Raw genomic sequence first — 571,417 nt, 5'->3', positions numbered from 1 at the left:
AGACAACAGAGACTTTGAAAAAGATTGGGAACCATTCGTACTATATTTGCAGAAACAAAGAAAGGCAATAGACTTGACGGCAGGATTTAAATAAACACCCACATTATTAGCATCAGAAAATGTTTGGAAGATAGTGAAATAAGATGATGTATTTAATTTTGTTTTTATGTTTTTAAGGTTTGATGTTATGTTATTAATAACTTTTTTTCTGTTGCGAGATAGCAAAGTGGGTGAAAATATAAACAAACCAGAAATGCAAGTTGGGGGAAGTCTTCGAGGGGAGGGCAATGCAGTAGAGCTCAAAACTTATGGTAGGGTTGCCATATTTCAAAAAGTAAAAACCAGGACACTCTGAGCTCTTTTTTTTTTTTTTTTTTTAAGACAAACCCCAAAGTTGTTGAAAACCCCCCACGGTTTTTCAATTGCCTAAGATTCAGGACAAAGCACTGCCTTTCAGAAATGAAAGGGACGGAGGTGGGGACGCAGGTGGCGCTGTGGGTTAAAGCCTCAGCGCCTAGGGCTTGCCGATCGAAAGGTCGGCGGTTCGAATCCCTGCGGCGGGGTGCGCTCCCGCTGCTCGGTCCCAGCGCCTGCCAACCTAGCAGTTCGAAAGCACCTCCGGGTGCAAGTAGATAAATAGGGACCGCTTACCAGCGGGAAGGTAAACGGCGTTTCCGTGTGCGGCTCTGGCTCTGGCTCTGGCTCTGGCTCTGGCCAGAGCAGCGATGTCATGCTGGCCACGTGACCCGGAAGTGTCTCCGGACAGCGCTGGCCCCTGGCCTCTTAAGTGAGATGGGCGCACAACCCCAGAGTCTGTCAAGACTGGCCCGTACGGGCAGGGGTACCTTTACTTTACCTTTAAGATTCAGGACAAAGCACTGCCTTTCAGAAATGCACTCCCCCATCAATTCTGTCTTTGAAATCCAGGTAATGTCCATATGGAAGCCCTACATATGGGAGCTGTTCAATAAGTTGAGAAAGGATTTCTCCGCTCTCACTTTGAGGCTTGATAGGCACCTGTCCTTTGAAAGGCAATCAGTGGCAAATTACAATGCACCATCGCTCAGGTAACTGTCTATAGCAACCCAAATGGGTGGCCTGGGCCTCTAATTTCCCCCATCGCATTTCAGAGTTGTCAGTTACATGGCAGTCCACCTGCAGGCTTCAGCACTGCCCTTGGAATGCAACCCCCGTGCCCTCTCCCTTCCTCTTGTAAAGGATCAGGCTTCATTCCGCACTGTATAGCCCGTGGCAGGAATCTTAAGAGGTGAAAGGGGTGGCAGGGGGACTGATTTAAAACCAAGGAAAGCAAGAAGCCTCTTCTCTGCAGCTGAGTGAGCCCACCAGGAATGAGGCCTATTAACAGCTGTGGACAGACACCTGGTCAGTCCATCCCCTCATACCTTCAAATAATGCCTCTCCCATTGCAAAGCCCAACAAAACATCCTCTGTCCTTTTCACTGTACAAATGGAGTGGGGGTTTTTTTAAAAAAAAAAACAAAAAACCAACCATATTATTACAGGGGGCTCAGACCCAGCAAGTTCTTCTGGGATATTTTAACTTACGGGACTCATACAGCACAAGCCTACATATGTTTCTTCGGCAGGTTGCAAGTCCTACTGTGTTCAGCAAGGCATAAAGGTAAAGGTAAAGGGACCCCTGACCATTAGGTCCAGTCGTGGCCGACTCTGGGGTTGCGGCGCTCATCTCGCTTTATTGGCCGAGGGAGCCGGCGTACAGCTTCCGGGTCATGTGGCCAGCAGGACTAAGCCGCTTCTGGCGAACCAGAGCAGTGCATGGAAACGCCGTTTACCTTCCCGCCAGAGTGGTACCTATTTATCTACTTGCACTTTGATGTGCTTTCAAACTGCTAGGTTGGCAGGAGCAGGGACCAAGCAACGGGAGCTCACCCCGTCGCGGGGATTCGAACCGCCAACCTTCTGATCGGCAAGTCCTAGGCTCTGTGGTTTAACCCACAGCGCCACCTGCGTCCCTTCAGCAGGGCTTATCCCAAGGTAACTGTGTGCACAGAACTGCAGCCTTCAATGCTTAAGTCATACCCTCCAATGTTTCTCTGATGAAAATAAGGATGTCAGTACTAATACTAATACTTTAATTATTTATACACCCATCTGACTGGGTTGTCACAGCCACTCTGGGTGGCTTCCAAAATATATTAAAACATAATAAAGCATTTAACATTTTAAAAAAAACTTCTTTGTACAGGGGCTGCCTTCAGATGTATTCTAAAAGTTAAATGGTTGTTTATTTGTTTGACATCTGGTGGAAATGCGTTTCACAGGCAGGGCACCACTATATATTTTTTAAAAGCCCTCTGCCTGGTGATGTAACGCAGAGAGAATTTGGTTCGGGGCCCCAAAGGAGTCCTCTACAGTCGGAGAAGATGGGTGACATCCAACCAAGGAGAGATAGAAGCAAGCAGCTTTTTAAAAGCAAAGATCCTTTATTCGGGTGCAACCGGGTTCCCTTTGCAAAGGTGACAAAAGGTATGAGGAACCGCACCCAAAGGTCAGCCCAGAAATTTATACAGTCACAACTGTGGGTGGTCTTATTCATCACAGGTTTGGCAGTTTACAAGGTAAGGGGGAGGTACATGGGTGCAGGATGCTAAAGGGAGGTTTGGGTGCAAGATACAAGGTGGGGTGTGAATTCCTATCTACATGAGTAAGGTAATACGGTGGTACCTTGGTTTACGAACTTAATCCATTCCAGAAGTTCATTCTTAAACCAAAGTGTTCTTAAACCAAGGTGTGTTTTCCCATAGCAGCGGGGGACTCAATTTACAAATAGAACGCACTCAACAGGAAGCGAAAGATGTTCTTATTCCAAAGCAAAGTTCACAAACCAAAACAGCAGCTTCTTAATCCAAGTTGTTCATAAACTAAGCTGTTCTTAAACCAAGATACCACTGTACCTAGAAATCTAGGGTGAGATGGCAAATGATATAATAATCTGGGTTTTCTAGAATAACAATAGGGATGAGAGTTTTATCTAACAGCTGAATTCCTCTCCCCCGCAGGGTCAAAGGAAATGGATCTGGTCGTCTGGCACTTTACGGAAGAAGGAAGGGGAGCTGAGTGGAAGTGATTGGGTTGAGGCTAAAAATAACATTTATGCTTTCATGGTTACAATAAAGTGATGCAATTTGAACATATGGGTTCCAATTCTTATTTTCCTGAAAGCAGATACAATCATTGAGAATTTGAACAAACACTGATAAGGCACAAGGATACAAAGGGGTCAATTCCATTGCAAAGACTCCAAATGTAACAATTGCATAAGGGTCACCTTAGGGATTCACATTTACAAGTAGTAAAGACACAATTACAAGAGAAATAGCTAGATACAATTTGAAATTACCTGGAGACAATTACAAGAAAATACTTGGATACAATTATAAAAATAGATAGGTAAATTCAGGAAATAGGGTAATGGGCAGCGCATGGAAGAAAGAAAAATGCTTTATTTGACAGAAAGGAAAGAAGGGATTTGAAGGAGAATAATAATGGGCGCAACGAATTAAAAACAGAGCAGAGCAGACTAACAGGCAAAACTGAGGAAAAGGTTCATATTTCTCTTAGGATATCTTCATTTGGTTTATTTGGTCTTGGTTTTCAGCTTCTTTAGCTATTTTCTACATCACTGGTTCCCTGTAACCTCGATTATCATACTGAGGGAACCGCCAGAAGCCTCTCAGATCTAGATCTCAATGTCTCCTGGGGTGAACTGGCTCCTTCAGGGATACAGGGCCGAAGCCGTTTAGGGCTTTAAAGGTCAGCACCAACACTTTGAATTGCACTTGGAAGTGTACTGGGAGCCAATGTAGTTCTTTTAGAACAGGTGTTATATGGTCCTGGCAGCCACTCCTGGCCACCAGTCTAGCTGTCACATTCTGGATTAGTTGTAGTTTCTGGGTCACCTTCAAATGTAGCCCCACATAGAGCACATTTCAGTGGTCCAAGCGGGAGATAACCAATGCATGTACCACTCTGTTTAGACACTCTGCAAGCAGGTAGGGTCTCAGCCTGCATACCACAAGGAGCTGGTAGACAGCCACCCTAGATGCAGAATTCACCTGCGCCTCCATGGACTGCTGTGAGTCCAAAATGACCCACAGGCTGAGCACCTGGTCCTTCAGGGGCACAGTTACCCCATTCAGGACCGGGGAGTCCCCCACACCTGCAAAAGGGAATGGAGGACAGACTGGGCCTTCTTTCTCTGGCTAACGTAAAAGAACAACAACCAGAAGTAACAATTTCTATAGCTACTAATGCTACCAAATTTGCAGGTGCATTTACCGCAAGGTGATTTGCAGTTTACAACAAGGACCTAGAATATTAGAGAAGGAGAAAAGAAATCAGGGGATCCAGCTGCATTGCCTGAGAGTGGGTTTGGGGAGGGGGTGTTAACACAGTGACTCGCTGCAGCTGCCTGGTGCTTGTCTAAGTTCCAGGTTCCAATAATTTTTTATAGAGGAACTGGCAATGGCACAAGCAGGGGTCAGCGGTAGTGGGACCCTGGCACTTTCATCAGTATAACATGTGCCAATGCCTGGCCTGATTGGCATGCAGTTTTTCTTCCCAGAACCAGTTAAATTACAAGAGGTAGATAGGGAATTATAGAATTGTAGAGTTGGTTGGGACGCAGGTGGCGCTGTGGGTTAAAGCCTCAGCGCCTAGGGCTTGCCGATCGAAAGGTCGGCGGTTCGAATCCCTGCGGCGGGGTGCGCTCCCGCTGCTCGGTCCCAGCGCCTGCCAACCTAGCAGTTCGAAAGCACCTCCGGGTGCAAGTAGATAAATAGGGACCGCTTACCAGCGGGAAGGTAAACGGCGTTTCCGTGTGCGGCTCTGGCTCTGGCCAGAGCAGCGATGTCACGCTGGCCACGTGACCCGGAAGTGTCTCCGGACAGCGCTGGCCCCTGGCCTCTTAAGTGAGATGGGCGCACAACCCCAGAGTCTGTCAAGACTGGCCCGTACGGGCAGGGGTACCTTTACCTTTACCTTTTAGAGTTGGATGGGGTCACAAGAGTCATCTAGTCCAATCCCCTGCAATGCAAGACTCCTTTGCTCAACATATATCTGAAGGAGCGTCTCCACCCCCATTGCTCAGCCTAGACACTGAGGTCCAGTGCCGAGGGCCTTCTGTTGGTTCCCTCCCTGTGAGAAGTGAGGTTACAAGGAACCAGGCAGAGGGCCTTCTCGGTGGTGGCACCCGTCCTGTGGAACGCCCTCCCACCAGATGTCAAAGAGAACAACAACTACCAGACTTTTAGAAGACATCTGAAGGCAGCCCTGTTTAGGGAAGCTTTTAATGTTTGCTGCATTACTGTATTTTAATATTTTGTTGGAAGCCACCCAGAGTGGCTGGGGAGGCCTGGCCAGATGGGCGGGGTATAAATAATAAATTATTGGGTATAAATAATAAATTATTATTACTACTACTACTACTACGCAAGACCCTGAGATTAAGAATCTCATGCTCTTACAAACCAAACCACTCTACCCACAAGGAACCTTGTTCATTGTAACATGGACCAAATACGCCTTCCTTTCAAGAGCAGTGTCTTCTTTGCATGAGTATAGTTGTTTTCCTTTCAGATAATTTGCCCTCTGTGCTGCGCAAACACCATCCATTTGAAGCCCATTTAAGGTGGTGTTTTTCCCACCTCAAGTCTTCTGAAAACTGTACCTTTATGAGGGGTAAACTACAGTTCCCAGGATTCTCCCCCCCCTTTTTTTTTGAAGGGGGGGGCACCCTTTGAATGTACAGTGTGTACACAGCCACAGAGTCATTTTTAACAGAACTGGGAGAAAACCTTCTGGAAAATTCTGTAACCGTAGACAAGAAAAAGACCAGATTCCAAGAGCTGTTCTGACTTGGCGTCTGTTCAGCGGGGGCCCTGGTGCTTACACTGGGACAGAGGAAATTCAGCCAGGCCAGTTTCTAGCCAGAGGGAAGGCTACCTCACTCCCCCTTCTTAAATACACGAGTCTCATGTTTTGGGTCTCTTCTCCCCCCACCCAACCACCATTTGCCTCATTAGTCCTGGTCATGGGGTATGTTATGCACATGACATAATTGCCAGATGGAGCAGACTTTTTTGCGAAAAGAAACATGGGACAGACTGGGCCTTTTCTCTCTGGCTAACTTAGAGGGTTGCATTTAAAAACAAAACTGTGTAGATATGTGGATTTGGGCACTCAGCTGCTGCTCAGAAGGGACAGTTCCTTGTTTCAACCTTTGGGATATATATATGTGTGTGTGTGTGTGGTGTTTCCTTTCTTTTTCCTCCCTCCAGAAACCACATTTGTGGGTTACAGACATTAAAAAAGCAAAATCTGTAGGCTGTGCATGAACCAAGTAACTTGTTTTGGGCTAAAGGTGTTAAACAGGTTTAACAGATCCAGAAACCACAGCGTGTTTTCCATTCCCACCCCCACATTGTGTCTGACGGATGCACCCAAGTTAAAGATCTGCACAGGGGCACCAACTTGCCACCCACATGGAGGGGCACATCATGTAACACATCATGTGATATGTCCCGCCCCTGCCTAGCACATCAGTACTTAAGTGCCTGGCCAGGACACACATGTGTCCCGCCACTGCAATGCTGGTGTTATGCACCGGGTGGGGAATGGGGAGCACAGAGTTTGGCCTCCTTCTTCCCACAGAGCATTGGGTAAGGAGAAGGAGGCAGAGCAGGGTCACAACCCCCTCCTTGAATTTTTTTGGGGGGCTGAAGACCCCCTCAGCCCCCACTGCCTGACACGCCAGGTTCTGCACATACAGATTTGGCACTTTCTTTTTATCTGGACAGTAGAAGAAGAAAATAACAGGCAGCCATGTTAGTCCATACAGGAAATCCCTTCAAAACGTGAAGTTGGGCAATATCGTCATTAGGACAAAATGTGCACAAGCTTTAGCATCCTTCAGAACACTTCATCAGGATGCAGGTGGCAGAGGGGTAACTGGGGAAAATAGAAAAAATTAGTCTGGATGTTGGCATCTTGAGGTCTGGAGTGAAGTTCTCTGCCTTTAACTGGTGCGCAGAAAGGCCAAAAGTCAGCTCATGCAATTTTCCTCATCATGAAGATGAAACTTTGGAAAAAGCTGCTCCTGTTGAATTCCTGCCTCCTGTGCAGTTGGTAAAGTGCAGAGCCCCATGATATTCAGACCCACCCACCCCTTGAGAAATGCCACTGGCCCTACTGGAAGTCTTTTTGCTTTCCTTGAGGTTTCTTCCAGAGGTTTCTCCTAAGCAGACGGTGCTGGGGCGACATTCCTGTCTTTCACTGCCTGCCCACACCGCCAGCTTTTGCAGCTTCTTCTTCAGGCTTCAAAAGTTGGGTGGGGACTTTCAGTGGTTTGGGGTGGGGTTACTGAAGTTATTTCTTCTTCCCTTGGAATTCCTTAGACGTCAGTCCAGGTTAACCCCAGATCTCCCTTTTGGAAAAGTCCAATGGTAGCCCTAGGTTTCCTCTCAGGAATAAATGACGACGCAGAACCCACTCATGTTGTTTAATACCTTCACCAGGGATAGGAAATCTGCAGTCCCCCAGATAGGGCAACAGGTTTTCCACCACAGCTTTAAGGTGAGCTTTGTCTGACCTGACTAGATGGATTTGCTTCAGTTTTTCCTCCACCTGCATCCTAGCCGTTTCCCCATCTATTCCATTGCTTCCTAGAAACTTGGTAGGACACCCCCCCCAAAAAAAAAAAGTTTGAACAAGCTTTCTCTAGAGGGAGACGGTGCTTAGGAGTGTTTGTGTCTCCAGCCTCAATCATCTCAAAAAGTGGCCAGGTTATCAGTACGAGAGGGATTTGGTTGCATTGCATGGTAAAGGTAAAGGACCCCTGACAGTTAGGTTCAGTTGCAGACGACTCTGGGGTTGCGGCGCTCATCTCACTTTACTGGCCGAGGGAGCTGGCATTTGTCCACAGACAGCTATCAGGTCATGTGGCCAGCATGACTAAGCCACTTCTGGCGAGCAGCGCACGGAAACACCATTTGCCTTCCCGCCGAAGCAGTACCTATTTATCTACTTGCACTTTGATGTGCTTTCGAACTGCTAGGCTGGCAGAAGCAGGGACTGAGCAATGGGAGCTTACCCGATCACGGGGATTCGAACCGCCGACCATCTGATCGTCAAGCCCTAGGCTCTGTGGTTTAACCCACAGTGCCACCCGCGTCCCTGCACTGCATGGTAGACTAATGAAAATGCGAGCCATTTGATGAGGATGGAATAAATGATCATGTAACTCAGAACTTGTAGGCAGAGCAGAATAAAATGGCTTCAGTCTATTTTCTTAACTGTAAAACATGGCAACACAAAGAATTTTTATGGTTTTCACTTTTAGCATAACTTTAGGAATGTTATGAATCCAAATATTAGAATACCTGATCTGGCTTTTTTTGCCTTGCTTCCAGGAGGCAGGAACTACGAGGTCAAGGAAGGGAGCAAAAACCTAGACTTTTTCAGACCCTGGCAGGTGTGCATTCCCTCGATGCCTCGATGCTAGAGGGAGCCAAAGCTTTTAACTCATAATTAGCAGGCCAAGCATAACTTTAAACAGCCGGGGCCAGGTGTGGCTAATGGCATCAGAATGTGAAACCAGGGGGGTTATCTACACTTGCACAGAACCAGTTCATGCCCCCATTGCTAATGTAATAGGTTGTTGAACTTGAGCTAATGGTGGACCCAAGAGCTTTCTGGAATGATGAGTCAGGATGCAGAATCAGTGATGACACAGAGAGGGATCTACAGTACATGTTGTTTTTTCCACCCAGCATGAACAAAATGCACAGGCAAGATGCACATGTAGATGTGAGAATCCTGACAGAAACAGAAATGAGAGCAGAAATTGCTGGTGTTCTCTTACTCATCCCATGTCTGCAATGGAATCAATCTAGTGAGTACAAATGGGGTTTGCTACAGTTGTTGTTCTCAGTCTGCAAATGATACTTACTTGATGTCTGTTCCTGCTTATGTGCTATGTTTCCTTTGTTTACCATTGAACAGCATAAAAAGGTGAAGGTAAAGAACCCCTGACAGTTAAGTCCAGTCACAAATTACTCTGGGGTTGCGGTGCTCATCTGGCTTTACAGGCCGAGGGAGTCAGTGTTTGTCCACAGACAGTTTTTCCGGGTCATGTGGCCAGCATGACTAAGCCGCTTCTGGCTCAATGGAGCACTGAAATCAGTGCAGCACAGGGAAACACAGTTTACCTTCCCGCCGGAGCAGTACCTATTTATCTACTTGCACTTTTGGCGTGCTTTTGAACTGCTAGGTTGGCAGGAGCAGAGACCGAGCAATGGGCACTCACCCCGTCGCTGGGATTTGAACCGCCGGCCTTCTGATCGGCAAGCCCAAGAGGCTCAGTGGTTTAGAATAATGCAATTAATTACATAATTTAATTATGTGAAATTCCACACACCGTGTATCCAGAAGTGCCCTATGCAGACATACTGCGAAGGGCACACAAACAGCAACTGGATGAAAAGCAGTTAGATGGACGAAGATCTTTTGACTTCTATCTCTACCTCATACAAGCATGTTTGTGTGCACACCAGTTCCTTTTGCCCTGCCCTCTCCATCAGAGGAGAATCATTGCCACGCTGTCCATCTCTCCCTCGCCATTCTACTACGATGAGCCTAGGCTCAGCCTGCTAAAAGCTGGTTGGAATTGCAGCTCTGTAAAGGGAATAGAAACTACAGCTCCCATAATACTTTGGGGAAAACAACATGCTTTCACATTTCTCTACATCACACCTAGTTTTGCTCTCAGGTCTTTTTTTTTTTTAAAAAAAAAAAAAAAAAACACCCTCTCTGCTTTGGTTGATGGGAGTTCCTCTGGTCTGATTGCTTCTTCTCCCCTTGGGGGCTTTTGTTCCACTTTTCTATTTCTATTTTTATTTTGGCAAGGAAAATGGACACAGAAGTTGTTATGTACTGAGTTGAATAGGATCCAAATGCAGCAGTCTGACTGGTCCTAGAACAATGCAGCAGTATGTTTGGTCCGCAGGAGCCACCCAATCCAGCTCCAGGTGGAAGTGAATCCGCAACTTGATTGGCCTACAGGAGAATCCAGGAATTAGCCAATCAAGTGCGGCCCATTGTGTAAATAATGTATATAAAGCAGATATTTTGGGGAAACATTCATTCCTCGCTACTATGAGCTGAATAAAGAGCATGAAATCCACACTCGACTCTGAATATATTTCAGAAGTTTAACCTTAATGAAATCACTTGAGCAACCCACTTTTATCCCCAAAGTGAATTTAGCCCTTTGACAACAATGTTGGTCTGAGAATGGATTATACAGCTGAGGTGTGTGGTGAGGATGCAGTTATGGAAGCCTTTGAACAAATGTGAGAAAAACTGAACCCACCTCCTCGGTCTCGCTTCGCAACTTCGTTGAAGGCCTCGTCATCCCACATCTGGGCCTTGGCAAGCAGAGAACAAATGATTTAATTTTTAAAAAGGTTGTTTTAAATGAGTGCATGAATCAATTTCCCTATCTGGGGGTCAGCTTGTATTTCCGAGAACCTGTTGGGCTTCCCTTTAGAGACACAAAATGATGTTTTCCATTTACTGCTCTCAATGGTTCCTGCTATCAGTGAAAAAAAGAGAAAGAAGAAAAGCAACAACAGCCAGGTCTCAAATGCTTTCCAAATTAAATACTTTCCAAATCAATCGGAGATGAGGAATAGCCCACAACAATGAGGTTAACAGCCTATGCTTGAAATCCACCCAAATGGATACAGGCTGTGCTGTTGTTTCTCTCCTCCTGGAAAGCATGGAGTCTTTTCCTGGTGACATAGCATGGAATCCTCCAATTTAACTCCTACATCCTTTTTTCGAAACAAAATAAAAAAATTCCTTCCAGTAGCACCTTAAAGACCAACTAAGTTAGTTCTTGGTATGAGCTGTCGTGTGCATGCACACACACGAAAGCTCATACCAAGAACTAACTTAGTTGGTCTTTAAGGTGCTACTGGAAGGAATTTTTTTATTTTGTTTTGACTATGGCAGACCAACACGGCTACCTATCTGTAACTGGAACTATGGTAGGCATCCTTTTTTCGGTTGCTTTTATGAGTGTTTGCTTCTCTCAGAGACTGTGGTGTGCTGGAGAGAGTGAGAACACAGGGCAGGGCAGCTCCAGGACCTTTCAGAGCAGAAGCAATGACTTAATCTGCTGGAACCTCAGGGCAATTGAAAGGCCTTGTTTGCTCTGGTAATCGGGTGAGGTGAGAATGAGGCTTTCAAGTTTGTTTGCGGCAGATAAGCATACAGAAAGTCAGAGAAGGGGGAATGGAATCAAACAGAGACAGGATACTTGTTTTCATTTTCTTTGATGGCATTCCTACTTCATGCTCGCAGCTTAGATTTGTTTGCAAGATAGTTTGCATTTCTAATTTGAAGCTAAAGGTTGAGTTTCAGCTGGCTGAAGGTCTTTTGTTAAACTTCAGTGTGTATTAAATCTATGCAGTCAGAATTGGGTATTTGATTGATTGATATTGAAATTGATATTATAATGTGTTATTGATACAATGACATGTACATTGGATTATTGTTATTGAAAACAAATATATATATATATATATATATATATATATATATATATATATATAAAAAGACGCCTGCTTCTTGGGAGAAGGGCAATGACAGGCCTAGACAGCATCTTGAGAAGTAGAGACATCACCTTGCCAACAAAGGTCCGTATAGTTAAAGCTATGGTTTTCCCAGTAGTGATGTATGGAAGTGAGAGCTGGACCATAAAGAAGGCTGATCGCCGAAGAATTGATGCTTTTGAATTATGGTGCTGGAGGAGACTCTTGAGAGTCCCATGGACTGCAAGAAGATCAAACCTCTCCATTCTGAAGGAAATCAGCCCTGAGTGCTCACTGGAAGGACAGATTGTGAAGCTGAGGCTCCAGTACTTTGGCCACCTCATGAGAAGAGAAGACTCCCTGGAGAAGACCCTGATGTTGGGAAAGATGGAGGGCACAAGGAGAAGGGGGCGACAGAGGACGAGATGGTTGGATAGTGTTTTCGAGGTTACCAGCATGAGTCTGACCAAGCTGCGGGGGGCAGTGGAGGACAGGAGTGCCTGGCGTTCTCTGGTCCATGGGGTCACGAAGAGTCGGACACGACTAAACGACTAAACAACAAACAACATATATATATATATATATATATATAAAGCATACACTACAAGTTCAGTCACACTTTCTCCCGAGAAACTATGCATAGGATTGTCATGATGTTGAATAATGTACGCATATGTGAGTTTTGTACAATAAACTACATTGTTTGTTTCAATTAATTTGCACAAGGGTGTATACTTTGCATGGCTATTGGGGATCCTACACTTCAAAATTCACCAGTACACCACAGCTCAGTGATCCTATTAATGTCAGGTTCCACCCCTTTGGGTGAAAGGCATGAACCTTTCAGAAAGAAATATATATATATATATATATATATATATATATATATATATATATATATATGTTGGTTTCAGCCTTTCTGAAGGGGCTTTTATGGTTTGGCTACGTGAGCATTCTTTTGTACCGGTCTGTGTCTGAACTCTGACGAAATGTGGTTTTGATTCCACCCCGTTCCAATTTGGAATGAGTTATATGCAGCAATACCCAATTTTTCTCCTGTCAAACAAGTCTGTTCTCCAGGCTATGAATCATATTTTCTGGCACTGATCCCTCAAGGTTCTTTCACTGTCCTCTTGTTATAGCCCCCAATTTCCTTCCCCATGCCCCTTCTCCTATTATTCCATTAACTCCAGAAAGAATGCACGACACTCACTTTGTATAAATTTTATATGATAAAGGATCCCTTGATGCCTAAAGCCAGAACTGATTGACAACAGAAGGGAAGCATGAGCCTGTGAATGATCCTGGGACCCTGCACTTAGATGCATAGTGTGTTGAGATCAACAAAAGGAGTATGTCATACTGTCCAACATGCCGCAGAGGACAAGCGTATTTCATGTCTGTGGACCCGTGTTAGTCATGCAACTCGTGCAACAACAGGGCCCCCCAAAATGCATGTCATTAGGGGGTGCTCTCATAGGAACCAGGTGACTCACACAAGAGCATGGCCCCCCAAAACGGGCATCTTTTGGGGCCACACTCTTGTGGGAGCAAAAATGGGGTATACCAGGATCCAATCAGAAGCCGAGATAGCTTCTGTAATTCTAGGATGTCTTGCTCAAAGTGGGATGGTTGACAGATATGGTTTGTTCTGACAAAATGAGCATAGCATTGGGGTGCTAGCCAGAGATCCAAGTCCCTTTCCATGCCCCCCAACACACACACACACACACACACACACACACACAGAGAGAGAGAGAGAGAGAGTGGTTTTCTGGATTTTGCCAGAACCGTTAAGCACTTCTTGCAAAACACCACATAACAGAATACTGCTTAATGTTTATAACAATAAGCTCTACAACCACCCTATATTGTAAACTGTTATTATTATCCTCGAACACAGATGGCGGTGGCTCGATGTTGAGGGTTCCTTGCTGAAGGCCATCCATTGAGCTAATGGCTTAACAGGAAATGAAGACCTCATTGCTTCCCCCCAAACTGACCTAACTCCAAGCAGTACACATTAGACAATTTTAGACTCTGGACTTGATAGACTTACCAGGGAGTTGGGCTGCTTTTTAAACGATAGTATGTATTATTGCACTCACCTAAAAATGTGGTAACGGGACGCAGGTGGCGCTGTGGGTTAAAGCCTCAGCACCTAGGACTTGCCGATCAAAAGGTCGGCGGTTCGAATCCCTGCGGCGGGGTGCGCTCCCGCTGCTCGGTCCCAGCGCCTGCCAACCTAGCAGTTCGAAAGCACCTCCGGGTGCAAGTAGATAAATAGGGACCGCTTACCAGCGGGAAGGTAAACGGCGTTTCCGTGTGCGGCTCTGGCTCGCCAGAGCAGCGATGTCACGCTGGCCACGTGACCCGGAAGTGTCTCCAGACAGCGCTGGCCCCTGGCCTCTTAAGTGAGATGGGCGCACAACCCCAGAGTCTGTCAAGACTGGCCCGTACGGGCAGGGGTACCTTTACCTTTACCTTTAAAAATGTGGTAAGCCAGCTCTGCTGCTGCATTTGGGGGTCTTTCTGTTCATTCTGCTGAGTTGGATGTCTGCCCCAAAGTTCTGTTCTGGTAGCACTATAGGTCTTCCCACTGTGATATCCTAGGGTGACATGGATCAATTTCCCCTTTACCAAGGTAGAAAAGTTCATTGGTAACAGTGTTTGACTGTAAAACCACTCTGGAAATTATGGTTCTGTGGAGGAATAGGGGCCTCCAAACACTCCCAGAACATTTAACAACAGTTCTCAGGATTCATTGGAGAAAACCATGAATGTTTAAAATGGTATGACACCACTTGAAATGATTAGCAATTTCAACATAGCAATATATCAAAATGTATCATATTCATTATTTTTCCTTCCCCCCTCCCCCTGAGACTTCCCTCAGCTCCTCTCTGATTTCTCAGCACATGTTATTCTCTGCATATTATGAAATTATATTGATCCTTATATTACCTATCTACCATGTTATCAATCAATAAATTTGTGTATGTTTATTCAAAACCTGCCAACGAATCCAATTCATTTTGTTGTCTTTTTAAGTACCTCGTAAAAAGTTTCCATTCTTCTTTAAAGTCACAGTTGTCCTTATCTCACAGTTTGTATGTCAGTTTAGCCAATTCTGCATAGTTCATCAATTTCTTTTGCCACTGTTCCTTTATTGGGGTTTCCTCATTCTTCCATCCTTGTGCGGGGTCATGGTTTTGTTTAACCCCCTTTGGCCACTGCAAAAGCTCACAGAACAGACCCTCCAAGTGCTCCTATTTTCCATGGACACTCCTGGATTTACAGAAGCTGTCCTGGTTTCTCATTTGATCCCAGAATGTCCTGCTTTTCCTTAGGATGCCCCTATTTTCAATGGAGAAATGCCGGAGGGCATGGAGTTATGCCAGCCCTGAGCCAAGGAGATAAGCAACTATACAACCTTGAGAAGACCTCTGAAGGCAGCCCTGTATAGGGATTTTAAAAAATGTTTAATGGGTGGATGTGAGGGATCGTGCTGAGAAGGGCTGCACTGAGGAAGAACGGTGGGAGCCACTCCCTCCTCTTGATCCTGAATCTTCCCGGGGCAGGAGGACAGTATAGATTTGCACAGTGGTTTACAGAGGGGCATCATAGAAGGCAGAAGCTGGGAAATACTGGATGGGGAACAGCTAGCAGAAGAAACACCAGAAGAGAGAGAGTTAACAGATTCACAGTCTCTGGATGATATCCACCCCCCCTCCCCGAAGTCATGGAGAATTCAGAAAGTGTAGGAACAGAAAGCACAGAGGGTACAAGCTCAGATTACAAGACCTGGAAGTGACGTAGATTAATAGGGATGGAGGGGGGAGTGACCTTAATTAGGAGCATTCTGGTTAGATGCTTTCTTTTGTCCTTCACTGTGTTTATCAAGGAAATAAACTGGTAAGAATTCCCTTTCATTTGATCTACTCATTTACGGCCATGGGGAAGGAAGCTGATTCCCCAAAGCCTGACAGTGGTGTATAAATAATAAAGTTGTTGTTGTTGTTGTTGTTGTTAAATAGGACGTCCCTATTTTCATCAGATAAATGTTGGAGGGCATGATAGATCCGAGATGAGGAACCTAAGGCCCTCCTGATATAGCTGTGCCACAACTTCCATCAGCACTGACCAAGAGCTATGCTGGCTGGGGCTGATGGGAGATGGAGTCCACCAACATCTAAAGCGCCAAAGGTTCTCCATCCCAGTCCTAGAAGAAAGGCCTGCTTTGCTTGAAACAAGAGGGGAAAGAAGAAAAGATAATTATGTCAGAGAACACACACACACACACTTTGGTTTCAAAGAGACAGAACTAAGGCTGCTTGACATTCTGATTATCCTCCAGCTCCCCTCACCCTCGGTTACTCTCCTGACCTCTGTAATTTAGATCAAAGTGATTTAGATCCAAGCCATCTTTGGGACAGTCACTCAGGGCTCCCAGGGGCCTTGTTGATGGATAAATGAAGCTAAATAAAGGTAAATAGCCCCAAACCGATGAGACATGACACAGGCATTGGGTCTGGAGAAGGAATTTCCCCTGAAGTCCAGGGAGAGGCTGGGATGAAATAACAGAGGGCCTGGATTTGATTTCTCCTTTTCCTAGATGCTCAAAAGGAAAGAGTCTCGCTGTTGACTAAGGATCGCTGCAGTTGTCAAAGCCTTTCCTCATGGGCTTGCCTGCCACAGGAGAGCCATCTCACTGCAGATGGCTCTGGGGGTGGTTGTAAACTCACTTCCAGGAACTGGCTAGGCCTCACCTTTGTCTCAGGAGAACAATCTATGGAGACCAGAACTCACTGAGCACTCGAATCTCCACCATGCATGGAAAGATCAGTCAGAATCTAGAGGGGGAAATCTGACACCCAGAAATCTGGAGGATTCCTGTTCCCCCACTATCCCATGACAATATGTATTTATATGCATGCTGTAACCCTTGTATGTGCATTTTTCTTACACATTGTTTAACTGGAGAATTGCATTGCAAAATTCAGAGAAGTGCAGTGTGGCGTTTGCCTCCTATGTGGGTCATAAGGAAAGGGTTAAAATGAGTGTGATGTGATTGGCCAGTGGAAACTGATAGGAGGAGTTAGAGTGAGAGTGGGTGTTGTGTGGAAGTCAGTCGAGAGTTGGGAGTTGGAGAAGGAAGAGGGAAGAATAGTCTGTGGGTTGGTCGAGTTGTGTTGTGAGAGAGTGAGAGGAATTGTTAGGTGGTGTCAGATAGTTAGTTGGGATAATCAGTTTGAAGTTGTTAGGAACGAATAGTTCAGTAAAGTAACTAAGATTAAGAAACTGCCAAAAATAATTAACTGAAACCATAAGCTTGTTCATACCTATAAAATAAACTTGATTATTTGTTAATGTTAACAACTGACTGGACTCCATGTGTACCCGTGAGAAACAGGTTGGTGGCAGCGAAGAAAGCAATTACAGTGGTGGCACAGGGTGAATAGACCGTCAAACGTCCGGGGACCCTGTGTGATCGCCACGTGCAGTTATTGAAGGATTATAGAATTGTAGAGTTGAAATGGGCCACAAGGACCACCTAGTTCAACCCCCTGCAATGCAGAAATCTTTTGCTCAATGTCAGGCTAAAACTCATGATCCTGAGGTTAAGAGTCTTATGCTCTGCCGCCGGAGCATACCTAAGGTGGGATGGCTGTATTTTGGTTCGCACATTGTTCCAGAAACTGCTATTAGATAAGTTTGCCTTTAAATGTGAACTGCACCTGATTTTACCCCAAGCCCTAGCAGCCACGACGACTAAATCCACATTACATTTGGTTCACTACAGAGGAGTTAACAAGAAAGGGCTGGAACCTTCATCTTTTCAGGACCCAAGCCAATCTTTTACTCCTGAGCTGAATGTTTCTTTGACAAGAAACAAGCTTACAAATTTGGTTGCTATGGGAGCAGAGGGCTGCCAGGTGTGCTTTCTCTCTGTCAAGAAGCTGGGCTCCATGCTTGCCCTCCAAAACCGGGCAGGGTCTCCCAGTACACACACACACACACACACACACACACACACACACACACACTTCAAAATTCTCTTTCCAGTTCCTCCTTGCAATGGGCTCCATTGCGGGTGTAACCATTTTGGAAGGGCATGTAACAGGCCTCCATGGGAAAAGATGGAGAAAGAGGGAGGTGTTGAGAATGTTCCCCTTTTTCCCCCAAACAACCTCAGATTTTGCCAAATGTAACTTCATCCATTGCAAAAGAAACATCTCAAGTCCTGTTTGGGAGTTGCTGCAGACTGGAAGTTCTGAGTGTGAGGAGCGGCATGGTATGAGGGTTGTGGGGTTGTTGTTTTTTTAAAGCTATGCCTCCATTGCTAGTGCAATCCATGAATTCAGTAGTGACTGTTTGCAGCATAGAACCCTCATGTAGCTGTGGACGCTTCAGCTTGATGTAGAACCCTGGAAAAATCAGGGTTCTCCATCCTGCCAAGGAGCCTACAGAGAAAGAAGCAGGCTCCCCACTGGAGACACTCACCCTTGAACTTGCAGAGGGTGGAAGGAATGTTCCTGCCCTCTCCTTGACACACGCATGTGAATTTTTCCAGTTTGCAGTAATGGCTGAATAAGACTTCATTTGAAGACAAAAAGCAGGTTATAAATGAGCCAACCAAGATAAGAAGGAGCAAGGAGCACACACCTGCATACCATTTATCACAATAAATGCCACAAACCAAGCTTTGAGTTACCTACTTGCTAGCTTGCCCCCTCCTTCATTAAGGGATCTCCTCTTCCCGCTACATTTCTCTGGTATTGAAATAGAGATACCTTCATGCAGAAAGGGATATTGCTAGCCAGTGGAGAAACACAGAGTTGTATCCAACTAACTTGTACACAAATGAGACCCATTGGAATTAGTGGATCTAAGTTGGCCATGCTTTTTAATTTCTGTTTCTGTTTGCTAAACTATTTTGAGGATGGGAATCTAAGATTTTGAGATTGCTTGTAAGTATCTCAAAAATCCAGCTGTCTTCTCCTCTGAATATTTTAATTTTGCACTGCTAATCTGTGAGGCAGCTTTCCCCTGAGAAGAGACACAAAACTGTTATGGTTTTGCTTTTCTTCAGTTTATAAATGGGTGTGTGTGAAGGGGAGTATGATCTAAGCACATAAAATCGTGACTGATTTCGGAAAGAGGATGTGGAAATTATTGATGCGCGTAGTAAAATAATACGAAGACAACTCCTGATGATATTGACACAGGGGTAGCCAAAGGTTTTGCCTCCAGATTTTGCTGAACAACAACTCCCATCTTTCTTTGCTGTTGCCTATATTGACGTGGGGCCAATGAGCATTGTAAACCACAACATCTGGAGGGTACCACAACGGCTCACCCTGCCTTAAGATAGGCCAAGTTAAAAAATGATCGAAAGGATATTTTCCCCAAGTTAAACTCTCATTCAAGTTCTTAATGTTGGAGAGGATGTCGACAGCTAAGTTCATATTTCCATATGTGGCGGGCATGCAAATCAGTACTATCCTTTTGGAAAATGGTAGTCAGAAAAGGTTTTTCAATGATGGGACAGGTGATACAACCTGATCCAATGGCTACATGAATTTACTGTTTAAGGACCTGCTAATCTTTTTCATGTTTGCAGCTAGAAATATTGGAATATTGGAACACAGCTACAAACTTAACTCTAGGCGTATGGTGGGAGGGGCTATGGAACACAGCATCTTAGAGCACTAAGGAACACAAAGATCAAAGATAATTTTGAAACTGTTCGGTACATGTTTATCCTTGGCAGATGTTGATAAGTGCATCAGCTATAGGGTGGCACTATTTGCAGTATTGGCAATAAAGATAAGGGCAACATTTCTGAATAGTGCAAGTGCCAAACTGTAGGGATGATGACTAGAAAGAACGTTCCTAAATTTTGGACATTGTAGATTAGTCTTGGTCCGGTGCATGCAATGTCTTTGGTTTTGTAGCTGTGTGATTTGTGCTCATACTGTATTGTGATGGCCATTGGCTATAAACAATAAAAATTATTGATGATATATGTTTATTCAGTACACTGGAAAGGACACTGTTGTCTCCTCACCACCCAGCTACCCACGGCTCACTCTGGGTTATCATCAGAAGTATTTTCAGAAACTTCCAAAGGTGCCCAGGGAGCCACCATAATCCCCAGCAACCCTTAACAAGCTACAGTGCCAAGAATTCTTTGAGGGAGAGAGCATGCTTTGAATGTGCTTTAAAGGGATAGCGATTATGCAGCCTAAGTTTCTGAATTCTGTCTTTCAGGATTATGCAAGTTGCAGTAAGAAATCTAAAAAAGCAGAGGCTCTAACTAATGATCTTTTCTCCCCCCACCCCCCAAAAAAAATCAACTTCAATGTCGCAATTACATGAGATGAGAAAGCAATAATAAAGCATCAATTCGAAACTCCCTAACAGTTTAGATATGGGAACATGCTACGAGGGTCGGCCTTTCCATGGGTAGGGAGGGCAGATAGCCTTTTTGGTATCAGAGTTGGCTCACCAGCAATCACATTCTTTTAAAAAAAGAACTCCCATCTATCCTGGGTGGGCCACAGAAACCCAAGGCATTTGTCTTTGTAGTTTCACAACATCCTGAGCTGCCAAAAAGCTGTCCTTGAATTCAACTGCTCAGAGGTCAGAATGCCCCATTCCACCTGGAGATAATGGCATGCTCTCTTTGAAGAACTTGGAGATCTTTTGAGCAAAATGTTTTGGTTTAGGCAGGGTTAGAATCTCACCAAGTTTTCATGGCCACACCTATAGTTTTATGAGCTGGCAATTCAAAGTGACCAAAAGACCTGCTTTTCAGGCTATGGCTCTTATTGCATACGATTCCTTTGCATATGCAACTGTACACATAATGAGGTACAACACTCATCTTGAAAATGCATGGGCTCTTGTGTGTTTATTATAGTGGGAGTGAATCCACAAGAACGCTGCTTGTAGGATTTATTTATTTTTTGAACCAGAGTTACATATGCCAAAGCCAAAGTCTGCCACCTGCTGACCAGCAAGCCACAGTGTCAAACTGTTTTGATTCCTTATACAGTATGCAGACTCCTACATCTTTCCTCTAGTCAAGCCTGAAGTTGGATAATGACTAGAAAACCGCACGAAAGCGATACAAATAATATTTACCGTTGTGGTCTGATACCATAAATGTTGAATTTTTACAAGCTTCTCCTTTTGCACAGGAGGTAATAAAAATCTCATGGGTTTTAAGTCAGAAAAACACGTGATAGGAATTTTGAGCACTATATAATGTTCATGTTCAAAGCTGCAGAGAGATGATACTCAGTTTATTGCAAACAATAAAGGGATGGTAAGATTCTGGGCAGGGTAAAGATGCTGCTCTCCATCACTGTTTTGCCCCTAGAAGTTAGTAATCACACCCTAGAAGTTACTTGGGCGCCATTGCCACCCCATTGATCAAAATCATGCATGCAGGTTTTCAAAACGTTACTGTGGTTTGTTAAATTGTTATGTGTTAGTTGTGTGCAGCATGAGTCTGGTTCATCCACAAGATCACACTCAAGAGGCTTCTCAGATCCAGATGGCATTGGAAGATACTGAGCATATGGAACAAGCTTCAGGCGAAGGTTTGAGGTAGAAATATCCTTGGTCACCTGAGTGGATGATTTGTGAAAGCATAACTCCATTAGTTCCCCCTGGAACTGGTGGCTTTCTGTACCACTGACCACAGTATCCTTCTGGGGCATCTGTCTGGGTCAGGTTTAAGGGGTAGGATAGTGTGATGTGCCCCCCTATTCCTGGAGGAATGATTCCAGAAAGTGTTGCAATTATTCATTTATTTGTGTTATTCAAAAGATATTAGCCAGCTAGAAAGCTAGCTAGGTTATCACATTGAGGTGATTTTCATTAGCATTGTTTCATTGGTTATAGAAGAAGAAGAAGAAGAAGAAGAAGAAGAAGAAGAAGAAGAAGAAGAAGAAGAAGAAGAAGAAGAAGAGTTTGGATTTGATATCCCGCCTTTCACTCCCTTTAAGGAGTCTCAAAGCGGCTAACATTCTCCTTTCCCTTCCTCCCCCACAACCAACACTCTGTGAGGTGAGTGGGGCTGAGAGACTTCAAGAAGTGTGACTGGCCCAAGGTCACCCAGCAGCTGCATGTGGAGGAGCGGAGACGCGAACCCGGTTCCCCAGATTAGGAGACTACCACTCTTAACCACTACACCACACTGGCTCTCTTATAGGAATTATGAGGTCTCAAACATAGAATTGATGTTGATAATTGCACAGGGTAAACACACATACTTAGGTATATAAACCAGATGTTTAAAATAGTACAGGAGAGCAATCCAAAAGTCATATTGGCTCTCCTAAAGACTCTAAATATTTACTCTGCCTCCTTAATCCCCCTTTGCCTGAGAACAAGTAGGCAGATAGCAATCAGGGGGAGTTCCTGAAGGGATTCCTCCCCTATATCTATTAACCTCCTTTGTATTAATTGTCATTGTTTGCCCAAATGCTCTGCATTGAGGGATGTCTGACAAGCATCCTGATTGTCTTATCAAATGCTAATGTTGTGTGTAAACTGTGTCTGCAACAATGTAAAACTTGCTAAATCCTGAGGAATATCACACCTTGGCCTGCCTGAGCCACAGTAACCCCACCTTATGTGTGATATAATTTCTGACTGTTTGTAGAGGGGGTGTCCTCCTTCCCCATGCTGAAATGCAAACCCTTAAAAGAGATGTTTCTTCTTGGTTCTGGGTCTCTCTTGCTTCATAGCTAGGAGGGAGGGAACTCTGTTGCTTTCATGGCATCCTGCCTCCATCCAATCATCTCTGACTGATCGTGGACTTAGGGGACTCAGTCCCTTGGGGAGTTGGGCAGCAAAAGCCAACCACCCCTATTTTTCTATATCACACTGAAGTTGTAATGATTTTTAGAACCATTGATAGCTTCCTTGAGAGGACTTTAAAAAAAACCTCTCTCCCTCCACTTCCCCATCTTCACATCTCATCCCTTTTTGCTCCTCTCACTGACTCTCCAGCTGGGTACCCAAAGCTTCAAGTTCCATCCTCCCCAACATTCCAGTCTCCTTAGTAACGCTTTGCTCTACACACCGTCTTGACCTCTCCCTTCCTTCACTCCATTCGGATGCATCTCCCAGGTAGGCACAGTTTTATTTTGTTTGGTTGTTAAAGCACTGAAACATTGAAATGCTATTAATGGATTTTAACTTCCAGCTAGCGAAGCTATCACTTGGCTTTAACATGTTAAAAGGGAATTCTGGTGAGTATCCTACACTGGGGGATCAGTGGTATCTAAATTTTGATAGAGGAAATAACTAAGAAGCTTGCATTGGCTGCCCATATGCTACCAGGCCAGGTTCGAAGTTCTTACATTAATTTACAAGGCCTCTTTCTCCTCTATAGCTTCATAACTCATTTCTTCTTCTTCAGCTACCAACACACCAACAAACTCTCCCGAATCTTCTCATCTCCATTGTAACAACTGTCTCAAACTCTGCACATTCCCTCCCTTGAGCCCCTTCCTAAAACATGGAGAGGCACGTTTTAAAGCATTGAACAGAATGCATTGCAATACCTTGCATGGATTTTAACTTCCAGCTGGTGGAGCTATTGCTTTACCAAACTCTGCCATAAGGAATGTTAAGGAGCGAAACTTCAGGTGCAAGTATCCAGCAACAATACAGTGGTACCTCCGGTTGCAGACAGGATCTGTTCTGAAAGTCCGGTCGGATCCTGAGGTTTCCATAACCTGAGGACCGCTTCTGCACATTGCGTGTATGGCGAAACCCAGTCTGATACCTCCGGGTTTGCCACTTTCATAATGTGAAGTTTATGTAACCAGAGGGTTATGTAACTGGAGGTACTACTGTAGTTGAGAAACAGCAGGGGGAATATCCAGGTACATAGCATCAAGCTCCTTAGAGGAAGGGGCGAATGCAAATGGGGAGGTTATTGGAGCCCTGTGAGGTCAGCCATATCCTCAGGCATTTTGGCACCTGAGGCAGATCAGAAATTAGGGCTGGATCTAGACATGTAAAAAAAGTGTTTCAGTTAAATGCACTGTAAACTTTGTATGAGAAACCGAGGTTGGCAAAAACGGGACGCCACAGCGCCATCTGGTGTCACAGTCTTAGAATGCATAAACAACGCATATAAAGCGCTTTTTCTTTGCCAGTGTAGCTGAGTCCTAGGACCTCTCTGGGAATTGTAGTTTGTTAAGGGGGCTTAAGAAAACAAGCAGTCACCCCACTACCCCATTTCATTTAGCGAACCTCGAAAAAAGTGCTATTGGGATAAAAGAGTTGGAGATAACATCCCTCTCTACAACCTATAAATGTACAAGGCAAACACATACATAAGTATATAAACCATGTGTCTGAAATAGTACAGGAGAACAATCCTGAAGCCATTTTGACTCTCCCAAATTGACCTCAAATATTTCTCTGCAAAGAGAAGGAAATAGGAAAAGCTTTCCAACTGTCTTTGGACTTTAGGGGCTCACACCTCCCTGTAAATACAGTCTGGCAAGTATCTGTTAAGCTGAGCACAGTATCAATATGCGTAAGAGATTCAGGAACTAAGTATTTACCATCTCAAAGGAATGGCCAGGCCACCCAGAAAAGGCAATCAGATAAGGCATTATCATGTATCCTGGCAGACAGGAGAGAAGCAACACACTCAAAGTTCTGCTGGGGACCACCTTTTTCTGTGATGTATGTATGGTGTTTTTTTGGGGGTGGTCTTGTGCTACAGGGGAGGCAATTCCAAAAGTCTATATAAGAGCTTGCACACCAAAGTTCTGGGTTTCTCTCCTCCTTCCCTGCGTGGGGTGAGTGGGGGAGTAGGCTTGCTAGCTGCTTTGCTTCTCAATATTCTCTAGTTGGCCTCTGTTATTTTCTCCTACCGATAGAGAACCTACATAAGGACTCTGTATAGAGGCTGTATAGAGGCTCTTGGATACCCCATAAGGGAAAAAGGAGCAGGTTTTTCTTATAACAAATCATATATGTATATATACACATACGTTTCCCCATTTGTCTTTCCTTTGCATATTCCTCCCTCTGCATTCTCCCCTCCCCCTTTTTTTCTTTCTTTCTGTAGGGTCCTCTATCTTGGCTATTTTATTATTATCAGTTTCGTTTCATTGCAACTTTTTCTATTGGTTTCCTCTCTCTCTCTCTCTCTCTGTGTGTGTGTGTGTGTGTGTTGGATTGAATTATGCTAGTGTCATTTCTAATGGATGGGGTAGGGTGGTTGAGTGTGTGGTCACAGCTGAGGAAATGTGTCATTCTTTTTGTTTGCTTTCAGCCTTTCATTGTTTGGGCAGGCACCCCCCTCTTGAAAAAGAGCAACAATGAGACAGCCTTAAGATGTCTGAAATAGATGACAATACAAAGGGTTTATTTTATAATTTAAAATAAATTTGGGGCAGTAGAAGAGCAAGAAACAAACAAATGCCCCACTGCATAAAAAGTCCCAACTCCACTCCAGGAGGAGAAAAGGACAGTGGGTTGAAAGGAGAGAGGAAGGGCTGCAACATTTGGGTCTTTTTAGTTTGGGGGGTAATGTGAGCAGAGGGGCACATGATAGTGATGTATACAAGTGTGAAAAGTGAATAGAGAGAAGTTTGCATCCCTCTCTCATAATACAGTGGTACCTGGGGTTACATACTGTCAGGGACTCAGCGGGAGCGCAGGGAGGAGAGGAGATGGAAAGCGAGGGGGAGCAATCCGAGGGCAGCGTAGGAGAATATGACAGCAGCCCGATAGATTCCATGAGCCTCTCCAGCGAATCGGAAGATTCACAGAAGGGGGCGCCGATGGGCAGGGCAAGGGGCGACCCAAGGGGGACACCCCAGAAGCAAGGGGCCAGCGGGGACTCCCAGAGCAGCAGTTGGAAATCAGGACCAGCTTCCCCACCAGAGCGTAGTGGGGGGGAGGAGTCCCAGGTGTCAGAGCCCACATATGCACCACCAGCGAGAGAAGATGAGTCAGGGTTGACCACGCCTCCATCGGAGAGCGAGTTAACGGTTAAGAGGAAAGTTGCAGGCTGGGCGCGCGCGCCAAGTTCAAAGGTACAGGCGAGCGGCACAGAAGGTAGCCCGGATAGGGAACCAGGTCCTAAAGCCCGCCGGAAGGAGGGGCAAGAATCGTCAGGGTCAGCGTCAGAGGAGTCCAGGAAGGATGAGACCCTAGCGGGCAGGAGGGCCCAGAGGAGAAAGGAACTTAGGAAGAGGTGGAGCAAAGCGAGAGTCTTAAACTGGTGTGGAGGGGGAGGAGACTCAGACGGGACTTCGCCGGTCTAAGGTCGGGACGTAGAGCTGCACGCTGCGGCTTTAAAATGGAGACTGAATCTCAATAAAGACTTTTGTACATAACTACAGCCTAGCGTTGGTCCTCTGTGAGCTGGGACCTGGAGGCAGCTCTGACACATACGCTTCAGGTTACAGACTCTGCTAACCCAGAAATATTACCTCGGGTTAAGAACTTGGCTTCAGGATGAGAACAGAAATCGTGCAGCAGCGGTGCGGCGGCAGTGGGTGGCCCCATTAGCTAAAGTGGTGCTTCAGGTTAAGAACAGTTTCAGGTTAAGAACGGACCTCCAAAACAAATTAAGTTCTTAACCCGAGGTACCACTGTACTCAAACTTGGGGCCATCCAATGAAGTCAAATATTGGAAGTTCCAAGAGAGAACCCCAAAATAAAATAAAAATCACCTTCACACAACGCTTATGGAATCCACTCCCAAAAGTTGTGTTGATGGGCGCCAACCTGGATGACTTTCAGCTTAGGGTTTTACACATTTATAGAGGGTGGCAACAAGCTATGATGGCTGTGTTCCATTTCTACCACCAGAGGCAGCAGGAGAGAGCTTTTATGTTCAGCTCCTCCTTTTGGGCTTCCCATAGGCATCTGGTCAGTCACTGTGAAAACAGGATGCTGGACTATGGTGGTTTTTTGGGCTCAGCCAGCAGGGCTCTTCTAGTTAACACACACACACACACACACCCCGGGTGGCTTTGGGATTCTCTGTTCCTCTGATATTTGTCTCTGCAGCTTCCTCGTGTGCCCTGAAGGAAAGGCAAAGAAGATGTACAAAACTCTGGCACTGAGCTACATAGTCGCAGTCTACCTAGCAAGCAGTCGTAAGCTATTATTATTACCATACTTTTCCATGTATAACATGCCCCTGTGTATAAGGTGCCCCCTATTTGGGGGAACTCCAATTTAAGAAAATGACCCAGAGTTGTGGAGCTTTTGGGGGACTGGCAGCAAACCACTAACCCGACGGTTGAAATTGCTGACAAACGCTCATGTCTGCAACAAGCACAAACGGCAGCAGGAAATAGCAAGCACAATTGCCACAGCGGCAGCCAATCCACAGCAGCCCTTGAAGAAGCAAGCAATCACACACCCACTTAATGCACCATCAGCCAATGCAAAGCAACTCTTGCCGCTGCCACCAATCACACACAAAATCGCCAATGACAACCTGCAGCTCGCAGCAGCAACCAATCACCCGTCACCCCTACCCACTACCCGTGTATAAGGCACCCCCGGGTTTTAAACCTTATTTTATAGTACAAAACCCTTGTCTGATACACTGAAAAATACGGTAGTCCTGATGGGGCATAGTTGTGACCAGGGCTGCAATCCTATGTGGACTTATTTCAGAGTGAATCCCAAAGAGTTCAGGGAGACTTTGTAAACACCCAGGCAACAGAGCTGGGATTGTTTCTTGAATATCATTACGTTAGGGTTACCTCCTTTCCCAGACACGTCCTCTTTTTCAGGATTAACATTTCCACCTGGGCGGATTTTTTAAATTTGGCAAAATGTCCCAGGGTTTTTGGTTGGGTTTTTTTTGTTTTGTTTTGTTTTGTTTACGGTAACCCAAGAAAATTTTTCTAGTGCATTAGACCCAGTTTATCCAACTCAATACATTGCAGCCATTCAGCAAATGATTTTTCCCCCTCCACAGAAGTACCTCGTGGTTATAGGCCTCTCATATGTCTTACCTGTGCCGACGTACAGCCAGATGGTAAATGTGCAAATAAATCAGGCAGTTGTATCACCAAAAAGAACGAGCTCTGCTACAACCGGATGGTCAGCTGGAGTAAGTATTAAAAGGGAAGGGATGGTGGGAAACTATGTACCGTATTTTCTTGGGAGAAAGGGGTAACCCAAGGGGCAGTGTTTGGGGTTGCTCTGAGGTTTTTGTGGGCACCAGAGGGCAAGCTCAAGGGTGCCCTTGAGCCTACAGGCACTACACTGATGACCTCTGATCTAAATCCAACATCATTCATACTCAGGATACTTAGGGCTATATCCAACTAACTTCTACTCCAGAGTAAACTCGCTGAAATTTAAAAGCTCCTTCCTTTCAATAGATTTACTCTGAGTATGGCTAGCATTGGATGCAATCCTATGGCTGCAATCCTAAGACTGGAAGGTGGACAGATGGACTGGAGGTGGTTGAACTTCCAGTCTAATGTCCTGGAGGGCTTAGTCCTTGGAATGGTTTGTTTGTTTGTTTAAAAATGGTCACAAGCAAATGTAGATTTCTTTTTAGAAAAAAATAAAAATTACATTGTGTTTGTTATTTCCTTTGATGTTCATAGACCCTCCAAGTGTCCCTATTTTCCAGGGACAGTCCTGGATTTACAAAAGCCATCCCTGTTTCTGATTTGATCCCGGAATGTCCCACTTTTCCTTAGGACATCCCTATTTTCATTGACAAAATCTTGGAGGGTGTAGAGTTATGCAATCCCTGAATCAAGGAGATAAGTAACTAACCGTTTAGAAGACATCTGAAGGCAGCCCTGAATAGTTTTATCATGCTATTGGAAGCCACCCAGAATGGCTGGGGCAACCTAGTCAGATGCACAGGGTATAAATTTTTTTAAAAATGATGTTGTTGTTGTTGAACAGGACATCCCTATTTTCATTAGAGAAATGTTGGAGGCTATGTGCTCAGGTCAGGGAGTGTTTGAGATATTTCCCTCAGAACTTTATTGGCCCTTGAAGCTCATTCTTTCTCAACTCATCATCACAGATTATGAAGTTCTGTTCGTGGACAGGGGCTGCACTTCCAAATGTAGACGACTACAAGAAAACTCAAACTATAGGAACTTTACCCTCTGCTGTGGCATGACCCCTAAGTGCAACAATGTCAACATCTGGGATGATTCCAAGTACAGCTAATAGAAGCTGGAGGGGTAACCTACCCATCCCTAATTCAGCACTTCTGTATATATGGAGAACGTGAACTCTTTGTCCAATAAACTCATCTTTGAGCAGACTCAAAAATGTTTGATCTTCCTAACCATGTTTTTTTTTTAATGTTTGATGTATTATAGTATTTTAATATTTTTTTTGAAGCCGCCCAAAGTGGCTGGGGAAGCCCAGCCAGATGGGTGTGGTATAAATAATAAATTATTATTATTATTATTATTATTATTATTATTATTATTATTATTATTTGCAAATAGTCTGGCAATTTTGGTCCCTCCTCATTTCCCAGCCATGACTGTATTTCCAAATCTTGACCATATTTCAGTACAACTTTATAGTTTTCTTTAAAAGTCCTCGCAAAAAGAAGTTATAGCATTTCTCCTAATATTTGCCACTTTTTAATATAATTTTGCCTAATACACTCACCAAGGACTTTCCCCTTATACAGTGTATTTTCACTTATGTTTGTCCTTTTGTGCACATTTTCCTTTAATATACAAATTTTTATATGCATTTTTAATTGGGTAACTGTATTACAAAATCCTGAGAAGCATGGATTCTGAAGGATAGTTTCCTTTCAATTCATGCATTTTTTTCAGGACATGTGAAATAGATGAGTTCCTATGAAAGGGCAGATTTAACCACATTTCTCACCCATCTTCATGCAAGTTTCACTGGGTTCATTCTGCATTAATAAGAAGGAATCATAGAAGCCAACTCATGGGGCTGAGGTCCCTTCACACACACCCTATAAAATATTTGAGGGGGTCCACCCCCCAGGTTGATGGGCATTGTCATTCAGGTAGTGTGCATGTGATTATGTAGGTTGGGGCTTACCTGCCCCTCGCCCCATATTTTATTCAAGTTAACACTGCTGGAAGGAATAGTTCCTTTAGTGTAGCCTGGAATTTTCTGCCTGTTGACATTAGGGAGGAATCTTCAGTAGATATCTGTTGAAAATACCGTATTTTTTGCCCTATAGGACGCACCGGCCCATAAGGCGCACCTAGTTTTTTTTTGGGGGGGGGGAAATAAAGGGGGGGAAATATTTTTTCCCCAGGCATGGGGCTGGGGCGAGGGAAGCCCAAGCTTCCCCCGACCCCAGCCCCCAGAACAGGCAGCTCTCCGCAAGCCGTGGGAGCCCAGCGCCGGGCTCCCACCGCTTGAGGAGAACTGCGGGAAGCCTGGAGAGCGAGAGGGGTCGGTGCGCACCGACCCCTCTCGCTCTCCAGGCTTCAGCGAAAGCCTGCATTCGCCCCATAGGACGCACACACATTTCCCCTTCATTTTTGGAGGGGGGAAAAGTGCATCCTATAGGGCGAAAAATACGGTATGTTCCATCAAAGGAGGAGAGGCAAGTTAAACTGCTTGAATATATGGAACTAGTGAATGTGATGGAAAAGATCAGGGATCGACCGACCCAAAAGTTTAAAAAGGAATGGGAGATTTATAGGCAATATTTAAAAGAACATTGTCCCCATATTAAAACTTTAGAATGCTTTGAATAACTCTCGGAATTGCATAAGGTATAAAGAACACAAATAAGATATAATACAGGCTAAGTTTACTGAAAAAAAGAGGCAAGTAACAAGGAAACCAAGAACCCACACCAAGGAGGTCAAACGTCGATGGCTGAAGTATTTTTGTGTTTTCTCATTGTACTGTTTCCTTTTCTTTTCTTCTTTTGTGAGTTATGTGCTGTTTTTTTCTTCTTTGTGTGTCTGTGTTGTTTATAAACCAAGAAAGATTTAATTAAAAAGGAAAAGAAAACTGATCTGTTGCAGCAGGCATATCCAAATACATGATTTAGTTACTTGTAATGTTAAGTTGCTTTGAGACTTTCTTTTGGTATAAAGCAACTAAGAATTTTTGTTTTTAATCTTTTATAGTTTTTTGATTGCTTTAAAATGCTTTTAATTGTTTTTAGTGTTTTTAAAAACACATTTAACTATTTTTTCACTGATGTGCTTGCCTCCAAGATGTACATGCAAATAATAATAATAATAATAATAATAATAATAATAATAATAATAATATTGTCACTGATGAAAAATGAAGGTAAAGTCAAATTATTTTGTTGAAAGTTAGCTCATATTTGATATTGTATTAATGATGGCATATCTCAATTGCAGCCTTGCACCAGTTTATTTGTAATTCCTCAAGGAATCCTGGTGTGCAGAAATCTTTAAAGAGTCTCATTTATTCAATAAATTGTAATTCACAGGATTATTGGGGGGGGGGGGGAGCCAGGATTGTTAACCTGATTTTCCAAAAAAAGGAGAAAAGGTACATAGTATAGATCTGCTCTGAGTCTGACGGAAATTAAAGTGCCCAGATTTTGTAAAAAAGTATATGTGCTGGTTTGCAATAGGAACTAACAAAATGCAGCGGCTTGAGGTAATGATCTATTTAAAAAATCAGCTTCTGTGTAATAATACCTGGAGATGGGAAATAAATAATAAAGCCTCATATCCAAACTATTGACCAGGTCAGAGATGGGGACCAGACTAGGAGGCTAAACCTCTGCACAGGGTGGGCTGAGGGGCAAACCTTCACTGATATTAGAGTTGGCTTATTAGCACCAGAGTAATCACATTAAAGGGGGGGGGGAGATTTCTCATCCTGGGTGGACCACAGAAACCCAAGGCATTTGTCTTTGTAGTTTCACAACACCCTGAGCTGCCAAAAAACTGTCCTTGAATTCAATTGCACAGAGGTCAGAATGCCCCATTCTACCCAAGGACAATAGCATGCTCTGTAGCAAGGACTTGGAGATATTTTAAGAGAAATGTCTGGATGTAGGCAGTAACCCTATCCCAGCTAGCATTAGAATCTCATCAGGTTTTCTTGGCTGCAGAGGTAATTTTCTGACTTGGTGAGACAGTGCAACTGCTTTGCTAATTCTCTAGGTTCTTAGTCTTCTTAAATCGTATTTGGAGTCTGTGAAATCTGTGAAAATGCAAAGTTGGAATTTCAGATTCAACCTAATAGAGGACTAGGAGTGGTGGATGAGGCCAGAGTCCAGCCTAGACCAGCATCTTGTTCTTGCAGTGACCAACCAGATGACCATGAGGCATGCCAAAGGAGGACCAGAATGCAAGGGTGCTTTCCCCATTTGTGACTTCCCACAACTTCCCATACTGCCTCTGACAGTGGAGGTGGAATGTAGCCATCATGACTAGCAGCTGGCTAGTATTAGGCTAGCTTCACTCAAGATGAAGATGAAGGCCATTCATCAATAGGGGTCATGTTATCCTAGGTTAAGGTTACCAGATTTTTTTCAAAGAATTCGGGGACACTTTTTTTTTTTTTTTTGAAAAGAGAAAAAAAGTTATTAATTTTTAAAAATAAAATAAAATAAAATAAGTAATATCTTCTCTTCTGTGGTCTGCTCTGTTGTGCGGCCTTCCTCTGGGCCCTGGCCTGCCCTCTTGGGGCGCTAGCCACCGTGGAGTAGGCTCGGGTTGGGCCTGGGCTTGGCCACATGTCCTTGCCCTCCCAGTGCTCTCCTACCTCTCCTCCTCAGCGGCAGCGGTGGCGCAGAAGGTCAGGGCTCCCCTCTTTTTTCTCCATCCTCTTTCTCTCTCCTCCTTCTCCTTCTCCTTCTCCTTCTCCTCCTTCTCTCTGCATCAGCTCCAGGGGTTTTACTGGCCCTGGAGCACCGCTGGGCCATCAGCCGGGTGGCCAGGTGCTCTCACTCCCGGCTCGATTTGGGTCACAGGGGTTGGTGGTCAGCGGTTTCCCCAGTTGACATGCCAGGCGTCCCCAGTTCCCTCTCAGCAGTGGCAGCAGCAGTGGCAGTCTCAGCAGCCCAGAGCCAGCCTGGTAGCGCAGTTGGCTCTGGCTGGCTTCAGGAGCTGCTCACTGTCATGGCACCTGCCATTTTGCCTCACCGGAAGTCCCCATATGATGTGTCTTGTGCCGTTGAACCAATCACACAACATTCATTCACTACTAATAAATCTACAACACTTAAAATATAAATCCAGGGACATTAAATGAAATCCGGGGACATTCCGGGGATGGGTTTTGTCTGGGGACAGATTTGTAAATCCGGGGACTGTCCCCAGGAAACGGGGACGTCTGGTAACCATATCCTAGGTCCCATGTGGATATTGACTTTTTAAAATCATGGCAATGCTGTGGCCTTTTGTATATGCTGTTTGGAATTGGGTTGTGTGAGTACAACAAACAACTCTTGGTTGGTGACGCTGCCATTAATGACAAATGTTACAACCCCTCCCTGTGTCATGTTGTGATGTGAGATGTTGCTGAAGTTCTCCAGCTATGGGATTTGCAAAACCTGCTTCAAGTGACAGGGGAGCTCTGCAAGCCATTAAATTCTTCTCCAGCTCAAATTAAGATCTGAACTGGGGAAGAAAGGACCACAAGAGTCATCCAGTTCAACCCCTTGCAATGCAGGAATATTTTGCCCAAATGGAGCTCAAACTCACAACCCTGAGATTAAGAGTCCTCACATTGTGCTGACTGGTCTCCCAGAGACAACTGGTTGCTCACTGTGGGAAATGGGACATTGGTCTAGAGGTCTTTGATTTTATCCAGTGGGGCTTTTCTTGTGTTCTTTCATATTCAGAAAGTCCATGGAATATTCTTGTCTGGGGTCTCAGGCCAGATGTTATGGGTATTGCAGAAGCTTTTCTTGCAGCACAAGAACTCTATTTTACGGAAGCGGAGGTTGTTAACAACTGTATAGCAGGTGGAACCGCAGCCTCGCTGAATCTTCACGACCACCGGTCCTAAGGAAAGAGGCAGAGAGAGAAGCAGTTGTGAGGCATGCAAAGTCACTAAGCCCTCAAGTGGAAGAAGCTGGCAGTGCACATTTCCAAGAGATGCACTGCTGTGAAGGCACCTGGTGTTTCACGCTGGGGATGGAGCTGCAACATTTGGTTAATGGTCACTGTTACTTCCCCCAAATTATGAGGCTTGGGACATGTGTGCTTCCTCACCAGCCACCTTCAGTAAGAAAGAGTTTTATGTCACCCTGAGCAGAAGTCTCAATGGGATGACAGTGTATTTATTTTTGGTGGATTCCAAAATAAACTTGAAATGATCCTTCGGGGAGATCTGTACTGGAGCCAATTCTGCTTAGCAATGAGAATTCTCCCCAGATTTCTTTATCTGGGCACGTCTGGGGGAGGAAAGATTCAGTGTCCGCCAGTGTCTGTTGGAGTCTGTGAGCTTATCTCTCTGGCCAGATGGCTGCAGGGAGCAGAAAGGAATGAAATCTCTGTATATAATTCTGTTTTATTTTATGCCTCCCTCAAGACAAATGGTACATCCCACCTCCATGGAAGCATTAATCACTCACTGGACCCACCCAGTCAACCTGCTTTGGCTACCTCCAAGAAGCTCAAATGGGCAAGAGTCAAGGTGATCAGCCACACTTGTTCCAACAGCTCGTCCACAACAATATAAACTGACCCAGCATAGATGGAACAGACTTTGCTCTAGACACCTACTTGCTCTAACTATGGCATCTAACACTGTCCAAATCTGAGTGATTTTGTCCCCAAAGAGCCTGGCAAAGTGGTTACATCAGGCCTCCTAGAGTGTCAGAGGAACCTTCTCTTGGCCAGCTGAGAAAAGCCCATTCACCACTCAGAAAAGCTCTGTTGAAAGACTCTCCTCCCTGGAAGAGAGGGGAGTGGTTGTGGGCGGGAGCCCGAGCACCGCCCCTAGCAGGGGGCGTTAGCCCCCTGCCTCCACCTCACCTGGCTGGTCCCACGCCCCTCGGTAGGCATCCAACCAGGTGCCACAGAGGGGGCGTGTTCAGCAGCCTTTTGCTGCAGCGCCAGCCTCTCCCCGGCCTCATTCTTCGCCGTCGTCTCGTTGCGAGTCACCCACCCTCCACTCCCTTTGAGTTAGGGCTTAGGTCATTGGCCTTGCTATGGACCTTAGGTTGGTCACCCTGGTTGCCCAGGGGGCCTGGTAGGAGTTTTTCCATTTGGCATTAAGCTTTTTGGTTTTTTCGCCTACCTCGTAGCAATCATCACAACTTTTGTGGTATTGGTGGGTAGGTTAGGCATTGGAATAATGTGTTGTGGTGTGTCGAAGTGCTAGGTGTGGCCATCGCCTATACCTTCAATTTTTGGGTATTCCGTTAAAGGAATCTGGCGGTCGTGTATTCTGTCCGATGCCTGCTTGGCGGGAGGCCATGGCACGACCCTCGGTGACATCAGGGGAGAGCCTATAGTTGGATTAGCATCAACAGGCTCCACCTACTGGTGAATAGACCCACTTGTTTTAGAGATCCAATGCCTAAGCCAATACCTTTTTCACTGCTGTAATCAATAAAGTTGTGGCCTTTCCTTGCCCATTAACTTTATATCACGTGTCCTTGTGTATTCATTTCACATTGCGGGGGTCAGGTCCTCGAACCACAACATCTACTTGCAGATGCAATGGTAGCAGAGAAGTAAGCTTTCTTCTCCTTTGCCACCTCCACCACCATGTGGTAGGCACAGTGGTGCCACCTCGGTTAGGTTTGGACCTAGTCTTGCACCATCTACCCTCTAACCTCCAATCCCCTTGCTTCGTTGCATGCAGGTCACTAGAATACCAAGGTGATCTACATGTTCCACAGCAACAGCAAAGCTGCTCAGGGGTGATCGAGTCAGGGGCTCTTGGCATCTCACCATCCCACAGTGAGGCAAGAGCCAGCCATTCCAGCCAGGAAATCCCTCAGAGGAATCCATTCAAGAATCCATCAGATTCCATCAGTCTCTGAGGGTGGACCAACTCAGTGGGTCCCCCATTCTTGCCAACTGCTGTAGCTACATTCACTCCATCCATCTCTGATAATGGACTCACAACGAGCCTCCCAATCAAAAGAGTATTACCAGTCTGCTTTGTGTCAAAGACCAGGTTGAGGGTATGCCCCACCACATGTGCTGGATAATTGAGGTACTGAGACAGCCCTATGGTTGTCATGGGGGCTACGAAGTCCTGAGCCAGTTCATCTGAGGCAGCCTCAGCTTGGATTTTGAGGTCCTCCAACAACACGTGTGAGGGTTCTCCAACACCATATTTGAGACCACCTCTGCCAACTTGGTCAGGTAGGTTACAGAGGAGCAGGGCAGGTCGTGCACTAACAGAATCCTTATTCTGTCTCTCTAGCCCAGCACCACAAACAATCTCCTGAAGCCAGACATGAGTAGATTGATCTCTTGATCAGAAAGATGGAATTTTTATGAGGAACTGCAACTCCCTCTCCCCACCCTTCTAACCTGGAAGGGCGCTGCATATCTGTGCAAACATGCATCTGCTAGTGCAAAGTGTGCATATATTGGTGAAAATAAAATACATTCTATTAGGGGAAATTGCTTTGCAAAAAGAGTGTATATTCACCAGAACTGTATGCAAAAATGTGTATATTGTGGGATTTTTTTTTTTTGATGGGGATTTAAAAGAATTCAGAAATTGATGGGGAAATGTTAAGAAGTCAAATACAGAAAAATATTCCACTAACCTACTCAGAGTAGACCCGTTGAAATGAATGGGCCCAAGGTGGCCAGGTCTCTTAACTTCAGAGGGTCTGCTCTGAGCAGGACTAGCATGGCATGCAACCCTAAAACTGGGAAAATGAGAAACTGCAATTGAGAGATTCACCCCTCCTTAGTATCAGGATAAAACTCTGTTCTGACCAGCATTAGAGCAACCAACGGCATGGCGGGTCTTTCATGGACCTCCAACCTGACCTCTTAAGACTCACCTAGAGAAACTCTCCGAGTGAAGCAGCTTTCTGTAATGCCCCCAGAACAGATGTATGATTTATGGAAACAGGTGTTGTCTTTCTTCACATTGTCACAGACATGGCATTTGATAGCTTCATCTGTGTAAAGCAGCAGAGGGAAGGGGAATCATTAAAGATGGTCACTTAGAATGGAGAAGCAACAAGGATTCTGCAGAAAATAGAAAGCATCTCCTTAAGGACTCATCTATGTCATGTCAGGGGATCTGTACGGCAGGTGCATCAGAAGCAGTTTCCAGGACTGAGCTGAAACCTCATATTGACTGAAGTCCTGTGCGCACTTATTGTGTCTGCAGACTGCCACTATTTTGTGGGAGGGATTCGAGGGTCCTTACTTTGTCTTCTGGAACTAACCGTTCCACAGCTACCATTTCTTCAAGATGCTTTCTATCCTCAGCCTGCCATTGTATCAACAGAAAAGTTTCTTGAGCAGCAGCAGCAGGAGGAGGAGGACTTTGGGTTTTCTGCTGGCAATTTACCTAGTTCAAAGCAAAGCAGAAAGAAGAGGCCCAGAGTCATAGACCTGTATGCCTTTGTGCTCATCCTGAAAAGTTGGGTTGGAGAAGGAAAGCACTCTGATGACTACAGGCAGCAAGCACCTCCTACGCTAGAGGATGGGAAAGGCAGGCAGGCAGGATTTATTCCCAGGCCACAGTTGGGAGTTTGATTGAAATCTTATTGAAGATAGAAGAGATAGGCACCTTCATGCATTTGGCAGATCTAACAAACACTTGCAGGAGAAATGAAATGTGTGGGTCCCTCTGCGAATGTTCAACCTTTTGAAGGGGGAACAAAGTGATCCATTTATTCATCATCTAAGAATTACATTTTCTGTTTCTTCCTCTGCCAGTTTGGATTAAAAGTGATGTTATCATCTTTCCATATGAACCTGCCCAGACTTTGTGATCATCTTCTGAGGCCCTCCTTCATGTGTCTCTTCCTTGAGAGGTCCAGAGGGTGGCAACACGAGAACGGGGCCTTCTCTGCAGTGGCTCCCCATTTGTGGAATTTTCTCCCCAGGGAGGTTCACCTGGCACCTTCATTATACACCTTTAGGCGCCAGGCAAAAACATTCCTTTTTAACCAGGTCTTTGGTTGATTTGATTGACATCCTATGCTCTTTTAAAATGTGGGTGTGTTTTTTCAGGGGGATGTTATTAGGTTGTTGTTTTTATTCTGATTATATATATTGTGGTTTTATATTTTGATTTTGTTCTGTGAACCGCCCTGAGACCTCTGGCTATAGGGCGGTAAAGAAATAATAATAATAATAATATATAAAGTACCCAAAGCAAAAAGATCCCGTGCAATGAAGGGAGAAAGACCACCAGTTATGCAACATTTTTGGACTGAAAACAACAACAACAGTTAACTGGCATTCACTGGATTGATTTCTGTTCCGGACTTGAGAGACAGAAAATGAACACTGGCAATTTGCACTTCTGTTTGTTGTTGTTTTCGCTGGAATTCTCGGGCATCCATACAACAGTTGGTTGCAGTACAATGCAGCACCTTGAGATGAGCTCTGTGGGATTTAATTCTGAATGAACATTGACAGAATCAAGCTGTGAGTCATATATGCTTAAAACTTTATAACACAAACAGACGCCTCTCCAAATCCCTACAGTGCCATTGTCAAGGGGAGAAGAACTGAGCCATCACATAAATTTTGAGACTCAGGCAGGATAAGGCTAAGATTTAGCATCCCCACCACCACCTCTTTCTCCCTTGCTGAAATGGCTGTTTTCTGCAACTTGCCTTTTGTATTTCTTGGCAATGTTCTTTGCGTGGACAGGCGGAGTCCCCAGATCCCACGCGGTCCCGTCCCCCCCCCCCCATCATGTGGAATAACGACTCAAGACAACGTGCTATGGGATTAAATTGGCCACAACTTTATTAAATTTCAAATGTGGGTAGACCTTGGCTCAGGCATTGGGCTGGGGACCTAGGGAGCATCAGGGTTATCCAATGTGTGTGGGGGGTATGGGCCGGCTCTGGAGAACATATGTTCAAGCAGAGATAGCCGCCCCCGTTACACCTCCGCCGCAGGGAGAGCAATGACGACCTTTCGGCGTACGGTCAAAGCCTCCCTTCAGAAACCCCTTTAACGGGGAACCCTGGTATCGCCACCGCAAAGAGGAAGATGCACTAAAGGATTCCGCCCAAGGCCTGATACCGCCAAAGTTGTGAGGTTTTGCTATGGGAAAGGTGAAACCTGCCAATGCAGGGAAATTCCTTTCCGGCCCTTTAACAGCGACCTTAACGTAGCAGCGCCCGCATACCTGTGAAGAAAAGCTAACCTACAAAACCTGTGAAGAAAAATTAACCTGCAAAATAAGACATTAACTGAGGGTGGGTAGGGCGGGAGAAGCTCTGGAGCCAAGTGAGGATTCCCAGGTAAGATCCGTATTACAGCTGTTTTAGAATTTATCTGGATTACAGCTGTTTTTATTCCTGCATTGTAGGGGGTTGTAGAAGACCCTTGGGGTCCCTTCCGACTCTACAATTCTATGATTCTAAGGGGGGATAGGTTCTAATGATCTGGAATTCTTCTGGTTTTAGAAATCACAGCATGCTACTTGTAAGTGAATATTTTACCACCATTTTGAGTTACAGATTATTCCTACCAAGGGCATGAGATATGAGGGGCCATGTGTTTCAGGAATGAATTTGCACATTGATATTTTTAATAGATTACTGCTTAAGATCCAATATATAAACCCGCCTCCATTCATCCTACAATCCAGTTTATAACCTTGACCATAAATAGCACTTCATTCTTTGGCTGACTTTTGGATTCTCTGTTATTGCTGCAACTTCGTCCCACATTTTGAATCAGTGGAATGAAGATGTTGTGCAAGGTGCCAGCTGTCAGTTTCTTAGTTGCTCTCTGCTTGGAGACCATTGGTAAGTCTTTGTCTGCTCAGTCCAAATGAGGTGTCATTGCCACTAAAACCGCAAGGCTGTGCAAACCTTTTTGAGAAAAAGTCTCAGTGAGTTCAGTAGGACTTAGTTCTGAGTAAACACCCTTAGGATTAAGCTGTGAATCTTTCACAAAGATCTTTCAGTGAAAGTTGAAGTCATAAGCTATGGGAACATTTTTCAGAGTGATCATAGCTGTGGTGTGAACCCAGCTTTGCAACTTGCCATATACACATATGCAGGCAAGCATATAGGCAGGAATGCAAAGTCCAATTCACCATACACTCAAAAAACAAGGGGGGAAATGATTGGAAAACAAAAGGTCACTTGCAACACACATACGAGAGAGAGAGAGAGAGAGAGAGAGAGAGAGAGAGAGAGAGAGAGAGATTGATTCACTATAAACAGATTATTGTTCCTTTTTGAAAATATTTTTTATTAATTTTCAATTACAAAAATCTAATATATGCCACATTGTATCCATAACAAACAGATTCTTGTTCCCAAAGGTATTCTGTTGAGCCAGTTCTAAAGGTCATAGCCCCTTGTTTTAGAATTCCAATGTAAAGGCATCTTTTCCACCCTTGATAGGAAAAGCTACGTTTGTGATGGCTGTTTTGTAACAGCAAGGAGCACAAACTATGCTTTCTCTTGCACCTGGCATTGAAATGCAGGCAGTTCTGCACAGCTTCTCCTGCCTTCTTGCAATTCCCAACAAGCCAGGTTTAGAGCAGCCACTTTCAAAGCCAATTCCTAGGCAGGTCTGTTGGCCACTAGGCATTCTTCCACAGGTTCCTGCCAGAAGCCCCAGAAAGGAGATCCCACACTGGGACTGAAATAGAACAGCTGGTACAATCGCTTCACTGCCCCACTAACAGAAGAGGAAGTGAATGGGGTTATATAGTCACCCCCTTTTAGGAGACCCAACAAGAGGAACAAGCTTATATTCTCTTAGTAGGGGTGGGGATGTCTGCCCCCCGGCCTAACTGGACATGCCATGAGTCCCAATTTCTACCCTGGGACCATTTACCCCAAACTGCTGTGGTCTAAACTACTGAGCCTCTTGGGCTTGGTGATCAGAAGGTCAGCGGTTTGAATCCCCACAACAGGGTGAGCTCCCATTGCTTGGTCCCAGCTCCTGCCAACCTAGCAGTTCGAAAGCATGCCAAAAAGTGCAAGTAGATAAATAGGTACTGCTCCGTCAGGAAGGTAAACAGTGTTTCCGTGCACTCTGGTTTCCGTCACGGTGTTCCGTTGCACCAGAAGCAGTTTAGTCATGTTGGCCACATGACCCGGAAAAACTGTCTGCGGACAAACACTGGCTCCCTTGGCTTGTAAAGCGAGATGAGCACCACAACCCCAGAGTCATCTGCGACTGGACTTAACTGTCAGGGTTCCTTTACCTTTACCTTTTTTACACCCCCCCCTGCCCCACACTTGATGGGATATGTGACATCAGGTGCTGGTCAGGTAGCAATGTGGCTGCCAATGTGCAATGCAGGGGGGGGGGCTTGAAGCATGCTCCTGATTGTGCACTGGCAATCAGCTGATTGGCACTGGCTTTCAGCATAAAAGGATCAGCTGCAATACTGATCCCAGCAGAAAAGCAGAGCTGAACATTAGCAGTCACTTCAAGCCCTGTTTGGCTAGGCAATTTCTGTTCACCTCTTGATATGGGCCCCCAAGGGTAGGGAAACTCAGGATCTGTCTTGCCAGCCGGGTCCTGTTCCCCACCCCTGTCTTAGTACTAAATGAGCAAGAGGCTAGGCCTAATTGGGCTAGGTTTGCCCCCTCACTGTGGTGTTCAGTGAACATGTCCCACAGCAGTGGATGAAGGGACTCTTTGTTAAGAGCTTCAGTGTGTGAAGGAATACTCGGGTCTATTCAGGTTCCCCTCTCTTGTAGGAGAACTCTAGTTGTGTGGACATGTATTGGTCACATCCAGGGATTATTTTTTTCCAGTCAGAACTTTCACGTGGGTGCCATTGCCATTCTAAGAGAATGAGGGAGGTGTTTCCTGGTGAGTTCCAGCACCTCTTTTTCTAGAAAAATGGCACTGATGACATCACATCGTATGCTGCCTGAACAGGTGGTTGGTGGGACTGCATAGTTAATCAGTGTATTGAATTCCCCCCCCCAGAGGTAAAAGCGAATAGCAGAAATATCTGGTGTCATGGCTGTGAGGATGTACAACCGGACAATCAATGCGCAAAACGCAAATTCACCTGTATTGTTGAAAGACCTGGGTATTGTTACAACAGAATGGTGAGCTATGGTGAGTCTTAAAGGGAAAATGGGATGGGGAGTTGGATTTTATATATATATATATTAAATTTTATATTAAATTTTCCAACATACATTTATAGTATCCAATCTAAATTTATCACATATTTTCTCTTTTAGACTTCCTTCAACCTCTCTGACAATCATCCATTATTCAAATTTTTAAATACGCATTTCCTAATTTTATATTGCATTTTATAAATCTTCACACACTTAGTTTTCATCAGTACAATAGTCTTCTATCATTTACAGAACTTCTTGAAATCCCACTAGCGTTATTTGCTCATCACATACCGTACACATTTCAGATAGTCTGAAAATTTTCCCCAGTCTTCAATGAACTTTTGATCTCGTATATATCTGATCTTTCCTGTTAGTTCGTCCAGTTCAGCATACTCCATCAGTTTCATTCTCCATTCTTCGAGTGTCGGCAGTTGTTCCTGTTTCCATTTTTGGGCCAATAATATTCTTGCTGCTGTTACTGCATATTGGAAAAGTTTACAGTCCATTCTATTTATTTCATTTCCTACTATTCCTAGAAGAAAAGCCTCTGGTTTCTTAACAAACGTATATTTCAACATCTTTTTCATCTCATTATATATCATTTCCCAGAAGCCCTTCACCTTCTTACAATCCCACCACATATGATAAAATTTTTGTAAAAATCAGTCTTATTTCCATTTGGTGCATAGATCCCGACAATTATTATTTTTTCGCCTTGCCACTTGACCTGGACTGCAATTATTCTTCCTTCTTCATCTTTAAAGATTTGCTGAGTTTCAATTTTATTTCTTATGTACAATACAACCCCTCTCTTTTTGTTTTTATCTGACGATATAAATTCATTTCCTAATCTTTTATTGATCAAAACTCTTTTATTTCTTCTTGCCACATGTGTTTCTTGTAAACATATAATGTCCAAATTTTCATTTTTTTAAATATTGTCCAATTTTATTTCATTTTTTCCTATCATTCATCCCATTAATGTTCCAATTCCATAATTTCAGCGCCAAAGGGAAAATGGGATGGGGAGTTGGATTTGACTGGCAAGCCAGATTATTATCTCCCTCAGCCATTGCAGACCAGGTTTTGACAGGTGAACAGAGTTATCCTACTTTCAGTCACCTGATGCCCAGTGAAGGCTGGCCTATTAGGGCCAAGGAGACACTCCCCCACCAAACTCAGCCTGCCCTCAGCCAGCCCTCACTTGCCCTGCTGAAATCTACTCGGAGTTGAGTGTGGATTTCATGCTCTTTATTCAGCTCATAGTGGTGAGGAGGAATGAAAGTTTCCCCAAAATATCTGCTTTATATACATTATTTACACAATGGGTCTCATGTGATTGGCTAATTCTGGGGATTCTCCTGTAGGCCAATCAGGTAGCGGATTCACTTCCACCTGGAGCTGGATTGGGTGGCTCCTGCAGACCAATCATACTGCTGCATTGTTCTAGGACCAATCAGACTGCTGCATTCTGAATCCTATTGTTCTAGGACCAATCAGACTGCTGCTTTTTTGGATCAACTCAGTACATAACACCTGCCTTCTTAATTACAACCAGTCCAGAGGGTGAAACTGGGGGGTCAGCTTCCTCCTCCTGAATCTCAATGAGGAGGAGAATTGAGGGGGGGGAGGACACTTGAATTGGCTCTCTTCCATGAACTCTGGTTTCACTTACTGTCAGAGCTCCCTGCTTGCTGCCCCACCACCCCCAAAGAGCACTGACCACCACAGACCAGAAGAAAAGGGAAAGGCACAGATAGCTAGATAAACTAGAGCAGAAGTAGACAACCTAAGGCCCGGGGGCTGGATGCAGCCCAATCGCCTTCTAAGGCCTGGGAATCAGTGTGTTTTTACATGAGTAAAATGTGCCCTTTTATTTAAAATGCATTTCTGGGTTATTTATGGGGCCTGCCTGGTGTTTTTACACGAGTACAGTAGAATGTGTGCTTTTATTTAAAATGCATCTATGGGTTATTTGTGGGGCATAGGAATTCGTTTATCCCCCCCCCAAAAAAAAATATAGTCTTGTCCACCACATGGTCTGAGGGACAGTGGACCAGTCCACAGCTGAAAAAGGTTGCTGACCCCTGAACTAGAGCCATGTCTTTATTTGATGTCAACAAACTGGGATCTGTAGTCATCCCCCATTGCAGAAACTAAAGCTTGGTCTGCCTATCATTGGCTCTGTGTTCACCTACTGTTGGCCTGTCTGCTTTCGATGGGCACTAGCCACAAATGTTGATGTCACAATGACACCAGTTGACCTTTTTTGCCCACATGGGTCTTACAAAGACCCAGCAATCAGCTGGCAGCCAAATCTCACCAAGCCTCTTTGAAAGCATTGTTGGAACTTCAGAAGCCCCTTTCAAAGTGCTGACTTGTGGAGCACTTTGCTGTGGTTTCACCCTTGCTGAACGCCATATGTGCCGCGTTAATCCTGTGTGGAATGCCCGCACTGCAACTTTGAGGCCAAATTAGATGTGTGACAGCAGCAAACCTAGGTGTCCTAATCAGGCAACTCCTGAATTCCTGTAAAGGGGGATGCAAAGTGAATTAATGCAATTGGAGAAGTGTTTCTTTTTGAACCTCCTCAAATATTAGCGGTAGCAGTTGTACTTAGGAAGGCATAACTACATTTTTGCATGCCTGTCCAAATAGAGTTTTCTCACATTCGGGAATGTTTGAAATATTTCCACCACAAATTTGTTGCCACCCAAGGCTGACTCTTCTCTATTTTTGTCTCTTTTCATGGGCACAGATGATGCAACGCTGTTCGTGGACCGAGGCTGCGTTGGTACTTGTATTTATCTACGACGAGATGCACACTATAGGAATTTTACTTTGTGCTGTCGAACTAATTTCTGCAATACAGAAAATATCTGGCCCCATGATGTCCCATCAGAGCTAATAATAACATAACATAGCATAACAATGGTTTGAGACGGGGATTCTGGGAGCTTGTGTAGCAATGTGCCCATTCTCTCCCCTACTCCCAATCACAACCCATCTTGCTTGCATTGCTTTGTCAACGGAATTACATGTTACATTTATGCCATTTTTAATCCGTGTTACTTTGTAAATGCTATATAATGTTTCCCTTTATCCCTTTATGTTTCCCTACATCATTCTTCAAAGTTCATAATATTTTCTCTTTCATCCATTTTCTGGATGAAGCAGTGTGTATCAATAAGCCAATGAATTCATTTCTACTGCAGCCTGATTAATGCATATAATTTCACAAGATTTATATACCACTTGATTGTAATAAAATATCAAAGCAGTTGGTCTTGATCAATAGTTATGCTATACCCCCTGACTCACTGGGTTTCTAAAGTGCAATTTGAAAGACAGATTAGATCACCAACATCATTGTTAGATAAACCCACCAGAGTAGGAGAGGCATAGCTGTCAATGTTTCCCTTTTTTAAAGGGAAATTCCATTATTCCGAATAGGATTCCTCACAAGAAAAGGGAAAAGTTGACACCTATGAGGAGAGGCCCACAAGGACACTTTGCCAAGGGCCTCCTAAAACCTGGAGATGCCCCTCATTGGCAATGACAGTCACAAAAATATATTGAACTAGGAACTCAGCTAGATCAGTAAAGAAAAATTGTTTTATATGTGATATATATGTGATATAACACTGTGACACCAGATGGCACTGTGGACTCCCGTCTTTCCCTACCGGATTTTCCTGTATGAGGTTTGTAAAGGTAAAGGGACCCCTGACCATTAGGTCCAGTCGTGACCGACTCTGGGGTTGCGGCGCTCATCTCGCTTTATTGGCCGAGGGAGCCGGCGTACAGCTTCCGGGTCATGTGGCCAGCATGACTAAGCCGCTTCTGGCGAACCAGAGAAGTGCACAGAAACGCCGTTTACCTTCCTGCTGGAGCGGTACATATTTATCTACTTGCACTTTGATGTGCTTTCGAACTGCTAGGTTGGCAGGAGCTGGGACCGAGCAACAGGAGCTCACCACGTCGCGGGGATTCGAACCTCCAACCTTCTGATCGGCAAGTCCTAGGCTCTGTGGTTTAACCCACACCGCGTATGAGGTTTACAATGCATTTAACTGAAACACTTCTTTGGTGTGCCTAGATACTGTTTTAAAGAGAGTACTCACTTCATCTTTTTTGTATCATAGATAGAATCCCACACCAAAATCAAATGTTTGGCCAACTTCCTGTTACAGACCTTGAGTGATGGAAGAGAATCATGGGGCAACCTGACATAGCGTTTCACCAGCCTGTTTCTTAGGATGTTCCTCCCAGCATGGGACCTAAACCTTATTGTTTTCTTTGTGTTTGGTCAGAGCTCACTGCTCTTGCTTACTGTCTATACAGCAGCCAGGTGGAAGTAACTCATCATGTACCTGACACATGGTAGCTACTTTGAAAGACTGGAACAATCCACTCATTTATCACTTCAGAAATTCCCTTGTTTGTAGGTACAAAAGCTATGTTTATAGGTCACGCCTGTTTGTGTTTTCAGATCATCAGTCTCTTTACCATACATCTCAGGGCAAAATAAGATGTCATGGGAGAGGGGAAATGGGGTTTCCAACCATACATTCCTCTTGTCACCTTAACATGGAGACTGGGAAATTTTCTCCACTGAAAATGCTGCAAGATACAGAGGGAAGATAATTTTGTTTGGTTCGCATTTTAAAGCAAACTAACCTACATTATACCTTCCATGGCGGGTGGCACTGCGGTCTAAACCACAAAGACTCTTGGGATTGCTGATCAGAAGGTCAGTGGTTCGAATCCATGCGATGGGGTGAGCTCCCGTTGCTCTTTCCCAGCTCCTGCAAACCTAGCAGTTCAAAAGCATACCAGTGCGAGTAGATAAATAGGTACGCTGTGGTAAACAGTGTTTCCGTGTGCTCTGGCTTCCGTCACAGTGTCCCATTGCACCGGAAGGAGTTTAGTCATGCTGGCCACATGGCCTGGAAAGGTGTCTGCGGACAAACACAAACTCCCTCAGCCTGAAGCAAGATGAGCACCGCACCCCATAGATGCCTTGGACTGGACTTAACTGTCCAGGGGTCCTTTACCTTTACTTTTTTACCTTATACCTTCCACACTAATGCACAGATGAAGACATAGTTATCCTTTAGATTTCATACTTCTCTGAGTTGGTTACTTCCAGGTGCTACAGATTTTTCAACCTGTTTTTAAATGTACATGAAAAACATACCAGTCATGGCACCACAGCTTCCCTGGGTGCGGGAATCTGAGGGGAAGAGAGATCTAGCTAAAACAGGGTGTTCTCTCTCTGCTTGCCCACCCTTCCCATTAGTCTCTTTCTGCCACCAGGTGAAAAAGTTTATTTCCTAGAGGATGCCTTTTACCAATCACCCATAAAACCAGAGCTCCCCCCCCCCCAGATGGGTGCCATTGCCATTATGAGAGAACAAGGGAGGTGTTCATGGTGAGTTCCGGCACCTCTTGTTCTAGAAAAATAGTAAAGGTAAAGGGACCCTTGACCATTAGGTCCAGTCGTGGCCGACTCTGGGGTTGCGGCGCTCATCTCGCTTTATTGGTTGAGGGAGCTGGAGTACAGCTTCCGGGTCATGTGGCCAGCATGACTAAGCCATTTCTGGCAAACCAGAGCAGTGCACGAAAATGCCGTTTACCTTCCCGCCGGAGCAGTACCTATTTATCTACTTGCACTTTGACATGCTTTCGAACTGCTAGGTTGGCAGAAGCAGGGACCAAGCAACGGGAGCTCACTCTGTCGCAGGGATTCGAACCGCCAGGCTTCTGATTGGCAAGTCCTAGGCTCTGTGGTTTAACCCACAGCACCACCCACATCCCTGTAGAAAAATAGCACTGCTTAAAACCTCCTTTCTTCCCCTCCTTATTTCTCCTCCAGAACCCTGAAGATGGCCTAGACGTTGACTCTTGAGCATGGAGTGAAATATTAATGGAGATCACAAGTCATTGCTCCAAATTTGCTGGTTTGGGCTTTGAACACATAGTCCTAACCTCAACCACATGAAGACAGTAAGATTGTTTCAGGCATGACACCCACACCATTTTTCTTCAAGCACACGGCAAGCCTGCCAAATCTATACGAGTCTCTAACTGTTCTTCGCCCTCATAAAGCTCTTTTAAAAAAAGAAAAGAAAACTCACCATGGTCAAGGTTGTAAAATGAAGTCCTCCAGAATTTGCTTCCCATCACCGAGGGCAAAGAGGCTGCAATGTCTCACCAGTTGCTTTTATTTGACTTTGAGGTCCTCGGCTTGTGTTCCTTCCTTGGAAGAAAGAAACGAAAAGATGAGCAACGTTCTGGGAATAGGCTTCTTAGCCCTCCTCTACCTTCATGCTGGTAAGTCACAGAGTCAAGAAGAACAAAGCACTGTAAAAGGGACCTTCTTGGACAAAAGCCATTGGGGAGAGCTGAGTTAACTCAGACCACCCAGTCTTGAGAACCCCAGTGTTTGTTGAAGCTGTTATAGCTTACTGCTGTAGTGGAGAATAATAGTAACAAATGCATCTCAAATAATAGTGGAGAATCTTCTTTAGCAGTGGAGACTCCCCGCACAATTTCTTACCCTTTGCCATATGCTCAGCCTTTCTAAGTGTGAAGGCGCTCTTGCAAGTTGGGGGCTTGCATGGGGGAAAGGGGGGCATGCTTCTTTTAAGATAAACACCCACTCTCTATTACACAGGGGTCTGAAAATATTAACGCCCTGGCTACATTTGAACACACTTTCATAAGTGTCATCTTCATTTGGATACCTAACTGGACATTTGGGTGGCCTATATTCCAAAATCTGTTTCGGGACCCTAATCCAGCCCACCAGCCAGTTTAATCTGGCCCCTGTGACAGTTTATTTCCTGAAGTAAAATCCTAAAAATACCTCAACAACTTTGGGGTAAAATCATAAAAAAGTTCAACAACTTCAATCCTAAAAAAAAGTCCAACAACTACTTTGGCTGGCCCCTTGGTCGGCCCCCATGGCCCTTCACTTCATCAAATCTGGCCCTCTTTGAAAGAAGTTTGGACACCACTGGCCTATAATATATCAAGCTATATGTAAAAGCTAAGATTAATTATAGCAGGAGTGAGGAACAATTTTTATCCCAAGGCCCAAGTTTGCTTGAGCAAATGCTCAGTAGTGAAGTTTATTTTTATTTTTATCAGACCATGTTAAAATGTGTCGTGCGAAACTTAAATGTTTGCCTCCCCCTTCACCACAAAAAACCCAGGTAGAGCATTTTAAACCAGCAGTTCTACACTTAAATGTAAATAAAATTACTGTATTTTTCGCTCTATAAGACGCACCAGACCACAAGACTCACCTAGTTTTTGGAGGAGGAAAACAAGAAAAAAAATATTCTGAATCTCAGAAGCCAGAACAGCAAAAGGGATCGCTGCACAGTGAAAGCAGCAATCCCTCTTGCTGTTCTGGCTTCTGGGATAGCTGCGCAGCCTGCATTCGCTCCATAAGACACACACACATTTCCCCGTACTTTTTAGGAGGGAAAAACTGAGTCTTATAGAGCAAAAAATACGGTATATGGGACAGCTTGTAATTTCAACTGAAGCTTCCAGAATTCTCTCTTTCCTTCATCCCTCATTGGGGAAAAATAGATTCCCTCTGAAATCAAGTACCCAGGTCTGGCCCAAGACATGTTGGCACCAGAGATGAACCACAAAATGGTTCCCCCTCTCCATCAGGGAAGACGGGGTGGTTGAAGATCTACATCAGGAACAGGGGGCAGGGCAGAGAAAGATCTACACTGGGTTCTGCTGCTCGTGTGGCTCCTGCTGCCTGAGCTTAGGCTATGTGCCTTGAGGCATGGTTTCTAAAAGTGAGAAAAGCAGGGACAAATGGGCACGGACATTTTCTCCCTAGCTTTTTCTAGTCAAAAGAGTTGCTTAGTTTTGCTTTTTTAAAAAAAACTGTTTCCTCTCCAAAGGTGGGATCCATTGCTAGAGATTTTAGACTGGCTAAGCAGAGAAGGTGGACAGAAGGCTCTCAGTAATTGGAAATATATTGATGCTATTGATTCCCTCCTGTGACAGGAGAAAGACTGAACCATGGCTTTGAAGGGTTTTTGTGGGGGAGGGGGGTCAGAATCTTGGATAGCTCCACCCCACTTTGAGCATAAGAGAACTTCCCCTGATCTCTTGCTGAGTGCGTTGGCAGGTTTTGCCTTTCCCGTAGCAAAACGTCACAACTTTGGTGGTATCAGGCCTTGGGCGGAATCCTTTAGTCTATCTTCCTGAATGGGGGGGCGTGCAGCGGTGACCCATGCCCACTTCCTCTTTGAAGCGGCGATACCAGAGTTCCCCGTTAAAGGGGTTTCTGAGGGGAGGCTTTGACCGTGCGCCGAGAGGTCATCATTGCTCTCTCCTGCGATGGCTGAACCATGGCTTTGAAGGTTTTTTTGTGGGGGGGGGTTTGTCAGAATCTTGGATAGCTCCACCCCACTTTGTGCATAAAAGAACTTCTCCTGATCCCTGAAAAGCATTTCAGGGAGCTGGGCATGTTTAGCCTGGAGAAGAGGAGGTTAAGGGGTGATATGATAGCCATGTTCAAATATATAAAAGGATGTCATATAGAGGAGGGAGAAAGGTTGTTTTCTGCTGCTCCAGAGAAGCGGACACGGAGCAATGGTTCCAAACTACAAGAAAGAAGATTCCACCTAAACATTAGGAAGAACTTCCCGACAGTAAGAGCTGTTTGACAGTGGAATTTGCTGCCAAGGAATGTGGTGGAGTCTCCTTCTTTGGAGGTCTTTAAGCAGAGGCTTGACAACCATATGTCAGGAGTGCTCTGATGGTGTTTCCTGCTTGGCAGGGGGTTGGACTCGATGGCCCTTGTGGTCTATTCCAACTCTATGATTCTATGATTCATGCAGCTATGGCTGTTGCCTGTTCTAGCTTGGGGAGCCATTTTCTTTCTTTCTTTCTTTCTTTCTTTCTTTCTTTCTTTCTTTCTTTCTTTCTTTCTTGTTTTCATTCATTTTCATGGTACAGACAATATTTTTTTAGAAAACAATTGCTACAACAGTAAACCACAAGTAACTTGTCCTGATAAAATTGCAGACTTTTTATCACGCCATGTGTTAACGTTTCATTTGATTCCTCTAAGAGATGACAACACATTTTCCCATTCTTAGTAGCCACTCACTTAATGTTTTCCCTTTCTCTTCATCTGGCTCAGCTGGAGCTCCAAAGTGCCTGGAATGTAAAAAAGTTGCACAAGATAACACCTGTACGCATGAAGAAAAAACATGCTCAGCGAGATTGTGGAGATTCTGCTATTCCCGGCTGAAAGTTGAAGGTGAGTCCAGGAGGCAATGATTACTTTTGGGATCCTGCGCACACAATGGAAAGAGAATTCTGCTGGAATAGTTATAATCCAGCTTGTTCTTAAAATACATTTTGCAAGATCTTGCTGCAGACAGGATTTGTTCCGGAGCCCCTTCGCATCCAGAAGCGAACGCAACCCACTTCCGCGCATGCATGTGACCTCATTTTGACCGTCTGTGCATGCGCGAGCTGTGAAACCTGGAAGTAACGTGCTCTGTTACTTCCAGGTCGCCACAGCGAGCAACCCAAAAATACTTCTCCCGAAGCTACTTCAACCCAAGGTATGGCTGTAATTGGTAAGAGTTCATCCTCTGTAAATGGCTGAAGTTTGTTACAGGAGAGGGAGACACAAGTCTAGAAATGTCATATGACATGTCTATTGAATGTACCCAAAGGAAGCTCAGGAGGACCTTTCAGAGCTAACCTCCCCACTGTACTAACTGAGGCATTTCTGCTAATCCTGTTATAGTTATCATTAATGCAATTTATTTAGCTTGTTGTTGCTTACTATTAAAAAAAAAATGAAACTCCATGTGACTGGGGTTTTTTTTGTTTTTTGCTTTAATCTTGCAAGTCTGTTGGGCCATTGTCTACCAGGAGACATCTCGGTCTATATATCTGAAGGAGTGTCTCCACCTCCGTCGTTCTACTTGGACACTGAGGTCCAGCTCTGAGGGCCTTCTGGCAGTTCCCTCACTGCGAGAAGCCAAGTTACGGGGAACCAGGCAGAGGGCCTTCTCGGTAGTGGCACCCGCCCTGTGGAACACCCTCCCATCAGATGTCAAGGAAATAAACAACTATATGACATATAGAAGGCAGCTGAAGGCAGCCCTGTTAAGGGAAGCTTTTAATGTTTGATGCATTACTGTATTTTAATATTTTGTTGGAAGCCCAGCCAGATGGGTGGGGTATAAATAATATATTATTATTATTATTATTATTATTATTATTATTATTATTATTATCTGGAATGCATGCAGTTCTCAGTTAGGGAAGAGGCAATGGCAACTCAGCTCCAATATCAACCCAAAGCACCCATGGGCAGGGACCCAGCACCCTGGAATATCCCAAGGGTGTCGCTCACAATGGCAATGAATGTGTTAGACCCTTCCTAATCCTACTTGTGATTACATGGTAATGGAGGGAAGTTTTTTGGGGGGGAAATACGCTTATCAAGTTGGGGTGTCCCATGGTACATTTTTGTCTTTCTTTCTCTTTTATCCAGGAGCCACCTCAAGTGTGGATCGGGGATGCTCTGTGGTTTGTCGCAGCGTAAAGAATATGAAAAGTCAACGCGATGAGAAAATGATGTGTTGCGTGAGAAACCTTTGCAACACACACAACATGTGGCACAATAAATAAATAGTTCTGAGCAGAGAGATGCAGAATAAATCTTTATTGGGAATGAATTTATGTTTTTGACTGAATTTCCACAGTAGCAGACTTATGGGTGCAAAGGTTGGGAACCTTTCTCAGCCTCAAGACCACTTTCCCTTCCAGGCATTATTCCAGGAGCCACAGACTCGTGGTGGGCAGGTCCTGAGAGAACAATTACTGTAAATTTTACCTTTGTGCAGTAGACTAAACTCCACACACACACACACACACACACACACACACACCATCCTCCTTTCAGACAAGTAAGAGGCCATTATCAGAGTTTCAAGGAACACTCCAGTCAGGCAAAAACACTCATGGAAACTGATGAGGTGCGTGGCTTGGAGAAAGTTTTGAGGGTCAAGCACAGCGGTTCCCCAGGTCTGAAGTTCCCCCAGTGCTATGTTCACACATGGCTCTTAACAGCACATGCACAATGAGAACCGATGAAATTTGATGCACGATGATTCACTGAGGTAGAAGGTAATAGAATAGAATAGAATAGAATAGAATAGAATAGAATAGAATAGAATAGAATAGGCAACTTGCTTGCTCAGAAAAAGCTGTTACAGTTTCTTCTCCCTTCCCCTCAGGGCAAGATGATCATAGAATCAAAGAACTTCGTGGTTGGAAGGGACCACACTTTCAGGGTGGTCATTTGTGAGACTCCAGGACTGTTGGGCCCATTTGACTTCATCTCTGAGGTCCATCCTTGGCCTCAACTCTGACTCAGTCTTATGAAGAGTGAAGGCCTCAGACACCGTGAGGAACACCCACCCATACCATTCTTCCTCAGGAACATGACAGACCTTCAGATAGTACATGTGTATCTTGCTGTCCTTCATGCTCAGTGCCCACAATAATAAGGCTCTAATAATGAGGATGGCCAATGAAATTCACCCACTTTGTTCTTCCCATCATCCAGTATAGAAAGATTGCCACTTCGCACTGTCCCCTTATATTTGAGGTCCTTGGCTTTTCTTCCACTGTTGCTTGGAGGAAGGAACTCAGGATGAACAAGGCCTTGGAAATGGGTGTCTTAGCCTGGCTGTGCTTTAACACAGGTATGTCCCAAACGCAATACAAACAAAACATTAGAGAGTAGCCTTTGCCAACCCAGTGCATTCTAGATACAGCTGCCACCACCTGTGCTGGTCACTTGATAAGCAAAGGCTGTCCTAGAGCACAGGTCTTCCACCATGGGTCATGGCCTGACCCAATTTGGGTTGCAACAGGAGCAGTGCCACTTTGCAAATATATTCTATGAAGTTAAGAATCTTGTTTGGGTTAAAAGTGGGTACTGGGTTTGAAAAGGTTGCCTCTCAATTTTAAATTGAGATTTAAATCCTGCTTGCATTGAAATTCTTACCTTTTGCTGTTGTTGTTGTTTATGCTGTGTTATCATTTATTGCTACTACTTTATGAAGCATCCAGAAAACGTCTCTCCATACCTTATTACATTCCTGAAGTAAGCATCAGCTCCAGTTGGGTTTTTCCTGGAGTTGTCTTGTTTTCCATTCCACCCCTTTCTTTCTCTTTGAAGCCCACAACACCCTGTCAATGTTTCTTTTTTATTTCTGCACACTCGGAGGAGGAGGTGTCCCCTCTAACCTGACACTGATTATTACTAGGGAAGCTTCCTGCAAACATTGACAGAGGTATGAACCAGTCACTATTCCTTCCTCACATGGAACAAAGTAGATTTTTAAAAGGGTGGGATACTTCTCCACTGCTGTGCTCTAACATAAACGAATGTAGCAGTGTTCTTCAGGTGACATTTTGGGTATCTTGGCTTTTTGCAAAGCCCACGAACATAGAGAAAAATAGAAATATATGACAATACAGAGGTATAAGTGATACAGAACTGCAGAAACAACAGGGCACAGGGTGACCAAAGGTTTGTGGGGGCTCTGATATGACGTTTGGGAGGTGGTCCTACTGACAATGCATCCTGACTGGCGGGGGGGAGAGATCCATAAATTACCCCAATTCATCTCTTAGAGTTGACGCATAGCTTGGTAAACACAGTTCTCAAGCAAGAAGCATAGTTTGTTTGCTCTTAAATGATGCATCTGTGCAGTGCTTTAAAAAAGGGTGAAATGGCTCTGGAACTCACCATGAAGTTGTTACAGTAAGTGCTACACTTTCAACCTTTTTTTTTGGGGGGGGGGGAGGTGCCAGCACTGAATACCCTTGAGTACCCCCAGGAAAAAACCCACTGCATCTATGTATCCTAGTAGGCTTCATGTTGGTTTCAACATTCTTCTGTGAGAAAAGGGAATGAGCCTATTTTATGATGGTGTATTGACCATCTGATGTTTTTAGAAGCAGCCCTACTAATTTTTTTTAAAACCCCATAAAACTCTCCTGCTCATTTCTTCAAGGGAACTTTTTATTGTTGTTAATTCAGTGCTTTTAAGTCTACTGGATTAATCACTGCAGCCCTAATGCACATTGATCCCTAGCTTGATGTGTTGCTTTTGAGATAGGCATGTCCATTTCCTATGTATCTTTAAATTTTCTGAATTTGTACATGACTCAGCACTCTTGGGGTGGCCTATATAATGCCTCGGATTCAGCCCCTAGTATCAGTTTTCTACACTCCTTAGTGAGTGCTGATCTTATGCTACTTGATGTACCTGTTAGGACCATTCATATGGTATGTATTTATTATTCATGATTGGTTATGTTTACAGGATTGTCATTCTTATATTTACCGGTATATTGTATGCAAATATAGTGGATTTTATTTTACATCATCGCTAGCTGATGAAGAATTATTACCATCGAAACAGTTTGTCATCTGGGAAAACTGTCTACGTTTTTTGGATCATCCATTATCGCACGGTTACATGATTGTGACTGTTGAAAGGCTTGTTTGCCTCTTTCAGTACCAATGGACTATATTGTCTAATTTTGTTCATGCAACAGTGCTGTGTTTCTATTACATATTCTCTGTTTAAGAAATACTACGCTTGGAGCTTCTATTATCGCATAGGATCGGGACTATTGAAAGGTTTCTTTGCCTCTGTGATATTGATTGACTACCTTCTCTAATTTTGTTCATACAATGTTGATTTTGTTAGTATATTATTAGCCACGTGTTGCCTGTTATTGCTTAAGTTTGTCTGTTTTTGCAACTCAGGGGATTTCCTTTGTTACATTTCCAATGTTGGCCATAGGGCAAATTCTCTGAGCAGCCAATTGCTTACTGTTTCCCCTTTGTCTTCTTCTTGCCCAGCTGGAGCTATCACATGCATTGAATGTAAACGTGTTGCTGAAGATAACTCTTGCATGGTGCCTGAAACTCAGTGCAGTTCCCCATCGCAGAACATCTGCTTCACTTGTCTCACTACCCAAGGTGAATCCAGAAAACTGTTATTCTTAGAGAGCATAAAGTGCTCATTCTCTTTTTCTTCTCTGCCAATGAATTTTATTGATTTTCATTTTTAAAAAACAAATTAACATTAAATTTAATACATACTTTAAAAGTTGTCCCCACCCTTTTCCTATGGTGTTGTTAATCCCACCCTTCTATGCTGTATTACATTAGCTATTCCACTGTAATTTCATTACTGTTATATTTTAGCTTCCATCTGCTGCTCAAAATTTAATCCATTAATGCCATTTAACACATGATATTTCAAGATGCCCAAATAGGGAGTTCTTCCAAGTCCATGTCATCCCTTGAGCTCTTCTTTCCTGTCATCTTTGCCATGTCCACATAGATTTTAAAAATACTTCTTATGTTGCCATTGCTTCTTCTTTCATCCTACGTGTACGTGATGCCTGTATTCATTCTCTATGACATTCTGCTATGCAGACAGGCAGCCCTTTCCTATATGTTTGTCAGTTGACGGGGCTCCTATGCTTTACACAGCTCCACAAGAAGCTAAAATTCCCCAGATAATCAGCACCTGCTGTCAAATTTACAGGAAAGCTGTCAGGTCAAGCTTGCCAACCAGGGACAGCCCACCCTGTCTGAGGCATAATGGGAAGGTGCTGTCCCTCGCTACCCCCACTGCCACCCCATAGTCACCCTGCCAAAGCCTCACTTACCAGGGTTACACAGTGGCGGCAGGGTTCCACCCCCCACCCACCCCCCAAGGTGGGCTGCTTCACATCAACTTATGGGCCCTGCTGCCAACCCTGTAATACTTTCCAATATTTCCTAGAGGATAACAGATACTGTTGTACTTACCTCAATTCTCTGAACCAAAAGAGGTTTGGGGTTTTTCTCAAGGACTTCCTGCAGGCAACTGGCTTTGTGCAGTACAATATCATACAATCACACATTCAACCTGTGCGATTTCAACCTTACCCCTGTTGAAGGCTGTCTGGCTGAAATTGTGCAAGTTAAATGCAAGTGAGTGGGAGAGCTTCAAAGCTCCTTTTGTGCTGAGTCCACTTGCGGTTTTCCAGCATCAAACAAGATTTTGAGCTATCCACTTTGCTTGGACAAGGTCTGCTAAACACACAGGCTCGGGGGTGCCTTTGCGAGATCTCATGGGGCCATCGAGGTTCCTGAGAGATCTCTCACAAGCATCCTAAGCGTTCCGGACCCAGTGTGCTGAGCAGACCTTCCTTCCAAGCAAGGCAAAGATGTTAAAACTCTCTTTGTCCTGGCTCCACTTGAATTGCTGAATGCAGAAAGAGTTTTTAAGCTCTCCACCTTACTTGGGGCACAAGGACTGCTTGGTGCACAGGCTCTGGGAATGTTGGGAATGCTTTCTCTGTCCCCTCCACCTGCTAGTCATTGTGCAGTTCCAAGGGTCTGAGTAAACATGGTTTTTGTGACTACTCAGAACCCTTGGAACCGAGTCCCATTACGATGTGATCATACTGCATTATACAAGTTGGGCACAGATGGAGGTTCACAGCTGTAAGCACCCATGCCCCAGATCTGCCAGAGTTCCTCTTAGCTCCCTAATTTCCAGGTTGCAACTAACCAAGCTGTTTTCTTCCAAAACTCACTCTGAATGAGCACATTCCAGGGTGGTTGGGTGGGCCAAGCCGACTCCTAGAAACTCCATGGCCATTTCCTTAGTCACGTAGAGGCCAGTCACTCTAGGACAGTGTTTCTCAACCTGTGGGTCCCCAGATGTTGGTGGACTACAACTCCCATCATTCCTAGCCAGCATGACCAGTGGTCAGGGATGATGGGAGTTGTAGTCCAACAACATCTGGGGACCCACAGGTTGAGAACCGCTGCTCTTGGGGGATCAGTGCAAATCACCCCACAAAAGGAAAAACTGGACTCTTTGACAGGCCATCAAAGCAATCACAAGCAGTCCTAGTGTTTTGGCCAGTGTAGCATACTTAATTCCTACAGTCAAGAGACTGGAAAGGACTTGGTGGTCATCCAGCTCAACCCTTAATTTCATTACAATGGTTTGGTTTGCATGCTCATTAAACAACAGCTCTATAATGACTTGGAGTATACCAAATGAGTAACACACTGAAATGGTTGTTTGGCCCCAACTCCTGCACCCTTTGCACCTCCGATGGGATGCATTCGTATGAATCCCAGAACTGTGTTCTTTCAAACGTAGTGATGAAATGACACCCATCTTGGTGTCAAGATAGGTAAGAGTAAACAGGAGCCAGTTTAAAACATGCTTCTACCCCAAGGTCAGCTAACTGCATCTTCAGCCTCTACTGACACACAAAGAGAGTCAATGGGTTTTAAAATAATTTCGGTGTTATAGTGTACTAAACACGACACCAGAATTTGTACAACTCTTGCTACCTCCTTCAAAAAACTAAAACTAAAAATAACTGGTAAAGTGGTGTTCTGCAAATGGGTAAAGTTTCTTAGATGCTAAACAAGCTATCCCTTTCCAGATGGTGTCTCACCAATTGTGGACCGAGGTTGCACTTATCTGTGCCATAGTATAAAGAGACCGAGAGAGAACTATCAAGAAACTATGCGGTGCTGTATGAGAGATCTTTGCAACACTCACAGCTTCTGGACCAACCATTAATACATTATAAAAAGGAAAAAGAATACTGACCAGGGACAGATTTGTTAAATCAGGTGGATTCTCAGAACTTCTGGCTTTTGAACTGGTCTGTTAATAAAATGCAGCAATTGAGAAACACAATATTCTTACAGGGTTTTTCCCCCCTCAGCCAGCTGCGTCATGAAAACCATAGAAACGTTTTTCAGTGCCTTGCGACAGTGCAAATGATGGGAGGCTCCCCCACAGATTAAATTATTTGCTACGTGCTGACAAGGATAGGGGAGAAATTTGATTCACATTGCATTTAACAATGTAACTCACACTTTCTGGAACAACACATGAACTGTACCACAGCCTTCCTCCATAAAAAATCACACTTCTCTGAATTTGGCAAAGCAGTTATCCAGCTAAGTAATTTGTACAAACATACATATAATAAAGTAAAATGTGCATTAAAATGCATGTGACAGTGAAAAAGCACACAAAATACATTTGATTAGGGAGCAATACTTTGCAAAAAATGTATATACAGTGGTTCCTTGGAAGTTGAACAGAATCCGTTCTGGAAGTCCATTCGACTTCTAAAACATTCGGAAACCAAGGCGCAGCTTCCGATTGGCTGCATGAAGCTCCTGTAGCCAATCAGAAGCTGTGCCAGACGTTTGGGTTTCAAAGAACGTTCACAAACCAGAACACTCAATTCTGGGTTTGTGGTGTTCAGGATCCAAAATGTTCGACTCACAAGGCGTTCAGGATCCAAGGTATGACTGTATTGGGCAAAATTGCATACAGACATATGTATATTAGGAGAAATTTCCACAAAGACTTAAAAACAACAACCCCTCTCCCCCACAAACTATTGTGGATAACTTTACTTCAGCCTGAAAAACAAGAGAAACCAAAACTGACAGATTCACCCATACCTATTTTCAGACATTCTTCCATGCAGTTCCTTCATTTATGGAAGTTGGGAAAATCCAAAGCTGAGGCTGAGGGCTCACCCAACACTTTCATTTGCCCCATGCCTAGAGAGCATGGGTCCGAGTGTTTTTCTGCTTGTTCCACACTTTCTAGGTATGGGTCTGAGTGGTTTTGCCCTTGCCCCGTTACTTTCCCTGGGAAATAAGAATGATGATGTCAGGAAGGTGACCCCCCCGGACTGTTTTTCAAAGCTAACACCCCACAGCCTTCCCTTCTCACTCCTAGCTCAGATAAAGAGGGACGGTTGGAAGATGACCAAGGAGAAGCCAGGCTGCCAACAGATGAGAGAGGCTCAATCCAGTGACAGTGAAGAAGAACCGATGAAAACTCTCAGTTCTCGGACTCGGCTTTTACAATGCCTTAAGGAGGAGCGAACGGGATGCGGGTGGCATTGTGGTCTAAACCACAGAGCCTAGGGCTTACTGATCAGTAGGTCTGCAGTTCAGATCCCCGTGATGGGGTAAACTCCCATTGCTCGGTCCCTGCTCCTGCCAACCTAGCAGTTTGAAAGCACGTCAAAGTGCAAGTAGATAAATAGGTACCGCTCCAGCGGGAAGGTAAACATTGTTTCCATGCGCTGCTCTGGTTCGCCAGAAGCGGCTTAGTCATGCTGGCCACATGACCCGGAAGCTGTATGTTGGCTCCCTCGGCCAATAAAGCAAGATGAGCGCTGCAACCCCAGAGTCAGCCACGACTGGGCCTAACAGTCAGGGCTCCCTTTACCTTTACCTTTAAGGAGGAGCGAAAGGGGAGGGGCAGACACACAAGGTTCTGGCGTAGATCCTGCTGGAAGCAGGACTCGGATTAAGATTAGGGCATCTATTGTTGCTGAGTGGAGTGTGAAGCTCCACTTGGGATGTTTGTTTCTGTAATAAAAACTATCTTGAAATGATGGGAGTCTGCTTACTGCTGGGAAGCTGGCTAGTCACCAGGGATCTTGATAGATGATGTTGATGATGATGATGATTTATTTATTTATATGCCACCCACATGGTTTCCCCATCCACTCTGGGTGGCTTCCAACAATTTAAAAACATAAAGCACAGTAAAAGATCAAACATTAAAAACTTCCCTGCTCTTTAGCAATAAATCAGAGCACAGCTTCATCTGGAGAAAACCTGATTGACATTTGCTCCGATTCAGTACTACAGATCAGGTTTCCTCAGCAGAATCCATCTGATTCACACATTCTGAACCAAAGTGAGAATGGAAAAAGAACTATTCTTCAAAATTCGCAATTATCTGAATATTGTGATGCAGTCTTCCAACCCTAATGCTGAGAATTCCACTTCCTGAAAGTGAGGGATCAGCACAGACTTCAAAGAGAAACAACCACATACTGGTGAATGTATGATAGCTGTGTTGGCGTCCATAGTTCTGCCTGAGTTTATGCTCATTTTCTGTGTACTCCAATGAAATTCCTGTTTTCTGATTAGCTAGTAGGAGGAAAGAGGGGGGTATTACACATGACTGTAGGGTCCTGCTGCCCTACCCAAGCCTTTCCAATATGGGGGTATACTGTAGATTGTTGGCGCCCGGGACAGGGCAAATGTTGTTCCCCTTTAGTGGACTGGTCAGTCTGGCGGCACTGGACTGGCGCCAAGGAAATTGCCTCTGCAGCTTCCTCATGTGCTGGGGCCCGGTGGAGGAAAGACGTGGTGATGCTGGTGCCACTGGTGCCTTCAGATGGTGGTGGCACCCTCCTCCTCACTCCCCCTCTTGGCTGACCCAGTGGATGGGGCACATTCAGGTGTCCCTTCACTGGCCATGCGAAGAAGGAGATGGTGGCACCACCCACCTCTAAGGGCCTGGCCTGGGTGCGGCTTGCGTCCTGCAGATCTGGCCTCTCTGCAGAAGCCTGCCATGGGGCGCCTTGTTGCGTCCCCTCAAAATTGTGTGCCAGGGGCCAAGTTGGAAAAGAGGCCTGAGCTTTGACCTAATCCAAACCTAACCGGCTCAGAGAAACTCCTCTGATAAGAGGAGTGAGGAAGAAGGGAGAGTTTGAAGAAGGGGCACCTTTTACAGGAAACCCCTCCTCTGAGCCTATTGGCTAATAAAGACCATGTGACAGGAGTCCGTCCCTCCCTCCTGGGAGGAATTCTTGAAAAGCTGCCTCCTGCATTGGGATGGAAGAAGAACATCTTCTACAGTAAAGGTTGGGTCAAGATGAGAAATAGCCAAGCAATAGGATTCTTAGTCCTGTTCTGCTGTGTTACAGGTAAGCCACAGAGGATTCATAGAACTGTACAGTTGGAAGGGACACCGATGATCATCTAGCCCAAGGCAAGAACAAAACCCCTTTCTAGGGGAGCTGTCAGGACAAAAGTCTCTGAGAGAAAAACTTGATTTATTAGACCATTCATTCTTGAGAAATAAGTGAAACTGTCAGAATTAAAGGTGCAAAAAGAATAGCTGTATTAAAGAGTGATCTGTTGTTATTGTTTTGAAAAGTCATCACCACTGCTGGCTGTACATTTAGATAGCTTTTAAGCAAGAAGCATAGTTGCTTTGTTCTCAGGTGGTGTATGCACTGTAGTCTTGCCTTAGAATAGACATCCTTCCTGTGTGAGAGAAAAGAGAGTGTACCTCTTTTAGGATGTTACTTGCCATTTGAAGTTTTTAGAAGCAGTCACACTCATTTTAAAAACACACAGAACTCTTCTGCACATCTCATTGAGGGAGCTCACCCTGCCATTGATCTAGTTGGATGGTTTGCTTTTCAAACTTTATATGGCCATGGCCTATTCTGACTGTTCTCTTCTCCTCTCTATCTGGTCCAGCTCGAAATTTTAGATGCCTTGAATGTCCAAATGTTTCAAGTGACAACGGATGTACGGTTCCTGAAAAGCAATGCACCACTGGACCTTGGGAATTTTGCTTTGCTCGCCAACTTAATGGACGTAAGTTCAGGGGGCAAGTTTTACTCTTCCAGAGCGCAACATAACCTTTATGACTGCTGTCAAGGCAGGAAGTCCATATCTCTAGGATTGTTAGACATCTGGTGACAGGGCTCCTGGGTGTTTGACAGCTGTATCAGATTTTTAAAAATTGCCAGGTAATGTGTGCACATTACTGCATCTATGTGCCATGAAAAAACACAACTGATATGAGATTGTGAAATGCATTCTTATATTTTATAGGGAATCTGCAAAGGCAATTCCGGCAAACCTAAATACTTCCCAACATTTGTCAGATAGATTTCCTTTCCTTGACTTTCATTAACCATAGGCTTTGCATAATCATGCAGAATATGCGGAATTATAGTTTGGGCTGCAATCACACACCCTGTGCATGCCATAGATCAAGGCTTTTGCGTGGACAGGCGGAGTCCCCAGATCCCGAGTGGTCCCCCCCATCATGTGGAATAACGACTCTAGACAACGTGCTATGGGATTAAATTGGCCACAACTTTATTAAATTTCAAATGTGGGTAGACCTTGGCTCAGGCATTGGGCGTTCTCCCTCCCTAGTCCCCAGCCGGGGACCTAGGGAGCATCAGGGTTATCCAGTGTGTGTGGGGGGGGGGATGGGCCGGCTCTGGAGAACATATGTTCAAGCAGAGATAGCCGCCCCCGTTACGCCGCCGCAGGGGAGAGCAATGACGACCTTTCGGCGTACGGCCAAAGCCTCCCTTCAAAAACCCCTTTAACGGGGAACCCTGGTATCGCCGCCGCAAAGAGGAAGATGGACTAAAGGATTCCGCCCAAGGCCTGATACCGCCAAAGTTGTGACGTTTTGCTACGGGAAAGGCGAAACCTGCCAATGCAGGGAAATTCCTTTCCGGCCCTTTAACAGCGACCTTATCGTAGCAGCGCCCGCATACCTGTGGAGACAGGTTAACCTGCAAAACCTATGAAGAAAAGTTAACCTGCAAAAGAAGAAATTAACTGAGGGTGGGTGGGTGGGAGAAGCTCTGGAGCCAAGTGAGGATTAACAATTAAGATCCACCCTCTATTGTGTGGGCAGGTAATCCCTCCCCTTACCTGGCCTGGTTTCCCTGGCAACGCTTCCCCCAGGTGGGATTGGACAACTCACTGGGGTAGGCGGGGACCTCCAGGTATCCCACCTGAGGGAAGGCAAAGCCTATGCTGATGGGGCCACTCCAGATCCAGGGCTGCACGCGTCCACGCAAAAGGCGCCCCCCGTTTTAAGTGGGGAGCGGTCATTGTGAGTTGGTGGTAAAATGACAGCTACCAGGTGGAAGACAGAAAGTTGTAAACCGAAGTCATTGAAAAGCATGCTGGCTGAATCTGCCATGCCAACTCACTCAGCTAAACCTCTGCTGATGAACAGAAATGGTCAACGAATTTGAAAAAGATTTTTAAGGCTACATTCCAATAAGCCTGAAATAACCTTTGTTTCCCTTTCTGCTCCCACCCCCTAAGAAGTGGGAAGGAATGTATCCTCTGCAAATGGCTGAATTTTCCTAAATGTAAAAATTGTGGTTTTCCCCCCTTTACAGCAGGTTTTGTACATGTGGACCGGGGTTGCACTAACAAGTGCATCAGCTTTGTACATAAGGGGAAAAAGATGTCGCAAACTTCGCTGTGTTGTGTGAACGATCTTTGCAACAATCACAACTTCTGGACTAATCAATAATGAATGACTATTTCTTGAGAATCAGTTGGTGGAAGCAGGTGGACTTTCACCCCCTCTGGCTTTTGAACAGTTCTGTTAATAAATTGTGCCACACAACAGATAGTCTTCTTGCTATTCTTTGGCATGTGTTGATGGGAGTTGTTGTCAAAAACATTTGGTGGGCATCAGGTTGAGGACGGCTCTTATGACTAATTGGGCCATATAATGGCAACCACTGAAACTTTGTTGACTGTCTCACTACGGAACCAATATTTATTATTTCTTTATATCTTGCCCTTTGTCAAAGGAGCTCTGGGAGGCGAACATGGTTCTCATTTTGTTCTGTGAGGAAGGTTAGACTGAGAGGTCGTAAATGACCTAGAGAGTATCATTGCATACCCTCCAACATTTCTTCACTGAAAATAGGGATGTTCTGTTCCATAACGATAATTTTACGATTTATACACCACACATCTTACTGGGTTGCCCCAGCCACTCTGGGCAGCTTCCAACATATATAAAAACATGGAACATTTTTGAAAAAACCTTCCCTATACAGGTTTACCTTCAGACAGCTCTGGGGTCAGATAACCTCATACCCTCCAACATTTCTCCATTAAAAAAGGGACATCCTAAGGAAAAGTGGGTCATTTCGGGATCAAATCCGAAACTGTGAAGGCTTCTCTAAATCGGGGACATCCCTGGAAAATAGAGACACTTGGAGAGTCTGTCATTGCTGAATGGGTATTAAGAACCTAATATTTGGTGGCTTGGTCCAACATTATAAGCACTGTGCTACTCAAGCTGATGTGAGTGCTAGGAGCAGTTAAGAGACCAATATTATTATTAATAAGACTTTTATTATTTCTTCCCCAGCCCTTCTGACTGGGTTTTCCCAGCCACTCTGGGTGGCTTCCAGCATATAAAGAAACATAATAAAAAGGATAAAAGGTAAAGGTAAAGGACCCCTGGATGGTTAAGGCCAGTCAAAGGCAACTATAGGGTTGCTGCGCTCATCTCACTTGTAGGCTGAGGTAGCCAGCGTTTGTCCACAGACAGCTTTCCGGGTCATGTGGCCAGCATGACTAAACCGCTTCTGGCGCAATGGGACACCGTGACGGAAACCAGAGCGCACAGAAATGCTGTTTACCTTCCCGCCGCAGTGGTACCTATTTATCTACTTGCACTGGCATGTTTTCGAACTGCTAGGTTGGCAGAAGCTGGGACAGAGCAACGGGAGCTCATTCCGTTAAGGGGATTTGAACCACCGACCTTCCTATCAGCAAGCCCAGGAGGCTCAGTGGTTTGGACCACAGCGCCACCTGCATCCCTATAATAAAACATCAAACATACATATTCCCCACGCTCAGCTAAAATTCCCAGAGTTTCCTTGGAGAGGGGTGGATTGTTAAACCACTCTGGGAAGTGAAGCCCTGTGAGGGCAATACTAACTCTTAAGTGCCTTTAAGAAACGACAGTCCCAATTGTTCTTCTAGGAAAGTCTTGACTGGTAAAAGGGTGCACATGAGTCCTTAGCCTGATTCAGTGACAGCAAATGTTTGATTGCCGCAGTGTGTACCTATAGCTAATCTAATACCTCTGCAGGTATAAGGGCATGGGTTTCCAAATCTGTGCTTGCCATGTGGACGAACACTTTTTTTAATACCTATTTTTATCACTTCGCATAGCAGTGGGGGGTGTCAAAAGAGGCTATTGATAGCTGAAATTCCCACTCTTTTACATTATGGGTTGAAGGCCAATGCAGGGCAAATGGCCTCGCCTACATCATTCTTCCCCAACCACACAACACACCTGCCAAAAGCACATGAGTGCCTACCTGTTCTTCGTTCCCTTCATCGACTGTGCATGCAAAATGAAATCTGTCCAGACTGGGGGTTTTTTGGGTTGTTGTTGTTTTACAGAATTCTTTATAGGAAGCTCTTTATTTCCCCTTACTTGCTTATATTTGACTTTGAGGCCCTCTGCTTCTCTCCTCGTGGTATCTTGGAAGAAGTAATGGAAGATGAGCAGAGTTCTGGCAATAGGTTTCATAGCTGTGCTGTACTTTGATACAGGTACAAATCCCTGGGGCAAGAGGGAGGAAGTTCTGTGGTAGAGCATCTGCTTGGCATGCAGAAGGTCTCAGGGTCAATTCCTGGAATTTCCAGGTACGGCTGAGAGACCCCCCACCCTGAATTTCTCGAAAACTGCTGTCAATCAGTATTGGCAGTACTGAGCTAGTTAGACTTGTTACAATGCAGGTGTGTATGTGTTTTCATATACAATACAGTGGTACCTCGGGTTAAGAACTTAATTCGTTCTGGAGGTCTGTTCTTAACCTGAAACTGTTCTTAACCTGAGGTACCACTTTAGCTAATGGGGCCTCCTGCTGCCGCCGCACCGCCGGAGCACGATTTCTGTTCTCATCCTGAAGCAAAGTTCTTAACCTGAGGTACTATTTCTGGGTTAGCGGAGTCTGAAGCGTCTGTAACCTGAAGCATCTGTAACCTGAGGTACCACTGTAATAGCAAAACATTTTAGAAGGGATTATTAGGTTGGAATTCACTTAGTTAACTTTGATCACTCCATCATCCAGACTGGAAAAGAGCAGAAGAGAAACCTGTGAATAGGAACAAGTGTGATGAGATGCATTGTTAAATTAAAGGTGAAAAGTTAATAGCTTTATTAGATATGGAGTGATTTCTTTTGAGAAATGGTCACTATTGCTTGCCCTCACACATGTGGATTTTTTAACACAGCCCTCCAACCAAATAATCTGTACAAAAATGCATACATTAGTGGAAAGTGTGGCTATAAACACATATGTTGTTGTTGTTCATTCCATTTATATACTTCCCTCTATCAGAAGATTCCAGGTCAATGTACAACATTAAAAACACATTACAGAACATCAATGATAAAAAACATAATACAAAACATACTGACAGACAGTCCAGTAATAAAATAGTTATCATAATAACAGTTCCCTCCCCGACACTTTCACAGGCCATAGATTATTTGATAGCCATAGGCCTGGGTAGAGACTTAATGTCAAAAATGCATTATGTTGGAGAAAATTGAGGGCAAGTGTGTATATTAAAAGGAATTCACACTAAAACACTTCTGCCTTGTAATGACTAAAAAATAAATAAATCTCAATCTGTTGGGGAAATGTAGGGTTGCCATGTTTCAAAAATCCGGACACAAAAGTTGTTGGCTCTGTCAGGGACATTTCAGATGTATGGCAACCCCTTCCTGCCTAGCTGTCAGATTTTGAAAGGAGCTACATTCTGTTGATTCGCCCCCCCCCCCCATCTGTATGCTGAAATCCTACAGAAATTACGCTGTCCCCACTTTTTCTGTGTTGGGTGGGTGGGTTGGAACCATTTCTTTAGAAGGGAATGCCTTCTACCTTGAGAATTAGGGAAGCTTTTAATATTTGATAAATCATTGTATTTTAATATTCTGCTGGAAACCAAATATTATATTATTATAATTATATTGGGCACAATATTTCACCAGCTGCACCCCATTGTAGTGTTTCAGTGGGGAGGTTCAGGTGTCCCACTTTACAGAAGGGGGTTCTTTATCTGAAAAGCAGTCTCTACATCCAGAGCTGTCCAGACTATATCCAGTTTAAGGATTGTGGAGCATAAGAAGGGAGAAACTGGGACTTGAAGCTGACCATCAACAGTTAGCACCTAGAAAGAAAACCAAGCCGACACAAAGACCACCTGGTCAGTTTTCACCACTGTGGTGAGATTGATTGGACTGATGCTTTTAAACATTTATAGAGCAGCTTTCGTACAAAATAACAAGATGACTTACAAGATAAGACCAACGCAGTAAAATACTAAAGGGAAAAAAAGATAACCAAATGCCACAGATACCCAGAAGTTCCAGTAGAGCTGGAGATCTTTTTTACTTTATCTCCATATGGGATAGCTGTACATTCCTGCATCGCAGGGAGTTGGATTAGATTATTATCAGGGTCCCTTCCATGAAATTGCAGTAACTATCACTAAAACCGCATTGTGATACAGAGAGAGGGAGGAGAGAGAGTTTGCGTTTTGCTTTTGCACTATCGTTCCAATTTTAGTATATGTGCTGCCGAAGCGAGATTCACAAAAGTTGTTGAGCTTTTTTTGTGGGAGGGAGAATGAAACTCAAAACTCAAAGATGCTACATTACCCCAGCTACCACAAGCAATGAGTAGATTTGATGGGAGTTGTAGGCCAACGCATCTGGAGGGTACCTGGTTTAGAGGATCTATGATTTGCTGCCCTTCTAAGTTCCCTAACACAAATGGCATCTCTGACTGCTTCCCCTACACACACAGCTTAACAAGTGCATATAAATAACATTAACAAAGCATTGCAAAAGCAATATTGACATGATTGCACTTGTGATTCCTTTTGAGCATGTCCTGTACTGATGCACTCATTTAATCGGGTACATCTCTTGCAATTAAGATAAACGGCAGAAAGGGGGAAAGTGGAGAGCAGCCACCATCCATAAAATTCAAGCACAAAGCTCATGTTGAGATTTTTATATTTGCAAGTTCTTCTCCTGAGGATTATTATGGGGAGTAAGGTGCATTTTCTTAGCATGGCTCCAGGTAAGTAGGGCCCTGAGGACAAAGGAAATGCTCCTGCACCCCAGAAGAAGCATGCACAGCCAACCCCCTCCTACTCTGACCCTGATACCCTGTTACTCCTTATGAATTTGAGCAATTTTATCAGCAAAAAACTTCACAAATGTCCGTGAGCCTCTAGATGTTCTACACCCTCACTGCCAACTTGCTTCTAATAAACTCACCAGGACCCAGGTGCAATGTTAGAATCACCCACTCTGTTCTTACCATCACCCAGTGTAGGAAGCTTGTAATTTTTCTCCTTGTCTCCTTTTATTTAACTTGGCTTCTCTTCCTCCTTTGGCTTGAAAGAAGGAAACTAAGGATGAACAAAGTTCTGATAATAGGCGTCCTAGCCCTTCTCCACCTTGATTTAGGTAAGTCTAGGGCTCTTTTTTTTCAACTGGAACTCACCAGAACTCACTTCCAGCACCTCTCAGGTGGGCGCCATTGCCATTCTAAGAGAATGAGGGAGGTGTTCATGGTGAGTTCAGGCACCTCTATTTCTAGAAAAATGGCACTGGGTAAGTCCCAGAGTCAAGAAGAACAAAACATTATAGAGCGGGACTACAAAGCAGATTCTCTACCACTTGGCTACAGAGGGCCTTCTTGGTAGTGGTATCTTTGGGATACCATCTTTGTGGCTCCCCGGGCTTTTAAAATACCATGCTTTACAGTCTGGGTCTCACAGTTTTAATTAAGCTTTTTTTACACTGTGTTTTAATTTTAAAAATAAGTTTCTTAAAGTTCCCTATTGTTATATACTGAATTGTAAAGAGTTTGTTCTAGCACTTGTTCAGCACTTGCTTGCTCTCTCGGCTTTGTGAACTGCCAAAGGAAGTCTTATAATGGGGCAACCATATGAGCAGTAAATAAAAAAACACACGAGACCTTAGGTAACAATATGAATGGAGCAAGAGGTTCTAATAGTAGTAGTAGTAATTTATTTATACCCCACCCATCTGGCTGGGCTTCCCCAGCCACTCTGGGTGTCTTCCAGCAAAATATTAAAATATTAAAATACAGTAATGCACCAGACATCAAAAGCTTCCCTAAACAGGGCTGCCTTCAGATGGGCACCACTCCACTTCTCAAATGTGTCCTTCAGCCCTGTCCCAACCACTGAGGTTACCTTTTCATGGTTTCATCCACCATTGCATGTCTTGCTATTCAAAGAGGGTTTAGTTATATAGCATTCACTTCCTGGAAGCCACTCTCTAATCAGTCATTTGCTTAACATTTTCTTCTCCTCTTTTCATTCTCCCTGCCAAGCTGAAGCCCTCTGGTGCCTCTACTGTCCGAATGTTGGATATGATAATAGGTGTTCAACCACCCAAGAAATTTGCAATGCAGGGAATGACAGATACTGCTTCACACGAATGACTATTCAACGTGAGTCCAGTAGGAACAGTTTAATGTTTGAGAGTGGCAGAGGGATGATTTATTCCTTTGCTTGTTTAGAATAAATCCCACTGTCCAGTACCAAGAGGCTATCGAAGAGGCTAAGAGCCCCTCCTGACATCCTTTTCACAGTGCTTTCTTGGTGATTTATGCTTATGAAGTTCTTATAACTTTCTGCTCTTAATGTTTTATGCTGCAAATGTTCTGCGGGCTTTTATGTCTCACTTTTGCTGCAATGTAGCCCCTCCAAACTGCAGTAAGGTGGTAGCCCTGGGGAAGTCACACAGAACAATTAATGAAACAGTATGATGTGTAAATTGTCCAGTATATAAGGTTGTCACCCATCCCTTAAAATATGGAATCGTCCCTTTTTTCAAAGCAAATTGCTGTGTCCCATATTGATTTAATACGAGATGCAATTTGTTCCCTTCATTGGAAGTTATCATCCCCTCTCTTCCATCTCCCTCTTCCTTCACTGGTCCTTTAAGGTACTTCATTCCCCACCACCACCACACGACCTTTTTGTCCCAGCTGTGGAGCCGTGGGCAGGCAGAACTTGCGTGGGCAAATGGTGGGTCTTGGGGGGCAGGAGGAGAGCAAGAGTTTGTGCTGGCAGAAGTGGGAGGGTGAGAGCAAGAGCAGCTGGCATGCCAGGTGCAGCAGCAAGGAAGGGCGGCTGGCCAAAGAGCAGGATCTGAAAAACAAGAAATCACAGACACAGCATCCAGAGCTTAGTGGAGCAGCTAAAAGGTGAGGGGCCCTTGCCCCACAAACTCCTTTCTTGTGCAGTAAATGGTGGTGCTGACTCAAATTCTTTCTCCCTGATTGCTTCGTATGTAGAAGGCCCCCAACCTCCAATTATGATTACAGTGGTACCTCAAAAATAGAGCAGAATCCATTCTGGAAGTCTGTTCGACTTCCAAAATGTTCGGGAGCCAAAAAGGGGTGGAGGAAGGGGGTGTTGGGGGCAGTCTGCCCCGGGTGTCATCACCGAGGGGGGTGACATTTGGCGTGCTGCCCGCTCGCGACTCCCAAGCCTACCCCGAGCCACTGGGGGAAGGGGCGGAGCTGTGCCGCCTTGCCAGAGGCCTTCCCCCCTTCCCTCTTTCTTCTGACAGCTTGGAGGAGGCTTGGGAGTCGTGGGCAGGCGGCGCCCCGTTGCCCCCTGCTCCCAGGCTGCTTCTGGGGAGTGGAGAGCCTCCCCAGAGCTGTCAAAAGGAAGAGGGAAGGGAGGAAGGCTGCTGGCAAAGCGGTGTGTCTCCTCCCGCCCCCCAGGAAGCAGCCTCCCATGGGCATGCTCGCCCTGCCCCCATGGCCCCGTCCTCGAGTGCACAGCATGTGCGCTGCTCCAGGTGCCGGAGCGGTTAGCTCCACCTCTGGAACCAATGTGGAGCTTTTGAGTGGCTGCAGGCGCTTCCTGCAGCCAATCGGAAGCCATGGAAGCGGCATTGGACATTCAGGTTCCAAAGAACGTTCGCAAACCGGAACACTCACTTTCAGGTTTGCGGTGTTCAGGAGCCAAAACGTTCGACTCGCAAGATGTTCATCAACCAAGGTACAGCTGTACTTCCCTTCTTGCCTTGCCTGGCCACTGCTCGCCATTTAAGTGTAACTCAGAGGAGTGCATCTCCCTCCTTTTTTCTTTCCTGCAATCTGCACTTAACATGGCTCATACACCATGCAGCCTTCTTCTGACTTCCCCACTGGTGAGGGGAAGGTGATCAGGCATTCCTGCACCCAGCTCACTGCCACCTCCCTCTCCCTTCTAACTTCCAGTAAGCAACAGTGCCAGAACCATCAAAGGTCAAGTGTGTGATGGTGCCTTGCCATACTGTCTTCTCCTGTTCATCCATCTCTCTTGGTGGAAGCTACAGTAGGTGCTGTCACACACTTGACACGCAGGTGTAATAAATACTAGGCAAGCGACCATATTCCAGCCACCACCAGAGCCATTTTAAATTATTATTTTTGAAACTGGGCCACCTATTAGAGCAGACTTGGGGAATCTTTCTCAGCCTATTTGGGAACACTTCTGGGGGCCATGCGCCAGTGGTGGGTGGAGCAACGCACATACATTTCCCTTTGCACATCAGACTTCTTTCTACATCTATGATCAAACGTTTTTTTCTCTCTATTCTCCATTCAGGCAAGAAGGAATTATTATCAGGCTTCAATGATACATTTGCAGCGAGGTGAAAACATTCACTCAAGGAGAATGCAAAGCAAGGGCAGAGGGAGGTGTGGCCTGAAGAAAGAGGGTGTGGCTACAAAGGGATTGTGGCCTGTGCAGGGTCCCAAGGGCCAGAGAGAGAGGGAGTTTAGGAGGGCTACATTTGGCCCCTGAGCCTGAGATTACCCACCTCTGTATTGGAGACTACAAGGCCACTGAAATATCTGATGGGTGACAAACAGATGCTTTTTGGGAGGCAGGAGAACTTATTGAAGTAGGAAAATCAGCTGTGTGGGAACTACAGGATGAAATGGTGGTGTTCAACCCACTTAATGTGAGCTGGGTGTGTGGATAACATGCTTGGCAATATCTGGTGCGTTTTCTCAATATTACTTCAGGGATGGAGCAGACATACATGGCACATCAGCTTCTAAATTGCTAGTAGGGATGGGGAGAGGGGGGCCGGATCTACACTCACCTTTTAAACGTTATTAGAACAATATTAGAAATATCATTCTAAAATGTCAAAACAGGAAATGTTCTCTTGTTCTTCCTCCCTGATGTCTCTGGTTCCTGGTTCCTAGTTGCTCTGCAGACACCGTTAAAGAGCAGAATGTCATATGGCTATATGGTTGTCAGAACCATTCCTTAACTCATTCTTAGCGTTAAAAACCATGAGTGTAGATCTGCCCAGGGTCCATGATGCATTTTTCTCTGTCACATCACTCCACAGATGGCAAAGTTACAAGTGTGGACCGAGGCTGCAACAGTGACTGTCATACCTTCAAGTTCATGAAAAACAGCTATGAAGAACATATGTTGTGCTGTGGATACGAATTGTGCAACGATCTGGATCTCTGGAACGTATGATGAAGAAGAGCTGTTGTGATGTGTGGAAGACTTTTGCAACTTTCATAACCTCTGGACAAATAAATAAATAAATGTGCGCATTCCTAGCTATTGAGGGTGAGTCTGTGAAATCGAGAGGTTTCTAAAGTTTCTGGCTTTTGACTACTTGCATGAAATACAAGTAGTGTGAGTAGTGAACCAACAATGTTCTTGTCTCTTCTAGTTTTTTTTTTTTTTATTAATTTTTTAGAAAAATTTTCTTTTACAGATTTAAATAACACATTCACATCAACCATAATGCCAAATTCTTTTGGACTTCCCCCCGCTTCCTCCACAATCCTCATAATTTTATATTTATTTCACATTTCCTTTATAATTGTATTGCCAGTTAATTAATCTTTACAACTCTTATCCCTCCCACAATACCCTTTCTCATCACAAAGCCTCTTTAAATCCAACTAGCGTTGTCTGTTCATCACAAATATTTTCCAGATAAATCGTAAACTTTCTCCAGTCCTGTGTGAACTTGTGATCTTTTTGGTATCTAATTTTTCCTGTCAGTTTGTCTAGTTCAGCAAAGTCCATCAATTTCCGTCTCCATTCTTCCAATGTTGGTAATTCTTCTTGTTTCCATTTTTGAGCCATTAAAATTCTTGCCGCAGTCACTGCATATTGAAAAAGTTTATAATCACTTCTATTAATTTCTCTTCCTGTAATTCCTAACAAGAAAGCTTCTGGTTTCTTCACAAACGTGTATTTAAACATCCTTTTCAACTCATTATATATCATTTCCCAGAAGCCTTTTACTTTCTTACACTCCCACCACATATGGTAAAATGTCCCTTCCCTCTCTTTACACTTCCAACATTTGTTACATGTCTTATACATTTTTGCTAATTTTACGGGAGTGATATACCATCTATATACCATTTTCATAATATTTTCCTTTATCGTCATGCATGCAGTGAATTTCATATTTTCCTTCCACACCTTCTCCCAGTCTGCTAACTGTATATTATAACCAAAATCCCTGGCCCAGTGTATCATAACTGACTTAACTTCTTCGTCCTTTGTTTGCCATTCCAGTAACATTTTGTACATTTTTGACAATACCTTATAGTCATTATTAATTATTTCCTTCTGAAATCTAGACTCTCCTTCAATATATTTCCTCTCTTTACAATCCTTCTTAAACATATCATTTGTTTGGAAGTAGTGCAACCAATCATATACATATTTTTTAACTTGTTCATATGGCTTCAGTTTCCATTTCCCCCCTTCTTTAATTACAATATCTCCATAAGTCATCCAATCCTCTCTCATGTTTATCTTTTTAACACTCATGACCTCTAGTGGGGATAACCAATGTGGTACATTTGGTTCCAAAATATTTTGGTACCTGTCCCATATTTCTATAAGGGCACCTCTGAAAATGTGGTTGGCAAAACTTTTATGAGCTTTCTTCTTTCCTGCCCATAAATAGGCATGCCAGCCAAACCTATTATCAAACCCTTCCAAGTCCAGTAGCTTATTGTCTTTTAGTGTTATCCAATCCTTTATCCACCAGAGACAAGATGCTTCATAATAAAGTTTCAGGTCCGGCAGGGCGAAGCCACCTCTTTCTTTCGCATCAGTTAGTAGTTTAAATTGTATTCGTGGCTTTTTGCCCTGCCAGATATATTTTGAGATCGTTCTTTGCCAATCTCTGAAGATCTTTGTCCCCTTGATTATTGGGATCATTTGAAATAGAAACAACATCCTTGGAAGCACACTCATCTTGATTGAAGAAATTCTGCCCCAAAAGGATAACTTCATCCTACTCCACACTTCGAGGTCTCTCTTAATATTGTTCCAAATTGTCACGTAATTGTTTTGGAATAAGTCAATATTTTTTTGGGTTAACCATATTCCTAAATATTTTACCTTCTTCGCCACTTCCATCTCTGTTTCTCTTTGCACTTCTTCAATCGCGCTTTGATCCAGATTCTTCACCATAAGTTTAGTTTTCCTTTTATTTAATACAAATCCGGCCACTCTTCCAAATTGATCAATTTCTTTTATGACTTCTTTTAAACTATTTGTCGGATCTTCCATCATAATTACCAGATCATCGGCAAAGGCTTTAACTTTATATTGGTTTTGACCTACTGTTACCCCCTTTATTAATTCATTTTGTCTGATAGAACTCAGTAGGACCTCCAGAACCATGATGAATAACAGTGGTGAGAGAGGGCATCCCTGTCTTGTACCCTTCCTTATTTTCACTTCCTCTGTAATTACATTATTTACTATCAATTTAGCTCTTTGTTCTGTATATATCGCCTTTATACCATTATAAAAATCTTCTCCCACTTCCATCATTTCCAAATTTTTCAGCATAAATTCCCATGAAACATTATCAAACGCTTTCTCTGCATCCACAAACATTAAAACAGCTTGTCTCTCATTGCTGGCAGTCAAATATTCCAAAATGTTTATTATATTTCTTACATTATCCTTCATATGTCTGCCAGGTAAGAAACCTGCTTGATCTTTATGGATATGCTGTTGCAATATCTTCTTAAATCTTGATGCTAAAATACCCGAAAAAATCTTATAATCTGTGTTTAGCAGAGATATCGGTCTATAATTCTTCACTTGTGTGAGATCAGAGTCTTGTTTAGGTTCTTGTCTCTTCTAGTAAAGCCATAAAGTCATGGGACGAGTGGATGTGCATATGAGCCCATCATCTCAGGACCCATCTCAACTCATGTGGAAAGATAAAAGACAAATATAGGGAGACTTTCCTGGAAGAATATTTACATACTGCACTGGAATGCCCCCCATCTCTCTACATGCCCTCCTACATTGACATCATGTAGTCATCTAGAGATTTTTTCTTGGACTCTGTCACAGCCCCTTAGAATCAGATGGGCTAATAAAAGGCCTACCATGAGTGGATATTTCTGACCTGCCCACCACCACCAACCACACAGCACAAGCCATTCCATTGGCTTTAACAGAATGCTTTCATCAAGCCTAACTTCAGGTCTAGCAAATGCCAGAGAAGGATTCGGCAGGTCTCTGTGCGTACCACAGTGGGCACTTCACTGACAACTCCTACCCTAGTAAATGTTATTGGGTATGATATGCATTTTCAAGCACCTTTTACTGAATTGTTAGATGAACATAAATCGATAGACCTGTCTCTTTGCTTTCAAATCCTTTTGAACATACCAGGGACTACCTGCCCCACCCCAGGTCTGGTCGTGGATCAATTTGGGGGATGGGGCAAATATTCAATTTGGGTTTGTGTTTTTTTAAAAACACCCTAATTAAACTTATGGATGGGAGGGACAGAGGAAGGAGACATGAAAACAGGGGGTGAAATTCTGCTAGGTGATCCCTTGCAAGCCACATCCCTGTGCACTAAACCCTACAACACACATTGTCTTGAAAATATGAAAGCTGGAGACTTGGAGAAGGCAGCAGCAGGCTTGGATGGCAGCAGGCAGGCCCCTAGATATTTGGCACTAGGTCCCAGATCTCCTGTTGCATCCCACACTTTCATAACCGGCAAGTGTCCCATTTTAAGCGAGACATCCCGGATCACAGAAGCCAATCCCCACTTCTGTTTGGATCCTGGAATGTCCTATTTTGTTGTCTGGCAATCTGGTGTGAGTCATCGTGCCAGAGAGCCAGACCGAAAGACACTCACTTTGAAGCAAATCAGGAGGATTGTGCCAAAACACCTTCTGGTCTAGTGCTCTGGCGATTGTCAGCATTATCGTGCCAGAATGCCTACCTTCCAGCCACTGGAGCCAACTCCAGGGGGCCGTGGGTGCTTAGGCACCCACAATAATATATTTATGGGGATGGGCCCCCACAAAGTCAATGAGCAGTTGAAGCCCTTCGTTGTGGGCAGCCGCAATATTCAGTGCAAAATGGCACCTATTTTTCCAGAGCTCTGGGGTGATCCTGTCGATGATAGCCAAAGCATCATGCCCTTCCTGACACTCCAATTTTAGGTTGGAAGACATACCCTTTTTAATGGCATGCTTTAAATTGTCCTTGGATTGTCCTGGGTCAGATCAGGGACTCCAAAAACACTGGATCAGGCCCTCAAATCAGATCATGGACTCCATGCACAGCCTTAATATCTATCAGTATAAATTTGTGATAAAATAGAGGAGGTTTTCCATGAGGATTTTTTTTTAATAATAATAAGAGTCCACAAATTTCTGAAGAAATGTGTACAACTGAATTAATAATTGGAAGAATGAGAAACGCAGAGAATCCAAAATCCATATATATGCCCATCCCTACTTGCAATGCACCTTGGACAAAGGCAGGGTTTTATGAACTGCCCCAGGAATGACACCTCACATAGTATTCTTCTGCATGTACATTGAAGATCTAAGGCACACAAATGAATCCCAAGCTGTTCTATGTCCTCACTGCCAATAAGGTTCAAAGAATAAACTCATTGGCCCTCAGGCAGTAAATTAAATCCACCCAAAGTGTTCTTCTTCTGATCATGCAAGGTAGGAAGGTTGCGACTTCATAACACCTGTGCTTCTATTTGACTTTGAGTCACCCTTTGCATCTCACCCCCCATTTCTTGGAAAAACGGACTAAAGATGAACAAGGTTCTTGCAGTAGGTTTTTTAGCCCTGGTCTACATTGACATGGGTAAGTCCTAGAACATATGGTGGGCATTGTTAGCATGAAAGGCATTGGAAATGCTTAGTTAATTTTTTGACCAACCAGTCCAAAGGGCAGTCTCAGAAAAGAAAGGTGTCAGTAGGAATGAATGAAATTAGCAGTGTTGTTAAATTAATGAGGAAGGATTGTTACTGAGATGGGATTTACATTTGGTGTCATTCACTATCAAGTATATGAAATAGATATGATTGAGCTTGCTCCTGACACCAACTATACAGCAAAAGGATTGCTTGAATTGTGAAGTTTGAGTGAATGGATGAAATTAGCTGAATAAAACAATATTTCTAAAAGGCTGCTAATGTCAAACTTCCCCACAGAAGCTGGTCAAAATGCACAGTGACTCTGTAAATGGGGAGATATCGACACTGGCTTCCCTTCCTAATCCTGGTTTTGGATGAGTCCACCAATCTTTCATGAAGTTGCCAAGAAAGTTGGAAGGGACAACTTGTTCCCAAATGCTTCCCACTTCTTAGCAAGACTTAGCAAGACTCCATTTTACAGCGGTGTTCTTCATCCTAAAAACAGGCCTACACTCATTCCTCCATTCATACCACAAATCTCTAATTAATATGATTGTTATACTCATTACATAGGTCATTCACACATCCATCCTTTGTTTCCATCTCCCCCCCCCCCAAAAAAAAAAAATGGTGGTGCCTGCTTGTCTTGGGACCAATCTCAATTCATCCATTGCTTAATATTCTTCCTTTCTCTTCTTAGCTGTTGGAAGTTTTGTGTGTCATTACTGTCGAAAGGTTAAAACCGACAACACATGTGTCCATGCTGCAAAAACTTGCAGGGCTGGGCAATATAAATTCTGCTATACTCAGCTGATTGCTAAAGGTGAGTACCCTAGTAGGAATGATTAGAGATGCTGTCTTTGCCTTTGTAGAGATGGAGGAATCTGTACCTTTTGATTCTCTCAGGTTTTCAGTTTTTCCAATCTTAACATAATGAAACATTAAGCATTTAAAAAAACTTCCCTATACAGGGCTTCCTTCAGATGTCTTCTAAAGGTTATATAGTTACTTATCTCCTTAGTTCAGAGGTCACATAACTCCATACCCTCCAACATTTATCCAATGAAAATAGAGACATCCTAAATAAAAGTGGAACACGGGTGGTGCTGTGGGTTAAACCACAGAGCCTAGGATTTGCCGATCGGAAGGTCAGTGGTTCAAATCCCCGCAACGGGGTGAGCTCCTGTTGCTCAGTCCCTGCTCCTGCCAACCTAGCAGTTCGAAAGCACGTCAAAGTTCAAGTAGATAAATAGGTACCGCTCCGGCGGGAAGGTAAACGGCGTTTCTGTGCACTGCTCTGGTTCGCCAGAAGCAGCTTAGTCATGCTGGCCACATGACCAGCTGTACGCCGGCTCCCTCGGCCAATAAAGCGAGATGAGCGCCGTAACCCCAGAGTCGGCCACAACTGGACCTAATGGTCAGGGGTCCCTTTACCTTCAAAGAAAAGTGGGACATTCCCAGAAAAAAATCAGAAACTGGGATGGCTTCTGTAAATTCAAGACTGCCCTTGGAAAATAAGGGACTTGTAGATATAACCCAACATAAATAAAAACATTGCTTTAAATCAGGCATAGGCAAACTCAGCCCTCCAGATGTTTTGGGACTACAACTCCCATGATCCCTAGCTAATAGGACCAGTGGTCAGAGATGATGGGAATTGTAGTCCCAAAACATCCGGAGGGCCGAGTTTGCCTATGCCTGGCTTAAATCAAATATGCACAATAGGATTAGATGTCTGGGTTTGTTTTGCCTTTAAAAAATGGTCCGTAACAGGCACTGAAGACAATACAGTAAATGTTTCGCTCTTGTTAGTGACCATGCTGCAGCCATAGTAGGTAACCATGATGCCTTTTTCTCTTTCTTTCCCAGGGCTTTCTGTTGTCAATGTGGATCGGGGCTGTACTATGAAGTGTGAAACCATCAAGTATAGGAAAACCGGACTGGAAAAATATATGCTGTGCTGTAACACAGACCATTGCAATGATCACAACATCTGGGTCAAGGAATAATAAAGGAATAAAGGAATAATAAAACTTTGTTGAAGATGGATTAGCCAGGTCAACTGGATGTCTACTGCTGTCATGCAGGGAACCTCATACCCACGCTGTGGACTCAATCTATGGCCCCCAGATTAGGGCAAGTTGCCCTGTGTTGCCCCAGAGTCCATCCTCCTTGGCCTCCAAAACAAGCAGAACTACGGGCTTTAAAAACTTGGCAAGTGCACAGCATTTGCAGAATCAGATCCTGGAGGACCTGGTCCTACGTGCTTCTGGCCAGTGCTTCTTCATGAACAGTTTCCATGCATGCAAGACAAACTAATTGCAAAGGAGCCACGGGCAGGAATATCCTTCTTCCCTTATGTGCAGGCTTTGCATTCTTCCTGCTTCTGCTTCATACCTGATGTCCTCCACCTGCCACATCTCATTTGTGGCCAGTCCATTCTGTTTCATCTGTAGGCCCAAAGCCCTCAGAATATGCCTGATTTGGCTTGTGCCTCTGCCAAATTTAGTGCAGAGCCCTAATGTCCACAGACTCTGGCTTTTCTTTTTTAAAAAAAAAACCCTCTCTGTTGCCAACTTGCTGCAAGCAACAAACCTATTTTTGCTACAGTTCCGTATTCTCCAACATTCATCAGAGGAAAATAGGGACATTTCTCACCCCCCCAAAACTGACCCTCCTTGGCCCCCCCATTTTTTGCCCTCCGCCCCTGCTGACGATTTATTATCAGAAGAAGGGCACAAAGCACACATGCCCTCCACTGTCCTGTGAAGATCCCTTAATCTCAATTTTATTTTATTCTTTGATAGATTTCCAAAAAAGGAAAAACACAAACACCAATAAATAAATTTTAGAATGGGGCAAGATTAGATGCGGAAGCACAAAGCATTAAAAAAAAGAAAATAAATACTCCTTGCACTCCACTCTGCGCCCTCGTTCATCTCACCCAGGGTGGCCCTGCCTTCTGCCAGCCCCTCAGAGCCAGTGTATCACATAGGGCTGGACCTCAGTGGCCACAGCCTCTCCTCATCCACGCCCGCTCTCCAGCAGCTACTATGGGCTGCCGAAGGGAGGAGGTTGGCAGCAACAGCCATGCAGAGGCAATGGTATGCTCCCTCGCAGCCAAAGTTGCCACTACGGCCATTGCTCAGGACAATCACTGGCTCATTCTCCTCCTCGAGCTCAGCAGCAGCAGCACTGGTGGGGGAAATAGGGACATTCCATGATCAAATCAGAAGCAGGGGTGGCTTTTGTAATTCTGGGACTGTCTCTGGAAAATCGGAACACTTGGAGGGTATGCAGTGCTAGTAATTATGTCGATATGTCACTGTGTCATAAATTACAATGGTGAAGAAGTGTGCACAGGTTAGGCTCTCAAGAAGTCCATCTCAAAGAACAAGCAAGCTATTCAAGCCCATTTTTCTCTGGCTTGGTCAAAAATCTAAACTGAAGGAACATCCCTTCTGGTTAGGGCTGCAGGTCTGAGATTCCAGCACCCAAACCTGGAAATTACAAAAGAATGAAATATGGCCATTAGGAGGGTTGGCAATGGAGTGGTTTACTGCCTATTGTTACGAACTGTTATGTTTATTTTTTAGTTCTGATACTTTTTGTGTGCCTTCATAAATTGCATTATAGTAAAAAAAAAAATCTGCAAGAGAAAAGGTAACTTTTATACAGAATATTACTATGCAGAGTATTACTATTTTTGTAAGTCACACTGCCTCATTTTTGGGGTGGAAATACTAGTAAAATTACTAATACTAATGCAAATAATAATAATAATCTGGGTACTCAGATAAATAGGAACAACAACAACATTTTTAATTAGCTCTTATTAAAGCTTTTCTGTTTTGAAACAAACAGATAAACAGGGGGAAACTTCTATTAGAGAAGTTAACCAGCAAACTCAAACTACCACGGAGACAAACAAAGGAGGGCAACTTCACGCTAGGGTGGTTCCTCTTTCTCACATACACAGCACAACAAAACAATGACAGCTGAAACAGCTGAAGCAAAATGGAATGATACAGAAGATTTCTGAAGATCCCTAGTTGTGACCCTAATTTATCCCAATGATGTGTTCCCATTCTGGGTGTTTGCAGAGTCAGAGGTTGATTCATAAGAATGCAAGAACATAAGATGAGCCCACTGGATCAGGCCAATGTTCTGCTCTCACAGTGGCTGACCAAATGCCTGTGGGAAGATGGCAAGTAGGACCCAAACACATTAGTACCCTCCTTGCCTGTGGTATCCAGCAACTGATATTCAGAGGTGTCATGTCTCTGACCCTCGAGGGATCACAATCATGTGGCAGGAAATGATTCTTACCCACAAAGACTACACATGGCTAGCATACCGGTCAAATGTCCCAATTAAATCAGGACATCCCGGTTTGGAGGAGCCGTGCTCTCGCACAGGTCATGTGGCTTCTGGGGGAGTGCAGCCCTGGAAGAAGTGCATCTTGCTTTTGCACGGCCCCATGTTGGGGGTTATGGTCTAAGTGCCACTACTACTCTTAGATGCCTTGGTACATCTGTGTCGGGACTGATGAGACGCCGATAAGTGTGCATCAGGGGAACGGTGTCTGGTGTCTGACACAGGTAAGGTCTGTCCTCTGTGGAGACCTGTACCAGCCAGGAGGCAAGAATCAGAGGCAGGGGGAACTTCAGAGATGGGGGAAGAGGAGGAATAGACAGACCACCCTCTACTATATCACTTTCTCCCAGAACCAGGAAAGGATTGAAGCAGGAAGCCAGCCCTGTATCAGGAAATTTTCAATGTCTAATGTTTTACAATTATTTATGTGCTGTAAGCCACCCAGAGTGGCTGAGGAAACCCAGCCAGATGGCCAGGGTATAAATATTATTATTATTATTATTATTATTATTATTATTATTATTATAGCAGAAGCAGCTTCCATGCCCACACCCTGTTGGGGGAAGGTACTTAAACATGAGGAGGGGGAGAGGTCCCCATTTTTGCTGCAACTGCTCCATAGAGTGCAGACATGGGAATAGCTGCCTAGATACCAGATTGGTGTGAAGCAACTGTAGAAGCAACTGTCATGTGTTTTCTTTGAAAATAAGGAGATAATTTCTCTGCCATGTTTGTTTCTTGGCTGGGGAGCACCCTTGACAATCTGCCGTCACGAGTTACACATTTCAGAACATGCATTTACCGTGTTTTAAGATGAGCGTTGAGGGACGTGGATACAAAATGTACCGTCTGTGGGGGCTTACTTTTACTTGCTGTCATTTTGGATAAAAGTGGTGGGTGTGAAAGGAGGATGAGGGCGATGTGTACCTGTGTTTCTTGGTTGCATAATCAGTGGAGGTTCAAAGGAGGAGGAGATATTTACCGATTCTCCTCCAGCACATGAGAGACTTAGCAAATGTCCATAAGCTACTAGATGTTCTATCCCCTCACTGCCAACTTGCCTCCCATAATCAACTCTTCAGGACCCAGGTGCAATGTTAGAGTCACCCACTCTGTTCTACCATCACCCAGTGTAGGAAGCTTGCAATTTTTCTCCTTGTTTCCTTTCATTTAACTTAGATCTCTTCCTTCTTTGGCCTAAAAGAAGTAAACTAAGGATGAACAAAGTTCTGGTCATGGGTTTCCTAGCCCTTCTCTACCTTGATTCAGGTAAATCCCAGCAAGAAGAACAAAATGTTGTAGAGCGGAACCAATGAGCAGAAGCCACTGGGGAGAGCTGAGGCTTTCCTCCATAGATCAAAATGCATTGCACGGAAGTTGTTTGATAGGTAAATCTTGGACTGTTTCTATAATCCTAAAGCACACTTACAGGGAAGGAAGCCTCATTGAACACATGGGACCAACTTCATAGTAAACATACTATGAAACAAGTTAGATATGAAACAAGGGCCTGCCCACCACAAAAGGTTTACAAAGTTCAGTTGCTGCAAAAGTTTTTCAGTGTTAATTTTATGCATTTTTTAAAATCACCATGGTATTTAACAATAATGTCTTATGTCCTTTAGAGGAGAAATTGTGAATTGCAGAATTTTAAATACTCGTCATCATCCTTGGCTTCACTCAATACAGTGGTACCTCGGGTTAAATACTTAATTTGTCCCGGAGGTCCGTACTTAACCTGAAACTGTTCTTAACCTGAAGCACCACTTTAGCTAATGGGGCCTCCTGCTGCTGCCGCGCAGCCAGAGCACGATTTCTGTTCTCATCCTGAAGCAAAGTTCTTAACCTGAGGTACTGTTTCTGGGTTAGTGGAGTCTGTAACCTGAAGCGTATGTAACCCGGGGTGCTACTGTATTTGTTTATAACACTCTTCCATTTTCTTCTAGTTGTGAGGGTGGGGGGTGGGGAGGGGCCTCAAAAGTGGAGTAGCCTAGGGTCTCTCTTCATCTAAATCTAGCCCTGCCTTGACCTCAGCCACCACGTTTCCCCTTACTTGTGTGCAAGCAGGAGGGGGTGGGGATCCCTCAGCTGCAGTCCAGAAGATCTCAGTTTCGCCCTTTGCATTAGTGCAGGCATGTTCACGTCATCAAATCATGCCTCAGTTCTCATGCTATCTGTTGCTGTTGCTGCATGTTGTATTCCCCATCATCTGGGGCAACAGGTTGACAAAGGCTGCTGTAGAGTCTCAGGAGTTGAAGCAGCTCAGGAAAGGAGATGCCAATAATGACCGCTCCCCGCTTAAATCGGGGAGCACCCTTTGCGTGGACGCGTGCAGCTCTGGATCTGGAGTGGCCCCATCAGCATAGGCTTTGCCTTCCCTCAGGTGGGATACCTGGAGGTCCCCGCCTACCCCAGTGAGTTGTCCAATCCCACCTGGGGGAAGCGTTGCCAGGGAAACCAGGCCAGGTAGGGGGAGGGATTACCTGCCCACACAATAGTGGGTGGATCTTACCTGGTAATCCTCACTTGGCTCCAGAGCTTAATGGAGAGCTTGTTTCTTTGAAACTTGGCCACAGTCACAGTTCTCTTCTGTCTCCTCAACACCAAAGTGTAAATGTACACTTAGTAACAACCCCTGAAGCTTTGATGGATGACTCATTACACTGCTAGCAACTCTCCTAAGAAGAGGCTTCATCACATATTCATACGCTTCATCACATATTCATACACTGTCCTGCCCTTTTCCAGAGAATTGGCAAACACAAGCTGGGGTTCAATCATGGTTATAAAGCAGTTGTGTCTGTCATAATGTGTACACAAGTATGCACGCTACAGTCAAGGCAGCACCTGTGGCCCCTGTACAGCATGGAAAGAACCTGGCCATGGCATTCACCTACGCCATTCTTCCACAAGTTCATGGAGGACTTACAAATGTCCATCATGAGTCACTAGATGTTCTGCATCTTCACTAATGATACGTTTCTAGTGGCCCACCCACTAGCCCTCAAGGATGCTAATTAAATCTAGCCACTTTGTTCTTCCCATAGTCCAGTGTGGGAAGTTTGCCCCCCTCAAACTCTTCTCCTCCCCCCTCATCTGCCTTTATTTAAGTTTGATTGCCTTTTCTTGTTTTTGCCCTCAGTCTCGGTAAAAAATGGAAGTAAAGCTAAACATCCTTCTGACAATACATTTCTTCATCCTTCTGTACCTTGAGGCAGGTAAGTCCAAGGCAAAATAACAAAACACTCTAGAGGGGAATTACTAGGAGAGAGCTATTGGGAATTGCTTCATTTATGTAGCTCATCCAATCCTGGAAATTCTGAGATGTCAGTTGCAAAAGGGAAAAGTCTCAGTACAAGTATCTGAAATGAACAGTGCTCTCCAGAGATGGAAAGAAGATAAAGTCCTGACCAGAGAAGAATGGCAGATTAAGTTGATAGATTATGCCGAAATGGTAAAAATGACCGGAAGAATAAGAAATCAGGAAAACCAAAACTTTAATAAAGAAAGGGGGAAATTTATAATTTATCTTAATAACCATTGTAAACAGTTAAAATTGTTCATAGGATTGGAATAACACTTGCAGTTTAATGGTGAATTTTGGATATAATGGAGGTGTAAAAGATTTGGGTTATTATAAAAGATGCAGGAGGAAACGATTAACAATAGGACCCACAAAGGGGAGGAGGGAAATCCAGGCGATTCTATGGAATCTTGTCTTTATGTTGTATGTTGGATATATGATTGTAAAATTGTAATTTGAAAAAACCAATTTTTTTTAAAAAAATGAAATGAACGGTGCTATGTAGTAGTTCTGGGTGTAAAACAGATAGCTGTATTATATAAGAAGTGGCTGCTTTTGTGAAGCAGCTAACACTGTGTGCAGTGATTTGTATGAAACTGATGTCTGTGCATGAGTTTGTTTCTGGGGATCAGATTGCACGTCAAGGTGCATTGCAAATATACCATAATCATAAGATATGCCTTGAGCATTTGTTCCTGTAATGTCTGGTTTCTGTTCATGAAGTGTATGTACTGAAAAGGATTCAGCATACTTTATGACTGACTCAGCAGGCTTTACAGACCCAGCCAGTTTAAGTATTGTCCAAGCAACGTCACCCAGTTACTTTGTATGTCTCGTTCTGCATGTTCTTCCAGGCAGGACTACTTTGCCCGGTGGGGCAGGGGCTCAGGTGGGGCATCATCTCCCTGCAGAGCTCCCGCAAGATCTCACAGGACTGAGATTATTGCATGGGATCTCGCAGAGTGAGGAAGGGCCATGAGCCTTTAAAAGGCCTTTGCCCTGAGAGGTCAGGACCAGTTTGCCCTGTAAGCTGCCCACCCACCCTTGGTGTTGGAACCTCACTGAGATACTTTGGGTGGCTTCTTGTCAGATCCAGAAGGAAGTTGCACCCTCTCAGCTCTCACCTGGGCTCATCCCCCTCTTCTCACACCCTCTTGCCCTGTGAGAACTTCCCTTACTCACATCTCACACCGAGTCTTCAAATTGCCCTTCCCCTTCATCTGTGTACAGTTCTTACCAAAATACAATGAGAGAGAATCATAATATAATAATGAAAATAAATTACCAAGGGAGAGGGGATGCAGGTGGCGCTGAGGATTAAACCACAGAGCCTAGGACTTGCTGATCAGAAGGTCGGCGATTTGAATCCCCGCGACGGGGTGAGCTCCCATTGCTCGGTCCCTGCTCCTGCCAACCTAGCAGTTTGAAAGCACGTCAAAGTGCAAGTAGATAAATAGGTACTGCTCCAGCGGGAAGGTAAACAGCATTTCCATGTGCTGCTCTGGTTCGCCAGAAGCGGCTTAGTTATGCTGGCCACATGACCCAGAAGCTGTACGCCGGCTCCCTTGGCCAATAAAGCGAGATGAGCGCCACAACCCCAGAGTTGGCCATGATTGGACCTAATGGTCAGGAGTCCCTTTACCTTTACCTTTACCAAGGGAGAGAAAAGGGGAGGGGGCAGAGAGAAAATAGAATAGTAGATTCATCATTTAAAATGTTCTCCCAAAATCTAAAGTTATGTCTACAGAAGATGCTTTGACGAAAGCTCTTGGAAAAATAAATGAATCTCTGGAACTTTTAACAAAGCAAGGGACTGATACAAGCAAACAAGTAGCTGAGATCTCAAAAAAAATAGATTTGAATACTTCCAGTCTAAAAGAATTGGGAACTCAAGTTACTGCTAATGCTCAGAATATTGGGAGACTCCTAGAGGAATCAGCCACTACACGAATCTGAATTCTTTAAAAAGCTACATGAGATTTTGCTGGATTAGGTAAAGGTAAAGGCACCCCTGCCCGTACGGGCCAGTCCTGACAGACTCTGGGGTTGTGCGCCCATCTCACTTAAGAGGCCAGGGGCCAGCGCTGTCTGGAGACACTTCCGGGTCACGTGGCCAGCGTGACATCGCTGCTCTGGCCAGAGCCAGAGCCAGAGCCAGAGCCGCACACGGAAACGCCGTTTACCTTCCCGCTGGTAAGCGGTCCCTATTTATCTACTTGCACCCGGAGGTGCTTTCGAACTGCTAGGTTGGCAGGCGCTGGGACCGAGCAGCGGGAGCGCACCCCGCCGCAGGGATTCGAACCGCCGACCTTTCGATCGGCAAGCCCTAGGCGCTGAGGCTTTAACCCACAGCGCCACCTGCGTCCCAGGTGGATTACATGGACTTAAATATAATTTTGATGGGAGATATGAATGGAGTTGTTTCTACAAATATGGATAAAGCACAAAGACAAGTAATTTCTAAAGACGGAAGGCTACCAAAAACATTTTTTGAAATGACTGACAATATGGATTTAGTTGACATTTGGAGATTAAAAAATCCTCTTGAAAGAGAAGGAACCTTTTTTTCTGAAGCCAAAATGACCTGGACTAGAATTGACCAAATATGGGTTACTAGAGGACTGGCATCGAAGATAAAAAAAGTGGAAATCTGCCCAAAGACTTGCTCCGACCATAACGCCGTGAAGATGGAGATGAATCAAACAACAGCTGGCACATTCAGATGGAGGATGAATGACTCATTATTTAGAGATAAAGAATTTTGTAAAAAGGCCCAAAAAACACTAAGAGACTATTTTGAAATCAACATGAGGACAAATGTGGATAAAAGAGTAATCTGGGATGCAAGCAAAGCGGTCATGAGAGGTTTCTTGATACAACAAAATGCAATAAAGAAGAAAAGCCAAAACGAGAAAAAAGATAAGATCCTAGAAAAAATTAAAGAAGGAGAAAAGAAATTGAGATCAAAACCAAAGTCTCAGGAGATCTTGAGAGAAATTAAATTATATCAAATTCAATATATGGAACTGATGAACCAAGAAATAGAATGGAAAATTAAACAAATGAGACAGAAAACGTTTGAATCTGCTGATAAATGCGGGAAATTTTTGGCTTGGCAATTGAAGAAGAGACAGAAACTAAATACAGTGACAAATTTAGAAGTGGATGGAAAGAACATTAACAATCCAACTGAAATCAGAAGCTGCTTCCAGAGATACTTTAAACAATTATATGCACAAGGGCCAGAAAAAGAGATTGATATAGAACAATTCTTGAAGAAAAATGGGATGAAGGAAATCTCATGTCAAGACAAAGTGCTTCTGAATCAGAAAATAACTGAACAAGAAATAGAAGATGCCATTCAAAACATGAAACTAGGCAAATCTCCGGGACCTGATGGATTGACTTCCAAATACTACAAGGCTTTAAAAGAATGGCTAATACAACCACTGAAGGAAGTATGTAATGAAATCCTTGAGGGGGGAAAAAAGCACCTGATACGTGGAAAGAGGCTTATATCACGCTTATACCGAAGACAGAGACTGAAAAGACTCAATTGAAGAACTACCGCCCAATATCTTTATTAAATGTGGATTACAAAATTTTTGCTGACATTTTAGCTAAGAGACTGAAAAAAGTTCTGATGGGGGAGATTCATGGGGATCAAGCGGGCTTCCTCGCGAGAAGACACTTATCAGATAATGTAAGGAATATAATAGACATTTTGGAAATGTTAGAAGTAAATATAAATACAAAAGCTGTTTTGATATTTGTGGACGCGGAGAAAGCCTTTGACAATATTTCTTGGACCTTTATGAAGAAGAATCTCCATGGGATGGGGGTAGGCCAAGGTTTTGAAAACGGTATAGGCGCAATTTATTCTGAACAAAAAGCAAAGCTAATTGTAAATAATGTTATTACAGAAGAACTTAGGATAGAAAAAGGGACACGTCAGGGGTGCCCAATTTCCCCACTACTCTTTATTTCGGTCCTGGAGGTGTTGCTGAACATGATAAGAAAAGACCAGCTGGTTAAAGGGGTTCAGGTCGGAGCGAGACAATATAAATTGAGAGCATTTGCAGATGATTTGGTACTTACATTGCAAGAGCCGGAATCCAGTACAAAAAGGGTTTTGGAATTAATTCAAGAGTTTGGCCAAGTGGCAGGATTTAAATTAAATAAATTAAAGACTAAGGTATTAGAGAAAAATCTAACAGTAAGAGAGAAGGAGAGGTTTCAGGATGAAACAGGTTTAACTGTGGTTAAGAGTGTAAAATATTTGGGGATTAATATGACAGCTAAAAATTTGAACTTATTTAAAGACAATTATGAGAAATGTTGGAACCAAGTGAAAAAAGACTTAGAAATTTGGTCAAACTTGAAGCTTTCTTTGTCTGGTCGAATAGCAGCTATTAAGATGAATGTATTGCCTAGAATGTTATTTTTGTTTCAAACACTACAAATTGTTGACAAGATGGAGTGTTTTAGGGGATGGCAGCGAGATATTTCTAAATTTATCTGGCAGGGCAAAAAACCCAGAATAAAATTTAAGATTTTAACTGATGCAAAGGAAAGGGGGGGATTTGCCCTGCCAGACTTGAAACTTTACTATGAATCAGCAGCTTTCTGCTGGTTGAAGGATTGGCTGCTCCTTAAGAACACAGACATTCTAGATTTAGAAGGTTTTAATAACTTCTTTGGGTGGCATGCATATTTGTGGTATGACAAAGTTAAGGTTCATAAAGGCTTTAAAAATCATATTGTCAGGAAAGCACTGTACAATGTTTGGATCAGATATAAAGACCTACTGGAGAACAAAACTCCAAGGTGGCTTTCACCAATGGAGGCAAAAGCGTTGAAAAAACTTAACATGGAGTCTAAATGGCCGAAATATTGGGAACTCTTAGAACAGGAGGGTAGTAATTTTAAATTGCAGAGCTTTGAGAAATTAAAGGATAAAGTGAGAGATTGGCTTCACTATTACCAAATAATGGAGGTCTATAAGATGGATAAGAAAATTGGCTTCCAGGTGGAGAAATCTAAATTGGAAACAGAATTGTTAGAACCCAATACTAAGAATTTATCAAAAATGTATAACTTGCTGTTGAAATGGAATACGCAGGATGAAACAGTTAAATCAGCTATGATCAAGTGGGCGCAAGATATCGGTCATAACATTATGTTTGCTGACTGGGAAAGGTTGTGGACCACCGGAATGAAATTTACGGCTTGTAACGCCTTGAGAGAAAATATTATGAAAATGATCTATAGGTGGTACATGACCCCAGTCAAGCTTGCAAAAATTTACCACTTGCCAGATAACAAATGTTGGAAGTGTAAAGAAAATGAAGGCTCATTCTTTCACCTCTGGTGGACGTGCCCAAGGATAAAGGCTTTCTGGGAAATGATATATAATGAAATGAAAAAGATGTTTAAATACACTTTCTTGAAGAAACCAGAGGCCTTTCTCCTGGGTATGGTCAGCCATGTGGTGTTAAAGAAGGACAGAACTTTGTTTTTATATGCAACAACAGCAGCAAGGATCCTTATTGCAAAGTATTGGAAGACATCAGACCTACCCACTCTGGAAGAATGGCAGATGAAGATGGTAGACTACATGGGACTTGCAGAGATGACGGGCAGAATCCGAGACCAGGAGAAAGAGACAGTGGAAGAAGATTGGAAGAAATTCAAGGACTATCTTAACAAATACTATAAGATTAAAGAATGTTAGATTGACATGGACTTAAAAACATTGTGGTTTTCAGAGACATTAGAGTAAAAAAAAGGAATGGAATTTGTAAAAAATTTTTGGGGAAATAAGGGAATGGAGTTGCTGATGGGATAATGAAACTAGAATACAAGACGGTGAGGTATGAGGAAGTCGGGGAAATTAGGTTGTGAAAATAAGTTTTTAAAATTATACTTGTTGTTTCTTGTTTGTGTTTGTTTTTATTGTAGTTGTTTTGTATTTGTATGTTTTTATTGGAAAGTTTAATAAATATCATTTTTTTAAAAAAATGAAAAGCCATTGGAAAAAAATATATAATAAAAATAAAATGTTCTCCCAAACCAATATTTTGAAGTGATGTCTTTAAAGAAGTGCACAGGTTTCGTGTCAGGGATAGGAGTGGGTATGTTGATCCATGTGCATGTCAACATATCCATGTAGAACTCTGCTACATGAGCAGGGATTCCGAGCCAATCAGGATCATTGTCGCACCCCCACCCCAGCATAGAGGACCTCTGAACACATACCGTATTTTTCGTTCCATAGGACGCTCCGGCCCATAGGATGCACCTAGTTTTGGGGGGGGGGAAATAAAGGAATTTTTTTTCCCCTTTATTTCCCCCCCCCAAAAAAAAAAACAACCAGGTAGGGGAATCCAAACCAGGTTGGAGAACAGTGAGATGGCAGGCTCCCCAGGCTTGCAGATAGCTTGCTGAAGCCTGGAGAGCAAGAGGGGTTGGTGCGCACCAACCCCTCTCGCTCTCCAACCTTCAGCGAAAGCCTGCATTCGCCCCATAGGACGCACACAGATTTTCCCTTCATTTTTGGAGGGGAAAAAGTGCATCCTATAGGGCGAAAAATACGGTACCTAACTTGCAGTTGGTGGTGGCATTTGGTGTGTTCCATATTAATGCATTTCTTTTCAAGCAGGTGTATTGCCAGCAATCTTCCTCTAACCAGACATCGCCCCCGAGTGGTTGGGGCAACCCAGTCAAATGGGCAGGGTACAAAGAATGAAATTATTATGTATTATTATTATTATTATTATTTGTTTATTTGTTTTCTATTCCCCCTTTTTTTGCTCGTCTTGTCCAGCTGGAGTTATCAGGTGCCTTCACTGTGGAGAAGTTCAGCATGATAACACCTGTGAGCATAGAGAAAAAACTTGCAAGGCAGGACCTCAGAGATTCTGCTACAGCCGGATGACTGTTACAGGTGAGTCTAGCTGTAAGCATGAGTACTCTTACACTTGCTGCTAAAGTGCTCCAATGCTTCAGCCTTTGGACACTCTTTCCTGCCCTGTACCAGTGAGTCCGAAAGCATGTCAAAGTGCAAGTAGATAAATAGGTACCGCTCCAGCGGGAAGGTAAATGGCGTTTCCGTGCTCTGCTCTGGTTCACCAGAAGCAGATTAGTCATTCTGGCCACATGACCCGGAAGCTGTATGCCGGCTCCCTCGGCCAATAAAGCGAGATGAGCTCTGCAACCCCAGAGTCGGCCACGACTAGACCAGGGTTCCCTTTACCTTTAAACCATGATCTATGTTTTAGGTGATATCACCATTGTTTTAAACCATGATCTATGTTTTAGGTGATATCACCATTGATATCCCTGATTAATTTATGAGCAGAGGGCGATGTATAGGTTACAAATTTATTGTAATGTATGATGGTGGTCTTTGTTTTTATTTTGCTTTGGTTCCTGTTTGTTTTTTGTAAGTTTTGGCGATTTTAAATTTGGAGATTTAAGTATATTATGCTGGTATGGGAAACTGTCGTATAACGGGCCAATGGCCGTAATAAAGATCAATCCAATCCTTTACCTTTACTTTTTACCAGTGAGTCTACCTCTTATTCTGCTGGACATAGACTATACACTTGGGGCTGGGTAGAGTATGGATCAGATGCTCTAAGCAGATGTGCTAGACGCCAGTGGCTGAGCTGTAGTGCATCCTCAGTAAGAAGAGTGCAGAGACAAGAGGCAACATGGCGGCAGCAGCAGAGACGGTTGTACCCCAACTATACTCCAGCTTTTCAGGAATTGGTTAGCTGATTGGACTAGATTATCCTTTACGGTCCATTCCAACTCTACGATTCTCTAGAATTCTATGATTCTAGGTTCACTGCTCTAGATATACACAGAATGAAAGAGTAAGAGTTTGGGTGGCAATGTACTTCTGTTATAGAAATGTTAAAATGAACCTTGCTAAAAAACATTTTCACCATAAGAAAATGTCAAATTTGTAAGTACCAAGCTCATCTTTTCCAAAATCCATGGCATATAAAGAATGGTGTCTTGCTTTGTTCCCCAGTAAGAGAAGCAACAGCATGCTAGCCTTATATATACAGCTGGAGGCTAAATTCTGCTGTTAGTGGAGGCTAATTTATGTTATTATAGTACAGGCAAGTAGTAAAACCATCTATATAGAGCACAACATTCTACAGCTTATGGCACCACTGAGCCTCTTGGGCTTGCTGATCAGAAAATCGGCGGTTCGAATCCCCGTGACAGGATGAGCTTCCGTTGGTCTGTCCCAGCTCCGGCCAACCTAGCAGTTTGAAAGCACACCAGTGCAAGTAGATAAATAGGTCCTGCTGTGGCGGGTAGGTAAACAGCATTTCTGTGTGCTCTGGCTTCCATCACAGTGTTCCATTGCAGAAAAAGTGGTTTAGTCATGCTGGCCACATGACCTAGAAAGCTGTCTGCAGATAAACGCTGGCTCTCTTGGCCTGAAAGCTCGATGAGTGCCACAACCCCATAGTCACCTTTGACTGGACTTAACTGTCCAGGGCTCCTTTTACCTTACAGCTTATAAAAGTGAAATCCATCAGGCTAATAGCATGAAACTTGCCATACAAGTTTCCTTTATAATAATAAAATGGTGGTGGTGGTGGAAACCATATGCTTATCATGGAGCTTGGATATATTTTTCTCTTTCTTACTATCCCTTTCCAGATGGTGCTGTGATGCGAATGGACCGGGGCTGCACCAATGTATGCCGTAGGGTGAAGTTTCAGGACAAGTTATCCAGGGAAGATATGTGGTGTTGCAAGAAAGACCTTTGCAACCATCACAATTTGTGGACCTTTAGATATTAAGGATGAATTTGTGAGATCAGAGGAATGTTTGCCTTACCTGATCCTGTTAATAAGGGTATTTTCATATGAGCACTCCTCAAGTGTTGGAAAGAACCTCTCTGTTGATGTAATTCTCTTGCTCATGCAGGGGTGGGGAAACTCGGGTCCAGGAAGCAAATACAGCCCTTCAAGACTCTTTATCCAGCCCTTGGGATTCTTCCAGACAATGGACCCCTTCCCAGACCACACCCCTTCTTCTGAGGTCCCACCCTCCTCTGTTCCTCTTCCATACTCTCAATTGGAGCTTTTGCTAGGCTGGAATGTGTCCTCACCGTCTAATAATGCCTCTTGCTTGCCTGGATGAAGAGAAGTGCGTGCGACCTCCCAGTTTTTGTCAACTCCACTTTATTTATTGTGTTTCTGTCTCAAGTTGCTTCCAAGTACCCCCTTCCATTGATTAATATTAATTTGGTATTTGCAACATTTTATTCCACCTTTCCCAAACTCACAGCCTCTTACATGAAATAATCGGCCACTTGCAGAGAGCAAAATAACTGCTGGAATTATATGGAGAAGCATCAGGCAAGATGGAGACAAGCAATAGTTTTAAAGTGATGTAGCCACCTATAATATGCACCCAAACATGTCCCACTGTCAGCTCTGATCTTTGGGGGGGGGGGATACTGAGAATTTGAGGCTCTTCAAATATATCCTGATGTGTTCATGGAATCACTTAGCTAAAAGAAACTGCAAGTGCATTTTCTAAATGTATTTATCATAAATGCATGTTGTTCACCCAAAGGAAAACAAATACAACATATGGATCTCCCTCCCTAGAGAAGGTCGACTGGCTGTCCCCTTGCTGTCCTCCTGCCGGCAGGGGAAGAATTTCTTGCTGTAACTGTTGGAAAACTAGCCCCCTCAGGAGAGGCTGGCCCCTGTCCCAGGCTCCAGGGGCCTGTTTGCCAGTGATCTACCCTGGCTGGCATCCCGGCAGTCCAGGCAGATATTGATAGGCGACACTTCCCTGGGTGAAAGGTGCACACCCCCCTCTTCCTTGCATACCAGCAGGAGAAAGAAGATAGTCAGAAAGTCTATTTCATCTCTAGTTTATTTCTGACTGTACAACTGTACAAAAACATGTCTGCTCGCTCAGTCTCCTCCGAGCAGCTCACTGAGACTTCCTTCACACAAGCAACAGGAAGGTCTCATGTTACACAAAGAACAAATCCCTGTGAATTCCCTGGAACTTCCTGTCCCACGGTCAGCTCCATCATGTGATGTAAACATCCAGCTGCTTGTTCACAGCTGCGTAGTACTCATATCCCAACAGTAACAGGCTTTTGAGAATTGACAGCTTTTAATAAAGGGCTGGTGCAGAGCAGATTTTATTGTAATTATTGGTATGTTTTAAACAGATTTCATATCTGTATATAGTTAATTCTATCAATGTTTAATTGTATTTTAATGATTGGTTTTTCTGCCTTTTTAGCAGTTTGTGTTTTTATCAGTAAGCCGCCATGAGTCCCATCAAGGGAAAGGCAGGGTACAAAAATATTATTACTATTACTAATAATAATAATAATAATAATAATAATAATGCTGAAAATAATTATTATACTGAAATAATAATAATAATAATAATAATAATAATAATAATAATAATAATATAATAATAATTTATACCCTGCCCATCTGGCCGGGCCTCCCCAGCCACTCTGGGCGGCTTCCAACAAAGTATTAAAATACAGTAATACATCAAACATTAAAAGCTTCCCTAAACAGGGCTGCCTTCAGATGTCTTCTGAAAGTCTGGTAGTTGTTGTTCTCTTTGACATCTGGTGGGAGGGCATTCCACAGGGTGGGTGCCACTACCGAGAAGGCCCTCTAATGTTTTCAGTGCCCCTAAATGCTTACGTTTGGTCACACAGTGACTATAAAGTTTCCATTTCATGCTGATTGGACAGCTCTAGGACACTGGAGAAGGGACCCATCAGGGACTCTGTTGAAAAAAAAGTAATTGGCCTTTGAGCCGCTATGACTCTGGCAACTACATCCCTGGCTTCCATGAGCAGTCCAGGCTCAGGCTCCCTCCCAGGTTCCACCAAATGAGGTGGCCCTGCCTTCCTGCCACAGCTAATATCTGTTAGAATTCCTGCTCCATGATTGCAGTCATGGAATTTTTGTCTATCACATGACGGTGTATGTTTTAACTCCACAGAGTGGGAAGTGATGGAGACAGGATGTTTGTGTTACTGTGTTCCATGAAGTGGAACTATTGTCCTTTGTTTTGTTTCTCTTTGCTGTCTGATGCTAGAGAGAGAAGGACCCATGTTGCAGTGCTCCATGTGTGTTTATATGTAAATAAAGTAGATTAGCCAAAATGCTGAGTTGCTGAGGTCTGTTATGCAAGCTGCGCAAACTCTGTGGATCCCTAAGTATACCGATGTCTGTTGCCATCGGTCACTGTGATGTTCGGGCAGAAGAAAGCTTTTGAAGCTCCCGTACGATCGACCAGGAGGGAGAGAACATGCCAGTTGGGCATGTGTCTCTGCCAGGGTCCTACTCAAGTGTAGGACGAGCTCCTGAATCCTTAAATAATCTCCTGGCAGTTGGACCACCAGGCATGCTCTCACCACCATGAGCAGAAGGACACACAGGCCTGATTGGCGTAGAAAAAGCAGTCTGGCAACTGGTGTTGTGGCTGCTGGCAGCAACTCTGCCACATCTGCTTATGGTGGCACTATAGTCAAATATCTGTAACAGATTATGCATAATGCTATGGTGTTCTAAGATCAAAGAATGTCACAGGCTCAGATTGTGCTTTCCCGATAAGATTGTAATGGGTCATAATTTCAGTTCTGGCATGAAAAATGAGTCTCTTCAGGAAGAGGCCACAAGTCCACTTTAAATGCATATCTGCCCACATTTCCAAGCCATTATATGAGGAACATAGCACAGGACACTTGATTCCTTCTCCTGAGCCATCAGCTCAAGGGAGAAAACAAAACATATACAGAATGCAGCTTTTTATTCATTAGCTGCTGCTTTGGCTTGGGTGAATATGAGAAAGTCTCAGCTATGACGATAACTCAACTTATTCAGGGCCCCTGTTTGAAAACTGCTGTGATATCTCAAACAAATCTTATCCCAATTTTCAGTGGATTTTGTCTAAAAGCTTCTCTAAGCTAAAGGTGTCCAATGCCATGTTTAGGGGTGCTTCCAAAATTGTCCACATTCAAAATTCCCTTCCGAGTTCCAAATAGCCTAATCTTGTTTCTGAAATTAAAATGATGTTTTAGGAATGATCTGTTGTGCTTTTTCTGTATATATATCTGGATTTTGTGCAGAGTGCTCTGCATACCAATCTCTTTCAGCCTTCTGTTCCTTGTGTTTATGTTTGTCATTCTCTTGCTTCCATTTAAGAATGCCTTTTAGTTTGCTGTTGTTCTTTGTAACTGGATTTTTTTTTTTAAAAAAAGGAACTGGAATGTATTGCTTATTCATTGTTATTGCTGTTTGTTGTTGTTGTTGTTTAGTCATTTAGTCATGTCCGACTCTTCGTGACCCCATGGACCAGAGCACGCCAGGCACTCCTGTCTTCCACTGCCTCCCGCAGTTTGGTCAGACTCATGCTGGTATCTTCGAGAACACTGTCCAACCATCTCGTCCTCTATCGTCCCCTTCTCCCTGTGCCCTCCATCTTTCCCAACATCAGGGTCTTTACCAGGGAGTCTTCTCTTCTCATGAGGTGGCCAAAGTATTGGAGTCTCAGCTTCAGGATCTGTCCTTCCAGTGAGCACTCAGGGCTGATTTCCTTAAGAATGGATAGGTTTGATCTTCTTGCAGTCCATGGGACTCTCAAGAGTCTCCTCCAGCACCATAATTCAAAAGCATCAATTCTTCGGCAATCAGCCTTGAAGCTTGGTCAGCATGAGTTTGACCAAACTGCGGGAGGCAGTGGAAGACAGGAGGGCCTGGCGTGCTCTGGTCCATGTTTAGTTGGACATGACTAAACAACTAAACAACAACGACAACATGGCCTTTTGAACTGTGGGAGGTGGGTAATGATTTTGTTTGTTACTGTGGTATCTATTTTGTGTTTTTATATTGTAAACCGACCTGTGATTGGATGAAGGGAGGTAAAGAAATGTAATAAACCATCCTTTTCTTCTCCTCCTCTCCTGAGAGGAGAAGGGTTTCAATCCTGCTGGCTGCTGCTTGGCAAGCACTTATGAAGGAGCACCCTGAAGTTCATAGGACTGAATCCTCTACTCACTAGCTGATGAATAGAGGGTTCAATCCTGCAGACTGCAGCTGTACAAGTGCTTTCATAGTTTAGATATGTGCTTGGTCACAGAATATAAACAGGCAGATGCAAAACTTCATGCTTTGAAGTTGTTGGGTTGTTGTTGTTTTTACTATCAAACAGTATACAAGATGGCTGAAATAAAATAAACAAGCAAAGAAACATACTTACTAGTAATTTTTCTGATATATATGCACTGCCCTCCAGGGGGAGCCACGCAGGTGCTCCATCCAATGGCACAGCCTTGGGCACTTCTAAAATTGTTGCAGACTTGACAGCGGAGAGCTTCAGCTGCAGGCAAAGGATCAGAAACAATCCCCTATATGAATGTGACAACCTTCATATTACTACACACACACACACACACACACACACACACACAGGCGTATGTCCTTGCCCAAGGGATGAGAAAAGGGGCGTACAAGAAGATCAACACTGCGCACCATGATTTAGAATTACAGTATGCAATTCTGCAGTAGACCTTGTTTCCACTCCAGAACAGATAATGCAAAGCAGCCTGGGAAACCGCCAGCATCTCTAGCGACAATGTTTGAGATGGTTTGCCGACAACCATCCATGGTTCACTGCTGAACACCACTGCACTGGGCAGGGAGGCCAAGAGGGTCTTACGTTTTAAAATGTTTTGAACGGTTTTAACTTTGTTTTTTTAAAAAAAAAATAATAATTTTTATTCATTTTTCAAACACATAATAAAAACAAAACAAGACATACAGAAGAAAAACAAGAAAATCAAAACACACAAAACAATTAAACCAATATAACTTCAAAATCATCATTTAATACCCTTCTTTCTATTGACTTCCCCATACCTCCCCATCTCTGCATCCTTGTTTAGTGATTCTTTAGCAACCCTTTAGTCAATTGTCTTAATTCCCTTTCATAAAATTTCCTTTAGTTTTTTAGTTACTGCTGCAATTCTCTACCTCTTAGCCCCTGACATCTTAACATTCCTCAATTTTGCAATAGTTTTTAAGATATATTTTAAATTTCTTCCAGTCCTCTTCCACTGTCTCCTTCCTGCAGAAGCTTCCTGCAGCCAATCAGAAGCTGCGCTTTGGTTTCTGAATGTCTTGGAAGTCGAACTGACTTCTGGAACGGATTACATTCGACTTCCAAGTGACTGGGGAAACCCAGCAAGATGGGTGAGATATTTTTTCAAAAAAATGTTGTTGTTGTTGGCAGGGCTTTTTTTCCAGTTGGAATTCAGTTCTGGCACCTCTCAGGTAGGCACGATTGTTATTATAAGAGAACAAGGGAGGCATTCATGTTGAGTTTCGGCACCTCTTTTTCTAGAAAAATAGCACAGCTTATGGGAGAGCCACAAGTTCACATGGGAATTTTCAACTAAGCTCTGTGCTTATATGACTTCAGCACTGATTAGCAGCTTGCAGCATTGAGCCCTGATGTCACTGCCTGATGGCAATGCCAAGTGCACTGATGTAATGATTCACTTGATAAACCATGTAAGAAGTCCAGATGAGCACACACTATTGCACACACTCCAACACAAATAAGGAACTTCTCATTTTGTATAGTTATCTTCATTCTTGCATGTCGTCTTATATGTCCCCTGACTTTTGGTGTATTTCCCCATTCTTCCACCTTGGTTCAATCTAATCTCTGTGTTTTCATGGGGCCATCCATGTGAAGGTCCATTAATCTGACCATCAAGCATTCAGCTGAAGCCTCCAAATGAGCATAGCACAACCTGCTCCTTGGCTGTCAATTGCTGATACAGTTGGATTTAGCATATGGTCTCCAGCATATGTGTTGCTGTTTAGTCGTTTAGTCGTGTCTGACTCTTTGTGGCCCCATGGACCAGAGCACGCCAGGCACTTCTGTCTTCCACTGTCTCCCGTAGTTTGGTCAGACTCATGTTTGTAGCTTTGAGAACACTGTCCAGCCACCTCGTCCTCTGTCGTCCCCTTCTCCTTGTGCCCTCCATCTTTCCCAACATCAGGGTCTTTACCAGGGAGTCTTCACCATAATTCAAAAGCATCAATTCTTCGGCAATCAGCCTTCTTTGTGGTCCAGCTTTCACTTCCTTACATCACTACTGAGAAAACCATAGCTTTAACTATACAGACCTTTGTTGGCAAGGTGATGTCTCTTAAAAGGCCATAGATGGTTTAATTAGCCGAAGGCCTGGGAAACGTATTGGGAGCTAATGTACATCTTTCAGGACTGGTGTTACATGGTCTTGGCAGCCACTCCCAGCCACCAGTCTAGCTGCCACATTCTGGATTAATTGTAGTTTCCAAGTCACCTTCAAAGGTAGCCCCACGTAGAGCGCATTGCAGATGTCCAAGTGGGAGATAACCAGAGCATGCACCACTCTGGCAAGACAGTCCACAGGTAGGTAGGGTCTCAGCCTGTGTACCAGATGGAGCTGGTAGACAGCTGCCCTGGACACAGTATTGACCTGCACCTCCATGGACAGCTGTGAGTCCAAAATGACTCCCAGGCGGCACACCTGGTCCTTCAGGAGCACAGTTACTCCATTCAGGACCAGGGAATCCCCTATACCTGCCCACCCCATGTCTCCCCAAAACAGTACTTCCATCTTGTTAGGATTCAACCTCAATCGGTTAGCCACCATCCATCTTCCAACTGCCTCTGGACACTCACACAGGACATTCATTGCCTTCACTGGTTCTGATTTAAAAGAGAGGTAGAGCTGGGTATCATCCGCATATTGATGAACACCCAGCCCAAACCCCCTGATGATCTCTCCCAGTGGCTTCATGTAGATGTTAAAAAGCATGGGGAAGAGAATGGAACCCTGAGGCACCCCACAAGTGAGGGCCCAGGGGTCTGAACACTCATCCCCCAACACCACTTTCTGGACATGGCCCAGGAGGAAGGAGCGGATCCACTATATAACAGTACCCCCAGCTCCCAACTCCTCTAGACAGTCCAGAAGTATGTCATGATAAATGGTGTCAAAAGCCACTGAGACCAAGAAACGGCTTTCACCTTTGTCCCTAACCTGCTGGAGATCATCAACCAGTGAAACAAAGGCAGTTTCAGTCCCATGATGCAGCCTGAATCCCGATTGGAAGGGATCCAAATGGCCTGCATCTTCCAGCTGTTCCTGGTGTTGATCAGCTTCTGGCATTTAATTTGAAGGTATTGCATATCTGTAGCATCTTTTAGTGGGCCAGGATCTATAAGAGCTATCTTTTATTTGTATAGATGTGTTTTTCATATTTTTACTGGCTGTCTTTTTTGCAATTGGTGTTTGTGCCTATATTGTCTTTGAAAGTCACTTTGAGTCACTGTTATGAGGTAAATGACTAGAAGAAGATGACAAGAACATCCATCAAGTTGTGTATCTAATCCAGACTTTTCCTTTAATTCAGTGTTAATGAAAATCTGAGCAGGATCTTATGATTTCCATATACCAATGTGCTTGTTTTTATCCTCTCTAGGGAATGCGTTTTCTTCCACAAGAAGATGCACTAGGCCAGGTGATAAGTGCGATATCCGAGAAGTCACACCAAATATAGGAATTCTAGAAACTGTTTGCTGTAAGCAATCTGACCTTTGTTTACGTGATAAACAAAAGCGAAATGAGTAACATAGAGCTACTGCAGAGCACTTGCCATCACCTAATCCTCATATCCTCATTGTGCCACGCTGCTGAAATAGCTTCTTCAAGTGTTGCTTGATGTTTTCTTTTATTGACAATAAAATGTCCCATGCTGGCTTCTGAAGCAGACTGTTAATAAACTGACTAATTCTAGCAGATTTTGTGTTAAAGTGAGACATTTTATAGGCTGTTCACTCTCATGTAGTCTCTGGTTCTAATTGTCATAGTTGTGGCTCAAAGTTCTTAGATTATTCAGCAACAGTTATTTGGGCAAGGAGAAGGCATGATGGCACCAACTCTGTATGTATGGTGTGGATCAGCCCAAAGTTGTTCAGAGAGAAATAGGACAGCTCTTGTGTGCTCTGCACCATCCCTAGCCAGCCAAGCAAAGTCACTTTCGCCAAGCCACACCCAGATCTTGTGAGTAGTCTGCAAGATCTTGCCTAGTAAATTACATACAAATCTTTCGATTATTCAGCAGCAGTTACAGTTATCCTTAAGTATGGTGCGGATCAGTCCAAAGATGTTCAAAGTGAAATAGCCCCGGTTCTATCACAGAGCAATGAACCTTCCCTCTGGCTGGAGTTGGATGGAGGAATGAGCAGATCCACAGGTAAGCCAGCCAGGGGGGGTTCATTGCAGGCCAGTGACTGAAAGTCACTCCAAAGAGAAGCCAGAATGAGGCTGCAAGAATCCAATAAGCAGAAGAATCGACAAAGGGATGGGAAAGTCTGCAAACTAGGAGCACAGCTTGTGGGAGGCAGGGGAAAGAGACACAAGGTGGCTTAACAGGCAGGGAATCCCAGATAAAGAGTAGGAGTCACAAACTCAAAAAGAGTGTTGGCTTGCTGGCCTAGAAGTATTTGCAGCAGACCAGATCAAGAGAAACCAGTAGGTTGCCTGGGTTGGTGATGCCGTGCTGGGACCCTGGGCAGCAATTCCACCCCTTCTCTTTTCACTGTGCTACCACAAGGGAAACCACTGAACAAATCAGGAAGCTCTTAGTTGAAATCTTGGCAGGTCTGTCTCTCTGGTTCATTCGCTAAAATGGGCTCCCAGCTCCAAAGTTCCACTGCAGTTATAGGTAGAGAATGTTCTGCACCCAACTGCAATGATCCACAAAATCTTATCAGCGGGAACAGAATGGAAAGGACAATACAGAACCATTTTCCAAGACTGATCTCGTGTTTTGGTAGGGACAAGGAATCTCAACTCGGGGGCTGAATGCCTTTCCCCTCCAGTGGGAAACTCCTATGACCCTGGTCCTGGAGGCCACATCCAGTCTGACATCTACACTGACCCAACTTTCCTTCCCCCTGACGGCACTGATTGTTTTTGGGGTTTTTTATGGATTCAGGGGACCATGCAATGAGTGCAACAATAAAAGAATTGCTTGATGTTGTTCCGGGGAGGGGGGGGGAGGTTTTCAATCCCTTCTTCTACAACCCAGGATTTAATTACTCATATCCAGAGAGCACAGAGAGAAAGGAAGTGGGAAGAGAAAAGAGACCAGGCAAAGGAGCCTTAGACTGCTGGGAGAGGAGCCTTAGAGCAGGGGTCCCCAAACTAAGGCCCGCGGGCATGGATAAGGACCGAGGGACTCATTTAACCGGCCAGCGCCAAACCCCACCGCCTGCTGCCACCGCCCGCTCTTACCAGTGCTGCGCTGCGCGGTTGCCAACTTCCAGGTCGGAGGAACACCAGAAATAGCTTGTGCACATGCGCAAGCATTATTTCCGGTGCACATCCGGGTTGGAAGAGGCCCATGCACATGCGGACAAGCTATTTCCGGTGCTCCTCCAACCCGGAAGTGCGCCAGAAATAGTGTGTGTGCACGCGTATGGGCACGTGCTCCCCCGCCCTCTGGCCCGCCGCAAGATCAGCACTGGAGACACCGGCCCGAGGCACAGTAAGTTTGCTTAACCCTGCCTTAGAGAGTGGTGGGAAGGCAGGGACCTTCAGTCCTCACAACTGCCTCATTGGGCCTCTCATTCAGCTCAACTGAAAAGGTTGGAAAAAAGAATGTTCAGAATTAGGCACTTATCTCTGTATGTGGTGGCGATGGAAGAAAACTTAAGAGTTCGCGGATAAAATAATCTTGGAATGTGGTGAAACACTTTGCTCTTCCATTGACAAAAGATTTTCATTGGCATTACTATCCAGTTTTGATTGTAAGAACGAGACAATGCCATTTCAAGAAATGCTATTGTTTTATTTTATTGCTGTAAGACAGGTAATTGTAAAATAGTGGGGAATAAAATTGGAGGTTCAATACAAGAACAGAGTTGTTGCATTTGGCAAAACACTTTTGCAGAGAAGCTGACTAAATACATGTGAGTTTCAGAGTTTACTGAAATGATTTTGCAGCTCAAGGGCATGCATTGAAGTCCATGGGTCCTATCAATCACTAGCCATATTCAAAGTAGACACATTAATGCTAATGGGATTGATTTGTTTGGGGCAATTAATTTCAATGTGTGTACTTTGAGCAGAACTTGTTGGGAGACAACCTAGTGGTCTGATGTACTTAGATGCATCATTCCCATTACTTTCATGAAATCAAGCTAAAATAATTATCAATCTATATGTCTACTATGAAAATTATTTTTAAATTGTAAAAGTAATTTAATGCAACGGCATTAAACTTTCAGTGGTATTTAGGACTACTGGAGAAAACAGAGTGCTAGCTTGAATGTCAGAATATAGGGTTACCATATTTCAAAAAGTAAAAGCCAGGACACCCTGAAAGTTGTTGAGCTTTCTTAAGGAAAACCCCAAAATTAATTGTTGAGCTTTTTTGGGAAGTGTATGGCAATCCTGATCTGACATGCATCTGTAATTCTTTTCAGCAGCTGATAGTATTTGCTACCTGCCATCAGTGCTGTTTTTTTCTAGGAAAGGAGGTGCCAGAACTCAACTTGAATTCCTCCCTTGTTCTCTTATAATGGCAATGGTGCCAGTGTTTCAGCTGCAAAAAAGTCCTGCCAGCCATGCAATGCAATTTGGGGTCTGCTGCTGTTAACACTTGGCTAAATTAATAGCTGACCCAGGACCAATTTATCTGAAGCGGGGAGTGTGGATACTTGGGAGGAGAAAGGAAAGAGGCAAAGAGTCTTGGAATATGGTAGAGGAAAAAGACCCAATGGTTTCACAGACTTATTACTATGGTACATTGCAGAAGTCATGGGAATCACAGCATGTTGATGTTTTTTTACTCGCGTCCACAAGGCCACATGGAAATCTCTTCGAGGAGCACTGTTGCTTATAATATGGTTTCTTACTTGCTATGGAAAAGGAGAAAAGGGAACTCATTTAGTATATTCACAGCTCTTCCTATGATCTGCCCTGAGCATAGATCAATAAATGGACCACGCTTTGGACCTCTGACATGCTTTACATTGAGATGCTAGATTTAATGTAGAGAGGCAGTAGCCCTGTTTAGGTTGTCAAATAACCTGTGGTTCTCTCCCCAAGTATGTGGGGAGCAGACCACTCAGCATGGGGATATCAGAGATGAAGTGGGCAGGGCCACTGAAACTGGGGACGGGGCTGAGGAATGTACCTTCATGTGTTCCTCTAACCAGGGCCAGCCTGCCCAGAAAGTTGACTGAAGCCGCCACCTCGGATTGTGGAATCCCAAAAGGTGGCACCCCGTGGGCTCCTCGCTTGCACCTGTCACTGTGCAGGTTCTCACAATATATTGCCGCTGCTGCTGCTTCTCCTCACTTCTCCCATGGTAAAAAATGCCCTGCCCACCTGCCCACCACCACCATCAGAGAAGCAAGCAGAAGCAGTTGTGGCGTCCAGGTTCTGGCAAGGTCTTATGGGCTACTCACCCATAACCCAGAAGACATAGCAGCATGATCAGCTGCAGGGGGCACCTTCCAACTTTACCTGATGAGGTGAAACAGGCTGGGCCACCCTTGCTTCTCACACTGGAATGGGCCTAATGGGACTTGCAAAAACATACTATAGTCTGAAGAGCTCTTGTTCAAGATTCCAACTAGTCAGTCATGCCCCACTCCAGAATACTCCATTTGATTTCTGTTTGGAAAGTTCTCCCACATTGTGTGTTTATATATACAGTGGTACCTTGGGTTACATATGCTTCAGGTTACATACGCTTCAGGTTACAGACTCCGCTAACCCAGAAATAGTACCTCGGGTTAAGAACTTTGCTTCAGGGTGAGAACAGAAATTGTGTTCCAGCGGTGCGGCAGCAGCAGGAGGCCCCATTAGCTAAAGTGGTGCTTCAGGTTAAGAACAGTTTTAGGTTAAGAACGGACCTCTGGAATTAATTAAGTACTTAACCCGAGGTATCACTATATGTATATATATATATCCATTTCTGATATGCGATGGGTTTCATTATTCTTGTGTGCATTATATTTTTCAAGCAGTATGATACCAGTTTAGCAGTCATGGCTTCCCCCAAAGAATCCTGGGAACTGTAGTTTGTTCAGAGTGCTGAGAGTTGTTAGGAGACCCCTATTCCCCACACAGAGATGCAATTCCACTCTTTTCCTGACTATAAGGGCTGCTTATTAAACGGTGGCTTTCTGGGGGCTCATCCACACTTAGCTTTTGCCACGCCCTTTCTAGGCACCAGTCTATGCTTCCAAGCACCATGTCTGGAGCCTTCACCTCAAAAATCTGATCTGTAATGTTGAATTGGAACAAATGGCAATTCAGGTTTTCCAAGGATTGCCGTTTGTTTCTGATTCAGCAGTAAATCAAAGGTTTTCAGAGGGAAAACACTGGGGGGGGGGGCTCAGGCATGATGCTTCAAAGCATGGGAGCTTCAAACCATTCTAGATTTGTGTCTAGAAACATGGCACAAAAGGAAGTCTGAATGAGCCCCAAGTATTATAATATTCCAGAATATTACAGGTAGTAATGTGGTGTGAAGATCCAGGAGCTAGAAGATAAAGAACAGCATGCTATATAACATTAACTTAAGCATTTTTTCATATGGAATCAAACATACTGTCGCTGTAGATCAGTAGGCACTTTTCTCCCGGGAAAGTTTCACAAGTGATGTTTTTCTCGACACATCCACCAATCAATTCGTATTTTTCGCAGACATAGCAGTTGAGAGCATCAACTGTTGGAACTGTTGGAAAGAGGAGTCAAACCTCTTTTAAAAATTAATAAATAAATGAAAGCATTGATTCTTACCTTTCACAAACTCTGTGTGACTTGCATGAAGCACATTGAAACAATAGTTGATGTCGAGCAAGTTTGAAAGTTATTGAATGGAGGCAACCCACATGTCTCCCAAGGTAGTATTCACGGTTCCTCAAAATACACATTTTTATCCTTGGAATTGCCCTTGAAACCACATTGGCTTTCATTGTGTAAATATGCATCTCTATTGTCCATGGACACCTCTGTTTAACAGTTTTGTACATTTTCGGGATAGAATGCAAACCTGTTAATAGCATAGATTGGCAACCTAAGGCCCATAGGCCACAAGCTGCCCATGGGGGTCATTTAACTGGCCCACGAGCTGCCCCCCACTCGGCAAGTCCCCGTACTCTGCACTAAGTTGGCACAGAGCGGTGTGGGGACTTGCTTCTGCGGTGCCAGAAATTCTTTCTGCGCATGCAGAGATGCTGGAAATTACATCTGCACAGATGCAGGCACCGGAAATCATGTCTGCGCAGACGCCGGAAATCGCAGGCATGCACACAATCCGGCCCAAGGAGGAATCTCCGCTGGAGTGAACCAGCCCAGGCAAGGTAAACCTTGCCAACCCCTGGCATAGATAAAGCAGGGGCATGATCTGGACTGATCTGGACTTCAGCCAGATTGGCTTGAGACAGTGATGGGTAACCCTGAGTCAAGTCAGCCCAGCTGGACTGATCTGCAGCTGTGAAAAGGTCTGATAGTTGAGGGGTGGGATGGGAGAGAAGGAGAGGCTGGCAGGAAGGCATTCTTACTAGAAAGTGAGAAAGGGTGTGATTTTCGCAGTGACTCGTAGCACATTGTTTACCTGGTTTCCCATCATTGTATGCCTCTGCTGGTTAGTGAAAAGAAGAGATAGCTTAAATTGGCAAGAATGACAGATTTGCTGCAGCTGCACAATGCCAAGCTATATTATTTGCTACTCACCCAGAGCACAGCAGAGGAGGATGGAGAGGCCAAGAAACAGAATCTTATGCATAGTTTCTTTTCTCCTGGTGAGTGACAGTTCAATAGAGGATCAAGGTCTTGTCAGCAGAACTCAGTCCACAGGAGAGCACAGGAGTGACAGCTGGACTCTATGCTGCAATTATTATACAGTTGCGAGTTCAGCCAATCAGAGATGGCTTTCACCACCATGTAAGTTGGTAGATCTTGTTGGAGATCTATATTGCTGAAGTCCATATGCTAAATCCGATTGTATCAGGAATTAACAACCAAGGAGCAGGTTGTACTATGCCCATTTGGAGGCTTCAGATGAATGCTTGATGGTCAGATTAATGGACCTTCACATGACTGACTCAGTGAAAACACATAGACATGACTGAGCTTCAGTGGAAGAATGGGGAACACCACCAAAAACCAGGATTCTGAGGGAATTTACAAGGTGACCATCAGTTCATGGCAATTGGCATGCAAGAATGGAAAGAACTATACAAATTGAGAAGTTCCTTGTTCATACTGAAGAGTTTGCAAAGAGTTTGTGTGCTTATCTGGACTTCTTACGTGGTTTATCAAGTGGATCATGGCATCAATGCTCTTGACATTACTTTAATATAAATATACCCCTCAAAGACTCTGGTACCAACTCTTATCTTAAACATGACGTGGAAGTTACAAGTAAATATCCTGCCTTCCTAATACTTAATGTAAAAATCAGCACACTAATCTTGTGCTACCAGCAAACTGCAATTATCATTCTTGTAAGGAGGAAGAAGACTCAGCACAGATAATGAAAGGTACTTTCAATAGTAAATACATGATTCAGGGAATATACAGATAATTACTTAGTCATTTCCAGCTAGGGTCATGTCCCTTCAGCTTCACGTTGTCCCAATAAACAATTGGTAAACTGACAGGAATTTGCAGGAATGCTGCTAAGGATTTCGGTGTTATATTGTTTGCTCTCTTGGGAAGCCCTCTTCCCTCTCCATAGGGAATATTTGGCCCTCCTTTGTACCCTCCTTTGTACCCCAGTCTTTCAATGATTTTGTAGCTCACAGCTGGAATGAGTCTCTCCTTAATTATCTCTATGATCATCTCTATGCCTTTCTGCACACAGACCACAGGAACCTGTGAGAGTTCTGCTGCCTGGATGGTATAAGATAAAAAGCAAATAGCTTAACTCTTTCAGATGCACAGAGCTCTGATCCTTGACTCTGTGTTCTGGAAGGATTCCTTCCTTTTCCTCTTCCTCTTTCCTTTCCTTTCAAACTGTGAGTTTGCAGCAGGAGTGCCGGCTTGGCCCCACGACTGTGGGTGCCTGGAGCTGTGGGTGCCACACAGCATACGTGGCCCTGGCACCAAAATTTTGGGTTGCCTGGCCCCTTCATGGGGAATTTTGTGGGTGCTCAGGAACCCAGGGCCCCATGTAGCCAGCACCTAGGGTCTGTGAAACATTGTTGCATTCACTCTTCTGACTTGGACTTATTAGGGATCATCTCCTTTTTAGATCTAAGGTGTATATATACAATATGTTTTGCTGCCTGTGTATCTGTAACTTGGCTGTCTGAAACCATAGCCATATATGCCATCTCTCTTTCATTTCAAGGAATAAACCAATCTTTCAATACTCCTCTGGTGGGTGCAACCTATGGGGAATAATCGAGAAAGTAAACACATATTCCTAATGGGTGCATGTACTGTCTCCAATAAAAGATTCCAATCCTTTTTAAGTTGTTGCACTGAATATCTATCAGTGCTGGACATGCATGTGAGTTGAGTCACACACCTCATAGGATGCGGGTGGCGCTGTGGTCTAAACCACTGAGGCTCTTGGGCTTGCCGATCGGAATCCCCGCAATGGGGTGATCTCCCTTTGCCCTGTCTCAGCTCCTGCCAACCTAGCAGTTAGAAAGCACATCAAAGTGCAAGTACAGTGGTGCCCCACAAGACGAACGCCTCGCAAGACAGAAAACCCGCTAGACGAAAGGGTTTTCCCTTTTGGAGGCGCTTCGCAAAACGAATTTCCTATGGGCTTGCTTTGCAAGACAAAAATGTCTTGCGAGTTCCTGCGGGGGTTTTTTCCTCCCCCCCCCTTTTCTAAGCCGCTAAGCTTAGAAGGATGGCCTTGCAGCTTAGAAGGATGAGGATGGCCTTGCAGCTCAGGGGCATACATTAAAGTCCATGGGTTGTATCAAATGCTAGTCGTACTCAAAGTAGACCAATTAAAATTAATGAGTTCGAGTAACTTGGGTTCATTAATTTCACTGGGTATACTCCGATTAGAACTTACTAGCAGACAACGCTTCCAACAAAGATAAATAGGTACCACTGCAGTAGGAAGGTAAACGGTGTTTCCATGCATTCTGGTTTCCGTCACTGTGTCCTGTTGTGCCAGATGCAGTTCAGTCATGCTGGCCACATGACCCGGAAATCTGTCTGTGGACAAATGCCGGCTCCCTCGGCCTGAATGTGAGATGAGCGCCGCAACCCCATAGTCGCCTTTGACTGGACTTAACCATTCATTTTTAGTAAGTTGTGTTCTATGTTTAGTTACATTCTGCTGAGCCCAGAGCTTTGCCAGGGTTAACTCAGAAAAAGTTACACTGTCTTTCTTCAAGGGCGGGGGGATCGCTCAGTAAGTCTGTATCAGCAAAAACTATGCCGGAAGTCTAACTATATTTATGATGCATTCAATTGGAAATGCTGGCAGAAAGAATTTTTTTAGAATTAGGCACATATCTGCATGGGGGGGGGGAGTTGTTGGGATAAAAGCTGAGAGTTTGGGGGCAAAATAATATTGGAGTGTGGTGGAACAGTTTGCTCTTCTATTGACAAAAGATTTTCATTGGCATTACTACCCAGTTTTGATTGAAAGAATGAGACAATGCCATTTCAAGAAATGGTATTTTTTATTTTATTGCTACAAGACAGGTGATTGCAAACCACTGGGAAATGAAAATGGAGATTCAGTACAGGAACAGAGTCATTACATGATTTGGCAAAACATTTTGACAGAGAAGCTGACTAAATAAGTGTGCATTTCAGGGATGATAGATGAGGATGGCCTTGCAGCTCAGGGGCATACATTAAAGTCCATGGGTTGTATCAAATGCTAGTCGTACTCAAAGTAGACCAATTAAAATTAATGAGTTCGAGTAACTTGGGTTCATTAATTTCAATGGGTATACTCCGATTAGAACTTACTAGCAGACAACGCTTCCAACAAAGATTAAAAATACATCAAAATGTCACACATTAAAAACTTTCCTGAACATCAATGCCATTACTTTCCTATTCACAAGCCAAGGTTATTCTCCACCTATATTTCTAGAGCGAAAATAAAGCGGTGTTGTTCTCTTTAAAACATAAGAAGGATTTGATGCACTAGCATTAGACTTTCAGTGGTATTAAGCAATACTGGAGAAATTGGAGAGTTTTTGTGACTGCCAGAATTTGTTAGATGACGTGCACTTGAAACTGAATCTGTAATTCTTTTTGGTAACTGACGGTATTTGTTGCCTGGCATGCAGTACATTTTGGTATCTGATGGCATTAACACTTGGCCAAATTGATAGCTGATCCAGGATCTACTTGTCTTGATCAGATGCTAGATGCTTGGGATGACAGCAGAACGAGGCCATAAATCTTTGAATATAGCAGAGAAGAAAGATCCAATGGTTTTGCAGATATGTTACTTTGGTGCATTGCAGAGGTCATGGGATTTACAACATGTTGCCTTTTTTTACCATTTGCGCTCAATTCCACAACGTCACATGGAGTATGGTTTGTAGAGCACAGTTGCTCATAAAATGGTGTCTCCCCCTCTGTGGAAAAGGAGGAAAGGGAACTCATTTACTATATACACAGCACTCCTTATTACCTGCCCTGAGCAGAGATCATTAAACTGATAATGCTTTGGACCCCTGATGTGTTTTACATAGAAATGCAAAAATAGATGTAGAGAAGCAATAGCCGTGCTCAGAGCTTCAAAGAGCATGTAAGGGTGTGTCAGACGTGTGAGAAGCAGACCTCTCAGCATGGGAATGTCAGAGGTCATGTGGGCAGGGCCATGAAAATTGGGGCTGGGGCTGCAGTATGTACCTTCGAACCCCCTATTATACTCTCACGTGGTTTTCTAACACCTAAACAGCAATACTGGGACCTGCAAAAACATACTAGAGTGTAAAGAGCTCATGATACATTTCAAGCAGTATGATACTTTAAGAGTCATGGTTTCTCACAAACTGTAGTTTGTAAAAGGTGCTGAGTATTGTTAGGGTGAAGGTAAAGGGACCCCCGACAATTAAGTCCAGTCATGAATGACTCTGGGGTTGTGGCACTCATCTTGCTTTAAAGGCCGAGGGAGCTGGCGTTTGTCCACTTCCGCATACAGTTTTTTCGGGTCATGTGGTCAGTATGACTAAGCCGTTTCTGGCAAAACCAGAGCAGTGCACGGAAACACCATTTACCTTCCTGCTGGAGCGGTACCTATTTATCTACTTGCACTGTGTGCTTTCGAACTGCTAGTTTGGCAGAAGCTGGGACCGAACAATGGGAGCTTACCCTGTCGCAAGGATTTGAACCGCCAACCTTTCGATTGGCAAGCCCAAGTGGTACAGTGGTTTAACCCACAGCGCCACCTGTGTCCCTGCTGAGTATTGTTAGGAGCCCACTATTCCACTCATGGAGCTACAATTCCCAAAGTTTCCTAGGGAAAGGGATTGATTCTGGATGTTGTAGCTCTCTCTGTGCCCTGAAGCTGTTGATAGTCTTCTCCTCTGTGAATTTGTTTAATCTGTTTTTTTTTTTAAGCCACCCAAATTGGTGGCCATCACTACATCTATATCTGCATCTTCTGGGAGGTGTGTGTCAGGAAGAACAAGAGCTCCAGGGTGCCTGGGTGATAGGCATCACCTTATAATAAACATGAAGTGTGACTATACCAGTAGAAGAGGTGGAGGCATTCATTCAGTCATGGCAAATAAAAAGCAGCCGTTATTACATGATGCCAGACTATTTGTACTATAGTGTGAATATCCAGGAGCTAGAAAATAAGGACCAGAGACACTATATAGAATTAATGTAAGCTCAATTGCAAATGGAGCCAAACATACCTTCAACATAGATCAGCACACAGTATTGTCTTTTCTGAGCTGTACAAATTGATTCTCCAGTGACACAGCCAGCAGTGGGATCATATTTTTTGCATTCATGGCAAGTGAGAGCATCGACTGTTGGAAAGAAGACCTGCTTTATAAAACAAATTAACAAATAAAAGCATTGATTCTTACCTTTTCCAAACTTTATGTGGCTTGCATAAAGCACAATTGTGGATGTCAAACAAGTTTTAAAGTCATTGAAGGGTAGCATCTCATGTACACCCTGTGTTTCTTCCCATGTTCCTTAAAAATGCACATTTTTAGCTTGAATTAGCAGGAGTAGCAGATTTGCTCCAGCTGCACAATGCCAAGCTATATTTTTTGCTACTCACCCAGAGCACAGCAGAGGAGGATGGAGAGGCCAAGAAACAGAATCTTATGCATAGTTTCTTTTCTCCTGGTGAGTGACAATTCAATAGAGGATCAAGGTCTTGTCAGCAGAACTCAATCCACAGGAGAGAACAGATGGATTCTGTGTTGCAATTATTATACAGTTGCACTATCAGCCAATCAGAGATGGATTTCACCACCCTGTAATTTGGTGGATTAAATATGCTGGAGACCATATGCTAAATCCAGCTGTATCAGCAATTGACAGCCAAGGAGCAGGTTGTGCTATGCTCATTTGGAGGCTTCAGCTGAATGCTTGATGGTCATATTAATGGACCTTCACATGGATGGCCCCATGAAAACACAGAGATTAGATTGAACCAAGGTGGAAGAATGGGTAAATACACCAAAAGTCAGGGGACATACAAGACGACATGCAAGAATGAAGATAACTATACAAAATGAGAAGTTCCTTATTTGTGTTGGAGTGTGTGCAATAGTGTGTGCTCATCTGGACTTCTTACATGGTTTATCAAGTGAATCATTACATCAGTGCACTTGGCATTGCTTTAATATAAGTATTATATTACTTATAATACTCAAAGAACTATCCTTGACTCTGGTACCAACTCTTATCTTAAACATGACGTGGAAGTTACAACCAAATATCTTGGCCTCCTAATGTTTACTGTAAAGATCAGCACACTAATCTTGTGCTACCAGCAAACTGCAATTATCATTCTTGTAAGGAGGAACAAGACTCAGCACAGATAATGAAACTTTAGCCCATAGGTACCCTTAAAGTTAAATAAAACCTTATCAGAAAGTGGCAATCTAGGAGCAGATTGAGCCAAGGTGGGAAAATGGGTAAAGACACCAAAATTTGGGATTCTGAGGGGTATGCATTTCAATCTTGCCCCCACCCAAGAGACCACTTGGTGCATGCATATGTTCTTAATTATTTTTGTGTGTGTCCCCAGGTAGCTCATGATATGAAATAGGTTATGATGAGAGATGTAGTGTTTTCTAAAAAATAGGCTATATCAGATACGGGATTTACCTATGCCATCATTTAACTATATTCATATCCATGAAGTTCAGTCTCTCCTTGGAATTCTAGAACGTCTGTTGTTCTTTGCTGAAGTGATGGGTTTTGACCATTTCTATTAACCTGTGAAGATCTGAAATGGAAGCTCTCTGAAATCAAAGAAATAAGAAGTAAATGGAGCTGACAATTTCAAAGCTCACTGATCAGGTTTGATAATAGTTTCATAACATGGGATGATTTGTTCAGGTAAGGAGGATCATTGAGCTACTTATCTCAAAATATCATCGAGGTACGAAACAAACAATCCATTTCAAATGTGCTTTATGGTATCACAGCTTTCACATTTTCCATGCATGGTTTCTTGTATGGCAGATTTCCCTACACAATCAAAGCAAGCAATATTGACTCAAAACATGTGTTGGGTCATCTCAGACACTGGACCTCCCCCCGACCCAAATCAGACACAGGTTTCATTTCTACATAAAGAATGCATGCAGAGGTGGGTGAACAAGATGACAAAGGGTCTGGAAACCAAACCTTATTAGGAACAGTTGTGGGTGTTGGGTATGTTTAGCCTACAGAATAGAAGACTGTGAGGTGAGGTGATAAAGGTAAAGGTAAAGGGACCCCTGACCATTAGGTCCAGTCGTGGCCGACTCTAGAGTTGCGGTGCTCATATCGCTTTATTGGCCGAGGGAGCCGGCATACAGCTTCCGGGTCATGTGGCCAGCATGACTAAGACGCTTCTGGTGAACCAGAGCAGTGCATGGAAATGCCGTTTACCTTCCCGCCGGAGCGGTACCTATTTATCTAATTGCATTTTGATGTGCTTTCAAACTGCTAGGTTGGCAGGAGCAGGGACAGAACAATGGGAGCTCACTCCGTCGAGGGGATTTGAACCGCCGACCTTCTGATCAGCAAACCCTAGGCTCTGTGGTTAACCCACAGTGCCACCCGCATCCCGAGGTGAGGTGATAGCCATTGCCAAATATCTAAAGGGCTGCCACATGGAAGATGGAACAATGGAATATGTTTTCTGCTGCTCCGGAAGGTAGGACCTGAACCAATAATTCAAATTTCAAGAAATAAAATTTGACCAAACATTAAAAAGAGCTTTCAGAGGTGAAGAACTGTTTCACTGTGGAACAGACTACCTCAGAAGGTCATGGAGTCTTCTTCACTGGAAGTTTTTAAACAGAGGTTGGAGGGTCATCTGTCAGGGATCCTTCTTTGTGATTCCAGCATTGCAGGCGGTTGGACAAGATGACCCTTTGAATTCTACAATTCTATGAATAGCTTGCATACTTTATTGTGACCTTGGAGAAAGATGCAGAAACCAGCGCTTGGAAAGTTCATTGTAAGAAGGAATTACTTCCAGTTCCTGCTTACCAATCTTGAAGTATATTGTTGCCTATGTCTGTTTGCTACTCTTTGTCCACTGAGCTTCAGAAAATGACTGCCAGAGATACTACAAGTAAAGTAGCAGATTTATTACCCCTCCTTGCTATTTTGTTTCAGCCAATGTGGTTTAATGGTTAGAGTGTTGGGCTAAGAGCTGGGAGACCATGCTGCCAATCCTCACTCAGTCATGAAGCTCATTGGGATGACTCTGGGCCAGTAACCAACTCTTAGCCTAACCTACCTCTCAGGGTTGTTGTGAGGGTGAAATGGGGAGGAGGAGGACCATGTACACCACCTTGAATTCCTTGGAAGAAAAAAGTAGTACAGTGGTACCTCGGGTTAAGTACTTAATTCATTCCGGAGGTCCGTTCTTAAACTGAAACTGTTTTTAACCTGAAGCACCACTTTAGCTAATGGGGCCTCCTGCTGCCACCACGCCTCCGGAGCACGATTCCTGTTCTCATCCTGAAGCAAAGTTCTTAACCTGAGGTACTATTTCTGGGTTAGCGGAGTCTGTAACCTGAAGTGTATGTAACCTGAAGCGTATGTAACCTGAGGTACCACTGTATATTAATGTAAATTTTTAAAGGAAATATTGTTTTTCAGTGCTTATTGAAGACCTAGATCTTCCCATACATCTTTAAGTGGAGATGTTCGTTGGATTTCTGCATTTATTTATACCCCACCCTTCAGTCAAAAAGTCTCTCAGAGAAGCTTATAAAAATCAGTTTTAAGATGGTCTCTGAAAAGGCACAGTACACAAAGGAAGGAAGGAAAATCAAGCTCCAGCCCAAGTTCTTAAGTTCCAAGGGAACTGTAATCTAAAAAAGTCTAGCTCTAGATTAGCAAAGCTGAGCACAAAGATTTTATTTTATTTTATTTTGTCTTTGTGGTTTATCACAATGGTAAAGTGGTAATCTGTCCATGACCAGCAGTTGAACCATCATGCATTTTGATTCATTTAAAAAACAAAAAACAAAAAAACCATATAATTTTATTAATCTAGAATTTGAAAATAGAGATTTTCAAGAAAGAGAACCATAAAACAAATATAAAACAGATCAAAAGCGTTAAAAAACAAAAACAGTTGTTGTAGCAACAGTAAAAATAAAAAAGCAGTAAATATAAAATCAGTAAAATCCTGGGCAATCTTTTTTTCTTTTCTTTTCTTTTTTTGGAAAATGTCTAAAATGTGGCTCTCTGGGCAATTGGAAGAGGCAGGATTTTGTTTTGTTTTGGCGTGATAGTACTCAATTATATGGAATACCGTGACCTCTTTTTTTGCCCCCCGCCATGGTAGCCCTTTTGTGCTGGCACTCTGAGCACTTTTATCAAGATTTGAATACTGACACCTCACCCCGCCATAAAGGAAGGAAAAGGAAAAGAAACACTAAGGAGAAGGATCCATGGGTGACAAACCACATTATCCCTCTTTCAGGAAAGGGGTGATATTTCGGAAGACAATTTTACATGGCAAAGCCTTTTAAAGCACAGCTGAAATGGTCTCAGAAGTATGGCTGCCATAAAGAAGCTCAGCCTAGAAGGTCATGCTCCTCTAGGGAATGCTCAGGCATTGCAATAATCTTTTCCTTTACAGCAGACTGTCATGCGGCTGTGGGTAAGATTTCCAGTTGTATAATGACACCTGTCAGGTGGTATTGTGGTACATCCTTTTTCCACGTAAAGCATCCGTTCAACTGCAGAGGAATAAAAACAAATGCATAAGTCAGTGTTTCTCATCCTTGGGTCCCCAGATGTCGTTGGACTACAATTCCCATCATCCCTGAGCTCTGGCCTTGCTAGCTAGGGATGATGGGAGTTGTAGTTCAACAACATCTGGGGACCCAAGCTTGAGAAAGGCTGGCATAATTGGTGAAACCACATTCAAAGAGTAGTCACGGCAGCTACCCTCCCCCACAAACATAAACATGCAGAGGGAATCCAATTTCCTTCTAGCCAGTAGTGCCAACTTGAACAAAACATTGGGCCCCACATTCACCCCACCCCCCTCACCATGCACCGCTCCTTCCAAGCCAGGGAAGGGCCAGAGGTCAGTGGCAACATGGGCATCAGCATACCTGAAGGAGCATCTCCACCCCCATCATTCTGCCCGGACGCTGAGGTCCAGCGCCGAGGGCCTTCTGGCAGTTCCCTCATTGCGAGAAGTAAAGCTACAGGGAACCAGGCAGAGGGCCTTCTCGGTAGTGGCGCCCGCCCTGTGGAATGCCCTTCCAGCAGATGTCAAAGCGATAAACAACTACCTGACATTCAGAAGACATCTTAAGGCAGCCCTGTTCAGGGAAGTTTTTAACGTGTGATATTTTATTGTATTTTTGCTTTCTATGGAAGCCGCCCAGAGTGGCTGGGGAGGCCCAGGCAGATGGGCGGGGTATAAATAATAAATTATTATTATTATTATTATTATTATTATTATTATTATTATTATGACAGGGGCTCCTGCTCTGCTCCCTCCCTTGGTCTTTGTACAGCACTGCAAAATTCAGGGTTTTCACTCCAAAACGCTGCAAAACGTTTTGCCAAAGTTTGGCGCCAGTTTGAAGTGAATTGGACAACGTTGGGATTTTGGTGACCCCATGACCCCCGGGTTTGAATGTCTACTGCTCCATTTTGGAGGCGCTGCAAAACACAGGGTTTTTACTGACCAATGCTGCAAAACCTTTTGCCAGAGTTTGGCATCTGTTTGGAGTGAATTGGACAACGTTGGGTTTGGGGCATTAATTATGAGCCCCGTTTTGATGTATCAATTACTCCATTTGTGGGGTACTGCAAACGTGGGGCCTTCACTGCAAAACGATTGCAAAACTTTGGCACCAGTTCTAAGGGGATTCCAGATTTGGGAGTTCATTAATGAAGCTATCCATGGAAAACCTGATCACTGTTTGCTCTGATTCAGTGGTAAAACGTGGGTTTTCCTGGGGAAAGCACCAGACCAAAACAAAAAACCTACTCAGATGCGGAGCTTTAAAGCTTGAACTTGTGCCTAGAAATGGCCCACCAAAGGAAGTCTGGATGAGCCCTAAAGGTAAAGGGACCCCTGACAGTTAAGGCCAGTCACGAACAACTCTGGGGTTGCTCATCTCACTTTACAGGCCGAGGGAGCAAGCGTTTGTCCGCTCTGCAGACAGTTTTTCCAGGTCATGTGGCCACCATGACTGAGCCACTTCTGGCACAACAGAACACCGACACCAGAGCAGTGCACAGAAACACTGTTTACCTTCCCTCCGGAGCGGTACCTATTCATCTACTTGCACTTTTTGGCATGCTTTCGAACTGCTAAGTTGGCAGGAGCTGGGACCGAGCAATGGGAGCTCACTCCATCGCGGGGATTCGAACCACCAACCTTTTGATCGGCAAGCCCAAAGCTCAGTGGTTTAGACCACAGCGCCACCTGCGTCCCTGGATGAGCCCTAGTCTAGCACATAGCACTAAAAGACAAAAAATAAGCCGGTGGGATAAGACATGTACAGAAGTAGCTCGAGGGAACTGCTACATTTGCTTCCCAGCAGTTGGATCGCTGTTGTTTACCAGAAGGGAGAAGGGCAAGGAGGCAAGGAGATTGGCTTGGTGCAAAGGCACCACCAGGAGCTCTGGAATGGCTCTCCCAGTGCTTTTGCAGCACAACCACCTCTTCACCCCTCTCCTTTCCAGTAAGCAACAGGCTCAATGACCCACATGCCATGAAACTAATATGGCCACTCCATCCCACTTAAATTAACACATAAGAGTTAATTTCAAGGCAAACATACCTTCTTTGATATAGGTTGTTTTGCAACTTAAGGCTGAACATACATCACTTCCTTTGAAACAGATAAAACCAGGATATTGGAATTTGCACACCTTGCATTTGATAGCTGCAGCTGCTTGAAAGGGGGAAGTTATTTAGCATGAAATTGCATCACAACCCACCCTAATTCTAAATAGCTTCACGTGCATCAAAACTAATACGAGATAAAGTTACAGAATGATCTGAGGTCCAGTAAGCATTTACTGCTAATATATACGAGGCCATTTTGTTGTTGCAGCTGTTGGTCATCATTACTGATCTACAATGTGCAATCACAGGAATAGTTTAAGAAAACATTTATATAGAAAATAAACTAGAATTCATTTTGAACAAGAATTATGCAGAGAACATGACATAAGAACATAGGAAGAGCTCTGCGGGCCTATCTAGTCCAGCATCCTGTTTTCATAGGATAGTGCTGGTGTAACCTTTCATCTTGTTAAAGGTGTCCCAGTAGTGTATGCTAAAAGTTGTCCCAAACACCCCTTATCAATAATGTGCATAAACTGACTTCATTAAAATCACTTGAAGCCTTGTTTACAGAGGCTCATGCCATTTCAAAAAATGTTAACATTTATGGTCCCGCTTTGCTAATAACAACAACAAACACTTACAAGACATAAAGCACATATGTATGGGAAATGCACAAAATTCATACCAAGATAGAATGGAAGAGACTTAATGGTTGCAAATGGTGCAACATGAAGCAAGGGAATTATCTCCACACCCGAGGCTGACAACACCCCATCTGTTTTACTCACAAAAGAGCAGAGCTAAAATGCCGAGAAGCACAACCAAGTTAATCATCTTGGGCTTTCTTGCCATTCTTGACAACCCAGCAGAACAACAAGGTCTCCTCAGTGGAGCTGGTAAAGGAACAACAAACATCACTCAGGGTAATGGATTTAAACTCTCATGGACAGGAACCTCGTGTTACATCACCTGCTATGGTGGTTGATTACAGTCTTAGCAGCGAAGTACAGCCTAGGAACTGGATGTCCTTTGCCCATTTGAGTGTTCTGTTGCCAAATGCTGGACCATTAGGTGCCGTTTCCATCAATTAGTCTAAATATAGGAGAAGCTGTGGTCTCAGGGTAGCCAGTGGGAGGCATAGATTGATTCCCAAATGACCCAGGCAGGTGATGGGTCAAGATGTGAAGATTATGTGGAGGTTTTGTTAAACATGATTAGAAAGGACCAGTTGGTTAAAGGAGTTCAGGTCGGAGTTAGACACTACAAACTAAGAGCATTTGCAGATGACCTAGTTTTGACTCTGCAACAGCCAGACACTAGCACTAAAAGAGTATTAGAATTAATTGAAATATTTGGTCGAGTAGCAGGTTTTAAATTGAACAAACAAAAAACGAAAGTGTTGCAGAAAAACTTAACAATGGAAGAAAGAGAGAGATTTCAGAATGAAACAGGCTTGGAAATAACGAAAAAGGTGAAATACCTGGGGATAAACTTAACGTCTAAGAATGTGAACTTATTTAAAGATAATTATGAAAAATGTTGGTTAGAAGTAAAGAAGGATCTGGAAATATGGTCAAGGTTGAAACTTTCCTTGTTAGGCCGAATTGCTACTATTAAGATGAATGTATTGCCTAGAATGTTATTTCTATTCCAGACGTTGCAGATTTTGGACAAGATGGACTGTTTCAAGAAGTGGCAGAAAGACATATCAAAATTTGTCTGGCAGGGCAAAAAGCCCAGAATTAAATTTAAGATTTTAACTGATGCAAAGGATAGGGGGGGGGTTTGCCCTGCCGGACTTAAGACTCTATTATGAATCGGCAGCTTTTTGCTGGTTGAAACACTGGCTACTTCTTGAGAACACAGACATTTTGGATTTGGAAGGGTATGACAATAGCTTTGGTTGGCATGCATATTTATGGTATGACAAGGCAAAGGTGTACAAAGGCTTTAAAAACCATATTGTAAGGAAAGCATTGTATAATGTTTGGATTAGATATAAAGATTTGCTGGAAAGTAAAACCCCCAGGTGGGTGTCACCAATGGAAGCTAGGGAAGTAAAAAAACTTAATATGGACTCTAAATGGCCAAAATATTATGAAATTCTAGAATATGATGGTGAAAGGGTTAAACTTCAGAGTTATGAGAAATTAAAGCCCAAGGTTCGAGATTGGTTGCACTATCACCAGATAAATGAGACATTTAAACAGGACAGGAAAATAGGTTTCCAGAAAGAGAGGTCAAAACTAGAAACAGAATTGTTAGAACCCAATAATAAGAATTTATCAAGAATGTATAACTTGCTGTTGAAATGGAATACACAGGATGAAACAGTGAAATCAGCTATGATTAAATGGGCACAAGATATCGGTCATGATATTATGTTTGCTGACTGGGAACAGTTATGGACTACTGGTATTAAATTTACTGCATGTAATGCTCTAAAAGAAAACATTATGAAGATGATCTACCGGTGGTACATGACTCCAGTCAAGCTTGCAAAAATTTATCATTGGCCTAACAATAAGTGTTGGAAATGCAATGAGACTGAAGGCACTTTTTATCACCTTTGGTGGACCTGCCCAAAGATTAAAGCTTTCTGGGAAATGATCTATAATGAAATTAAGAAGGTCCTTAAGTGGACTTTTCCTAAGAAACCAGAGGCTTTCCTCTTGGGCATGGTTGGCCAATTGGTGTTAAAGAGGGATAGGATCTTCTTTATGTATGCCACCACAGCAGCAAGAATTCTACTGGCGAAGTATTGGAAGATGCAAGAACTACCTACTCTGGAGGAATGGCAAACAAAGGTAATGGACTTTATGGGACTGGCTGAGATGACGGGCAGAATTCGCGACCAGGGGAAGGAGACAGTGGAAGAGGACTGGAAGAAATTTAAAATATACCTTAAAAACTATTGTAATATTGAGGAATGCTAAGATGTCAGGGGGTAAGAAGCAGAGAATTGCAGTTGTAACTATTAAGCTAAAGGAAATTTAATGAAAGGGAATTAGGATAAATGACTAAAGGGTTGCTAAAGAATCACTAAACAAGGATGCAGGGATGGGGAGGTATGGGGAAGTCATAAGAAAGAAGGGAATGAAAATATAATCTTGAAGTTATACTGGTTTAAATGTTTTGCATGTTTTTGTTTGTGTTTTGAATTTTTTGTTTTTCTGTTTTGTATTGTTTCTATTATATGTTTGGAAAACGAATAAAAATTATTTAAAAAAAAAAAAAACAAGATGTGAAGATTATGAATTCAGTGTGAGAGTACCTTCAGTGCTTATATCAGAGGTGGGAAACCCTGGGCTACACACCCACTCAACCCTCCTCCCTGGACCCAGGTGTTTTCGTCAGTTTGCATTTCTTGGTGCAGATAGTATTGATGTGATCTTTCCTATTCTAATTAATTCAAGAGGGTTCTGGAAGCTTCTAGCAGAAGGTTCATGATGTTTGGGTTATTCCTTCAGAGAAGCTGAGTACAGCTTGCTTAAACTGGTTCAGTTATCTCTTTCTGTCAAGGTCACGCTGACTATAATAGTAAGGCCAGAAGGAGCCTGGGTTTCACTCTCTTTCTATCTCTCTTTCCTTCTGGTGTGGTATTCTGTATATAGTATGCTTAGTGTTAAGGTTTAGTCTTCTTACAAGTTATTGTAAGTTTAAGTCTGCTGCAACTGGATTTCTTATGGACAGTGCCAGTCCTGAATGTATTGGATTTGTGACCATTATGCTCCTTTGCCTTCAGTTCCTGGATGAAATACAATTGTATTTCATTGTCTATTTTGGGGGAATCTTGCAACATGTTTAAGTTTTTACTCTGCTAACTATACATTGGAGTACTTCTCTGGATCAATTTGAGTAGAGCTCCATGACAGTTTCTGTCTGGGTGGAATGTGTCCTTCAACTCTGATAATGCCTCTTGCGTGTTCTGGATGAGGAAAGTGAAGGGTGTGTGATTGTTTGCAGAAACTTACCTACCATGCAAAAGTAACATTGACATTTGTTGCTTCATCAACTTTTGTCTCTGGCCTTGCCCACCACTAACATGCGGTCTTTGGAAGGTTACCCAGCCCTGACATATGCACACCCTTGTGGTCTTAAGGTTCTTTCATAGTCTGTTTTTAGAGCTGGAATTAGAGCTGAAGACCATAATTATCCCAAGAAATAAATCTGTGTGCTGTGTAAATGGCCAGGCAGGAACCAGACACAATGGATGTCCAAATTAACTTCAGGTTCTTCCCAGTTTGTGTTATGAGCCATCTAGGCAGGACCAGCACAAGGGGTAAACATAAACTTGACTTGCAGGTATGATAAGCTACCATCTACACTGTAGGGCTGTGTGCTTCTCACATAAACTGCTGCTCATATTTGCAAAAGGGAGGATGGCAGGCAACACAAACCACTGGGTTTGATTCAGACCAAATGATGTGACTTCAGTAACAAACCATTTTTTCTCACAGACCATTCAGAGACTACCCAATATGACTCATGGAGCCTAATCTGCTTCTTTCCCCATCCCGATTCACTATTAGGACATTTCAAAATGGCTATACAGAAGTGGGTGCAATTTGAAGACATAGTAACCCCTCCAGAGAGAATAAATCCTGTTGAATTATAGGCATATACCCTAAAATGTCACACACACACACACACACACACACACACAAAATGAACAGCTTCTGACTTTTCTTTTGGCCAGAAGTGGATGTATCTCCCATTTTAAGAGCATGAATCCCGACATATTTCACAGCCCTGTAGTAGCTTTCCTGAAAGAACAGCTGCTACAGGATCGGGATATGTGTTTCTTCTAATTCAAGATATGGCATAAGCTTTCATGGGCTACAGTCCGCAATTAGGTTGGAACAAGAAACTGCTGGGTTACACTACATCAGAGGGCGCCAACCCTTTTACCCTCATGGACTGATTTGCAAACCTCGGCAGCACTTTGTTTTGTCTCAAATGGCAAAACGGGATGTTCTCCCTCTGCTGTTATCATCAAGTGTTTGGAGAATTATCTCTGTTAATTCACCCTGTCTTCTTCCAGATTTACTTGTGTGGTGTTGAAATGTCTTCCCTAACTATTCATTCATCCCAGATTTTTCAATGTGCTTCCCTGTCACTTTCACAACTGCAGAAATTCTGGGTTTTTTATTTTTTTAAAAAGCCTTGTTGCACTAGGGAGACAGAGCCTTTGACTCCAATTTAACTGTGCACACTGAAAGTTCTGGAATACATCCCTGGAGCTGATGCAAATTTCAGACGGTTCGAACATTTTACATGGAATGAGAGCCGGTGCAGTGTAGCGGTTAGAAGGTTGAGCTAGAACTTTGGAGACCAGGCTTCAAATCCTCACTTGACCATGAAGCTCCCTAGATGACCTTGGACCACTCACTACCTCTCCATCTAACAAACCTCACAGTGTTGTGGGGAATAATTGAGGAGGGGAGGAATGGTGTACATTACATTGAGCTCCTTAGGGGGCAGGGTGGGATACAAATGGCCCACTTTGGACAAAAAGATTCCTGCAACACAGGGTGTTTGGCTAGATGATCCTTGTGGTCCCTCCCAACTCTATGATTCTAAATACAACAAACAAACAAACAGCACCACCTTGTACTTTGTACCAGACAGCAAGATTTCTTGGGCTAGCTGTGCAGCCTACCTAAAAAAAAAGAAGTAATAAAAGAATCACAGAATCATAGAGTTGGAAAGTACTGTGAAAGTCTTCTGGTCCAACCCCTGCAATGCAGGAATCTTTTTGCCCAACGCAGGACTCAAACCCTTGACTGTGAGATTAAGAGTCTCATGCTCTACCAACTGAAGAAGATACACAGTTCTAATTTCACAGTAGCTGCAGATTTGATATTTATTTGTCTGTTTGTTTTTAAAGCCTTCCACTTTTCCATTGAAATACATAACCAGCCTGCATGAAAACCTTAAAACCCATTGAAGGACTCAGCCAGACACCCATTGTTGTGACTGAACAGTTTATTAGTGGTCGATGCAAAGGACCAAATTAAAGGACTGGCTCTGTCCTGTGAAATATGCAGCCATTTATAAATACCACGATTCATCTCATTAAAGCCACTGTGAGGGGAAGCTGCCTCATACAGAGTCAGACCATTGGTCCATCTAGGGTTGTTCTGTTTACATTGTTGCCTGACCCCACACTCCATTTTAAGACTTTTAGCAGAAGCAGACAAAGGTGGCTTGAATAATCCTAGCCTGCAATTCCCCCTCAGCCCCCACTCTTGCATTTTTACTTTCTAACCTGGTGGGGAGTTTGGGCAAATTCACAACTTGCACACTATTTTGTAACATTTTGTTTGGTTTAATAAAAGTGTTTTTTATATATATAAAGTTTTGGGGTTGTAATGTGGGAAGAAAAGCTCCATTGACAGAGCACAAATTCTGTTCCTTAATAGTTGAATACAATCCATTAAAACTAATTAACTTTTTTACAAAGAAAAGAATTCCAAATTATTCAGGTATTCTTTTTCAGACAATTGAGTAAGGTTTCAATAGATCCATCAGTTAAACTCCAATGTTTTTCAACCCTAAATGAAAATGTTGCTATTGGCTTTGAATGGAGAGAATTTTGTCCAGGAATTTCCACCATCACTGCCCTAGTTCGTTTAAATTTTACAGCAAAAATTTCTTCACTTCTGGTAATTAAATGTTGATTCCCCCCCCCCAACGTATTTCAAATTAGAGAGGTTTCCAGGAAAAACAGATGGCAATAGCATGAAATCAATAAGGAATCTTTTGTTTCAAATCAGGCAGAAGATGCATGGAGCCCATTCATACACATCCCAAGCCTAGGGAGAGTTGCACATTTCTGTAGTGCAGCATTTGTTGACGTGATGAATGTGTCTTCCTCCATTTACATCCCTGCAGTCATAGGCACAGCCTGCTGTAGTGTAAAGGAGAACAGATTCTGGAAAGGAAGAGAAAAATCAGTGAGCCCCCTGTAAGAAGGCAGACTTCCTATCTAGTTCCTATTAGTTGCCTGCTTATATGTCCAACTGAACATCTGGGACAGGACCAGACTAATACATTTTGCCACCTAAGGTAAATGACAAAATTCAGCACCCTCAAAAATCAGAGGTGGACTGCCACTGAACCTGGGCGAGTCAATTTCTTTCCCTTTGGCTCTCCAGGCTCAGAGAGCAAAGCTGGCTGGGAGAGGTGGGATGGCTGCATGTGCACCCACAGGAGCACAGCACTGCCTAGCCGGACATGCGAGCGATGACCGCTCCCCACATTAAATGGGGGGTGCCCTTTGTGTGGTTGCGCGCAGCCGCCTGGACCCTATATGGCACCATTAGAACAGGCTTGGCTTCGCCTTCCCCAGGTGGGATACCTGGAGGTCTCTGCCTACCTCAGCCAGTTGCCCAATCCCACCTGGGGAGGCGTTGCCAAGGTGATCAGGCCAGGTAGGGGGGAGGGACCACCTGCCCACACAATAGGAGGAGGATCTTACCTAAGAATCGTCAGTTGGCTCCAGAGCTTCTCCCTTCCTACCCACCCTTAGTTAACGTATTCTCTACAGGTATGCGGGGGCTGCTACGTCAAGGTCACTGGTGATGGGCCGGAAAGGAATTCTCCTGCATTGGCAGGTTTGCCTTTCCCCTAGCAAAACGTCACAACTTTGGCAGTATCAGGCCTTGGGTGCAATCCTTTAGTCTATCTTCCCTAAATGGCGGTGGGGGTGTAGCGGTGACCCACGCGCCTCCCTTCTCTTTGTGGCAGCGATACCAGGGTCCCCTGTTAAAGGGGTTGTTTGAGGGAAGACTTTGGCCGTACGCCTAGAGGTTGTCATTGCTCTCCCCTGCGACGGGGGCGTAACGGGGGTGGGCTCTCTCTGCTTGAACATATGTTCTCCAGAGCCAGCCCATCCCCTCTCCGCACACACTGGATAACCTTAATGTTCCCCAGATCCCCAGCGAGGAACTGTGAGGAATAAACGCCCAATGCCTGAGCCAAGGTCTACCCACATCTGAAACATAATAAAGTTGTGGCCAATTTTAATCCCATAGCACATTGTCTTGAGTCATTATTCCACATGGGAGCTGCCCTGGGTTTGGGGGACTCTGCCTGTCCATGCAAATGGCTTGGCTGCCTGGCTGACGGAGGCCTCCAGGTGCCAGATTGGCACTTACTCGCTCACCTGCCCACCCACCGGCCTCCATCCCTCCGTTGGTCAGTTCGCCTCAAAGAGCTTTGTGCCCTTGCCCAGGCCCCAGGCCTCACCTACCATCCCACCTGACTCACCATGGCAGCCTCTCATCTCCCTCTCTCATTACATTAGAATTCATGGACATCTAATGAAGCTGGAAGATACAGCATAGATAAAAGAATGCACTTCTCAACACAGTGCATAGGTGAACTGTGGAACAATGTCCCACAGGAGGCAGTGATGGTCACCGACTTGGATGGCTTTAACAGAGAACTGGACAAATTCATGGAAGGGAAGGCTATCGGTGGCTACTATCCGTGATGGCTTTGCCAAGGTTGGAGACAACCATGCTTCTGAATGTCGATTCTTGGGAACCATGAAGGGCAGAGTGCTCTTCTGCTGAGGTCCTGCTTGTGGGTTTCCTACAGGCATCTGGTTGGCCAGCATGCTGAGTGAGATGAGCTACTGGCCTGATCCAGCAGGGTCTTCTTACGTTCTCATGGCAACCGTGGGCAGCAGTGGATGTTGAAAGAAGAAGACCTGTTGTTGTGGGCATGACTAAAAAATGCTAGCCCACCAGTCTCTGCAGCAGGAATGGGAACCTGTGGCTGCCCAGATGCTTCTGGACTACATGTCCCATCATACCTGAGCACTGGCCATGCTGTCTGGGGGTGATGGGAGTTGGAGTCCAACAATGTCTGGAGGACAACAGATTCCCCATCCTTGGTATTGAGGGTGTGCATGCCAAGGGGCACATTTATTCACTATCCTTTTAAGAATTCCTTTCTGGACAGTAGAAATAAATAGATACACAGAGTCCCAAAGCAAGCCCCATTAGGACCAAGAATCACACACCTTACCTGTAAAGAGCATCTGCCGGAAGCAGGACTCCCTAGATTGCGCTATGCAGGGAGGCTTTGGTGCAGGACAGGTGCCATTCTTAAGTTCAAACAAACAGGTGTAGCATTTGAGGCTGTTGACTGGAGAGGAGGGTAGATAAATACAGAGTTGGGAAACAACATGGCATAAGTTTGCCTGACGGCCCATCAGTTGGCAAATGAAACTTTAATCAACAGCGGTCATGGTGTGTGGGCATCATTTGAAAATGTGCAGACATGTTTTGAACAGTTTCTGATTTCTTCATTGCCTGCAGCTCTTAAAGCAAAGGGAGGGGAGGCTTTTTGGCTCGGTGGGTCAGTTCTTTATCTCCAACACCATGGGCCAACTTTTACAGGTGGGTGGGATCACCCATGTTGAATGATCTGAGGTCATCATGACAACCTCAAAGTTAGACAGCAGTGGCACCGTGGAACTTACTACACCTAAATCTCCTACTTTCAGTCCTGCTTTCTGCAAGAATTGACTACCCCCATCAAACCTCACCCAATGGAATGACACCACCTGACAGACAGATGGGTGTGGTTTTCACAAAAATGGTCTCGCATGGCAAATTGGAATACTTGGTGGGCCAGTGGGCCAAAGGCTCTGCAGCCTGAGGGACAGCTTGGACAATTAACTCTCCTGAAGCAGGTCTACTGTCCCAGTCACTTTGATTTTAGTCTTTGATATAAAAGAAAGTTAGGATCAGTGCCTTGTCCAACAGAAGCTTTTTACCCCAGAAATTGAGACCCTGCAGGCCTTAAGATGCTGCTGATCTCAAACTCCCATCATGCATGATCACTGGCCCTGCTGGCTGAGGCTGATGGGAGTCCAACACCATCTGGTTGCCCAACTCTGGGGTCTCCTAATCCAGCAAAGCCCAACAATTCCTCATTTAGTTTGATAGGAGTCCAGTAAGCTGCCTTATAGGAAATAGGTCCATTGGCTGTCCGAGCAAAGTATCACCTTTCTAAGCAGTTTTTGACCTTTTCTTGCCCAGGACAAGATTATTATTTTTCCAGTCAGAGCTCAGCTCCAGCACTTCTCAGAAAACAAGGGAGAAGTTAATGGTGAGCTCCAGCACCTCTTTTTCTAGAAAAATAGCACCTCCCAGGACCAACCTTGAATGCAAAAATGCATTTGGGGACCAATATTCTATCCCGTATATATTTTATGGTGGAAGTGCTCCTGCAACCCACCTTTGATTAAACTGAGACTTTAATACAATTATACTGAACAGCAATTTTAAAATTTCCCTCTGACCTTATTGCTAACATTCTTTTCCTCCCATGCAGCTAATAATTTTCTATCCATCCGATTGAGTGGACACAGTTCTGCAGAACCTGATGCCAAAATAAGTCAATATGTCATTAAGGTGCCACAATCCTGTTTTTGTTGCAACAGGCTAACATAGTACGCCCTCTGGAAACTGCTATGCTCTTGGTGTGCTTTTGCAAAGTAGACAGTTCCTTTCTATGGGGTGATCAGCAAAAACTAAAGCTGGCTTGTGGGTCCAGGATGAGCTCAGTTCCTTGCATACAGTGGTGCCCCGCAAGACGAATGCCTCGCTAGACGAAAAACGCGCAAGACGAAAGGGTTTTTCGTTTCTAGAGTTGCTTCGCAAGACGAATTTCCCTATGGGCTTGCTTCGCAAGACGAAAACGTCTTGCGGGTTTGCTTCCTTTTTCTTAAAGCCGTTAATACCCGGGGAATCCGCGCTCCGCAAGACGAAAAAATTGCAAGACGAAGCAACTCGCGGAACGAATTAATTTCGTCTCGCGAGGCACCACTGTATATTAGAACTACTCACCTCTGCTTTCCAGTCTCCAGCAAGTTGTATGTTGAGCGGCTCAAACCAAAACAACCCCATCAGTTAAAAACAGGAATCATACCTTCCAAGGTACAAGCATAAAGAAAATGGTCAGCTAAGGACTTGGAAGTTGCTGGTGGTGCCTGTTTAGAAACCTACCCATTGAAAAGGCAAGCAGAATCCATAATCCGAGTGACAAAAGCTTGTTCATGCTGTGGATTGCAACTCTCGCACCAGGTTTGTTCCGGATATTTAGCCAGGATGCTTATGAAGGGCTGACCTGGAGCAGTGTACAAAGATCCATTAAACATTAACACAGGTACAACAATCCCTTTCTAAAGATCAAAGGAGGGGCAACAGCAATGGTTAGTCTCTGAAACAAATGGCTCTTGTTTTTGGGAAGCGCTGCCAACTTTTCAACTGACCGCTGCAACTGTGCAGTTAACAGCACAGTGTAATGAGCTGGGATTGGTGCATTTAAGTAGATGTAGGTGAGAAGGGTTGGCTTTTAGGGGAGTGCATGGGGTTCCATGCAAGTGAATGAGTGGGCTGCTCCAGGAGGGACACAACTCTTCAGCCCTCTAGACCCCAGAAACCTAGTGGTTGATTGATTCAGGCTAGTAACTTTTATGGGCTTACTTACAACTTGGCACCCAAGGGACAGGCCACCCATCACTAGCTTTCGAAACTAGCAGCTAAAAACAGTAGCCACCACAGTGCCCTTCAAATGTTCAAGCTCTCATCATCCCCAACTGCTGACTATACTGACTGGAGCTGATGGGGACTGAACTCCAGCAACATCTGGAGGGCATCACTTCAGGTACCAAGGTTGAAACATCCTAATTAGAGAATGCCTGGTGTGCAGACATTCCTCTCTCTTTCCAGAACAACCATGATGGAGACGAGCTTCCATAAATTTTCCGGCCATTGACTTTGCTTTTAACATTATTAAAATATTACGGGATGTGTCCAATGCTTGTCCTATTCAGAGCCACTGGAAGTAAGAAACATGACAAACTTAGGTCTGTTCATTTCAATGGGTCTACTCTGAGTAGAAGTGAGTTGTATACAATATATAGAATTCTGATTTCCTTGAAGAACATTGTTTGAAACACTGAGGTGCATTGGACATTACACATACACACACACCCATGGGCTCTTGCAAACTTTCTCACTCCTTTGTGCAGTTGTTGTGTGATGTGGTTTCACACAGAGGCATTTTCTCTTTCTAAAACAAATCATCATTGTGGAAAGGAGCCGAAGCGACAACTATATTCAGGATGTAGAATGAAAGGAATGGTTTGTGCAACTAATTTTTTTGGCACAAAACCTGCCAGTGTTTTGGAACTAGCTGGCAATAAATTGTGCTTGGTGGAGGCAGTGGTCTGTTTTTCATGGATCTGTCAATTTTAGTTTCTCATTTTCCCTTCTTATGTTCAGTTCATCACATCTCTCCATCTATGCCATTTCTGCATAGTCCATTGCTTTCAGAAGCCACTCCTCCTTCATTGGAACCTTCTCTTCTTTCCATTTCTGTGCATATGATATCCTAGCTGCTGTTGTCATATACATAAATAGTAAGGGGATGTGAGTTTCATCCGTGGTCACCACCGAGGATGAGGTTGAAAGAGTGTGAGTTTTTGTATAATCTTCATTGCTTTTGTTCTGTGGGAGTCACCAAAAGGACAGGCCTGGGAGGATCTGAGCTTGTGTTCAAGAACACACAAACACAGACAGTGGCTTATTGATTCTGATCAGAGTCCCATCTAAGACCAAAACACTCTGTTTACCTACACACCAGGTGAGAGCCCACAGCTTTATGTTTTGCAGGCTAACTTTTATCTTGACCAAAACGAAAGGAGGATAAGGAAAAGGAGGATGTCAAAAATGTTGAACTGGAAGGACAGTATGGTGTCGCTTGAATGTGTGCAAGAGAGAGAAATGGAGGGTGTGGGTGTGTGGGTGTGTGGGTGTGTGGGTGTGAGAGAGAGAGAGAGAGAGAGAGAGAGAGAGAGAGAGAGAGAGAGAAGTACCGTATGTATTTTTGGTCTGTGTGTTTACTTGGCTGTCCTGATTGTTGAGGTGTAGTGGAGGAGATTGTGATGGGGGAACAGAACCAGGTTGCAATGCTGCCCAAATAAGGGGCAAGCAGAATTCACTCCATATAATATCAATGCTTGCACATGAAAGAGAAGGAAAGATGGAAGAGTGTGCATACTGTCTGTGTGCACGAGAAAAAGAAAGTGGCAGGGAGAGGCATAAGAGTGTGTGTGTGTGTGTGTGTGTGTGTCTTCACCTGACCTGATCATCAAGGGGGAAGGAGAAAGTGGGATAGGAGAGCTGAAAATAATGACTATTATGGAGAACAGCAACAACTGACAAAAGATAGACAGGAAGAAACATCATGGACAGAATAATTGCCACACACAAGAAGAACAAAGAGAGTTTGAATGCTTCACCTGTAGGACAATAAATAATTTAATGTGTTAACATAAATGGAAGTCATTAAAATTGCAGTTGGATATAAGGGCTTGTTATTCTGACTGAAATGAAATGGAAATTTATAAGAATGCAGAAATAAAGTAAATATCAAACCATCCATTCTAGCACATGGAGGGGCCACCTAAATTGTATAATTTGGCTTTTGAATGATTGGCATTATTAATGGTATTATAATTCGGCATTGTTATAATGAGGTTTTTACTGGATTATTGTAATTGAAAACTAATAAAAAAATATTTGGGAAAAGGAAAAGGAAATAATGCCAGTATTGTTGGATCAATCCATCAACCTCTGATGGATGATTTAGAAGGATTGGGTCCAGCATTACTTTAGCTGCCCATGTGTGGCAGTATCTATACTCAGCGGAGTTACATCTCAGCACAGCTCCTTGCTTGGAAGTGTCTTCAGGGTTGAAGGTACACACAGTAGACAATAAACACTCATGGGCACCATAAAGATTTAGTCAAGTGTAGAGGCTACTTGACAGGTATAAAAGCATATTGGTAGCAACTATATACAGACATTCACCACTGCCATGGTCAAGGCATGCTTAGAGTCCAGCAAGAGTCCAAGACTCTCTCTCTCTGCTTCACTCACCACAAGAGACTCACAACAAGTTACACGGAACCATTGTTATCATTACTTCCTGTCACACTTCACATGTCCAAAGAACAGTTCCCACAGAAAATGTCCTTGCATAGACAAAACAATCTCAGCCTTCTGCTGCCTCTTGAAACTTCTTTTCTGTTCTTCTCTGTTTCTGGGACAAATGATTCTCTCACACACAGAAAGAGTATCCAACAAATATATCTAAGTGCTCTGTGCACAGTAGAAATTGCATGGGCAACAAGACTCGTACAGCATACAAAGAATTCTGTGGTGTTTTGTCTAAGATCACGTGCAATACCACTTGTAGGCGGCACACAATCTCTGTACAGACAATCAGTTGAATGTGCAGAGGCTGGGACTGGGCAGAACAGGAGCAACCTCAATTCCTTCCCCCTTCATGCATGCGCCAAATGACTCGAAGGGATTAGATGTTCTGCATTAGCTGATCCCAATGATATGCTCATAGCTTTTCATCCAAGCAAAACTAAAAGGTATGTCCTCTGTGGACCAATCACAGGCTCACCTCACACCTGATCCTCAGAGGTGGAGATAAATTCAAGTTGTACTCTCCTCACACGCAGTGCTGACATGAAGGCAGAAGGGGCAGCATGAATAGGCTTCTGAATATCGTGTTCTGGGTGTTGCTATCCATTGAGTTGGGTAAGTCTGTGATGGGCCAACATGTCAATTTTGGTTTCTCTCCATTTCTTCACCACCCACCACCCGCCCCAGTATTAAATTGAGTTCTCTGCATTTCTCCATCAGCGTATACCTGATTCCAATGTTGTTACAGGAGCTCAAATAAGCTTTGCACCAGTTGCAGCTGAGGGAGCATGTTCAAAATGGCATATCAAGAAAATGGGTCATCTTCTGCTCATGTAATCCTTTTGTTGCTAATAGAGCTCTACATAGTTCTGTGTTACTGCTGAATTACCTTCAAATGGTTATAGCATTAAAGATGACTAATGTGTATTAAATTTCTGTGCCACAACTGTGAAGCTTCTCTTGTGGATGTGTGATCAAGTGAGAGTGGGGTTTGTTTCTGGTTCCAATTATTTAATTTCAATTATTTTATTTGACCTTTTCATGGAGGCAAAAATAGAGGCAAAACCAGTTGATTTTATTGGATGCAAATTTGGAAGTGAATAGGGAGAGGTGCGGACTGGATTTTCACCAATGAAAAGTGAAATTTCAGGTATGTTAGGGGCTCTGCACCTTCTTTGATTCATTCACCGACCCTCCTCAACTCCACACTCTGCCCTACCCCCTTGTCAACCCCCTGCCCTTTGCACCACACCCAACCTCTTGGCTTGGCCACCCCTCTTCCCACTCCCACTTCTGCAACCTCACCACTCACCAACCCCCCACCCTTCCCATGATCCTTGCCAAATTCCCCTTACGTCTTGGCCAAACTGCATCCCTTCCCCCTAGAACTCCCCCCAACCCCTGCTCATGCTGCCTGCCACACACCACTGCCATTTTGGGGGCTTTAAATGCAAACTGAACTGCATCTCTACCCCATCCCTTCAAGCAGGTTCTTTTTGTATGTTAAGCCTGTTTTACAACCCACACGTAACAGAGTAACACCCACCACAGGCAAGCTGGTAGAGAAGGAACAGTGCCCTCTTGTCCTCTGGGATGAGATCAGTTTAGCAGCCGATTCTCTTTCAAAGTTTATAGTTCACTTCCTGGTTCCTCTTCCCCTAGTTGCTGGCATCAAGTGCTCCCAGTGTGCATATCAGCTCCCAGGTAAAGGGTGCGAGAAATGGAGACGTCCGTGCAGACTGCACTCAGGGGAGTCATGCTACAAGCAGATGGTTTATTTTGGTAAGTGATTATGGTTACTCATGACTCAGATCCTGTAATATATCCCAGGACCAGGTAAGCCCTTGCAGCTTGATTACTCAGATCATCGGAAGAAGAAGAAGAGAAGAGTTTGGATTTGATATCCCGCTTTATCTTTTTTTTTTAAATATTTATTAGATTTTAGTTTAACAATAAAATACATAGATAATAACACAGTCTTTTTCAATGTCCACATTTCATATTCATCTTTGGACTTCCTCACACCCCTTGTTCCTGCTTTCTAAACTCATAAATTTTACCAGCAAATTATTAACTTAGTTTACCTCATATAATATAATTTTCCAATATTTAATATCTTAAATTTTGGGATTTAACATACTCTTATTGAAGCTTGATCATAAAATATTACTTATCCACAATTTATCTTTTCATCTTCCAATTAAATTCAAATTTATATTCTTTATAACTAGTTTGTTGGAGCCATGTTTTTGCTAATCTTACATCTTTCTTAACATTCATACAATTTGCAATATTTTTGTAGATAGTCCTTAAATTTCTTCCAGTCTTCCTCCACCAGTTCTTCTCCCAGGTCTCGGATTCTGCCAGTCATCTCGGCCAATTCCATATAGTCTATCAGTTGCATCTGCCATTCTTCCAGTGTGGGTAATTCTTGAGTTTTCCAGCTTTTAGCGATGAGTATCCTTGCTGCTGTTGTAGCGTACATAAAAAAGGTTCGATCCTTCTTTTGCACACTCTGACCAACAATGCCCAAGAGAAAGGCCTCTGGTTTCTTAGGCAAGGTATACTTAAATACCTTTTTCAGTTCATTATAAATCATTTCCCAGAAAACCTTCACTCTAGGGCAAGTCCACCAGAAGTGAAAGAATGTTCCTTCAGCTTCTTTACACTTCCAACATTTATTATCAGACACATGGTATATCTTTGCAAGCTTGACTGGAGTCATGTACCACCTGTATATCATTTTCATAATGTTTTCTTTCAAGGCATTACATGCCGTAAATCTCAGACCTGTGGTCCATAACTTTTCCCAGTCAGCAAACATGATATTGTACCCTATGTCCTGTGCCCATTTTATCATGGCTGATTTGACCGTTTCATCCTGTGTATTCCATTTTAACAGCAAGTTATACATTCTTGAAAGTATCTTAGAGCTGGGTTCTAACAGTTCTGTCTCTAACTTTGATTTTTCCACCTGGAATCCTATCTTTTTATCTAACTTAAAAACTTCTTTAATCTGAGCATAATGTAGCCAATCTCGCACTTTATCTTTTATTTTCTCCATACTCTGCAACCTCCAGTTATCTCCATCTTTTTCTATTATTTCCCAATATTTCGGCCATTTGGCCTCCATATTGAGTTTTTTCAGGGCCTTAGCCTCCATCGGTGATAACCACCTTGGGGTCTTGTTTTCCAATAAGTCTTTATATTTCAACCAGACATTAAATATTGCTTTCCTGACAACATGGTTCTTGAAATTCTTATGTATTTTAGCCTTGTCATACCACAGATATGCATGCCACCCAAATGCATTGTTGAATCCTTCCAAATCTAAAACATCAGTGTTCTCAAGAAGTAGCCAGTCTTTCAACCAGCAGAAAGCTGCTGATTCATAATACAACTTTAGGTCTGGCAGGGCAAATCCCCCTCTTTCTTTAGCGTCAGTTAATATCTTAAACTTGATTCTGGGCTTTTTGCCCTGCCAGACAAATCTTGAAATATCTCTCTGCCACCTCCCAAAACACTCCATTTCGTCCACAATCTGCAAAGTTTGAAACAAAAATAACATTTTTGGCAATACATTCATCTTAATAGCAGCAATACGTCCTGTCAAGGAAAGTTTCAATCTTGACCAAGCATCTAAATCTCTTTTAATTTCAGACCAACATTTTTCATAATTGTCTTTAAATAAGTTCCTGTTCTTCGCTGTTATGTTTACCCCTAGGTACCTCACTTTTTTAACCACATTTAATTCTGTCTCTTTCTGAAACCTTTCTGATTCTGAAGAAGTCAATTTTTTTTCTAAAACCTTGGTTTTTTGCTTATTAAGTTTAAATCCCGCCACTCGATCAAACTCATAAATCAGTTGTAATACCCTTTTAGTACTAGGCTCTGGCTCCTGTAGGGTCAAAACTAGGTCATCTGCAAATGCTTTCAGTTTATATTGTTTCGCTCCGACCGATATCCCGCTTTATCACTACCCTAAGGAGTCTCAAAGCGGCTAACATTCTCCTGTCCCTTCCTCCCCCACAACAAACACTCTGTGAGGTGAGTGGGGCTGAGAGACTTCAGAGAAGTGTAACTAGCCCAAGGTCACCCAGCAGCTGCATGTGGAGGAGCGGAGACGCGAACCCGGTTCCCCAGATTACGAATCTACCGCTCTTAACCACTACACCACACTGGCAAGTTGGAGCACTGCAAGTTGTCCCCATGTTACAGAGGCCCAGCTGGCCTCCACTAGAAGTCAGGCTTTTAGTGTCACTGGTCCCATGCTCTTCTAACACAGATGTGGCAGGTGCCCTCGCTCTTGATTTTCCAGTGTCTCTTGAAGACCTTTTTATACAGACAGGCCAATGCAACTGTTTAACTTTTTTTCCCCAACCCGTCTTTTTAACAATAATTTTCTATGGTTTTTATGATGTTTTATTTTATTGCATGTACGCCACCACGCACTATTGTGTTAATTGGTGGTATACCCAATGCTATTGTAAATAAATAACCAAGAAAGAAGCCTTTTTCGGATCGTATAAATGGGTTTTCTCCACATCATCACAAGGCAACCACAGCCAACTTCTACAGCAATTAATGGACAAAGCTCTCAGAATTATCACTTTTGGACACAGGTAGGTGGAAATGGATTTTATGGAGTACTATTGAGTAATCCAGTACATTCTACAAAGCAATCCTACAGGGTGTGGGAGGGAGGTGGAGAGTCATGGTGGAGCTATCACTATTTCTTAAGTCAGGTGAGAAGAAATGTGTGTTGGGTTGCAGGGTGATTGTTTTTCATTTTTATCTTTGGTTCTCTTCCATGACTTCTAATAGAATTAACTCAAGCTCTCAGGCTAGCAGAGTTTCTGGCTCTGTTCTGGGGCATGTTGAGGGAATGAGGGAGACTCAGAGCTGAGATTCTCTTGGAACTCCAACCTGCAATAGAAATCCATATTCAAGAATCCATGCAGAGCCAAGCACCTGGGGGTGGCGCCTAGACTGCTGAGTGGAGCAATAAGTAAAGGAGTGGGACCTTAGGGAGTGGTGAAAATGATCAACTTCACAGTGTACACTGTTCTTCTTCACTCTCTCATTAAATGCAACCTGTTGTCCATGTTTTCCAAGACAAGTGACTAGAGGGTGGGGAGTTTATAGGACAAAGAAGAGTGGTAACAAGGTGGGCTGCTGTGATGCAGTTCCTGATAACAGTAGGCCAATCCTACCAATCAGGGTTGCCAACCATTCATTAAAAAAACGAGTCTTATCTGCTCATGTTGTCTTAGCAGCACTCTGCTCTGCAGAAATTTATAGACGAAATGTTTCACTGCGCAGATATGAGAATGATGATTGGTTAATTAATTACCCAATCACTTTCCACACATATCTCAAGGTGATATATAAAATTAAATAAAAATAGGTATATGATCAGCTGAATGCCTGCAGACCATGAGATTCTTAAAGGCAGAGAAACAGAGGATATTCAACACTGGCAACCCTACTACCAGGTTTTTGCCTCTGAAACAATGGTACAATGATGGCAATATCTATGGTATAATCCTATGTTATCTAGAAGAATTCACTTGTAGATGTGTGATTGACATCAAAGCATTTGATCAGAAGGAAGGGGAAGGAGTTTGCCAGTACCTGGATACACCCTTATATTTCTTCCTTTACAGGACGGACTCCTCTCCATACCATCAAGGGCTGTTCTTCAGCTTGCATAAATGTATTGACACCAAAGAAGCCTAAGACAGTGAGTGAAGTCTATACTTGCTGCTCTGATCGAAATTTTTGTAACCACTAAGGCACAGTAGTGGTGTTTCAGTGTCAGTGGAGAGCATCATAGATTCTGCTTTCTGGGTGAAATTTCAAGGGCTGGAAGCTACTGCAGGTCTCCTTTCTACGGATACCTCTTTCTCTTAAGGCCAGGTTAGATGAGATCGAATGTTTGTTTTTTTCATGCCCTCAGTATCCAAAAATACAAAATTGTAACTATTTCCAACCACAGTTCATGTTTTAAAAATAAATGCTCAGGCTATCAAAAGTGCCTATTTCCACCCACTTTAAGGAAATATTTAAATTACATGATTCTGGGGAAACAATTTTCCCCTATCTCATAATTCTAAAACCGGGGCAATCCAATGATGCTGAATTTTGGAAGATTTGGGGCAGGGAAAAGGTCCTTCTTCACACAGTGCATAATTCAATGTATGAAAGTCTCTCTCACATAATGCAAAAATGGTCACCAACTTAGATGGCCACAAACAGGGAGCAGCTGCGGAAAAGGCCTTCTCTCATGTTGCTACCCTCTGGACCTCTCATGGAGGCAGCACATGAGAAAGGGCCTCAGATGATGATTGTAGGGTCTGGGTGGTCCTTTAATTTCTCTCCTATGTCTAGCTTCCAAAGCAATTTTTTGTCAGTTTATTTCAATTGCAGATTAATATGTAAATGGTGCTGAAATGATTTATAAGTAGCATGGACCAGAAACAGTCTGATTACTCATCCCTGCATCTAGATTTGTATTGCATACATCAACCGGCAATAACTTTCTATGGTCACCATCAAGGCTGACCCTACCATTGGGCACTCTGAGGAGGCTGCCTTAGCTGGCAGATGCTGAGGGGGCAGAATAAATCCAAACTAAAATGCTGGTGAATTTTCAGTGTTTGGAAGAAGGGAATGTGGCCTCTGGGTTGACAAGGGTTCCCCATCCTTGGAAGGGGGTATCACCTTGTTCTTTTCCTCAGGTAGCAAAATGTCTTGGGTCATCTCTGGGCTCCATACTATCTCTGAACCTGGAGGTCTTCTTTAGCTGCCATGACTAACAACCATGGATAGGCCACTCCTCCATAAATTTCTCTGATCCCCCTTTGAAGCTGTATAAAGCCATCTACGTTAATGAGTTACTGAGTCATTCAACCCTGAGAGATGTCAATCTGACATTTTAATGAATGCCTACAGCTAAGGTGGTTTGATACTTATGCGTAAGCATTGGGTAGGCACTGCAACACATTTCCCCCATTGATTCCCCCACCAAGCAAACAAGCACATCTTCATACTGCAGCAGAAAGGAATGTAGGGATACCTGTTAGATCATCGCAGGGTGAAAAAAAACCATTCTGAGTTTCCAGCTGTACCAACAGATGGTACATCAAAAAAGAACATCAATGCTTGGAACAAATCCACCTCAATCCGCCTACTGTGTCCAAGTTTGTTAACAAACCAAGGGATTTGCAATAGATATGGATTGCCTTTTAAGAGGAGCTCCAGAACCTGATCCATTTCAGTGTGAATAGATTAAAAGCCATTGATAATCCCTAAACCATTAATTAATGGTGCTGGAGGAGACCCTTGAGAGTCCCATGGACTGCAAGAAGATCAAACCTATCCATTCTGAAGGAAATCAGCCCTGAGTGCTCACTGGAAGGATGGACCGTGAAGCTGAGGCTCCAATACTTTGGCCACCTCATGAGAAGAGAAGACTCCCTGGAAAAGACCCTGATGTTGGGAAAGATTGAGGGCACAAGGAGAAGGGGACGACAGAGAATGAGATGGTTGGACAGTGTTCTCGAAGCTACCAACAGTAGTTTGACCAAACTGCAGGAGGCAGTGGAAGACAGGAGTGCCTGGCATGCTCTGGTCCATGGGGTCACAAAAAGTTGGACACGCTAAACAACTAAACAACAACAACAACAAACCATTAATAGCAAATGATAGATCTAAGCACCATGAATTTGTCTAGTCTCCAGTCAAAGCCATGTAAACCGGTGAGTTATCAGCCACAATGGGTTATGATTTCAGTTGCTTTGCACTGTAGTAGCATCCAAATATTTGTCCTTGAGGGTTTCCAGGGGCAACCAACAAATGAGAGAAAGAATGAAACATTTGTGGTCCTGGTAGCTATCAAATGCAATAGGAAAATAAGGTGTTAGGAGCTTTAATTTTCATTAAGTTGGGAGTTTCTACAGGTCCAGTTTTTCCAGACAGACATGGGGCCCTTCCAGACAGGTGTTTTATTGAGGATGTATTCTGTAACATGTTATTGACACAATAATAGTACAACAGTGGTAGATTTATTCTGCTTTGTCCTGTGATGCTTCCCTGATCTTGCCACATTACTGCTGCTCAGAGGGGTTATAGTACAATAAAAGTGTGTGGTTCTGTGGGGGGGAAATAAACCAGAACTTTTGTGGTATAAAAAGTTATGGAATTTCAGCACGAGCTTATAAGATAGGAACTGATTGGAAATGAAACAGTGGGGCCACCCCAAAACTATAGCCACAGAGAGTATTGAAAGTGAGATGTATAACCAACCTGATACCATCGTTAAAGCACAATAAAAAACACATCCAAATGGATTCATAAACATTCAGCATTGTGATACCACAACATATACCTGAGTTCTCTGCACAATCAAAATCTGGGTGGTGGATGGAAGCAGTAAAAAAATGGGGGGGGGGGAGCAATGAATTGATGAAACATTTTTTTTAAATCCAGGATATGGACAAGAAAGGTTTGCTCCAAAATCCTCGCCTAAGCCTAGATAGGATAGAATGAAAATCACAATCCATGTCCCTTCTCCTGTTGCTCACCTACTCATCTGATGGTCTGTGCTCAGTATAAATTGCATGGGCACCATGACTCATACATCATACAAAGACTTCTAGGGAACCGACACTCTTGTATTGCTTCTTGGTGTTTTAGCTAAGATGACGTGTAATACCACTTGTAGGTGCCACATAATCTCTGTACAGGCAGGCAGTCAAATATGCAGACCTCTTCCCCCTTCATGCATGCACCTAATGACTCAAAAGGATAAAACGTTCTGATCACAAGGATGCGTCGGGGGTTTTTCATTCAAGCAAAACTAAAAGGTGTGTCCTCCAGAAACGAATCACAGGCTCACCTCACATCTGATCGTCAGAGGTGGAGATAAATTCAGATTCCAGCTGCACCCTCCTTGCACATAGTGTTGACGAAGATAGAAAACAGAACATGAATAGCCTTCTGTATCTCGGGTTCTGGCTGCTGCTGTCTGTTGAAATAGGTAAGTCTCTGGTGGGTAAGTTTCTGATTTTTTTTTCTAGTCTTAAATTCAGTTCTCTATATTTCTGCATCAGTCTGTGATGGTTGCTGCTGTTGTCAAAAAGCCATTGTGAAAGTTTACAGAATGTTAGCCTGCATGTATCTCAATGTACGCATACAAACTTTTGCATGATATTGTCGCTAATGTACATACATTCCCCAAAGTCTAGGACCAATTGAATCTGAGTGTGTGTGCAAAGATCAATATAGATGACTGGTTAAGTAGGTAGGTAGGTAGGTAGGTAGGTAGGTATATAGTCTCATTTTAACCAGCAAGGCTGTTGTGTGTTCACCTGCTAAATGTACAGCTGTCCTGTAGAGTAGAATGAAATGATGAAGTAAGCTGCTTAAACAGACACCCACTCAGGACCAACTTTTAGGCTTCTACGATCTGGAGAAAATTATCAAAGGGCCCTGCAGGTTTGGGATCAAGACAGGAAGTTTCCCCTCTCCTGCACCCTGTGTCTATAAGGAGTGTAGTCAATTCCCCCCATTTAGAGCAGGAGGAAGTGGAAGACACAGCTGCAGAGAAAGGGTCCTGGACAGAGATTCTGTGCTCCTCTGCCCGTTCTCTCCTCAAGGCACTTTGATATGCGTTTGGAGGTTAGTGAGTTGGAGGTTTGCTCATTAACTCTGCCGTCTTTCTTTCTTTGTGGCTTACCAAGAATGGGCTGACACTGCAAGCAAACATTTTGAAAAGCAAGGAGTGAAATGGTTCTGATGGATTGTTAACAGGTTGGGTGATTTTTGCACCTTTCACCTGTTGATCTTGGTATCTTTGCTTTTCTCTAGTTGTCAGCATCAGATGTGCTCACTGTCATTTTCAGCATCCGAAAGGTATCTGCCTTGAGTGGAAACGTCCTTGCAGATTGCACGTGGGGAAGTCTTGCTACAAACAGACCGTCTACTTTGGTATGTAATGACAGGACCACAGAATGATAGACTCATCGCATTGTAGAGGTGGGACCCTAAAAGTCATCTAGCCCAACCCCTGCAATGCAGGCAACACAGCTAAAGAATCCCAGACAGATGGCCACCCCAACGTCAGTTTAAAAACCTCCAGTGATTGAGGGTCCACCACCATCCAAGGGAGTTCATTCCACTGTCAGACAGTTCTTGGCATCAGAAAGTTCTTCCTATTGTTAAGTCAGAACCTTCTTTCTTGACATTTGAATCCATTTGGTTTGGGTCCTACCCTCTGGAGCAGCCATTTAGATCTGTAACTTAAATGCAGGGATTAAGTGGTGATGTGGTGCAGTCCTCTGAAGACAGGATGTCCTCTCTCCTAATCAGGGCTGCTGTCTGCTCAGAAGTAAAAATAGCAGCCTCCTCTATTCACGTTGGTTAATCACCCACTCTGTCTTGCACATGAAGATGAGAATGGTCACCTGCTAATGCTTGCATCCCATGTTGTTCAGGAGCACAGACTGATAAAAGTGGCAACCTTACCAACTCTCCAAGCCTGAAACAATGGTATAAAATGAGAGAGGCACTAGCTTGGTTTACTATTATCCATAGTTGTCGTGGTCCCACTAATCAATCTTCTTCTACAGGAAATACTCTTCTCTTTTCCAAGAAGGGCTGCAGCACCCAATGTGTTAATGTTCAAGAAAAGCCAGCAGAGAATACCATCACCCAAACTTTCAAATGCTGCTCTAATAGAAGTTTCTGCAATCTCTAAGTGGTGTTGAGTAGCACCAAAGCATCTGCTTTCTGAATGAAGTTTTGAGGGTTGGAAGCTTCTACAGGCCTCTTTTCCATGAATACCTCCCAATCGCAAGACCAAACTAGAGGCCATGATCCCTGATAAGGTCTCTCATCTTTTAAAAATTTGGCAAATAGTAGCTATACCAAGGAAGAAGAGGAGATGGAGATTCAGGTCTGTTGTAAGGAACGGCAAAGGGATTTAACACTTCTCCTGAACCCTATTTTCCAAAGGGCAATCAAGATCCGGCTTCCGCCTTCAGCTGCCTCATTACCAAAAACTTTGACATACACAATCATTTGATTTATTGAGCAGAATTTGTTCACTGCTCATCTGTAAAGAAAGCCTATAAGCAGTTTATGGAGAATATATAATTTAAGTTTGCCAGTGCATCAAATAAACAGCAAACGTCAAAGATATCCACCCTGCTCGTTTTCCACTTCTGGTATGAAAAATGCTAAACCATAACAATTCCAAACCACAGTACATTTTTGTTTTTAAAGCTGACAATTTCCACCCACTTTACGAAAAATTTTAGTCAGTTGTGGGGAACATTTTGTCCTTCAAAGCTTGCTAGATCACAACTCCCATCATCCCTGCCCACAGGCCATGCTTGCTGGGGTTGATGAGAATTTTAGTCCAGGAGCATCTGGAGGGCCAAAGGTTCACCTTACCTGGTTTAGATTATAAGTTGCCAGGAAAGCAATCATTTGAGAAAATAGGTTCCACAAGAAATTATTTTAAATCTACTATTCTACCTATAAGGACAAATGTTTTTGGGTTCTGCCATAGTTGATTTTTAGGGTGCTTTGCTATTTTTCTGACAGACTTTTTATATTTAACATAACCACTATTGGGAGGTAAAGCTGTAACAGGGTGTGCTGTCTTCAATAGGCAGGCTCTCAACAAAAACCAAAAAAAGTATGCCTGTCAGAAAGTCATGCCTGAAAATGACAGCGGTATCAAAATGTGGGTGTGGTGTTTTGTTTTTCAAGCAGTGAAAAGGCCTATTCCAGCACAATAGTTAGAATATTTCCTCCCATATCACCTTGCTCATGTGTGAAGATCTGCCATAGAGCCCCCCAACCTGTGGTTCCATCAATAGGTAGGGATCGGGGAGTGGGGCTCCCCATGTAAGGCCTTCGCCACAGTTTCTCATCTCTAGAATAACTTCTCTTCAGAGGTGCATCTACCCCCAACATGGCACTTTTCATCTGTTTGTGAAGATGCACCTCTTGGCTCAGACCTTGGCAAGAGAGGGTGAAAACTGGAGAAAACCACACAGTTTGAACCTGTTTTTATCATAAGCCAATTTCATGTGTTTTGGGATGCGGGTGGCACTGTGGGTTAAACCACAGAGCCTAGGACTTGCTGATCAGAAACTTGCTGGTCAGCGGTTCGAATCCCCATGACAGGGTGAGCTCCCATTGCTGGGTCCCAGCTCCTGCCAACCTAGCAGTTCGAAAGCACGTCAAAGTGCAAGTAGATAAATAGGTACCGCTCCAGTGGGAAGGTAAACGGTGTTTCCGTGCACTGCTCTGGTTCACCAGAAGCGGCTTAGTCATGCTGGCCACATGACCCAGAAGCTGTACACCGGGTCCCTCAGCCAATAAAGTGAGATGAGTGCCACAACCCCAGAGTTGGCCACGACTGCAGGGGTCCCTTTATCTTTACCTAATTTCATGCATTTTAAGGAGGTCTGGTGACTGGGAGTGGCAGCCGGGTTCATATAGCACCAGTGCTAAATAAATCTACACTGGCTCCCAGTAAGTTCCAAAGCACAATTCAAAATGTTGATGCTGACCTTTAAAGCCCTAAACGGCCTTTATACCTAAGCGGCCCATTATACCTGAAGGAGCATCTCAACCCCCATCGTTCAGCCCCGACTCTGAGGTCCAGCTCTGAGGGCCTTCTGGCAGTTCCCTCACTGCAAGAAGTGAAGTTACAGGAAACTAGAGGATCTTCTGGGCAGTGGCGCCCGCCCTGTGGAACGTCCTCCCATCAGATGTCAATGAGATAAACAACTATATAACTTTTAGAAGACATCTGAAGGCAGCCCTCTAGCAGGAAGTTTTTAATGTTTGACTTTTTTTTTTTTTTACATTGGAAGCTGCTCAGAATGGCTGTAGAAACACAGCCAGAAGGATGGGGTATAAATAAATTATTTTAAAAATGTATTTATGGTTTTTAGTTTATCCACTTGTTTTATTGTTGTACTCCCATTCTGAAACCAGTTGGTGAACTCAGATCACATCCAGCCTCTTCCTCATTACTCACAGCAAGAGCTCCAGACCTGCAGAGTCTCAAGTCTCCCTGCTCCCCACCTGACAGCAAGGTTTCGAAAGGGCTTTTCCTAAAAAATATGCCCTTGTCAAATATCTCCCTACCCCCCCCCCCTGCTGGCGGGGCTCTGCAAGGGCTTATTCCTGAAGCAGAAGCCCTTGTACATCCCCAGGCTCCCCCACATTGCAGCTGTAGGGCATTTTGCCTCAGGCACCAAAACGTCACAGGCCACCCCTGGAATTCTTGCAAGTGTTTCCATATTTCTCTAAAAAGGCAAGTCACAAAGCTTATTCATGTTTTGGCTGTTCTGTTACTTAAAAGGGGACTGAACCATCAGTCCTCCTTTTCCAAACTTCAACCACTGTTAGGAAAAAATAAATAATGCTTGCTAAAAGCCAGCATCCTAGTAGGACCTGTTCTTTTCAGTTGCCACAGGAACTGCCATTGTTGAGGGTCAGTCTTGCCTAAATTCCAGTCAGATTAAGAAAAAAAGGATGGATTCAGACTCAGGAATAATACATTGTGCACATTTTATTTCTTCTGAGCTGCGCTAAATAGACCCAACTCTTCTTTCGGTTCCTGGAAAAAGGAAAAAGGAAGTGTTAGGATTTTCTAGAACATGGTCACATGTATTTATGGATAGAGGATACTCTACAGAACCTTGTGATCTACATTGGGCTAAACACTGGTCCTTGTGCCTGGGAGGGAGTCCCTAAAGCATCCATCAAGGTTCCAAACACCAGAGGGTCTCCCAGAATCAGCTCCTCCTTCAAGGGAAAAGTGCCTATATTTGTGACTGCTGCTGCTGTCTGATCTTTGACCACAATTCAGATTCATTCATTGATTGATTGTAACTGCTGCATAATTGCCTGAGAAGATACCAAAAAAGCCCCACCATTTCTCTTCTTCTGAGCCTTTGGTCAATTCAGCAAACTATGGTGGTATTTTTGTTGTTGTTGTTGTTGTTGTTGTTGTTGTTGTTGTTGTTGTTGTTGTTGTTGTTACTGTGATACACATTTTTATGTTTTTATATTGCAAACCACTCTACAATCCTTGGATGAAGAGCAGTATAGACATTTAATAATTAAACAATAACAATAACCATTCCTTGAAACTCTTTTGGTTTCACTCACGTGCAACAGAGCAAAAAGAATCTGGAGTCCTATAGCTGAACCTAAGAACAGCCTGATGAGACAGACTAATGGCTCATCTAATTCAGAATCTAGTTCTCACAGTGGCCAACACCAGGTGCCTACAGGAAACCTGCAAGCGGAAGCTGAGCTCTAAAGCAGCCCCCCTCCTGTGGTTTCCAGCAAGTGGTACTCAGGAGCCTTTCTGCCCCCAACCATAGAGACAGAGCACAGCTATCATGGCAAGTAGCGATTGATAGCTCTGCCCTCCATTATGGTTCTGCTCCATGCCTAGAATCAGTAATGCTCCAGAATACCAATTGCTGGAAATCCACAAGGCGAGAGAGTGCTCTTCTATTTAGGTCCTGCTTGCAGGTTGGTCACAAATGGTTGCTGGACTCTAGATCAGGTTGCTGCACTAGATGGGCAACTGGCCTGATCCAAAAGGATTTTCTTATGTATACAGCCATCGAAGACCAGATAGGGGCAGGAACATATTTCCACAAGGCCAGGAGAAATGGGACACTTGTGTATTAACAAATGTTGCTATCCACCTTAGGGAAGTCCTGTAGCCACATTCTAGTTTGTCTTGTGTAGGAAAGGAAGCCCTGGGTTTGTGCATTATATCTTGAATTTATTTCTTCTCTCAACCATCATCAAGAAGGTCAACAACATTGAGGGAGGGCTGTAGCTCATTGGTGGAGCTTTTGCTGAACCATGCATAAGGTCCCAACTTCCATCTCCAGTATTTCCAGGTTGGGCTAAGAAAGATTCCTGTTCAGCACCATGGAGAGTTCCTGCCAGTCAGTGCTAGGCTAGATAGCCCAATGCTCTGACCTCGGTATATGTTCTTATGTCATTTCTACCTTACCTTCCATCAGAACTTATAATCGCAGTTGTCCCTTGTTTGCAGCCTTCCCTCCTCTGCTTCCTCTTCTCCCCTGTAGAAGAAAGTTTAAACGGCACTTTCATGAAGATCAAGATGCAAAGAAGGAGGGCAATATTTTTAGGAGCACCAATAAAGCGAGAGGGTCACTTCGAACACTGAAGGAAGTCTTAGAGTGATACTTTTGTATCCTGAAGTACCTTTGGGGCAACAGTCTTGGATCTGCTCTAGCCACTGCCAAACCCACCCAAAACATTTTACAGTGGTATCTCGGGTTACAAATGTTTCAGGTTACATACGCTTCAGGTTACAGACTCCGCTAACCCAGAAATAGTACCTTGGTTTAAGAACTTTGCTTCAGAGTGAGAACAGAAATCGTACTCCTGCAGCGCAGTGGCAGCAAGAGGCCCCATTAGCTAAAGTGGTCTTCAGGTTAAGAACAGTTTCAGGTTAAGAACGGACTTCTGGAACAAATTAAGTTCTTAACCCGAGGTACCACTGTATAGGTTTTCTGTTCATCTAGCCTGATCATCTAGCCTGGTTTAGACCAAACGTGTTGCAAGTCTGAAATGCAACAAGGGAGCATCATTACTCTGTATGAAAAAACAAATTCTAAAATACTTCAGTATAGTCATAGAGGCTAGCTTTCTATGACCAATTTTTAGGAAGGGGGAGATCTCTAAACCTAAGTGGGGAAATAACTTCTCTATACCAGTCGTGTTTTATTTTTCCAGTGCCCACTGAAGGAATTTTAAAAACAAATTCCAGCAGACATTTTAACTGAAGTTTGATTTAACGGATTTTTTCCTTTAGATTTCTTGTACACTGCTTACAGATGACTGGGGTTAAGGGATAAACAAATTATCTACATAAATAGATAAAAAGGTAAAAAATAAAGGACCCCAGGGTGGTTAAGTCTATTGTTTGTCCATAGACAGCTTTCCAGGTCATGTGGCCACCATGACTAAATTGCTTCTGGCACAATGGAACACCATGACGAAAGCCAGAGCATACGGAAAATAACATCAGGTGAAGATTCTCTAAATACATGAGTGTATGCTTACCAGAGAGTCCTCCTGAACAGGTTGTGGTGCCTCTTCCTTGGATGTGCCTGCCTGCTTGCTAGATTGGGCTTTGACAGGTTTTACAGGAGAAGCCTCCATCTCATCTGTCTTCGTTGACAGATTTTCCTTGGAAGAAGCCTCCATCTCCTCTTCTTCATTAGAGGACTCTTCCTGATCTTCATCCTCATCCAAAGGGGGACCAACTGCAAGAGGAGAGCTGGCTCATGATCACGTAGGAGGTGGTATATGAAAAGTTACCATTATTAATCAAGCCACAGGTAAACAGCCATGTTTCCTACTGACTCCCAGTACGTTTCCAAGCACAGTTCAAAGTGTTGGTGCTGACCTTTAAAGCCCTAAATGGCCTCGGTCCAGTATACCTGAAGGAGCGTCTCCACCCCCATCTATCCACCCGGACACTGAGGTCCAGCACTGAGGGCCTTCTGGCAGTTACCTCGCTGCGAGAAGCCAAGTTACAGGGAACCAGGCAGAGGGCCTTCTTGGTAGTGGCACCCACCCTGTGGAACGCCCTCCCACCAGATGTCAAAGAGAAAAACAACTACCAGACTTTTAGAAGAAATCTGAAGGCAGCCCTGTTTAGGAAAGATTTTAATGTTTAACAGACTATTGTATTTTAATATTTTGTTGGAAGCCACCCAGAGTGGCTGGGCAAAACTAGTTGCCGTGTTAAATTTTGTAGATGTAATTTATGTCTGTTTTCCTTATCTAAAATGATGGCCACAGGAAATCCTGGACGATGACTGGCACAAATGGAGCACTTGATACCCTGAAGCTATGATCCCCAGGATTATATGGGAGAAAGGGTTACTCGTGATGATTATTCTGGTAATGCAAGCGGAAGCTTTTTCGAAAGCACCAGGTTTCAGGCAGCACTTAAGCAATAGCAGTATTTTGATATGCCCAAACACATGCATGCATGAATGAGGCAGCAATAAAGATGTACGGGGGGGGGGGGCGTGATTGCAAGGGGAGAAACACTAGCCTGTCAACAGGATTTAGCCCACCTGGGCTCATGGATGACATACATAAACTCAAATTCAGATGCCTATGGGGAAACAGGATACAGGATAAGCAACTATCAAGGCATGTTTCCACCCCAAGTTACATGAAAAATAGATTTCAGGAGAGCCTTTGTCAGACAGCGTACTTGGTGCATCTCAAAATCAACCATCACATGCTTTAGACCACAGGAGGGGGGTCTAAAGGGTGCCTGGCTGGAATTGCATCCCTGAAGCAAGATAATGCCTCTTGCTTGCCTAGATAAAACGAGAAGGGTGTGTATACATGAGTAGAAACCTCTAATTTTTTGCATAGCTGGAATGCAGTCTCTATGACAAGAGGTTGGGAATAAAGCAACAATGCTTGCAATGAGTTATCTGAACCAGTCGGGAGGGACAAACAGAGGACCAGCCTGTTCTTCCTCCTCACCAATTTCTTCTCTCTTAGTAAATACCCGTTCCTTCCTTTCTGGCTTTATTCCCTTCTGGATTCTTCTCCCAATTAGTCAGTATGAGTTAGCACAGGCTACCATTAGTTTTTGGCTCTATCTTGGCCACGTGTAAAACCTATACTCAGAATGGCTTTCTTTGCCATGACTAATAAACATAAGTTTATTTATTCTTTCAACCAGCTCTCTTACCAGACTACGTATTTCCGCACTCCCCTGCGATACATTTACCAAACTCCAGCCCATGAGTCACATTTACTTTTCTCTCTGGCCTCACCCACCCTTGACATGGGGGCCCTGGAAAGGAATTCAGTCCTTGAGCTGAGAAGGATTTCCCGCCCCAGTAGACGTTACCTGATAAATATTGCCCGGCAAGGTAGACTGGCCCAGAGCCTGATTTTAGCCTGAATGTGACAGGAAGAGCCAGGTCAAGTCCCATTAAGGAAGCCTGGAGGGTACACAAGTTCATATTTTGAGACACTCACCACTACACATATCATAACATTGACATCATCAGCTATTCCATTTTGATAGATTGGCAACAAAAAACCTATTGTGATCTATGCTAGATCAGTCCTCCTCTAGTTGATGGCCTCCCCAGTCAGATCTTTGGGAGGTTCAGGCAATACATTTGAGCTGTCTGGAAATTATTTTGGCAGAGGTAATCAACACTTCTAAAAAAAAATGCATAAATAAATGGCAAAGGAAGTACTCACCATTGGCAGCACAGAAAGTTTCAAGGTTGCTATATGCACTGCAGTAGATGGCTTGCTATCTTTGGGGGGCAAGATCTCCACCATATTGAGTTCATCCCTTGCATTTTCCCCTAGGCAGACCTTTTGGCAGAAATCAAAGCCATCAAGACCTCAAAGAAATTAAGACCACTATTTCTGAAAGTAGTCTTGTATCTTTGGCATAACACCATGATAGTTCCCCCATGAGCCAACCCCAAGTACAGTGTTTTTATTTTAGCTATAATGTAGACTGCAATCAGATTCTTGCCATCAAATGGACTGCAAATAAGAAACAAGCAAAGTGAGATAATGAACTGGATGATGCTTGGCAGGGGGTTGGACTCGATGGCCCAACTCTATGATTCTATCTCTTTCCCACTGCACTTCAAGGCCTAGGCCAAATATAGGGAACCTGTGGCCCTCCAGACACTGAACTCAACCATGCCCTGGCACACGAGATATGAGGCACATGTGAACAGAGGTCGTGTAACATTACAGTTCATTTTGGTTTGACCTGGCTGCAGAAACTGTACTTTGCTGAATAAACTGGGTGGAGGGACCAGCGTCTATTGGCTTGGTCATGGGTGAGGAACCTGTGTTCCTCTAGTTATGAGCCATAAGTGGTCAGGGATGATAGGGGTTGTGGTCCAATAACTCCTGGAGGAAACCAAATTGGTACTCTGTACCAAGAACAGGCAACCTCAGGGGCCAAAGGTGTCTTTGGCCCTCAAGGCTCTCTGCAGGCCACACATTTACTGGCCCTACTCTGTGCCTTCCTCATGCAGAATGTATCCTTGAACAATGATAATGCTTCTTGCTTGCTTAGATGGAGACATGGTTGTGTGGGTAGACACCTCTGACTTTTCTGGAATGTAGCACCCTATTAAAAAGGATCCAGGGGAGATGCTTCTGTCTGGATACCCAGGTAGGGGCAAGGGGCCACAGCACTCCCCAGGTACAATCCAGTGGGGGAGTTACCCCCTTGATGTAAGTCAGGGACTCCCTCATTTCTGGTGGGCCAGAAGGCATGGGGATCTACCTAATGCTTATGCCAAACCTCTTACATCTGTTGTCATTGAAGCTGTGGCCTGATTTCACCCAAATATTGGTTGTCATGTCTCTTATTCTTGATATTGGGGAGGACCGAAGAGTAGGGGGAACGCAATGCCTCTTGCTTGCCTAGATGAAGACAGGTGTGTGGGTAGAAACCTCTGACTTTTCTGAAATGTAGCGTGTTGAACAAATGGAAGAGTCGGGTCCATAGCTCCACCCACGTTTGCCTCTAGCCTGTGACCCATGAAAGGCTGCGCACAAAGGGATGTGACCTTCAGGCTGAAGAGGCTCCCCCCCCCCCTTACCTGCTCTAAAGGTAAAGGGACCCCTGACTATTACCGGTAGGTCCAGTCGTGACCGACTCTGGGGTTGTGGCGCTCATCTCGCTTTATTGGCTGAGGGAGCCGGCGTACAGCTTCCGGGTCATGTGGCCAGCATGACTAAGCCGCTTCTGGCAAACCAGAGCAGCGCACAGAAACGCCGTTTACCTTCTCGCCAGAGCGGTACCTATTTATCTACTTGCACTTTGATGTGCTTTCGAACTGCTAGGTTGGCAGGAGCAGGGACTGAGCAACAGGAGCTCACACCATTGCAGGGATTCGAACTGTCAACCTTCTGATCGGCAAGTCCTAGGCTCTGTGGTTTAACCCACAGTGCCACCCGCTTACCTGCTCTATATACACCCAAAGTCAAACCTTCTCACACACCAGATGTGAACCAAATGCTACATACCATGGCCAGCCAACTGTTAAATATCCTTCACCGACAAGGCTAGCAAGTTACTTACTGTCCTCAGGGACAGCTGCTGCTCATATGCCTCCTCTTCTGGAATATCAAATGTGTAGCTCGGGTTCTTACCATCTAGCCGACATCCTGTGCAAAATAAAGGAGATGTCAGAAAGCCCTCACCAGCCATTGAGCAAAGGCTTCTTAGTGCACACGGAGAAGCAAAACTTCTTACCCCAAATGACACAAGTAGGCTGCTCTGACCTAGAGCTTTGAGTGGTGGCCGTGCTGTCTTCCAGTACCATTATTTACAGAGGGATAAGTCTGAGGGGGGAAAAAGGAATGTGGTAAAACCTGTACTCTTCTAACAAGGAGAGAACCTGGAACGGAACATATAGAAAAGGCAGCGTGCTTCATTTCAGCTCTGCAAATGCTCTTTTGCTTTGAGAGGTACAGTGGTTCCTCGCAAGACGAAATTAATCCGTTCCGCGAGTCTCTTCGTCTTGCGGTTTTTTCGTCTTGCGAAGCATGGCTATTAGCGGCTTAGCGGCTATTAACGGCTTAGCGGCTGTTAACGGCTTAGCGGCTTAGCGGCTTTAAGAAAAAGGAAACAATCTCGCAAGAACTCGCAAGACGTTTCATCTTGCGAAGCAAGCCCATAGGGAAATTCGTCTTGCGACGCACCTCAAAAAATGGAAAACTCTTTCGTCTAGCGAGTTTTTAGCCTTGCGAGACATTCGTCTTGCGGGGCACCACTGTAAATTGGAGGAAAGGTTACAAAACGAATACTTTTATTATCATTTTCGAAAAAGGAAATTGCATCAGCTGCAAGCGACTATTAAGAGCACTGCAGCAGGTATGGTAGGGGAGTTTCCTCTGAACCACAGGAATGGAGGAAAATCTAGCTTCTGAAAGCTGTATTGCCAGCCAATGGCTGTTTATATACCAGTGAGGAAGAGCTACATTTAATAGCTGAATATGCACTCCCCACCTTCCCAAGCACCGAGTGTGGTTTACAGTTTCTGCACCTCACAGGTAGGGAGGGGGTGGAAATTTGATTTAATTCACATTTAAAGGCAAATCTGATTTACGTTCCCCATGCGCAGTACAGTATGAGAGTCAACACAGCCTTTGAAACTTGCATGTCTCTGAATTTTGCAATGAAGTTCTCCAGCCAAGCAACGTGCACAAAAATGCATATATTAGCTAACAGTTTTACACACAAGATTAATCCCCAAGTTTAGAATTAGGCTGACATTCCAGTCTAGAGCCAAGATAGAAAGGTTCTTCATGGATAAATATTTTGGCCTTTGTTATTCACAGGTGTATATATGTGTAAGCACATACGTCAGAAAGACAGCAGACACACTGATTTAGAGACATGTTACTGATGGTATGCTCTAAACTAGAATCTGTGAGGAGGGAGTTATTTGCTAAAGGCTCCTGGTGGAAAACAGATAGAGTTAAATAATACTACCAATTTTTATTTTTATTTTTTAAAAAGAATATCGAGAATGTATAGGCTTCTTCTAGAATGGGAGGTGAAAGCTAAAGAGGTGAAAGAAGTAATAATTAAGTAGGAGAAAGATTTTGGTAAAAATATCCAACTATTGGCATGGGAAAGATTATGGAATAAAGAATAGAAATTTATGGCGTGTTATACACTAAAGGAAAATCTTTTGAAGATGTTTTACAGGTGGTATATAACTCCCAGCAAACTATCCAAAATTTATAAAACAAGATCTAATACGTGCTGGAGGTGTGGTGGGGTTGCAAAAAAAAATTTGGGATTTGAAGAATTGAAAAAAAAATGTTTAAGAAAACTTTCATAAAGAAACCAGAAGCCTTCCTCTTAGGCATTTTAGATTCAAATATTCCAAATGAAAAAAAATGAATATTTTTATATACTACAACGGCAGCAAGAATATTAATTGCCAGAAATTAGAAAGGAGAATTAGTACCAACAAAAGAGGAATTATTTGAATATCTCAAACTGGCAAAAATGACAGACAATTAGGAGACAGCCAAACCAAAAGTTCAAAAAGGAGTGGGAAATTCATAAAGATTTTTAAAAAACAAAAACAAAACAGTGCCCTCAAGTTAAAACCTGGGCATGCTTTCTTCACAAACTACAATATGGGTTATTAGTATTCAGATAACAGAAGAAATGGCAAAATGGTTAAGGAAGCAGTTAATTAAACAGGTAAGACAGACCCGCTTTGAGAAAGACGGAAGTCTATTGGGGAAGATAAGGAACTGGGAATTAAGAACATGGTGGCATAAGTTCTTTTGTAAGAACATATGGATTTATTGATGTTTTTTGGGGGGGGTTGTTATTTTATCATTTTTGTAAAAAAAAAATTGTGTTTGTTAAGCAAGAAAACTAACAAACATATAAAAAAAACAAGTCAAGTCAAGGTAAAACACAAGAGCAACTCTTTGAGAAGGAGACTAGCTAGGGAATCTTACACAAGAGGGGAAGATTAAGTAGGCAGAAGTATTTTTACTGGGATTTCTTCCTTGCTTTAAGCTTTCGTTGGCAGCAGTAAGAACAGCATTTCTTAAATTTTGCCAATAGCGAGGAAATAGGGGGAACAGGAACTCATTGCAATCAAGTAATATCAAGTTTTGCATTCATAGATAGAGAATTGCAAGTTGTTATTTCCCTTCCATGGTGGAGTTGGGACATACAACCTGCTGTATTACAATGAGAAGGCTAAAGAGTTTAGCTTTGTTTGTGTCTACATGCACCGGCAATTAGTGGTGCCAATGTTGGTTTAGAAGTCACCTACCAGAAACAAGCCTTTGTAACAGCAAAATGGCTGATCTCAGAGCACAGACAACAAATCTATTACCCTCTGCTCCAAGTCAGCTAATTCTAGCTATCTCCAGCCTTCCAAGTTAATTCTTAAAAACTGATTCTAAGCTGTTCTTCCTATCTGTTTCAATGTTAGATTCCAAAGGTTTCAAAAAGGTCACAGCTTTCAAATCACTTTACCATACTTTTGTTTGAACATCTTAATTACATTGAATAGGCACCCAACAATGTTTTCTCAAGCAGAACACAGTTCAACAAATCTTCAAATGTATGGCTAGCTTTACAGATTCAAGGTTTTATAGACAATGCATTCTACATTCGGTTATGACTTGTTTCTTTTACTAATCTTTCCAACTGTGACTAAGTTCTAGATATTGCCAAAGCTTGTCAATTGGAGAAATGTTAAACAGAACTCCAATTCTCCACATTCCCCAATTACAGGCCCAGCTCCTCACTTACTGTACTTTTTCTTGGCAAGCTGTGGTTGGGTACAATCCTGCAACTCACTCCTGTTTACTACAACATCATAATTGCAAGAGTGCCCTGTTTAAAAAATATTAAGCGCATCAGAAGACTTTGAAACAAGCCTCTTTCATCTTCACTACTACTATTCAGATGAAGCAACAGGGTTTTTTTTTTATCCTTCTTACAGCCCTGTGAAATAAGGATTAAAGAGCACCTTTCCAAGGCACAGGCAATGCCCCTAAGCCTTTAATAAGAAATACTACAAAAATGAAGTTTCCAAAGCAAATAATAATATAGCTGAAATGCCCTCTAAGTTACCACAGAATAAGCATACTAGCCCAACATATAAAATAACCATTCAAGTTACAGCTTTTCCTACCACTTTTAGGTCCCTGAAGGAGTCAGTGCCGCTTACAAAAACTGTAACTCAGCAGCCTCCTAAGCCTCCAGAGACCATTTATATAGAGAGATAAGGTGCTTAGCTTCAGCTTGGGCCAATGAACTTAGCCCTGAAACAAGATGCAAACATTTTATCTTAAAGAGACCCAACCCTTGGGTGCCCCAGTGTGCGAGACTGCATCTATCTCCAAAATTGAGCAGTGCACAAAAGGATGAAACAGGCATGATCACTTCCAGTTCTTTAATTAAGGAGCAAGCCTTTAAAATCCATGTAATGCAATCATCTGGTTAGTAAGTACATTACTAGCATGGTCTTAGTGAAACTGAAGGCAGGGTTTCTGCCCCTGTAATAGTTGTGATGGTGTAACTTGCCTCCGACTACCCTACATGCGACTGAAGGCTACTGCTTTTTTCGCATTCACTCTTGCATTAGATCACAGTAACTGCCCTATCGTTTAAGCCTGTGGCTGTACATTAAAATATAACGTTGCTGCCAGGTAGCCTGTTTATTGAGCACTCATCCTTATTCATTTGCATAAAGATCTTGGGAGGTTAGAGAACATCACTCTGTTGAAGTCAGCTGTTTCTGATTTGTTTACCATGAGTTTTTATGCAGTCGTAGCAAACACTTTTTATCCTGCACTTTCAAGTGCATTTTCCAATAACTTTTCTTACTGTAAAAAGTTCAGGTTTCTCTCTTCTTCTTCTTTTGAAGGGGTGATGGGTTTGCTGTGAATCCCACCCCAAAATAGTGGTGTGTACCTTTAAGAGGGGATTTCAGCAAGGAATAGCTTGTCCTATCCAAGGGCTGTAGGGGAAGAGATGCAAAGGGCTTCTGATTTTTCAAATAATTATATAGGAGAGGTCCTAAAGAGAGCCCTGTTGGATCCATCTAGTCCAATATCCTATTTTCACAGAAGGACCCAAGTACAAAAGCACTCTCTCTACCTCTGATTCTCAGTGACTCACAGTCAGAGGCATACTCGATCCAAAAATAGAGACAGAAAATAGCCAAGGTTATTTATGTATGCTACTGCTGCGGCCCGTGTTTTGTTAGCCCAAAAATGGAAAGCGAGCGAGGTCCCAACCAAAGAAGATTGGCAACTTAAGTTGACAGAATATGCACAACTTGCAGACTTAACATAAGAATAAGAGAAGAAGAAACAACTTTTAAAGAAGACTGGAAAACGTTTATTGAATATATGGGAAATAATTGTGTACAGCTGAAAACGCTGGCAGCATTAATATACATTCAGCAATGTAAATAAGTTTTGATGGATGCAATAATGGAATACTGACTGATACAGTTTTTGTAAAATATGCAGAGATTTATTATATGTAAAATGAAGCATGGAAAGAGAAGAAGAGAAGTCATTGATATCTTAAGGGTGTAAAATGAGTATTTTAAATTGTAAAACACAATGAATATATATATATTCTCTTTCAATGGTACACACACACACACACACACACACACACACACACACACGAGAGAAAATAGCCAACATGACTTGTGACCATGGATAATCTTATTCTCCACGAAATTGTCTCATCTTCTTTTAAAGCCATCCAAGTTGGTGTCCATCACTACATTTCCATATGATGTGGACTGAATCTCTAGCCCTCCAGATGTTGTTAGACATTAGTCATGTGGCTGAGGCTGGTGGAGCTGGAGTCCAGAAACATCTGGAGGGCTACAGGTTCCCCATCCCTGGAGTAGGTCCAGATTTTCCAAGGAACTAGATAAGGAATAAACAAATATCCCTTGTAAAGGCCTTATTGCTTCAAATATTCTTGCCAAGAGGAGGAAACTTTGCCCTCCCTCAACCAATCCTTTTTGAGGGTACAAGCATTTCCTTCCTTTTCCAATCCACCGCTGCTCTGAGGGTGAGAGGAACCGAACCTGACAGGATTCTCTCTTTTGTGTAGTTCTTAAAATACTGGAGAAACAAACTCATGTTGTGAATTTGGTGAACTTAGGGGACGCAGGTGGCGCTGTGGGTTAAAGCCTCAGCGCCTAGGACTTGCCGATCGAAAGGTCGGCGGTTCGAATCCCTGCGGCGGGGTGCGCTCCCGCTGCTCGGTCCCAGCACCTGCCAACCTAGCAGTTCGAAAGCACCTCCGGGTGCAAGTAGATAAATAGGGACCGCTTACCAGCGGGAAGGTAAACGGCGTTTCCGTGTGCGGCTCTGGCTTGCCAGAGCAGCGATGTCACGCTGGCCACGTGACCCGGAAGTGTCTCCGGACAGCGCTGGCCCCTGGCCTCTTAAGTGAGATGGGCGCACAACCCCAGAGTCTGTCAAGACTGGCCCGTACGGGCAGGGGTACCTTTACCTTTACCTTTTAAGGGAAGCGAGGGTCACTTCCAGATGATCTGTTTGGTGTGCTTCCTCCTGCTTCATTCACACCAAAGTTTGCAGAGTTTTATACAATGGGACTGTTTATCAAGCATTCATTCTGTGAACAAATGAAATAGGATGCGGCATTATTGCACACTTTCCCCTGCAATTTCCACCCATTGTCCTTACTACAAAGGTTTCATTTTTAGGGGGAAGCAGGCTAGTCACCCAACAGGACCAAATTCACTTCTCTTATGTAATCTGAATTTGCTGGTATGGTGGCGCTCTGGTCTAAACCACTGAGCCTAGGGCTTGCCGATCGGAAGGTTGGCGGTTCGAATCCCCGCGACGGGGTGAGCTCCCGCTGCTCAGTCCCTGCTCCTGCCAACCTAGCAGTTCGAAAGCACGTCAAAGTGCAAGTAGATAAAGAGGTACCACTCCAGCAGGAAGGTAAATGGCATTTCCGTGCGCTGCTCTGGTTTCGCCAGAAGCGGCTTAGTCATGCTGGCTACATGACCCAGAAAAACTTTCTGCAGACAAATGTCAGCTCCCTCAGCCAATAAAGCGAGATGAGTGCCGTAACCACAGAGTCGTTCACAACTGGACATAACTGTCAGGAGTCCTTTACCTTTAATAATAATAATAATAATAATAATAATAATAATAATAATAAATAAATAAATAAATACCAGCATACAAGTGACTGAGGTATAATGCACCCATGTCTGCAGATGCTAGATTCTACAAAACAGCTGTAAAATGTTCGGATGGGGAGGGTAATTTCCCAATAAGAAGTGGTACAATGTCTCTCCCCCAGCTTCAAATCTCTCATCCCTGTTGTCATTCCACATCTCCATCTCCACCTCTAGAGCTATTTGGTTTTCCCACTGAATGCCTGCTCATCTGGCAGCTGTTAAAGAGCCCTACAAAGGAAAAAAAATAAAAGGCAGCCACCCTACAACTAAGATAGCAAGATGCTGTATAAGAAAGAGATCAGGTTCCTGCACCTTTAATTGTAGTGCAGAAAATGGGATTTCAGCAGGTGTAGCATGTCATGCAAGCTACACCTGCTGAAATTTTCTCTTAAAGGTGCAGGAACCCTCTCCTGTGTTTGGTTTTGCAGCTGCCCCTTGCTTGTGGGCTTCCCATAAGAATCTGGCTGACCATTCTAAGAGCAGAACTCTGAACTATAGGAGCCTTGTGGCCTGATCCAGCAGCACTTTTCTTATGTTTGAAGAGAAAGGAGTCAACACATGCCTATCTCTCCGCCTAGTCTTATTCACTGGTTTGTTATAAGGATAAAGTAACAGGGCAGGCACCATGTAAACTCTCTTCGGTTCCATGGTGGGGAAATATATGTGCTCAGGATTGCAGTCTTAGTCTCAGTTAAGTGTGTGGTTTACCACCTTATGAAAGGCCTCCAGGCAGATTTCTGAAAGTTTATTGATAAAAGGAACTACATTGGGAAATTATTCACGATGGGGTGCCAATGGGATACGTATCTGTTTGGACACTTTGTCAGTTTGCATTTTTTGGTGCAGAAGGTATTGATCTGCTGTACAGATATATTTTCTATTCTAATAGATTCAAGAGGGTTCTGAAAGCTTCTCTGTGTGATACAAACTGGTAGTTTCTAGTTAACAAGCAAGCTTCTATTCTGCTTGAAAACAAGCAGAAGGTTCCTGATGTTTTGACTATTCCTTCAGAGAAGCTGAGTACAGCTGGTTTAAAACTGATTCTGTTATCTCTTTCACTCAAGGTCATGCTAACTATAATAATAGGCCAGAAGGAGCCTGGGTTTCACTTTCTGTCTCTTTTTCCTTCTGGTGTGGTGTTCTGTACATAGTACGTTTAAGTGTTAAGGTTTTAGTCTTATAGTACGTTTAAGTTAAGTCTGCTGCAACTGGATTTCTTGTGGACTGTGCCAATCCTGAAGATGTATGGATTTGTGACCATTAAGTACATTTGCCTTCGGTAGTGAAAAGCTCTGCTGGATGAAGCTAATTGACTCTGGTCTATTTTTGGGGAATCCTGCAATGTGTTTATGTTTTTACTCTGCTAAGTATACGTCTGAGTCAGCTCTGGATCATTATGAGCAGAAATCATGACACATCTTCTCCATCATCTCTCACAAACACACCTGGCCTCCAATATGCTGCTGCTTCTGATAGCAAAGAACGCGGGAGAAGGGAGAAAGGCATGCACTGTGATAGATGATGGCAGCTGCAGATTGGGCATGTAGGGTGACAAAAGAAGCAGGAAAAGAATGTTGCTGTGCCAGAATCTTTATTTCAATTTGTCAAAAAGGTTCTCTTGACCTCCAAGGAGTGAGGTGGGAAGGCTCCAATTTTTCTCCTTCATTTTTGCTGCACTTCAGAATTTCTTTAGAATTTTGGTGAAAGCAGGGCTTGTGTGATAGCCAAAGATGTGGTTCATGTTTCTTATGTTTCTTCTTTACAGTATGCATTTCTCTGCAGACTCCCTGGCTGCCTGTGATTTCTGGAAAGAGGAATCTTGTGATGTCTTCCCCAGGGCTTTGACTAAAGCATGGCAACCCAAGAAAGCTGCAGAGTGCAAGCCACAAGTGAGATGATTTGCACAATGAAGGAAAGGACACCCACAAAACACCCCTTGGCCACCTCAAATCTAAAGCAAGTGCTGTTAATTTGGCAATCCAGCCAAGACCAGTACACACCATGCAAAAATCCTAATACTCAGTGGATCCCTCAATAAAGGCTTCCATTTTGGGGATCGCAAATTCATTAAGTTGTAGGAAGCAATGAGTAGGAATAAATGGACAGTTCTCAGAATGAAGACATGTATAAAGTGAAGCCCCACAAGGATCAGTATTGGGTCCTGTGCTCTTTAACTTGCTCATAAATGAACTAGAGTTAGGAGCGAGCAGTGATGTGGCCAAGTTTGCTGATGATACTAAATTGTCAGGGGTCATAAAAACAAAAAGAGCTCCAAAAGAACCTCTTCAAACTGAGAATTTATATGTGGCTGCTCTGCTGTCTGCATTACTGTAAATGTTCCGTAACTGATGAGTATGCCTAGATTAACAAAAACCCTGCATCCCCCTCATGGGACTATTACCAGGATATTTTCTCTCTCCTTGCTCATTTTCAAGGCGTTTTCTTTTCTTGTTAACTGATGAAGTGGTGGTGGAGAATGCAGGAGAAATTTATTGGCACATCATGAGCAAGAGCATGTTGCTCCTGACCTCTTGGTGCTGAAGGCTTTTGTTCTCCTAAGATCACCTCCACTCTCCATCCAAAACTACATGTTGCAATAATCTGTGGAACAGCAAATGATTTCGTGCCATGTGTAGGGACCATATAATCTGTAACCTTCACATTGCTGGAGGCAACCAACCACAGTAGCGATCAAGGTTTTTGCTGAAAAGGGAAAAAGAAACTGATCATTGCATTGGCTGGAAAGAGAGTTGCAAAATAGTCATTTCTCTCTGATCTTTCTGAATAATATGAGGTCTCACTGAAAAGGAATGTGCCTTTCACTCTTGAATCCTGTCTCTCTCTCAATGATTTAAATCAGGTATGGGGAACCTTTGGGCCTCCAGATGTTGTTGAACTATAGTTCCCTTCAGCCCTAACAGCTCTCTTCCTCTTCCCAATTCTGCCAAGACTCACAGGCTTGAAGGTCAGTAGGTCTGAAAGGAAGGGATGTGACAGTAAATTTGCTGGCCTCTCTCATCTCTATGCTCCTTAGCCGCTGATATCAAGAGCCACCAGTGATTAATAAGGGCCCACTCTACCTCTTGAACTATTTTTCTACTGCCATGGTGTTATTGAAACTTCCCACAATCTCCCAATGTAGCCATGCTAGACGTTTTATGGAAAATGGAAATGGCAGCCGCCAGACTTTCCCTTTGAGCAGCTTAGTACTTATAGGGTTGCTGCTGCCTCTACCCAGTAAACCTGCTATGGGGCCTTACTGATGCAGGAGAGGACAGAATGGTGGGTTGTTTAAGACAGTCTGCTTAATGAGGATTCATCCTTATTGATTTGCACCAAGTTTGCAGGGGGGTGGGGCTGTTTATTGAGTATTACAGTGGTGCCCCGCAAGACGAACGCCTCACAAGACGGAAAACCCGCTAGACGAAAGGGTTTTCCGTTTTGGAGGCGCTTCGCAAAACGAATTTTCCTATGGGCTTGCTTCGCAAGACGAAAATGTCTTGCGAGTTCCTGCGGGTTTTTTCCCCTTTTCCCCCCCTTTTCCTATGCCGCTAAGCCGCTTATCAGCTGATCCGCTGATAAGCCGCTTAACAGCTGATCGCTAAAAGCCGCTAAACCGCTAATAGCGCTAATCCGCTAAGCTGTCAATGGGCTTGCTTCGCAAGACAAAAAAACTGCTATACGAAGAGCCTCACGGAACGGATTAATTTCGTCTTGTGAGGCACCACTGTATTATTATTTATTACTATTAGAATTAGAATTTCTATACTGCCCTATACCTGGAGGTCTCAGGGTGGTTCACATAAAAAGATCACAGTATATAAATTAAAATTAAAAGCAATAACCCAATAATAAACCCCCCCCCCCAAAAAAGAGCCACATTTTGAAAGGGTATGGGATGTTGATCAGGTCAACCAAAGACCTGGATAAAAAGGAATGTTTTTGCCTGGCGCCTAAAGGTGTATAATGAAGGCGCCAGGCGAACTTCCCTGGGGAGAGCATTCCACAGATGGGGAGCCACTGCAGAGAAGGCCCCGTTCTCATGTTGCCACCCTCCGGACCTCTCGAGGAGGCGGCATACGAAGGAGGGCCCCAGAAGGTGATCTCAGGGTTTGGATAGGTTCATATGGAAAGAGGCAGTCCTTGATGTATTGCAGTCCTGAGCCGTTTAAGGCTTTATAGGTCAAAACCAGCTCTTTGAATTGGGCCCGTAGCTAGTGCAATCGGACCAGGATCAGTGTAATATGCTCAAACCGTCTGAATTCTGCACTAGCTGAAGTTTCCGAACCATCTTCAGAGGCAGCCCTACGTCTAATGCATTGCAGTAATCTAACCATGAGGTTACCAGAGCATAGATAACAGTAGTTGTCATTCTGATTAGTTTGTGGGGAGGTTATCTGACATCAAGCAGTTGTTCTCCCACACCTTCCAATGCATTTTCTTGCTACTTTCCTTGCTGCAAAGGAAAATCTCTTTCATTATTATTTTTGGGAAGTAAGTTTATTGCACAAGACCAGTAGCGGGGAATCTCTGGCCTTCTCCCCAGGGCACAAACCTTTCTGAGCCCCATTGCCTCACCAACCCTGCTTTGAACCTTCTTTGATGGGTTTTTTCTGGCTGGAATATATCCTTGAACTCTGAGAATGCTTGTTGCTTATCTAGATGGAGCCTAGAGAGGGATGTCTACTGGACTAAGGTCAAATTTGCATTTGTTGCACTGCCTACTTTTGCCACTGGGTGTGGCCTAGATGGGACCGTGGCCTTCCAGTTGAAAAACATTCCCCATCTCTACACAAGAGTATCAAATCCACTTTAACTGTGTTACCTAAATTCACTGGTAGGCAATTGCATCCGACCTGCAAAATATTTGCAGCCTGGAAGCAACCACAATGTTTTTAGAACTGTGAGGTCAATCTGGAAGACCCTCCACTGCATTGAACCCAAATATATGATTCTTCGTCCACTTACAAATATATAGGTTTAATGTATAGCAGGCTGCTTCACCACCAGCCCAGCACAATTCCTTTTTTGCTGGACAATGCCCAGTTTTTCGTGGCTTTCTACATTGGAAACACCAGGTGGCATTTGCTGTAGAAGAGGAGAAGAAAGAAGGGGGGAGAGTTTGTAATAGGAACATACATTGGCCTAAATGCAAATTTGCTTTACAAATGCTTCTAGTTCTGAGATATATAGATAGATAGATAGATAGATAGATAGATAGATAGATAGATAGATATGATTTTAAAAATTAGATACATGGCAGCAATTTAGGTCTCGTGTAGGAGAATATTTTAAACTGGCAGACTCATTCAGGATCAAATTATATTTTACTTTTAATGCAAATACTCCTGGGGAGCAAGAAATGTTAATTCAATATGTGAGGTATGTGGGGGGTTTTCAGCAAGTCTGTTGTCCATGAGAAAGGGAAGTTTAGTTGGCCAAAATCTCCCCATAATACAATTCCCAGATTGTGGAATGACACCCCCCCCCCCCGCCAAGTGTGTATCATGCCATTATTGTATATTTTTGACAATTCACCAAGAGTCAAAACTAGGTGTCTGTGGACCTGTCCTGTCCAGTCCACCCCAGTTCTGCCTGGAGAAGGGACTAAGTCTATCCTGTCCCAGTTTCTGTGTGGGTTTTAAAGAGGAAATCCTTAAAAGTGCATGCAGAAATATAAATTTTAAAAATAAAAGTGAGCATGACTTGGTTTGAGGGCTACACTGCTACCGCTGCTGGTAATATTTTCCCAATTTCCTTTTTAAATTTCCATAACAGCCATCCCCAGGCTGGTGTGGTCTGTGTGTGAAACTGCTTGCTACTTCATTCTTTGATTACAGTAGAGCAAGTCCCACTAGGAGAAACAGACATTCCATCATGCTCAGAAAGAATTATATGAAAAAAATCATCTGGCAGATTCCAGCTTTTACATCAGCTAGCCATATCTTTCCCATACAGTTACCTCTGAGAGCAGCAGAATAAATAAGCCCATAAAATCCTAGAATCTTAGAGTTGGAAGGGACCCCGAGGGTCATCTAGTCCAACCCCCTGCACTGCAGGAATCTCAGCTAAAACATCCATGATAAATGGCAATCCAACCTCTGCTTAAAAACCTCCAAGGAAGAAGAGTCCACAACATCCCAAGGGAGTCCCTTCCACTGCTGAACAGCTCTTACTGTCAGAAAGTTTTTCTGAATGTTTAGTTGGAATCTCTTGGAATGTTTAGTTGGAATCTCTTGGAAGCTATTGCTTCGAGTCCAACCCTCAAGAGCAAGAGAAAACAAGCAGGCTCCCTCTTGCATGTGACATGGACTAAGATATTTTAAGATGGCTGATTGTAAAACAAAAAACAAAAAACCAGTCCACAGAGAAGTACCAATTTTAAAGGGTAGATTTTTTTTTTGGTCTATCTTCACACTTGACACTAAACAGGCTTTAGGATTGCTGCATGCTATTTGTGCTTGCATGTGCATTAACAGAAGTCAGAAATCAAAAACATTTTTTAATTTAAAGAAATATTTTTAATTAAAAAAATATTTTAAAGTGTTTTATTAAAGGTAAAGGTAAAGGTACCCCTGCCCGTACGGGCCAGTCTTGACAGACTCTAGGGTTGTGTGCTCATCTCACTCTATAGGCCGGGAGCCAGCGCTGTCCGCAGACACTTCCGGGTCACGTGGCCAGCGTGACAAGCTGCATCTGGAGAGCCAGCGCAGCACACGGAACGCCGTTTACCTTCCCACTAGTAAGCGGTCCCTATTTATCTACTTGCACCCGGGGGTGCTTTCGAACTGCTAGGTTGGCAGGCGCTGGGACCGAGCGACGGGAGCGCACCCTGCCGCGGGGATTCGAACCGCCAACCTTTCGATCGGCAAGTCCTAGGCGCTGAAGCTTTTACCCACAGCGCCACCCGCGTCCCTAAAGTGTTTTATTAGCAATATGCAAAAACTCTTGCATGTGAAAAATGCAGTAGCTCTTACTGATTTACAAAATGTGAAAAGCTTGACTTGAGATTTGAAGCTCTTTCAGCTCAGTTTTCCTTTAGGGACTTACCAGTGCCAAAGCAGAGAAGAATCCATATCCCAAAAGCTGGAAGCCATTTCATCTTCAGCTGTTTTCAGTGTTGAGGAAGTCCTACTAGCTGGGTCATGTGAATGGCCCCTGTTAATGTGGGACAGGGTGGGGACACACAAATAGGATAGCAGAGGAAGCTTAGTGAAACAAACAAACAAACAAACAAACAAACCCTCCACTAAGCAGTTTGTGGGGCAATCAGTCCTCAACTGGGCTGAGGATGATATTCAGGCAGTGCAATGTGCATCCTCCAAGCTGTGAGGCTGATGAACTGCAGAGTTCTCCTGTGTCCACTATGCCTTCTTTTTCAGCACCCTCTTACTGAATCTCTGGAAAAGCTCTAAACCGAGAGTGCGGAAATGTACCACTGATTTGAAATAAGCTGGAATAAGAATTAGGTGTGCTAACAGACTCCCTGTTCTCAACCTCCTCCTCCCCTACCAAGCACAGTGTAATGGGCACACAGCATAATGTCACCCCAAAGATCACACTGAGCCTAGTACACAAGAATGTAGAAAACGATAACATCAATGCGCAGGAGCAGAAGAACATCATGGACCGGAGTTCACCCACCAAGGCCACTTTTCTGAAAACACAGGCAGTCGAATGATGTCTCTTGTGAGCACAAGAACCCAACTTCAGCAGGAGAGAGGCAACTTGTGCACTCAACCCCCAAAATAGATCCCTTTGCTGGAACCATAAGCTCATGTGCATTTGCAATGTGAGTGTATACAGCGCATTTGCAATGTGACTGCAATGCCTTTGGACAGGTCAATCCCCTTGCTGCCAACTTATTTATTGCCATTAGCTAGGTATTGTCATTCAATAGGGCATTTTTTTTTGTCAAGAGCAATTCACCGCGAAGTTGTTACAGTAAGTCGCCGGACGACTTGGCGCAGCCCTGAACAGATGCTGGTTTGACAACAGCCATGTTCACCTCCCCGAGAGATGCTAAACATTGCAGCAAGCTGTCTCCCTAGCTGGTTTGGGGGTTGCCCCTGGTTCTGGGGCAGGTGAAATAAATGCTTGACGTTGCTGTAGTTCAGTGAACTGTATGTCAGTAGTAGAGCACATGCTTTACATTCAGATTCTTCGTCCACTTAACATGTCCAGGTGGAACTGGGAGTGCCTGCCATCTGACACTCTGGAGAGCCACTGTCAATCAGGGCAGACAGTTCTGAGTGAGGTTGACCAATGTTCAGCAGAAAGCTGCTTCCTGTGTGCCCAATGAGGGATCCTTGAAAGGGCATCTAGACTAAACTCCCCCAAACTTACACCAATACATAATTGCATATTAGGGTAAATGGAGAGCCATTCAGCGTTCCTCCCTCTCCTTTCATGACAGGTGGTTTCCATGAAGCAGGAGAATATCAGGTGGGGGTGCATTCAATTTTATGAGATGGCAAATGTGGCTCTCTCCCCTTTCCTTTATTCTCTAAATTTTTAAACAAGCTAAGCCGCCCCTCCAAGAGGTAGATAGGTATCTGCTGAGCAAATGGGGCTTTTCATCAAAGGTGGTGGCAGAAAAGTTTACACAACATTTGATGCAATGATCCATCAGTTAAGATAATACGGTGTTGAAAGCAAACCAAAACCCCAGGTAAAAACAGAAAATCAATAAATAGGCATAGTACAACTGACTTAAAATGACCGCCAAAATAGAAAGGTCTTCATCAAGCGCCTGAAGTTCAGCATGGAGAGAGTCTGTCTGATCTCAGCCACAAGGGAGTTCCACAGTTCTGAACACACAGAACCATAGAATTGTAGAGTTGGAAGGGACCCCGAGGGTCATCTAGTCCAACCCGCAGCAGTGCAGGAATCTCAACTAAAGTATCCATGATAGATGACTAACTGACCTCTGCTTAAAAAATTCCAGTGAAGGAAGACTCCTGGTGGATGCAAGCTGTGCATCCAAGTCATGGGGGAACCACTAGGAGAGCCTATCACAAAGACCGCAGTGATTGGTCAGGGATATAAAGTAAGTACCTTCCAAAATTCCAGAGATGTTCACCTTGCTCGAACTTTCATCTCCCCACTAACTGTATGGAGCACCAACACTCATCCACTGTTGACAAAACAAACAAACTCTAGGCTGAAATAGTTGATCCAGCCGTATAATATAGGCTGCAGAGAACTGGGAAGTTATCCCCTTTTGTGGTCCAAACCTTACTGGGGGAATAATATTGTAGATGAGCTAACTGATAGGAACTTTATGAAATTATTCACACAGAAAGATACCCGTACAAAGTTTTGGTGCTTCAGAAAAGTTTGATTGGTTTTAATCAAAGCAATTTATTTCCAGAGAAGTAAGCAAGTTAATGGAAACTTCGCATGACACACAGTCAGGTGTATCTTTCCCCACAATGTTTTCTGTATTTATTTATTTTAATGTATGTACAAAGTCCCCTCTGAAGCAATTAATTCAGTCAAATGAATTCAATTTCAAAGAGGGGCAGTAGAGGGGTAGCACAATCCCTCCCCACCACACAAAGCTGTCCTTTCTTCTCAGCTTCCTGTCCTCAAGGCCTTGGTCACAAAAGGAGGGTAAGATGTTGGCCCTGAAGGCATCTCAAGAACTGGACCTTAAAACTAGTCCCTAGAACAGGATCCAAGACCAATAAGGTGTGTGTGTGTGTGTGACTTGACCCCCAATATCTGTTTGGTTCTTGACAGCAAAGCATATGGAAGGAGACATGCATGATGGCTGATGATGGCAGCTGCAGACTGTGCTTGCAGAGAGACAAGAGAGGACGGGAAAGAACATCGCTGTGCTGAAATGTGTCCTCCAATTTATCAAAAGAGTGACAAGCATCTTGATGTTGAGGCACTTTCTGTCCTAGGCTCCGCTCCACTGCCTATGCAAGCTTAGGAATTGCAGTACTCAGTGGGACAGCATATGACCTCCTCCAGTATTAAACCATGTGTCACTGAATGTGAATTCCTACAGTCCTGGGTACAACCCACCACAGAACCAATCTTTGTATTCCCTAGAAGCCAAAAGAGAGAGAATGTAAGAGACCTTGTACAAAGCATGAAACACTCATTACCCTCTGCTCTGTTATCACTGATCTCTCTTGAGGCTTAAACGGCCTCGGTCCTGTATACCTGAAGGAGCGTCTCCACCCCCATCGTTCAGCCCGGACCCTGAGATCCAGCGCCGAGGGCCTTCTGGTGGTTCCTTCATTGCAAGAAGTAAGGTTACAGGGAACCAGGCAGAGGGCCTTCTCGGTAGTGGCACCCGCCCTGTGGAACGCCCTCCCAGCAGATGTCAAGGCAATAAATAACTATTTTACTTTTAAAAGACAACTGAAGGCAGCCCTCTTTAGGGAAGTTTTTAATGTCTAATGCTGTGTTGTTTTTAATATTCAGTTGGAAGCCGCCCAGAGTGGCTGGGGAAACCCAGCCAGATGGGTGGGGTATAAATAATATATTATTATTATTATTATTATTATTATTATTATTATTATTATTATTATTATTGATACCCTGAGATCTCAAATGTCAATGAGCAAACTATATTTTGTATCTATGATCAGTCACAGGGGCCTTATAGGCTTCCTCAACAAAATGAATACTGTTTCTTTGCTCAATGAAACAAGCTCACAAATAATGACATTTTTTTTACAAAAATGGGAAAGGGGAAATTTCTGAGAAGTCCCCATTATCAAGGAAGTACAGTAGATGTGTCCCCACCCCATGAGTCTTACAGAATGAAGAATGGGGAGAGGACACAAAATAGATAGATGAATATAGTCCCAATTTCGGGGGTTCCCAAAATTCCATCCACTCTGAGCATCAGGTCACACTTTTGGGTGACCAAATCGCCATTCAGTAGATGCCAGCACACACAAACAAGTTCAGTTAATGTGCATGAAGATAGGGGAGAAAGGTGACACTTGCTAAGCATGCCTTCTCTGTTTTGACTACTGGCCATGCCTCCCTGGTGGCCACAATCCATCATTAATCTGAAGGAGGACCTACTCTGAAAGGGTTCCCCCTTGCATAGAAGAACCTACTGCATGGCCACTAGGGGGCCATGGCCTGTGGGTGCACTGATGCTGATGCGCCATGGCTAAAGGGTACATTCCCATTGCCTCCACATGCATTCATTGACCATGTGAGTTGGATCTTCTGAGCAGGTATAGTACCTAGGGTGAGGTCAAGCAGGTAGAAACGGGTTGGGTGGCTTCGCCAAGAGCAAGGAGCAGATGTAGGGCCCAATTCAAATGGGCTTTCCTTCCTCCTCTATAAGTGAAGAGGCACCATTCATCCATACGTGAAAAACAATCATTTTAGGGCAGTGTAACATTGAAAGGGAAAGCTGCTTGAAGGCCATCAGTACTGGCACAGTCTCCTGGGGAAGAGACACAGCTCGGCATCTTCAAGAGCCAGCAGAATGCCAATACGGGTGGATGCCCTTGCATTTCATCAGGGAGAACATTGTACAGCCAGTGAAAACAAACCCTCTGAAGGTGGAGATAACGTCTGAGGCATGACCTGCTACTATACATCCTTCAGAATCGGTGGAGCTGCTCAGAGTAAGGGCATTTTCACCAAGGCCAACCTGGAATCATCTCTGCTATAGTGCATTGGTGGGGAATGACCTCTCTCTGGCCCCAGGCTGCATCCCTGCTCCTCAGACCACACGCTCCACTGCTCCACAGCCTTCTCAAGTTCTCCCGGATGGCCAGAATGTGTCCTTGGAATGTGAGAATGTTTCCTGTTTGTGCAGACAGAGAGAGCTGTGGAGGTGTAGAAACCTTTGGCTTTTGTGTGGCTAAATGATCAGATTCTCATTTGATGTCCTACCTACTTTTTGCCTCTGGGCTTACAGCTGGCACACAGCTCCACTCCCAAGCATTACTCCTGAGGGAATGGATCCCTCAGCCTGCTGAGTCAGTCCAACTCACTCGCATACTTACTGACATAAGTGTTCGTTGTGGAACATGATGCTCCCATCCCGGCCCAACAAAATTCTGCTTCTGGAGGACAAGCGGTCGCTGGAAGCTTTTTTTCGCAATAGAAACACCAAAGGGAATTTGCTGCAGAAGAGTGAGTGGAGCAGAAATGGGGAGGGGCAGAAGGAGGGAGAGAGAAGAATCAATGCAGAGGGCTTATCATTCAGGAGGGTTTTGTGGTGTTTTGTTCAAATCTGTTTGTAACAGGAAAGCAAAACACACATACCACCATACCAGCAAGTGCTATTGGGTAGAGTGAAGTAGGGGAGCTGGGTTCGAAACTGTGATGGATGAAGATGAAAAATTCCAGGGCCCCAACATCATGTGCAGTGCCCCTCCCACTGCCCCCCACTTCCTTAAAGTAAAGAGGAGGAACAACTAGCTGGCAATTGAATAAGATGCAGGGAGGGAATGAAAGCTAGGAGTTATTTAACCCAGAAGGTGAGAATAAGAGGGAAGGAAGCAAGAGGAACAAAGTCAATCTCGGTGAGCCCCCAGCCGTAAACCCTCCCGCCGCCACCATATACCTACAGCCCCAATTTCAACAACTAAGCAGAGAACAGGGAAGCACACGATCCTGCTGATCATATAAACTGGTCCACAGACATAAACCAGAAGCGCTTTTGAATCTTTGTGTATCTCATTAATGGAGGCCAGAAGTCAAATACCATGTTGAAAAACAAACAAACAAATAAATCTCTGCTTACCATTTGCATCAGCAATTTGGGGTATGCAAAATCGTTTCAACTTTTGCATGTGAAAAATGTCATTGCTGGTTTACAAAATGTCAAGGGTGTAGCTTGAGATTTGAAAATATTTTTGCTCTTCTGGTTGTCCTTTAGAGACTTACCAGTACAAAAGCAAAGAAGCATCCATATCCCCAAAGCCGGAAGCTTTTTCATCTTCAGTGTTGAGGAAATCCTACCAGTTGGTTCAGATGGTGGCCTCTGTGAACTGGGGAACAAACAGAAATGTGATAATGGAAGAAGCTTAGCAAACATCTCCTTTAAACAGTCTGTGGGGCAATCAATCCTCAACTGGGCTGAGGATGATATTCAGGCTGGCAGTGCAGTGTACATTCTCCAAGCTGTGAGGCTGAGCAACTGCAGATTTCTCCTGTGTCCACTATGCCTTCTTTTTCAGCACCCTCTTACTGAATCTCTGGAAAAGCTCTAAAGCAGCAAACCCAAAGTGTGGAAATGTACCACTGATTTGAAATATGCTAGAATGAGAATTAGCTGTTCTCAACTTCCTCCTCCCACTCCAAGCACAGTGTGATGGGCACATAGCATAATGTCACCCCACAGATCATGCTGAGCCTAGTACACAAGAATGCAGAAAATGATAACATCAATGCCCAGGAACAGAAGAACATCGTGGACTGAAGTTTGCCCACCAAAGCCACTTTTCTGAAAACGCAGGTGGTCGAATGATGTCTCTTATGGGTGCAAGAACCCAACTCCAGCAAGAGGGAGGCAACTTGTGCACCATTACTTCCAAAATGGTACTCCCAACTCCCCAAATAGTTTTTGGAGCAGAGGGGTGAAAATTCCTGGAGTTCAGTGAACTGTATATTCGTGATAGAGCATCTGTTTTGCATGTAGAACAACCCAGGCAGAATTCGCTAGAACTTCCATGTAGAACTGGGAATATCCCCCATCTGAAACTTTGAAGAGCCACCAACATTCAGTGCAGATGGAGCTATATGGACCAGTGTTCTGACTTGGGATAAGCCACCTTCCTGTTTTCCTTATCACAGGTCCATGAGGTGACATCTGGAGTGAGCCTCCATAGTGTGAAGCTAAAGTCTAGAATAAGTCACTGTTCCTCCCTCACCTTTGCATTCAGTTTTGCTGGGCTTGTTGTGAAGATGAAGTGAGAGGAGAGACCATTAAAACTGCCCTGAAGCCCTTGTGGGGAGGATGGAATCATATATTGTTATGAGTTTGTGGGGAGCAATCCAGATGTTGCCCTGGGTCCCTTCAAAACCTGTGAGTCTGTGTGTGGGGAGCTAAAAGCTATAGGAAGAAGATGGCTGAACCAATCAGGCAAGTTCCTTTCTCAAGAGAATGACCTTAGACCAGTGGTTTTGAACCAGTGTGCCATGGCACCCTGGGGTACCTTGAATGATGGTCAGGGGTGCCACAGGCAACTCTGGCCTCTGTCCCTCATTCCTTCCCTTCCTCCTCTGATGCTCTCTCATGTCTGCCTCCCAAAGACTTTCATGGTTGTTTCTTGCAGCAGCCCTAGCTACAAGCTCCCCAGGTGAATGGTTCTTCTGGGGCTAGCCAGGGGGTGCTGGTTGCCAGGACCTGAGGTACCCTCGTGGTAAGCAAGCAAGTGGGTGAGGGAGCCCAGCCAGTCAGTCCAGCACCCCTTGCTGTTGGGAATGTCTAGACAAGTGGGGGACCAGGCAGGCAGGCAGACGCCATGCTTGTGTTTCTTGGGCTTGCTGTGTGCAATGCCTACCTGGGAGCAGAGTGCCTTGCACCAAAGGGAAGCCTTTCCATCAAGCAGGCCCAGCAGTGCCCATTGCTGCCTCCCAAGGTAGCCCGGTCTCCTTTGGGCTGCTAAGGTTGGGGGCATCCTCTTCCCAGGCCCCCATTGGGCAGTTTGAGGAGGCATCTCACTTTGGGGCAGGGGGTGGCAGCTCAGAGACCAGGGAAGGTGGCAGCAGCTGCCCAGAGGACTCCCAAGGAGAGGGGAGAGGAGAGGAGCCTGAGGGAACACTCCACAAGGGAGGGGTGAGGGACTGCCAGCTCTGCAGACAAGGGGTGATATAACTGGGCTCCTGAGCCCCACAGGGGAACCACAGGAGGAATGTAGTTGGTCAAGGGAGCTGTGGACTCAAAAAGATTGAAAACCTCTGCCTTAGACACCCACACTTCTGCTTGTCCCATTCCTAGAAAGCACTGGTCCAAGGGGTTTACAGTTCATCCAACACTTTCTAGGCACAGGACTGAGCGTCTTTTCCATTTGTCCTACCACTTTCCCTAATAAAATCAACCGTTGATCACAGAATCAGGGGAAAACACACACCCTGGTTTACATTCTTTTCACATTCAGCAGCAAACAGTGGGCTTTCCCAGAGGAAAGTAGCAGGACAAGCACAAGTGTGGGTGAGTTAAATGCCCACCATTTGCATCTTAAGAGAGTGAGCTCTGTTGCCATAGAGACAAATGGGTGGGCCTTTTCCTGCCACACCTGGCTGGATGCCATGTCATCTTAGGATGGAGAACAATAGGCCAACAAGGGCTATGTGAGAGTTGTGTGTTGAGATGCTGGAAGCTGGGCACAGGAATGTATCTCACTCTGGGCTGGATGTGGGGCTTCCATGGAAACCTTTTTTTAAAAAATAATTTTTATTAAATTTCATATTTCCAAATTAAACACATCAAATCAATTAGTCCAAATTATAACAATACATATCATATAATCCAATTGTTTTCCAAATTATAAATTTTTGTGGGGGGAACCCAGGCTTCTTGATTGGCAGGAGTCCAATCCTCGAATATTTGTTCTGCTTCCATATTAAGAATGATGTTTCCAGTCTCCTCTTCTCAGTACTTGTCATTACTCATTTTCCTTTCCATTTTCCTCCGATATGCTCTGCAAGTGGGTTGAAAAAGGCAGTCTTATTTGTATTTCTGTGTGGGCTTTGTGCTGCTCTCTCGTAAATCACTCTCCTCCAACAGTCCTTTCCGCTCGAGCGAGTAATCGCCATTGTTGTCGTTCCGATGAAATACAGTCTAGAAATTCGCTCTTTAGCTTTTCCGACCTGTTGCATCGTAAATTAGTCTTTTTGCAGGAGGGCTGCCCCTTCCAGTTCGCAATCGCCTCGAAAATAATATATCTTCGGCTCGCCCTCCCCAAGACCTACTCCAGCAACAGAGGTCTCTTATCAAGTTTCCATTCTTACTGCGTCACAAGAGAGAGCCCTTCTTCTTTCCAAATCCTTCACAGAGTAAAACCTTTGAGTTCATAATTATTCCCACACAATTCATTTTTAGTCCCATTTGCAATTTATTTCTGTGAGAGATCTTCAGAGGGAGGGTTATTAATAATCACATAGAGCAAAAGAAAGGCTAGGGGGCGCCTTGGAAGATGGCGGATATTAACATCTATCCAGCTCACACGAGGTAATTAGAGGCTGATTATGGGGAGTATATCAGTCTCCCTTCATCTCTCCAGGGGGGAGAGATGCCGTTTTCACCCGCTGTTGCCATAAATCACCCCCGAGTTCGGAAGAAGGAGGGGGTGAGGCACTGGGTGCACAACCCTCGGCGGGCCTCGGAACTCCTCCGAAGCTGCTTCCAGGAGCGAAACTAGTTGTGTTACTTAAAAGGGAAAAAAAATAAAAATGGGGGGGGGCCACTAGGTGGCGCATCGGAAGATGGCTGACAATAACATCTCTCCGACCCACACGAGGTAATTTGGAGGCTATGATGGAGGCTATGATGAGTCAACCCAGCCGTGCTTTTCCTTGCAGTCTTACCAATGTAAACGTTGCTCGTGAAACATGCCGCTCCCTGCCCAGCCCAGCACATTTCTTCTCCCTCGGGACAAGGCAGCGTTGGGACCGGCTTGTCACAAGAGTAGCACCACATGGCATTTGCTAATAATAATAATAATAATAATAATAATAATAATAATAATTTATCATTTATACCCCGCCCATCTGGCTGGGTTTCCCCAGCCACTCTGGGCGGCTTCCAGCAAAATATTAAAATACAATAATCCATGAATATTAAAAGCTTCCCTAAACTGGATTGTCTTCAGATGTCTTCTAAAAGTCAGGTAGTTGTTTATTTCTTTGACATCTGGTGGGAGGGCGTTCCACAGCGTGGGGGCCACTACTGAGAAGGCCCTCTGCCTAGTTCTCTGTAACTTTGCTTCTCACAGTGAGGGAACTGCCAGAAGGCCCTCGGAGCTGGACCTCAGTGTCCGGGCTGAACAATGGGGGTGGAGACACTCCTTCAGGCAAAAGAGTGAGAGGAACAGAAATAGGAGAGACAAGAGAAAAATGGAGAGACAAGAAATCAACACAGAGGGCTTATCGTACACTTTTTGTTGTTGAAATCTGTTTGTAACAGGGAGATTATTTTTTTAAGCGCCATTTGGTAGAGTGAAGTATGAGACCCAAGTTCAAACCTGAGATAGGTAATGGGGAAGAATGCCAAGGCCCTTCAAAAAATGTACAGTTCTTCCCAACCCAACAGACTCCAATTGGGATTGTCTGGAAAGTGTAGCTCTGAGAAGAATTTGAGCCTCCTAACAACTCTCAGACACTACAGTTCCCAAGATTCTTTGGGGGGAAGCCATGGCTATTTAAAGTGGGATGGGACTGCTTGAGTGTGGATGGTTCCTGTAACTGACAGATTCTTCCATCCCATTACATATGCATGTCATTGGTGGAATGCATGTGGATGTTGTCAGTGGCGGGCAGGGAGCAAAGAGCCCCTATTAAAAAAAGAAAAGTCAATCTTACACTTATATAGCAGAAGCGGGAAACACAAAATTTTAGTTAAGCCTAACACGGGATTTACAAGATGTTATGATCTTGCTCCAAGACCAGAAACACTTTCCAGTTTTCAACTTACCAGTGGAAAAGCTGAGAAACATCCATAGCTCCCCAACCAGAAACTTGTTCATCTTCACCTGTTGGGTTGAAACACCATTTCAGATAAAACCACAGCGGACTTTGCTACCAAACTCTGCCAATTTGTCCTTACCCACAACAACTTCAAATTCGGTGATGACCTGTTCCTTCAGATCAGTGGCACAGCAATGGGCACCCGCATGGCCCCACAGTATGCCAACATCTTCATGGCGGATTTAGAACAACGTTTCCTAAACTCCTACCCACTCAAACCTCTCTTGTACCTGCGATACATTGACGATATTTTTATCATCTGGACACATGGTCAACAGACCCTGGACACCTTCCACCAGAAATTCAATGATTTTCACCCCACAATCAACCTAACAATGAATCAATCTATGCAAGAAATACATTTTTTGGACACTACTATAAAAATACAGGATGGGCGCATAGACACCACCTTATACCGTAAACCAACTGACCGACAAACATATCTACATGCCTCTAGCTACCATCCCAAACATACCAAACCGTCCATTGTATATAGCCAGGCACTACGTTACAGCCGCATGTGCTCCAATTCTACAGACAGAGACTCTCACCTAAGAGATCTACAGCAAACCTTTTTAGAACTAAAATACCCAGCAGATGAAGTTAGACAACAGATCAACAGAGCCAGACTGATACCCAGAGAGAACTTGCTGCAAGACAGACCCAAAAAAGAAAATAACAGAACACCTCTAGTCATCACATACAGCTCCCAAGTTAAAACAGTACAACGCATCATCAGAGATCTACAACCTCTCCTCGACAATGACAATTCTCTTTCTCAAGCTCTGGGAGGAAGACCTTTCATTGCCTACAGACAGCCACCCAATCTTAAACTCCTAACCCACAATAATACTACAACCAGACTTAACACGGACACTGGCACCAGAGCCTGCAATAAACCCAGATGCCAACTTTGCTGCCACATACACCCGGACAACACCATTACTGGCCCCAACAACATCACACATACCATCTCGGGACTATTTAATTGCTCATCGTCTAACATTGTGTATGCCATCAAATGCCAACAGTGTCCTTCAGCTCTCTATATTGGACAAACAGGCCAAACCTTACGCCAAAGAATAAACGGACATAAATCCGACATCAGGAACCACAAGACAGAGAAACCAGTAGGAGAACACTTCAATCTCCCAGGACATTCTATACAAGATCTCAAAGTAGCTGTTCTATTACAAAGGAATTTCAGAAATAGACTGGAAAGAGAAGCTGCTGAATTGCAACTTATTACCAAACTTAAAACCATGGAGAGACCTGGTCTGAACAAAGACATTGGATTCTTATCTCATTATACATGACAAAGCCATTTTTCACCTTCTCACCCCTTGCTTTTTCCTGTAAGACCTATTGCAGTCGTTAAAAGTTGTCAACAGGCTCATCACAGCTATCTGCCAATCACCCAATCCCACCACCCTTCTGAGTAATACCCCTCCCCACCTTCTCACTATATAGAAGGGTCTGGTGACTTCTGTTTCAGTGTATCTGAAGAAGTGTGCATGCACACGAAAGCTCATACCTAGAACTAACTTAGTTGGTCTTTAAGGTGCTACTGGAAGGAATTTTTTTATTTTGTTGGGTTGCTGACATTGCTTGCCGTTGTTTTAAATGATGAGTAAGGTCTTCCTAGTTGGATTATGAGAACAGAAGGAAAGCCTTTGTTGGATCATATCGAAGGTCTGTCTAGTCCGGGCTCCTGCTTCGCACAGTGGCCAGAATGATGTCTCCAGGAAGCCCACAAGCAAGAGAGGTGATTGCCCTCAAGGACATGCTGCCTGCATCTTATAGCCATCACAACTAGCATCCATTTAAAGCCTTGGCCACTAGCCTAGATTGAGGTTATCACTGCTTCACGTAGAAGCAAAAACACACCCTGTGAATAAGTGCTTCCACCTGGCTACCCTGAATCTCCCTCCCTTCAGATGATGATCTCCATCAATTGAAAAATAAGACAGAGAGTAAAACAAAATAAACACAGGATTGTGGGTCACGTTTAGCAAATCCAGCTGACTAATTACCTCCTGGGACGGTCAATCCTTAACTAGCCTGGGGATGATCTCGGAGCTGGAACATGCAAGGGATAGCACAGTGCTGTTCAAAGTGTGTGCTTGATGCACTCGGGATTTCGCCTGCCTGCCTCCCTCCCTTCCTTTCTCTTAATGGGATTTCCAGGAGAGCTCTGAAGCAGCAAACCAAGAAAGAGCACAGGAATGTCCCATCACAAACTGATTTAAAATAGGATCAGAATCAGCTGTGCCAACAGGCTACAGGTCTCTAGCTTCTTCTCCCACTCCCAGCACACGGCGATGGGAGCACAGCAGTTGATGTTCCCCCTTAGATCATGCTGAGCCTACATAGGCAGGTAGGCACTGATAATATCAATGCTCATAGGCAGCTGAACACCATGGGTTGCAGGTTCGGTTCACCCACTGAAGTTGTTCTGACTTAGCACAATTTTGCCTTTACATTCAACCCTGTATATACTTTAAAAACACTATAATCCACTTTGGGTATGATTTGATGGGAAAGGGCCCAAGGGGCCTGTAACACAGATTATTTTAGAGTTTATTTTTGTAATCCCTTCTGAGAGCCTTTTTGCCTAAATGGCAGGGTAAAAATGCTGTAAGTAAGCACATAAAATAGGGACGCGGGTGGCGCTGTGGGTAAAACCTCAGCGCCTAGGACTTGCTGATCACATGGTTGGCAGTTTGAATCCCTGCGGCGGGGTGCTCTCCCGTCGTTCGGTCCCAGCGCCTGCCAACCTAGCAGTTCGAAAGCACCTCCGGGTGCAAGTAGATAAATAGGGACCGCTTACCAGCGGGAAGGTAAATGGCATTCCGTGTGCTGCGCTGGCTCACCAGATGCAGCTTGTCACGCTGGTCACATGACCCGGAAGTGTCTGCGGACAGCGCTGGCTCCCCGCCTATAGAGTGAGATGAGCGCACAACCCTAGAGTCTGGCAAGACTGGCCCGTACGGGCAGGGGTACCTTTACCTTTACCTTAAGCACATAAAATAGAATGGATAGCTCAGCTGGTTAGAGTGTGGTGCTGATAACACCAAGGTTGCAGGTTCAATGCCTGTTTGGGATGGCTGCATATTCCTGCATAGCAAGGGGTTGGACTACTAGATGATCCTCAGGGTCCCTTCCAAATCTACAATTCTATGATTCTATGAAATAAATGAGAATCCACTCAACACACTCATTTGCTTTCTTCCCCTCTTGGAAACTTTATTTTGCAAGTGTTCTCTCTTTATACAGAAAAAATGTTCACAGTGTTGTACATTTAAGTATGGTCAGACGAAAGCACAGTCAGAGATATGATTGCTGTCTGTTCAACAAAGGCTTCAGCTCCTAGTCATGCCATGTCATCCACTGTCAATCAAAGTGATCCAAAATGTAGGATTTGGACACAATCTAAGAGAACTGGAGGGGAGGGGAGCACTATGGAGTTAACACCGAAACCTGCAAATAATAATTGCATAAATAGCTCTTGTAAAATCATTATTAAAAGGTTTGATCAGGGAACAAAACAGCAGGAATAACCTTTTTATCCAAATCCCATAAAATTGTTTCCACATTGTTTTTAATAAAAGCTACTGTTTGAATATTTAAAAAAACAAAACCAAAGGACTGAAGGATGCAGACATTAAGTTGCCAGAAAACGGAGGAACAGAGAAGCTCCAGAACATCAGGCTAAGCTTAGTAAAGCTGCCAGATGTTATTTTTATTACAGTAATCTGTTTGGCAGCAGTAAGTATACTTTATGTAGTCGGTGCTCAAGTTGGTGACTGTTACACAAACTGAAGTGCAACCGCGGTGCACTCGCCTGATATTTCCCCCTGCAAATGAAAAGTGGGAAAGAGGAGATTACAGAGGATCTGAATAGAGAATCCCTGAGTGTCGGTACATGCTCATCATTTCTATGCATGACTTGTGTTTCATAAGCTTCCTCCATACTGTGTTGAAATATGAGGATAGGTGGGGTTTGTCTGTGCTTGATTTTGCTTGTGCATGCATGTTCATGAAGCAGATGGGGAGTATTAAAAATAATTGAAAAATTCTATTAGTCCTGTCTTCAAATGCTAGGACAGGGGTTTCTGCAACAACAACAACAACAACAAAGAATTCTGAGCAACAGGGGTGCCAACTTGAATAACATATGGGGGGCAAGTAAGCCCCATCCCACATAATCGATCACAAGATGTGGCACACTCACACCATTTGATTTGCAATGCCCATCAACTTGGGGAGGCAGCTCCCTCAAATATTTTATTGGGGGGGGACTAAGGGGACCTCAGCCCATAGGAGTAGGCTCCTATGCTGGACAATGTAGTTTGTTAAGGGTTTCCAGGAGTTGTAACTCTCTCAGGGTGACTACAGTGCCCAGAATTATCTGATGGGGGAAATGTGTTTAGTATAGTGTGCTTGCAGTACATTAATTCACATTAAATTGAATTTTGGAATGGTTACATTTCAAACTACTAGTTCTCGCAAGCCTGCTTCTTTTAATACTTCACACAACTCTAAGAATAAATTGCCCAAACAATTATTTCCCACAGGATCACCTTTGGAGATTCTTTGAATGAAGCAGAATCTACTGGGAGAGACATCACAGATTTTCTGTTTTGAACAAGTGTTATCTTTTCTAACTCTGGTACATTTATGGCATTTAAGTCCTCCAACTGTATGAGCAAACAGAAAGGGGGAGAATGTGAGGTCAAAAATATAGATATAAACATACCAAATACAATCCATCTTGAGAAAATGGTCAGACAGGCCAATGGCTACGGATGAGTTCAGAAGGATCTCATAGAACTCTTGCCACAGCAAGCAGTGGTGAGTTAAGGCTGGGGGGGCAGGCAACTTTTCCCTCAGGGGAATATGCAGATGGGTCAAAAGCCCAAGGAGGTGGTAACACCAGACCCCCCCCCCAAGTGTCCCTATTTTCCAGGGACAGTCACATATTTACAGAAGCCATCTTGGTTTCTGATTTGGTCCCAGAACGTCCTGCTTTTCCTTACAAATCCCTATTTTCATCAGTGAAATGTTGGAGGGTATGGATTTATCCAAACCCCCGAGCCATCTGAAGACAGCCCTGTATAGTTTTAATGTTTAATGTTTTATTATGACCTTAAATATGTTGGAAGTCAGTCAGATGAGTGGGGTATAAATAGGAAAAATATTATTATGGAATAGCACGTCCCTATTTTCAGCAGAGAAATGTTGGAGGGTATGTGACACCCCCCCTCTCTCTTTCTCTCTCTCTCTCTCACACAGACACACACTCTCCCCAAAATGTCTGCACCCCTGTGTGGGTATCAGCTTCCACTTGCACCCTGCCTCCCTCCCACCTCTTGGGACCCCCCTTCCTTACTAGCTTGCCTCAAGCCGGCCTGTCCAGATGTACTAGACGGCCACACAGAGAAAGGCTGGCACTTTCAGAAGACACCATATGAGGAGAGGAAATGCCCATGTAGAAGAGTAGAAGAAGAAGAGTTTCTCCCCCACAACAAACACTCTGTGAGGTGAGTGAGGCTGAGAGACTTCAGAGAAGTGTGACTAGCCCAAGGTCACCCAGCAGCTGCATGTGGAGGAGCGGAGACGCGAACCCGGTTCCCCAGATTACAAGTCTACCACTCTTAACCACTACACCACACTGACTCACATGTGACTCTGGGCAACTGGAAACAACGAAGCATGCCTTTTTTCACTGCCAATACTATACAGATATATAAGCTAGGTTCATCTTGCCTACACTACATAAATTCCAAGGTCACACAGAACAACTTTATACCTCTCTGCTGCTTGAAGATGAAAACCCAGATGTTACATATTCAGTTGCTAGATTCTGCGCTGCCATGATGGATATTTGTCGAAGGATGGTTTGTTCCACAAACTAGGCTCAAAATGCAAGACCTTTGCTCCTTCACGCTCCCTCCCTAATAGTTGCTTTTAACAGTTTGTCCTTTCTATCTTTTTAAGTATGTATGATATAATCAACTTTTAATTACTAGGATGCGTGTTTTTTTAATCCCTTATGTGTTTTAAATCTTATGTGTTCAGTTTATCCATATGTTTTATCTTATGCTGGTCTGTGACCCAAATAAAGTTTAATACCAATACTGAGAAAGGCTGAGCGCCACATGTGACCTGCAAGGCATGGACTGCACACCTGTAAGTTAAGGAAATGGTTCTGCCCTATAGAAAAACATTGGGACACTTGTCAAAAACTCGTTTTGCAGAGAGGCAGTGTGGTGTAGTAGCTACAGTGTTAGATCAGTGATGGTGTTTGCTGTTTTTCAGCTCAAGCCAAATAAAAAAGAATATTACCACAACAGATCCTAGCTGAAGTAAAGGTCACAGGAAGTTACAGAGGCTAAAGTTTAGCTTGGAAGTATCTCAAGGAATTCTTAATCACAGTAGGCAGCAATGATTTAAGGCAGCGATTCTCAACCTGTTGGTCCCCAGATGTTGTTGGACTACAACTCCCATGATCCCTGAGCTCTGGCCTTGCTAGCTAGGGGTGATGGGAGTTGTAGTTCAACAACATCTGGGGGCCCACAGGTTGAGAAAGGCTGATTTAAGGGGTTGTATATGTATGTGTGCACATGTGGGTTTATGTGCAGATACACAAATACATTCTCTTTCACACGCACAGGTATAGATCCCTCCAAAAATGTTTCCCAGAGGACCTTACAAACTATGTCAACACATATACAGCAGCGGAGCAAGCTGATTGGGCGTCTGGGGCGGCACGCATGCAGGACCGTTCACCTCTGAGGAGTCCATAGCTGTCAACTTACAGATTTGAAAATAAGGGACCAGCAGCCTCAAAAATAATGGATCAGCAGCCAAAATAAGGGATTTTCCGGGCACAAGTATGTTCAACTTCTGTGCCCTTCTGAGCCAAAGGCAGAAAGCCCAGCCAGCAGCCAAACGAAGCCTCATCAATAAGGGCCAGCAGCGGGACATGGCGCTAGAATAATAATAATAATAATAATAATAATAATAATAATAATAATAATAATAATAATTTTTTATTTATACCCCGCCCTCCCCAGCCAAGGCCGGGCTCAGAGCGGCTTACAAACAATAATAAAAACAAGAAGAATGATTTCAACTTAAAAACAAAAATAAAATACAACATTAAAATAATGGAACATTAAAATATTAAAATGTAGCCTCGTCACAGGAGGAGAAGGAAAAGAAAAGAAAAAAGAAGAGAGAGAGAGAGAGAGAGAGAGAGAGAGAGAGAGAGGGAATCAAATTGGCTTCAAGCCAAAGGCCAGGCGGAACAACTCTGTCTTACAGGCCCTGCGGAAAGAAATCAGATCCTGCAGGGCCCTGGTCTCATGAGGCAGAGTGTTCCACCAGGCCGGAGCCAGAGTTGAAAAGGCCCTGGCTCTGGTTGAAGCCAATCTAACTTCCTTAAGGCCTGGGACCACTAGGGTGTTGCTATTTATGGACCTTGAGGCTCTCCGTGGGGCAGACCGGGAGAGGCGGTCCCGTAGGTATGAGGGTCCTAGGCCGTGAAGGGCTTTAAAGGTCAAAAGCAGCACCTTAAATCTGACCCTGTACTCCACCGGGAGCCAGTGCAGCTTGAAAAAGCACTGGGTGAATATGCTCCCACGGCAGAGACCCCGTGAGGAGCCTCGCTGCAGCATTCTGTACCCACTGGAGTTTCTGGGACAGCTTCAAGGGCAGCCCTGCATAGAGTGAATTACAGTAGTCAAGCCTGGAGATGACCGTCGCATGGATCACTGTGGCCAAGTCAGGGCAGGAAAGGTAGGGGACCAACTGCTTGATGTGGCGAAGGTGGAAAAATGTCGCCTTGGCTGTTGCTGTAACCTGCACCTCCATGGAAAGGGAGGCGTCAAGGATTACACCCAAACTCTTAACGGAAGGCAATGGCACTAATTGGGCCCCCGCAAGAGAAGGGAGTTGGTCCCTCATCCCCATGCCATTCCAACCTAGCCATAGGACCTCTGTCTTCGAAGGATTTAGTTTCAATCGGCTCCCACGAAACCATCCAGCCACAGCTTCCAAGCATCTGGTCAGTGTGTTCAGGGTCGAGTCGGTGTGGCCATCCATCAGCAGATAGAGCTGAGTGTCATCAGCATATTGGTGACAGCCCAGCCCAAAGCTCCGGATAATCTGGGCAAGGGGGCGCATAAAGATGTTAAAAAGCATCGGGGAGAGAATTGCGCCCTGCGGCACTCCACATACCAAGGAGTGGCGCGACGACATTTCCCTCCCTAGTGCCACCCTCTGTCCCCGACCAGAGATAAAAGAGCACAACCAGTTACGGGCTAAGCCCTGTATCCCCACGTCTGCGAGGCGGTGGTCCAGAAGATCATGATCGACCATGTCAAAGGCTGCTGACAAATCTAAAAGGATCAGCAGTCCTGACCCGCCTCGATCCAGTTGTCTACGGAGATCATCTGTTAGGGCAACCAGAGCCGTCGCCGTCCCAAAACCAGGACGGAAACCGGACTGAAATGGATCTAATGCCGATGTTTCCTCCAGAAACCTACCAAGCTGTTCAGCAACCGATCTCTCAATTACCTTACCCAGGTATGGAAGATTTGAAACTGGGCGGTAATTGGATAGGTCTAAGGGATCTAATGAAGTTTTTTTTAAGAGTGGACACACCACTGCTTCCTTCAGTTCCCCTGGGAATGTCCCCGTGTCAAGGGACAAATTGATAATTTCAACCAGGGGGGTCCGCACAACATCTGGACACTCCCTAATCAGCCAAGACGGGCACGGATCGAGGAGACAGGTGGTGGGCCTACCAACTTGGAGGAATCTATCCACATCAGTAGGGAGTATCCGATCGAAATGGTCCAACACTGGACCTGAAGTCAGTCGAGGGGCCTCCAGTTCAGTCACTGTATCTAAATTGGCAGGGAGGTCACGGCGGAGCAACAGGACTTTCTCCGCAAAAAAACTCGCGAATGCCTCACAGCTGTGGGTCGAATTTGTGCTTAAATTTGGTTGTCCTCCTAAGGACGTTATTGACCTAATTATTCTAAAAAGTTGTGCCGGGCGAGAGCTAGCGGATGCAATGGAAGCTGCAAAGTAAGATTTCTTAGCAGCTTTCATAGCCGACTCATAGGCTTTCATAAGCGTCCTATAAGATGTTCTTGAGGCTCCGTCACGAGTCCGTCGCCATACTCGCTCTAGCCGTCTGAGATCCCGCTTCATTTTCCGGAGTTCCTCAGTAAACCAAGGGGCCCGGTTTCGACGGGGTCGCAGAGGGCGCTTAGGCGCGATCTCATCAATGGCTGCCAAGAGCCAGTTATTCCAGTCCTCAACAAGGTCATCTAATGAGTCGCCAGGAGGAGCAGGGTTCCGCAAGGCTTGTCGGAATCTATCAGGATCCATCAGTTTTCGCGGACGAGCCCAAATAGGTTCGCCACCCGAGCCGGGGAGGAGCGGGAAGTCAATCTTGGCTTTCAGGGCGTAGTGATCAGACCATGGCACTTCCACAGCAGGGAGCATGATCACATCTATGCCAGCCCCAAAGATCAGATCCAGCGTGTGGCCTGCTTGATGAGTGGGGCCCAAAACAACCTGGGAGAGCCCTAGTGTTGCCTTGGAAGTCACTAGGTCCAGAGCCTGTGAGGAGGGAGCGGCATCGGCGTGGACGTTGAAGTCTCCTAGAACCAGTAGGTTTGGGAACTCCAAGGCCCAGCCCGCCACCACCTCCAGCAGGTCTGACAGGGTTGCTGCAGGTGTGCTGGGTGGTCGGTACACCAGCCAGACAGCCAAGCTCTCCTTGGTGCCCCACACGAGACCAACACATTTAATGCCGGAGATCGTCGGTGATGGCAGAGCTCTGAAAGAGCAATCCTCCCGGAATAACAACGCTACTCCTCCCCCCCCCCCGACCCACAGTCCGCGATTGATGGAGGACAGAGAAACCTGGGGGTGTTATCTCATGTAGGGAGACTACTTCGCCTTCCCGTACCCAGGTCTCCGTCACGCAAGCCAGGTCAATCCCCTGCGAGACAAAAAAGTGTTGCCTATGGACCTGGCATTGCACAGCACCAATGACGGAGGTGTGTAATCCTTGCTCTCCCTACCCTCATCCCTTGGGATGGGGCGTAGATTGGAAGGGGTTCGAGGATCACTGCATCTCGAAACCCTTCGCCGATAGAGATATCTAGCCCCACCACCATTCCTCCCTAGCCCTTCAATTATGGAAATCCCAGATCCCATACTAGCCTCCCCAATAGATGGGTAACATCCCCTCAATAACAAGTCATCCTTGGGCCAGGACGCATGGGTCAAAATGGTATGGGAAAGAGGTGGAGGTTTGATAGGGTAAGTATCCCTAGAAGATAAAACCCAACCAACCACACCCCAAGCGGGGGGGACAGTCCCATGGTGTTTCATTAACTGTCAATCCCCCTCTCCCTCCTGGGTTAATTGGAGGATTGTTGGTTCTATCTGTGGCTGTGGAAGTATTAATGAGGTATGTGTTATAAAATGCGGATTACTGGCCAACAAAGAGCCAGATTCGAATTCGGAAGATCTGTCCATTCTGTCTCGCCAGGAGTACAGTAGAGAAGGCTGGTCATTCTGGTAAGTTTTTGGAACATTAGGCAAAGGTCCAGATGTAGATTTGGTGCTGGATATCTCCAGATTGTCAGCAACATAGAGTTCTTTATGTGTTGGGACTGTCCCGCCAAATAAGGGACGCTTGACAGCTATGGAGGAGTCTGCTTGCCTCCTGCCACTCTGCCACCCTACAGCTGAGGGAGAGGCAACGGGTGGACTGTTTGGAGCAGTGCGGAGCCTGCGGGAGCTCAAGTCACCACGTCACTCCCAGGAGAAACGTGTGGCTCAGGCAGGCTGCAGGCCCTGCAGTGAGTGCCGCCCACCATTTTGTCACTGCCCTCAGTGAGGACACCCAGGGCAAACCGCACCCACCCCTCTTGCTACGCCCCTGCACAGATATAATACTAAAAAACAACAACATTAAAACTCTTTTGAACATTTTAAATTTCCATTCCTTAAACCAGTATGAAAAGCCAACATAAGTCATATGAAACTATATGAAACATTTGAGGAGGGTGCTTTAAAGAGAGGCCATTTAGCACCGTAAGTTGGAAAGGGACCTGGAAGACATAGTGGATAGTGTCCAACCAAATTGCCCCTGGAGCAGGCCCAGTGAAAACAATACACTGAAGTTAGGCATCATGACTTACTTCTCTGTTGGTTTCAATGTGTCCACCCTATGACTTAGTTGGGTGCCATGTATCAGCTTATAGAAAGAGACATTGAAATCCTCTCAAGGGGCAGTACTGGGGGAGAAGAGATATCCCTGCATTTAGGACTTACCTGCTGCTAAAGAGAGTATTATCAAGAAGCCAAGAGCCACAATCTTATTCATCGGAGCCTTCATTCTAAAAGGATCAGATAGAAAAATAAACCCATGAATCCGATCCAGAAAGCATGCAAGGTATTCAGTATCTTAGATACGACTTGTACAGGCTAATAGAAAAGTTATTTTTTACCCTTTCAATTGTTTAGAAATCTTTAAAAAAAATTAATTGAGAACATACTATTTAATAACACTTTCCCACTTCAGTTTGTGGATTTTTTCGGGGAGGGGGGAGTCATGAAAAAGAACCAACATTTTAGTGCAAATTTCTCCTATTACGCACATTTAATGCAATTTCCCCCATTTTTTGGCAAAGTGATTTCCCCTCACAAATACATTTTGCATGTTATTTTCACTAATATATGCATTTATATGCACAACTGACCCCAGTTTCTGATTTTTGTACACATTACTTGGCATTGCAAAATTCAGAAACTTGTGCAAATTTTGAAGGATTGCTTTCTTTGGTTTGCACATAGCTTTAGAAGGGGCAAATTTGGTGAGCTTGCCTTTTAATGGAATTTTTTTCCCCATCTCTAGTAAACAACAGCTCTGGGTCTTCCATCTGCATATGTGGCTAATGCTGGGGCCCCAAAGGGACTGCAGAGATGTCATCTACTCCTTTGGAATTCCATGGAATTCTAGTCAATACTGATCCAGAGCAGAACTCCATGGCAGGTTGTGAGATCCATCTCCACAGGAGCGGGGCTCATCCTATCGCAGAGGATCTCTTGCATACCCTGCTTCCTCATTAACCCCTGCTTATATCCAAAGTAGTGGGACGCGGGTGGTGCTGTAGGTTAAACCACAGAGCCTAGGACTTGCTGATCAGAGGGTCAGGGGTTTGAGCTCCCGTTGCTCAGTCCCAGCTCCTGCCAACCTAGCAGTTCAAAAGCACGACAAAGTGCACGACAAAGTGCAAGTAGATAAATAGGTACCACTCTGGTGGGAAGGTAAACAGCATTTCCGTGCGCTGCTCTGGTTCGCCAGAAGTGGCTTAGTCATGCTGGCCACATGACCTGGAAGCTGTACGCCGGCTCCCTCGGCCAATAAAGCAAGATAAGCGCCGCAACCCCAGAGTCAGCCACGACTGGACCTAATGGTCAGGGGTCCCTTTACCTTTATATCCAAAGTAATCAGACATCAGGCAACATCACTTCTGTTAAAACTTGGAGCCAGAACTCAAAGAGCAGAATGGATAAGGATGCAACCATATCTCACCTGGTGGCAGTAAAAGCCACTTGCTAAGCACCTCTCAGTCCTTGCCAGAAAATAGCAGGCAACGTTCTCCTCAAAGTTTCACTAAAATCCAGACAGGGGTCTTAGATCCTTCTGCTGCTGGGAAGGAAATGCATCGAAATGTTCCACAGACGACGGGCATTTGGTCTTTGATCAAATTGAGTTTCTCACTGGGAAAAGGTCAGTGCATGGGCAGCCCAAGCTGGTGGAATTTTCATGAGGCCACAAAGTGCACCATGACCTGTTGGGTGGAAGACCTCTAGTAAAGATCAAATAATGAGGCCGTGGGCTGGTTGGGCCATTGGTACATTGGCTAATATTTACAACAAAAGGCTATTTTAAAAGCCCAGCATTCCAGGCTGTGTAGGCACTATCCAGGGGTCAGCAAACTTTTTCAGCAGTCCACTGTTCCTCCGACCTTGTGGGGGGGGCAGACTATATTTTGGGGAGGAAATATGAATGAATTCCTATGCCCACAAATAACCCAGAGATGTATTCTAAATAAAAGGACACATTCTACTCATGTAAAAACACGCTGATTCCCAGGCCGTTAGCGGGCCAGATTTAGAAGGTGATTGGGCCGGATCTGGCCCCCGGGCCTTAGTTTGCCTACCCATGCACTATCCATTTAAAGCAGAACAAAGGCACAATCTGCCCCTCCCAAAGAATCCTGGAAACTGATGTTTGTTAATGGTGCTGAAAACCGTGACTCTGAGAGGGGTAAACTACAGTTTGCAGGCTTCTTGGAGGGGGGCACTTTAAAGGTATGAAGCCCTAGACTATCCGTATGTCAAGGGGATTCAGGAAGGACTTGGTCTGTTTTAGCTCTTTCTCTGACAACTGAGGTATGGTTAGTCGTGAGCACGTTGAACCTTTTCATCAGGTCAGGAAATTTCAGCAACAGAGAAACCATGCCAGGGAAAGTGGACCACTTTCATGTTGGCTGGCTACTGTCGGACACTCGCCAGGGAAGCCTGGGTAGCTCGTTTGGTTAAGAGCATGGTGAGGATGACGCCAAACTACAGGTTTGAACCCTGTATGAGACAGCTGAATATTCCTGCATTGCACGGGATTGGACTAGATGATCCTTAGGATTCCTTCCAACTCTAAGATTCTATGATCCCTGAAGAAGTGCACCCAGTGGCAAAGTGGTAATGATCCTGAGCAGCTATACAAGCAACAAGCAATGCAGCATCGGACATAGAAGCTGGATTTGACCAGCACATGTTGCAGGTACATATTCCTCAATTAATAAACTATTGTGGATCTTTAAGAAACAGCCACCAATTTTGTGTTTCCATTGTCATATTCCTGTTCAGCACCTTGATATAAAATAGAAATTACTACTTTTATCTTTATGCTTCTTTCTTGTCTGAATGGAGAACCGGGGGGGAGGGGCTGTGAATGTGCACAGAAACTAGTCTACTGCTCAAAAGAGTTGCTCCCTTCCCATTTGACTCTGGCCCTGCCCGCCCCCGCAGGGGCTTGAAAGGGGCATGCGGGCCTTGAAAGATTGCCCAGAAGGGAACTGATTTATAACGAATTGAAAAAGATATTTAAATAAACTTTCCCGAAAAAGCTGGAAGCTTTTTTGCTAGGCTTGATGGGAGAGGAAATAGAAAAAGCAGACCAAAGGTTATTTATGTATGCTACGACTGCTGCTAGAACTTTGTTCTCCATGGAAAGTACCAGAATTACCAACAATAGAGGAGTGGTGAAAAAAGATGGTTGATTATGCGGAACTAGCAAAACTGACCTGTAGGATCCGAAATCAGGAGGAAACAAAATTCCAAAGAGATTGGAGTAAATTATAGATTATATAAGTAATAACTGCAGAAATTTGAAGACTCCGGCAGGAATGAAATACGTTGTACCTCAGGTTACATACGCTTCAGGCTACAGACTCCGCTAACCCAGAAATATTACCTCGGGTTAAGAACTTTGCTTCAGGATGAGAACAGAAATTGTGCAGCGGCGGCAGCAGCAGGCCCCATTAGCTAAAGTGGTGCATCAGGATAAGAACAATTTCAGGTTAAGAACAGACCTCCAGAACTAATTAAGTTCTTAACCCAAGGTACCACTGTAAATCTTACGACGTAGATAGGATTGGCTACAATATGAAACTGTGGAAAAGCAGCTGAAGTAAGAAAGCCTGTTGAAGGGAGGGAAAGAAGTCAGTGCTTGGCAGAGTGTGGGGAAAGAATGTGGGTGAATGACTATTAAATTTCACTGTATTTTGTTCGTTTGTATTAAAGGAAAAACCAATAAAAAGCATATATATAAAAAAAGAAAGATTGCCCAGAAGGGATGTAGTCCTCAGGCTAGAAAACATTCCCTACACCTGCGTTATAGCCTTCTCCAACCAGTTGCCTGGTCCTCCCCCCAAACTGGGGAAATTAGCCTTGATCTAATTTGTTGGTACATAATTGAATAACCCACACCATGCCTTGCACTGTGGGCCACAATTCACCCTCTGGAGTTAGGGACCGTTCTTTGAGGTAAGGTCCTTCCTTGATGGCAGAGCATTCACTTTGCATGCAGACGGTCCCAGGTTCAAAACCAGCGTCTCCAGCTTGAGCTGGGAATTTCCCGCTGTCTGAAACCTTGGCATGCTGCTGCCAGTCAGTGTATGCAGTAAAGCGCTAGATGGACCAATGGGCTGACTTGCTAAGAGGCAGCTTCCTATGCTGTATCCTAGGTTAGCCCCTCTGCTAACTCAAAGGAGACTATTTTCTTCCAATCTGCCCTCCCTCCAACATCCTCCCTCATCACCTCTCCCATTGTTCCAAAGATAGGATTCATCACCCACTCATCCTCCAGCGACACCCTGTTCCTGCTGCTCTGAGGGAAGCAGCCCAGATCCCTGAAGCCCCTTTCCATTATCCATGGCACAATCAGGCTAGGCATGACTAGCAAAGGCTGAGGAGAGGAAGGTTAGTGGCGCAGCATGGGGAATCTGAGGGGGGCCATGGCCCCAGGGCGCATTTTTGGGCTGCAGAATGACCAGGTGCCCCCCCCATAACAGGCCCCCTCATTGGAGCCTGGCTCTGCCACATGAGAAGAGTTTGGATTTGATATCCCACTTTATCACTACCTGAAGGAGTCGCAAAGTGGCTCACAATCTCATTTCCCTTCCTCCCCACAACAAACACTCTGTGAGGTGAGTGGGGCTGAGAGACTTCAGAGAAGTGTGATTAGCCCAAGGTCACCCAGCAGCTGCATGTGGAGGAGCGGGGACGCGAACCCAGTTCACCAGATTACGAGTCCACCGCTCTTAACCACTACACCACACTGGCTCTGCGAGGCAGCTTCCTCATGCACCACCACATTAGTTCCAGTTCAAGCCTGACCCAGAGATGTAAGTGTCAGAAAGGCGGTGTTGTCCATCTCTGATTCTAGGCCTTGCAGCTCCATGCTCCCTCCTGGTCATGCCTGACCCAGGGGTGGGAGCAGTGCACTCCAGTGGGTGAGTGTGCCTCCTGGTGGCAAGCCCCACCCCCAGCTCGTCCCCACCCACACCGCTGAGTTGGGGGCATGGCAGCAAGATGGTGATGGCCCAGCTTGTTGCTGCTGCTTGGATCATAGCTGTCAACCTTCCCATTTTTTGCGGGAAATTCCCTTATTCCAGCGCCGTTTCCCGCTGCTTCCTGCTGCTATCCCAGATTGTTAGATATCCCGCAGACAGGTGATATAGCTTTTTTTAGACTTTACCGATTGGTTGGGTGAGCGTTGCTCCCAGAGAGGGAGGAAGGAGTCAAAAGACGCCGAGGTTGGTTCAAAGAAAGAGTTCTTTATTTCTGCTCTCCGGAGCAGCAGAAAGGCACTTGCGTGGTCAGTTCACAGCAAGCCCAAAGAAAGAGAGATTTCACACAGTATATATCCCTTCCAGGCACCCTCTCCCCCCTTCCCCAGGAATCCAGCCTCGTAAGTTCATACACGTAAGTTGACATCCACGACCATAAACAGATGTTCCTGTTATCTTATCTTGGGGTTAAGAGGGTCACTCAGCTATAGGAGTTTCCCTTGATGCCATCTCTATCTCCAGGCGTGGGGGCTGACAGACCCTGTCTTGCAGAGTCTGTGCTTCAGTGTGTCAGGATATTTACAACCTACAAGATAAGGTAAGCCCCAGCTCTGCCATCCCGTATCCACTTCGGAACTGACAAGGCCATCCATTAAGCGTCACGGACTGATAAAGGAGAGGGCTTTGTTTATACAGCTGGGTTCCTGTTATACATTGGCTCAAGTGCTCAAGTTAATGCTTTTTAGCTAATGGACCCTTGAAGAAGGAAAAATTGGGATTTTGGGCCCGTTTCAAACTGACTGCACAGTCAGGCTTTAGATTTGGGAAGCCCATTCCTTCAGTGAGGCTGCTGATCCCTTATTTTCAAATCTGAAAGTTGACAGCTATGGCCTGGATGTGGGAGGGGGGTCGGGGTGGGAGAGGAGAACAAAGAGCCTGCTATCTTGCAAGCCGCCTTGATGTGTTTTATGAAAGCAGGAGTTATAAATATTCAAATCAATCAATAATCGAATCTAGCCGCTTGGTGTTCACAGCGCAGGAGAAGAGCACTGCAGTGCAGGTTTTTGCCTTCTATGGCAAAATTCGTAGATCCGGCACTGCCCAAAGGATTCCTCAACCCTCTGGAGCAGATTTGGGGGGGGGGGTGATAGGGGATACAGGTGATGATATTGCCTTCTTTCCCTATTTCAGTGATGCAAGCCATGTGACACCACTCTTTATCTTGTATGAACAGTTCATTTCATTTAGTAACACGGTACATACTTGTCGCCTCTTATATTTTAAAAGTGACTTAATAATAAAAATTAGTAATTGTCACATGCACAAATGCCGGTGAGATTATGCATAGTATTATTCAGTATTATGAATCAGTTGAAACGGAAGACCTTAGGCCCTCTATATTTCAGTATTTTCCACTATGACATAACTTTTACTATATGTATGTATGTGTCTGTGCATGCATGTAAACACTGATTTTTAGTCAAATTTACATATATGAATGTGAAGTCTCAATCTGACAATTAGATAGTGAGACAGTGTCAGGGACATGGCTGAATCAAATGCCTGGGAAGAGTCAGACTCAGGAGGTGAAGGATAGCCAGTACTAAGAGAGACAGAGTCCGACTCTGGAGATGAAAGATTGCAGACAGAGAAGTAGAGGGTGGACTCGGCCCCCCTTCACCAAGAGCTCTCTGAATCAGCTAGAGCAGCAGACACAGACAGCTCACAAGAGGGAGGAGGGGAGAGATAGGTGGCAGTGAGAGGGTTGCTATGCAACCAGCAGAGAAACAGCATGCTGAGAGAATTTCTTTTGAGAATTGGGAATTACACCCTCCTTCTCCCCAAACCCGGAGAGCTGAAAGGGTTAAAGTACAACAGAAGTGCAAAGGAGGAAGGGCTGGACTTTGGCGCCCTTCTTGCTGTGACAGGGGCGGAGACTCAGAGTGACCAACTCGTTTCAAAGAGCAGCAGTCTGGGAGCCACGCTCTGGATGTAATTTAAAAATAAACGTACCATAAAACTGCCAGAGAGTCGTTAATTCTTATCAAGGCTTGCTTGCCTGTCTGAGATCATTGCAGATAGTCACATTCTTTCTTGGTAAGCATCACACATAGGTGTGCCTGCATGTACCCAAGAAAAAGCTGTCCCCACCTCCCACTCTACACATCCTTGGGGATACATTGCAAGGAATAATGCAACCAATACAGGGGATGTTGCACAATATTCATTGTTATGTGGACACAGAGCAGGCAATATTCCCATTTCTTAAAACGAAAAATCAGCACAGCAATGCCTTGGAAATGTGCTCCAGTATATGGATGAGTCTTTTGCTGTGGAAAGCTGGTCGGAGCGGAGCAGCTCCACCCCAACTCAGAATGTGCTTAGCCATTTTTAAACCCAAACATTATGAACATTACAGAAATCCTCTTCACAGCAAAAGTTACTGACTCTCGTGCTCTTTTTGATATTTACGAGCTGCCTGCAGATTTTGCTGCAACCTCGGTAAACTCTCTTAATGGCTCCTCCTGCAAATAAAATAAGAGAGATTGATCATTATAGAGGACCAGTGTGAAGGAAGTTCCTTCTGTTCTGGGTTGTTCCATTTCCCAGACCTCTGCCCATAACAAATGATGACAGGTGGCGCTCACCCATCTTTGTTTATTTCTGTACTGCAGCACCTGAAGGCAAAACTGATGTGTCCCAACAAACCAATTTGTCTGGCCTTCACATCCAAAGACAGAGTTGGGAAAAGGAAGTTAAGGGCAAGTTGATATTTTAAATGATTTTGCACTGACTGGAATGGGGTGGAAGGAGCTATGTCTCTCCAGAACTGAAGTCCAACACCGAGGGCCTTCTGGCAGTTCCCTCGCTGTGAGAAGCCAAGTTACAGGGAATCAGGCAGAGGGCCTTCTCGGTAGTGGCACCCGCCCTGTGGAACGCCCTCCTACCAGATGTCAAAGAGAAAAATAACTACCAAACTTTCAGAAGACATCTGAAGGCAGCCCTGTTTAGGGAAGCTTTTAATGTTTAATAGGTTATTGTATTTTAGTGTTTTGTTGGAAGCCGCCCAGAGTGGCTGGGGAAACACGGCCAGATGGGCGGGGTATAAATAATTTATTATTATTATTATTATTATTATTATTATTATTATTATTATTATAGAAAGCTGCCTTGTATAGAGTCAGGCATTTAGCTCAGTGTTTGCTACATTCCTGTCTTACATTTAAAGCACTATGATGCCATTTACATAATCATGGCTCACCCCAAAGAATTCTGGGAATGCTTGTTTGTTAAGGGTGCAACTAGACTTTATTCCCCACACAGAACTACAATTCCCAGAGTTCCCTGGGAAGAAGGATTGATTGTTAAACTACTCTGTTCTCAAACACTGTCTGATCTACACATGTAGATCTGAAGAAGTGTATCTGAAGAAGTGTGCATGCACACGAAAGCTCATACCAAGAACTAACTTAGTTGGTCTTTAAGGTGCTACTGGAAGGAATTTTTTTATTTTGTTTTGATCTACACATGTGTAAGATCCACCTATTAACATTCCCTCCAGCTCTTTCAACTTCTAAAAAACGAGATAATACAATTGCCAAACTTCACAAAAACACATTAGAAAATATTGTGGGAAAATACACACATTAACAGGATAACATACCCTCCCCCCACCAAAAATGTTCTGGTAAGCCATCATGTAAAAAAGAAAAGAAAAAAGCTTATATTCATGGTGATGTATATCTGCCCAACTTATTGCAAATGTTTAGGGGGAGTTTTAAAGCATTGCTGTTCCTGTTGCCAGCTGAAAGAGTTAGGTACTTATTTCTGGCAACCTTGAAACTATTAGTTGTGAAAACATTTGGTTGTTGCCAATTTGTTTTTGTTTTTGTTTGTATTGTTTTGTTGCTCGCCACCTGTGGGTGCTTTGTGAGGAAGGGCAGGATAAATCATATATTGTGATAAATTTATTTTGTTGCCCCCATTTTCTGTGGATTGTCTTTATATACACTGTTCAGAAATGTGAATGATCAAGCAGCACATAAATGCCATAAGTACAAAATAAAAATCTAAGCAAAAAGAACAACCACCAATAACTGTTCATTGCATGAACCTTCCAGAGAATGTTTAGTATTCCAGAGATATAAAAAATAAGGTTTAGAAATAAGTAAAAACTAATGGTGAGGATTTGCTGAACTAACAATTTGAATTGGAATATAAGAAAGGGAGGTATGAGGAGGTCTGGAAAATAAGTTAAAAGAAAATAAGTAAATGGAAATTTTATGTGTTTTTAGTTGTTTTTACTTTTTGTATTTTTGTATTTTTGTTGTTTTTTCTTTTTGTTTTATATTGTATCATTTTTGAAAACTTTAATAAATATTCTATTAAAAAAAAGAGAATGTTTAGTATTCCAACAACAAAACCACCATTTCCTCCCCCAATTTTTTTAGTGAAAGATCAAAGCGCCACTGACTGCTTGCAAGCATTTAACTAAGCTAAATAGCTGGATACTAACACCACATATCAAGATTTCCGGCACTATTCACCTAGGCCTGCCATACGTCAGGAAAATGCCTGACATGTCCTGCTTTTCAGGTGTAAAAATGGCTTTGGGGTGAATTTTGCCGAATCTGCAAAACGTCTGGGAAAATCCAGGTGTATGGCAATGCAATGGAAAAAGCAGTGGAGGCCTCAACAACTTTGTGGGTATCAGACAACCCTAATTCACCTCAAGTTGAATTTATCATTTTCCAGAATTTTGTTAGCAGCATTGAGGATCCAGCAAAAGATTTGTTATGTACGGAGCTGAATCCTAGAACAATAGGATCCAGAATGCAGCAGTCTGATTGGTCCGCAGGAGCCACCCAATCCAGCTCCAGGTGGAAGTGAATCAGCGACCTGATTGGCCTGCAGAAGCAGCCAATCAGACTTCTGTAGGAAGTGAATCCGCAACCTGATTGGCCTATAGGAGCAGCCCGGAATTAGCCAATCATGCAGGGATCATTGTGTAAATAACACTGGGCAATAATTTTTTACTTTTTGAATGTTGTCTAGATTTCTACAACTGATTTAGGGTATTTTTGCACTCCTGAATCAGGAAATGGCATCCGTTTCTCTCCATCAGGTCAGGTTTACTGCAAACTGAATGGTGGGCATTGATAAAGGTAAGTACACGTAAATTGCATGTTGCTTCACCATTTTTCAAACTTCAGGGCTTGAACTTCCATTTCTTGGAACTCCTGGAATGCTCAGCGGCAGGGAGGTCTCTCTTCAGAGTCCAACAGTAGTCAGCCATCATGACTGTGTCCCAGCGACCCTGATACCTGGTCTCCATCTCTTTCATGTCCTGATAGAATCTCTCCCCCTGCTCATTGAACCCAGGTTCTCAGGGAACCAGTCCATATGTGAAAATAGGTAGTGCATCTTGACGCTCATGTTGCAGCCCAGGTTTCTGAAAGCAGTCAGCATGTTGCTGACAAGTTCTGCGTAGTTTCTGGCCTTATTGTTGCCAAGAAAGTTCTTCACTACCAGAACAGATGCATTCCACGCTTCCAGTTCCACTTTGTTCATTGACTTTCCGAACTCTGGATCTCTGATGAGCTGACGGATCTGAGGACTGTCAAAGATGCCAGCTTTCAACTTCTCCATGGTCAATCCTGGAAAAGCCTGGCACAAGTAAGTGAAGCAGTCACCATCCTTGTCCAGGGCCTTGGTGAACTGCTTGATTAAGCCGAGCTTGGTGTGCAGCGGTGGGAAGAGTATTCTGTCTCTATCCACCAGAGGGTCATTGATGACGTTCCTTTCTTTGCAAGGCACCAATTCCTCCTACACAGGCCAGTCCTTCTTCGTGTAATGCTGAGCATGGTCCCTACTATCCCACATGCACAGAAAACATGGGTACTTGGTGAAGCCAGACTGTTGTCCCAACAAAAAGTTCACCATCTTCAGGTCAACACAAATAAACCACTTATGCTGATGATAACCAATTTTCTCCAGCACATACTTCACCGCTTCATAGTTCTCCTTCAGTGTACTCGAGTGAGCCAGGGGTATAGAGGCAAACTGGTTGACGTTGTGTAGCAGAACACAATTCAGTGATTGCTTGCTGCTGTCAATGAACAGTTTCCAATCTTTGGGTTCGTACTGTGGCACTCCAAGCTTCAGCAGAAGCTGCACAATATCTGCACAGTACACCAAGTCCTTCTCTTCTGAGAAAAAATGGAGGTACTCTTGATGCCTGTTGCGGAAGAAGCTGATGCGAGCATTGTCAGAGAGGAGGTTTTTTTCCTTCAATCTGGATGCCAACAGTTCGGCAGAATCCTTTGACAAGCTGAGGTTGCGAACTAGATCATTCAACTCCTTTTGGGAAAATGGATGTGGAGCATCATCTTCAAGAACCACTTCTTCTTCTTCATGTCCTTCAACGCTGGAGTCATCTTTGTCACTAATGTCAGGAAGTTCTCCGAAGATAGGCATTGGAATTTCATCACAATAAGCTACAGGACGACGTGCTGATTGAAGATCAGGATACTTCATAGGGCAGCTTAGTTTTGATCCCCCAACTTTATGCTTTGCCGCACTAATTTATGGAAGATTTCGAGGTTTTATGACTTCAAACTAATCCCTTTTCGACATAATCACCCATAATGACCTGAATACTTATTGTCATTAAAATAATCATTCCCAATCAAAACAATTATTCGACATGGCATTTTACCCCCACCAACTTCTTCTAAAATGCTCCACACAAGCGTACATGTGAACAAAAACATAAAAAAACGACATGTGGCCATAGCTCAAAAACTGAACCTGATTGAGCAAAACCAATGTGATTTTTTGATTCAGCGCATCAGATTCGTCCTAAATCAACTGAAAAAACACAGACAACAAATTTGTTGTTGACCAGTGTAATGTATATATAGCCGATGTTTGGGGGGGAAGTTTCATTCAATGCTACCATGAGCTGAATAAAGAGCATGAAATTCACACTCAACTCCGAGTATATTTAGATTGCTTGTGGATTTATCTAGGGTAGATAACAGATGGAGCTGAGGTTTCACTGGGAAATTGTGCATGGGTTATTCACCTCGCATTGTTCGACACTTTACTCCAGCGTTTTAAAACTGGATCGCAATACCATCAGGTAAGCCTGAAGCCTCTTGCCAGTGCACTGCACTGCCACTGTTATCATTAAGGGCACTTTTATCAGTTTACCTGGCTTATAAAGTACTATATTGTGAAATGGCCATGATCTCCACCAATATAGCTATAGCTACCTTCCCCTTACCCATGCCACGTAAATATGCAATTTTTAGATGGCTCTCCTCCTGTTACATCTGCAGAAGACCCAACAAGAGACAGTAGCTCAGTTGGTTAGAGTGTGGTGCTGATAATGCCAAGGTTGCGAGTTTTATTCCCGTATGAGGCAGCTATGTATTCCTGCATTGCAGAGAGTTGGGCTAAATGACCTTCGGGTCCCTTCCAGCTGTATGATTCTGTAAGATTAGAGGCATTACCTCTGAACAATCTTCGAGTGTAACAGAATCCGTCTGTTTGGCATTGTCTCTGCGGAACGGCACAAGTGTTATCTCCATTAACCCTTCGACAGAAATGGCATCTGAGTCCTGCAACTGAGCGACACCAGCAAGGTAAAAGTAAAGGTAAAGGTACCCCTGCCCGTACGGGCCAGTCTTGACAGACTCTGGGGTTGTGCGCCCATCTCACTTAAGAGGCCAGGGGCCAGCGCTGTCCGGAGACACTTCCGGGTCACGTGGCCAGCGTGACATCACTGCTCTGGCCAGAGCCAGAGCCGCACACGGAAACGCCGTTTACCTTCCCGCTGGTAAGCGGTCCCTATTTATCTACTTGCACCCGGAGGTGCTTTCGAACTGCTAGGTTGGCAGGCGCTGGGACCGAGCAGCGGGAGCGCACCCCGCCGCAGGGATTCGAACCGCCGACCTTTCGATCGGCAAGTCCTAGGCGCTGAGGCTTTAACCCACAGCGCCACCTGCGTCCCATGACACCAGCAAGGACATGAGGCTAAACAAAAGAAAATGCCAGCCTAGCTTGAGAAGTAGCCCAAGAGGTCTGAGGGGCCAGAGGCAGATTTGGAAGAATCTCATGGAATTCTAGCCACAGTACGCAACTTTTTTTCCCCCCGCCCCACCTTTCATCCAAGGAGCTCAAGGTGGTATTTATGGCTTCCACCCTCTTCCCATTTTATCGTCACCACCACACTGTGAGGTGTGACTGGCCCAAGGTTATCCATGAAGTTCCATTGGTGAGTGGGGATTAGGTCCTTTTGCAACACTCAAAACCAGGGGTCAGCAACTTTTTTCAGCAGGCGGCCAGTCCACCATCCCTCAGACCATGTGGTGGGCCGGACTATATTTTGGAAAAAAAATATGAATGAATTTCTCTGCCCCGCAAATAACCCAGAGGTGCATTTTAAATAAAAGGACACATTCTACTCATGTAAAAACGTGATGATTCCCAGACCGTCCGTGGGCCGGATTGAGAAGGTGATTGGGCCGCATCCGGCCCCCGGGCCTTAGGTTGCCTACCCCAGCTGAAAACAGTACTCCATCTTGGCTCTGAGACCAATGTTCCCCTGCCCCTCTTGAGATCACACACACACAGTGCTTTTTCTGGGGGATATGCAGAGGTATGCATACCCCTAAACATTTTGTAAATTTTTGTACTTTTGTCCATTTACTGTATTTATTTTCCCCAATTTGAACTATAAAATGATGATTTTCCTGAGTCAAAATGAGAGTAAAGGTAAAGGGACCCCTGACCATTAGGTCCAGTCACGGATGACTCTAGGGTTGCGGGCACTCATCTCGCTTTACTGGCCGAGGGAGCCGGCATACAGCTTCCGGGTCGTGTGGCCAGCATGACTAAGCTACTTCTGGCAAAGCAGAGCAGCACACGGAAACACCGTTTACCTTCCCACCGGAGCGGTACCTATTTATCTACTTGCACTTTGATGTGCTTTTGAACTGCTAGGTTGGCAGGAGCAGGGACCGAGCAATGGGAGCTCATCCCGTCGCAGGGATTCAAACCGCCAACCTTCTGATCGGCAAGCCCTAGGCTCTGTAGTTTAACCCACAGCGCCACTGGCATCTCATGAGAGTACTGTACCCCTAAACATTTTTTTAGAGAAAAAACACTGTGTGTATGTGTGTGTATATTGGTCTCGGCATTTTCACAAGGGTGGCTGTGAATGCTGCGAAGCAAAAGGCTGGCAGCTGCCATTTTCATTTCCACAGAATTCTCAGAGCATGTATTCAGGTTGCAAATGTGAGATTTGGGGTGCGGGGATCCTGGGAGTGCATTTCCATTTGGGTAATCCTGGGAGAGCATTTGTACGTGGAGAGGCTTAGAGAAAATGGAGGGGTGTATCTATGCACATAGTACATGACTTCGGTGCAAGCAAGTATGTGAACGGATAGTTTTTGGTGCTTCTGTGTGAGATTTTGTGTGTGTGTGATCCTGAAAAAAGAGAGTGCTTTAGGTTGGGTAACCCTGGGAGAACATTTGGGGCAGAAGAGATTTCCTGAGTTTTAGTGGGGTGGTTTGGCAGGAATGTTTAAGCTGTGCCACCAATTAGGGTGAACCTGAATATATGTAATTAAACCCAAGATATGACGAGACACTCATAAGTCTGCAAGGATGTGCTTCCCAATTAAATCTGGGTAAGAGTTGCACCCCTCACATCCTGTCTGGGTAAGCAGGAGAGGTGTAACAATACTCATGCTGTTTTTGTTTTTGTGCAACCTGAAAGCCCCCAGCTCAGGTGTGGTGAACCTTTGGCCCCCAAAATGTTGCAGTACAACTCCCGTCCACTGGCCATGCTTGATGGGGCTGATAAGTTGTAGTTTGGCAACATCCAGAAAGCCAAATGTTCCCCACAAGTGATTTAGTTGGCAACCGATTATTGGGTCCTTTGGTCTGATTGAGTAATGCTCTTTCATCCAATGTTGGGATCCCAAACCAGGAATACAGAGGTACCTCGGGTTAAGTAATTAATTCATTCCGGAGGTCCGTTCTTAACCTGAAACTGTCCTTAACCTGAAGCACCACTTTAGCTAATGGGGCCTCCTGCTGCTGCCGCACCACCAGAGCACGATTTCTGTTCTCATCCTGAAGCAAAGTTCTTAACCTGAGGTACTATTTCTGGGTTAGCGGAGTCTGTGACCTGAGGTACCATTGCAGTAAACACCGTTAGTTCATCCAAATTGCATTAAGTGCTGCAAGCACTCAGTTTTAGCATTAGTCACTTTTTGATTGGTTAACCCAGTTTTGCTTGGAGCCTATAGAAAATGTAATATATTGGTACTTGATTGGCTTATAAAACCATTCATTCATTCCCACCGACAATACTAACCTCTTAATCCCACCAATTCCTAATTCCAGCTCTATTTACAGAGCATTCCTGGCCCCAAGATGATGCTAGCATTGTCCCAAATAATTCTTGAAGATTCTTTGAATTTAAATCCTCTGAACTGGCTGTGCCCCAATATGCAACGCTTTACCCCAGCGTATGGACTTACCTGCTGCGAAAGTGAGCATCACTGAAAAGCCAAACACCAGAACCTTATTTGCTTTAGTTTTCATTCTATAAAGGGCAGAGAGACAAAAAGAACCCGCTCAAGTCTGGTCTAAACAGCATGTGAGGTTTTCCAAGTCTCCTCCTCCATATTACGTGGTGGTGTTGAAACAGTCCGGATTACCTATTTATATTCTCAGTCTTGGTCAGGTTATCAGTCAACAGGAGACAGAACAGCCAGTAATGATTATGATGCAGACATGCACACCTGCAAACATCAACTCGTTGGTTTGGTGCTTCGGGCAACAAACAGCCCACAAAATGTTCCAAGAACAGGTGCTTTTCCCCTTTACAGTCTCCTACAATTCCTTATCTGTCACACGGGATGGCACAAACTAGCAGTTTTATTTTCTAAAAATCCAGATCTGTACGTGCTAAAATGACGTAGCTTCCCCGATTCAGAGCAGCCTTCCTGTCACATGTCAGAAACACAGGCAAGACCACCACCCTTCCTATCCAGAGTAAAGAGGGAAGAAATGTTCCAGTTTCGGTCTTTCTTTTCCCAGGAAAATCTTTAAAAATCTCTTGATGGGCAAGCCATGAAGAAACATGTTGGGAGCCACTTAATGTAGGCCGCAGATAATAAATATACCAGTAAAACGTATCATCTGAGTGCAGTACAAGTATACATGTGTGGGGTTGCTGTTAATATGGACTGAAAACATGTGCTTGTCACAGCAAAAAAAAAAAAAACCCCACAAAACTTCACTGTGCCACATAGAAGCTACATACTGGTAAATACATAGAGTGGAACCTCAGGTTTTGAACATCTCCATTGACAAACATTTCGGAACCCAAACACCAAAAACCCACAGTAAATGCTTCCATTTTCGAACGCACCTCGGAAATCAAACTTCCAAGGCGACTTCCATTTTGAGTTTCCCTATTGTATTGAGCCATAAAGAAGGCTGATCACCGAAGAATTGATGCTTTTGAATTCTGGTGCTGGAGGAGACTCTTGAGAGTCCCATGGACTGCAAAAAGATCAAACCTTTCCATTCTTAAGGAAATCAGCCCCGAGTGCTCACTGGAAGGACAGATCATGAAGCTGAGGTTCCAATACTTTGGCCACCTCATGAGAAGAGAGGACTCCCTGGAAAAGACCCTGATGTTGGGAAAGATGGAGGGCACAAGGAGAAGGGGACGACAGAGGACGAGATGGTTGGACAGTGTTCTCGAAGCTACCAATATGAGTTTGACCAAACTGCGGGAGGCAGTGGAAGACAGGAGGGCCTGGCGTGCTCTGGTCCATGGGGTCATGAAGAGTCTGACACGACTAAACAACAACGTTGTATTGAGGCTTCTGTATTGAGTTTTCAGTTTTCAAACGTTTCGGACGGTTTTATGGAACAAATTTTGTTCGGAAACTGAGGTTCTACTGTACAAGTATCAATGGAAACACACTGTATACCACACCACATGTTCCTACAAGATCTTCAGTTACTGAAACCCCTAGAATTCTCTCAATTTAACACAAAAGTCAAGTTCCCCAGAGATATTTCCCTCCATTTTGGTCGCCCAAGCATATATCCCTTTGTGATATAGTTTATTCCAAACCACCTTGCTAGAAGAGGGAATTATCAGGATCTTCCATTTAGGGTAAATAAAGAAGAAAACTTGCATGCTATACACTGACAGCGTTCTTTTAATCCGAGATCATTCTTTATTTTGCAAATTGTTTTATTTTCTTTACAGACACGTTAAAAATTCAGTTTTGTAGATTTAAGTATGGGTCAGGAAGTATGGTCAGAAACAAGGTTTGTGTGTCACCCCCTTACTCTCTTAGTGCAGGGGTAGCCAACCTGGTGCCCTCCGGATTTTGCTGGACTACAACTCCCATCAGCCCCATCCAGCATGGTCAAAGGTCAGGAATGATGACAGCTGCAGTCTAGTATCTGGCCACCTCCACTCTAGTGTGTTTGCATGGTACATTCAAGTTTAACCAGTTAGAAACAAGTTTGCTTCCCGAAAGACAGAACAGCAAAAAAGGAAATAAAAAGAGTGAGGAGTCTGTTAATCCATTACATCTTTTTCCATTTAGACCGGTGTTTCCCAAACCTGGGCCTCCAGCTGTTTTGGACTATAGTTCCCATCATCCCTGACCACTGGTCTTGCTAGCTAGAGATGATGGGAGTTGTAGTCCAAAAACAGCTGGAGACCCAAGTTTGGGAAACCCTGATTTAGACTAAAGATGGGGCACCTATGGCCCCACAATATGTTCTTAGACTACAAAACCCATTATCTTTGCCCACCCTGGTTTGCCCACTTATACTTTAGAGGCTCAGCCAGTCTAATCAGACCTATTAAGGATTAGAGGGGAGAAAATTATACCCTAAAAATAGAAAAAAATATTTTAAAATTGGAACTGATGCTAAAAACAACCACTGGGCTTTATGTTTTCTCAAGGGTGACAGTAGAAACCGAAAGCAATGAACTGCAACTGTATAGCTTCATTCAGAAGCCCTGACTTTAGGAGCAAATAATCATAAACTGAGTCAAGTGATTTGAGAAGGACCTTATTCTGGACCTAACATTCCTACAACTCTTATCATGTTTATATAACATAAACTTATGGGATTTTTTTGTTTTTTAAAAACCAAAGTCATCGAAGGAGCATGATAACACTCATGTTATGCTTTACAAAGGAGCAACTTTCAAGCTCAGTCTGAATTTTTTTTTTACTTTGGGAAAAAAGAAGGAAAACACATGTATATGGATGAGGAGCTTGAGCAACCTTCAAAACAAAGACACTTCTAAGTCAAGAATGTGAACTAAGCTAAGCCACTTGTGACTTTCATGATCGTAATCGAGGGTGAGATACCCCAGCCAACCATTGCAAATGTGCAACTTCACAACAGTTATCGCCTGTTACCATATGTGGATAGCTTGAACGCCTATCCCCATAAAACCTAAACAAAACAAAAGATTTCCATTGAAAGACTGGAGTTTGGGGTGCGGCAGACATGACTTCCCTTAGCAGAAGCCGCTGAATCAAAACAGAACCGCTCTCAAACACCATGTCATCATGTGACAGGAAGCCACAACTTCTGTGTGCTGACGACATCACTCAGCTTCCCTTTGATCTTCAGGAAATGCCTCTTGAACTCCAAGCCGTCACCCTGCATAGGGAAGGGAGGTGGGAAAGAACCCAAGTGAGTATATGTCACTGGAAGGGCATGTATTAGCTAGAGAAACGATACAAGCAGGAAGTAAACAATTATGAGTACAGCCATACCTCGGAAGTCGAACGGAATCCGTTCCGGAACTCCATTCGACTTCCAAAACATTCAGAAACCAAAGCGCGGCTTCTGATTGGCTGCAGCAAGCTCCCACAGCCAATCGAAAGCCCCGTCGGACATTCGGGTTCCAAAGAACGTTTGCCTGTCTAGCTGCCACATTCTGGATTAGTTGTAGTTTCCGGGTCACCTTCAAAGGTAGCCCCACATAGAGCGCATAGCATCCGCATAGCTGAGTTTTCCACTAAGCACCCTGCAGCTCTTGAACCAAGAAGAAGGCTAACCGCAAGCCCCAGCCCATACAGTATGCTAGAACAGATTAGAAAATAAAATGACTACAATGGCAAATATAATATTCTGAATCAGAACATGTTGGCAGCTGGCAGTGTAAAAACATTCTGCAGTACTGAGGAGCTACCACTGGATGGAGCCCAAGTACTATTCCCGCACATAAAACATTCTCCCCACAATTTGCAAATCTCTCAAGAGATTAAAAAACCCAGGTCAAATCAAATCTTTGTTTTCTATGCTGCTAGGTAAAAATGTAGCTTTATTCCTATTTAAGTAAGTTTGACTGGTTAGGTTAATATCTACTACAAGTGCCAAGGCATCCATCTTATCCTTAGAATGAAATGTGTTGGTTAACTTCATATATACCTTAGACAGGCGGAAGTCAACGAGTATTTTGTCATCCATTTCCAAGAGGTTTGCCTTGAAAATCAGTTTGTTGTTTCTTCTATCTGTGGTTGATATGGTAACCTTAGAAGGAAAACGAGTATTTTTATCAGGGGAAAGAGGTTTACAAAGCATATTTACAATCAATAACGCTCACCCTTTTTATGCTGTGAACCGCCCTGAGGTCTGCCGATATAAGGTGGTATACAAATCAAATCAAATTAAAAAAAAAATCTCTGGAGTTGCAAAGTTAGGCTCTCTAAGTTTACGGCAGCCTTCACACTATTTTTCTCACTAGCAAACAAATGAGGATCTGTCTAAAGAGCTCCCCAACAGGCCTTGAATTAAAAGTAACAATTTCTTCCAGGACATTGTGTATCTCCTAATTACAACAAATCATATATATTTATTATTTATTTTGTATGCAAATACATACAAGCAGTGCTTTTTTTCTAAAAATATATTTAGGGGTACGCATACCCCTGCGTCCCCCCAGGGAAAAAAGCACTGCATAAAAGTATGTAAATGCAAATTAATTTTATTTTTTAAAATTACCTGCCCTACTCGGTGCTGCTTACAACTTAAAAATCACAGCGTGAAAATATAAGAAAATTACGCTGAATAAAATAAAGCAACAAACAAAAATGCAAAAGAGAAGAATTAAAAATACAACAAAAGCAAGCATCACAGACAAATCACGACTTTTAGAGCAGGTTTTTCCTGCCAACTGACAGAATAAAAATGTATGTACCACGCAACAACAACAACTACAACTACCAGAGAAGGAATGGCCCATGTCTCACAGGGCCAGGTGTTCCATAATATTGATGCACCCACTGAGAAGACCCTCTCTCTTGCTGCCATCTATCGTGCCTACACCACAATGCCTGTCTGTCCATCTTGTGTATGATGGACACACACAATTAATTCACACCTGGTTTGTGCAGCCCTTCTTCCAGACGTAGCCCATTTTTTCGCAAACCTCCTTCAATACGTGGTAAGACTGGTCAGCGTCCAGCTTCAAAAAGAAACGGGTCATTCTCTTCACTAAGCGCTGCCATGAATTCTAAGAGAGAAAGGAACGGAAGACACCAGAAGTCAGCTGAAGGCTAAAATGAATGTCAAGTTTTCATCAAGGCTTTGCATTGTTTTATGGTGCTAAAGAATTGCATAGCAATCATTTAAAAATATATGTGTCCTGTGCATGAACCAAATATATACACCCTTGTGCAAATTAACTGAAACAAAGCATGTTTTCTATCTTACTCGTAATCCTGTACTCAAAACAAACACAAAAAGTCAGTTGATCATTATGGTGTCGGAAGCCTGCAGCCAACAGAAGGAATGATGCGCTCGCCACAATATATTGAGGTTCTATGAAAGAGTTATTCCAGAGCTGGGAAAGAGGTATCTTGACGGTACTGGGATATTGCAGCAGGACCTATGCCCCTGTCACAGATCGAAAGCAGTGAAGAAATTCATGACAGAGCAGCAACTACAGGTACTTGATTGGCCAGGGAATTCCCCAGACGTAAATCCCATTGAGAATTTGTGGGCTATATGCAAAAGTTTCCGTGCTGTAGACTGGAAGACTGTGGAGAAGCTCATACAGGCGCTGATTCAAGTGTGGTACAGTGAATGTTCAAAACTAGTAGACTCCATGCCAAACCGTGTTCAAATGCTGCTTAAAAATAGCAGAGGTCATATCCATTACTAATATAGGTATCTGTGAGGTTTGTACATGTATACAGTGGTACCTCAGGTTAAGTACTTAATTTGTTCCGGAGGTCCGTTCTTAACCTGAAACTGTTCTTAACCTGAAGCACCACTTTAGTTAATGGGGCCTCCTGCTGCTGCTGCGCCGCCGGAGCCCGATTTCTGTTCTTATCCTGAAGCAAAGTTCTTTACCCGAGGTACTATTTCTGGGTTAGCGGAGTCTGTAACCTGAAGCGTATGTAACCTTAAGCGTATGTAACCCGAGGTACCACTGTATGTGAGTTTTGTACAATAAACTACATTGTTTGTTTCAATTAATTTGCACAAGGGTGTATATATTTTTTTCGAGTGCTGAAGCATTAAATTGGGGGGGGGGGTTGCTGTTACGGCGCAAAACAAAAGCACAAGGGCCTCTACAAGTTCCAAAAACAACGAAAGTCAATAGCCAAGCCACCAGACCAAGTTACCTGGGAAGAACTGGGAGTGCCAAGCAGTTGGCTATTGAGCAGCATGTGTTCAGGGCAAGCTGGCTGGGAGAAGCTGATGCCTTGCACTAGCTTATCGATGCCAGCTGGACCGCTATCCCACAAAGAAAGTCCAGTGCCAGGTTCCGGCTGAGAATTGGAGCAGGTCTTTTTCTCCTCACTGCAGCAAGGAAAACAAAGCAGTGTTATGTTCCTAAATGGCGCAACAACACATTGTCTAGAACTTTTTTTTTATTTCTGGGAGTTAACCGCTACATGCGTTGGTCCTCATAACTGGGCATTAAGTTGGACGTTTTCTTAGCAATTTTCCTCATTACTTAAATCATTCTATCATGATTGAGCTGCCTTAATGCAGGCACGTCCAACAGGTAGATCGTGATCTACCAGTAGATCACTAGAGCTCTTTGGTAGGCTTGAATGGTTACAAGTCTATCTCTATTCTAGCTATTATTCTAGTACCGTATTTTTCGCCCTATAGGACGCACTTTCCCCCCTCCAAAAATGAAGGGGAAATGTGTGTGCGTCCTATGGGGCGAATGCAGGCTTTTGCTGAAGCCTGAAGAGCGAGAGGGGTCAGTGCGCACCGACCCCTCTCGCTCTCCAGGCTTCAGGAGAGCCCCAGCGCCAGCCCCACAAAGTCGGGAGACAGCGGGGAAGCGAAACGCCGCCATCCCGCTGTCTCCCGATGTCGTTTGGAGACTGACAGCGGGGAGACACGTGCTCCTCCCCGCCGCCAGCCCCGCAAGCTCCGGGGACAGCGGGGAGGCGCAGCGCGTCTTCCCGCTGTCCCAGGACCTGGTCTGAAGGCGGGCGGCGGGAACAAGAGCGCTTCTCCCCACTGCCGGCCCCACAAGCGCCCGGGGGGGAAATAAACATTTTTTTTTATTCCCCCCCCCCCAAAAAAAAACTTGGTGCGTCCTATGGACTGGTGCGTCCTATGGGGCGAAAAATACGGTAAATTTAGTTTTAGACTTATAAGCCAGTTTGTGGTGGTGTTGTTTTGATGCAAAGAAGCTCAACAACAACTTAGGCTTCCCGTAAAAAAAAAGCTCAACATTTTTGCCCTGCACCCCCCAAAAACGGGGCTTTCCTCCTCCCTAAAGAAAGCTCCTTAGGGACGCGGGTGGCACTGTGGGTTAAACCACAGAGCCTAGGACTTGCTGATCAGAACGTCGGCGGTTCGAATCCCTGCGACGGGATGAGCTCCCGTTGCTCGGTCCCTGCTCCTGCCCACCTTGCAGTTTGCAAGCACGTCAAAGTGCAAGTAGATAAATAGGTACCGCTCTGGCGGGAAGGTTAACGGTGTTGCTGTGCGCTGCTCTGGTTCACCAGAAGCGGCTTAGTCATCCTGGCCACATGACCCGGAAGCTGTACGCCGGCTCCCTCGGCCAATAAAGCGAGATGAGCGCCGCAACCCCAGAATCGGTCACAACTAGACCTAATGGTCAGGGGATTTAAAGAAAGCTCAACAATTTTGATCTGAACCCCTAAAAGGGGGTAGATCACTGCCAGTTTTTTAACTCTTTGAGTAGTTCACAGTCTCTTGGGAGTTGACCACCCCTGCTTAATATAAAAAGTCACCTGTTTTCTGCATTGCATGTTTGCAGAATCATAAAACACACACAGCCTCGACAGTAGCATTTACCACACAACTTGAACATATTACTTTGTTATGCTCTGCAAGACTTAAAGCATACCCCCACCTTCGCCCATTTTCTCCTGCACTTAAATAAGACCCAGAGGCTAGAACCATCAGATTAATCCTCATATTAAGGCACACATTAAAGTCCCAAAAGTTCCCCAACTTTGGTATTTAAACAGGATAGAATTAGTGCTTTCAGATACAAAACCATCTCCACTGCGGCCCTCGCCCTCTGTGTACGAGTTGTTTTGCTCCTATTTTGTCAAATCGAGGGAGCAAGCTATAATGCAGCGAAGGAGAGGCAAGAAGGAAGAGCAGATTTGGCTCTGCTAAACTGGCTACTGCAGGCTAGTGGCACAGTGCAGGCATGCCATAGATCACCTCTGGTTTTGTTACTCGCGGAACACGTCTTAAGATATGGCAGCACAGAATAAGTCACTGCAGAGCTTCAGAATAAAAAATAAAAAATTCCCCATCAAGTTAAAGATATTACCTGGACACCACATATTATTGCCTGTGTGTTATTGTTATTGCCTGTGTGTTAGACACGATGAACAAATATATTTTTCACCTGCGTGCACTTTTCACTGGAGAGAAGTCCGTATCGGATCGGATGTGCTTAGAAAAACACCCTGGGGAATCGGATAGTCCCCCTGATGAGACTCGAGGCCGCTTGATGCCTAGAAAGAAAAACTAGTACTCAGTTTTCAAAGGGGGCGGGCATTATTTTTGTCATTCACTGTTAAGTACATAGTAAATCCTAAGTAAAATGACTGGATTGTTGCTGTTGTTTTTTAATGGCTCCAACCTTTCCAAAGGTGCTGTGTGCCAGCTTGTCATTCTTCCTAAGACCAAAAGAAGCTAAACAGACATCACTTGTATTTATGAACACTAATGTAAACTCAAAAGCACCTACAGAGGTACCTTGGTAGTTGAACGGCTTCGTTGTCGAACAAATCGGCTCCCGAACATTGCAAACCCAGAAGTGATTGTTCCGGTTTGCGAATGTTCTTTGGAAGCCGAACGTCCGATGTGGCTTCCACAGCGGAAGCCACGCCTTGGTTTTTGAACCATTCTGGGAGCCGAACGGACTGCCGGAACGGATTAAATTCAAGAACCAAGGTACCACTGTATTCGAACTTCATGAATGGTGAGATCAAATAATTGCAAAGAACTGCCAAATGATCTGCAGAATTCTCAGACCAACAACCTCCTCCCATTGTTAGAGCTAGTTAAAATGTTGATTCAAAGTGACTAAGGAGGCTTTCCACATCACATTTTTCATTTAGATGGGTGCTCCCACATGTCACAAGGGAGGGGTGTGTGTGCAGAATCATAATATTGGAATGATTTACACTGGTTTTCATCCTAGACTCAAACGTGAATGTATCGATTTCAGGCATAGGCAAATTCGGCCCTCCAGATGTTTTAGGACTACAACTCTCATGATCCCTAGCTAACAGGACCAGTGGTCAGGGATGATGGGAATTGTAGTCCCAAAACATCTGGAGGGCCGAGTTTGAGGAAGCCTGGATTAACCCAAGATGAGCCCTTATTACTAGCAGACCTTGATAAATGGGACTGATCAGCAAACGGGATGAAAAAGCAAGCAAGATCTATCCTCAAGTAAGATTAAAACAGGGTGAGCCACCTAAATTGTAAATATCAATATCTTTAAATATATAACTCACTCCTTTCAGTGGCATATATGAGAGATGTCAACTGTACCGTTTTCAGATGTCAAAAGATTTCAAATCTGCAGCTACATACAAAATTCACATGCATTTATTTTTTTTAAATTACCTTTCTTTAAAGCTTTTGTGTACCACCTGTCCTTTTTTAGGTCTTCAATAGTAAGCCTTGATGCGGGGTCCTCAGTTAATAGTTTGAGGAGTAAAGCTGCAGAGAAATAAAGAATTTGTTTATATGCATGGCCTACAAGTTCCTGAAATTGTCCACCTTCTGTGGCAATGGCGTGCAATTCAACTGAAATGCCCTCAAACATTGTGGCTTTCCAAATAAATCATTGCAATTTTTACATGAACCAGAGTCACCCAACCTTTAAAGATGTTCTTTGGAGGATATGATCTGTACTCAGAAAAATAACATGCTCATTTCTTAGCAAACCTATCAAGACTGCCCCGCCAAGTAAATATAAAAACAGTCAGTAAAGGTCTGTACCTAGTGGCAACGAGTCTATCTTCTTCCATGGTGACAAATATGTTTTCTTTTCTTTCCAATCACAGTATTCTTGACAGGTGTCAACAGGCTGGTCCCATGGCAGTTCTGCAAGAAAGAAAGCCACATTTCTTGACAAAACTTGTCAGTGATCTGGGAACAAACTAAGAAGGTATTTGGGCTTCAACCAAATGGATGTTAGCATTTTAAGAGGAAGAGACACACCCAATGGTTATAATAAGGTCACTAATAACCACATTAGTTACACAGCAAATTCAAAACGTGGAATTAATAACTACTTAGACTACTAGAATAGTCTCCATTAAAGCTGTGAGCAAGGAAAATCTCCAGCAATTTCTTTTTTTCTGTTCCAGCTTGGCTACAAATGTCACACTATCAGAAAATATGGTTACTATGCAATATGCTCCAGATTTATGCAGTAAGCGAAATCCCTCGAAAAATTCTTGCAGATACACTTGTTTTAAAATTAATTTTATTATATATATTACAACATTTATATCCTACCCTTCTGGTGCAAAAGCACTGCTCAGGGCTGCTTGCAATATTTAAAACTATACGAAACTATCTACCACTGAGAGAGTCAGTAGTTGTATGCTGTTAAAACTGTGAAGAATTCATTATTATTATTATTATTATTATTATTATTATTATTATTTTAAATGCTGTTTTGGCAACACATTTATAAATGAACATTCTATGCTGAATGTATAGAATGCTTTAACTTAAATGGCTCTTCCTTCCAAAGCATTTTTTTTAAAAAATGCAGTATCTTGCAGGTTTATCAAAACACTGGAAATTTGTTGTGGCGTATTATTGCTACTTTTGGTGTTGAATCGGTCAAAATGCTTGTGCTTTTATTCTATCTGCTTAAATTTGATCTAAAAATATATAAATATTTTAAAAGGATGTATTGATGGAGAGGGGAAAGTTCACATAGCTTTCTTGTGGAGAGGAGAGCTTTCTTGTGGTAGACAGTTGGAGAGATGTCCTCAGCTACTCTTGGGAGTAACCATACAGACAATGGTGGTTAGAGGGTAATTAATTAGCTTCAACAATCTGCCCTTAGCTACACTGGAAGGAAGATTTAGCGACACTCCATATATGAATTGTGTAACTGTGTGCTAATAAATGTGCTACTATGGTATCATTTTTAAAGAGAAAAATGAACCACTTGTATTTGTCCTCTGACGGCTCCCTTTGCAACTCAAGCTTTAGAGTGGTGTACGACCTTCCAAGCCATGGGTACCTCATCTCATGTAACCGAATCAGTCACTAAGTTTGTACTTCAAGTTAATAAGATCAGCTAGCAACTTTTGCAGAACTGCTGTCGGTGTTGGTTGTTCTACTCTTGCTTAAATTTTTCAAGAATGAAAAATGTACATGGGCCTTTCTCTGTTTTTTTAATGTCCCCTCCCCACCAGCATATTTGTTCTGCTGAATCGTGAAGGCCTGTAGATTATTACAGTGGTACCTTGGTTCTCAAACGTCTTGGTACTCAAACAACTTGGAATCCAAACACTGCAAACCCAGAAGTAAGTGTTCTGGTTTGCGAACCTTTTTTGGGAGCCGAACGTACTCCGATTTGAGTGTTACGCTTCTGATCTGAGTGCCACACTTCCGTTTTGAGTGTTACGTTGAGGTCTGTCTGTTTTTGCTATTCATTTTACATTTTTGTTTTTGCGGCTCTTTTTGTTTTGTTTTTGTGACTGTGTGGAACCCACTTCAGCTACAGATGGATTGATTGTGTGACTGCAGTACATTGTTTATTGCTTTCATTTTATGAATCAATGGTCTCGTTAGAGAGTAAAATTCATGTTAAATTGGTGTTTTAGGCATTGTTTTTAAAAGTCTGGAACAGATTAATCCATTTTACATTACTTTCTATGGGAAAGCACGCCTTGGTTTTGGAACGCTTTGGTTTTGGAATGGACCTGGAACGGATTAAGTTTGAGAACCAAGGTACCACTGTAATGAACTAGATCAAGAATCACACCTTAATAAATATCCTGAATTCCCAAGAGATAATACACCAAGGCGCACTGCTGATCTGCATCCCTGTTGTGTAAATGTAGAGCATTAGTTTTAAGAGTCAAATCCTTATCAACAAGCTAATGTTAATAAAACGAATTAAAACTTGGGTAGCTCTTACCTCCGGCCAACATGGCAGTGAGTACGATTCCACATGACCAAACATCAACTGGCTCGGCATGGAATTCTTTTCTTTTAAGGACTTCTGGAGCGATGTACGGGAGCGTGCCACACATCTTGTTCAACAATCGCTCACGGCCATTGTACTTAAACACAGTTGCTAGTCCAAAGTCAGAGATTTTGAGATTATCTAAACAAATACAAGCATAAAGAAGGTATCTTGCGCATTATTCTAATTTATCATCTTTGTTTGAAGCACACTAAAGCATGGGTAGGCAAACTAAAGCCTGGGAGCTGGATCCGGCCCAATCGCCTTCTTAATCCGGCCTGCGGACATGAGTAGAATGTGTCCTTTTATTTAAAATGCATCTCTGGGTTATTTGTGGGGCCTGCCTGGTGTTTTGACATGAGTAGAATGTGACCTTTTATTTAAAATGCATCTCTGGGTTATTTGTGAGGCACAGGGATTTGTTCATATTTTTTTTCCTTCAAATTATAGTCCGGCCTCGCAACAGGGTCTGAAGGACAGTGGACCGGCCCCCTGCTGAAAAAGTTTGCTGACCCCTGCACTAAAGTAACATTAATCTAAAGACACAAACATTTAACCTTTTAAAAAATGGTCCTTTCAAGTATGCCAGCTCAGAAATTTGTCACTGATACTACCGTATTTTTCGTTCTATAGGACGCACTTTTTCCCCTCCAAAAACTAAGGGGAAATGTGTGTGCGTCTTATAGAGCGAATGCAGGCTGCGCCGCTAGGCCCAAAGCCAGAACAGGGAGACGGAGCACTGCGGAGGGCTCCGTCTCGCTCTTCTAGCTTGGGGATGGCTGCGCGCACAGCCTCTTCAGGGCAGCGGGCGCTGCGCTCTAAAGGCTTCAGGGATCATTGAGGCTGGCGGTGGGGGAAAGCAGCGCTTCCCCTCAGCGGTGTAGCGTGGGTTGTCAGCACCCGGGGCAAGGCAAGTAATTTGCGCCCCCTAACCCGGGGCAAGGGACGCAGGTGGCGCTGTGGGTTAAAGCCTCAGCGCCTAGGGCTTGCCGATCGAAAGGTCGGCGGTTCGAATCCCTGCGGCGGGGTGCGCTCCCGCTGCTCGGTCCCAGCGCCTGCCAACCTAGCAGTTCGAAAGCACCTCCGGGTGCAAGTAGATAAATAGGGACCGCTTACCAGCGGGAAGGTAAACGGCGTTTCCGTGTGTGGCTCTGGCTCGCCAGAGCAGCGATGTCACGCTGGCCACGTGACCCGGAAGTGTCTCCGGACAGCGCTGGCCCCTGGCCTCTTAAGTGAGATGGGCGCACAACCCCAGAGTCTGTCAAGACTGGCCCGTACGGGCAGGGGTACCTTTACCTTTACCTTTACCTTTAACCCGGGGCAAGGCAAGTAATTTGCGCCCCCTAACCTGGGGCAAGGCAAGTAATTTGCACCCCTAACCTGCCGCCGCTGCCAGCTTCTTCTTGCTGCTGCCTGGGCTGGGGTATTTACGGTAAGGTAGCCACGGCGGCGGCGGCGGGTCCGTGTCAGGTGATCTGAGGCAAGTTGCCGCTGGCGCTGCCGCCCAAACGACGCCACTTGCCCGGAGGAGGGCAGAGAGGCGAGGAAAATGCAACATGGCCCAGCAGTTGCAGCTGCAGCAGCAGCAGCGGGGCTGTGAGGAGGGGCTGCCTGGCGCGCCCTCCGCGGCCCTGACGCACGGGGACCGCGTCGTGCGCTGAGAGCCGCTGCCTGCCGGACGCCTTCAGCCCAGACGTGCACACAGCTCGTCGGTTCCGCGAGACATGGGGCTCTGCTACAGCCTGCGCCCGAGGCTCTTCGGCAACTCCGGAGGCGGCAAGCGTGCCTCCCCAGATGTTGCGCCCGGTGCGGCCGGCCCCCCTGCACCCCCCACACTACGCCACTGCTTTCCCCCACTGCCAGCCCCACAACGCACCTTGTTTTAGAGGGGGAGAACAAGAAAAAAAAAATTCCCTATTCTCCCCCTCCTATGGTCCGGTGCGTCCAATGGAGCGAAAAATACGGTAATCTACCCTGCTCCTTAGTATGCCTGCTTAAAAATATCCCATTGGTACTAGTGGGCCATGTCTCCATAAGCAGGCATTAAGTGTTCTATTGCTGCTCCGAATCAAGGACAGCCAAGTGAAATGCTAAAAAAACCCAAACCCAAGTCCTCTGACTGCTTGATGTTTGGTGTTAGCAACAGAGAGGACTTGTTGCTTTCCCATCCAAAGTGCGGGCCTGCTTTTTCACTTGTGGGAAATTGATACTGAACTAAAGAAATTAGTGATGTATGGAAGTGAGAGCTGGACCATAAAGAAGGCTGATCGCCGAAGAATTGATGCTTTTGAATTATGGTGCTGGAGGAGACTCTTGAGAGTGGACCGCAAGAAGATCAAACCTCTCCATTCTGAAGGAAATCAGCCCTGAGTGCTCACTGGAAGGACAGATCCTGAAGCTGAGGCTCCAATATTTTGGCCACCTCATGAGAAGAGAAGACTCCCTGGAAAAGACCCTGATGTTGGGAAAGATGGAGGGCACAAGGAGAAGATGACAGAGGACGAGATGCTTGAACAGTGTTCTCAAAGCTACCAGCATGAGTTTGACCAAACTGCAGGAGGCAGTGGAAGACAGGAGTGTCTGGCGTGCTCTGGTCCATGGGGTCACAAAGAGTCAGACACAACTAAACGACTAAACAACAAGGACAAGAACAAAGCGGTCTCTGTCTCTTACCCATTCCATTTAGCAGCAGATTCTCAGGCTTAATATCCCGATGTGTTACTCCTATACTGTGAAGGTAGACCTTTCAAAATGATACAAGGCATTAATAGAAAGCATTCATTCAACCTGCTTTCACACACAAAAAAGAGCTTGAAAAAGCAACATAAATAAACTTACGACTCCAGCTATAAGCTGGTGGAAAAACTTCTGTGCTTCTGCTTCAGGCATTCCTACATCTGGCTCTGCAAGGAAGGCACCATAGCTTCATGAAGAAACATACTAATGAAATTTACACAGTGATAGCAGTGTTTCTAATGAATATAACCTTTCTGGTTGTTTGCTCTGAAATAGTTATGGCCGAAGGCATTATTGGTAACAAACTGAACACCATGTTTCACAGTAGCATTGATAGCAGCAAACACCATTTTTGTTTCGATTTAAGTTCATAAAATGATTGCAGGCTACCATAGAGGAGGCTTGCTTTGAATGTGTTTAAATATCCCTGAAATGCAAGTTGCAGTGGTACCTCGGAAGTCGAAGGGAATCTGTTCCAGAAGTCTGTTCGACTTCCAAAACATTTGGAAACCCAAGGCGCGGCTTCCAATTGGCCGCAGGAAGCTCCTGCAGCCAATCGGAAGCCACAGAAGCCCTGTTGGACGTTCGGGTTTTGAAGAATGTTCACAAACTGGAAGTCACTTCCAAGTTTGTGGCGTTCAGGAGACAAAACATTCACGTCGCAAGGTGTTCAGGATCCAAGGAACGACTGTATATAGATGACTTAAATAAATAAACCATTTGACCCTTGGAGAGCATCCTCATTCAATGACCATTCTGTGGCCTGCCTTCCTATCCCATAAAACCCCTTGTACCTATTCGGTCAAAGAGTTCTCCCCCGCTGCAGTACTCTAGGAACAGATACTGAATAGTGCCTTCTCGCCGATGTCCGTAAAACTTGACAATGTTCTCGTGATTTAACATTTTGTTAATGCAGATCTCCTTCTTAATCTGATCTGGGCACTCTATAGCGCATTTCATGTCAACAATCTTCACCGCCACTGCTTCTTCCGTGCGTCTGTTCACAGCCAACTGAACTCTATAAAGAGAAAGTGGAAAGCAGGGTTTTTATAGATAGGCTTTCCTCACCAAACACCATTACTAAAAATTACGCATTAAGCCTCAGCTTTGCTTGCCAGCCACAGCACACATTTCCTCCTCCTGGAAAAAAATGAGCAAATTCAACAACCCAAATTAAAGCTCTTGTGATTTTTGACAACCCTCGACACAAGAATACAGCAGCAATTTCAATTTACAGTTTACTCTTGTTCTGGAACCATTCATTTGCCTCCATATATTATAATAATGTTAAGGGACGTGGGTGGCACTTTGGGTTAAACCAGAGCCTAGGACTTGCCGATCAGAAGGTCGGCAGTTCGAATCCCCGCGACGGGGTGAGCTCCTGTTGCTCGGTCCCTGCTCCTGCCAACCTAGCAGTTTGAAAGCACACCAGTGCAAGTAGATAAATAGGTACCGTTCCAGTGGGAAGGTAAACGGCGTTTCCGTGCACTGCTCTGGTTTGCCAGAAGCGGCTTAGTCATGCTGGCCACATGACCCAGAAGCTGTATGCCAGCTCCCTCGGCCAATAAAGCGAGATGAGCACCGCAACCCCAGAGTCGGCCATGACTGGACCTAATGGTCAGTGGTCCCTTTACCTTTATTATAATATGTTGCATGGTATTGCCTAAGCTATACTCACTCTCCATAAGCGCCTTCCCCGAGGGTCTGCACTAAGTCCCAGTCTTCCACGAAAGGCACGGCCATCTTGACAAACAGGACACACTCTGCAGATCAAAGAAATAAGGAATCGGAAGTCAAGGGTCATAAGTATTTGGCTGCCAAGGCAGAAGGGGGGGGGGGAGTGGCAGAGAATTTGTTTTGCATGAAGTAGATCTCACATTCAATCCCCAGCATCTTCAGGTAAGGCTAAGAGAGAACCCTATTTGAAATCTTGGGAGAGCTGCAGTCAGCCATTGTAGATAACATTGAGCTAGATGGACTGATCAGTATAAGGCAGCTTATTTCTGAAAAAAACGCTAAAGGGGATAATATAGGAGTCTTACCTCAGAATGCTAGGGGTTGTGCGCAGTGCTAGTCCTACTCAAGAGTAGGCGCACTGAGATGATGGATTTTTCGGAGCTAGCCGACCTAACCGGAAGAGTCCGTGACCAGAAGGAGGAGGAGTATCAGGAAGAGTGGATTAAATTTAATGATTATTTAGTTAACTATGTTAGGTTAAACTAAATGAAAACAGCTTGCAGATACTTAATTGGCTGAGGATTTTATTTATGTTAAGTGATGAATTAATATGTTTAATTTCATAAAGTGAAGATTTAAGGATGTTAATGTTTAAGTTAAATTTTATAAGAATTGTGACTTGGGAAACCATTAAAAGGAAATGCAATGAAATTCAACCAAGGGGAACTTAACAAAGTTAATAAGTGTAATTTTCAATAAGGCTATGATTTATGTTTGTTTGTCTTATGTGTTTGTTTGTTTATAATATTGTGAAAACCAATAAAAAAATTGGGGGGAGGGGAAGAGTAGGCACACTGAAGTTTATGTCTATATATATAATTTTTATTAAATTTTGTTTTACAATTTAGAATACTCATTTAAGCATCCTTAAAATATCCATGACTTCCCTTCTTCTTTTTGCATATCTTATATCCCTGAATATTTTACATAAACGAAACCATTCAGTATTCCATTACAGGTGCACAGTGGTTTTCAAACATCTTAGTTCTCAAATGTTTTGGCTCCTGAACGCCACAAACCCGGAAGTGACTGTTCCAGTTTGCGAACGTTCTTTGGAACCCGAACGTCTGACGGGGCTTCTGCACCTTCCGATTGGCTGCAGGAGTTTCCTCCACCCAATCAGAAGCCATGCTTTGGTTTCCGAATGTTTTGGAAGTCAAACGGACTTCCAGAACAGATTCTGTTCGCCTTCCAAGGTATGACTATATTACATCCATCAAAACTTTTTTACACTGTTGAATTAATCTTAATGCTGCCAACATTTTCAAGTGTACACAATTCCCCCCATATATCCAATAAACATTATCCAGTTTTCTCAAAACGTTTGTTCTTCTTGTTCTCTTAGTCTATATGTTAAATCTGCAAGCTGCACATATTCCATGGCTGGCGGAAGTAGAGAGACTATGGGATGGATGTGGATTATTTTGTTTTTTTAAATACTGTACAGTGGTACCTCGGGTTAAGTACTTAATTCGTTCCGGAGGTCCATTCTTAACCTGAAACTGTTCTTAACCTGAAGCACCACTTTAGCTAATGGGGCCTCCTGCTGCCGCTGCGCCACTGGAGCACGATTTCTGTTCTCATCCTGAAGGGAAGTTATTAACCCGAGGTACTATTTCTGGGTTAGTGGAGTCTGTAACCTGAAGTGTATGTAACCCGAGGTACCACTGTACTGTACAAATAAGGCTTCTAATCTCCTATACCTTTTTATGCAGGCCTGTAGAACCTCACTTGTTGAATTGCTCCTGTCAACAAGTTGTTAAAAAGTGTTGTGGAATGAAATACCCACTGTAGAGAATGCCTGGTTCCACAAAACAAGGCAAGTAGGACAAAACAAATTCAAATCTTTTACAACCACTAATTTCTTTAATTCGGACAAGCTTTCAATTACACAGAATTTTGTGCAACACAGCTTGTTTTTCAAGTTTTGTTTTTTTAATGAGAAATGAAAGGGACTCCATGAATGACTCAACATTTGTTGCCTTCTCTGCAATACACATTGTTGCATCCCTCATTTACACTTTAAATAACTGCTAGACAGGAAGTAATTCAACAGGTGAGGCTTTCTCCAGTTCTGCAGACACAGTGATGAAGTGCTACACCTACTGATTGCAGCAAAGTCACTCTTGAGTTGTGTCAGGATGTTGGGGGGGGGGAGAGGATTTTAAAAAACAATAACAATGCCCACACATTCTATACTATTAGCAAACTCAATTCTCCTAGATTATCTTTATCCAAGAGAAAAGTTTGTAGAAATAAATAAACAAAAATTGAGGACCGTAAGAGGCCAAAAAAAGTCACAAAAACGGCAAAATGAGGAGTGCGGATTAACCACAGAATGTGAATTAAATGGAGCTTCCTAGAGGACATAGCTGGATGGCACCTTGAACAGGAGGACACTGCACTGTTTTTGTCGCATGCAGGTCCCAACACAGGACATAACTTTACTGCCTACAGCCATGGACTTCTGCAAACCTGCCAGGCCATTTATTGCATAAACCAACTTTCAACCATTGTAGCATTTTAACAGCATTCATAAAACAGATCGTGAATATAAATCAGAGTTTAAAACTAAAAATCCCTTATCTGCCCCAATTCCTGCTCTCAATCAAAAGTTTATCCCAACCCAGAACTCTTACACACACACACACACACACACACACGCGTCTCCCTCAAATATCCCCCATGCTCACTTTTCAGAAAGGTACCAAAACCTGCAAAGACACAACATGTATGAATTGCCGCCCACCCTTTTGAAAACATCCGTGCATTAGGACGCAGAAGGAAGGGCACGCGCATGCACAACCAATGAAATGGGCTGGTTTTTTTAAATGAAGTTTTAAGTCTCCTTGTTTCGCAATATGGACACCCGAATTAAAACAGCGGCGAAAAGCATAAATATTCAGCCATGGCGACGCTCCTTTGACCCTGCGAGCCTACCTCACAGGGTTGTTTGGGAGGGCAAATTGGGGGAAACCTATGCATGCTGTTCCTTGGAGTGGAAAGCGGGATGCGCGAAGGAAACAAGGAAGAAGAGGATCCCACGGTGGGTGGGTGCGTGGGGGGCTGGCAAGCCAAAGCATCTCTCCCACGCCCCGCTCCCTAAGAATAGAGACCCTCCTCCGCCCCACGTGGGGAGGAAAGAAGAGCGAGAGGAAAGGGGAGCAGCCCAACCTCTCTCTCCACATTTGGGGCATTTTTTTTGGTCCTCACCCGCCCAGCGGCGAGGGCCGCTTCCCCGGCTGATCAGCAAGCGGCGTTTCCCGCCGAAGAGCGTCGAGAGCAAGAGCCGGGCCGAGACTGGGAGAGAGCCGGGAGGAAGAGGCGGCGGCGAGGGGCCGAGGGGAGGAATCCGGCGCCGGCTCCGCCTCCTGCCCCGGCCGCCCGGGTGAGGCAGCATAATGGCGCCGCTTTGCTAACTAATGCGAACTCGCGGCATCTTTAAGCCGTCGGTCCCGATCCGGCTGGCGCGGGAGTAGGAAGCGCCTCTCTGCATCCCGCCGCGGGGCTTCTTGCTTCCGAGTAGACGCGGTGCGGTATTTGGCTAGAAACTGCTCCTGCACGCTTGTAGGGAGATTTTTTGAGAGTTGCGCCCGGGGTCAGAAGAAAGTGGTTTCAAATAACTGTTGCTGAGACCCTTTCCATCCCGAATCTGCTAGACAAGAGTCAGGCAGAGGGTGATGACACTCGGGCTTCCTGCCTCCACTAACATATTTTTTAAAAACAAAATAAAAAAATTCCTTCCAGTAGCACCTTAAAGACCAACTAAGTTAGTTCTTGGTATGAGCTTTCGTGTGCATGCACACTTCTTCAGATACTTCTTCTTCAGATACTTCTTCTGAAGAAGTGTGCATGCACACGAAAGCTCATACCAAGAACTAACTTAGTTGGTCTTTAAGGTGCTACTGGAAGGAATTTTTTTATTTTGTTTTGACTATGGCAGACCAACACGGCTACCTATCTGTAACTGGAACTATATTTTTTAAAAAATTGATTTTACATGTTAATTCGCAGAAATGATGTTCTTGCAAATGTTAAAATTTTACACAAGGTGGTTTCGAATCCTAGGACTTCCCTCCTCCCCTCCGTGGGTTCTTTAGGTAACTTTTTCAACTGCATATTATTAGTCCATCTAGTTTACAGTCCTCCATTGCGTATATCTAAAGTCTGTGTATCGTTGCAAGTTATTTAAAGCCTGCCCAAGAGTTCATGTGTTTGCAGTGGTATTTTAAATACTATCTACATTTGCCCCCTTCTCTGTTGCAGTTTTGATCCTCCCAGTTTCTGATTTTCCCGGTTAATCTTGCCATCTCCGCATAGTCCAATAATTTCATCTGCCAGTCTGTCCTCGCAGGTATTTTATCATCTTTCCAGCTCTGGGCAAGCAGACTAACATTTCTATTATGTAGCCCTCCCTTCCCCACAGGTTGCTGGACCATGTCATTCCAATTGGTCCCTGTGTTGTAACAAGCGCACGCATCTCGGAAGAGGATCCTGCCCTTCCCCATGCTCATGTTCATTCTAGAGATGCATTCGCGCGTTGGCTTGTACTCCTGTCGTGTACAAGTGTTTGTATGAGTGCACACTTGCCAATTTACACCGCTCAGCTATTGTGTGCTGACTGAAAATGTGCAGCTCAACTATGTGTGCAAATGGTCCAGTTGTTGAATGTAAGAGTGTGAATGCCCTTTAGGTGCTAAAGTTTTGCACTTAGGTGTTCTTGAACTCCAGCTCCCTGCACCTAGACTGTGGCATTGGCTGTGCTGCCTGCGGCTGATGGGAAGTGGACCCAACATCTGCACAGCCACCTTTCCCATGCCTGCTTTAAAGTACTGCAAGGCTTGTTTCTTTGGGTTTCTGTGAACAGTGCTACCCCTTTTTATATCTTCTGGGAGATGCCTGGCTAAACTTTGGGTAAATTAGTAGCACCGTCATTTTTCAAAATTCAGCCTCAGCCCCACCCCCAAATCCAATAATGAAGCTGTCTTATACCAAATTAGACAACTGGCCCATCTAGCTCAGTACTGTCTGCAAGTCTCTCCCAGGTTTTAGGCAGAGGTCTTTCCCAACCACTTTTGGAGATGCTGGGATTTGAACCTGGGTCCTTCTGCATGCAAATTCTCTACCACAGAGCTACTGCCCTTCTCCAGGACCCCTAGGACTGAGGTTCCCACTCTAGTGTACGGGGAAGACTGATTGGTGATCTATGTCCCCAGTGTACTACTGTCCAGATGTAGCAGTTAATGGGCAATTTTGAGAGCCCTGGTTTCTCTTAAGGTTCTCTTTAAACTGGACTTAGACCAAAAAGAACTTCAAACAGAGGACTGTCCCCTGGAAAATAGGACAGACCACTCTAGCAGAAATCCTAGGTCTAAGTTTCACTGAAGAGCATTGCAAATTTAGGAACCTATTATACTTAGTTGAAAGCAAACCTCACTGAACAGTGAGCTCAGTAAATAAAGGTAAATTATGACTGCCAAAGTGCTAGTTACTTAAGCATAACTTGTACTTGAGAAGCTTTAAAACACTGGGAATCTGGCTCAAAATCCAGGCGTTTAAAGGCCATGAGAACAAGGAGACAATTCTCAGTCAGGCTTGTTCATTTATCCAATATGGTTGCCACTTTTTGGTTTTGCTCACCCCTGACCTTTAGAATACACGTGATATGTCTGGAGACTCACTTTGGTGTTAATGCAAATGTTAAGTGCCTGGTTTTTAAAGATGCCTACTGCATATGAAAATATACTTCCATTTACACACAAATTACTTGGATTCCTTCAATGGCGACAGCTGGAGGGAGGCTTGCTTTTTGTATGGCAAGTGTGTGAAAATTAAGAAGCTAGCCTTATTTACATAGGTGGAAGACCTATTCCAGCTGCTTCATTCTCTTACAAGAGGGAATGAGGAAAAGTAATTCAAGCGTTGACAGATCCTCTTTCTCCGAGTTACTTATGTCTGATCATGTATAATACAGTCGAAAACCAAGTGAAGGGACAGAGATAAATGAATACAAATACACACTGTTTCCATACCCCTTTTAATGATCCCATCATAAAGCTACTGTTTCTGATTTGGTAGCCAGTTCATATTTATAAAAATCATTCCATCTAATACAGACTCATTACATGAGGACGGGATTTCTTGGGCAATTAAATCCCAATTCCTTACTGACAAACAGTATAAAAAAAATCCAACTGCTTCACAGGCAATGGCTCGGTCAGTGCTCATTATCGTGTATCTGAAGGCAAATTACGTTCTCGACAATCCACGATTATCCAAGTCCTTTACCTGTTAAGGCAAAATTAATATTAAAAAAAATGTTTTTTGCAGTTTAGCTTTATTAGGGAAAAGGTCTCTAACCAGTAAAAACAGAGGACTCTTCAATGAAATCTCTGATAATTAACCTAGCAATTAACAAAGGATTTTATATCTTCAATAGAAAAAGAAATGGCTCTTTATGCTTTTGCTATTCAGTGCTGCTGAGAAATCTAGTAATTTAATGTGCTCAAATTGTTCCCCAACACCATCCAGTCTGGGTAAAAAGCAGAGCAACCATTCCACTTCACTTGTATTGTGATGTAGTGGTTCATGATAGATCTATATGTTGTAGCAAGACAGTGTTAATTACTTTCTAGGGTTTAGGACCTTGAACAGCCAAGACACATACCATTCCAGAAGCAAATGGGGCCCATGCGACATTTCTCCCATGACTTTCAAATACAGGAAAGAAAACTCAGTGTCTGGAAGCAGACAGACACCACACACAGCACAGCTACTTACTTTGTATATTCGGACTAGCCAGTGTTCTGTGGTATATGCCTCTTCCAATACATCAAGCTCAAAGTCCTTGTTGCCAATCTCAGCATTTCTCACTCTGTCATAACCTGGAGGACGCTCTGGAAAAGAGGTGGGAGAGAGAATTAACAAAAGTAGCTTCAGTCAGTTCCCTGGTGCCCTTCTCCCTATTAAGTCTAGTTTTACCACTGTAAGAAAAAATCTGTTTGTGTTAGCAAAAATGTAGATGCTTCAACATCAAACCCCCCCCCCCGCTAGCTTTCCATCAATTCACAGCCAATGAATTGTTAAATAAAAGGGGAGTGAGAAGAAGCAAATTAAACAGGATAATGTGTGACTGAAAGAAAAAACCTCCCCTGCCACAATCTATTATGCTATAAACACTAATTACGTGTCAGAGAGAAGACCAGAGATCATCCAAAAACACAATTCCTAGGCAAAATTTCTGGCTCTCATTTGCAGTGCCCTGATAAAAGTGACTTACTGGCTTCTGTATAGACTTGGCCAAAGCGATAGTAGCACATCTTGTACATGAGGCAGTTAAGCAGCACCGGAGAGCCCTCCCTGTCCACACGGAACTCTCCTGTTGGTGTGTAGTAATCATGCTCCTTTATGTGCTTTCCAGTGTCTGTGCTGCCTCCTATTCGCACCATCCACAGAAATTTATTGATATCTAAGGAAGAAACGGCAACTTTGTCAATGTAACAGAGCAGAAAACCCATTAATAAAGAACAATTAAAGGTCCATTCATGAGAAATTTGCACAATACACGTATGAGATTACCATCTGAGGAATATCCAGTGAGGCCTCCAAATATTACCAGCACATAACTGACATCCAGCTCCCTCATAATCTCGTAAGCTCGCTCTTCGGTGGATGCCATAGCCTGAAAATTAAACAAAAAGCAGCTTATAAATTCACGTATCTTGGTTACCATGCCTTCTATTATCTATGCATAAATAGTCTTAACTCCTTCATTCAATTTTGTAGTTCATAATAAATAGCAGGGACAAGAAAACTGCAAAATGCCTTCATAGTTTCTCTGGAATGCGATGGGAAAAAACCCCCTGGAATTCACAGAGCTACTGCACCTACCTGACCAACTCGAGAAATGTGGGTGTTATTCCAAGTGTTGTTATCCACAAGAATTGTTCGGTTTGCCATGGCTGTTATCTGATATCCATAATCCCACCAGGACATTACTTTCGCATCCTGAGCTCGAAACAGAAGAAAGCTATCAATGTAGTGAATTAAAAGGCAGTAAATGAGTTTGAGCTGATTTGTGATGCAGTGAAAGGACAAAATGACTACAAAAATTTCCCTTTGTGGGTCAGTATCCTAGGATTATCAGTTGAATGGAAATGACAGTATTCTCAAAAATTCATATGTGACCATATGAAGCAGGTTTTTGCACAACAGAAGAATGATGAATTTGCCACTGTGAACAAATTTAATACGTATGCTGACAAAGTATTTTTAACAATAGAAGTGTTTTAATTAGAAACCATTCTGCTTGGGTTTGGAGACTCTTCACATGCCATTTTACATTAGTAATTTTCAAAAAAGCTTTTTTAAAAAGTATTTAAAAGAATTGTACAGTGCCAATTTATTATATGTATTTTAAACTATTGGGAGATGAGGAAGAATTTAGTTTTTTAGTGCTATGTATCTGCATGTGTCGTTCCCCTCCCCCAAATTAATTATAAAACATTCTGAAGTTTCAACAGATTCTGAAGTTTCAACATTCAACAGATTCAGTAGCCAACAGCATTTTCCCTCCCCACCTTGAAGTTCATTCAAGACAATTAGAGACAGCACACATTCAGACAGGTACCAGTGCCAAGAATGTATGCTAACGAGACAGACTAGGCAACAGTCCTTTCGTATAATGACATTACAAATACATAATCAGGCAGTAACTGAACATTCATGCCACCACAAATATTTCAGATTGAAGGAGAAAATATATGCAGATTCCCTAAAATGTAAACTAACCACCTGCTTCCAAATAAACTTGATGGATCATCAAAATCATCTTCAGAGGCCCTACTCAGGATCCCTACCCTTGTCCTCAACTCCCACTCACTTGCCAAGGTACCTCCTTGAGCAATGCTTTATTCCTGAGTAGGACCTGATCCATGATGCTCCTACTGAATCTGTAGATTATTTTATCAGTTCAAATACTGCTGTCTAATGATTTTCTTTTCGTGTATTGTTAGTTGCCTCAGGAATCTTTGTAAATGAAATATTTAAAGTATTTATAATAGCTGACACATGTGCTTTAGACTAAACGTCAGCCAACATAAAGATTAGGAAGCATACCTGCTCCTTTAGGGCAGGCCCTCCAACCTCTCCACCGCACCTAAAACAAACTCAATGTGTGTGCAGAGACCAGCCCTGTAGAGATTTATACCTCTGGTGTATTGTGACGAAGCCAGTAATAAGCTTCCCTGAAGTCATCAAAGATTATTCTGCTGCCATCACCACCACGTGCTGACAGCACTATGGAGGGAGAAGAGTAGGCTTCACTGGTTACCCAAGTTGAATGGAAAGTGTAGGTGATCAAGAAGAAAGCCATGACCAGGATCATGCCACTGGCAACCTAGGAAAGCAAGAGTAGCCATCAAAATGTGAAACAGCCACTCAGTAGTTATACAGAAACTACCTTACGTACAACACAAAAACTGTTACCCATATATAGCAGGTGATCTGTAGACTATTCAAGTGCAATTCCCACAGTATTTCTTTCTCTTAGTGGAGTACCCGGCCTTCTCCTTTTGAGTCATATTTTTAGTATCTTCCAGAAAAATATGATAAGAATCTAACAAGCAAGTAACCTCACATAGCCACTTACTTCGTTTTTGATGGGGTAAGTAGCATCCTGTTGCTTTTTTGTCTTCTTGTCAGGTCGGCTGATATCTAAATTTTTCATGTAAGTTGACAACACTTGGGAGACTCCAATGCCAGACAGAATGCACATAACTGGGGCCAATACCAGCATGAGACGAACCTGTTAAGACAGCAGCATACAGAGTGCTTGGCTACTATGCAAATGAAATAAAAGCTGTGGAAGCATAGGGACAGCAGAAACAACGAGATTCCATGAAAAAATTGCCAGTCCTATGATAAGACAACTCTCAGTACTCACCATCACAGCCGAGAAGTACATACTGGTCACACCATACATGATGATAAAAATGCGGGCATCAGACAGATTACTGAAGCAGTAATACAGGCCAACTGTAACAGAAAGAGATATGAGTCAGCTGCCGGAAGAGTTACATCTATGCGTGCAGAGAATACAAATAGAGCATTCTTATTAAAACAGTGTTTAACACTGGCATTAGGGCAGGTTTTCCCAGCCTGAAGCCCTCAAAATGTTTGGAGCTACAACTCCTAGCAGTTCCAGCCAGTGTGGCTAATGGTCAAGAATAATGGAGGTTGCCTAAAATATCTGAAGGGCACCAGATGGTGGAAGGGTGTCATAGAGACTAGCAGTTCCCCACTCAAGAGTCAGATATCTGCAAAAGGTGGTTGGTATGAAAGCATAGTAAAAAGCTATGCTAAACTCACCTGGGAACATGAAAACAAGGAGTTGCAGATCAAAATAGTAGGATGACCATGTGGTAGGCTGATGCTCAGAGACTGAAGCAATGATGGGAATATTGTTCTTCGCATAGGAAGGATCCAGCAGTGAATAGAAGCGGCCAGTCCATGGGGAGATCTTTCCTGTGTGAGATTAAGAGATCCAAATGTACATGTTCAAGTTTACAGAGTAATTAATATCTCTCAACAAGTTTACACAATATCTCATTTCCAATATGCATATTCTATACCTAAATTTCCCCAAAGCTCAAATTTAAAAGTTCAGTTTCCTAAAAGGTAAAACAAAACCTGATGGACCCCTAGTGATATTTGTTTTTCATTGTTTTCAGGTAAATATCAAAACAGGTTTCTTCCCCTTTCCTTAAGCAAATTCAACATATAATAAGGATATTAATAATTCAGTTATTGCTACTCAGAATGTATCTAAATAAAAACTGTTACTCCCAGCATGGCAAAACCAAATGCTTACACAGTTCAGCAACTGGGTGTATGCAAACAGCTGAGAAAAACAAGTACTAAAATATTTAATGGAAAAAATGGTTCCAGACAAAAACATGCAAATTCTCTATTGATTAGGAAAAATATTGTTCCTACTTTAAGAGCATAGGAATAGCATGCATTTTAGTAGCACCAACTGCACCTGTAAGCATCAGGACGGCTCCTATTGACAGAAGGACAAACCCAACCAGGGAAATTACACTCCTGAAGAGAATCTCGAACTGCTGAGGGTTCAGTTTGCTGCGCAAATAATCTACAAAGGCATGAATCTGGCACAGGCCAAATACACCCAAGGCAGCCATATGTTCAGAAGACAGGACAGGCTGCAGGAAAGAACAAACATGCACCGTTAAGCTGCATTATGTGACAACTAAATAATTTGTCTCTGGCCAACAGTATCACATACGTAAGCCACTTCTTTGCCACGAAGAATTATCGCTGTACACATGGACAATTAGTCCAACATAGAATACAGTTACCTATTAGCCCCATTTCTATTATTGTTACTTTATATGGATCTGACGAGTGTCTCCCCCTCCAATTTTCTATTTCAGTTCAATAACATTTATCTTAATGTAGCTGAGGCAGAGCTAAACGATCTGGGTAAAGCCCAGAAAGACCATGCTTTTCTGTGGCGAGTATAATAAAGAGAGAATATGGTTGTTTTATGTCAAGAGTGGCATTTTATCAAGAGGCAACAATGCAATAATATTCCTCTTATTAAATGAGAAATGCTATTTGAGGGCTGATCCTGGTGGATGATCTTATCTTTTCCCTATCATACAGAAAGGAAGGTTCTGCTAGACATGGATTTGCACAAAATCACAACCAAATTTCTTCAGTATGCCAGATTTCTCACCTGGAAACCAACGAAAGATATCTGCATTGATAGGATGGTTCCTAGGCAATATACTGTGCAGTAAGCCACATATATCCGATGGGAGAATCGTCCAGTTAGCATCAGCACCAGCACATGAAGGGGAATGAGGTTAATCAAAAACACATAACCACCCCATGAAGAAACCTGAAAAAAGATTAAAGGGGGCACAGCATTTTACATCTATAAATACTATTGTTTGTTTACTCCACAAAGCAAAATATTTTTAACTTCTAAGTAGAAGTCAATACTACAGAGGCATACTCTTACAAAAGAGCCTTGTTCAATTGCTAAATAAAAAGGCCACTCAATACCCCTGTTGAGCTAGTGTGAGGAAACAGCTGGGCCTGGGCCTGATAAGTCTCACAGATGGAGGGGTGTGGTGAAGATGATTGCTTAAGGTTTCCTTGTGTATTCATGACTGAAGTAAAATTTACACAAGAGAATCTGAAGGCTCACAGACAACTTGACTGTTATGGCACCAATCACCAATTCAACCACCACCACCCCTCCCACAAATACAGCAATAACAATATTTCTGTGGCGGTGCTGAGTACTCCTTATTACCAATACCTAGTCCCTTCACAAACTTGCAGTGATGTTGGGTCCAACATTGCAAAACATATTCAGCTTGGTAGGCTGAATTCCACTCACTCTGGCCAGCTCTGATGATGGAAGATTAATCTGATGGGTGAAACAACTGCTGCTCAATAAATTCAAAGCATTATTGAAAAATCACTTACCATGTAGAAATAGGCAAGTGCACACATGGCTGCCCAATAAATGGAGCCTGTTTTCACTGCTTTGATCCACATGTAGTAAGTCAGAAGCATACAGAATATAGCAATACCTGGAAATAAACAAGACATAGGAGTCAACCGCATGAAGAAACCCCCCATCATGCAATCTCCACATGCCAGTAAGCAGTGTGCTTTAAATACTAATCTTACCTTCATTGTCATAGGATCCAGCGACAGAACGAGATATGTAACCAGGTACCACAGCTATCATTGCTGCAGCCAAGAGACCTGCCCCTGCATCCTAGACAGAATAAAAAAAAAAAAGAACTTTGATTGCCTAGACTGTCTTTCACGATATGTAATAAAAGACTTCCCGGTTCCTTCTTACTCATCAATCCCAATAGTGACTTTAAGATCTGTACAGGCTTCAAGTTAGCAAGTATGCATTACAATTCAGGTTTGCAAATGAGGTCTACTTGTAGAATGTGGATTTTCTTGTTTTAAAAAATGAAGATTTTCATATGCAAACATACAATTGCATCATCTATATGAATTAAAGGGAACATGCACAATGTTAACTGCCTCATAAATTGTGTGTAAGCAACGATTAGAAACTAATAATACCAGCCTCAGATCTTTTACAGTGATGAATGAAATTAGCACTAGGAAGCATTGCAACCATGACCCATCCTTGTTTTTACCTTGAGTTCTTTGGTGAGGTGATACGTTACTATGGTGGTGAAGGAGGAGAAAAGGGGGGCCAGGAAAACACACACATTTCGTATGTCAATTGTAATGTGGAAGAAGTGCAGAACATGGTAAATCGCTGCTGATGTGATCATTAAACCTGAGACAGAGGGAAGGAAAGATGTTCTATTGGCAAGAAATCACAGATTTTCCAAATGCAAAAGAACAGAATGAGCAGGTGCAGGACTTGGAAATATGAGCCAAATCTCATCCAGCAAGGGGTGATGTCTGACCTCCAAACAGCCAAGTAAAGCCTCTTCAATACTAGCAGGGTATTTATTTGCTCTAAATAAGTTTGACAAAACACTACAACCCTTCTGGAAGATTCATGGCAAGTGTTTCCCATTCTCTCTAGCACTTTTCATCCACAGTTTAAAAAAAGGACAAAGTTCCGAACATCATTTTACCTGGATAGATAGTCCCACCAATGATTCGACCCAGCGGATACCATGCTCTGTCGTCAAACCAGTTGTGGAATTTATAGAAACCCTCTTCTGCCAGGAAGCGAGTTGTGCGGTAGTTAAAATACCTGTGATAACAACAGAAATCTGAGTGCCTCTTCAGCTGCATATACAACACACTATTTGCTGCTCTTCATATTACAGTCTGAGCCTTCATCTAAAGTTCTTATGGAAAAGCACTGCCACATCGAATACATAAACCAGTGTCAGCCTGATTGATGAGAAATGTTTCCAGTTTCGGTTGGTAGGGATCTAATTTCCAAACACAAACACTCCAAACAGTTTTCACCACAATTAACTAAAAGCATCCAAATTACTTTTATATATCATTTGGCATACTGCAACACAAAGTGCATTGCTTTATACAAGCTTCTCTAAATCATACTGGAAATCTGAAGCAAAGAAACTCCATCTCCCATAAACATGTTCATGCAACCACTGATTTAAGTGTTTCATTGAAAAACAGAATTGTCATTGGTCTCACAGCTTTGCTGTGAGAGAGCAATTGTTCTGCTATGCACAGGTGTTGATTGTGGTGTTACCCAGAAGGATATTGATAGATTGTCCTTCTCTAATGACAGGGCTTCAAAAATATCTGAACGCTAAGAGTTTTTCTGCAGAAAATTTTAATAGGGTTAGCCTTGGTGAATTCAACAGTAGAAGTAGTATCAATTTTAGTTAGACCCATCTGGATTGAATAGGGAATTGATTTAAAAATGTAAAGATGAAAGTATAGTAGAATGAATGTTTTCGAAAGTAACTTCTGAAGCTTGTACTCGCACAGCAACACAGGGTTCCCTGCACAAAGTCATCTAACAAAAAATAATAATAATTAGTTCTATAAAATTAAGTAGACCACCAGGGTATCAAAGAGATACTGAAAGCATTTATTCTTCTCTCACAGCAAAGTAGACTACTAAGAGGCAACAGGAATACTTACGGATCAAATTCATGAATGACACTCTCAAATCTTAATACAGAGAAGAGTCTAGTAGAGAAAGCTGCAACACAAAAGGAAGGAATATTAATGCAGTTGTACAGGTAAAATGTTTTAATGCTGGTCCTTTGTTATGTGGACGCTTATTAGTTTGAAACTGTTATAGCCATCAAAGAAGCATCTAGCATTGTATTAGGTATAAGCATCAAGGCATAAGATACAAAATGAACCAGCAGATGCAGATGATGCTTATAGTCATATAGTTATCCCTGACTAATTTTTTTAAACTCAAACTTACATAACACAGCTGCCATTGACAGAATCAGGAGCTTGAGGAGAGTGTCCTGTTTCTCATAAGAGAGGCGGAGGAAGCCTAACTTGGTCATTTTGGCAAAGGCAACAGCAAGCAATCCTTAAATACCTGGAAGGAAAACAGAAAGTAGAGATCACCAAGGTTGTTGGGGTTTTTTTAAACTGAACTAGTGCAACCAAGTCTTCAGGCTCTCTAAATCAGTGTTTCCCAACCTTGGGTCTCCAGCTGTTTTTGGACTACAACTCCCATCATCCCTTGCTAGCAAGACCAATGGTCAGGGATGATGGGAATTGTAGTCCAACAGCAGCTGGAGACCCAAGGTTGGGAAACACTGCTCTAAATTATAACATTACAAGCAAACATATTTCCTAGGACAGGTCATCTCCTGGGTCATTTACAAGGTATCCCTCCTATGAGAACCGATCTAAAATCTCAGTGACACAATTCCACACAAAAGCATTCCTTTTTCAGAGGACCTGATCCAATACCAACTTCTGCCCATATAAAGTCTCTAAGGTTGCATCCCATACACACTTATCTGAGAGTAAGTTCCATTGGACTCAAAAGGATTTGCTTCTGAGTACATACTCATAGAGCTGTGTTAGCCAACATCAATTGTTCCAACACATTAACATAGCAGCTTTCAGGTATATTCAGGCTTATTTTATAAGCCTATGCCAGCTAATTGTTTATAACTTGTTTTTAAATGTTATATGTTAATTTGGATTTTGTATTTATATTTGTGGGCTGGATATTGTTTAGAGGCTTTTGTTGGGGAATGTATTTTTATTAGTTTGTATACATTAGTATTGTTAACTGTTTTAATCATTTTTATTATGTATTTTGTGCTTTTTATATTGTAACTTTATGTTGTGAACAGCTCTGAGACCTATGGGTACAGGGCGGTATAAAATTTTAATAAATAAATAAAATGTGTAATGACAGCCTGAATGGGAATTTTCTCTTATATAGGCACAACATTTCAAATATATTAAAAGAAAATGCATTCATTATTGTACCAAAATTGGGTCCTTTCTATGCATTTGTGAGGCCAATGATTTATAAAAGCAAATAAAGCACAGTATACAAAATATATTCACTTATACATTTCAACGTTACTTTTATTTTCCCACCCAGTATCTTACAAACCACAAACATCATATTAAAAAACACACACACATATTGAGTGTGCATTTTCTATCAGAAATTCAGTAGTACAAAATTTTGGAAGGGTAATAAAGACAAAACAAATAGAAGCCATTTTAAGTAACTTGGTGCAACTGTGTAAGCGCAGCAGACTCTGATTGGCTTGTCACTGTCTACAACACTGATAGCACTAGGTAAATATTGAGCAATAGCGATCGGTAGACAAATGTGTAAATCTACCAGCAAGAAACATATGGATATGAAATATGAAATTGAGAGAAATTAACTGTCCCAAAAAAGCATAGTTCATTTTGCATAGTTCATCTCTTGATGCTAAGGCAGCCTCTCACCCTTGAGTCTGTATATGTTGTTGGACTACAACTCCTATCATTCCTTGCCAGCTTGACCAGTGGTTAAGGATGATGGGAGCTGTAGTTTCAGAACTGGGGACCCAAGGCTGTGCTAGGGGTGGGGTGCAGGGATAGTCTAAAAGATGTGTCTGTACGGTATTTGCCATCTGAAATCCAACATCTATCAAGCCAAGACTCCTCTGGTATTTTAATACCAATGTCAGGCATAACACACAGAGAGACATGTTACACAAATTAGTACAGTCAAACATTGGCTGTTGAATGTAATCTGTTCCGGAAGCCCATTCGGCTGCTGAAATATTCGACAACCAAGGCACAGCTTCTGATTGGCTGCAGGAGTTTCCTGCACTCAAGCAGAAGCCGCGTTAGACATTTGGCTTCCGAAAAACGTTTGAAACACTTACTTCCGGGTTTTCGGCATTTGAGAGCCGAAACGTTCTAAAACGGAGGTGTTTGGGAACCAAGGTTTGACTGTAAACCTACAACTAATATAGCTAGCTGCATTACACTGGATGTTCTCAACTTCCAAGACTACAGCTTACTCACCAGTATGACCATCCTCATCACAAGCAGAACCTTTAAGAAACAAATCTTTTGTACCATGAGGACATTTTTTTAAAAAGCAATATGCCTTATACTCTGATGAGAGAATTCATCCCAGCAGATTCTAGAGAGCTGAAGATGAAATGTTATCTATTTCTGGGGATATTTATTACATGACTAAAGGTTCCAACCTCTAGGAACACAAGGCACAGTTACTGCCTTATGACTCTGTGGACCTCAATTAACGCCCTATCCCAAAGAGTGCAAAAATGAGTAATTATTACACAGTATTTTATATCTGCCAAGGGTCCAAATAAGACTAAAAAAGAGATAGGAAGAATAAATGCTTTCAGTATCTCTTTGATACCCTGGTGGTCTACTTAATTTTATAGAACTAATTATTATTATTTTTTGTTAGATGACTTTGTGCAGGGAACCCTGTGTTGCTGTGCGAGTACAAGGGCTTGTTTGCATGTGCAGGGATTAACCAAAGTTTGATTAGCCATACTGCTGATCTACACATACGCATGTGCCACCAGTACATTTCTTAATGCAAGGAAGGAATTGTATAGTTCATGAGAAACTTGCCACAATATTATGAAATGGGGTGGGGAGCATATCTTTACAGAAACAGAATAGGGGAGGTCTGCTTTGCAAACATTTGTCTTCTTGTTTAAATAAAGCTAATTTACAATGAATAACACCATCAGTCCATCTAGTCCACAGCTGTCTGCATTAAGAACCATTAGCTCTTCAAGGCCTTTTAACGGGAGACACCCTGAGCTCTTCTGCACACGAAGCATGTGTCCTGCCTTTATAGCCCCTGGTAGGGAAGGAGGCTGCCAACTAGCAGGGAAGGTATATCTTGCCTCACAGCTTTGATAGGGCTTTTAAGATTTGCTGAAAAAAGTTAAGCATGCATTGCCTAGATCAGGGTTTCCCAAACTTGGGTCTCCATCTGTTTGGGGACCACAACTCCCATCACCCCTAGCTAAGCAGGACCCGTGTCAGGGATGATGGGAACTGCAGCCCAAAAACAGATGGAGACCCAAGTTTGGGCCTAGATCTAGGCAAAGCTAAAGGTGGTGACGGGCATGTGCCACTCTAGATTTCAAGATGGGCCGCTGGAGAAGCGGGAAAACTGTTTTACCACTTTCAAAGCTGCCCAGTCTCTACGATTCTATGAGGGGGGGAACCGGCATGACAAAGGGGACCTGCCACTGTTCTCCCCGTATGCAGTTTTGCTTCTTGCAACACAGACCCTGTCCTGCTGTATTGCTGCTGCTGCTGCTTTTAGAAAAGGAAAACCGCTTCCCTCAGAGTTCATCTTCTGCAGACCATCTTCTGCAGCCTGTGGCCCTGCCCTCCGCGTAATAGCCGGGGCACGGCTGGGGTGCTAAAGAGCGGCAACATGGGCCTTTGCGACCGGCGTGGGAGAAATAAGCACCGTATTTCAGAGCTGAAGGGGAGGCACTTTTCAAAGGCGGCGGCGGCGTCGCCGCTCCTGCCAGGCAGAAGAAAGCGGAACCGCCTCAGCCGGCGGCCAGCTCACTCCGAGGTCGCGGGTCCTCCCACCAGGCCAGCTTCGCAAGGAAGCCCACGGCCGCCCTCAGCCTCCCCGGCTCTCCCTCAGGCCCCGGCCAAGTCTCTTCCCGCCCCCCTCAGGAAGCCTCAGCCCAGCAGCGGCGCCCGCTCGCTTCCCCTCACCTGTGTGACTCGGGCGCCTCTCCTCAGCCCGCTCCCTCAGCCATCCGCTCCACGCGCATCCACTCCCTGCGGCAGAGACGGCCCGCCTCCCGCCAGCCCAACTGCCGGCCAGCGGTTGGCGGAGACGGCTGCCGATCACGCCGAAAGGGGGCGGCCTCTCCGAAGAGCGCCGTTAGGACGAGGCTAGCGTCTCTCGCCAAAGGGGAGGTTTCAGAGGCAAGCTCCGCCGCCTCCGTCGCTGATTGGCGGAGGGGAGGGAGACGGCGGGGAAGGCTGTCTTTTGAGGGACCAGGGAAGTTTGGTTGAGGGCGCGAGCAGTGACGTGTCGCTGCCTGTTGGTAGAATTCGGAGACGTGCAGGAGGGGTGTGGCCACAGTTCTCCACGTGACAGGATGCAGAGGGGGCGTGGCCGGGGAAGGAGATCAGGGTTCTGTGCTCTGCGGGTGCAGTCAGATGCATTTGGTGAGCTCCGTTTAGTGCAATGGGATTTATAGAATTGTAGAGCTGGGAGGGAGGCGCAACGGGGGTAGCGTTGCATAATTTTTCAAGAGCACGTTGGAAGATGAAAGATGAGTAGTTTCGGAATTGCAGAACTATACACCCATATTTAGGTGTATGCATACTGTACGCTAGGGGCGCGGGTGGTGCTGTGGGTTAAACCACAGAGCCTAGGACTTGCTGATAAGAAGGTCGGCGGTTCGAATCCCTGCGACGGGGTGAGCTCCCATTGCTCGGTCCCTGCTCCTGCCAACCTAGCAGTTCAAAAGCACATCAAAGTGCAAGTAGATAAATAGGTACCACTCCGGTGGGAAGGTAAATGGTGTTTCCGTGCACTGCTCTGGTTCTCCAGAAGCGGCTTAGTCATGCTGGCCACATGACCCGGAAGCTGTATGCCAGCTCCCTCGGCCAATAAAGCGAGATGAGCGGCGCAACCCCAGAGCGGGCCACGACTGGACCTAATGGTCAGGGGTCCCTTTACCTTTATACTGTATGCTTGTGACACACTGACCACTGATAAATGTCATCTCCAACTCCTTGAAAGATTCCATCAAGGTTGTCTCCAAAAAATGTTGCACATCATTTGGGAAACAGGCGAACTAATGCCAGTGTACTGGAAGAAGCAAAGATCACCAGTGTCAAAACAATGATTCTTCAGCATCAACTTCGGTGGATTGGTCATGTTCTTCGGATGCCCGATATTGTCTTCTAAAGCAACTACTGTATTCCAAACACCACTTTCTGGACACGGCCCAGGAGAAAGGAGCGGAACCACCGTATAACAGTGCCCCCAGCTCCCAGCCCCTCTAGACGGTCCAGAAGGATATTATGGTTGATGGTGTCAAAGGCCGCTGAGAGATCCAGCAGAACTAGGAAACAGCTCTCGCCTTTGTCCCTAGCCCGCCTGAGATCATAAACCAGTGCGACCAAGGCAGTTTCAGTCCCATGGTGAGGCCTGAATCCTGACTGGAAGGGATTCCAAATGGTCTGCATCCTCCAGGCGTGCTTGGAGTTGTTCAGCAACCACCCGCTCAGTCACCTTGCCGAAGAATGGTAGATTTGAGACTGGGCGATAGTTGGCCAAATTGGTCGGGTCTAAAGATGTTTTTTTAAGAAGCGGTTTAATGACCGCCTCTTTCAGCGGGTCTGGGAAGGCTCCCTCACAGAGGGAAGCATTCACCACCCCGCAGAGCCCATCGCCCAGCCCTTCCCGGCTCGCTTTTATCAGCCAGGATGGGCAAGGATCCAGGAGACAGGTGGTCGGTTTCACTTGTCCAAGCAGCCTGTCCACATCCTCGGAGGTAACAGATTGGAATTGATCCCAAGTAACAGGACTAGACAGAACTTTAGCACACTCCCGCCCAGGCCCTGCTCCCATGGTGGAGTCTACCTCCTTACTTAGGACTGTGTAGTCTCAGACAACCAGAGCCATTAGATCTTTAAGTACAGAAACAATTTAAGAAAACCTATTTAAAAAGAAGTATTAGTTCACTATCAGCCTTGGGAGTTCTGAGAAACCCAAAAATAAGTGCAGTTTTGAAAGGTTCAGTCCACCATCTTAGTTCAAATGGCATCCTATTACAGTCGTACCTTGGAAGTCAAACGGCCTAGTTCTCGAACGTTTTGGCTCCCAAACAGTTGAAACCCGGAAGTGACTGTTTCAGCTTCCAATTGTTCTTTTGGAAGCCGAACATCTGACGGGGCTTCCATTTGGCTGCAGGAGCTTCCGCTTTGCTTTTTGAATGTTTTGGAAATCGAATGGACTTCCGGAACGGATTCCATTATACTTTCAAGGTACGATTGTATATCCAAGAATAAATGAAAACCTGTTCCTTCCTTGATCTCGGGAACTATAATTCAAAATGTGGTTCCACTGGGTTGTTTCCGGTGCTAGTCCTACTCAGCATAGACTAGTTGAAGTTAATGGGCATGCCAAACTTAGATTCATTAATTTCAGTGGGTCTACTATGAGTAGTACTTAACTGGATACAAACCAATATGTTGAAAGGTATCCAAATGCAACTTTCCAAAATATACAGAAATTGGCAGTGAGTGCAACTCCAAGTTCTCCCCTGTATCAGCACTACAATGAAATTAGCTTCAAAATTCAATCACAAAATCAATTCAAGGTCGTGTAAGGTTGTGGAGTTTTTTGCATTTTAATTTAATATTTCAGTGTGAAAATACTAGAGAAAAGGTTTATCTGTAGACTGACCTCAGTTCTGCAAAAACCAAAGGGCTTTTTTGAATTTCATAGTTTTCGGCCCTACAGAAGTCTTGACATGCATGAGAAACACTGTCTAAAATCAGGATCATTTGCACTTCCTTTGTGTATACACAGTTACATATGTACACACAGACAGACGGATACATACAAATATCACATATCCTGAGCTGACTAGCAGTTAGTTTCAGCTGCAACTACAACCACACAGGAGCTCTTCGGCATACATCATTCTGACTTGGCTGGGACAACAATTGCAGATCAGACAGGTTGCATATGAGCTGGAGGCTTCTTAACCGTGACTTGAAATCTTTTTGCTGCAAATGCACACCCACCATACCTAGATTTAACAAGATAGTGACACCTCTTGAAACCCTGTACAGAAGTGCTGTAGGAAAAAGAGTTCTCTTGTTTTTCGTGGATATCCTTTGGAACTGCCATTGTGGTTTTTGCCATCAAACACCACCAGGATCTATAAAGACACTAATTTTTACACACATCTACCTCTTTCCATTAACAAAATATTACACTGCAATTTTTACAACCCCAGCCACAGATTTAACATGTTTCCATTTCAGTGCCTGAACTTACCCGTACACTTTTCATATTTTCCCTTTGAAAGTTCAGAAGGAGTTTTGGGGGGGTGGGGGAGCTCCAAGGATGTAGGTTTTTTTAAAAAAAAAAAATCCATACATTCTGCTGTTAAGGTTAGGAATTTGTTTCATCCATCAAAGCAGATCCCTTCCAGCATAAAACAGTTTGAGTGGCACTCATCAAGGTCCTTTAAAGTGACACTACCAAAGTGTGTCAGTTGGCAGAAAGAACTGTACAGATGTCACCAAATACCAAAAAAGAAAAAAAAAAAGAGGGCGGAATCCTCCTACTCTGTGTCTTGATCTTGAACCTAGAACTACATGATCCACTTTTCATTTCAGCACAACAGGGATTACAAAATCCTGACCTGAGTTATATGCTATACAAAGAACTACGATCATTGAGAAAACCCAAACACTCCTGGTGCGGTTCACCGCAAAGACCCCATCAGCGTTATCACAAAGCTACGACAAAATATGCATTACAAAAAAATCATTCATCAGGAGGGGGAAATGGCACAGGATCAGGTGGAGAAGTATCGAAAACAAAACAAACAAACAAAAAACACCAACCAGTATAGACACAGGTTCATTGCATGCCGTGAAAACAAGCAAAGAACCTTGCTTTCGGAAAACTCACAAAAGGTGTTTAAAAAACCCAGGCTCTACTGCTCCCTTCCCTCCCCACCCCAATATTTTACTCCACACGCTCAGTGTGACACAGAGCTGGTGTTCAACTGGGGCTCACAACAGTGATAGGAGGGAGGGGAGGATGCACAAGCCCCTTGGCAGAACACTGACTGCCCTCTCCTGCACCTAAGGACCATGTATACAGCAGCCCAGAACAGTACTCTTCCCGCCCCCCTCTGCTTTGGTTATGGTTCAGTGCGCCAAAGCAGCCTTTTGTCTGGCAGGTGATGAGTGTGGAGAGGGCTGAAGTCGATCGGCTGAAGCAGAGTTGCTCAGGTTAGACTGAAGGTAAACCGTCTTGTGAAAGAGTCTGTTGCTGAGGAAGACCACCAAGGAAAAGAGGCGCAGCTGGAAGTGGCTGGAACACAAGAGGGGGGAAATGGCTATTAGCTCCCAGCCAAAGGCTTTCTGGTCCAAAAAAAGAACGGAGCACTTTGACCTTTCACTGCCCGAGTTCTGCCTTGCATCAGTTAATGAAAAAACAGCAAAATTCATGTGCTTCTCTTCAGGCCACTCCCTCCCCAAGCCACACCCCTCACTCGCCCTGGCCCACACTCTAGTGGGCATGCTCTAGTTTGCATGCCTGGCATGTGTCCTTGGACTGAAGATTTCTCTTGCTTGCCTGGAGAGGGAGTGCATGTTTGCATGTACATATACATGCATAGAATCCTCTCTTATTTTGCATAGCTGGAATGAAGCTCCACTGCACAAAAGAAAGAATCACATACTTTGTTCCACCCACTTTTGTCTCTGGCATGTGGCCTCTGGAAAACTGGCCCTAACGGAATGCAGCCCTCCGCTGGGGAAAAAAAAGGTTTCTCAGCCCTGTTCTAAGGGGACCTAGCACCGAAATTCTGTCTTTTGAGTGCAATTGTTTAGGCTCAGAAATCTTATACGCAGGTGCACATGCTCCTTTTGCGAGTATCTTTCTACAGCCCTACTTCCAAGCAGTCTAAAAGTAACACTTTCAAAACTATCTACGGTAATTAATTAATTTGCATACTGTCCTTCATCTGAAGATCACAAGGCAGTTCACAACACAAAACATACAAAATATGCCTATGTGTGTGCACTCTAAGGGCCATAACACAACCTAAGGGCATTTCATGCAGCCGTAACTGAAGTACTTTATAAGCAGACTGTAGGACATTCAGGGTTTAAATATCTTTGTAGCTGAGCACAGTTGGGAGCAACTGTATACACTACAGTATGCATCAGATAGGATAGTGTCTTCAGCAACATGTAATTTCCTGCTTGGCAGGGGGTTGGACTCGATGGCCCTTGTGGTCTCTTCCAGCTCTATGATTCTATGATTCTAATTTGCTTTATTGAGATTCAAGTCTCAGCATTCCACAAAAGTCGTCTCTGCAAGTGGCACCTGTAGTCATTTTGGGAATCTTAACTCTGTCCCGGTTACTCTACACAGAAGATAAATGCCTCTTTTGACTCTCTCTCCACTCAACACTCCAGTTTCTGCTGGTCAAATAGCAAGCACACCCCACACTGCCCATCAGGAATACAGAGAATGTTAAACTTGCCGTCAGGGCTCCCAAAGTTATCTAGTTCACCAACAGAGGGTTAAACTAAATCACAAAGATGGCAAGAAGCAGTTAGCAGTGTGAAGAATTGAACAGATTTCATAGCCAACTGGTAGACTTCTTTTCCATCATTTCATACAGGAAGAGAGAATACATACTATGCTTTCCCTGGTGTCTTTGCTTCATTGGCGCTGATGATAAACAGAGGAAAAAGAATGGAGAACAGACAGCCACTGGAAAAGAAATAAGAAATTAATCAGAGCATTCTTATTATGAGATGGTTTCTGTTCACACACGTGCGCCTATTGGCACAAGATACAGCAGCAATGTTTACAGAACTACTGCTAAGGGTATCTCTGTAGATCTGTGAAAGTCGACCTACGAGCAAATAACATTGTGCAAGTTGAACACAAGTATATATCCACATTGCAGAATTGGGTAGCAGAGGCAAGAGAAATGCGAACGCAAATTCAGGGCAAATTCTTATCGCACAAGCAAGTCTAATCATTTTCCTTGCAACGTTTTGCTGCAGCCCTTTTTAATGTTAAGAAATCCAACAATAAAACTGGTCAGCGATCAAGATCTTTTCCCACACTCAATATTCACCAACACTAATTTGAGATAACAATTAAGAGGCACTAATCCTACTCGAGGGACACAGGTGGTCAGGGATGATGGGAATTGCAGTCCCAAAACAGCTGGAGGGCCGAGTTTGGGGATGCCTGCCCTAGACTCAAAAATTGTCTTTACAACTTATCTCCCTGCCCCACACCAGTACCATCTAGCCTGTTTTCTTATCATTCACTCAATATTAGTTGCACTCATCACAGTTTTCCCCAAACTGATGCCCCCTAGATAATTATTGAACTACCACTCCCATCAGACCCTGCCGGCATAGTCAATAGTAATGTATGATGCAAGTTGGATTCAAAAGTATCTTGAGGGCACCAGGTCGGGGGTGGCTGTTTTAACCCCACACCCTCCCTTCCTGTTCCACTGCTTTATCTTGTGTACATTTGATTCTACATTTGCCTGCTGTAATATCCAAAGAAAATATATCCGAACAAATCACCTGATAATGTAAGAAGACTGCATTGCAGTGAGGAAGGCCAGTGGTAAGCCAAATCCAAAGTAATAAGGCCAGTTTCTTTCAATGTTGGATAATCGTTGATGCATTTCAATTCCTGACATGACAAAAGCCAATCACAAAGTGGTTAAAAGAAGGCAAAGACACATAGATACTGGATTTCACATTCCAAGATCTCTCTGCAACAACATCAAAAGGGCGGAAGTCCCTCAAATGCCATTTGCAAACTTGTGCAGTTGAACTCACAGTGTTTCGCAACAAATGGGAGTTTCACAAAGATGCCAAAAACTTGGGTCGTACATTGTGGTATGGTCTTTTGCCAGCACACAGCTGGGGCACGCTTACTAAGGAATGCGTCTCACTGAATTTGCCGGAATTAGTTCTGGATAAGTGTACACACACACACACACACACACACACACACACACTGCATTCCTCCATAAAGTTCAGAGTGACATTTTAAGCAACTCACAATAACCCAGTGAAGTAGATTAGACTGAAATACTGCAACATTCTCAAGGTATTTCCCTATCTGCTCTGCAGAGCAGCAGAGAAATGAACCTGACCTTGACCTGACCCCAACATCCTAGACACACCACGAGAGGGACAGTTCATAGATGATCAAGATCTCATCTGTGGTGGTAACATTTATATCCATTAAGCACATGGGATGGGTGGATTGCGCTAAAAGCTCCCATGACAGTGTCATAAATCTCGATGGCTGGTGCTGAGACCCTTCCATTTACCGTAGATTCCGGTGTATAAGACGACTTTTTAACCAGGGAAAATCCTCTAAAAAGTCAGGGGTCATCTTATACGCCGGGTATGGGTTCGCTGGGCAGCGGCAGTGGGCGGCGGGCTCTGCGTCGGGAGGAAGCCGCCCAGCAAAGCCGGCTTAGCATCGCTGGGCAGTTTCCTCCCGGCACGGAGCCCGCCGCCCACTACCACTGCCCAGCGAAGCTGCCGCGTATAAGACTAGGCGTATAAGTCGACCCCCCAAATTGGCATCTGCGCCCTGTCGCCTAATACGCCAGAATCTACGGCAAGTCACCCTCAATTGCCACGGAAACCCCAGGCACAAAAGAAAGGTAAATATGTATGGACCGGCCCAAAGCTTTAAAGAAAACTCAGCTATTTGAATAAGGAAGCAAAGAGAAGCACTTACCTTTGTTAAACCAACGATACTCAAAGCAGTACAGTGAGTAGAGCAGCGACATATGAAGCAGGCTAATTAACTGGCCAATGATATCAATGGGAAACAGGCTTACAATCATTCCCTGCAGAAGGCAAGAAGGAATCAACTTAAAAAGAGGCATTATTATCTGCAAAGCAGGTGCCTTCCAATCACAACAGAAGCGCCATCATTTAGCCCCCAAAAAGCAAAAAAATGAAGGGACTAGAAGCTTTTGCTTCTCTCATCCATTAATTGCCACCCATTTGGGCACCACTAAAGTTTAACCATCATTCCTGCCATCATTCCTGCGAGGCAACAGCTGCTTAAGTAATCATTCTTAAGACGTTACAGCAGCGTGGAGAGGTACTCAGTTCACACCCTTGAGTCTTCTGGAAATATTTTACCTGCATGCAGCTTCCTGAGCAGCTTTCTACTTTAGGTACCTCATGGTCTGAATGCACAGTTTGGTCTCTTAAAAGCCTGACTGATGCCACGTTTTGCCTCATAGCTCACATCCACACTATTCATTTAAAGCATATGGCTTCCCTCCCCCCCACCCCCCCGCTCCGAATCCTGGGAACTGTCAGATTTGTGAGGGATGAACTACAGTTCCCATGATGCTTGGGAGAAGTCAGATCTGTGAAAAGTGGTATAAATATACTTTACATGTACAGTGTGGATGTACAAGGCCTAGGTGATATTCAGGTCCCATTCTTTACTATTCTGTTAAGTGTCTGTGCAGCCAGAGTCCAGGCCTTCCTTGCTATTTTTTAATTTTATTTTATTAACAACAACAACGATGCAAATCTAGCAAAAAGAAAAGAAACAAAGAATCAAAAATGTAGACCATAAAGCTTCACAGCCTGGAAGGACAAAAATACAAACATACAGTGCAGCTCTAAAGGGACTATAAAGCATTAACTCATACAAATATTCCCTTTACAAATAAAAGATTCATAAAAACGAAAGTATTCTCCACTTGTGAGTTCCAATATTTCTGAAACTAAAAGTTCTATTTAGTCTTAAATTTGCCAGACATTTGCATATACTGATGGTACTAAGTAACTGGGTTGTTGTTAAGAGATGCCAGGCCTTCCTTGCTCTTACCTGGATGAGGAAAAGAGCTTGCAGTAAGAGATTAAACAGCATGTCAGCAATGATTTTACTGACGCTGGGGAAAGGCTGGGGCTTTCTTCCCGACACCTCAAAAGCCAGATCAGCAATGTCCTGAAACACAGGGAAATGTTTTTGCAAAACTGATTTCTTAAGACAAGATTTAATCCTCTCACTACTTGGGACCACTGTCATCACAATACAGCTTGTACAAGGAACAAAAACAGGCATAGTAAATATAAACCATCGGGTAAAACATCTGTAGCAATTTGTTTTAAAAGAAAACACAGAATATCTCATCAGAAAACCAAGGATTTCATTCATGTTCTTCCTAAGGTAAGAGTCAGTAACATTTGTTACTGTCCTGCATTTTAACACAGCTGCTTTAACTTCCAAGGTGCTGTTTCCCTTCCTTAAAAAATGAAATGAAATGAAATATGAAAGCTTTCAATACACCACTCAAAACAGGTGGCAGTAAGGGCAGTAATAGAATTCTCCTAATACCATCACTTTACTTTGTTCCGCTTTGGAAACTGATGAGATCCAACCCTCCTCCAGGCCACTCACAACCAATCATGAGGTGCACATCATTGGTACATAATCAGACATGTATCCATTTTCACTTTACATACTGCTTAATTTGCAATATGTACACCAAAAGGGGACCAAGCTGGAACAGCAGACTTAGGGGGAGCGGCCTTAAAATTACTGGATGTATGTGTGCATATCCAAGTGTGTCTGATTGCATGCATTGTGTGTGTGTGTGTGTGTGTAGTTTGTGTGTGTGGATAAAAGTAAGGAGACCCCTGACCATTAGGTCCAGTCGTGGCCGACTCTGGGGTTGCGACGCTCATCTTGCTTTATTGGCCGAGGGAGCCGGCATACAGCTTCCAGGTCATGTGGCCAGCATGACTAAGCCGCTTCTGGTGAACTAGAGCAGCGCACAGAAACGCCGTTTACCTTCCCGCCGGAGCGGTACCTATTTATCTACTTGCACTTTGACGTGCTTTCGAACTGCTAGGTTGGCAGGAGCAGGGACCGAGCAATGGGAGCTCACCCCATTGCAGGGATTCAAACCGCCAACCTTCTTATCAGCAAGTCCTAGGCTCTGTGGTTTAACCCACAGCACCACCCGTGTCCCTGTGTGTGTGGATATAAATAGATATGGACCAGCCAAATGAGATACACCCTTAAGCTACAATCCTAAATGTACTTACAAGAGAATAAGCACCAATGAATATAGTGTTCTTATTTCTGAATAAATTAGTACAGTGGTAACTCTGGATGCGAACAGGATCCGTTCAGGAGCCCCATTCACACCCTGAAGCAAACGCAACCCGCATCTGCACGTACACATGTCGCTATTCGCTGCATCTGCACATGCATGTGACGTCATTTTGAGCATCTGCGCATGCGCGAGTGGCGAAACCCGAAAGTAACGTGTTCCATTACTTCTGGGTCGCCACAGAGCGTAACCTGAAAACGCTCAACCTGAAGCATATTTAACCCGAGGTGTGACTGTACAAGACTTTGGTGTTAGTGAGACAAGTACTGAAATCCTCAATTGACAAGCATTGCACAAAAGGGAGTAACATCTTCCTGGCAAGGTCACCTACCTGAAACCAGATGGCATTGACAACTTTACTCAGCACAAAGAGGGGAAGAACCCAAAGGGCACTGAAGATGGAGGTGAGGATAAATTCCAGCCAGGACCAGACATCACCGTGTAAGGAGGGGTCACCTTCCAGAGACAAAGATAAAAAATCAGCCACACAAATGTCTGGGACCAAAGTATTGTGAATTCTACAAGGCTTGTGACAGGAGCCGAAAAGCTACTTTAGGTGCACTGAAGGAGATGGCGAAAGCTAGCAGTTCTCACCCAGCCCGCTTTTGAATGGCAGACCCCTGTATACTAGGTTCCAAATTATTTTTGAAGATTCCCATCAGTTTCCAAAGAGGTTTGGCATGCAGGGCTAGTAGCTGAAACAAGTCCAAGGTCCCTCGGGCACACAGTTCATGTTACCATGAGTTGACGACTGGCTAACCAAGATGCAAGCAATTGTCTCCTGGCAGTTTTTTATTTATTTATTTAACAAAATTTATTTATATACACCACTTGATTGTAGCGAAACCTCCAATGGGTTTACAAGAAATGTTAAAATTATCAATAAAACAGTTTAAAACATTTAAAGGCAACTAAAATTAACCGTTAAAAAAAAAGATCAAAAACATATCAACATTTACTTGCCAGGCTAGGCTTGCCTAAACAAGAATGTTTTAAGCAGGCACCAATGAACTGTACAGGAAAGCCTGATACCAATAGGCAACCATAGCAGATCTCTGAGCAGAGGATATATGCTGATAGGGTCTCACTCCCATCAGCAAGCATGCTGCAGCCTTCTGTACCAGCTGAAGTTTCTAGGTCAAGCACCAGGGAAGCCCCACACTGAGGGCATTGCAGTGATTCAATATTGAAGTCACCAGTGCCTGAACTACTGTGGTCAACAGTTAAAGTTGTCATACCAGGTGCAGATAATAAAAGGCACTTCTAATACTTACCGATTATTTGTGCTGTGGCTGACTGAAGTACAGGTATAAATACCTGATAGAACAAGAGGAGACTAAGCTAAGAAGAAGCAAAGAAGGAAATCAGTACAGTTTAACATGTTTGTACAGACATGCTCCGTACTACAATTTAGCCATAATTCTGAAATCTCCAGTACCATATTGGCCCGAATATAAGCCGCACCTGCAAATAAGCCGCACCTTTAAAATTCGGGGGGGGGGGGGGGAGAGAGAAAAAAAGACAATACCCGAATATAAGCCGCTCCCTTAAAATTGGGTTACAGGCTGAAAATCGCTGCAGTTGGTAGAATTGTAAATCGGTGTCAACTTAAGCCTTTCATCTTGCAAGCCTGCAAAAGTTATCGTACAATCACTAAAATCACAAATTGCTATTCAATTGCTACAATTCCGCAGGCACTCACACCCGTAAATGGCAAATGAACAGTCTCAAGCTCGTAAATAGGCAAGAAAACTTTTTTTGTTCCGTTTTACCATATGTCTGTTTCTGCAGCGATATCATTTTTGTAAGGCCGCGAATTTTTGTAAGGTCGCGAATTTAAGCCGCGCTTTAACTTTGCGCGGTCAGAATTTGGAAAAAAAGTGAAGCTTATATTCAGGCCAATACGGTATATTTGCAAATTAGTTTACCCTTTCAAATTCTACAGTTTCCTCCAGGTCCTCTTCCCCGCATACAGACAGGTGTACAAGAAAACACACACAAGGTATTGCCCATGCACCTTAGCAAACACTATCAGAAAGTAACCCCTTGCACTTGCATCTCTATGTATGTGGAGAACAGTATAAAGCGACAGACGTTGGGAATTCTACAGGCATATGCTAATCCACTCTGAATTATGAACGACACAGATGGAGTTGCATAAAGCTAGACCATCAACACTACAGCGTAATCATCAAGGAAGAACCAGACATGGAACCTACAGTAGACATTTCATCTGGTACAATGCAGATTTAGACTACAACTCTGCTATCATCTCTGGTCAATGGCCATGCAGACTGGGCCTGATGCACCTTATAGTGCTAAACATCTGGAAGGAATCATATTGGCTAATTTTGGGATCTGAAGCACCTTGAGCAACTCGTTTGTTGTTGTTAAGGAAGTTGCAAGGAACTTTTAGCCTTCCAGAAGTTACTGAACTACAACTCCTATCTGCCCCAACAAGTGTGGCCAATGGCCAGGGATGATGGGAGTTGTAATTCAGCAACTTCTGGAAAGAGCCAAAAGGTTCCCCACCCCTGTTTAAGGAGAAGCAGTTACAGATGGCCACCATGGGGGGGGTTGTTGCCACGGTCCCCAAATTCTGCCCCCGATCACTTAAGCTTGCATTGCCTATGCACTTTAATATGTCTGCATGCACACAGCAGAGAAAGAGCTAGAAGCTCTATTAAAACAAAGAGCAGCAGGAGTAGCGTTCTGACTTTTCCTCTAAATACAGCCAAAATCCTTATTAGATGGGTTCCTTTTTAGTGCTTCCATACTAAAACTTCACTAGCCAAGACACACTCTAATTGGAAATTTAAAACCCACAATAAATACTGGTAATCAAGGCTGTGAACATCCATTATACTAATCACAAGGTCAGAAGACTGAGCTGGTTCTAACACACAATTCAGTTCAGTGGTGTTCTTCCCAAGACCACTTCTAGATCTGAATGTGCAAAAGTTTTTGAGGTTTGAGAAATAGGCTCACAAATGAAAGGACTGGTTTATGAAGGCAACAATTCCCCAAAAATGTAAGTCTAGACATTCCGGTGGCTCATAGACATTTTGTGGGCAGGCCAGAAGGCAGCTGGCAATGATTACTGGCAACAAAGCAGCAGAAGAATTAAGTAGGCCGCATATCCAAATCCCTTTTTCAGGAACCCTCTGAAAAAATAAAATCTGATTTGAGATAGTAAAACACTGGCAAACCAATCTAACACGGAAGATTTAAGTCACTTATTGGTTTGCTCCACGATTTGAAAGATTCATGCATGCAAGCCAGCAAACATGTACACAATCATTTCAGTGATGTTCAGATGTTTAAAACAACAAAAATATACTAACCCAGAATACACCGCCATTCCATGCACAACACTGAACTATTCGGCTTACTATCCGGGGCTCACTAGAGAGAAACAAGGGGAATGTGTGAGAGCTTCCGAAAAGTGACGATGTGAATGTACATTCTGAAAAAACCAGAATAAATACCTTAAATTACTCTTGTCAAATTCCCACTTATCCACAACCTAGTGGTTGGTTTGATAACTTTAGATGCTGAAACTGAGCAGATGTGGACCAGATCAGTTCCGTGGATGGGAGACCACCAGGACACCCATTTCCGAGTAGAATAATAAATCTACTTTTTAATTCTCTTTTTCCAAAAGCCCACCATATTTAGAAATACACACAGGTCCTCCTATCCACACACTCACTTCCCAAAAATTCACTTATCCATACATTATGCCCAAGTCCATATACACTCCATAGATTCACTTATCTGAACAGTCAGTTTTCTTCCTTCTGTGTTTTTTTTCCTTGTCGGTAGAAATGTTCAGGCAGAAACCATGGAGGTGGGGATAGGGATTGGGTGAATCGGAGAGCAGGAGAGATAGGGTAAATTGGTTTTTTTCCTTTGGTTGCAGCCGCTTCAGGAAGAAACCACTGAAAAAGCGGCGAGGGGGGCTGAGAAATATTTCCATAGGAAATAATGGAAATCACAGACTCGTTGTGCAAACACTCGCCTAACAAATGATCTCCATGGAAAACATTGTGTTTGGTAAGTAGGATCTGCGTGTATAAAATACACAGTTCCAACTTCTATATATCCCACAGTGCCGTTATCATAGTAGGCATAGTAGGCATATCAAAGTAGGCACTCCTACTTTTGTTTGTAAAATATTTCTTATCTTTGTATATTGAAAGTGGGAGCGCGATCAAACCCTCGCAAACTCACTTCTCCTGCTTCCTCTCTTCACTCTGTGCTCTTCGCTGGGCAAGCACACTGCTTGCTCTTCTTTTTCGCTGCTCTTCCCTTTTCTGCTGGATTCGAGCATCCAACTTGGAGATTGTCCAGATCCCCCATATGGAGTCTTTAATTCCCTAAACAAAGAGGGAGAGAGAGACAAAATGCAGCCGTATCTTGGAAGTCAAACGCCTTGCGACTTGAACGTTTTGGCTCCCGAATGCCACAAACCCAGAAATGATTGTTCCGGTTTGTGAACGTTCTTTGGAACCCAAACGTCCGGTGCGAGTTCCACGGCTTCTGATTGGCTGTAGGAGTTTACTGCAGCCAATCAGAAGCTGCGCCTTGGTTTCCAAACATTCTGGAAGTCGAACGGATTTCCGGAACGGATTCCATTCAACTTCCAAGGTACAACTGTAATCAGGCCCAAATTCAGTAAGTTTTGGGGAAACTGTGGAGGGAAAACTGAATAGGTGAGTTTTACAGATTAATCAATAACTTTGTGACAACTCTGATTTATGAACTACAGGATGAATTTAGGAAAAAGAAAGGAAAAGACTCACTTGCTCTGCCAGCTCAAAGATGAGCCATACCCTCTTCCCATCTTATTGACCAAATTCCAGTAGAGGAAAGAAAGAGTCTGAAATGAAGGTTTACTCAGGGAAACCTACTTGGAGTGGGACAACTAAACCATGAGAATTTACACATAAATAGGCAACTCCAGCTACTGGAAAGCCTATTGCAACGCCTGCTGGATTTCTGAAACTTCAGTCAAACATTATCTACACATTTTTGAACTTATTTTCCAAGCTAGAGGTCTAGAAACATGACAACATAAGACAGATTTTGTTTTCAGGATGCTGTATGACAAGCCTAATGCCAAATCTTACAGCTGCATACTGCAATAATGGAATCAACGTACACACATAGTCCATTGTACTATATGGCAAACCACAGCTCAAGTGTTTGGGACAACTCAGATACTTGCATTACATTTTCTTTTTCCTTCTAATATTTTCTCAAAAGACAAGCCTGGGTGTCTGCCAATGGCTTTCTAGCCAAGCAGGAGCTCCAGCACTCTCAATTTTAGCCAAAGATCAATCCATGAGCAACACCTAATATTAGCTACCCAGTGACCTAGAATAAAATGATTAAATGTTCCAGGGACTCAGAGAAAATGACATCAGAGGGTAGTTTGTTTTCTCTTTTGGCAAACTATTACTCCTTCAAAGATTTGTGTAGTCCAGGGGTCAGCAAACTTTCTAAGGAGGGGGCCAGTTCACCGTCCCTCAGGCCTTGTGGCGGGCCAGACTGCACAGTGTTATAACACATATAAAACGCTTTTTCTTTACTAATGTAGCCGAGTCCTAAGTCTAAGTAGGCCTTCCTTTTGAGAAAAGATGCAATGATTGGGTTGCAAGACCGTGATGTGAAAGGGTAGGGAAAGCAACAAAGGAGGGGGGGAGTAAAAAATCTAGAATGCTTAGGACTGTGAGAGAGAAGAATCTGCTATTAAGAACAGATCTGAACATAGAAACTGAAACAGTATTGTGGGCATTGTCTGAGAAGGAGTTCCAAGAGTAAGAGGCAGAGCTGGTTTTAAGAATAAGGGATTGTAGAATGAATAAAGAACAGAGGATGAAAGAAAGGGCTTGATGGAAAATGAGGGGTAAAAGATAAGCTGTGACAGAACCATGAAGAGCTATTTATGAGCATTTCTAAATCTCCCTGCCAATGGGAATGATAGTGCCAAACTAGGAAGCCGCTCAAGAGGTACATCCTATGCAAAGGGGTTTAGAGTTAGTTCTTGTTTTCCTGCAAAGGTAGTTGTATTAGTTTAGCAGAATCAACCTAGGCAATACAGTGGTACCTCAGGTTACATACACTTCAGGTTACAGACTCTGCTAACCCAGAAATAGTACTTCGGGTTAAGAACTTTGCTTTAGGATGAGAACAGAAATCGTGCTCCGGTGGCGCAGCAGCAGCAGGAGGCCCCATTAGCTAAAGTGTTGCTTCAGGTTAAGAACAGTTTCAGGTTAAGAACAGACCTCCGGAACAAATTAAGTACTTAACCTGAGATACCACTATACCTGAACCATCAACAGCTGGCTTTGGGATCAACACCCCCAAACTTGTGTAAAGTGTTACAGTTCAGAACTCTTATGGCATACAAACCCTGCCTCTAGAAGTTCCCAAATAAGAGCAGAAAACAGACTGGATGCAAAAAACGAAACAAAAAACCAACGGAGGAGTGGTTAAATGAGATCAAAATAGCTGGCAAGGGGATTAATACTGGTAGCAGAATGCTGCACAGAGATAACTATATCAAGATGAAATTTGGGAAGGTCAGTGTGAAGCACATTTGGTTGTTGCAAAGTGTGAAATAAGAGTACAGACAAAAAAAAAAACCTAGAAAGAATAGAAAACAGTCGGAGTATGGCAGTGGTACAGTATAGAGGAAGATGGGAAAGCTGATTGAATCAAGTAGAAAGGAACCAAAGATGCTTGAGCAACAAGGTAAATGGAATCATAATTGGAGACAAGATTGGAAAAAGCAAAATGAAGCCTCAAATTCATGCCCGCCCATCTTCCACAAGGTTAGAGATGGGAGTTGGAGACCAGCAATATCTGGAGGGGTATATTACACTGTGTATTACATTGGGTATTACACTGCGGTTTGCTCTTGATTTTCAAGCCAGGTTTCCACAATCAAATTCTGAGGGCAAGTGTAAACCAGTTTTCCAGTTCAGACGTATGGTTTGCCACAAGGTAAAAGGTAAAGGTACCCCTGCCCGTACGGGCCAGTCTTGACAGACTCTGGGGTTGTGCGCCCATCTCACTTAAGAGGCCGGCGGCCAGCGCTGTCCGGAGACACTTCCGGGTCACGTGGCCAGCGTGACATCGCTGCTCTGGCCAGAGCCAGAGCCAGAGCCGCACACGGAAACGCCGTTTACCTTCCCGCTGGTAAGCGGTCCCTATTTATCTACTTGCACCCGGAGGTGCTTTCGAACTGCTAGGTTGGCAGGCGCTGGGACCGAGCAGCGGGAGCGCACCCCACCACAGGGATTCGAACCGCCGACCTTTCGATCGGCAAGCCCTAGGCGCTGAGGCTTTAACCCACAGCGCCACCTGCGTCCCTGGTTTGCCACAAACCAGGAGCTAAATAAGTAGAGCGTGTAAGAAGGGTAAAGGGTACACCAGATAGCCTAATCTTATAGCACCATACCATGGCTGTATGAACAATCCTATTATCAGCTCGTATAGGCCTTCATAATCAGACCCCAAGGAAATTTGCTTTAAGAACGATTTTACTCTACCATCACATTTCTTGCCCACCAAAAATGCAACTCCAGATGGAAATAGCCATGGAGGGTCTGAGCCCTCTCCTTGCTTGTGCTGCCTGAGAGAAAGAGGCTTGCTTGGCACCTTAGAAAACTAGAACCCACAAATCTTAATATCCAACTGGAAATACTTGGAATCAAATTTTAGCCTATAAACACACTTTAAAAATAGATGGCCATAATGAAAAGAAAACACTTACCCTGATGAGATCATTAAGGAAGATCTTGACACTGTCTGCCATCTCTACTCCAGCATTGCCTCCACATCTAGAACTATCAACTACAGGGTGAAGGGAAGAAGTGAAGCCAGAACTGTCTCATTGTGAAGAAGTGGAAAACTGGTCGAGCCTTATAGGAGAGAGAAAAGCAGAGATTGCCATTACTGAAGAAACAAAACGCATTTGTGATGGATTATAAATAAAACAGTTGCATTCATTTGAATCATTCTCAGCTGCAGTGAATAACAGTTTTTTAAAAGTGTTCCAACGCCCAAGACTATATCAGTAATAATGAGATCTCTGGTTTGTATGAAGTTCTGAGATAATTTCTAACTTTGCTGCTTGCAACCTACACTCAAGTAATAATGTCAAAGATTCTGCAAAACATTCCAGCTGCCGTAACCACCACAAGTAATTGGGCATTCACACACTGCCCAAGCATTCAGCTGTTGTGTTTTGGGTGTGGGGTGAGGTGAGGTGAAGCATGTTGACAGAATTACAGGAGGTGGTTTCCATCATAGGTGGGGAATTAATGCCTGCATGTAGTTCCCTCCTCCACATGCTAAACCAGTCCAAACCATCTGCGTCCTTTAACCCAACTCTCCAAATCTCCCTTTATCTCTACATCACTCTTTACCTTCATCCAAAAATTAATACATATGTTCCAAGGAAGCAGGGAAGTAAAGAGTCATAAAACAGACACACCCTAAAAAGTGTATTTCACATACTTATTCTGAATCTCCGCTTTCTCAGCTATGAAATTACACACATAATATAAAACAGAGCAATGCTTCATAGATGTCCTTGCACTTTTAAGACTAAAATAGTGACCAAACCAAACAACGAAGAATATTTATTGTGAGTGCAGAAGGTGGCAAAGTGTATGGTGATCCCATTACACAGCGGAAAAGGCTCTTTGAGGAAAATAAACCTGAAGCCAACAAATGATAAACGGATGTCTGTAATTAGGTAAAGGTAAAGGTACCCCTGCCCGTACGGGCCAGTCTTGACAGACTCTGGGGTTGTGCGCCCATCTCACTTAAGAGGCCAGGGGCCAGCGCTGTCCGGAGACACTTCCGGGTCACGTGGCCAGCGTGACATCGCTGCTCTGGCCAGAGCCAGAGCCAGAGCCGCACACGGAAACGCCGTTTACCTTCCCGCTGGTAAGCGGTCCCTATTTATCTACTTGCACCCGGAGGTGCTTTCGAACTGCTAGGTTGGCAGGCGCTGGGACCGAGCAGCAGGAGCGCACCCCGCCGCAGGGATTCGAACCGCCGACCTTTCGATCGGCAAGCCCTAGGCGCTGAGGCTTTAACCCACAGCGCCACCTGCGTCTCCTTGTCTGTAATTAGCGAACACTTAAAAGGAAATAAAAGTCTTCCATATTCAAAAGGCTAAGCAATTGATTCTAGTGCGCATGAAATTTGAATAAAATGTAAGGTTCTAATTTGTCAGTGTTGTACGCTCCTTGTGCTGCTTCTTCACACAGCATGCTCACTGTACATCTCACTTGACAAAATGGTGTCAAAAAAAGAAAGCTCTCTGCCCCAAGTAATCTACAATCTACATTTAGACAGCAGACAGTGAATCAAGGGGGAGGGGAGCGGACAGAGGAGCGCCGCTGGAAATGTAATCTGGGCTAACTGTGAATAAATGCATTTTTTAATATTTAGACTAAGGCTGAATCCAGGCATCCAAACACGGCTAACAATGCTTTGTCAAATGTATTTTAGTGTGGTGTCTGAATTGACAAACCATCTTTTGGGGTTGGCTGGAAAGCTAGCATCAGAAAACATTGTTTTCAAACTATAGTTTGTGTGGTTTGGCATAATGGAAAACTACCAAGCTTCTGAAATCACTTGAAATACTGTCAATTCAGGAATTACCTAAAGAGTCAGATCAGCTCTGTGTGAAATGTTATTTCCATTGTAGTTCAAGTACATAAGAGCCACCATTCTAGCAAGTTATACCTTTTTTTAAATGACAACTAACGTGATCTCCATCAGTGAAATCATTCTACTTAGCAATTTTTGTAGATAAAGAAAATAGAAAAGCAAACAACTGGCATTTATAAAGAAACTATTTGTGACTCATCTTGAACAAAATCATATTGTTCCTAGTCTTGCATTGGATTCTCAAGTTCCGTATTAATATATGCCTTCATATACACATTTTGCCTCCAGCGTTCAGCAAAAGGTAATTAGAAGGAGTGTCAGGAAAGCACACGTTCCTGTTCAGAGCAGAATGTGTGTGTGTGCTTTCTTTTGTGTTTCATTTGCTCAGCACAGGTTTAGACTAGTTAGACCACACCAATGGCGCAGTCACTCCAAAGTGAACAATTAGATATAGAACCTCTATGTCATTAGAAAGTTTCTCTTTAGGGTATGTCTGCACTACTACAGACTGAAATCAGTTTTACACACAGTTAGCTGAAGGCTCCCATCCAGAGCCGATGGGAAGCATAGTTCTATGAAGGTACAAAGAATCTGTTAGCAAATAAGTTTTTCATTCTCATAAAACTACTGTTCCCACAACCCCACTGGAGAATCTGGGTTCATTACACCCATTTCAAACTGGTTTAAAATGAGCGGTATAAATTTGGCCTTAGCATCCCATACATATACAGCAATTCCATGAAGTTTAGTGAGCATAGCTCTGAATACGCACATATTGAATGGCAACTAAAATCCCTTCCAAATTAAGCCCCAGCTTGTTCATATTTTAAACAAGGATGGCACTACTTCCTTACCACTGCAAGGAGCTTTGATAGTTAGATGCAAAGCATAAGTATGTATTATAGGGTCTCACAGGTCCTCACTAATGGGCATTAACTCTTCCTAACAAAAGCTATTCAGTCTGAAACAAGTGTTTGTCCATCTCTGGTATATGAAATACTGCCTAACACAACCCTAGGGACTACAATATGCAAGCACAGCTCACTGAATCATCCTACTTGAGAACAAAATTACTGTGTTGATCTCACTATCCATTCATCCTCTTGCCAAAAAAGAATTTGTGCTGTTCCTAGCAAGTTGCCGAGTGCTCCAGTTAAAATAATGTACACAACACAACCTACAATATTAAATCTACACTTCAGTTTAATGATAATAGTGACCATTCATATACTTTAAAAAAACCTGAAGAAAATTTCTTAGTAATCCTTACATTAGCCCTGTCTTGTACATCAGTATTATTTTTCCCGTATTAGCCATGATGGGCTGAGAGAACCAAGCCCATGTTACAAATTTGTGGCTGTGGCAATACTTGAACTAGGGACTTCCTGGTTCAGGCTAAAATCCTAGCCACACTTACCTGGGATTAAGTCCCACTGATTTCAACAGGACTTACTTCTGAGTATATATGGTTAGGATCGCACTCAGTCTCATTGCTGCTGTCAGAAGTTCAGATTTCACACAGGGCAAATAGGCCACTCCGGAACCATGTGGTGGAGGGTGGGACTTATAAATTAGACAATATATACAAATAGGTGCTAGTTTCAGAAAATCATAAAACAATCAGCAGTGATATGCACCCCATCTTCCACCTTTAGCACCTGCCTGGCAACGAACAGCGCTCCACCTCAAAATGGCAATTTAGGTCATTTCATGAGAAAAGGCTGCACACTTCAACAGTGAATTGATCTCAGAAACACTCAGAAAAAGATGGGAATGGAGTATGGGGATGATGCAAAAAGAGAGTAAGAATCCAGCGATGAAGCTAAATTAGTTAGAGAGAAAAGGGGCAGCTCAAGCACAGCAGACAAGGAGACCTGGGTGCAGCGGTGCTGAACTGCAGGGACAGATGCAAGATTTAAAGGGTTTGGGTGTACATGGGAATAGAAACAAAAGGTTTGAAGGGTGTGTGTTTTGTGGTCCTCGCAGGTGGCGCTGTGGGTTAAAGCCTCAGCGCCTAGGGCTTGCCGATCGAAAGGTCGGCGGTTCGAATCCCTGCGGCGGGGTGCGCTCCCGCTGCTCGGTCCCAGCGCCTGCCAACCTAGCAGTTCGAAAGCACCTCCGGGTGCAAGTAGATAAATAGGGACCGCTTACCAGCGGGAAGGTAAACGGCGTTTCCGTGTGCGGCTCTGGCTCGCCAGAGCAGCGATGTCACGCTGGCCACGTGACCCGGAAGTGTCTCCGGACAGCGCTGGCCCCTGGCCTCTTAAGTGAGATGGGCGCACAACCCCAGAGTCTGTCAAGACTGGCCCGTACGGGCAGGGGTACCTTTACCTTTACCTTTACCTTTTTAAAGCAGAAAAAGACAGAAGGATGCCTGTCAGAGTAAACAGAGAGAAGGTGCCAGAGCAACAAAGCAGCGACTGGAGGAGGAGTGTAAGGTTTATATATGGGGAAAGATCTGAGGTTATGTATTGCAGACCAGGGAGAAGAGATGGGATGGCGAGCACAAATAAAAAGGGTGTATTATGTTATTAAAGCAAACGAAAAGAAGGGATGGGGGGGGAGGTATTGCAGGTCACAATTGCATGCAATTATTAGAGAAGAGTGTTTCTGAGAACGAGGTAATTTATTATACCCCAGAGGAGCGGGGTATAAATAATAAAATTATTATGATTAAAATTATGAAGAGGGAAAAGGTGAAAAAGGGAAATGGTAGGAGGATATTGCATGGAGAACCAGATCGAGGGTCCCCAATCTAGGCTTGCAACTAGGAAAAGAGGGACCGGGGAGGGGGGAGCCCCAGAAGAGGGAATTAGGAGGGGAGGCGGAGGAGGGTAAAGGTGTGTCGCAAGCCACACACACACACACATATAAGGGGTCTTCGATACTTGCCGGCCTAGGGTGCTCGGAGTCCGTGGCGGCGGCGGCGGCTGACCCGACCCAGGCAATTGACAAGCAGCTGCCCCGGCCGCCAGAAAAGGCTGACTGAGCTGAATAACAAGCTCCTTGGGCAGCGCCGACCGGGAAGCCACTGCGCAGGCGCGGCGCACCGGGCACCCCCTCCCGCCCCCCGCCTCTCTCTCCGGATTACAAGGAGCGAGACGGCCGGCTTGGGTATGACGGAAACGCGCATGCGCCCTTCCGCGGATTCTCACCCCTCCACTCCTTTCCCCGAGGTAAAGAGCAAGCGCAGTAATGGAGGAGGAGACGGAAGCGGGAAGCTCCTCAGAGGGGGGGGGGGAAATGCAGCGTTGCTATGGAGACGCCCCTGCTCAGTCTCTCACAGACCTGTTTTGACAAATGAAAATAAAAATTAAGAGCATCTCAATGTGTGACTCGTTTGCTTTTTGCTGTGCTCTTTTTTACAGGTTGTCTTAAAACACACATCCATAAGGTTCGCCCTGTTGAAATATTTATTCCTCTACCCAGTGCCAACAAGCCAGAACTACATTGCCCTTTTATTTTGAAAGCTGTGGTAAATATTTGTAAAAAGGTGACAGGGAAATTAATAATCAGATGGCTTGCAATCCTACGATGATTCCAGTCTAGAGAAAATACACACACATATATATCCTCTGTATTATTCGGTTGCATCACCTTTGTAGAAAATAAATAAAAGCCAATATTAACTCAAGTACTAAGCGGTTGAAGTCAACAGCACTTTCTGTCAAGGCTGCATAGCGCTGCTGCCTCAGCGAATAAGACCCATTTGAACTCAGCTGGACTTCTGAGTAAACATGTACTTGCACCGATGCTGTCCTGAAAACATTTCAATCCATGGACAGAGAAAATACACAGGCCAATATTTAGTTGCACGTTAAACAGGAATACCAACCCATCTGTCATCTCAGAGTCATCACAAAAAAGTGGATTAAAATCCCAATTCTGCACACAAGCATATATGCATTCAACTCTTAGCATTCCAACAGTTCAGCCTTTGGTGAGACACTATTGAATTGGACCCCTCCTGGAATATACCAGTGGTTTTCAGCCTTTCTTAACATTTAGGAAATCTCTACAGCATTAACTTGTCTGCTATGGAGCCCCAGGTCCCCAAAAATATTGTAGAGGAGACTGAAATACATTCTGGGATGCAAATTAGAGCTCACGGTATTTACAGGGCCTATTGGGTTTCACCATAAACTTGTGTGAGCAAAATAGTCACACACACACACCCCAACACTTAAGATTTTCTTATGGCGGCAGGTTGGTGGAGCCTTTCAGGGAAGCTTGTCTCTTATTACTGATCTTCCTTATTGAAAAAAATCCTTAAAAGTTTTTGAGAAATCCTATGGTTTCCTACAGCACAGTCTGAAAATCACCAGTGAATCTGTGTCACAGAAGAATGAAATTTTAGAAGTTGTGGTGCCTAGATCTGCAAGGTTTATCACTTGTTTAAGTAGCTTCTCTTGCATAGTATTCAGGTATAACAAAGATACTAAGGAAGAATGGAAACCCAATATTGTCGACACCAACTGGCAACAGCTCTCAGTTCTTTCAGGCAAGGGTCTCTTCCAGCCCCAGCTGGGAGATTCTGGAAACTGAACCTGCAACCATTTGCACTTTACTTGTTAAATCTTTATTAAGTTTCTTTATCTGATACATCCATTTCACAAAAGGAGCATATCGTATTTTCTTAGCAGTACTAAATGAATAACATTTTTCATTGTCCACATGTGCAACAAGATATACCATTAGTTTTTTGCAGCACTGTTTTAACTTCATCCAATATTTTAAAAAGGGGGGGCACAATCAATCTTGAGTTGAATTATAGCTACTAACAATGTACTTCTGTGTTTACTGAGAAGTAAAGCTCACTGTGTTCAGGGGTGCTTATCCCCAGGTAAATTGGTTTATATATAATCACATACCCTTTAACATTTCTCTGAAGAAAATAGGGACATCCCATTCCAAAATGATAATTTTACTATTTATACCCCACACATCTTACTGGGTTTCCCCAGCCACTCTGGGCAGCTTTGAACCTATATAAAAACATAATAAAACACTAAACATTAAATATATATATACAGAATTGCCTTCAGGCGGCTTGGAGGTTGGATAACTTCTTAGCCTCCAACATTTCTCCAATGAAAAGAGGGACATCCTAAGGAAAAGTGGGATATTCCCAGATCAAATCAGAAATTGGGACAGCTTCTATAAATCAGCAACGTCCCTGGAAAATAGGGGAACTTAGAGGGTCTGTAATCACCAGTACGAAAACAGAGTTTATATTCCAGCATGCATATGCACAAGATTCTCTAGCACAGCTCTGTAATGCGTAAAACCCGCGCCCGCGCCCTGCCTGAGCCACAACCTAATTTCGCTTTCATCCAAAACTGAAAACGAAAAGACCCGTCAGTTTTCCGCCCTTAGAACCTGATACTATGCAAACCGAGCCCCCGTTATTTGCAGCCCCTCTTTCTCCAGGTCCAAACTTACCTCCGGAGGCTCTCCAAACAGACCTCATCCAGGTGTCCGCACACCTGTCAGTCTCTGTCGTTCTGTTCTGTGCAAACAGCTCCCCTGTCCAAGGCCAGGGACATCTTTGTACACAGCCGGTGCCCTCTGGGAAACGTAGTTCTGAGCCTTCCCTTGCTTTGCATAACAGGAGGGTTGTGTCACTTTTACACTGCCTTGAGTGGCCGCGGAGAGCAATCTGGGAGCTGTAGTTCAATCTAATGGGTCCTTCTCCGCTTTCTCGGCGTCCAATGAGAAATCTTCCGTGCGTTGCCCCCCCCCCCCCCCGCATCCGGGATCCCATCGCAGCGCCGGGATCTCTGCATAGATCTAGAGCGAGCACCGTCTGCTGCGGATGCTTCCACAATTGATATCAGTGCCCAAACCTTCCATTTTAGCATGCCTGAAAAGACCGGTTGGGGTGGGGGGAAATCCGCCGATTAGGCTGTAATCCTACACTCACCGGGATGGGGGAGGTAGTTCCCCGTTAATGGGACTTACCTTACTTCTGAGTAGGCATGCACAAGCTTGTGCTCTTAACCTACCTCTGAGTAGGGCTAGGTGATTCCCAGGTTCCGCATGTGCGGATGACATAACGATGTGCTTAAATATAGGAAGGAAGAAGGGAGGAGGAACAAGCTCAGAAATCCTTTGCACTTTTACGGGACTGGGTTAAAGGCGGATCTACACGGATCCTCATGGATCCTCCACTGTTTAAAAAAATAACTCCAACAAATCCAGTGTCAAATCACATCTGGAAGGCACGCCTACAGACTGGAGTATAAAAAAGGTGGATCCAACACTTTGCCACACTGCAGCACCACAAAAACATGGATCCGAGGCATGGATCCTCATGAATTCATACGATTTTTATATTGAAACAAAATAAAACCACCATGATACTCTAGACCACATCTTAGTCTATAGGCAGAACCAAAAAAAAATCATGCATGCACGGTTTCGTGGTGCCGCAGTGGTGCAAAAACATGGTTAAAAAACACGGATCCTCAAGGATCTTCATGATTTTTGCACTAGATCAGCCCGAAGTCACCATCAGATCAAATATCATGTCCAGGGGCATAGCTGCACCTCAAAAACTTCGGATCCATGGATTCCTGGCAACTCTATGGCCCAAAAACGTGGTTTCAAAGCATGGATCCTCACGCTTTTTGCATTGGGCCGCCCCTAAATCACCGGCAAATCACACATAGCCAGGGGCACAGCCTGCACCACAAAAATCACAGATCCACGGCTTGCTGTCCATACCATGGCCCAAAAAAGTGGTTTTGAAGCACAGATCCTCATGGATCCTCACACTTTTTGCATTGAGCCACCCCTAACTCACCGTCAAATCACACATCATAGCCAGGGGCACAGCCTGCACCACAAAAAACTCAGACCCACGGCTTCCTGGCAACATTGTGGCCCAAAAACTTGGTTTTGAAGCACAGATCCTCATGGATCCTCACGCTTTTTGCATTGGGCCACCCCTAACTCACTGTCAAATCACACAGCGTGTCCATGGGCACAGCCAGTACCACCAAAAAAAAAAAAAATGGATCCATGGCTTCCTGACGACACCGTGGGCCAAAAATGTGGTTCCAAACCATGGATCCTCATGGATCCTCAGGGTTTTTGCATTGGGTCACCCCAAACTCAAGAGCTGGACCATGGTGCTGGAGGAGACTCTTGAGAGTCCCATGGACTGCAAGAAGATCAAACTGATCCATTCTGAAGAAAATCAGCCCTGAGTACTCACGGGAAGGACAGATCCTGAAGCTGAGGCTCCAGTACTTTGGCCACCTCATGAGAAGAGAAGACTCCCTGGAAAAGACCCTGATGTTGGGAAAGATGGAGGGCACAAGGAGAAGGGGACGACAGAGGACGAGATGGCTGGATAGTGTTCTCGAAGCTACGAACATGAGTCTGACCAAACTGCGGGAGGCAGTGGAAGACAGGAGTGCCTGGCGTGCTCTGGTCCATGTGGTCACGAAGAGTCGGACACGACTAAATGACTAAACAACCCCAAACTCACCGTCAAATCACACGTCATGGCCAGGGGCACAGCCTGCACCACAAAAATCATCACTTGCGCCACAAAATTCACAAAAAGGCACTCACCAGCACTGTTAATGTCACCACTGGAATGTTACTATTAGAGCCAAGAGAAGAATGTACGACTATATATTTTACCAAGATATGGTTCATCTTCAAGAAGAGATCAAAAATATGCCAAAGTATTAAAGAGGAGAAAAAATATGAAACTGCTTACATACTGTCAACTAATATCCAGATTCAACAAAGACTGTATGGCAAACAGTTAAATCAGAGAAAAGACAGAACTTGAGTCCATCATAACAGAGGTCTACCTTTTGGGTAAAATTTATAAACTACTGGTATAATGAATTGAAAAATAAATGTTTAAAATAACTTTTGTAAAAACAAACAAACCCAGAAGCCTTTTATTAGGAATTGTAGGTACCAACATTCCAAAGGAACAGAAAAGACTTTTCATGTATGTGACAACAGCAATGAGGATGCTACTAGCCCAGAGATGGAAAGAAGACAAAGTCCCTACCAGAGAGGAATGGCAAACCAAGCTGTTGGACTATGCCAAAATGACAAAACTGACCGGAAGGCTCAGGAACCAAGAAGACCAAAACTTCAACAAAGAATGGGAAAAATTTATAATTTATCTAGGAGACCACTGTAAGCAGATGAAAACCTTAGCAGGATTTTAATAACACTTGTAATGTAGTGAATATTATGGATAATATGGAAAGATATAAAATATGGACTATGAAATAATATGCAGTGGAGAAAGTGGACACTAGGAGCCATGGAGACAACCTTTGAGATCAGGATTATAGGCAGTATTTGGCGGAATAAGTTCATGAGCAGAGCAACTTCCACTTCTGCAATGGGACTTGAAAACACTACTTGGGCAGAAGGTGGAATCTTTTAATATCATGGGCCACCAACAACCAGTAGCATTTGGTGGGGAGAGGCACTTAGCATATATCCCAACGCTGACATCACTGTGGCTTATAAGAAGGTAGAGGAGAAAGGAGGTGAGATTGATGTTGTGTGAACACACTGGCATGAGCACCAGTTTGGCTGCACCAGTGTGTTTGTACTGTGCCAACCTTACTCAACCCTGCCAGCACCAGCAATGTCAGTAATGGGAGGTCATGTAGCCTGGAGAAGAGGAGGTTAAGGGGTGATATGATAGCCATGTTCAAATATATAAAAGGATGTCACATAGAGGAGGGAGAAAGGTTGTTTTCTGCTGCTCCAGAGAAGCGGACACGGAGCAATGGTTCCAAACTACAAGAAAGAAGATTCCACCTAAACATTAGGAAGAACTTCCTGACAGTAAGAGCTATTCGACAGTGGAATTTGCTGCCAAGGAGTGTGGTGGAGTCTCCTTCTTTGGAGGTCTTTAAGCAGAGGCTTGACAACCATATGTCAGGAGTGCTCTGATGGTGTTTCCTGCTTGGCAGGAGGTTGGACTCAATGGCCCTTGTGGTCTCTTCCAACTCTATGATTCTGTGATTCTATGTAAGGGCCAGGACCTTACCCTGCTGACAGTGCTAGCTGCAACCCAACATGGAAACCCTGTGCATAATCCTACTAAATCTAGTTGGTTTAATAGCAGTATTAGGCTAGCAAGACCTTGTGAGATCTTCCTGAAATCTCTCAAGATCTCATGAGCTCTGTAAGATCTTGCAAGAGCTCAGGGAGATCTCACAAGATCTCACCAGAATCTGCCACGATTCTGTGAAAATTACATCTAGGCACCTTATAAAAAAAACCAATGACATGTAATGAGTTCTTCAGAAAGTGTTGGGTGGATGGCCACTGTCTGGTCAAAATCTGCTTTTGTTGCTCCCATTTTGACAGCCACAGCAAAGCCTTGAAGCATTTCATCACATCCTAACCCTTGCATATGAAGGCCTACCACCTTCTCCTGTTTAGTTGCAAACACCAGTTTCATTACACACTTCGTCTTCCTTTTAGTTACAGCATGATACATTGGGATAAAATAAGTTGTATAGGTTTTCACATTCTCGCTTCCATATGTAGTTCTAGCTTCTGCTTCTGTTAGTCCCACCATTCCAGTAGGTGGGTGACTGAAGACCACGATATGAATGTTGGTGTAGTCAAGTTGAGAATCTTCCTGTGTGCCAGTTTCCTTCCAGCAGCTATTGCAACTGGGGTAAGAAGAGCTTTCCCACATACATCTCCAACAGCGTAGATCCCCTTTCTGCTGGTATTTTGTTTGTTTTTTTAAATAATTTTTATTAACTGGCCAATCACATCAAATTAAATCACATCACATAAATTCCAAATTACAAAGCCAAATTTTAAAATTTTGTTGGGGGAACCCATACTTCAAGATCCAATGGGGGATTCAAATCATCTTCTTATTACTGCGTTAATGTCCAAATCAGTCCCAATCAGTCCACATCATATCTTGTTCATATAATTTCTCTTTTTCTTTTACGATCTCTTCTGTTAGTCTCCTTAAGCCGATAAGCAAATATAATAATCCTGTGTGAATTTCCCATTCTTCCAATCTAGGTCCAGATGGTTTCCATATATCTCCTTCGTAGATAACATCACTCTTTCCATCATAAATTAGGCTTTTGTCACTCTTAAGTCCCACTGAGGAGTTAATCCATGATATGTAAACAGCTCTATTTCTCTCTTTCTCCTCCCAGACTCAAGAGCTCCAACAATGCCTCCCAAAATGGTGACGGCATTTTTAACTGCGTCATTCCAAAACACTTAACTTTCTAGCTTCGTCTTGAAACATTGCTTTGGTTCGAAAGTTTATCTCCACACAGCCTTAAATCCACAGCTTAAGTCCTTAAAGAGACATTTCTGACTCGTTAGGGGAGGGGATTCTTATTTAATCACATAAAAAGGAAAGGAAGGTTTTTTTCCCCCTCCCCCCTCAGTCATTTGCCGTACCGTATCTTGACGTATCTTCTCATATTTTATTCTTGTCTTGTTATCAGAGATCTCTTCTGTCAGCAGTCTTTACTCCCCCTTTTTCCTTGAAGTATGTGCAATTTATCTCGTCCAAATTGTTTCTTTTGAAGATTCTTGCAACTAGAGGCGCGGATCAGAGACAGCATCGAGGAGTGCCAGAATCCCACAGGAGGGCTTTGTGCCTAGTGCCCCCACCCCCACAAATTCGGGTGTGGTATAGGGCACAGCAGGCAAGGGCCGCCCCCCCCCACAATCCTGGGGGGGGGGTTAAGGAGGCTAATTACCCCCATCATAGCCTCCAAATTACCTCGTGTGGGTCGGAGAGATGTTATTGTCAGCCATCTTCCGATGCGCCACCTAGTGGCCCCCCCCCTTTCTGCTGGTATTTTGGAACTCATCAACAATAATATGACCCATAGAATCTACCTTAATATTCTGCTGGTCAAGATTTAACCCCTCTGTGTTTGGCTTTCTACCAATGGCCCATAACAGACAATCAACATCCTCAAGCCCACTGACAAAAACCCTCAGAGTGAAATTCAGTTGAGATCCAAAAGCTTATCTGGTTGAAATTTGTGTTCCTGTATTTTCAACAGCACTGATATACCTGCACTACTGTTGATTCTCCTTTAAAACATCTGTGCATAACTTTTTTGATCTATGAAAAAATAAATTGGAACAAACTGAAGGAGAAAGGGCTTTTTAGAATTCTGTCTAAAGTTGCTGCCTCTTCACTGCACATGAGCAGGCATAACTTGACTTCTGATATAGGGAGAAATTGGTCAGGCCTCCTTCCGAGGCTATGACATTACCTGCTGTCCAGGGTTTCAGACAGGAGTCTTTCCTAACCCTGCCTACAGATTCGAGGGCTTGAACTTGAGATCATGTGCATATACCTTTTTGGAAGGTGAAAAGGGGATAGATTAACTGGCTAATTCAATTGTCAAAAAGTAGAATCCATTTGGTACATAGAAATCTTCCTTATACTTTCAGATCATTTTTTAATATTGTGGTCCAAGTGCCATCTACCCACTGCTGTTGAATGGCAATATCTTAAATTACAGCACCTTTGGGTGTCTATTTATGGACTGGCACCTTTGAGTATTTCAACACAGAGGAAATAATTGGAAATTTACAGAAAGTTAAACCATACTATAAGGTAAAGGTACCCCTACCCGTACGGGCCAGTCGTGTCCGACTCTAGGGTTGTGCGCCCATCTCACTTAAGAGGCCAGGGGCCAGCGCTGTCCGGAGACACTTCCGGGTCACGTGGCCAGCGTGACGAAGCTGCTCTGGCGAGCCAGCACCAGCGCAGCACATGGAAACGCCATTTACCTTCCCACTATAAAGCTGTGCCTATTTATCTACTTGCACTTAAGGGTGCTTTCAAACTGCTAGGTGGGCAGGAGCTGGGACCGAAAGACGGGAGCTCACCCCGCTGTGGGGATTTGAACCGCCGACCATGTGATCGGCAAGCCCTAGGCGCTGAGGTTTTACCCACAGCGCCACCCGCGTCCCTGCTAAACCATACTACTTGTTTATAAATGTTTGTTGGAAAGTTGTAAATGGGACGCTCAAGTTCTTAGATGCTCAAGTTCCCTATGCAATAGGGTGTTACAATGTTCAAACCAGTCTTCAAACCAATTGAAAGTTGCTTTAGCATCTATATGTATTGTTGCTTTAGGTTTAAAATTGAGAATGAGTCAATAAAAATGGATGTTTCTGGTAAGGAACAAATTAGTTCAGAAAGATGCTCATGACAATGCCTCTCTGAGGCATATTGTGTGGGTTTTGATCAGAAATTGTTGTCTGCATATTCATTGTTTTGGAAAAATCATGGACATATGCCAGTGCTCTCACACTCATATTTCTGTGATGATGTGGATGATTGTGAAAAGACTTTTATATTTCAGTGTTGGAAGGATATACACCCATCATTCGTTTTTCTGTTGCCTTTCTATATTTGAAACGTTATCTTACCATCAGTGCTACTTGGGTATTTGTTTGGACAAATGAACTGCTTATATTAATACATATGTTTCAGTTAGGATAGATGGGTTGTTCTTATTGCTAATGTAAGCTGATTTCGCTCCTTTCTTTGCTTTCCTCCTGCTATATTTGCAACAAGGAAAAGTACTCTAAATATATGGAACATGAAGAGCAATTTGCCTGAGAAAATGGTTCTTCCCAGAGGTCTAATATTGGAAACTTTTGTTTAGGAAAATAGCTTGGAGACTGACTAAAAGTATAAAGGCATTGTGGCATTAACTCAGATTCCATAAGGTCCCCTCTATAGTAGCTGTTTCCCTGTAACTCTCAGACTTCCTTTTTATTACACATTACTTCCTTTTTATTACACATTCATGATGATTTGTGCTCACGGTGCTAGTGGGGTGGTCATACGCAATCCCACTTTTAATGCTGTTTCCGCATGCAAAAGTTCTGGGGTGGTCACACCGCTTCATTTTGAAGCCGTGCATACAGGTATCCTGTAACTGAAATCACAAATGTCGTTTTTTATTTTTGTCCTGCTTTTGTTGCACTATAGCTCCTCTGGACACCAGTAATGTGGTAGCATCAGGGAAGCCTCTCAGAACAAACAACTAATGAAACAAAATGGGCATTTGATAAAAGGATACTGTGGACAATGACACTCAAGGAGCAGACTACAATTTGCTGAAGAAAAGTTAAGTTCATTGGCAAGAAATTCCCGCAAAGTTTGGTACAGCTGTAAGAGAGTCAGCATTCTTTCACTCGGTGCCTTTGCTCCATGAGAGGACACAATGAAAAATTAATCAGGGGAATCGTTGTTTGGGGTCATAGTCTTCACGTGGACCTGAGGGGGGAAAGGAGAGCTGGTCATGAAGGGCTGTACCCAACACTAGTCCTATTCAGATAATAGAAGCATTGAAATTCATGCACATGACCAACTGAGGTTCAGTGAGTCAACAGAGAGTAGAAATTAATTGGATACAACCTAAAGAAATCTGATGGAAGGTTGCACACTATTCTTAAATATGAAGGTGGAACATAGGCTATTCCTGCTCCTGAGCTCCAGTAGCCATTAGGGGGTGGTCTTTTTATGGAGTTGGAATCAGGTCCCATCAGTCTTCATCAGTTAGCCCTTGCCCACAACACCATACCATACAATGAAAAACAACGACCACTAATCACTGGGAATGTTCTATATCTCCGCATCCTAATTGACAACACAATGGCAACAAATTTAACACGAGGTTTTTTGCTCAAGTACCTTGATGTTACTAAGTAAAAAGATAAAAAATGTCATTAGTTTTGTGTGTTGTTGTTTACTAGCCTGCCATTTTTCAACATTCTTTTGAGGCACTTCTCCATACTTTAGCCCTCGTCAGACAGTAAAATAATAATAATAATATTTTTTATTATTTATACCCCACCCATCTGGCTGGGTTTCCCCAGCCACTCTGGGCGGCTCCCAGCAGAATAATGAAAACACAATAAAATGTCAAATATTAAAAACTTTCCTGAAGTATCAGAACAAAACCCTGTTGGAGTTGAGGGTCGTGCTCCCAACCCTGATCTTGCTGCATTGTTCATTTGAAGACACTTAAAAGTCTCCCTAGAGGGACGCGGGTGGCGCTGTGGATTAAACCACAGAGCCTAGGACTTGCCGATCAGAAGGTCGGAGGTTCGAATCCCCGCAACAGGGTGAGCTCCCATTGCTCGGTCCCTGCTCCTGCCAACCTAGCAGTTCGAAAGCATGTCAAAGTGCAAGTAGATAAATAGGTACCGCTCTGACAGGAAGGTAAACGGCGTTTCCGTGTGCTGCTCTGGTTCGCCAGAAGCGGCTTAGTCATGCTGGCCACATGACCCGGAAGCTGTACGCCGGTTCCCTCAGCCAATAAAGCGAGATGAGTGCTGCAACCCCAGAGTCGGTCACGACTGGACCTAATGGTTGGGATCCCTTTACTTTTACAAGTCTCGCTGCACTCTAGGGCTGTGTGCACACTATACTTTACATTCAAAACACAATATTTCCCTCAAATAGTTCTCAGCATTGTTGTTTACCCCTCAGAGTTACTATTCCCGACAACCCTTACTACCATGCCCGGAATTATCTGGGGGAAAGAATGTACCGCAGGTGCTGTCGATTGTGGGGTGGTTTTTTTTGTTTTGTTTTTTTGTGTGTGTGTCTTACCGTAACTTTGGCACTGGCGGATGCAATCTATCCGTTCTGTAAAGTTGTTCTCATTGCCCATACAGCCACCATAGATAAACAGCTCACACCTATTGGTCTTAGTATTATAGAAGTAGCGACGAATGTACGCTCTACAGGGTCCGCTGATTACAGGGAGCTTACATCTCTTGGGCATATATACTGGATGGGGGGGGGGGGAACAAAGGCAAAAGGCTCATATATATAATCGCACCATTTGAAAAAGAGAACAAAAGCAAATTATTATTATTATAAAATGTGTTAGCCATAACCTTAAGGAACATTGCAAAAGGTTGTAATTGAAGGAAGTGGAAGCTTGCTGTTCAATATTTAAATATTTAAATATACAAAGTATTTCAGTCATTTCCAACTAAATAAGGGTCATTTCCAACTAACCTCTATTCTAGAATAGACCAATTACATTGAAAGTAATAGCACTATAAGCCACGTCTATTACTTTCAGTGAGTGTTCTCTGAGTAGAACCCTAAGTTTATATCTGGACACCTGCTGTAGCTATATTACTGAATAAAGATTAGAACTTGCCTCACTGAAAGGATCTCTCGGTTTCAATGCAATGTGGTCGGTGAACAGTGCTATTCTGCTTTATCTTTCTCCAGTTCCCTGTGCCCAGTGGTCACTGGTGCCCATTGGGACTTGCAGGGGGGGGAGAGAGAGACATGGACCCCAACAGTATCACATAATTGTAGAGTTGGAAGTGACCACGGGCGTCTCATCCAGTTCAACTCCCTGCAATGAAGGAATCTTTTGCCGAACATGGGGCTCAAACACACGACCCTGAGATTAAGGGTCTCACGCTCTGTCTACTGAGCTACCTCAGCCGTCAGCAGGTGGAGCCAGAGGCAAGGACAGCCAGTCCCATCTTCTGGAATGGTTGTAAGTATCACAATAGGCAACAAAGGTCCGTATAGTTAAAGCTATGGTTTTCCCAGTAGTGATGTATGGAAATGAGAGCTGGACCATAAAGAAGGCTGATCACCAAAGAATTGATGCTTTTGAATGATGGTGCTGGAGGAGACTCTTGAGAGTCCCATGGACTGCAAGAAGATCAAACCTATCCATTCTTAAGGAAATCAGCCCTGAGTGCTCACTGGAAGGACAGATCCTGAAGCTGAGGCTCCAGTACTTTGGCCACCTCATGAGAAGAGAAGACTCTCTGGAAAAGACCCTGATGTTGGGAAAGATGGAGGGCACAAGGAGAAGGGGGCGACAGAGGACGAGATGGTTGGATAGTGTTCTCGAAGCTACCAGGATGAGTTTGACCAAACTGCAGGAGGCAGTTGAAGACAGAAATGCCTGGCGTGCTCTGGTCCATGGGGTCACAAAGAGTCAGACACAACTAAACAACAACAACAAATCACAATAGGCAGCTGTTGGCTGGCTGATGGCAGACTGCTGTCGGCAGAGAAGCCCCATGGACCAGTGTGTCCCCTGCCTTTGCGGCTGCAGTGGACATTTTAGTACAAGGATGAGGAAGCTGTGATGCTCCAGATGCCAGATGACAACAGTATGATGGGAGTTGTAGTCCAACAGCATCTGGAAAGCCGCAGCTTCTCCAGACTTGATGAAACAATTGCTAGAATCTCAGTACTGAAGATAAATAGAGTTCAAGGGCTTTCCTTCTTTTTCCTTGAAACCTGTGTGTTTCTTCCTCTCCAGAACAATAAGATTAATCCCCTCTGAGGGTTTTTTAAAAAGCGAACACACAGTCAACTAGCTATTGCCACCCCCATTCTCATGGCAGATGTCCTTTCCTATAGCAAGGCAACTCAGTTGGGGCCACATGCACACCATGCCTTTCTTTTTTACTTTCTTTTTTATTATTATTTAAATAATAAATTTTATTAGTATTTTCCACACAACAACACGAAAAATATCAAAAAAATAACAATACACAAAACACAAAAACCAGCATACAAAAAAATCCATATCTTACAAGTTAATAACATAAACGCTAAAAAGAAAAAACAAACATTGACTTCCACCAACCCCACAGCACCTCCTTTACCTCTCATTGTATCACCCTGTTTTCCTTATCATCTCTATCCTAGCATCTAGATATAAATCCCTCTTTCTTATCCTTTCACTTCACAAGGTTATTCCAGATTTCTGTCCTCGAACCTTGGCTCTTAAGGTATTCATTTAGGCACTCCCATTCCTTTTTCACTTCACTTTTTGGTTTTTGTCGTCTTATATCTTTCATTTTTTTTTTATAAATATTTTATTAAATTTTCAAAATACATAATACAAGATCCCTACACCAAAAAACCAAAACAAATACACCAAGAAACCATATAGAAAGAAAGAAATAAAAAATAAGAAAAAATAAAGAAGAAAAAAGAGAAAAATATAACCAACCATTCAATATAACTTTTCTTATATAACTAACTGGACTTCCTCGCATCTCCTTACCCTGCATTATTTATAATCAGAATGTCAGCAAATTATTACCTTATTTCATACCTTATTTTGTACTTTCCACATATTATACTTCTAAATTTAAAATATTTTTTTTCAATTGCTCATACCTTAAAATTAAGCAAAATATTGCCTTAAATTTTGACCTTTTCTTACTTATAACTTAATTTTCTATTTTACAAAGCCTATTCGCTGGAGCTGGTATTTTCTAAATCGTGCAAATACTTAACATTCATACAACTTATAATATTTTTGTAGATAATCCTTAAACTTCTTCCAGTCCTCTTCCATTGTTTCTTCTCCCAAGTCTCGGATTCTGCCAGTCATTTCAGCCAGTTCCATATAGTCTATCAATTGCGTCTGCCACTCTTCCAGTGTGGGCAAGTCTTGTGTCTTCCAGTACTTTGCAATGAGTATTCTTGCTGCTGTTGTCGCATACATAAAGAAGCTTCTGTCCTTCTTTAACACTTTCTGGCCGACAATGCCCAAGAGGAAGGCCTCCGGTTTCTTAACAAAGGTATATTTAAATACCTTTTTTAGTTCATTATAGATCATTTCCCAGAAGGCTTTCACTTTAGGGCATGTCCACCAGAGGTGAAAGAATGTCCCCTCAGCCTCTCTACATTTCCAACATTTATTATCAGACAGGTGATATATTTTTGCAAGCTTGACTGGGGTCATGTACCACCTATATATTATTTTCATAATATTCTCCTTCAAAGCATTACATGCCGTGAATTTTATTCCGGTGGTCCATAACCTTTCCCAGTCCTCAAACATAATGTTATACCCTATATCCTGAGCCCATTTTATCATGGCTGATTTAACAGTCTCATCCTGTGTATTCCATTTAAGCAGCAAGTTATACATTCTCGACAATACCTTAGTCTTTGGTTCCAACAGTTCTGTCTCTAATTTCGACTTCTCCACCTGGAATCCTATCTTTTTGTCCAATTTAAAAACCTCTTGAATTTGGGCGTAATGTAACCAATCTTGCACCTTATTCTTTAATTTCTCCAAGCTCTGCAACCTCCATTTGTCTCCAATTTTTTCTATTAATTCCCAATATTTCGGCCAGCCGGCCTCCATATTGAGTCTCTTCCGGGCCTTAGCCTCCATTGGTGATAACCATCTCGGGGTCTTACTTTCTAGTAAGTCTTTATATTTTGTCCAAACAATAAATATTGCTTTTCTGACAATATGGTTTTTGAACATTTTATGAATCTTTACCTTGTCGTACCACAAGTATGCATGCCAACCAAAAGCATTGTTAAACCCTTCCAGATCTAGGACATCAGTGTTTTCAAGAAGTAACCAATCTTTCATCCAGCAGAAAGCTGCAGCTTCATAATATAACTTTAAATCTGGCAGGGCAAACCCCCCTCTTTCCTTTGCATCAGTCAATATTTTAAATTTTATTCGGGGCTTTTTGCCCTGCCAGATAAACTTAGAGATATCTTTCTGCCATTTTCCAAAACATTCCACTCTGTCCACAATCTGTAGAGTCTGAAACAAAAACAACATCTTTGGCAATACATTCATCTTTATAACTGCAATTCGACCCAGCAAGGAAAGCTTCAATCTTGACCAAATTTCTAAATCCTTTTTAATTTCTGACCAACATTTTTCATAATTATCTTTAAATAAATTCAAATTTTTAGCAGTCAAATTAACCCCTAGGTACTTCACTTTTTTAACCACATTTAACTCTGTCTCATTCTGAAACCTTTCTGCTTCCGAAGATGTCAATTTTTTTACCAAAACCTTAGTTTTTTGCTTATTCAATTTGAATCCCGCCACCCGACCAAACTCATATATCAGTTCCAAAACTCTTTTCGTACTAGATTCTGGCTCCTGTAATGTTATTACCAAGTCATCTGCAAAGGCTTTCAATTTATACTGTTTCACTCCAACCTGTATTCCTTGCACCAACCGGTCCTCCCTAATCATGTTCAAAAGCACCTCTAGGACTGAAATAAATTACAGAGGGGATAAGGGGCAACCTTGTCGTGTTCCTTTTTCAATTTTAAACTCTTCTGTCACCACATTGTTAACTATCAATTTAGCTTTTTGCTCTGAGTAAATTGCCTCTATTCCATTTTCAAACCCCCGTCCCACTCCCATCCCTTCCAAGTTTTTCTTCATAAACCTCCAAGAGATGTTGTCAAAGGCCTTCTCCGCATCAATAAAAATTAACACTGCTTTTGTGTTAATATTAGTTTGCAAAAGTTCCAAAATGTCTATAATGTTCCTGGTATTATCAAACAAATGTCTACATGGAAGAAAGCCTGCCTGATCTTTATGAATTACTTCATTTAGCACTTTTTAAAATCTACTTGCCAAAATATCCGCAAAGATTTTATAATCCACATTTAGGAGTGAGATGGGACGGTAGTTCTTAAGTTGAGTCTTTTCAGATTCCACTTTAGGTATCAATGTGATGAAAGCTTCTTTCCACGATTCTGGCGCCTTCTTCCCCTCCATGATCTGATTACAGACCTCCATCAGTGGTTGTGTCAAAAAATCTTTCAATGTCTTGTAATACTTGGAGGTAAGACCATCAGGTCCTGGAGATTTGCCTAGTTGCATATTCTGAATGGCACCCTCAATTTCATGTTGCGTTATTTTATCATTTAGGATTGTTCTCTTTTCCTGGGATAATTTTGGTAGTCCATAAATTTTTAGGAAATGGTCTATCTCAGTCTCTTCCTGCGGCCCTTGCATATAAAGTTGTTTGAAGTATCTCTGGAAGCACTTTCTAATTTCCTCTGGTTTCTGGATATTCCTCCCTTCAATCTCTAAATTGGTAACCGTGTTCAATTTTTGTCTCTTTTTCAACTGCCATGCCAGCAGTTTCCCACACTTATTCGCTGATTCAAATGATCTTTGTTTCATCTGTTTAATTTTCCACTCAACTTCTTGATTTATCAATTTAGCGTATTGTGCTTGGTAAAATTTAATTTCTCTCAGAACCTCCTGTGATTTAGGTTTTGATCTCAATTTTTTCTCACCATCTCTTATCTTGTCTATAATGTTATCCTTTTTTTCATTCCAAAGTCTTTTCTTTATTGTGTTCTGTTGTATCAAAAACCCTCTCATAACTGCTTTACTTGCGTCCCAGATTATTCTTTTTTCCACCGTAGTATTCAAATTTATTTCAAAATAGTCTTTTAAAGTTTTTTGGGCCTTCTTGACAATCTCCTGATCTCTTAATAGGGTGTCATTCATTTTCCATCTGAAGGAACCGGTTGGAATAAGTCTCATTTCCACTTTCATAGCATTATGGTCGGAGCAGGTTTTTGGGCAGATTTCCACTTTTCTAGTCTTAGGTGCCAGTCCTCTAGTTATCCATATTTGGTCGATTCTTGTCCATGACAGGTGGGCTTCAGAAAAGAAAGTTCCTTCTCTGCCTAAGGGGTTCTTTGTCCTCCATATATCAATCAAATCCATATTGTCAGTTAGTTCAAAGAAAGTTTTAGGTAGTCTGCCGTCATTTGTTAAATTTTGATTTTGTGACTTATCCATATTTGTAGAGACCACTCCATTCATATCTCCCATCATAATGATGTTGGTATAGTCCAGATAGTCCAGAATTGTCTCATGCAATTTCCTGTAAAATTCTGATTTCCCCTCATTCGGCGCATAAATTCCTAATATTAAAAACTTTTCTCCTTGGACCTGTATTTCAATTGCCAAAATTCTTCCTTGCTCGTCTTTAAATAAGAGTTTTGGTGACAGGCTCTCCTTTGCATAAATCACCACTCCTCTTTTCTTAACTTTGTCCGATGAAATAAATTCTTGACCTAGTCTTTTATTAATTAACACTTTTCTATGAAGCCTAGTCACATGTGTTTCCTGCAAGCAAATAATGTCCAATTGTTCTTTTTTCAATATATGAAAAATTCTTCTTCTTTCTTCTGGGGAATTTCCGCCATTTATATTCCAACTAAGAAGCTGCAGAGACATCCTGGATCAGTCTGTTAGTCCTGTGGTGGCGTCTCTTTCTTTTGGTCCTCTGGTCCCGAGGGTGTAGGTGCAGGTGTAGGTATAGGTGGAGGTGGTGGCCAAGATCCTGTTGTTCCTTTCTGTAGGTCCTCTTCGTGGTCGTTCAAAAACTTTTGTTGATCCTCTGCTGTTTTGATTTTAACTTTCTTTCCTTTGAAGTTGAAGGATAGTCCTTGAGGGAACTCCCACCTAAAGGGAATTGAGTTGCTTCTCAGTAGTCTTGTTAATTCTATATAAGTATCTCTAAGGTCCAAAAGTTGTTTCGGGATATCTTTGTAGATTTCTGCCTTGCTGCCTTGAATAACAAGTGATTTCCCAAAATGAAGGCCTAGTATTTTATCACTCTCTTGCTTAGATCTCAAGATGATCAGACAGTCTCTGGATCTGTCCTTCCTCACCACTCTTCCCAATCTAAAAGCAGTTACAATTTTAAAGTCCTTATCTTCTTCTAAACCCCAGAACTTTGTAATTTCTGATGTCAGATAGTCAATCAGGTCTTCCTGTTCAAGTTCTGGGATAGCTCTCAACCTAAGATTATTTTCCCTATTCTTCAGTTCCGTCATAGCCAGGTAGACCTGCTGTTCCTTGATCTGTTTGTGCAAGGGGTTTACCTCCACTTTTAATGCATCAACTTTCTGGTTGGCTGCCTCTGCTTTCTGATTGGCTTCCTCAGCCAATTTACGGTTTTCCACAGTTGCTTCCTGAATATTCCCAATTGCTTGTGTATGTTGAGCAACTTGATCAGTCAGTTTGCTAATAGTGGCTGTTGCTTGGTCAATTTTGGACGAATGCTCATCTGCCTTTTTATTCAAAATTGCCAGTTGTTCCAAAATTTGATTTAAAACTGTTTCAGATTCTCCAGATGCCATATCCTTTGGTGCAGTTTGCGCAACTACCTCTTCTTGTACTAGAACAGCTGGGACAGAAGATCTGCGTGGCTGAGAAGTCAAAGTTGTTTGTACTAGTTGTTTAGCTTTCGTTTTAGCCACTCTTGCTTTCCCTGTGCCACTCATTCCAATCCTGACTACGTGCCAAGGTTAAGTTATATACAGTCCCGTGGGAAAGACATTTCCAAAAAGTAAACAACAAGGCAGCAGAAAGTCAAAACAAAATACAGTTCCCAAAGAATTGTGAATCCAAAATCCTCTAGAGGGAGTACAATTGTACTTCAGTAGAAAGAAAGAGCTATTCCGCCATTAACATCCCAGCAGTTAAAAACAAATTTAAAGAGAGCCTTCAGATTCCCTTTGGGTTGTAGAGCTTCCTCAATGTTGAAACAAAGTCTTAAAAGATGTGCAAGATACAGTTCCCCAATTTGAAGCTAAACTGTAACGCTCAAATGTAGCACTTTCAGAATTCAATGCGTTTTCAGCAATTTGACAGCTCTTTGTTGCCCAGGCAGTCCGGGACTTTGGGCTTCTCAGTTATTTGTAAATCCACAAAGGAAAGGAGAGGTCCAATCAAAAGCCAACAAAATTAAAACAAGATTGTCTCTTTTCAAATTGTTATTATTAAAAACAAAGTTCAATTGTTGCACGAAATTCCACACTTTTTACAGCCTTTTTTGAATGCTTCCAGCTTGTCAAAGTCTTTACTTTAATCCTTTAAGCACGGTAAGGAGACGGACTTCCTGGTTATGTCTCCCGCTTTTAGCCAAATTTCAATCACTTTAGTCCCAATTTTTTTAAAAAATCCCCTACTCACGGGTTTGTAGTTTAGAGTCTGATGTTCCAGGAAAAAAGGTCGGCGCTCATCGGCAGCCGCCGCGCGGCTTCACTTCCGCAGAAAGAGCGATGAACTCACAGCACCGCTCCCCCTTCCACGCTCCGGAGCCCCTTACAGGGTTCCTTCTTCGTTTCTGGGGGGGCTTCTGGTGCCCGCCGAGTCCCACAGCCACAGGCTCACTCTGCCTGTGGTTTTTCTTAATGGGTCTCCGCTTTGCCATAGCGGACGACCCTTTCCTGCGGAGCCCCTCTTCACAGCGCGAAGAGGACCGCCATTGCCGTTTCGCGCCGCCTCCGGAAGTCGTCTTATATCTTTCAGAATATTTAGAATTAGTCAAATTAGTCAAATTAGCCAACAGTGTGACGCGGCAGCTAAAAAAGCCAATGCAATTCTGGGCTGCATCAATAGGAGTATAGCATCTAGATCAAGGGAAGTAATAGTGCCACTGTATTCTGTTCTGGTCAGACCTCACCTGGAGTATTGTGTCCAGTTCTGGGCACCACAGTTCAAGAAGGACACTGACAAACTGGAACGTGTCCAGAGGAGGGCAACCAAAATGGTCAAAGGCCTGGAAACGATGCCTTATGAGGAACGGCTAAGGGAGCTGCGCATGTTTAGCCTGGAGAAGAGGAGGTTAAGGGGTGATATGATAGCCATGTTCAAATATATAAAAGGATGTCACCTAGAGGAGGGAGAAAGGTTGTTTTCTGCTGCTCCAGAGAAGCGGACACGGAGCAATGGTTCTAAACTACAAGAAAGAAGATTCCACCTAAACATTAGGAAGAACTTCCTGACAGTAAGAGCTGTTTGACAGTGGAATTTGCTGCCAAGGAGTGTGGTGGAGTCTCCTTCTTTGGAGGTCTTTAAGCAGAGGCTTGACAACCATATGTCAGGAGTGCTCTGATGGTGTTTCCTGCTTGGCAGGGGGTTGGACTCGATGGCCCTTGTGGTCTCTTCCAACTCTATGATTCTATGATTCTGTGAAATTGACACACCATGCCTTTCAAGTGTTATGATAGAGTCATGACTCCCCCCCCCCCAAGAATCCTAGAAACTAGTTTGTTCAGGGTGCAGAGAGTTGTCAGGACACCCTACCCGCCTCAGAAAGCTACAGTTTCCAAGGTTCCCTGTGAAGAAAGATTGGTTGTTAAATCTCTGCGAAGGGAGGAGGGTTCTCTTAACAACACTCAGCACCCTTAACAAATCACAGTTCCCAGAATTCTTTGGGGGAAGCCACAACACTTTAAAGTAGTATCATAGTGCTTTTTAAAATGCATGGCGTGGGTGTGGCCTAGGAAAGAACAGACAATTGCATCGCTGGAGTTCAAATGGCACTTGTCCATGACTAATGGTTAGAATAAAGTGTAGGACATTTGGAGCTGCCTGGGAAAGCCCACAAATTTATTTGCGCTTACCAACAGCTGCACACTCTCGAATACATTGTCGAATATTCAAAAAGTTGTTTTTATTGCCTCCAAAGGCATTATAAAAGAACATTGTACACTTCTTCTTTTTGAAATCATAGAAATATCTCACTGTGGGTTTTCTGCCCCTTACTCCCTTGTTTAGCGGGAGTTTGCATTTTTCAGGCAGCAATTCTGAAAAAAGAAGAGAGAAGAAGGCAAGGCTCATATCTGAAATTTCACCTTTTGAAACACAGAAGATAACAGTATTGGAAGATGTCTGGTTTGTGATTCCAAACCCTGAGATAATCTCTTCCAAGTGAGAAATGAGGGACTTCTGGAAAGGGATCAAGTGCTGACCGTAAGAGATGGGCAAAATCTTTCTAAACTGGTGTCGGAGTTTGCTTTCCCTCTTCCCTCTCCATCCCCTTTTGCCTTTTGTGCCATGTTTTTTAGATTGTCATCATGTGAGCAGGGAATATCTTGGTTTTTTTATTGATCTGAATGAAAGCCAATCTAGGTTAAAATGCTTTTAATAAATAAAATCACACAGACCAAAAAAAGGTTCCAGTTCTGAGCAGGCTGCCCTCATGGTTCTGCTACAACCATCTTTCTTTTTATTTATTGCTTAAATGTCTGGTCCTACCTTTCCACATTATCTCCAATACCACTGTAGCATATGGCGATTAGATATATGGGGGAAAGTAGAGTTGCAAAAGAAGAATCCTGATTTTTTTTTTCCCCTTGCTCCTTCTTCAGTAAGTGCCCCTATTTTTCCATATTGTACAGAACAGAGAAAATAATGGAAGAAATGAGTAATTTAATAGCCCTTTCCTCCAGGAATGAAAGCGGATTAAATGATGAGCAATTCATCACAGATCTTCCAGGGGGACTGAACACTGTGCCGCTCAAATAGTCTGAAACTGCAAAAAGAAAGGCACCTCCGGGGTGCTATTCTACCCAAGGGCATCATACTGGTGACCCCTGCAGTAGACTGCTCAGCATGTTAAGAATAAAGTGCAGGCTCTTGGTTGTCCAGATGAGACCCAAAAGGTAGCATTTTCCCTTACCAAACCTTTCACATTCCCAAATGCAATCCGTCGGATTCCTGAAGTTATTAGCATTGCCTCCACAGCCGCCGTAAACGAATTCTTCACACTTCCTGGTGTGGAGATCAAAGTAAAATCTTAGAAAGCTTCCTTTGCATTTTCCTGTTTCTGTAGGGAGTTTGCATTTTGAAGGATATCTTCCTAGAGGGAGGGAGAGAGAGAGAGAGAGAGAGAGAGAGAGAGAAACTTCCTTATCACACCCCCAGGAAGCTTCCACATGGCAGTTTATTGTGGACGTTCTTGCTAATACATGCAAGTCTTACGCAGTTTCTATACAATTTTGTCCTCATTAAAATGCCATCACACATTCTTTTTCCGTTTAATCCAGATTTACCTTTTCTGTGGAAAATCCAAAAAAGTGGGTTTTTTTCCCTCCCAAAAGAGAAACACTACGGAAATGATAACCCTGGATTAAATTTAGGTGAGGGATGAAGACATTGGATTTCAACACCCAGGCACTTTTGCATCTGGTCACATCCACCACTAGGACGGAGGCACTCATTCAGCCCTTTGGCAGAAAGCCAATTCCCAACCTCTGCAGCGCAATGCCCTTGGGTTGTATCCAACGCTAGCCCTACTCAGAGTAGACCCACTGAAGATAATGGCATGACTTAGGTTTGTTAATTTCATTGGGTCTGCCCTTACTTTTACGTGATAAAACATATCCTTTTCTACAACATACTGGTACTTGTTCCCAAGGAAATTTGTTTAGCATCAAGGCAGCAGAAACAAACCACCATTCATTTCTGTAGTCATGATAGTGGTACCATTTGAGTACATTTGACATTAGACACACTCAGAAACTTTCTTGTTTTCTTTTATCATACTTGGCAAACTTTTGTTTGTTGCTCATCCTGTCAGGAATGCAGAAGCGTTTGCAAAGCATGAAAATGAGAAGAGAAATGTAAAGTATGTGTGTTGCACCTGAACATGGCTGTCCAACAACTGAGGGCTTATCCACACTGCCTCTTTTTCTGCTGCTTCCCCTGGGGTCACATGCCCACCCATGGCATTTGCTTGGGTGACCTGTGCAATCACTCACTCACTCACCCGGGCTACCTGCCTGCCCACCTGCCAGCCAGCCAGCCAGTCTCCCTCCTCTTGCCCTCCCAAGCTGTTGCAATGACTTAGTCACTTTTCAGAATTCTGTCTTCAGGCTGTAGTTCGCATCTCCATCTATTGCCATCCACATGAACTACAGTGGTACATCGGGTTACATATGTTTCAGGTTACATACACTTCAAGTTACAGACTCCGCTAACCCAGAAATATTACCTTGGGTTAAGAACTTTGCTTCAGGATGAGAACAGAAATTGTGCAGCGGCAGTGCAGCAGCAGCAGGAGGCCCCATTAGCTAAAGTGGTGCTTCAGGTTAAGAACAGTTTCAGGTTAAGAACGGACCTCTGGAACAAATTAAGTACTTAACCCGAGGTACCACTGTACTGCGTAACAGCACTTAACATTTTTAACATATGCAAGATATAGTGCATTTTGTATACCATTGTCACTGATATACCTTTTTATATATACCCTTATATATTATATATATATACCTTTATATATTTTATATATATACCTTTATATACAGTATTTTATATATACCTATATACCTTTTTATGCACACATTACTTTAGTATATACAGTTTGGTACACATTACTTGGCTGGAGAACTGCGCTGTGTTTCAGTTCGCATATTATTTCGGGAAGTACAAATTCAGTAGATTTGCCTTTAAACGCAAATGAAATTGAGTTTCTACCCTGTTCCTACTGATGATGAGGCATCTATCCTGTTTTTCTGACTGATATTATTCTCAAGGGTTTTGACCAGCCACAAAGCTCAGCTCTGACCCTCTTGAGTCAACTGGGATCAGTGGTGCAGGTCAGCAGCATTAAACTTTGGATTTAATGGTAATGCATATTATTTCACTTACTTCAAAATGTCTTAAGCCAGATCTACTGGTTTGAGGGCCCTCCCTGCTCAATCCGGAGCAGGGCCCTTGACATCTGCTCCAAAGACCTGTGCTGATGGCACAGCTGGTTGGGATGGCTGGCTGAGTAGGGAAGCGCTGCTTAACTGCTCAACCTCATCCTTATTCAAGCATATAAGAATTGCTTAATTTCCTCAGACTTTTGTGATTTCTGCTAAGCTCTAGGAGCTGCCTCTGAGCACAGTGAGTCCAACAGATGGTGGAAGCTGTGTCCTTTTAACACATCCCATTGTGTCTTGGGAGAAGGCAAGCCCAGTGCTCTGGGATCCAGGTGGAAACTATCAAGTTGCAAAGAAACAATGAAAGGGGGCTTAAGAAGCAGGTAGCAATATTGAAGAAATGCAAAAGGAATGAGTAAGAAGACAACCACTGAATTCTTGTATTTTTCAAGGGTTTCTCACAGGTTTTCCCTGTTATAATGAGAGAGAAAACTGTTAATATTTGATGCGAGTCCCCCATGCTATCCAATACCACCTTACATCGTGTTCCACAGAGAAACGGAAAGCTTTGTTTGAGCAGTCAAAGCTCTTAGTTCCTTCCTAGACAAATGTTGTGGAGTCCAGTGTACTTGAAACAGTCATTTTTGCTGGATCAATCTCAGTTTCAGGTCCAAGGACACATTCTGTACGGTTTCTAATGCAATTTTATATTGTTCAGGCTGTGTGATACCATTTTCTTTTGTTTGGGCTGTGGAATTCCACCCTGGGATCTTTTGCTAAAGGGTGTATTTTTCGCCCCATAGGGCGCACCGGCCCATAGAGCGCACCTAGTTTTTTTTTGGGGGGGGGAATAAAGCCCCCAGAACAGGCTGCTATCCGCAAGCCTAGGGAGCCCAGTGGGAAGTCCTGCGGGCTCCCAAGGCTTGCAAATAGCTTCTTGAAACCTGGAGAGTGAGAGGGGTGCGCACCGACCCCTCTCGCTCTCCAGACTTTAGCGAAAGCCTGCATTCACCCCATAGGATGCACACATATTTCCCCTTCATTTTTGGAGGGGGAAAAGTGCATCCTATAGGGCGAAAAATACGGTAAATTGAAATAATCATCATCATGATCATCATCCACACCTCTCTGAGAGGGAACTCTTACCTGATTTTTGCTGAGCGGCAGCATATGAGCATACGAGAAGTTCCAGGATCAGGACAGCAATGTGACTGCCCTGCATGACTGCTGTCTGATGTGAGTGCTTGCCGCTTAGTGAAGGCACTTTATACATTTTTGTATAAGGAAGTGGTAGTGGGCATTCAAGCAGCCAAGACAGTCCATCAATAAGTAGGAACATCCTGGTGTTTCTTTGAGTAGTTCAAGGTAATTTCCTGTTCTTTTATAAATACTATTCCACTTCAGGTAGGGGTACTCTGAAGCCAACTTCCTGTTCTTGTGTAAGTGCCTTCCACTTCAGCTAGGGATTTATTGGAGCCATAAAGCCTATCAGTATCATCTTGACATAGCTTGGGGGCCAAATGAGACTGTCCTTTATGCACACCACCGTACTTGTCCTCCAAAAAGAGCCGCTTCTCCTCTGATAAATGCACACCATTCCAAAGACAATACCTGTAATTATGTAGGGTTTTGCACACTGACTGGACTTTTGTATTTTGAATGTCAGCGTACCTGGTAGCCTTCCAGGAGAATTAACAGTCTGGTCACAAGTCAGAATAAGCGTCACTGATTGTCAGGAGCCAGAGTCAAGCATGGGTCAGCAATATATATACAGTGGTACCTCTGGATGCGAACAGGATCTGTTCCGGAGCCCCATTCACATCCTGAGCAGAACGCAACCTGCGTCTGTGTGTGCGCTGGTCGCAATTCGCCGCTTCTGTGCATGCGCGTGACGTCATTTTGAGCATCTGCGCATGTGCAAGTGGCGAAACCCGGAAGTAACCCGTTCCATTACTTCCGGGTCACCACAGGACGCAACCTGAAAACCCTCAACCTGAAGCGTCTTTAACCCAAGGTATGACTCTGTGTGTATGTGTGTGTGTGTGTGTGTGTGTGTGTGTGTGTGTGTGTATCTGCAGTGAACTGAACTCTTTATTCAAGAAACCAAAACAGCGCAGGCCTAGTAATCACAGCAACTCTTCCAGTAGGTTTTGCCCTAATGTGGCATTTGTGAGAAGTGAAGGTCTCTGTCTGTCCACAGCTGACTAAGACCTCTCTTCTCCAGAGTTTTTTCCTCCAGTCGGTTGCAGAGTGCACAACCAATCTCTGCTCTGTGCTCTTCATTTCCCTGTGTCTTCTAAGAGACCAGGTGGGAGGGGAGCTGGTTGCAGCAGGAGGGAAAGAGTCCCCAAATTCTTCAGCAGCCTGCCTCATTGCTGCCTTTTGGACCCCCTCCTCTCTAGTCTCCTCTCCTGCCTCTGAGCTGGGACTGCTCTCTGCCTCAGCCTCCTCCTGCTCACTAAACCCTGTTGGTTTCTGCTCTCTTCACTGTGCAGCGAAAGGCTTGTCACAAGACAATGTTTACATTCCACAGTCTGTGCTGTTGGGTTTTCCCACGGGAAAGGGAGACTGGATGTGATGTACACTGGTTTCCTGTTTTTCACTGTTCTCTCAGTGTGATTCTCTCCGTGCTTCAGAGGAGAGAGGATGCATTTTCTGCTCCGGCAGAGGCAAGATGTTTTTCTGTAATCTACCAGCTTTGAAATGTAAATAAAGCAATATAGAGCATGTTGGCACGTATTCCTCATCATTCCGCTGTGCACAGGACACTGCAAATATCTGAGCTGGGACTGCTCTCTGCCTCAGCCTCCTCCTGCTCACTAAACCCTAGTGCGTGCTAAGACCCCGAGGCCTCCCCCTTATGTTGAATAATAACACTTGGACACCATACATTAGGTTAATGGGCAAAATTCAGACCACAGCTTTATTGGTTACAGAACGTGAGCGGTATTGGCTTAGGCACTGGGATTGAACTGACTATATCCGACTCCTGCCAGCCATGCAGGAAGTCTCACAAGTAACCACCAGTAGGGGCAGTCACTGGAAGGTTGTGCCATGGCCCTAGCCTCCACCCGGGCTTCAGACAGGAACCATGACCCCCAGATTCCTTTAACAGAATACCCTTTAGCAGTCAGCCTTATTCCCTGGCCTTATTCAACTTATATATAAATGACATGGTCAAATACCTAACATCCCCGGAGTTACATGCCCCCAAACTGGCCGAAAAATCAATTTCAGCGCTCCTCTATGCGGACGACGTGGTTCTCTTATCACGAACTAAAGTAGGCCTCAAAAGGCTACTAAGAGAATTCTCAGCCTACTGCAGGAGAGATCAACTGGTGGTAAAATGTGGACTTGACTATGCTACCACTCAGTGGATTTGTAACTGGCTGTCTGACCGAACCCAAAGGGTGCTCATCAATGGTTCCTCTTCATCCTGGAGAAGAGTGACTAGTGGGGTGCCACAGGGTTCTGTCTTGGGCCCGGTCTTATTCAACATCTTTATCAACGACTTGGATGATGGACTCAAGGGCATCCTGATCAAATTTGCAGATGACACCAAACTGGGAGGGGTGGCTAACATCCCAGAGGACAGGATCACACTTCAAAACGACCTTGACAGATTAGAGAACTGGGCCAAAACAAACAAGATGAATTTTAACAGGGAGAAATGTAAAGTATTGCACTTGGGCAAAAAAAATGAGAGGCACAAATACAAGATGGGTGACACCTGGCTTGAGAGCAGTACATGTGAAAAGGATCTAGGAGTCTTGGTTGACCACAGACTTGACATGAGCCAACAGTGTGACGCGGCAGCTAAAAAAGCCAATGCAATTCTGGGCTGCATCAATAGGAGTATAGCATCTAGATCAAGGGAAGTAATAGTGCCACTGTATTCTGCTCTGGTCAGACCTCACCTGGAGTACTGTGTCCAGTTCTGGGCACCACAGTTCAAGAAGGACACTGACAAACTGGAACACGTCCAGAGGAGGGCAACCAAAATGGTCAAAGGCCTGGAAACGATGCCTTATGAGGAACGGCTAAGGGAGCTGAGCATGTTTAGCCTGGAGAAGAGGCGGTTAAGGGGTGATATGATAGCCATGTTCAAACATATAAAAGGATGTCACATAGAGGAGGGAGAAAGGTTGTTTTCTGCTGCTCCAGAGAAGCAGACACGGAGCAATGGTTCCAAACTACAAGAAAGAAGATTCCACCTAAACATTAGGAAGAACTTCCTGACAGTAAGAGCTGTTCGACAGTGGAATTTGCTGCCCAGGAGTGTGGTGGAGTCTCCTTCTTTGGAGGTCTTTAAGCAGAGGCTTGACAACCATATGTCAGGAGTGCTCTGATGGTGTTTCCTGCTTGGCAGGGGGTTGGACTCGATGGCCCTTGTGGTCTCTTCCAATTCTATGATTCTATGATTCTATGATAATCACCAAAAAAACCAAAGTCATGGTCTTCGCTAGGTGACACAGACATCATAGATGGGAGATGGACAATCAGCCAATAGAACAGGTCAAAATTTTCAAATACCTCGGAGTCGTTTTCCAGTCAACAGGGGCCTGGGAGGCCCGTCATAAATATGCTAGGGGAAAAGCATCTCAAAGCGCCAAAATACTGTCTCGCTTTTACTTTACGAAGGGGGGCAGACATATCCCAGCAGCTCTGGAGGTCTTTCAAGCAAAATCCTTTGTGCAATTACTCTACGGGGCCCAAATCTGGACGGGAAATCATTGCCGCACACTTGAAACGGTCCAGTCTAAATTTTTAAGACAGATTCTAGCCGTTCCACCATGCGCACCAAATGCGGCCCTACGGCTGGAGACTGGCCTCCTCTCCGTCGATACCCGGACCTGGTTAAGAACATTCAATTATTGGCTTCGCTTAAATTTAAACCCATCCGGACTACTACCTCTAGTAGCACGAGATGCTCATAGAAGTCGGTGGTCCAAAGTAGTGCATCAAAAACTACTTACATGTGGCCTCCAAGCACAGCATCTCCTGAAAATGGGTCTCCCCAAGGCAAAAACCCTTATTGACCAGCGCATGAAGGATATTGAGCAGCAGAATAATCTGGCCTATATTAAGAAATTTAGTGCTTGGTACACTTATCTGCCTCCCTCCCACTTTGATTTTCGGGCACCTTATTTGTCTACCTTAACCATTCCAAAACTCAGACGGGCCTTTACACTGACCAGACTAAATATGTTACCCTCAGCTGTTCTTGAAGGTAGATATAAAAAAATTTCATTCGAGAACCGGCTCTGCCCCTGTGGAGCTGGCTACGTAGAGACTGTGTCACACATTCTCTTCTCTTGCTCCCTGTATAAAGATCTCAGGGACGAGACCATCACGCCGCTCCTATCTGCCATCCCGGGCCGCCCTTGTGAAGTCAAATTGTTCTCACTCCTAGCCGACCAGAACAGCTCGAAAACAGAGAAGGTTGCCAAATTTATTGAGAGAGCAATGAGACTGAGAGCTGCTATCTGAATGACATCAGTGTCGTCACCCGGATTCCTCGCCTAGGATCTTATTATTATTATAATTACGTTTTATTATTATTATTTTATTACCTCTGCCAAGTTTTAAGTACTGAGATTATTAATTTATCTGCATCTGGCTATTATTATCTTTCTCCCTGTCCTGACCATCCCTCCGAGGTTATATTTATATTTATAATCTTTCAATTTGGCTGGCCTATTCACTTAACCAACCTGGAACAATCTATCAGAGAAAAGGCTGCCGCCCATGGGACAGAGGGTCATGGATGAATGATAATCCAGCTTCTACCTAGGGTTTTAATAGGTCATAAGATTTTATGGTAACTATATTCGTAATGTATTTTTGTCGGTGTTTGTCCTTTGATGCTATGGCCTGTCGGCTACGCAAATAAAGTCTATTCTATTCTATTCTACCCTTTAACATGGAGGGACAGGTGATGGCCACACCTCACTTCCCCCAAACCAGGTTTTACCAATGCCTAACTGCCACTCGAGCCGAAGGCTCGCTGCCAATACCCTCACACCTGCAACCAACCTCTAATGCCCTCAGTGACCTCAGCCAAGCAAAACCTATTGCCCCTTCGGCTTCCAACACCCTCTTCTCCCAGTTTTCTCCCTCTGACCACTCATCATCGTCCCACCATCAATCCCCTGGTAGCCAGTGTCATGGACTGGCTGGATACAGAGGAGTGGTGGGAGGATCCAGCTGGGGAACCCCCAACCATCCTAGTTCTAAGGGCTGGTTCGATTGTGAGGGCAAACAAAGAAAAGGGGGGAAAACACTCACTGCCAAGTTCAAAATTCTCTTTCCAACCCATTGTGTGATTTAATTCTTCTCAAAAATATGATACAAAACCCAACGGGAAGGAAAAGAACATGGAGCCAAGTCCAAGGTTATAACCTCCTTCATGTTATAACCTCTAGCAGTCATTCTTCAGGTTTGGACTGCCATGTCTCCCCTCAGTCCCGGGAAGCCCATTTTCTCATGGTTTATGCCGAAGAGGAAACATCTACACTGTGGCCACAATATTTTTCTGGACCCATACCTGAATGTCCCCCTGTTCGTATCTCTTTAGCTGAAGACAGAGGCAAAGTATGTGTTGAGCAGTTCCACTTTGTCACCCAAAAGCATTTCTCCATCTTCTCCACACTGAGGACCTACTACTTATTTGTTCTTCCTCTTTCTTAGAACATAGCCGAAGAAACATTTATTATTATTTTTTTAAACTTCTCTTATAAGCTCATTCTGAGCTTTGGTCCACCTTACCTTTTCCCTGCATCTTTTGGCTTCTCTTGTATCCTCTTACTTAATGATTTCCCCTTTCTTCCATTTCTTATACTATATATGCCCTTTAAAAATCTGTAAGCTCCTTATGTAACCACATTGGTTTCTTTAGATACCTCCCACTTTTCTTTCTTGTTGAAATTGTCTGCATTTGTGCCTTCAACATTTCACTTTAAGAAATTCCTTCAACTCAATTGATATATGAGTTAAGGATCTCAGGAGATGGCTTATTAGATGATTGTCCAAAAAGAAATTACAAGACAGACAGACATATCCTAACATGACTTATTCAAGTTCAATGCATGGCAAAGCCTGGAGGCTGCTGAAATGCCAGTGTATGTATACCCAACACAACTAGGGAAATAAAAGCATTCAGTATGGCCATCACAAAGGCTTTATGATTTATTACCATATGCAGATTGTTAAGGTAATCAGGCAGACAAATGTGGTTGTCTTATATAATGACAGAAGAGAGCAGGGAGCATGTGTTATTGGCACAAGCCAACCAATACTGATGGGCAATATCTCAGAGTCCACAAGAGCTTTTTGTAGACACAATGTCTTGGTTCAGACATCACTTTATACCACGGTCAATCTTAACCATGGTTTAAATGTAAACCCACAGAATGCTGGTACATGGTTGCTGCTTCAGTGCTCCTGCTGCTGCCATTCTGCTAAGAGAAGAACCATCAATCCAAAGGGGCCACATGTATGCACCAATGCACATATGCAGTCCCCTCCAAACTAAGAGGAATCTCAATTGTAGATCCCCGTCTTGCTTGGAGAAGCCATGTGCACATACATCCATAAAAGAATCAGTCCCTTCACACTGGTGCCAAATGCTCCAGAACATGAGGAAAGCTGTCGTACCTCTAAAGGAGTGAACAAAGAAAATATTGAGAAGGGTCCAGGCTGTTAACTTCTGTGGCCAGTCAGGGGGTGAGGCAAGGAGGGCAACCGGATTCAATAAGGACCACTACACTGCAGAAAATAAAAGGAAGCGATCCTGCGATAAAAGGGGTGCCCTTTCTCAGTGTAAGTGGCCCACTGTGATCTCTGAAGTTAAGAGGCACCCTGGAGCTGTGAGGATCCTAAGGACCTTGAATGATCGGGATCTTTCCACCTGCACTCCCTTGAATCAACACTCTGTTCCTTGGACTTGGACATGATGATAAGGAAAGAATGGAAACCTATTCCTCTTCAAATTCTTTCCTCCCACCTCATCAAAGGCCTAAAGCCATCCAAGAAGCTTTGCCAACCATTCCACAATCCCTCTTTCTTTTCTCTCCCCATCTTTTTAGGAAGTCTCATAATTCAGTCTTTGTCTCATTTTTTAAAAAAACTGATTATCTGAGAAAGCTTCCTTCTCTTTTACGTTGCCCTTCCAGGCTTCTGGGCTTTCCTGAGTGATCTCCCAAGCTGCGTTCTTGCCCTATATCAGCCTTCTCCAACATGATGGTCCCCAGCTGCTCTTCCAGGAGTTAAGGCTCTCTCCCCTCAACTGGCTGGAAGCAAAATAGCCAAGAGCTAGTCTTTGTTTCTACTCAGGTCTTGGGGTGGAAGCTCGAGAGACACAGAGAACCTGAAGTTGCTCTCTGTGCTGACACAAGAACTATGACTTTGTGGGGACTGGAAACCTAATAGGGAATGAAGATATCTGTTGGAATGTTAATGCTGTGAGCCCTTCCTTGTTGTGCTTGGGTTGCATATATATGCAAATAAAACCAAATGCCCTAAAGACACCACAGTCTCCAGTCAGTGGTGGAAGAACAGGGGCGCAGGGGGAGCAGTCCAACCCATGTGTCATCACTGAGGGGGAGGTGACAAAATGAGGTTTTTTTAAATGGGCTCACTAAACTTTTTAGGAATGATGTAGTGGCTTAGGCACCTGCAAGTTCCGCGCTGCCTGAAACTGCAGCGTGGGACTTGCGTCTGCCTACTGCCTCTCCCTCAGCCACCCTACAGCTGAGGGGGAGGCGGTGGAGAGACACCAAGTGTTGGAGAGGCTCGCCCCGCTTCCATGGGCACAAATCGCCCCCCCCCCCCGGCTGCAGGACATGCCCCAGGACCAGTCATCCAAGCAACTAGCTACAACGCTGTCTCCAGTGACCTTCATTCCAAAGAAATGGAACCCTGGCTAAGTGCTGGCACCCCTGAAGTCTCTTACCACTCAGAGATTGGGGTGTGTGCAATATCTGTGGGATCTGCAGCATATAGCATGACTTGCCTTGGAAAGCGATCCTCATCACTAAGTAGGACCAGTCTGGATAGTTGCCCTTGGTGAAGATTTGACGTTATTGTTATGTACTGAAGTTCTCGCCCTGGGCCAGCAGGGGGATATTGTAGATAGTTATGCAAATAAGGGATCGAAAGTGACGTTCAGTGATTGGATAGTTTTAGAAAGTTGTTACAATTATGTGTACTGGAGCTTTATATAAGCAGGCTGACTGAACCCTTCAGCTCAGTTCTGTTCAGGCCTCTGAATAAAGCCACTCCCGAATTTAGGAGGGGTGTGTGTTGCGGGCTCACGACCCCGCCCACACTCTCGCGGGGCTGGCTCCAGCCCCGCAGGATCAGGGGATTCCCATTACTATTCATCTCCTGCAGCGTCAGCCAATCGGCTGGCAGCAGGGGCGGGCCGAGCTAGGGGCACTTAAGGTCGGGGCAGCCCCTGGCTCGCCCCTTTCCCTCCTCTACAGCAGCTGCGATTTCCCACCCACCCGCCCTTTAGGTTTGGCATTCGGACTTTGCTATGGGCTTCGGCTGGTCGCTGCAAGGGGCCTGGTAGGAGTTTTTCCATTTGGCTAATTGGCTGGAATTTTGAAGCCACTTGGTTTTTTCGCCTACCTCGTAGCAACGTCACAACTCCTTGGTCTTGGCGGTTAGGCATTGCCCGGGGTATTGTCATGCAAATGAGATCGGGGGGGAGGAACGCCATCACCTCCCCCAAATCTTGAAGGGTAGTTCGTTAAAGGACTCCGAGGGGCGTCGCCTCGTCCGAAACCTACGGAGGCTAGGGCCTAAAGCGCGCTCCCGAGCGGTAACCCTTCGGGGAACGCCTAGGGATGTGCATCTCGGGGGCTCCCCCTGCTGGTGTTTAACCCTTCCCGGTTAGACCGGATAGTCTGTTAGGGCCAATGCCTAAGCCAATGCCGCTCTTACCTGTAATCAATAAAGTTGTGGCCATTTTTCGCCCATTAACCTAAATTTCTGGTGTCCGGTGTCTTTATTTACTCCATCTGGGAGGGGGCGGGAATAGCCACGCAAACAAGAGCTGCTTGAAGAATCGCTGTGTCGTCTGATATGTTCACCCACAACTTAACAATTATCATCCCCAAAAAGTTTTTGATTTGAGTTTCTACTGAAATGAGGCTGCATTTTAATGTTGTATTTTAATCTTGTTTTTAAGTTATATTTTAATCATTTGTTTTTATACTTGGTGTTAGCCACCCTGAGCCCAGTCTTGGCTGGGGAGGGCGGGGTATAAATAATTTTTTTAAAATTTATTTTTATTATTTGGACAGGTGCTATTTTTCTAGAAAAAGAGGTGCTGGAACTCACCATGAATGCCTCCCTTGTTCTTTTATAATGGCAATGGTGCCCACCTGAGAGGTGCCAGAACTGAGTTCTGGTGAGTTCTGGCTGAATAAAAGCCCTGAGTAGAACTAGTTGTTTAAGCAAAACTCACAGTCCAGAGACTGATTGACAGTATATTTAGAACACAACACTTACTGTGCTGTCTGATATATATTTTGGAAAGTTGCTCTTCTGTCATTTTGGGGCATTTTTAAAGATACGATGACCAAATTGTGCATGCTAGTTCCTAAGATCATGGAGCAGATTTGAAATATACTCAGAGTCAAGAGTGGATTTCATGCTCTTTATTCAGCTCATAGTGGTGAGGAGGAATGGAAGTTCCCCCAGAATGTCTGCTTTATATACATTATTTACACAATGGTCCCCACATGATTGGCTAATTCCAGGATTCTCCTGTAGGCCAATCAGGTTGTGGATTCACTTCCATCTGGAGCTGGATTGGGTGGCCCCTGCAGACCAATCATACTGCTGCATTGTTCTAGGGCCAATCAGACTGCTGCATTCTGAATCCTATTGTTCTAGGACCAATCAGACTCTGCATTTTGGATCCTATTCAACTCAGTACATAACAAGATTTTTGACTGTTTGGATGCAAGGGGGTGCTATTTTGAACCAAGATGGTGAACTGAACCTTTCATAACTGCGTAACTGCATTTGAGTGGGGAGTAGCCTTAGGATTCCCAAGCAACACTAGCTTACAGGGTTGCAGTTCTACCACATACAGTGGTACCTTGGGTGACAAACGCTTCGGGTTACAAACACTTCAGGTTACAAACTCCACCACCCCACAAGTAGTACCTCTGCTTGAGAACTTTGCCCCAGGATGAGAACGGAACTCGCGCATTGGCAGCGCGGCACCAGCGGGAGGCCCCATTAGCGAAAGCGTGCCTCATATTTGCTCCTATCATCAATGTTGTATGTTGCATAATGTGCTTCCAAAAATCATAGGCATGTTGACATTTCCACCACATATATGTTAGGTGAGCATTTGCTCCTGAGCATTTTGAACATGTAAAATGTTCTTTCTCTGTGCATTCTTTTTGTCCTAGCAAGCACCATTGCAACAATACTGCATGAATAATGTCAAGCAAAAGGTGAAGGCTTTTTTTTGGTTGTCTGGGAAAAAACCACAAAAGTGCTTTGTTCTTACCATATTCATCACAGGTCGCATAGCATTCAATGTAAGATGGCAAATTGTTCTCGTTGTCCTCCCATCCACTAAACATGAATGGTGTGCATTTCTTGTCCCTTACATCGTAATAATGGCATGGGATGTTACCTTTACATGTTCCTACTTTTGGGGGCTGTTTGCATTTCGGAGGAGTGTCTGGGAGAGGAAAGGGGTGTGTGGAAAGCATATAAAATCTCTTGCTCTATAACAGATGTAAATGGCATTTGAAAGAGCCGTTCAGTCTCTGAAGATCATCACTTCATATCCCTCCAGTGCTTCAGCTTGTGTCATTAGGAAGACTTCTGTGAACCTAGAGAAGTAAAGACAGCATTCCCCAACTCGGTGCCCTGCAGATGTTTTTGAACTACAGTTCCCATTGTCCTGACCAATGCTTTTTTCCTACTCATATTGAAATGCTGCCCCTCAATGAGGCCAAACTTAGATTCACAAAATGTTTAGGGGTATGTGTACCCCTGCATCCCCCCCCCCCGAAAAAACACTAGTCCTGACCATGGGCCAGGGCTGGGCTGGAGGGCACCAGGTATGAGTAAGTGAATATTGCATCCATGCCCAGCATTAAGAGGTAATATGCTCATCACTGGGTTATCTACACCAATGACTTTATTAAAATCAGAAAAACTAGATGACCTGATATTATTATTCAAATAGTTTTTGAGCCATATTAACTTTATTTTCTTCTACTTTCTCAATGATAAACAGCTCTCCAAGAGACTAGGAAGTCTGATTCTTGCTGCCTGCTTTCTCCCATGTTGAGAGGCCTGAGAAGCGAGTATACAGGCAAGCATAGTGCTTCCGTTCTGGAAGTCTGTTCTTAAACCGAAACCGTTCTTAAACCAAGGTGCATTTTCCCTAATGAGGCCTCCTGCCACCGGTGCCCTTCCACTGTTCGGATTCTGTTCTTAGACCAAGGTAAAGCTTGCAAACCGGGACACTACTTCCAGTTTTGCGGAGTTCGCAAACCGAATAGTTCGTAAACAGAGGTACTACTGTAGAACAAAATGTGGAAAAACAGATTGGTCTGAATTTTCCAGCATCTGAGGTCCCAGAGACTTGTCACCATGATGGCACTAGCCCAGTTGGAAAATGTCGATCACTTCTCCTACCTAGGCAGTTATCTTTCCACAAGGGCCAAAATTGATGCCGAAATGCAGCATCACCTGAGCTCTGCAAGTGCGGCTTTCTCCCGATTGAAGTGCAGAGTGTTTGAGGACCAAGACCTTACTATATACTTGTGAAACATGGACCACTTATAAACGCCATCTCCAGCTCCTTGAAAGATTCCACCAGTGGTGTCTCCGAAAATTTTTACACATCACTTGGGAAGACAGGCGAACCAATATCAGTGTACTAGAAGAAGCAAAGATCACCAGTGTTGAAGCAATGATTCTTCAACATCAACTTCTTTGGACTGGTCATGTTGTACAGATGCCTGATGATCATCTTCCAAAGCAACTGCTCTATTCTGAACTTAAAAATGGAAAGTGTAATGCTGGTGGTCAACAGTCGCAAGGCAAATCTAAAAAATGTAGTATAAACACTGACTACTGGGAAACACTGGCCTGCGAGCGCTTCAGTTGGAGAACAGCCTTTACCAAAGGTGTCATGGGCTTTGAAGACACTCAAACTCAGGACGCAGGGAGAAACGTGCTAAGAGGAAGGCACGCTTGGCAAATCCACACTGTGATCAACTCCCACCCAGAAACCAGGGTCCCCACTGTGGAAGGATGTGTGGATCCAGAATTGGCCTCCACAGTCACTTGAGCTCCAGCCCAAAGGAAAGAGAAGCATTGCCAGCTGTTAAAGGGCTGCTCTGCCTCATCTTCTTAGAACAGCCCTGCCCTTCCCGGAGAGGGAAGAGACCCCTGGGAGGGTCCTCCAAGCATCAAGGTGTCCCAGAAGAGGAGAAGAACATGAGGAAGGTGGTGGAGTCTTCCTTGGAGCCAGAGAGACCCCCAGGAAGAGGGAGAAGGCCGATGTCATAGGGCAGCTGGAGAGATGCAAAATGGAGTCAGGCAGAAGTATAGTGGTTGGAGGGCTGGACTAGGAGGACCTGGGAGGACAAGGTTCAAATCCCTATTCAGCCATGAAACTCCCTGGTGGACCTTGGGACAGCCTAGCCTACTTTGCAGAGCTGCTGTGAAGATAACAATTACTGGCAGGGAGAACCATGAAGGCCACCTTGAGCTGCTGGGTGGAAAGTGGGCTAGGAATGTCCTAGTAAATGTGAATGATGAGAGGGGAGAGAAAAGGGGAAGGCAGGGAAAGAGTGTGGAGGAGCTGAGCTCTCTGGAGAAGACTGGCCGGGTCGATTTCTAGAGAGCCAAGGGACCACAGAACTCACACCCCGCCTCTCCAGGAGACCAAGAGAAAGCAAAGGAATGCTACTTACAGTCTGCACATTTTGTTCACAGAAAATTCCCACCGTCTTCTCTAAACTAGCTAACTAGCTAAAATGCCCACCCAAGCCTAACTCTGACCCCAACCCCAGCCTCACCCCCAGCCCTAACCCTACACTTACCCCTAACTACTCCTCTATGCACAAAATAAATATATACAAGATGTGCACAAAATAATAATGTAAAATAAAAAATATGGAAATAAAGAACAAAAAATAAAATAAAAAAGTAAAATAAAAGTGTTAAAATAAAAAAGTAAAATAAGAAATAAAATCAAAATAAATAAAATCAAATGAATCAAATAAAAGTAATAAATCAAATGAACAATCAAATGAACACCTCTCCTTATCTTCTCCAACCACCACCAACTCCTCTCTCCTCCACTTGCCCACAATGGCCGCCTGCAAGTAAATGGCTTTTAAGGGAGAAGCAAGAGATGTCACAAAGGAGGGCAGGTCCTTGTCACTGTGGCAACCCCCCCACCTGGACCTGGCCCCTCCTGAGAGGTGATGCTCCACTGTCAGAACTTAGAGGTACCTGCTGTTCCGCCTGCAGCTGGGCTGCATCTTCTCTCTGCAGATTCATGTCAGCATTTCACATCCTTCCTGCAGCCCCATTTCCAAAGGGAGACCATCCCCACATCCTTCAAGGCAGGCCAGGGGTCTCCATAGTGCAGGATTGGACCATCTGCTTTGCATGCAGGTCTTCTGTCCTGGGTGGCATTTCTGGGGAGACTGGGAATGTCGCCTCCCCCCATCTGAAACCCTGGAGAGCTGCTGCCAGTCAGTGCAGGCCAGCTGAAGAAGGATATTGAGCAGCTGGAAGGTGAGCAGAGGAGGGCAACCAGGATGATGAAAGGTCTGGAAACCAATCCTCATGAGGAACGGTTGAGGCAGCTGAGTATGTTTAGCCTGGAGAAGAGGCAACTAAGAGGAGAGAGGAGAGCCATCTTCCAGTATCTGAGGGCTGTAAGAGGGAGCAAGCTTGTTTTCTGCTGCTCCCGAGGGGAGGGGAGGAGAGGAGAGTCAGACTAAATATTAGGAAGAACTTTCTGATGGTAAACAACAAAATGAATAAATAACTGTAAATATGAAAAGAGACAAAGTATTCTCTAATTTTTTCCCGTGGTTATATGTATTTTTTTTTTCTTTGTATTTTCTCTTGTTGTAAATATGTATGTTTTCTAATTTGTACTTAATAAAAATTATTTTTTAAAAAAAAGAAAGATGAAAAAATCTTTTTTAATAATTCCAGTGGCGCCTTAAAGATCAACTAAATATAAGCTTTCAAGTTATGAGCTTTCGTGTGTAATAAACACTTCGTCAGACATTCTGAAGCAGAGGTAGCTTCAGCCTTATAACTGTTGATGACTGTTATGGCAGTTGGTTCCACAGGGAAGGGCAAGGGATTTTTAAAGGGATAGATGACCAAAATTAGCATTAGTATGTACAGTGGTGCCTCGCAAGACGAAAAGAATCCGTTCTGCGAGTCTCTTCGTCTAGCGGTTTTTTCGTCTTGCGAAGCAAGCCCATTGACGGATTAGCGGATTAGCGCTATTAGCGGTTTAGCGGCTTTTAGCAGCTTTTAGCGGCTTAGCGGCTTAGCGGATAAGTGGATAAGTGGCTTGGGGGGGGAGGGAAAAAAACCCGCAGGAACTCGCAAGACATTTTCGTCTTGCGAAGCAAGCCCATAGGAAATTCGTTTTGCGAAGCACCTCCAAAACGGAAAACTCTTTCGTCTAGCGAGTTTTCTGTCTTGCGAGGCATTTGTCTTGCGGGGCACCACTGTATAATGGGACATGAATCCAACATCTCTATTCAGACCAGGTCTCTCCAAAGCTTTTAGTTTGGTAATGAGTTATAATTCAGCAACTTCTCTTTCAAGTGTATTTCTAAAATTCTTTTGCAGTAAGACAGCCACTCTAAGATCCTGCACAGAATTTCCTAGGACACTGAAGGGCTCTCCTATTGGTTTTTCTGTTTTATGATTCCTGATGTCAGGTTTATGCCCATTTATCCTTTGGTGTAAAGTTTGTCCTGTTTGTCCAATAGATAGAGCTGAAGGGCACTGTTGGCATTTGATAGCATATATAATATTGGAAGATGAACGATTAAATAGGCCTGAGGTGGTATGTTTGATGTTATTGGGGCCAATAATGATGCTGTCCAGGTGTATGTGGCAGCAAAGTTGGCATCTTGATTTATTGCAGGCTCTTGTGCCAGTGTCCATGTTAAGTCTGGTTGCTGTATTATTGTGTGTGAGGAGCTGTTTAAGATTGGGTGGCTTTCTGTAGGCAATGAAAGGTTTTCTTCCCAGAGCTTGGGAAACATAGCTCTCATTATCTAAGATATGTTGCAAATCTCTGATGATGCATTGAACTGTTTTAACTTGAGAGCTGTATGTGATTACTAGTGATAAAAAATAATATTGTGCATTTCAAAAGTTTGCACAAAGCACTAGCAAAGGTGCAAGATCCTGCTGGTGGGTAAATATGTACTGGAAGGTATAGGCTTGAGGGTTTACTATAGGCATCTAGCTGGCCACTGTGAGAACAGGATTCTGTTCCAGATGGGATTCAGCAGGGCAATAAGCCATGGTGTAGCTAGCTGCTCAGGTGCCAGGGGCGGCGTGTGTGTCCTGCAGCTGGGCGCAGGGCCAGCCACCCATGGGGCTTGGGGTGCTGTGTGGAGCCTCTCCACTGCCTCCCCCTCAGCTGTAGGGTGGCTTAGTGTTATGTACTGAAGTTCTCACCCTAGGCCAGCAGGGGGATACTGTAGATAGTTTTCACTCTGGTCCACACATGCATATAAGGGATTGAAAGTGACGTTCAGTGATTGGCTAGTTACAGAAAATGGTTACTGTTGCGTTCTAGTGGAGCTCTATACTGTATAAGCAGGCTGGCTGAACCCTTCAGTTCAGTTGAATGAATGAATGAGTTTATTACGGTCATAGACCAGAGAATTTCAGTTCAGTTCTGTTCTGGCCTGTGAATAAACAAGAGCTGTTTGAAGAATCGCTGTGTTGTCTGATATGTTCACCCACAACCTAACACTTAGGGTGATGTGGAGGGCAGATGCAAGTCCCACGCTGCTGTTTTAGGCAGCGCAGAGCCTGCAGGCGCCCAACTCACCATGTCACTCCCAGGAGAGACGCATGGTTTGGGCATGCTGCAGGCCACATGGTAAGTGCCGGCCCCCATGGGGTGGCGCCCAGTGCCAGCCACGTTTCATTATGTTTTTTGACTGAACTAAAAAGTTTTGTGAGCCCATTTTTTAAAACAACAACAACAACTCATTTGTTTGTCATTTTGTCAACACCCCCCCCCAATAATGACACCCCTCGCACCCCCTTCCTCCGCCACTGGCTCTTCTTGTATTCTAGGTAAGCTCTTTAAGAGCGGGGGCATATTCACACTGGTGATTGATTTTTGCAGTTGTGCTCACACAGCACCTCAGCTTCCTGCAGTGCACATCAACATAAGGCTGCAAAATAGTGAAATTAAGTAAAGTATTTCATTTATAAGAAATTCCCATCATGAAAAAAAAGGTTTTAAGTGCTTATGCTCACAATGTTAAGTAAATAAACCAGAAAATAACACTCTTATTTTCCCTTCTTTTAATAATTTCAATGGGGGGGGGGGAGGTGACAAGAAATTTTCTGCACCGGGTACCACCTGACCTTGCTATGCCACTGGTAGGAAGAGACTGGGAAGAGAGTGAGGATGAATGATGGGAAGGTTTCGGCAGCACCCCTCGCAAGGAGCGGGAGCAGGAAGAGGTGGAGGAGGACGACACTAGAGGAGGAGCTCTTGCCTATTCTCTTTGAGAAATCTTGCAGACTGGAGGTGGGCAAATGTTGTCCCCACCTTCAAAAAGGGGGGAAACGAAGGCCCAGTTAACTATGCACCCGTGAGCTTGGCATCGATACCAGGTAGGGTCTGAGAACAGATAATTCAACTGTCGTTCTGTGAGCACCTAGAAAGGAATGTTGTGATTACTAAGATCTAGCATGGGTTTCTCAAATATAAGTCATGCCAAATTAATCTAATTTCTTTTTTTGATGGCAGTACACAATTTTTTATTTAGCAAGTCTTTTTCTATGCTAGGGAAAGAGGGAAACTTTGGAACTCACATTAAAGGGCACATTTTAAGGTTTTCATGGCCTGCATTCCCATGCTTTGCTTTGCAATTTTAAATCTCCGCAGTGGTTCTCTCAACCAAGAGTACTCACCCCAAACTTAGATACTGGCATCCAGGAATTTTTGATAGCCCTCAAAACAACAGAGGTAGCAAGACCCTTCTCATCAGGGAATGAAAAGTCAGTGGTTCTCCTAATATTCAGTAATCCTAATATCCTAATATTCACATGTCAGTCAAATAGGGTAGTTTTCTGCCCAGAGACATATGGGAATGGCATCCCTGTTGTAGCTAGCGATGCGAAGGTTTGGGGAAAGACCACAACCAACTGGTCAATTTTAATAGGTCTGTTTGCCCTCCTTGGGCGGGCGGCTTTGCGGGCAAGCACCAGGTCTCCCCTGTGAACCGGCTTCTAGCAGGCCAGACTGTCCTCCTGCCATTGAAGTGGCCAATGGCAACAGGAATTTAGGAGGCATTCCCCTGGGCATGGTGCCAACTGACCAGTAGTGGGGCTTGGCGCCATGCCCAGGGGAAGGTTAAATGTGCAAAGGCCTGGGAAAAGACCGCAACCCACTGGTCACCTCTTTTCATAATAAAACTCCCAACCAGATGTTCCCTGAAGCCCATAGACATCAGACGACTACTTGAAATTTCAAGCTAGCATGACCACATGTGCTGTACATTTAAAGTGTAGTGTGCTTTCCCAAAGGTTCCTGTAGTTTATTCCTCAAAGAGTTACAAATCCTAGCATGCTTAACAAGCTACGCTTCTCAGGAATTTTGTGGGGGGACAAAGATGTGCTTTAAATGTATGGTGTGTATACAGCCTGTAAACAGTGTGTGGAATGTGCTTATATGAGTGCCATTGCCCCCAACGAAATCACACACTATAAATGAATGTGCTTTTCTTTTCTTTTCTCTTCTCCCTCTCCTTTCCTCTCTCTGCTATTCTATTGATCTTTCAAGAGCATTGTTCTTGTTATGTACTGACGTTCTCACCCTGGGCCAGCAGGGGGATACTGTAGATAGTTTCACTCAGGTCCACAAATGCAAATAAGGGATTGAAAGTGACATTCAGTGATTGAATAGTTACACAAAATGGTTACTGTTGCGTTCTAGTGGAGCTCTATATAAGCAGGCTGGCTGAACCCTTCAGTTCAGTTCTGTTCTGGCCTGTGAATAAACAAGAGCTGTTTGAAGAATCGCTGTGTCGTCTGATATGTTCACCCACAACTTAGCAATTCTAATTTGTTCTAATTCATGATCATTATCGATGGGCTGAGGGTTTCTTTCATACCAGCCAGGGGGAACCATGATAATCTAATCTGTTGGTGAGAAGGTAGTTTGCACGAAAAAACATACCATCAAACAGAGTGCATCTCATTACCTCCCTCCTGAACTCAGGGGCTATCCCCCGGAACAAAACTTATCCTTCTCCTGTGAAGTCAGGATATCGTATTCATGCGTTTGGAACAGAACCATTGTATAAATAGCATTAAAAGGAAAAGGAAGGTTCTCTGGGTTCCCTGGAAAAGTTCTAAAGAAATCTGTGATCTTACCAGCGCCTACATGCACTCCTGCATGCATTCCTCTTCAGTTTCAAAGTTATTTTGGTTGCCATTACAGCCACCGTATATGAAAGGATTACACGTCTTGTTTTGGGAATCATAGTAAAAATGAGGATAGGCTGCTTTGCAAGGTCCTGGGTTTTTTGGTTGTTTGCATGTCTCAAGCAGAGATTCTGGCATTAGAGGAGAAAAAGAAGCACAAAGACAAGTTTCATTCATATATATATAGGTATACACTGGTACCTCAGGTTACATACGCTTCAGGTTACAGACTCCGCTAACCCAGAAATAGTGCTTCAGGTTAAGAACTTTGCTTCAGGATGAGAACAGAAATTGGGCTCCGGAGGCATGGCAGCAGCAAGCGGCCCCATTAGCTAAAGTGGTGCTTCGGATTAAGAACAGTTTCAGGTTAAGTACGGACCTCCAGAACGAATTAAGTACTTAACCTGAGGTACCACTGTATATGTGTATGTGTATTGTCATAGTTTGAAGAGCAAAGAAGAGGACACATTTGTCTACACTGACTGGCAGCAGCTCTTCAGGGTTTCAGGCAGTGAAACTTTTTCCCAGCTTCACCTGGAGATGCCTGGGATTGAATCTGGGGTCTTCTGCATTCAGAGCACATGCTCTGCCACTGAGCTATGGCCCTAAAACAAACAGAAGGTTGCATGAGCAGAGAGAGAGAGAGGTTTAAAGAGATGGGCATGGAGATCAGCAGAAGAACATGGCCATAGGTGCAGAGGGCTGCATATGCTTCCACTTCAGAATGTTTCAGTAGGTAGGCCCTTGAACCCAAGAGAAAGGAAGGAAGTAGGGGAAGTGTTCCGAGATTTGTGGACAGAGAGGCCAATACGCAGGATGTGGGAGAAAAACATAAGTAGGGAAGACCTTGGCTGAGAGTCTTGGGTTCAAAAGTGAATGACCCAGAGGATGGCTGTCCTCCTGGGGCATAAATTCCATAAATACTGATGGCAGTAGACTCTTCTGAATGATGATGACCACAGTGGTTGAGTACAGAAGACCAATTAACCAGAATGTGACTTCCTGGGAGAGCCCTGCTCCAGGGCTCCAAGTCAGTTGGGATGGCTGGATGGCTGAGTAGAGGAGCACAGCTTGGTCTGAAATACCACTGTCTCCCTCACTCATCCACCTGAGCATCACTTGAACTCCATGAAGCTTCACGATCTCAGCTAGATCTCTGCTGTAGGCCCTGCTCAGTGTAGCTCAGTCCAGGGGATGAGGGTTAGGCTGTGTGTTTATGGCCAGATCCCACTGTGTCTTGGGAGGAAACAAGCCCTGGGACCCGGGTGGAAATGACAAAGTAGTACAGAAAGAGTGGGGAAAGACCTTAAGAAGTGAGCTGCCAATCTGAAGAAAGCCAGTAGGAGTGGAAGGCAGAATGCATACGAGGGTCAGAAGGGAAATGCCACGGGGCTGTTACCTTTGCTCACCTTGAGTCAGCGCAGGATTAAACTTGTGTCCTATTAAATGGACAAGGAGAACAATATTACTGTATAGCAGGTGTGAGGGACCTTTTCTGCATGAAGCTTGCAAGTCTTAAGGTGACATCATTAGTGGGAGTGAGCATGGCTGGAAGGAAAAGTGAGTGTCAGGAGTGTGTGAAGGATCCAGGCCCTGCGACTGGTAGGGCCTCGCAGGACTGTGGCCTTCCTGAGTTTGGCCAGGAAGAGCAAGGCATGGCCGCACAGTGAGGTTTGACAGAAGACTCATAGCACCTGGTGAGAAGGGCTGGGAGGGGTATATAAGACCGGCATTTCCTTCTGGCTCTTTGCCACAGCAACATGTTACCCACCTAGCTGTGCTTTGGCTTCCTGACTCCTGGTTTCCTGATTTGTGGACTCTTGGCTTCCTGACCCCTGGACTGCTGACCCTGGACTGCTGATTCCCGCTTCCCAACCTCTACCCCGGTCCTGACGTTCCAAGCCGGGACTCCGACTGCCTGCAACCTGGACTGTGACAATGAGTGATGCTAGTACTGGTGGGAATTTCAGCAGCCAAAACCATTTTCTAGATGCTTCAGTGCTACTCTTAACCCCAAGTTACTATCCCGTTCTTGAATAAGCATTATGCCATTTCCAGACCCTCCAAGTGTCCCTATTTTTCAAGGACAGTCCCAGATTTACAGAAGCCGTCACGGTTTCTGATTTGATCCTGGAATGTCCCGCTTTTCCTTAGTACATCTCTATTTTCGGAGAAATGTTGGAGGCTATGGTAGGACGTCCCTCTTATCATTGGAGAAATGTTAGAGGGTATGGACTTATGCGAGCCCCAAGCCAAGGAGATAAGTAACAATACAACCTTTAGAAAAAGTCTAAAGGCAGCCCACTATAGGGAAGTTTTTAAATGTTAAATCTTTTATTATATGTTTATATATGTTGGAAGCCACCCAGAATAGCTGGGGCAGCCAGATGGGCGGGGCGGCACCACCAGCAGCAGCAATGGGACATCCCTATTTTCATCAGAGAAATGTTGGAGGTTATATATTTCAGCTAAGGGCTTATTGGAGCTCAACTTAAGAGTTTGGATTTGATATCCCGCTTTATCACTACCCAAAGGAGTCTCAAAGCGGCTAACATTCTCCTTTTCCTTCCTCCCCCACAACAAACACTCTGTGAGGTGAGTGGGGCTGAGAGACTTCAGAGAAGTGTGACTGGCCCAAGGTCACCCAGCAGCTGCATGTGGAGGAGCGGAGACGCGAACCCGGTTCCCCAGATTAGGAGTCTACCGCTCTTAACCACTACACCACACTGGCTCCCCAGTAAAAAGTACTGCCCAGTAAAGCTCCCCAGTAAAAAGTACTGCTTTGCTTTTCACATGATTCTACCCAGACATGCACACCTTCCCTTTTCCATGTGCCATCTGTCTGATACATTATTCACCCATGATTTTTTTGCTTCTGTTTTCAAATTATAACTTACAACCTTCCCCATTTCCTTACACTGCATACACACTGTACATTTACAATACATTTAAAAGCACACCCATTTGCCCCAAGTGCCCTACGAACTGTACTTTACCACTTGCAGACTTTGAAAACTATGTACTTTCCCTATTCTAGCATCAAAAGCTGCTTTGCTACTGACATTTTAGAAAGCAAGAATGGGAGGACCTATTCCTCAGGATGCCGACAGCTCCAGTCCCACCACCCCCACTCCCTTGATTAAAGATAAGATTGCCCAGTTTGGGAGTTATAATGCATGCGTAATGCTTAGCAAAAACTGCAGGTTCTTTTTGTTGTCTATTAAAACCATTAAAAGTGGCTCATTCTTACCAGGGTTTTCACACGCCACATAGCATTCCAAGTAAGATTTGAAATTGTTCTCGTTGCCACCGCAGCCACCATATATGAAGTGCGTACATTTCTTGTCCCAAACATCATAATAATATCGTGGGAACATAGCCTTGCATGGTCCTGTTTGTTCTGGCTGTTCGCATTTCAGAGGGAGGCCTGGGGGAGAAAGGGGTGCATAGAAATCTTACACACACTCACTCACACACTCACACTTCCACTCACACACTCACACTTCTCTTCCAAGTGGGCTGTGACAGGAGCTCTGCAGTAGTCAGGAGGTTAAAATCATGAAACAGAGAGCCCAGATGGAGTTAAACTGCTACTGCGCAGTGGCGTAGCGTGGGGGGGTGCAGGGGGGCCCGGCCGCACCGGGCGCAACATCTGGGGGTTAGGGTTAGGGGTAGGGTTAGGGGGCGCAAATCCACGGGTTAGGGGGCGCAAATTACTTGCCTTGCCCCGGGTGCTGACAACCCACGCTACGCCACTGCTACTGTGGGGAAAATTTGTGGAACAATAATGGGATATCAGCTCCACCCAAGGCATGACGAATAACAGCAACAAGCGGGGGAAAGAAAGAACATCTTACAAGTACAGGAAGAAGAGCCATGGACAGAGTAATTGCCACACATAGGAAGAACAAGGATATACTTTGAGTTCCTCACTTGTAGTTTTATAAATCATTTAATGTGTCAACACAAACAGAAATTATTAATACTGCAGTTGTTGTATAAGGGATTGTTATTAAGACTGGAATGTAATGGAAATTAATAAGATTTTGGAATGCAGAAATAAAGAAAATCATCAAATCCAGCACACAGGGAGCCACTTTATCTAAATCATATAATTTGGTATTTGAACAATTGGTATTAATGATTGTATTATAAATTGGTATTGTTATAACGAGGCTATTATTGGACTGTAATTGAAAACTAATAAAAATCATTATTAAAAAATCATTATTAAAAAAATAAAATAAACTGCCACTGCAGTTCAGAAGCAGTTAGGATTTCACCACAACAGCAATGACTGACCGGGGCTGACTGAGGATGACGAGATTTATGGGAAAATGTGGGGTCATGATATAACAAAAACCCTGAAATTGTGGTTGCCCCTTGAAATATTATGTGGCAGCTGCCACATCTTTGCCTCATTCTACATCACCAGTGGCTAATTTACATGCATGCATATATATATATATATATATGCATATTGTGTGTGTGTGAGAGAGCTGCTATTCTTTAACAGATATAGATGGCATTTGAAAGTGCTGTTCTGTTATTCAAAATCCCAATATTATCTCTTCCAGGCAAGGGGGCAGAGAAACTCTAGAGTTGCACCCAGTTACCAAATCACAGAACAGAGGCCAGGAGGGACTAGGCTGCTATTGCCATTTAGAAGAATCTGGCACATCACCACAGCAGCTTTCATGAACACCTGTTAGAGCTCACTAGGCATAATGAGGTACATGGAGCAGTGTAGGATCATGAGATAATAGCCCTGAAGCTGTGCTTGGCCTTTGAAATTTTCTGTGGCAGTCAGAGAGTAGGAAGCTGCCTCAACTTCTGCCTCATTTGTCTGCACCAGTGGTGGCTAGACTGTGGCCCTCCTGAAGAAGATGGATCACAGCTCCCATCAGCCACCACCACCATGGCCAATGGTCAGGGATGATGGGAATTGTAGTCCAGCAATATCTGGAGAGCCACAGCTCATCCACTCCGTTCTACGTGTTTTGTCAACCATCTTTCTTTCTCGCCTTCCATCATGTAAAACTAAACTAATGCCTCTCCGTGAGGTATGGGCAAAGCACGAAGCTGAGAAACAAGTAAATGAGAAGGAATGTAAAGAGGCGAGATGCTCATGATTGGCTTATCTATGGCCACAAAGCCACTTCTGAGCTAGGGAGGAGGTGGGGTTGCGGGCTTCATGCCCCTCCCCATACATGCAGGGGCTGGCTTTCAACCCCCACGATACCAGGGGAATCCTCGGACGTGTCACCCCCCCGGCCAGCCAATCGGCTGGCCCAGGAGGCGTGGCCTGCTATATTTAGGGCTGGCGCGGCCAAGGATCTCCCTCTTTCCCGCGCCTCAGCTGATCAGGTTTTCCCTCCCCTCCCACCCGTTAGGCTAGGCTACCTGACGTTGCTATGGACTTTGGTTGGTCTTCGTCAAGGGGCCTGGTAGGAATTTTTCCAATTGGCAGGTTGGCACCAGCCACTTGGTTTTGGCCTACCTCATGGCAAACCGTTGCAACTTCCGGGATGGGCGGTTAGGCATTGGTAGAGGTATTATTATGCAGATGAAGGGGGGAAAGGGTAGTCCGGTAAAGGATTCTGGGGGGCATGGTCTTGTCCTAAGCCTATGGAGGTGTGGGCCCACGGCACACCCCCAAGCGGTAACTCTGGGGGGAGCTCCTAGTTGACGTGCCTCAGCAGAACTCCCACTACTGGTGGTTAACCCTTACAGGTTAGTTGATAGGACCAATGCCTAAGCCAATACTGCTCAATTCCTGTAATCAATAAAGTTGTGGCCTAATTTGACCCATTTACTCGAATTCTTGTGTCTCGTGTCTTTATTTCTAAGGGGGAGGAGGAAACTCACCACACAACTTTATTAAACTCAATAAAAACTAGAGAATCTGCAAGTATTATTTGAGTGGTTTGGGGCACTTTCTAAAGTGGGAGCCACCACGTGACCTCCCTGCTGAAGTGGCTGAGGAGCTGACTTGACCATAAATTGGAAACAGTATACTGCCTGGTTCCATACTATTGAGCCACACAACTTTAATTGTTGAAGGAGCCCAACTTGCAGCTCGCAACCCCTTGGACCCCAAAATTCTGGATGTGTGAGCCATGAAAGACCCCAACAGGCGTCTCTTCCTTGCCCACAAGTCCCAAAGAACTGAGTGGCAAATTGAAGGGGTCCCTGCTCAGCATCTTGGTGCTTAAGCGCTCAGCACACACCTGCCCATTGTAGCCAGCTTACCTCCCATGTATGCAGGCATTCTCACTGCACTAATCATGAATCCCACTGAGATATGCAATGCAGAAAAGAACAGGACATCTCACCTTTACTGTGGGTAGTGTGAGCTGACCGACCATCCGGCTTGCCTATGAAAAGTAAAACCATAGCTATGTTATGTGGTTGATGTGGGTGCTGAGTTAAACCAGTTTAATACGGGGTTGTATAGGAAGACAAAACAGGGGTATGTGGGCAGCTGAAACAATTAGTTAAACACTCATTCAAGAATTGCTCTTACCCCAAGTTACCATTCTGTTATTTTTACTGAATTTATTCATTGTTTAAAATATGGATATACCACTAATTCATTTTTTTATTTTTTAAAAAATCAAAGTGGTTCACAACAGCTATACATCAAACCAGCCAATAAAAGCTATATAAATCAGAAAGCATATGAACCTTTGTGAAAATATATATTCTTAATTATTCTTAAATATTTAATTCTTAATAAGAATTCTTAAATATTCTTATTATGCCTGCATAATAAAAGTTTTCAGCAGGCTTTAAAAAGGTGTTATGGAAGAATGCAGCTGTGTGTCATCAGGATACTGGTGCTCCAAATCTCCTAATGACTGTTCCCAATAGTTTTATATAGATGTTTAAAAGCACTGGGGGAGGAATAGTGTCCTGTAGAACTCCATAGCACAAGTACCAGGGGACCAAGATGCACCCATTAGTGCTATTCTCTGAACACAGCCTGGAAGATACTAATGGAACCACCCTATAAAAAGGTAAAGGTAAAAGACCCCTTGATGGCTAAGTTCAGTCAAGGGCAACTCTGGGGTTGTGGCGCTCATCTTGCTTTCAGGCCGAGGGAGCAGGCGTTTGTCCACAGACAGCTTTCCGGGTCATGTGGCCAGCATGACTACAGTGGTGCCCCGCAAGACGAATGCCTCGCCAGGCGGAAAACTCGCTAGACGAAAGAGTTTTCCGTTTTGGAGGTGCTTCGCAAAACGAATTTCCTATGGGCTTGCTTCGCAAGACGAAAATGTCTTGCGAGTTCCTGCGGAGTTTTTTTTCCTCCCCCCCCCCTTTTTCTAAGCCGCTAAGCCGCTTATCCGCTTATCCGCTAAGCCGCTAAAAGCCACTAAAAGCCGCTAAGCCGCTAATCCGTCAATGAGCTTGCTTTGCAAGACGAAAAAACCGCTAGACGAAGAGACTCGCGGAACGGATTCTTTTCGTCTTGCGAGGCACCACTGTAAACTGCTTCTGGCACAACGGGACACCGTGACGAGTGCCAAAGCGCATGAAATATAGATAATCAGTCTCACCCAGGAAAACTTGCAATGGTTCCACAAGCGGCCTGTCCACTAGTTTTGTCAAGCAAGGGGAGTTGGTGACCAGTCTATATTTGTTGCACTTCACTAGGTCTAGAGCCACTGGTCCCATCACCTCCTGGCAAATAGAAGGGGAAGAAATGAAGGGAGTGAGAGATTTTACTTCCTTGGGCTCCATGACTGCAGATGGTGACAGCAGCCACGAAATTGTGACTGCAGATGGTGACAGCAGCCACGAAATTAAGAGACGCCTGCTCCTTGGGAGAAAGGCGATGGCAAACCTAGACAGCATCTTAAAAAGCAGAGACATCACCTTGCCAACAAAGGTCCGTATAGTTAAAGCTATGGTTTTCCCAGTAGTGATGTATGGAAGTGAGAGCTGGACCATAAAGAAGGCTGATCGCCCAAGAATTGATGCTTTTGAATTCTGGTGTTGGAGGAGACTCTTGAGAGTCCCATGGACTGCAAGAAGATCAAACCTCTCCATTCTGAAGGAAATCAGCCCTGAGTGCTCACTGGAAGGACAGATCCTGAAGCTGAGGCTCCAATACTTTGGCCACCTCATGAGAAGAGAAGACTCCCTGGAAAAGACCCTGATGTTGGGAAAGATGGAGGGCACAAGGAGAAGGGGACGACAGAGGACGAGATGGTTGGATAGTGTTCTCGAAGCTACCAGCATGAGTTTGACCAAACTGCGGGAGGCAGTTGAAGACAAGAGTGCCTGGCGTGTTCTAGTCCATGGGGTCACGAAGTGTCGGACATGACTAAACGACTAAACAACAACAGGTCTCCACTGGGCCTCCTGCACCCTCCCTACAGAAAACATAGTGACCAGCTGTGGGGCAGCGATGGGGAACCTGTGACCCTCCAGATTTTGCTGGGCTATGATTCCTATTAACAATTTTAAAAAGAACCTCACTAGCAGCAAAAAGAGAAATTTTGAACAGGTTTTCACTTTAAATATTTGTTAATTTTTAAAGATCAGGAACAGAAAGAAAAAAGAATTGTCCTTACCAAACCTTACACACTCGGCTTCGCAATCAAGGAGATGTAGAAAGTTGTTTGCATTGCCTCCACAGCCACTGTAACTGAAGGTCGTGCACCTGCTGCTCACAGTATCAAAGTAAAAATTCCGGTAAACTGAATGGCACCTTCCATATCTTGGACGTAATTTGCACTTGGCAGGCCGTTCCTCTTGAGGAAAGGTGAGAAGAAGAGCAATGACAAGTTCCTTATATGCCATCTCATCTTTCGAAACTCAAAAGAAGATGCCGTTTGAAGATGCGACATTTGTGAATCCAACACCTGATGTCACCTCTACCAAGCAGCCAAAGTTGGACCTTCCCAAATGAGATCCAAGAATCATATAGACCAAAGAACCCAACTGGGAGCCTAGTTGCAGAGTCTGGTTGTGGTTTCTCCCACAGCCCTTAAGAAGACTATAGCAAACAGAGGACTCAGCTACATTAGTCAATAAATGCATTATAACACTGTGACACCAAATGGTGCTATAGAGTTGTTTTTTGCAGAGTGTTTTCAGAACGTTGTTTTTTTTAATATATTTGTGTCGATCTTGCCTGAGTAAAGGTATGTGGGATCACCCTGACAATGAGGCTGCTGTACCTCCTTCCCTCTCCCTCCGCTGGTCCTTTCAAAGCTCTTTCATTCCCATGTGCTCTAGTTTATGAAAACCATTCCACATGCTATATCATCAGGAGAGCTAGAAAGCAAGCAAAGGTGTGAATGGAGGAACGAGGCAGCAGATGCAGCAGACCCTGACTTCAAATGTGTTATCCGCTGTTGAATATAGTATGTCCCTAATCTGCAAATCAAATCTATGTACAACTTGCCTGGACTTTGATCTCATTAAGTTTGCTGCTGTAATCCAAACAGAGTGTGTGAAATAATATACATTTTCCACCGGTGTGGTGGGCAGTCCAAGGGCTTTTTGGCCATATTCACTTTTATTTCCTTTAACATTCTTGAAGATAAACATCTCTCCTAGAGGCTACTCCTGCTGCATACTTTAAAAAAGGTCACTAGAAATGAGATCACATAATTTTGGGCTGCGTACACCATACCTGCCAACATTTATCCAATGAAAATAGAGATGATGATGATGATAGCCCTGTTGGTTTCTGCTCTCTTCACTGTGCAGCGAAAGTGCTTGTCACGAGACAGTCGATTGCTGTTGGGTTTTCTCAAGGGAAAGGGAGACTGGATGTGACGTACACTGGTTTCCTGTTTTTCACTGTTCACTCGGTGTTTCTCTCCGTGCTTCAGAGGAGAGAGGATGCATTCTCCGCTCCGGCAGAGGCAAGATGTTTTTCTGTAATCTACCAGCTTTGAAATGTAAATAAAGCAATTTAGAGTATGTGCACGTATTCCTCATCATTCCGCTGTGCACGGGACACTGCAAATTCAACATTTTTGGTTATGGGCCCAGAAAGACGCAGTCATCTGAATGCCGGCAAAAGGATCGGAATGCAGAGGGACGGATCGGACGCTAGCTCTGCGCGTCAAGATGATTGATGAGGTATGTGCTACTGCTCCGGGCAGCCTGCCAGCGTCTAATTAATGGCTTTATGGCTGGACTTTGACATTTTATGTCCGTTTGCCGGGCACAGGCAAAGGATCAAAGGAACAGCTCCTATGCTGGGGAAATCGAAAGTAACTTTTAAAAGTGCTTTTGGAATAAAGCAGCTGCAGAAAACAGTGACGCAGCTTGATTTAAGACAGCAGAGAGAAAGCACTTTTGAACTTGCCTTTGGAATGAGGTTTGAGGCAGCTGTAGTTAAGCAGAGTGGCACAGGCTCACATGCAGAGGCTGTTTTGAACTTGCCTTTGGAATGAGGCTTGAAGCAGCAGAGACGCAGCTTGCATAAAGCAGCTTGATTTAAAGCAGCAGAGATGACGCAGAAGGCTAATGCCAGAGTCATGATGGCCCTTCAGGATGCTTGTGGGATTCCCAAACTCAATAAGAAGAACTATGCGGACTGGGTTCTCTATGCAGAGGCTATTCTGCGGAAAGAGGGTCTGTTTGAAGTTATTACAGACACCCCCCCAGCTCCAATTACAGATGCATGGGAAGCTAAGGATTCCAAAGCAAGGGGAACTCTTACATTGATAGTATCCCCAGAAGAGCTCTGTCTATTGCGTGATAAGACCTCAGCCAGAGAAATTTGGGACGCTTTGAGAGAGGCTCACTTGAGGACAGAAGCTGGATCTACTATGTTTTACTTTAACAAGCTGCATAATATGGCTCTTGCTGAAGGTGGAGATGTGCGTACACATCTGATGGAGATGCAGAATCTGAGACATGAGCTGCAACAGAGAGGATTCAACTTTTCAGAGGCTGTGTATTCCTTCATGATACTACAATCTTTGGGTTCAGGTTGGGAGTCTGTTGCGACTCAGATTGCTGTACGGCCTACCGCTCAGCTGACAGTGGATTATATTACTGCCGTGATTCAGAATGAAGCAGATCGCCGGGGTGCTGGCTGCATGGGAAAGGGGGAGTCTTCACAGACGTCATCCCAGAGTGCAGTGGAACCACCAGATGGCACCAAAGCTTTGAAGGCAGTGAAATGCTACTCCTGTGAACGTCTAGGCCATATGAAGAGGGAATGCAAATATCCCAGGGCCAAGACAGAGCAGCGCAGCGAAAGTTCATCGCGTGGAAAAGGCCGAGGCAGAGGCAAAGGTCCAGTGTCCAGGACAACGCAGCACAAAGCAATGGTCTCACGCTTCACTCCAAAAGTTGCAGAGGTCCAGAAGACGTCTAGATCTTTCTTCGTTGTTGATTCGGCTGCAACGCACCACATGTGCAACGATAAGTGACTGTTCATGTCTTTTACACCGCAGGAAGGTGCGATTCACCAAGCGGATGACCACACAATCCCCAGTAAAGGCTACGGAACTGTTGTTCTTCACAGTTTGGACTTATCGATACAGAATGTACTTTATATGCCAGATGCCAAACATAATCTGCTCAGCGTTGGACAGCTGAATGAGCGGAAAATTGACGTTTCCTTTAAGAACAAAAAGTGCATCATCACAAAGAAAAATGATAATGTATTGTATGCTGAATATGTTGATCGTTTATATGTTTTGTATTATGATGTTGTGCAGGATGACACTTGTTGCATTGCAGGTTCTAACAAAAGTTTGCATGCAGATTGTATTCACGATTTTCATCGAAAATTTGGTCATTTGCATTTTGAGGCAGTATCTAAAATGCCTGCCTTGGTTGAAGGTATGACTATTAAACCCTGCAGGTACCACATGAAGTGCAAGGCATGCGCAGCAAACAAGGTGAAAATGGCTGCGAAAGGTAAGGTGTCTAGTAGGCAAGCTACAGAACCATACCAAATTGTTCATGCTGATTTGGTTGGACCACTAGCGCCCTCTTTGGGTGGAAATAGGTACTTCATGGTTCTCAATGATGCATTTTCCAGGTATATTTATGTGTATAATCTCAAGCAGAAATCAGAGGCTTTTCCTAGGTTCAAGGAATTCTGTGCTTGGTTGGAAAATGTGCAAGGTAAGAAGGTAAAGACTCTTTTCAGTGATCGCGGAGGGGAATTCACTTCTCAACAGTTTGAAGCTTTTCTGTCTGAGAAAGGAATTCAACACGATTTGTCTAGTCCTCGCTCGCCATGGCAGAATGGACTTGCGGAACGAGCAAATCAGACATTGCTTCAAGGGTTAAAAACCTTGCTACATGATGCAAATCTTCCAGAGAGTTGTTGGGCCGAAGCTCTCTCATGTTTCACTTACAGTTATAATCGCAGGTTATCTTCAGCGATTGGTTGTACCCCCTATGAGAAGATGTTTGGCAAGAAACCATACATCAAACACATGAAAATTTTTGGTTCTGACATGTGGGTTCACTCACCACAAAACTCCAAGTTAGACAAGCATGGTTTGCATGGTATCTTTCTAGGTTATGAGAAAGGTTCTTACAGAATAAGGATGACTGACTCTAAGACTATTAAGCTCACAAGAAGTGTTGAGTACAATGCCAAGTGGGGGGAGAATGTGGGAATTTTCCAATGTTATCCTGATGACAGTGATGAGTCTGAGGATAGTCAAAAGCAACCACAGCAACCCACACCCACTGATGAAAGTACTGATTCTGAGTCTGAAACTGAATCAGGTGATTCAGAGGATTTCAAGAGTGCGAAAGCCTCTATGCGACCCTCTGAAAGTTCTGATCAAGAATTGGAAGAACCATTGTTCACAATAGGTCACTTTTCTCCTAAAAAGGAAGAGGAGAGTGTTGAAGACCTACGGCTAATTCGCAGGTCACAAAGAGCCACAAAAGGCAGACCTCCAAAGAGATTTGCTGATGAGTTTGCTAAGATAGCAGTAACAGCTGTTAAAAGCTCCAAGAAGGTATTTGAACCTTCAAGTTTCCAAGAGATCCAGGATTTGGATTCAAAGGAAGCTGAGCCATGGTTAAATGCCATGAAGGCTGAGCTTGATTCCTTGGAAAGGAACAAAACATGGGAACTTGTTCCAGTAGTTCCAGGAATGAAACTGCTTGGAAGCAAATGGGTCTTCAAAGCGAAGACTGATCAAAATGGCAAGATAGTCAAACACAAAGCCAGATTGGTAGCCAGAGGTTTTGCACAGGTACCAGGTGAAGACTATCACGAGACCTACTCACCCACAGTGAGGTATGAGAGCATTAGGCTTATGCTCAAGCTAGCTGCAGAGGAGAATTTACACATTAGTCACCACGATGTGAATACAGCTTTTCTGTACGGATCTCTAGATGAATCACTTTATATGCTTCCACCTGATGGCGTACAGGTAAAACAGGGATATGTTTGTGCTCTGAAAAAGTCCCTTTATGGTCTCAAACAAAGTGCACGGTGTTGGCACACAAAACTCACTGAGGTATTGTTTTCTCTAGGTTTTAAGCAAGGGAAAGCAGATCCATGTGTATTTGTCAAAGAGGAGGGGCAAAAGAAACTGTATTGTTTGTTTTATGTTGATGATTTATTATTCTTTTGGAAAGATGTCACAATGTACAATAACGCCCTAGCTCAACTGAAAGAACACTTTGACATGAAAGATCTTGGTGAGGTAAACAACTACCTATCTCTGGAAATAGAAAGAGATCAAGATGGTAACATTCTAGTACACCAGTCACGGAAAATTGCTGATGTGTTAAGCAAACTAAACCTGATGGATGCTAACCCTGTAGACACACCGATGACAACAGGTTATCAGGTAGATGACACTGAAGAAGCATTTTCTGACACTACACTGTACAGAAGTGTGCTAGGCAAGCTAAACTTCATTGCCAGATGTTCAAGACCAGACATTGCTGTTAGCTGTAATTTGCTAAGCAGACAAGTCAACAATCCTACTGTTAAGGATTGGAAAGCTCTGAAACGCATAGCGCGGTATTTGAAAGGCACTATGCATTACAGACTGAGATTTAACAATCAGAAGTCTGGTGGTCTTGAGATATTTGCAGATGCAAGTTTTGGAAGTGACACTACAGACAGGAAAAGTACTTCTGGAGTTTGCTATATGTACAATCAGGGTCTATTTGATTGGTCGTGCAAGAAGCAAACAACAGTTAGCTTAAGTACTTGTGAAGCTGAACTGAATGCACTGTCTTATTCACTTAAGGATTGTGAATGGTTGTTACAATTGTGCAAAGACATGAAAATTCCTGTCAAATGTCCAATCCAGGTTTACCAGGACAACAAAGCATGTTTGGCTTTGCTGAATTCTGAAGGTTGTAAGCAAAGCACGAAGCACTTGCAATTGAAGTTGCAACATGCTAGGGAACGTATTCGGAAGGGACTCGTAACGGTGTCCTATATGCCAGGTAATGAAATTCCTGCTGATGTATTGTCCAAGATTGTATCAAGGGATCAACACTGTACCTATGTGCAGAAGTTGGGTTTGTACTGATATTGTACGAACACGCTGCCCAGTGATGTTCACAGAAAGGGGGAGGATGTTGGTTTCTGTTCTCTTCACTGTGCAGCGAAAGTGCTTGTCACGAGACAGGTGTTTACATTCCACAGTCGATTGCTGTTGGGTTTTCTCACGGGAAAGGGAGACTGGATGTGACGTACACTGGTTTCCTGTTTTTCACTGTTCACTCGGTGTTTCTCTCCGTGCTTCAGAGGAGAGAGGATGCATTCTCTGCTACGGCAGAGGCAAGATGTTTTTCTGTAATCTACCAGCTTTGAAATGTAAATAAAGCAATTTAGAGTATGTGCACGTATTCCTCATCATTCCGCTGTGCACGGGACACTGCAAATTCAACAAGCCCATCCATCATAATAATTGTTAAATTGTGGGTGAACATATCAGATGACACAGCGATTCTTCCAACAGCTCTTGTTTATTCACAGTCCAGGACAGAACTGAACTGAAGGGTTCAGTCAGCCTGCTTATATAGAGCTCCAGTACAACGTTACTGTAACAACTTTCTAAAACTATCCAATCACTGAATGTCACTTTCGATCCCTTATTTGCAAAACTATCTACAGTATCCCCCTGCTGGCCCAGGGTGAGAACTTCAGTACATAACAATAATAGTAATAATAATAATAATAAATAATGGCCCACCCTTCTGACTGGGTTGCCTCAGCCACTCTGGACAGCTTCCAACATGTAAAATAACAATCATTAAGCATTAAATATATATTTTTTTAAAAAAACCTCTCTTTACAGGACTGCTTCCGGATGTCTTCTAAAGGTTGTATCTCCTTGATCAGGGATTGCATAACTCCATCCCCTAAGAGGGACATTTCAGGGCCAAATCAGAAACTGTGCCAGCTTTTGTAAATCCGGGACTGTCCCTGGAAAACAGGGACAACTGGAAGGTCTGATACACACCACACATTTAAAGATCATGACTTCCCACAAAGAATCCTGGGAACTGTCCTTTGTTAAAGCTGCTGGGTGCTGTAGCTCTGTGGCCTACAATACAGTTCTCAGGATTCTTTGGGGGGAAGCATCGTGCGTTAAACATCTGGTGTGTGGTCAGCAATTGTTTCCAAGGGCTGGATGGGGGAAAGTATGGGAGCTCCCGTGTTGTGATCTGAGGAAACTTTTTTTTTTTTTTTAATTGCATGCTGTTCTTGGAAATAACTTCATGTGATCACAAAGCCCTCTTTCAAGAAATAATTCTGGCTGTGTTTTGAAAATGCACTAAATATATTGCACTTCCTAGTGTAATAAAAAAATTTAAGGTCTTGTATATATAATAAGTGTTCATAAATGTACCAAGCAAACACGTACATAAATATATAAACCACCTGTCTGAAGCAGCACAGGAAGATAGTCCTGAAACCATTTTGACTGCCAAACTCATCAAATGTTTCTCTGCAAGGAGAGAGGGGGTGAGAGAACTTTCCCATTGTCTCCGGAATTAAGTAATTACCATCTCAAAGGAATGGCCAGACTACCAGAAAAGGCAATCAGATAAGGCATTATCAGATAACCCGGCAGACAGGAAAAACAACAACATTCAAATTTCTGTTGTAGACCGCCTTTTCTGTGATGTAGGTATGATGTTTGTGGGGGGTGGTCTGGGGCTACACCCCTTCTGTGATGTATGTATGACGTATGGAGGGGTGGTCTTCAGCTGCAGGGCAGGGAATTTCAAAATGTACGGTATATATAAGGGTGGGCACACCTTTGTTCTGGGTCCTCCTCCGCTCTCCTGTTACAGGGTGGAGTGACTGAACCCTGTATGGAAACATCCACACTAAACTTTGAAAGCAATATTATACCGCTTTAAACTGCCGTGGCTTCTCCCAAACTATTTTAAAAGCTGAAACTTGTTTTTTTAAAAATAAATAAATAAATAAGGGTGCTTAAAAACCTGTGATAAGAAAAACTGCCACCTTCCCCAGTGCTTCTAATATTAGATAGTTCAGCACACTCAGGAATCAAACGTTTTCTGTCTCTTTTGTAGGGAATGTATATATATTTTTGTACATTCTGCAATGTCAATTTTTAGGAAGCCTCTATTTCCCCCGCCCTCAGAGATCAGACCCTCCAAGTGTCCCTATTTTCCAGGGACAGTCCTGAATTTACAGAAGTTGTCCTGGTTTCTGATTTGATCCTGGAATGTTCTGCTTTTCCTTAAAGTAAAAGTAAAGGACCCCCTGACAGTTAAGTCCAGTCGCAAATGACTCTGGGGTTGCAGCACTCATCTTGCTCTACTGGCCAAGGGAGCCAGCGTTTGTCGGCACACAGCGTTTTCAGGTTATGTGGCCAGCATGACTGAGCTGCTTCTGGTGAACCAGAACTGGAGCAGTACCTATTTATCTACTTGCACTTTGAGGTGCTTTCGAACTGCTAGGTTGGCAGGAGCAGGGACCGAGCAACGGGAGCTCACCCCATCGTGGGGATTCAAACCACCAACCTTCTGATCGGCAAGCCCTGGGCTCTGTGGTTTAACCCACAGTGCCACCCGAATCTCTCTTTTCCTTAGTATGCCCCTATTTTCATCAGATAAATGTTGGAGGGTATCATAGGTGCCAACTCCCTGGGGCCCAGGGCGCCAGAGCACCCACAAATTTCGATGCCAGGGCCATGCACACTACATGGCACCCACAATTGCGGCACCAAGTTGGCACTCCTGGAGCATACAGAATAGGACATTCCTGTGGCTTTTTTTTAGCCGGAACACACCGAAACTCAGTTCTGGCACCTCTCAGATTGGCACCATTGTCATTCTAAGAGAACAAGGGAGGCATTCACGGTGAGTTCTAGCACCTCTTTTTCTAGAAAAATAACACTTCAGCAGTAGTATTAGAACTACAATTGGGATTCACTGTTAAACTGCTCTGGAAATAGAGGGGAATGGGCATTTTCTAAAAACTCTCAACAGCCTTAACAATTCACATTTCCCAGGATACGTTGGTAAAAGCTATGGCTGTTTAAAGTGGTATAACACTGCTTTAACGGTATAGTGCTGATGGGACCTTATGTATCCATTAGGATGAAAGTCCCAAGCTGAGAGGGAAGTATGCAGGCATGGCCAACAGAATGCGAAAAGGCAGAGCATTTGTTGCCCAGTGTTGGAGGTGAGTGGCACACGCCACAGAACTGTTCTCATGATATTAGCGCAAAGCCTGTGCCTCCAGATCCCATTCCGTTCTGCATTGGATGCCTAACTTGCAGGGAGGCCCAGCAGACTTGAGGCATATGAGGGCTAGAAAAATGGAAGTCTTACCTTCCCAAATGGCATCCAGAGAGGAAAACAAACCGTGCACCTTAGACCAAGGTGCCAATAATCCCATGATGAAGGCCAGGAATACAATGATATTGCACTGCATGGTGGCTGCTTGATGTGAATGCTCAGTGCTGAGAGGAACAACTTTATATAGTGATGTAGAGCAAGATAGTCATCTGGACATCAAGCACAAGTTTTTAATAGGCAGGGACACTCTGAAGCACCTCTGCTTAGAGCAAGATAACCTCCTGTCCTTAAATGAGGACTGTTCCAAACCAGGAACATAGAGGAGCCATCAAGTTCTTCAGCATAACCTTGGCATAGCCAGAAAGAGATCTGTTCCCATAAGATGGTGATACAAACCCAACAGGTGTGACATGGAAGATTCAGAACGGATACAATTCTTCTTGCAGAACATAGTTGGCCACCAACTCAGGGTTCATTCTGACTTCCTTTTGTACTGCATTTCTAGCTTTAAAGCTCAGTGTTCAAGTTCCCCTCCCCCCTCCGCCCCCAGCACTTTCCCCTTGAAAGTTTGCTGTTTATCATTGAATCAGAGCAAACCGCAGAAAAGCCAAGTTGCCATTGGTTTTGATTTAGCATTAAAAAGTGGGCTTTCCTTGTGTTATGTACTGAGTTGAATAGGATCCAAAATGCAGCAGTCTGATTGGTCCTAGAACAATAGGATCCAAAATGCAGCAGTCTGATTGGTCCTAGAACAATAGGATTCAGAATGCAGCAGTCTGAGTGGTCCTAGAACAATGCAGCAGTATGATTGGTCTGCAGGAGCCACCCAATCCAGCTCCAGATGGAAGTGAATCCACAACCTGATTGCCCTACAGGAGAATTCTGGAATTAGCCAATCACGTGCAGCCCATTGTGTAAATAATGTATATAAAGCAGATACTTTGGGGAAACATTCATTCCTCATCACCACTATGAGCTGCATAAAGAGCATGAAATCCACTCTCGACTCTGAGTATATTTCACCTTGGTTAAAAAAAGAGAGAGAACATGCTCCCTTGGAACCAGCCTTGCCTAGCTCCTATTTTTGTCTGAGGGAGGGAGCCATCCACTAGCTACCCAGAAATTCTCCTCACAACCTACCTTTCCTCCCACCAACAACTGTGGGCATGAATATTGTGGGAATGTTCAGGGTAGCAGCAGTGGCGTAGCGTGGGTTGTCAGCACCCGGGGCAAGGCAAGTAATTTGCGCCCCCCTAACCCGTGGATTTGCGCCCCCTAACCCTACCCCTACCCCTAACCCCCAGATGTTGCGCCCGGTGCGGCCGGGCCCCCCTGCACCCCCCACGCTACGCCACTGGGTAGCAGGAGAGGATATGTATTGTTTATTAATATCCTTCCTAACTTGCACTGGCAAGTTCCTTTCCGTAGCAGAGCGCCTTCCCCTTTACCCAGCAGAAAACTAGTTGCAAACTCGAGTGAGTTTCTTAAGACAATACGTAATTCAATCTGGCTTGTTCAGATTGGAATGTGTTCTAATATTTTCCTGGTAAGACCCCTTGAATCCCTCCTAAAAGAATAAAGACGCCACAGTATTATTCATAAGCAACAAAAGAAAGTTTACTCCTCATGATCAGACAGAGCACTGTGTGATCCCTGAAGGCAGACTTTAGGTTTAAAGTTACAAATGTATAAAAATAGGTTTATGCCATAAGGGGGATGACCTGAGGGACTGCTTGGCTGGCAGCCAGCAGCTCATTCCAGGAAGTTTGCAGGGCGAAAGGAAGATGGAAAAGAGATTGGGAGGGGCAGCATTCCTTGGCCTTTGACCAGGTCTGGAAAGGTCATGCCCACCCACTAGTCACCAGGAAGAGGGCCTTCTCGGTAGTGGCGCCCACCCTGTGGAACACCTTCCCATTAGATGTCAAAGAAATAAACAACTATCTGACTTTTAGAAGACATCTGAAGGCAGCCCTGTTTAGGGAAGCTGTTAATATTTGATGAATTATGGTATTTTAATATTTTGCTGGAAGCTGCCCAGAGTGGCTGGGGAAACCCAGACAAATGGGTGGGGTATAAACAATTTATTATTATTATTATTATTATTATTATTATTATTATTATTACATTCCATCAACTGTTTAAAAGAGAGTTGAGGGAACTTTGGCCCTGAAGACACCATTGGGCCCCAGTTCCCATCAACCTCTGATAGCACAGCCAGGAAGGCTGTGGGGGGGCGGGGTTTGAGTACAGCTTAGTCATCCCTAGTTGAATGTGTGTTGCTTTCATTTCTAATTATTTTGTTGTTATTGTTTAGTCGTTTAGTCATGTCCGACTCTTCGTGACCCCATGGACCAGAGCACACCAGGCACTCCTGTCTTCCACTGCCTCCCGCAGTTTGGTCAAACTCATGTTAGTAGCTTCGAGAACACTGTCCAACCATCTCATCCTCTGACGTCTAATTATTTTACAAACATGTTTTTTTTAAAAAAAAGTGCAACATAAATACTGCAACAGCAGAAGATGAATTCAGTCGAACACCCTAGCAAAACAAGAAGGGCTTCTAAATGGATTTTCACTTCAAACATTGGATATTTTTAAAGGTTTATTAGTCCTCACCAAACTTTTTACACTCTTCAAGGAAGAAGAAGAAGAAGAAGAAGAGTTTGGATTTGATATCCCGCCTTTCACTCCCTTTAAGGAGTCTCAAAGCGGCTAACAATCTCCTTTCCCTTCCTCCCCCACAACAAACACTCTGTGAGGTGAGTGGGGCTGAGAGACTTCAGAGAAGTGTGACTGGCCCAAGGTCACCCAGCAGCTGCATGTGGAGGAGCGGAGACGCGAACCTGGTTCCCCAGATTACGAGACTACCGCTTTTAACCACTACACACACCAAGGCACTGGGTGAGAAAATTAAAGTTGTTTCCCATTGCCTCCGCAGCCACTGTAAATGAAGATCCTGCACATCTTGCTCTTAACATCACAGTAATAATTTCAATGGAAATAATTGCATTTTCCATATTCTGGACGAAGGGTGCATTTGCTAGGCATAGTTTCTGGGGGAAGGGTGGGAAGAGGATGAATGAGAAGATCCATAAAAGTTATCCATTCTTGTGAAACAGAAAGGAAAATGCCATTCCCCCAAATAATCATGGGAACTATACTTTCTAGGGGTATGAGGAATCATACCTGTATGGACCACTACAGAACACTTTTGTGTGAGGGAAGCCATGTGCTCTTGATGTGCTTTCAATGTTTGGTGTGTACAAAGCCATTCTTTCCAAAGGCTTTATGGAGGGGGTGGATAGAGGTGCTCCCATGTCATGATTTGGGAGCACAATAACTTCAATTTGTATTCTGAATGTTCTTATGTGATGCCAATAAAGGTTACTTGACTTGAATCACTTCAGTTGACTCTTTAGCACTCTTTCCAGAGACTTTCCTGCCTCTGTTTTGAAAGCACACTACAGAAACTCCACTTCCTGGCCTCTAGGAGGTGCTGCTTTTACCTTTAGGAAAGTTATAGAGAATTAAGGAAGAGTTACATTCCCTCTAACACCTCATATTGCTGCAAGTTGAAATGTCAAGATATGAATTTATGAAACTGAATTTGTAAATCAGAAACCAAATGGTGAATTCTGACAGGGTCAGTTGCTTTTTAAACGGAGGGGACTAGGGGTCTCTGACAACACTCAGCACCAGAGCAATCTACAGGTCCCATGCCAGAAAACTGTCATCATGATGGCGCTAGTCCAAACCTCCCAACCCAGTCCAATCTGCAGGGGATGTCTGGCAGCTTACAGACTTGAAGCCTATGAGGGCCAGAAGTTTTACTTGCTGAACAGGCAAAGAAATCCTGCTTCTTGGACAAAGGTGCCAATAATCCCACGATGAGGACAAGGAGTGCCGTGTTAATGCACTGCGTGGTGGCTGCTTGATGTGAATGCTCAGTGCTAAGAAGAGCCATGTTATATAGTATTCAACAGTGATATGGAGGGAGATAGTCATTTGGACATCAAACATTTGTTAATAGGCAGGGACATACTGAAATAGCTCTGCTTAGATCAAGGCAACCTCCTGCTCGTGAACAAGGACTATTCTGAACCAGGGACATGGAGGAGTTTGCTTGCATGGCCATCACTCTGTACACCAGCAGAGGGGAACCTCCAGTTGCCGGGCCAGATTAAGCTGAACAAGGTTTCCTAATGTAAAGCCTGCAAAACCATTTCCCTCCAACCAAATGCACTTGCCCCACACCTAATGTCCCATGTGACATCACATCAGGTGTGTGGCAGGTGAAGTCACAACTGCAAGGAAACCATTGGGAGCCTCAGTGTACATTCAGCAGGGCCATAGCTGTCAACTGTCCCTTATTTGGCGGGAAAGTCCCTTATCCCAGTGCCGTTTCCCGCTGCTGTCCCTTATTGATGATATCCCTTAAATTTCCTGGGTTTCAAAGGAAGCAGCTCCTCTCCCTCCCTCTCTGCTGGCCAGGGAGGAGGGAGGCTCCAACTGTGTTGCTTGGCTGCGTTGCTCACCCAATAAGGAGTCTAAGAACGACTGGGGGGTGGAGCTTGCATGCCTTGTGCCGATCAAATTGGCCGCGTTGCCTGGGGACTCGCTTTTGGTCAGTGCTTCCCAGCAGAGAGGTGACGGTGGTTTTCCTTGCTGCATCCCCTTTGCCGGGTTGCTGTGCTGTGGGAACCACTGCTTGAGGCTTCATTTGGCTGCTGGCAGGGCTTTCTGCCTTTGGCTTGGAGGGGCTCAGAAGTTGAACATACCTGTGCCCGGAAAATCCCTTATTTTGGCTGCTGATCCCTTATTCTTGAGGCTGCTGGTCCCTTATTTTCAAATCTGTAAGTTGACAGCTATGAGCAGGGCCCACTGGGATTGGCTGTACGAGCAAACTTTCAATCAGCAACTCTGTAGCTGATTTGCTCTCATGGCAAGGACCATGTGGAAATGCTTCCTTTTCCTGTGCTGTTTGAAATTCAGCCTCTCAAGGAGGAAAGAGCATTTCACCTGATGCCATGGTGATGTCAGATGATTGACAGGTGGGTCAAAGTGGCTCTTGTGGGCTTGAGGAAAGCAGAATCCTGCCCACTGGCCTGGGCCACTTCCCCACTCCTGGTGTATAGGTATATACAGCCAGAGCCAGCCCTATCATTAGGCAGAGTGAAGGGGCTGCCTGAGGCATATGTGACGTTAGGTGTGATGCAGGTAAAGATGGGGGTCCAGAGGAATGTTTGGGAGCCTGAAAATGGCTACTACTTGTCCCTTGTCTAGTGAGGTTTACTGCCAGCGCTGGTCAGCTGATCTGTGATGACAGCAAGGATCGCAAAGGAAAACCATTTTCAGGGACAAGGAAATAATTTGCTTGGCATCATGGTGATGTTGTATGATTGGCAGGTGGGTGCCCACACCTACCTGTCAAAGTGGTCCCCGGGGATTGGGGAAACATCTGGATCTGGCCTCCTGGCTAAATCCAATCCCTGATCTCTGTTGCCTGAGATGGAACAGGCAATGGTACCTACACCAAGGTCACATTATACTCAGGTTGTAAAGTAACTTGGCCAGGCTCAATATAATGAGGGAAAGTCATAGCCTAGAAGGTGAACGAAAGCATGTTTGGAGCCCCACACATGGTGTTCCATCAACACATGGTTTCCATAGATCCCCTCATAGCAGCTCTTCCCACTGAACTAATCTGGACTCACCTCTCTCTTTGGAGGCAGACAGATAATGTATGAATTGGAACACTCCATATTAGAGTAAAACCTCTTTATGATTGGGAGTTGCTACCCTTCTTCAAATAACCATCACTTCTTATTCTCCCCACATTCACAAAAGGGATATGCAGACCTGAAGACAACAACAACAGCACTCAAGAAACACAGCCCACAGGGTGCAGAAGAACCTGTGAGTTTATTGGCAAGAGCGTGAGAATTTTTGGCAAAGACTGGTACAGCAGGATGAGCCATCTGCCTATACATAAAGGCATAGCTGAGAAAAAGAATGCCTCCTGGTTTCCTCTGCTGCCTTTGTTCCACTGGATTCAATGAGATGTTAGTGGGTGTGAAAATAGAACAGGCTGAGCTCTGCACAAGGACTCAAGGTCAACCTGAAGAAAGAAGTGAGAGCACTATGAACAATTAAATGTGAAGGTGCAGCCGAGAACCAATTCCACCACAAGGAATGTTTTGGGGGTATTTTTAGTTTGTGGAGACATTGAGTTACAGGAAGCATGAGACAAGTTTATAACATCATGCATGGCAGAATCGGTTGACTGGTGCAGGTAGCAGATTGACCAGAGAACAGGAGATTGACAGAAATCCCCCACTGCTGCCTCTATATGCTCTAAAAAGAATAAAATGCATTGGTGGGGTAAAGAAAGAGTGTGTGGTTTGAGATTTGGGGTTATATGACTTCCAATCCATTGAATGTTCTCCCACAGTTTTACTGCATTTTCCTATCATCTTCCCTACTTCAAAAGGTATGGTGTTGTTGTTTTTTAAAGTTGGGGGAGATTTGTCAATTCTGCAAAACAATGACAGTCTAGAGCTGGCCCTTGATGGTGCCTCATGGATAACCTTGAGTGCATTTTTGGAAGGGATGCAACAGGGATGGTTCAGAGGTTCAGCCCCAAAAATGTAGAGGGCTGGTATGGCAACTGAACCACCAAATTGCCTTTGTATTAGTTAAAGCTGCATAAACAACATATATTTAAAGCACCTGGCCATCCCCGAACGAATCCTGGGAACTGTAATTTATTAAGGGCCCTTGTAATCAGAGCTCAGTGCAGGTTTGACTTCAGAACACAGGATAATTGTGGGAGAAGTCATGAGCTTTAAATGTGCAGCCTAAGTCAAAAAAGAAAAATTGCCACCCACTGGTCACCTCATTTCATAGTAAACAGCAAAAAACAAACCCATCTGAATGTTCAGAAACCCTGTGGTGGCCCATGCCAACTCTTGATTTGCTGATTAAGTGAGTGGGTGGGACCAATAACCAGGCAGCAAGCTCAGCCCAGAGGCTTCCTTTGCTGTCAGAGAACCAGTCCCTGGGTATTCCCACATTGAATTCCCATGCGTGGAGGAATACCAGCCCACAATGGTGCCCACCAGAGAGGGTGAGGGGACTTCTCCCTCTCCTATGAAATGAGGATATTGAATTAATGCAGTTGGAACACAATCATTGCATAAATGACATTCAGAGAATAATGGAAGTTCCTCTCTGGGAAACTTCTAAACATTTTCTGTGTCCTTACCATTGCCTGCACATGCCCAAAAGCATTCATATTGCTCATCGAAGTTATTTCTGTTCCCTGCACAGCCAGTGTAGTTGAACGGCTTGCAGGTTCTGCTCCTCTCATCGTAGTAAAAGCGACGAAAGGCACTGTGGCAGTGTCCCATGTCTAGGGGTTGTTCGCAGTAATCAAGCAGAAACTCTGATATTGCAGGGGCAGAGAAGGACAGAAACAAGGTTCATATTTATTACTTGGTTCTTTGAAGGAAGTAGAATTTTAAGGTGTCATACTTGTGGTCGCAACCAAGGGCACCAACTTGCCCCCATGTTGTGGGGCAGACCACTGGGCAGGGCTGTGTAGGTATCCCACCGCCACAATGCCGGCCCTCGTATACTGGGTGTTGGGGAGTGTGGAGTTGGGCCACCTCCTCCCTACGTTGATGGGGAGACGGAGGAGGAGTGGAGCCACAGGAGTTTGAGGGAGTTCAGCCCCCTCCTTGAAAAAAATGGCAGGGGTCTGAAGACCCCTCAGCCCCCACCACTTGGAACGCCTGGTTGCAACACCTGAGATTATCTCAGTGACAATTATGAAAACTCTGCCCTGGGATTCAACAGTCACATTGACAAAATGTGGACAACAGATGAAAGAGACCAGTTGGGACTCGTTACATTTACTTTCGTTAAAAAAAGAAGTTATAAATGCATTATAGCACTGTGAAAATTTATTGAAATTGGAACTCTATGAAATTTTCCATTGTCAGCTTTAAAATGGTCTCTTTTCATAGCATTTTCAGAGTGTTTTTTTTATAGCTGTGTAGATGCAGTCAAGGACTTAGATAGGATGAGATTATGGTTTCTGAGATTCCTTAAGGCATATTTAGCATACTATCACAGAAAATTTGGTGCAGCCTTTCATAGAAAGTAACAGCTTCGTAGTATAGATATGGCAAAGGAGACCTGAAAAAACAGACTGCAGAACTGAAGAAATGCAGTAGGAGTGGAAGGCAGATTTCATACAAAGGTCAGAAAGAGAATGCCATGGAGCCCTCCTTTACTCAGTTCTTACCTTTAAGTATGTCAGGATTTATCAGGTATTCAGGTATTTCTGTTATAAGGAGAAGGAGAACCATGTTAACCAAATGGCAGAGACTGGAGACCATTTTTATGCTGTAAGTTACAATCGCTACAGAGCAATCTAGAGCAACTCTAGTTAGGTTTCTGTTCTTGAAAAACACTATGCTAAGGACTTACTGCAGTTCAGTTTAGGATCCATTAATGATCGGTAGGCTGTCTTGTCCTTTCCCATGAATATACTCATAAATTAACATCCTCCCTTATCCATGTGCCAGTGGAGTTTAGGTGAAATGGAATCAGATTAGATACAGTAATTAGATGCACTGGTGTGGCAGGAGAGGATGGCAAGTGTGGTAGGAAAATTCAAGGACAATAAAAGATACTTGTTTATAATTACTGCATTTTTCCATGTATAATACTATATTTACCCCCAAATTTTTTAAGTTTAAAATTGGGGATCACCTTAAACACAGAACGTTGCAATTATTTACAGATATTTCTTATCAATAACAATTTTTGGTATGGCGCAAGCAAACCTTTATTTTGGAAGTGTGGCACAGAGCAATAAGTTTGAGAACCACTGTCCCAAGGGATACTCCCCCCTAAGGCTGCATCTACACAGTTATAAAAAAACACTGGGGGGGCGAGTTTCAAAGCTCACACTGGGAAATATCATCGAGTTCAGATTTCAGCTCTACAGCGACATCTGGTGTCTCAGTGTTTTAACGCAATCATAATGTGGTGTTTTTTTTACAAATGTAGCTGAGTCCCTAGTCTGATATGCCAGCACAGTTGAACTTCCATTCCTGATTATTGTACGTTTTGGCTACTGAACACTGAAAAGTAAATGCTTCTGTTTTCAAACATTTTTCAGAACCTGAACGTGCAATGTGGCTTCCACTGAGTGCAAGAAGCTCTTGCAAACAATGGGAAGCTGCGCCTCAGTTTTCGAACGTTTCGGAAGCCAAATGGGCTTCCAGAACAGATTACATTCGAGAACCAAGCTGCCACTGTACAGAACCCTTTGTTCAGCCATGCATTCAGGTGACTTTTGTCACTGTTCTCAAATGATAACATTAAAAAAACAAAATTCTGCACCCTTTCCCTTTTTTTCCTTAGTGCTATACAAGATTTTCTTTCACACTTTCACACAAGCCTGCACACTTTCCCTGCTCTAGCACCAAGTTTTCGCACTCTAGCGTCAAATGTTGCATTTCTTCTGACTTTTTTCAAATCAGCAATGCTTACTCCCTTAATACCAACGCTACCCCACTCCCCCCATGTTTATAGGGCAATATGCTGCTGTAGCGGAGCTGCAATGCCACTAGAGCATGCATAAAGTTAAGCAAAAAGTGCAAGTTCTTCGGGTTGATTGAAAAAAAGACAAAAAGTGGCTCATTCTTACCATACTTTTCACACTCCTCGTAGCATTCCCTGAAAGAATGGAAATTGTTCTCGTTGCTTCCACATCCACTAAATATGAACATGAAACATCTCTTCAACTTGACATTGTAATAATAGCGTAGCACACTAGATTGGCAATTTCCGAATGTAAATGGCCGCTTGCATTTTAGAGGTAGCTCTGGAGGAGGAGGAAACGGGGATGTGGAAAGCTCACACATATATAGTAGATGTAAACCCTGTTTCAAAGTCCTGCAGTTCAAACTGCTGAGATTATCTGTTCCAAGTGGGCAATGACAGGAACCCTGGAGTGGCATGCAGGAATGTCAGGTGTTGAAAAAGACCCCACCCATTTCCCAGCCCCTTTGTATCGGGGTGCCAACTTGAATAAAACATTGGGGGAAGCCAAGGTAAGTCCTGCCCTCTACTGGATTCCTACCAATCCAAATGGAAAGCTACACTGCATGAAAAGCTAAGAGGCTTGGGGTTTTCCCCACATGCCCTCGTAGCTGTAGGTTATGAGAAAGCTAGAGCAATAATACGCCAACGAATCTGGGATGTGGAACTGCAGTGCCACGTGAGTGAGATGAATAAACACCCGGCAACAAAAGGTAATGGGAGAGGATTTACCCCAGCAAATTATTTGTCAAAATTACAAATACCCAAATACAGACGGTCATTTACCCTCACTAGATTCAACGTGCTGCCATCTGCCTTATTGCAGGGCATATTCGAGGGTAAACCATATGTGAAATAAGTCTGCCCCTGCAGCTTGATAGAGGTAGAAAATGTCTCTCATGTCTTGTTACGCTGCCATTTCTACGGAGATATACACTCGGTATTTATTACTCCTGTTATACAAAAATCTCCAAATGTGGGTCCGAACTTCAATGTCTAAACCAAGAGGACAAGGTAGAGGACAAGGATCTAGAGATTACGCTAAGGGTGGCCAAATTCTGTGCAACTGCCATAAAACTTAGGGAACAAGATGTACTACCAAAATGATTAAGGTTTTAAATGACAATTTTAGGTTATATTTTAGTCATCAAGATTTAATATATATTTTTAACTGCCGCTATATCTGAATTGCCTCTGTTATACCCAAATGCAATTCAGTGTATTCCTGTTGTGTTTTATGATTTTCCTGATATTGTAAGTGAGCCGGAACTGGTCTGTGACCGTAATAATAAAGTCCTGCCCCACATAATCAAAAGACTTGGCACACAGAGACCATTTGAATGGAAATGCCCATCAATTTTGGGGGGCCTGGATCTCATGGTTTGCATATCCTATGTTCAGGATGTGTAAACCATGAAATGCCCTCGTAGGGTTGCCTTCTCTGCTCCCAAGTCCCACAAAGTGGCAGACTGAGGCAGTCCCTTCTCACCATCTTGCTGCTTATATCCTGTCTCTTTTGACTCTCATATTTAGAGGCATCTCCCCCACTCCATTTCTGAATCGCGCTGCAAGCAGCCAAAGGAACTCTTACCTTGTTTCCACCCAATTAGCCTGTGTACTTGAAGTGCTGTGAAAAGAACAAGGTGAAGAATCTTACCGTACAGCACATTTGATGTGAGTGTGAAACAGCTTAGATTTTTACGGGGAAATGTAAAACGGACCATTGGACAGCTGATACAATTAGCTAGAGATTAATTCAGGAACTGCTCTTTCCCATCCGGTTCTTAATTAAACATTGTACTATCTCAGGCACAGGCAAACTCGCCCCTCCAGATATTTTGGGACTACAACTCCCACCACCCCTATGCCTGTACTATCTCCATTAAACGTTACTGTACACTCTTTCCATCACCTTCCCAAAGTTGGGCAAGCATTAGGTAGGCTTTGGGAAGGATCTGGGAGGACTCTAGGACCCTGTCAGCAGAGCCCTCATGCCTCCTTTGCAAAGCAAGTTAGGCTTTGGGAAGGAGGTGGGGAGACGGCCTCACAGCTCAGTTCACCATGTGCCGGGAAACTGGTCACACTGCTCTAAAAACACCTCTGCTGATGGCACAGCCAATACTCCAAGAGGTAGGTGGGCTTCAGCTTCCCCATCCGTAATCTAAAGTGTGCTGCTTTCACTTCTAATTGTTTTATTTATTTAGAGATTACTGTAAGAACTAAGGGCAGGAATGCTTACATTCCCCCCCTTATTACAGGGTTAACACCTCCCTAGGCAGCTTACAAGAGTTTTGGGGTCCCCACTGAAGTTGAATTTGTGGGCCATGGGAGTCTGTAGGGGAAGGGCGTGGAAGAGTCACTACCGTATTTTTCGCTCTATAAGACGCACCAGACCATAAGACGCACCTAGTTTTTGGAGGAGGAAAACAAGAAAAATAATATTCTGAATCTCAGAAGCCAGAACAGCAAGAGGGATCACCTCTCGCTGTTCTGACTTCTGTGATAGCTGCACAGCCTGCATTCACTCCATAAGACGCACACACATTTCCCCTTACTTTTTAGGAGGGAAAAAGTGAGTCTTATAGAGCAAAAAATATGGTATATGTTGCTGGACAACAACTCCTATTAACATCTCTTTTTTTAAAAAAAGTGATGCAGCATAAGACCTCCAGCAGCAACACTCCCTAGAAACACAAGGGCAACTTATAAAAAGATTTTCACTTTGTTTTTAAGGTTTAGGGGAAAGGAGGGGGTATTAAAATTGTCCTTACCAGACGGGTGACACTCAAAAACACATTGGTATAAATCTAGGAAGTTGTTTCCATTGCCTCCGCAACCACTGTAAATGAATTCCCTGCACATTTTGCTCTTAACATCGTAGTAAAAATGCGTAAGGAAGGTCTTGCATTTTCCATAATCCGGAGTGAGTGTGCATTTTTTAGGTATAGTTCCTGGAGGAAGAGGAACAGCCACAGGTACCATATATGTTAGCTCATCTTATGAAGCACAGAAGATAATACCATTTGAAGACATTTGTTAACCCAACATCTGATATCTTCTCTACCAAGTAGCCAAAGATGGAGCCTACACATTGGGACCCAAGAGGCATACACATTAAAGAGCCCACTCTGGAGTCCAGTTGTAGAGTTCAGTGGTGGTTTTTCCCCATAGCCTTTAAGAAGACTGCAGCATTTAAGAATAATCAATTCAGTGAATGTCTGTGGGGCCACACTGACAACGAAGCTGCTGCACCCCCCCCCAGGCACTAAAGGCAGCAGATTCCCACATGGAATGTGTTAGTTGCTGTCAAATGCAGTACATCCATCATTCTCAAGTCAAATGTAGAATCAGCTGCGACTTTGAGCAAAGTTTGCTATTGTAATCCAAACTGAGATCATGAAATAATTTATATTTCCTGCCCCATGGGATGCTAGCCCAAGGGCTTTTTAGCCCTATTGATTTCATTTTCTTTTAGCGTTAAGAATGACTCTCCAAAAGCCAAAGAATGTGATACCTGCCACATGCTTTCAAACTGGAGCTGGAAATTTTCCTAGAAAGGGCACTATCAGCTCATGTGATGTTGCCTGTGTAGACACTATCTGTGTAAAGCAAATTGTGTTCTTCAAAGAATCCTGGGAATAGTTTGTTTTGGGTGCTGTGAATTGTAGCTCTCTGTGGGCACTGTAGGCCTTGGAGTCGGGGGGATCCACGTGCTTTAAATGTATGGTGTAGAGGCAGCCATTGCCTCCGGGGGGGGGCGGAATATGAGTTCTCCAATGTCATGAATTGGGGGCATTTTTAAAATTATTTTTGTAAAGCATTGTTTCCTGAGACATTTCTGGATTTGTTCAACAGGAACTGTGCTTCCTAATCTCTAGGAGATGTTGCTTTTACCTTTAAGAAGTTATAGACTATAAAGAAGGAAATGGTTTAAAATCCCAGTGAACACTTCCTATTACTGTAGATTTATGTGTCAAGAGACTTCCAAACTTGAATTTATAAAACTGGATATGTAACAAAGAATGGTACGCCTCCCATTATCACCAGTTACAGGGCAGACTCAAACTATTAGGTAAAGGTAAAGGTACCCCTGCCCGTACGGGCCAGTCTTGACAGACTCTGGGGTTGTGCGCCCATCTCACTTAAGAGGCCAGGGGCCAGCGCTGTCCGGAGACACTTCCGGGTCACGTGGCCAGCGTGACATCGCTGCTCTGGCCAGAACCAGAGCCAGAGCCAGAGCCGCACACGGAAACGCCGTTTACCTTCCCGCTGGTAAGCGGTCCCTATTTATCTACTTGTACCCGGAGGTGCTTTTGAACTGCTAGGTTGGCAGGCGCTGGGACCGAGCAGCGGGAGCGCACCCCGCCGCAGGGATTCGAACCGCTGACCTTTCGATCGGCAAGCCCTAGGCGCTGAGGCTTTAACCCACAGCGCCACCTGCATCCCTACTCAAACTATTATACCACTTTAAACATCCATGGCTTCCCCAAAGTACATTGGAAACTGTAAGTTTATTAGGGGTGATAAGACTTGTCAGGAGACCCCAAGTCCCCTCGCACAGCAACAATTCCCAAATTTGCCTGGGAAGAAGGCTTGTACATTGAGGAGAAGGGGGTCTCCGAACAACTCTCAGCCCATTGACCCAGTTACACTTCCAGGAATCTTTCGTACAAACCATGGCAGTTTAAAGGGGAATAATACTGCTTTAAAGGTAAAGCACAGATGGGACCCTATGTATTCATTAGGGTGAAAGTGTAGAGGCAAGGATACAGGCAGGCTGAACAAAAGGTGAAAAAGCAGAGCATTTCTCTGAGTCTCCCAGAGTCAATGGTGACTTACACATCCCAGAGAACTGTCGCCATGATGACGCCCAATGCCCAACCTGCCCAATCCCGTCCAATCTGCAGGGGATTCCTAACTTGCAGAGAGGCCTGGCATATTGCACACTTGATGCATAGAAGGGCCAGAAGGCTTACCTGCGGAATGGAAAAAACCCTGCACCTTAGAGCAAGGTGCCAATATCCGCATGATAATGACCAGGAGTGTAGTGCTATTGCACTGCATGTTGATGTGAATATTCAGTGCTGAGAGGAACCTCCTTATATAGTATTCAATAGTGATGTGGAGGGAGATAACCACCTGGACATTGAACACAATTTTTTAATAGGTAGGGACACTCTGAGGCACCTCTGCTCAGATCAAGGTAACCTCCTGCTTGCAAATGAGGACTGCTCTGAACTAGGGACATAGAGGAACTATCTATCAGGTCAATCAGCATAAACTTGGCATTGCCAGAAAGAGTTCTGTTTCCATTAGATGGTGATACAAACCCACTCTGCTGCCTCCTCCTTCTCTAGGCACCTGTACTTCCTGGCACCTGATGACAAACAACAAGGGATTGTTGGGGCAGGTAAAGTCATGCCTTCCGACATTGTTGGGTAGAATTCCTAAGGCGTTTTGGGTGCAGGCACTCTTTTGTCACCTTGCCCTGCAATGCTTCATGTGGATGCCCTGTGCGCTGGGCATGCGTGCCTGGTTGAATGCAGAAACAGTGGGGTTTTGTGTACTTGCCTCATTCATAGTCCACGTCACTAGTGGCAAGGATGAAGAACCCCAGTCCTTTTTGTGGGGACACAGGTGAGGCCTGACATTTTGCCCAAGAGCAGGAAGGGAGATGATACCTCCCTGAATTACTGCTTGGACTAATTTGATCTGCTTGACTGGTTCAGTTACTGTGGTGCCCCGCAAGACGAATGCCTCGCAAGACGCTAGATGAAAGGGTTTTCCGTTTTTTGAGGCGCTTCGCAAGACGAATTTCCCTATGGGATTGCGAGTCTTGCGAGTTTTTCCCCTTTCCCCCCTTTTTCTAAGCCGCTAAGCCGCTAATAGCCGCTTAGCCGCTAAGCCGCTAATAGCCGCTAAGCCGCTAATAGGGGTGCTTCGCAAGACGAAAAAACCGCAAGATGAAGAGACTCGCGGAACGAATTAATTTCATCTTGCAAGGCACCACTGTATTTGATTATGCAGATCCCCTGAGTTCTTATTGCTATATTTAAACAAATACAACCTTTTCCCATTACAGGGTGTGCTTTGAGTTTGCTTTGAGGGTGTGATGGCAAATGGTGTATTGGCATTTCAATGTGCAGAGAGGACAGATTAACTGCTTGTGTGATCTGCTTCTTCAGGGAGTGAAACCCAGTTGGGACGATGGTCCTGGGACCTTTGTCAAGGGGCAATGCTGAAGTCCCCTTCTTTACTTGAGTCTTTCCTTAGGCAGACTAAGGCCTTATCCACACTTCTTTCCCAGCTGCTTTCCTCTGGAGGAAACCACTCTTTAGCACTCAATAGGAGCAAACAGCGGGTGGTGCTGTGGGTTAAACCACAGAGCTAGGGCTTGCCGATCAGAAGGTCAGTGGTTTGAATCCCCGCGATGGGGTGAGCTCCCATTGTTCAGTCCCAGCTCCTGCCAACCTAGCAGTTCGAAAGCATGTCAAAGTGCAAGTAGATAAATAGGTACGCTGTGGCAGGAAGGTAAACGGCGTTTCCGTGTACTGCTCTGGTTCGCCAGAAGCAGCTTAGTCATGCTGGCCACATGACCCGGAAGCTGTACGCCGGCTCCCTTGGCCAATAAAACGAGATGAGTGCCGCAACCCCAGAGTTGTCTACGACTGGACCTAATGGTCAGGGGTCCCTTTATCTTTACCTAGGAGCAAACAGCAATTCAGGGTTTCTCCGGATTGACTTTTGCTCCAATTTAGCAGTAAAGAGAGGGTTTTCTCAGGGATAGGAGCAGAGCAAAGGGAAAACGGCTCAGACCCATTCTTTCTAGGCACAAGAGAAGCAGAAGTGTGGATGAGCCTTTAGCAAAACACTAATATATATGGAAACAGTTCTCAGTTTTACTACAGCGAAGTGATTTCTCTTTCCCTGAGAATATTTCTTGGCAAAGTTGACTTATGGTGGAGAAATCTTGGGACAGCTAGTCAATGGTAAGCTAGTCAATGGTAAGTCAATGGTAAGCTATTCAAAACAAAATTCTCAAAATACTACTTGTTTTATCCACCTCTGTTCTGGAGCTTTCCCTGTGAAAACCTGCTCTTTAAAGCTCAGTCAGAGCAAATGTCAATTCACGGAAAGCCCAAATTAATGTTTGCTCCAATGCAGCACTAAAGAACAGGTTTTCAGGGGGAAAGCTCAGAGCAATTTACACATACCAAAAACCCCTGCTTAGGTACATAGCTTTTAAACACTGACCTTTGCCTGGAAAGAGCAAGGCAAAAATTAAGTGTGGATGATCCCTGGGACTATGCCAGTCCAGTTTTATAATTTTATGGCTTTGCTTATGTACTATTTTGAACTACTTAATATGGAGAATTTTGGAATTCTTGGGGGCGGTTTTATGGAGCAGCTACAATCATATAGGGAGACTACTTGGTTAGCAAATTGTTAGTTTTTGAAATAATTCCCCAGGTTCTTACAAAGTGGACCCTAGATCAGATTCGAAGATATATAAGGAATTAGCTGGGAGATTTCTATCCCCAACAAAGCCCACACATACTGTGCTATCAACTCATAGTTTCCATCAATCCCCTCCTAGCAGCTCTTTTCATTTAACTAATCTGGACACACCTCTCACATTGGAGGCAGATAGATGGTGTATTCCTCTGAACTCCATATTAAGGTAAAACCTCTTTTTGACTGGCAGTTGCTACCCTGCTTCAAATAATCTTGCCCTGGTTTAAACGTTCATCGCTTCTTATTCTCCCCACATTCACACTAAGAATGTGTGGATTTTAAGACATTTGGGATGGTGATGATGATAATGATAATGATAATGATAATATTCAAGAAACAGAGCCTGCAGGATGAAGAAGAAGAACAGGTGAGTTTATTGACAAGCATGCAAGAATGAAGCCTTTAGATGAAGGCATAGTTTTTTGGGAATGCGCATCCTGGCTTCCTCTGGTGCCGTTGTTCCATAGGACCCAATCAGATGGTAATGAATCTGAAAATAGAAGAGGCAAAGCCCTGCACAAAGACTCAATGTGAACTTGAAGAAAGAAGAGGTAAAGGTAAAGGTAAAGGGACGCCTGACCATTAGGTCCAGTCGTGGCTGACTCTGGGGTTGTGGCATTCATCTCGCTTTACTGGCCGAGGGAGCCGGCGTACAGCTTCCAGGTCATGTGGCCAGCATGACTAAGCAGCACACAGAAACACTGTTTACCTGTGCTTTCGAACTGCTAGGTTGGCAGGGACCGAGCAACGGGAGCTCACCCCGTCGCAGGGATTCGAACCGCTGACCTTCCGATCGGCAAGTCCTAGGCTCTGTGGTTTAACCCACAGCGCCACCCGCGTCCCAAAGAAGAGGTAGGTAGGAACAATTAAATCAATCAATCAATTCCTTTATTTAACCGATAGAGATAAAACACAATACAGAATTATAAACTAAAACATCATAGGGGTACATAAATTAGGTAGGACCACAGTACTAAACCTCTCACAGATAACCCACATCAAAGCATTCAGTTACATGTTTCCGACACTTGAGTGCCAGGAAAAGGAATTTAGCCACTGACAAAGTTGTTTTCCCAGAAGACTTATTTAGCAGATATGCTGTCTGCTTTCCTCTTTGTCGGGGACTGAGCTGGGGTAAGTATGGAGTTATAAGATACTGTCTTAAATTGTTGTAGAAGGGACAGCTCAGTAAAATATGCTCTGTGGATTCTACCTCACCCAACGCACAATGGCATAATCTCTGGTCATATGGGACTCCTCCATATCTTCCCTTCAGAACCGCCAAGTCAAGAACATTCAGCCTAGCCGCAGTAAATAGTCTGCGGTATTCCACGTAGTGGATATCCGTCAGGTAGCGAGCTGGAGCAGCCCGATACATCTGCTCCCCCAGAAACAACCCAGGTTTCACACGGGCTATGTCCTCCTGTCTGGCAATATCCCTTAATCTTTGGGCGATCACCGCCTTTGCGTGGCTATACGTCATGGACTCTATATAAAGGGAGGACAACCCGCACTTCTGCACTTCCTCCACTATCTCCCCTTCCCATGGAGATTTAAAGTTATCCCTCAGAATCAAGGGGGCCAAACCCACCGGTCTGAAACAGAGCTTGAGCCATAGCCATAACTTCGCTTTCAGGGCCACATACCTAAAGGCTTGACAACCGGTTTCCAATCTCATGATCGCACCTGCCACGGAGGGGGGGATCCTGAGTATGGCCCTGAGGAATTGGGTTTGGATAGATTCCAATTTTTCAGAGTCCCTACGTGAGCCCAAGGCAATGCCCACCAGCAGAAGAGGGAGGACTTTCATTTTAAAGAGTCGCAAGGCAACTTTCACAGTTTGTGCCTGTTTCTTGGAGTACAGGGTTCTAATCACCAAGGCTGCTTTCGATGCATTTGAGGCTATGTATTCTCTGTGCGCCAAGAAGGACCTATTTGATCTTACAACCTGACCCAGGTATTTGAAGCAACTGACCTGCTCTAAAGGAATACCATTAATTGACCATAAATTAGGTTTCAGTCGAGCAGCAAAGACCATTATTTTGGTCTTGGCATAATTTAGTTAAATGTGGCGGTGCAGCTGAGACCTATTTCCACCAAGATGAAACTATACTTTGGGAGGCCGTTTAGCTTGCGGGGATGCTGAGTCAGGGGGTGCACGATACAAGTTTATAAAATTAGGCATGGTGGAAAGAAAAGGGGGCGGATGTCACATACACAAGCCACCCACTATTTCTCCTCCTACTTCTCTAATTCAAGGCAGGGGGTGGGGGAGCAAAACGAGATTATAGAAAAGGACTCACTGTTGCTTGCTTGCTGACTCTCCCTCTAGCAAGGTCAGATATCAGATGCTAAACGAAAGAAAGGAAAAGTTCCTTAAGGTCAGGAAATACTCTCTGTTGCTCCCCTGCTTGTCTTTGAGGAGATTTGTCATTCAGCAACACAGCTCTGAGCACGCTCACAACCAATGAGGTACAGCCACAAACACACAGAGGGATGCTGTGGCAACTGAACCACCAAATCACCTTTGGATTAATTAAAGCTACGTCATATATTTAAAGCATAAGGCTTCCTCTAATGAATCCTGGGGACTGTAGTTTATTAAGGGCCCTTGGAAATTAGAGCTCTCTGAGGGTTCACCCTTCACTACCCAGGAATTTTGGGTGGAGGTGGGGAGTCATGATGTATAGCATGTGCACAGCATAAGTCAAAAAATAAAGACTGCCACCCTATGGTCATCTCACTTCAAAGAAGAAGAAGAAGAAGAAATCTGAATGTTCACGCAACCTCAATTAAGTGTATTTGCTCCTCAATTAAGGCCATAGATTTACAGGTACATGTATGCAGCTACTTGAAATTTCTAGCTAGCATAACCACTCAAGACTGTAATAATAATATAATAATAATAATTTATTATTTATACCCCGCCCATCTGGCTGAGTTTCCCCAGCCACTATGGGCAGCTTCCAATCAAGTGTTAAAAACAATACAGCATTAAATATTAAAAACTTCCCTAAACAGGGCTGCCTTCAGATGTCTTTTAAAGATAAGATAGCTACTTATTTCCTTCACATCTGAAGGGAGGGCGTTCCACAGGGCGGGCGCCACTACCGAGAAGGCCCTCTGTCTGGTTCCCTGTAACCTCACTTCTCACGAGGAAACCGCCAGAAGGCCATCGGAGCTGGATCTCAGTGTCCGGGCTGAACGATGAGGGTAGAGACACTCCTTCAGGTATACAGGACCTTGTGTGGAATGCACTGATATGAGTGCCACGGATCACTATGGAATTGTACATTACCAACGTGTGACATGCCTTGGCACATCACCAGGTCATTCTACTAATCTTTGTGGGGAGATGGGTGGCGCTATGGTCTAAACCACTGAGCCTCTTGGGCTTGCTGATTGGAGAGCTGGTGGTTCGAGCCCACATGATGGGGTGCACTCCCATTGCTCTGTCTCAGCTTATGCCAACCTAGCAGTTTGAAAGCATGCCAGCGCAAGGAGATAAATAGATACTACTGCAGCAGGAACGTAAATGGCATTTCCATGTGCTCTGGCACTCATCACAGTCTTCCATGCACCAGAAGCGGTTTAGTCATGCTGGCCATGTTACCCAGAAAGCTGTCGGTGGGCAAAGGCCAGCTCCCTCAGCCTGAAAAGTGAGATGAGCACCGTACCCCATAGTCACCTATGACTGGAGTTAACCGTTCAGGGGTCCTTTACCTTTTTACTAATTTTCAGAAACTTTTCAAAAATTGATTATTCATTACAATTCTGGGCAGACAGATTCTTTTGTCATATTGGCCAAGAGGAACAGTGCTCATCTAGCTTTCTGATGAAATAGTAAAGGTAAAGGGACTCCTGACCGTTAGGTCCAGTCGCGGACGACTCTGGGGTTGTGGCACTCATCTCGCTTTATTGGCCGAGGGAGCCAGTGTACAGCTTCCGGGTCATGTGGCCAGCATAACTAAGCCACTTCTGGCAAACCAGAGCAGTGCACGGAAACGTTGTTTACCTTCCCACCGGAGTGGTACCTATTTATCTACTTGCACTTTGATGTGCTTTCGAACTGCTAGGTTGGCAGGAACAGGGACCAAGCAACGGGAGCTCAGCCTGTTATGGAGACTTGAACCACCGATCTGATCAGCAAGCCCTAGGCTCTGTGGTTTAACCCACAGTGCCACCCACGTCCCTAGTAGCTGAAACAGTAGGTGAAAGAGTAGCTTGCAGCAAAAAGATACCATCTTTCTTGCAACTGCCAACCATTTTGTGGGTTGTTGTTGTTGCTTTTCCTTCCTCCACCACCAGATCCTTTGACATTTTTTCAATAAAATGCATCAAACAGAATGCACCTTTCGCTACCTTAATCCACAACTCAAAGGCTATTCCAAGAAACAGAGCTTCTCCCTCTCCTATGAAATGAGGGTGTTGAATTGATGCAGTTGGAACACAATCCTTGCATAAATAACATTCAGAGAATAATGAAAGTTCTAAGTTCTAAACATTTCTGTGCCCTTACCATCGGCTGCACATGCCCAAAGGCATTCATTTTCTGTCTCAAAGTTATTCCTGTTCCCTGCACAGCCACCGTAGTTGAACGGCTTACAGGTCCTGCTACTGTAATCGTAGTAAAAGCGAGGTAAGTCCTTGTTGCAGCCTCCCACGTCTAGGGGTTGGTCACAATAATCACGCAGAAAGTCTGATATTGCAGGGGGGAGAGAAGGACAAAAACAAGGTTCACATCTGTTACTTCATTTCTTGAAGAAAACAGAATTTGAAGGTTTCGTGCTTGTGGTTGCAACACCTGAGATGATCTCGGTGACAATTAGGAGAACTCTGCCCTGGGATCCAACAGCCACGTTGACAAGAGTGGGAAAAGCACAGATGAAAGAGACCAGTTGGACTTAAGTAAGATGGGGTTATGCCTTCTGAGATGCCTCTAGGTAGATTTAGCATACTATCACAGAAAACGTACCAACAGCCTTTGATTTGGTGCAGCCAAGCTTCATAGAAAGAGACAGATCAGGATGTGAAATGAGTGTCTTGGGTTTCCTGCCTGTCCTTAATGCATTCTGAGGCAGTGTGGAGAGTGCGCCGGTGCCTCACATCCCACCCTCTTTCCTTCAGGGACCCCCTTTCCCCTTCCATGCCCACCTTCTATGGTATAAGTAAGGGGAGTCTTGCTTGCTATGGCAGATGAGGAAGTATGGTGGGCAAGGAGATCAGTAAAAGGACATAGCAATAGCAATAGGGGCAGTAGGCTGCATACTCATACACGGCTTCAGATACTCTTCCACTGTCAATAAATAGGCCCTTGAACCTAATAGGAGAGAGGGAAGTAGGGAGTGTCCTAAGCTTCTTGGGCTGAGAGACCAATATGTAGTTTGGAGAAGAAAAAAGTGAAAACTTTTGGCTGAGAACTTTGAATTCAGAACTGAATGACACATGCAGAAGACAACTGTCCTCTTGGGACATTATCTTGTCCCTCCCCAATCCATAAGTTGTGTGGCGAGTTCCTACCCTCCCCCAGTGGAAATAAAGACACATGACACAATTAAGTAAGGTTAATGGGAGCAATTGGAGGCGGCAAAAGAGGGAGATCCCTGTGTTAAATTGGGCAGGCCACACACCCCGAGCCAGCTGATTGGCTGTCCAGGGGATGACGCGGCCGGGGATTCCCTCAATCACGCAGAGCCTGAGAGCTGAGAATTGTAGTCCCAAAACAGCTGGAGGGCCGAGTTTGGCCATCACTGGCTTAGGGGCTGCAACGGATGCTTCTGGCCAGATCCCATGATGTATTGGGAGGAAACAAGCCCTTGGATCCTGGTGAAAACTGCTAAGAAGTAAAGACACAGTAAAGGAGGCCTTAAGCAACAGGCTGCATCAGAACTAAAGAAAGCCAGCAGGAGTGGAAGGCAAAATGCATATGAGAGTCAGAAGGAAAATGCTATGGAATTTTTACCTTTACTTGGCCCTTACCTTCAAGCTTGTCAGGATTTATCAGATGTTCGGGTGTTTCTGTTATAAGGAGAAGGAGAACCATGAGAGACCTTTTTCAGGCTGCAATTGCTCCTGAGCAATCTAGACTAACTCTTCACCCCAATTGTTTCTCCATTTGATCCTTTTGCATGGCTCTGTATGTTTTGTCGTATTTTATGCAATGCAACTTGCCATTGTTTTTATTGATTGTAACTTAGTCGTTCTTTGCCATCTAGTTTGTTGTTTCTTTAGCTTGTAAATTGCCTTGTGTTTAGTGATGCAGAAACATAATATACAAATTAGAAGTGAAATGAAATGAATGTTAGTATCCTGGAGCTCAGCTTGGGACCCATAAGGTTGCCTTGCCCTTTCCCATTAATATCCATGTGCCAGTGGTGGAGCAGAATCAGATTAGATACAGTACCTGGCACATAGTCTGATATGTTTCAGATGCCAGTACAAAACCCTTTGTTCAGCCAGGTGTTCAGGTGTCTTTTGTCAGTTTTCAAATTAGAACATTAAAAAACAACAACAACTTTTCTTTTCTTAATGCTAGACTCAATTTTTTCCCCTCTGAAGCCAGCACTTTTTTTCTGCTCTAGCATCAAGCTTCCCCACTCTTGCATCAAACGCTGCATCTCTGCTGATTTTCTAAATCAGAGAACTAATTTCCCCAACGTGCTAACCTCTTAATACCAAAGCTCTCCCCCCCCCCCCCCCCGGCATGTCTATAGGGCAATATGATGCTGTAGTGGAGCTGCAATGCCACTAGAGCAGGCTTCCTCAAACTCGGCCCTCCAGATGTTTTGAGACTACAACTCCCATCATGCCAAGCTAACAGAACCAGTGGTCAGGGATGATGGGGATTGTAGTCCCAAAACATCTGGAGGGCCGAGTTTGGCCACCACTGCTTTAGATATTTGTGGGCTAAGGCTTTATGCACTAATGCAGGTTTCCTCAACCTCAGCCCTCCAGATGTTTTGAGACTACAATTTCCATCACCCTTGACCACTGGTCCTGCTAGCTAGGGATCATGGGAGTTGTAAGCCAAAAACATCTGTAGGGCCGAGATTGAGGAAGCTTGCACTAGAGCATGCATAAAGTTGAGCAAAAAGTGCAAGTTCTTCGGGTTGATTGGGAAAAAAGATTAAAAGTGCTCATTCTTACCATACTTTTCACACTCCTCGTAGCATTCCCTGAAAGAATCAAAATTGTTCCCGTTGCTTCCACATCCACTATATATGAACACGAAACATCTCTTTCTCCCAGCATCGTAATAATAGTGTCGCTTACTTGCTTTGCAGTCTCCTAATATTAATGGCTGTTTGCATTTCGGAGGTGGGCCTGGAGGAGAAAAGCAGTATGTGGAAAGCTCACACATACTGCATTAGCCTGAATATAAGCCTCACTTTTTTCCCGACCGTGAAAAGTTAAAGTGCGGCTTAAATTCATGACCTTACAAAAACTGGCTTTTACTATATCGCTGTGGAAAGAAGATATACGGTAAAACAGAACGGGTGTGAGTGCCTATATATAGGCAGCGGCTTATATTCGGGTTTTGTCTTTTTTACTCCCCCGCCCCTGACTTTTAAAGGTGCTGCTTATATATTCGGACCAATACAGTATATAAGCTCATCTATGACTTGCCGATCAGAAGGTCGGCGGTTCGAATCCCCGTGACAGGGTGAGCTCCTGTTGTTTGGTCCGTGCTCCCACCAACCTAGCAGTTCAAAAGCACGTCAAAGTGCAAATAGATAAATAGGTAAAGGTAAACGGCGTTTCCGTGCACTGCTCTGGTTCACCAGAAGCGGCTTAGTCATGCTGGTCACATGACCCGGAAGCTGTACGCCGGCTCCCTCGGCCAATAAAGCGAGATGAGCGCCGCAACCCCAGAGTCAGCCACGACTGGACCTAATGGTCAGGGGTCCCCTTACCTTTTACCATAGTAGATGTAAATCCTATTTCAAAGCCCTGCATCTATGATTCAAACTGCTGAGATTATCTCTTCCAAGTGGGCAATGACAGGAACCCTGGAGTGGTATGCAGTAGTGTCAGGTGTTGAAGAAGACCCCTCCAACAGAAGTAATTTCAATTAAAAGGATAAATATGGAAGGGAAATGGCCGACGTATAGAGATCTGCTCCCTAGTCCCACAGAATAAAGTAGCAGGCTGAAGCAGTCACTGCTCATCATCTTGCAGCTAATGACCTGTCTTTGACTGGCTTGCCTATCATATTGACAGGCTCCCCCACCCACCCACCTCCAACTCAATTTTTGAATCACACGGCAGACAACCATAACAACTCTTACCTTGTATATCTGTTGTTGACCTGAACGTTAGAAGTGCTATGAAAAGGGCAAGAAGACAAATCTTACACGTTTGATGTGAGTGTGAAACCACATTAATACAGAAGGCAACTTTTCAACAGATTTTTGCTTCAAACATTTGGTTGTTTTAAAGGTGTAAGGAAAGGGGGGGGGAATTAATTGTCCTTACCAAACTGTTGACACTTCAAAACACATTGGTAATAATATTCGAAGTTGTTTCCATTGCCTCCGCAACCACTGTAAATGAATTTCCTACACATGCTGCTCTTGACATCATAGTAAAAATGTGGAAGGGATAAACTGCATTTTCCATACTTTGGAGTGAGTGCGCATTTTCTAGGCATAATTTCTGGAGGAAGGACGAGAAGAGGAAATGTCACAAGTACAATATATGTCATCTCATCCTTTGAAACACAGGACATAATACCATTTGAAGACATTTGTGAACCTTACACCTGATATCATCTCTACCAAAGATGCAAGCTCCACAATGAGACCCTACAAAGAGTCCCATGGTGGTTTCATAAGAAAACTGGATCCATGTGCTTTTTATATCTGGTGTGGAGGGAGTCATTGTTTGCAATAGCACAGTAAAAATACATAAATGGGTCCTTACAGAGAGGCCTGGCATACTGCACACTTAATGCATTTAAGGACCAGAATTCTTACCTTCTGAACGGGGAAAGAAATACTGTGCCTTAGCGCAAGGTGCCAATAATCCCATGATGAGGACTAGGAATGCTGTGTTATTGCACTTCATGGTGGCTGCTGGATGTGAATGCTCAGTGCTGAGAGGAGCCACTTTATATAGTATTCAATAGTGATGTGGAGGGGGATAATCATTTGAGCACTAAATACAATTTTCTAATAGGTAGGGACACACTGAAGCACCTCTGCTTCGATCAAGGAAACGTCCTGTTCTTGAATGAGGACTGTTCTGAAATAGGCACATGGAGGAACTATCAGGTCAAGCAGAAATAACCTTGGCAAAGCCAGAAAGAGTTCTATAGATGGTGATACAAACCCACTCTGCTGCCTCCTCCTTCTCTAGGCATCTGTACAGACTGATACCTGATGACAGACAACAGTGAAAGTCATACTCTCCAGCATTCTTGGGACCCAAATCAGGGCGCTTCTTTTTTTGGCTGAGCTTTCTCACACACATGAGATTGCAAAACTTGTGGCTTTCATTCCGGTGCCCTACTGCCACCCAGCTGACTCGTGCCAGGCTGAGCATCTTTTGGTCCAGCATTCTGTCTTGAGGACTCGTTCCAGAGTGCTGGACCAAAACTCAAGGCATTCCATGATCCAATCAGAAGCCAGGATTGGCTTCTGTGATTCCAAGATTAAAACAGGACAGTTGAGGCATATGGGTGAGGTCATCCCTGCAAATAAACCATTGGGATCCTCAGTATGCACTCCTGGTTGTTCCCAGGGCCACTGCGAAAAAAGGCCACAGTGAAAAAAGATTTTTCAGGGTCCCCAGTAAGGGCAGACTGGCGAGAAACAGGATTTGTATTTATGTTCAAAAAATAAAATAATATGCCCTGCCTGGTATACAAATGAAACATGGACTAGGAAATCCACAAATAATTAACGACATTACCGAGAAAGACAAAAACATATGTAACATAGTCAGCCCCTGGGCTGTGTGATCAGCTGCTTCAAAAACCTCACAAATGTCCTGTACTCAACACAAGAAAACTAGCCAGGTGAGCTATTCTGGAACCATCTTGTACTTAAGGAAGGGATGTGGGTGGGAAAAGGAACAGAGTACAATTGGTTTATCCACAGCAAAGCACAATCCAACCCCACTGGCTATTATTGGGGTACTGGGAGATCTCTCAGGCTGTATTTCAAGAGGAGTGGCTGGCAAAACAGGACCGGTTTCTACAGGTTTGAACTTCTCTTGTTAACTCTCTGCGTACTCTATGGCAGGATCTTGGATTCTGCTTGCTTCTAAGAGCGTGTGGGTAAGCAAGAGCCATATTCATTCCACACCTTCCACCAGCACTTGCTACGGTTTTGGAATTGTTCCACAGATTAGGGCAATTACACTGTGTGAAATAGTCCCAGTTAAAAATAAGAAGCTTTTTCCAGTGACAAGCTGTATTTCCCAGAATAGCTTGCAATTCATGACACAATAATGATTTCGATTATGATGAATTTCCCCATCACAAGTCTGTATCTGGGTGAACGTTGAATTAATACAGCCTACCCCAGCCTAGCAGGGACGCAGGTGGCGCTGTGGGTTAAAGCCTCAGCACCTAGGACTTGCCGATCGAAAGGTCGGCGGTTCGAATCCCTCCGGCGGGGTGCGCTCCCGCTGCTCGGTCCCAGCGCCTGCCAACCTAGCAGTTCGAAAGCACCTCCGGGTGCAAGTAGATAAATAGGGACCGCTTACCAGCGGGAAGGTAAACGGCGTTCCGTGTGCGGCTCTGGCTCGCCAGAGCAGCGATGTCACGCTGGCCACGTGACCCGGAAGTGTCTCCGGACAGCGCTGGCCCCTGGCCTCTTAAGTGAGATGGGCGCACAACCCCAGAGTCTGTCAAGACTGGCCTGTACGGGCAGGGGTACCTTTACCTTACCTTTTACCCCAGCCTAGCAGACATTTTGAAGTGCAGCTTTCATCTCCCCTGACCAGTGGGAGTTGTAGTCCAACAACATTTGGAGGTCAGCAGCTTATAGAAATGGCACTTAACTTTTGCCTGGCACCTTTCCTGTCTGTGTTTGAGGGATGTTTTGTTTCGGGGGGTTTTCCTGGTTTTTTGTTTTGTTTTCTTTGCCTTGCTGCCCTAATATATATTTTTGTTCAAGTGTTTTTGTTTCCGTTTATAGACCATGCAAGACGCAACATGATAGAGTTGTATAAAATTATGCTTGACACAGAGAAGATGGACTGAGAAAAGTTTTCTCCCTTTCTCATAACACTGTAACAGCAGAAGTTGTGGGCATCCAACAAAGCCTCTTTACTGCAGTGGCTAGAAATTCAGCTTTAATTTATTGCTTAGAAAAACTGTCACGGTCTGGGTCACCAGCATTTTGAATGTATTATAAACATGTAACACCAGATGGCACTGGAGAACAAAAAATAAAATTCTTTGTGATTTTCCATAGCGGTTTTTTTGTTTTGTTTTGTTTTGTTATAACCATTTAATTTCTGACTTATTTATAGCAGGTTTTCCCCTGTGTGTAGATCTACCCTGTGATTTTGGGTTAGGCATAGAATATCTACCTACCTACCTACCTATATATCTATCTATCTATCTATTAGCATATGACTGACATTAAAGTTTAGAAGAAGAAACTCGTATATTCCATGTATATGGCACAGGAGGCACCTTCGTCAAAGATGCAATCCATCCTATGAAAGAGTGAAAGGAGGCCTGTCTCTTCTAAGCTGATGCCTACTGCAAGCTAGCATTTCATGCTGTCAAAGTCTCCTTTTTTAATTAATGTTAATTAATCATTCATTTTTATTCAGTTTAAAAAGTCTAATCATTGAAAGGATGAAACCCTACAACTTTTTAGAAGGCTAATTTGTTGGCGTGGTTTCTGCCAATGCCCTTAAACTAGTACCAGGGTAGATTCTGAAAGCTCTGAAGACTAGATATTCAGAACTGGAAAAAAGGCCCTTTCTGCTTGGGAGTTGCTGTCCTATTTTAAAAGACTCTCCCTCATTCTCCCCACTTTTGCCCCAGGGGTGCATGGACTTTCTAAAATGAAGACATCAATAATAATAGTAGTAACAGTAGTGGTAGTAGTAATAATGCCCAACAAATAGAGCCCACAGGATCTGGAATAACAGGTGAATTTATTGGCAAGCAAGAAAGACATTCCAGCAGACTGATACAGCAGGATAAAAGGCATACATCTTTAGAAGAAGCTGTGGGGTGAAAGGCTTCCTGGCTTGCTCTGGTGCCTTTATTCCGCAGGAGCAAATGATATGTTAATGAGTCTGAATACAGTTCTGCACAAGGATTCAATGTTAACCTGAAGGAAGAAGCAAAATGTAGGGACAATCAAATTTAAAGGTGAGAGATGCCACTATGAGGAAATGTTTCTTTGAGGGCTTTAGGCAGGAAGCTCATGATCCAAGTTTATAAAATAATGTAAAGTGTGGTGAAACTAGGCAGAGAGAAATTTTTCTTGCTTTCACAAAACTAGAAAAACCAATGAGGCTGAATGGTGGGAGATTCAGGAACAGACAAGAGGAATGACTGCTCCCCACTTAAAACGGGGGGCGGCCTTTGCATGGACGCGTGCAGCCCCTAGATCTGGAGCGGCTCCAACAGCATAGGCTTGGCTTTGCCTTCCCTCAGGTGGGATACCTGAAGGTCTCCGCCTACCTCAGTCAGTTGTCCAATCCCACCTGGGGGAAGCGTTGCCAAGGAGACCAGGCCAGGTAGGGGAGGGATTACCTGCCCACACAATAGAGGGAGGATCTTATCTGGGAATCCTCACTTGGCTCAGTTAAACTATGGAATTCATTACCCCAGGGGCTGATGATGGCCACCAGCTTATAGAACAATCCAAACTATAGAGATCTGCCTTGTTTATTAGCTTTTTTGTTGTTGTTTAGTCGTGTTTGACTCTTCATGCCTCTGGCGTGCTCTGGTTTATCGGCTACATTGGCCTAAAAACTATTGCACTAAAACTTAGGCAGCTATGGCTGGCAGAAAGCCCCCATACCTGTTGGAGGACAGAAGCACACATCCACTGTATCTACAACAACATCGCTGATATAACCCAAACCACACACACTGTTCATGTACTATGCAGGAAGCTTCTGCCGGGTTTGGAAAGGAAGGCACAGTGCTCTGACAGGTCCAAGGACCCTTGCTCCACCGTCCCAAAGCCTGCCCAGCTTCGGGAAGGAGGCAGAAGGGCTCCAGCTTCCTGTCAGCGGCCTGACACCTTCTTCCCAAAGCCCAGGAAGCTTCTGCTCAGCTTCCGGAGGTATGATGTTCACACATGCGATGTTGCAACATCACGCACGGAATGTCACCCTCCCCATAGCCTTTGCAATCTGGAGCCTCTGGCCCTAACTGTTACCTTATGAAAAATTTCACCTCACGCCACTGTTTTCCACGTTTTAATTCTGCAGAAGCTGTGGGTTCCATACAAGCCAAAGGATAACAGTGTTTATCTAGACTTCAGGTGAAAAGGTAGTTTGCAGCAAAGATACCACCTCTCCAGTAACCATCTGCCATTTTGGGAGGTGCAAGGTATTGTTTGTTTGTTTGTTTGTTTGTTTTAAAAAGGCTCTCCACATTCCATTCTCCACTTCTGTCTTCTCCAGCATCAGAGTGCATCTGCTTCTACCTCAACCCATAACTCAAAGACTATCACCAGCAACAAGGCTTCCCCCTCTCCCATGAAGTAAGTATGTTTATTGTACTACTGCAGTTGGAACAAGATCACTGCATAAACCATGTCAAGAGGTTCCTTAGGTTCTCTGGAAAAGTTGTAAAATTTCTGTATCCTTACCAGGGCCTCCACACTCCCGATGGCATTCTGCTTCATTCATAAAGTTATTTCTATTGCCATTGCAGCCACCAAATTGGAAAGGTATACACTTCTTGGTTTTGGCATCATAGTAAAAGCGAGGAAAGTTTTCATTGCATGGCCCTTTGTCTAATGGCTGTTGGCATGTGGGAAGCAAAGAGTCTGGAATTTCAGAAGGGAGAGAAGGACAAAGACACCTATTATTTCATTGTTTGAACGACAAAGGAAAACAAAGTCTGAAGGGGTCATGTTTGTGATCGCCACTCTTAAGATGATCTCAGTGACAATAATGACACTTCTGCCTTGAGATCCAGCAGTCATACTGATGGAGAGGTAAAATCATATACCAAAGGAGACTGGCTGAAACTAGCTAGGTACGACTATGATTTATGTAGTTCCATAAGGCAGATTTAGCATGGTACTACGTCTACTGCCATTGGATAGACAGTTGAGTAGAGGAGCACAGCTGAGGCTGGAATGCTACTCTCCTCCTCTGTCATCCCTACAAGAATTGCTTGAACTCCTGATTTCTGCTAGGCTGCGGTAGCTCCTGCTTAGCCCAGTGGGTCTAATGGTGGTAGACTTGGTGCTTATGGGCAGATGCTACTGTGTCTTGTGAGGACTCAAGCCTTACTATCCTGGGAACAAGGTGGAAAGTCCCAAGTGATTTAGAAACATTAGAAAAGGACTTTAAAAAGGAGACTGCAATACTGAAGAAAGCCAGCACAAGGTACAGTGAATATGAGGGTCAGACGTGAAATGCCATGAGGCTCTTACTTAGACTCAATCCTTACCTGGATTCATTTCAGGGTTTCTCGAATCTTGAGGTCTTCCTGTTATAATAAATAAGGACAAGGAGTGCAATGTTACTATATGGCAGGGGTGAGAAACCTTTTTCTATCTGAAAGTTGCAACCCCTCATGGCAACCTTACATGGCCTGCATGCTAGTGGTGGCAGGTTAGGACCAGGAGCTGCTTTTTTTTTTTTAATTGATTTTTTAGCATATCAGTTCCAACAATCATTTAATATAACTTCTTATCTTATACAATATTTTAGACTTCCGCCAACAACCTCTGAAGATCTTCCGTTCTTTATCACTTGTTCTGCATTTCTTAATTTCTCTATTACTTTTAATTGTCCTTAACTAATAATTCTTTTCAAAGTCTTTCTTGCAATATTTCACAAAACCATCCTTGCAGAACTTCTTGCAGTCCTACTAGAGTAATCTGTTTATTACAATTGCTTTTCAAATAGTCCAAATATTTACTCCAGTCCTCTAAGAATCTCTGATCCTGCAGGTTTCGAATCCTTCCTGTTAATTTATCTAATTCTGCATAGTCCATTAATTTCATTTGCCATTCTTCTTTTGTCGGAGCTGCTCTTAGCTGCCCAATGCTTATTCAAGAACAGAATAGCCACTTGCAGCTAAGGACTTACAGGAGCTCAGCTTAAGACCCAAGGCCGCCTTGTCTTTTCGCATGAATCAGCCTATAAATTAACATCCTTCCTTCTCCATATGCCATCAGAGATTAAGTGAAAGGCAATCAGATTGGATACAGTAATGCTCTCACTCAACTATGCTGTCCCAAGGAATGCTCACCTGGCACCATGCCTGATGATCTCCCCTTTCAAAGTGTTACTTATTCAGAGGCTGTGTTAACTCATGTAATCCCAATAGGAAAGAGTTGTAAACACCAGAAACCTACCAACCATGCAGCACATTTTCTGGACTCTTTCCACCACCCCTTTGACAGTTGTGTACGTTTCCGACTCTAGCATCAAAGGCTGAATTTCTTTTGACTTTTTAAAAAGCAGCAGCAGCAGAACCCCTTCCCGAAAAGGATTCCTACACTCTCATTACCCCTCTCATGTTTAAAGGGCAATGTTATGTACTAAGCTTGGATCCTAGAACAACAGGCAAGTAGGATCCTAGAATGCAACAACTGATTGGCCTGCAGGAAAAGACCAATCAGGCTCCAGGAGCGAAGCAGACTCAGCCAATCAGATGAGACTCATTGTGTAAATAATGTATATAAAAGCCTGAGGGTTTTTTTTTTGGGGGGGGGGGCAATTCAATCACTGTTTTACAAGCTGCAATAAAGAGCATGAAATCACTACAAGACTCTGAGTATATTTCAGGCAAGATTTCAGGTACTGGAGCTAAAATACCCTTAATGAGTGGATAATGTTAAAAGAAAGGTGCAAGTTGTTTTGGTTGCCTGAAATTACCATAAAAACTTATTTCTACTTACCCAATGGTTCGCACATCTGAGAACACTTCCAGTAAGACTGAAAATTGTTCTCATTGCCTCCGCAGCCACGATAAACAAATGGCAAACATCTCTTGATCCTGACATCATAATAATAACGCGTAATTTTCTCTCTGCACCATCCTACACGTTTCCTCTTTTTGCATTTCTGAGGTGGGTCTGGAGGGGGAAAGGAGGAGTGGAAAGCTCATATAATCTCTTATTCTGCAACATATTGTTTAAAATGTTGGGTGCCACCCCCGCTTTCTGCAAGACTCCGGGGGCTTACAGGGTCTGTGTTCCTTTGTAGAATTGAGACACGACAGAGAATGTTGTAGCTTTAAGAAATATGGTTTATTCAACTCTTTACACCTACGGTCTGCATGGAGGGAGTTACAGCATGGTCATTTCAAGAGGGGCTTGTCCCCCACAGCAGTGCAGCCAGCCTTTAGCCAGCCTGTCCAAGATGGATCCCAGTCTCTCTTCTCCCTTCTTCTCAGAATACCCTGCTAAAAACTCTCTCTTCCTGTCATCTCACACTGAAGCACCACTCCCATGTAAAGACACGTTAATTATTTCTTTTAATTGGGGGGGGGGCATGTTGTGGGCCAAGCCACTGCAAGCACCTTGTCCAGATCCTAAGGCCTCGTCAACTAATACAAATCCCATATTATCAGGTAAGTTGTGTCAGACACCTTACCTGCTCCATAATAATGGTAGCATAGCAAATGAGACTGAAATTATTATTATTATTATTATTATTATTATTATTATTATTATTCCCTACTGCCCTTTATCTGAGAATCACAGGGCAGTTTACAATATAAAAACACAAAAATATGTACCATAGTAACAGACAAAAACAATACCACCACATAGTTTAAAAGGCTATAGATTTTTTTAATAAGGCAAAGGCCTGGAAGAAGAGGGATGTTTCTATCCAAAAAGCACCTGGCAAACTTGTCATTGAAAGCCTTTGATGGTTCCAACATTCTGTTCCCATCATCAAATGTCAACAGTTTCCTCACTACATGAAAAAGCTCCACTGGCCAGCTGCTTGAGGATGGAATGAGGGAGCAAAGTAAACATGATTTGTTTCCTTCATCACAATGCAGCAGGCACAACTATGCACTCTTGTTTCCTGCAACTTCACTTCTTGCAATGAGGGAACCACCAGAAGGTCCTCGGCACTGGACCTCAGTGTCTGGGCTGAACAATGGGGGGTGGAGACGCTCCTTCAGGTACACAGGGTCCAAGGCGGTTTAGGGCTTTAAAGGTCAGCACCAACACTTTGAATTGTGCTCGGAAACATAGCGAGAGCCAATGTAGGTCTTTCAGGACTGGTGTTATATAGACTTGGAGGCCGCTCCCAGTCACCAGTCTAGTTGCCTCATTCTGGATTACTTGTAGTTTCCAAGTCACTTTCAAAGGTTGCCCCACAAAGAGTGCATTGCAGTAGTCTAAGTGGGAGATAACCAGAGCATGTACCACTCCAGTGACACAGTGCACAGGCAGGTAGGGTCTCAGCCAGCATACCAGATGGAGCTGGCAGACAGTCGCCTTGGATGCAGAATTCACCTGTGCCTCCATGGACAGCTGTGAGTCTAAAATGACTCCCAGGCTGCACACCTGGTCCTTCAGGGGCACAGTTACCCCATTCAGGACCAAGGAGTTCGCTACACACGCACACCCTCTACCCCGCTCCAAACAGTACAGATTTGGAGAATAGGATATTATTTAAACTTAACAAAAAAGGGTTATCTGCAATCATTATTCTAACTGTGTTGGGCACTTTTTAAAATGGGGGTCAGTGTGCAACCTCCCCAATGCAGTGAAGGCCAACTTAACTTGACTATGAACTAGAAGCAGTATTCAGCTTCGTTCCCTTTTGTTGAGCCACACAACTTCCAGTGTTGAACACCAAGATCCTTACTGTGTGAACCAAGGCCTACTCACCAAGCCTCACAGAACTGGTTGGCAAGCTGAGGGGGTCCCTGCCCATTATCTTGGTGCTTAAGTTATAGCACAGGCCTGCCTGTTGCGACTGTCTTACCTCTCATATTTGCAGGCATTCTCCCTGTACTAATCATGCACCTCACTGAGGAAGACAGAACAGACTAGAATAGGAACTCTTACCTTGTCTCCACCTCATATCAATTCCCATACTTGACCAGGACACAAGGAGTTCTACAAAAAGGACAAGGGGAAGATTGTTACAGTATGGTATGTTTGATGTGAATGAGTGTCCAGTACTGTCAAAACCACTTTTATATTAGAGTTCTATAGGAAAACAAAAGGGGGTATTTCAGCAACTTAGCAATTAGCTAGACACTCAGGAGCTGTTCTTAATCTAAGTTACCATTCTTTTCTTGAATAAACTTCAGGCTATTTTAACTGAGCCTTATTGGAGCCTTAGAAGAAATCAGCCTCATCTTGACATAGCCAAAAAAAAAAAGTAAGGCTTTCCAATAGGTTACCGATCAAAGGATTGGTGTAATATGCTCAAACTGTTTTGTCCTGGTTAGCAACCTTGTAACGACACACACGACATAACAGGCTGTACGTAACAGTATAACTTCTATTTCAAAAAACAATTCAACGTATCATGTCACAATATGCAATTCCATAGGCCAATTTACCCTATGAGCGGAACACATACTGAGAGATTAAAGTCCAGTTTATTTAAATTATTAAATTAAATAAAATCTACCATTTCTATCAAAAAATGAACTGGGGGAGAAGTTTGGTTGTGATCAATCAATAGTTCCTGAATCTGTGACTTAACAACATCTAAAGAAACATTGGTATATAGGGAAGAGACAGCCCACGTAGCCACAATACTATGTTGGGTAACAGTCATGTTCTCAATAAGGGTTATAATGTGTTTAGTATCCTGAATATAGGACGGAGTTTCTTTAGTAAAGGGATGTAAAAAAGAATCAATAAAATGTGAACAATTTTCCAAAAGGAAACCTGAAGCTGAGACGATAGGTCTCCCAGGTGGTGGTAACCTATTTTTATGTATTTTTGGAAGGGTGTGAAATATTGGTACTCTGGCATGTTCAGGACATAAAAATTCTGCCAGTGGTATGTCTACGTAGCCCAAAGATACAGCTTCATTTAAAATTGTCTGAAGTTTGTTCTTCACCGATATGGTGGGATCACCAGATAAGGGCGAGTAGAAATTAGAATTATTCAGTTGTTTCTCTGCTTCTTTAATGTGATCAATCTTGTTCATTAAGACAATAGCTCCACCCTTATCTGCTGGTGTTATAATTATATTCTTGTCTGCAGCGAGTTTGCTCAGGATCACTGAGTCCTCCTTGCTTAGATTATATTGCATGTGTCCCTTCTTCTTTTCTTTACTATTTAAATCACGATGTACCAAATGTTGAAATGTTGTAATTAGGTGATTGTGGGAGACTGGGCTGAAGGTAGATTTGCACTGAACTTGAAACGTTCAGGTATCCATGGCCTGTTACCAAAAAAACCCCCTTAATTTAATCTGCCGAATCAATTTAAATCAATCAATCCTTGTTTGGAAAGCAGAGTACTTGGGTGTAGATACAGAACCTAAACCTATATTCAACACGCGGAGTTCATCTGGAGTAAGTTTTCTTTGGGATAAATTAACTACTAAAGAAGTACTATTGCTGTCTGTGCTTACTTCCTCTTGTTTGGGTGCCTAATGCACTGTTTGGAAAAAGAATGCTAAGTGAGACCGGATCTGAGTCTAAGCTCCCTATCTTCATCTGTACCACTGCTACTGGATAAACTATCATAATCTGTAGGCATGGTAAAACGATGCTGCTTGTCGGACCTATTGGATAGTCTGTTGACTTGTCCAGATGGGCTAAGCCATAAATAAACCCTACCTGTAGCGTAATCTTTGAGATCTCTACTGATTTTCTTTTTCTTAAAATTAGATAATTCATTGGAGAAACTCTAGAATTCTCAAAAGAATAGACTGTATCTCCTGATCAATCCGCTGGACTTTAATCTCTCAGTATACAGTATGTTCCGCTTATATGATAAGTAGGTCTATGGAATTACTGTATTTTTTGCTCTATAAGACTCACTTTTTCCCTCCTAAAAAGTAAGGGGAAATGTGTGTGCGTCTTATGGAGCGAATGCAGGCTGCACAGCTATCCCAGAAGCCAGAACAGCAAGAGGGATTGCTGCTTTCATTGTGCAGCGATCCCTCTTGCTGTTCTGGCTTCTGAGATTCAGAATATATATTTTTCTTGTTTTCCTCCTCCAAAAACTAAGTGTGTCTTGTGGTCTGGTGCGTCTTATAGAGCAAAAAATACGGTACATATTGTGATATGATATGCTGAATTGCTTTTTTGAAATAGAAGTTATACTGTTACATGCAGCCTGTTACATCATGTGTGTCATTACTAGTATTGTATTTACGTAACAAAAGGTTCAGCGGTGCTTTGTATCTGGTTAGCAACCTGGCTGCTGAATTCTGCACCAGCTGGAGTTTCTGAAGTGTCTTCAGAGGCAGTCTTGCGTAAAACACATTGTAGTACTCTAACCTAGAGGCTACCAGAGCACTGATGACAGAAGTTAGGCTGTCCCTGTCCAAACAGGGGCACAGCTGGCCCACCAGCCAAACCTGATTGAAGGCATTTTGCACCACCAAGGTCACCTGAGCCTCAAGCGACAGAGAGAGTGTACGGTAATCAAGAGCAAGCAGCCTCCCATCCATCTAGTCTAGGGAACTACTTAAGAATAGTGCCTCAGCCTTATCTGGATTTCATCTCAGTTTGTTGGCTCTCTTTGAGTTCATTACCAAGGCAAGACAATGATCCAGCAGATGTAAAGGAGAAGTAGAGCTGTGTGTCATCAGCATATTGCGTGGCTATTCCCGCCCCCTCCTACAGCTGGAGTAAATAAAGACACCGGACACCAGAATTTAGGTTAATGTGCGAAAAATGGCCACAACTTTATTGATTACAGGTAAGAGTGGTATTGGCTTAGGCATTGGCCCTAACAGACTATCTGGTCTAACCGGGAAGGGTTAAACACCAGCAGGGGGAGCCCCTGAGATACTCATCCCTAGGCGCTCCCCGAGGGGTTACCACTCAGGAGCGCGCTTTAGGCCCTAGCCTCCGTAGGTTTTGGACGAGGCGACGCCCCTCGGAGTCCTTTAATGAACTACCCTTCAAGAATTGGGGGAGGTGATGGCGTTCCTCCCCCCGATCTCATTTGCATAACAATACCCCTGCCAATGCCTAACCGCCAATACCAAGGAGTTGTGACGTTTGCTACGAGGTAGGTGGAAAACCAAGTGGCTTCAAAATTCCAGCCAATTAGCCAAATGGAAAAACTCCTACCAGGCCCCTTGCGGCGACCAGCCGAAGCCCATAGCAACGTCCAAATGCGAAACCTAAAGGGCGGGTGGGTGGGAAACCGCAGCTGCTGTAAAGGAGGAAAAGGGGCGAGCCAGGGCTGCCCCGACCTTAAGTGCCCCAAGGACGGCCCGCCCCTGCCGCCAGCCGATTGGCTGACACTGCAGGAGATAAATAATAATGGGAATCCCTGGGTCCCGCAGGGCTGGCGCCAGCCCCGCGAGAGTGTAGGCGGGGTCGTGAGCCCTTCAACACCCCCCCTCCTAAATTCGGGAGTGGCTTTACTGACAACATACTTCAAAACTCTGGATGACCCCACTCAGGGGTTTAATGTAGATGTTCAACAGTATGGGGGATGACATTGAACCCATGGGGCTGAAGAGCATTCTCTGAGCATCACCCTCTGGAAGCAACCATTCAGGTAGAACCGGAACAACTGTAAAGCAGCGCCACTCTAACTCAGACAGCTGCTCCAGAAGCATAAAAACTCTAGCAGCAGAGAGCATAATCAGTATAAGAGATTCTCAAACAATAAGATATTTGAAACAGATTTTCACTTCAAACATTTGGGAATTTAAAAGGCTTAGGAAAATAGAGGGGGGTGGGAAATATTTGCCCTTACCAAACCTTTCACACTCGTAAATGCAATCAAAGAGATTTGCAAAGTTATTTCTGTTGCCTCCGCAGCCACCGTAAATGAACGTCTTGCACATGCTGTTCTTAAAATCGTAGTAATAATTTTCAAGATCTAATTTGCACCGTCCAGGTCTTGGAGGGAGTCTACATTTTCTAGGCATAGTTTCTGGGTGGGGGAGAGATGGGAAGATATCATATATTGCATCTCATTTCATTTCATCTTTTGAAACATAGAAGAAAACAAAGTTGTTACATTTGTAAATCAAACGTCTAATACTATCTGATACTATCTCTGCCTAGTAGCTACAGATGGAACCTCCACAATGGGACCCAATGATCTTTTTTTTTATAATAATATTTATTAAATTTTATATAACCAATAAAAAACATACATAATAACATAATATTTTCCATTATCCACATTTCATTCTCAACTTTGGACTTCCTCACATCTCTTGTTCCTGCTTTCTAAACATAAATTTTACCAGCAAATTATTAACTTGATGTAATTCATATAATATAATTTTTCCAATATTTAATGTCTCAAATTTTGGGGTTTAACATACTCTTATTGAAGCTTAATCATAAAATATTACTTATCCCAGATTTATCTTTTCATCTTCCAATTGAATTTAAATTTATATTCTTTATAACTAGTTTGTTGAAGCCATGTTTTTGCTAATCTTACATCTTTCTTAACAGTCATACAATTTACAATGTTTTTGTAAATAGTCCTTGAATTTCTTCCAGTCTTCCTCCACCAGTTCTTCTCCCAGGTCTCGGATTCTGCCCGTCATCTCCGCCAGTTCCATATAGTCTATCAGTTGCATCTGCCATTCTTCCAGTGTGGGTAATTCTTGAGTTTTCCAGCTTTTAGCAATGAGTATCCTTGCTGCTGTTGTAGCGTACATAAAAAAGGTTCTATCCTTCTTTTGCACACTCTGACCAACAATGCCCAAGAGAAAGGCCTCTGGTTTCTTAAGGAAGGTATACTTAAATACCTTTTTCAGTTCATTATAAATCATTTCCCAGAAAACCTTCACTCTAGGGCAAGTCCACCAGAGGTGAAAGAATGTTCCTTCAGCTTCTTTACACTTCCAACATTTATTATCAGACACATGGTATATCTTTGCAAGCTTGACTGGGGTCATGTACCACCTGTATATCATTTTCATAATATTTTCTTTCAAGGCATTACATGCCGTAAATCTCAAACCTGTGGTCCATAACTTTTCCCAGTCAGCAAACATGATGTTGTACCCTATGTCCTGTGCCCATTTTATCATGGCTGATTTGACTGTTTCATCCTGTGTATTCCATTTTAACAGCAAATTATACATTCTTGAAAGTATCTTAGAGCTGGGTTCTAACAGTTCAGTTTCTAACTTTGATTTTTCCACCTGGAATCCTACCTTTTTATCCAACTTAAAAACTTCTTTAATCTGAGCATAATGTAGCCAATCTCGCACTTTATCTTTTACTTTGTCCATACTCTGCAACCTCCAGTTATCTCCATCTTTTTCTATTATTTCCCAATATTTCGGCCATTTGGCCTCCATATTGAGTTTTTTCACAGCCTTAGCCTCCATTGGTGATAACCACCTTGGGGTCTTGTTTTCCAATAAGTCTTTATATTTCAGCCAGACATTAAATACTGCTTTTCTGACAACATGGTTCTTGAAATTCTTATGTATTTTAGCCTTGTCATACCACAGATATGCATGCCACCCAAACACATTGTTGAATCCTTCCAAATCTAAAACATCAGTGTTCTCAAGAAGTAGCCAGTCTTTCAACCAGCAGAAAGCTGCTGATTCATAATACAACTTTAGGTCTGGCAGGGCAAATCCCCCTCTTTCTTTAACATCAGTTAATATCTTAAACTTAATTCTGGGCTTTTTGCCCTGCCAGACAAATCTTGAAATATCTCTCTGCCACCTCCCAAAACACTCCATTTTGTCCACAATCTGCAAAGTTGAAACAAAAATAACATTTTTGGCAATACATTCATCTTAATTGCAGCAATACGTCCTGTCAAAGAAAGTTTCAGTCTTGACCAAGCATCTAAATCCCTTTTAATTTCAGACCAACATTTTTCATAATTGTCTTTAAATAAGTTCCTGTTCTTCGCTGTTATATTTACCCCTAGGTATCTCACTTTTTTAACCACATTTAATTCTGTCTCTTTCTGAAACCTTTCTGATTCTGAAGAAGTCAATTTTTTTTCCAAAACCTTAGTTTTTTGCTTATTAAGTTTAAATCCCGCCACTCGACCAAACTAATAAATCAGTTGTAATACCCTTTTAGTACTGGGCTCTGGCTCCTGTAGGGTCAAAACTAGGTCATCTGCAAATGCTTTCAATTTGTATTGTTTCGCTCCGACCTGGGTACCTTCCACCCGCCGGTCTCTTCTGATCATATTCAAGAGCACTTCTAGGACCGATATAAATAACAAAGGGGATATAGGGCAACCTTGTCGTATTCCTTTTTCAATTCTAAACTCTTCTGTCACCACATTGTTGACTATCAGTTTTGCCTTTTGCTCTGAATAAATTGCCTCTATCCCATTATAAAACCCCCGCCCCACTCCCATTCCTTCCAAATTTTTCTTCATAAACTTCCAGGAGATATTATCAAAGGCCTTCTCCGCGTCTATAAATATCAAAACTGCTTTTGTATTAATGTTTGTTTGCAGGAGTTCCAAAATATCAATAATGTTCCTTGTGTTTGCAAACAAATGTCTACCTGGGAGAAAGCCTGCCTGGTCCTTGTGAATTACTTCATTTAAGACTTTTTTAAATCTACTTGCTAAAATGTCTGCAAATATTTTGTAATCCACATTTAGGAGGGAGATGGGGCGGTAATTCTTAAGTTGTGTTTTTTCAGTTTCTAGTTTAGGTATCAATGTGATGAAAGCTTCTTTCCACGACTCCGGTGCCTTCTTCCCCTCCATAATTTCATTGCAAACCTCCATTAATGGATGTATCAAATAGTCTTTCAATGTCTTATAATATTTGGAGGTAAGCCCATCTGGCCCTGGAGACTTGCCCAATTGCATGTTCTGAATGGCCTCCTCAATCTCTAATTGTGTTATTTTATAATTCAGGATTGTTCTTTTCCGGAGAGTCAACTTTGGTAAACCATTCTTCTTTAGAAACTGTTCTATCTCTGATTCATTTTGCGGCCCTTGAGTATATAGTTGTTTAAAATATCTCTGGAAGGACTTTCTGATTTCCACTGGGTTCTGAATATTTCTTCCCTCAATTTCTAAATTTGTTACTGTGTTCAGCTTTTGTCTCTTTTTCAGCTGCCATGCTAGCAGCTTTCCACATTTATTTGCCGATTCAAAGGATCTTTGTTTCATTAACTTAACTTTCCATTCCACTTCCTGGTTTATCAGTTTTGAATATTGTGCTTGATAATGTTTGATTTCTCTTAATATCTCCTTTGATTTCGGTCTCGATCTTAACTTCTTCTCGCCTTCTTTAATTTTCTCCAAGATCTTATCTTTCTTATCATTCTGTACTTTTTTCTTGATAGTATTCTGTTGTATCAGAAACCCCCTCATGACCGCCTTACTTGCGTCCCATACAGTTCTTTTTTCCACCGTAGTATTCAGGTTTATCTCGAAATAGTCCTTCAAGGCTTTTTGGGCCTTTTTAATAATGTCCTGATCTCTAAACAAGTTGTCATTCATCCTCCATCTAAAGGAGCCGGTTGGAGTTAATCTCATATCCATCTTCACCGCATTATGGTCGGAGCAAGTCTTTGGGCAGATTTCCACTTTTTTTATCTTGGGTGCCAGGCCTCTGGTTATCCAAATTTGGTCAATTCTTGTCCATGTCAGTTGGGCTTCAGAAAAGAATGTTCCTTCTCTTCCTAGAGGGTTCTTTGTTCTCCAAATGTCAATCAAGTCCATGTTGTCAGTCATGTCAAAGAATGTTTTCGGTAGTCTGCCGTCTTTTGTCACGTTTTGGCTATGTGACTTATCCATGTTGGTTGATACCACTCCATTCAAATCTCCCATCATGATGATGTTATCATAGTCCAGATAGTCCAGCATGATCTCGTGCAGCTTCTTGTAGAATTCCGATTTTCCCTCATTTGGCGCATAAATTCCTAATAGCAAAAACTTTTCTCCTTGGGTCTGAATCTCTATTGCCAAAATTCGTCCTTGTTCATCTTTAAATAAAAATTTTGGTGACAGGCTCTCTTTTGCATATATCACCACACCTCTTTTCTTTACTCGGTCCAATGAAATAAATTCTTGGCCTAATCTTTTATTTATTAACACTTTTCTATGTAGCCTAGTCACATGTGTTTCTTGCAAGCAAATAACGTCCAATTGTTCTTTTTTCAAAATATGAAATATCCTTCTCCTTTTCTCCGGATTGTTGGCGCCATTTATGTTCCAACTCAGAAATTGCAGAGACATCCTGGTCAAATCTGTTATTGTTCTAGTGGTGGTATCTTTTTATCCTGGTCTACAGACCCCAGAGGTGTAGATGTGGGTTCAGGCTGTGGTCCAGCCCCTGAGGGTCTTTCAATCCCTTTCTGAAGGTCCTCTCCGTACGAATTCAAAAATTTATCTCTGTCTTCAGCTGTTTTAATTTTAATCTTCTTCCCCCTGAACGTAAAAGATAGTCCTTGTGGAAATTCCCACCTAAAGATAATCAGGTTGCTCCTCAACAGCTTGACTAATTCAAGGTAGGTAGATCTAAGAACCAAAAGTTGTTTAGGAATATCCTTGTAAATCTCTGCTCTTTTGTCCAAAATTTCGAGTGACTTTCCGTAATGTAGTCCTAGTATTTTATCCCTTTCCTCCTTGGATCTCAGGGTAATCAAACAGTCTCTGGGCTTGTCCTCCCTTGTAAGTTTTCCAAGTCTGAAAGCAGTCACAATTTTAAAGTCCTTTTCCTCCTCCAAAGGCCACCACTTGGAAAATTCTTTTGTTAAAAACTCAGTTAAATTCCCTTGTTCGTGTTCAAGTTCTGGTATAAACCTCAATTTTAGGTTGTTTTCCCTGGCCCGAAGTTCAATCATAGACAGATAGGCCTGTTGTTCCCCAACCTGCTTATGGAGTGGTCTCACCTCCTGCTCCAATACTGCAGTTCTCTGAATGGCTTCCTCTGCCAATCTCCGATTTTCTACAGTGGATTCAGATAAATTGCTGATTGCTTGAGCATTCGAAATAACTTGTTCAGTTAACTTGTTAACAGAGTCTCTGGTCTGGTCAATCTTTGCCGTTTGTTCATCCACCTTTTTATCTAGGCCTTCCAATTTTTCAAGTATTTTGTCTAATACTGAAGCAGTTCCGCCTGCTGCCATATCTTCACCCGGCGGCTGCTCACTTTCTTCTAGTTCCAAAACAGCAGGGACCGATGATCTGCGCGGCTGGGAAAGTAAATTCAAAGTTGTTTGCTTTTTTGCTTTACCCGCTCTTGCTTGTCTCCCAGTGCCGCTCATTCCACTTCTGTCTACGAGTCAAGGTCAAACTGAGTATGTTCTCATGGGAATCCACAAGCCCATGAGATAAACAACCACGTAGGAGGAAAGGAAACCAAAAGGAAAGTCACATATAATTGTAAATCCAAAGATCCTCTAGGGGGAGTCCACTTGTATTGTAGGGAAGAAGTCAAATTAATTAAAAGAATGTCCAAACAGCCTTTAATTTCTTGAAAAACCTTCAGCAGTTGTATTTAGCAGAGTTGGTCTCAATATATAACAATGTCTCAATAAGTGCAAGATGTAACAATTCAAAGCAACAGTTCCATTTAGGCTCAGCTAATACTGGCTCCAGTAACAAAATATCAAAGTCTTGCAATCTGACAGTTCTAATGTCTAGGCAGTCCAACTGCCTGGGATTCTTTACCAATTTGTAAATCCAACAGTGGAGGTATCAGACAGTTCATAGATTAAAATAAAACTTTCAAAAGTTAAGTCCTGAAGTAGCTTAAGTAGATGTAAGAATTGATTGTCCTTTAACAGCTCTTCAAAGGCTCCAAGCATCAAAGCCTTTGCTTTAAATCTTAAGCAGTGGCAAGAGACGGACTTCCTGGTTGCGTCTCTCGTTTTTAGCCAAATTAGCGAAAATTTTGGTCCCAAACCTTATCTTTTCTTGTCTTACTCACGAGTTGTTGGTTCCGAGCCGAATGATCCCAGGAAAAGAGGACAGCGCTCGCCGACAGCAGCTACGCGGCTTCACTCCGCAGAAAGAGCGATTGACTCACAGCACCGCACCCCCTTCTACGGTCCGGAGCCTCTTACGAGGTCCCTTCAACGTTTCGGGGAGCGCTCCTGGTGCCCGCCGAGTCCCACGGCCACAGGCTTACGCTGCCTGTGGTTTTCCGATGTGGGTCTCCACTGCGCCGTAGCGGACGACCCGTTCCTGCGGAGCTCCCTCTTCGCAGTTAGAAGAGGGCAGTCATTGCCGGACGCGCCGCCTCCGGAAGTCATCGGCGTTCCACAATGGGACCCAATGATCATATCTACCAAAGAGCCAACTGGAAGCCTAATTTTCCCCCATTGTAAATAGTCCAGTTGTGATCTCTCCTATAGGCCTTAAGATGACTATAACATACCAATGTGGTAAATCTGATGAAGTCTGTGTATTCATGATGACTGTGAAGCTGCTATACAACCTTCCCTATCCCCCCACTGGTCTCTCCATCAGTCTTTCACTTGCACCTGCTCTAATTAAAAAATTAGTTTTGCTTGGTGCATCATCAAGAACAAAAAATGTGGAGGTATTAGTGATGAGGTAGGGGCTCCTACTCCCTCGCTCCTTTGGAATGGATGATGGGTTGTGATGCTTCCAAAACTTGCAGTTAGTCCGTTCATAAGTTGAATGCCATATACTGATGATGTCCACATGTATAATGAGCCAACTTCATTTTGATCCAACCAAGTTTACTAGTACTGCAATTCAATCTGAGATTGATTTTGAGTTCATTTATATTCTACACCCCTGAGATGTCTGCAAGATGGAAGGCAGGAGTTCTTAGGTAATGGCTCTAGCGAGAGGCTTTCCAAAGGTGATTTAATCAAATTCTCTTTATTTATGTAACTTCCTGAAATCTAAAAGTGTCTTTGAGAAGTTAGGAAGCGTGACGCCTGATGCATGCTTTCAAAATACAGCTAGAGACATCGCTGGAATTAGTGGCATATGTGGTACATAACATGGTTTCAGGAGCTGTATGGGGGAGAAATATAGCTGCTCCCATGGCATGATTTGTGTGGTTGTTGTTGTTGTTGTTGTTAGCATACAAACCCTGGAAATAACTTAATGTGAGCACTTCACAGAGATGCTTCTGGCTCTGTTGTGAAAGATGTGCAAAACGAACTGTGCCTCTAGGCCTCTAGATCTCTTACCTTGAAGAAAATTACAGAGAATAAAGAAGCAGCAGTTTTAAATCCCTTGGGCCACCTCATATTAACAAAATCTTTTAATAACAGGCAGGTAACTTGAATTTGAAGCACTTGAGTTTGCAGCACAGCAAGCAAATTGTGAGTGGTGATGGGATCACTAGTTAGGGTGCAAGTACTTCTGCAAGGCCCAAAGGAATGTACCCAGTATAGGGAACACCCCAAGTGGAGGGGCCAGAGAGAGATGTATACAGGCAGGCTATACACATGCCAGAGAATTGTTGTCCCTATGACACCAGCACACTACTCTGTCCATGCCTCCATATCCCATCCATTCTGCAATGGATGCCTCTCCTGCAGAGAGGCTGGGGGCCTGCAAACTAGTTGCCTACATGAGCCAGAACAATGGAAAGCTTACCTTTTGTATAGGCAAAGAAACCCTGCATCTTAGACCAAGGTGCAAATAATCCCAGGATGAGGAAAAGGAGTGCAGTGTCGCTGCACTGCATGGCGGCTGTTTGATGTGGACGCTCAGTGCTGAGAGGAACCTCTTTAATAGCGAGAGGTGTTCATTTAGATGGCAATCAAAAACAATTTTTTGGCAGGTAGGGACACTCTGAAGCGACTCTGCTAAGATCAAGGTAACTTCCTGTTCTTGAATAAGAACTGTTCTGAACTAGGAACATAGTGGAATAATCAAGTAAATCAGCATAACCTTGGCATGGCCAGAAATATTTCTGTCCCCATAAGATGGTGATTCAAGCCTACTTTGCTGCCTCCTCCTTCTCCAAGTATTTGTACAGCCTGGCACCTGATGACAAACAATAGGGGTTTATTGGTTAATAGGCTCTTGTGACTTGTGGCTGTTAGAAGCTTCAGGAAGGCCCTGGCAAGAAAGAGCAGATCAGATGAAACTATTAGAGGAATAACGGTAGGAAATAAATCATATAAACTAAAAGCATTTGCAGATGACCTTGTGATTACGGTAGAGGACCCAAAAAAGTCTCTACCAAAGGTGTTAGAAAAGATCCAGGATTTTGGACAGCTATCAGGTTTTAAATTAAACAAGAACAAGACTAAGGTCTTGGTGGAAAATGTGACAGAGCAATATAAAAAGGAGTTACAACAGATTACAGACTAAACTATTTACAAAAAAGTCAAATATTTGAGGGTATGGCTGACAGCTAAGAATATTAATATATTCAAAGATAACTATGAAATTACATGGAGAGAAATAAAAAGGAATTTAGAAATCTGGGGAAGAATGAATTTATCGCTTTGAGAAAGAATATCAGTGATTAAAATGATTGTATTGCTAAGAATGTTATTTTTATTCCAATCGATCCTGGTGGTATACGGTACTGGATACTTTAAAGAATGGCAAAAAGATATTAATAGATTTATCTGGTGAGGAAGAAACCAAGGATAAAATATAAATTATTATCAGATGCTAAAGAGAGGGAGGGCTTCGCCCTGCCAGATTTGAAATTATATTATGAGGCATCCTGCATTTGCTGGATCCGGGAATGGATAATATTGAAAAATAGAGATATTCTAGATTTAGAAGGGCATGATAATAGATTTGGATGGCATGCATACTTATGGTATGAAAAAGCAAAAGTAGAAAAAAAATTTAAGAATCACATAATAAGGTAATCAATTTTTAGGGTATGGGAGAAATATAAAGATTTATTAGAACAAAAAACACTGTGGTGGCTCTCCCCATTAGAAGCAATATCTTTGAAAAAAGTGAACATGAGGGCTAATTGACAGACATATAGAGAGCTGTTAACCGAAGTAGAAAACCAGGTAAAATTAAAAGACTTTGAAGAGATAAGAGAACTGGTAACAGACTGGTTAAAGTATTATCAATTAAATGATATCTTTAAGACAGATAAAAAGAAAGGTTTTAGTTATGAGTTATCAAGAATTCCAAAAGATGTTTTAGAAAATAGTATAAAATTATTGTAGAAAATGTATGATTTGCTCCTGAAATGGCATGCAAAAGACAAACAGGTCAAATCAGTGATGATAAATTGGGCAAAAGTTTTGGGACATAATAAACAAATGGCAGACTGGGAGAGGCTTTGGAAAACAGATTTAAAATTCACAGCATGTTGTTCACTGAAAGAAAATTAAATGAAAATGATGTACCGGTGGTATTTGACTCCTGTTAATTTAGCAAAAATGTATAGAACAAGTACAAATACTTGGTGGAAATGCAAAGAAAAAGAATGTATCTTTTATCATATGTGGTGGACATATAAAGTAACTAAAAATTCTGGGAGATGATATATAATGAAAGGGAAAAAATGTTTAAAATAACATTTGTTTTTTAAAAAAGATTTTATTAGGAATTATGGGTACCGAGATACCAAAGGACCAGAAAAGATTGTTTATATATGCAACAACAGCCGTACAGATACTATTAGCCTAGAGATGAAAGGAAGAGACAACCCCGACCTGAGAGGAATGGCAAACCAAGTTGATGGACTATGCTGGAATGGGAAAACTAACTGGGAAGCTCAGAAATCAAGAAGAATGGGAAAAGTTTATAAATTATCTACAAGACTATTGTAAACAGGTTAAAACATTAGCAGGAATTTTAACCACACTTGTAAAGTAATGGAAAGTATGGATAATATAGAAGGATAAAAAGTTGGGTAAGTATGCAGTTGTAAATATTATCATTACGACCCATGGAAGGGATGGGGGAAAGTCAGGAGATTCAGAGTAATCTTAATATTTGGATTTTGAATTGTTTTTGTTGTTGTTGTATGTTTATACTTTTTAAAATCAAATCTTAAAAATTATATATATAAAAAAGTTTCGAGGAAAGTTTCCTACCCATTTACCATGTGAGGACTGGAAGCAAAAAGGGATAGTTCATGCAGCTTTGAATTTTGACCAGAGAAATATAACATAGCTTCAGCCACCTGGAAATGATACTTGCTGGAGGGATGCAGCTCTGCTACTGCTCTTGGTGTCTGTGCTTGCCTCCTCAATAGCTGGTCCATCTATATATCAACAGCAGTAAATCGGGGAAGCTTATGAGCCACAACAGAAGGTAGAGGTTATTCTGTGTTTATTTAATGATCCTAGAAACATGAAACAACTGGGCGTAAGATAGTTTCTCTTACAAAAGTAAGTGTATAGCTAGTCACATGTTGTGCATACTGTATATTGCTTTGCTATACATAAATTTTGTGGATTCATTTCTTCAGAGCCGTCTTTCCCATTGGGCTTACTGGCGCGTTGCGCCAGGGCGCCTGTCTCTCAGGGGCGCCCCAGCGAGTTGTTGGGATTTTTGACTACGTGCCATTCTGTGCAGCTTCACACAGAGTCAGTGGCGTAGCATGGGTTGTCAGCACCCGGGGCAAGGCAAGTAATTTGCGCCCCCTAACCCTACCCCTAACCCTAACCCCCAGATGTTGCGCCCGGTGCGGCTGGGCCCCCCTGCACCCCCCACGCTACGCCACTGCACAGAGTCAATTAAGAGTTGGCCAACAGCCAAGGATGACTGAGCAGAGAGGAGTAATCTGCCTGGAGATATGGGACCCTGGATACAGCTTTGCCATTGGTTGAGGTCTCACACAGGCATGATGACTTATGACCTAACTGACTGCAGTGTGTGTTGGTCAGTGTGGAGTCTGAGAGTCGTTTGGAGTTTGTTAAGAGAGAGCTAGTTAAGATCCGTATCTGTTCGTGTATATGGTAACTTGTAGAGTCTGCTGTAAATAATAAACACCTCTAAGTCACCAAGTTACTGGTTGCAGCATTTTGTTCCTGCTTCATCCATCCTGCCTGCAACTGATTGCTTTCTGGAACTCTGTGTATGCTCTGCTGAGGTCTTACTAAGGTCCTGCAACAGGTCAATGTTGCAAAACACCAATAAGAGTGGGGGAACTGCGTGGCTTTGCCTTGTGGCCTCCCCTTTCCCTCCTGCACGCCTGCCAGCTGCGCCCCATCAACCATATGGATGGCAGGTGTGCAGCTTCCTTGCCAAGCCCCCACGGGAGGAGAGCGATCCCCACAGAGGCTTGGGAAAACTCTGGGAAACGGGGGGGGGGGGGGCAGCGCCAGAGGGATCTTCACACCACGGCGCTGGATATGCTTAAGACAGCCCTGAATTTCTTTTAGCTGTTGCAGTACAGCTACTGTCCTGGGATTTCATTGTGGATGTCACTGTATCATATTTTATTCAGTTTCCCCCTGTGCTAGTTCTTATTGTGAGTTTGATTTTGTTGCCTCTGTATTTCCACCCTGGAGCTTCCATATGAAAGGTGGACTGCTAATCTGTGCTTTTTTTTCTGGGGGTACTCAATGGCACACAGTTCTGGCATGTTTTGTTTTGATTTTTAAAAGTGTGGCACTTACTGTCACAACTTCATGCTGAGTACCAGCACCATTTTTCTATACAGTGGTACCTCAGGTTACATACGCTTCAGGTTACAGATGCTTCAGGTTACAGGCTCCGCTAACCCAAAAATAGTACCTCGGGTTAAGAACTTTGCTTCAGGATGAGAACGGAAATTGTGCTCCGGCGGCGTGGCAGCAGCAGGAGGCCCCATTAGCTAAAGTGGTCTTCAGGTTAAGAACAGTTTCAGGTTAAGTACGGACCTCCGGAACGAATTAAGTACTTAACCTGAGGTACCACTATATATGTATGTAAAGCACTGCTGTTAATGCCTTTGAAATATCAATATACAGTGGTGCCCCGCAAGACGAATGCCTCGCAAGACGAAAAACCCGCTAGACGAAAGGGTTTTCCGTTTTTCAAGGCGCTTCGCAAGACGAATTTCCCTATAGGCTTGCTTCGCAAGACGAAAACGTCTTGCGAGTCTTGCGAGTTTTTTCCCTCCCCCCCCTTTTTCTAAGCTGCTAAACTGCTAATAGCCGCTTAGCCACTAAGCCGCTAAGCAGCTAATAGCCGCTAAGCCGCTAATAGCACTAATCCACTAAGCCGCTAATAGGGATGCTTCGCAAGACAAAAAAACCACTAGACGAAGAGACTCGCGGAACGGATTATTTTCGTGTTGCGAGGCACCACTGTATAACTAAATGACTTGTAAAAATATTGTTGAATAGAGAACAAGAGGCAATGCTTAATAAACCTGTTACCTGCATTGGCAGAGAACCATGCATTTGGGAAGAAGATATTAAGGATTTAAACAGAGAATGAATCAATGTAGACATAGCCTGATACTCAGGAATTAGGATACAGAGGATGCTCAACCCCCATTGTCTTTATTCAGAACATTCAGGAGCCTCCAGCTAAGGAGAATAGGACATCTGGAAATGGCAGGATATCTGGAATTAAGCTGTCTGGGGGGTTTTCTTCTTCCCGGAATGAACTGGTAGCATCTTTGAACTTCTCGAAATATTACTGGCTCTTGCAGCAGATTAGATGATCACTGTGGAAGAAAGAGATATTCCTTTCTTATGGATCTAACAACACATTCCTTATATTCCACCCTTCCTCTGTCAAGGAGCCCAGGGCAGCTCGCATCAAGGGGGCAATAAGGAGAACAAAGGGAAAGAAAGCACAGTGCACAAAGAGCGGCGGACAAGTCACCATCATATGCTACAAATGTAACTTGAACTCGCACTTTTGCCATGGGTGCTTCTAAATGGCCATCTTGACCAAAGGGGGAGTGCGGGTGGGTGGGTGGGTGGGTCACTTTTGTGGTGATCACACAGGGTCTATTGATCCCTGTGCCACCACTGTGCTCGCTTCCCTGCTGCCACCAACCCATTTCTCTCGGGTACACACTGAGTCCAGACAGTTGTTAAAATTAAACCAAATAAACAAGTTTATTTTATAAGCATTAACAAGTTTACGGTTTTTCAGATAATTTTCTTCTCAGTTTCTTAACCTTAGTTTCTTTACCGGCCTATACCTTCCTAATACCTTCTGACTGATTATCTCAACTGTTTGACTGACTCCTCTTAACAGATTCTCTCACTTTCTCACATCAGACTAGCCCAACCCACAGACTTATCCTCCCTCTCTCTTCTCTAACTCCAGACTGACTTCTTAACAACTCTAACTCCTCCCCTTGGGTTCCTAGAGGTTAGTCATTTTACAATTAAATTTTGCAATTTTACATTTTACAATTAAAGGGGGAGCGCGGGTGTGTGTGTGTGTGTGTGTGTGAGAGAGAGAGAGAGAGAGAGAGAGAGAGAGAGAGAAACAGCCTAATGAGCTGCTGCTATCGAGATCCCAGTGGTGGTCCCTCCCTTCCATAGCAGCTTCTGAAGTACAACCTTGCCCTAAGGGGTAGGGAGGAGAACGAAGACAATCTGTTTCATCCAATAGCACACCCAAGGCTGGATCAACAGAAGTATAATGTCCAGATCAAGAGAAGTAATAGCACCACTCTATTCCTGGCATCACTAACGTACTAATTTACACAGGCACCCAGGGCACCTCCCTTGGAAACCCTCCCTCTCCTAATTGTTTTGGAATTTTTCAGGAATCTGTTTTAAGCTTTCACCCATCCTGCTACCCCCACCACCACCACCACCAATACACTTGGACATAATAGGTTCTCTCCAACTAACTTTTACTCAGAGTAGATTTATTTAAAATACTGGACCTTGGCCACATCTGTTAATCTCTACATGCCACCCAACATTTCCCAACCCAAAGCTGGGATTCCCAACCCAAAGCCCCAGGCTGCCTTGGCCTGCCACACCACCATGACTGCCACCAGCTATAAACCTGCAAGCACACCAACACCGCCACACACACCTGCAAGCAGTTGGGGGGGGTATGATCCATAGCTGTCAACTTTTCCCTTTTCTTGTGAGGAATCCTATTTGGAATAAGGGAATTTCCCTTTAAAAAAGGGAAACGTTGACAGCTATGGTATGATCTCTATTAACTCTGAGTAAGACTAGCATTGGACTTAACCCCATGTGAGCCATTCATAGAATATGAAAGGAAGAGGGTGGGGGAGATGATTCAATTCAGTTAGCACTTGAAGCCAAATCTATCAAATGTCCATTTTCTGAAATAATATGAAAACGCAAATGCAACCATGGTACAAAATTTGCGGTTATCTGAATTTTGCAACGTAGTTCTCCAACTCAACAATGTTTACAAAACTGCTTACATTATAGGGAGATGTGTATAAAAACAAATACAACATACTAAAATGCACTGTATTTGGAGAAACTGCTTGCAAAAAATGTATACGTGAAAATGGGGTTTTAGGAGAAACTTGCACTAAAATGCTGATTAATTTTCATGAATTTTTTTTTAATTGCAGATTGCTGGAGAAATTTAGAGAATTGGGGGGGGGTGAGAACCTGGGGAAACCACATGGTTTCCACCAGGTCCAGCCGAGCTGCTGTGGGTGTTTTAATTTTGCAACTTAATGAGATTGTAGGGATTTTGTGGAAGCAAATGTGTTAGGTTGCCTTGCGTACTTGGGCTGCTTTGTTTTTGCAGAGAAAGATATAGCCTGGGTTGGTTAGTTGGTTGGTTGGTTGGTTGGTTGGTTCACTTGTTTGTTGCCTGACTGGATTTGTGGGGGTAGGTTTGCTTTTTGGGGAGGGCAGGAATGTTTCCTAGGTGGGTTTCGTGTTTCCTGAAGGAGACCCCTGTCCTAAAGTAAGAAAGTATTTGCTCTTACCAAAATATTGACACACAAATTCGCATTCCTGTTGAGTCTCAAATCTATTGGCATTGCCACCACAGCCACGGTGGATAAACCCTTCACATTTCTTGGTGGACATATTGAAGAAATACCGCACATTGGATTCCTTGCACTTTCCAACGACTTTAGTGAGTCTGCATCTTGAAGGGAAAATAACTGGTGGGTAAAAGGAGAAGAAAGGCAGGGTTTGTTATATATAATCTGAAAGTCTGAATATAGAATATGATGACAGCTGAGGCTATGATTCTGACACCTGAAAATGTTAATTACGCAATGAAGAAACCTATAGACAAGAATCCAGTAGTCATACTGACAGACCTAAAGTCCAACTGAGACTAGGGTCACAGGCACACCATAAACCTAGGACACGTTTCATGCACATTTGAACCACATAGGTTCCCCCAAAGAATCCTTGGAACTGCAATTTGTTAGTGGTGCTAAGAATTGGGTATCTTTGAGGGGTAAACTGCAGCTTCCAGAATTGTTTGAGAGTAGGCTTGTGCTTTAATTGGATGTGGCTGGTGGCTGTATGGATATGGCTGTTGTGGTTTATTCCAGAGTTCTTAAAATGAATTGAACATATTTTAGCACCACACTAAATTTAGTGAAACTGCATTAAGGTTTGCTGCACAGAAAAATGCTTGGGGAGAGAAATGCTTGTGAAACCATAACCCTGAAGCCTACATTGCAAGGCAGACATTCCATACCTCCTGCCCTGTTCCTGCGCTGGTTCTTTCAGCAGTTTTCCACTTCCACCTAGGTAAAGGTAAAGGGACCCCTGACCATTAGGTCCAGTCATGACCGACTCTGGGGTTGTGGCACTCATCTCGCTTTATCGGCAGAGGAAGCCGGCGTACAGCTTCTGGGTCATGTGGCCAGCATGACTAAGCTGCTTCTGGCGAACCAGAGCAGCGCACGGAAACGGCGTTTACCTTTCCGCTGGAGCGGTACCTATTTATCTACTTGCACTTTGAGGTGCTTTCAAACTGCTAGGTTGGCAGGAGCAGGGACCGAGCAACGGGAGCTCACCCCATCGCGGGGATTCGAACCGCCAACCTTCTGATCGGCAAGTCCTAGGCTCTGTGGTTTAACCCACAGTGCCACCTGCATCCCTACTTCCACCTACTCTAGTATAAAACTGAAGTATAGCTTAATACAGCAGGTGAGGCGACACATTGGTCAAGAGGACTGTGGCAGCCAGTGAGGTGTTATGGTTAGTGTTTTGTATGTGACCTGGGAAACCAGGGTTTGAATCCCCACTTGGCCATGAAGCTCACTGGGTATGGCCTTGGGCAGTCACTGTCTCTCAAGCCTAGCCTACCTCACAGGGTTGTTGTGAGGATAAAATGGGGAGGGGAGAGCCATGTATCAAACAAACAAACAAACAGGTAACTAGGGATCCAATGGGAATCTGCACAAAGGGCTCCATACTCCATCACACCCTAAAGTGTGGTTTTTTAAAAAAAAATCCTCTTACCGTAAGATTCACACACGTGAGTGCAATCTGCAAGAGATACAAAATTATTTTCAGTGCCTCCACAGCCACTGTAAATGAATTTCTCACACTCTAGGGTTTTGACATTGAAGAAATAGCGTGGATAATTTCCTCTGCAACTTCCATGGCTTTTGGCGATTTTGCATATACGGGGTATTCCAGCTAGTGGATCAAAGAACAAAGACAAGTCTCGTGTGTACACAATTTCAAAGTCAGAAGTGCAAAAACAATGGAAGTGTGACTCCAGCTCCTGAAATTATCTAAGTAGGCAATGAAGGACCTTCTGCAGTGGGATCCAGTGATCACACTAACAAACCAAAGCCTAATTGAAATTAGGGATATGTTCAAATTACCACTGTCCTGAACATTAAAATCTCATCCCTATGGGATGCCATGAAACATGTTATCAGAGGCCAATGCATAAGCCAATCCAACATGATGGAGAAAAGGAAAGGGAACTTTTTCTTCTTGATTACATAGTGAAATACGGGATCTGGAAATTTCTTATACCTCTAAAGGTGGCCGCAGTTCTTTCCCTTTGGAACTCTGCACGGGCATTGCAGTTCATGCAACTGCTACTCTGCTGCTATCTGCCCATGCCCTGGAGTTGCTAAAAAGAGCCATGGAGAGAAGGCGTGACTGGATTTTGCACCAGCCCTTTCAGATATTTTCTAACTGAAGGAAGAATCCCTTCTGGAGTCTGGCCATGGCTGCCTAAGAGTAGGCTCATGTCAGGGGCTGGACTGAGGAATGGTGGGGGCCGCCACCCCCTTCTCCTGAAGGGCGGGAGGGTAGTATAGCTTTAGAACAGTTGTTTGCAGAAGGGCATAGATCAGAGGGGAAAAGCTGGGAAATACTGGGTGAGGAACAGCTGGAAGAGGAAACACTGGGAGAGAGACAGTTGACAGATTCAGTGTCCTTGGAAAGCATTCCTGACCCTCCCCCCCCCTTTACCTAAGACTAGACGGGCTTGGAACGTGATAGAACAGAGAGTTCAGCAGCAACAACCTCAGATTACCTGAAGTAGGAGTGGCATAGATTAATAGAGACGGAGGGGGTGAACCTTTACTGGGAGCATCACCATTTCTAGAGAAATAGGGATAACTTTGTCTCTTGCTGTGATTACTAAAAAAACTAACTGGTCAGAAGCTCCTTTCTTTTTACCTACTTATTTACTGCCACTAGGGGAGGGATCAGATTCCCCGAAGACTGACAGCTCACTGCTTTACATTTCTCAGTTTGAAAAACTGGAAAGATACTTTTGTTGCAGCACATCATAAAATCAATTATATTATTTGCAGCTGTATGCAAGTTGGTGTTGCTGTATTGTGTATGGTTTATCTTCTACTGGAGAAGACTAGTCAGTCAAAAAGCAACTGCATACGGACATTCAGTTTGGCTGTTATTTGAAATGTGTAATGGTACACATTACAGGAGGCAGCAGTGAAAACCATCCCAATGAAAAGGAAATGCGAGAAAGCAATGCAAGATTGAGGGTGCAAGGAGAAGGGGACAACAGGGGACAAAATGGTTGGACAGTGTTCTCAAAGCTACTAAAATGAGTTTGACCAAACTGCGGGAGGCAGTGGAAGACAGGAGTGCCTGGCGTGCTCTGGTCCATGAGGTCACGAAGAGTCGGACACGACTAAATGACTAGACAACAACACCACACATTATTTTATTTTAATTGATTTTTATCTTCTCAGACCTTTCGTTTGTCATTGTGCCAACATACCTAAAGAAAACCAAAGTAAGCCAAAGGCTTTTTGACCATAAGCCTTGTTCAGTGGTCTCAAATAAAATTTGCAATATGTAAAATGTACCAAAAATCATTTCAAACAATGATTTCTCTTCAGTTATGTTTAAGGGGAGAGGATGTTGCCTTTCTGGGGTTGTATTGGAGGGGTTTGGAGAGAGAGAGATAATAATATTGTACTTGGAGGCCTTTCATGTTTTCAAGAAAAGGGGACATGCACCCTTCAGAGTTTCTCAAATTTTGAAATGTGCCCATTTGCCCCCAAATGTTCACAGTTCCAGCCCTAAATTAGCAAGTTATTTGTTCTTACCAAAGCGTCCACATTCCTGATAGCAAGAAGCATACTTCAAAAAGTTATTTGCATTCGGTTCACATCCACCGAAAATGAACGGCTCACACTTCATGGTTTCAGTATTGAAGAAAAAACGTGGAATACTACCTCTGCAGCTTCCTATACTTACAGGGAGTTTGCATATATCAGGTAGAGTATCTGGTGGGTAAAAGAAAACAAAGGCAAGTCTCACATAAACATTATATCAAAGTCTGAAACACAGAAAGCAACGACATTGACCATGTGAGTCCTGAAGATAGCCCTCCTAAGTATCCAATGAGGAACTTCTGAATGGGGATCTAATAGTTATGGTAACAGACCAGCAGCCCAGTTGAAACTTTGGTGCTTGTTGTGATTTCTCCATAGCCCTTTAAATGGATTTAGCATAATTACCACCATAGTAAATTTGAGTGGAAATCTCTTGGGGCTTGGGGCTACAGAGCTAACTCAGACCACTGAGATACATGGTAAGAAAAAGGTTTGACATACCATCACCCTGAAATCCTACAAACCTATAGGAACATTCCAACTCAGATGGAAAGTATGAGCTTGCCACAACTTTAGACTCAACAAATCCCAAATTCTCTTCCAGTGCTATAATTCAGTGGTTCAGCATTTGGCTGAGTGAAGAATGTTAGGGCTGTGTCCACTTCTGAAAGCCAAATATTAAGAATGAGATTGACAAACTGGAGAGTCACCGAGGAGAATAGAGGGACCAGGATTATAAAGGGATATAGTTTGTTCTGAGAAGAAAGTTTAACAAGAATAGATAGTATGGAGCTACTCTGTCTAGATGAAAGTTACTTCAAATGGAAAGTATGAGGTTGCTTCAACTTTGGGCTAGATGACCACCATCACCACCCCACAAAAACAAAAAAACTTCTCTTCCGGTGCTATAATTTGGTTATTCAGCATCTGGCTGAATGAAGGAGGATAGGGTTGTGTCCAGTTCCAGCTGAGAGTTACTTTCCTCTTCTCAATAGTTTAGCATTGTGTGTCAGCTGGCAAACTGAAATCCAAGACTTCTGGAAGAAGCCAAGTTGTCTACCCAGTGACCAAAAACCAAAAACAAAATAAAACCACAGATCCTGTATTGAGAAGAGCAGGATTCCATAAAAGCTCTGATCCAGTCCTTTGAACAGGCTGAGATAGATAACTGAAGGGAGCAGCAGAGCCAAGGATAAGTTGATTCCAAATCTGAGAGTTTCCCAAAGAGACCCACATTGTGCCTCTTAGGAGTCATTGTACCAAAACCAATATGGGCCAAACATCATGCTGCTCTCTGCCACTCTCGTGAGTACCACCTGCAAGGTATCTTGGCTGATGCAGTGACACAGCACGATATTCCTGAGGATGCCAGAAGTCAACACTAACCATGAACAAAGCTCATCTGTCCACACCCTGAACCATGGCTGATTTGAGCTTAAACAAAATAAAAAAAATCCTTCCAGTAGCACCTTAAAGACCAACTAAGTTACTTCTTGGTATGAGCTTTCGTGTGCATGCACACTTCTTCTTCTGCATGCACACTTCTTTCGTGCATGCACACGAAAGCTCATACCAAGAACTAACTTAGTTGGTCTTTAAGGTGCTACTGGAAGGAATTTTTTTATTTTGTTTTGACTATGGCAGACCAACACGGCTACCTATCTGTAACTGGATTTGAGCTTAGTTGGCAAAGATTGCTGAAGAGAGAGATCAGACTATTCAAGGGTAGGTTTACTCCAAATCTGAGCATTCCCAGAATTTTGCTTCCCTGGGAACATAGTATAAAGTTTAAAAGAGTGACTCACAGAATAACCAGAGTATCACTGGTCTACTATGGTCTTGGGCAGAGTGCTAGAATGCCAGCATATTTCTGAGGATTCCATGTCATGAAATTCAACTATCCAAAAATGCATTGGAATTAATTGTCTTGTTTAACTTATAGAGTCATCTATTTGAATGGATCTACTCTGAGTGAACCGTCGTTGGTTACAACCCCACATGTCTTCATCTTGAGCCACCACAGATTTAAGCCACCGAGCCATGAAGAAGCCATGGAGCTCCTTTGAAGATCCAGATTTGATCAAGCTATTGTAATTGCTCACTGGGCAAATTCAGGTTGTTGCTTGGGCCTCCAACTGTTATAGAAATATGTGGGCACATTTGTTGCTTGGGAAAAATCAAGTTCCACGTCCCTTGAACCTTAAGGAGGGGGGCAACCCTAAGTAGAGAGGTGGGTTAAAGAACTGGAGAGAGATAGGGGGAGGTAAAGCCATGATACACAAAAGATTTAGAAGTTGTAAAAAGAGAGAGCTCATACCTGTATCCAACACAGAGGTGCCCAGCAGCTCAGGCCAGGGTGCGAAAAGGCCTACAATGAGAGACAGGAGGATGAAGGGACCGCACTGCATGGCGACTCTTCGATAAGAATGTCCCGTGCCAGGGGAAGGGTTGCTATATCATGTTCTTCAAAGAAATGGAGCCCATCAATTGGGCATGAAAAAATGAATTACCAATCTCTAGGGACACTCTGGATCTACTCTAATGATTCCAATGTAATTTCCTGTTCTCATTAAAGTATTCTTCCACATCAAATAGGGACACATTGGAACTCTCAAATGTTTCAGTTCCGTGATATGATGTTGATACAAACCTGATCTTTGGTCATGCAAAGTTTATGGCCTTCTTCCGGTTTTTTCTTTTCTTTCAACTGCATATAGCAAGGCCTGAGAACAGATCATAAGAGTGCTTACGGTCGACAGCAGTGTTCGCCAACTTGGTGCCCTGCAGATGTATTGAACTACTACTCCCACCAGCCCCTGCCAGCTCAGATTGGTGAAGGTTGGCCCACAGACTCTCAATGTCAATGCAAACATGAAGATCATGCAATATGTTATACACACAATCCTGAGATGTGGAGTTGCTAAAGGGCTCTTAAAATTATTTCTCAGTGTGGGCTCTCCTAACCACTCTTGGCACCCTTAAAAAACTAGGGTTCCTGGTACTCTTTGGGGGAAGTCAGGACTGGCAACATGGTTTAAGTCTGCTTTAGATGTCTAGTGTGGGTGTGACCACAGACTCCTAATGGGGAGGGGGTGTAACGTGTGAACGCTTGCTGTCCAACTGTGTTGCTCCCCCTGTGCTTTTTATCCACACATTCCAGGTGGGTGGTGAGTTACAGACTGCACCACCACCCGACTCTGGCTTTCATAGCTGAAGTAGTTGGTGCACACGCCTTTATACAGTTCTCACAAGCCATTGATTCCATAAGAACTAGCCCAGGCTACTTTGCAGTACTTTGTTTCCTTCATTGTGTTCACACTAGATGTCAGCACCTATCCATACCTGGAAACTGTAAGCTCACATCATGGCAGTAGAAAGGGTTATGCTGTTCTTAAAATTAAAGCTGAATTAAAATCCCTCCCAGGGCACTTCCAGATGAAGACAAATGCCCTTTGGGAGGGTGGTTCCCATGACCAGGAAATACACAAGGCAGCTCTGGAGGGCTCCTGGAAATATGTTCCTTTTAACAGCTCTGCCTGATTGGCCAGCTATGGCTGCTCCTGGACAAAAGTCTGGCCGCATGTTGGTAACCTTGAGGCTGGATTACAGCAATGTGATGTATGGGGGGCTGCCCTTCAGCCTCATTTGAAAGCTCCAGTTGGTGCAAAAGTGTGACAGAATTGTTAAAAGGTCTGCACTGGCTGCACATCTACTACCGAGCCAAGTTTGTTGTCTTTGTATTAAGGTAATTTACAAGTCCAAAATACCTAAGGGCAGCCTAACATCTCATCTGTCAGCTTAAACACTTAGATCATCTGGAGGAGCATCATGTCTTGTCCCTGGAGTTGGTGAGGCTCATCTGACAACAAGAATCCAAACCTTTAGCGATTTCCCCACTCCTAAGGACTGCTCAGCCAACAGAGATTCCGCAGTCTGTGAATCTTTAAAGGCCTGCTGAAAACATTTTTACTTAATGGTTTGTTGATGTTCTCTGATCTATTTTTTTTAACATGTTTTATTGTATATGTAGATAATGTAAATCACTTTGATACTTAGAAGACATAGCAGCATATAAATATTTTTGTAACTAAAATCATCTAAGCTCCCCACAAAGAAATAGTAAGCCATAGAAGACACTTAACAGCATTAATGTGGATTTAATAGCAGATTAATTAATGTGGACAAAACCCCATACTCAAGAACCAGAATACAGAGGATGCTGAACTACTGTTGCACTTATTCAGAATATTCAGCTGAGGTGGATGGAAGGACATCTGTAGATTGGCAGGACATCTGGAATTTAGCTGTTGTCTTCTTTCACATGAGCAGGGGGCATTTTTGAGGATGCCAAAATATTACTCATCTTTCACTACAGTGGGAGAAAAATAACTAGAATGTTATTTTTGTTTCAGACTTTACAGGTTGTGGACAGAATGGACTGTTTCAAGAAGTGGCAGAAAGATATATCTAAATTTGTCTGGCAGGGCAAAAAGCCCAGAATAAAATTTAAGATATTAACTGATGCAAAAGATAGAGGGGGGTTTGCCCTGCCGGACTTAAGATTGTACTATGAATCGGCAGCATTCTGCTGGTTGAAAGACTGGCTACTTCTTGAGAATACAGACATTCTGGATTTGGAAGGATTTGATAACAGATTTGGTTGGCATGCATATATATGGTATGACAAGGTTAAAGTTCATAAAGGATTCAAAAACCATATTGTTAGGAAAGCATTATACAATGTTTGGATTCGATACAAGGATTTGTTGGAAAATAAAACTCCTAGGTGGCTATCACCAATGGAGGCTAAGGGGGTGAAGAAGCTTAATATGGAAGCTAAATGGCCAAAATATTGGGAAATTTTAGAGCAAGAGAGTGGAAAAATTAAATTACAGAGTTTTGAGAAAATAAAGTCCAAGGTACGAGATTGGCTTCATTATTATCAAATATTGGAGGTGTTTAATCAAGACAGGAAAATTGGCTTCCAAGTGGAGAAATCAAAATTAGAAACAGAATTGTTAGAACCCAATACTAAGAACTTATCAAGAATGTATAACCTGTTGTTGAAGTGGAATACACTAGATGAGACAGTTAAATCAGCTATGATTAAGTGGGCACAAGACATTGGTCATGATATTATGTTTGCTAACTGGGAACAGTTATGGACCCCCGGAATAAAATTTACGGCATGTAATGCCTTAAGAGAAAATATTATGAAAATGATTTATAGGTGGTACATGACCCCAGTCAAGCTTGCGAAAATTTATCATTTGCCTAATAACAAATGCTGGAAATGTAATGAGACTGAAGGTACCTTCTTTCACCTTTGGTGGACTTGCCCAAAGATTAAGGCCTTTTGGGAAATGATTTATAATGAAATTAAGAAGGTACTTAAATGTACTTTTCATAAGAAACCAGAGGCATTTCTTTTGGGCATGATCGGCCAACTGATGTCAAGGAAGGATAGGACTTTTTTTATGTACTCCACCACAGCAGCAAGGATTCTTTTAGCAAAGTATTGGAAGACACAAGAATTACCCACATTGGAAGAATGGCAAACGAAAGTGATCAACTTTATGGGACTGGCGGAAATGACTGGCAGAATCCGTGACCAAGAGAAAGAGACGGTGGAAGAAGATTGGAAGAAATTTAAAGTATATCTTAAGAACTGTTGTAAAATTGATGAGTGCTAAAATGTCAAAGGAAAGGAAAAGATAGAATTATAGCTGTATTTGGTTGATGAATTAGGAGAAAAAATTGAAAAAGAAAATAAGTTATTATTTAATTGGAACGAAGGGTTGTTGAAAAAATTTAAAATAAGGATGCAGAGAGGGGGAGGTAAGGGGAAGTCCGAGAAAGAAGGTTTATGAAAAGAGGATTTGAAATTATACTTGTTTATATGTTTTTGTATGTCTATGTGTGTATGTTATTTTGTTTTAAATTTATGTTGGAAAATTAATAAAAATTATATTAAAAAAACAGAATATTCAGCTGAGGTGAATGGAAGGACATCTGTAGATTGGCAGGACATCTGGAATTTAGCTGTTGTCTTCTTTCACATGAGCGGGGGGCATTTTTGAGGATGCCAAAATATTACTCGTCTTTCACTACTGTGGAAGAAAGAGAGAATCTTTGTGGTGGATCAAATGATACGAAGGAGGAGGAGGAGGAGGAGGAGGAGGAGGAGGAGGAGGAGAAGAAGAAGAAGAAGAAGAAGAAGAAGAAGAAGAAGAAGAAGAAGAAGAAGAAGAAGAATTATATCCCCCCGTCCTCCTTCCTTTCCCAGAGAGCCCAGGGCAGCCCACAGCAAAGGTGCAGCATTAAGAAGAAGGTAAAAGCACAGTACACAGTATATCTCAGGAGCGACTCAAGGTGATAAAAGGTGAGCAGATCTTCCTTCAGAAACAGATGCCATTGTTCATTTTCCTTTCAAGGGATGATATCGTCAAGCATTGTGAGTTTTATGGTGTAGTACTTTCTTGAATGTTCTCAAATACAAGCTTGCAGCAGTTGTTTATCTCGTGAGTCTGTGGGGCTCCTGGTCAACGCTCAGAGGCAGATGATATATTTCCTGCCTACAGAGCAGTTCTGTGTCTCTTTCTATGCTTTCTGTTATACTGTCTGTTTCTTTGCTTCTGTAACTGGATGAGGTCTTAGGAGATGAAGTTTGGGGACTTTACTGGGGATCCAGTACGATCCTGTACGCTTTTAAACCTCAGTAAACTATAACTGAAGAATTCTGCTGCCTTGGTGTGTGTTTTTCCTTTGGAACTCTGCACGGGAGTTGCAGTTCATGCAATTGCAATCTGTTGCTATCTGCCCATGCCCTGGAGTTGCGCTAAAGAGCCATGGAGACAGGGAGTGGCTAGATTTTGCACCAGCCCTGTCAGATATTTTCTACCTGAAGGAAGAATCCCTTCTGGAGTCTGGCCATGGCTGCCTGAGAGTAGGCTCAGTACTTTAGATTTCTCAGTTTGAAAAGCTGGAAAGATACTTATGTTGCAGCACATCATAAAATATATGATATTATTTGCAGCTATACTGAAGTTGATGTTACTGTATTCTGTATGGTTTATGTTCTACTGGAGAAGACTGGTCAGTCAAAAAGCAACTGAGAACAGACATTGAGTTTGGCTGTTATTGAGTACAGTGGTACCTCAGGTTACATACCCTTCAAGTTACAGATGCTTCATGTTACCGGACTCCACTAACCCAGAAATAGTACCTTGGGTTAAGAACTTTGCTTCAGGATGAGATCAGAAATCTTGCTTTGGCGGCGTGGCAGCCGAGGGAGGCCCCATTAGCTAAAGTGGTGCTTCAGGTTAAAAACAGTTTCAGGTTAAGAACGGACCTCTGGAACGAATTAAGTACTTAACCCGAGGTACCACTGTAATGGTACACATTATTTTATTTTAATTGGTCTTTATCTTCTCAGACATTCTGTTTGTCATTGTGCTAAGATACCTTGAGAAAAGTAAGCCAAAGGCTTTTTGACCATGAGTCTTGTTCAGTGGTCTCAAATAAAATCTGCAATATGTAAAATGTACCAAAAATCATTTCAAACAATGATTTCTCTTCAGTTATGTTTAAGGGGAGAGGATGTTGCCTTTCTGGGGTTGTATTGGAGGGGTTTGGAGAGAGAGAGATAATAATATTGTACTTGGAGGCCTTTCATGTTTTCAAGAAAAGGGGACATGCACCCTTCAGAGTTTCTCAAATTTTGAAATGTGCCCATTTGCCCCCAAATGTTCACAGTTCCAGCCCTAAATTAGCAAGTTATTTGTTCTTACCAAAGCGTCCACATTCCTGATAGCAAGAAGCATACTTCAAAAAGTTATTTGCATTCGGTTTACATCCACCGAAAATGAACGGCTCACACTTCATGGTTTCAGTATTGAAGAAAAAACGTGGAATACTAGCTCTGCACCTTCCTATATGTACAGGGAGTTTGCATATATCAGGTAGAGTATCTGGTGGGTAAAAGAAAACAAAGGCAAGTCTCATATAAACATTATATCAAAGTCTGAAACACAGAAAGCAACGACATTGACCATGTGAGTCCTGAAGATAGCCCTCCTAAGTATCCAATGAGGAACTTCTGAATGGGGATCTAATAGTTATGGTAACAGACCAGCAGCCCAGTTGAAACTTTGGTGCTTGTTGTGATTTCTCCATAGCCCTTTAAATGGATTTAGCATAATTACCACCATAGTAAATTTGAGTGGAAATCTCTTGGGGCTTGGGGCTACAGAGCTAACTCAGACCACTGAGATACATGGTAAGAGAAGAAGAAGAAGAAGAAGAAGAAGAAGAAGAAGAAGAAGAAGAAGAAGAAGAGGAGGAGGAGGAGGAGGATGCCAGAAGTCAACACTGACCATGAACAAGACTCCTATGTCCACACCCTGAGCCCTGAGCTTAGTTGGCAAAGATTGCTGAAGAGAGAGATCAGACTATTCAAGGGTAGGTGTACTCCAAATCTGATACAGTGGTACTTCGGGTTCCATACGCTTCAGGTTCCATACGCTTCAGGTTACAGACTCCGCTAACCCAGAAATAGTACCCCGGATTAAGAACTTTGCTACAGGATGAGAACAGAAATCGTGCTCCGGCAGTGCGACAGCAGCAGGAGGCCCCATTAGCTAAAGTGGTGCTTCAGGTTAAGAATAGTTTCAGGTTAAGAACGGACCTCCGGAACGAATTAAGTACTTAACCCAAGGTACCACTGTAGTTCCCAGAATGTTGCTTCCCCGGGAACATAGTGTAAAGTTTAAAGAGTGACTCACAGAACAACCAGAGTATCGCTGATCTACTGTGGCCTTGGGCAGGGCGCTAGAATGCCAGCAACTTCTGAGAATTCCAGGTGCTGACACTGATCCCAAGCAAGGACCACAGCTGGTATACAACGTTGTCATACTTGGCATAGAGGCATTGAAATGAATTGTTGTGTTTAACTTAGAGTCATCTATTTGAATGGATCTACTCTGAGTAGAAATATGTTGGATACAACTCCACAGCTCTTCATTTTGAGCCACCATGGAGAATCCATTGAGCTCCTTTCAAGGTCACATGTTCACTCACTGGGCAAAGTCAGCCCAGGGAATCTTTGTAGGCACACAAGCTCCTCAAACTCCCATAGCGTGATCAATATAATTGGGTGCATGTGTTGCCTACAAGAAAGCAAGCTCCACATCACTTGGGCCTTATGGAAAGGGGCAACCCTATGTAGAGAGGCAGGTTAAAGAACTGGAGAGAAATAGGGGGAAGTACAGCCATGGTACACATAAGATTTAGAAGGTGTAAGAGGAGAGAGAGCTCATACCTGTATCTGACGCAGAGATGCCCAGCAGCTCAGGCCAGGGTGCGAAAAGGCCCACAATGAGAGACAGGAGGATGAAGCGACCACACTGCATGGCGACTCTTCAATGGGAATGCCCAGTGCCAAGGGAAGGGATGCTATATTGTGTTCTTTAAGGAAATAGAGGCAGTCATCTGGGCATGAAAAAGCAATATCTAGGGACAATCTGGATCTGCTCTATTAATTACAAGGTAATTTCCTGTTCTCAATAAAGGATTCTTCTACCTCAGCTCAGGACATGTTGGAGCTAGGAATTATATCCACAGAAGACTGAAACATCCTGGAAGGATTTCAGTTCCGTGACATGGTACTGATATAAACCTGTTCTTTTGTCATGCAGTGCCCATGCCCTTCTGTTCCTCTCTGATGTGGGTGGTGTGGAGTAATGGGTAGATTAGGCAGGACAGGTTAAGGTAGGAAAAGAAATATACTGTAAATATCCAGCCGCTCTAATTAAGACCATCATATAAGTGCCTGGTACATTCAGCTTTTATTGTAGCAACAAAGTTTGGTTTATTCTCACCACGTCTCATATTTGGCTAAGTCAGTGGTTTTCATCCAGTTTGCCTTGGCACCCTGGGGCACCTTGAATGATAGTCAGAGTACCGTGGGCAACACTGGCCTCTGTCCCTTTTTCCTTCTGTCCCTTCTCTGATGCCCTCGCACGTCTCTGCCTCCCAAAGGCTTCCACGGTTGTTCACTGCAGCAGCCCTGGCTACAAACTCCCCAGGCAAATGGTGCCTCTGGGGCAGGCTAAGCTATCAAGTCTGTGAAAAAGTGACATCAGGGTTTATAAGTTAGCAGGAGAATGATAGTTGTTAGGAGATTGCTTAAGGTGTTGGAAGCCCAGAGCTTGGAACACCATAACACGGGGGCGTGGGGGTGAGCAGTGAATAGAATTAAAGTTTCCTCTTGCTCCTACGTGGTGAGCTTGGGCTGGGAAGGGTACGGCAGGGTTCAGTTTTGGGGTAACACTGTGAAAGGAAGAGCGGAATTTTATTGAGGAATGGTATAAAAGTCAGTGTTATAGAAAAAACCTGCTCCTTTTCCCTTATGGGGTATCCAAGAGCCCGTATAGAGTCCTTAAGTGGGTTACCTATCGGTAGGAGAAAACAACAGAGGTCAGCCAGAGAATATTGAGAAGCAAAGCAGCTAGTAAGCCTGATCTTTATTAAACTGTTGCAACAGGGTCCTCACTCACCATACGCAGGAGGGAGGAAGAACCCAGAACAATGGTGCACAAGCCCATATATAGACTTTTGAAATTGCCCACCCTGTAGACCAGGCTTCCTCAACCTTGGCCCTCCAGGTGTTTTGAGACTACAATTCCCGTCATCCCCACCCACTGGTCCTGCTAGCTAGGGATCATGGGAGTTGTAGGCCAAAAACACCTGAAGGGCCAAGAATGAGGAAGCCTGCTGTAGACCAAGACCACCCCCCAAAACATTGTGCAAACATTACAGAAGGAGGTGGTCTACAGCAGAAATCCTGTTTGCCAGGATATCTGTTAATGGTCACTGATTGCTTTACCTAGGCAACCTGGCCATTCTTTTTGTGATGGTAAATATTTCAGTTTCTGAGTCCCAGGTCCCAGGCTCAACCTTCAACCTGTTCATACACAAATACACCCTTAAGACAGGATTTGTAAGGAAAAAGACAAAGGGGAGGCTTTCTCCATTTCCTCCCTTCTTGCAGAGAAATATATTGAGGTCAATTTGGGAGAGTCAAAATGACTTCAGTATTGCTCTCCTGTACTATTTCAGATTGAGGGCACAAGGAGAAGGGGCGACAGAGGACGAGATGGTGGGACAGTGTTCTCGAAGCTGCAAACATGAGTTTGAGCAAACTGCGGGAGGCAGTGGAAGACAGGAGTGCCTGGTGTGCTCTGGTCCATGGGGTCACGAAGAGTCGGACACGACTAAACGACTAAACAACAACAACACTATTTCAGACATGTGGTTTATATACTTATGTATGTGTTTCCTTGTACATTTATGAACATTTATTTTATATTTGGGAACATAGGATTCTTATAACATCAGGAACAATGTACAGTATTACAATAAGGCTGTGCTCAGTTTCCTATCACTTCTCCATAATTAAACTTATTATTATTATTATTATTATTATTATTATTATTATTATTATACATACAAAAAAACCAAACACATTTGCTAACATAATATGCTTTTGTTGTCTCAGCCACTCTGGGAGGCTTTCAACAAAAATATAGAGTGAAAGAAAACACACACACATCAAACATTAAAAGCTTCCCAAATCAGGACTGCCTTCAGATGTCTACATCTGCCAGGAGGGTGGGTGTGACTACCAAAAAGTGGTGGATAATTATTTGAATTGCTTTGCTTATATGCAGGCAAACCCCCATTTGTGTGCGATTGGCATGTGTACAACCACAAATGTGTGCACAGTTTCAGACCCTCCAAGTGTCCCTATTTTCCAGGGACGTCCCTGTTTTAGAGAAGCTGTCCCGGTTTCTGATTGCGTCCAGAATGTCCCGCTTTTCCTTAGGATGTCCCTATTTTCATTGGAGAAATGTTGGAGGGTATGGAGTTATGCAACCCCTGAACTGTCTGAAGGCAATCCTGTATAGGGAAGTATTCTGAATGTTTAATGTTTTATTATGTTTTATATATATGTTGGAAGCTGCCCAGAGTGCTGGGGCAACCCTATAAGATGTGTGGGGTATGAATAGTAAAATAATCATTATGGAATGGAACATCTCTATTTTCATCAGAGAAATGGGGGACGGGATGCCGTTTTCAGCATGGGGCAGAACGGAGGCAAAACAGGGCAGGGCAAGCTTATGCACATCCTGGTGACATCGACAATGACCTGGAACACCGCCCTCATGGAAATGGGGGGGGGTGCCTGTATATAAAGGTGTCCAATAAAATAGCTATCTACAGGAGTAGACAGATATATGTACAGAATCTCTTCTTCCGTGTGACAGCAAGGATGTGGAAAATGGAGGCCTGTAGCCTCCGGTGCAGCATCAAAAAATGTACCCTTGTCGGTTTTGTATGCAGGTAGCAATTTCCATTTGTAAGGCTGACGTTTTACAGTTGCACATGGAAAACTTTCTGGTTGCACTCAGCATCATAAACCTATGCTTATCAGTTGTGTATACAGGTAGATTTCCCCAATAACTAGGTCTATAAAAGCTGCTAAACTGGCCACCTGATAAGATAACCATTGTAACTTCCTCTTGTTTCCCAGTATTTTGGCAGATACGTGTATTGAGGGGGAACAAGGGAAAACAACAACATGGTCACAGTCTTCCTGTCACATGGGCAGGGTCTGCCAAGGGCTGAAACAGGTGTGATGAAGACCCTGTGCAGGTGCACCAACTCTAGGGGCCAGACGTGTCTCTGGCCCCTTTGATCTTTGTGGGAAAGGGGCCGGGCCCGCTCAAAGTATCGTTTAGTTTTTAATTTTTATTTATACTTTTCAGGTTTATACATTTCATTAATTTTACAATCGTTTTAACATTTCAAAGCTTGACTTCCTTCTTCCTCTCTCTGTAGTTCCTTAAATCTATTTTTTAATATCTTCTGCAGATCCAAATTCATTCAATTTGCTCATTTAATTATCTACAGTGGTACCTCTCCTTACGTACTTAATTTGTTCTGGAGGTCTGTTCTTAACCTGAAACTGTTCTTAACCTGAGGTACCACTTTAGCTAATGGGGCCTCCCACCGCCGCCGCATAATTTCTGTTCTCATCCTGAAGCAAAGTTCTTAACCCGAGGTACTATTTCTGGGTTAGCGGAGTCTGTAACCTGAAGCATCTGTAACTTGAAGCGTCTGTAACCCGAGGTACCATTGTACTTTAAATATATACTCCTATGAAGCTGCAGATTATTACAGTGGTGCCCCGCAAGACGAACGCCTCGCAAGACGGAAAACCCACTAGACAAAAGGGTTTTCCGTTTTGGAGGCGCTTCGCAAAACGAATTTCCCTATGGGCTTGCTTCGCAAGACGAAAATGTCTTGCGAGTTCCTGCGGGGTTTTTTCCCTCCCCCACCCTTTTCCTAAGCTCTAAGCCGATCAGCTGATCCTCTAAAAGCCGCTAAACCGCTAATAGCGCTAATCCACTAAGCTGTCAATGGGCTTGCTTCGGAAGACGAAAAAACCGCTAGACGAAGAGCCTCACGGAATGGATTAATTTCGTCTTGCGAGGGACCACTGTACAATGATCCTGCCAATGTTTTTGTGCAATGTTTTTGCGTCAAAGTGCAAGTAGATAAATAGGTACCACTCTGGTGGGAAGGTAAACGGTGTTTCCATGTACTGCTCTGGTTCGCCAGAAGCAGCTTAGTCATGCTGGCCACATGACCCGGAAGCTGTCTGCAGACAAACACCGGCTCCATCGGCCTATAGAGCGAGATGAGCGCCGCAACCCCAGAGTCGTCCATGACTGGACCTAATGGTCAGGGGTCCCTTTACCTTTAAATAATTCAGGAACTGTTGCCTCTGTTGAGCCTCCTCCTCCACTGATGAGTCTCCCTCCAAGTTTATCTGGCAGTGGCGGAATGATGCAAGCATGGCTAGAAACTGCCAGTTTAACTTGTCCCAATTTACCATGAGAGTTCAATGTACTGTCACTCTGAGGCATTGTGAGAGATTAAAATGGGGGTGCACAGACCCTGCTATCTGATCTCAACCCAGAATGCTTCCTAGCACCCTGAGGTGCATTGCCAATATGCCCACAACTCATCTAGGGGGTAGGGCGGTTTATAAACTACGACTGGAAGCATGTGGCCAAAGAATTGGCTGGTTGGTTCAAACTGGTATGTGAAATTCAACCTTGGTAGCCACATTGCACTACCTTGGGCTTATAGTTTCTACTTCGTCAGCAGTCCACACAAGCAATGTTCTTCTTGGCATGCATTATATGTGAAGAGGACATTTTCATCTGCTTGATCTGTCTCTTCCACCCATACTTCTCTCTGGTTACTCTCACTATCCCTTCCCTTCAGCTCTCCTCCCTGTGGTCTCCCTTCATTCCAGCTTCCTTCCTCTTAGAGGTTCTAATCCCCATCAAACTTACAACTTCCCATTTCCCGGAAAACACTCAGATGGGATGGGGAACCTGTGGTCCTCCAGATGTATCATCTCTGGCCATCAGCTGTGCCAGCAAGAGTTGTAGCCCAACAACATCTACCAGTAGATATCAGGGACTTCCTGAACCCATTATAGTTAAATAATTGGGGCTGTATCCAATTCAAGTCCTACTCACAGCCAACCTACTAGAGTTAATGGACATGACTAACTTAAGTTCATTAATTTCAATAGGTCTATTCCGAGTATACCTTAGTTGGATACAACCATTGATTAACAAATTTAAGAGAGAACCTCAATATGTTGGGTAATCAGTTGCTAAGTCACTCTTAAAAATGTGAAAATTCTAGTTTTTGTGGGTGTTTGCTGTGCTTTCTAAAGCTCTCTCCATGGTATACTGCTCAAATAGAAATTCCCCCTTCAGCTAAAGGAGGTCAAATGCCAGGTCAGATGTACGGTAATTACTGGTGATCATATTTCCCATGATCGAGTTTGTCAGGAACCTTTGGCCTCATCCTGCCCATAGATCTTCCTTTATAAAGGTGAACTGGCTGTGGTAGTTTTCATTTGACATCGCAGCAGAGATGGACTCCAAAGTCGGCTGTCAGGTCAACATGTCATCAGAACCCATAGTAAGTACTGTAGATTTTTTGGAGGGTGGGGAACCTATTTGACAGAAAATGGTATTTGGAGTGTGCAAGAGAACTCATTTTGATAATAACTCAGTAGCAAAACTGACAGATGCTGACACAAATACGGCCTGCCATATCATTAGGCAGGATGAGGCACCAGCTTCAGGTTGCAGTTGATGGAGGATGAAGGGTAGCCATGAAGATGACAGAGCTGTGTGTCCTATGTAAAAAGCTAAAGGTAAAAGGTAAAGGACGCCATAGTCCAGTCAAAGACGACTATGGGGTTGCAGTGCTCATCTCGCTTTCAGGCCGAGGGTGCCAGTGTTCGTCCACAGACAGCTTTCCGGGTCATGTGGCCAGCATGACTAAACTGCTTTTGGTGCATCAGAACACCATGACATAAGCCGCAGTGCATGGAAACGCTGATTACCTTCCTGCCACAGCAGTACCTATTTATCTACTTGCACTGGTATGCTTTCAAACTGCCATTTGGCAGAAGCTGGGACAGAGCAACAGAAGCTCACTCCATCAAGGGGATTCGAACCACCAACCTTCCGATCGGCAAGCCCAAGAGGCTCAGTGGTTTAGATCACAGCGCCACTGGCGTCCTATGTAGCCTGGTCTGCACCCTCTTAAACCCTCTTAAACTAGCTTGCTTCCCTGAGGAGAAAGCTCGATGGTTGGGCACATTTTTGCATGCAAAACGTCCTGGGGTCAATTCCCTGGTGTCCCCAGATAGGGCTGGGGGGAAATCCTGCCTGAAAAACTGAAAAGCCACTGCTAGTCTCAGTCTCCAAGACTGCAAAAGGAGCTCTGATGTATCCTATGGCCCCTTGAGCACGATCCCATGGGCCATAGAATTGCGGCTAAAATTACCGTATTTTTTGCTCTATAAGACTCACTTTTTTCCTCCTAAAAAGTAAGGGGAATTGTGTGTGCGTCATATGGAGCGAATGCAGGCTGTGCAGCTATCCCAGAAGCCAGAGCAGCAAGAGGGATGGCTGCTTTCACAGCGCAGCGATCCCTCTTGTTGTTCTGGCTTCTGAGATTCAGAATATTTTTTTTCTTGTTTTCCTCCTCCAAAAACTAGGTGTGTCTTATGGTCTGGTGCATCTTATAGAGTGAAAAATATGGTACTCAACAATTATTAAGTTTTAATTATGTGCAAGGCACAATCCTGCAAATCCTACCATTCTAAGGTAGGCACAGAAATTAAAACAATGATTTCTGCATTCTCTAGAGCTGTTACTTGATTCGTGTTTCAAGAAATGGTTCCTTTTTTTAGTATTAAAATATAACCTTCCTCACGAAAAGCCTTTACTTGAAATAAGAAGCTCCCACAGCTGTCCTGCTTAAACCGTGTTGCAGCTCACTGTTTCAGAATGTGCCATAGGGATGGGAATCTGTGGGTGAAGAGAGTAATGCTCTGACCTTTCCCAGCTAAGTCCCTGTCTCTATTTCCCAGGCCCTCAGGTTTATACCCAGAGTGCCTAAGGACAGGAAGCAAATGATCCTCATCTCTGTCATCCTGGTGCTTCTGGCCATTATCATTATTGGAGCGATTCTCATTGGAGTTTACATGACACAGCAACACACCGAAAAGGTGAGTAGAAGACTGAAAAGAAAGGTAGTGTCTTTCAAAAGAGTAAGGCTGATCATTGGCCACAGCTGATCATCATTTGAAATTCCTCCCAGTGTCCAAGGGAGAATCACTCTGACAGATTATAGGAAATTTAAACATTGACTTGCAGACCAGCCACTCATTCCATAGGGTGATGTGCAGGGCCAGTGTTGGTGCTGATGAACCCTGCCAGTCTGATTTTGGATGAGCAGGAGGTCATGAAGTCAAATGACTTTTGTTGATGGTATTTGAGATTCAGAGGTATACGTCCTCTCAATATGGGGTTTCCATTGAGATATCATCATACTACCATTTCATAAAGTGTTTTGGAGTGCTCAAAGTGTCTCACATACACTGGGTTGTATCCAGTGATGATCCCACTCCAAGTAGATCCCTTGAAATTAATGAACATGACTAACTTAGGTTCATTAATGTCAATGGATTCAATCTGAAAAGAATTTAGCAGGATACAAAGGGTGGGGAACGTGTGACTCTCCAGATGTCGGTGGATTCCCGCTCCCATCAGCCCCAGTCATCATAGCCAAGGGTCAATGTTGATGGGAAATGTAGTCCAACAGCATGTGGAGGGACACAGGTTCCCTATTCCCAGCTCTATTGGGTTATTTGGGACTTTGTTTAGTTTAGGATTTAAGTGCACAAATTGCCAGATACCAGCCCAAAGTTCTAAATCCCAGGTCCTCCAACTAAAAGATGTCTAGCAGCATAAGTGGAGAAAACCTTTGCCTATGCACACAGGGACACGGTGGAAGGAATAGTATTATTCCTCCGTCCACAAGTTATTTGAAGGTGGAAATAGTAACACCAGAATCAAGTCTCTCTATAATAAATACGCTTACATCATTGTTAAGGCATTTAATTGGACCTCAGTAATGTACACAGAAACAGGGAGAATTATAGGAACAGACAACTTCCCTTCTCTATGATTGCCAATTCGGCATTTATTTAGAGATTAAAATTTAATCCATCACTGCTACACACATATTAATCATCTGAAAAGTGCTTGTGTGTTTATTAAATGCATGAGCTAGGGAGCAGGATCACACCCTCTTGCCATGTCTCCTTTATTTTGATATGACTCTATAGCACCAGCTAAAATGCTTCAGATTTGTACTTCGAGATCAACCATGCAAAGTACCAAGAACATAGAAAATGCATTTCCCTGTTGAAACTTGTCTCTCTCCTTTGTAGATAATTAAAATCACTAGTAATACAGGAGATGGCGAAGTGGTTGAGCAAACTATGATGGTGAACAACCAGGAAAGTGTTGCTGCCTTTCATATCCAGAGCAATACGACCTCAGCAACTGTTGTCTACGACTATAAACACGTAAGTGTCAAATATATTCTAGGTGGACATCAAAACGTTCTAAGACATTTTACCATCTCAGGTGGTTGAACTGAATAGTCTTAGAGTTCTGTCCCTATAGGATCTTCTGCAACATTACACTGAAACCCATGGTGCCTTTCTTAATTCACAGCCCAGTACACATGGGACACTAAAGCTTGGTTTAGCAGTATGTAGATGAGCTTCTATGAGTCCAAACAAAGCCTTGAGCTCATGTGCTGCCTCCTCCATTTTCCTCCTCTCAGGAGGACGACTTCTGCTGAGTTTAGTTTTGCTTTCAAAGAATTGTGGCTTGGTGTTAATTTAGGGTTGCCATATTTCTAAAACTAAAATTCAGGACACAAAAGTTATTTTTTTATGGATACTCAAAGTTGTTGAGCTATAAATCCAGGACATTTTGCTAATTTTCCAAAAATTTTCCCCTGGACACATGTTCAGGAAATTCCAGACGTATGGCAACCTTACATTAATCACAAACTGGAGGTTGTAGTTTACAATAAGACTGGGACGTAGCGTGGATTGCCAGTGCCCGTGGCTCTCCCTAATCCAGAGCTTTCCAAACTTTTCACGTTGGTGACAAACTTTTTAGACATGCATCATTTTGGGACACAGTAATTCAGTTTTACTAGCAAACCAGAGGTTAAACTAACCCTTTTCCAGCCCCAGGAGGAGAATGGGGAGCGTTTGCAAGACACACTTACACACTGAAGCTGACACACTGATGTGTTGCGACACACAGTTTGGAAAGCTCTGCCCTGACCCATGGTTCCTATCAGGGCTGGGCAACGATGGTGGTGGGGAAGGGTCTTCCCAGCAGGGAGAGGGGACAGGGTCAGTGGCTGATTATTTTATTATTATTTATTCCATGTAATTCTTACACCGCTTGACACCACTTGATTGTGTGTTTTTTTTTTAAAAAAATAAAACACACCTCAAAGTGGTTTATTTTTCTTTTGAATTTTTATGCCATCCCCAAATTTTGTGCCCGGGACAACAGCCCCCCTGCCCCCCCCCAATTCTACGTCACTGCAACAAGCAACAGACTTGCATAACGGTATTATGATATTAGCAGTTTTTCTTTCCAATCCATTTCCTAATAATCTCTAGCAAGGAACTTGCCTCCCACCCCCTGTTTAAGCACAGTACCAGCTGCACACTTGGAGGAGGGCATTCCTTAATTTATCCCCAAATCTTCTCTGCTTCCTGCTTTGTTCCTAGCGTCTGATCGGCTTCCGAATTCAGGACAGAAAACAATGCTCAGTGGTGGCAATGGATTCAGTTGATGTGCCCAGCCTACATGAAATCACCCAAGGAATAGAGCACTTTGATGAACAAGTAAGTAGATATGGGGTGTGGAGAATTTCTCCCCAACGCTTATTAAATAATACAGCAGTTGAGAGAATGGGGTAGCAGAGAGCACCATTTCCCCATTTTTCCCTTACATTTCATGTAGATTGTGCTGTGTACCAGAAACCTTAACTGACTGCTTCAGTAGGGCAGCTAGGATTAGACCTTGAGGCAGAAGCCCATACCCTCCAAAATTTCTGCAGTGAAAATCAGGTTGTCCTATTCCATAATAATAATAATAATTTTATTATTTATACCCCACCCATCTGGCTGGGTTGCCCCAACCATTCTGGGCAGGTTCCAACATATATAAAACTATAATAAAACATTAAGCATTTTTAAAAAAAAAACCTTCCCAATACAGGGTTGCCTTTAGATGTCTCATAAAGGTTGTAAAGTTACTTATCTCCTTGGCTCAGGGATCGCATAACTCCATACCCTCCAACATTTCTCCAGTGAAAATAGGGACGTCCAAAGGATAAAGCGAGGGATGCGGGTGGCGCTGTGGGTTAAACCACAGAGCCTAGGACTTGCCAATTAGAAGGTCAGCGGTTCGAATCCCCGCGATGGGGTGAGCTCTCGTTGCTCGGTCCCTGCTCCTGCCCACTTAGCAGTTCGAAAGCACGTCAAAGTGCAAGTAGATAAATAGGTACCGCTGTGACAGGAAGGTAAACGGTGTTTCCATGCACTGCTCTGGTTCGTCAGAAGTGGCTTAGTCATCCTGGCCAGATGACCTGGAAGATGTACGCCGGCTCCCTCGGCCAATAAAGCGAGATGAGCGCCGCAACCCCAGAGTCGTCCGCAACTGGACCTAATGGTCAGGGGTCCCTTTAGCTTTACCTTTAAGGATAAAGCAGGACATTCTGGGATCAGAACTGGGATGGCTTCTGTAAATCCAGGACTGTTCCTGGAAAATAGGGACATTTGGAGCGTCTGGAAGCCCAGAGAGTGGCAGATAATGGGGGCAGCAGCAAACAGGCCTCCCATTATCAGCTGTCCTCCTGGCACTGTTCACTAGAGCATCCTTCCTTTCTTCTTATTTTAAAAAGCACTGTATTGTCGGAAGATGACCTGGTAGGCATGGACATAATTGCAGATGCTCATTTTCTTATGTTTACATAGATAGATAGATGATAGATAGATAAATAGATAGATAGATAGATAGATGATAGATAGATAGAGATAGATAGAGATAGATAGATGATAGATAGATAGATAGATAGATAGATAGATAGATAGATAGATAGATAGATGATAGAGATAGATAGATAGATAGATAGATAGATAGATAGATAGATAGATAGATAGATAGATAGATAGATGGATAGATGGATAGATGGATGGATAGATAGATGGATAGATAGATAGATAGATAGATAGATAGATAGATAGATAGATGATAGATATAGCCGTTTACTACAATGAAACGTCGCTAAATGTGCCTTTAAGCATCAGGCCAGGAGAAGCGAACCCCATTTTATTCCTGTGCTCTTGCTAGTGCTACAATTTATAAGTTGAAATTATGAAACTGCAGATGCTCAAAGTATTGTACTAAAAAAAAACAACCTCAGATTTGTTTGTGGGTTTTTTTGCATTAACATTTTAGGAATGTAGAAGAGGTTGTAAAGCTGGAATAGCAGGCATTGGATGGGGGGAGGAGAAGAGAAATGTTGATTGTATGCTTCGCAAAATAAATGACTGTCTAAACCGCAGGTGGGAGGATAAGACCACTAAATACAAGGTCTAAAATTAGCTGCACCACTGTGAGCATTCCTCAAAACCAAGGAACCAGAGCATTGACACCTTGACATCTAAGTGAAAATCTGCACTACCCATATACTAAATTTCACCTTGTTTCCTACAAGGGCTCAGGAGATGACCACATGTCCTACAGCTTCAAGCGAGGAGAACTGGCAGATCGCACAACTCTAGGAACCACAGTGAATATCCTCTGCAGTGATGTCCCTGTGTACTGGGCTAAGGTAAAATACTGCAGGGGGGGGGGGTTGGATCATACATTCACTGAAAAGACCATAGTGCCATTCCCCCAGTAAGTAAGAAAAGACAAAGTCACATGAACCCAAGTGACAAAGAAATAATATCAAAAGTAAGGATTATTTCAGTATGAACAACTATACATGTAAGCATATGTAGGCATATGTGTATAAAATATTATCATTAATTTGTTAATTTATTTTTAATTATATGTGAACAGGTAAGAAGAAATGGGGTGTGTGGGAAAATGAATTAGAATTAAATAACTAAGTTTTCTGGCCTTTTCTGACACCCCAAACCTCTCTCTAACTGATGGTAGGGCCGGCTCTCCCCCAACCCCATAGGAGAGGCCTATAGGCATCTTCTCCTGCTTTTGGGTTTCCAAGAAGCATCTAGTTGGCTACTGTAAAAAACAACAACAACAACAGGATAATGGGCAGGCAAACTGATGCCCTCCAGATATTCTGGAGTATAACTCCCATATCCCTTAGCCAGTACAGCCAACAACTGGGGATGATGGGAGTTGTTGTCCATAATATCTTGACTACTCGCCTACCCCTGGACTAGATGGAGAAATGTACTGATTATTAAACTACTCAGGAAACTGTAGCTCAATGAAGGGAATAAGGGTCTCTCAGCGGGGACGCAGGTGGCGCTGTGGGTAAAAGCCTCAGCGCCTAGGACTTGCCGATCGAAAGGTCGGCGGTTGGAATCCCCGCGGCGGGGTGCGCTCCTGTTGCTCGGTCCCAGCACCTGCCAACCTAGCAGTTCGAAAGCACCTCCGGGTGCAAGTAGATAAATAGGGACCGCTTACCAGCGGGAAGGTAAACGGCGTTCCGTGTGCTACACTGGCTCGCCAGATGCAGCTTGTCATGCTGGCCACGTGACCCGGAAGTGCTGCGGACAGCGCTGGCTCCCGGCCTCTAGAGTGAGATGAGCGCACAACCCTAGAGTCTGTCAAGACTGGCCCGTACGGGCAGGGTTACCTTTACCTTTACCTTTTAACAACTCTCAGCACCCCTAACCAACTACAGTTCCCATAAATCATTTGGGAAAGTGATGAGTGTTTAAGGTGGTATATTACTGCTTTAAATGTATGGCGCATTTAGGGGTGTGTACACAATCCACTCAAAGGATAAGAAGCATGCATTTGTTGACGATATGCAACTTCAGTAGGCCCACCCATCCACTTCTTTGAAATTTCACTTGACTGCCCTGGCTCCTCTTTGCCATGGCTTTGTGTATCAAGTGCTACCTTAATGTTACATTTCATCTGTAGATGGCATTTTCCCTATTAATGAGAAATGGGAGTCAACTCCTCACTCCAGTAAATTCTTCTTCTTCTTTTCCAGAACCACCACAAATCACAAAGAAGTGGATTGCTGTGTGGAGGGCTTCTGATTCTTAAACTCTGTTTAACACTGTTACTGTGACAAAGTGATAGTCTGACCATATGTAGAATAATAGAATTGTAGAGTTGGAAGGGACCCAAGAGTCATATAGTCCAATTCCCTACAAAGCCGGAATTTCAACTAAAGCACGCATGAGAAATGGCCATCCAGCCTCTCTTTAAAGCCTCCAAGTTCACCATCTTCCGAGGGAATCTGTTCCACTGTCAAACAGCTCTGCCAGAAAATTCTTCCAGATGTTTAGTCGGATTCTACTTTCTTGTAACTTGAAGCCATTGGTTGAAGTCTAAGACTCCGGAGCAGGATAAAACAAGCTTGCTCCCTCCGCCATGTGATGCATCATGCTCATGTTTTGTTTTTGTTTTTTTATTTTGTTTATTCATTTTCCTTTTTCATTCATTACATACATCTCATATTTATAACATTTACTATGCATTCCTTCCTCCCTCCCCTCCTGGGCTTCCCCTAACTTCCGCTTCTGATTTGTTTCTCCTTTCACCCACTTTGCTACCTCCTAAAAGAAAAAACTACTAATAACATATTCATACAAGAACATCAAACCTAAAATAATAAAAATAGCAATGAATACACCATATTATTTCTCTATCTTCAACACATGTTTTAATACTAATAATGTGGATGTTTATTTAAATCCTGCCATCAGGTCTATAGACTTTCTTTGTTTCTGCAAGTATAATATAAATGGTTCCCATTCTTTTTTAAAGTCACTGTCGTCTTTTTCTCTTTGTCTGTCATTTTTGCCAGTTCTGCATAGTTCATCAGCTTCTCCTGCCATTGTTCTTTAGTTGGTATTTCTCCAGTCTTCCAATTTTGTGCAATCAACATTCTCGCTGCTGTAGTGGCATACATAAATAAAGTCCTCTTTTCTTTCGGTATATCTTGGCCTAAAATACCTAGTAGAAAGGCTTCTGGTTTTTTTACAAAAGTTATTTTCAACATTTTCTTCAATTCATTATATATCATTTCCCAATAAGCTTTTACCTTTTTACAATCCCACCAAATATGGTGCATCACACTCATGTTAAGCTCGTGGTCTACTAAGTCCCCTAGATCCTTTTCTCATGTACTGCTAGCAAGCCAGGTGTCCCGTCCTCCCCATCTTATATTTGTGCAGCTGGTTAAGGTAAAGGTAAAGGTACCCCTGCCCGTACGGGCCAGTCTTGACAGACTCTGGGGTTGTGCGCCCATCTCACTCAAGAGGCCAGGGGCCAGCGCTGTCCGGAGACACTTCCGGGTCACGTGGCCAGCGTGACATTGCTGCTCTGGCGAGCCAGAGCCGCACACGGAAACGCCGTTTACCTTCCCGCTGGTAAGCGGTCCCTATTTATCTACTTGCACCCGGAGGTGCTTTCGAACTGCTAGGTTGGCAGGCGCTGGGACCGAGCAGCGGGAGCGCACCCCGCCGCAGGGATTCGAACCGCCGACCTTTCGATCGGCAAGTCCTAGGCGCTGAGGCTTTAACCCACAGCGCCACCTGCGTCCCTCGTGCAGCTGGTTATCCCCGCATAAATATGGAACCTTACATTTGTCCCTATTGAGGACCCATTAGTGAGTACTCTTTGGGTTGGGTCAGTCAACCAGATTCAAATCCACCTGACAGTAACCTCATCCAGCCCACGTTTTACCAGTTTCTCTGCAAGAATATCATGGAGGGCTTTGTCAAAAGCCTTTTTGAAATCAAGATACACCATGTCCATGGCATTCCAAACGAACAGGGGACTTTCTGTCAGACTCAGCTTGCTAGTTTATCTGCAGAACTCCATTGCCTTCATCACACTGCAGTAAAGGTGTAAACATGGACTGCTTCTTCCTAGAGCCATTTAACACCACAAAGCACATTGCTTTTCATTAATTAGAAGTGGAATTAAAATGAAGGTTCCACACAGCACATTTAATATAGCACTATATTATCCAGTAAAGTCCTCCATAACCAAAATACTTTTTATATGTACACACAAGTAAGTCAAATTCAGTAAAAGGTCTTTTCCAAGGATGATTAAAAAACTCCAGTTTGCAGATCTTGTCTGTTTTATTGCTTCCTGGTGATCTTGGCTGAAGAATCAGTGGTGACCCTCCCCTTGAACAGCCTCGTCTAACTGACCCAGTGTGAGTTTCTGTTCCCACTAGAGTAATCTTGAACTACTGGTTTCATTGAATAATTTTTCTTAATCTTATTAACACATAACACTGGTCTTGAAAGACCTACATTGGCTTCCAGTACGTTTCTGAGCACAATTCAAAGTGTTGGTGTTGACCTTTAAAGCCCTAAATGGCCTCAGCCCAGTCTATCTGAAGGAGCGTCTCCACCCCCATCGTTCTGCCCGGACGCTGAGGTCCAGTGCCAATGGACTTCTGGTGGTTCCCTCATTGCGAGAAGCAGGTAGAGGGCCTTCTCGGGAGTGGCACCCACCCTGTGGAACGCCCTCCAATCAGATGTCAAAGAGATAAACAATTATTTGACTTTTAGAAGACACCTGTTCAGGGAAGTTTTTAATGTGTGATATTTTAATGTATTTTTTATTTTTGTTGGAAGCTGCCCAGAGTGGCTGGGGAAACCCAGCCAGATGGGCGGAGTACAAATAAATTATTATTATTATTATTATTATTATTATTATTATTATTATTATTATTATCCCATTTGCTAAATAGCATTATGTTACTATTTTTTAAAAAATGAAAAAGTATTGAGAAAATAAATAATTAAATCATCCCCACCAACTGTTTTACAGAAATAGAAAGGCCACCAGTAAGTTCTAGAAAGGACATTTGATTTTTAAAAGTCTACATTTGCATCTGACAATAATATACGTGAGCAATGGCCTGGGAAATGTTATGGATCATGCAAAACGTTTCCTTGTGTTGGTGCCTTGCTTGATTCTTCAGAGATAGCAGCAAGGGAAAGAAAAAGAGAGAGAAGTGGTTCTCTTCTCTTGCTGTCATGGTTCAGTTCTACTTGCTGGCTTCCAACCTACAAGGTCAAGAAAGTAGGGAAGACAGAATTAGACCAAAATACAGAAACAAAAGGAATGTCCTTTCTGCACATTATGCCTGCCTGGTGTCTGCTACTTATCATCATCTCCTGCCATACAGGCATGTCTTAGCTTGCCAGCTCCTTTTATATCAGAAGCTCCTGTGCATTTAACTACTTGTTAGTAGCCTGGTATGCACATCACAATAAACCACCATTTCTTACTTATCATGACTATTGGACTGCGCAGTGGGTTGTACACACTGTCCAATTTCTCTTGCTTTCCTCCTTCCCTGGTATAAGAGAGAAACCAAAGAACCTGTGCTTTCTGGTAATGGCCATGCTCTGGGTTGCAACTGGTTTCTTCCCAACAAGTCATGGCCGTTAGCCAGCCTTAAACCAAAGGCAGATTTAGGGCAGAGCAATTGGTTCCACTGCACTGGGTGCTGACCCTAGAGGGCGCTACAGGGCATCATAACTATGACGTAGTGAACTGAGCAGAATGGAAGGTGAGAGGCAGGGTTGCTAAATTTTGACCTTGCACAGGGCACCACGGAAATTTGAAAGACTAAAGTCTGCCTCTGCTGAAGCCATGGTTTGTTGCTCACTATGGATAGTGGCTTCCTGGGGAGCAAGGCTTCCTACATTGTTTCTGTTGCTTGTACCAGGGGAGTTGCGAAGTAGGAGTGATGTGCCATTGTGCACTAGCGCATTGCCGAAACCCAATAAACCATCATAAGCCAAAAAGAGAAAATTAGCTGATTCAGCTTTCCCTATCATGGCATACTAGCTGGAGCTGCACGTGTTTATTTGTCAAGAAAACAGGTTTAAGCAGCCTTTTCAAGACAAGTATTCAGTTTACTATGTAGTAACATCAGTTCTAGAGAGCCATGTAGACCACTGGAAGTGGTAGCAAGTTTTTTAAAAAACAAATTTTTAAGCCTCTAACCTAAACTACTCTTGGGAGGTTTAATAACATGAGCAACATAAGAGCTAATTTGGACAGTTACTTAGAAGGGCCAGCTCTTAAGATAAGTACTTCAGATTTCATGTGAACATCCTGTTTCAGTCCACGGACGAACAACACAAGTGTATGTTAATAAATAGGTGTTCTTCTACAAACATCCTGTGTCAAGGGTATCCCCAAAATTTTCTCCTCTAATATTAGGGATGGTCGAATCTGTCAATTTCAGTTTCTTTCATCTTCTCAGTTTCCCAATATTAAGTTCCAGTTCTCTACATTTCAACATCAATTTGTGATTTTTTGGTTAAAAGGTCTCATAAAAATTCATCAGCATTTCAGTGTGAATTTATCTTAATATACACATATTTGTATGCAATTTTACCTACTATGCACATTTTCGCAAAGCAGTTTCTCCTAAAATAATGCATTTTTGTACGTGTTGTTTTCACACAAATATGTGCATTTTTAGGACCACTTGGATGTATCATTGAACTGAACTGCAAAATTCAAAGAAGTGCTAATTTCCAAAAATGGCTATCTTTGAATTCTCAAGTTGTTTCAGATTGCTCTCCCTTCCCTTGGTCATATAATCCTGTTTATCACTGCTGGAACCCTACTCTGGGTGCCTATACCTTAGAAGTTAGCTCATTGCCAGCCCAAATGACGTGTCTATCCTCCCTGCCTTGCCTCCCGTTTGAGTAGGACCAAAAAAAAGTCTTAGTGCACTCTTCAGATATAAGTTCCTGCATTCATCTATCCCACACTCATGGTGCTAACTGAATCGTGTCACTTCACCTTGCTATATAACAGGGCCTGTGCTGGATTAGGCAGGAGAAAAGTGAGAATCAAGGCCTTTCATGTAGGGGGGGCATATGTTTTGGTGGTACAGTACAACATATGTTCTGCATGCAAAGAGTGCCAGGTTCAATCTCTAGAATCTTCTGGAAGGGCGGGGAAAGACTCTTTTCTGAGGCCCTGGTGAGCCACTGCCAGTCAGTGCTGACAATACTGAGGTAAATGGACCAATGGTCGGACTTGATATAAGGCAGCTTTCTGTGGTGGTGGTGCAGCTTTGGGACACGCTCCTCAGAAAGAGCTCACTTGATGCATTCATTCGTATCATCCAGGTTGTTGTGAAGTCTGTTCTCCCAGGCTTTGATTTAGATTGTATGTAGATTTACTTCTTCCTAAAGTGGGATATAGGGATGCAGGTGGTGCTGTGGGTTAAACCACAGAGCCTAGGACTTGTCAATCAGAAGGTTGGCGGTTCGAATCCCCGAGACGGGGTGAGCTCCTTTGCTTGGTCCCTGCTCCTGCCAACCTAGCAGTTCGAAAGCACGTCAAAGTGCAAGTAGATAAATAGGTACCGCTCCAGCGGGAAGGTAAATGGCGTTTACATGCGCTGCTCTGGTTCACCAGAAACAGCTTAGTCATGCTGGCCACATGACCCAGAAGCTGTACACCAGCTCCCTTGGCCAATAAAGTGAGATGAGCGCCGCAACCCCAGTCACGACTGGACCTAATGGTCAGGGGTCCCTTTACCTTTTCAAAGTTGGATATAACAAAGTTCAGTCAATCAATCAATCAGTGGTTCTGTGATCCTTGATACTGACATTTCTGTCTGTGGACTCTGTGCTTCCATCCCAAGTAGACAAACACCTTCCTTCAGTGTTCTAAGACAGTGTGATGCTTTTATTGTGCCACAAGGTGCTGCTATACAACAGTAGAATCATCATGAGAGGATAGAATACAAGCAATAGTTTTTATAGAATGAAGAGGCCCATTTAGCTTTCAGAGGACGAAAGGGGCAAAAATGCACCCTGATTTCTGGCTGCTCTTTGAAGTGCAGGAAGACATCATGTGTGTGCGTGGCGAGTGCACATTTCTGCATCAAAATGATCTATTAACCGAGTCTGCATTTCTCAGTTCTGCAATCCTATATCGTAATAGTGCACTAATGCTTCAAGTGTGGGTCCTTACACAGCCTAAACCGCACCATATCCGTCCACAAAAGGGAAGTATTGGGAGGCCTGGGGGAATCTCAACATCTGTAGTAGTACCTCCAAAAAATATTTTTTTAAGGAGGTGGGGGTAACCCCAGTCTGATGAGGGGCGACTCTATTCAGTGGGCATGGAACGTTGGCCGAGTGTTTGAGGGGTAGAAAACTACGGAATAGAGTGTCCTGAAAAGGGAATGACTGACTGAAATCCTGAACTGGAGCACACTCCATGCTGCCACATTTTGTTGCAGGTTACACTTGTTCTATTTCTATTTGTGAAAATATCCTGCGTAATTTTTTCAGATGTCGGCCTTCATTCTGGTACTGTGTGTTATTGTAGCTGGGACATAACTCTAGCATATTGTGTTTCACTAATAAATATACAGAAACTAGAGAGAAGGGTGGCTCAGGGAGAGTCACCCACCCTGAGGTTCATCCAACACACTGTTCTCGAGTGGCCAACCAGATGCCTAAGGGAAGCCCACATGGAGGACACAGAACTCCATTACAACTGTGCATTCCAGCTTGCCTTTTTGAAAATTGAAGCTGAGTGCTGGGGTTCATGTATTATAACTCTTCTGCTTTGCTGTTTGTTTTTCTCTTTGTCTGTTTTTATGTTTTGTTTTGTTTTGTTTTGTTTTGTTTTGTTTTGATTGATTCATTTGACAGTTCTGATTGGTAATCAATAAAGCTCTGTACCTCCGAAATTGTTGTTTAGTCGTTTAGTCGTGTCCGACTCTTCGTGACCCCATGGACCAGAGCACGCCAGGCACTTCTGTCTTCCGCTGCCTCCCGCAGTTTGGTCAAACTCATGCTGGGAGCTTCGACAACACCATCCAACCATCTCATCCTCTGTCATCCCCTTCTCCTTGTGCCCTCCATCTTTCCCAACATCAGGGTCTTTTCCAGGGAGTCTTCTCTTCTCATGAGGTGGCCAAAGTATTGGAGCCTCAGCTTTACGATCTGTCCTTCCAGTGAGCACTCAGGGCTGATTTCCTTAAGAATGGATACGTTTGATCTTCTTGCAGTCCATGGGACTCTCAAGAGTCTCCTCTAGCACCATAATTCAAAAGCATCAATTCTTCGGCGATCAGCCTTCTTTATGGTCCAGCTCTCACTTCCATACATTACTACTGGGAAAACCATGGCTTTAACTATACAGACCTTTGTTGGCAAGGTGATGTCTCTGCTTTTTTTTTTTTTTTTGGCTTTTTAATATGCTGTCTAGACCTCCGAAATTACTTCATATCATAATACAGTAATGCGCAAATAAATGTGAATTAACATAAAATCACGGCGTATGTTCTAAAAAATATATATCAAAAATCAAAAATCAAAGTCTGCTTGAATTTGCTTTCTTAGGAAGTAATTATTGACAATATTGTACAAAGGGCAACTAGTTTTCCCATAACTAGTTTCTCATAATTCACTTGGCAATTCTTGATCTTGGGTAAGATTTCTTCGCCTGGTTTTAGTGATGTTATAGAAAAATAGGGGGGTTTGCTGCCCAAAGGACTGAGTCCCCCAAGTCCACGATCGTTCAGAGATGAATGGATGGAGGCAGGATGCAGCAAAAGCAAGGCAAATCTTTATTTTTCTATTGCAACAGAGTTCCCTCCCTTCCTTGCAAGGAGGTAAGAGAGACCAAGAACAAAGTGTGCAGGAACCTTTAAAGACGCTTGACAATGCCCAACTCCTTAGCCAAAGACCACCCTAAAATCATCATACATACATCCTAAGAGGCAGTCTGCAGTAGAAATTTTGTCTGCCAGGATACATAATAATGGTCGCTGATTGCATTACCTGGGCAACCTGGGCATTCTTTTGTAACGGTTAATACAGAACAGGATTTGAATGATTTGTAAGTGAAAAGACAATGGGAAAGCTTACCCCATTTGCCTCCCTCACTGCAGAGGAATATTTGAGGTCACTGGCAGAGTCAAAAATGGCTTCAGGATTGCTCTCCTGTACCATTTCAGACATATGGTTTACAGTGGTACCTCTAGTTACGTATTTAATTCGTTCCGGAGGTCCGTTCTTAACCTGAAGCTGTTCTTAACCTGAAGCACCACTTTAGCTAATGGGGCCTCCCGTTGCTGCACCACTGCAACCGCACGATTTCTGTTCTCATCCTGAAGCAAAGTTCTTAAGCCGAGGTATTATTTCTGGGTTAGCGGAGTCTGTAACCTGAAGAGTATGTTACCTGAAGTGTATGTAACCCGAGGTACCACTGTATATACTTACGCATGTGTGCATTTATGAATACTTATTCTATATTTGAGACCTTAGAATTCTTCTAACAGTGACATGCTGCTTTACTGATTTAATGGAACTTTAATTAAACTGCTGTGATATACTTTATGCGAAAGCAGTATGCAAAAAAAGGTGGAATGAATGAGGTTGTGTCATGCTCTAAAACTAAATACTGTAAGGGAGAAATGATGATCAGCTACACCTTACTTTTCTCTCGCCCGTCCCATGATCCACCCCTACCCTTACTATCCTACTAAGAATTCTGGAGAGCTGCATACTGTTTCGGTTTGCACAATAAAGACATTGAAATTAAAACAATTTCAAAAATATTATTGGGCAACACAGCCACGTTCGCTTATCTGGGGCTGGAAAATCACTACCATTTGACTGCAGCCTTTCTAGCTGTAGACATAAAAAAATAACCCTAATACCTTCCGGGTTCACTTTGAAGATCTTCCGCCTTTCCAAATATTACTTGCAAGTGTGGGAGTAAAAAGAAAAGTTTTTTTAAAAAAAAGGAACCCGGGAGTTTCGTTTTCAGACCGTTGGGTTGCCCCCCTCTTCCTTTTTCCTATCTCTAGGTTCCTGGCTCTTCGCTGCAGCAGGAGAGCCTGAACTTGGGCTTCCGGGCAACGGAAAAAAGGAGAAGAGGAAGTCCACAAGGAAAGTGGCCGGCGGCGTGGGAGGACGGGAGGACGCTCTAGCCCCTGCCTCTCGATGCCTAGGCGGAGACAGCGGGAGCGAGAGGGAGAGAGATGCGGTTGCTTCCTGCCCGCTGTTTTGCTGCTGTCGCCGGTCGCGCTGTCCTGGCAGGTGAGTCGTCGCCGCCGCCGCCCTCTTCCTCCTTTCCCGGGCGTCCCGAAGGCGTTGGCAGCAGCGGCTGAAGCCCTGGAGGGCTGCGGGGCGAGAGGGAAGCCAGTGGCACCCGGAGGTGCTCAGCCGGTTTCGGTGGGGAGCAGCAGCTGCGGGTCGGTGGGAAGACGGAGAGGGAGCAGAATCCAAGCAGATGGCTTTGTAAAGGCTTCTGGGGTTGCATTGGGCAGCCGACCTCCTCCTTGCAGCTGAAATGCGGCAGCCTGATTCCTATACTCCCCTCCAGGAGGAAAAAATATTCCCATTATCTTGATTCCTCCCCGCCCCCTCATTCCTTATAATATGATAATGTTGTGCATAGCCTTCATCTGCTCCCACCGCCTCCAGCCTTATTCTGGAGGAAGTGTAATTCATTGTTAATCCCACCCCCTCCCATGAGCTTTACTTCCACTTAAGTGGGTTTAGGGATGTATCTTAAACAGATTTCGATTTCAATGCTGGCAGCTTTTTGGTAGGATATTTCTGTGCTGCTTTAAAAAAAAAAAGAAAGATATTGTATATATTCTGCGTTACATGGCGGTGAAGCATTTCCTCACGTGTGTAACTGCATTTTTCAAAGCCTAGGTCTGTCTGGAGTGTCTCCAGATAAATGCACACTTCTTGTTTTGAAATGGGCTCAGTGGATGGCTTTCAACCCTTGGTGTAAACTGCAATCGCTTCTGTCTTTTCTTTATCAGCTATATTTCAAAGCTTACACTGCCAATCCTTAATCGACATGGTGTCAGCAGCCTACCATATTTCATTATGATAATAGTAATAAAGGGGAAAGAGGGAGGGAGGCCTACCATTGAGTTTTGTCGTTGCACACTGGTGTGTAGGGAGCCCTCTGTTTATGCTCAGGGGCCCTCTTAGCCAGATCATGTTCATGGCTTAAATGAAGCTGCCTTTGAGGATCCTAGTCAGTTGTTTTCCTATACAAACACTGCCTGATTCAACAGTTACTGCAATTTCAGACAGACTGAAGAGAAAGCACCATCCAGCTCCTGGCTAGAATAGAGTAGGTGACTTTTGATTGGGATAATGAACAGAATTACAAATGAAAGATTTGTGCCCCATTATTGAATACTGCAGGCCCAAACAGGCTGTCAAATCCACCCCCTGCATTAATGCAGGATTCCTACAGCTAAAGTAGGAATTGGCAACTGGAAGTCTTTGTTTCCACACAGAGACATGTCTTTTACACTTTGTGGTACTAATCTTTGGGGAATAAGGGACAGGGGTTGGCCCACCAGCTACAATCTTCTCAGAGAGCATCTGGTAAAACTGTTTGCTAATCAGGGATCTAAAGCAACCCCAAACACAAAGTTTAGTCCAGCTTTTTTATTGAAAACCCTGAAGGAAAGTTTTCAAATGTTTTTACTTGAATCTTCCTTCCTGATGACTTCATTTGCAAGATTCAGAATGAGGCAGATGATTGACCCTAAAATTCAAGCTTCCTTCTCTCCCCTTAGTCTTGCGCCGTATTTGATCTCTTTGAGTAGGCAAGACCCATTGCACGCACATGTTGGATCCTGTAGGCAAGCATGTGCTCAGTCCTGCACAGACAGCCACAATTATTTCTTTTAAAATGCTGTTGGAGAAGAGATGGATGCTTGCTCATAAATAGCCTGTGGCCTGGCCGTTTGTGGCGAGCAAAGGGTACCTGCCGGGTAACCAGGCAGGCACTAGTGCAATACAAATCCTGAATTTGGATTTGCATGAGCAAGTGTGCTCATAACTTTTATAAGTTGATTTGCAAGCCAGGGTGACACACCGCCTCCTCTATGTGATCATATCCACACTTTCTCCATCTGCCAAGGTGCTTTATAAAAATGAACAATGTGTTTTGGCACAAGAATTAAGAGGAGCTATGGAAGAAACACAGTGGAACTGCGGGGGAAGGACCTCATTAGTATTTATGCTTCCCATCATTGTGCAGAAAAATGACTTCATTATGGAAAATATATTTTCATTCATTCTTCTGTGGTGTGTATTTGTCTGAAGGCTATGTATTTTCTTTCTCTCCAGTGCAGGAAGTGGAAAAACTTTGTAATAAGAAAGTCTCCATCAACATTGGGCTGGTTATTGTTCTGGTTAATCCTGCAACTAAGAAATTCATTCTCTTTCCATCCTCTGCAGCAGTAGGTAGTCTCTGGCAGTTGTCCTCCTTCCAAAAAAAGGAAAGAGAACCAGAAGAGCATGTTGATTCAGAGCATGAGCTATGAGCTGGAAGTTGGCAGTTCAAAGTTCAACTTGTTCATAAACCAGAGGCGGGGAACCTGTGGTCACCCAGATGTTGTCTGTTTCCCATCCCCAGCCATTCCTGGCTGTTGGCTGGGGCTGATCGGAACTGGAGCTCAACAATATCTGGAGGGCCACAGGCCACCCTGCCCCTTCCCGACTTGACAAGTGTCCATCAGATGGCAATCTTTCTAGTAGTGGGCATTTCCAACCACTCATTAATCTACAAGACCATCTACACATAATGAGTAAAATTAAAGCAACCCATTAACTGTTTTCTTTCTTTTTTTCAGATCACTGCCTGAATAAATACATTTATGATAAATATTATTAATACTGATATTAAATATCTAAATTCACTGAGACCTGCACAGCACAATAAGTCTTTCACTCAATAAGAACGATCATGATCATAGTCAGGGAATAGAAGTAACATTGGAAGCTGCCATTGTGAGTCAGACCATTGGACTGTCTATCTGAGTATTGTCTTTATGGAGTAGATCCTGTGTTTTGCAGAGCACTCTGCTTTGAAGGCAGGAGTTTCATTGTCTAATGAATTGTGTTGTTTTATTCTGGACAAGTGTTTTAGAAAAAAAACAAGATAGGCTCCTGAGTTGCCTCATTTTTTTCCAATTTTTAAAATTATGCATATATATATTTGAGTAGAGTTTTCAGATTGCTGACTTCAGATTTATGTTTTTCTTTTATCTAGCATAACACCGGCTTCATCTCCCTGTGAGGACGACTTCTCCTCCTAAAAAGGTAAAAGGTCATGTGCAGAATACATGGTGTGAATTGTTCTTATTTTTTTTCTTTTTTAAGAATTAAGAAAAGAAGCTGGAGCTTTTGGCTTTGGAAAACATTTCTTCTGGTGGCCCATCTCAGATATTTCCCAATGTGTATTTGAAAACACATGCAGGCAAGGAACCAGAGAATTGTGTCCCAAGATGTACATCTCTGTAGTGAAACTTCCATCTGGCAAAGGTCTTCATTCATCTTGGGCTCTTCCAGTTGCCTGTTAGCAGGTGGGCTCTGGAAAATGCAAACTGGGGAACTCCAGCTTCCATCAGCCCCAGGAGGAATGAACAGGAATGATGGGAGTTTTAGTCCAACAACATCTGGAGTAGCACACAGTACCTGCATAAAAAATTACCAGGTGTCTGTTGTAACTGCACAAGGACATAGTTACCTGTATCCCATCACAAGCAATTAATTTCATTGCCCCCATTTCTCATCCCCCTTCTATTCCACGATTCCAAGAGCTTTCTGACAAGTGATAATTATTCCAGGCAGTGATGCGGGGCAGAAAATTCTCTTGTTTTATAAGTTCATTAGTGGCAGTGAATGGTTGCAAATTGCAACACACATTATTAGGCAAGATTGGCAGATTCAAAGTTTTTAGCATTGCTTGCTAACCGCAAGTAAAGTATTCTTGATTAGATCACGCTCTAGGGCATGAGAGTTGTTGCCAATGCAAATTACTCTTAATCTGCACAAAGAAGTTTTCCAATTCAAATTTTTCCTGAAAACCCCCATCACTGATTGAAGGCTTGTTAAGATTTTAAAACACTGTGTGGCTCATGTCTGAGTTTCTCACCCTAAGGCTTCTGTCAGCTTTTGTCTCTGTGCCCTTTTTAAAATGCCATTAGGGCAATGTAATGTAGGAGGTACCCTTAATGTATTTTAGATGTCCTGCTCACTAGTGACTGTACAGAAATCCTCTATGGATATGTCAAATGTCATTCTGTTTACCAGTACAAGGCAGCACAAGGCTATAAGGCAGAGGTAGGGAATCTGTGGCCTTCCAGGTGTTTTAGGGTTCTTTGGGCCTCATCCTGCATGACTAACAGACAGACATGATGGAACTGCAACAAAATAGGGACTCCCAATCCCTGGGCTAGAGCAATATATACAAGCCAGTATTGGCCAGAATGGCAGTGAAATAGGACATCTGAGGAAATTGTGCAGCTATTCCACTGGGTTTTAAAAAGTTGGATTTTCACAGCCTTGGGGAGAGGGGAAGGAAGCTGAAAAGGGGGAAACAGAGGGAGATGTTTTGTTCACAGCATTGTGCAGATGCACTGTAAAAACTTAAGTGAACAAAGTGTGGATATGCCAAAGGATATGCCATATATGCAGAGGAGTATTTGCTCAGCTGCAGGTGTTTTGAAAGTTGTTGCTGCCGCAGAAAAAGCAAGCTGGTTTTTGTTTAAAACTGTCTTGCCATGTAAAAACACACTGATTCTCAGACCATCCGCGGGCCAGATTTAGAAGGCGATTGGGCCGAATCTGGCCCCCGGGCCTTAGTTTGCCTACCCATGCTATAGAATTTTAATGTTTGTTCTCTAAATGGCCAAAAGCCAATACCTTTGTGTGTCTTGCAGCCAAGTTTGTAGCTGTTTCTTGATCAATTGCTGTTTCTGTCAACTCTGTTCAAAGTTTGGTTGCGCTTGCAGTATTTTGAGAGTACTTTTTGTGAAATTGTTCACAAGGTTTTCTCTCCAACTACAATTATTGAGCTTTCAGGTATTTGTCTGAAGTGGATCTTGTGTGGGTCTCTCTCACAAGCTCCACTGAAATGAATGGAGATTTCTCCATAGTGCGCAAAAATACACACACTGGAGTACAGTCTGCATAAAAATATATGTGCTAGTGACAATTGCACACACAAATGCATTATATTAGGGGAAATTGCTGTGCAAAATAGCATATTAGGCACAACTGCATATAAAAATGTGTGTACATGGAGAAATTTGCTCTAAAATGCTGCTGAATTTTAATGAGAACTTTTATATATATATATATATATATATATATATATATATATATATATATATATATCACAGATGAGAACTTTTATATATATATATATATATATATATATATATATATATATATATCACAGACCAATATGGAGAACTGAACTGAAGTTTGGAAAAATTAGGGAAACTGAAATTGACAGATTTGCACATTTTTAACCAGGAAGTTTACTACATCAGTCTTTTCGTTTGCTTTGTGGTTAAAAGTTGTCTGTATATAGTAGGCATGGTGCTCTTTTAATTACTTGTACAGTCATACCTCAGATTACAGATGCTTCTGGTTGTGCGATTTCGGGTTGCACACCGCACCAAACCTGGAAGTTCCAGAACTGGTTACTGGTTACTGAGAGAGACCCACAGAAGCGCCGAATCGCGACCTGCGCATGCGCACACGCGGCGCTGCGGGTTGTGAACGTGCTTTCCGCACAGATCACATTCACAACATAAGCGTGCACCGTATTGCTTGGGGGGTTTTGTTTTTCCTGTTTTCTCTGAACATTAACTACTGTTTCCTCATTTGTATCTGTTTCGAGGCCAGTTACAGATTCTTACAAATCTATTTAGCTTCTGGTAACATTACTCATGCAGCTAAAAAATAACAAGGTGTTACTTCTGGGAGCATTGGTTTTCTTGAGTATGATCTACTTTAACAAGTTTACTTAATGCTTTATTTGACTTGTTAAAAGCTAACATACAGGGAAAGTTGTTTCCGTGTTTTTGAAAAATGTTTTGTATAGATCTGCTTGTGATGGAGCAAAGAACTTGTCTTACAGTAGATAACTATGACCTCATACAGCTGTGAACAAATGCATCAGATTTTTACATTCTTATTGGCATTTATAAGAATCATGGTATATTAATATAGAATATTATTATGAGCTGTTTTTGTGGGACAGCTATCCTTTTTTAAAATCAATCAATCAATCACTTTTTTATTCTATCCACTCTCCAGATAGCACAGTGGCAAAATGGATCTGTCCCATTTTATCCTCACAACATAGTGAGGTTGCGAGAAAGTGACTTTTTTGACGCTGTCCAGGGCACTTTGTGGTTCAACAGGAATATAAACCCAGGGCTCCCAGGACAAACTCTAGCACTCTGTCTACCACACCCTGTCCTGGCTGTTAGCCATTAACTTTCTGGAACCTAAACTGTGTGTTAGTTTCAAGGGGTAAGCCAGAAGCTGAAGTGACCTGAAGGAGAGGGAAAGATTCTCTGCTTCATGAAAAAAATCAAGGGCTCTTTGATTCACTTACTTGATTCTCCTTCGTGCAGGGAAACAGATCATGTACTTCAGATTCCCACAGGTAAATGAGTTGTGGAATCCTCTCAGAAAACACCAGTGACCTGGGAATGACTCAAAAGAATAAGTAATAAAATGTTGTAGAAGACATCCTGAAATTCTGCAATCATGTTCTCAAAGGAACACATAACAGGCACAAAATGTTCAGAGGATGTGGACAAGCTGCCTCTGCCCCCTACTTCTCAGCTATAGCCTTGGGGGGATGGCTGTAGAGCACCTTTTTTGCATTCAGAAAGTCCCAAATTCAATTCCTGGCATCTCTAGGTAGGTCTAGAACCCTGGAAAGCCATTGCTAGTCATGGGTAGGCAAACTAAGGCCTGGGGGCCGAATCCGGTCCAGTCGCCTTCTAAATCCAGCCCATGGATGGTCCAAGAATCAGTGTATTTTTACATGAGTAGAATGTGCCCTTTTATTTAAAATGCACCTCTGGGTTATTTGTGGGGCATGCACAACCATTACATGAGCAGAATGTGTGGTTTTATTCTAAATGCACGTCTGGGTTATTTGTGGGGCATAGGAATTTGTTCATGTTTTTTTTCTTCAAAATATAGTCCGGCCCCCCACAAGGTCTGAGGGACAGTGGACTGGCCCCCTGCTGAAAAAGTTTGCTGAACCCTGTTGTAGACACTAGATGGAACAGTGGTCTGGTTTAATATAAAATAGCTTCCTATATTAATGTCCTCACCATTCCACCCCCAATCTAGGCCTCATATTCACAATGAATTTAAACCAGTATTATACCACTTCAAACAGTCATGGCTTCCCCCAAAGAATCCTGGGAACTGTAGTTTGTTAGAAGGGTGCTGAGGGTTGTTAGGAGAAGCCTGCTACAGTTCCCTGGGTTGTGTCTCTATGAGGGGTCTAGGGGTCTCTGAACAACTCTTAACAAACTACTGCTCTTTGGGAGAAGCCGTGTTTGAAGTGGTAGGTAAAGGTAAAGGTAAAGGTACCCCTGCCCGTACGGGCCAGTCTTGACAGACTCTGGGGTTGTGCACCCATCTCACTTAAGAGGCCAGGGGCCAGCGCTGTCCGCAGACACTTCCGGGTCACGTGGCCAGCGTGACATCGCTGCTCTGGCGAGCCAGAGCCGCACACGGAAACGCCGTTTACCTTCCCGCTAGTAAGCGGTCCCTATTTATCTACTTGCACCCGGAGGTGCTTTCGAACTGCTAGGTTGGCAGGCGCTGGGACCGAGCAGCGGGAGCGCACCCCGCCGCAGGGATTCGAACCGCCAACCTTTCGATCGGCAAGTCCTAGGCGCTGAGGCTTTAACCCACAGCGCCACCTGCGTCCCTTGTTTGAAGTGGTATCGTGCTTTAAATGTATCGTGCAGTTGGGGATCCTTGGTGGACAGTTGGTTCTATGAGGGAAGACATTTTCTAAGGCCTTGGAACAGAAGCAAGCAAATGAGCTTGGATAGCTCAGTCTTCAGGATAATTTTGGTTAGTGAGAAGGGACAGGCAACATCTTCTCAGGGAGAAGTTTAATCATTTCTGTATTGTTGGTTTCCTTGTGGAGCAGCCCCCAGCTGTAGAAAGCTTTCTCAGTTATTATTGAGCAAGGAAGCGCATTGGGTCTCAATGTAATTTCAGCCCTCGATAACCTGGTCAAAGAGCTGATCCTTCGTTCTCACGCAAGCTCCCCACTCTCTGCTTCCGCAGAGCAGCCTTTTCTGCCCTGGCAAACAACTAGCAGAGTTAAGTTTCTTGACCCAAGAATTAAGAGCTTCTTAAGAGCAGTAATCCTTTGCTAATAATAGCTTTGATTGCTGGGTTGGCCAGGTAGAAAGGAGGACAAGGACTCTTTGGGTGGATGTTCAGAAGAAGGAATTTTGATATATTCAACTTGTCATAGGCATCTTTTACACATGTTACAGAATTTTTTTTTTTTGGGGGGGTTAGAAAGAATCCTGAAGGAGAAGAACAGATTGAATCATTTCAGACTGCAGGTGGGATTCCATTGTTAGGAGAAATTGTTAGAAGTGCAACAGCAGAGATCATTCAATTAACTTAGTGGTTAATTCTGTTACTGTTAAAGTCAGCTAACCAAGAGCAAACCAAGCTGCAGGTGTTGCCTGGCAACCAAGCAGCGTGGCATGATCTTCACTGATTGGCTGTGCAGCTCTGAGGAAGTTTTTCCTCTGTGTGTTTGGTTGCATGTCTCTGCATATTTGGTTGTGTGTTTGGTTGTATGTATGCCTGAAGCAAGAGAGACAAAACCTGTGTGTTCCTTTTTTCTCAAATTGCACACTGTTTTTGTCCAGTTTGCCCAGGAAAGTGTTACCAAGACATTGGACTCCATCTGAGTTATTTGAGTGACTTTGCTCATGGTATTTACACTGAGCGTTAAAATATGGCGTCTCCCACCTGCAGTCTGAAGTAGAGCAGACTGTGCTACTATCACCTCATTCTATAGAAGTGATCCAGAAAACATGGTGCCTTTAGACTTTCAAAAAAATTTGGGCAAAAGATTTCAGGTTTGCAGAAAAATTAATCATAGGATAAGGTGACAAGTCATTTAATGGATTGGTGACTGGTTAAATAACAGAAAATATAGAATCAGAATAAATGGAGAGTTCTCACCATGGAGGGATGTAGAAAATGGGTTACCCCAAGGATCTGTATTGGGAGCTGTGCATTTTTTAGCATCTTCATAAATGATCTACTAGAGTTGGGAGTGAGCTGTGAGCCAGACTTGCTGATGACACCAAACTGATTGTGAGTAACTCCAGAAGGATATCTCCAAACTGGCTGAATGAGCAGTAAAATGGATAATATATAAAGTGATGCATGCTGGGACAGAAAATCCTAACTTCACATTCATCATTCTGGGGTCTGAACTATCCATGACTGACGAGGAAAGAGATATTGGAGTTGTAGTGGATGGAGATGTTGAACCAGTGTATGTGGCAGTTATGAAAAAGGTGGATGTTATGCTACGTATCATTAGGAAAAGGACTGAAAATGAAATTGCCATGGTATTCACACTCTAATTTAAAACTGGCCCCACATTTCCTGAAGATAACCTTTTGCATTATGCATTGCATGGTGTGTTTAGCAACAGAGGAGAGACACTCTTGCAGCAGGTGATGTGATGAGAGATAATGGGCTCAATGTGTTTGTTCCTCCTCGACGAAGTTGTCTCGGTAAACTTTGGCAAATTTATTCTTGCTCAACGTGCAAACATCCCAGGTTTCTCTTTGTAACTTTGCCCTTCTGTCGCCTTTCATTTTCCCTTTCCTTTCCAGAAACTGGATGGCTTCTAATGTGAGCCTGAATCTGGATAAAGAAACGTTGCTGGAGGATGGGGTGCCACCTGCCAAGAAGCCTAGGTGAGCAGAGCCAACGGGGATTGGATGAATTAATGGAGGAAAAGGCTATCGCCTCCGTGATTAGAGGCAGTGTAACTCTTGCGTGTGGGTTGCTGCAAGTGGGAGAGGGCTATTGGCTTCATGCCCCGCTTGTGGGCTCCCTATCAGCATCTGATTGGCCACCATGGGAAACAAGGACACCAGACCAAAGAGGACTTTGATCTGATCCTGCAGGGCTCTTGTGTTAAGTTACATTATGGTGGGGAAGAGTTATGAAGCTCCTTGGGTGACCTTGGGCCAGTCGCCAGCTCTTAGCCGAACTCACACCATGGGGCTGTTGTGTCTGAGGATAAAATAGTAATGCAGGGGGAGGACTAGGATATCACAGAAACTGCTCACCAGAGAGGTTTGAAGCTTCCCTTGTTTGGTACGGTCCTGCTTGTCCCCCAAATGCTTATTGCTGTGAGCTGCCGCAGTCCAGGACTTTTTATGCTGCCGCCAAGTTTGGCAGACTTATTTCTAACTTTCACCACACATGTGTGCGTATACACACACACACACACAGCATTCTTGTAGGGGTGTTTGAGGAGAATAGGTTCTTGGGACATCTTAGGACCCCGTGTCTTTCTAAGTCCACGCAGCTTTTCATTTATCCACTAAGATCAGTGAGACTGCAGACGGTCAGGCACATGGCTTATGGAATTTGCAGGCTTGCTCCAGCAGAGGGTCCTTGGTTCAATCCCTGGCATCTCCAGACTCACGGTAGGGCTGGGAATGATTCCTGCCTGAATTTCCGGAGAGCTGCTGACTGTCAATATCAACAGTACTGAGCTAAGATGGACCAGTGGCCTGATTTGGTATGAGGCAGGTTTTCCTATGTGCATGACTAGATATTGGAAAATGCTGTTGTTAATAATGAGACAGAGAAAGACAGAGAATGACAGTCAAAGGTATAAAAGAAGGTAACTTCCATAACGCAGGCTTGGGTGGTTCTACAAGGTTAGCTAGTAACTGTGCAAATATACTTGCTTCTTCAAATGGACCAAAATTTTCCCGCAGACAAGGGGAAGTAATCTGACGCGGAACAAAATTCTAGCAATTTTTCAGTACTAGACCAGCTCTTTTCAAAATAATTGTGTTGTTGGGTTATGTATCAAAAGTATATATGTATGTATATTTATTTATTATTATTTATTACATTTATATACCACCCTTCAACAAGAGATCCCAGGGTGGTTCTTTGGTGGCTCCATGTTGCTTTGTTAGCCATTTGTCCAGCCTGCTGTTAAGCTGAAAGAACTAAGGGAATATTTGACATTTTGAAAAGCTTGCCTTCACAGTTGCCTGGTGTGAATCCTTACTCGGCTAGCAGTACAGTGGTACCTCGGGTTACATACGCTTCAGGTTACATATGCTTCGGGTTACAGACTCCGCTAACCCAGAAATAGTACCTCGGGTTAAGAACTTTGCTTCAGGTTGAGAACAGAAATTGTGCTCTGACAGCGCAGTGGCAGCAGGAGGCCCCATTAGCTAAAGTGGTGCTTCAGGTTAGGAACAGTTTCAGGTTAAGAACGGACCTCTGGAACAAATTAAGTACTTAACCCGAGGTACCACTGTACTCATGCCAGGCAAGTGGCTATCTGCAAGCTTAGCTATATGGGAGTGGTAGCCAATGTCCAGATGTTGCTGGACTGCATCTCCCATCATCCCTGACCATTGGCTGATCTGTTTTGGGATGATGGGAGCAGCTGCAACCCAACAACATCAGGAAGGCACCCCATTGGCTAGCCTAAGGGCCTTGGCCGTATCTGCACATGTCAAGCCTTGTTCCCTATAAATTTCTCCATGCTGATGGCAGGTCATAGGCATCTCTCCCTCTCTTTTTGGCTGCAGGAAACTGTTGCCGAGCCTAAAAACCAAGAAGCCCCAGGAGCTCGTTCTGGTGATTGGGACGGGCATAAGTGCTGCAGTTGCTCCCCAAGTGCCGGCCCTGAAGTCTTGGAAGGGCTTGATCCAGGCCCTGCTGGATGCTGCTATTGACTTTGACCTCCTAGAAGACGAGGAGCGGAAGAAGTTTCAGAAATGCCTCCGGGACGATAAGAACCTCATCCACGTTGCCCACGACCTTATCCAAAAGCTGTCACCAGTGAGTCGATGAGCCGCGGAGCGAATGGTTTGCAAACTTCAGGCAAAAAAGTGTTAATAGATTGTACTGCTTTGTGTGGGGGCCTGCCTCTGTTTACGGCGCCGAGTCTGACAGCACATGCTTTTCTAAGCTTTAGGACAGGGGTCAGCAAACTTTTTCAGCAAGGGGCCGGTCAAACCTTGCGGGGGGCTAGACTATATTTGGGGGGGACGACAATGCAAGCGCACCACAATCCCTGGTGGCTGCTTACTTGTGTCTTGCGGGCGGCAGCGGCAGAGGGATGATGAGAGGCGCGCGAAAGGGCTCCGAGAGGGGCTGCTTAAAATGGCAGCCACTCGAGCACTGCTGCTGCTGGCACCAACAAGGCCCAGCCCCCTTCCTCCTCTAGGCAGGGCGAGAAGAAGCCAGGAGGGAGGAGGCACCACCGCTGCCGAGGGAGGGAGAGGGAAAGAACATGCGCGCTGGCGATCCACGTGGCAATTCCCGGACCGTCCGTGGACCAGGATCCAGAAGGCGATTGGGCCTGATCCAGCCTGCAGGCCTTAGTTTGCCAGTCCATGCTTTAGGAACATGGGAAGCTGTGTTATGCTGAGTTAGGTCACTGCTCCATCTAAGTCAGTGTTGTCCACTCTGACAGGTAGTGCCTCTCCAGCAGATTTTCCCTTCTCTGCCTGGAGATGCAAGGGATTGAACCAGGGAGTTTCTGTGTGCAGATCAGGGTGGATTTGATTTAAATCAAATTGATTTAAATCACGATTTAAATTGCTAGTCAGTAAGACTTGATTTAAATCATTTATTTTATACAGACAGACTCATTCTTGCTGGTATAATCTTAATATTTACAACCAGATGAAGGTTTCATTTTTGGAATAATAAATTTTTCAGAGTAGCTTTTACAGCTTTATATCAAAAATTACTGATTTGGTTATGCTATTAGAAATACATAGACAGATAATTATGAAATTATTGTGAGATTTAGTAAGTTAACTGTTTATATTTGGACAACTTTTCTGCTGTGCTTTATTGGAAGGTGAAAAAATAATCATTTCCTTAATAACAATTTAAACAATCTATTTAACCAAAACAATAACATTATAGCATATGCATCCATGTTTGTTAACTGATATGGTTAAACTTTTTTCCCCATTTTTTTTAAAAAAACAAGTCCTTATTTCCTGATGAATAGCCTTTGGACTATAATGTAGCTTACATAGAAAACTATCTTTAGAAAGATTTTTCCTCCAAAAGCATGTTATTTTAAAAATTGAATTTAAAAAATCAGATTTAAATCTTAAAAATCTATTTTTTTAAAATAATTGACCCTTTCCCTTTTGTTCTCCCCTTTCCCTTCCCTATAAAAAACCCATATCAGACTGGGCTGAATGCATCATCTTTACTCCAGTCTGAAAACCTTCTATCCCACTGCTTTGATGGGGCTTGCAGTGGTCTCCTGTTCGGTTCCCAGTTAGGTCCAACGACGCAGCATGAGGCATTCCAGTCTATTGTAAAGAATTGAGGCAGGCAGTTAGGCGTCTGTCAGGCTTCAGAGAATTCGATCCCACCCATGGTGGCAGCCAAAAAGCAGATAAACAAGAAGAGTTCTTACTAAGTAATTTGTTCACTATTCACAGAGAGGGACGGAGGAGTGCAGTCTCCCTAAGATAATGGCATTGCTCTGAGTAAAGTCCCACCCCTTCCGTCTCTCCTATTCTACGCCAATAGGCTAATCTGTGCTTTCTGCCTCTGAGCTTTCTGTTCTGCTACTCTCAATGCTCGCCTCGTCCTGGGAGAGGGGGGCGGGTCAGGAATGCTTTCCAAAGACACAGAGTCTGTCAGCTCTCCCCTGGTGCTGCTTCTTTCTGCTACTAGTCTCCCAATATTTCCCAGCTTTTCCCATCTGTAGCCTCTGAACTATGCCCTTCTTCAAACCACTGTCCTGAATCTATACTGTCCTCCTCTTCTTGAGAAGGTTCAGTGTGCAAGCACTTTCTTGGGCAACCCTCTATGCTGTGAGAGTTTGGGCAGAAATAGGACTCTAATGCAAGAATTGCAATTCCAGTAATGTGATTTTCTGTGTTTACTCAGAGGTAAGCCCATGGGTGTTTTCTCGCAGGTAAGTGGACGCAGCTTAGTAGCTTAATTCCAGCTGTGCCTCTGCTGGATCTCAGCAACCAGTTCAGACAGCTGTTTATGCCTCACCCTCCTCAAGTCCTCTGCTGCTGATTTTTTTTTTTAATGGTCGTTTAATAAAATAAATACAAATAAATCAATTCTGATCTTGGATTCCCCTCCCCCCCACCCCCATCTTCTTGGCAGCGCACAAGCAATGTCCGTTCCACGTTTTTCAAGGACTGCCTATATGAGGTCTTTGATGACCTGGAGTCCAAAATGGAAGACACAGGGAAACAGCTCCTTCAGTCCGTGCTCCACTTGATGGAAAACGGCGCTCTCGTGCTGACCACAAACTTTGACAACTTGCTGGAAATTTACGCGGCAGACCAAGGAAAAAGGCTTGAATCTCTTGACCTGACCGATGAGAAAAAGGTAAGTGGCGGGTGCTCATGCCTGCAAACGGTGGCCAATCTAGCATGTGAGCCTATTCATTTCTCAGTGGTGTCCCCAGCTCAGGCCTTAAGTTCCATTTTAGCTGTTGGCTGTGGTGGTAGAACACACTGTGTTGTGTCACTTGCGGTAAGAAGACAGGACTAACACTGCCAAGCAGGGGGAGAGAAGAGAAGGGAGGGAGGATCACTTTTAAATGGTGTTTTCCTCCTACAGTGGCACATTTTATTATAAAAAAGAGGGTTGTGTTTTTTTAAAACATATTTCAATAGTTTTAATATTTTCAAAAAATATTGGGGGTGGAATCCTGCGTTTTACTCTGTGAACTGCCCTGAGATCTTATGATGAAGGTTGGTTGGTTGGTTGGTAATTAATTAATTAATTAATTAATTAATATTGCTAGACGAGTCAAGAGTACCTGTTTTAGTTTATCCAAAGCAGGATCAATTGACGTAACTATTTAAATCAATACTAAAGCCCCTTATTTGCATCCTCACCAAGCAGCCTCTTTCACACACAAACAAAAATGACTAGACCCCGCAGCTCTGCTTTCTCTCGTATTCTTCTCATGTCTGCAAGTGTTAATATTCACGGGAAGTTCCTTTTTTTCTTTTTCGAAATCACGAGGCTATTACAGTGGTGCCCCGCAAGACGAATGCCTCGCAAGACGGAAAACTCGCTAGACGAAAGAGTTTTCCGTTTTTGAGGTGCTTCGCAAAACGAATTTCCTATGGGCTTGGTTCGCAAGACGAAAATGTCTTGCGAGTTCCTGCAGGTTTCCCCCCCTTTTCCCCCCCTTTTGCTAAGCCGCTTATCCGCTAAGCCGAAAAGCCGCTAAAAGCCGCTAAACCGCTAATAGCGCTAATCAGCTAAGTCGTCAATGGGCTTGCTTCGCAAGACGAAAAAACCACTAGACGAAGAGACTCGCGGAATGGATTCTTTTCGTCTTGCAAGGCATTCGCATATTTATAGTGTTGACTTAAAGTGGAGCTTAACAAAGTGCGCTATAAAGTTAGAAGCAACCTAGGAAAGCTGCCTCCTTCTGAGACAGGTTAGCTTAGTATTTTCAGCCTGGAGTGCCAGCGTCTCTCTAACGTTTCAGACAGAGGACATTTCCAACCCTGCCTGGAGAGGATGAGGATTAAACCAGACATCTTCTGCCTGCTCTACTACTGAGCTTGGGCCTTTCTCCAAAGTTCACCTCTGTTTTTCAGCTTCCAAAAGCTGAAATTCCTGTAAGCAGCTCCTCTTTTGTTGGAATGGACTGAGTGCCTGGCTTTACTCTAAAAGCCATGTAAACAGCAAAAGGAGAGTTTATTTCTTGCAAGTTCCTTTTGATTACGTATGCCTGGTTTTCCATGTACGTCCTTGATTTCTGCTTCCTGCGTAACTTTTCAGTGTGATAATACTCCTGACTGGGGCAAGGGAGAATAAACAGAAGATGAGCTACATGAGAATGAAATGTTAAACACAATAAATCGTGGAAGTGTTATGATAGTACCTGTTGAAGTACATTTGGAAAACTTCCCCTGTGCCAAACTTGGTGTAGAGAAGGCTCTGTAACTCCTAATTTAGGGAGGGAAAGTACTAAATTTCAGGGAAGGAATGTAAAGAGAGCGGGGAATATTGTCCTATAGTGTGCAATTCTGAATTTAGTTTTTTACCTGTAACAGTCATGAACGTACTAGTGGGTAAAAACCCAGAATGGGATGCATTAGTGTCAAAAAAAATGAAGAAGATGAAATTAGATAATCCCAAATAAAAGGTAAAGGGACCCCTGACCATTAGGTCCAGTTGTGACCGACTCTGGGGTTGCAGTGGTCATCTCGTTTTATTGGCTGAGGGAGTCGGCGTACAGCTTCTGGGTCATGTGGCAAACCAGAGCAGCGCACGGAAACGCCGTTTACCTTCCCGCCGGAGCGGTACCTATTTATCTACTTGCACTTAGATGTGCTTTCGAACTGCTAGGTTGGCAGGAGCAGGAACCGAACAACGGGAGCTCACTCCGTTGCAGGGATTCGAACCGCTGACCTTCTGATCAGCAAGTCCTAGGCTCTGTGGTTTAACCCACAGCGCCACCCGCGTCCCTTAATCCCAAATACATTGTGCTTATTAAACAAATTAGCCTAGTGTTGCTTATTGTGTACTTCCAAAATGCAGGAAACAATATTTTGAGCAAGAAAAGGGACAACAGCAAAGATTTGTTCCACTAGCATAGCAGACTTCTGTTTGCACAATGCAGTTTCCCCTCTCTGGCAGCTCCCAGCACACTCTGAAAATCTGCAGTCTGGAGAGTTGGAGAATTCTCCCCAGCAGATTTTGAAGTCTCATGCAGGGAGGAGAGGAAAGGGAGCCCTGCTGCACACAACATTGTAGACAATCCTCAAATGGGAGGAGATAGACAGGTGCCGCACTGGCGATTGATCTGGATTTCTGTTTTCATTAGCTCAAAACCTAGTACAGTATACAGGAAAAGACTATAGGGAGCAAAAGGCAACTGGAGGGTCTTCCCTCAAGAAAGTCTTTATGGGTGGGGGGCAAATGTCAATGTTATGCAGCAATGTTGACTCAAGCTGTAGCAGTCAAAGGATACCATTTTTTACCCTGCGTGGGCTGCAGCTGTTGTCCCACCATAAGCCTGAGAACATCCTTCACAAAGGAACCCAACTGTGTGCAGCAGCATGGGGTTCTGATGCCGAGAAGTTCAGAAAAATACATCCCTGGGGCTGAGAGAGCTTGCGTGTGTGTGGAATTTATTGTGTTTATAGATTCTGAGAGCCATCCCTCCCGCCCCGAGGCAGGAAGTCTATAAACATATTTGCAGGGTGCTCAGTTCCTGGAATGTGGGCTTGAAAATAAATAAAGGCATTCCTGCTCTTCACCCTGCCCTACAGGCCACTCACTTCTCACTCAGCTCAAAGCCCAGTAGGTTGTAGAAGCCAAAGGGAATGGTACTTTCTGGGTCTGTTGACGCTGAGCGCTGCTTTTGAAATCCCATACAGGTGCTGGAGTGGGCGCAGGAGAAAAGGAAGCTCAGTGTCCTTCATATCCACGGTGTGTACACAAACCCCAGTGGGATAGTACTGCACCCAGCCGGCTACCAGAATGTGCTACGCAACACAGAGGTTATGGTGAGATTTGCAGCCCTCTCTGGGCCTTCTTGTCTCTTGCTGCAGGATGAGTGCTGCCAGTATATAAGTCCAGTCTGTGGCCCTCCAGATGTTGTTGGACTCCCAACTCCCATCAGCCCCAGCCAACAGGGCTGTTGGTTGGGGATGATACAACAACATCTGGAGGGTACAATTTCCTCATCCCTGATATGAGTATCAAGCCCTGAATGCTTCGAACAACCAGGAATGTCTTCTAAAGAACCCGCCAAACAAGGCAGGTTCCCTTAACTATAAAAAGGCGATTGTGCATAAACAAACTTTACACATGTGCAGCGCCTGCTTTTGCCAGGTGTGCAAACTATGGGTGCAAGTCTTACTTGCACTATACTGGTTTTTAATTCATATCTGCGTGCACACCCCCCCACCTTCTTGTGTAATTAAATCGCATATTAACTTCTTGTTTATGCATACAGAGAGCTGGATCAGCATGTAGAGTTGATACCAATTAGTGCTTTTAACTGTCAACAAATTTAACAGCTCAGTAGCAAGTCGCTGGAATGGCAGATGGTGTGATGCATTAAGGCAGCTGCACAAACTAGAGACATCTGAAAGCAGCCCTGTATAGGGAAGTTTTTAATGTGTGATGTCTTACTGTGTTTTAATTTGTTGGCAGCTGCCCAGTGACAGGGATAATCTGGTCAGGTGGGTGACATATGAACAATTATTATCACTAATTTATTGCACTTGAGGCCAGAAAGGAATTATCAAGTTCAGATTGACTAGTGACTGGATGGCTGCTCGTGTTTTTGTTTGTGTGTAGGTATAAGGAGGGTTAGACTTCTCCTGCCCACTGTGGCTTGACTCAAAAATGGACAAGGCTGGGCTGACTTTGCTGGGCTTTCTAGCCACTCAAATCAGGGATGAGGACGTTGTAGTGCTCTTGTTGATCCCTTAGGAGTGGGGAACCTATGATTCTCCAACTGTTGCTAGAATCTAACTCCCATTAGCTGCAGCTCACATGACAAATGGTCTGGAATGATGGCAGATGGTAGGACATCTGGAGGTCCACTGGTTCTTCATCCCTGCACCAGACAATTCTTGCTTTTGTTACATGGAGCTACCCAAGCTGACCTTTGGTTCCTTCCAATTCTAAAACTCCACAGTCCTAATGAAAATCGATATTCTGTACACTTTCCCTTTTCCCTTTCCTAAAGCGAGAGATCCAGAAGCTGTATGAAGCCAAATCGTTCCTGTTCCTGGGCTGTGGCTGGACTGTGGACGACACAACTTTCCAAGCCCTCTTCCTAGAAGCTGTGAAGCACAAATCTGATCTGGAGCACTTTATGCTCGTGCGCCGTGGGGATGTGGACGAGTTCAAGAAGCTCAGAGAAAACATGCTGGACAAAGGGATTAAAGTGATCTCATATGGGAACGAATACGCAGACTTGCCTGATTATTTTGAGAGGCTGGCAAATGAGATCTCCAACCGGGGTCGAGCAGGTAAGAGGACTGGCTGTCTTCCTAGTGCAGAGAAGGGGAGCCTGCAGACATCCAGATGTTGCTGAACTCCAGCTCCCATTAGCCCTGACCATTGACCATTCCATCTGGGGCTGATGGGAACTGAAGTCCCAAACCTATCTGTAGCCCTCTAACATTGCGTCTTTTATTGAATTTTGACTTTATCACATTCACATCTCACATTGCTTCCCTTTAACTTGAGGTGGCCTAGAAGGGATTCCCCCTGGGTTTGTTGTCTAGGCACTTGCCAGATCCAGATTTGCTTACAGTGGTGCCCCGCAAGACGAACGCCTCGCAAGACGGAAAACCCGCTAGACGAAAGGGTTTTCCGTTTTGGAGGTGCTTCGCAAAACAAATTTCCTATGGGCTTGCTTTGCAAGACGAAATGTCTTGCGAGTTCCTGCGGGTTTTTTCCCCTCCCCCCCTTTTCCTAAGCCCCTAAGACGCTTATCAGCTGATCCGCTAAAAGCCGCTAAACCACTAATAGCGCTAATCCGCTAAGCTGTCAATGGGCTTGCTTCGCAAGACGAAAAAAACGCTATACGAAGAGCCTCACGGAACGGATTAATTTCGTCTTGCGAGGCACCACTGTAGTTCCAGCCAGGTTATGGCCTCGCATGCCTTCAGAGCACTGAAACTTCTGTGTGGACAATACAAATGTGTAGTACCAGACCCACAATTTGGCTCCCCTGAGCACCCTTGCTTTCATTGAAAACAAAAAGCAAGAAGCCAAACAGGTGAACGAAGTAAGACTTTTAGAGGATGGGTGGAAAAAGAGGGGCTTCTGTGTCCTGTATTGCCCTTTGCTCCGCCTCATCATAGCAAAACCAGCACAATGTATGCAGCTGTATACATTAAGCAAATTAGGTGCATTTGCATAACTTTATACAAGAGGTCAGAAGCATGGAACACTTGTTAGCTATTTGTGGTTAAGAAAAATATGTGCCTTACACAAATAGTTGAAAATAAATCTTTACTTGTCAGGCTGGCAGCAAGTATTATTTGCCAACTCCTCTAGGCAGCGTCTAAATGGAGTCTCCAAACCTCTCGCCTTCAAAATCAAGATAGAACAGGATAACTAACCAACCCCCAACTGCCAATTGTCAGCTACCACCTCCTTTCTCCAATACCATCTGTTCTTTGTGAAATAACTATATTCCCGATGAAATTCCAGAAGCGTGGAAAGCTTCCCACACCGACACACTCCCTTTATATAATGAATAGCAGCTTAGTTGGAAGCTGCCAAAAGGGGCTGGACGCAGCCTTTCCAAAGATTCCTGTGGGTGTCTCGTAACAATATTTTAAGCAAACAACTTATCACCTCTCCCCCGCCCTCCATAGTACCTTTTATAAATGGGCTCAATCCAAAGGGAAACCATTCTAGGGGAAAATGGGTTGAATCCCACTAAGTTCTACACAGGATAAAACCATAGAAATGCCTGAACCCAAGTAAGTCAAGACATGAACTCCCAACGGGTCTACTCAGAGTAGGACTAGCATCGGCTACAACCATTAGTGGAATTTGGGAGGCTAGCATAGATGCAAGATGCTCTCACACATTTTCTGTGGGTCGCTGCTAACTTGTCACCTCCAAATAACTTCGATTCCCCACCCCGTTTCCAGGTCCACCTCGGGAGGGACAGCTAAATGGCGTGGCTGCAGCACACACGGAAATCAAAGGTAGGGAGCTAACTTAATACTCGACACTCCTTAAGGCCAGCTCTGGAGAGACAAATTTTGCTAACCTGCAGCTACCACCACTCACCCTGAAGTGGGTGCTCTCTCGTGCATGATAAGAGCTCACGACTTAAGAAGGTATCTTGCAGAAAGTGGAAGATCCCTTAGTAAGAACGTGTGAGGACACCTTTCTGCCTCCAAACTGCAACGCGCAGTGTTCAAGTTGTGGTGGTAGCAGGCTCCTGGAAAAGGAAAGCAGTAGTGATACCAGTGGAGGATTCATTCTGCAGTTCATGTGGGCTAATTTGAAAATTGTCTTGTTTCTTAAGGTGGAAGGTGTTTTTTTAAGGGAATTTCCACATTATCACAACTCGGCTCAGCCTGGGTAAGAACTTTGTTAAAGCTGGAAGCAGTAGGATGCCTTGGCAGCTAATTTTGTCAGATTGCGCCGGAGAAGAGGGAAATTGTGGCCCTCCAGATGTCGTTGAACTCCCAGTTCACATGAAACCCAGCCAGCATGGCGAATGGTGCGGAATGATGGGAGCTGATAGGAGAGCAACAATATCTGGAGAGGCAAAGATTCCCCTTAAACAGACCATAGAAAATCCATGTGGAGTGATACTTAGCAACTGAGGATCATATCCGGCATTCTCTTATCCACTAGCGCAAGAGCCTTAACACCAGTGGATCACAGAGGTTAAAGACTCTGCAACATTTGGGCTAGCGGAAACTTGTGCATTGGCCGATTCTTGTGCAGTCTGTTGCCCAACCACCTTTGGTAGTGTGCTTGTTTTCCCTTGTGCGACAAGCATACCGCTAAGCAACTTCTAACTTGGATGCGACTTGCATCCATTAGAGCAATATTGTTCCAGATTAGTGAATCCTCTCCCTCCTTAACAGACTCCCTGGGCATGGGAGCAGGAAGCACATGTTATAGTTGGGATGCAACAACAGAGCATGCATGGCAAGTGTTCCTATGTCTTCCTGTACCCATTGCAAGGCTGAATACCACTCCACAAACCCCTGTGCGGGCATTATTCCTGAATTGGGAATGTAAACACTAGTAGGGCGTATCAGGATGCTAGCTCGGCTCCTAGCTTTCCTGTCTGCACCAGCCTCAATGTTTCCTACCACCCCCTCCAAAAAAAAGACCCTCCGTGTTGAATAGCGGTTTGAAGGGGCTTGCAAGAGCCTTTGACTGAGTGCTCTTAGGAGCCTCCGCGTAATCGTGAGTCTTGAGCAGGTGGGGTTCGCACTCGCAGAAGCCTCTAAGCAGTCAGATGCATGTGGAAATCCCCTTTAGACTTCCTGGTCAATGCTGGAAGGTCAGGGTGGGGACGCATGCCCCCAGTCCCCCTTAGTTGTGCTTTGAACAGGGCTAAACCCTAGTCCCAAATGTTTTAAGAATGGAAGCCATATAAATAATGTGTCTAATACATAGGGGGCCATTTGCCCAGTCACAAGTGATCTCGAGTGTCTGCCGTTTTAATTTCTCCAAGAGCTGGTTTGCCATCCAACCCCGTTCCCCCTTTTAACCAGCTCCTTTTGTTACTAACCCTCTCTAGTTGTCCATGGGTTTTGTTAGGATCTCTCCTACTGCCTTCGGTTTTAAGGCCAGTGTCCAAAATATCTGCCCAGGTGACATCTGAAGACACTAATCCTACACAGGGGTACAGCAGGCGAGAACGCAAAGCACTCCCATCTGAGCAACACCATCATACAGGTTAACCCTTCTGCTAATGATTTAAAAGCAAGATGCTGACAAGCTCCTTGTAAGACGTGACTATCTCAAACGTTGCTTAGGGAAGAAAAAGCACTGCCTTTGCCGCGGTTGGTTCTTGGAAGGGCCCATTTTTTGTTCTAGCTGCTGCCCCATCAACATGAAACTGTAAAGTGTACTTTTGGACTCGGCAACTCGTCTTGGACCCTTTGGATCTGGGCATGGAGATTTGTCCTACCAATGTGATGTCGTGTTTTTTTTTTTTTCTATTTAAGGTTGTATCTGCAGAGAGATCCGTCCTCTCTCCCACTGAGCAAGAGTTTGCTACTAGTGCTTTTGTATTCTGTAAGGGTTTCAACTAAAATGCAAGCATTTTTTTAAAAAAAATACTTGAAGCTCTAGTTTTCTAAGTCTTTTCTTTATACAGTGTTTTATATGTTTGGAGCTATAATAAATAAAAAGGATGTTCACTTATCCCTGGCTTAAGAGTGACTTTAGACAAATTCATGGTGGAAGCGATGGCCAGAGAGGCAATGTAGCTGTGACATGGGATGGTCCCTAGAGCCTTCATGCTCCCAAGTATGAAGGGTGAGAAGGCGATGTTACATGCGGTGCAGTTTTCATCTGCTGCAGCAGAATTCCTACATTCCCTGGGTTGTATGGGAGCTCGCTGAGGACATGAAACTGGGCTAAATGAGAGGGTATTGTAAGCCTCCTTCTAGGAAACAGAGTTGAGGCAACAGACTTTAAAGTCACAAACCAGCCACTGCCATGCATTAAGAGAAACCTCTATGTTTGCAGAGGATCCTGGAGACCTTTCAGAGATGTACATCGGGTTCACATAGAACTTGCCTGCAGCCATGCATTGCAGGGAAAAGATAAGCAGGAAAGGGATCAGCCCTAGGAAGCTTGCTTGCCATTCCTGGTCTGAGGGGTTTTCTGGAACAGTCTGAAGCCCTGGATTTTTATGCTGCTGCACCTAACAACAAAGGAAATCACGTTGTTTTTTAATGAAGTTTTATTATATAAATTACCTTTTAGCAGACAGCATTCAACTTATTGCACTAGAGCACATCTGCAATACCGAGCTACGAGACATCTTCATAGAGTTTTGTAGTATTTAACATAGCACTTTATACCAGGATCAAGAGGCACTCTGAAGGGAGGGGGAAGAAAAGCAGCAAGCACCCACCAGAAAATTCCTGTCACAGACTGGTTTAGAAAAGCAAAAGGCCAGTGCAGGCAGGAGAGCATGCAAAGGCTTGTGTTGACCAGTTTCAATCCATCCTCTGATGATTAGGTGGGAGGTGAGGCCGTGAGTTATGGGACCAGAATCCTGTGTCAGCAGCAAGGGCAGTTGTTCAGTACAGAATATACCCGCAATTCCTCCTCTAATTTTTCACACAACCAGCTCTTCCTGGAAGCACAGATGTTTCCTCCCCCTCCCTTGGTTTGAATTAGGACTGTGCTGGGCAAAGGGATTATCTGAAGCATCGTAAGCTGCAAGTTTCCATTTTGCATATGCACATTCAATCGTGTGCAAAGTTATAGTGTGTGCTCACAGCAAAGGAATTGGAGGAAAAGTCTTGATAGCCAGCAGCAAGCACAACCGTTATGTGAGAATCGGCCTGTAATTCAACCCCACCCCACCCCCAAAAAAATAATGCACCACGAAGCAGCTCACTGATCAGCTGGAGACATTATTAGAAAAAGAAAGGGATGTCACCCCCACTTGCAAATATGTCATTAGGATGGCATCATGGGTTCCTGCATTTTTCACACAAATGCTACAGTCTGGGGCAGTGTCTGGAGGGCCCTGCTGTAAAGAGTCCCACGGACAGTAGAAAGAAGGACCATTTTAAGGCATCAACAGCCACCCTGTTAAGCAGGAATTCACTCTGGTATCTATCTTCCTTTTTTTGGTTTGAAAGCTTTGGTGAACTACTATGTTCAAAGCAATCCGCAAATGTGAAGCTTGATAAGAGCAGAGCTGCCTGTAGGCAGTATCCGCTCTACCCCGTGGCCGGAGAGAGGAGTTTTAAAAGACAGCAGAGTTCATAGATGCTTAGGTAGTGGCAGAACAATCCCCCGCCCCACAAAGTCTTTTATCGCACCCGCTAACCTGGGATGGAGTGGGGTCGGGGAGAGAACCAAAGCTCTGGCTTTGGACTGTCTAAGCAGGCAGAATGAAGGGAAACAGGAAAGAGGGCTCAGTGGGAAAAGTGAAGACAACCCCAGAACACTTTTAGAGCCAATGTGTATGAAAGTAAATAGAATTCAAAGGAAGACAGGCACCTCTTGCTACAATTAAACCCACACATCACATCAAGGAAGGTGTGTGTTAGCAAAATCAAGAGAAGGACCAAAAGCCAGGTAAGCAGCTTTTTTCTAGCATCCCTCCATTCTGTGTTGCACTATGCCAAAAACGGGGGGGGGGGGGGGGGGGGGAGAGATGTTTCTAAAAACAGTCACGCTGGAAAGCACATTCTGAGACATCTGCAGACAGGAATTTGGTGCAATAACTGGTGGTTAGGCCTTCATGAGAGCAGCAACCACAGCCTTGGCATTAAGGCTACGCAGGTCACAGTAGGTCTGTCCAGTACCCACAAACACGATTGGTTTACTAGTGATGTATGTCATGGAAATTGCAGCGCCAACCTGGGGAGAAAAGCAGCTGTTAGTGTAGGAAAGGACAATATAGTATCATTGTGTACAGTGAAATTGCATGGGGGGGGGTGGTGGTTAAGAAATCCTTGCTATTTCCATGGTTACAAACTCTCATTAAAAAAAAAAAGCTACTAAATGTGCCTTGTGTCTAGTCTACTAGGTTAGGGAAGGCTGGTCTAGGATGTGGGAGATATACCCACTGATGTTAGCCAGTTTTTCCCCCTCCTAAAGGTACATCTTACCATATGGGGATTTTAAAAAGGCATTTCCTTCCAATGAACCTGCCTTGATCCTTAGTCAACTGCTCAGACTGCCACCTCGATAAAAGAAGTTGGCCCCCACTGTGGAATACTGTTACCCAACAAGGAAGCTCCAATCCCCTCCAGTTCACACGTGAGCCAAAAAGGCCTTCGAGGTTCGCTCACTGTCACAGGGCTGGGCAATGTATCTCAGCTGTTCTTCCTGCTCTATGGTGGGGAGGAAGAAACAGCCGAGAAACATTCCAGCCCTATTGTATAGGCTCCAGCTAGGCCTCCCCTGCAGCCACATCACAAGGCTGCTTTTTAAAAAAATACAAGAGAAAGGTTCAACAGTATGTGGCATAGCACTTAACTGAACATTTTAGAAAGGGAAACACATTACGGGCCCCAGAAAGCCCTTCTGTAACTTAAAAGAGGCTTGCCGGATCATAATCTAGAAACAATCGAAAGCTCCAGGTGGCAGAACAGCACAAAACTGGAAGGGGCGAATCCCATGGATGGAAGAAAGATGTATTTAGTAAGCCTTTCAAAATTATCCAGTGCTTTTTGATTCTGTTCAGTTCTTCAGAGAACTGTGTTTACTAAAAAGTCCACAGAAAAAGCTTATTAGCCGGTAAAAACTGCCAAAGCAAGGGGGGGACCTTTTTTGCCCAATGGCCACGTTACCTTGCGATCCAATGAGCATCTTGGGGGGGAGGGCAAAGGCCAGTGGTGGACAGGGCCAAAGGCTTGTGTGGGCGGAGCAACAAATGTGACTCCTTCCTTTGTGGAATGGCTACATTCCACCCATATGAAAAGATCAGGTCTTCCCTCCCCAACACACCTCTCCATCCAGGCAAGCGGGAGGCATTATCACAGTTCAACCACATATTCCAACCAGGCAAAAGCACTCGAGAGAGTAGAGCAAAGCCAGTGAGAGGTGCAGTCTGGGGAGAGTGGGGGTTGCCTGTGGCAGACAGGAGGCCTGACATTGCCCACCTCCCCAGAGCCATACCCCCCCCCCAAATGCGTCTTTTTCCATCAAAAAAGAAAAACTCCCACCGAACCCCCAAACAATTGCAACCTATGGGCCCCATTTACCTTGTCGTCTATGGTATCAAATTTGGTGAGCACGATTCCATCAATGAGGCGTGGGGTCTGAGCCATGGAGTGATCAGCAAGGGCTTTGTTGAACTTGACCTGGTGTAGGGGAAGCAAACGGTGAAACTGGTTTGACAGTGCTCTTGCACAAGGCTCACTGATGGGCTGTACGCAGGTCTACTAACACACAGGTATTGTGACTATTTTTACCAATTTATGTTGCAGTCAACGTCTAATTGCCACTAAGTACGAATACAGTGGGGGGGGGTCCTTTGGCGATCCCCAACACCTCCCCCATGCTATGATGCATGTGCCCATACAGGCAACGCGCAACACACACACACACACACACACACACACACACACACTTAACTTGGGTGCATTCAGTTTTACACGCCTGACAAATAAATAAATAAATTGGAAGGGGACGGGCGTTTGGGGGAGGACCTTCGCAATCCTGCAAGTCAATGAACCCAAAGAAATGGAATCCGTTCCGGAAGTCCGTTCGACTTCCAAAATATTTGGAAACTGTGGCAGCCAATCAGAAGCCCTGGAAGCCCCGTTGGATGTTCAGGTTCCAAAGAACATTCGCAAACTGGAGCCATAACGTCCGAGTTCGGGATCCAAGGTATGACTACTGCATATTTGTTGCATGCGAACGGACATGACTACTTCTAGGTATACCATTGTTGTGCAAAGAAGCACTCAAAAGGAGGTATGCATTTGTCACCTCTTGATTTTGAATCTTAAGTAGTAATCTAAGGAACTAACCAGCTGATCCACAGCCTCATTTCCCACCAAGGCTTCCCCCACAAACAGGACAAGGTCAGGGGTGTTGACTGCAATGAGCTTAGCCAGAGCTGTCATCAAAGGAGCATTGTCTTGCATACGGCCTGCTGTGTCCACCAAGACCACATCGAAACCTTGGTTACGTGCTGAGAAGATAAAAAGGATATATTTATTAGAAGGAATAAATAAATCCAGCAACAGCTGGGAGTTGCCTTCGGATTTACCAGCTGGCTTTTTTAACGAAATGAAGTGCAAAGCAGAGCCAGCAAACAGCCAAAGTAAGTTTTCTGAGTGTCTATGGCAGGTCCGGTAAATTTTCTAGTGGAAACTGGAGTACAAAACAAGAGTATTCTTTACCACTTATTCCCCTCCATAATCCTATGTCAGGAACTGCAAAATTCTGCAAATTAATCAGATCTGCCTAATGTTTACATTCCTCCCACCCTCAGATTAAAACTCTACTCTGTTGGCTATTGCCTTCCTCAAATCTCTCTTCTGAGATTTCAAACTCATTGCACAAATGTTTTCAGGCTTGCCTTCATAGCCATAAATATTAACATTTTTTTTAAAAGTCTGTTTCTCAGGATGCCAAATACTGTTCTTTATACATGATTCCCAAACTGAGGATGCTTCTATCCCTTATGACTGTCATGGACCCTTCTGTTCACTCAACCTGAAGCCTTCCTGGTTATGCTAGAATGACAGATTAGGCAGAGCTATAAATCAGATTCCTTCTCTTGCAGAGGAGGAGAAGGAACTGGATTTAGGGTGGTTGAGATGTTCCCAAAGGCCAGTCCCACTGCTTCCTATTGGCTGGAGAGGAGGGTATTTAACATCTGGAATAACCCCAGATTTTGGGGGAAGCAGGAGGGGGAAACAACAGGAAAAAGATATTTCAGCTACAGACATGCAGTGACTAGGATTGCTAAGGAAGACATGAAGGGTTCAGAAATAAGGGGGAAGCAGGGAGAAAGGCCTCACCATATGAAATGGCCTCCATGGCAATGCCGGCCGCATCCTTCCCATATCCCTTCTCATAAAGCTGTACCATTGTGCGGCCGCTGTGGTTTTCTGGAGGGTGAAGAGCATTCAAGCGGCGAGTGTGAGTCCGCAGCTGCTCTACAGCACCAGCACGGAATGTGTCGCAGGCCGCAATGAGGACACTAAAACCGTTTTCGATCAGCCAGAACGAGATCTGAGGGGCAGGCAGAAGAAGGTTACCGCTTCCATCACCTACCATCCACCATCTCTACGCAACTTCCCAATGGACCTCGCAGCTTCGCTTCCTGCCAAGTAATAACAAGGCTGTAGATATGCAGCACATCTGCTATGCCAGCCCCCCTAATGCTGGTCGGATGCAGAAATTCGGTGTCCAAATAAACTTTTATTACTAGAAAGTTCTGCTTGGAATATGGACAGAGAGCCTTGCAAAATCTGGAAAGTGAAAATGAACACATGTCCCCACACAGGTATGGGCTGGTGGGTGCATAGCATGTGCATCACTGAATTACTGAACACTTGATGACACTTAGGTGAATGTATGAACCCTTTGTTGAAAAGCATTGCTTGCAGGTGACAATGGTGATATATATGAATGTTCTGTGTGTAGCATCACATCCATGCAGGCAAGCCATGTGTTTATGCTGCAGTCGATGTGTGAAGAAGATAAATGCATGAACCAGCCCTTTGCATCTGAGACCATAAAATGCTGAGAACAGGAGACGAGATTTTATGGGGGCACTGACGGCTGCGACATTTTCAAATGCCATAGTATTTTAGAAGCCAAGACTGAGAATTTTACCAAGAAGCTGTGGGTGAAACAACATTGCTTCAGAATATATATATGGGCTACTAGGTGGCCACCCAGGAAAATGCTAATTTGTAGCACTCCAGGTCTCAGTCCAACTTTTAAGTTACCTTCTTGATGCTTCCTCATTAGACACAATAAATTTTCGATTTCGACAGGGAGAGAGAAAAGTGGACAACATGTAACAGTAAATGGGAAAGGGCTGCAACCCAGTCGCAGAGCATTCGATTTGAGTGCAGAAGATTCCCATTCTATCCCAGGCCTCTCCCTTAAACATCTTGAGAGTCCCTGCCAATGAGCACAGAAAATACTGAGCTGGATAAACCAATGTTTGCTAGTGCAATACATCAGAAGATCTCTTGAGCAAGGGTTGTGGGCCTTCCATTTAGATCTCCATGATATGACCAGACATGCCACCATCTTCCTCTTTGCCTCGCACAATAGCAACAGTGCTCTACCATCCTGCTTTACCCAAACCTGAGCCGGCTTGCCTCCCAACTTCACCCAGTTCCCAAAATCCACGCACATGCAGCCCCTTCCAAGTACCTTGGCCAAGTTAGTTGACTTGCCAACTCCATTGACACCACAGAAAGTGATGACATAAGGTCGACGGTGACGCTGGGCTTCCATCACAGAGCGCAAGACATCCACCCGGCGCTGAGGCTGCAGGATCTGCACCAGGGATTCTTGAAGGGCTTGCTTCACAGTTGAGGTCACCGCTGGGAAGTTGGAAGCACATTGTCATTTTTAGATTGAAGGGCCCCACATACTCTTTCCCACACTTATCCCACCTTATAATCGGAAGTGCATCAAAGTAAACTGTGATGTGAACAGGCCCAGCTCTGCTTTCCTTGCAGAAATGATGCTGTGTCCATTTCAGGAGGACCAGGATGAAGCATCTGGACAAAAGGAATGCAAAGGTTCCAATTTCCTCTCCAAACGAGCTTGGTTTCTCCACATCTGGTCTTAGGTGCGACTTACCCTTCTCTGAGCATCATTGGCCTACCACTCTCTCTGTATCAGCAACTGATTGTGTTCAGTATTCTTTGCAAGTATTCAACTGACAGGGCACTCCAGGGCTCATGATTTTCAGTCACTCTCACAGCCCCTCTTTATAAGCTATCACCTTTCTGGAGTAACATTGATTTTTTCTTTAATAAGTGATATATTTGTACAGCTTGCTCTTGTGGCTGTTGGGCAAGCAAAGCGGATTCACAACCCAAGAAACAGAAAAACAGAAAATGGGCCATCTGAATCAAATGCTTCTGCGTCCAAAATCCATTTCTACCACATGGTAAGTTGCATCAGCATTCTCTGACAATGTCAGCCTTCCTTGCTAGAGGATCCAATCGCTCTTCTCTGTGAGAGAAGTCAAACCTTACTAATGCCAAGGATATAAATTTGCCCTTCACAAAATCCTGTGGGGTGTGCTTTCAAATAAGTCTCCCACACACTGGTGGCATCCAGAAATGCAGAAGGCTAAGGATTTGTGAACCCACAGGGAAGCAGATTCCCAATGGACAAATCCGCTTTGGGTTATTTCTTCCCCCATCCCAGCAGTAGCAGCAGAAGTCAACACATGCCAACTGGAGACAAGGTTAAGCAAGCAACAAGACTCTAGCATAGGCAGCTGGGGAGACAATAATAAAAATATTAACTACTCACATTTGGTGAGCAGCAGTTGCACCCTGACCCTGACCACATTTACTGAGTGAGGAATTTGCTTCCACAAGAGCAGATCTATGGTGAAACTGGGAAGGAACACATTTGTACAGGGTACCAACAAAATAATATATTGGAGTAAAACGAAGGCACAGCCTGGTAACATTCTAGAAACACTGTGCCCGTAAGTGGGCTTACGCATGTGTAGTGTCCCACACATACTGTACAATGTGTAGTGTTACTATCTTACTTTTGTGCATGATGTCCTGGGCTTCCACAACCCTTCCTAATCCTTTTCAGGGATGGAACAACAACAACGACACACACAAACATACAAGTGGACTTTGGCACACTGGCATCCCATGTTGTAGAGTATGTGGCTGATGTACAGTCTTTCCTGGTGTGAGATTGTCAGTTTCACTAAAGACCTGTTCTCACAATCTAATTTGGTTTCTTTTAGACACAATGGGTAGTATCCAGCGAAGTAGATCGCTTGCAGAAGGGCTTTTGGCTGCACAACAGAACTTGTCCCCCCTCTCTTCTCCCCATGGGTCCTGCTAAACCTTTTTTTGTGAGGTTGAGGGTTTCTCCTCAACTCTCCAGAGCAGATTTGGGGAGGGAGAAGAGAGAAGGCAGGAGTTCTGCTGTGCAAGTGGAAATCTTGGCTCTAGTGGATTTGCTTTGTTGGACACCACCCAAGGATTCTGTTTTGAAATCATGAGCATTTGGGCATATATCCGAGGAAAGTAATGTCGCCAGACTACAGTACACGCTAAGGCATGCAAAAAACAAAGGAAAACAAAGGGGAACTTACTGGTAAAGGTGCCCATCACTTTCCCTTCCAGCTTTGTTGCCACTGATTCACAGAGTTGGACAGCAATCTCAGCTGCAACGTTCTTAGCTTTGGGCAGGAGGGGAGGGGGAAAAACAGCAAGTTAAGATTGTTATGCTGCTAAGTTCACACTATTTGGTGAATGATTTGTTTATGTTCTCTAAAATGGAAATTTATATTAACTCTAGTAGTTTATGGGAGATGACATTTTAACGACCTAGAAACACTACTGGATGGCAATGTTGACAGTACGCTGCTCACATCCGGCCTACGTAGGGACCCTAGGTGAAACCTGCAACTACCGCCTAAATTTCAGCATCCTGTGATGACTAACCTAGGGTGGGAGATGCTCAACAACAATTTGAACTTGGAATATTCACTTCCAATTCAACCCACTGCACCTTCAAACCTAGTAGGCAAAATTCAGCCAGGCATCATAGGACGCTGAAATTCAGACAGTAGTTACAAAAAGCATCTAGGGTCCATACGTAGGCTGCCTCAAGTTCCAGAGAGGAAGTGTGAAGTATTGCTATGAGAAACGAAAGAAAAAGAGAGATGACAGGTGGCTGTAGAAAGCAAAACTAGTCCCCCAAGAGAGGAAAAGGACCTGCAGCCAATGGACAATTCTACTATCCTGCTGTTGTCACCAACAGGTATGCTTTATTAAAAGACACCTTAAGTCTCCAATAAAGGGGTATGAAACCCCAGTTTGAAATTCAATCCACTTTACTTATGACTGGTGTGGGAAATGTGGAGCCCTCACAGCCCACTTGCTGAACTTTCTGATATTGTAAAAATAAGCTTTCAAAACAAATAAGCTTACACTAAGCAGTAGGGTGGCTGCTTACAAGCCCAACATCCAATGTGCTTTGATTGTAAAGGTAAAGGACCCCTGACAGTTAAGTCTAGTCGTGAACAACTCTGGGGTTGTGGCACTCATCTCGCTTTACTGGCCGAGGGAGCCGACGTTTGTCCGCAAACAGTTGTTCCGGGTCATGTGACCAGCATGACTAAGCCGCTTCTGGCGAAACCAGAGCAGCGCACGGAAATGGCATTTACCTTCCCACCGGAGCGCTACCTATTTATCTACTTGCACTTTGACATGCTTTCAAACTGCTAGGTTGTCAGGAGCTGGGACCGAGCAATGGGAGCTCATCCCATCACAGGGATTCGAACCGCTGACCTTTCAATCGGCAAGCCCTAGGCTCAGTGGTTTAGACCAGTGTTTCCCAACCTTGGGCCTCCAGCTGTTTTTGGACTACAACTCCCATCATCCCTAGCTAGCAAGACCAGTGGTCAGGGATGATGGGAATTGTAGTTCAAAAACAGCTGGAGGCCCAAGGTTGGGAAACACTGGTTTAGACCACAGTGCCGGAGTGGCCAACTCTGACAGCCTGTGGAGCCTTAAAACCATCTCGGTGTGAATGTCTAAATGCTACAATTGACAAGGATGAGAAGTAGAGAACGGTGTTTTGAAAACAGGATAAAAGAAGGAGCTTAGGGTACCAGCAGCACAGAATCTACTTTGTAAGAGCTTCAGCAACTAGCCATTCTTGTCCCAGGCTTCCTTCCAACTCTCCTTCTGCTTAGTTCCGTGACCTTTTCTAAAACCCAACTAACGACATAGTCAACCTTGGACCCTTCATAAGCACAGCTCAGCACAAACTGCATGGGAAGTGGGCAGCATCCAGCCCATTGCCACCAAATTGAGCCCCCATCAGCCTAGTTCCAGAGGAAGCTAAACGTACCAATCAGGTGATCCTTCATCTTTTCCAACACAGGGTCCATGTCCTCTCTGGATAAGCTTTTGGAGCCCACAAGACCCTTAAGCATCCCAAACATGCCTCCAAGGCCACCCTTCTTTGCACTGGCAACAAGAAGATAGTGTTATGATGTTACAGGAGGGAAAATGTCAATTAAACAAAAGGTTTCATTCAAGTCAACACAGAAGAACAGCTTTCGTGAGGGACCTTACCTTGCACCTGAAGAGTTCTGAACCACCTTCTCTTCTTCAGCTTCCTCTTCACTCTCATATTCAAGATCACGGAGACGGCCAGGCTCACGGTTGCGATCCCCAAGGACCTGCAGTGGAGGATAAAAAAGGCCAGGAATTACGTAAGCCTTCTTTGTTGCGTCTCACTACTCTAAGCAGCTCAGGCTGCCTCCATGTGAACCTTAAGTTACTTCTGGAGGGTGCATCTTCCTTCTGTACTCTTTACACATGTTCTGAGAACAAGAGGCTCAGAGTGCTGTTTCTCCTTGATGAGCACATCCAGCAGAGGATATCCCAGAATCTATAGTAAAAGTTGCTGCACATTCTCTATAGGGGATGGGGAACCTTAGGCCTGTGGATCAGATGGTGCCCCCAGTGACTCTGTCCAGCCTTATGGGGTCTCCCCAGGCCAAGCCCCTCAGCAGCTCTGCTCTGAGCTCTCATCAAGTGCTTTTGCTCGACTGGAATGTGTCCCTGAATTGTGCTAATGCCTCTGGCGTTTGTGTGTCTGGAAGCTCAGAGTCACATCCATGGGTTCTCCCATTCTATGGCCTCAGGAAGGTTTCCCCGCCTTCTGCTCTATGATGGGACAGGGAATTCTGGGAAGCAGAGAGAGCAGCACAGGCACACCTGCATATTTTGTTTCATAGTGCAGATATTACAGAATGATGCATTTTGCTTAATGGTTGCCATCAATTTGATTTTAATTAATTTTTATAATGAAATGTTTTTAGAATGTTGCATTATTTTATTGTTGTTAGCCGCCCTGAGCCCGGCTTCGGCTGGGGAGGGCAGGATAAAAATAAATTATTATTATTATTATTATTATTATTATTATTATTATTATTATTATTGCACAGAGAAAGTAGGTAAAGTTAATTCTCCCTCTTTCATAACACTAGGAATGGGCACGCAGTGAAGCTGAATCCTGGAAGATTTGGGACAGATAAAAGGAACTGCTACTTCATACAGCGAGTAGTTAAACTTGGAATTTGCTCCCATGAGAAGCAGTGACGCCTGCCAACTTGGATGGCTTTAAAAGGTGATTAAACCAATTCATGGAGGGCAAGGCCACCCACATCTAGTAACCACAATGGCAGAGTTTGCTGGGAATCACAAGTGAAGAGAGCTCTTGAGCTCAAGATCTGCTTGCATGCTTCCCACAGGCATCTGACTGGCCATTGTGAGAACAGGATACTGGAATAGATGGGCCATGGTTCAGATTCCAGCAGGCTCTTCTTATGCATTCTTCTTTTAAAAGGGAGCCTGTACTTCTGTTCCCTTTTTTTGCTTTTATTCCTCTCCCAACAAAAGACTTAAAAGTCAAGAGCATCAAAAAAACAAAATGTGATAATCAAAATAAAAGTCAAATCCTTGTGTGAATGGGGCCCCAAGTCACACTGTGTTAACAGCTGAGGCTACTTTGGCAACAGTACTGAATTACAAGATTACTGCTAGCAGCAGCACTTGTGAAAGGGAGACACTTCATCCATTTGCAGTTCTTCCCAGTAAATTCCTACCTTCAGTTTATCTCATCAACGGCCCCAATTACGCTTCTGTATAGTGTGGCTTGGTCATTGGTTAGGAAACCAAATCTGCTTTGATGACAAGAACTGCATGAAAACCTCACAATCAAGCTACCCTGGTAAACCCTTGAAGATTTGAGAGCAAGGCATCTTAATGTAGCTCTGCAAAACTATGCACAGGCATGAAACAGAACCATCAGGATGTCTAGTGACTGGGGATCTTACCATTTCTGGATCATACTCCTCCATGGGACAAGTGTCTGTGTTTCCATTGGTAGTGGAATTACTATAGTCAAGTACTTTGGCATTAGAGTTGCCCAGTTCCCACACTCTGGGCTTCTTCCCCTTGTCCTTCTGAGTGTCTGGCTTTGGAGACTTGCTAATGAAGACAGAACAGAAACTCCAGTAGATCTTAGCAGTCAAGGAGGAAAAAACTGAACAGAATTCCTGCTCTGAATCATCTCTTGCAGTGAACCCTGAACTTTGCTGGGTCACAAACAATCATAGCAGAAAAGACTGAGTGTGCATTCTGCATTATAATTTATTCTACCTATCAGTCCAAGGAAACACCATTCTCTAGGAAAACAAGGAAGCATACTCCAAGACAGTAAAACAAACTGGTGCTCAGAAGTCCATTTTGCTCCCAAGCCTGCTGCTGCCCAATTCAGAAAACCACAGCAAGTGATTCTAGCCTCCCTCAAGCCCTGGCTCAAAAATAAGCTTTGGGTTTGTTTTTCCAATTCATTCCAGAATAGTCTCCTGCCGCGAAGACAGCTTAAATTAAGTTAGTCCTCAATGAACCTGTAAACCTTTGTCTGGGCCATATATGGACTGATAGTGGCTCTCCAGGGTTTCAGAGAGAGGACATTCCCAGCCCTACTAGAGGTTGAATCTGGGACCTACTGCACATAAAACAAATGTTCTGCCACCAAGCCATGGTCCTTCCTCTATGGACCACGTGACCACCCAACTTCACCTCTCTGGATGCAAAGCCAAGGGAGATCCGATAGCGTTATTCATTAGCAATGGCCTCACTTACTTGGACTTTTCTCCCCCCTTCATGCGCTTCCTAAAGAATTCCTCCCGGTTCTTCTGCAGGATCTCATCCTTGGTCAGTTCTTCCCTGTCTCCAGCGGCAACGGGAGGATCCTGCTTAACAGCTGCGGTTGCTTTGGGGACGGTAGCTGCTTCATTTACTGGAGCTGGGCGGGAGGCGGAAAGCACTGTTTTAATAACATCTAATGTTCTAAGAATTGGGACGCAGGTGGCGCTGTGGGTTAAACCACAGAGCCTAGGACTTGACGATCAGAAGGTCGGTGGTTCGAATCCCCGCGACAGGGTGAGCTCCCGTTGCTCAGTCCCTGCTCCTGCCAACCTAGCAGTTCAAAAGCACATCAAAGTGCAAGTCGATAAATGGGTACTGCTCCGACAGGAAGGTAAACGGTGTTTCCATGCACTACTCTGGTTCTCCAGAAGCGGCTTAGTCATGCTGGCCACATGACCCGGAAGCTGTACACCAGCTCCCTTGGCCAAAAAAGCAAGATGAGCACCGCAACCCCAGAGTCGGCCAAGACTGGACCTATTGGTCAGGGGTCCCTTTACCTTTACCTTAATGTTCTAAGAGAAAAGGGCCAAGTCCTGCTTTTGAGGTTTTTAGGTAACCGCAAGTTTTAAAAATAATATATGTGCTGAGCAAATTCCATGTTCCACAAAAACAAAAACATGTAAAATGGAACATTTAAACTAGGGATGGGGTTTAAATCAAACCTAGCCAGCATGGCCAATAACCAGGGGATAATGGGAGTTGTAGTCCATCAACAAATGGGGGAACCAGAGGACCTCCATCCCTGCTTCAGCTCCTCAACTAACAGGGTATCCCCAGTTGCCACTAAATGAGCAACTGCATGTCAGACTGGACCTTTAAAATTGATTTTAATGAACAGGACATGGATAAGACTGTATCGATTCTGCTCCCGAGTGCAAGCCAGCAGAAATAGCACAAACCCCACAGTTCCTCACCACAGCAGGCCTCTGGTTTGGCATGGCCTGCTGCTTGCATATCGCAACACTGACTCACCTTCCTTTTTGGAACCTTTGTTTTTCTTGTTCTTGGTTTTTTCTTTTGGTTTCTCCCCTCGATTTTCTATCATAGACTTCACGGTTTTTTGGGATTTTGCCGACTGTTCAAACGACTTCATGGCAGTGGGAGCTCGGGCTTTACTGCTCTCCTCTGCATCCCTGTTTGCAAAGAGGAAAAGGTTTACCCAATCGTGCTCATTCAATGCCAGACAATGAATAAATGTATTTTAGAGCTGGCCTGGCTTGAGGCAGCACAGATGTATATTTACCGCATGGAGTTTGTTTCCCTAACTTCTTCTAACAAGCAACTTTTAAGAGATGATCTTGGGCTATGTGGCCATAGGAACCCTTGTCCCCAAAGGAATGAGACATCTAGGCTAGCTAGCTAGCACTGTAGTGCCAATACCCATCAACAAACCTTGCCCATGTTGCGGAGTACAATAAAGTCATGTTGGGTTATGGGAGGGAATGCTGATGCTGTCTTGGCTAGGTTTCAATGGATTCCTTGAAAACCGTAAGTAACATATGCAGCTTTGCGGGTGGCGCACGGGTAAATTGTTCAACACTCCCCCCCCCCAATTTATAACGCAACTCCATTCAAGGTGGAAAATACAATTTCATTTTGAAGACAGCAAAAGCTGAGCACAGCAAAGTTCACACAAGCAGTTCCTAGCAGGGCAGACTTCCTTCCTGCCCACCTCTACCGAGGGAGATCGTGCCGCTCTTATTGAGCCAAGCCCCCAACTTACAGCTCCAAAATACAAGGTATCTGAGGCAAAACACAGGATCAGCAGCAAAAGATGAAAGAGAACATCCTATTACCGTAGGAGACGTAAAAAATCCTCCTTAAAATCAAAGGTGCCATTGAGAAGCCCAAGAGCTCCCTTCTGCTGGAACTCATTTCGATATTTGTCTCGGAACTCCTTATGAACATCATCTATCAACTTATCCACATAGGTTAGAGTTAAAATTTTCTGAAACCCAACCTGCAAGGAGAACGGTGGTGTTAAAGACAAGCAAAAGTAACCACATTATAATTGTATGATTCTGCGTTCTATTATTCCCTCATTGCAGGGGGCTGGACTAGGGGATCTTTACAATTCTACATATTTGTTTGTGAAAGAAACTGCCCCTTGATTGAAGCCTCATTGCTCTTAATGAACATTTCTAAGGTGTTGCTATAATGACGGTTTGTGATGCAAGACTGAGGAACAAGCTCTTCTGATCCCAATCGAAGGAAAAGGAAGTAATGTTCCACAACATCAAAAACAATATTATCAGTGCTGAGAAAAGTTTTCTATTCACTTTGCTATAGAGACTCTTGGAGACAGGTTTTCCACCTGTCTAAGGTCTTTATCTCACACAGAATAATTCACTTACCACAAAAACGAGTTCAAATTGATTGTCCAGCTTGTATTTAAGCGTAAGGGCTTCATGGTTGAAAGAGTTGCTGCCACCTCGCTCCTGAAAAGGCAAGAGAGAGAGAGAGAGAGAACATTGGCAGCACCTATAATGAGATGGAAACCCTACATTACAGGAGTTGTAGAGATTCAGTGGTTTTTTTTTTGGTAAAGAATAACCATCCTGTTTACTGTGGGTACAATTCAAATTCTAGGAAACAGTGTCCAATCTTCATATTCCATACATGGTTACAAGCATCTGTTTCAAGACACAAAGTACACTTCACACCTAACAGCTATACTGTAATTCATTCAGCAATATGCATTTCCACCACACAAAGATTTTAGACTTTTTGCTGTTCAGACACAGTAGCTCACATGCTGTCAGAGATATCTGCCATCAGATCCCGGACTCCTACTTCTGTTGTCAGAATAGCCAAAGACCTTATTAGCTAGCATCCATGCAACTTCTTTGAACAATCTTGACTTCCTATAATTAACACAAAGAATCTTGCAGCAGCAGCCTGCTTCTACAGAAATCAAACAGAAAATGTGAGTTGGGTGAAATGTTATGAAGCAGAGTTTATAGTTAAATCTCACCCCAGCCATAAATCTGGGAAATATATCTATTTGAGACCCTGGAGAGCTATGATAAATCAAGACAGATTCTGATAGGCTATTTGCATCACTAGTCTGCCTTAGTATGAAACAACTATATTTTCACCTAACCACCCATCAATGGCATGTCTTCATGAACAGGAAGCAAAAAGGCAGAGAAAATTACAGCAAAGTAAAGAAATCCAGAAGTGGGCAAGTACTGGCAGCCTACTTAAAACATGCCCATGTTGTACAATACAGAAGCAATTCCCACCATCTGAGTCACACAGACGTGCAAACTGCTAGTATGAGAGGGTACCCAAGGAAGCTTTCAAACAGCCAAAGTTAAATACTGCACTGCTCTATAATCCATGAAAAAGTGCTCTGAAATAAGGAATAAAGAACCACATGGCACCCCAGGATAGAGGGAAACTGATAAAGTATCACCTTTTGGCTTGAAAAACAGTCTTTGAAATTCAGAAATAAAAGGAATGGCAAAAAGTGTTTAATCTCAGACCTGAAAGACCTGGGCAAGATACACAAGGTAGCTAAGTCGCCAACTCTCAACCTACTATCCTTTTCTTATATATAAAGAAAAATAGGAGCAGCATGGTGCTGACTGTGAAACACTACACACTAAGTAAAATAAGTATCAACACTCCCAATGCACAATTTACATGACGGAAAAAAATGAGCTTTAGTGACACCAAGAAAACGCTGACATTCACATTATTTTAAAGAAGTATTTTTGAATGGTCATTTAAGCTCTGAAATATATGGACAGCAGAGCTTGATATAACCAATAATATAAATGAATATTTAGAAGTTAGACAAATCATGGCTAATAGACTGGTAGTGCAGTTGAGCATTTTAATACCCAGTAAATTTTAAAAACTTCTTTAAAAAAACCTACTTACTATACAACTTTCTGTACAGATGCAAAATCACAAAACAGAACTCTCAAGCTATTCATCTGACTTAAACAGACCTGCTTTTATGGAATCTTAATGCTTACAGTTGTGATCCATGACTAAGGATCCAAATGACCCGATTACAACATGCTGCCAGAACTGGATGTATGATCAGATCCTCCTGTCTCCTGTACCTGGAATCAGCTTAAGTAGTATCCATTCTCCAATTCCAATTAGTGTATGGAAACAGATAAAGAGTTAGAGAAAGCTTAGGGGGAAAGGTAGGCTGTAGTAGCCATGGCTACGGGTGAAATCCAAGACAGAAAGAGTGGGAGAGAGGGAAGACTAGATAGCATGATCCTTTGCACCTTTTCAGTTTATGTTCCCATCACATATTGTCTACCGCAGACTATTAGCTTACGGAACAACCAGTTATATTTTGCATTAGGTCCTTGGGAATAAAAGGAAATACAAGTTATGCACCTGTGACTTTCTGAAATAAGAAACAGGCACTACAAAACAGGAAACCTGCTAAAATAGGAAACATATTTTCCTGTTTGGGCTTGCAATTCAACAGGGAATTTTGAACACAGCATATGTTTTATGAGGTTCTACAGGGAAATGCAACTTGTGTCTAGCCAGCTGATAATAGTTTCTGCAGATGAAAACAACTTAAACACGTTGGGAATTACTTATTAAGTAACAATTGCACCATTTGGGCCTTGTCTCTTGAAACCTCCTTGCAAAACGCAGTGGTCAGGAGCAAACAAGAAGTGCTTTCTGGAAGTGTAGCATCTGGAAGGTTAGCTGTGTTAGCCAAAATAAATGTACTGGTATTTTAAGGGGCTACAAATACTAAGGAGTAAATTCCATTAAACTAAGCTGGCCGTACATCTAGGTAGGCATTCCTAAGATTAAAGTCTTAGGCTGCAATCCTATGCGCACTTATATGGGAACAAGCCCCAATGAACTCTAGCAGTTTGTAATAACAAGCAGAGCTTGCAACAAAATGTTGCCGTATGAACTGCTCCTAGATCAAGATTCTAACCAGGCATGCTCTTTTCCAAGATACCCCATTCCATACTCCCTCTTCCCTGGATTTTAGAACACATCCCAGCAGTCAAGTAAACATGCTGTGCCCACTAGGCATACTCAGTCCTGAGCAGGGGTGGGTGGGTATCCCACCATTAAGAGTTACTTCCATCTAAAGATTCAGTGCACTTCTTCAAACACTGAGTTTCTCCCAATGGTAAGGATACCACCCCCTCTTCTGTGTTTGGATCATCCCACTTGGGTTACATTAAGACTCACAAAACATATGGCTTATTTAGCATTTGCATTTCACTTTCAGGAGTTTAAGACATTTCACATTCATTAGCAAGCTAGTAAGGCAAGGCTGGGGAACTCGTGGCCCTCCAGATGTTGCTGCACTACAACTCCCATCATCCCTTCAGACTGGCTGTTGACAGCTGGGGCTGATAAGGTCTGGAATCCAACAACATCTGGAGAGCCACAGGTGACCCACCTGCGGATTTCTTCTACCACGGCAGATTTTGAATGACACTGTCAAAACAGTATTCTCTTTTCAGCACATGTGGGTCTATACCATTCCACAGGGCATCACAATTATGCACAATCAGTTAAGAAAACCATGTTGTTGTTTTTCCCCCCACACGGGGAAAGTGTGGGAGTCGCCTTGTCCTTCTAGGTTACTGATTCCCACATTGCATCTGAATGCACCTTGCACATATCTGGGCTGTCCATTTCCAGGCTATTTCACAGGACCTTAGATTCGGAAGGGACCCCCAGGGGCATCTAGTCCAACGCCACCCCCTGCAATGCAGCTAAAGCATCCATGGCAGATTAACAGCTCCAAGGAAGGAGACCTCACAACCTTCCACTGTCAAACAGCTGTTTAGTTTATATTTCCTTGTTTCACGTTCCTGATTTTTTAAAGAGGAAATCGTTACCTTCCGCCTCGCCCACCAACAGTGAATAAAGGTGGGGAGTTTGATGGTGGATAATACAGTGGTACCTCGGGTTAAGTACTTAATTCGTTCCGGAGGTCCGTTCTTAACCTGAAACGGTTCTTAACCTGAAGCACCACTTTAGCTAATGGGGCCTCCTGCTGCTACAGCGCCGCCGCTGCACGATTTCTGTTCTCATCCTGAAGCAAAGTTCTTAACCTGAAGAACTATTTCTGGGTTAGTGGAGTCTGTAACCTGAAGCGTATGTAACCTGAAGCGTATGTAACCCGAGGTACCACTGTAACATAAAGTCAGGGAGAGGCACCCAAAATCGGCGGAAGGATGTCGACGCGTAAAAGGGAAAGCGGCGAGAAGACTCACCTGGAGCAGAACCGAGCGGATGAGCGCGTTCACGGGCGCAGTGCAAGCCGCCGCGGGGCCGCGCACGCCTTGGAAGCACCACAGGACGAGGCCTCCCTTGCTAAAGATGGTGAAGAAGTCGAGCATGGCGGAGCCGGGAGGGGGGGAAGAGAGGGGGGACCCGGGGAGGGGGGCCTGAGACGCCGGGAAACCAGCCCGACTTCCTTACCCACGTCAGGCTATTCTCTTCACTGCGCGCCTCATTTCCGCCGGAAGCGGGCATCCGGATGGGAGGCGGGACCAAGGGGAGAAAGGGGCAGAGCGATTGGGCCTCGCTTCCGGAAAAGGAAATGGGGGGAAAAAAACCGCTGTGAGGACCATAGACATAGCAAAGTGATAGAGCGGTCGAAGAAAATGTGCTTTGAAATTTTTTTTTTAATAAGTTCGTCGCAACATAGAGAGACGGAGATAGGCATAGTCTAAAAATCAAGAGGGGAATGCGATGGTGAGGCACGACGTGCTTGCGCAAGACACAACACTGACGGCGGAAGGGGCGGGAACAAGAAGAGCTCTTAAATTTTAAGAGCTTCCGGTGGGTGAGTTTGGAGGGCCACGTCAAAACTAAGGTTGTCGCGCCATGAGGAAAGACGGGATTGGTTGTGCAGGAGGAAGGAGGCGGGGATTGCATCGCGGCGGCGGATTGGCCAAGGACGGAGGGAAGTAGGCGGGGACTTATCTGAAGAGTGGGCGGTGCTTACGATGTCCCGACCCCGGCGGGTTTTAGCGAGGCGGGGCAAAGAAGGAGGCTTTGTATTGGTCAGTGGAGAGGGGGTGGAGTTTCCCTGCGGAGTGGGCGGTGCTTTCTGGACTCAGAACCACACGGGTCCTATCAGGGTTTGGCGGGGGGCGGGCGTTTGCCGTGACGCGTTCAAACCTGAGGCGCTGAGGTAAAGAGAGGACGTCTGCGCGGGCTCGTCTCAGTCTCCTGAGGGGAGCAGAGCCGGCAGGATGCTCGGCGGGCGGAGGTTGCTGGGCGGGCTGCGGCCTCTGCTGACGGCGGCGAGTCCCTCAGCGAGCCCGGCGGAGCCTCGCCGGCCGTTTCGTACAGGGGAGCCCCGACTTTACGACCCCGTCAAAGGTGCGCGTCAGGCGGGGGTGGCTTCTTCTCTAGGCCTGGCCTACCTCGCAGGGTTATCGTGAGGCTAATTTAGTGCTGGGGCGAGAGGAGGAGCCTCTCGAGGAAAAGTAAAAATCGAATAAATGACGAGTGGGTTGGTATTGGTATTTTCATCCAACCCTTCCCACTTTATTGGAATGGTTGATTGGCTAAGATCTCTTATGAAGTGGGTGCTAATTTAATAGAATTTGAAATGGGTTTTTTTTTAGAGTTTGTAAAAAATTGGACAATTGTTAATCCCCCTTACACGTGTGTCTCGTTTAATTAATTCACTGACTTGATCGACTGATTGGCCGAAATCTACATACCTGTGCACACATATAAAAAAAAGTTTTAAAATTATTTCATTGCAAGCACTTGGAAATATTTGTCAGCTTATTACAAACAACTTCTTTTAGTTGAATTATTTAACTGACTAAAATCTGTGCAGTGTGCATCTTAACAGAAGAGTTCTGAAGTGGGAGACTTTTAGATGATGCATGCGTGTGTCAGTAGTGGTGTTCCTCATTCCTTTTTGCAAACAATAGCCCCCCCCCATAATAAGGTAAAGGTACCCCTGCCCGTAAGGGCCAGTCTTGACAGACTCTAGGGATGTGCGCTCATCTCACTCTAGAGGCCGGGAGCCAGCAGGAACCGGCAAGCCACTCCGGTATCCCTGCCAAGAAAACTCCATGGACAAAGACAACAGGCATTTAAAATAATTACTAGTCTTCAAAAAAATACAGCCTCATTAGCAGAGTATACTTTTACAATTAAGTCATTTTAACAAAGTTATGGTGGCTGTTTCATTTTTAGAGCAAAACATAGCTCTAATTAATACCATAATGACTGAAACAAACAAACAGTTATCAGTCTTCATAAAGATGCCCTTTGTATGTCATATGCCAGTAATTGTAGTCCTGGTTCATGCCTGGCATCTCAAGGTAAAAATTTCAGCAACGTAAACAGCATGTTTAAACCTAACTGTTGAACTGCTGATTGCGTTGCTAAAATTAGGAATGCCAGGACTACAACTGTTGGTGCATAAAGTGCAAAGGGCACCTGAAAGGCTTGCCATTACGAAGACTGATAACTGTTTGGTTGTTTCAGTCAGTATGGTTTTAATTAGAGCTATGTTTTGTTCTATAAACAGAACAGCCATTGTAACTTTGCTTTTATTTTTTAACAAGAAAAGCTGCTTTCTACAGCTTGCGTAAATTTTTGTGGAGAACATGGATATTCTTTCTCTCTTCATAAATCTACATATCTTGTGGGGGGAAAGGGAATAAGTTATATGGAGCTTTGAAGCCACCGGGAAACATATTCAACCATTCTGTTCACAACCACACCATACAGTTAAAGCAGTAGCATGCCACTTTACGTTTCCGAGCACAATTCAAAGTGTTGGTGCTGATCTTTAAAGCCCTAAACAGCCTCAGCCCTATATACCTGAAGGAGTGTCTCCACCCCCACCATCCAACCCGGACACTGAGGTCCAGCGCCAAGGGCCTTCTGGCAGTTCCCTCACTGCAAAAAGCGAAGTTACAGGGAACCAGGCAGAGGGCCTTCTCGGTAGTAGCACCCGCCCTCCCATCAGATGTCAAGGAAATAAACAACTATCAGACTTTTAGAAGACATCTGAAGGCTGCCCTGTTTAGGGAAGTTTTTATGACTGACGTTTTAATGTATTTTTAATCTTTTGTTGGAAGCTGCCTAGACTGGCTGGGGAAACCCAGCCAGATGGGTGCGGTATAAATAATAAATGGTTGTTGTTTAACAGTCATTGCTTCCCGCAAAGAATCCTGAAAACTGCAGTTCATTGAGTGAGAGTGGTTAAGAGATTCCTCACAGAGTTGAAGCACCCTTCGCAAACTACAGCGCTGAGAATTCTTTGGGCGAAGCCATTACTGTTAAAATAGTTCAAGAGTGCTTTAAATACACAGCAAGGACATGACATCTCTCTGTATCTGAGAATTGCCAAGCCTTTCCAAACATACATTTCTACCGTAAAGGCTGAGATTCATGAAATGCTGGATTCTGCTTTCTCCACACTTGATATATTGGACATGTTTGGTAGCAATAAGGTTTTGGCTTTATTTCTCTGTCTGCTAAGTCTGCTAAGCACTAACAGCATGGTATTATTTCCGGCTTCTTTCAGATTTGGAGAAGGGAGTCATCGATGCCTACAAGAAAATGAAAGACTTCCTTCCTGGCAGTAGCTGGCACCCCGGGCATGTTACAGAAGGTTTACCTCCTGACCACGCTGATGTGGTCATTGTTGGGGGTGGAGTAATAGGCTGGTCTATTGCCTTCTGGCTGAAGATGAAAGAACCACAGAGAAATGCATATCGAGTAGTGGTGGTGGAGAAAGACATTAAGGTCATTTAATATCTGAGATCAATAATGGGGGTCTTGGGGAACGTTTTCAAACATCAAGTTTGTTAAGTGTCGGGCTTACTTTGTGCAATAGAGGCAATGAGCCATTAATGTGCGTCCAAAAGACACGCATGGCAACAAACCCGGATGTGACAGGACAACGTCATGAATAGGGAGGAACTTGTGTGGAAGGGGGCAAGAGGATGCTTATACCCCCTCCACCAACACAGGGGCCACAGACAGAACACCCACGCAAAATGGTCATTGACTGTATTCACATCCCTTCTAGAAAGATGAATTGCATTAAAGTGCATTTCTGAAGGTGTGCTGTAGTACTTAGCGTCAGACTTGGCCCATGGAGACCTGCTTTAAATCTCTGCTCAGCCATCAAGCTATCTAGGTGACTCAAAGCCAACCACACATTCTCAGCTTCACCTGCCTCACAGCTTTAGTTGTAAATATTAAACAGAAGGGCAGGGAGAGAGAACTCTGCAGTCTGCCCTGTACTTCTAGGAGCCAGGGCAGGATAAAAAAGTAATAAGTAATCAGGGTGGCCGTTTATTATATTAAATGTAGAAACAGTAGGTAACCTTTTGAATTGCAGATTGATAATGCTGCAACAGCAATAAATGGGCATTCACCATTTTGTCCTGCCAGGGAATCTCTTCCACAGTTGCCTTTTATTTTCTTGCTGCTCTTTACATTACTGAAATGTTTCTGGGAGAGGGGATTTGACTATGGAGCTAAGTGACAGCATCATTTTCTGTTTTGCTTCTTTGCAGTATTCCAAAGCATCTACAGTACTCTCTGTAGGGGGAATACGGCAGCAGTATTCGATTCCAGAAAATATCAAGATGAGCCAGTTTTCGGCAAACTTCCTGCGCACCATCAACGTATGTCATGATGTCTGGGTGTTTGTGGGAATGTTGGAGTGGAGGATTCTCACTCTTGCTTCTGTCAATGGCCTGCCTTGCATCCTCTGGAACAGGCAAATGGGCCATCGGTCCATCTTGAAGGAGACAAGATATGGGAATGTGCAACTACTTCGATATCTACAGTACAGTGGTGGAGTGTTTGAATGCATTGAATAACCATGGTGCAGTTTGCTCCACTGCCCTTGTCCTAATAACACAGTCACCCTAGCATCCACATACAGATCTGAATCTATCAATTGGCATCCCAGTAGCAAGTTATTCAAACAGAAAACACTGGTGTTTCTTCCTGATTTTGTCTCAACTCCATTAAGAGTGCTGTAGGGTAACCATATACTATACACTTTCTAGATCAGAAGTTAAAGTTCTACATTTCTGTTTATATACTGTTGGGAATTTTGGACGTGTCGTTCTTGAAGCTTCTTCGGTTTTAATTTATCGCCCCATATACATGCATGGATTGTTTCTTTTGTTTATTATTTTTCTCCTAAATCCTTCGGCCATTGTTACATAATGTGTGCTTGAGAGATGCTAAGAGTTGGCATATCATAATGGTCAAGTCTGAAGTCCTAAGCAGACTTATTAGAGAATGTCCCACTTTTAGTAAACATACTTGGAATCGCACTTTTAAGAATGAAGCATAAACCAGTTCAGATATTTTCTTTGCCATGATCAGGTAGTCCTAGATAAGCCATTACCCCCCTCCCCCATAGCTTCTCATCTAGAATATGGGGATAACAATAATGCAGGGGTGAGCAAACTTTTTCAGCAGGGGGCCGGTCCACTGTCCCTCAGACCTTGTGGGGGGCTGGATTATATTTTTTGGGGGTAAATGAACGAATTCCTATGCCCCACAAATAACCCAGAGATGCATTTTAAATAACAGCACACATTCTACTCATGTAAAAACTCCAGGCAGGCCCCACAAATAACCCAGAAATGCATTTTAAATAAAAGGACACATTCTACTCATGTAAAAACATGCTGATTCCCGGACCATCCACAGGCCAGATTTAGAAGGTGATTGGACTGGATCCGGCCCCCGGGCCTTAGTTTGCCTACCCATGGACTACAGTGATCATAAAGCTCTTTAAACTCTCAAGAAAAGAGCTATAGCAGTGATATGTATTCCTGTATTAGAGTATTTTAATATTTTTTTGGGAAGCCGCCCAGAGTGGCTGGGGAAGCCCAGCCAGATGGGCGGGGTACAAATAATAAATTATTATTATCACCATCATCATCATTATTATTATAATTACTGTAAGTTTCCCACTCCATCCCATCCTGAAGACAGCAATCCTTGAAATGTAAACAGATTATCCTTTTGTTCCAGCAATACCTTGGTGTTGTCACCCAGCCACCCATAGATATTCAGTTTAACCCATCGGGCTATCTCTTCCTGGCTTCAGAGGATGGAGCTGCTCTGCTGGAGGAGAATGTTGGAATTCAGAGGTATGGGGTTCTGAGGATCCTTTGGGTAAAAGATGCTTAGAAGAAACAGTGATAGGCATGTACATATGAACGAGGTCTTTGAAAATGTTACGTTCTTTTAAAGCCATAATGGTTTTCTGCCCCCAGCATTAAGATCACCTGTGGTAATTTTACCTATTTGCTCACACAGATTATTTGAAAATTACTTTCTTTGGAAAGTAGACTTTTTGACTTTAAAAACAATAACATAAATTGTCCCTTCCTGCCTTTATTAGAGCATCTTTTAAATTGACAAAATGGATTTCCCCCCCGTCTTGTGCATTCTGATGAGAGTTCTTTAATGATTTGTTTGCTTGCTTTTTTCAGGAGGGAAGGAGCAGAGATTTCACTACTATCACCAGCACAACTGAAAAAGAAGTATCCGTGGTTGAATACAGATGGAGTAGCTTTGGCTTCCATTGGTATTAGACTGCTGAATCTCCATCTTTCCTAAAGATTTATAGCACTGCTGTCTCAAGTAAACAGTTTAAAATAAAAATGCTCTGTTCTTCTTTTTTATATGCTTAACTTACAGGGCCTCTAGAATGAACAAGCCCCCATTTCTCCTATTTTCTGCTGACAGCTTTCTTATGAGTAGCTAGTCCACTACTGGTCCTTCAACCCCATCAGCTGCATTCTCACTCAGATCCATAGTCAGAAATGTTGGAGAGCCATACGTCAGGGCAAAACGGCACAACCCATGAATCTTAGCACAATTATCTCGTTTATTAAATAGTTTAAAAGGAAAAAAAATACATTTCAATAAAATGTGCTTATGTGCTTTTATCTACGCATCTATCCAATGGCTGCAAAGGCAATAAAAACACTGAAAGCTGAGAGCATATTTTTCTTATTGAGAATTTTGATAGATTTCTGTCTACACATTTTCTTACTTGGTATTCTGAAGTGTCTCTTAAATGAGAGTCTCACTATTATTCCTGCTGGTGCCGGGGCCTCATCCCCTTCTCATGTTATTGCCTGGTTTCCTGATATCTGGTCATATTTTCTGGGTTCTACAGTGGTGCCCCGCAAGACGGAAAACACGCTAGACGAAAGGGTTTTCCGTTTTGGAGGCGCTTTGCAAAACGAATTTCCCTATGGGCTTGCTTCGCAAGACGAAAATGTCTTGCGAGTTCCTGCGTATTCTTTTTCCTTCCCCCCCCCCTTTTTCGAAGCCGTTAAGCTGCTTATCAGCTGATCCGCTAAGACGATAAGCCGCTAAAAGCCGCTAATCCGCTAAGTCGTCAATGGGCTTGCTTCGCAAGACGAAAAAACCGCTAGACGAAGAGAATCGCGGAACGGATTCTTTTCGTCTTGCGAGGTACCACTGTATCACATTTCTTTTAGTGACCAAGAGACAGAGCTGCAGATAAGCGCAAACCTGGACCAAATTGCCTCTCCTAACACTGCTAACTGTTTGCCAAAGTACAGTGGAGGTTACAGTCAAACCTTGGTTCTCGAACTGCTCTGTTTTCAAATGCTGAAAACCCGGAAGTAAATGCTCTGGTTTTCAAACGTTCCACAGAACTCAAATGTCCGATGGGGCTTCCACCTGAGTTCAAGAAGCTCTTGCAACCAATTGGAAGCTGTGCCTTGGTTGTCAAATGTTTCCGAAATCAAATTATCTTCCGGAATGGATTATGTTCAGCAACCAAGGTTTGACTGTATAAGAAATCTTGCAGGGGGTGGGGGTTGTTCTGTTTTGTTCTGGGCTTTTTTACTGAGTTTGCCTGTTGGGAAAGATCAATTGTTCTTAGCCAACGAAGAGTGCTATTCAGAAATGTTCAGAGTATGGCTGCAGAATAGGTGTCATGGCATTGTAATTCTAAACTAGATTGCCTTTCTTGTGTTCTCTGTTTTGTCTTCTTAAGGCTTGGAAAATGAGGGATGGTTTGACCCCTGGACTCTTCTCAACGCTTTCCGGAACAAAGCAATATCATTGGGTGTCTACCAGAGCTGCGGCGAAGTGAAATGTGAGTCTGTCACCCCCACTTGGTATTGCAAGCACACACCATCATTACCACTGAATTGTGTTGGGTAGCTCAGCCTCCCGGCACCAGGGGACAGAAACCCTATTCAGTACAGTCTTACCTTGGTTCTCGAACAGAATCCGAAACTGTTAAAAAACCAAGGTGCAGCTTCCAGTTGGCTGCAGGAGCAGTGGAATGCCCTCCAACCGTATCGTTTAAGCACCAGGCAGAAACATTATTATTTACCTAGATAGTTCTGTATCATGTTAATGATTTAAACTGAGCAAGTTTTAGTCTATTTTAAAATTAAAGTTTTACTGTTTTGTATATTTGTTTTATGCTGTATACCAGGTGTGGGGAGCCTTTGGCTCTTCAAATATTGCTGAACTACAACTCCCATTATCCCTAGCCATTGGCCATGCTTGCTGCAGTTGATGGGATCTGCAGTCTAGTAACATCTTGTTGTATTACTTTACTGTTGTTAGCCACTCTGAGCCCGGATTCGGCTGGGGAGGGCGGGATATAAAAAAAAAATTATTATTATTATCTGGAGGACCAATGTTTACACACAGCTGCCGTATACTATCCTGAAATCTGATCTAATGAAGGGGGGCTACAAAAAATGCTTCAAATATTTTACCCAAGGGATTGGAAGCCCTCATTTTTCCATGTCTTAGATTTCAAAGTTGAGCCAAAGCAAAGTTGCTTCTGTATGTTCTTTTTCATCTGCAGCTTTCGACTTGTATACAGAAGAACTGAGGACACATGATGGGGATCGTATTAATTTCTCCCGTATCAAGGGTGTTAATGTAAGTCATTATTTGAACTACTTCAATTAAAAGTAGGGGCAAGATGTGCTGAGTAGAAGGTTCCAAGGAGAAGCTCACAGAAAGCCCTCAATTTTTTTAAAAAATATAATTTTTATTAAAGGTTTTATTGGGTTACAAAAATATGTTCATTGTCTCTATTTTCAGGTTGTAGTCTTTTCTGCTTATCAGTTACGTTTGATGTGAGGGCCTCTCAAAACTTCTGTTTCTATGAGGTTCTTCTGTAGTTTAGCAGAGCTAACGAGAGCTTACAAAACTAAGAAGAACTTTAGTACAGTATGATCTGCCCTTGAACTTTTGACAGAACAGATAAAGTAGGCAGGCTTGTGGCCACTGACTTCTTAGATGACAATATTACATATTAACATTTGTTCAAGGGCCAGTATTGTACTGGGCAGGAGAAGGGCTGGAAATTGGGCTTTGATATCATTTCAGGCTTCTTTGTGTATCCCATGCTGCAGTGCCACCTGGTTCCCTGGCTCTGTTACAGGGCTAAGGAACCTGTGGCTTGCCAGATCTTGGTTGCTGGTGATGGGAGTTATAGTCCAGCAACATCTGAAGGTCCACAGGTTCCCCAGCCCTGCTCCACTAGCCTAAAGGAAAAGCCAATCCAAGATATAGGTATGTGTTCAATAGTCTGCACCCCCCCCCCAAAAAAAACAACAACAACAACCTGCTCTGCTCTTCTCTCCCTAAGTGAAGTGGCTCCAGTGTTTTGTTGTTTAGTCGTTTAGTCGTGTTCGACTCTTCGTGACCCCATGGACCAGAGCACGCCAGGCACTCCTGTCTTCCATTGCCTCCTGCAGTTTGGTCAGACTCATGTTTGTAGCTTCAAGAACACTGTCCAACCATCTCATCCTCTGTCATCCCCTTCTCCTTGTGCCCTCCATCTTTCCCAACATCAGGGTCTTATCCAGGGAGTCTTCTCTTCTCATGAGGTGGCCAAATATTGGAGCCTCAGCTTCACGATCTGTCCTTCCAGTGAGCACTCAGGGCTGATTTCCTTAAGAATGGATACGTTTGATCTTCTTGCAGTCCATGGGACTCTCAAGAGTCTCCTCCAGCACCATCATTCAAAAGCATCAATTCTTTGGCGATCAGCCTTCTTGATGGTCCAGCTCTCACTTCCATAAATCACTACTGGGAAAACCATGGCTTTAACTATACGGACCTTTGTTGGCAAGGTGATGTCTCTGCTTTTTAAGACGCTGTCTAGGTTTGCCATCGCCTTTCTCCCAAGGAGCAGGCGTCTTTTAATTTCGTGACTGCTGTCACCATCTGCAGTGATCATGGAGCCCAAGAAAGTAAAATCTCTCACTGCCTCCATTTCTTCCCCTTTTATTTGCCAGGAGGTGATGGGCCCAGTGGCCATGATCTTCGTTTTTTTGATGTTGAGCTTCAGACCATATTTTGCACTCTCCTCTTTCACCCTCATTAAAAGAGGAGAGCGCAAAATATGGTCTGAAGCTCAACATCAAAAAAAACGAAGATCATGGCCACTGGGCTCCTGTGTTAGCTCAGTTTAAGACTGCCATGCAAATGTACTGAAGGTATACATGGATGCCAACAATTTCTGGCAATGTTTTCTGGCATTTTCTGGCATGTCCTCTGGGGTGTACTTTGCCATGCTTGTGTGTGACAGGAAAAGGAGGTGGAATGCACAATAGCAACTAGACAGGAAATCCCAACTTTTTTCATAATGGGACAAGAAGTAAATCAGAAAGCTCCCCCATCAGTTCCACGATACAGCAAATGCTTGGTCTCAGATCCTGTGACATCTCCCTGGCTTTTTTCCTTTTTGCTTGTGTATTCCCCATTGTCATCTGGAAAACCCGTGTCAGAAAGGGTATTTGCTTGCCTAATGTAACAGTTACCAGGTCCTCCCTAATGTGTTATCCTCTAGGTCCAGATGCCCGACAGTATAGAATCCACCAAAATAGAATGTGGTTTTGTGGTGAATGCAGCAGGAGCTTGGTCAGGCAGTGTGGCAGAGATGGCTGGCATTGGAACTGGGCCGCCACACTCAATGCTGGGCATCAGGCTTCCTGTGGAACCCAAGAAAAGGTATGGCTAAACCTAGTATTTATGCTGCTTTGGAGTTCATATGTTAAATACCTATTAAATGGTAACCATATATTGTGATAGGGATGCGGGTGGCACTGTGGGTTAAACCACAGAGCCTAGGGCTTGCCGATCAGAAGATCAGTGGTTTGAATCCCCGCGACTGGGTGAGCTCCCATTGCTTGGTCCCTGCTCCTGCCCACCTAGCAGTTCGAAAGCACCTCAAAGTGCAAGTAGATAAATAGGTACCGCTCTGGCGGGAAGGTAAACGGCGTTTCCGTGCACTGCTCTGGTTCGCCAGAAGCAGCTTAGTCATGCTGGCCACATGACCCGGAAGCTGCACGCCGGCTCTCTCGGCCAATAAAGTGAGATGAGCACCGCAACCCCAGAGTCAGTCATGACTGGACCTAATGGTCAGGGGTCCCTTTACCTTTTTATATATTGTGATTCTCAGATTTGTGAGGGCTTCCAGCATGATTCACTTTGAAGTTAGGGCCAGAGTTTTTGTCCTGTTCCTCTGTTGCCACCTACACTTCTTATTTTTCTAAATCTGTGGCTCTGCAGATCGGTTGTAGTCCAGCAACATCTGGTGGGGCCACAGCTTCCCTGCCCCTGATCCAAATGGTTATACAGCTACTGCTCCTTCTTCTTTAAACTTTGCTAGTAAAACATAGATTATTGGAATTGGTAACTTTTTCCTAGCACACCTGCCTCTCTCTCTCTCCCTCTCTCTCTCTCTCTCTCTCTCTCTCTCTGTGTGTGTGTGTGTGAGAGAGAGAGAGAGAGAGAGGGAGAGATACCTCAGTGATAAGAGCACATGCCTTATATACCAGATATTCCTGGTTCAGTCCCGGGCTTTTCCAGTTGAAAGGATCTTTGCTTGCAGAACTGGAAAAGAGACCTTTGCCTGAGATTTGCTCCTAATTGAGCTAAACAGTGCCAGGCCAGAAGGATCGATGGCTTTGTTTCTAAGGCAGCTTTAGCAATCATCATCTGAGGCTCTTCTTTGTGTGCCTCTTCCACAAGAGGTCCAGAGGGTGATAATATGAAGAACAGGTCTTTGCTGAGATTCCTTTCTATTTGTGGAATGCTCTCCCCAAGGAGAGACGCCAGGCAAAAAATATTCCTCTTCTCCCAGGCCATTGGCTAATTAAACAATCTACGGGCTTTTAAACTGGGGGGTTTTGTTTGTTATGGTATGCATTTTTGTGTTTTCATATTATAAACCATCCTGTGATCCTTGGATGGAGGGTGGTATGGAAATTTAATAAAGAAGAAGAAGAAGAAGAAGAAGAAGAAGAAGAAGAAGAAGAAATGAAAGACAGCTCTTACCTTGCTTGTTTTAATTTCAAGGTCCAAGCTCATGTGTCATGCCCTGTGGCTACTCTTTATCCCTCTTAGGTTGCATAGAGATCTAGTATTTTGGTCTTGATTAAATGCTGGAGCTATTTTCTCTTTGTCCTTGTGCTGCTAGGTATGTCTATGTCTGGCACTGCCCTGATGGACCTGGCTTGGAGTGTCCTCTGCTAATCGACACCACAGGAGCTTACTTCCGGAGGGAAGGCCTGGGTGGCAACTACCTTGGAGGCTTAAGCCCTACGGAAGTGAGTTTACCATAATTTTATTGGGAGCTGACTCTTAGGAAGCCACAGCAGGGACACCAGCCTCCAGAGAGGAAGCGCTCTGGGTGTTTCTGATGTACATGTTAACTTGCATGTAAGGAAGTGTTCCTGTAAGAACACTGCAAGGGGAAAGGATTTGTTATGGGAAAGTCCCGTTGTGCCAGCACACAAGTCTCTTGCAGTAGTGGAACGGGACTGTTGGGATACCAACCGTATTGTTTTATCATTTGATGAGCATCTAAAATTTGATTAAGTCTTTATCACTCTTTTTCTCTAAAGAGCTCTGGATGACTTGACACATGTGGTCACTTCTCTCCCCCACCATTCCGATGAAGGCTAGGCTTTGAATTAGTGGAACAACAACAACAAATTTGTTTTTTTATTTATTTATACCCCGCCCATCTGGCTGGGTTTCCCCAACTGCTCTGGGCTGCTTGCAGCAGAATATTAAAATACAATGATTCATCAAATATTAAAAGCTTCCCTAAAAAGGGTTGCCTTCAGATCTCTTCTAAAAGTCCCATAGTTGTTTATTTCTTTGGCATCTGATGAGAGGGTGTTCCACAGGGCGGGCGCCACTATCGAGAAGGCCCTCTGCCTGGTTCCCTGTAACTTCACTTCTCACAGTGAGGGAACCGCCAGAAGGCCCTCGACACTGGATCTCAGTGTCTGGGCAGAGCGATGGGTAAGACAACTGAGTAAGCATTGTGGTTCAACAAGGATTTGAATCCAGATCTGTCTTGGTCAAAGCCCAATGCCATTCGCTGCCCCACACTGACAGCTGAAGTCTACCCAAAGCCTACCCAAGCATGCTGTAGTTTGGGACTTGGCTATTGCCTTTGAGTTGCTCTCTATCTGCCCTGTGGCTGCACTTTTCTAAGGGAGGTTCAAAATGCAAACAAGGTTTTCAGCTGCCATGATTGTAATTTTCTGGTGCCCAGAATTCAGCTTCCTGTGCTTTCTTCTTAGGAGGAAGAGCCAGATATCCAGGACCTAGAAGTAGATCATGAGTTCTTCCAGGATAAAGTCTGGCCCAAGCTGGCTCACCGGGTGCCAAACTTTCAATCCTTGAAGGTAATGATTGACTTTCTCAAGGAGGTGGTTAAGGAGTTAACTCCTTAAAATTTATTTTGGGGCCTGGTGCAGACACATTGCCCACTTATGGTTAATCAGTCAGGAGCACCTTGCAGATTTCACTTCCTCATATCTTGTGTTGCCCTTCTATTTATTTCTGTTTTGAACTAACTATGATCAACATTTCATCCACCTCATTAGTCTTCAGGCCCCTCGTTGTCTTTGATTCTGACAGTCCAGTGGAACCTCAGAAGTTGAATGGAATCCGTTCTGGAAGTCCGTTCGACTTCCAGAACGTTTGGAAACTAAGGTGTGGCTTCCGATTGGCTGCAGGAAGCTCCTGCAGCCAATCAGAAGTTGTGTTGGACATTCAGGTTCCAAAGAACATTCGCAAACCAGAACACACACGGGTTTGTGGCATTTGGGAGCCAAAACGTTCGACTCACAAGGAATTTGGGATCCAAGGTACGTCTATATAAGTTTTGAATTTGGACTGGGTATGTTTGCTTTGGTGAATTTTGTGATTAGGTCAGAACGGACTAGTGGTCCTCTGCTGGTATAATCATTCTCTGCAAGCAATACAATGTTTCAGCTTATTCCTCCTTGTTCCTGTAGGGTGAGTCAATAGTTGTACTATCAGTGAGTTGGCAATCTGGCTAGCAAGATTTGTCTTCTAGGGTGTTTCGCAGCCATTGACACTATTTCACCTCACATATTAAACTAAACCACTGGGATGGGAAACATTTAGCCCTCCAGATGTTGCTAGATTTCAACTCCCATCATCCCTGACTGTTGGCCATAACGCTGTTTGATGTGAATTTGAGTCCAGTAATTTCTGGAGAGCCGCAGTTTCCCCACTCCTGGGCTCATGTGTTCCTTCTCTCTCCTCCCAGCTGCGAAAGAGGTGGGGAACTGAGGAACTCAAGGCTCACAGCAGCTTGTTTCATGTTTGTACACATCTTGAAAACCACTCTAATAATAAAATAATTTGGTTTTTAACCTTCTGGGTTACCCAGGATGATTGTAGGCCATCCATCCATTACATATTTAAAGTAAAAGGCACATTCTTAGGATGTCGAACTCTGCAATTCTTGCGGTTTGCACCAAATCACAAAGATCTTAGAACTTTCATCTCTATCTTGCTTTTCCCTCTTGAGTTCTATACATAGCCTTTTATCCCTCTTGTTCAGCTAGGAATAACTGGCTAGGATTCAATATCTAAGTACAGTCGTACCTCGGGTTACATACCCTTCAGGTTACACACTGTTCAGGTTACAGACTCTGCTAACCCAGAAATAGTACCTTGGGTTAAGAACTTTGCTTCAGGATGAGAACAGAAATCGTGCTCTGGTGGCGCAGTAGCAGCAGGAGGCCCCATTAGCTAAAGTGGGGCTTCAGGTTAAGAACAGTTTCAGGTTAAGAACGGCCCTCCGGAACGGATTAAGTACTTAACACGAGGTACCACTGTAGTATACTGTATTTTACTGGTGGGTTTAAGAGTGCAGCCTTGTCTGTTTCTGTAGGTCTGTCCCTGAGATCCTCTGTTAGTCCTGTCATTGACAATTCAGGGACTGTATCTTGTGACTGAAAGAGCTTTATCTTTATTTCATGACAGGTGAAGAGTTCTTGGGCTGGTTACTATGACTACAACATCTTTGACCAGAGTCCTGTGATTGGTGTGCACCCACTGGTGGAAAACCTCTATTTTGCCACAGGCTTCAGTGGACACGGACTTCAGCAGTCACCAGCTGTGGGCCAAGCCCTAGCTGAGCTCATAATTGATGGGAAATTCAAGGCCATCGACCTAAGCATATTCTCCTTCAACAGGTTCTTCAAAGGGAACAAGGCTGTAGAAAGGAACATCATTTAAGTGCTTTAGAGAGCTGGCAAGTCCCAGCTCTTTCTGTTCTTCCCTACTTTCTTTCCCAGTTTAATGACTACATGCCCATGCAGCACTTTGTGAAGACTGTTCAGATTCCCACACTGTTCCTACAAGTGTTGCACTGCACAGGTCCACATCATTTGAGTGGGCCTCAGACAGGATAAACTCCTTGTGTAAGATTGCTGCTTCTCCATTTTCATCCATGTAACAATTGAAAATTCAAGTAATAATAATAATAATTTTATTACAGTGGTGCCTCGCAAGACGAAATTAATCCGTTTCGCGAGTCTCTTCGTCTAGCGGTTTTTTCGTCTTGCGAAGCAAGCCCATTGACGGCTTAGCGGATTAGTGCTATTAGCGGCTTTTAACGGCTTATCGGCTTAGCGGATAAGCAGATAAGCGGCTTAGTGGCTTAGAAAAAGGGGGGGAAAGGAAAAAAAACCCGCAGGAACTCGCAATACATTTTCGTCTTGCAAAGCAAGCCCATAGGAAATTTGTTTTGCGAAGCACCTCCAAAACGGAAAACCCTTTCGTCTAGCGGGTTTTCCGTCTTGCAAGGCATTCGTCTTGCGGGGCACCACTGTATTTATACCCCACCCATCTGGCTGGGTTTCCCCAGCCACTCTGGGTGGCTCCCAACAGAGGGCTAAAAACAGAATAGAACTTCAAACATTAAAAACTTCCCAAAACAGGATGTCCAATACAGCTATAGATCAAGACGCTCTAAATCAGGGTGATCCAACTTTTCATACCATGTTGGCCGCAAGAGCCATGTGGGTGTCTCCATTGTGCCAATTACAGGTTAAGAGCATGAGTCCTTCTGAATGGGGTCCCTCAAGTCTGCTGCTGTTTGTGCAGCTATTCAGGTGGCTCTAGGAAGCCTAAAAACAGTGTGCTGAAGGACTAGCCTTCTGCATCCCCAACTCTGCTTTTTTGCTGGCATCTGGTATTTAGAGGTAAACCACCTCTGAATGTGGAGTTTCTGCTTTTATGTTCTACCTGCCATTAAAAGACTTGTGATCAAATTATTTTTTTAAAAAAAAAAACAATATGGGGTTTCTAATAGCCCACTGACCAAGAGATTGTCAGTATGTTTGGGGGCATGGAGAAGATGCAACAGCACTTTTTTTTTTACAGCCTTTCAGCTTAACCTACCTCACAGGGTGGTTGTGGGGATTAAGTGAGGAAGGGGAGAACCATGCGCACCACCTTGAATTCTTTGGAGGGAAAAGTGGGATATAAATGCAGTAAGTGAATGAATAAAATAATAACTCCTAATGGTCATGGCCTGAGCAATTAAGCTTTGTATAATAATTGATGTTTTTATTCCCTTGCATGGGGAAGGTGCCCTCCCTTTCCACCAGGCTGCTGATTAACACGAGTCAGGAACAGTCCTGGATTTATGTAATGTGGTACAAAGCAGTTGAATTTAGGTTCCTTGGGTCCTTGATTCAGAAAGAAAATTTCCAACACTTGGTGAAACCTCATTGTAATTAAGCACTGAATCTTCGTAAGTTAGAAAATGTCTCGGGAGCTGTACTACTCAAAAAGGAGATGTCCAGTTTGGTCTTGCTCTTCTGCTATTGTACTTGCCATGGATCTCCCTGGCTTTTTGCTACATCTAACTTTCTGATGCTGTTTCTTGATTCGTGGAAGAGACAATCGCTTGTTGAACTGACAGCTGGTTATTTTGGATAACCTTAGAACTGAGGTCATTGGAACTATGTTTCGAAGTGGAAGAAATGAACTATTTTCACCCTTATCCCAGAAATCAGGCTTGACTTTGTGAGGAGAACCTGAGCTTACAGGGTTAAACAGCTCAGAGTGTACGCACTGCCTACTGTTGGGAGGGGGGAGATGCGTCATTTCCGAGTGTCTCCAGCCTTTGTTCTTTTTCTCTCTACCTTCGCTTTTGAGGAGAGAGGACATGTTTTCACGATGCTGTTCGCTGTGATAGATAATGGATAGGTAAAGGTAAAGGTACCCCTGCCCGTACGGGCCAGTCTTAACAGACTCTGGGGTTGTGCGCCCATCTCACTTAAGAGGCCAGGGGCCAGCGCTGTCCGGAGACACTTCCGGGTCACGTGGCCAGCGTGACATCGCTGCTCTGGCGAGCCAGAGCCGCACACGGAAACGCCGTTTACCTTCCCGCTGGTAAGCGGTCCCTATTTATCTACTTGCACCCGGAGGTGCTTTCGAACTGCTAGGTTGGCAGGCGCTGGGACCGAGCAGCGGGAGCGCACCCCGCCGCAGGGATTCGAACCGCCGACCTTTCGATCGGCCAGCCCTAGGCGCTGAGGCTTTAACCCACAGCGCCACCTGCGTCCCAGATAATGGATAGTCTGCTGTAAATAAAACTGCTTTTAGCTGCTAAGATCCTTTCTGGACTTTATTTTAGCACACTGAAGAAAGCTCTGAAGGAAGTTTTACAGCTTTCTCTACCCGCTGCTGCTGATCTCTGCATGTTTGCTCAGAGCCTTTGGAATGTGGCTTTTGAAGTCCGGAGGTTTGCCTGGTAACTGCGCAGCGAAGCGGGCTGGATGCCAGGACTTATCTGAGCAATAAATCTAATCTTAACAGACTTTTTACTGTTTCTATATACCATTAAAAAACAACTGCAGCAGCATTATTGGGGGATTAAAATAATGAGTTTTTTTTACAGTTGCAGGTAGAAAAGGAAAGGTGGTCTGTAAAGTTATTTCAAAGAGTGGAAGGCAGTTTAAAAGCGAGAACCAATTTCTGTTGGATGCATTCCTTCCACTCCTGTTTTTTCATTTCGATTCATTTTTCTGGCAAGTACTGACAGTGAGGCAAAAGACATGTGGGGGTGTGCTATGGGAAGCAGCCTCGCTCAATCAAGTTCCAACTCTGAAGAACTGTACCTTCAGCCTAATCAGTGCTTGCTAATTTTGGTTGAGAAGGGAAGATTTCATAAAAAGCATAATGGCAACAAGAGTTTAATGAGGGAAGGAAAAGTTCCTCAGAAACATGCTATGATGGGAAAATTGATATTCACAAGGTAACAGAGAGAGTTGTGAATACAAGATAATTGTTTTGAGCAATTTTATTTTAGAATATTGCAAGTTACCGGTACCTTTCCAGCCCCCCAAATGCCAAGGTGACTTCATAATTAAAAAATTGTCACTTGAAAGCAGTCTAGTGTGTCTTCTCAGTAGCTGTTCCTTTCTGTTACTTAATCTTAAAATCCACAAGATATACCTGTCCTGGGAGAATAGTAGCTTAGGATGCAGGGGGATATGGTATATTAAAATTTACATGCTTTTTTTTAAAAAAAAACAAAAAACCCTGTAGTTCAGTAGCATGAAGTGGTTTGCATTGAAACTGTTGGTAAAACAGAAGAAACAAGCTTTGCCTTTAGTAGCAGTTTAGTAGCTTTGTGCTGTTGGAACAAGCCACACTCCCAGCACCCGTCAGCGGAAGCATGCTGTACTCCAGCAAATGAACAATTGGAAACTCACTTTAAGATCAGGTGTTGGAGGGGCTTGAGCGAATGGTCTTGCAGGCCATATTGAGGCTACCCTGCCAGACCAAATTTGGCCAGAGGTGTCTCCCCCCCCCCTCATCCCAGCACCATAGAAGATAAGCACGGAAACCCTGTTGGGTTGTGTGACCTCACGTTCTCCCTAGTCACGCTTGCTGTCCAGAGGCAGAGTATGATACAGGGGTAGTATTTAGCTTAGCCATTCCCCACCACTTCTAGCATTTTGAAAAGTTATTATCCTGTGGATATTGTTTTGGTTTTTTAGTTTTAAGCCATAGTTTTCAACATGAGCCACTTTTAGATGCTTTTGATCTTCACTTTCTTTGATCGCACTTCAGCTTTCAAGAGAGCCTTCGGCCGCTTCTGCTTGGCATCTAAAAGAAAAAAACAATGTACAGCCTGGCTTTTACTTGATACTAACCACCTTCTGCCATAAGGCCCCTGTTCCCCATTTTCCATTTAAATCACTCTGTGTTTATGGCTTGATGCCAACCACTGAGATCCATCTTCCCTCAAATGAAGCTCCAAAATTTGACATAGGGCTGCTTGAAGATCAGAATTAAATTACTGTTTCTGTCACTGCTGGAATCTAACCTGTATCGGGGGGGGGGGGGACCATTAATTCTAATACCCACACTCAGCTGCAAGACCTCAGTGTGCCATGCACCAAGGAACTGTATGAACTTCAAGGTTAGTGAGTTCAAAGCATCTACTCATAGGCTGCTGTTGTGCTCCTGCATGATTAACTGCTCTGGCTTCCAGCTGGCCTCTGTTAGGGCAGATAATTGCACTACATCTCCGGGTTGGACAGAGTTTATTCCATTCTACCCAATGCAAACTAACTGCAGGCCCTCTGAGGTTGCCTCACTATTTCTCACTGCTCACAACCTTTTTCCTAAACAGCAATTCCTGCATTTTATCTTGCCCAAGTCAACCCAAAACAACTTAAAAACAAAGAACTCACATAGATACATTAAAACCAAGGTGTGGGGAGGGGAAAATTAACATTTAAAACATCCCACCCACTCTAAAGGTTCATAGATAAAGGCCTGGGTATAGAGGGAAGTTCTTGGCTGGCGCCTAGATATATAATGATGGTACCAGGCGAGCCTCCCTGGGGAGAGCATTTCACAAACTGAGCCACTGCAAAAATGTCCTTTTCTTGTGTTGCCACCCTCTGGACCTCTTGTTGAGGGAGCACACAAACAAGGGTCTCAGATGATGATTGCTGGGTCCAGGTTGGTCTAGGTCAGTTCATATGGGGAGAGGCAGTACTTGAGGTCCCGAGCCATTGAAGGCTTTATAGGTCAAAACCAGCACTTTGAAGTGGGCCTGGAAACTGATGGACAGCCAGTGCAGCTGGGCTAAGATTGGTGTTACATGCCCTGGTGAACAACGTGGCCACTGAATTCTCTGCCAGCTGAGATTGGAAAGATGGGTTGTGACAGGGCACTGTGCTGAGGCTGAAATTGTTTGTTATCACTCCTCTTCCTGATTTTTAGCAGGTAGCTGTCCTTTCAGACATTACCTGTACAGGTAAAGGGACCCCTGACCATTAGGTCCAGTCGTGACCGACTGGGGTTGCGGTGCTCATCTCGCTTTATTGGCCGAGGGAGCCGGCGTACAGCTTCTGGGTCATGTGGCCAGCATGACTAAGCCGCTTCTGGCGAACCAGAGCAGCGCACGGAAACGCCGTTTACCTTCCTGCCGGAGCTGTACCTATTTATCTACTTGCACTCTGACGTGCTTTCGAACTGCTAGGTTGGCAGGAGCAGGGACCGAGTACTGGGAGCTCACCCCGTCACGGGGATTCGAACCGCCGACCTTCTGATCGGCAAGTCCTAGGCTCTGTGGTTTAAGCCACAGGGCCACCTGCGTCCCCCTGTACAGGTAACCCAAGCCATAACAGCACTCTTGTTTTGACAAGCTTACCTTTTTTACTTGTTTCATCCTGCCCTTCGGCAGCTACACTCGGTGATCGCCGTGCATATGCTGCCTTCATCCGTTCAAGATTCTTTTTCCGCACTTCTTCGTGCGAAACGATGGGCTTGGGATAGTCTTCACCAATGATGCAGCCTGCACGCTCCTGCACGCTCCGTGGTGCTTTCCAAGGCTCATAAATGTAGTCACTTGGAAACTTCTTGAGGAAGGGGAGGTACTTCCTGTGTAAGTTGTAATGATAAAGGAGGAAGTCAGGTGTGAACGGGAAAAGGCTCAGGACATAGTGGCATAGTATGACACCCTGATGCTTTGCAGAGTTAAAATCAATATTCTTAGGTCTAAGTCTGCACTGGAACAGGGTAACAACCACTTAGCTCTCAGAAGTCAGAGAAGTGGTTGAATAATACTTTTAGTAGTTCAGAGAATAGCACCTTGCTAATTTCCATAATTAGAAAAACTGAAATTAGACAAAGTAACACACTTTTTGCTCTATACATATAGCAAAATTCTTTTTCTCAATGCAGAATTTGGATTAATTTCTTAAGCATGGCGACATCAAAGAATTCTGAAATTACAGATTGTAGAGACCTGAAAATCAACCAGATCACTCCTGCACTTATACCAGTTGTCTCTTAGGCACAAGCAAAGCTAAAAAGAGATTCTCACTAATCCACCCATTTAGCTTTCCCGTAATCGCATTCATAGACACAGTTACTGTTCCCAACGGTAATAATAAACTCTACCAGATAACTTAATGCTTGTTTTAAGTGCAGTGATGCTATATTATTACACCTACTTTATATACTCTCCATTTTTGTCTGTCTTCTTGCCGAAGGCAACTGGTGAGTAGACACGGAAGAACTGGTGGAAAAAGGCACTTGCAGAAAGCCACTGCCAGTTACCAGCGTTCAAGGACCAATCGGCATCAAGCAGCAGTTCTTCAAAGACCTGAAACAGGAGCAGTTTGGAAAACGAACGCTTTTTGGGAACTACAAAGAAGTCCAGTCCAATAGTTATAGCTTCCTCATGCTCTAAAAGCTTTTTGTAACATTACATTTTAACTATGCTCCTGGTGTAATAGGGGACAGAGGGGACAGTAGTCTGACTCTCCTTAAAGGGACGGTGAACCCCTGCCATGTATTCCACAATGCAGAAAGCAGGAAGCCATAAGGCAAAGAGGCGGCAAACTTCTTCAACCTGAGGGCTGCCTACCCTCACAGGCAACGTTCTGGGGCAGGGGGCCGGTCCACTCAGACCTTGTGGAGGGCCGGACTATATTGGGGGGGGGGGGATGAATGAATTCCTATGCCCCACAAATAACCCAGAGATGCATTTTAAATAAAAGGACACATTCTACTCTTGTAAAAACACACTGATTCCCGCACTGTCCACGGGCCAGATTTAGAAGGCAACTGGGCTGGATCCGGCCCCCAGGCCTTAGTTTGCCTACCCATGTTCTGGGGTCTACATGCCAATAGTTGGCAGGCAATGGATAGGACTCCTAACCTTTTGTATATTAGCCTGTTCCTGTCATGCAATAAGTCAGAGGTTTCCATCTACAGTGGTACCTCAGGTTACATACTCTTCAGGTTACAGACTCTGCTAACCCAGAAATAGTACCTCGGGTTAAGAACTTTGCTTCAGGATGAGAACAGAAATCGTGCTCTGGCGGTAGCAGGAGGCCCCATTAGCTAAAGTGGTGCTTCAGGGTAAGAACAGTTTCAGCTTAAGAACGGACCTCTGGAATGAATTAAGTACGTAACCAGAGGTACCACTGTACTCTATGCAGAATAAAGATGCAGGGCAACTTAAGTACGGTATGTTGCTTGGGAAGGAGGGTGTTACAGTGCAAAGCAATTGGGAATCTTGAAAATACAATGGTGTTTTTGTCTTGAGAACTAGGAATGGTGCATGGGGAGATCTCCCAGTTTTGAATGGAGTTTGTGCTCAGGGGCAACCTAAAATTTAGCCACTAACTAACTATGGACCTGCCAATAAATCCAGCTTTCCTCTGGCTACGGAGAACGTTCTAAACTCTGCATCTTTTATGATGAACTCCCAACCTGCCTTCACCTTTTGCCCTTCCTCCCAGGATATCCAGAGGTCTCCTCGCGTCAGGAAGCAAGCCACCGCATGCCGTGCCAAATGATGGATCCAGCCCTCTGTGCGCAGCTGCGTCATAATGGCATCTATAAAGGGGTAGCCTGTCCGGCCCTGGCAACAAGAAAGGGAGAGGAAGCTCAGGTTTTCCCTTATCACTATCCTGCTCCTATTTAAGCGGTGCGTGTTACATATAGCAACATTCTTGGAAACACAAATGCCACCCCAAAATATTAAATCATCTATGCAGTCAGGGAATTCTGATCACGTGTACCAAATAAAAGGAAATAAACCGTTCTAGATAAACTGTGGAAAAACAGAGATTATCAATTATGCAGCTCAATTTCATTGGAGCACAGCAAAATATAATAATAATAATAATAATAATAATAATAATAATAATAATAATAATAATTTTTTATATATACCCCGCCCTCCCCAGCCAAGGCCGGGCTCAGAGCGGCTTACAAGCAATAATAAAAACAAGATGAATGATTACAAACTTAAAAACAAAATAAAATACAACATTAAAATAATGGAACATTAAAATATTAAAATGTAGCCTCATCGCAGGAGGAGAAGGGGAAAAAAAAGAGAGAGAGGGAGGGAGGGAGGGAGGGAATCAAATTGGCTCCAAGCCAAAGGCCAGGTGGAACAACTCTGTCTTACAGGCCCTGCGGAAAGAAATCAGATCCTGCAGGGCTCTGGTCTCACGAGGCAGAGTGTTCCACCAGGCCGGAGCCAGAGCTGAAAAGGCCCTGGCTCTGGTTGAAGCCAATCTAACTTCCTTAGGGCCCGGGACCACTAGGGTGTTGTTATTTATGGATCTTGAGGCTCTCCGTAGGGCATACCAGGAGAGGCGGTCCCGTAGGTACAAGGGTCCTAGGCCGTGAAGGGCTTTAAAGGTCAAAAGCAGCACCTTAAATCTGACCCTGTACTCCACCGGGAGCCAGTGCAGCTTGAAAAGCACAGGATGAATATGCTCCCATGGCAGAGACCCCGTGAGGAGCCTCGCTGCAGCATTCTGCACCCGCTGGAGTTTCTGGGACAGCTTCAAGAGCAGCCCCGCGTAGAGCGAATTACAGTAGTCAAGCCTGGAGATGACCGTCGCATGAATCACTGTGGCCAAGTCAGGGCGGGAAAGGTAAGGGACCAACTGCTTGATGCGGCGAAGGTGGAAAAATGTCGCCTTGGCTGTTGCTGTAACCTGCGCCTCCATGGAAAGGGAGGCGTCAAGGATTACACCCAAACTCTTAACGGAAGGCAATGGCACTAATTGGGCCCCCGCAAGAGAAGGGAGTTGGTCCCTCATCCCCATGCCATCCCGACCTAGCCATAGGACCTCTGTCTTCGAAGGATTTAGTTTCAATCGGCTCCCACGAAACCATCCAGCCACAGCTTCCAAGCATCTGGTCAGTGTGTTCGGGGTCGAGTCGGTGTGGCCATCCATCAGCAGATAGAGCTGAGTGTCATCAGCATATTGGTGACAGCCCAGCCCAAAGCTCCGGATAATCTGGGCAAGGGGGCGCATAAAGATGTTAAAAAGCATCGGGGAGAGAATTGCACCCTGCGGCACTCCACACACCAAGGAGTGGCGCGACGACATTTCCCTCCCTAGTGCCACCCTCTGTCCCCGACCAGAGATAAAAGAGCACAACCAGTTACGGGCTATGCCCTGTATCCCCATGTCTGCGAGGCGGTGGTCCAGAAGATCATGATCGACCATGTCAAAGGCTGCTGACAAATCTAAAAGAATCAGCAGTCCTGACCCGCCTCGATCCAGTTGTCTACGGAGATCATCTGTTAGGGCAACCAGAGCCGTCTCCGTCCCAAAACCAGGACGGAAACCGGACTGAAATGGATCTAATGCCGATGTTTCCTCCAGAAACCTACCAAGCTGTTCAGCAACCGCTCTCTCAATTACCTTACCCAGGTATGGAAGATTTGAAACTGGGCGGTAATTGGATAGGTCTAAGGGATCTAATGAAGTTTTTTTTTTTTTAAGAGTGGACACACCACTGCTTCCTTCAGTTCCCCTGGGAATGTCCCCGTGTCACGGGACAAATTGATAATTTCAACCAGGGGGGTCCGCGCAACATCTGGACACTCCCTAATCAGCCAAGACGGGCACGGATCAAGGAGGCAGGTGGTGGGCCTACCAACTTGGAGGAATCTATCCACATCAGTAGGGAGTATCCGATCGAAATGGTCCAACACTGGACCTGAAGTCAGTCGAGGGGCCTCCAGTTCAGTCACTGTATCTAAATTGGCAGGGAGGTCACTGTATCTAAATATGTTTACAGAATTACAGTAATATCATGTCAAAACTTGGGAAGAAGTTGATGTAAGAAGGAATGAAGAAAGCTGACATATCTAGAGACAAACTACCAGAATGTCCAGCTTAGTACAGTCTACACCAAGGCTGAGGGCCACATTCCCTTGCGGTAAACCTTCCAAGGGCCACATACCTGTTTTGGGTGCGGCTCGATACAAAAGTAAGTGACTCTTACCCTTGGTACAGTAGATTGCATTACATTGCTGCCATGCAAAAGTTGGGTTTCTACATGCACACCAAACCACAAACCCACCCACTCATCCATCCATGTGAAGCATCATCACACATTCCAGCAAGCCAAAAGCACTTGGGTGGTTGTGGCCTAGGGCAAGAGTTCTGAGGGCCAGACAGAGAAGCCTGAAGGGCCACCTCTGGCTCACAGGCCTTGTCTGCATTGAGAATTGCAGATGGGAATCTTTCTCAGCCCTACGTGGAACAACCCGAGTTTGACCCTTTTCTTCTGCTGTAGGAAATAGCAACACCACTAGTCCCATTGGTCTACAGTGTTATATTGGGACGCGGGTGGCGCTGTGGTCTAAACCACTGAGCCTCTTGGGCTTGCTGATCAGAAGGTTGGTGGTTTTAATCCCCGCGACGGGGTGAGCTCCTGTTGCTCTGTCCCAGCTCCTGCCAACCTAGCAGTTCGAAAGCACGCCAGTGCAAGTAGATAAATAGGTACCACTGCGGTGGGAAGATAAACGGCATTTCTGTGTGCTCTGGTTTCCATCACGGTGTTCCGTTGCACCAGAAGCTTTTTAGTCATGCTGGCCACATGACCTGGAAAAGCTGTCTGTGGACAAACACCAGCTCCCTTGGTCGGAAAGCGAGATGAGCACTGCAACCCCATAGTCGCCTTTGACTGGACTTAACCGTCCAGGGGTCGTTTACCTTTTACCTTTTTTAAACAGTGCTATGAATAGTTAAGTGCATAGTGTGGGTAATATGTTTGGCCCTGGTGGCAAGGGAGTAGATTGCTTAATCTGCAAATATTTGGGTAGATTGTGAACTTTGCCAAACAACATGCCTCACGCCAGGCTTTGAGGTGCTCCTTGTTGTCATCCCAGTCCACCTGCACACAAACTGGATTGCCCTCCATCTTGTCAAAGTTGGGGATCCCAGCTCCTGCTGTGTAGAAAAACTCCCGCCACAGGAGTTGCCCGTGCAGAGATACCGGTGGGTCAGAGTGTTTCCTCTAGAGAAGCACAGTAGAGAAGGAACAATAATTCTTTGGATTGTTTTAGCGCAGGGCCCTAGGGCACAGTTCCCATCACCCCTGACCACTAGTCATGCTGGCTGGAGATAATGCAGGTTGGAGTCCAACAACAGCTAGAGGACCACTCTTGCAGAGAGTCGGAAGAGGACATATTTACTGCAATATACTTGAGCTACATGTTCAGAATCACAGAGTGATGTTCAGTGGTACAATCTAGCAAGAGCAGCACTATGTGACTCTGCTGAACAGCTTAGCTGTTAAAAAAAGAGGAGCTTCTAAATATAGCCATCGGAGGTCCCACCTGCACAGTATCAATGCACAATGGTCGAATTAAATATTGCAGGTAGCTTTTGCAGTCCACCATGCCTTGGGTGGCTGATTGTCTCCAGTGTAACGGAAGCCCTAGCTATGTAGATTTGTCACAGCAACTCTGGTGGCATTACTTTACATACTCTTTATATCAGAGTTTTGACAGCCTTGGTCTGGGACAGATAAAAAAAGTCTTTTTGAGGAAATCTGCAAGCAGCATATATGCAACGGAACCCCTTCATCTAGGTCCACAGCCTACAGATTTCCGAAATGGCACTTTGTTGGAACAGAAAGTACTGTATCTGGCAGTTGTACCAATGAAAACAGACAGGCAGTGTTCTGTGATTATATGACAACTGTAGAATTAAAAAAAAAAAGCTCCTCTTCTTACCCCCTGGTAGATTTCAGTCAGCTTCCACCAGAACATCCGTACAGACAGGCACCCAAATTTGACATAGGGGCTGAGAACCGTAGTGCTAGGAGTCAAAGAATTGGGGGATGTGTCAGGCTTCTTAAAATTGCATACCCATGACTGTAAAGAAAAAGGGAAAAACAATGCATAGATAGTTTTGAGGGGCTAGATATGTCCAAAGGGCTGCCTTGTGGCTTTCAGGCAAGAGGGCTTTTTGGTGGCGGCCCTGCATTCGGCAGTTCTGTGCCTTGTATGTGTCAGTTGCTTTCTTTACTATATTTCAGGCACCGAAGAGCATCCTGTTCTATTGTCCCTGTAATTTTATTTACTCATTTTTAAAATGCATACCCCGCTGAGTTTTCAAAGGAACTCAAGGAAGCTTACAAACCGAACATAACAATCCCCATTAAAATCACAAATGTTGACTGTAGCAAAATCCAAAACAGCCAATAACTGTAGCAAAACTCAAAACACCCAATGAAGCCAATATAGAGCCACAGCAGCCAAAATCAGGCAGCAGCCTGATCACACAGGCAAGTTACAAACAGCCGTGCTTTTAACTAGCTACCTAAGACAACAGTGAATGGGCCCAATATTTCACACTTCGCAATGTGTCCGACAGGGTGGGCGCAACAACCAAAGAGGCCATAGCACTAGCTATCACCACTCATGTTTTCCAGGGTCAATGAATCTGGAGCACAGCTTCAGGTAATGTTCAGGCCATGCAGGGAGGAAAATATGGAAGGTGGCAGTCTCTGGGGTCCCATCTTCAGATGTGGGGCACATTGGCATGGCTTGGGGGGAAATGGTCTTGCAGGCCAAATCTAGGATTGCCATATTTCAGACAATGAAAATCCTGACAGATCTTTTTTCCCCCCGCAAAGTTGTTGAGTTTTTTTTAAGTTTTGCCCAAATTTGTTGAGTAAAAAAGAAGTTTTTGAGCTATTCTAAAAGAAAATCGTCCAAAACAATGTTGCCGACATAGGTTGCCATACATCTGGATTTTCTCGGACATTTTTTTTTGCGATTTCCGCCCGGACACTGCTTCCGACTTGCAGTATTCCAGGATATGTCTGGGAAATTCTGGATGTGTGGCAACCCTAGCCAAATCTGGTCACCAGGTCAGAGATTACCCACCAGTGAAGCAAAGTCTGTTGGGCAAAAGCAACAGACATTTCAGTCACTGTACCGTTCTCTTCATATACAAGTCCAGCCGAGCAATGGCCTCAGATTCTCCTCCTGGATAAAGGTGGGGGCCAGCTGTCTTTGGATCCTGCCCCAGTTCCTCAAGAGAAGGGATACCATACTCCTTATCGTGGTCCTCTGTGACAGGTGTGCTGCACTCTAGGTTAAAACATTGATCCGACAGATTCAAAGCTTGTACGGAACAGTGCATCTCTGGTTTGTCTGGCTCCCTGTGCCCAAATCTTGCCTCTCTCAAACTCCGATGACTCAATCAGCGTAAGAACTTATCTGATTATTCATAACAAGGCCAAGTCAAAGTACAGTGGTACCTCGGGTTAACAACTTAATTCGTTCTGGAGGTCCGTTCTTAACCTGAAACTGTTCTTAACCTGAGGTACCACTTTAGCTAATGGGGCTTCCTGCTGCCGCCATGCGATTTCTGTTCTCCTCCTGAGGTAAAGTTCTTAACCCGAGTTACTATTTCAGGGTTAGCGGCGTCTGTAACTGAAGCGTCCGTAACCTGAAGTGTCTGTAACCCGAGGTACCACTGTACCTTTTTTGCTAACTTTTTTGACTGCTGTAAATCACGCACCTCTTTTCAGCGTTTTTTGTAACACGATGGCAAAATATTTGTCCATTCATTGTCACTTTGGCTCAGTATTATTTGCCTTCAGCAGCTGCCAGATCTGATTAGCTAAGCACCCTTGTGATGTTCTGTTCACTGGCCTGATCCGCACAACAGAGTGAACCAACTATGGCTTACTGGGCCTGTGCAAACGTGGATTCCCAGAGAGTTGTTCACAACCCCTTTGCTCCTCTCTGTTCTATTTTACTCCTCACGCTTTGCTCAGCCAAACCTTAGCGTGTCATCACAGCATGTGCTGTAAGCCGCCTAGAGTGGCTAGCGAAACCCAGCCAGATGGGTGGTGTATAAATAATAAAATTATCACCATCATCATTATCATCCATGGTTAGGCTTATGGTTAAGCTCTTCCCTTGCTAACCATGAACCGCTGCCAAGAACAAACATAAGCACTGAAAATTGTCAATTGGGTGTGGATAGGCCACCCATCAGGGATGTGAGTGGCGCTGTGGGTTAAACCACAGAGCCTAGGACTTGCTGATCAGAAGGTCAGTGGTTCGAATCCCCACGATGGGGTGAGCTCCCATTGCTTGGTCCCTGCTCCTGCCAACCTAGCAGTTCGAAAGCACGTCAAAGTGCAAGTAGATAAATAGGTACCGCTCCAGCGGGAAGGTAAACGGCGTTTCCATGCGCTGCTCTGGTTCGCCAGAAGCAGCTTAGTCATGCTGGCCACATAACCCGGAAGTTGTACGCCGGCTCCCTCGGCCAATAAAGCGAGATGAGCGCCGCAACCCCAGAGTCGGTCACGACTGGACCTAATGGTCAGGGGTCCCTTAGGCCACCCATCCCAGGAAGGCAGATTATCTCACAGCATTTCTATCCAAGTCACAGCTCTCTCACACACTCCAAAGGGCCCACAGTACTTGTCAGAATCCAGAAAAACCTGTTGCCTGCATCCCGAAGTCCAGAGAGACTCGTACTCACCCTTCATGTTTTCCAAGCTAGGAGCTGGAACTGGTCGTTTTGGAGGACCCAGAGAAGCCAAGACCGTCTGCAACCGAGTGTAAGTCAGAGGTGCCTTGCCGTTGTTCTCAATGATGATTCTGTTGGAAATGATGACAATACATTATCAGGAATGTCCAGCAATGGATATTTTTTTTCCTTTGGAAGTTGCTTGGAGTTCCTTTTTGTAAAAAAATAAAAATGACTGATATATACAGTTAATAATAATAATCTCTAAAAAACTTTTATCTGGTGGATTCCAGAAATGCATGCAAAATTGTCGTGGCCTTTGCTCTTTGTACCCACCTTTCAGTGTCGTACAAAGTGTGGGACACTTTCTGAACAACTTGGACTCCATGTTCAGCTGCCACCCTCACCACCTCAGCATCACGGTGCCTCGCATAAGGTTCTGTGTCGACTTCAAATGTGAGCAGGGTGACCTTCCACTTCTTAAATAGTTCTGGGAATGCCTCTGCAGGACTGCCACGAACTACAAACAGCCTGAGGAGACACCACAACATTTGAGTGCTCAAAAAGAAAGTGCCAAAGACTAGGTGAGTTTCTAAGGTCAAGACAGAGAGGACTAGGATCTGGGAGGGACAGTATGGCAAACTGACAGCGCTGTGTGCCAGAATTGTAGTTTTTGTACCTGCATTCTAGTAGGCCAATTTGACCCCCACGCCTCCCCATTTGGCCTCTCCATAGAAAACCATTCAGGTTTGGGGAAAGTGCTGTAGAAATGGCCCCTTCAACCTCCCTGGTGTATAGTATTTTGAAAACTGGCCCATCTAGTACTTGCCTTGAGTTCAGCTTCTTGAGGCTCTCATCCAGATCTCTCAGAGATTCAACCAGGAATCTCCAGCGGTTAACGCTGACCCGCATATTCTTCGGGAACCAGGGGTCAAGGATAAAGATAGGGTAGACCTCAGCACTGTCCTTCATAGCTGCTAGCAAGGCAGGGTTATCATGGAGGCGAAGTGCCTTGCGGAACCAGTGGATTGAAATATTCTTCATTCTGTTGCGTCACCAGCCTGTTTCTCCCCACTTTGTATTAGGAGCAGTGTACAAGCAGGAAAAAGCTAGGTGGGAACAGGAGAATATTTTTACTTTTTCACAAAGACAGTGGTACACAAGCTATCTCATTTGGCAGAGATGGGGAACCTGTGGTCTTCCAAGTGTTTCTGAGTTACAACTCCAATCATCAGGATGGGGGTGATGCAATATGACCCAACATCTAGAGGGCCACAAGTTCCCTGTCCTGCCACGAAGGTTGACCTCACTCAACCCCCACTAAATAAACATTTAGGGAGACACATGGATATAACTTGTAGACTTTTCAGATGGGCAAACTCAAAGGCATGTACTCTGAGGCACTTAAAGACAATACAGTGGTACCTTGGTTCTCAAACGCTTTGGTACTCAAACAACTTGGAAGCCAAACACTGCAAACCGGGAAGTAAGCGTTCTGGTTTGCGAACTTTTTTCAGAAGCCGAATGTGCTCCGTTTTGAGTGTTAACGCTTCTGATTTGAGTGCCACACTTCCGTTTTGAGTGTTATGCTGAGGTCTGTCTATTTTTGCTATATATTTTGCGTTTTTGTGACTCGTTTTGTTTTTGTGACTGTGTGGAACCCAGTTCAGCTACTGATGGATTGATTGTGTGACTGCAGTACATTGTTTACTGCTTTCATTTTATGGATCAATGGTCTCATTAGATAGTAAAATTCATGTTAAATTGCTGTTTTGGGGGTTGTTTTTAAAAGTCTGGAACGAATTAATCCATTTTGCATTACTTTCTATGGGAAAGTGCACCTTGCTTTTAGAACGCTTTGGTTTTGGAATGGACGTCCAGAACAGATTAAGTTTGAGAACCAAGGTACCACTGTAGTTAAAAGAGTTCTGAAGCGAGGAAGCTCCAGGTTCCCATGCTCCATCTCAAATTCTGCCCTCTATTCGCTGTCTGCACTGATGTCAGTCACGTTGAAGGTTAACCCAGCTCCCTCTTAATTAGGGTTTCAAACTTGCTACAACCCTAGTTTCAAATGAGTCCTAGTCAGCCCAGGACTCTGGCAGGCATTTGCCCAGGACGGCTGCCTCACTTTGCCCATGTTCACAATCTGGTTGATCAAAGAGTGGATTTTCCCAACCCTTTCAGCGAATGCTGGTGGATGAATTAGCAGGTTTAATCTGTTTGCTGTGAGCACCAAAATAAGAGGCCAATCAGTATGTCTGATTAACATAAAGTACAAAAGGATGATCTTCCAAGTGCAGTAAAAAGATGTGAAAGCTAAGCAACATCTGTAATAAGCTTCATCTCCTTCAAGACTAGACTCTAGTGGGGTTCTCCCCCCCCCAAAAAAAAAATATAACACAGTGCAATGTGTCCACCTAGAAGTACATGTCAATAAGTTCAATGAGGTTTGCTGCCAGGTAGAATTATTGCCTTAAAAATGCATTTGAACGTATTTTCCACTACTTTGAAATGGGCGAATGTTTTAAACGGAGAAATACAAGAGCTCCAGCTTTAAATGAAGTATAAATTTAAAGCAATGCTGCATGCGGACAATACTTTGCATTGCAAATTAATTGATATGGCTATATTTGAGCTATTTTGAGTAATATTGGAATACTAATAAATTTATATTTTAAAAAATATTTCTGCATTGCAGATACAGGGAGGAAGCCAGTTGAAAACAATCCTTAGAAAATTAAAAAAATAAATAGCAATATATGCATCATACACAGTAGCCTCAAAGCTTCAGCTTGTGTGCAGCTGGATTCACAGTTGTGGAGCGCAAATTAATTAACCAAATCTCAATATTCCAGCAAGCGCCTCTACTGCCATCAGCCTACGGGGAGGCAGTTGTGCATGATCCAGCATGTGCAGGCTCTTGTTTTTGGCAAACCAGTGGCAGCCCACATTCAGCATGCAAAACCCTCCTTCAGTCTTATGCAAGCATTAACAAAGCGATGCACGCAGCAATGTCAAATGGATCTGCTGCTTACACAATACCAACAGCAATTGTGCGTCCAAATCATGTATCTTCCACAAGTTCAAAATCTTGTTTTACACTTGACCCTTATGCAACAGACGCTCAGAGCTATTCTACACAGGACACTTATGAGGATGTAAAGCCTTGGTCACTGCCCTCTTTAGGTCAAGGAAGGGTCATTGCTCAGTGGTTAAAGCATCGACCTCACAGGCAGAAGGTCCCAGGTTCAATCCTGGGCATCTCCAGGTAAAGATGGGAGAAAACTCATCTTGAAACCCTGGAGAGCAGCTGCCAGTCAGTGTAAATAGTACTGAGCTAGATGGACCAACATGGGACATGGGTGGCGCTGTGGGTTAAACCACAGAGCCTAGGACTTGCCAATCAGAAGGTCGGCATTTCGAATCCCTGCCATGGGTTGAGCTCCCGTTGCTCGGTCCCTGCTCCTGCCAACCTAGCAGTTCGAAAGCATGTCAAAGTGCAAGTAGATAAATAGGTACCACTCCGGCGGGAAGGTAAACAGTGTTTCTGTGCACTGCTCTGGTTCACCAGAAGCGGCTTAATCGTGCTGGCCACCTGACCCGGAAGCTGTACGCCGGCTCCCTCAGCCAATAAAGCGAGATGAGCACCGCAACCCCAGAGTCGGCCACGACTGGACCTAATGGTCAGGGGTCCCTTTACCTTTACCTTTACACATTTAATAATAAATTCCTGCAAGACAAAAGCATCAGGGAAAGAGCTGAGCTAGAAACTTTCTTGCTGATGTGCTAGTTTTCTAGTTGAGCTGAGAGGCTTTTTTTCCCCCCTTAAGAAAGGTTTTGCTGTTGACATCCCTCCATCTGGGTGGACAATGGAGGAGTGTGCTTTTCCCGGTGAAGTCAAACTGCTGGAAGGTTGCAGCATCTGATGTGGGGAAGAGCTGCTAAAAGGGGCATTCTCCATCTGCAGTCTGAAACAGTACAGCACTCAGCTAGCTTATTCCGCAACTGCAACACGTGTCCAACCAGCCTCAGGCTGCCAGCCTATCTCCACTTACCTAGGAGTAAGATCTGTGGAACTCAGTAGGATTCAGAGCTGAGTAGGCATGCAAGGTTAGTCCGCCTAGAGTCTTCGAGTCAAAGGAGAAAAATCTTATAAAGAGCTATTTCTAACTTCTCTCTCCACCCTCTGCGACCCCACTTCGGCTCTTGCAAACCGGTTATACTTGCGTAACTTAGTGATGCCCAACCTCAAAGCATCCGAGAAGTTACACAACTGCGCGCTGTCACTCTGGGGCGTGACTTCCTGCTCCTGCAGCCTCGCCCCAGCCGCATACTCGATTACTCTGGGTTGGTTTAAAGAAACGGAGCTCCCGCCCATTACTCGAGAGTCATCGGGCATGAGTAGTATTCACACGTGCCGTGCAAATCGGGGTTTTGCCCCAGTCCTAGGCACAGTGACGCGACAGTACGTCCCGCTGAGTTCAATGGAGCCCTAGTTCTCGGTAAGCGTGCTCTGGATCGCAGCCTTGGCAGCTTGATCTTAAATATTTCTTTACTAGGAAATATACCATTGCATATACCCAACAGGTTTTTTGTACTTCTGGATCTCCCCTGCAGACTTGCAGCCGCAACGTCTCGTGTGAAAGAGAGCCCGTGTTTTTTGAATGCAATGGGGGGGGGTTGTGGGGGGGGGGAGTTAGATGATCACTTGTAATGACACCCTGGAATGGAATTTACTCTTTTCCATTTGCTAGACAAAATAGGATTGCCATTTCTTTTCACACACATCGAAGCACACATCGGAGCCGGTCCAATTGGCCTCATTGGCACGTGCTTCTGATTAAAGATGTATAGTTGCACTTAACCACCGAAAAAGGGGGCAAAGGGATGCCAGAGGAGCTTTAAAATGCAACCCCCAAAAAGAAGGCGGGGTGAAAGGCGATTGAAATGCATCGCTTTTCAGTTTTGTTTTGTTTTTCCTCTGGATTTTTTCCTTTAAAAATTGGGACCAGTTTGGAAAGTTAGCCTTGGTGAAGACTTGACGTTTTCATACCCCAAAAAGTTTTTGATTTGAGTTTCCATTGAATGAGGCTGTATTTTAATATTTTAATGTTTTAATGTTGTATTTTAATCTTGTTTTTAAGTTGTATTTCAATCAATTTGTTTTATATCGGGTGTTGGCTGCCCTGAGCCTGGTCTTGGCTGGGGAGGGCGGGGTAATAATAATGATAATAATAATATCGCCCCGGAACTTCCAAGAATTGCAAGTAGCAATAGTGTAATCCCATACCTGCTAACTCAGAAGTAAGGCTGCAATCCTAACACCATTTGCTGGGGAGAAAACTACACTGAATTCTATAGGATTTACTTTTGAGTAGGCATTATTAGCCTTGCCCGCCAAGTCACTGTGTTCAGAGGGGCCGCCTACTTCCAGGAAAATGGATATACAGACTTGCAACCTTAAGTCCAGCCTCCTGGGCGTGTTTTCTCGGAAGGGGTTTAACGAAGTTTACTTCCATGCAGGCGTGCGTCTGAGCGCTCCTCTAAGCAGCCTTACGGTTATTCAATTTCTTTTTCTTTTGGGCCGCCCGCAGAAAAGCACCTTTGCAAGTGAGGTGCCGCCGGGGAGCGATTCAGCAAAGGCGCTTTCGAGTCATCTGGAGAACTTGCAAAGCGCCACAAGATCCTCCTCCTTGCACAAAAAAACCAAAACAAAGCAACGTCAGGGGGCACCCGAGAGGTCCTTGGCACGCAGGCGAAGAGGGAAGTAGCCCCGGCAAGTTCCTCCGGAGGCAGCAGGGACCGATCGATCGCGCCCACTTCGGAGGGGATCTGCTTCGCCTCGGCTCCTCGATCGCCAGAAGGAAAGGGAACCGGGCCGAATTGTGACCATCGCGGCAGGATTTGACGCAGCTTCGCTGTGGCCCGAGCTCACTTGCAGAAGGAAAGGTTGGTTAATCCGGCTAGCTAGGATGCTGTGCGCCCTTGTTTGGGAGCATAGGAGCAAGGTCCTAGGGGCAGAGAGGTCTTCGCCCCCCCCAAAAAATATAATATTTGAGGGCCCCCCCAAGTTTATTGACATTGTCATTCAAATGGTATCCGTGCACCATGTCGATTTATGCAGGGTAGGGCTTGCTTAGCGCCCCCCCCCCCAATATTTTATTCAAGTTGGCACCCTGCTTGCGAGTAAGCCCCATCGAATTTAGACTGCCCTTTTTCTCCGGAGTAAACTTGCATAGGGCTCCGGCTGCGGGTCCGTCCTTCCCTTCTCTCTTTCTGATCGCAGTTTCTCGTCGATGCCTCCGGTTTGAGCAGCGGTTTGGTATAAAGTTGCAAAATGCCGGAGGAAGCCTTGGCAAGCGCTGCCTTCCGCGCCCAGGCGGGCGACGGGGACTCCAAACCAATTTTGGCCTCTCTTCCTGGCTTGTAGTTTTTAAATTCTTTGTGCCGCGATCGTAGACCGCGCCGTTTAAATCCAATGGTTTGTAGCCAACGACGTTCTGCTCAAAGTCGACCCGCTCAGAGCAGACCCATTGAAATCGATGCACCGATATTAGTCGTGTACATTTATTTAAACGGGTCCACGCTGGGGGGGGGGGGGGGGGAGAGAGAAGCCTGTTCTTTTTTTAGACGGAACAGAAGTAGTTCAGGGTTCAGGGTTGAGCTTGGATGGTGAAGTAAGGCAGCCATATGGGGTAAATCTGATTGCAGCACTTGCTTTTCCCCCCATATAGCAAAACTACACCGGATTGCACCAGTTTGGGTACACAGTTCTAAAACTCCACTGCTCTTAATCCCCCCCCTCCAATGTATGCCTTGGAATGCAAACTGATGCACTTCGATGTTAGATAAGATTTTTTAAACTTTTCCTTGGAAGCAGATTTGTAACAGTCATAAAATTAAAATCTTACAACATTGCAATTCTCTGCATGTTTGCCTAAAAGTAAGTCTACCGAGGCTGCATACACACCATGCATTTAAAACACATTATTATTATTATTATTATTATTTCAGTTTATATGGATTACATATAAATCACATGCATAAATGACTTCTATTCTGGGAACTGTAGTTTGCTTCGGGTGCTGGAAATTGTATCTTTCTGGGGGTGAACTACATTTCCCAGCATTCTTTGGGGAAGCCAGATGTTTTAAATGTATGATGTGTTTGCCGCCTGTGAAGCCTACACCCAAGTAAGTCTGCTGGGTTCAGACTCTGGGCCCCCAACATGTTGCCCTCCCACATTGTTTCTTCCCAAGGACCCCTGGCCCTCTTTTTAAAAAGAAAAGAAGGGGGACTTTTGGCCTTTGGGGTGTCCAGCATGCTTTCCCACTGTGTTTTATTAGTTTGAGAGCACACTGAGGGGCAGGTTTCTGAGCATCATCAATTTTTCTCCTGTGAAATGTGTTTTTTTGTGGTGTCCAAAAAAGTTGCTCAGATTTTCAAATGTGTCCTTTGATCCAGAAAGACCCCTCAAATAGGTTAGAGTTTAACTGGGTGCTGCCTGGACCAGGCTTGACAGATGAGTGGGACCACCCACTTGAGGGTATAATGTCGGTCGAACCTGTTTTTGCCCACAAAGTTCTGTCAATCAAAGCAAGGTGCCCAGAGCAAGCCTTGTGCAAGCCTTGACAACCAGCTGGTCGTCATGTTGAAGTTTACAAGAGCTGGCAGTCAGCTGATTGTCACCCTTTCCAAAGTCCTGTGCTTTGGAGGTGGTGCTGATCAGCTGATTGGTGATGCTTGCAAACCCTCTTTGGCTCAGCCATGTCTTTACCTGCCCACACCTGCCATCCTACGGCACACCTCTTCCCAAATCAGCAATGGGAGCATGCTGGATGCTGAGTAAACAGGAGTGTGGGCAGGTCGGATTTATTGAGTGTATTTGTGAGTTGTTAAGATTTTTATTTATGATATTTATTTTTTAAATATCAAGCTGCTGTGCTAGTTCGGAGAAGTGTGGGGCTTATAATTTGCCTTTCCCCCCTGAAGCTTTAGACCTTACTGCAGTAAACTCTTCTCTGCAATTGGAAGTCTAAAACAGAAAATTGGGAATTGGCACACACTCCATATGTATGTACTAAAAATGGCCTGACAGCAAAAGATAACCCATAGATTGCATACTGCCCACCTCTATTGCAGGCTGCTTGTTTTTGTGTAGGTCAGGGGGCAAGCCTGTTGAGGACTGCATTCCTTTGGGTGGGGTATAACCCGAGGGAGCCGTGTGGTGGCAGTGGATGGACCAAAGACAACTGTGGGTGGGGCCAGATCTTTTTCTCTCTGCCCACCCTTTTCTTCCCTGCCCAGCGAACTGGATGGATTAGCTCACTTGTCTTGCCAGCGTTCAGGTCTGAACTAATTGCTTCCAGGGGTCTTTTGAAACTGGGCCAAGGCAGCCCTAAGGCCACTGGTTGCTCATCCCTGATGCACGAATTGGCTGAAGTGGCTGGTTTGGTGGGGTGGGAGGTTTAGACAAACAATAAAGTTCTGCTTTGAATAGCGATGGGGAAAAATTTGATTCAGGTCACATTTAAAGGCAAACCCACCTAATTCTCACTTTCTGAAACAGGGTGCAGATCAAAACCCAGGCACCCTTCAAAATTCACACTTCTTGAATTTTGCAATGCAGTTCTGGAGCCCATGCATATAAAAACTCATATACCGAGATCAAGTGCCTATCAAAGGGCATATAATAGTGAAAATAGCATACAAAAATTCATAACTTTTGGTTAAAGCATGGACAGAAATAATGATAATTTTTGTGCATTTATTATTATTATTGCAGATCGATGCGGAAACGGAATGGAACAGCCTTGTGAATGAACACACGCAAAACAGCTGCGAGCCAGAACTGATCAGTCCATCCCTAGAAGACAGTCTTGCTATTGGGATGGCAGGTCAGTATGTCAAACTCATTTGTGTGTACAGTGGTACCTCGGTTTATGAACTTAATCCGTTCCAGAAGTCCATTCTTAAACCAAAACTGCTCTTAAACCAAGGCGCACTCTCCCTAATGAGGCCTCCCAATGCTGGTGCCCTTCCACCGTTTGGATTCCTTTCTTCAACAGAGGTAAAGTTCTTAAACCAAGACACTATTTCCGGTTTTGCGGAGTTTGTAAACCAAATTGTTCTTAAACTGGACGGTTCTTAAACCAAGGTACCACTGTATCTGTGTTTATTTTATATCTGTGTGTGTACACACACTAAGATCACCAGTTCATACAATGTAACATAGTATACAACAATATATACAGTAAAATGTAAAATACCATAAAGAAAGTGCAAAACGATCATTGAAATGACCGAAAAATTAAAACCATTACATGGATCTGCCTTGGTTAGATCTCTCTCTGCCGCCCGCTGTTCACTTACCCTGATTCTGAATTGGTGACTTTACAGGCTGGTTCAAGGCGATTCTGCAGAGGTCCAGAAACACTTCCAACTCCTCAAAATGCCACTTGAACAATATTTCTAAACATTCGCCTTCACCTTCTCCATTGAGTAGTTCCAGCACCACAACAAGCAGCTCGACAACCAGCCCCAAACAGGTGCCCTCTGCCTCCCAGGTAAGCGTGAGCGTTTCAGGCAGCGCCCGCTGGAACAAGTTGTATGACGTGTGCATCTGCCACAATGAGGGTGACCTTGGGTTTGTGGAGGAGCTGGTCTCCTACTTGGAGAGCCAGCCAGAACGCTTCCGTTGCTTCCTCCAGCCCCGGGACTCTGCCCCGGGGGGTGCCATCGTCACGGAGCTGTGCGACGCCGTCCAGAACAGCCACTGCTGGGTGCTGCTCATCACGCCCAACTTCCTCAAGGATCCTTGGTGCCGTTACCAAATGCACCAGGCTTTGACGGAGGCGCCCATGGCGAATGGGCGCACCATACCAGTTCTGAAGGACATGGACCGCAAAGACTATCCCCGGGAGCTCCGATGCCTCTATTACATCAGTGTGATGCTCCAAGAGACCAGCTTCAGGCAAATCAGAGAGACGGTGCTGCGCTGTAAGTAAGAGAGGGCTTCTTAGCCCCTTAACCATTTCTGTGGGCACATGTCAAGGACCATGCTGAGGAGGGCTGCACTGAGGAAGAACGATGGGAGCCTCCCCCTGCTCCTGATCAGGATCCTGAATCTTCCCAGGAGCAGGAGGACAGTATAGATTTGGAATAGTGGTTTGCAGAGGGGCATAGTTCAGAAGGCAGAAGCTGGGAAATACTGGATGGGGAACAGCTAGGAGAAGAAAGACTGGGAGAGAGAGAGAGAGAGTTAACAGATTCACTGTCTCTGGAAAGCATTCATCCGCTCTCTCCAAGGTAAAAAAGAGCTGAGAAAGTGGCAGAACAGAAAGCACAGAGGGTACAAGCCTAGGTGACAAGACGTAGGAGTGACGTGGATGATAGGGATGTAAGGGGGTGGAATTCTTAGTTGGGAGCACCGCCATTCCTAGGAGATGGGTTCTTTGTTCTCTCGCTGTGATCATTAAAGTTTCTAACTGGTAAAAAGACTCCTTTTCCTTTGTTCTGCTTATCTACTGCCACGGTGGGGAGGAAGCTGATTCCCTGAAGCCTGACAGCGCATCGGTTATACTCCACAAATTCACAACCACAGTTTCTTCGTCCTCGCTTGTCTGACAGTCCTATTCTCTCCCTGACCCCCCTCCTCTCTGTCATAACTGCCTCAGCTGCCCCTTCTGATCGGCAAGTCCTAGGCTCAGTAGTTTAGACCACAGCGCCACCCGTGTCCCACCTTGGTTTAAGACAACTTCCTATGTACAGCCCTGCAAGCCAATAGATGCAACTGCTTGTGGCAAAATGTTAGAAAGCAATGCCTGTTTACTGGGTGCTAACCATGGAGTTTTTATGAATGGGTGAAGGTTGTCTGAGGTTTCATAATTGTCTAGTTCAAAGCTCTTAACAGCTTTTGTCTCTCTCTCAGATCTTCAGGAGCTCTGTCAGAACACAAGCAAAAGAGGCGAACTGGGCATCCTTCAACAGAATAAAGGCTGAGCCAAAGGAACATCTTGTTGTGTGGCCCGGAAAAGACTCAATATGGAGGCCTGCTGGCCGAAATATTGGGAAATAATAGAAAAAATTGGAGACAAATGGAGGTTGCAGAGCATGGAGAAATTAAAGAATAAGGTGCAAGATTGGTTACATTACGCTCAAATTCAAGAGGTTTTTATATTGGATAAAAAGATAGGATTCCAGGTGGAGAAGTCGAAATTAGAGACAGAACTGTTGGAACCAAAGACTAAGGTACTTTCGAGAATGTATAACTTGCTGCTTAAATGGAACACACAGGATGAGACTGTTAAATCAGCCATGATAAAATGGGCTCAGGATATTGGGTATAACATCATGTTTGAGGACTGGGAAAGGTTATGGACCACCGGAATAAAATTCACGGCATGTAATGCCTTGAAGGAGAATATTATGAAAATGATATATAGGTGGTACATGACCCCAGTCAAGCTCACAAAAATATATCACCTGTCTGATAATAAATGTTGGAAATGTAGAGAGGCTGAGGGGACATTCTTTCACCTCTGGTGGACATGCCCAAAAGTGAGGGTCTTCTGGGAAATGATCTATAATGAACTAAAAAAGGTATTTAAATATACCTTTGTTAAGAAACCGGAGGCCTTCCTCTTGGGCATTGTCAGCCAGAAAGTGTCAAAGAAGGACAGAAATTTCTTTATGTATGCGACAACAGCAGCAAGAATACTTATTGCAAAGTATTGGAAGACACAAGACTTGCCCACACTGGAAGAGTGGCAGACGCAATTGATGGATTATATGGAATTGGCTGAAATGACTGGCAGAATCCGAGACTTGGGAGAAGAAACAACGGAAGAGGACTGGAAGAAGTTTAAGGACTATTTACAAAAACAATATAAGTTGTATGAATGTTAAGTATCTGCACGATTTAGAAAATCTCAGTTCCAGCAAATAGATTTTGTAAAATAGAAAATTAAGTTATAAGTAAGAAAAGGTCGAAATTTAAGGCAACAATATGTTTAAATTTAAGGTATGAGTAAATGATAAAAATTATCTTAAATTTAGAAGTATAATATTTGGAAAGTACAAAATAAGTTATGAAACAAGGTAATAATTTGCTGATATTTTTAATATAAATAATGCAGGGTAAAGGAGATGTGAGGAAGTCCAGTTAGTTATATATAAAAAAAATTGTATTGAATGGTTGGTTTTTTTTCTTTTCCTTTTTCATTTTTTATTTCTTTTTTTCTATATGGTTTTTTGGTGTATTTGTTTTGGCTTTTTTGTGTACTATTTTTTGGTGAAGGGATCTTGTATGAAAATTTAATAAAATATTAAAAAAAAAAACAAAGGAACATCTTGTTGTGCATCTGGGATTGGTGAAGAAGTCTTCGTGGTGTTCTCTCTCTCTCTAGCGGACCTGACCTCTCACACGGTTTGAAGGGCAGATCCCATCCTAGCTTGCAGTTCACAGTCTGGAAAGGTCACAAACTGGTTATCAGTCTGGTGTGCTTTATGCTCTGATAGTCCTAACTGGAATGATTGTGTTAGTTCTGCCCACCACAATCGTAGGGACACTAATATTAACACTTGGGCCGTGCTGGAAAATATTGAAGTGTGAGCTGCCCCAGTTCACAGTGCCAGCCTGCCAGCCCTGCCCTCCATTCCATTCCCTCTCAGCCCCCAATTTCTCACCCTTTGCCACAACAGTAATTTTGTGCCCATTGTAGATGCCAGGTTCTCATTGTGCCCAATTTAGCTTCTCTCGCCCGCAAAAACAAACACTTGAGTTTCTTCTATTTTTAAGTTTGGGTCTCCGTCAATGAAGGATTACCATTTTTGCCCCAGAATCCTCCAGAAAGCTTGTGACTAGCCAGAAATTTGAAAGAAGTCTTATCTGACACAAGGTTTCATCATAGGCCTGACTGCTAAACTGTGTTTGGGTTGAAGGCACATTCATTTTTTTTCCACTTGACTTTTACCATATACACTAGGGCAGCCCAACACATGGACTGAGGGCCACACATGGCCCTCAAAGCCCTTTTTGGCAGCCTTCGGCAACATTTGGACCCCCTCCCCTTCCCAGGAGGACAGTATAGATTTGGAATAGTGGTTTGCAGAGGGGCATAGTTCAGAAGGCAGAAGCTGGGAAATACTGGATGGGGAACAGGAAAGGTCACAAAGGAAGGCGTGAGGGCTCTTATAGGGTCCTAGCATCTTCCTGCCTCCTTCACAAAGGCTAGTTAGCATACTCTCCCAGCTTTGGGAAGGAGATAGGAGGGGTCTTGGACCCTGTCAGAGCCTTGTGCCTCCTTTCCAAAGCCCAGTGCATTGGAAAGGCAGTTTGAGGGCTGGGAGAGGTACCAAATGTTGGCCTTGCTCCATTCACCCTCCTTGCACCATGCAACAAGGCAGTGTGTGACCTGCAAGTTCCATGTCGAATTATCCTTGCAGCCCAGTTGGTATGAAAGCTAGGACCACCCTGATGTAGACCAAGACCAAATGACCTTGTTATGCTGCTGTTCAAGATTGTATAGGTGGGGAAACTTTTGCAGCCCAAAGGCCACATTCTCTTCTAGGCAGCCTTCTGAAGGCCATGTGTTAACGGTGGGCAGGGCCAGAGAAGAAGAAGAAAAGGAGGAGTTTGGATTTGATATCCCGCTTTATCACTACCCGAAGGAGTCACAAAGCGGCTAACATTCTCCTTTCCCTTCCTCCCCCACAACAAACACTCTGAGGTGAGTGGGGCTGAGAGACTTCAGAGAAGTGTGACTAGCCCAAGGTCACCCAGCAGCTGCATGTGGAGGAGCAGAGACGTGAACCCGGTTCACCAGATTACAAGTCTACCGCTCTTAACCACCACACCACACTGGGAAAAGTGGAAGGAGTAGTAAACGAAAATGTCACCTTTAAACTAGTTTCTACAGACTGTCCCACACACCCCTCTCTATCCTCCATCCAGGCAATAAAATGGGTATTATCAGAGCTCAAGGACACAGTTGAGCCAAGCAAAAACACATGGGCTGTGAGGAAGAGGCAGTGAGGGGTATGGCCTGGAGCAAATTCTAGGGCCACATTAGGGACACCCAGGCCTGACATTCCCCACCCCTGACATGTTTAATCTGCTCTGACCTCCTTCAATCCACCACATGCAAATTTGGATGAAAATAATAAGCTGCATTCTGCATTTCTTCCCTACCACGACCTGGATGAATTCTCGTCTACTACAAATTTTAGCCCAGGAAGTAGGGACCCTGTAGTCTTCCAGATGGTGTTGGACCTCTCATCAGCCTGCATGGCTAGTGGCCAAGGATGACAAAGACTGTAGTCTAGCACCAGAAGTTCTCCATCTCTGTTACAGCCTATGGAATGGGTGTCTCAATGTATTATTTGGATGTTCAGTTTGTTTTGCAGGCCACTTCGCCAAGAAGCAGAGATAAGGGCAGACTTTTTGCTGTCGATGCCTATTTTTGTAATGTTATAGAACGTGATTTTTGTGTGTTTAAGTCAAAACTTAATTCATTCACTTAACTTTTCTCTAAGTAAATGTATTTGGAGTAGACCATTCAGTGTCGTCATCTGATGTTCTGGACAGCACGGCGCGTTAACATGATTTTGCTTAGCAACCATTATGAAACCATAGCAGTTTCAGTTCCTTTTTGCTTCTCTGAGTCGAAGGCCATTGTGTAACACAGAACACTGAGTAATAGCGAAAGCAACGGTAGAAACCTCATCTTTTGACAAGGCAAATCAGTCTTTAAACAAACGCAGAGTGTAGTTCTGGTGATTCTCCCGCAGAGTTTCCGACTAGCTAATAAACAGTCCAGACTTCCCTCTTATAACTAAGGAACCTTGTTGGAATGTCACATGATTTTAGGTACCAAACTGTTCAGATCCAGCAGTTATTTCAAACCTCCTCCACCCACCATGTTCTAATTCATCACTGGTCCAGTTAAACCCTTGGAGCAAATATATATGACAGACACAACCCAACACACCAACCCTTTTAAGTCTGTAGGCTTGTGCACACATTATACTGAATGCAGGTACAAGCCCTTCTGTACACGTGTATAATCGTTTGTGCAAAAGAATACATCTTGATTTGTACAGATCAGCAACTGTGTACACGGACTGTAAACTTGTTGCATGTTACATGTAAATAATTATTAATAGATCAGCTAATATGTCCACAGATTGTGCTTTGAGTGTATCGTGACTTGTGTGACTTGGAACTGATTTCAGTTTACTCTTCATTGGCACTTTTATTGAACTGGGTGCCACTCTACCTGCCTACTATTGGCAAACAGGATGTTCGCCGTGGAGATAGAGGGATAAAATCCCCCTCCTCTATTTACCTATACTAATTCATGGCCAATGGCATCCTTGGAGAGGACAGTTCTACATGATGCACTAGAAGTTCTGGCTGTGTGCAACTATAAAAAACTGGCACGTAGGCTGCAACCCACAATGTACTTATTATTATTTATTACTCGCTCTTCACCCTAAGGAACCAGGTGGGCTTACCATTCATTTATTTCAGGGTGGTGTTCCAGGTTGCGAAGAAAATTCGGACAACATATAAATGCTGTATTGTTGAAATACTAGGGAGTAAGTCCTGTTGGACACAACAATACTTGCTTTCATGTTAAAGTTCATAGGGTTGTACAGTGTGTTGCATGAAGTTAAGGATGCAATCCTATACAAATTTATCTGCAAGCTGCCTTCTGAGTAGATATGCACAGGATTGCAATGTAGTTTGTCTTGATAAGAAAGCAAAATGCCTAGGGTTTGGCTTCCGAGGTAGCACTGTATGGAGTTTGAGCCCCGCATTGGCTGGGGAGGGCGGGGTATAAATAAAAATTATTATTTAATAATTTCAAATCACAAGGCGCCTGCTCGCAAACCGATGAAGCTCAAGTCTTCTGCATGCAATTAATCTGAACAGACAATTAGATCCTGAGATTTCTCCGCTATTTTTATTTATTTACCGCTGTTATTTCCTGCCCAGCTCCGAAGTTTTGAAAAGTGCCTAAAGGGGCCCTGAAGTTCCACGTGCATACCATTGGATTTCAGCTCTACCCTTTTCCTGCGTCTACGCTGGGAATGTGACCGCGCTCCAACGCATGCGCACAGTGACTTGGTAAAGCCCCTTTCTCCAGCGCCCCCGGTAGTTGAGACCTCCCTGCCAGCAGAGGGAGCTAGCCGCCCTGACGCTCCATAGTTGAGCGAGCGCGGGAAGAGTTCGAGACCACAGCGCATGCGCGCCAACCGGTTCTCGAGAAATGGCGGAGTCCCCTAGCGCTAAGCGAAAGCGTGAGGCGAAAGATGGAGAGAACGGGAACGCCGAGTCCCAAGGGGAAGGCCCCGGCGCTGGCACCTTCCCCTTAGCTGACATCTCCGTGCGCAAAGTGCTTAGGGAGTCTGCGCGCGATAAAACCATCTTCCTTCACGGGCAGGTAGTAACGTTGGTTTCTGGAGCCGCTGAGGGCCAATCAAATTCAAGGGGCGGGGCTAGAAGTAACGGCATTATTTTACCCCGCCTCTTTAGGAAGATCCCATTCTTTATCTCCAGGGGAAGCCGTGGGAAAGTGGACTGTGCCAAAAAGGGAGGGGGAGGTTGAGAAAGTTGACAATTTTCTTTTCTAAGAGGATGCTGTGCTCCTTTATTTTATTGTCTTTATAATAACCTGCTCTTATTTCCAAGGAGCCCCCGGGTGCTAAATTTATACCCTTGCATAAAGTAGGTGACTTTTTTGTGAGTTAACATAAAGTTGGTTTTTTGTATGCATACAACCTTCCTGATCTCACAGAGATCTTCCTGCATAAAAATTATAATAGCGCAGGCATGGATTATGAGAAGTTGCAGACATTCACATACAACAATTATTTTTACAGTGCAGCCAGTGTGCTACAGTGAACTCAGTGCAGCCAGTGTGCTACTTGAGATGTGTATATGTGTTTGATGTTGTTTGTGGTATTTTGGTATTATTATTATTATTATTTCTAGACTGCCTTTCAAGATCACAGGACAGTTTACAATACAAAAACACAAAAATACATACCGTAATTACAAACAAAAACAAAACCCCCATACATACAAAGTTTTAAAAGGCCGTAAAGGTAAAAGTAAAGGGACCCCTGACCATTAGGTCCAGTCATGGCCGACTCTGGGGTTGCGGTGCTCATCTCACTTTATTGGCCGAGGGAGCCGGCATACAGCTTCCGGGTCATGTGGCCAGCCTGACTAAGCCGCTTCTGGCAGCGTACGGAAACACCGTTTGCCTTCCCGCTGGAGCGGTACCTATTTATCTACTTGCACTTTGACACGCTTTCAAACTTCTAGGTTGGCAGGAGCTGGGACTAAGCAACGGGAGCTCACCCGGTCGCGGGGATTCGAACCGCCGACCTTCTGATTGGCAAGTCCTAGGCTCTGTGGTTTAACCCACAGTGCCATTAGCCAAAGGCCCAGGAGAAGAGGAATGCTTTTGCCTGGCGTGATTGTATAGTATTGTATTTTTTCATAGTAAACTGCCCTGGGGTATATTTGTATGGATGGAGAGTGGTACCTTGAAATATAAAAATGCGTTCAGAATACAGTGGTACCTTAGGTTACATACGCTTCAGGTTACAGAGTCTGCTAACCCAGAAATAGTACCTTGGGTTAAGAACTTTGCTTCAGGATGAGAACAGAAATCGAGCAACGGCAGCGGGAGGCTTAACCCGAGGTACCACTGTACTGTATAAAATGTAAACTGTCGGACATAGATAATGGCATGTGCTGTCAACCTTTTTGGGCCCATAGGCACATTTGTAAAGAGGATAAATTGCCAGAGACACACATAGGCTAAACATTTAACATTTTAAATTGTTTTTTACAGTGGCAATACTGTGTTTTTGGTTCGTATGCCACCTTGTGATATTTCTTATATGAAAATAATAAATAATAAATGCAGGAAGTATTTCAAAATAGAACTACACCAAAGCCCTAAAATAATCTAAAATGATAGCAGTTGTAGGGCAGTGATCATCTTTACCTCCTGTGGATAAGGGTTGTGGAAAATCCCAGTACCCTGGTTGTCTAGGCACCAAGAATTGTTATATTTGTGCTTACAAATGTGAAATGCTGATTCAATTGTTAGGAGCTGCTACTTACAAATCTGATGCTGGCACATAAGAGCTCAAAGGTGTTTCAGAGGTATTCCATCCACCACCGCCACCCCTTGTTCCTTCATAAATAAAACTACTTTTCAATAAAACTTTAGTTAGAGAGGCTATGGAGTTCTGAGACCCTGTATACTTTGTTTAGTAGCACTAAGATAAGTGACACTAGTATAATTGAACACCACTGGTTTTTATGTGGTCATGCAGCAACACCAATTATGGTTATTGCCATCATGGGTAATAAGTTATAATTGGAATTGGTAGAATTATAGCTGTGGTTATTATAATATTAACTCCTTTTTATGGTGGGTGCTTATCTCTGCAATAATGAGTGGGTAATGACAGAAGGGAATCCTCATCTGCTGTGGTCAGGGCAGAGACACAACGTTATCATCTTCACTCTCTAAATTTTAACTGATTTCCAACCCATTTGCAAAGCTGGGGAGCTCACTTTATATAGGCTCCAGAATTTGGATGCAAAAATATTTTCTTTCTCATTTTTTACCATATTTATTATAGTAAACATATTATAAACCATTTTCATATGTGTTTGCAATGAAGTAGATGTGGAATACTGTACATACTCTGGCTGCAACATCCAAAGAAAGGGGGAAGATCCTATTACAAGGACGCAAGAATAGCCTGGCCTACAAGGCTCTTTTCCCTAAACCTGCCTCATAACTGGCATAGGTGACATAAGGTGTGGTGCAAGTGGAGATTTGGCTGCCAGTCAGGAGCCTCAAAGTACAAGAGAAAACAGGCTTTGACTGTACTGCCCACCAGCCAGTGAAGCTGTATAAGCACAACCTGCTGGATTGAGTGCACACGGTGCATTGAAGTCCCAACTTCATAATAATAATAAATAATAAATTTTATTTATACCCCGCCCTCCCCAGCCAAGACTGGGCTCAGGGCGGCTAACACCAGGTATAAAAACAGTTGATTGAAATAGAACTTAAAAACAAGATTAAAATATAACATTAAAATGCAGCCTCATTTCAATAGGAACTCAAATCAAAAACTTTTTGGGGGATGAAAACGTCAAGTATTCACCAAGGCCAACTATCCAGACTGCTCCTGCATGGGCTAGAAAAAAGCCAGGGAAGTCCCCACATAGGAGTTCCATCACAGAAGGAGAAAGGAAATAGGGGGACGGGATCAAGTTGATTCCAAGCCAAAGGCCAGGCGGAAGAACTCTGTCTTACAGGCCCTGCAGAAAGAAATCAGATCCTTCAGGGCCCTAGTCTCATGAGACAGAGCATTCCACCAAGCCGGAGCCAGTGTTGAAAAGGCCCTGGCTCTGGTTGAGGCTAATCTGATTCCTTAGGGCCCGGGACCTCTAGGGTGTTGCTATTTATGGACCTTAAGGTCCTCCGTGGGGCATACCGGGAGAGGTGTTCCCATAGGTACGAGGGTCCTAGGCTGTTCGGGCTCATTTTGACAGGTGGGCAGCCTGCCATAGAGACAAGAAGGTTTCCTACTCCTGTTCTATGGGCACCAGAAAGGTGGAAGAGGAACTGTGATCGTCGTAATATTGAAGAGGATCAAAAGGTTCCCTAGGGCTTTCCATTCACTCACCAGCCTCCGTCCTCCCCAAATCCACCTGTTCTGACCCTTAGCAGAGTTGCTGCGGAAGACAGAATAGATGTGCTACTATTTCAGAGCAAGTACTTCAGGGTGGCTCATGCAAATAAGCCAGGCTGCATGCAGAGGAAGGCCATCCACAAAGGCACTGGCCAGTCTGATCCTGATCTGGGCGGAGGATTCTCTTCTGATCCCACTAATGTGGTCCCTAATCAGTCCCTGTTAGAGGAAGCCCCATCCATTGAGTAAATCTCTCTGTGTGCTGCCTTTCAAGCATCTTTCCCCTGTTGTGGCCTTTGTTGAAATTCAGGAACTGGATCGGGTTCAGCAGCCTTCTAGGTTTGGCAGCCAGGAATAAATGAGAGGCCTAGAGGGCAATCTTATTATACTGTTCAGTGCAGGAGGGAGGACTGTGTGTGGAATGGGGCACAGTTTGCATTGTTCCACCTAACAAAAGCACTAGATACCCATCTCGAAGCTTAGATTATTTTTTTCTTATTAGCATATCTATTGCTTTTAGCCTGGAGATCAGTTTTTCATGTTTAGTGTTTAAAGTGGAATTGAATTGCAAACTAGCAGTTAACTGAAATGCTGTAAATAAGATGGATGGAGTTGTCACTTAGGAGGCCATAAAAACGGGAAATTTGCAAGTACTCTTTTAATTCACCGTTTACAGCTGTACAGTGTTCAGGAGGCAGGTTCTTCCTTGCGGGTGGGGGTATACAGTTGGGTTAGTTCTTTTATTGTCCCCTGTAAATCCTCTTCCCAGATAGCCAAGGCACATGATGAAGTGTCAGGAAATTGCACGGCATCTCTATAATTTCCAAGTAGCATGTAAATTCTAGATGAATGGCTTTTCGAAAGGACTTGGAAAATGGATTAGTCTCTCTAGGTCAAATTCAGGGTGGGGAGGAGGAGCTGAAACTTTTCAAGGCATGGAGGATCAATAAACCAGAGTGAGAAGGCAGCAGCAGATAATGTGTTTCTGTTGGAACAGCTAAGGTCAGATTTAATAGATGTAAGTAGGACCTGCAATAAAGTGTTGCAATCTATCTGTGTCCCACCAGGTTGCATCTATAGTATAGGAATTTGGAACCTTATGATACACGTCTACCCATCCTAACCAGCCCCTGCCTTCTAGAAGTTTACTTTAAGCTGCTGGGAAAGGATGAGGAGCCTGTTGCTCTTCAGATGTTATTGGGCGCCCACCATCCCTGACAATGGGAATTGGAGTCCACAACAATGAGAAGGCAACACATCTGCTGCCCCTGGTGTAGACAGTTCTAAACTAGATGGACCAATGGTCTGACTCTGTAGAAGGCAGCTTCCTGCAGTCCTGTGGATCCCAGGCATCTTCGTTGCACTTGCTCTTGTAAAGATTGGGATGACTCACAGAATCAGATCCTGACTTAGTAAGTTATGCTCCAGCTTGCTTGCTTCCCCCATTGTTCCCTCCCTTGGTTTCTGGATCCTGCTGTGTTTGGAAGCCATGAATCATAGTAATGGGAAGCTGTGGTGAAATGCAACTTCCTGGGTCCAGTTCCATGAGGCTCATGCTTATTAAGCCAGAATTTGATTGTGCAAACTTAACTAATGTGTGTGAAATGTCATCAATCAGTTCCATTCATGCACTATATCCCATTCTCTCTGCCTCTGTCTCTCTCTCTCTCTCTCTCACACACACACACACACGTCTCCTAATGTGAAGCAATGGCACTGTTCTTTTCCATCCCCATTTGCTGCCTGGCAACAACCCACATTCAGGGTGCATTTGTAGCCATCAATCCCTCATGATAAAGTAGGGACTTGCAGTATGGATGCAAGTTTACTCATAGAAAGTTGGTGGGACTAAGCATGCCCCTTTGTACTGCAGTTCTGCCCAGCTGGATGTGCACAAACTCCATTTTTCAGTTTCCAGAGCCTTCCCCTACTCTTCATGTCAACGTCATCTTGTGACAGCAGAACTAGTTGTAAGGGAAGGTCCCAATTTCCTCTTGGCTAATGATTCTGGATATGGCACACCCTGAACTAGATGTAGCGGCAGCCATCAGTTTAGATGGCTTTTAAAAAAATGATGACACTGATTCACAGATAACGGGTTCATCAGTGGTTGGTTATTTGTCATGATGCTTAAGAGCCAGGGTGGTGTAGCTGATAGAGTAGTTGGACTAGGACAAGGAGGCCTCGGTTCACCCCCCCCCCCCACTTAGCCATGAAACTCTCTGAGCTCCTTGGAGAAGGGTGACACAGAAAATTTAATGACTAATAGCTGAATAGGACCTCCAGTGGCCAAAGGCACTTGCCGGGTTAAAACAGGGAATGACATTGGTGCCTTGAGCTTCCAAGTTCATCGGGCCAGCAATGGTTGGAAACAGAGTGGTGTCCAAATCAGGTGTATGTCAAAAAGTGGAGTAAGAATGGAAAGTGAAGCTACTTTGGTAAGGATACTGACTTGCCCTTATTACTCCTTGGCCTCACTTCTTTGGCCACATAGGTTAGGAGTTGCCTTATACTCAGATCAGTATCATGCACTGTATTGTCCGCACTGTTCAACAGTAGCTCTCCAGAATTTCAAACAAGCGTCTTTCTCTGCCCTACCTAGAGATGCTTGGGATTGAACCTGGGACCTTCTATGTGAAAAACAAATGCACTATCACTGAGCTACGGCCCTTCCCTTCATTGACTGTACTACCTGGGCTGATGGGAGTTGGGATTCCAACAACACCTGGATGACCGCCGGTTCCCTTACTGCGCTAGATGGACCTCGGTTCAAGCCAGTAAGGCAACTCTCATTGTTCTTATTTCTCTAGGTGAACAGCGCTTCTGGTGATGGGACAGATGCTGTGGTGATTCTGGAGAAGACACCCTTCCAGGAGGAGAACATAGCTGAACTCCTGAAGAAACACACCAAGCTCCAGCTCCAGATGTCCAACGACATCTACAGCACTTACCACCTTTACCTGCCTCCTGAGCTGAACGGTAAGCGGCTGGCTAGGGAGGCTTGCTTCCCAGACACCCATCAATTTATGCAGGCTGATTGCAGTGAGGTTCCTCCAGGTCTTAACCAAAAATACAGTTTGCGTTTCAGATGCCATCCCTGCTATTAGTGGGTTATCTGGGATAGGTTAGGTCCTGCTTCTGTTATGCTGAATTTAGCCAACGGTTTTCTTACCCTGAAAGCTGGAATTCTTCTCTAGGGCTGGCCCCAGGTTTGAGGGTACACTTGGCAAGCTGTCCTTAATCCCACCCACACCCCCCAATAAAACCTGGGTGTACTGTATATTGGATAGCGACAAGCCAGCACTTAACATTTTGCTTCAGTGTCCAATATAAGCACCGATCAAGAGCATTATGGGGAAACATAAAAGGGCAGCTCACAGACTTAGTCACATAATGCAGTGGTTCCAAGGCAGTCCTGGAGTACTGGGACCCTGGCAGGTGTGCAAAGGTGCCTGCTATTTCTACAGTGAAATACAGGAACGGTTCATGTTCTCATATATTTTGGTAGAAGCCAAGATATAGGAGCATGTTATGGGTGTAGTGTAGAGGGCAAGTGTAAGCTGGTTATTCCCTGGTTCAGATTTTCTCTTATGGCATAGTTCTGTTAGAACTGTGCCACTTCAGAATGCAAGTGCAGGATCGCCTTTTGATTTAAACCCATATGAAAAAAATGGAATGTCAAGAGGAAGGACTATGCTAGTTTTCCATAAGCATGGATCCTCCCCACCTTCATGGAGGAAGCCTTTAGATATGCACCCTTTCCCTGCCTGTGACTTCAACTGATATAGTCCCAGCAGGGGGTCGCATTGCATGCTTTCCCCAAGGATTTAAATCATTTATTGGACATAAGACTCACCCAGAACGCTGCCTCCTGTGCTTGAGGGAAGCATGTAGGAAAGCATCAAGGCAGTCACCAATGAGGCACAGGTGTTCAATCATGAGCTATATCTGTTGTTAACATATTGGATTGGGGGCTGTTCCCTAACTCTGCAGTTTTAGCAATTCTGACATGTCTCATTTGGGGAAAAGCTTTTGCTTTAGTTTAGCTTCCCATATAATTCTGTTTGTTATCAATCCTTAATCCAGGCAGGAATCAGAATTTAAACCTTGGCTTGACATTGATAAAGTTCTCAACCCTATTCTACTGGGTGTTTGTGGTATTATTACAACAGGCACAGCTTTTTGTGCTGTTCAGAAGACCTCTGTGCAGGCCAGTGGAATAGACAGGCATCCTGTTTGCAACCGTGAGCGCTTTTCTCCCTTTTGGTGACTTCTAACAAGATGCTGCAATTTCCACAAGGTGGCACCCTTGGACAAAAATCCAAGAACCATTCTAAGCAGCAGCTGTTACTGAATGACAGGAAGGATGACCTGTTGCTGGTTCAGTTCCCCCCACCCACCGTTATTTGATTTCTGTAACATTTATTTATTCATTTTTTATTTAGATATGCCACACAAGTTCTCTGGGCAGCTTACAATAAAATACAGTGGTACAGTGGTACCTCAGGTTACAGACGCTGCAGATTACAGACTCCCCTAATGCAGAAATAGTACCTCGGGTTAAGAACTTTGCTTCAGGATGAGAACAGAAATCGTGCAGTGGCGACACGGCGGCAGCGGGAGGCCCCATTAGCTAAAGTAGTGCTTCAGGTTAAGATCAGTTTCAGGTTAAGAACGGACCTCCAGAACGAATTAAGTTCTTAAGCCTAGATACCACTGTACCTTGGTTCTCAAACGGCTTGGCTCCCGAACGCCACAAACCCGGAAGTAAGTGTTCCGGTTTGCGAATGCTTTTTGGAAGTCGACATGGCTTCCGCTTGGCTTTTGAACGGTTTCGGGAATCAAATGGACTCTCGGAACAGATACAGTTTGATAGCCAAGGTACCACTGTACAAACAATTAACATACCAAAGAAAAATCACAAAATCTGAATACATGAGCAGCTTGAGGGTAAAGCAACGGTGCAACTGCCCAGAAGGCCCGCAGGTGCATGCTAGTCAACTAAGTCGGTATTTCCAAGGATGCTCCCTTGGGATCAAGCCCCATTAACCTCTGAGATCCATTTCAGAACAGACTGGCGTGCTCTGGATTTAATCTGAAAAGGGCAAGGTGTCCAGGGTATATAATGTCAACTGTTGTTTTGTGGATTTACTGTGCCCTGTGATATTAAGGAGTCTACGCACAGGAGCCAAAAAGTATCTTCCACAAATAAAACTGCTTTGCTCCATGTCCACGAGATCTGAAACAATTGAATTCAGCCTGGCTTCAAGAATAGAGACAAACTGATTTCTGATCTTGATTTGGGAATGAGATGGGCCTGTATAATGATAACTCCTCTGGGTCTTAACCAGGTTTTAAGATGACCACTGTTTTAGATTTGAGTCAGGCTGATGTCCAGGTTTATGATAACAAAGTATGACAGGACGGTGCTACAAAAAAGGCCTTTCCCTTGGTGATACTGTAGTTACAGAATACGGTGGGGTCAGGGGACTGGATTCAGCTGGTGGGCCAAATCCCTCAGTTATCCGCCCTCTGCTGATTGGTGGTGGGAATGCCCATTCTAAGTGCCTTGTTCCATTAGCATGAAGCGGTCTGAATTGACAGTTGGGTACAGAGTTTTAGAAGTTTGAAAGCGGAGTGTTATTTGCAATTCTAGTCCAGTGCAGGATAAGTTTATTGAAATGAATGGCTGTGACTAACTTAGGTTCATTAATTTCTCTGAGTGGAAGTTAGCTGGATACAACCCAAGGTGGCTCTTCTACATCCAGCTTAAAACAGAGCATCAACCATGGGATGCTGCTAAATTGACTTGGGCTCAAATCCACATTCAGCTATAAAACTTAATGGGTAACCCTGGAGCAAGCCTGTCTTTTAGCTCAACCTACCTCATAGGGTTGGTGAGAGAATAAAATGGGAGGAAAACTATATCCTTTGCCCAGAGCTCCTTGGAGGAAAAGCAGGTTATTGTACACACATACACATACTGAAGCAAGACTAGGAACATAAATCCACCACTGGAGGAATGGGATAGATGGTAGTATTTCTGGATGCTGCCGTGCTCAGCCTGGTTTGGGAAGCAAAATTGAACCAGTTCAGGTATGCCGTACTGATTATGGAACCTTGTCTAGGCCTGAACCAGGAGAAGAACTTTGTTGCTGCTGAGCCAGCCAGAACAAAAAAAAAGTACGATGCAATGGTTTGGCTTCTTAGTTGGCTTCTTACAATGCAATAGTTTGGCTTCAGTCGGTAGGCCGAAAGCGAAAAGTGTGCCTGTCCAAGCTGCCAAACCCACAGGACATTTGAAGCAGAACACTTTTCTCCTTTTGATGGCATTGAAGAGTTGCAAGTTCTAGCAGCCTTCTGCCCCTCCCACCTTCCCCCTTGTTCGCTGCATCCCTCAGAGGCATGTGTGAAACACTTACTTTATTATCTAGTTAATGCTCCTTTCAAGGCGTGTCTCCTCTGAGCTTACATAACCTAACGGGTATAATGAAGCCATTATAAGGCTATAAAGCACAGCTTTAATTTTTAATAGCTTTAGCGGGTGTGTTGTTGTTTTTCGGTTGCCTGTGATGCACCCTTGGTGCTGTTGCTGTCGCTAGACCAAACTTAACTGTGTGAGCTGGAAGAGACCCATTATGCTCTCTGCCTCTTGTTTTAAAAAGGGATACCATTTCTTCTCCTCCTGGGTTAGAACTGATGTCTACCTCTTCTTTGTGTATGTGAGAGAGCTAGTAAGATCCTGTGAGTGCAAGTCAAGACTAGGTTCAAGGCCTTCATGAAAAACAAGAGAAGAGCCTTCTGGATCAGGCCAATGCTAGCCCAATATCCTGTTCTCACAGGATCGGAGTGCTGCAGGACTCGCCCCAGCAAAAGCCTTGTCCTCTAGTAAGTTTGTCTAATCTGAAGCCGTCCAAGTTGGCAGCCATCACTGCCTCTTGTGGGAGCCTCCTCTCCCCATGATTTAGAATTCTGCTCCCAAGTTGGAGACCTGGCTTCAGAGCCTTTCTCTGCCATGCATAGCCCTGGATAGGGCAGCTGGTGCCTCCCAGAAATGGTGGCTTCTGTGAAATAGCAGTTGTAGTTTGATGGTGAATTTTGGATATAATGGAGATGTAACATATTTGGATTATTGTAAAAGATGCAGGAGGGAATGATTAATAATAGGACCTACAAAGGGGAGGAGGGATGTCCAGGAGATTCTTTGGAATCTTGTCTTTATGTTGTATGTTAGACAAAATTCTAATTTGAAAAACCTATATCTATCTATCTATCTATCTATCTATCTATCTATCTATCTATCTATCGGGGTGTGTGTGTGTGTTTAAATGGTGGCTCTTGAAGCTCCTCACTCACATTGTGTTCCCATGCACACATACACACACACAGCGGATTGTCATAACTTCCATTTGCTGTGGTTCTACAGTTCTGGGGAGTGTGTCCCTATCGGAATCAGATGGACAAGTCATTTTGGGTGGCTGTTTCTCACCCGAATGATGACAACGATGATCACTTCTGCCCTTCCCCAGAAAGTCCCAAGGCAGATTATAGCAAGGCACAGAATTAAAACAAATTACATTTTAAAGCAAATTGCAATCACAATTAGGCTGGGTCCTAAAATACATGTACTGTTTCTCAGGTGTTCAAAGCCAGGGAAAGAAGTGCATCTTCAGCATAGACAAAAGTGGTGCAGTGAAAGTGCCAGATACACCTCTGTGGGGAGGGAATCCCACAGCTTAGGCCCTGCCAGTCAGGTAAGAAAGACCCACGTAATGGGCTCCAGTGACGTGACTGTACTATTCACTCCCATCCCCCAGTGCTGTGGAAGTGCGCCACAAGAAAGCAATCCTGGCAGCTTGCTTTCAAGTTAGGAAGCCCTCATCCATTATTCCAGGGCAAGTAAAGCTATTTTATGATTAAGTGGCTTGTCAGGCTGCTGAAACTATCCTGTAACTCTCAAATAAATATGAGCTACTGAGCTGGTGCTGTTGCTGTATGTGTGCAGTGAGAGGAAGGGGAGGTTATCTCCAAGGCTTCTCTCCAGCGCTTCCATTTATCCAAATATTTGATTATCCGAACATTTCAGCTTTCTCCCAGGCTGTTTTTAAACAGATGAGGTTGTTTTGCATACAGAGTCTTGCCTGCATATATTATTGCCCGCACAGCAGTGGAGCAGGGGCTAGACAGCCACACGCCGCATTGCCAGCGTCTGATCAGCAAGCTGTAGTTTGTGAATTAGTTGCTCCCTGCCATTTGTCTGCAGCCGTCCTTGGTGTCTGACTCCAAAGCTGTTGCTGTGACACAGCTCCAGGACCTGGGAAGCCTCTTTTTCCTTTTCTTAATAGAATATGGATGACTTATGGGACGGCCTGTAATCTCTTTTGGCTCTTGACGTTAAAAACCTCTCATTAAAATTTCAGGGAGGAAAGTGTGCAGGCAGAGTAAATAATGAACTCAGCCAGGGTAAGGCTCTGCCCAGCCTCCAGTCATTTTTAACAGTTTGGGGATCATTCCAGAGTTTTAATTCCTTTTGCCTCCCCCCCACCCACAAAAAAGGGGGTGGGGGAGAGTTTACTTGTCAGGAAAGCAAAGGGTCCTCGAGGTGCCAGCTGCTCAGCTCCCTGTAGAGCCTGCAAACCTGCAGCATAGATTTCCTCTTGCCTCAAATCCTGCATCTCACTCCCAGGATTTATTACAGGTTGCTTTTGGCTTCAGAAATCGATAGCGTTTAATCACTGTGCAGGATGGGAGAGTAAAGGTGGGAGAGAGAGACTTCTTAAAGCTCATCTGAGCTTGCACACAGCCGATCCAGAATTTATAGCTCCTCAACCTTTTTTTGTTTGTTTAATGATATGGTTTGAAATAAGAGTGGAACACATTGGCCAAAAATGTCTAGGCAGGAAAAGTTTGCAAAATGGGTTTGAGGTTATGCATTGTGGCCTAGTGGCTGCCATGCTACAAAACCCATAATCTTTTAGTTCTCTAACTATGGTCCATGGACTGCTGGTGGTCTGGAAGGTCCCTTGAGGTTGTGTCTGCAGGTAGGTTGTGGAACCGCCAGGAATACCTGTACTGTGTGCTTATGTTTCTTTCTGATGGTGATGGAGATGGACTTCACAGAACTTTGCTCATGAAAACAGGCATTCCCATCGCTTAGAAAGACAGGGCTACAGTTTTTGAAATATGAGTTATGTATGAGTTAAGTTTGCTGAAATCCACAGCAATTTAACTGGTCTTTTGGGGAAAGTTAAAGAACTGTTGCTCCTATCTATCTACTTCTGTCTGCAATCCCACACCCCTGGCAGCGATGGCTAGAGGGAAATGCAGATTGATGCCTTATGATCCACTATTTAGTATAGAAATCCTCTGCAACACGCATGTGTTGACGATCTTGTCTCTTTGGGTTATTTGAAAGTTGCTATTCCGCTTATGGGCTTATGCAAAAGCAGCTTCCGGACTTAGTAGGTGTGTTACTTTTTTGCCTCTCTTTTGAAATCAAAATGAAGTAAGCCTTTGTAAACATTTCTGCTGGGGATTTGCTGTAACAAAGTCTTGGCAAATCTAAGTGCCTGCTGTTAAATCAATTATCTGAAGGAGATAAATTTATGTCAACGGGGAGGTGAAGTGTGTGTGGCGGGGGTCACTCACTTGGTTTCTCGCCTCTAGTAACTGACTCAGACGTTATCTGAATAGCAAGCCTGTATTTTTGTTTAAGCCAATTGTTATCAGTTCGTCCTGTGATTACGTCTTGTCACTCCAGGCTGATCAGCATGAGCTACTCTTGCTTAGTCCTCGGAGAGGCAGCAAGGCTTCACCACAAAGGGATATTTTCCATAAGAGAATCCCATTTAGCATTTTCATCACCCATATGCCTAAAATATCTCATGAAAAGCTCATTTCCGTGAGACAGATGGTAGATTACAGCGAACTGACGCATGCAAAAGGTGCAGCAGCGGCAGTGTTTGGTGCCCTTGGCCTTGAACCGGGATCCATAGACCCACTTTATGCTCCTTACTTAACCAGGCCTGATAAGAGAAATGTAAGCCCTTAAAGCCAAGATCCTAACATAGATGGGTGTTTCCCAAGTCCCCCACTCCTCCATGGACCACTTGAAAATTGCTGAGGGTCTTGGCAGATCACTTACTGATTTTTCTGCCTGTTCTCGTGATTTTAATGCACTGTGCCAGATGCTGTATGATTTTTAATTGTATCTTTATTGCTTCTTTTATTACAATTGGCATTCTGCAGAATTCAAATTGTAAGAGAATAAACAAAAGAAGTAATTAGAAACAGATAAAAATTAATATGAATATGTAATGTGGACATGCCACAGGCATCTGAATGAAGCTTGTGGACCACTGGCGATCTATAGACCATAGCCTGGGAACCCGAAAACTCTCTAGGGCCTGCTAACCTGGTCATCCCAGGGAGCCAGTCAAGTCCCTCTGTCTGGTATAAAATTCCAAATTTTGCTATACTCTTCCCATGCAGTCCTGTGCATGTTTACTGAGAAGTACATCCCTGATTCCTGTGCAGAGGATTGCAGCCTTAGTCTGGGCAACTCATCGGTCAGGAAAGCCACGTGTGTGTGTGTGTGTGTCTGACTGTCTGTCTGTCTGCACTTCTGAATTGGTTGCCTGATGGCTGTTTGCTCTGTCTGCTCCAGGTATTTCGCCTCTTTCCAAGGAGTGGGAGGCTAGACTTCACTGGCACTTGGACTTGGTCACATGACATAGAGAAAAACCTTTCTCTTCCATGTCATCTCCCTTGGCATTGACTTCAGGTATGAATTACTGCAGGCCTGTTCCATCACTTGATGACTTTAGCATTGTGTAAACTTGCAGGCATGAAACAAATCCAACTAAATAGGCTTAATTTTTGCATTGTTCCCTCACTTTTCAGCAGAGGCCATTCACGCATTTGCCCACAAGTGGTTGTATATACATGCCTGATTTGATCTCTGTTGGTGGGAACAGTGGAAGACCATTGACCAACCTAGCTCAATATTGTCAGCGTTTCTGCAGGGTTTCAGGCTGGAATTTTCTCCAGCTCTACTTGGGGATGCCTTGGATTGAACCTGAGACCTTTGCGTATGAAAAGCATTTGCTGCGCCACTTAACTACCTCCTGCTCCAGCAGAGCACTCCTCTTAAAAGCACAAAAAACTAGTTCATGTTCCTGCTGGTGTGTACACCTTGCCTCCGAATGGCTTCTGATTTGGCTCAATTTCCCAAAGCTATGTTCAGAAAATATGACAGTTGGCAGCTGAACTGATTGGCAGTTCTTGAAACTGGACATCATTCATGAGCTGGGAAAGCAGTGACTTGCACTGGTGTAAAGGAAGCAAGTAAACCTGGGGCTGCTTCGGACAAAATCCCATCTCCTGCTACCCCCACATGCTTGGTACTGGTCTATGAAAATAACACCCTAAATGGAGAAGACCATAGGGATGCAAGAGAGGCCCACGATTCCTCCCTCCTTTTTCATCTGCTGGCCTTACACATCAAAGCATAGATTAGTGCCAGGATTAGCATCCATATTGCGTCTTGAATTTAGGACTTAACGTGATGTCAAATGGGGATTCCTCTTGCTTGGTTTAAGCTAGAATTGCCAGGTCTGGAACTGGGAGCCTTCTTTTGTGAGCTATCAGAGCTGCAGGTTTGGGGGCTGTTGCTAGGCCAGCAAAGTGTTCTCAGACTAGAGACTTGCCCTGCCCTCCCAGGCAGGCCATTGGGCTCTGCTAGACTCAGAGGGTGATAAAGGACAGATAGCACACAGCCACAAGAGGTAGTGATGGCCCTCAGATTGTGTGACTTCAACAGAGGATTAGACAAATTCATGGGGGATGAGGCTACCAATGGCTACTAGTCACAGTGGCCATGTTTTTCCTCTGCTGTCAGAGGTGCTATGCCTCTGAATACTGGTTTCTGGGAGAGTGCTGTTGCACTCAGGTCCCGCTTACTGCATCTTTCCCATAGATCATGGTGAAAAGAGAATGCTGGACTAGATAGACAAGTAAGGGCACTGTTTTTGTTCTCTTTGGGCTTTCCTGGGCAACAGCTGCCTTCCTGATCCACTGGTGTGTTTTTGCATGTTCCGTGATTTTGACTCCCAGCTACGTTCCTGAACTCTTGACAGGGTGCCCCCATCGTGCTTTGCACAAAGGAGGAAATAACAGACCAGTGAAAGAGCCTCTTTTACACAACATGCCAGAGTGGATCAGGTGTTGCTTCCTGGCCTGTATAAAAGCTTCCAGGTCAAGGAAGTAGAGGTACTCTTCTCTTCTTGCTTTCTAAAGTTTGCCTCCACCTGACTTCTGTCCTCTTCTGTCCTTTCCTGCATCCCAGCAGGGGCTTTCTCTTAGCTGTGCTCCAGCCATCAACTGCCGAAGTAATCCAGCGGAAGGCACCGCTATTTAACATTTAAAAGCTTGTGCTCTTATAATTATTACTTTTAATCAGGCATTGATTTTTGAATGGGGTCAGCGTGGCTCAACCACTGCAAATCCATGCATATGGATCTGTCGACGCAAACTTCCGATATTCTCTCAACCCATTTAGAAAATTGGTATGAATTGATTCCCTGCCCCCCCCACTCCTGAAACCAATGCCTGGGAGCAGTTACTACCCTAAATGGATGCACTTGAACACCCCTCGACCAATTTCTTATTTGATAGGGCACAATGGAAAGCTTGAAATGCTGGCTGAACCCAAGCTTGAGACTGTAGCTTTGCTTTCCTGAGTTAAGAAGCAGGCGAACTTGGCCGCCAACAGCAGAATGATATATTTCTAAAAAGCAACAGCTCGGCACTCCATCATCCATCAGTAAACGTCGGATCCATTAAGCAACGTGGTTCTTAATAATATTTAAGTTGCACAAGTCCATTTGTTTCACTTAACATCTGGTTTCTGTTAGGCCAGCTTCCAGAGTCTGTCACACTTCCCTGTTATGACAGCATGTGTTTTGTGAACAGTAGATGCAATTTCCAGCAAGAGGCAATCTAATCCAGTTTACCCGTAGAAAGGTACTGTGTGTCCAGGAGAAACACTGGGTGGTTAATGCTCCGTAAAAGCCAGGCACTGGTGTATGTTAGAATCCCATTACGGCAGGCTTATGTAAGCAGCAGCGTGCAGCTGCGTGCAATTTTGATGTACCGTGCTGCAGTTAAAAGATATTGGATCATGGGGAGAAGTCTAAATCTTCCTAGGCGGGACCTAAGAGAAAGACTCCAGCTTTTCTGAACTGTTTGCACAATGCGTACACCCAATACAGAAGGGGAGAAATAGGGTGGGAAGTCCTAGGGTACAGATTTGAGCATGCAGACATTAGTAATTGGGACAGTAACCCACAGCTACGTGCCCTAAGAGAATTAACGTTATGATCCAAGAAATAAATTAAGTAATTAAAGGTTGCTGTGTTGTTCCTGCTGTTTTGAAGAATGTACAAAGAGCTTCCAGGATCAGACCAGTTGCCCATTTACTCCAGCATCTTGTTCTTACGGTGACCAACCAGATGCCTGTGGTTAACCAAACAGGACCCAAGCACAAGAGGACCCAGCAACTACCTCCAACTGCAAAAGCAGAGCACAGCATCCTAGCTAGTAGCCATTGATAGCCTTATCCCCTGCAAATTTGTCTAAATTGTTTGTTTATGGATGACTACAATTTAATGTATAATAATTTTTTTAAAAAAGGTATGTATATAAAAACAGTTAATAACAATTACATATATAAAAACACTTTTTAAAAATAGATAGATAGATCTAGCTAGATCTCAAAACTTTAAAACAGCTCCAGCACATGTATAAAATCAATTCAACTCCAATGCAGATACCAACTGGGATCATGATCTCCTTTTAGAAGTACAGTGGTACCTTGGGTTACATACGCTTCAGGTTACAGACTCCGCTAACCCAGAAATAGAATGGTACCTCGGGTTAAGAACTTTGCTTCAGGATGAGATCAGAAATCGTGCTCCGGTGGCATGGTGGCAGCAGGAGGCCCCATTAGCTAAAGTGGTGCTTCAGGTTAAGAACAGTTTCAGGTTAAGAACAGACTTCCGGAACGAATTAAGTACTTAACCTGAGGTACCACTGTACAATGGTACCTTGGTTCTCAAACTTAATCTACTGTTCGACACCTGAACCTGTTCAAAAACCAATGTGCGGCTTCTGATTGGCTGTAGGAGCTTCCTGCCCCCAAGCAGAAGCCGTGTCGGACGTTCCAAAAAATGTTCACAAACCGGAACACTTACTTCCGGGTTTGCGGCGTTCAGGAGCCGATTTGTTTGGAAGCCAAGCCGTTCGAGAACCAAGGTACCACTGTACTTGAGAACCCATTTCCAGGGGAGGCTGTCTGCTGCATTGCTACATGATTTGCTCCTTCTGGCCTTTCTCTGCTCTGGTCATATGGAGCAAGTAATTCTTCTGCATCTCAGCATGAAGTAAGACCGGATCGTTTAGTCATTCTGAATGCAATGATGCAGCAAAACAACCTGCTCTTTGAGGAAGTTCCCTGTTGTGCTTCTGCATGATTTGGTGCACATGGCTTCCCTTCTTCCAAAGTGCAGACGTGCCCAGAACCCTGAAGCATGCCAAAACAGAGTAGACTGGTCTCCCCTTGGGCTCCAGCAATTCTTGGTCTCCTTTTTGCACAGTCTAAGACTGGAAAAATGTCACTCCAATCTTATTTGAGAAAATGAGTGTGCCTCAGCGGAAGAGTGAGAAGCTCTGCTTGCATTAGGGGGAGAAGAACCATAGTTGCGGTCTTGGAAATTTTGGCAGAATTTGAGAATTTTCTTTCCATTTTCCAAGGCAATGCTTGTGGCTGCACATTATGACTGCTAAGACTCAACAGCTGTCGCCAGCTGGAAGGATCAGGCAGGCAGTGAGACAAACCTTTTGGAAATCCAGACATTGTCCTTGGCTGGGCAGAGGGAGGAACAGCAACATCAACTCATGAGTCATTCTCCTTCAACAAATGCCTAATCCCTCCCCAAAGCTTTCTTATTTCTCAGGGCCATTGCCCTGCTTGTCCACCAACCTTTGCTGTGTTTTCCCAAAGTGCTGCCTCCTACTGCCATTGCCAAAAGTACCAAATTACCTAGCACAATTCAGAGCCTGTAGCTAGAATTAAGTTAAAAACAAGGAGATTCATCATTTTTATAATGCTGGGGCATGATGATTTGAAGGTTAAGGATCCTTGACCATTTTGTTCAATCCACATTTTTAAATAGACTGACTTTATTTGCACTTCCTGGATGAATATGCAGATCGGGGGGGGGGGGGGAGAGAGAAAGAGAGAGAGAGATATAGAGGGTCCACATCCTTTCATTCTTCTTTTCCTTGAACAATTTCTTCTTCTTTTTTGTTAAATAAATTTTTATTATTTTTCACAATTTAATTCCACATTAACACCACTAAAAAGAACATTTTTACACCCCTCCCCAATTCCCCATTGTTGCCATATCTTTTCAAAATCTTTTCTTCTCCAGACTTCCCTCCATCCCCTCTTCTGATTCTTTATATAAACAAAATTCTCTTAGATTTCCATATCCATTTACCCAATTTTCTAATAATTACACATAGTTAATCAAAACTTACTAACGCTTCAAATCATTTACCATTATTTAACAGAGTTATCATTTAAGCATCTAGAATAGTTTCTAACCCAGCTGGTCATTAGAGGAACTTGTAAATAAAAACTGGTACCTGGGTATGCATATTTCCCAACCCATTTTCCTTTTGTGTAGTGTATTTTAAAGTGTAGGCCTGAGGGCAAGGACAGTCTTTCTTTCATTGATCTTTAAACTGCTCTGAAAGCTTCTTTTGACTGAAGAATGGGATAAAAATTCTTTTAATACGTAAATGAATAACCCGAAAGAGATACAGCTTAAGCAATTAAATATCAAACTTCCTTTTCTTCCCTCTGTGTGTGTGTGGACATGTGGAATCGCAGCATACACACCACCTTGTCCATATGAAATTAGAAATTAGAATTACTTTATAGTTAGTCGTGCTATTCCTCAGTAGGGGCTTGTTTACCCTGCCCAAATAGGATCTGCTTAAAAGCCAAAGCTACCACTCTGGTCCTAAATATGTGTACACAAGTCCAATTCACTTATTTTTGACATGAGCCCATGCAGACAGGTGTACTGTTGCAGCCTAAAATATTGATCTTGGTTTACATTCTCATCAACATGAGGTTTACATGATATTTATTTCAGCAGTCGAATCAAGAGGTCCCCTGTATTGTTGACCACAGTTACTTTGACACACTATTTTGGGTACTTGGTTTGATTATGTACTTAACACAGCTAATGTTTACCTGGTGGGATGGGATACAAGCCTAAATACATGCATCAATAAATTGAAGCTAATGATGCCTACTGTTTTATTAGCATCCCACCATACCTCCTAACCCAGGGGGGAAGGGGTATGTTTAGTCAATGCTTGCAGAAGAGCCTTTTCCAGAACATCTACCACAGGGGTAGGCAACCTAAGGCCCGGGGCCCAGATGCAGCCCAATTGCCTTCTCAATCCAGCCCGTGGACGGTCCAGGAATCAGCGTGTTTTTACATGAGTAGAATGTGTCCTTTTATTTAAAATGCATCTCTGGGTTGTTTGTGGGGCATAGGAATACGTTCATTCCCCCCCCCCCAAAAAATATATAGTCTGGCCCCCCACAAGGTCTGAGGGACGGTGGACCGGCCCATGGCTGGAAAAGGTTGCTGACCCCTGATTTACCACAACTGGGGAACCTTTCTGTATCTGCCACAGATCTCTTCCAGATTGCAGAGGATTCTTGGCTGAGCATAGGTTCAAATGATATGGCCTGATAGGCATTCTGGTTTAGGGGTGGAGGATAATTTTGTTTGGTCCTCATGTTAAAGTGAACTGGCCTCATTCACAGTTCCAAGACTTACACACAGATCAGAATGCAATTGCTAATTGGATTGTGCACTTCTCAGAATTTTGTGAGTTTCAGTTTTTTTAAAAAACTTTTTTTTGCAGGAAAAATGCACACAAAATACATACTTGGGGAGGGGGGTTCTTTAAAAAGCGTACAGAAATGTATGATTTGAGTGGAAATGCATACAAAATGTGTATTTAGGGGAAAGTGTGTATAAAATGTATACAATTTAAATGTGGATTTTGGTGCAATTTGAAAAATCCACAGAAAACGAGAGGCAAAACAGACTTATGACACAGAATGGAAATGGCCTGACCTTGCGGTCAACTCCTGTTAATTGAAAGCCTGACCCATCTGAAAGCCCCCTGCAAATATGCATTGCAGGAGTGCATGCTTTGGAAAGCTGTATTTCAGGAAAAAAGCTCTGCCTTTATTATCTTTGTGGGGCGCCTTGTAAAACAAGTTTTTCTAGACTTTGGCAAAATCAGTTAAAGTATGACAGCAATACAATAAAAATTCCACAGTGGATCCTAAAATCCCAACCCTGTATAAAAACCTGAATACAGAAAGACCAACGCCATAAAATAGCTACAGATTACAGGAATTTAAAAACAAGGCACCTACAGGAGCTCAAACCATTACAGTGGTACCTCGGGTTAAGTACTTAATTCATTCCGGAGGTCCGTTTTTAACCTGAAACTGTTCTTAACCTGAAGCACCACTTTAGCTAATGGGGCCTTCTGCTGCTGCCGCGCCGCCGGAGCACAATTTCTGTTCTCATCCTGAAGCAAAGTTATTAACCTGAAGCACTATTTCTGGGTTAGCGGAGTCTGTAACCTGAAGCGTATGTACCACTGTACTCGTCTTCTTATTGAGCAATCTCCTAACAAACTTCTGAGGAGCCCCAGGGTTTTTCAGAGCATGCTTTGGCACCTGCTTCTATAAGTTACCGTATTTTTTGCTCTATAGGACTCACTTTTTCCCTCCTAAAAAGTAAGCGGAAATGTGTGTGCATCTTATGGAGCGAATGCAGGCTGCGCAGCTATCACAGAAGCCAGAACAGCAAGAGGGATTGCTGCTTTCACTGCGCAGCGATCCCTCTTGCTGTTCTGGCTTTTGAGATTCAGAATATTTTTTTTCTTGTTTTCCTCCTCCAAAAACTAGGTGCGTCTTGTGGTCTGGTGCGTCTTATAGAGCGAAAAATACGGTAATTCTGCCTGGTATGAAGAAATACTGTCATGTTTTGCTCCAGAATAAAATACCAGTTGATTTCATTGGGTCACTCACTTCTAGTATGAAGAGAGTGGGTGGATTCATCTCTATCCACTCCTCCATGTTATTAATAGTTTTTATAAACATCTGTCAAGCATCTGTATCCACCCACTGTCTTCTATGCTAACAAGCTCCAAGGTGCTTTAGTGTTTCTTTGCAGGAAAGATGCTCCAATCCCTTGGCCGATATCTAGTGCATTCCTGGGCGTGTCCACCTAGGATTGTACCCACTGCATTTTCTGGAACTTTTTCTCAGCTTAAATGTGAATAACAACCTTCTTGCGTCTGGTGCCCTCCAGATTTTTTTGGCCCATCAGCTCCCATCAGCACACTCAAACTGGCTGGGTCTGATGGGAATTGTATTCCAAAATAGTTGGAGGGCAGCAGGTTTGTAGCTTTAGTTGCCCTTTCATCTGCCTTTCCCATCCAGCTCTGTGATCTCCTTTTTGGAGACGTGGTTCCCAAAACTGCACAGAGCATTTCCAACGTGGTTGTGGAGAACTGGATCCCAAAAATGTACAGTCATACCTTGGTTCTTGAACTTAATCCGTTCAGGAAGTCCGTTCAATTCCCGAAACCATTCGAAAACCAAGGCACGGCTTCCGATTGGCTGCAGGAGCTTCCTGTGCTCAAATGGAAGCCGCGTCAGATGTTTGGCTTCCGAAAAATGTTCGAAAACTGGTTTTCGATAGTTCGGGAGCCGAAACATATGAGTTCCAAGGCGTTTGGCAAACAAGGTACGACTGTAATGTATTTACACTCTAGCTAGAAGTGTATACTCGATTCTGACCAAACTAAGCCTCCAAGATCACAATATACATCAGGAGACTTAGTTTGGTCAGAACCCAACACATCCAGAGTTATCGCTAAACACATTACTTCTGCTAAATGAGCGACCATAGCTACTAGAGGGCTGTGAACATTTGTGTCCCAGGCTTTTTAGACTTGTCTACCTATGTTCTATCTGAAACCAAAGGGGCACATTGGTTGCCAAATGTGATTTTCTTTTTTTTAAAGCTCTCTGACCCGCTGCTGTGGTTAGGTTTGGCCAGCCGTGAGGTCTGTAAGTGAAGTGCCTGTCTGAACATGGGCTTTTGTTTTAAAACACCATTCCCTAGCCGGCTGTCACCTTTTGCTTGAGTCATGTCTGTAATTAGTGGTCTTAGGTTGTTTTTGCAGTTGAGGATGAAAAGCCATAATCTTAGAAAAGCCATAATCAGAGAAAACCAGTCTGTCCCGTCTTTTGCTGTGTGAGATGCTGTTGCGTGGCTATGGGCTATTCTTGCTCCATTTTACTCCCTGGTGGTCTAAATATATACATCAAATGGCAATCTCCACTGATGTGAGATGTCCCAAAATGGCAAGCCTCATAGTGCCAATTTTCCCTTTTCCATTGAGGGCATAGAATCATTTGAGAGAGTGTATCATAGAAAAAGATTTGCCAGAGACACGACTTTGGTGGCCCATGAAAGGTTTTTCTCCTTGGTGCTTTTTAATCGTGGGCTGCAGCCAATGCTAGTCCTATTCAGAGTAGACACATTGAAGTTAATGGACATGACTAATGGGTCTACTCGGAGTAGGTGGCCACGACCCCTTATTCTTTGCCTCCATGGCTAGAGACAAAAGTGTTAAGACAGATAATGGATTTTCTGTGTCGGGCTATGACTGGAAAGAAAAGGATCGAATGCCCACTCAGCCATGAAGCTGACTGGGTGACCTTGGGCCATTTTAATATCTCTCAGCCCAACCTGCCTCTCAGGGCTTTTGTGAAGATAAAATGGGAATGGAGGGGGGTGAACGTTATACACTGTGGTGGAATGTTTTCCATTTCGTAAGTTCATTAGCAACAATGAACACGCACCAATTGCAAGCACATAATGGGAAGCCTGGCAGTTCCAAGGCTTTTAGCTTTGTTTAGTAAATACAAGCAAAATAAACATGTGAAATTAGGTTACTCTAAGGCTGGGGGAAACAACGCAGTGCCTGCTTTGGCCTACAGCTCCTAGGATCCCCAGCAGGATGGCCAGTGGTAGAGGATGGTGGGAGTTGAAGTCCAAAACAGAAAAAAAACCTTCTATGTCCATTGCTCTAATTTGTATGGGATTTCCCCTCCTGTAAAATCCATATCAATAGAGATGACAGTGGGTTGATAGCTGGCTGTAGTATGAGATGCATACACTGTAGGCCTCTGCATCTGCCTGAACAAGTCCACTTTCAGCTTTCTAAATAATTATGATTTGCCTACTGCCCAAGTTTGCTTTGGTAATAAATAAGAATAAGAATAAGAATAAGAAGGCTGTGTCATCTGCAGGAACAATTGGGCAGACCTGGTAATGTTGCGAAAAGAGGAGCCTTCAGCCAGGGTGGGGATCCTTGGGCCTTAGGGGCAAATGCGGCCCTCCAGCCCTCTCTACCTGGCCCTCAGGACTCTCCCTAAGCCACATCCATCACCAGCCCTGTTCCATGCCTTCCTCAAGCATTTTTGCATGGCTGAAATGTGTTATTGAAGTGTGATAACGCCCCTTGCATGCCTGAATGGAGATACCTGTGTGTACCAGAATCTCTGGGTTTTGCATGGCTGGCATGTAGCCTAGTGTTCAGATGTAAGAGCCTCATCAGTTTCTCTACCCACTTTTGCCTCTGGTCCTTCCCATCACTTGTACGTGGCCCCCAGGAGGGAATGTGGCTCTTGGGATGGTGGAAAAGGTTCCCCATCCCTGTCCTAAGTCTGGCTAGACATCTTGTCAAGAGATCCACCTAAGGCTTACCGAGGTTCCTCTCCAGAAGTGGTTTTTGGAAACTGGGGGGTAGCCCTTGGAATATGTGGAGCACCTCAAATCATAGAAAGATTGCTTGTGATCTTTAAAGCTTTGGCCCTGAAGGATATCTTAGGGATAGCTATCTCCATTATGAACCACCCCACTTTTTTTATCTCCTCTTTAGAGGCTCTTCTGCCATATTCTGTCCCCTTGTTCATTTCTAATGCACTGGGGCTGGTGGGAGGGGCTGCACAAGCCAGGGCCTTTTCAGAGGTAGAACTCAAAACCAAAGAAGACTTGTTTGGCCTCCTTACTGATGGATTTTAGATGAGAAGTAGTTCTCTCTTTGCATTCAGTCTGCCCTTGTTCAGCTCTTGTTTTTATTGCTGTGGTGCTATTGTTCTTTTGTTTGTCCATCTTTTGTGTTTTGTGGGGGAATGCCATTGGCTGCTTTTTGTTAAATTGTTAAATTGTTTTGTAGGTTGTTGAGGGAAAGGTTGGAATATAAATATTGCGGGCGGGGGGTTATCTTTGCGTGCATTTTTGTACATAGGGGAGCATTAGGAATAACAAACACAACCACCACCTTTCACCTGATCCCTGCTCGGTTGTGTGGACCTTTGGTCTTCAGCTTGTGGAACAGGACCCACTACTGAGTTACAGCCTGATCTATGGTGACAGCAATACTACCACCATACAAATAAATGGTAAAAAAAAGAGAGAAGTGGGTCCCTATTTGCATGTCAGGATTCAAGGTGGTCCCAGGGTCTGGAAAAGGTGAAACTACGAGAGTAAGCCACTGATGTCCCTAGGTGTTATTGGACTACAACTCCATCATTCCCAGACAGCATAACCCAGTGGTCAGTGATGATGGGAATTGTAGTCTTCTTCCTCCCTACCTTCAAGGTAAGAGCTCCAGTTGTCCCACCTACAGGAATGTCTGTTCCCGTCCCTCTAATATGCACCATGACAGCAAGGGCTCCTTGCCACCACCCTGCTCCCTAATGCTCCTGGTCTCTGCATGTTCTGTTATAGCTACTTTGCGGCGAGTGGGAGCCTGGCTTTGCCTTTCATTCATTCCGACTTCCTCCAAAAGAATTCTTCACCGACGCCGGGAGACTGTTCCTCGAACACGTGGATGGTGGGAACTGGACCAGACTGCCTCTGTGGCTTTTTCTGCAGTTTGCGTTAGCAAGATTTTTCCTGTGAATTCCATCAAGCCAGAGTTCTGGCACGGAATGAAAAAGCTCAACCCTGCCAGGCTGTCTGACTCTGGGCTGAGAGGGAAACCTCCCCCACGAAATTCTGGTTTTGAAACAAATTGCTATTTAGGTTAGCACATCATTATACATATGCATTACATCTGATTACCACATAGAAACCCCTTGAAATTGTTTCCATTTTGTACTGTACTTGCAAGCTATTCCCCAATCCTGGCTATATTGTCCAAGGAGACAAGAAAGGGGAAACTTCTCAGAGACAGGAAGTACAGGGGGAGGAATGGCTGTTGGTGCTCCCTAGTGGGAGCAATGTGGGACGTGGGTGGCGCTGTGGGTAAAACCTCAGCACCTAGGACTTGCCGATTGTATAGTCGGCGGTTCGAATCCCTGCGGCGGGGTGCGCTCCCGTCGTTCGGTCCCAGCGCCTGCCAACCTAGCAGTTCGAAAGCACCCCCAGGTGCAAGTAGATAAATAGGAACCGCTTACCAGTGGGAAGGTAAACGGTGTTTCCGTGTGCTGCGCTGGCTCGCCAGATGCAGCTTGTCACGCTGGCCACGTGACCCGGAAGTGTCTCAGGACAGCGCTGGCTCCCGGCCTCTAGAGTGAGATGAGCGCACAACCCTAGAGTCTGGCAAGACTGGCCCGTACGGGCAGGGGTACCTTTACCTTTAGTGGGAGCAATAAGCTCCAGGAAGAGGGATTTTGTAGCAGTGTCCCACCTTCTGGTGTGAACTTAACTTGGGGAGACAGCAGCAGAAACAAGAGTATTGCTGACACCTATAAATACATGCTGGCATCTTGGGTGGGTAGAACTGACTGTCTCTGTTGCCGTTTGGATCTGCTAGTAGTTAATATAGTTTCCATATTTTAATTCAGGGGTAGCCCGCAGGACATGGGGTGGGAAACAGGGTGAAAGGGACTTGCACATGTCCCACGGATGCACATGGCGACCCAGAACAGAACCCCCATGTAAGTGAGAATTCCCCAGTATATGAAAGGAGGATCTGCCAGTTCCAGAATGGAGCTATCTCTTACTGATGTCACTTGAGCTCTAGGAATAAAGAAATGTGAATGAACAGATTCATTGGGGTAAAGACACAATATCAAGTGTGATTTGGGGCAGGTGGGTGGGGAGATAACATGAGTGTTTTAAGGGAAATCAAAATCAAGTGCACCTGGGTTGCTTGCTATATATCTTTCTGCAAAGGAGCTTCATTAACTCATGTATAGGGCCATTGCGACCCTTGAACAAAACGACTCCGGTGAGTGCATAGGTCTCCCTGCAAGGCCCTCCTTTTTGGATCAGATGTGCAACTGCAGCATCTTGCAACCTGGATGCTACATGTAGACATAGTCCAGTTAAAAGAGGGGGATGAAGTGCTTCTCATTGCAGTCGTTTATGCCCCAACCATCAACTGTTGCACGAAGGGAATGTGCTTCAGAGTGGATGAGGAAGGGAGCATCAGATGAGGGGGCTATCGAGGGAGAAAACATGCTGTCTCCAATGGAAAATGAAAAAGTCTGCGTTCCCCATCCTCATGTTGCAAGACAGCTACCCTGTTTTTAGCAGGAGTTGTTAATTTTCATTTGACAGATTAAAAAGGCTCCCAGAGCACCTGACCAAGAACAGTAATAAGATGGTCCCTGACCTCAGGCTTACAGTCACAAATACATGACATAAAGGGAAAAGGGTTTGGGAGCAGGGCCATCCCTACAATGAGGCAAAGTGAAGCAGCTGCCTCAGGTGGCAGATGTTGTGGTGCAGGCGGTGGCCAGAGCTATGAGTTCTATGTAGCACTCTACCTCCTGTGCTAGTGAAAATGGAAGATACAATGTGCAGTGGAAGATAAAGTCCTTTCATCAATATTGGAGTATAATTCAACTACTCGTCCTGTTGGCTTCTGTATGTGTCTTGGGAGAGGGCGCCATCTTGTCCTTTGCCTCAGGCAGCAAATTGTATTGAGCAGGCCCTGAATGGGAGAGAAAAGGGGGGAAAGCAGAGGTCTTATCATGACCAGCTGGGGCAGAAAAAATCAAGATGTGGGGAAGTCAACTGTTGTCTCTCAGTGGTCCTGATGGTCGTCTTGCTTCCCTTCCCTTCCTCTGCTGTAGCTTGATGAAAGGGTTGCTGCCAAGTTGATGGCAGGAGGAATTAACACACAAAGTTTGCTCTCTATTCAATGATTAAGAAGAGGACACTTGCGAGTTGCTATAAGGTATGCAAGTGGATTTTGTTTGAAATCTGCTCATTTTTTCAGAATGAATGAAAACATCCACTACTTTTGTTTAAAAAATGAACCGGATAGCTTATTGTATTTATGTATATTTTCCATGTACCGTGTTTCAATTTTATGGCATTTCCCCTGCAGCTAGTAATAGCTCCTTTGTTTTTTTGTTTTTTTTAAATAATTTTTATTAATTTTCCAATTTTAAAACAAAACAACAACAACATAAGAACATCAACAAATACAAACAAACACACAAATATACTTTCTTAACCTCATTTTCATAAACCTCCTTTCTCGGACTTCCCCATACCTCACCCTTTTTGCATCCTTATTTTACAGTTTTTCAGCAACCCTTTTTACCAATTAAATTTAAATTTATTATCTTTCTCAATTTCCCCTTAGATCATCAAACAGTTTCAGCTGTAATTCTGCATCTTCCTTCCCCTTGACATTTTAGCACTCCTCAATTTCGTAACAGTTCTTAAGATATACTTTAAACTTCTTCCAATCTTCCTCCACCGTCTCTTTCTCTTGGTCACGGATTCTGCCAGTCATTTCTGCCAGTCCCATAAAGTCAATCACTTTCGTCTGCCATTCTTCCAGTGTGGGTAATTCTTGTGTCTTCCAGTACTTTGCTAGAAGAATCCTTGCTGCTGTAGTAGCGTACATAAAAAAAGTTTTATCCTTCCTTGACACCAATTGGCCGACCATGCCCAAGAGAAATGCCTCCGGTTTCTTATGAAAAGTACATTTAAGTACCTTCTTAATTTCATTATAAATCATTTCCCAAAAGGCTTTAATCTTTGGGCAGGTCCACCAAAGATGAAAGAAGGTACCTTCAGTCTCATTACATTTCCAACATTTATTATTGGGCAGATGATAAATCTTCGCAAGCTTGACTGGGGTCATGTACCACCTGTAAATCATTTTCATAATATTTTCTCTTAGGGCATTACATGCCGTAAATTTAATACCGGTGGTCCATAACTGTTCCCAGTCAGCAAACATAATGTCATGACCTATGTCCTGTGCCCATTTAATCATAGCTGACTTAACTGTCTCATCTATTGTATTCCACCTCAGCAGCAGATTATACATTCTTGATAAATTCTTAGTATTGGGTTCTAACAATTCTGTTTCTAATTTCGATTTCTCCACCTGGAAGCCAATTTTCCTGTCTTGTTTAAAGGTCTCCATTATTTGATAATAATGGAGCCAGTCTCGTACCTTGGACTTTATTTTCTCAAAACTCTGTAATTTGAATTTGCCACTTTCTTGTTCTAAAATTTCAAAATATTTTGGCCATTTGGATTCCATATTTAGTTTCTTCACCTCCTTAGCCTCCATTGGTGATAACCACCTGGGAGTTTTATTTTCCAGCAAGTCCTTATATCGAATCCACACATTATATAATGCCTTCCTAACAATATGGTTTTTGAAACCCTTGTGAACTTTGACCTTGTCATACCATATATATGCATGCCAACCAAACCTATTGTCGAATCCTTCCAAGTCCAGAATGTCTGCATTCTCAAGAAGTAGCCAATCTTTCAACCAGCAGAAAGCTGCCGATTCATAGTACAGTCTTAAGTCCGGCAGGGCAAACCCCCCTCTTTCTTTTGCATCAGTAAGTATCTTAAATTTTATTCTGGGCTTTTTGCCCTGCCAGACAAATTTAGATATATCTTTCTGCCACTTCTTGAAACAATCTAGTTTATTCACAATTTGTAATGTCTGAAACAAAAATAACATTCTAGGCAATACATTCATTTTAATCGCTGCGATTCGGCCTAACAAGGAAAGCTTCAAGTTCGACCATATTTCTAGATCTTTCTTTACCTCTGTCCAACATTTGTCATAATTATCTTTAAATAAGTTCACATTCTTGGATGTCATGTTAATCCCCAAATATTTTACTTTCTTTGCCACCATTAACCCAGTTTCATTTTGAAAACTCTCTCTTTCAACATTTGTTAGATTTTTTCCCAAAACTTTAGTTTTTTGTTTGTTCAGCTTAAATCCTGCCACCTGACCAAAGACTTGAATTAACTCTAAGACTCTTTTTGTACTAGTGTCTGGCTCTTGTAAAGTCAATACTAAATCATCTGCAAATGCCTTCAATTTATAATGTTTGGCTCCGACCTGAACTCCTTTTACCAGCTGGTCCCCCCTGATCATATTCAACAAAACCTCCAGGACTGATATAAAAAGTAATGGGGATATTGGGCACCCCTGCCGTGTCCCTTTTTCTATAGAAAGTTCATCAGTAACCACATTATTTACAATTAACTTTGCCTTTTGTTCAGAATATATTGCACCTATACCATTTTCAAACCTTTGGCCTACCCCCATCCCATGGAGATTCTTCTTCATAAAGTTCCAAGAAATATTATCAAAGGCTTTCTCCGCGTCCACAAAAATTAAAACTGCCTTTGTGTTAATATTTACAGTCAGCAGTTCCATAATGTCAATTATGTTCCTTACATTATCTGATAAATATCTTCCTGGGAGAAAGCCTGCCTGATCCTTATGAATCTCCTCCACCAACACCTTCTTCAGTCTTTTTGCTAAAATGTCAGCAAATATTTTATAATCCACATTAAGTAACGATATAGGGCGATAGTTCTTGACCTGTTTTGTTTCAGTTTCAGTCTTTGGTATAAGTGTAATAAAAGCTTCTTTCCACGATTCAGGTGCCTTTTTCCGCTCTAATATTTCATTACAAACCTCCTTAAGCGGCTGTATTAACCATTCCTTCAATGCTTTATAGTATCTGGAGGTTAGTCCGTCTGGTCCTGGAGATTTCCCTAGTTGCATACTTTGAATGGCACCCTCTATTTCTTGATCTGTTATTTTCTCATTTAGAACCAACATACTTTGTTGCGAAATTTTTTGTAATCCATGTTTCTTAAGAAAGTCTTCTATATCTCCTTCGTTTTCCGGCCCTTGAGCATATAATCTCCTGAAATAGCTCTGGAAACAGTTGCTGATCTCATTTGGTTTAAAAATGTTCTTTCCATCCACCTCCAAGCTTGTGACTGTGTTCAATTTCTGTCTCTTCTTCAATTGCCATGCTAAAAGTTTCCCACATTTGTCCGCTGATTCATTTGCTTAATTTTCCATTCTATCTCCTGGTTCATCAGTTCCATATACTGCATCCGGTAAAACTTGATTTCTCTCAAAATCTCATGAGACTTTGGTTTAGACCTCAATTTCTTTTCTCCTTCTTTTATTTTTTCCAAAATCTTATCTTTCCTCTCATTTTGTTTCTTCCTCTTTAAAGAATTCTGTTGTATTAAGAAACCTCGCATCACGGCCTTGCTTGCATCCCAAATCACTCTTTTCTCAACATCTGTCCTCAGATTTATCTCAAAGTAGTCCTTCAAAGTTTTTTGGGCCTTTTTGTAAATCTCGACATCTCTAAACAGGGTGTCATTCATTCTCCATCTGAAGGAACCAGCTGTTGTTAATTTCATTTCCATCTTTACTGCGTTATGGTCGGAGCATGTCTTTGGGCAGATTTCCACTTTTTTTATCTTTGGAGCCATTCTACTAGTAGTCCAAATTTGATCTATTCTTGTCCATGTCATCTAAGCCTCAGAAAAGAATGTTCCCTCTCTCTCAAGAGGGTTTCTTATTCTCCAAATGTCGATCAGGTCCATATTTTCGGTCATTTCAAAGAAAGTCTTAGGTAGTCTCCCATCTTTAGAAACCACCTGTCTTTGTGCTTTGTCCATATTTGTAGAAACCACGCCATTCATATCTCCTAATAAGATCACCTTATAATCCAGATAATCCATTAATGTCTCATGCAATTTCTTATAAAATTCTGCCTTCCCTTCATTTGGTGCATAAATGCCAACTATCAAAAATTTTTCTCCTTGGATTTGTATCTCAATTGCCAAAATTCTTCCATGCTCATCTTTAAAAATCAATTTTGGGGCCAATTTCTCCTTTGCATAGATCACCACTCCTCTTTTCTTAACTTTATCTGATGAAATAAATTCCTGTCCTAATCTTTTATTTATAAGCAATCTTCTATGTGCCCTTGTCACATGGGTTTCTTGTAAACAAATTAAGTCCAATTGTTCTCTTTTCAAAATGTGGAAAACCTCACGTCTTTTTCTGGGAAGGTTCAGTCCATTACAATTCCAGGTTAAAAATTGCAGAGACATAATTAATTAATTACCTCCAGTTGCTCCCTGCAACTGTTCTTCTTCCGTTGGTGACTTAAGTCCAAATGTCAGGTTTCCAAGATCTGTTTCAGAAGTCGATTCCAACACTCCTTTCACTAGGTGCTCCTCGTTTCTATCCAGGAATTGTTCTTTATCTTGCACTGTTTTTATTTTGACTTTCTTTCCTTTGAAGTTAAAAGACAGGCCTTGTGGAAATTCCCACCTAAAAGGTATGTTATTCTTCTTCAGCAGGTCAACCAGATTCTTATAGAAGGTTCTTACCTCCAGAATGTATTTTGGGATGTCCTTGTAAATTTGCACCGAAGCGTTTCCGATCTGAAGAGTTCTCTGGTAATGCAAGTTTAATATTTTATCTCTTTCCTCTTTGGATCTCAAAGTTATCAGACAATCCCTTGGAATCTTCCTGCCTTGCCTTCTACCCAATCTGAAGGCAGTTGTTATCTTAAATTCATCTTCCTCTGACTTTACCTGCCAAAATTCTGAAAATTCTTTGGTGAGAAAGTCCACAAGGTTGTCCCCCTCACTTTCGGGAACCAATCTAAGTCTCAGATTCTTCTCCTTCCTCTGCATCTCCCACAAAGACAAGGCAGCCTCATGTTGGTCAAGCTTCCTACAAACTGGTATTAAACTTTCCTGTGTGGTTTCTGCAGTAAATTTGGCTTCCGCAATTTTTCGGATTGTGGCGTTTTCTTGAACCAATTTATTTATGGTTTCTGTATTAGACGTAATGCTCTTAGTATTTAAGTCTAATTTTGTTGTAAGTTCTGTCAGTTGTTTGGTATTTTCCGTGCTCTGTCTTGTTAAGTTTTCTAAAGATTCATTTATTTTAAGTAGTGCTTGTGTCACTGAATCCATGAATACGTTTATTCCTTTCTCCTGTCCAGCTGCGCCTGTTTGCAATAAGGCTGATATTGAGCCCCTTTTCTTTTGTGCAGCTTTAGCTTTAGATCTTGTTGCTATCTCTTCTGCGGAGCCACTCTTATCCCAAGGTCGTTCCCACAGGAACAGCTCTTAAGTGGAAAAATCCAGTGACTTACTTTTTCACAGTCTATATTACAACTGATACCTTTCAACCCTCTAGAGGGAGCAATTCAATGTATCCAATAGGCAGTAGAAACAAAGGAACAAAAAGCCCTCAGAGGGAAAAAGATTTTAACAACAATCTTTCAATCTTCTAATTGCAACAAGTCCCAAAAGTTGTATCCAATAAAGTCCAGTAAAGTCTGCGCTTTGCAGCAGGTCTTATCTGACAGTCCCCTGTCAAAGTGCTTCACCCCAGCAGTCTGTTCCCAAAGTCAGAGACAGCAGAGATTTCTTAATTAAATTTTCTCTCATGCAGGTAAACCAAATTCCCTTTTCTTCCCCCCCCCCCGCTCCTGCTTGCTGAGGGGGGGGGGAAATTAAAGTTCAATGTCAAAGTTAAGCAGTTCAAAAAGTTCAAAGTTACTTTTCCTTCAATTGCAGCTTTCCAATTCCGTTGCTTTAAAAATCATGCAGTCCGGGGGAGGCAGACTTCCTTTATTTACCGTCCCCCAATTTCGGCCAAATTTCAAATACTTTTGTAATCCCAGTAAGGTTTCCAATCCTACTTACGGGTATTTCGATTTCAGACCAAATTTCAGGAAGGAATCGGCGCTCTCCGCTAATGGCGACGCGGCTTCACTCCACGGGCTGGGTAACGACTCTCAGCACCGCACGCACCCCGATGCCACTCCGGAGCCTTTAAAAAGGCTCCTTAACAGTAAAGGGGGGCGCAAATGGTGCCCACCGAGTCTCCTTGTTCACAGGCTTCCGCGCCTGTGATTTTAGGGGTCCCCGCTTCGCCGTAGCGGTCAGACCCGAACTCACGGAGTAGTCCTCCTCCGGAGATCGAAGGGAGGACCGCCATTAAGCGCTGGCGCCGACCGGAAGTCCTCCTTTGGAGCCACAGTCATCTGTGGATCATCTCCAGCTTAGAAGAGCTCAACAAGCTTTTTTACCTCAACCCTCTTGTTATTTCTTTATTGGTTGAATGCTTTAGTTGGTTTACACTTCCTGAAGTCAGAACAATCAGACTCAGGAGGTAAAAGCCTACATCCCCTTTCCAGCAAAAGTACTTGCCAAGAATTTTAATCTAAAGTTAAACGAGCCTTGATTTTTTACATTGCCTACTGTAAACTCGCTACAAACACTCTCCACATGTTCTGGGAGCATTCATCCAATTGCTGCAGCTGCGGTTCCTGAGACTTTCCCGTACCTACATTAATCTTGGAGTGGTCCCTTAAATGACCTTGATTTTTCTCTTTGATGCATTTACCAAGAGTGGATATGAAGAGAGCATGCGTCTGATAATCACACCGCATGGACGCATCCTTCAGAATCCTGGTTAACTGCACTTTTAACCAAAGAAGCTTTAAAAATGCTTCATTTGGCATGGCTGCAAGGAGAAAAATCAGAAGCTTTCAGACCGATTGAGTGATCCCGTCATGCCCAGCACTGAGAAGCCAGCAGGATAACCCACCCCTAGCAATGTTAATCCTACTAAGAGTAGACCCACTGAAAAAAATGGACGTAGCTAACTTGGTTCCATTAATTCCAGTGAATCTAGTTGGATACAACTTAGTTGGAAAGAGCAAGGCCAGCAAACACTAACTCAAGCAGAAACACAACAGGCAGCCTCCTCTCTCTTTGTGTATTGTTTTATTTCTTGTGGCACAGTACTCTTCCCCAGCACTCCATTTTCTAGTTATTTCTGAATGGATTTGCAGCTTCGTAAACAATGGGAAATAAGGAAGAAGCGAGACAAAGGGTTCGCTGGCAGGAGGATTTGTGATCTTGGCTAGTATCTCTTCCCTCTTCTGGATGATTCTTCAGCTGAAGTCTTTGAGAACTGAACCTAAAGCACACTGCCTAAGCTTGGAACTTGATTCCAAAGGATTAATGGCTTTTGTGCTGGTACAGGTGAACAGTTTCCAAATACTCTGCCGATTATTATCTCTCTGGGTGATAAATTATGCCTGAAGTACAACCAAGCCTTTAGATACAAGAGCTGATAAGCTGCTTATAAGCGTGGGAACAGACAATCGGCTTATAACTTTTACATGCATTTGAGCATACGTGTAACAGCACAGAGATAATGGATGGCAAGGAGACAGAAATTCTACTCACTTGCCTTTCCATCAGGTGGAGCTCCAATCTGCTATCAGAAATTTTCTTGGAGGGCAGGTGCAGCTTTGCAAGTAATAATAATAATAATTTAAAAATTTATTTATATCCCGCCCTCCCCAGCCGAAGCCGGGCTCAGGGCGGCTAACAACACTAAAATAGTGCAACATTCTAAAAACATTATAAAAATTAATTAAAATCAAAATTGATGGCAACCAATCTGTAAAGATTGCCAAAGGAGGGAGTCAGGCTGCGCCCTGACCAAAGGCCTGGTGGAACAGCTCTGTCTTGCAGGCCCTGCGGAAAGATGTGAAATCCTGCAGGGCCCTTGTCTCTTGTGACAGAGCGTTCCACCAGGTTGGAGCCGCAGCTGAAAAAGCCCTGGCTCTAGTTGAGGCCAGCCTAACCTCTCTGTGGCCTGGGACCTTCAATATGTTTTTATTTGAAGACCGTAAGTTCCTCTGTGGGGCATACCAGGAGAGGTGGTCCCGTAGGTATGAGGGTCCTAGGCTGTATAGGGCTTTGAAGGTTAAAACCAGCACCTTAAACCCGATCCTGTACTCCACCGGGAGCCAGTGCAGCTGGTATAGCACCAGATGAATGTGATCTCGCAGCGAGGACCCCGTAAGGAGTCTCGCCGTGGCATTCTGCACCCGCTGGAGTTTCTGGGTCAGTCTCAAGGGCAGCCCCACGTAGAGCGAGTTACAATAATCCAGTCTGGAGGTGACCGTCGCGTGGATCACAGTGGCTAGGTCAGGGCGAGAGAGGCAAGGAGCCAACTGCTTAGCTTGGCGGAGATAAAAAAATGTCGCCTTTGTTATAGCTGCAATCTGCGCCTCCATGGAGAGGGAGGTATCGAAGATTACACCCAAACTCTTAACGGACGTTAACTGACGTTAAGTGAGCCTTAACTGGCAAGGGTAGAATATTGGGGAAAGGTCTATTTCACATCCATCACTGACGTTCCCCTTTTGGACCTGGAGCATTTGTTATTTCTTTGCAATCACTCCCTGGTTACTTTCTTGGCAAAAGCAAGGGGAAGTTCTGTTCTGGTATAAGAAACAGAGTTCTAGATCGTACCAAGGACCCATCTTTTCCAGCACCCATTTTCTCACAGTGGCAAACCAGAGACCTCCAGAAAGCCCACAGAGCACGAAAGCAACAGCCCTTCCCTTCTGTTGTGCCACCGCTGGCAAGTAGTATTCAGTGATATACTGCCACTAAACCTGGAGGGTCTATCTAGCCATCATGATTAATAGCCATTGAAATACTTCTCTTCCTCCATGAGTTTGTCTGATTCCCTTTGAAAGTCATCTAAGCCAGTGGACAATCACCACATCTTACGATACTGCATTCTATAAGTTCATGCTGTACTCTGCGTCTCCTTGGGATCCTGTTGACTTTTTCCAATTGCAATCCTTTCTCTGCTTCTAACACTAATGGTATTAGCGGTAGCATTTTTGCTCATAGGCAAGAGATTGCTTGGCGTGGCTTCTCTGCACTGTTTTGATATGGGGCTGTTTGTTTTGTTTTTGCTATTAGCTGAATCTGTGTCTTGAGTGTGCTTTCCATGGCTTCTGTTTTAATCTGAACCCGACGGTGTGTAGCTGTGGAAATTAAAATGTCTTGTGATTTATCCAGGGTTGACTTGAGTGAGTTTGATGGTTTCATAAACTGAGAATATTAGCTGTGTTTCATTAAGCACAAAACAACCTCTTGGCATCTATTAAATCATGCTGCATGTTTCTTACGGTGCAGAGGTTGGAGCAAATGAGAGTGGAAAAGGCAGGGTGCTAAATCCCATGCCATTAACAAGTAATTAGATATAACAGTATGAGAGGGGAGGTGTATACGGACTCCTAGGCGCCTCAGCTTTTCTTCATGTAGGCTCAAGATCCTGGTCTTCATTGATGGAAGGCAAAGTTTGAAAATGGGTTAAAGACTTAAACTTGGAGGGCTCTGTTGGCATATTAGGTGAGCAGGACAGCTCTCTCTTTCCACACAGTCCATAGGAAGAAAATGGGAAGACATCTTATTCGGAGTCAAAGCATTTGTTCACCTAGCTCAGGACTGCATACACTGACAGGCAGCCTCTCTCCAGGGTTTCAGACAGCAGTTCCTCCTAGTCCTGTATGAAGATGCTGTGGATTGAACCTGGCACATTCTGCATATAAAACAGATGCTGTATTGCAGAGCTATGGCCCTTTCCCATCCCTCAAGTGAATTTCTCCTGCTTTAGCATTTCCCACTGCATTGCTCTGTTCTTCCCTTCCCTTCCTTTGTTGCCAAGACACATTCCAAATTGGCTTAGAATTATACAGCCGCTTTGCTTAACCTCAGCAAGTCTCTGTCTGAACAGAGCCAGTACAAGAGACCGCCTGGCATTATCAGGTGTGCTGCTCTGGTTTCTGTAGAAGAAAGGTGAATATAAATTTATTTATTTTTTTCAATTTAAAATGTTTCTGACCCACCATTCATCTTTGCAAATACTTGGGCAGGGCACAATACATAACATATAAACAAAACATTCATTAATATTACAAAATAAATAAATAAATATCAAGCCCCACACCAGAATAAATGGGATGAACCAAAGAGAAAAAAGCACTCAGCTGCACTTCCTGGGCCCTGAAATGTCCAGATTATTTTGCAGACTGTAGCAAATACTTTCAGGCTCCTCTGGCACATTTGCTGTTTTGCAATTTTGGGAAATTGGGAGGGTCACTCACCCAGGGGTTTGCTCCCCCTTCTATTTCAGCCTAGCTAATTAGCAGCAGCTATGATGAAGGGTGCTGGCATTTGCCCTGACCCTCTCTTTTTGCCAGTAGAGCCTGCCAGTTTCCTACGGGGGATTTTCAGTATCTGGACTGGTAGCAAGCAGCCTCCAGTCATGATAGTTCATTTTTTTGCTCTAGCAATCCTCAGGGATACTCAGAAATACGTTCATTAGCAACAAGCTTGGTCTACAGGTTAACTGAGAGCTAGAGATGAAATGAATGCATTTCTGCATTGAAATGGAAACAGTTATGGGGCTTCCATGTTCCCAGTGCTATCATGACCTGCAAGCAGCAGCTGAATGAGCATTCCAGTGTATGCAAAAAGGCACATTCTTTGTGGTTTATTAGTGTAGCAAACGGAATCGGATGTGTAAGAATAGTCACCCAAGTGACTCTGGTCAAAAGCGTTGGCAGCTGGTTCCGCGCAATGAAGGAACATGTGCAGAGACGGAAAGCAGAAATGGGACAAAGAGGAAGGATTGCAAGAAACTGTGATACCGGAAAGGAAAGAATCGACAATTTTTTTTTAACATGCTACATTTCTGAAGGTATTACATCCATTTTCCGGCTTAAAAAGGCTAAAGCAGTCTTAGGCTGCATTAACAGGAGAATAGTGTCCATATCATAAGAAGTATGTACAGTATGTATTGCATTTTTATCCCACCATTTTCTCCAAGAGCTCAAGGTGGTGGTCATGGTTTTCCCCTTCCTCATTTAACCCCCACAACAACCCTGTGAGGTAGGTTAGACAGAGAGACAGCAACTGGCCCAAGGTCACCCAGTGAACTTCATTGGTGAGTGGGGATTTGAATCCTGGTCTCCCAAGTCCTAGTCCGACACCCAAACCATTTCACTGCACTAGCTCTCAGTCTCATAGTAATAGTACTGCTCTACTCAGCATGTACTCTACCCATGTCTGCAGTCCTGGGTCCAGTTCTGGATGCCACATTTTAAGGAAAATATTGTTGAATTGTGTCCAGAGGAGGGTGACCAGGGTGATGAGAGCTCTGGAAGACAAGTCCTTATGAGGAAAGGATGAAAAAGTTGGGTGTGTTTAGAACAGCAATGGGGACTCTCCATAGGAATTCTGATTTGGTCTACAAAGCCATTTCCACTGTGCCCATCTATACTTGATGTCTTACGTGAGGTCAAGTGTAAAGGTGCTGCTATGAGGAAATAAACAGGAGCCTTAAAATGCTCTCCAGATTGTTTCTTGGCAAGCAAGGCAGACCAACTCAGGAACTGCCAAGCACAGCTGATTCCTGCAACTGAATCTTCCTTTGCAGCCCGGTTTAAGTTCAGAGGAATGAAGGAAAGGAATTGGGATCATACTGTAACCAATTATTTCATTTGGAGTTGGGTCACTTGGCACCATGGGCACAGGGTTGGGGGTGGGAGAGATGAAATTCAGAGGGAGGCATAATACCAGCATTCAGGTATTTGAAGGGGCGTCATGCAAAAGATGGAGAAGATTTGTTCTCTTTTGCTGAGAGGCCAGGACTAGAACCAACAGGTGGGAACTGCAGGGAAGCAGATTTCAGCTAAAAATCAGGAGATACTTTCCTAGCAATGCAAACTGTTTTGACAGTGGAGCAGACTGGCTCAGGAAGAGGTGGGCTTTCAGGCGCTGGAGGTATTTAAAGAAAAACTGGCCAGGCCTCTTGTCAGGGAAGCTGTAGTTGCTTTCTGCACTAAAGCTTTATTTGTATATTCATGTAATCAAAAAATTATACACCGCTTGATTGAAAAACCATAACAGCAATTCAAAGCAGTTTACCAAAAAGAAAAAAAGATCCCAAGCAGGTGGTTGGGTAGATCAGGGTTTCCCAAACTTGGGCCTCCAGCTATTTTTGGATTACAGCTCCCATCATCCCTAGCTTGCAGGACTAGTGGTCAGGGATGATGGGAATTGTAGTCCAAAAACAGTTGGAGACCCAGGTTTGGGAAACCCTGGATTAGATGATCCCTGAAGGTACTTACCGGTTCTGTGATTTTATGGCTAAGGCTTCCACTGTAATTATGAGGACCACCTTGGCAACTACCTTGGGTAGCCAGGCCCAGTCAGGTTTCCTAATCAATGACACAGTTAAAACCACCCAGCCTTACAGATCTGTAGCATGGACAAAAGAAAGGGTTTTGCCAGATGCCTCACAGCCCATGTGGAAGACGCCAGTTTTTTCCTCACTGCTGAGCTGTCTTCCTAGAAATGTTAAACTTCGGCATGACTTCTCACAAATTTCTACTGAAAAATTCTTTCACCATTTCCTTCCTGCCATCTGCATCATCATTCTTGCTGAGCTGTCAGAAAGTTTAAAAGGTTATCAACAGATTTTTGCTTATTGGATAAATGCTTGTAATTAACAAGCAAGATCTAATATTGTTCCATACTTAACCCTGAACCTGAGGTTGAAAAACAAGCACCCCATCTGTCATCCATCAATCAAGAATCTCAATGTTAAGCAAGATACGTTTCACATATTGAGAGGCAACAAAGAGTTCTGTATTGAGGAAACAAAGGATACCATACTGAAGCCGTGTGGAGCATCTTAATAAGTTACTAAACCTCCTCTAACAGTGTTATGAATTGGAAGGTGTTGAACAGTATGGCAAATTCTGCATCTCCTTTCCTGAAGGCAGAAGTGGCTTCGCGCATCTGGGCTCTCACAGCAACCCAGCTGTGGGGACCACCATGGGGCTGTGTTGATTTGTTCTATAGTATGTATGTGGCAATAGTTTGCTCCCCCTCCCCACGAGTAAAAAGAGGACATGTCCAATCTGCTGCTGTGACTTCAGACAGCTTGCTTCTAGTGCACCTGGGTTGGATTTCCACCAAAAGAACGTGACCGCATGAATCAAGTCCAGGACAAACAAACAAAAGCGAAGCCTTTGCCAATCCAGGCTGGACATCTGCTTGATGTGTCCATTTCCATGTACTCTTGTGCCATTAGGGATTTGAGTTGGGCTTTATTTGGACCAACTGTTTTCTCTGAGGGCTGGGTTGTATACATTTTTATCCATCTTATGTCTGAGAGCCTCTCCCTTGGAAGTGGTCCTGTCCAGTATGTCCATAATTTGTTGTTGTTCAGCTTTGCTCATTGGAAATATAAGAGTCAAACAAATATTCTCCCCAGTTTGTCCCTTCCCACCCATCTTTCGCTGGGAACATCTATGCAAACCTTTCTAGCAAACTAGCATTTTTTTGGCTTCTAGGGTGAAGGCAACCTTCCTTTTTCTTCTTTGAATATCACATAGTTCTTGTGATGAGCACAGCTGAATTGTCATGGGCAGCCAGTTCTTGAAAGTCTTGTGCAAGTTTCCCAACAGGTCTATAGCTGGAAGGTGCCTTTGTTCCTAGGTATGCATATTGCTGATTTTTCCTTTTGCTAGCGTTACTATCTCTGGTCTACCCCAGCTCCACCTTCTGAGATATGCTCTCCAGGAATCACCCTAAAACAGTACTCACCAAACCCAACAAGCCCAGAAGGGATACCTTGATTAACAGGATCAATGGTGTAGAGCAGCCTTTCTCAACCGGGTGGCTTCCAGATGTTCTTGGACCACAAGCTCCTTGCCATGTTCTGGTGGGGCTGATGAGACTTGCAGTCCAAAACATCTGGAGGAAACCAGGGTGGGGAAGTCTGGTGTAATGTATTAGGCTGCCCAGCCTCTTAACAGACAAGGTAATAACAGAATGTTGTCCGTTTTCCAGCTCCTGGATTGCGAGCCAGATTCATCTTTCAGGGTGGGAGCTCAAACCTGATGGGTGTAGCAGAGTGTATGCAAGCAAAGTTTGATAGGTGCTGGTTTGGGGGCTTCATGGTGCTGTTGTTGCTTTGGAAATTGACACCACTTAACTCTGTGCTTGTTTCTGTGCCCTTGTAATACCTGCTCAGTAAACTGATTACCGGTACTTAAAAGCGATTGCTATCTCCTTGAGAAGAAACTTTGTAAAGCAGGGGTGGGAAACCTTTTTGTCCAGGTGGGCCAGATCTTTACCTCTCCCCACCCCAAAGGTCAACTTTGAGAGGAGAGCAGGGCCGCTCACCTATCAATTATATGATGCCAGGAGGTTCACAGGTGGGTGTTCTGTCAAAGCTTGCTCACGGGGTGGGGAGAAGATAGCGATGGTGCAGGATTCAACTCCCCATGCACGGGGAGCCCAGTCCTACCTTTTGCAGAGCACAAGTGATCCAACTGTGCCTCTACCTACCCCACATCTGATGTCTCATATGGTGCCAAGAGTGGGGCAGGTGGGCATGGTTTGTGGCCAGATGAGAAGACCTTGTGGGCCAAATTTGGCTTATGGGCTGGAGGTTCGCCACCCCTGCTGTGAAGGCTCCCTGGGGCATCATTTGGCTGTGGCTGATCTCTCTGAACTTCCTCCCATTGACCAGAACTGAATGGTAAGACATCTTTCAGGTTTCACATCCCATTATGCCCTCCTATGCTATCCAAAAACCAATTTGTGGTTTTTACACCTGTAATTTATTGCTTAACTTTATGGCGTATTCTGTCATTTGATAGGACTTTTGAACTTGTGGCCTGATGGGAAGCAGGATTAGGTGGCAACCACACCATTACCTTTTAAGACACCATGCAGAAATTGATCAAGAACACAGAAGGAAGAATGTAGACTACTCTTCTTTGATAGAAATCTTGTCTTTACAATTTCAGAGATAAAAACCACTGTGGTTTACCCAGCAACGGAGAAACATCTTCAGAAATATTTGCGTCAGGAACTGTGTCTCATCCAGGAGACTGGGGAGGATTACAAAAAAATTACTCTGCCTTTTATCGAGTCGCAGAGCTTCAGTATTCAGGTATGGAATGTAACCACTCATTATAAATCTTTCTCAGTACGGTCCTTATTTGTGATCCAAGCAGATGAAAAAGTGGGTACGCCCAAGACCTTGGGGGAAAACCCAGTGAAATCATGGATTTTTCCTACCTTGACACCCCACACTTTTCACACACACAGCCCAAAGTTCTACCACAAGCTATTTATGAATCTCCCCTCAATTTCAGAAAAGATGGGACAGGATGAGGGAGAGCTCTTGTTCAGAAGCAGAAGCCTAAACATCACTTGGGTGAGACTTTAATGAACTGTTTTTAGGGATATCTCACTGAGTTCAGCAAGCAGACTTTGTCTGACTCAGGCTTTTCAGACAGGCTTTTGTGACTCAGGCTTTTAGAGGAATAATTATGAGTACTTAACGAGATTTAGCAGTTGGTTTGGCTTTTTTCTTTTTCTAATGGATGTAATTTCATCCGGCTTCTGGCAATATTCAGTATTCAGTAGGTTTTGTTTTGTTTCCTTATATATTTTCCCACTTGGATATGACTTCTGTGACCTCTGCATTGAGCAAGAGACCATGGGTAGATATTTAGTGCACAAAAATTGTGATTTTTCGCGAAGTCTGTATCATTATTTTTTAGTGCCATAAAAATATTTTGTTTATGCTTTTTATAGCCTGCCTTTTCTCCAAGATCACCCAGTGAGTGGGGATTAGAATTCTGGTCTCCCAGGTCCTAGACCAACACCCTGAATACTACACAACACTGGCTCACACATGGCTAAATAGTCAGGTCTCTGCCTTTAGGAGCTAACAGTTGCAATAAGTGGGAATCGGGAGAGTGTTTAGGGGAAGGAAGAGGAGAGGGATAAGAGAAGATGAACGTGGGCTGAATATGAGCAATGCAATCCATTCTGATTTGGCTGAGAGCTAAGAACTTTAGGGAGAGGTGGGGCTTGAGCTGGGGTGGAAGAAGGGAGAACGAGAAAGTAAGACAGGGACACCAACAGCAAATATCCCACTTGTCTGTAGTGGTAGCAGTCGGCAGAGGGGCAGCACTTCCTTGACCTCCTATCACTTGCATCACTGTGGTTTATCAGGAAGGGGATGGGCAAGGAGGAGGAGAGATCAGGAGCATTGGATTGGCTCTGCTTGTGCATTTGCACCTCATTGCTGTCTTCCTCCTGATAACCTGCAGCAAGGTCAACACAGCACCACTGACAGCTACTGGGCAGGGGAGAAAGCGCGGCCCACTCTGGTGGCTCCTCCTGTCTCAGAACTGTGTCTCTCATTGGTTGTTCCACCTGTTCATATACCCATCCTCCGAGTGTGGATCCTTGCAAAGCCAAGATGTCGCCATCTGAACCCAAGAGGGAGGTATCAGCATGTGCAAGGGGGTGTGTGTGTGCAACCGCAGTCAGGTGAGCATGTTCAAGGACCACAGAATGCTGGCTGACAGTTAGGGAGGGGAAACAGAAAGCCCTTGGGAATAGGGGCTGAGATGGAGTATCCTAGAAGGGAGCGTAGCTGGCTGGCTGTAACTGCACAAAACCACCCTGCAACAATGTTTTTGTAGATCCCCGTTCGTTACAACAGTCATTAACGTCACATAAGCTGGTACCTGAATTCACTTTTTAATTTTATTTCTCCTTTTGTTGTTCTTTCTGCAACAAGTTTCTTAGATTGTAAAGATTTGTGGGTTGTTGTTTTTTCCCAGGACAGGGCAGGGTGAGGGATTTTTGGGGAAGTTGTGGGTGGGATCAGTTAGCGCCTCCATACATTAATAAGTTTTCTTCCCTTTCTCCTTAAAGACTAAAAGGATGCAAACATTTGAGTGTTATAGGAATAAGAAGGTGGCTCTTATGGGAGAGGCACTTGCTGATTGCGCCAGGGGGAGCATAATTGTTTCAGAAATGCCACACCAATTTGGCGCATGATTAATTAATTAGTTATTATTTGTACAGAGTTTTGATGAAGAAAGCCACATCTACGGCTAATTATAAGTGGGTTCTTTGATCTGTCCAGACTCCTAGCCCCTGTTCCATTGTGATTTTTGCTGGCTACTGCTGCCTCCCCAATCTTCCACCGCTTTGTAATTCTAGCCCTACAAGTATCTTCTAAAGACCTTTGCAGAAAAATCTTTATAATAATAAATGTGCAATTATTGTTTGTTTAATTCAGAGGATCTAGATTCCCCCCCCCCCCCTTCTGACCTACTCTCATAGAGATGCTACATTTTCTTGCACACAAACTTAAGTATTTTATTGCTAGGAAAATGTGGAGAGGGACAAAAAACATATTTCCCTTTCTCTCGCTTACATGCTCCCCATGGCTAAATGCAGCGTCATTGTTGTGATATGCTTCTAATTATTTACTGCTGCAAAAGTCTGTAATGGAGTTGGTTTCACAGTCGCCAAATATGCTCTCAAACATTGCTTTCCTTATTATTTTTGTTGGGATTTTTTTGCAACTATACTTGTTGCAATTCTTACAGTGTTTACTGAGGCTAATTCACAGCAGGAAACAGCCTCCCACAGAGAGATGGGCGAGTGCTGACACTGGAAGTGACATCAGGCTGCTCAGACATTGGGCTCTGTGCACCCCCCGTTCAAGGCCTGTTCCTCACATTTCTGTTTCAAGTCCCAGGAATGGAGCAGCCTCCGTGTGTGTTTCTCATTAGGGGACAGATGCAAAAACAGTTCACATACTACAAGTTTAGTTTGGGTGGCCGGTGGTTCGTCGCCAAAAACAGGGCGAAAGAGGGCACAGATGTGCGTAAAATTTGCCTGTCCTAATTTATATGTAGATATGAAGTTCAGAAATGATTACTTTCCTTTAAATATGCAGGTAGGTAAGCAATAGCTTTTATTTGTTTAGCTATAAGCCATGACAACAGAAAGCAAAAAATATATAATGTGTTTTTGAGCTACAAATTTAGCTCTTACTTCCTGTCTAAGAGGGCAAGTAAAGAAACATGCAAAGTATCTTAGTTTTCATTATCAGGCAGAAAGAGAAAAAAAGCACTAGGTGTAACGGAGCTCTTCTTGCAAATAAAGTAAAGGTAAAGGTACCCCTGCCCGTACGGGCCAGTCTTGACAGACTCTGGGGTTGTGCGCCCATCTCACTTAAGAGGCCAGGGGCCAGCGCTGTCCTGAGACACTTCCGGGTCACGTGGCCAGCATGACATCGCTGCTCTGGCGAGCCAGAGCCGCACACGGAAACGCCGTTTACCTTCCCGCTGGTAAGCGGTCCCTATTTATCTACTTGCACCCGGAGGTGCTTTCGAACTGCTAGGTTGGCAGGCGCTGGGACCGAGCAGCGGGAGCGCACCCCGCCGCAGGGATTCGAACCGCCGACCTTTCGATCGGCAAGTCCTAGGCGCTGAGGCTTTAACCCACAGCGCCACCTGCGTCCCTAAATAAATAAACCCCAGCAAATAAACCCCAGCAAATATTTTCCATGGAGATCTTTTATAAACTAGGCATTGAGTAAATACACTGGACCCGCAACTTATTTTTTGGGGGTGCAGTTATGTTCCAGGGGTAACATCTAAAGCCAAAATTGTATACAGAAAAACACATTAGGTGCAGTGGCAGGTGGGATTGCCAAAGGTTTTTCCCCCAGATGCCAATCCCCTTTCAAATGTTGTTGTTGTTGTTATGCCAAGTGCATAAAGCTGGATGCACACAAGTTAAATGTGTGTGAGTCTTGGGTCTGCTGTATATCGAACAATATTTTTACATAAAGTGCTGTTCCAAAGGTGGTTCTGTATCACAGCCATTTAAATGGAAATACAGTTGCACCTGCCACCATAGTGGGAAGCAAGACTGTGACAAGGTGACCCTTATGCCTGCCTAGTCTGTGGTCCAGGTGCTAGTTGCTGACAGACCAAAGTCCCACCTCTCCCTTCTTGGAATCCTCTCTCTTTAAACCAGCCTTCTGCAATTCCCCTTCTGACTCAAGAGGCCTCAATTTGATCCCAGGGTTAGGACTGGCACAAAGCCCCTGGTCATTACTGTTTTATTTCACAAACAATCTCTTATTCCTCCCCACACACTGCACTTAAGCAGTTCTCTTGCAGCAAAGTCAATTTCAAGGATAATCCCTTTCCAAACTCTCTTGCACGGGAGTGCTGCAATTGTGCTTCGGAAACACGCTGTCTTAAGAATCTATTCAGTGTGGGGGTTCTGCTTTCAGAGATGGCAGATACATAACCCTTTGGAAGAAGGCAAATACATCCTCCCCACTAATTCATCTGTCCAAGAGGGCAATGATGGCACATGAAGAGAGTAATTCCCTCTTGCCCCTTAGCTATTGATCAGGGTCCTGACACATGACATTTGATTGTTTTGTGGATAATTAACCTCAAATTTTATTAGCTTTGAAATCGTTTGGCTCTATCCTGAATCCAAATGCAGTTTTTATACTTGTAATGAGGTTTCCACAAGCAAGAGAACAACACTATGTATCATCCATCCGTCTATAAAATAAATATATAAACAGCCTGGGATAGAGAGATGCATTATTTGATGTTGACAATTTATCATGCTTGGGTTTCCCCCCCTGTGTTTCTTATTCCCCTAGTGGGTATACAACATCCTGGAGAAGAAGGCTGAGGCTGATCGAATAATCTACGAAAACCCGGATCCTGCCCATGGGTTTGTTCTCATACCAGATTTTAAGTGGAATCAAAAGCAGGTTAGTTATGATTTTTCTTTATCCTTTGGAAGGACAACTGCTATCTTTAATTGTGGGGGGAAGATAATATTCCAGAAGATGGATATTTCTACCTTTACAGCTACACCTTGAAAAGAAACCTAAGCAGAGCCTTGCAGGATCAGGCCAGAAGCCCATCTAGTCCAGCATCCTGTGGCCAAACAGATGCCTATGTGAAGCCTGTAAACAAGGTTATCTGGTTCTTTTAACCAAAAGGGCAGAACAGCTCTTTGCTTTTATAATCCCTTTGAGATAGGCTGCTTCCGGGTACAGTAGGTAGAGGGGATTTCAGCAATGAGAAACGGACTCGTGGGGTGTGCTTGTCCTTCATAGGAGAACAGGGATCCTAGGAATTAAATGAGTCTCCCTGCTGATGATCTGTGTAATGTTGGAGGACATGCGGTTTTGCATTCAGTGTTCTTACCCCACCCTTCAGCCTCTTGAGGACATTACATGAGTCCTGACTTGAAGCTCTACTCCCTTTCCCCTGCTCTTTTGGAACAATGCTTTGCCATCTGTAGAAGAGACTTCTAAAAATGCCTGTTTACAGCTGCCTGAATTGCAAAAAAACTTCTTTATATAGAGCAGCATGCAGTACCAGATATGGTGCGTTTTCTTTTTGTTGTGTAATGCACCAACTTCCAGTAAGAAAGAAAGAAAGAAAGAAAGAAAGAAAGAAAGAAAGAAATTTGACTGTTACTATGTTTGGGAAGTGGTCATCAGTATAGATACCCATTTAAGCTCCCTATAGTAAAAATGAATACAGTAGCAAAGGCTAGAAATTTGACATTTTGGCATTCTTAGGATCCTGACAGATCTAACAGAAATATTGTTTTTATTTCATCTCCTACGATTTTTGTTAACGTTTGACTTGCCAAAGCCTCGTTTTCATAATCTGCAAGCTTGGATTTGCAGCAATACTTTTAATTGACCAAATTAATCATTCCATTCCTGATAATGCCTGAGAGCTTTTCACTCTGCCTTAAGGTATTATATAAAAGGACAGTTGCCCTATAAACAGCTGTACCACCGGAAAAAAGGTTGCCTATTTCTAAAATGCAAGTGATGAAAAAGCATAACTTGGTCTTCTCGATCAGAGAAGTTCACCATGACCAATCGGCACCTTTGCATGCTCAACAAACAAGCAGTCATAAGCTTGGGTCCTTTATATCATAGAGATCATCTCCTTTATGCTGCTTCTTCATCAAAATCATTTTGGTCTGCTGAGAGCTGTTCCCCCCCCCCCCAACATTGGCCTCTAGACAGTGATTGCACCTCATCTTTGGATTTTCCTGCCTCTATTTTATTTTTATTTTTTATTTTTTGGGATGTGGGTGGCGCTGTGGGTTAAACCACAGAGCCTAGGACTTGCCTATCAGAAGGTCGGCGGTTCGAATCCCTGCAATGGGTTGAGCTCCCGTTGTTCGGTCCCTGCTCCTGCCAACCTAGCAGTTGAAAGCACATCAAAGTGCAAGTAGATAAATAGGTACCGCTCCAGCAGGAAGGTAAACAGTGTTTCCGTGCACTGCTCTGGTTCGCCAGAAGTGGCTTAATCATGCTGGCCACATGGCCCAGAAGCTGTACGCCGGCTCCCTCGGACAATAAAGTGAGATGAGCTCCACAATCCCAGAGTCGGTCATGACTGGACCTAATGGTCAGGGGTCCCTTTACCTTTACCTTTAACTATTATTTTTACACACACCTGCTGCTGCTTTTTAAATTGGTTTTGAAAGGCTTTTGTGAGTAGCAAGAGACACAGCGTACAATAAAATCCGTATAATGAAGGTGCCAGATACAGCTCTGCGGGGAGGGAATTCCAAAACCTAGGACTGCCACAGAGAATGGCCTCTCCTGGGCAAGCACACCACAAGCTTCTGAGGGGGTGGAACTACCAAGAAGGCCCCACCCCCCATTGCTGATCTTAACACTCAGGATGGTCTGTAGGGAAGGCCACAGTCTCTAATCATTTGGGGTTTAAAACTCTAACATGAGCACCTCAAATTGGGGCTAGAAACAAACTGGTGACCAATGTAACTGCCTTGAAACAGGGGTTATGTGACTTACAAGTGGAACCCCAACCAGTAATCTGGCTGATGCCTGTTGGACCAGTTGAAGTTTCCAAGTCGTCTTCAAAGGGCAGCCTGTCCTGGCTCCCAGTTGCTGAAGAACAAGAATTCTTTCAAAGGGCTTCCATGTTTAGATTGCTGCAATGCATGTGCAAATCGCTGGCATGCAGCACTTCAGGCAATGCACATAATCCTACCTACAGCTGCAACAAAGGCAGTTGATCCAAATCTCAAAGCTTTAGATGTTGATCCAACACTGGCACACCCTCTTGGTATCCTATATATAGGAATGGGGCAGGCTCAACATAGTGCAGCAACAGCAAGCATTTCTGCAATCTCCTTCTGTGCCATCTGTTCTCGCTGCCTTTGGCGCTTCCTGGATCTAGTTAACGGGGAAGTTGTCTCTTCCCTAGGGAGGCAGATGGTGCCAGCAGAATATCCCCGGAGAAGCAGGGCTACAACCATTGTCTGATGCCACCAGGGTAGGTGGCGCGACAGGCACTGTGGAAGTGTCAGAGAGAGACTTTGACAGCTGAGAAGGAGGTGGGCTGAGGCAAGAGAGCAGGTTGAAGGACATACATCCTGGATATTCACTTGTCAGGCTGCCCCTATTCTGGCAAAGTCTTCCACATCCCGCTGGAGCCCTTCCCTGGATGCTTGGCAAACCCTCCACCTGCATCCTCCAGACGCGAACAGCCCATGGCGCAGCCCCACATAGAGCACATTGGAGTCAATCTCTTTATTACAGTCAGTGATCAGTATTCAGAACGCATTGCAGTAATCCAGTCTGGGAGTTACTAGAGCATGGATTACGTAGCCAAGTCATTTTTCTCCGAAAGCTCCCATGGCTTTCTGAGCTTCCAGTTGACAGGGAGGATCCAGAAGAATTTCAAAAGCAATCCTAATACAGTAGGGTTTTGAAACATACTCCACTGGGGAGTTTTCCCCAGGATGGGTGGGGGGCCTAATTGGGAAAGGCAGGGGACTTTATTTCAGGCCTTTAATTATTGGAGGACAGCAATAAGTATGGGGTGGTGCACCTTGACAATCTGAAATTCTTCAGAGGACCTGCGACCTCAATAAAAGAAGAGCAACCTTGGAGCTGATGTTATTTGAACTGTCAAGCGATCTCTACAAGCTGTTTTCACGGAAGCTGCTTGCTAAACAAAGCAACAGATGTTGCCGGGTGGAATTAGAAGACATCTCGTCCAGCCCGTGTGTTGAGGTGGGATCCTAGGGGATTAGTCCACGTCAATCAAATTAATAATTGTACTACAGAAAAAAGAGATTTATTCCATCCAGGGGCCTGAAGGGCAACCAAAGCGGCCAGTTCTGCCATGGCAGGATGCAGGTGGCCCATGGTCCAATGTCCAACCATGCCATTAGTGTGTGGGCTTGGGCCAACAGCCGATCCTGAAGCTAAAATAGGAAGGCTGTGTGGTGGAGATTCAGCTGGAGTACTTACTGAACTCTTCCCAGAGTAAGGAACAGCTTGTGCTCACGGATGTGTGTAATTCGTGCTAAGAAAAAGAAAACCAGCAACATTCTGTACCAGGAAAATATCAGTTCTGTGACTTGTATAAATTATGGTCAATCACCCCAGATGCAGCCTATAGAATGCTGTCCCCAATTAAGATCACTCGATGCCTTCTTTGCAATCTTTTTGGCGCCAGACAAAGAGGTTACTTTTCTTTCTTTCTTTTCCCTGGATCTTTTTAGTAATATTTAGCAGTTTTATTAGTTTTAAACACTGGCACAGTTTTTAAGGTAGGAGCTAACATCTCCTAATTTTTGATGGTTGTAATGTGGTCATAGGGCTTGCTACCTTTCACTAGAGGGACTGGTGTAGGCGATGCACAAATCTAATGAGACAATGATGTAGGAGGAGGCCAAAGCCCCACCATGAAACACTGAAAATCTATTTCAGCTACTGATCTGGATTTCAGCAGCCATTGCTCATGCTGGTTCAGACTACAAGGATGAGCCTTCAATGAGCTTTGAGCTTGTTCACTCTCTTCCTCTCATCCCTACATCCCCCCATTCACAGACATCACCTCTCTTCTTTCCTAGTAGGCCATCATAGGAGATCATCTCAGGCAGATAGGTGTCAACCATGACTGCTCATATAAGAAGTCCCCAATCCACCTTTGTAGGAGTGAGCAGCAGCTCAGTCAAGAAATGGGAGGGACAGAGAACAGCAGCTTTCACGTTGGACTAATGAAAAGCCCTTGGATTTAAATAGCCTAGAGGCAGCTGTTTTCGGCTGCTGGAGGAGGGATGAGGAGCAGAGCCCCGAGGGTGTCATTTCTTGACACCACTGAAGCTGCAAGGAGGTTTTGGGGCCTCTGATAAGAATCTCCCCTTATCATCCCAGCTTTTTTCAGAGAAAAACTTGGGATAGAGTCATTAGGTGTGACCCTAGGATCTCCCAAGGAGGGGCTAGCAAGAGACCCACTGAACCAATTGGTCCCTAAGTAGTATAGCTCTGGGAAATAGACCATTGGGGTACCACAGATCTCACAAGCTGGGGTGATTCTGTTCACAGAACTGTTCCATCTTACTGGGGCCAGACTGAATTCCTGGAATCTATAACTGATTTTACTGGAGAAGACCCCAGCCTGGAGAAAGGTTTGGGGAGAGCTTGCTATCACTCTGATCCCTCAGGGAGAAATGGAGCCTGTTTTGCCCAGGGAATGGACTGTGAGATTGGATCCGTACAAAGAACCTAAACTCAATAAATAGCTGAAGTTTCTGTACTTTAAGCTATCTTGCTTTTAACTGGTTTTTCTATTTTGGCCTATTCCCAATAGGGCCCGTGTGACTGGCTTACACTTAGCTTGAGGCAAATAGTAATGTTTTGCGTCATATCAGCCAGTGAACTATGGTTTGTGCTTCCCTTGGAAACCAGGGTTTGATAGTGGTTTCCAAACCTGGTTTGTAGAACGCATACGAACCATCATAAGTTAGTTTAAAACGGTGGGCTTTCTCAAACCAGGCAAAATGGCTGCTCAGGCAAAACAGTATATTGTGATTTGCTTCCGACTAGGAAGAGAACAAGGTACCGCCATTCAGTGGGGAAGGGAGAAGGGGAGAACGTACCAGATTCAGGGCATAATTAGAACTTCCACTGGGAAGGTTTTGTGGAGTGGTGGAAGGAACCACAGCCACAGCCAATAGCCTCGTCATTCATGGTGGCTGTAGCCACTGTGGCAGCCAGTGGGAGGCCAGCTCAGCCTGGAGAGCTGAAGGGAGGACCAAGGTGCAATGTGGGAATTGGATTGCTCTGTAAGGCTTTTTGAAGGCTTGTTGAGGACCTACCAGGGTGAAATAAACAGCATTTGCAGTAGCTGTAAACTGCCCCTCATTGTGGACTCAATCTGGGCCCAATATATTATTTTATTCTGGCTGGAACGTGACCAATCTGAACTCTGCAAAGGGTCGTCTCTCACACTCCTCAGACTTAGCTGCTGGTTCGTTGCTCTCTCAGCATGACTAATAGTTATCCTGATTCCAGTGCAGAGCAGCATGCGGTCAGAGCTCCAAATCTCACCTTGGATTGTTGCCAGTTCCAGACTTGAAAGGGTGAGAGGTATTTTTAGTTGCAAGCACTTCTAAGAATTCAAGTGCTTGAGCAACAGCTGGAAGCTCCACTTCTCTTTCATGTATGTTTCTAACACTTTGCATAGAGACCGCATTCCTCATTTGTGTCTGATTTGTTTTTTTTAAGAAATACAGTGGTGCCCCGCAAGACGAATGCCTCGCAAGACGGAAAACCCGCTAGACGAAAGGGTTTTCCGTTTTGGAGGTGCTTCGCCAAACGAATTTCCTATGGGCTTGCTTCGCAAGACGAAAATGTCTTGCGAGTTCCTGCGAGGTTTTTTTCCTCCCCCCCCTTTTCTAAGCCGCTAAGCCACTTATCAGCTGGTCCGCTAAGCCGCTTAACAGCTGGTCCGCTAAGCCGCTTAACAGCTGATCCGCTAAGCCGCTTATCAGCTGATCCGCTAAGCCGCTAAGCCGCTTATCAGCTGATCCGCTAAGCCGCTTAACAGCTGATCCGCTAAGCCGCTTATCAGCTGATCCGCTCAGGCCCTAAGCCGCTAATAGCGCTAATCCGCTAAGCCGCTAATGGGCTTGCTTCGCAAGACGAAAAGACCGCAAGACGAAGAGACTCGCAGAACGGATTCTTTTCGTCTTGCGAGGCACCACTGTAACCAAAAGAGCAATTGCATTTGGGTGGTTTTAAAAATAGTTATTTTATGGGACGCAGGTGGCGCTGTGGGTTAAAGCCTCAGCGCCTAGGGCTTGCCGATCGAAAGGTCGGCGGTTCGAATCCCTACGGCGGGGTGCGCTCCCGCTGCTCGGTCCCAGCGCCTGCCAACCTAGCAGTTCGAAAGCACCTCCGGGTGCAAGTAGATAAATAGGGACCGCTTACTAGCGGGAAGGTAAACGGCGTTTCCGTGTGCGGCTCTGGCTCTGGCTCTGGCTCTGGCTCTGGCTCTGGCTCTGGCTCTGGCTCTGGCCAGAGCAGCGATGTCACGCTGGCCACGTGACCCGGAAGTGTCTCCGGACAGTGCTGGCCCCTGGCCTCTTAAGTGAGATGGGCGCACAACCCCAGAGTCTGTCAAGACTGGCCCGTACGGGCAGGGGTACCTTTACCTTTACCTTTTAAAAATAGTTATTTACTTTAGTTTAATAATGATGATGATGATGATTTTATTATTTATACCCTGCTGATCTGGCTGAGTTTCTTCAGCCACTCTGGGTGGCTTACAGGTATAAATAACCCCCTTTATCCCTTGGGCTCAGACCGGTTAACAGGATTTTGTTATCCCATTTGTTATAGGTGGGGTGTCATGATCTTACAACTACAGAAATTGGGGTGGGGATGGGACTGAGGACAGTGGGGCATCAGAGTGGAGGAACTGGGGACAGTGCCTATGCCCAGGGCTGACTCCTGAAATCCTGGGGAGACCCACATTTGAAAGAAGAGTTCCCAGATCCTGCACACTTTCTGCTGGATCACGTTGATGGCCTCAAATGTAGAAATCTTCTGTCAGTGCTAGAAGACTTCAGCACCTGAAGTTTGGACTACACATGGTTTGTTTGTTTTTTGGTTTTTTTGTGAAACACAGCAAATAACACACACCCCTCGGGTAGTTTTCACAGTTAGTTCCCAACCCCCTCAAGCCGCATGAGGCCTTTAGCATTGCACATTATGTCATCTGCGGCCATTACTCCACCTCCTACTCCCTAGGAAAAGTATTGTGCTCAGAGGGAAGGCAACCTGTCCCCATCCATCCTCCAGTGAAGGAGCAGAGACTTCAATGCTTGTTTTCCTCTTCCTTCCCCGTGCCTTTTTTCCTTTTGTATCGTGTTGGTTCGATTGTGAACTGCAAGCAAGGATTGTAGGAACACTGTACATATATATTTTAATATCTCTATAGCACTAAGAAGATTTTAGGTAGTTGATGTGCTTAACGACAACAACAAAATGTTGCCATGTCATATACAGTGGTTCCTCGGGTTACATACGCTTCAGGTTACAGACTCCGCTAACCCAGAAATGGTACCTTGGGTTAAGAACTTTGCTTCAGGATGAGAACAGAAATCGTGCTCCGGCGGCACAATGACAGTGGGAGGCCCCATTAGCTAAAGTGGTGCTTCAGGTTAAGAACAGTTTCAGGTTAAGAACGGACCTCCAGAACAAATTAAGTACTTAACCCGAGGTACCACTGTACTTCTGATCCTGGTTCAAGCTGTCCCATTCTCTTCTCCCTGGCAGCCCCAGTCCCTGTTTTCCTTCTACCCCTTCCAACAGTCATCAGCATTCTGTGCCTACTGAGCATGCACAATCCTCATGGTGCCATTTTGGAAATATATCTATGCTCCTTTTTGAGAGGGGGGGAGGGAGGGAGGGATACTATCTCAGTTACATTAAAAACTTGGATTTTTCCACTGAATTATTTGGACGGCTCTTTCTCTGGGAATACCCAAAAATAGATTCTTGGTGTGTGAGCCAGGAAACTGGATGGTTCTCTTTGCCCTTGTTATATCTATGTGTCTCGTCCTTCTTCCTCCTTTTCTAAAAGTCTTAATCTGCCCCTGCTCAAAACCCACTGCGAATTATATAGATTAACATTCAGAGTGTAGCCATTGTACATAGAGCTTATATGCCTACTTGGCTGCACATCAAGTGCTTTAGTTTTCGATTTCTAAACCTGTGTTATGTATACATCCAATTTCTATGGTTTTACTTTCCAGTCATGCTCCTCTGCCTCTGCATTGCCGAATAGCTCCCAGGTAGCTTAGTCATTTGTCTCCTCCAGCCACCATAAGATCTTTTTTGCTCAAAAAGAAACCTCACACCTGGTTTACAGGTGTGTGCCCCACCCCACTTTCTTAAGCCCTCTTCAGGAGTTACTCTGATTTGGGAATTTCACATATATTTGGACAGGGGACTGCAGAGAGAAGTGGGATAGCTTTTCCCCCACCCAGTCCCATCCCCTTGGTCCTCTGCAAGCTGGAGGGCAGCTATCTGAAGCAGGGAGTCTGCTCTACTCATTGAGGCTTCCTGTTCAATGTAGATCACTGGAATGTTTATTATTACAGTGGTACCTCGGGTCCATACGCTTCAGGTTACAGACTCCGCTAACCCAGAAATAGTACCTCAGGTTGAGAACTTTGCTTCAGGATGAGAACAGAAATCGTGCGGCGGCGGCAGCAGGAGGCCCCATTAGCTAAAGTGGTGCTTCAGGTTAAGAACAGTTTAAGGTTAAGTACAGACCTCCGGAACGAATTAAGTACTTAACCCGAGGTACCACTGTATTATTATTATTACATTTATATTCCATTTTTCCTCCAAGGAACTCCATACACTGTCCTCCTCGGCACATACTCTCTGACACTTATCTCAAGTTATGCCCCTGGGTAGGTACTGTATGGCATAGTCTACAAACCCATTTTGTGAGGCTGCCTCCAGGCTTTCTGAATAATCTATTATTGATTCTGAGACTTGACAGAAAGGTTGAGTGGAGGGAGCACAATCCTGCTGAAATTGGAGAAGCTGGAGAGGAAAGCTGAATAAGATAGCTAATGGTTGAGGGTATGGGTTTCGTTGCCTTCTCCCTTGCTCCATGACTAGCCAAATCAGAATAAGGTATGCCCAATTGACAAAAATACACTAGAAAGAAAGACATAATTTGCATAATGTGTACAGGTTGCAGGATTCACCTTTCCCAACACAGAATTTCAGATCATCCAGAAGCAGAGCATCATCTCATTGTATGCTTGCTTAGCCTAGGATTTCCAAGCCTTTTTTTTTTAATGCATCTAATTTAAAAGTGGGGAAACATAACCTGAGAGGTGGCCTTCTTCCCAGTACCACTATATGGGGGGCCAAAGTGAAGTTGGTATTTCAGCCCAGATGTTGGGTCGCCCATTCTCTGACATGATGCAAAACTATATTTTGTGTTGTTCCTGCTGCATGTGATGACAATGCTTTCTTTAATATCAGAAGTAGGGGATTTTTCTCATTCCTTTCTGGGGGGTCACATGACATGGGGGCCGGCAGAGGGGAAAGAAGGCAGAGCAAAAAATGTAAATATGTACCTTGATAAGTAGGTTAGCTTCTACACACAGTCCAACCAGCCAAAAACACTTTGAGGGGGAGCAGGCTCAGTGAGGGGTGCAGCTTATGGGGCAGTCCCCTAAAGCAGAGGACAACAGATTTTTTTTTAAAAAAAAAAACCTGGTAAAATTCAATAAAAGATCATCAAACCAATCAAAACCATGCAAGATATCAAAATTGCAACAGAGGAGGATGAGGTGGAAGCATTTCCAAGCTAAGCGACTGAAGAATGCTCTCACCAACCCTACTTCCCACATACCTAGGGGTTAGAAACCTGAACCGGACAATGAAAAATGCTAAGAAAGCTTAACCCAGCTAGGCAAATTGCATGTGCTGTCAGACCACCTCACTCTAATTATTGTAATTGGTTTTGTTGTAGCAACTTTTGTGCACCTTGAGTGGGCCACGGTGATGTGCAGCACTCCTTTGGGAGTTAAACAACTTTTATATCCAGATGTTTTAACATTCATTCCTGAACGTATTCAGGGAAACACTGGAAGTCTAGCCAAAATATGCTCTTAAGCAACGTTTCTGACAAAGTTGACATTGTCAAACGATCCATTCATTATTGAGAAGAGTTATTTAGAGCGCCCTAGTGATTGGAGCCCATCCCAGAGTATCGGTAATGCAATCTCGGAAGATATCAAATGTTTCGCTTTCCACATTTCCGCATTTGCTCTCTCAGAGTGTTGGAGATCTTGCTAGAAAATACCTGGGGAACAAGCTCTGCCTTTATCATCCAGGAAGGCAGCATTACCCAGGAAAAGGGATGTTTGCTCGTGCCACCTGCCGCAACTCACACAACCCCAAAGATGCCTCTCCGACTTTTATTGCAAATGCCACCAAGGGACCCCTCCACAATCTGCCAAGGCCTGTTTAGCGCAAACAGCAGATCCTATGGTAAAACTGCTATGGTATTACAGAATTAAGTGCTCATCCATAAAAAAACATAATAGTAGGAATTCAGCATGGCACTTCCTTTATTTCTGCTTGCCAGACAGAACAATCCTCCTTTCCTTCTTCCCCCATCCACTGTTCTGTGGGTTTTCCTGACCCTCCAGAGCAGATTTGGAGGAGAGCAGGAGAAGCCCCATTGCACTAGCAGGAGCCCCTGGGCCTGCTTCTGCTAGCCTGCTGGGTTAGTTAGTGGGTTCTGCTTAAGTTCTATTCAAAATAGACCCATTAAAATTCATGGACCTAAATTAGTCACGTCCGTTAGCTTCAGTGCGTCTTCGTATGACTAACATTTGATACAACCCTGTGTGTCGTGTCTAGAAAACCAGTCTGTCTTCCTAACAAGGTGGTTTCTATTATTGCTGTTGCTGCTGCTGCTGCTGTGAGTGTTTAATGTATGTCTGCATGCAGACACTTATGCATACATTCAACAGCCAACCATCACCCATTGGGAGCCGCTGTCTTAGCTGTCATTGACCCTGCCTTCAGGGTATCTTTATCCCTTTCAGGTGAAGGGGCACATGCACGTGCTGCCAAAGGACCCTTTCTTAGTAACGCTGAGCCTTCCAAGGGCTATGGTCAGCTGGGCCTTCCCTGCCACCAAGGCCTTCCTTGGCACCCAGAGTGTTCGAAAGAGGCGTTCTCTTGTAGCCAGTAGAATAGGTTACGGCAGAGGTAGCTGTCCAGATGCTTTGGACTGCAACTTCCATCATGCACGGCTATAGGCCATACTGGCTGAGGCTGGTGGGAGTTGTATTCCACAACATCCGGAAGGCACCATATTGGCTACTTGTAGGTGAAAGTGTGTGCTTGGTTGCAGTTGCTGTGTGGTTCCCAATAAACGTGCTCTGGTTTGTAAATGTGTTTGTGGGTCCGAAAAGGTAGGTGGCCTCTGCCTTGCGTCTTTATTTGGGTGCCTGGAATTCATGATTTGCTTTGGCAGAAGTTAATAATCTTTTCTCGGCGTATCTAAGCTCTGCCGTCTATTCTGTCTCTACAGGTAGATGATTTATACTTAATTGCTATCTGCCACTGCCGGGGAATCAAGTCACTCAGGGATCTTACTGCTGAACACCTGCCTTTGCTGAGGAACATCTCACGAGAAGGGAAGGTGAGCCTCCTCATCTCTTTTTAATTGACCCCCCCCCCTTTCCTGGTTCTGCATTAGCCGAACTCACGCCAGCTTCCTCGTTCGTTGTTGACTGTCTGCTTGCTTTCTCTTTCTCTCGCACACCTTTGCACTTGTATACGAAATAAGCAGCCAGTTGTGGCAATCCAGGTGCTGTTCCTCAAGGTCACATTTTAGTCACAGGGTGTTTCCCCCCCCCCCAAATTACCAGCTCTGTTTCATTGTGGGGAACTGCAATCCCTGCTCCCCCAAATTAATGGATAATAGAGTTGCCAACTGATGAAGGAGATGAAAGAGGGGGAACCCTAACCTACTACTTTGCATTTAACAGTGGCCTGATGTAGAAAACAAAACAAAACAGGAAGAAACAATATTTTGTGGCATGGAGCTCACAGCTGTAGATCAAATTGCTGTTAAACAGAAAGCTGAAGCTGGCCACCTTGGTGGCAGTTGAGATGATGGTGTTGTGGTGACCAAGTCCTGCTTTCCACACATCATTAGTATGATACTGGACCCCCACTACAGCTTGAAAAAATGTTTTTATTACACTACTTTAAAAGGCCATGTAAGTCATCACTGTACTGCTTGAGCACACGGGGGTATTCAGGAAGAAGAAGAATTCATGTAGACCAGGTCTGGGGAACCATGGCGCTTCCAGATGTTGCTGAACTGCAACTCCCATCAGCCCCAGCAAGTATACCCAGTGGCCATGAATGGTGGGAGTTGTAGTTCAGCAACATTCGGAGGACCAAAGTTCCCCCCTACCTGATTGGCTCCAAATGCAGAGATGAACAGCAAGAGTGCCTGCCTGCCCTCAGAGGAGGTTCCCCACTGCAGCCCTAGGTAGGTTGCAGTTATGAATCCAGAGCCGTGACGGGAAGCCTCCTCTGAAGACGAGCGGGTGGTATGTGTCTCCCCATTGTAGGACCAAATGAATGATCTAATTGCACGCAACGTAAGTAATCACAAACACACAGGTAGCGAATACCTGCGTGCTAGTTGGGGAAGGGCCCAACTCAGTGGTAGAGCACTTTCTTTGAATGCAGGAGATCCAAGATTGAATCTGTAGATAAGGATGGGAGAGGTCTTTGCCCGATACTCTGGAGAACCGCTTCCAGTTTTTGTAGACAGCGTTGAGCTTAGATGGACCTAACTTGGTACAGCATAGCTTTGTTCCTTACATCTTCTCTTCTCTTCCACCCTTCACAACAGTTCTAACCTTGAACTTTTCTTTAAGGTTTTGCTTTTGAAAATTTGTTTCTCCCTCTTTGGGGCTAGAAAGCATATCTTACCACCACCCGCATTTGAGGGGCCAAAAGTTGTAAAAAGGATTATAGCTGATCCCCATCCCCCAGCATACATGTGTGATACGCACATCAACTTTACTGGCACCAGAAGCAAGAGGAAATTTGGGGGTTGGGGGGTGGCATCTGAAAGGCTCTCTGTTCCTCTTTAGCTGCTTACTCATTTCCTGTGATTTTTTTGAGGTATTTGCCCATGTCAGCATCTCAGCTGGCAATCCAGAAGAATTCATGCTTACTCTTCACAATTTATTTTGAATATTTCAGACCCAGCAGTTTCTATACCATGGTATGGATCTACTGCTTCTCCTGCCTATGGTCCGCCCTTCCCCCTCTTCTGCCTCCCCATTTCCTTTCCCTCTGCCACCACTTCTTAGTCTTCTGGGGACAATTATTTCTCCCTAGTGATGAATTGCCTGCTGCCAGACAAAACTGACAAAATGAAATGTGTCTCTCTGGGGCCAGATGTTGCGCAGAACTCTTCAGAATTGAGTGGCACTGTGCCGAACAGCTGGCACCCACATGGAAATTCTGGAGGAATTGGCTTAAAGGCTGGGAGAGACCGCAGTCCTGTGCACATTGAACTCAGGAGCAAGCTCTGAGGCTTGCATTGAAGGAAACATGGGTATAGAATTGAGCTGCGTAGATCAGCTTTGCAAAAACTATCCCTTCTCTGCCCACCTAGTGTGTAGGGTGGGCAGGTGAAAAGCAGGACAGAGCTCCTGCCCCTTTAATTTTAATTCTCTCTTGCACACAACTATTAAAGCTGCAGGAGACCCACCCTCTTTTTCACCCACCTTTCATCTGTGCTTTGGATTGACACATGCATCACTTACCGTAATCGCTTCAGAAACCAGAGGTTTTTCCTAGCTAATGGTGCATTTTAGCAGCATATCATTGATAAGGTCTTCTGGTTATTTCCATGAATATAGAAGATGTTCAACAAGGGTTGGTAGGGGCACTGTGCTCTTCTGAAACAGTCAGCCACAAGTATGTGTCCCCCTTGGCCTGTGAGGTCAGTTGACAGTGTTCAGGCTGGAACAGAAGGGTCCGCTGAGGGGCTAGAGCACTGGTGGTACAGGAGGCAAGGAGCTGAAGATGGTTTACTGGAGACCCTGATTGAGACCTGCTTCCTCCTTCAGAACCTGACCACAAGGCGCTCCAAAGTACCAATGAAATCCCAGGGATTCAGGCACGTAACTAAACAGGAAGGCGGAATAAGATAAGTTTCTTCCACTTGCAACCGTACTACTTTCAGTGTCTACCTTCCCTAGGTTGCATCTGTAGACTTGTTTCTAAAATACTTTGAAGAGATCTGTGTGAACAAAAATGGAAGCTTTAACATGTACCCATCCCCTTTTTGTCCTGTGTACAAGTGGGAAAACCTCTTTTCCGTCTTCCTGCTTAGCTTCCTGTTCAGCCAGTAGTAGAGGCACACAGCTGAAAATTGTATGAGCTTTTCACTTTCTTTTAAATATTCTATCCAGGGTGGGAGGGGACTGCCTTTGTATAAACAGTAGGTAGCAACTTGGAACCAGTGCAACCAAAAATAGCCTTTATTCTTCCATTTTTCACATTTTTTCACCATCACCTATGACTGGGTCCTAACAATGGCTAAATTGTTGATTTGGGTGATAGTGGAGTTAAACAGAGCCAGGTCAGTCTGTTTCTGCTTCCTGCCATGAAATCCAACAAGCCATCAGGCTTCCTTCATGCCAGCATCTTTGCTTCTCCTAGCCACATCCAGATCCACTCTGGGTTCCTTGGAACTTCGCTTACGTAGTTTCAGCGTAGAAAAAAGTTTCTTTATGGGACAATGTTGGTTTGTGCTTCCCCCAAGGGTCCTCACTGGCTCCAGAGAAACAACAAACATCACTGAGAGACCCAGGAGAGGAGGCAAGGGTAGGGATCCAACTAAATCTGAAGACAGACCTCTGGCAGTAATCCACAGGGTCAGAGAATCTTGGAACAGAGTAGCATAGAGCAGCCTCTTGAGTGTTCTGCAAAGCTAAATTGGACAGAGATGTGGAGCTTGAAAGAGCCTCAGTGGGGAAAGGCTGAACACAGTGGGTTATAGGAAAGCAACTTCCTGATGGGTCTGACATAGAAGGTGATCTTGTTGAGGACAAGTTTGCTGAGTGCAAACGAAAACTGTGTTAAATCAAGCACAGAGTTGTTACAGCTGTATCAATGAAACCTTCCCACCGTACGGTGGTAGCTCAATCACAAGAGTCCCCGGAAAAATCTGAGCTCCCAGCCAGCTGATTTGAGGTGCCCCAGGCTTAATACAATTTCTGGGAAAAGGTGCCTGCTAGATTATAACTTTCCTAGAGTTAATTAATATCTGAACAAGGGCATGGACGTACTTACTTGCATGAGATGTGGCAAACGTTCTGGGGACTAATTCTGGGGACACTCCATTATGCATATTGGCAGAGAGAGGAAAATACCCTCCTCTCACAAATACTTAGCTTGAGCTATCCTGATTTCTTGAGGATTTTTTTTAAAAAACTATCATTGTTCAGGGCAAAGCCAAAAAGCACACATAGTCTCAGGATATGAGCAGAGTTCCATCTGAACAAGACTTCTCGCTGTGTATGCTGGGGTGGAGCGTGGGACCAAAATGCTAAGAGATGCAGGAGCTCTACTTTACAACATTTCTATGCAAAGTTGAAACGTCGACAGGGCAGGTTCTGCATCCCAGGAATAGAGCAACATGATCAGTTTCTTGTAGGTTGTTGTCATAGAGGAAAATCTCCAAGGCAAATCAGAGAACTGATGTCCCATTCAAGGAATTATCTTTCATGATAGCAGTTACCCTAGACTGTCATGCTAGGAGAGGCTTTGTACATAGGAGAGTTCTTTACATAAAAGGCAGGCTTCCTTCCAGAGATGTACCTAGCTAAGTAGCAGAGGTGCAAACTCCTCTCTGCCTCCTTCCTTCCTTCCCCACAGTCCTTTGTGTGCTGGAGACTTTCAGCCACTCCTTTCCACTTTTACACATAAATTAATCTATGGGGCATAAAGGGTATGTGCCAAACAAATTAATTTACATGTAAAAGTGGGAGTTATTGGCTGCAAGTAAGCAGAGGGTTGTAGCCTTAAGTCACACCATTACTGTATTTATTTTTATGCTCTGTTGGCCAGTTTGACAGCACCTTTGCCCCCCCCCCGCCCCACACCCTTAGGCTATTTCTAGTGATCCCTGTGTGCAGAAAACTGCCTCCTTTATATGTCTGTTCCTATCGTCTCACTGTAAAGCCAAGGTTTTATTTATACATCCTTTACATATATAGGTTTTCTCACAGAGTGATGGTTTCATGACACACAAACCCCTCAAAAAGAAAAAAAAGAAAAAAGGTTTTTACTTTACAGAACGCTACATGAAGGAGCGTCTCCACCCCCATCGTTCAGCCTGGACACTGAGATCCAGCGCCAAGGGCCTTCTGATAGTTCCCTCATTGCAAGAAGTGAGGTTACAGGGAACCAGGCAGAGGGCCTTCTTGGTAGTGGTGCCCACCCTGTGGAACGCCCTACCATCAGATGTCAAAGAAATAAACAATTATCTGACTTTTAGAAGCCATCTGAAGGCAGCCCTGTTTAGGGAAGTTATTAATGTCTAATGCTGTATTTTTTTAAATATTCGATTTGGAGCCGCCCAGAGTGCCTGGGGAAACCCAGCCAGATGGGCGGGGTATAAAATATAATAATAATAATAATAATAATAATAATAATAATAATAATAATAATAATAAGATGGTGTCAGGGTTATCTGGCTGTAGAGCGAAAAAGACGCAGTTCCTCTTTGGCTCATTCTGGGGGAATAAGCTGGAATTGGGATCCTCAGCTGGAGCAGAGTTTGCCCCTCCCAGAACCAATGAGATCGTCCATGGAGTGTTTATTTTGGAATGCGCTGCTTTTCTCTCACTTTCCCTCCCTCTTTTTCCTGATCTTTTCCAAGGGGGTAACTAAGATAGCTTCAAATCGAGTTTTCGTAGGGGTCAGCTGACATACGCTGCCTCCGCTTGGAGGCAGACAAAAATGGTTTTTGCTTGATGGCCTTTGCTGTGCACTGAGCTATTTGTGTTCCCTGCCCCATTGTGTCGCCTCTAACCTTTTTTGGGGGTGGGGTCAAGTGGTGTGAATCGATTCCCTTCTTGAATTCGGTAGGATTTACCTCCAAGTAAAATGCATAGTTAGGGTCAGGGAAGCAAAACCAATGTGGATAGTAATTCTCCTCCCACCCCCATCTTTACCCCCAGGAAGAATTCGGACTAGAATTGCAACACAGTTCCCAGGAGATGAAGTCTGAGACTGGGCCAAGGCTCGCTTGCATTCTCAAGCAAAATAAGAGCCCTGGTGTTTCTGAAGGGGATCTGACAAGTTCAGTGCCTCTGTTTATAGCTTTGATTACACTTTCCGGTAATGGGAGCCTGTAACTCGCCAAACCCTCCAGTGTGATAAAAGTTGGAATGGAACGCAATAAAAGCCAAGCAAGGTCCCTGTTTAGGGAAAGATGCCAGCAATTCATCTTTTCCACCCACCATGCTCTCAACCCAGTGGGCCTTGTTATTGAGGTAGCCAAAGGGAAATAAGAATTAAAACAGATGAGCAGAACAGAAGGAGCCCCACGTGACGAGTCTGTTGCGGGGGGTTTTCTGCTTCGTACGGCTACTGAGTATCAGGGAGACAATGAGTGAGTTTGTGTGTGTGAAACTTCCTCACACATAAAATGCAACCTGCACATACAATACCAGGTATGGGGAAAGGATCTAGATCAAGGAAAAGGGACCTGTGGCTCTCCCACAGCCCCAGCCAGTGTGGCCCAGGTGAGGGATTGTGGGAGTTGGAGTCTGGCAATGTCTGGGAGTGTTCCCCCCAACATCTGGTTGCCTTCCTAAGAAGAGCATTCCCTACATCTGGGGCCACCACCAAAAGGGCTCTGTCTCTTGTTCCTGCCAAAGTGATGCACCAGGGGTGGGAAACATTTCAGCACAAGGACCGCAATCCCTTTTGGGCAACCTGCTGCAGGCCATACACCTGTGATGGGTGTGGCCAGAGGCTGAAGTTAGATGTCTTCTAACTGCCAGGCTGGGATGCGGGTGGCGCTTTGGGTTAAACCACAGAGCTTAGGACTTGCCGATCAGAAGGTTGGCAGTTCGATTCCCATCGATGAGGTGAGCTCCTGTTGCTCGGTCCCTGCTCCTGCCAACCTAGCAGTTCGAAAGCACATCAAAGTGCAAGTAGATAAATAGGTACCGCTCCGGCGGGAAGGTAAACGGTGTTTCCGTGCGCTGCTCTGGTTCGCCAGAAGCGGATTAGTCATGCTGGCCACATGCCCCAGAAGCTGTACGCCGGCTCCCTCGGCCAATAAAGCGAGATGAGCGCCGCAACCCCAGAGTCGGTCATGACTGGACCTAATGGCCAGGGGTCCCTTTACCTTTACCTTTAAGCGCCAAGCTGAGTCTGCTTTCATTTGCCCTGGACTTTTAGCTCAACAGGTTTCCTGGGGCCAGAGTCTTTACTGAGGCCACTTTTTACTCTTCTGTTTTGTGCTGATGTAATGGCCACTTTTGAAAGTATTTGGACTGGTGTGTGAAATGCAGACGAGCATCTCATAATGTTGACATGATTTGTGGTGCGGTTGCAGAAAAGGTTGGCTCTTGCTGGTTTCAAGCATTTTTTCCCCTCCCTCCAGGAAGCCATAGTGAAGCGCTTTGGCATTGGTGGGGCTCAGCTGCGAGTTTACCTGCACTACCAGCCCTCCTACTTCCACCTCCATGTGCATTTCACTGCCCTCGGCTACGACGCTCCTGGATGCACCGTGGAGCGAGCCCACCTCCTCTCGGATGTGATAGACCACCTGGAGTGTGACTCCCAGTACTATCAGAAATGCACCCTAACCTTCGCCCTCCGGACAGATGAACCCCTGCTGAAGAAATTCCAGGAAGCTGGTCGCGTCTAAACTCTCAAAAGACCGTTGAACTAAGTGTACATACGTTTCATAGAGATCATTTTATATTGCTTTTTTAAGACATTTTGTTTATGGTTTTGTAAGATTGGAGGTTATATTTCGTGTTGCTGTTGGAGCATTTCCTTCCTGTCAATAAATGGGTATGTTCTGGATGCATTGACTTTTTTTTTCCTTTTGGGAGCATGCTTTGGCACCCCTAGCTAAAAGACTTCTCCCCAATCTGGTGTCCTAATGTTTGGTGTGTGTGTGTGTGCTTTTAACAATTATCACACATAAATCTTAGACATTCTACACCATGGGTAGGCAAACTAAGGTCCAGGGGCTGGATCCGGCCCAATCGCCTTCTAAATCCAGCCCACAGACGGTCTGGGAATCAGCGTGTTTTTACATGAGTAGAATGTGTCCTTTTATTTAAAATGCATCTCTGGGTTCTTTGTGGGGCATAGGAATTTGTTCATTTTTTCCCTTCAAAATATAGTCTGGCCCCCCCACAAGGTCTGAGGGACAGTGGACCGGCCCCCTGCTGGAAAAGTTTGCTGACCTCTGTTCTACACATAGGATTCTCTGAATCCCAGGACTTCCCTCCGTGATTTCCCAAGATATTCTTTTCCAACAGCATTGTAAAATATTCTCTTAAAACTCAATTTTTACCATAGTGCTCACTACATTGCAAGAGTTTTTTTTAAAATCCTGCCCATGTTTTGGTCCCTAGACTCTTCCCAGAGTAAGTACTAAGCATGAGGCTGACAACACCCCTCATGCTGTGGTTACCAAACACCCGACAGCCAGGTAACAGTCAGACACTTAGGAAAATCCAGATGTCATAATGACACCATGTGATTGTCAGGTGGAATTTCCCGCCCACCTGTCAAAGTTGACCCATGGGAGCCCAAAAAGGTTGCTTTGCCCTAGAGAGCTACAACCAGTCCGGATGTATAGTAGTGATCTCAGTGGTTCATGGGTCTGATTCAGTATACAGTATTTCCATATATACATTGTGTTCCTTCCTCCCATAATCCCAAATGCTGCATCATTAACATTGCAATCTGGTCCTCCTACAATTAAAATTCCTTAAGGCTGCAATCTTATATATACACATTAAATGGGAGTAAGCCCTGTTGCAGGGACGCGGGTGGCGCTGTGGGACTTGCCGATCAGAAGGTCGGCGGTTCGAATCCCCGTGATTGGGTGAGCTCCCATTGCTCAGTCCCAGCTCTTGCCAACCTAGCAGTTTGAAAGCATGTCAAAGTGCAAGTAGAT

The 571,417-nt window shown here is 44.1% G+C and overlaps 21 protein-coding genes and 8 long non-coding RNA genes across 43 annotated transcripts; 14 read left to right on the top strand and 15 right to left on the bottom strand.

Annotated features, from left to right (window-relative positions):
* The first annotated feature begins 6,627 nt into the window (after positions 1 to 6,627).
* Positions 6,628 to 28,955, top strand: ACRV1 (acrosomal vesicle protein 1). The gene is made up of 7 exons (XM_079955289.1): positions 6,628 to 6,701; positions 7,557 to 7,614; positions 8,811 to 8,932; positions 22,665 to 22,784; positions 26,703 to 26,791; positions 27,628 to 27,762; positions 28,702 to 28,955. The coding sequence occupies exons 3-7, from the start codon at positions 8,910 to 8,912 to the stop codon at positions 28,848 to 28,850; spliced, it is 516 nt and encodes a 171-aa protein (XP_079811415.1). The 5' UTR covers positions 6,628 to 6,701; positions 7,557 to 7,614; positions 8,811 to 8,909; the 3' UTR covers positions 28,851 to 28,955.
* A 10,492-nt stretch (positions 28,956 to 39,447) lies between these two features.
* LOC307204044 lies at positions 39,448 to 45,150 on the top strand. Its single transcript, XR_013833487.1, has 2 exons — positions 39,448 to 39,558; positions 44,618 to 45,150. It is a non-coding gene; the product is annotated as an uncharacterized lncRNA (long non-coding RNA).
* Positions 45,151 to 47,853: 2,703 nt separating this feature from the next.
* LOC307204601 lies at positions 47,854 to 52,601 on the top strand. Its single transcript, XR_013833749.1, has 3 exons — positions 47,854 to 48,195; positions 51,044 to 51,163; positions 52,418 to 52,601. It is a non-coding gene; the product is annotated as an uncharacterized lncRNA (long non-coding RNA).
* An 879-nt stretch (positions 52,602 to 53,480) lies between these two features.
* On the top strand, positions 53,481 to 58,673 carry LOC307204492 (uncharacterized protein). Its single transcript, XM_079956073.1, has 3 exons — positions 53,481 to 53,633; positions 55,811 to 55,930; positions 58,414 to 58,673. The coding sequence occupies exons 1-3, from the start codon at positions 53,582 to 53,584 to the stop codon at positions 58,551 to 58,553; spliced, it is 312 nt and encodes a 103-aa protein (XP_079812199.1). The 5' UTR covers positions 53,481 to 53,581; the 3' UTR covers positions 58,554 to 58,673.
* A 2,961-nt stretch (positions 58,674 to 61,634) lies between these two features.
* Positions 61,635 to 64,197, top strand: LOC307204390. The gene is made up of 3 exons (XR_013833669.1): positions 61,635 to 61,731; positions 62,294 to 62,413; positions 63,976 to 64,197. It is a non-coding gene; the product is annotated as an uncharacterized lncRNA (long non-coding RNA).
* Positions 64,198 to 68,917: 4,720 nt separating this feature from the next.
* Positions 68,918 to 73,251, top strand: LOC307204600. The gene is made up of 3 exons (XR_013833748.1): positions 68,918 to 69,101; positions 69,997 to 70,116; positions 73,029 to 73,251. It is a non-coding gene; the product is annotated as an uncharacterized lncRNA (long non-coding RNA).
* A 4,470-nt stretch (positions 73,252 to 77,721) lies between these two features.
* On the top strand, positions 77,722 to 80,029 carry LOC307204519 (short neurotoxin SNTX11-like). Its single transcript, XM_079956095.1, has 3 exons — positions 77,722 to 77,815; positions 78,569 to 78,691; positions 79,738 to 80,029. The coding sequence occupies exons 1-3, from the start codon at positions 77,764 to 77,766 to the stop codon at positions 79,875 to 79,877; spliced, it is 315 nt and encodes a 104-aa protein (XP_079812221.1). The 5' UTR covers positions 77,722 to 77,763; the 3' UTR covers positions 79,878 to 80,029.
* A 37,929-nt stretch (positions 80,030 to 117,958) lies between these two features.
* On the bottom strand, positions 117,959 to 121,035 carry LOC307204389. The gene is made up of 3 exons (XR_013833668.1): positions 120,912 to 121,035; positions 120,113 to 120,223; positions 117,959 to 118,042 (listed from the first exon to the last, which is right to left on the bottom strand). It is a non-coding gene; the product is annotated as an uncharacterized lncRNA (long non-coding RNA).
* A 5,780-nt stretch (positions 121,036 to 126,815) lies between these two features.
* On the bottom strand, positions 126,816 to 131,240 carry LOC307204020. 2 transcript variants are annotated; one of them, XR_013833460.1, is made up of 3 exons: positions 131,151 to 131,240; positions 129,163 to 129,282; positions 126,816 to 127,060 (listed from the first exon to the last, which is right to left on the bottom strand). It is a non-coding gene; the product is annotated as an uncharacterized lncRNA (long non-coding RNA). The 2 variants fall into 2 exon arrangements; XR_013833461.1 differs by lacking the exon at positions 131,151 to 131,240 and adding an exon at positions 130,445 to 130,488.
* Positions 131,241 to 134,689: 3,449 nt separating this feature from the next.
* PATE4 (prostate and testis expressed 4) lies at positions 134,690 to 140,181 on the top strand. Its single transcript, XM_079956102.1, has 3 exons — positions 134,690 to 134,762; positions 135,810 to 135,929; positions 139,814 to 140,181. Exons 1-3 carry the CDS (start codon positions 134,711 to 134,713, stop codon positions 139,939 to 139,941), a joined length of 300 nt encoding a protein of 99 aa, XP_079812228.1. The 5' UTR covers positions 134,690 to 134,710; the 3' UTR covers positions 139,942 to 140,181.
* Positions 140,182 to 142,982: 2,801 nt separating this feature from the next.
* LOC307204013 lies at positions 142,983 to 145,349 on the top strand. Of its 2 annotated transcripts, XR_013833452.1 has the most exons (3): positions 142,999 to 143,187; positions 144,018 to 144,137; positions 144,779 to 145,349. It is a non-coding gene; the product is annotated as an uncharacterized lncRNA (long non-coding RNA). The 2 variants fall into 2 exon arrangements; XR_013833451.1 differs by having other exon boundaries at positions 142,983 to 144,137.
* A 2,382-nt stretch (positions 145,350 to 147,731) lies between these two features.
* LOC307203951 (nucleoplasmin-like) lies at positions 147,732 to 154,598 on the bottom strand. Its single transcript, XM_079955260.1, has 7 exons — positions 154,510 to 154,598; positions 154,336 to 154,421; positions 152,478 to 152,597; positions 152,116 to 152,209; positions 150,294 to 150,496; positions 149,215 to 149,284; positions 147,732 to 147,792 (listed from the first exon to the last, which is right to left on the bottom strand). Exons 1-6 carry the CDS (start codon positions 154,577 to 154,579, stop codon positions 149,228 to 149,230), a joined length of 630 nt encoding a protein of 209 aa, XP_079811386.1. The 5' UTR covers positions 154,580 to 154,598; the 3' UTR covers positions 147,732 to 147,792; positions 149,215 to 149,227.
* A 15,711-nt stretch (positions 154,599 to 170,309) lies between these two features.
* LOC307204518 lies at positions 170,310 to 174,087 on the bottom strand. Its single transcript, XR_013833725.1, has 3 exons — positions 173,870 to 174,087; positions 172,984 to 173,103; positions 170,310 to 171,048 (listed from the first exon to the last, which is right to left on the bottom strand). It is a non-coding gene; the product is annotated as an uncharacterized lncRNA (long non-coding RNA).
* A 33,009-nt stretch (positions 174,088 to 207,096) lies between these two features.
* On the bottom strand, positions 207,097 to 225,482 carry CHEK1 (checkpoint kinase 1). Its single transcript, XM_079955077.1, has 13 exons — positions 225,293 to 225,482; positions 222,021 to 222,105; positions 221,137 to 221,360; positions 220,445 to 220,509; positions 220,280 to 220,349; positions 217,559 to 217,747; positions 215,392 to 215,496; positions 215,014 to 215,109; positions 213,782 to 213,890; positions 211,551 to 211,728; positions 210,302 to 210,433; positions 209,350 to 209,451; positions 207,097 to 208,575 (listed from the first exon to the last, which is right to left on the bottom strand). Exons 1-13 carry the CDS (start codon positions 225,477 to 225,479, stop codon positions 208,480 to 208,482), a joined length of 1,638 nt encoding a protein of 545 aa, XP_079811203.1. The 5' UTR covers positions 225,480 to 225,482; the 3' UTR covers positions 207,097 to 208,479.
* A 2,620-nt stretch (positions 225,483 to 228,102) lies between these two features.
* On the bottom strand, positions 228,103 to 240,974 carry STT3A (STT3 oligosaccharyltransferase complex catalytic subunit A). The gene is made up of 18 exons (XM_079956070.1): positions 240,821 to 240,974; positions 237,039 to 237,161; positions 236,744 to 236,804; positions 235,750 to 235,871; positions 235,297 to 235,442; positions 234,806 to 234,896; positions 234,599 to 234,705; positions 233,838 to 234,002; positions 233,121 to 233,301; positions 232,448 to 232,603; positions 232,023 to 232,114; positions 231,729 to 231,884; positions 231,288 to 231,476; positions 229,970 to 230,086; positions 229,658 to 229,760; positions 229,359 to 229,547; positions 228,860 to 228,975; positions 228,103 to 228,367 (listed from the first exon to the last, which is right to left on the bottom strand). The coding sequence occupies exons 2-18, from the start codon at positions 237,124 to 237,126 to the stop codon at positions 228,329 to 228,331; spliced, it is 2,118 nt and encodes a 705-aa protein (XP_079812196.1). The 5' UTR covers positions 237,127 to 237,161; positions 240,821 to 240,974; the 3' UTR covers positions 228,103 to 228,328.
* Positions 240,975 to 243,458: 2,484 nt separating this feature from the next.
* EI24 (EI24 autophagy associated transmembrane protein) lies at positions 243,459 to 266,318 on the bottom strand. Its single transcript, XM_079955216.1, has 11 exons — positions 266,161 to 266,318; positions 258,806 to 258,953; positions 255,256 to 255,401; positions 254,367 to 254,427; positions 252,297 to 252,363; positions 251,354 to 251,478; positions 249,732 to 249,851; positions 248,616 to 248,727; positions 247,436 to 247,547; positions 246,522 to 246,596; positions 243,459 to 245,183 (listed from the first exon to the last, which is right to left on the bottom strand). Exons 2-11 carry the CDS (start codon positions 258,845 to 258,847, stop codon positions 245,018 to 245,020), a joined length of 1,026 nt encoding a protein of 341 aa, XP_079811342.1. The 5' UTR covers positions 258,848 to 258,953; positions 266,161 to 266,318; the 3' UTR covers positions 243,459 to 245,017.
* Positions 266,319 to 273,803: 7,485 nt separating this feature from the next.
* LOC307203935 (carboxypeptidase inhibitor SmCI-like) lies at positions 273,804 to 289,329 on the bottom strand. Its single transcript, XM_079955228.1, has 5 exons — positions 289,124 to 289,329; positions 286,012 to 286,191; positions 284,954 to 285,136; positions 275,354 to 275,533; positions 273,804 to 274,012 (listed from the first exon to the last, which is right to left on the bottom strand). Exons 1-5 carry the CDS (start codon positions 289,314 to 289,316, stop codon positions 273,972 to 273,974), a joined length of 777 nt encoding a protein of 258 aa, XP_079811354.1. The 5' UTR covers positions 289,317 to 289,329; the 3' UTR covers positions 273,804 to 273,971.
* Positions 289,330 to 307,677: 18,348 nt separating this feature from the next.
* LOC307204595 (boophilin-G2-like) lies at positions 307,678 to 325,583 on the bottom strand (the record flags this gene model as incomplete). Its single annotated transcript, XM_079956199.1, has 6 exons — positions 307,678 to 307,824; positions 309,093 to 309,132; positions 310,944 to 311,120; positions 314,029 to 314,070; positions 316,273 to 316,452; positions 325,481 to 325,583. The coding sequence occupies 6 exons, from the start codon at positions 325,581 to 325,583 to the stop codon at positions 307,812 to 307,814; spliced, it is 555 nt and encodes a 184-aa protein (XP_079812325.1). The 3' UTR covers positions 307,678 to 307,811.
* Positions 325,584 to 331,318: 5,735 nt separating this feature from the next.
* LOC307204594 (actinia tenebrosa protease inhibitors-like) lies at positions 331,319 to 344,060 on the bottom strand (the record flags this gene model as incomplete). Its single annotated transcript, XM_079956198.1, has 8 exons — positions 331,319 to 331,565; positions 332,712 to 332,891; positions 333,756 to 333,794; positions 335,169 to 335,345; positions 336,654 to 336,689; positions 337,834 to 338,013; positions 340,039 to 340,201; positions 343,791 to 344,060. 8 exons carry the CDS (start codon positions 344,058 to 344,060, stop codon positions 331,561 to 331,563), a joined length of 1,050 nt encoding a protein of 349 aa, XP_079812324.1. The 3' UTR covers positions 331,319 to 331,560.
* Positions 340,286 to 352,947, bottom strand: LOC307203941 (PI-stichotoxin-Hcr2f-like). Of its 6 annotated transcripts, none has more exons than XM_079955242.1 (10): positions 352,812 to 352,947; positions 351,908 to 351,954; positions 351,553 to 351,820; positions 351,053 to 351,232; positions 350,866 to 350,901; positions 349,724 to 349,900; positions 348,557 to 348,595; positions 347,097 to 347,276; positions 344,881 to 344,928; positions 340,286 to 340,439 (listed from the first exon to the last, which is right to left on the bottom strand). In XM_079955242.1, exons 3-9 carry the CDS (start codon positions 351,641 to 351,643, stop codon positions 344,915 to 344,917), a joined length of 717 nt encoding a protein of 238 aa, XP_079811368.1. In that variant the 5' UTR covers positions 351,644 to 351,820; positions 351,908 to 351,954; positions 352,812 to 352,947; the 3' UTR covers positions 340,286 to 340,439; positions 344,881 to 344,914. The 6 variants fall into 6 exon arrangements, with proteins under 6 accessions (XP_079811368.1, XP_079811367.1, XP_079811370.1 ...); XM_079955241.1 differs by lacking the exon at positions 340,286 to 340,439 and adding an exon at positions 342,933 to 343,067; XM_079955244.1 differs by lacking the exons at positions 340,286 to 340,439; positions 351,553 to 351,820 and adding an exon at positions 342,933 to 343,067.
* A 1,733-nt stretch (positions 352,948 to 354,680) lies between these two features.
* On the bottom strand, positions 354,681 to 372,789 carry LOC307203940 (carboxypeptidase inhibitor SmCI-like). The gene is made up of 7 exons (XM_079955240.1): positions 372,418 to 372,789; positions 364,621 to 364,800; positions 360,778 to 360,828; positions 358,645 to 358,821; positions 357,186 to 357,224; positions 356,374 to 356,553; positions 354,681 to 354,876 (listed from the first exon to the last, which is right to left on the bottom strand). The coding sequence occupies exons 1-7, from the start codon at positions 372,506 to 372,508 to the stop codon at positions 354,872 to 354,874; spliced, it is 723 nt and encodes a 240-aa protein (XP_079811366.1). The 5' UTR covers positions 372,509 to 372,789; the 3' UTR covers positions 354,681 to 354,871.
* Positions 372,790 to 377,261: 4,472 nt separating this feature from the next.
* On the bottom strand, positions 377,262 to 385,904 carry LOC307203948 (carboxypeptidase inhibitor SmCI-like). The gene is made up of 5 exons (XM_079955257.1): positions 385,551 to 385,904; positions 383,225 to 383,404; positions 381,141 to 381,320; positions 379,640 to 379,819; positions 377,262 to 377,413 (listed from the first exon to the last, which is right to left on the bottom strand). Exons 1-5 carry the CDS (start codon positions 385,639 to 385,641, stop codon positions 377,403 to 377,405), a joined length of 642 nt encoding a protein of 213 aa, XP_079811383.1. The 5' UTR covers positions 385,642 to 385,904; the 3' UTR covers positions 377,262 to 377,402.
* Positions 385,905 to 399,462: 13,558 nt separating this feature from the next.
* LOC307204582 (surfactant protein C-like) lies at positions 399,463 to 406,100 on the top strand (the record flags this gene model as incomplete). The annotated part of the gene is made up of 6 exons (XM_079956186.1): positions 399,463 to 399,501; positions 399,768 to 399,905; positions 401,133 to 401,270; positions 402,507 to 402,623; positions 404,501 to 404,617; positions 405,983 to 406,100. The coding sequence occupies 6 exons, from the start codon at positions 399,463 to 399,465 to the stop codon at positions 406,061 to 406,063; spliced, it is 630 nt and encodes a 209-aa protein (XP_079812312.1). The 3' UTR covers positions 406,064 to 406,100.
* An 8,786-nt stretch (positions 406,101 to 414,886) lies between these two features.
* FAM118B (family with sequence similarity 118 member B) lies at positions 414,887 to 439,153 on the top strand. 3 transcript variants are annotated; one of them, XM_079955207.1, is made up of 9 exons: positions 414,887 to 415,058; positions 418,051 to 418,100; positions 424,709 to 424,792; positions 426,665 to 426,917; positions 429,234 to 429,461; positions 432,482 to 432,610; positions 433,804 to 434,089; positions 435,731 to 435,787; positions 437,780 to 439,153. In XM_079955207.1, exons 3-9 carry the CDS (start codon positions 424,716 to 424,718, stop codon positions 437,815 to 437,817), a joined length of 1,068 nt encoding a protein of 355 aa, XP_079811333.1. In that variant the 5' UTR covers positions 414,887 to 415,058; positions 418,051 to 418,100; positions 424,709 to 424,715; the 3' UTR covers positions 437,818 to 439,153. The 3 variants fall into 3 exon arrangements, with proteins under 3 accessions (XP_079811333.1, XP_079811335.1, XP_079811334.1); XM_079955209.1 differs by having other exon boundaries at positions 414,888 to 415,058; positions 437,423 to 439,153; XM_079955208.1 differs by having other exon boundaries at positions 414,888 to 415,058; positions 437,350 to 439,153.
* Positions 439,154 to 439,566: 413 nt separating this feature from the next.
* Positions 439,567 to 457,753, bottom strand: SRPRA (SRP receptor subunit alpha). Of its 4 annotated transcripts, none has more exons than XM_079955023.1 (14): positions 457,456 to 457,753; positions 453,580 to 453,663; positions 453,022 to 453,185; positions 452,198 to 452,358; positions 451,160 to 451,322; positions 450,346 to 450,499; positions 448,577 to 448,683; positions 448,350 to 448,468; positions 446,584 to 446,670; positions 444,654 to 444,826; positions 443,282 to 443,495; positions 442,283 to 442,446; positions 441,512 to 441,610; positions 439,567 to 440,162 (listed from the first exon to the last, which is right to left on the bottom strand). In XM_079955023.1, the coding sequence occupies exons 1-14, from the start codon at positions 457,579 to 457,581 to the stop codon at positions 440,034 to 440,036; spliced, it is 1,944 nt and encodes a 647-aa protein (XP_079811149.1). In that variant the 5' UTR covers positions 457,582 to 457,753; the 3' UTR covers positions 439,567 to 440,033. The 4 variants fall into 4 exon arrangements, with proteins under 4 accessions (XP_079811149.1, XP_079811150.1, XP_079811147.1 ...); XM_079955024.1 differs by having other exon boundaries at positions 451,160 to 451,316; positions 457,456 to 457,750; XM_079955021.1 differs by having other exon boundaries at positions 457,664 to 457,732.
* Positions 457,754 to 458,374: 621 nt separating this feature from the next.
* FOXRED1 (FAD dependent oxidoreductase domain containing 1) lies at positions 458,375 to 473,059 on the top strand. Its single transcript, XM_079955094.1, has 11 exons — positions 458,375 to 458,572; positions 460,749 to 460,969; positions 461,749 to 461,859; positions 463,232 to 463,350; positions 463,696 to 463,790; positions 465,240 to 465,341; positions 466,071 to 466,147; positions 468,069 to 468,229; positions 469,701 to 469,830; positions 470,818 to 470,922; positions 472,538 to 473,059. The coding sequence occupies exons 1-11, from the start codon at positions 458,443 to 458,445 to the stop codon at positions 472,790 to 472,792; spliced, it is 1,506 nt and encodes a 501-aa protein (XP_079811220.1). The 5' UTR covers positions 458,375 to 458,442; the 3' UTR covers positions 472,793 to 473,059.
* A 2,794-nt stretch (positions 473,060 to 475,853) lies between these two features.
* Positions 475,854 to 488,468, bottom strand: LOC307203870 (cryptochrome-1-like). Its single transcript, XM_079955080.1, has 10 exons — positions 488,186 to 488,468; positions 487,693 to 487,887; positions 487,369 to 487,487; positions 485,806 to 485,960; positions 484,596 to 484,736; positions 483,707 to 483,874; positions 480,321 to 480,461; positions 479,044 to 479,195; positions 478,239 to 478,468; positions 475,854 to 476,680 (listed from the first exon to the last, which is right to left on the bottom strand). The coding sequence occupies exons 1-10, from the start codon at positions 488,398 to 488,400 to the stop codon at positions 476,604 to 476,606; spliced, it is 1,593 nt and encodes a 530-aa protein (XP_079811206.1). The 5' UTR covers positions 488,401 to 488,468; the 3' UTR covers positions 475,854 to 476,603.
* TIRAP (TIR domain containing adaptor protein) lies at positions 488,329 to 500,284 on the top strand. Of its 2 annotated transcripts, XM_079955253.1 has the most exons (7): positions 488,329 to 488,469; positions 491,416 to 491,858; positions 492,951 to 493,305; positions 496,142 to 496,253; positions 496,756 to 497,355; positions 498,287 to 498,379; positions 499,716 to 500,284. In XM_079955253.1, the coding sequence occupies exons 4-6, from the start codon at positions 496,247 to 496,249 to the stop codon at positions 498,355 to 498,357; spliced, it is 678 nt and encodes a 225-aa protein (XP_079811379.1). In that variant the 5' UTR covers positions 488,329 to 488,469; positions 491,416 to 491,858; positions 492,951 to 493,305; positions 496,142 to 496,246; the 3' UTR covers positions 498,358 to 498,379; positions 499,716 to 500,284. The 2 variants fall into 2 exon arrangements, with proteins under 2 accessions (XP_079811379.1, XP_079811380.1); XM_079955254.1 differs by lacking the exons at positions 488,329 to 488,469; positions 491,416 to 491,858 and having other exon boundaries at positions 492,626 to 493,305.
* Positions 500,285 to 503,538: 3,254 nt separating this feature from the next.
* DCPS (decapping enzyme, scavenger) lies at positions 503,539 to 570,309 on the top strand. Of its 2 annotated transcripts, none has more exons than XM_079955219.1 (6): positions 503,539 to 503,804; positions 509,904 to 510,072; positions 546,272 to 546,417; positions 550,975 to 551,088; positions 562,754 to 562,864; positions 565,326 to 565,995. In XM_079955219.1, exons 1-6 carry the CDS (start codon positions 503,631 to 503,633, stop codon positions 565,407 to 565,409), a joined length of 798 nt encoding a protein of 265 aa, XP_079811345.1. In that variant the 5' UTR covers positions 503,539 to 503,630; the 3' UTR covers positions 565,410 to 565,995. The 2 variants fall into 2 exon arrangements, with proteins under 2 accessions (XP_079811345.1, XP_079811344.1); XM_079955218.1 differs by lacking the exon at positions 565,326 to 565,995 and adding an exon at positions 569,882 to 570,309 and having other exon boundaries at positions 503,547 to 503,804.
* Positions 570,310 to 571,417: the final 1,108 nt, after the last annotated feature.

The sequence above is a fragment of the Podarcis cretensis genome (assembly GCF_951804945.1).
Source record: "Podarcis cretensis genome assembly, chromosome: 15".
NCBI classification, from domain to species: domain Eukaryota; kingdom Metazoa; phylum Chordata; class Lepidosauria; order Squamata; family Lacertidae; genus Podarcis; species Podarcis cretensis.
Note: the sequence above shows the minus strand (reverse complement) of the source record. Positions and strands in the feature narration are given on the sequence as shown.

What these genes read in the sequence shown, in the direction of transcription:
- ACRV1 (XM_079955289.1), top strand. Translation starts at nt 8,910, where the DNA reads ATGTCTGCAATGGAATCAATCTA. An exon ending in TCTGCAATGGAATCAATCTA is followed by an intron (nt 8,933 to 22,664) that starts GTGAGTACAAAT and finishes CTGACTCTCCAG; the next exon opens with CTGGGTACCCAAAGCTTCAA. An exon ending in AGTCTACCTAGCAAGCAGTC is followed by an intron (nt 26,792 to 27,627) that starts GTAAGCTATTAT and finishes CCCCCTCCACAG; the next exon opens with AAGTACCTCGTGGTTATAGG.
- LOC307204492 (XM_079956073.1), top strand. Translation starts at nt 53,582, where the DNA reads ATGAACAAGGCCTTGGAAATGGGTGTCTTAGCCTGGCTGTGCTTTAAC. An exon ending in CTGGCTGTGCTTTAACACAG is followed by an intron (nt 53,634 to 55,810) that starts GTATGTCCCAAA and finishes CTTCTTGCCCAG; the next exon opens with CTGGAGCTATCACATGCATT. An exon ending in CACTTGTCTCACTACCCAAG is followed by an intron (nt 55,931 to 58,413) that starts GTGAATCCAGAA and finishes ATCCCTTTCCAG; the next exon opens with ATGGTGTCTCACCAATTGTG.
- LOC307204519 (XM_079956095.1), top strand. Translation starts at nt 77,764, where the DNA reads ATGAACAAGGTTCTTGCAGTAGGTTTTTTAGCCCTGGTCTACATTGAC. An exon ending in CCTGGTCTACATTGACATGG is followed by an intron (nt 77,816 to 78,568) that starts GTAAGTCCTAGA and finishes TTCTCTTCTTAG; the next exon opens with CTGTTGGAAGTTTTGTGTGT. An exon ending in TACTCAGCTGATTGCTAAAG is followed by an intron (nt 78,692 to 79,737) that starts GTGAGTACCCTA and finishes TTTCTTTCCCAG; the next exon opens with GGCTTTCTGTTGTCAATGTG.
- PATE4 (XM_079956102.1), top strand. Translation starts at nt 134,711, where the DNA reads ATGAATAGGCTTCTGAATATCGTGTTCTGGGTGTTGCTATCCATTGAG. An exon ending in GTTGCTATCCATTGAGTTGG is followed by an intron (nt 134,763 to 135,809) that starts GTAAGTCTGTGA and finishes CTCTTCCCCTAG; the next exon opens with TTGCTGGCATCAAGTGCTCC. An exon ending in CAAGCAGATGGTTTATTTTG is followed by an intron (nt 135,930 to 139,813) that starts GTAAGTGATTAT and finishes CTTCCTTTACAG; the next exon opens with GACGGACTCCTCTCCATACC.
- LOC307203951 (XM_079955260.1), bottom strand. Translation starts at nt 154,579, where the DNA reads ATGGTACTGGAAGACAGCACGGCCACCACTCAAAGCTCTAGGTCAGAG. An exon ending in AACTTTCTGTGCTGCCAATG is followed by an intron (nt 152,210 to 152,477) that starts GTGAGTACTTCC and finishes TGTACCCTCCAG; the next exon opens with GCTTCCTTAATGGGACTTGA. An exon ending in CTGTTCAGGAGGACTCTCTG is followed by an intron (nt 149,285 to 150,293) that starts GTAAGCATACAC and finishes TTTCTTCTACAG; the next exon opens with GGGAGAAGAGGAAGCAGAGG.
- CHEK1 (XM_079955077.1), bottom strand. Translation starts at nt 225,479, where the DNA reads ATGCTGCCTCACCCGGGCGGCCGGGGCAGGAGGCGGAGCCGGCGCCGG. An exon ending in ACCAGCTTATAGCTGGAGTC is followed by an intron (nt 220,350 to 220,444) that starts GTAAGTTTATTT and finishes TCATTTTGAAAG; the next exon opens with GTCTACCTTCACAGTATAGG. An exon ending in AGAAGGGCTGCACAAACCAG is followed by an intron (nt 209,452 to 210,301) that starts GTGTGAATTAAT and finishes TTTCCTTCTAAG; the next exon opens with GTTACCATATCAACCACAGA.
- STT3A (XM_079956070.1), bottom strand. Translation starts at nt 237,126, where the DNA reads ATGACCAAGTTAGGCTTCCTCCGCCTCTCTTATGAGAAACAGGACACT. An exon ending in CCTTGTTTTCATGTTCCCAG is followed by an intron (nt 232,115 to 232,447) that starts GTGAGTTTAGCA and finishes TTTCTGTTACAG; the next exon opens with TTGGCCTGTATTACTGCTTC. An exon ending in CACTGGATATTCCTCAGATG is followed by an intron (nt 229,548 to 229,657) that starts GTAATCTCATAC and finishes TTTCTTCCTTAG; the next exon opens with ATATCAATAAATTTCTGTGG.
- EI24 (XM_079955216.1), bottom strand. Translation starts at nt 258,847, where the DNA reads ATGGCAGACAGTGTCAAGATCTTCCTTAATGATCTCATCAGG. An exon ending in AGCCACAGCACAAATAATCG is followed by an intron (nt 251,479 to 252,296) that starts GTAAGTATTAGA and finishes TGTCTCTGGAAG; the next exon opens with GTGACCCCTCCTTACACGGT. An exon ending in GTATCGTTGGTTTAACAAAG is followed by an intron (nt 247,548 to 248,615) that starts GTAAGTGCTTCT and finishes TTGTCATGTCAG; the next exon opens with GAATTGAAATGCATCAACGA.
- LOC307203935 (XM_079955228.1), bottom strand. Translation starts at nt 289,316, where the DNA reads ATGTTCCTACTTATTGATGGACTGTCTTGGCTGCTTGAATGCCCACTA. An exon ending in TGCCGCTCAGCAAAAATCAG is followed by an intron (nt 286,192 to 289,123) that starts GTAAGAGTTCCC and finishes CCCTCCCTCTAG; the next exon opens with GAAGATATCCTTCAAAATGC. An exon ending in CCGCCAGTGCCAAAGTTACG is followed by an intron (nt 274,013 to 275,353) that starts GTAAGACACACA and finishes TTCCCCCCTCAG; the next exon opens with GTCCACGTGAAGACTATGAC.
- LOC307203941 (XM_079955242.1), bottom strand. Translation starts at nt 351,643, where the DNA reads ATGAAGTGCAATAACACAGCATTCCTAGTCCTCATCATGGGATTATTG. An exon ending in TTTGAAGTGTCAACAGTTTG is followed by an intron (nt 350,902 to 351,052) that starts GTAAGGACAATT and finishes CCCTTTTCATAG; the next exon opens with CACTTCTAACGTTCAGGTCA. An exon ending in CGAGGAGTGTGAAAAGTATG is followed by an intron (nt 348,596 to 349,723) that starts GTAAGAATGAGC and finishes TCCTTATAACAG; the next exon opens with AAACACCCGAACATCTGATA.
- LOC307203940 (XM_079955240.1), bottom strand. Translation starts at nt 372,508, where the DNA reads ATGCAGTGCAGCGACACTGCACTCCTTTTCCTCATCCTGGGATTATTT. An exon ending in TTTCTTTGCCTATACAAAAG is followed by an intron (nt 364,801 to 372,417) that starts GTAAGCTTTCCA and finishes TCCCCCACCCAG; the next exon opens with AAACTATGCCTAGAAAATGT. An exon ending in TGATATGAGGTGGAGACAAG is followed by an intron (nt 358,822 to 360,777) that starts GTAAGAGTTCCT and finishes TTCCCCCTCCAG; the next exon opens with ACCCACCTCAGAAATGCAAA.
- LOC307203948 (XM_079955257.1), bottom strand. Translation starts at nt 385,641, where the DNA reads ATGCAGTGCGGTCCCTTCATCCTCCTGTCTCTCATTGTAGGCCTTTTC. An exon ending in CACCTCTGTGTTGGATACAG is followed by an intron (nt 383,405 to 385,550) that starts GTATGAGCTCTC and finishes TTTACCCACCAG; the next exon opens with ATACTCTACCTGATATATGC. An exon ending in TCAGGAATGTGGACGCTTTG is followed by an intron (nt 381,321 to 383,224) that starts GTAAGAACAAAT and finishes TTGATCCACTAG; the next exon opens with CTGGAATACCCCGTATATGC.
- FAM118B (XM_079955207.1), top strand. Translation starts at nt 424,716, where the DNA reads ATGGCTTCTAATGTGAGCCTGAATCTGGATAAAGAAACGTTGCTGGAG. An exon ending in TACGCAACACAGAGGTTATG is followed by an intron (nt 432,611 to 433,803) that starts GTGAGATTTGCA and finishes CCTTTCCTAAAG; the next exon opens with CGAGAGATCCAGAAGCTGTA. An exon ending in AGCACACACGGAAATCAAAG is followed by an intron (nt 435,788 to 437,779) that starts GTAGGGAGCTAA and finishes TTTCTATTTAAG; the next exon opens with GTTGTATCTGCAGAGAGATC.
- SRPRA (XM_079955023.1), bottom strand. Translation starts at nt 457,581, where the DNA reads ATGCTCGACTTCTTCACCATCTTTAGCAAGGGAGGCCTCGTCCTGTGG. An exon ending in CATGGAGGCCATTTCATATG is followed by an intron (nt 442,447 to 443,281) that starts GTGAGGCCTTTC and finishes TTATCTTCTCAG; the next exon opens with CACGTAACCAAGGTTTCGAT. An exon ending in ATGAGGCTGTGGATCAGCTG is followed by an intron (nt 441,611 to 442,282) that starts GTTAGTTCCTTA and finishes CCCCTACACCAG; the next exon opens with GTCAAGTTCAACAAAGCCCT.
- FOXRED1 (XM_079955094.1), top strand. Translation starts at nt 458,443, where the DNA reads ATGCTCGGCGGGCGGAGGTTGCTGGGCGGGCTGCGGCCTCTGCTGACG. An exon ending in ACTTCCTGCGCACCATCAAC is followed by an intron (nt 461,860 to 463,231) that starts GTATGTCATGAT and finishes CTTTTGTTCCAG; the next exon opens with CAATACCTTGGTGTTGTCAC. An exon ending in CCTGTGGAACCCAAGAAAAG is followed by an intron (nt 468,230 to 469,700) that starts GTATGGCTAAAC and finishes TTGTGCTGCTAG; the next exon opens with GTATGTCTATGTCTGGCACT.
- LOC307203870 (XM_079955080.1), bottom strand. Translation starts at nt 488,400, where the DNA reads ATGAAGAATATTTCAATCCACTGGTTCCGCAAGGCACTTCGCCTCCAT. An exon ending in ACTTGTATATGAAGAGAACG is followed by an intron (nt 484,737 to 485,805) that starts GTACAGTGACTG and finishes TTTTCTTTACAG; the next exon opens with TCATGGGTATGCAATTTTAA. An exon ending in TGACTGAAATCTACCAGGGG is followed by an intron (nt 483,875 to 484,595) that starts GTAAGAAGAGGA and finishes GTGCTTCTCTAG; the next exon opens with AGGAAACACTCTGACCCACC.
- TIRAP (XM_079955253.1), top strand. An exon ending in CAGAGAGACGGTGCTGCGCT is followed by an intron (nt 497,356 to 498,286) that starts GTAAGTAAGAGA and finishes TCTCTCTCTCAG; the next exon opens with ATCTTCAGGAGCTCTGTCAG.
- DCPS (XM_079955218.1), top strand. Translation starts at nt 503,631, where the DNA reads ATGGCGGAGTCCCCTAGCGCTAAGCGAAAGCGTGAGGCGAAAGATGGA. An exon ending in CCATCTTCCTTCACGGGCAG is followed by an intron (nt 503,805 to 509,903) that starts GTAGTAACGTTG and finishes TTATTTCTCTAG; the next exon opens with GTGAACAGCGCTTCTGGTGA. An exon ending in TTAAGTGGAATCAAAAGCAG is followed by an intron (nt 551,089 to 562,753) that starts GTTAGTTATGAT and finishes CTGTCTCTACAG; the next exon opens with GTAGATGATTTATACTTAAT.